At 37.3% G+C, this 576,716-nt stretch overlaps 1 protein-coding gene and 1 pseudogene across 2 annotated transcripts; both read left to right on the top strand.

The window, feature by feature from the left end:
- Window positions 1-202,655: 202,655 nt before the first annotated feature.
- Window positions 202,656-205,134, top strand: LOC129398475 (uncharacterized; annotated as a pseudogene).
- A 104,124-nt stretch (window positions 205,135-309,258) lies between these two features.
- Window positions 309,259-554,860, top strand: ANGPT1 (angiopoietin 1). Of its 2 annotated transcripts, none has more exons than XM_034966483.4 (9): window positions 309,259-311,253; window positions 460,759-460,914; window positions 471,588-471,709; window positions 485,835-486,064; window positions 504,579-504,706; window positions 513,734-513,835; window positions 522,921-523,087; window positions 543,353-543,483; window positions 552,350-554,860. In XM_034966483.4, exons 1-9 carry the CDS (start codon window positions 310,957-310,959, stop codon window positions 552,508-552,510), a joined length of 1,494 nt encoding a protein of 497 aa, XP_034822374.1. In that variant the 5' UTR covers window positions 309,259-310,956; the 3' UTR covers window positions 552,511-554,860. The 2 variants fall into 2 exon arrangements, with proteins under 2 accessions (XP_034822374.1, XP_034822373.1); XM_034966482.4 differs by having other exon boundaries at window positions 485,835-486,067.
- Window positions 554,861-576,716: the final 21,856 nt, after the last annotated feature.

The raw sequence follows: 576,716 nt of genomic DNA, 5'->3' as shown, positions 1-576,716 counted from the left end.
TGCCTCTATGGCTATTGGCTTATCTATAAAATAAAAACTTTGGATCAGATGATTTCCAAAGATTCTTCAAACATAAAAATTCAATGCTTTTGTTAAAACTGTTTCTAATTCTGGAGCAAAAGACTGTTATGATGCTTTAAAATTGATTTTAATAATAGAGCTGGTTGCAAATGGCTTTAAATATGTATTCCTTAAAGGCTTCTCTCCATGGTGGCTACAAACCGGCTAATCCCCTAATGGGATTATAATTCCAGATACAATCTGGTCATTTGTTCAAATTAATAATTCCAGATACAATCGGGTCATTTGTTCAAATTAAACTCCAGTTTTTCTTATCTCAATTTGCAGGTACAAAAGTTGAATGAGATCAACTTTTGTCCCTGTTTTCTTGTAATATAAAGACCTTCAAGGAGTCTTTAATCCACTCAGAAAATAAGTTTCTGTATATTTCTCTCACAAAATAACAATTAATTAGAACTTGACTTAATTGAAAGTAATATGCCCTCAGCTAGCATTATTGATTTAATTAAGAGTTAACAGGATGACATGGTTGCCTTAAATGTGACTGCACCAATAGGGCTCGAGGGATAGAATAAAGAAAATAATGACTTCATATTATTCATTGGTTGGGCAATATCTGGAGTTACTGTGTTCAATCTGAGTACTGTATTTTAGAGGGCACATTGACAAACTACAATGAGTTCGGAGGAGGATACTGTGTTGTTGTAGAATCTACAAACCCTATATGAAACATGGTTGAAAAAGCCAAAGATATTTAAGCTAGAAAAGAAGAAAATTATGGAGGATACCAGAGATCTCAACTTTCTGAGGGACTGTCAGTAGCACAGAGATTTGGCTTCCTCTAGTGCTTCAATGGATATAATATGGGATCTTTGAAACATTGTAGCTCAAACCACACTATTCCTGTGTGTTTACACTCCCGTGACTTTTCATTATTCTTACAATGAACTCCAATCTTCCTATGACAGACCTTCACCCACTTATGTCTCCATGCCCCTCACTCACTAGGGTCAAGACCTATTAGTTTTTGTTTTTTTGCTTTGTGTTCCTTCAACATACAAAAATTCGAATCCACCTCAAATCTCTTATACTTGCCGTTCCCTAACTAAACAAGGAACTGCATGAACAAATAAAGCATTAGTAGTGGGTACAGATTAAAGACAGCAGATTTTGCTCAATACAAGGAAGAACTGAGCCTCAGAACCCAATACCCAGAGTCCTGGTAGAAAATGAAGATCTGTCCATCTGGAATGATTAAAGAGAGGGCTAATCACTTCCTGCCATGGAAGTTGTAGAAGGTGAATTGGTTGCTTTGCGCTTTATTGGACAGAAACTCATCATAAGTTGCCTTCGGCCCAAAAAGGAATATCCTGGTTTATTTAACTAAAATGTCCCAGCATGGCTAAATCCAGGTAATCAAATAACGTCTCCGGGAACATTATTTGTTCCAACCACAACCTCTGCTTCTCTCTGTTGGCCTCATTCTCAGGCAGGCTGTCTCCAAGAGGAAGCACTGTGGCCTCCAGAAGTTTCAGGACTATATCCTGCCTGATTAGCAATCCCTTAAAAAAAGAGAGTTGCTGTTTCTTTAAAAATTCCAGCAATAGTCCCAGGATTAGCTATATTTGGTTTGGCTTGGGCCACATGTCCACCCTGAGCCAATCACTGCAGCCTGGAGATGAGATAATTTCAACCGCCACTTTTGAGACTGGTGAAAAAACACACCTCTCACAAAAGCCAGAAGTAGAATCAGCTTCACCAGAACGACATGAAATAAAATTGTGGGAGGGATAGTTCTTCAAAATAAAATAAGGGAGTAGCTAACAAAATACCAAAGAAAAGGATGCTGGAAAGACAAGAACATGAGATCTCTGTTACAAATGATGCTTTATTAAAGATGTTCAAAATTTATATAACTGCAAAAAGGTTGGATTATCTGACTTCTAACAATATGTTTGATTCTCAGTGTTCTATGATAGAGAGTTGTGGTTTTATTTATTTATTTTTGTCTTTATCTGCTGTGGTCAATGTCTTAGAAAGATCCTGTCCTATCTGATGGCTTGAGATAAAGTCAAAATCGTCTGCTCATGGCAAATGCAGAACAGGAATTAGGGAAGGGGAGAGGTCACTAGAACCTGACTGAGACCAGAATGGGTATGAGTTGTGGAACTTGGCCCAGCTGCAGAGACTGATCTGGGGGTTCCCCTTTGTGAACCAATGAGAAAACACCGTCCTCTTCATCCAGAAATAGTTGGAATCGAACAGCCAAAGTCCTCATGTTACTCCTTGGCAACTTAGAATTTCTTACTCTGAAGCTAAATCTGTCAATAATTTCTTTGAACACTGCTACCTGATTAGGAGTTTACTTCTATAAACTTCTGTAAAATGTATCCAAGTCCCAGCTTGTGAGGACCTTGCTGTTTTCCAGATAGTCTCAGTGTTAAATGGATAACAGCATTTTGATATACTACCCTTCTCAGGTTAATACCTTTATATTTCAAGATATCTCTTTGCCAGAAGATGTTCCAGCTGAATCACTGGAGTGAAGTGAGAAGCATTCCTCTGTTCCAAGAGGGATTCACTTTGGCCTTGGGGCATTGTAAGAATTGTGATGTGTTTTCTTTTACTGCTAGCATGCAAGGGCCTTGTTTCAGCTTTTATGAAAGATTCAGTTTCAGAGCAATGGTACACATGAGTTGATTTGCTATTTATGTTTGTTTCTGATAAGCAATTGAGAGTTGAGAGAGTAAAGGGACAAGGTGTACTTTTGCACTCCTCTTGCTGTGGGGAATCACTGTGTGCAGTCTCCTTCCTGATGGAAACATTGCCCCAGTTCGTTTGTTCAGCCTAATTTCAAACCTAGGCTCATTCCTAAAGGCCAAAGTTAGTTTCAATGCCTCACTCTAATGATGAACATTGATGGGAGCTTAAGGCAGCTACACTTGGGGGTCAAATGAAGTACCCAAGGGACTGCATAGAAAAAAGAGAGGAACCAGACGGGAAAAGAGAGGAGGAGGGAAGACCAGGTGGCTTCCCAGTTTTGGTTTGAGTGTCTGGGCAGATGGAAATGATAAATGCCATTTACCAAGTTGAGAACTATAGGAGGAGTTTCAGGTAAAAATCTCATTATTTCAACATGTTTATTTGTAAGCACTTCTATGAAATTCGTAAGTTTTCAAGTATAATTAAGATTTATATCCAGGAAGTGTGTCTGAATCTCTATTTCTGTGTGAGCTTGAGCCTCTATCTTTGTATGTCTGTGGGTGGGTCTGTGTGTATACAGCTGGTGGGTTCTACAATGAAAGCAGGCTGAGGAAAGCTTGACACCAGAGAGTCAATTGGCAAAGCAACATTAGCCAAATAAGCCCATAATTAATTCCTCAGTGGGCAGCAAATATTCTCATTTGGGCAGTAGGATATTGATGAAATCGGGAAATGAAATAGATATGAAAGTGATTCTGTAATGAAGTACTTCCTTATACCATAGTATCTACTATGTCCAGAAAAATGCTCAGTGCCAACATAAGAAAAGTTTTCCAGTTTTTCCAAGAATTGTTGTAGCTTTGGCTGCCTTTGTGACCACTTCATTTATGCCACATTATTTTCATAAGCTAAGTATAAAAGCCTTCTCTTTTGAATGTACACTATAAGCTAGACAAGATATTTCATATCTGACAGAATTATTACTACAATGCTAGCTAACATTCATGGAATGCCTACCACATGCCCGGCACTATTCTAGTTTTTTAATCATTTATTAGTAATTTAATCCACATTAAGTCCTTGAGAACAAATACATTTAATAGTAATAGTTTCATTTTACAGATGAGGGAACTGAGGAACAAAGTACAGTAACTTGCGGGAGATCCCATAACTAGCAAATAATAAAGCTAAGATGTGAACTCAAGTAGTCTGACTGCTCATCCCAGTAATCAATCTCATCAACATAAATGCATGTAGTAGGCAACCTCTAAGATGCCACCAGTGATTCCTTCCTCCTGGTATTCTATCCCTTGTGTAATCCCCTCCCCTTGCATATGGGTTGTGTCTAGAAAATTGCTTCTAGGGAATAACACACAGCAAAAATCATGGGATATTTCCAAGAGTAAGTTATAAGAAGACTGTGGCTTCCTTCTTGTTTTCTCCTTCCCTTTCTCTTCCTCTCTCTCTTACTCACTTGAAAAAACAAAAACAACAAAAAACAGATACCTTGTTGTGAGCTGCACAATAGAGTACCTATAAGGCAACTGAGGCTCTCAGTCCAACATCCATGAAGAGCTGAGTCTGCAGTCGCCATGGGGGTGAACTAGGAAACTGCAGTCTCAGTTGAGTCCTGAGATGACGGCAGCCCAGTTGATAGCCTGACCACAGCTTCATGAGAGATGTTGACGCAAGAGGCACCTCACCAAATCATGCTCAGATTCCTGACCCACGGAAACTGTGGGACCATCATATTTGTTGTTTTAAGTCACTAAGTTTTGGAGTAATTTATTATCCAGGAATAGATAATCAAACACATAATAAATGGAAATTCTAGTCCCTAGCTTTCTCCCTGGGCTTCAAGTGCTCTGTATCTTACTTTGGAAAAAGAAGGATGACAAAGAACAACAGCTCTGTAGCCAGTTTATCTTCCTGCCATTGTCAGCATCTGCCTGTTAATATGTTGCCCTGCTAAGCGCCTAATTCCTTCTTTATTAAATAATGATTTCCTTCCTACGAGTCATCCTCTGGAATAATGACCATTTTTAGCTTCTGAGACAAGCAGTTTTAGAAACATGGGCTTTAGATTTAGACTGACCTGGGCCCCATGGCTCCTTCACCTGCCACACACCATTGTCACTGGGGAATGGTGTCACCATGACACCATTGTCATTTTTGAACCTCAGCTTTTTCATTTGTTAAATGGAATAATAAAACTAATGTTAACATATTTTAAAAACTGAAGTGTGTATATGAGAGAGAGAGAAAAAAAAGAGGGATAAAGAGAAAGAGAGAGGGAGAGAGAGAGAGAGAGAGATTGATTTGTGTTTTGTTCTTGCTACATTGGCTTTTCTTCCCCTTCAGCTCTGCTGGGGAAAGGTAATGAGGGCCATTGTATTCCCTTAGGGAGCCCAACACTGAAATTCTGGAACACAATCTCTTTCAATCTTCTCTGGAAGCCTCAGCTTATAAAGAGATGACTAAATGTCTCTGGAGAGAGAGAGCAGAGCAGAGAGCAGGGGAAGCCCCAGACAGGGACCGGTATGGGAGCTGGTGTGCACACCTTGGAAGAAGCCATTGGAAGAGCATCTGAACCTGAGAAACCTGTGCAGAGAAGCCTCCCAGCTCTGCAGGGAGTTGTGTAGCCTGCTTATCTGGGGTGGCCCAAATGAGCAGAATCAACTGATTTTCAGGATACCGCCGGGCATCTCAGCTGTAACCAGTGTGGCCCTCCTGTATCCTTTGCTCTGCTGAGGAAACTTAGTACTTTTGTACCACTTAGAGCAGGGGTCCCCAGCCCTCAGGCCACAGACTGGTACTGGTCCATGGCCTGTTAGGAACCGGGTCACACAGCAGGAGGTGACTGGCAGGTGAGTGAGCATTATGCCTGAACTCAGCCTCTTCTCAGATCAGCGGTGGCGTTAGATTCTCATAGGAGCACAAACCTCATAGTGAACTGCACATGCGAGGGATCTAGGTTGCACACTCCTTATCAGAATCTAACTAACGACCGATGATATGAGGCGGAACAGTTTCATCCTAAACCCCTACCCCACCCCATCTGTGGGAAAACTGTATTCTAAGAAACTTGTCCTTGGTGCCAAAAGGGGACCACTGTCTTAGAGGCAAATAAAACTGTGAGAGAGTAAATATGGATGGAGAATTAATTCCCTGCCATCTGGGCTGCATGGATTCTTGGAGCTAGAAGTCTGAATATGACTTAAAGATAGTAAAACAATAAGATATTCCTTATATTCACAAATGTCTGCAAATCCACACCTTACAGAGAGACATTGAATATTCTTCTGGTTGGTACTGAGAGCCTTGGAAGAACATTCAGAGAAGCCTTGATTGACGGGGCATCATTATTGCCCAGGATGCACGTTTTCATGGATGAACTGCTGAACTGCTCTTATTCACCGTGCAAAAAGCTGATTATGTTCTCCCTAGGGCTTGAGCATTTTTTAAAGCTTTATTTATCCCTAGCCTGATAGTTGAACAAGATATGCTTGCTCAGATAAGACAAATGTGACCTTGTCCTGGGACTCAAATATAGAACTTGTGATTTTCATCACTCTTTGGGTTACCATCTTTTAGGGTGAAGATTTTCCGAAAGGCCAAGTTATCATTCTGTTCAGACTTTGGCTTAGGATGACTCCCCAGAGACCCATCGTGGATTCCAAATAGAGACACTGATTCTGCTTTGGGAGCTGTTTGCAAAGCGGCTTTAATTAGGTGCTGAGCTCTTTATCAGTTCCTGGCAACCCAAATTCGACATTATGTTCCCCTGAGAGCGCTTTCATGCTGAGTTCTCAGCTTCTTCCCTGTTCCTCACCCTCAAAGGCAGTAGGAGGCTGTCCTCTTTCAGGACCAATAGCTCTGCTGTAAACCTTGTCTTTGAGTTCTCAGTGGTTGTAAGTCATGTTGCAATCTGCAAGCTGAAGTACAGTTAATGACCTGATTTTTATAATATTTAACAGGCTTTAGGAGAGTTTAGTTATTCAGAGTTGAATCTGGAAGCACTTCAACTCAGCTATTTTTCAAAGATGTTTATTTTCTGTATTTCTGGCAGTGTTTTGCTTAGAAAAGCTGCTGACACGCTCTCTCAGTGGTGGCATTCCAGACCCCTGCAGAAACCCCTTACATGAGAAAAATAAAGGCTGCTTTGGACAGAGGTCAGACTTAAATAGAATGCTGGGAATTTAAATCAATTTAAGCACATTGGAGTGTAACAAAATGAGTCTTCCTTCTTTGCAGTGCTGGAAAATGCTTTTACTTCTAGGAATAAATTATCAATGTTTCTTTATGAAAAGCAGCCATTACTTAAAGGGAAGATAAAGGGGGATTTTGTAAAAAACTGGTGCAAGTTGGACCACAGGACCAACTTTGAGGTCTGATACCTAAAAGGATTATCAAAAGGAGATGGAATGATTTTAAGGTCTAAGCCTGAAGTAGAAGTTAAAAAAAAAAAAAATGTAGGTGTTAAAATCGGCTTTCAATACTGTGTTATAAATGTTTCATAGCTTGAAAATTATTTTCTTGGTTTCGACCTTTTCCTTTTAAAGGAGAAGTACTATATTCCATTTGCTGGTATCTGCCTGAATACTGTATATATTGAGTGAAGTCTTTTTACTGTCTATGTTACTAGGCTGAAATGAATGGCCCTGTGTCTATTCACATTTCAAGACTCAACTTGTTTCTTCCTAGCTGTTTGAACTTGTCACATCACTAAAATGAATTTATACACTTTCTGTGCTAATCTAAGTCAATGAGTTTCTAGTGATTACATTTTAAATTATTTTCTCTGAAAATGTTCATTTTCAAATGTAGTATTGCAATTTTGATCTGTACATATTTTATTTCTCTTGAATTTGTTGATGTAAAGGAAAATTTGTACTTACCATATTTTTCTCTTAAATATTTGTCCTTCTGAACTGATTTGAGAAAATTTAAAGAACAGGGGTCAGAAGCCAAGACTGTTTAATATTCTTTGTTTCACTATGGTTTATTTACAGGGGTCATATTACATATTATACTTTTTTTTGAAAACAATAATTATATTTAATAATGCTTTAAAGATATTTCACATTATTCTCACAACATGTACAAAAACTAGACCCATAATTAGCTGACTCTCCAAAGGCCTCTCAAAAATTTCATAGCAAACTCAAGGCTTGAGCCAAATACCTCGCTCCCTAATTCTGATTCTACTACTGAACTCCACCTATTGATAAACAGCCCTGCCATTCTCCTAGTTACCCAATCAGAAACCTGGAAGGAACGCTAAATTTTTTTTTTTTTTCTGTTACCTTCCCTATTTAAGGGACATGGTCTTCACTGGTTCCCTTCCCTCTGTCACTACTACCTCTTGACTTAATTTATCTGGGCCAACGCACTGGTGTCCTCTCTAGAAAACTCTATATTTCTGACCCAGCATGCCAAACAACCATTTCCACACTACTGTTTGCACACCGTGGTGTCACAGAGTGCCTCTCAGGGTTTAGATGAACATAATGTCATGGGTGTCCTTTCTGCTAAAGCCCCCATACCCCGAAATATGGAGTTTTCTAATATGCATTCACCGCAGAACTTGCCCAGGGCCAGGATGCAGCCACTATTTGGGGGATTTTACACACATCTAGATTCTGTTGTCCGCTGTTCATCTAAACCCCGAGAGGCACTCTGTGTGACACCACGGTGTGCAAACAGTAGTGTGGAAATGGTTGTTTGGCATGCTGGGTCAGAAATATAGAGTTTTCTGGAGGATTCAGGGGTTGTCAAGAGAAAACTGGAGAATCTGGAGGGACTACATGGCAGAGATGAAGAGGACAGAAAGAGACCTGTGTAGAGAGAGAACAGGGACCCCCATGGAGAAGTGGATTTCTCAGAGGGCACAAGCAGAGGGTGGTCAAGCAGCAAATGTCCCCTTTGAATCAACCCCCCAAAATAGGGATTAAGAACAGGCCTTGAGTTGACTAATACACTGAATTGTCTTTTATGAATTGTTTTGTCACCAAGAAAATCAATAGTAAGATAGACACTGCATTTACTTATGTAAACTAGAGTGCATTTTTACCCTACCAAGTTTGTACCCACTCCATAAAGTCATCAGCACTCAGACATTCTTTCCCCCTCTCCTTTTCTTTGCAGCCAGGCTCCACTTCTGGCTTTGCTATCAGGCAGGATCCAGGTGAGTGGTGGCTGCTGGAAGTCTCAGGCACACATGCAACCACTGGCAACTCAAGGGAAAAGAAAGCACTTCTATGCCAATAGCTCCCCTAAAAGTGCCAGGGCTGGCTCTCATGGAATTGTTTTGCCTTATGTCTCTGAACCAATTACTGTTGCCATTAAGATGCGATAGGTGGCTGGGTGTGGTGGCTCACGCCTGTAATCCCAGCCCTTTTGGAGGCCAAGGTGGGTGGATCATGAGGTCAGGAGTTTGAGACCAGCCTGGCCAACATGGCAAAACCCTGTGTCTACTAAAAAGACACAAATTAGCTGGGCTTGGTGGTGGACGCTTTTAATCCCAGCTACTCAGGAGGCTGAGGCAGGAGAATCACTTGAACCCAGGAGGCGGAGGTTGCAGTGAGCCAAGATTGTGCCACTGCACTCCAGCCTGGGTGACAAGAGCAAGACTCTGTCTCAAAACAACAACAACAACAACAACAACAACAACAACAACAACAACAACAACAACAAAAACGATGGGATAGGCTTATTTGACTAGCCTGGCTTGCATGACTACATTGAAATTGCGGGGTGGGGTCAGCCAATCTCCATTTCCTAAGAGAAAATGAAGATGATGTTCCCAAGAAGGCGAAAAGATACTGGGCAGGCTGAAATAACAGAAATCCATCATGTGGGTGTTTAATAAATATTAGCTGAAGTGAGTGAAAGAAACAGACTTCAGTATCGAAGACCAGCCAGGACTGTTGTAACCATGCTACATTGCCTATATCTTTTTTCCGTAGTTTATATTCTAACGTTTTGCTCTGAACAGGCCCTAAGTTGACTGATACACTGAATTGTCTTTTATTGATTGTTTTGTTACCAGATGAGAAGAAAGAATAAAATAGAAATTGCATTTGCTTATGAAAAACAGAGGACATTTTTGCCCCACTGAGTTTGTACCCACTCCACAGAGAAGAAATTATCTGCATTTAGCCACCCTAAAATGATGTTAGCTCTGTGAGATAGTAAATAAGCCATCTAATTATGACACATTATGAATTTTTAGTGGTAATTCTATAATACCTAGCTTTCAAGATTTAAAATCTTATAAAAATTTAATAGTGAGCTCATAAGTAGTAAGCAAGTGGGAGAAGTAAGGTGAAAGTTTGCATTTCAAGGTAAGCAAGTAAGCTATCTGGCCAGTGCTAAGTAGCATGTGAATTTTAGGTTATATAATCCTGAAAAACAGAAGTTTATATTCTCACAAAACTTCTGAGTTTTGCTTGGATTTACCACTTACAGTCAAGTGCCTGATGGGGTTTATGAGTCAGTGACTCACTTTTGATTAATCCCTAAGATAGACTATAAGCCCCATGAATGCAGGGGCTGTTCTTATATTGCACAACCCCCTCACCTAGCACAGGCTGGTCACATGGCAAAATCTCAATAAATACTTGTTGAATGAATGAATGATATATGAGCAGTGGTTTCAGTGAACAAAAGTAGTACAGACACATCTAACTTTGACTACAGAATGTTTTCTAAAAATTAGATTTGATTTTCCAAATTTTATATAAATTGATATTCAAATTACATTGTGTCCTGTATTTCTCCTCTCATGATAGTTATCATGCTTGTTAATACAATAGTCAATGTATACTGAATCTTACCGTGTACCAACTCACTTAATCCCCACAATAACTCTAGGATGCGCCACTATTACACACATTTTTTATGACAGAGCTCATTGCTTACAGAGTGCTAGAATTTGACCATGGCAGTGGGATTTCTAAGTGTGTATTCTAACTTCCAGGATTTGTAAATACTTGTTTGATATCTATTTTCTTTTGCAGGATGTAAGCTCTATGATACAGTCATATCCACCACACCTAACTCAGGGCTTTGCCTTTGCTCATGTTGGTGTGCACTGAGTGAAAGAAATTAATTAGCTAGTTTCCTTAGTGCACACTGATTGATAGAAAAAGAGAATTAAAAATTGTGGTAGGTACCAAAGAGTTAAAAAATATCTCGGACAATGTATAGAGCATATAATACATTATAACAAATAAGAGTAGCTGAATATTTAATGGAGACATGTAGACAGGTAGTTAAGTATAGATATTTAGCACTTATACTTTGCTTTTACTTAGACTCATTTTTTCCTTGGTCCTAGATTTGAAGAATCAAATCATGGTATTTTAGGATGGGGTTGTTTTTACGTGTAAATTAATCAAGATTTTGACACCTTACTACAGAAGAAAACTATTTATACTTTAGTGGCTTCTGTGAATTATTTCTTGTAAATGCACTTGTAGACCCAATGGAAGAAATATTTGTGAAAGTATTTTCTAAACCTGAAATACATAAGCCTATTATAATTGACATTTTATTCTGAGTCATCAGCACTCTACACATTAAAAGAGTGATGTGATAAGTTATGAGGAATATTGGTATCAAACTCTTTTAAATATTCATGTTTATAAGCCATTGAGCACAACAGTCTTCAGCATTTCCTTAGCTACGCTAAGTGAGAACTACAAAGATAAATTAGGGCAAGGATTACACTAATGGCATATTTCATAATTGCCTTAAGATTTTAGTTGTTCTTTACAGCTTAATTCTGTCAGACAGGTGTTTTTAGCTATCATGTGTCTCTAGCTACACATCTGTTTTATTAATTTTTTTTATGGGGACTAAAAGTGAATTATCCTAACAGGTTCAGAATAAAGTCTACATTTAATTTGGATCAATCATCCAAAATGATGTTGGCTGTTCATAAAATTAGGTACTTAGTTGGTAGAATAGAAAAGAAAAGGAATCTGCAATTTCAAGGAATCTCCGCTGAGACTGCAGATGCTAGAATTGAAGTATAATTATGTGATTTAACTTTCTAGCAATTACCAGCATTTTGAAGAGCCTTTTCCTCTGCTAAGGTAACAATCTCATCCTAAGCGAGTTCCACAACTTCTCAGTCACTTTCTTTCAAGATATATCTGTAGACCAAGGCTTACAGGGTATATATGAGGTCCAGTCTGTCATCTTCCACTCTCCTTTTCTTTCTGTGTTCCTACTCCTCTGCTGTTGCACTGGGGAGGAGGTTAAAGATGAATGATGTTTTATTATGTGACTACTGGGGGTAAGGTGGAGACCCTTTTCATTTATTGGTCAAAAAATCACATTAAGGGCTTGATCCTAGGGTGTGCAGCATCCTAGGCAAATATATATTTTTGGGAACCCCAACTAGCAATTTGATTAAAAATTGGCTCTGTGTCCCCACCCAAATCTCATATTGAATTGTACTCCCATAATTCCCACATGTTGTGGGAGGGACCCAGTGGGAGATAATTGAATCATGTGGTCAGTTTCCCCCATACTGTTCTCATGGTAGTGAATGAGTCTCACAAGATCTGATGGTTTTATAAGGGGTTTCTGCTTTTTCTTCCTCCTCATTATCTCTTGCCACTGCCATGTAAGGCGTGCCTTTCACCTTCCATCATGATTGTGAGGCTTCCCCAACCACATGGAACTGTGAGTCCATTAAACCTATTTTTCTTCCCAGTCTTGGGTATGTCTTTATCAGCAGCGTGAAAACGAACTAATACAGCCCCTTTCACATGCCAGGGCTGTTGCAAGCTTCAGGATTTTTTCTTTGCTCTTCTTCTCAGAAGACTCTTTCCACAGGTGTAGTTTGTGTCACCCTTCTCATTATGCTGGTCTCAATACAAATGTCACCTTCTCAGAAAGGCATCTACTGCCCAATCCTAAGGCTGCTATGAGGACCCCCTCACTTACGTTACTCTATTTTATCATCTGCATGGGCATACACTAGCTAAAATTAATTAATGATTATCTTTGGGTTTATCTGACTCCCCTTTCTTCAACCTAGCATCCATGAGTGCAAGGGCTCTGTCATATTTCCAACTCCATCCCCAGTGTATGCTGTAGGTCTCAACATAAAGAAGCTGCTCAAGAAGAATTTGTTTTGTATAAGGTGTAAGGAAGGGGTCCAGTTTCTGTTTCCTGCATATGGCTAGCCAGTTTTCCCAGCACCACTTATTAAATAGGGAATCCTTTCCCCATTGCTTTTGTCAAGTTTGTCAAAGATCAGATGGTTGTAGATGTGTAGTGTTACTACTGAGGCTTCTGTTCCGTTCCATTGGTCTATATATCTGTTTTGGTACCAGAACCATGCTGCTTTGGTTATTGTAGCCTTGTAGTATAGTTTGAAGTCAGGTAGCACGATGCCTCCAACTTTGTTCTTTTTGCTTAGGATTGTTTGGGCTATGTGGGCTCCTTTTTGGTTCCATGTGAACTTTAAAGTAGTTTTTTCTAATTCTGTGAAGAAAGTCAATGGTAGCTTGATGGGAATAACATTGAACCTATAAATTACTTTGTGCCGTATGACCATTTTCACGATATTGATTCTTCCTATCCACGAGTGTGGAATTTTTTTTTCCATTTGTTATCATTCTCTTCTTTCCTTGAGCAGTGGTTTGCAGTTCTCCTTGAAGAAGTCCTTCACATCCCTTGTAAGTTGTATTCCTAGGTATTTTATTTCTCTTTGCAGCAATTGTAAATGGGAGTAAAATGTCTCATTCATATTTATAATTATGCCTCCTTTCTCATTCTCAGTGTTCTTTTGTGTTCTCTCTCTCTCTGTCTCCTTGACCATAATTGCCAATTCATTATTTACCTGTTATTTTCTTTAAGAAACTAATTTTTTGTTTTACTACTCAGGAGTCAGGTCTCCTGTTTTCTAATTTTTTAAATTTTAATATTCAATTTCTTGGTTGTACTTTTATTTTGTCAGCATTCGCCCCACTCCCAGATTTTACCCAGGATATGGCACAGAATTCTAAGATCTGCTGTCTTCTCTCCTTTAAACACTTAAGATAGACAAAGCACACCTGAATGCAGGGAATAAATGTCATCAGAAAGTAGCTAGTGAGACACTTATTAGGATGTATCTCCTGCTCTGTCCTCTCAGTGAACTTTCTTGCCATTGAAGAGTTAGGCATTCCAATTTATTGCTTTTAGACCAGTCCACTGGACAATGAGCCCAACTACTGAACCAAAGTACTTGACTACTGGTCTAATGAGAATTCAGGAATAAATTTATTTCTCAAGTACTTGTGAGGTGGCCCAAGCCTAATCATGAATGAGAGCAGAGATACATCTCAGCCTCTTCCACATCCCTCAACCTCTGTCTTGACATCTATCATGTTTGGCCCTGTTGAGGGAGAGAAAGAGAGAGCGAGATAAAGCTCCTACTTTTTATGAGCCCTTGATCTTATGCTGTCTTTGAACAAGAAAGGGGACTTACTTAGGTATTTTGAGAGCATGTTGATAGACACTCTCTGATTATATGGTTCCCTATATTGTTCCCCAATGGTAGAAACTAAGTTAAGAAGAATATAGAGTAAAGATAGACCATGAAATATATATCTGGGGACAGCCAAGGACCTTTAGAATATAAGGAGCCTGCTATGTGATCTCAGGATCACATAAAGTAAGATAGAAGGAAGAGATTCAATGTCTGATAGCAGAATAGGGTAACTATACTTACAAAAATGTATTGTGCTAGGGTGATGGACACCCTAAAGACCCTGACTTGATCACCTAACATTATACACATGTAACAAACTTCTCAAACTTCATAAATTTGTACAACAAATAATTTGCACAATTAAAAACACGACATCAGTCAGTCATTTTCTCCCATTCAACAGGTTGTCTCTTCACTCTGTTGACTGTTTCATTTCCTGTGCAGAAGTTTTTTAGTTTAATATAGTCCCATCTGTCTATTTTTGTTTTTGATACCTGTGCATTTGAGATCTTAGCCATAAATTCGTCGCATAGATCAATGTCCAGGAAGGTTTTCCCTAGGTCTTTTTCTAGTATTTGTATAGTTTTGGGTCTTGGTTTGAAGGCTTTAATTCATTTTGAGTTGACTTTTGTATATGGTGCAATATAGGGGTCCAGTTTCATTCTTCTGCATATGGCTATACAATTTTTCCCGGACTATTTATTGGCAGGCCTTACATTGTCCTTTCCCCAGTGTAAGTTTCTCAGCTTTGTCAGAATCAGTTGGCTGTAAATACCTGGCTTTATTTCTAGGTTTTCTATTCTGTTTCATTAGTCTATGTGTCTGTTGCTATACCAATACCATGATGTTTTGCTTACTATAGCCTTGTAATACATTTAGAAATCAGGTAATGTGATGCCTCCAGCTTTGTTCTTTTTGCTCAGATTGCTTTGACTATTCAGACTCTTTTTTGGTTCCATATGAGTTTTAGGATTGTGTTTTCTAATTCTGTGAAAAATAACCTTGGAATTTTGATAGGGATTGCATTGAATCTGTACATTGCTTTGGGCAATATAGTCATTTTAATGATATTAATTCTTCCAACCCATGAGCATGGTATGTTTTTTCATTTGCTTGTGTCATCTTCAATTTCTTTAATCAGTGTTTTGTAGTTTTCCTTGTATAAATCTTTCACCTCGTTGGTTAGATTGATTGATTTATTTTTTTGGTAGCTGTTGTAAATGAGATTGCCTTCTTGATTCCTTTCTCGGCTAGATCATTATTGGTATATGGAAACACTACTGATTTTTTGTACACTGGTTTTCTTATCCTGCAACCTCACTGAATTCATTTATCAAATCTAAGCATTTTTGGTACAGTCTTTAGGTTTCTCTAAATATAAAATTACATCATCAGCAAAGAGGGACAGCTTGACTTCCTCTTTGCCAATTTTGATGCCTTTTATTCCTTTCTCTTGTCTGATTGCTCTGTCTAGGACTTACAGTACTATATTGAATAGGAGTGGTGAAAGTGGGCATTCTTTAGTTCCATTTCTTAGAGATAAGGCTTCAAATTTTCTCCATTCAGTGTGATGTCAGCTTTGGGTTTGTTGTATATGGCCTTTATTATTTTGAGGTATGTTCCTTCTATGTGTAGTTTGTTCAGAGTGTTTATCATGAAGGGATGCTGAATTTTATTAAATGCTTTTTCTGCATCTATTGAGATGATCATATAATTTTTGTCCTATATTCTGTTGATGTGATACATCATGTTTATTGATTTGTATGTGTTGAACCATCTTTGCATCCCACTTGATTGTAATGCATTATCTGTTTGATTGCTGTTGGATTCAGTTTGCTAGTATTTTGTTGAGGATTTTTGCCTTGGTGTTCATCAGGGATATTGGCCTGTAGTTTTCTTTTTTATTGTGCCCTTATCTAATTTTGGTATCAGGGTGATGCTGACCTTGCAGAATGAATTAGGGAGAATTCCCTCCTTTTGGATTTTTTGGAATAGTTTCAGGAGTAGTACTATTAGTTCTCTGTATTTTTGGTACAGTTCATCTGTGAATCCATTCAGACCTGGTTTTTCCTTTGTTGAGAGATTTTTTAAATTATTATTACTGATTCAATCTTGCTACTTGTTATTGGTCTGTTCAGGCTTTCTATTTCTTCCTGATTCAATCTTGGTAGGTTGTATGTTTCCAGAAATTCTTCTAGGTTTTCCAGTTTGTCAGCATATAGTTGTTCATAACATTCTCTAATAATGTTTTGTGTTTCTGTGGTATCCGTTGTAGTGTTTTCTTTTTCATTTCTGTTTTGTTTATTTGGGTCTTCTTTCTTTTGGTTAATCTAGCTAGAGGTTTACCTATTTTGTTTATCTTTTGAAAGAAAAATCTTTTCATTTCATTAACATTTTTTGTCTTTATTTCATTTATTTCTGTTCTGAACTTTATTATTTTTTTTCCTATGATAATTTGGAGTTTGGTTTGTTCTTTTTTTCTAGTTCCTTGAGGTTCATTACTAGATTTTTAATTTGTAACCTTTCTACTTTCTTGTTGTAGGCATTTATTGCTATAAACTTCCTTAGCACTGCTTTTGCAATATCCCACAGGTTTTGGTATGTTGCATTTTCATTTTTGTCTCAAATTTTTAAATTTTAATACTTTTTTGTTGATACAATGATTATTCAGGAACATGTTTTATTTCCATGCATATGTATAGTTTCCAAAGTTCCTCTTGGTATTGATTTCTAGTTGTATTTCCACTGGGGCCTGAGAAAATGTTTTATATAATCTTGATTTTTAAAAATTTTTTGAGACTTTAAAAATTTGTGGCCTAACATATGGTCTACCCTGGAGAATGTTGCCCGTGCTGATGAAAAGAATATATATTCTCCAGTTGTTGGATAGAATGTTTTGTAAATGTCTGTTAGGTCCATTTGGTCTAAAGTCAGTTTAAATCCAAATTTTCTTTGTTGATTTTCTTTCTATATGACCTGTTTAATGATGAGAATGAGGTGTTAAAATTTCCTAATATTATTGTATTGAAGTCTATTTATCTCTTTAGAGCTGTTAATATTTGCTTTATAACTGAGTGCTTCAGTGTTGGGTGCATGTATATATAGAATTGTTGTAATCTTTTGCTATATTGGTCCCTTTATCATTATATAGTGACCCTCTTTGTCTTTTTTTTGGTTACTGTTCTTAAAATTTGTTTCGTATGATATAAATATAGCTATTTCTGCTTGTTTTTTGTTTTCATATGCATGGAATATCTTTTTTCATCCTTTTACCTTCAGTCTCTGTGTGTCTTTACTGGCAGGGTGAGTTTCTTATAATCAGCATATAATTGAATCATGTCTTTTTTTAATCCATTTAGTCATTCTATATCTTTTAAGTGGAAAATTAAACTTCTAATATTCAAGGTTATTATTAATATATGACGCTTTGTTCCTGTTATATTGTTGTTTTCTGCTTGTTTTATGTATTCTTTGTTCCTTCCCTTTTTCTTATTGGTTGTCACTGTGGTTTGGTGGATTTCTGTGATAGTACAATTTGAGTCCTTTCTCTTTCTCTTTAGTGCAATTGCTTTACCAGTGAGTTTTATACTTTTGTGTGTGTGTGTGTGTGCATGTGTGTATTTTATAGAGACAAGGTCTCACTATGTTGTCGAGGCTGGTCTTGAATTCCTTGCCTCAAGCAATCTCCCTGCCGTGGCCTCCCAAAGTGCTGGTGTTAAAGGCATGAGCCACCATAACCAGACTGCTTTCATGTGTTATCATGAGGGTAAATGCTATTCTTTCACTTCTAGGTTTAGTACTCCCTTGAGCATTTTTCTGTAGGACTGTTCTAGTGGCAACAAATTCTCCTGGCATTTGCTTGTCTGAGGAAGACTATTTCTCCTTCATTTATGAAGGATAATTTTGCTAGCTGTAGTATTCTTGGCTGGCAGTTTTTTTCTTTCAGAACTTTGAATGTATTATCTCATTCTTTTCTGGCCTGTAGGTTTCTGCTGAGAAATTTGCTGTTAGTCTTATGTTGTTTCCTTAATTGGTGACTAGATGCTTTTCTCTTGTTTTTTCAGATTCACTCTTAATCTTTGACTTTACACAATATGACTCTAACATGCTGCAGAGAAGACCTTTCTGCATTGTATCTGCCTGGGGAATCACTGAGGCTCCTGTAACAGTATGCCTAAATCTCAAGCTAGACCTAGAAATTTTTCATCTTTTATTTTGTCAAATAGGATTTTCTAGTCATTTCTTTGTCTCTTTACCCTTGGAGATACTGATAATTCAAATATTTGATTGTTTTATGTAGTTACAAATGTTACGAAAGCTTTGTTCATCCTTTATTCGTTTATTTTTGTTTGACTGGATTATTTTAAGAAATCTGTTTTTAAGTTCTGAGATTCTTTATTCTGCCTGATCTAGTCTACTGTTGATGTCTTCAAATATAATGTATTCAATAAATTCTTCAATTCCAGAATTTCTATTTGGTTCTTCTAAAAAGAAAAGCTCCTTGGTAAATTTCTCATTCATATCCTAATTTTTAAAATTTATTTGTATTGTTTTCAGAATTCTTTTGTATCTCACTGAGCTTCTTTAAAATTAACATTTTGAATCAACATTTTGAATTCAAGAATTCCTTTTTGATTTACATCTATTGCTGGAGAATTACTGTATTCCTTTGGAGGTGTCATATTTCCTTGCTTTTTTATGTTTCCCATGTCCTAAATTGGTATCTGTGCCTCTGATGTAATGATTGCTTCTTCTATTTTTGAATTTACTTTTGTAGGGGAGAAACTCTTTCTGATGATGTATCTATGATGTTGATTGGGTATGGTACTTTGGCTTTCATTCTGGGTACATGCAATTGTGTAGTATCTGTATGAGTTTTTGTAAATAGCATTAGTAGTATCTGTGATTTTCTTAGTGGATAGGGTCCGTTATTAGTGGAGGCTGTGGCAAAGTTGTTCTGGGGACTGGGATGCCCCATTGCCAGTCTTCAAGCCCTAGTAGTGGCAGCAGTGGGCTGAATTTGCCTTTGTTGTTGTTGTTGTTGTTGTTGTTCCAGAGTGGTGTATGCTGGCACCTGTGTTGGTGGTTACTGGTGGGCCTTTTCTTGGGCCTCCAGGTGGCATGCTTGGATGCTGGTAGTGGCATCAGTGGACTGGGCATGTAGGAAGGTACTTGGGCTTCTGGGAAGCTGGTGTGGCATGGGCAAAGACAGTAGTAGTGGTGGAACAATTTTCTGGGTCTTGAGTGGTATGCATTAATGTTGGGAGTGGCTGCAATGGGCTAAGTGGGCCAGTTTCCAGGCCTTCAGATGATGCTTTCAGGTAGGTGCCAGCTGAAGTGATAGTGGCTGGCAGTTTAAGCCAAATCTCAGGCCCCCAGGAGGAGTGCTCTGGTGCCCAAAGTAGTGGATTGGTTGGGAATCCCCAGGATCTCAGGCTATATGCTTTAACTTAGAGGAGGAGGTGAAACTGGGCTGGGCAGATTTGTGCTCACCCCCTCCCCACCACAATGATTAGATTAGGCATCGGCCATGGCAGGACAGGGGTGAGGTTATCCTCAGGCCATAGGCAGAGTACTCAGGTGAAGTGTGGTAGCAGCCATGCTAAGGTCCTGCCACTGGAGAGGGTGGGCTGTTCTTGGTGGCCACAGCCTGGACTGGTGGTTGGGAAATGCATGTCTCTCTCTTGCCCCAGTCCTGGCAGGGCTTACCCTACCCCAAGCCTTGGTAGTGGTAGCCAGTACCTAGCTTGTATCCCTGCCCTGGCCACAAGAGCCCCCATACAGCTGGCAACCAAGTTCTGTTGGCAGCTTACGCCCTGCCCAGATCCCAGTCTTTGTCCTGGGAAAGGACAAAGACAGGAAACGGGTGCTTGTTTCCTGGCACTGGCAGCTGTAGCCCATGCATCCTTTCCTTCTTAGCTCTGGCTGTGGGACTGCTCACCAGTCCCAGCAGTCACAGTCTTTCTGTAATGCCTCAATCTCGGTTCCACTGGGCTACAGGACAGTGTGTACTCTGTCAAAGGCTAGACTTGAAAATGGCACCTTGTTGTAGACACTTAGATGTCAGAAAGTGTGTGAGACCTGGTGAGAGCTCTCTCCTTGGAGTAGTTCCATCCCGTAGTCTCCTGGCAGCACCCTATGTTAGTTCCAGGGATCGGGAGGGCTGAGAAGCTCTCTTGTGGCCAGGATTACATGATTCCATGGTAGGGATGTGGGCTGCTGCAAGTCTCTTACTTACCATTTAGCCACATTGGGAAGCCTTCCTGGCTTTCATCTGAACCTGGTCAGAAAGGCTGCTCCCTCCCTTTTCCTTCCCTGATTTTGGTGTTTCCGGTCACTTCTCTGTTGGATTCCAGTATTCTGTCTGGGATAATGTATTCAAAGTGCAACTGTCTATACATTATTTTGGTTCTCCTAAGTGGAGAAGGTGGACATGAAATGCTTCTAGTCAGCCAGCCATCTTGAAGCCTCTCCACTAATTCTGTATTTTCCTCACCACTCAAAATGTGAAATGCACATTTATTGAAGACAAATTTGAATTATTTCATTTGAATATAAACTGAGTAAAATGCTTGGAAATATCTTTCTATATATGCTCTTGTGCTGAAATTAATTTGTAGCTTAACATCTGGTTCTAAACTTTCTTTATTGGTCACAAAGGTAATTAGAAACCCACTGCCTGGCAGCAGATACCAAAATAGAAGCTAAGGATAATAACGACTCAATAAGGAAAGCACGCATTTCTGTATTCTGAATAGCTTGCTGAAGAAAGAAAAAGCCAGATTCATTGTTTGTGTTTCTTCTAAAAACTGTAAAGACACACACACATATGGACTACAGGTCCTTAGTTTTTCCAGTTTTGGTTTTCTTCAACTTGTAAAATGATTCACACCATGGAGAATTATAACTAGCCTTAAAATATTATATATGTGTACATATATAATATATACACATACTCATGTTTATATACATATCTCAAATATACAATGTATACTTATATATCATATATATGTGTATGTGTATACATGTATGTGTGTATATATGTATATATATCAAATGTGTATGGGCGAAGTTATGTGAAGTATAACAAGTCATCAAATGGCAATGTCATTTAAATCAGACTTTTTCAGAAAGTTGGAAATCAATCCTTGAAAGTAAATTTTATTATGCAACTTCTATGTAACTTTAGCTCATAGTTTATTTCATAGAGAATATGAACAATTTAAAATTGTTATTCTCAACTCTGAGCTTATCTCATGGGAAGAGGAGAAATATTTGACCATGAACTTTCGAAAAGCCATGGTCAATTTATTCACATCCTATTTGGCCTGGTCATGGCATTTGATGCTCTCTAGCCACTTCGTCATGTAAAAACATTCACTCTACTGTCTCCACCCATGAATGTCTCTTTAGTTTTATTGGGTTGTCGCTCAATTAATCAGAGTAGGGTGCTTTCATTTCAAGTAATTAATATGAATTAATATAAATTAATATAAAAAGGTTTGGGATGTCATATCCCAATATATACAGATATTGAAAAGAGCCTTTTTCTTTGTCCCATGCAGATTCCAGGACTTGCATGTTTCTGGTAAATGTTGGCTTAAGTAAACAGAATCAGGAGAGGGATGACTGTAGGGCTCTGCAAGAAGCCTTCTGGCCAGGTTCAGATGAAAGCCAGGAAGACTTCCCAATGTGGCTAAATGGTAAGTAAGAGACTTCCAGCAGCCCACATCCCTACCATGGAATCATGTAATCCTGGCCACAAGAGAGCTTCTCAGCCCTCCCGATCCCTGGAACTAACATAGGGAGTTGCCAGGAGACTACAGGATGGAACTACTCCAAGGAGAGAGCTCTCACCAGGTCTCACACACTTTCTGACACCTAAGTGTCTACAGCAAGGTGCCATTTTCAAGTCTAGCCTTTGACAGAGTACACACTGTCATCCAAGCAGGGGAGTGGAGAGTAAAGAGGGGAAAATTGGTGAGGATTCAGGTTAAAGCTGGAAAAACAAAATGCAGCCAATTCATCGAGAAATTTGAATTCCAGGGTAAGGATTTTAGACTTTATTATATTAAATACAGTTCATCTTCATTATTCATGAATCCTGTAGTTGCAAATTTGCCTACTAGCTAAAATTTGTAGCTCCCAAATCAATGCTTATATTGTTTTCACCATCATATGGTGACATGTCTTTGGGTCTCCTGATGTGCATATTCCCAGCTAATGTCGAACAAGGCAATGCTTTTCCTTCTTATTTCAGCTCCCATACTGTACATGAGGATCCCCTCTCAGGTATATTTAAAGCCATGATTTTTACATTTTTGTCCTTTTTCTTGGTGATTTCATGTTTAAAATGAGCCATAAAGGTAGTGGCCAAAGTCTTGCATAAGGTTCTTATGTGAAAGAAAGTTGTGATATGCCTTATGGAGAAAATACATGTGTTAGATAAGCTTTGTTCAGGCAGGAGGTATAGTGCTGTTGATTGTGATTTCAGTGTCAATCAACAATATGTATTAAATAAGATGTCTTTAAAAAGAAAACACATACATAATGTTATATATTGATCAATTGAAGAAAATATTGTGACTAGAGGCTTGCAGGAATGTAACCTTTTATTTTGCTTAGGAAGAATGGCTTAGTAGTCACTCATTGAGTGTTCCTGGTGATTTTATAGAAAATAACTGCTGTGATGAATACACATTGCCTGTAACATTTTTTTTTCTAAATGCAAAGGGGAATCACCAACAGGTTGAAGGAAGACCATATAGCATGCATGTGCACGTCTTTGCACATTTTGATATAAGGCAAGAGATAGATACCTGAATGTTTTGAAAAAAACTTACATTAGCAGCTGCACAGAGTTGTGTTACATAGAGTATTACATTCTATAGTGGGCCCAGTATTTTTCCTAATTGTACTACAAGTGTGTGCACATGCACATATGTACACACACACACACATAAGCACACAAAATACTGCCCACCTTAAACCTGGGGACCCTAACCTGAGCTCCATGCTTTAGAGGGCCTCATTTTGGCCCTCTTCCAGTCATGCCAATTCCATAATGCTTAGCAGTTTATGGGGCTAAGAAGATGTATCCATCTGGAGCTCATGCAATTGCCCCACCCAACTCTTCCTAGCATACCCATCAAGTTAGAGAGCATCTAGATTTTCCGTCCAAATGGACCCAACCCCCTCTCTCTTTGCCTTGTCTATCTGCCAGTACTGCTGGTGTGTGCATACCTGGCCTGATGGCTATTTGTGGGATGTGTGGAAAGAAGTTCGATGTGAGAACTGGGTATAGACATTTGGGTATCCCTGAAGTGAGAGACAAAGATGGGATTGGGAAGCAAAATAAGCAGCCATGGGCAGGGCCAGGAGTCAGCAAATGGCTCTCCCCAGCCTACCATGTTCTAGAGAGGAATTTGAAGGAGTCCAAAAATTTCAAATTTATATTTGAAACTCTAAGACTTGTTTTTTATGGGAGGATAATAATAATTATTTTATTTAGTCATTTATTAACTTGATTTATAGTAAATATTTATAAATACCTATGCTATAGGGGGCTCCACTTGGTCTTACCCTGGCCCCATAAATATTATCAGCCACTCTGTACACATTTACACACACACACACACACACACGCACGCAGCTGCCCCCATTTAACTAGATGTAGCCATTTCTATAGCTGTATCATTAGTTCATTCAGCAAATATTTCTGAGCACCTTTTGTGTGCCAGGCATAGTTTTAGGCACTGACAATTGAAGAGTAGACAAAAGAGAATCCCTCCATCCATAGAGCTTATGATTTAGTGCAGTAGTTCTCAATCCTGGAAGCACATTAGAATTTTCTGAAAAGCACATTAAAAAATCTGGTACTGAGTCTACATTTGGTCTCATCCCAAAACCAATTATCTGGGGATGAGACCAAGGCATCAAGTATTTTTTAAAGTTGACCGAATCATTCCAATGTATGACCAAGATTGAGAACAGCCATTCTAGCATACTAACAACCACTTAAAATGTGCTTATTCTGTGTCAGTCATAGTTTTTGTTAACAACTTTACTGAGGTATCATTGATATACAGAAAACATTGCACATGTTCAATGTATACAATTTGCTGAGTTTGGACATATGAATACACTCGTGATACTATCACCACAATAAAGGTAATAAATATATCTATCACCCCCAAGTTTCCTTGTGCCTCTTTGTGTTTCTTTCTTCCTTTCCCTTCCCTTCTTTCCTTTCTTCCTTTCCCTTCCCTTCTTTCCTTTCTTCCTTCCTCTCTTCCCTTTACTCTTTTCTTTTTTTGTGCTAAGAACACTTAATATGGGATCTACTTTTTCCACAAATATTTAAGTGCACAATACCATACTGTTAACTATAGGCATTATGTTGTACAGCAGACCTCCAGAACATGTTTGTCTTGTGTAACTGAAACTTTATATGCATTGAACAACAATTCCCCATTTCCCCTTTCCCCCAGCCCCTGGCAACCACCATTCTACTATCTGATGAGTTGACTATTTTAGATAGCTCATATAAGTGCAATCATGCAGTATTTGCCATTTGTAACTGGCTTATTTCAGTTTGTGTAATGTCCTCCAGGTTCATCCATGCTGTTACAAATGGTAGGATTTTTTTCTTTTTTAAGGCTGAATAATATCCTGTTATATGTATGTACTACATTTTAAAAATCCATTCATCTGTCAATGGACATTTGACATAGTTTTAAGCACTACATATCGTATCTCTTAATTTCCACAATAAACTTCAGAGCTAGGCATTATTGTATCCCTCCTTATCAAGAAACTGACACACCTGGAGAAGTTAGGATTCAGCTTTCCTGCTCTAAACTGTTACTCCATGTTTCCTCTCACCACACCTGGTTGGTCCAGGTGTGGACCCTTGACTCATTGTAATCAGTGCTTTTCCCTAGGAATTGTAAGTGGCGGGAGTGGTGGAAATGGGAAGCTAAGAACCTGGGAGAGGGAATAATGTCTCCTTGTGAAAGAAAACTTTATAGACCACAGATAAAGCTGTTATGAATTGAGAAGCATACCTCATGAACACTGTAAGCACCCAAGACCTTATTTTAGCTATTTCGAAGGCCCACCCAGATCCACAATCTTCTTGTGGCTTGGCTTTATAAACTGCAGTTAAATTCTATTAACCATCAAATTCCCATTTTGTCTAAACTAGTTCAAGTTGGGAGACATTTGTGAATAAAAGTTTACTAATATACAGTTGTATTAGTCCGTTCTCACACTGCTACCCGAGACTGGGAAATTTATGAAGAAAAGAGATTTAATTGACTCACAGTTCTGTGTGGCTGGGGAGGCCTCAGAAAATTCACAATCATGGCAGAAGGGAAAGCAGGCACATCTTCCCGAGGTGGCAGGAGAGAGAAGCAAGCAAACGAGGAACTTGCCAAACACTTATAAAACCTTCATATCTCGTGAGAACTCACTTACTATCACGAGAACAGCATAGGGGAAACTAACCCCGTGATCCAATCACCTCCCACCAGGCTCTTCCCTCAACACCTGGGGATTACAATTCATGATGAGATTTAGGTGGGGATACAAAGCCAAACAATATCAATAGTCTATTGGGTGTATTCTCTAAATGCCACATTTTGTTCACTCAATTAGCAACGTTGAATGACTTCATCATGAACTCTGTATCTATGACTCCATCATGACCTGAGATACGTCTTAATTTGTGATGTTTAGACAGTTGCTTAAGCCTGAACTGTAAGCAGCAATGTTTTCGGTAGTGGCTGATTCTTTTTGTGAAACTGAAATCTCTCAAGAGTGACTGATGAGGCTTACAGGATGTTGGCCTTCTATAATGCCATCCTGTCAGTACATATTTTAGTCCATGCTGAATCCAGGACCCTGAGAAACCTTATAGCCTAGAATTTGATTCTATATATAGTCAAGAACATACACAACATACCTCTGCATTGGATCTTCTGGGGTTTTCTTAATTTTGGATGAAAAGCTCTCAGCATATTAATTCCAGAATATACACTGAATCACATCAAGCCAATCCTTGTATATTAAGGCTATTGTATGTAGCATGGAGTCTAATTAATTTAGAATTGTAGAATTTATTATTTTGTTTCCTGATGGCATTTTGGAGCGATTTTAGGCTACATACTGTTGCTCATCATTTTTTAAAAAATAAGATTCTATCAACATTAGACGATGCCATTTTAGATAAACAGTAAAATGGGCAAGAGATGAGCAAGTCTTCAGTGGAACATGTATTTAGTAGCTTAAATATACTCTGATTACTTTATCTTCTGTCACTGCATGAATAACTATAGGAGCCCAGAAGACCATGTTACAAACATAGAAGCACTGCATCCCAAGGTATTTATAAAACCTCCCAAATATTAGCTTCATTCTGGCTCCATCCTACTGACCTCCGGTATTGTAATCGTCATCATTTTCCTCTAAGACCTCTCCCCCAGTATATTACAAGTGTATTTGTATTTCAAGCATTATGTCCAGGCGCGGTGGCTCACGCCTGTAATCCCAGCACTTTGGGAGGCCAAGGCGGGAGGATCATGAGATCAGGAGATCGAGATCATCCTGGCTAACACGGTGAAACTCCGTCTCTACTAAAAATACAAAAAATTAGCCGGGCGTGGTGGCGGGCGCCTGTAGTCCCAGCTACTCGGGAGGCTGAGGCAGGAGAATGGCGTGAACCTGGGAGGCGGAGCCTGCAGTGAGCGGAGATCACGCCACTGCACTCCAGCCTGGGCGACAGAGTGAGACTCCGTCTCAAAAAAAAAAAAAAAAAAAAAAAAAAAAAGCATTATAAGTATTTTACTGGTCACCTTTTAAGACTGATTTTCTGAAGGGGCTTATCTTTGAACCTTACGGATCTGTGCAGGCTGCAGTGAATTAAAGCATGAATTTTCTCTCACTGGCTCAGTGCACTAGGAATCGGTGTGCACCAGCAGGTGGCAGCAAAAATAAATAAATAAATAAGCTAAACATGAATTAAAAATACCCAGAGAAAGAGGGCCTCTTATTTAAATCTTCTTCCAGTTTCTCAACCTCCTATCTTTCTCATTTCTGTTCATTTTCTCTGATTTTGAAAATATGGCAGAACGATTTGTTGATGTAACAATGTGAGTTTTAATTTCATTGATGTGGAGGAATCAGAAAGGATGGAAACCAAGCTTTATTTAATTTTTTGCATTTTACCTGCCTTGATGCTTATCTGCCTCCAAGGAGGTCTTTGGCAAGCCTTCCAGCTGATGCTAAAGACAGTACTTCATCTTTGGCTGCAGTGAAAGCTGGAACTCATTAAGGAGATTTTTGTGGGTGATTCAGAGAGGTAGGAGAAAGAGGTGTTTGGGAGGTATAGAAAGGGGAAATTTTCCAGGACTAGCGGGGAGAAAGGCTGCAGGTTCTGAGAACAGTGGGTACCTGTGGTCCCTCTCCATGGTATGACAGGGTGAAAGCAGAACTTGTGGGCTTGGATGCTGCTAAGTGTCAGGGGAATCAGGGAGGATGGATAATTGGAGGGTCCATTCCAAATATTTTATCCCACACAAGATTACTGGGATCTTCATCTGAACCTAGGGTAGGAGAACCCCCAAAATAATAACGACTAAAACTTAATGTCGTGATAACTCAATGTGATGTGTGTTCAGTCTCAGATTTATTTAGATTTGGAGAATATAAAGTTGAATAACATTTTAGACCCTCAAGTTTCTAGTGCAAGTTCTATCCTTTGCACAATCTTAGGGTTTTATTCTGCAGAAACAACTTGTCCTATAATGGGTAGGACTGAAACTTTGTCCTAGAAACCTCCTCTCTTGATGAAAAGTGGAGATATTTTCAGCCTTCTATTGTGTGACATCGTCTATTCCTTGATGAAGGCTTATTCCGATGAAGGAATAGGTTGCCCTACCAGCCACTGAGTGTCCTTGGAGCATCAGTCATTCTATTTCAGTCCTGGTAACAAGGGGACAGAGGAGACACAGGGGCCTGGCTTATAAGATATTCTTTGTATCTAAACTGTCCCCATCTGTACTATCAGTTCACAGGCCAAGAAACTAAGGATGTAAGGATTATAGTTTTCCACTTAAGACATTTAAAAACTAAACCCATATTGAACATCTAAACTTCCACAAGTGCCCTCCAAGTTTTTAAGACATTATCTCACTGATGTTCCTTGAAACCTTACAAAACAACATTATTTTCCAATTAAAAAGATGCCACATGTCTGTGTTTTGATGCTATCAATAAATAGAGATACACTGAGGTATAGAATGACAAAATGACACGCAAAAAAGGAATTATAAAAGTCAAATCTACAGCCCTTGTGACAGGCCCTACATTCGGAAAATCGTGTCTTTTACTAAATTACAAGAAGAGAAGTCTTTTTCTCGGAAGATGCAATATATTGGGTTCCTCATTTGGGGTCATTCCTGAGTACAATGATTTTATTATTATTATTATTATTATTGAAAATCTATTAGAGTGACAAGTACAAATTGAAAATCAAGATTTGTATCAGTGAAGCTTAAAGATAGATTAAAGGCATTGATTTTGGTTGTACAGAAATATAGGAAAAAATGAATCACACAAGCTTTCTGAAAACCCACTGCGAATGTTTCTCGTAAAATCTTAAGACCAAGTACTACACGGTCTGAATAGCACTCTGAAATCTAGCCAGTAGAGGGCAGTCAAAGAGTAGTTCATAGAATTCGAGGGCTCCAGACTCTTTCCATATTTCTTGCAAATTCCTGCCAGTAAGCTTTTCTGATTTTATAAAATCCAGTGCGTTAATTATATCATTTCTGGATTCTGGATTCATGTTACCATTATAACAATTGCTTCCTTACAGGTGTTGGTTTCCTTTAAATTTTTCAGAATCTGAAGTTGGTGAAGTCTTATTAGCTGGATCTTCCTTAATTTAATGTACCCGAAATTGCTTTTTATATGACTCACTGCAAAATGGAGAATAAAAATTTTCTCTCTATCTGTGAAAAGTCTGAATATAATTTAGAAATGTTGAATGAAGGATTTATCTGCAGTGGAAGGGAGCATAAATAGAAGGAGTTGCCAGATAAGGAAAGATAAGTAAACCTTCCAATGTTTAGAGTCATATCAGAAAAGTCAAACTCTTGGTTTTAATTTCCCAGTTACTCAAACTACTAAATCCCCCTGAGAAACAGTGGGATGGAAATGCCCTTTGGGGAAGAGTTCCTGGTACTTTCAGGGGAAAATTGTACAGAAATAGGCATGTTTGCTGCATTGTAGCCTCAAGTCATTCCTACTTCATATCCAGCCTGCCCCCAGGAAGTGGTGAATCAGTGATGCATCAGAATCAAGAACTTTACATGAACACGTATGAAGTTTAGTTTTAAAAATGGGTGAAAGTTCAAGAGTGACGTTTTTTAATTTTTTTCAAAAATCGTTTTCATATTTTAGTTGGAACAAGTCAAGCAACATTCGTGTTCTGTTCAATCCAGCAAACTATTGCCTCTGTGCACCAGACCCTGTACCCATTATGAATGGAGGAAGGGAAAAGAATGCCACCAGGATAAGCAGGCGCCATTGTGGAAGTTGTTGTGGAGGATAGTTCCTTCTCACTCTTAGGAAATGTGATGCTCTTGACCATTTGCTATGCCTTGGTTCTCAATTTGTGCTCTTGCCATCACCCCACCATCCAGCCCAGTAACATCAAGATCACCTGGGCACTTGTCAGAAATGCAACCCTGTGGTTTAACAAGGCCCTCCAGGTGATTTTGTTGAGCACTCAAGTTTGACAACCAAGTTATTCGCCCCTGGGCAGGTAGATTAATTTACTTGATACATTTGAAGAAAGAACTGGTCATGCTTATTTCCGCCGTCCTCTTCTTCCTGAGTGAAGTGTACGCAGAAGGCATGGCTTCTCAGCTGTTCCTCTAAGCAGCGGCTCTTTCCATCCATCTGGAGATTTAGATTCTAGAGTTCGGTATCACATTTGCCTGCAGATGTAAGTCACGTCTTTCAGCCTCGTTCTGTCAGTAATAAAGGTAATATTTTGGCTTCTCCCAACCCTATTCCTTGTCTTATCTTTCAGTTGTTAAGAATGCAGGCAGGGAAGACGGATTCTGTTCAATGACCCCCTTCAAGACTCCAGTGAAGTTCAGGATCTGGCAGAGGGGATGGATTTATATAGAAGTATGTTTAAAACAGTGTACATTTCATAGTCATAACATAATTCCCACTCTAAAAAGCTTGTGTGTCTCTTTGCAGTATGTTATCTTTTTTGTTTTTTTCTGCATTTTTTATATTTATTCTTTTGATTTCAGAAATAGCAACTTTATCCATATGGCAAAATTTGATATTTTATAATGAACAAAAAAAAACCAAGCTGATCAGATATCATTTAATTTAAAAATTATTTCCAAAATGTTTTAAGAAAAGTTATAGGATGGATCCATTTAATATTCATGTAAATATATTGTAACTCTGATAACTCAGAGTGATTTGGGTGACTTCTTTTGGAATCTTTGCATTATAAACAAAGCACAGGTTTTACCTGTAGTTGAAAATTAAAATTCCTGCCCCCCTTCTCTTTGCTTATCTCAGTCTTTCCCATCCCTTACTGCCTGATTTACTTTTCCTTGTCTACCACAGTCATCAGGGACCCCTTCCTCTTTTGAGTGCCCATAGAACTCATGTCTTGGTCTTCTTCACTGACACTTTATCTGTGCTTCTTATTTATTCATGTCCCGTTTTCTCAAATTCTTTCTGAATACATAGCATCTTACTCTCCTTTATAGTGTCAGCACCACAGTAGAGGATATATAAGTACATGTTGATTATAACATTTATTTCTTACACATTTTTAACATTTTTTATTTCTGAGTATTCAAGAAATGATTTACGTTTTAGTTACAAAACTTTTCTGTTATATAATTTTTAATTCATGTATTAATTTAACCTTTGAATCTGTCATTTAAAAATGTCTCATAGTGACAGAAAGTAAATTGTTGGTTGCCTAGGGATGGGGAAGTTGAGGGAAAATGGGTATGAGGTTTTTTGCGGGGAGCAATAAAAATATTCTGAAATTGTTTGTGGTGATGGTTGCATAACTGTGTGAATATATTAAAAATTATTGAATTGCACATTTTTAAATGGGTGAATCGTAGGGCATGTGAAACATCTCAACAAATGTGTTATTTAAAAAAAATCTCACATGATAAAGGCTAGAGTGACAGAGCTGTCAGAAAAAGAGATGAGCTCTTTTCAGCATTTTGACTTTGATGCCGATAGGTTTGTCTCCATAACTTATAAAAACTTATAGAACAGAAAAGAAAGATTAAAGCCATGCCAATCTTTATGAAACATTCATATTATAATCTTTTCTTTTTTATTTCTCTTTTCCATACATATATGTGAGATATTCTAAATCTTACTCTAGTTCTAGGCAGATTTTGTTACTAAATTCCAAACCATTTTCATTTCCAAGAAAGGGAGTTCCTCAAAAATGGACTTCTTACTTGAAATGGAAGTCGTGGCTGTTTACAATAGCAAAGATATGGAATCAACCTAGGTGCCTATCAACAGTGGATTAAAGAAAATGTGGTACATATTCACCGTGGAATACTATACAGCCATAAAAAGAACAAAATCTTGTCTTTTGTAGCAACATGGATGCAACTGGAGGCAATTATCCTAGGGTAATTAACACAGGGACAGAAAACCAAACATAGCATGTTTTTACTTATAACTGGGAACTAAAATTGAGTACACATGGAAATAAAGATGGGAACGATAGACACTGGAGCCTACTAGAGCAGGAAAGGAGGGAGGGGAGCATGGGCTGAAAAACCACCTGTTGGATACTATGCTCACTAACTGGGTGATGGGACCACCCACACCTCAAACTTCAGCATCAGGCAATATGCCCAGGTAACAAACTTGTACATGTACCCCCTGACTCCAACATATTTTTAAAAAAGAAGAGAAATGGAAGGCTTGGTGACATGTTTTAAAACCTGCTAAAGAAATGAAGAAGTTGTATAGTGTGTTACTAACAATGACAGTGGTCTACTTTGTTATTAGCAATGGTTGAAATTTACTGTTTATTATCTTTGTTTTACAAGTGGGGCAACTGACACACAGAGGTATTAAGCCCAAGGTCACTCTGTCCACGAATGACGAAGCCAGTTGTGAACAGCCTACAACCAGAGCCTGGGCTCTTAAATATCAGGCTTTGCTGGCTTTGATGAGTAGATCTTTATATGAAGGCAAGTTCTTCCCCATTGTGAAGGCACATTGTGAAAGCACATTCCCTGTATGGATAGGAAAATAACACAGCACTGAAATGTCTGCTAGGATGGAAAAGTAAATATGAAAAAACCAAGGCTATGACAAAATGCTGAATTAGAGTATGTTCAAATCATAGCTACTCTATAGGCTCAACCAGTATAAGCACTGTTCCTAATTGGTAAACCTAGAAGCTCATTCTCCACCTGGAGGATCTAGTGAGGTTTAATCAAAATAGTTTGTGTGAAAGTGACTGTTGTCTCGTAGAGACCCAGTAAAAGTTTGATTTCTTGAATAATACAAGTTGGCATATGTTGCCCCTCATACATGTCCTATTTTACTTACGTATAATGCTTTAAGGCAGAAATTTAAAGTGCTTTATGAATGTTTTCTTATTACTCATAGCCCAGCTGCAAACTGTTGACAAATAATTTGTCCAGTTTGGAAAAAGTTTGTAAGGTTGGAGAAAACAGAATTGAGAAAGGACAAATAATAAGTATAAAGAAGAAATCATCTTTATTATAGTGTTTTCCTGTGGACAGATGTTATTACTAGTGTTAGTACTAAAGTTTTCATTACCCAATTAATTAATTCAGCGATATTTACTACATGTTGTTCTCAGTGTCTGAGGTTATTTAGGTGCTAGAGATAGAGCCAGCCGTGGATGAGACAGATCATAATCAGGTCCATCCTGGAGTTTACCTTTTAGGAGATGGAGAGAAAGACAATAAACAAGTAAAATAAGCAAATGAACTAGAGAAAGCCTGGTAGTGTTGAGTTCTAATGGGTTAGCTAAGAAGATATGGTTTAGAGTTGAATTAGAATCAACCCTCAGAATTTATTTTGCTGATCCTAAAGGACAACTTGACACTTATAAAATATTAATCTTGCCATAAAAATGTCAACTATATTGCTGTAGAGAATCTCCAATGAAGTTCTTTGTGATCAGAGGACTATATAATGATGATCAATTTTTGCACAGTGTTTTACAGGGTGGACAGCACCCTACAGGGTGTGGGCTAATAGAATGACTTGATACTGTTTTTGTTCAAGGGCAAGGTGCTGAACTCAGCAGGACTCTCTCAACAGTCCCTGCTGAGCGGCCACTACCACTTCCAAGCAAAACCTAATCCATTGAGAAAGCCTAATTTAATAATATTAGGCTTGCTAGGTAAAATATTCTCATTTTTTCCCTCATCTTTTCTGAAGAGAATTTTTATTGTTTTCCTGACTGTCTAGTCATTCACTTATCTGTTAATCTTCAGGCTGCAGGTACAGCCAGGGTGGGCGTAATGTGATCTTTTTAGTCAGATGCACCTTTGGGCCCCCAGAAAGATAATGATGTCTCCTGAACTTAAAAGATGAATTCAGTTTTGTGCCCATGTGGTCCTGAGGTTTTGGTTAACCTTGAGTGACTAATTTTTGTGATTTTATGTGGTCACTGTTCAGTAGTAATGAATTAAGAAGGCATGAATCTATGGACTCGGTTGAAATTTAGTCCCCAAAGATGAGAGGTCAGTACACACTTTCTATCTGTTGTATTCCCTCCTCCCAACCCTTGCACAATGGACAAAAGGAAACTGTTTTGAAAGTAGGCTGTTAAAAAACAAATCTGTAGGAACATCAGCTTGGAGCTTAGGAAAAGGATGTTTTCTCCAATTTATCACGTGAGTTTACTTTCACTTTAGAGGAAAGTATCCCCTTTTTACTTTGTATATTTATTTTCCATCTTTCTGTATCTTGCTTTAAAAAAAACAAAATATCATTTTAAAGTCAACAAATCAATGTTACAAATAATCAGATCCCACTGACTTAAATGTAGAAGTTTTCAGACTACTGATGTTATGAAACAGTATGTTCAAGTTACAAAGTCGGGTTCTATAGGCTGGACTATGTGGAATTATAATTTTGTAGTTAATGTAGAATATTGACGATTTTATATGGGTTAAGTTAACCAAATAAACCAAGTTAAGTTTTTCAATTTTTGTAAAGACAGACATATCTGAAAGTGACCACATAAAGAAAAATAAATGGTAATCTCTTCATGTTGTGTTTTGAGTAAAAATGAATGGGCTTCTCCCTCTGTTACAGTTTAGAAAGTAAGGATAGCATGTTCCTAGAGAATCTGAAAGGCAAAATTTAGAGAATAGGTGATTAATGAGTTATTTCGTATTTGATTTTCCAATTCTGATTACCTTAGCTTTATTTGTAAGGAGGTAGCACTATGCTTTGCAAACAAAGAATGATTCATATATATCCATTTGGTTGATCTGAAAGAGGTGTTTTTTTAAATTTATGCATGAACAACAGCTTGCCTGTGTTCTTGACCTTGAGAAAATGCTACTGGAAACTGAGTGTGATAGAGATTGTGATAACTAAGGTAAATTCAATTCGTATAACCAGAAGTCTTGGTAAATTAGGTACTGAATTTGATGATTAGGCTTTGATAGTCTCTGAATAAAGACTTATCTCTGAGTAGGGGGCTCTGGCTAGTTTATTCCTCCCTCCCCCAATACAGGCCTTTGAACTTATTGAGTACTCAGTGCTCATAGAGTTTAAATATCGAAGAGAGAAAATTTGTAGAGCACACAAAGGCAAGGTAGCACTTAATAAAATGGAATATGATATCCTGAAAGAGTAAGATGAACATAGAAAAGCAATGTTGCTTGAAATGTAAAAGTTGTCTTCTCTAGCAAACCGGATAAAAATCATTTGATCTGAGTTTTATCAAGTTATTGCATTCCTAAAGTGTTAATTTGCATCTTAAATTGGCCGAAGACTTCTGGAATAACTAATAACTGTGTTGAAACCTCACCCAAGGCATGCAGTGTGCAAAGCTGTGAACAAAGTTGGTATTTATCATTCTTAGTGCCATCACAATGCGCCAAGCAAGCGCTTCTTAGTTTGGTTACAGTTGCTTTTTAGTTCTGCCTATTGTTGGCATAAGACACGTGAACTTACTCTTTCTTGGCAATTCTCTTTGCAGTTAAGCAGTGCTGGCTTTTGCTCAGTCTCTCTTTTCTTTAACATAGTTTTAACTATGTACTGAAATGTACTAAAATGATATGTAAGCACTGTCTTTAATTAATTGTGCTTTCAGCTAGCATCTGGAAAGCATAATAGAACATCTGCTTTGCATAAAGCCACCTAAGGATTATTAAAATCTGATATTTTAAGTCTTTTTATATTGTAAGTACCATGTGTTAGTCACACTCAGATACAAATGATTTGAAAAGAAATTAAGCAAAATGGCAGTAATTCAGTGCTTTAAAATAATCAGGACGTAAGATTATGTTTTATTTTATTTTTTTAATTAAGGGAATTTATCCTTTTCTTGGTTTGCTTTGGATGGGGTGGGAAGTGTGTGTAAAAGTTATGGGAGGGGAGGTGGAGGGTGTAAAATGGATGGTGATCATCTGCAGAGTAAATACAACACAATATACATTTCTTTATTGGAACTAAATGAAGATTTAAAAAGCGTTGTCAGCTAGTTGGAAGCATTTTTTAGTCCTTGAATTACATTTGGGATCTTCTTGATCCAAAAAAAATGTGTTGCAAGACAATGTCTATTTCACAAACGTGTATTTCCGCCTTATGCCATCTTCTCATTCTTGATACAGTCCTTTAAAAAGCGCAGCTCCAGGAAATTTTATATAATTTTGTAATCTTTTTCTAAATTTTGGGTTCATAGCTATCAGTGGAAAAGGATGAATATTCTTGTTTTTCTTCTCATGTCAGTGTTTACCGGTAATTTTTATTTTACAGGTTGGTATACATACACACACAGTTTATGTATGTTTACCCTATCTTTATTATGAAGCCATGAGGAATTATAATATTTTCTGTGTGGTCTTTTAGAAATGAGCAAAGTAAGTGGTGTAATAATTAAGTTGTCTTAATAACGAAAGGTACTTTGTTAGTGACCAAATCACATAGTAATCGTATAAGTATAAACTATTATTGGACAAAAAGGCACACTTGAAGTTTGTGTGATTTTCAAATAGCTAAAATTTAAAAAGCCAATTGAGAAATTTACTTTGTACCATTAGTTTATTCTATTTCACAGATGTAGACTAATTTCCTGACTGTTCAGTCACTTTGCAAATATATGGATTGCTTAAAATAAGCTAATTTGTATTAAAGAACTAGAGCAGATGGTGTACAGATAATGGTTAAGGAATACCATCCGCCATAGGAAGGAGACCAATTTTTGGAGTACAGAAACTGCAAATGTCTTTTGCAATTAGCAATCACAATCATAATGTGAACAACAGCTAATGTTTACTTATCTCCTATAATGAGCTAGGCAGTCTGCTAAGTGCTTGATCAATGTTTCACGTCGCAATCCTATGAGTCAAGTATAGTTACTATCCCTACTTTATTGACTAAAAAAAAAAAAACAAGGCTTAGCAAGTTTAAGTGACTTGCTCAAGATACATAGCCAGTAGGTTGCAGTACATAGGTTGTTCCAATATTATAATAAAGAGACATCACTGAGGGTTATTTTATTGAATTTTTAAGAATTCATACTCATTTTACATCACTGAGGGTTATTTTATTGAATTTTTAAGAATTCATACTCATTTAAATAGCAGGCAAAAATGCTCAAAAATCAGAAATTTCAGCATGTAACTGAGTTTTATTTTTACTATAAAGTTTAATATACACAGGGCCTAGAGCAGAAGCCAGTAAAATTTGAAAAATATCTAAAGACAATCCTACATGACCTGGGACTTTGGATGTAAATCTTACCCTCTAGTCATTTGTCAGGTGGCTTGTTTAAAGTTTTCTGCCTTGCTTAATATATGTTTTTATATTAGCCAACTTAGTTTACTACGCCTTGAGTCTTCTATAGATTTAAAATAAAAAAGAAGAGAGGACACACAGAGACACACACACACACAAAGGGAAACACACACACACACACACACACATACACACAGAGAGAAGTAACAGACATAGGTACGTTTTTTGACTCCATTCTTCAAAATAAGAGAAACTTGCTGTGATATATATATATTTTGATATATTTTCTTTTCATCATGCTGAGAAGAAGAAAGCCATTTGGCTAAAATTGTCTTCTGGTTTGGGAAATGTTTCCATGAACTTAGAATTTCTTCCAATAGCCTTCTTACCGAGTTAAAGACATAAGCTGATTTCTGATTCCCTGTGAATGGTTTCCTGGCTTCTGTTTTATTAGAAGGAAGGAAATCCTGAGATGTGAGGAGAGGATGGGCTAGTCCCATGAGGGCTAGAAACCTGCCATCATGGGCTCCATGGGTGTTGTTGAGTATTTGAGTTCAGTGGCATGTAACAAGAGACCCCAAATAACAGTGGCTCATGTAAGTTATTAATACATGCTCTTTCCCTTATCTAATAGTATGAAGGAAAGTGGTCCAGGGCTGGCATGGCTGCTCATGTCCAGAACCAGATCCAGGCTACTTCTCTGCTTCTTGCGTCTATAGCTTAAGTTCTGTTTCCCTTATTTTGTGGATCAAGATGGGTCTTCATCACATCCACGTTCCAGGAGGCAGGATGGAGAGCGTAGAAGACGGGTCATAGCCTTTCCTTTAAAGGGCGTGTCCTGAAAGTTCAACACATTGCTTTCCTCTACATTCTATTGGCCAGAAGTCAGTCCTGTGGTTACACTTAGATGAAAGGGAAACAGAGAAGTGTTATTTTTATTCCAGGTAGTCATATGGTTAGCTAAAATTGAAAACTTCTAGTGTAGAAGAAAGGGAAAACAGATATTGGAGGAAAATGTGCAGTTGCTGTCATACCATTTTTGTAAACATTCTCCTTTTTTAAAATTTTTTTGATAATTTGGGAAGTATAAGGTTGATTTTCAATTGTTCATTTGACTTCATTCTTTTTCTGGATCATTTTAATCAACAACATTTCCTTCTTAAATTTATCTCCAGGACACATCTAGAAATGAATTCCTAATTATGTGTAGAATTCATAAATGATTGTGTACTGAAATTTTTTCTAAAAATGATCTCAGGGTTGTCACATTATGAGGTTTTCTTCCCTCTTTTTTTTCCTTCAATATTGATTAGACTTCTCTTCTGAAGCATTTAATCTGTTAAATGCTGGAGAGAAAAAGATAACTAAAAAGATGACTAAGATAAGGTCTTCTCTGCCAGGTGTGGTGGCTCACACCTGTAGTCCCAGCACTTTGGGAAGCTGAGGCAGGTGGATTACCTGAGGTCAGGAGTTTGAGACCAGCCTGATCAACATGGTGAAACCCCATCTCTACTAAAATACAAAAACATTAGCCAGGCGTGGCAGTGCACACCTGTAATCCCAGCTACTCGGGAGGCTGAGACAGGAGAATCGCTTGAACCCAGGAGGTGGAATTTGCAGTGAGCAGAGATCATGCCATTGCACTCAAGCCTGGGCAAAAGAAAGAGACTCTGTCTCAGAAATAATAATAATAATAATACATAAAGTCATCTCCCTGGAAGTATGGTATGATAGAGAAAGCAGGATTGAAACCCTTGTGAGTCTGATTCCAAAGCCTAAATTCTTTTACTCTACTTGCTTGTGGAAGGAAGTGTGTCACACAGTGTCTTTGAGGGTCAGTTTCGCCATGGACATAAACAGGAATAACTCCTAGGGATGTTGTTAGAGTAAAGTGAGGGGCATTAAATTCTTGTTTTTATATTGCCTATACCTGTTTTTATATTTATTTTATATTTAAATTATTTTTTAATATTTTATAATATATATTTATTTTATATTATTGTATATTCCCTGTACCTGTTTTATGTGTTTATTTTATTTCCCACTTTAACTTCTTCCAGTTGGGTCCTTAATTGAACTAATTATTATCATTTTCTTAGAGACAAGGTCATGCTCTGTCACCCAAGATGGAGTGCAATGGTGCGATCATAGCTTACTGCAGCCTTAAACTCCTCCTTAATCCTCTTGCCTCAGCCTCCCAAAGTGCTGGGATTACAGGCGTGAGCCACCACACCCATCCCTGAAGTTAATTTTTTAGATATAGGAATTTAGAGAGGGTCATGGTTGGAATATTTTCCCCAAAACAATACTGAGTAATTGTTTTGTGGTCTAGAGCAGGGTCTTGATAAATTAGCAATAAATCTAAAGAGAAACAATGATTAAGAGGTGGCTTTAAAGTTGTGACTCTTGACCTGTTATCACTAATCACACAAATAATCAGTGCCATGAATGCTCGTAAATTTCAAATTGCAAATATAAATTAGTTTTCCCCCTGAATTTATTGCTTTGACCTCTTGTGGTGTTGGGTGTCTCTAAATAGAGAACAGAAATAATACTAGTTTAGGGACACAGTTGATAATGGAATTTAGGAAATGAAGTAACATATATATTTCAGGCATGTACTGGGTGCTTTTCCATAGGCTAGCTCGTCAGGTTCATTGATGCTACCATATAGAGCTTATGATTACCTTTCAAAGTTATATTAAATAAAATACCCTTGGTATTAAAACTAAAAACATGTGATTTTTACTTTTCTGGCCTCATACTTTATTTTGCCATTTGGAAAATTATTAATGAATTTACAGTTGTATTAATTAAGAGATTTTTTAATGCTAATATGTTCAACAGTTTTTTTTTTTTTTTTTTTTTGTAGCTGTTATGTTTCTCGCTGAGAGAACTTCTGGTGCTCTCAGAAAGAGCTTCCTAAAATGCAAATCTCCTCTAGCCATTTTGATAGTTTTTCATTGCCTAAAGTGTAAATCTGTTGTGATGGCTTATAATTTCTCCCGCAATCTGATTCCTACTTCCCTGTCCAATCTTATCTTTCTCTCTGAAAGCTTCTCCTCCCCATACCTCACCATCCACCTCAGCCAAATCTGAGTTCTTTGCAGTTCTGAGAACAAGCCATGAGGGTTTATTATGCCTTTATGTATGCCTACACTCACCTCTTCCTGGCAGCTTTTCTCGACTGCAAGGACAAAATTGAAAACATATTGTATGGTGGGAAAAAATTTGGTTTAAGATAACTTTTTGGTGGAAATACATTTGAAAATGGTATCTTCTGTCATGAGGTTTTTTTTTTTTTATCAGCACTCTTGGTAAACTGCAAAGCAATTTTGCAATCTTTTGGTTCATAAAGCGTTTTTTACTGTTATTTTTCAAAAAAATGCAGTTTTTATTCTGCATAAAAAATTTAAGATTTTTTGAATGAAATATAAAATATAAAATATATCTTGGCTTTTTGTAATGCACAGTTTAGAAAAAAAATTGCTCAACCAGGTAACCTCTTCTTTTTTATAAAATCAGGGCCTTGTGACAGGCTATTTATTCTGCTAGAAACACTACCACCCCAACCCTAGCTCTGTCTTCTCACTACCTTCAGTTGTCCTTTAAGTCTCGGGGTAGAAGTCAGTACTTTTGAGAGGCTTCTGTTGACAGCCTCCACTTAAATTTGGCTTTGTGTACACATATTTTTGTAGACGGTATTTTTTTCTTATATCATTCATCAGAATTTACAATGATTTGAGAGGTGTTTACAGTATTTAAGGTTACAAGCTCTGGAGCCAGAATGCCTGGGTTTAAATCCCAGCTTTGCTACTTATAGGCTGTATGACCACGGGCTGCTAATGAACTTCTTTGTTTTTCAATTTCTTCTTGAGTAAAAGGGGACTAAAAACAATCTCATGATATTATAAATATTAAATGACAGAATATATTTAAGTGCTTTGCACAGTGCCCTGGCACATAATGAACAACCACATTTTTATTTATTTATTTTTTGTGTTTAGTTATTGAATGTACATCTTTCTCATTAGACTATAAGCTCCATGTGGGTAGAGACCATGCCTATGAACCACAGCACCCAGAGATAATAGGCATGCTGAAACATTTGTTGAATGAACTAATACTATGATAATTTGAAAGAGCTTAACATGTTTGACTATAAAAACATTTTAATTATTTTAATTATGCCTAAAATTGGTGCTTTTTATTGTCTGCTGCCATGTTTAAAGAAAATGTATGAAACTAGGAAAATAACTGTGGAAAAACTTGGAAATTTTGCATTTAATTAAAAATGGCAAAAATGTAAATAGCTAGCTTTCTGATGTAATTAGACAAGCAGCTATTTTTCTTAAATGTTAGTCTAAATTTTCTCTATGCCTTTTTCATTTGAAGGTTTATGACATGAATGTCTTATTCAGTTGTCCCTTTATAATATGTATTTCAAAATTATCCTATGGAACATGTTGAATTTTGTTTTTGGCAAACGGTACTTTGACAGGAATCTTAATTCATTGAAATGGTGGCTATAATATGGAATTGGTATTTCAAACTCATTGAATTTGTCACAAGCAGGCATATACATTTTAACAATGTAAGTTAATTGAGTTTATTCTAACATAGTCATAGTTGTGGCAATTGTGTCAAACAGATTTATTTCATTAAAAATGCAGTTAAAATTTTATGCATAAGAAAGTAAAAGGTGTCTATTACTAAAGTGCAAAAAAAGAATATAATTTTAATTTGCACATAAAGGAAAAGTGAAAGTAGCATTTTACTAGGCCTTGTCTCATTTTCTGTTCAATCCAAATGGAAACAATGAAGTCCTGGATTATTATGCAGAACCATATGCCAGTTCTTAGTGAATGCTCAACTTACATCCTCATTCTATTGTTCTTCTAAGTTGTTATTTTCACATTAAGCTTTATTTTTCTGTATGATATATATCATTTTAAAAATAAACCACATGAAATTTGAAGCAGTATCATTTTGACAATTTACATTACATCACAAACTGAATTTTATGCCAAATCTGATCCATACAAGCTGCAACTATGTTCAGCCTGTATTTGGTCCAGTTTAAATTTAATACCCAACTGGCCTAAATCTGACAGACTTAATTTTATTAATTCAAGAAAGTTTGCTCTGTTTTCTGTATGTGCCAGAAATGATCATGGTTCATTGAGAAGACTAAAGGGAACTTTGCTGAATAAACCTTTATTAAGTATTAAAATGAAGGGCCACAGAGATAGGAACTGATACATTAAATGTCACAGATTTTGTACTGATAACAGCATCGAGCAAAAACTCTTTGCAAGTTATTATGGTTTAAACAGCAGGACATAACTATAAGAAAGTGTGCTGGGCTCATTTGTATTTAATGGAGTAGAAAAACTCCATGTATTGGTTTGAATTATCTGGATATCTCACATATGGCAATGCCCAAATTAATTACATAATGGCTGGGCTACCAAATTGGTTTTCATTTTATGGATCTTGCCTTCCCTTCAGATGGGAGTTGCATTAGTCAGCTCAGGCTGCCATAGTACAATACCATAGACTGAGTGACTTGAACAACAAAAATGTATTTTCTCACTGTTCTGCAGCCTGGAAGTCCAAGATCAAGGTGCTGGCAGGGTTGGTTTCTTGGGAAGCCTTGCTGCTTGGCTTGCAGATGGCTGTCTTGTTGTCTCTTCTCATGGCTCTTTCTCGGTGTTTGTGTGTCCCTGGTATCTCTCTGTGTGTCCAAATTTCCTCATCTTATAAGGACACCAGTTAGACTGGATTAGGGTCCATCCTAATGGGCTCCTTTTAACTTAATGACCTCTTTAAAGTTTTTATCTCCAAGTAAAGTCACATTCTGAAATACTGGAGGTTAGCACTTCAAACTATGAATGAATATTGGGAGGCAAACTTTAGCCAATAACACCATGATATTCATTTCCCAATACTAATATTTTGAATCTCTAGTGATAAAAGCCACAATATAACATAGATTTTCCAAATCTAATCACCAGCATACCATTAGCATCTTAAACTACAGCAGTTTTACCTTCAAACAGCTGCTTTTCCTGCATTGTGTGTTTGAAGTTAAAGATGCCAGAAATAGAGAGTTTTTGTTTGTTTGTTTGTTTTGCCAAGAGTAAACAGAACTAAGGTTGCCAAGAGTAAATGGAACTAAGGCAAATCAGGCCAAGTATGTCCTTATAATATTTTAATAAACCCTTTATCCCCAGCTTGTCTGTAAGGGTTTAAGGGTCCAGTTTTGCCTATATCTGCAGTACTAGCACATTACCAGACACAGTAGGTAATTAATAAGTATGCATTTATAGAATGAACAAATTAATGATTTTTCTAATAATGTGTAATTATAAATCATAAAACAAGGATAGAATGTTTTTCAAAAGTGGCTAAGTTATTGTAAATATGGTCTACGGCAGAAGGGTTTTTGTTTGTTTGTTTTTGGTTTTGGTTTTTTTTTGAGACAGAGTCTCGCTCTGTCATCCAGGTTGGAGGGCAGTGGCACAATCTCAGTTCACTGCAACCTCCGCCTCCCAGGTTCAAGTGATTCTCTCCTGCCTTAGCCTCCCGAGTAGCTGGGACTATAGGCATGTGCCACCATGCCTGGCTAATTTTTTGTTTTTTGTTTTTTTTTTTAGTAGAGACGGTGTTTCACCATGTTAGCCAGGATGGTCTCAATCTCCTGACCTCACGGTCCACCTGCCTCAGCCTCCCAAAGTGCTGGGATTACAGGGGTGAGCCACGACGCTCAGCCAGGTTTTTTATTTAAGCTTACCCATATAATATTCATGTTTAAATGATATCAACTGATACAAAGTTTAAATCTACAGAAGTTAAAAAGTAATTAATTTTGGACAGATTTATTTTAATCCTGGTAAATTATGCCTCTAAAATTCTTCTCACTGATGACTTGAACAGCTATGTGACTTTTCTAAGTGGAAATCAGTGTTCCAGCTCATTGTAAAGAGATAGATGTGACTGTGGTTGGTATGTAGGTAATTATATGTAATTCTGTGAAGATAAGGTTACCTTCTGACAAGGAATTATGCAATAGCAATGGGGTTAGTCCGGTGTAGGAGCACCACATCCTCAGAGAAAATAAAAATAGAAGCCTCAGCCACTTTATGGACATTCAAGTTCAGTAAATGCATCTTCGGTATAGTCTTCAGGAAGAAATCTAGAACGTGAATGTAACTAAGAAAGCTAATTTTTAATTGATTTTTTTTTCTGTAGAAATTATGGAGTGGACAGAAAAGGGCTTGGAAAGATGAAACTGAAAGAATGTTGACATGTGTCTTTAGCATGCTCCAGGAACAAGAGTTGATCCCTCTGGCAAGCACACCATATGATGGAGGTGCTGCATTAGGCTAGAATAATGTCTGCATTTGTTTGCTAGGCCTGTCTAACAAAATAACATTTTATTTTCTCATAGTTCTGGAGCCTAGAAGTTCAAGATCAAGGTATCTGCAGGCTTGGTTTCTCCTGAAGCCTCTCCTTGGCTTGCCGATGGTTGCCCTCTCACTGTATCCTCACATTGTCTTTCCTCTCACACGTCTCTAGTGTCTCTCTGTGTGTCCAAATTTCCTCTTCTTGTAAGACCACCAGTCAGACTGGATAAGTGCCCACTCTCATGCCCTCATTTTAACTTGATCACTTCTTTAAAGGCCCTATCTACAAATATAAATGCATTTTGAGGTACTGGGAGTTAGGACTTCAGCCTATGAATTTTGAGGGGATGCAATTTAGCTCATAAGAGACATTATTATATATAGACCTGCTTCATTTCATGCTTACAAATGACCTCGTCTTTATAAATTGACTTTCCACATTTTCTTATTGGGATAAACTAGGTTGTCCAAATTTCCTTGAAGCCACACTCTTGAATATCCATTTTCTCAAGGATACTAGGATATTCCTCAGTCACTTCCAACTCAACATATCCTCAATGTGGATCATTAATGACTCTCCCAAATTTGTACCGTCTCTTGTGATTTCTATTTTTACTTGATGCCAGCCTCTATTTATTCACCCAAGCCTGGATCTTATCCTATTGATTCTTCTGTCTTCATCACTTCCTTCCCTATCATAAATTTGGTTAACTCTACCTTCATAATCTCTTTCCCTATTAATTATCATTTCATTGCTTTTGTTAGGCATCTTATCTTAATTTGTCTTGATTGCTGCAATAACATCCCTTTGACTTCCAACCCATCCACTCCAACCTCTATACACAGCTGTCAAAAAATCTTTCCCTAAAATGTAAGCCTGGCCATTTAATTCTGTCCTTTAACTTCTTCAATGGCTCCAATTGCCAAAATTCAGCCCTATTAAGGTGGTTCACAGGACCTCTATCTATTCCTACAAACCTCTCTCTATCTTGACCCTCAAACACATCAACTCCAGATAGAACATGTTCTCCCTAAATATGCCGTTACCTTTTTTTTTTTTAGCTCTGGCTATGCTTTTATCTTTTACCAAAGTGACTTTCTCTTCCCTAATTCTTCCAATCATATTGACTTAGTAAACTTTTATCCATATGACTTTGTTCTGATGTTACCATCCCATGTATCATAGATGCTTTTTTTCTGTTTCCCCTTGAGACTTCTGCCACCTCTATTCCACAATTTATGAGGTTGCTGGAATTATTTGTTTTTCTATCTGTCTCTCTCTCTTTCTTGAGAATCCCTCAAAGAAGAGACAGTTTCCTAGTAATCAGTTAATCATCTTTCTAGTGAATATAATGGGATTTGGACCATTGTCTCTGGAATCTGACTGCATGGGTTTCATTTTAGCCTAATGTTTCACCTTGCAATGTTTAAACTTGATGCAAGGTAAACAATACATACTAGTGTACCGAATGATTGTTGACTAAAAAGAGAATTAATACATTTTTTAGAGAAAGTAATAGATTATACTTTTTTCCTGAATGGTATAGACAAATAATCACCAAGAGGGAGCAAAATAAAAAAACGCTTTAGTTGTCTTTCTTGAAAATTAAAGAAAGCTATGAAGAGTGTCTGAGGTTATAGAGGTTAAGTGTTAGGATTATGGATATTCATACTTACCATCTTGTCATCTTAATTTTACATTGACTTTCTCTTAGCTCTTTTTGACAGAATCGTATTAACATATCATCTAGGGCAAATAAGCAAACTGCCAGCCCCACTGCATGCTCAAACATGATTTAGAGGATAAGAGAGCTTATATTTAGGGAAAAGCCTAATAACACTATCATTTAAGTGTCCCCTATCTACTAGTATTTTATAATTTGCCCTTGGAATTATTCCCAAATATTATTATACATATCATGTATAAACATATCAATTAAGAAGATATATAACCTTTGCTATCAGATTTTTGGCATCAGACATTTCTTTATTTATTTTAAAGAAAATATTCATTATATTACATCCATTCCTTTTTTTTTTTTTCGCCAAAAGAAAAATGCAATTTTCAGTCTTTGGATCTTCATTAGTTTCTTTATGTTAGAAATACCACCTTTTTTTTTTTTTGAATAAGCAAAACATGAAGCTAATGTTTTAAACATCATGGTAATGGAACATAATGGGCATTTGATACATATTTGTTAAATGATAACACATATTATTTACCTTTGAAATATTGATGTCATAATCTGTAAATCACACAACTAAGAATAGTTTTAGATTGTTTTTGATGAGGTGGAATTTCCAATCACCAAAGGAGATTAACTGAATCCTTATATCAGTAGTTGAATTTAGATCTAGGAATATTGTTCAATTCTGTACTTTGGGTTCATATTACAGATCATAAATCAAATTTTCTGTAATCCTTTAAGTGTCAAACAATTCTGTGAAAATAAGCCAAATACATCCCTCTTTTACATAATGGGATGTGACTTCACATAAACATTGAAGCACATAGATAGGAAAGAATGTTTCATTAAAAGAAATACAAAAGAGTTGAACATGTGATTTTTTTTTATAAATCTACTTATGCTCAGAAAGCAGAATACAGCCAAAGAGCAAGGCATAAAACTTTTTTCATAAGTAATAACAAACATATTGCTCAAAAAACCCCCAAGGCTTGCCTTTTTCCTATCGTAATAAAAATGCAGCATTAAAAATAGTACAACCAAAATAAGGAATCACTCATAAACACAAATGTGTTTTTTTTTAAATAAGAACTGGAATGTCTCAGTTTATATATATAATTCTCAGGAACATCAGTGATGTGATGTGTGGATAATAAAATGACTGCATATCTAAATTAATTTTTTTAATATTTTAAAAATTAAAATTATACCTTTAACATGAGTTGTTTATGTTCATAATTTTGGATTAAAATGTAGGAATAAATATTAAATACCTAAGCGTGCCTTCACATAATCTGCATGTTGATTTGCAAATGCAAAACCTACAAACATATTTTTATATAGTTGGATTAACATATTTTGGAAAGAAGATAGTAATTTAAGACCATCATCAAAATTCTATTACATGCTTTGGTGAAAAAAAATTGAGATGTTAAAAATAATTATGCTTTTGATTTTATCTCATTAAAATAATACACCATTAAGAAAGATACAAATAAACCAAGAAAAGCTTTGGGACTTTTCCCCCTCCCAGTCTAAGAATAGAAAGAAGACAGGCCAATGATGGAATACGCTATGCAATGAAGCATAACACTTGCCAATATTTTCTAAACCAAGCTCTTTGATTAGGTAGATATGCATTTGGACTACAGAAATCAATGTACCTAAACAAAACAAAGTCAAGTTGCCACTGGATTTAAGGAAATGTTTGCTTTAAATGTAGAACTGGCTGAAAGATGTGAGTCAAAATTAGAAATAATGGGGAATGCCTATATGTAAGCATGCCCCTTAAATGTCTCTCATGGGGTATAATAAAGACAAATGGAATTAAATTGAAGGGAATTTACTGAAATATAAGCCAAACAGCAATCAAAAATACCCCCACATACCTGTGAAAGGGAGCATCAGAAAAACAACTGTATGTTGTTTTATCCATATTCTAAATATTTATAGCTTAAAATTTGGCATGATGGAAGTCTCTCTTCACTAATTTATCACTCTGTCACCAGCTACAGAGCTATTTTCTTCTTTCTATGTCCCCATGATAAGTCAGAAGCACTTTGGATATTTTAATTTTATTATGATTTTTTAATTTGTTGTGCATATATATTAGGTGTATATATTTATTGGGTACATGAGATATTTTGATACAGGCATACCATGAATAATAATCACTTCAGGGTAAATGGGGTGGGTATTCATCCCCTCAGGCATTTATCCTTTGTATTACAAACAATCCAATTATATCCTTATTTTTAAATGTATATTAAATTTATATTGACTATAGTCTCCCTGCTGTGCTATTGAATACTAGATCTTATTCATTCTATCTATTTTTGTGTACTCAGTAACCATTCCCACATCCTCTCCCCCCACAACTACCCTTTGGACATTGTATTTTAATTCTCAATTTATATTTCTGTTTCCCACTAAAGGGTGAGCTCCTTGAAGCAAGGGACAGTGTGTGAAAGACTTCACATCTCCTGCACCTTGAACAGAATGCAGAACTTAAGAGTACACACACACACCAAAGTTCACTGAATGGTTTAAAGAGACCCAAATCCATTCTAGAGCTTGCTTTACATTGTACCATATAGTGAGCAACATTTCCTTATGATGAAAGGGTACTTTTCCTGACAGCTCAATTTAGAAAATGAACTGGTTATTTCTATGATTTTTAAAAATGTATACTTCAGGAGTGACATTTCTTCTGTTAATTTCAAAAGTTTTTGGAGGCCTAGACTTTAAGTCCTCTGTGATAGGATTGAGGAGGACAGCCTAGGAACAATGAGCCTCCTGCTTATTGCTGTCTGGTAGCTGGCCAGAAGTAGGAAGGGGAAGGAAGAGAGGAGCACTGTGGCCTCTCTTCTCCTCTCCATGCCTCGCTGCAAAAGTGGAGAAGAAGGAAGGAAACTAGAAAGGTGTCAGAAAGGGCTGTCATGAAATCTATGAGCATCCAAATTTGATTTTTTCAGCTAGTCACAAATTTAACATAACAACCTAAAATTAAACTTGAAACACAGAAAAAACAAATACATTTAAGAAACATACTGGTAAATGATGACCTTGTCTATTTAAAATCCTTACTGACTGTAAACTCTTTGAACAGCGATTTTGTGAGCCTTATGTGGCTTTTTATCCTGGGTCTTAGCATAGAAAAAGTATACTCATTGAATGATTGAATAAATAACTTTAAAAAATACTTAGAACTAAGCAAGCAAACATATAGGCAATTCCTAATATGCAAAGAAATGGAACTGCCTGCTGCCTGAAATTCTTTGAGGAATGATTAGAAGATTTTTTGAAAAATAGTAAATAAACATAGGTTGCAAGATGATTTTTGGAACTCAGGATTTTCATAGGTACATGTTACCCACAGTAACTGGCCAAAACCTCAAATCCTAGTTTACCAATACTTTAATAAGCACAGAATTTACTGATCATGTCTAAACATTTCTTTAAGGCAATGCAAGTTAACTTTCAATTGGAAAACACTGGCTATGACTTCAATTCTTCTTAAAGGGACATTCTGAGGAGTTCGTTGATATAAATATGAACATACATGAAAAACTGTTCAGTATCATTAGCCATTAAAGAAATGCAAATTGAAACTACAATGTGATATCAAAACACACCTATCAGAATGGCTAAAATTTTTTTAAAAATGTAATAACATCTAATCCTGGTGAGAATGTGAAGAAAGTAGATCCTTATTCATTGTTTGTAAGAATATAAAATGGTACAGCCATTCTGGAAAAGAATATGGCAATTCCTTATGTACTTACAATCAGTTTGTGTTAGCCACAGACTATGAGACGGAAGGACAAATATCATATGGAACCACCAAAAAACAAGACACCATAAAGTGACTTACTATACTACCATAGCATAAAATGTGTGCTGCTAACTTGTATTTTAATTCCAGAGATCTTCAGCAATGTAGTCTAACAAAGCAAACTGTCAGGAAGAATAAATAATGGAAACCCTAAAAAATAATGAAACCTGAACCTGCCGTAGATAGGGACTGTATAAAATTACACATCCACCTGAGAGAATGGAATATGTGAAAGTCGTTGCTGGCATTTTCTCCAGGAGGCATTTGTGGGAAATTGTATTGAAGAGAGGCAGTTTTAAGAGCAGAGGAGGAATTCATTTACTAGAATTAGGTCCTAACAAGATGGAACTGCTACCTCATATGGCTCATGTATAGAACTGTAGAAACATTTCATGAGTATTTTATGTTCCTTTGCTCACTGTAACATCTATAAGGTGCTGACAAAATAATCTGGAGTTAGACCAATTGTTAAAAATAAATTATAGTGTATCTATTTTATGGTGAGGCATAGTGCTATGGCTGAATAAGAAGGAACCATAGTTAGTTTGCAGCAGGGAAGAATATCTAGAAAAGTGAGCTCCTTATTTTACCCTTTGGATTTTACTATGTACTACTGAGCTTGACATACGTAAGCAGTATGATTCTGAGAATTCTGAAGAACTATGACTAAGCTGATCCCATCTGGAAAAATCTTGATGTTATTTGGCTAGACATAACTCTTATGAGGTGGTCTATATCCAGATACTACACAACTCCTTGGAGTTTAGAGAAAAACAACAGAGGCTGTTCCAATCATTTGGTCAGAGCAGCAAGAGATTTTTGCATAAAATGCTCAAACCTTGGAGAGGTTACTTATTATTTCTGACTCAGTTTTCTTACTGGTAAAACAGAGATTAGAGTATCGGCTTCTATGGTTGCCATACAGCTTAAAATGAGGTAAACCTGTAATGGACTTCAAATAATAAATAAAGCATGTTAAATGTTCTACAAAAGCTGTTATTGTTATTGTCATTAAGGAACAAACTTGTAGCATACAGGAGTGTGTATTCGTCCGTTTCCACAGGGCTATAAAGAAATACCCGTAATTTATAAAGGAAAGAGGTTTAATTGACTCACAGTTCCACATGCCTGGGGAGGCCTCAGGAAACTTACAATTATGGTGGAAGACAAAGGGGGAAGCAAGGACTGTCTTCACATGGCACAGGAGGGAGAAGAGAAAGTGAAGGGGGAAGAGCCTCTTATAAAACCATCAGATCTTTTGAGAACTCATTCAGTGTCACAAGCACAACAGGAGGGAAGCCGCCCCCATGATCCAATCATCTCCCTTCATTTGTATGTGGAGATTACAAGTCCCTCCTTCCACACATGGGGATTATAATTCGAGATGAAATTTGGGTGGGGATACAGAACCAAATTATATCAGAGTGTAACGCCTTGCTACTCAAAGAATGTGTGGGCTGTGAATAAATAGCATTGACATCACCTGGAAGCTTGTTAGCAGTGAGGAATCCCCAGCTCCATTTCAGGTCTATTGGGAATCACAATCTGCATTTTAACAAGATACCAGAATATCTTTATGCCCAGGAAAGTTGAGAAGTGCTGATTGGCATAGTGGACTCACACTGAGGTGTTTCTCCAGGTTGCTTGCTTACTTACTTACTTACTTATTTATTTAGAGACAGTCTCTCTCTGTCGCCCAGCCTGGAGTGCAGTGGTGCAGTTTTGCCTCACTGCAACCGCCACCTCGCAGGCTCAAGTGATTCTCCCACCTCAGCCTCCGGAGTGGCTGGGACTACAGACCTGTGCCACCACACTTGGCTAATTTTTGTATGTTTTGTAGAGACAGGGCTTTGCCATGTTGCCCAGGCTGGTCTCAAACTCCTAGGCTCAAGTAATCCTCCTGCCTCTGCCTCCCAAAGTGCTAGGATTAACAGGCGCGAGCCACGGCTCCTGGCCCTCTCCACCTTCTATAGAATACTGTCTGACTTAATCCTCACAGCCTCCTGGAAGTTGGCGTAGCTCCCTGGCCATAGCTGAGTGGTCTAGATACGGACATCTCCCCATTTTGTACAAAAAATTATTTCCCTCTCCACGATTCAAACTGAGTGAGACATAGAAACTGGGAAGTGGATACTGAATCACGTCAGCAGCACGATTCTAGAGGGAAGGTCTACGAACTCCAGCAGCTGAAATAACAGGAGGGGCTTCATTTCCTGCTCTTGTCCTCTGCTGTCCTGAAGTGCTTGTTGATTTGTCTTTCTGGACAGACTGCAGTAGATGTACCCTCACACATTGATTTGGTTCTTGTTCCCAAATCAACTCGGTGCCTCTGGTCCCTTAGAAAAATTTCTCCATCTGTCACCAAGGTTTTAGGGAAAGATCCCAAAATGTTCCTGAGGGAGCAAAGCATGACTCACCTCACATTCGCCTTACCACAAGGGGCCCACTTCGCGTTCTGAAAGAATCATTCTGAGTCCATTGGGCAGAGAAGTGGCTAGCAGCCTCTGTCCTCTATCACCATAAAATCCCAACTTGCTGAAAATGAGTTATTTAGGTTTTTGAGGATTTCACCTTACAGGTCTCCTGTCTTCATTGGAAGAAAGTAAATAAAGACAATGAATGAGCCAAAAAAACTAGAGACTGAGCAAATAAAAAATTGCTGCCAATTGTCTGCTCTGGATCTTTAGGCATACATGTTGAAAAAATCGATCATTTTGCAACACATAGGGGATAACAATTTTGCTCAGAATGTTTTGTTTTGCTCTAGCTAGAAAGGGGTAGACTATCAGATTGAATTCAAAATAGAGCTAAAACGGGAAAAGTTCCCGTATCCCCCTTGCAGGCCGTGCTATGGGGGTGTGGCTCGCTTTTTTGGTGCGCAGCTGCTCAAAACCCCTAGGGGGAGCAGGCAGACTGGCAGGTCGTGGAAAGCGTGGGCTCCGATCCCACGGCAGTGCCTAGGGGTGAATGCTTACAGCTCTTTTGAAGCCCCAGTGGGCATGTGTTATAGTGCGCTCTTTTAGTTTTGTCGTTTGTGGGCAGCTTGTGTTAATCAGCTCAGTTAGATCCTCTGCCTTATCTCAAGGACAGAGGAATTTCTGTATCCGAGGGTCTTTGCCTTGGTGTACGGGAAAAATCAGATCACCCGTGTGCTTGGAGAATGAGGGCAAGGTTTTATTGAGTGGAAGTAGCTCTCAGCAGATGGATGGGAAGCCAGAAGGGAGATGGAGTGGGAAGGAGGTTTCTCTCTGGAGTCAGGTCACTCAGCGGCCAGACTCTCCTCCAGCCTCCCTGGCCACATTCCCTTCGGCTTCTGCGTCATTCCGCTGGTTGATGGCCTGCCGGCATCTGCTGCTGTGTTCTTTTGCTGGTGTGTTCCTCTCAACGTCCAGCCACTTGTGTCTTCTTCTACTGGTGTGTTCCTCTCGAGGTCCGGCCGCTTGTGTCTTCTTCCACTGGGTCTTGGGGTTTTTATAGGCACAGGATGGGGGTGTGGTGGGCCAGGGTGGTCTTGGAAAATGCAACATTTGGGCAAGAAAACAGGAGTTCCTGTCCTCACCTAGGTCCATGGGCACAGGCCCGGGGGTGCAGCCCTAACCAGGGGCCATGCCCTTCTCTTCCCAGCACTTCCCTGCCCCCTTCCTGTATCAGAACCATATTCAAGTCAATATGGCTGACTAAATGAAGTTTCAGGTGCAAAACCTTCTCACTGTAACTGGGGTTTTTAACTGGGATTTCTTGAGACATAATGTGATTAATCAACACAGTGTCTGCTCAGGCTGTGAGGGTGGGGCTGGGGATGGGAAGTGGAGTTCCCCAGCTCTGGGAAAGCTGGCACTGGCCAGGAAGACTTTTAAAAGGCTATGTTCTGTTTGCTACCTTCAAAGGAGAAAAAAAATCTGTTCATCAATTGCTTTTTATTGACTGTAATGTTTAATTATCATTTTTATAAGTACTGGAGTTTCCAGAAGTCAGAAGCATGGTTTCCAGGAAGTACACATTCTGAATCCCTGTCTCTATTCTTACACATGCTCTCAATCATGATACATAAACCTTAATACAAAAATCAAGCTTTCCTCTCAAGTATTTCAGCACCATAAATGGTTTGCATGGTCCTGTGGGTCATCACTCTCTTAATTTACTGAAAGTGCATTTAATAATTGCTGGACATCTGAAGCCAAAGCTAGTCAGCACTGGTTATTTACTTCTATTTTTCTCTATGGCAAGGGAGAAAGCCAGATTCCCATAGCTGTTCCAGCTCTCCCCCTCCCAAATAAAGCTTCTGCCAAAGCAGATTTTGTGCAGCTCTCCCTGCTTCAGAGCTGCCAGTTTTCCTAAGTACTGAATCAAAACTAATACATCATCCTTGAACTTTAAATTTCTGATGTGCCCTGACATTTGGAATAGCCTAGGAACCAGAAGGATAAGAAAGCAGTGGATTTTCCTTCCTTAATGATTTATGCTTTATTTTTGATATCCTTTTGCAGTTCAGAGCAGCTTGCTGGCATCGGCCCATCTGAGGCACAAAAAGGAGAAGCCTAGGGTGGTCTTCCTGTGGTTTGGAGGAAAGGCAGGCATACATATGTTGAGACTGTCCTGCAATTACAGGCTTTCTATATTTATCAAGAAAAGAAGAATAGTGATTAATTTTCAAAATTTAAAGTAGAGATATAGGAAATTGGGTGGGCTTTTAAGAGATCAAAAAGAATGAGATTTCTAGCTCTCTTCTTCTCAGTGAGCTTCTGCTTAATTCTTGAATTGAATCTGAATTTTTAGCTTGTTTATCAAGGAGCAAGGGCCCTGGGTTCTAATGAGAGCACCAGATATCACTGAGAATTAATAGAATTGTGGCTGTGCTTTTATGTTGCCAAATATCAGAATGAATCTTAAGAAAAAAGGGGAAAATGTGCAAATAGCAATAGAAACTTTGCTTTTTGAAATTATCTCAAGTACTAAGCTGGATGGATGTCCGAGAAGCCAATGTCTTACTAAAAACTAATAAGTTACCTAGATGCTAAGGTCGAGCTTCAATATACTCTGTCTGTGTTAAAAATATACCTAGCATCTAGGAACAAGAATTATCTTTCCGTTTTATTAAAGAAGCTGCTATCATTTTGTGAACAACACTCTGGATTGCTTGGGCCACCCAGAAGTAAGATGCTGCAATCACTTCTTCTCTGTGGAGAAGTCCCCTGAGATAAGAACAGACCTGTTTTATCAATTGCCTTTCTGGGACCTGACAACCAAAAACTTAACTTTCCACATTAAGATGCTATTGTGGTAGCTATTTTGCAATAGTAGATAAATATTGAAATATTAAAAATACTAACATCTAAAACATTGGAAGTTAAATGATTAAAATGTTTAAACAAAATACATAGTAAATAATTATTGCATATATATTTCATTTCTGATGTTAGAAAACATTTTTTGACATAAATATAGCCTGATTTGAGTTTCTGAACTCTATTCCTGCAAGTAATACATAGAGAAGAGAAGATGCCTCAACGGTATCTCTATATTTTTCAATTTTCCACTTCTACTCCTCAGACACATCTAAACCAAAGAGAATTCAAACTTTTGCGTGTGTGCATAACCAATCACAATGCTAATCTTGTAATTTTATAGCTGGAGATGTCTTCAGCACAAGCTTCAGAGCCAGGCTACCTGACTTGAGTCCTGCTTCAGGTACTAAGCTAGATATGCAGTAGATCCTTGGGCCAATTAACTTCTGTGGCCTCCATTTTCTCATCTGTAAAATGGGGGTAATTACAGTTCCCACCTCATAGGGTTGGTTTTGAGGAGTAAATGAGAAAATACACAGAGGGCACCTAGAACATATTGAAACTGGCATAGTGAACACTAAACTTTTAGTTCTTGATTTTAGCTAAATGTGTTATTTTACCAGTGAGGAAACCAAAAAGTGAAGTGAATACTGCTGAAGTTGATCTTGAAATTTGTTTAACGTCATCTCTTTTACCTTATGGATAATTTACGACCTGCAAGTTTTCCTCTAGCTGTCCTAATGCCAATTACTTCTAATGTTCCCTTGAAAGATACATGTCCCAAGAACCCTGAAAGTATCATATTCCATACAGATTCATCTCAATCTTGTGACAGTTTGCAACCAAGTTATTATATGCAGTCTAAACACACTCTGAAAATTCATTACTTGGGGTTGACTAGTTCAGTATTTCATGTATATGTGATAATTAAACACAAGGAACACTGCATAAAACAGTCTAATTTCTCTTTTAATTGTAATGTTTCTCACCCTGTTCTATGGATCTCACCATCCTCTTTAGAAAATCTAATTCTGCTAAGATGGTTTCAAATGATTCTATGTTACTTTGTAAATCCTTGAGTTAATAAAATGTAACATTCATAATGCTAGAAATGTTACCCTTGGTGAAGTATAGCATTGATTTTGATGCTCATTTTGTGATTTGCTTTCAATTCTTATCCTTTTTTTCCCCCACTAATAGGTTAAAAAAAAACATGGAAATATGGTGCTTTTTTCTCCTGCTTCTCTATCCCACACCTCTGGAACATTGACTAAATTGCAAGTGCTGGCTTCCTAAGAGAAAAAAGTGCTTGTTAAAATTCAGCAACTGGAGTGAACAGTAGGTACTTTTAATCTGAGTAAAACAATTACAACAGAGAGTGCAGTTCCAAGAACTGCGCAAAAGCTCTTGGAACCCTGGCTATGCTGTCAGACACCTATCTTTAAATTGCCTCCTGCCAAATGATGACTGTGGCCCTGTCACCCTGGCCAGCCCCATAAGTCTCATTCACACTCCTTCTAATTGGCAGGCCCTCACTCTGGGCACCTCTATGGCCCTTGTAACATTTTTTAGGCAGATAACTTGACACTGTAAATTTGGCTGGGAGCCTGCTACTGTGGGATTTCTTTACATCTGCCCTCAATGGTCACATCAGTTCATACCCTTGAAGTTCCAGCCTAAACATTTTGCAAATTAGATTCCAGGAAAGAAAGATGTGGCTGCATCAGAGAGCTGGCCAGCCTTTTCACCTGTTTGAAGAAGGAAGATTTGGTTACTGGGAAAAGGAGGGCTGAAAAGGTGGTTTCCATGGACAAGAAGACGAGGGAGAGGACTATCTTCCTATCAGCTTTTGAGGACTTGAGGAAGCCTAGAGTGTGTGGCGTTTGGTTTCCGACACAAATGTGGCAGCAGGCTGGGGAAACCTGATAACAGCTTTTGTGGCCCCTGGGTCTGGAAACAGTTTCACTGATTGAAGTCATATAAGTTCAGCTAAATTTGAATGTGTTGTAAAAATTTTCTGGCAGCCTGACATACAGTTGTTCCTGAAATTATAGGGTAGTGTCTTATCTTTCCTAGTATGTAATTTTTGAAATACTCTTCTGGATGGTGTTTCAGATGATAAATATAACTGAGTTATTGTTTTGTGCTAAGGTTTTCTCAGGCTTTGAGCCTGGTTAAAAGAATAGAGTGTATTTTCTGGGAACTTTGTTTTCCTAAATATATTGGAGACTGCAGTGAAAATCTGCTTAGAAACTAAACTTTGGTAAAACATAAACAGTCTGCTTTAGCTAGAGCAATATATTTTCCCTCACATTTCCAGAGACACTGGTATACAAGAAGTTAGATCCAATGGATATTTTATGTGAGAAAACTGTTAGTATACAGCATTCCTTTCCAGTAAATTATTGAGTTGGGTAGCAGCAAAATAGGCAGGAGAGAAGCTAGCCTTCAATGAAATAGTCCTTTGTTGCTTCAAAGGCAACTCTGAGCTTGCCTCACCCTCAGACAGTGCTGCATGTAAAACAGCAGTAGCACAGACTGGAGCAAGTGCCTTGACAGGCCCTCCATCACTTCTCTACTCCTGTCCCATTAACAAACGCATCTCCACCAGCCAGCCTGCGCTCTGCTCTTTGGGGAGAATGTGGGGACAGTCAGTGGCAGGCCAGGATGAAAGAGGAGTGACAAGAATGAAATGTTCAGAGTTAAATCTAAGACCAAAGGTGATGAGGTACAGCCACTTTTGATGGCCTAGGCCTTGACCTCATAGTTGTAGTTGCATCGATAATGACAACTCATTTAATTACTTAACTTTGTTTTCCCAATCCCAAGCATTTCTACCAGCTGAGACCACTCCCACGTTTCATTAGAAATTCCCAATTTGATTTGGAGGTGCCCTTGGAGAACTTTGCCATCTGCTCTGAGAAGACGGTCAACATGTGGCCAGCTACTACATATATAAAACTACTGCATTGGAAGACATCCTACAGTTCTGCTACATAAAGAGCAAAGCCTTTGTCATGCCATCAATTCCATTTATAGGGTTTATAATCACCACTCATTTATTCAAGTTGTAGCATATGTCAAAGTCTGAACTGGTTCTGGTGACATAAAAGTGAATTAGCTGTGGATCTTACTTTCAGATAATTCACAGTCTTATAGAGGAACAAGGCTGAGGAGAATCTCTAACCTACTAGGATATAATTTTAAAAGCAATATAATACATAGTGAAATGTACTTGAGACATGGCCCAGTAGTAATGGCATCAGATGTCTTAGCAGGAGTAATCAGAAATTTTAATTTTATTATGGAGTTATTTTTGTCCCCACTCTGTGGGGACACTATACTCCCCACGAGGCTCAGTACTGTTCCTCCTACATCAGCACAAACATCCATGACTGCCTCAGCGGGGAAGATAGAGGCAGAGACTAGAGAACTGGAAATTAAGTGGCTTTGTCTGGAAACAATATGCATCACTTCTTACTCATCAGGCAAAGCAAGTCACAAGCTGTGGCTAAGTTGAAGGGAACAGGAAAATATAGCATTTCTATTGTGTCTGTGCTAGAGAGGAAAGCAGCATATTAGTGAATAGAATAGTAGTCATATCAGCTAGAGTGCCTTAAGCCTTTCCCATCTCTTAAACTTTTGTCTAAAGAGATACATCATGTAGGGAATCTTAAAGTTTGAGATTCAGACAATGGGGCAAAGTCTATATGGTTTAAATAGTCAAATACTTTATTGGGTGACATTAAGTAGCTTACAGACTTCCTGGGAAGGCCAGAGAGTCAAGCTTGGAAGATCTTAAGACAGGAGCAATGCCAAACCATAGTATGAGTTGGCTCAAGAACAGCATGGTCGCCCCTACCAGGACAGGAGTCAGGTCCATAGCTGCCCTTGCTGATGCTTGGGTGTGGACACTAGCATCTTCGTCATTTTTGCCTCCCCGGAATAAGTACTACAGCTACACTCTTGCCAGAAAGTGAGTTCTAAGCAAAAGTATTGTGTGGGTGCAACTCATGGGTGGAGCTGAGGCCACATGACCTCAATGTGCAGAGGAGGACAGGGAAGGGAAGTCAGGCTTCTCTGAAAGGTGCTCAAAAAATGCTGGTTGTCTACTAACATGTCAATCGTCCATCACAATAACCTCCCCTGTAAATACCACTCTCTTATTATTTTGTTTCTGATATTGCTAACCTTTTCAATATATAAAAAGAAAATTTACTTTTTAGTATAAAATATTTTACAAACTCATATTTTCTTCAGTCCCTTCATCCAATAAACTAATTGGAATTTTATGTAGAATATCTGTTCTATACACAAGGTAGTCATTAAAAAATGCTTAGAGATTGCATATTTTAAAATAAGTCAATAAAGGTAAATTGATCAATTTGCAAGTTCTATTGTATTCATTCTAACAACAATACTGACCTTTATTCCAGGTAGTATATTAAGTGCTTTATGTGTTTTATTTAATTTAATTCATACAGGAATAATGAAGTAGACATGTCTATTTCTCCAATTGTACATATGAGAAAATAGAGGCTTAGAGGTCTTAAGCAGCTTGCTCTAGATTACACATTTGCGTGTTGGCTAAATTAGGATTCAAACCTAAGTGGAGCAAACTTCAGAATTTAACCACTATTTTATATTGCTTCCATGTCTACTTTAAGGATTACTTGAACAGACTGTAATAGAAAGAGAAAAATCGATAGATCTGGAATAATTTTCCTTAGAAAAGGAAAGCTGATCCCGGGGCTAAAGAAAGTATAGCCATTATATTCACTAATATTGGATATCTCTTCTAATCCAACATTAAAGGACTTCTGCAACACATTGAAGGGGCTTAGGGTAGAGCCCTCTAATTTTAATATGTTTCACCTTTCAAGATCAAATCTCCCGGAAATAACCAGAATCGTGCATATTAAAAGCTTACTTTTACAATTATTATTATTACTGAAATATAAGCCCAGTAATGAAAGATTGATTTTTTTCATATTTATCAAAAACAGAAATTAGGCAATACTTTGCCTTTAAGCAAACTGTTAGGAACATGAAGTTTAGTATGTACAGGTATTAGTTACATCTACTAATGGTGGTACTTGTATGAACTTGCAATAAAATTATTAGGAGTAGGTAAAGAACTAACTTAAATTGCAACCTTTTTATCAAGAGGATGACATTTAAGCCAATACTAACGTTCAATGTGATGGGAGTAACAATTTATACTAAGGCTATAACTTTTGGTTGTATTGTTTTAATGTGTCAGACTTTGATTCAACATCATTTTGAGTAATCTCTTGCAATGATAAGGTTCAAGAAAATTTATGAGAGTTTATGGAACTTTGAGGATTTTCACTGAGTTAATCATCATGGGGAATTCATTACCTCTATATTTATCAGTAAGATGTACAGAAAAAGCCCCACACATGAGCATATATATAAATGATAATTTTATAGCATTCTCCATCAATAAAATTTCATGTTCAGAAGAATCTTATCTATCTCTAATATACTTCTTTGGATTTGGAGCTATTTGAGGAGACACTTTGGTTATTTTCTGATGTGGGATAAGTATTTTCACCTTCAGAAGTTAAATCAAACCTTTAACAGACGTAAAGAATGTTCATAAATGGTGACTGAGGAATTATAGTGAGCGAGAATATTTCTGAGGGGAACTGGAAGACAGGATGAAGCACTCCATGGTTGTCATTGTCAGACCCTGTGAGCTCAGACACTAACATGAATGCTGTTGAACTATGAATGCCTGGGCACATCACTTAACCTTTCTGTGTTTCCATTTTCTTATCTACACAATGAGGCTAATAATACTGATTGACCTCACAGCATTTAATTAGACTATTGGGAAGCTCTTTGAAAATGCTAAGTATCATTTGTTGGCACTTAGCTTCATGAAAGGTTTGTGTTTTTAACACACTGTGGCTTGAGGATGTGTTGGTACAACTCCTGCCAACTTCTTGTTTCTCCACCATATCTTTTCTGAGCTCCCTTTGAAGTCAATGGGAATTAGGGTGATTGAAGGCACTTAGCAGAGGCTTCAGGTATGAGAGTGTATTTTCTGGCATGTTTATAGTAGGACTATTCTTATAAAGAAAGTGCCCTGCCTCTCAGTGGAAAAGGAGCTTGATGGCTTCTCAGTGGTTTATGGGTGGGTAAATTAATGATTGCTCATGGAGCTTAAGGCCTAGAGCAGATTTTTGGCAAAGATATGAAAAAATGTTCAAATTATTTGAAAAAAATAATACATACACTTTTAGGCAACATAAATAATAACTTAGGCTCCTCTAGGGGAGGATTAAGCTTTTTACTTTCTGTTCAGAAGACATAGTTGTTACCTAATACATGCTTGCTAAAGAAATGCATGATGGATGGGCAAAAATTACTATACCAGTAGCATGTTAGGTGATTATTATATTATATAACATTAGTGCAGCATCTAGAATACATTTTTGTTACCTTCTATGTAGTCCTTTATGTGGTTTTCTTGCTCTATTATAGCATTAACCAGAATTCTTTGTGGTATTGTTTACAGAAATGTAGAAATGTATTGTATGACATACTTTTACTCAAAGCTTTAAGAACAAAAAGGGGGAGTTCCATCACACTTTCAAACTTGCACTCCTTTGGAAACATCACTATACTTCCATGACATCCTTTCTAGACTGTTTTAACAGCCTTCCAGTTGGTATCCATATTTCTGATCTTTTCCCAGAGCCATTTTACAATCAGTTGCCAAACTAATCTTTCTTAAATATGGCTTTCATGATGACACGTTTCAAAAGCTTTCAGTGTCTCCCTATTTCCTATTGTGTCACTCCTATCTTCAAAACTAAAATTTTAAAATCTGATGTGTTTTAAAAGGATAAGCTGAATTGTGCCCCCGACCATCATATGTTGTGTTCTTAACACCTTGTACCTCAAATGTGAACATCTTTAGAAATAGGATATTTATTTATTTATTTAATTTAGAGACAGAGTCTTGAGCTGTCGCCCAGGCTGGAGTGTGGTGGCATGATCTTGGCTCACTGCAACCTCTGCCTCCCTGCAACCTCTGCCTCCCAAGTTCAAGCGATTCTCCTGCCTCAGCTTCCCAAGTAGCTGGGATTACAGGCGCCCGTCACTAAACCTGGCTAATTTTTGTATTTTTAGTAGGGATGGGGTTTTGCCATATTGGCCAGGCTGGTCATGAACTCCTGACCTTGTGATCTGCCCACCTCGGCCTCCCAAAGTGCTGGGATTACAGGCGTGAGCCACCACACCCAGCCTGAAATAGGATATTTAAAGAGGTAATTATGGTAAAATGAGTGAATTAGTGTGGGCTCTAATCCAATATGACTGGTGTCCTTATTACAAGAGGAAATTTGTACACAGGCACAAAGAGGAGACCCTTTGAAGACATAGGGAGAAGGCCATGTACAAGCCAAGGAGAGAGGCCTCAGGAGAAACCAACTCTACTCACATTTGGTCTTGGAGTTCTAGCCTCTAGAAAATGATTTCTGTTCTTTAAGCTGCCTTGACAATGGTATTTTGTTATGGTGGCCCTAACAGACTAATACATCATTCACAATATGAAAGCCTTCATGGCTTTACAACCTTATTTCTCTAATGATAACTTGAATTTTAATCATCTAGCTAAATAAAAACCAGGACTGTCTACAATTCAAGGGAGGAACACTAAGAGATAGAACACCTTTTTACTGACCACAGGACCTAGGAATATCATGTCTTCTGTCCAAAATATGGAAAATATACTTGCTTTTCCTGATCCAAAGGTCTGTAGGCTTTCAAATAAGATGGCACATATGGAAGCATTTGGAAAACTGGAAAATGTCAGCTTCTGACTTTCCAAACTCTGTTCAACTGCAGGTCACAAAGAACTTTGATGTTACAAACTCAGCTCCACCCTAATCTGGAGCCCAAATTTGACTATGTTTTAGAAGCCCTATTTATACCAGCAGGTAGAATCTGAACTCAGCTTTGATGACTGAAGATGTCTATCTAATGGGTTTGGGATAAGCTCCTTGGGCACCTGTGTCTTCTCTTTAGAATTCCCAGTGATGATGGCATTATCCATATTGTTTGGCTTCAGCCCTGTTTCTTGGTTGGTATTCAAAGTTATTGCGGGAAATCAGACACTGCTCCAAACAATACCCTTTTCATAGGTGTAGGACACTCCCTGGAACCTACTAAGCACTTTCTAACCCCTCTGTCACAGAGTTAAATCTTATCCTTGGACACTCGTCAAATACTGTGGCTCTGCTTTAGACTGGAGCATTTGTCCCCAAGATCATGACAGCCTCCTGACATGCTACTGCCTTTTGATGACACTTGCCATCCATAAGAGTAGATGCCCTCTGTCTGAGTACCAGCCTTGCCAGTCCTCCCAGACATGATTTAGACCTTGATTCCACCCCTCTAGGGATAGCCCCACAGATAGCTTAGGCCATTTTGTGCCTGTTCTGCCTTGTGTACTTCCTGCTATTGCTCTAATAGTGAGCTCCATCACAACTTACTTCAAGGCTAAGCTCATATATGGTCCTATGCAAAAATAAAGGAATCTTCTTACTATAGAAAATCAAAGCTGAACTCAGTTTCTATTTTCTCTAAGAATTGTTTACTCTCTCATAAATATTTTCTTTCTTTGAACTCCTAAAGTATTTTCAGTCCATATTCCAACACTGAGCCCTTAATTATGTAATTGATCTTTTTATATTCTTTTTGTGAATAATTTCCTATGATTTTCTTTTGACAAATAGATTATGAAGTTGCAATAGTACACTTTTACTGAGTATATATTCTGAGCATAACAAAATATAAAGCTTTAAATGAGTTTTAAAAGTAAAAAAAGTTTGTAAAGATATAATAAAAATATATATAGATGGCCAGGTGCAGTGGCTCACACCTGTACTCCCAGCACTTTGGGAGGCCGAGGTGGGTGGATCATGAGGTCAGGAGATTGAGACCATCCTGGCTAACACGGTGAAACCCTGTCTCTACTAAAAATACAAAAAATCAGCTGGGCGTGGTGGTGGGCACCTGTAGTCCCAGCTACTTGGGAGGCTGAGGCAGGAGAATGGCGTGAACCTGGGAGGCAGAGCTTGCAATGAGCCGAGATTGCACTACTGCACCCCAGCCTGAGTGACAGAGTGAGACTCCCTCTCAAAAAAAAAAAAAAAAAAAAAAAAAAGAAAGAAAGTAAAAATGTAACAATACCCATTTTTTTTCTGGCATGTTATTTATGCTTTTTATAAACACATTTTAATTTTAGGCTATACAAGTACATTTTGTCATAGCCTTTTTAGGATGTTTTTGACATTCATGAGTTTAAAGTTTAATGTAATTAATTTTGTCAGTGGTTTTCACTTTATATTTATGCTAAGAAAAGCCTTCATTTCCATAAACTCAGTTGAATATTTAAATACATTTCCACTTGGTTTTTATGTTTTATTACATAAATTCTTTAATTCAAACAGTACATTATTAAATTTGTAAATGCATGCACATAGTGACTATGCATAGGAAAAGATGGACAAGAAACATCAAAATGTCAATATGATTATGTGATCAGGTCTAAGGAGTAATTATTTTGTTTTCTTTCTACATTGCTGTATATGATTTTATTTTTTAAAGTGCCATTGCTAAGAAGTAACTAAGAAAAGGCATTCTGAAATAGACTTATTTCTGTGCTTTCTTGTGTTATTATGTTAAAAATTTCTTTCTGAGCTTTTAGTTCACTGTTCTCTCTGTATCTATATCTGTCTGTCTGTCTATCTATCTATCATCTATCTATCTATCTATCTATCTATCTTTTTTTTTTGAGATGGAGTCTCATTCTGTTGCCCAGGCTGGAGTGCATGGCGCAATCTCAGCTCACTGCAAGCTCCGCCTCCCAGGTTCATGCCATTCTGCCTTAGCCTCCCAAGTAGCTGAGACTACAGGCACCTGCCACCATGCCTGGCTAATTTTTTGTGTTTTTTAGTAGAGACAGGGTTTCACCGTGTTAGCCAGGATGGTCTCGATCTCCTGACCTCATGATCTGTCCGCCTCGGCCTCCCAAAGTGCTGGTATTACAGGCATGAGCCACTGCGCCCAGCCATCTGTATATATTTTTATTATATCTTTACAAACTTTTCTTAAAGTAGACCAAGTGTCACAGTTAAGTAAATAGGTATAGGGGCTGAAAAAATAGAGACAGTAACATTTTAATAGTCCAAGCATTCTATTTTAATCAGGATAGATTCTGCTATGGTAAAAAGTAAAAAAAAACCTACCCCCATAACTCTGTGTTTTAAGGCAGTAAAGATTATTTCTGGCTCACATTACATCTCCATCTTTGGTCAGAAGGGAACTCAACACAACATAGTCACTTAGAGGCCTGGGTTGACAGAGAAGCCACCATCTCCAACTTTATGGGTCACCTTGCTGAAAGAGAAGACCTCAAGGAGGGTCTCTCTCACCAGCAATTAAATACTCAGACTAGAAGATGATTTCGACTCACAGCTCCTTGGTCAAAACTAGTCACATGGTTCTAAAACAAGTAAAGTAGGAAGTGCAATCCTATTATGAGTCAGAAGGCAGAGAATTAGAAACATTTGGTGAACAGCGCTAATCACTCTTTGACATTATTTTAAGACTGAGCAAAGAATATTTCTAGTGTAAATTCTCAAATGCTATGAATTACATCTTGGCTTAAAAAACAGGCAATTTTTCATTCAAAACATTTGCATTTTTCTTTGTATTACTAAAAGTACAGATATATTGAAGGCCTATAAATTCAAATCATATTAAAATGAAACTAGAGATCTAATTAGTTATGAAAATAATAGTTTTGTAAGTCCAGATTGTTGCATATTCTGTTTACTTAAAATGAGAATGTGATTAAGAATATCATTTTGACAATTATATTCAGTTTTTTTTTGTTAACTAATTTAAATAAATAGGAGGAAAAACTTATTTAAAAGAAAAAGTTATTGCCTTTTATGCAAGTCATTTGATAGACAAAACAAAGATATCATAAAACATTTAAACTTTTGTAAAGAAATTGTGATAGAATATTCTTATATTTATCACGAGTACCTAGTAATTTAAAGAATTCCATGAAGAGATGAAATAGGAAGAGAATTAAGTTGTTGGATATAATAAGTATTTAAAATAAACTAAGGAGAGAGTTAGTTTCAGGATCACCTCAATTATACCCGTGGCTTTGAGAGTCAACTTTTAAAGGCTAGATTCTTTAAACGATCCTCCAAACATAATCTTGATATTTTCCCACAATGTAAAGCGACCATCTTAGATTAAAATGTTTGGAGGAAAAAACACAACAACTTCTTTCCAATCATTTTCTGTTGAAGTATTTTCAGTGACCCTGTCAAAATAAAACAAATTTTGCACCAATAGGTTTAATAAAAAAATAATAAATGACTGGGTCATTCGGTTATTTTCTTGCTAATAGATGTTTTCAACCAGTCTTCAGGCTCGGAAAGTATTTTTTTCCGGGGAGAAGAATAGTGTGAAATCATTTATACGGTTTAAACTGTCAAAAAGCACTGTCATTAAGTCACTAATGTATGTCCATAGGGGAAACATTCTCCTGAGACCTGATGCTGTTCCTAAACCATTTGATCTGTGGTCTCGTATTTTACATTTTCAGCAGAACACCTCTTTTATATTATAGTTTCCTACTTGCTTGGAGGTGCTCCATTATTGTCCATTTTGAGTTTAGTAAATGACAAAATCCATGATGTATTCATTCCTCTCTTTTAACAATAGCAAATGTAGGTATCAGTTTACATCACTTTGTTAACAGGAATGATTCAAGAAAGGGCCCATACTTGACCTCCCCTTCCCATCCCCTGCCAAAAAAAAAAAAAAAAAAAAAAAAAAAAACAAACCCAAAAACCTCCAAATTCATTGAGAAATGCTTGCTTTCAGATTTAAGTACTTGTTATTTTACAAATTAAATTACGTACTTGCTAGTTCACCAAACAATGGAAGTTTTGTATTACACAATATTCCTGGGAGTTAGATAAGAAAACATTTCAAATATAAAGGGAAAGAAATTGTAGTCATTTGGCTGGCAAGATTTCTTTTTTTATATTATGAGATTGGAAGATTGATGAAGTGTCCAGGAGTTGTAGGAGATGGTTCCAGATGTCAGGAGCTGCAGGGAAGATGACTGTGACAAGGAGAATAGCAGAATATGTGATGGCATTAGGAGTTCAGGTCTTGGATAGTCTGAGAATGTTGACAAATATTATGGCTTTGATACAGCAGATAGATGAGATGGTTAGTATAAAGAATATTGAAAAGAAGGGAAATTATTTTAAAATGGATTTTAGAATTATTGGAAAACCAGGTCTTTATAATCTGAAAAATGCAACCAACATTTTTCATAAGGATTCAGAAGCCTTTAGGCTCCTGGATTTAAGAGTTCTATGAGAGGATCATTGGAGTCATTTAAGAGTCTTTCAAAACGTTTAGCAGGGGTGAGGGGGATGAAAAAAGGCAAATGTGACTCATGTAAAACTGCCATGGTGGATGGATTTGTCTATAGGATACGACGCAGGAGGAAATGGTAAGGCACGCTTCAGGACACTGTGTAATTTTATACCAGAACCATCAGGTATTAGGTATATAGTATTGGGGATAAAGGAAACCCAAAAAATTTACATTGGTATCAATCAGAATAATGAAGCAAGATAAAAAATAATGAAGAAAATAGAACTAACCTAAAATTATTATTCAGATTTTAATACATTACACAAAAATAAGAAAATCAACGACTAGAATAATGGTTGATGTGGCATATTCACTGTATTTACTTGTTAAAAATTTTTTTTTTCTAACTTATAACTGTGTCAGATCTGAGAAGGAAAAATTGTAAAAAAGGAGCCATTTCACATTTCAACTGATGGAAGCTGATGTTATGTAGTGAAATCAGTGGTGAATTTGGATCAAGAAAAAAGGAATTCATATCCTGGGTCTGACACAAACCAGATGTGTTATCAGGAATAAGTCACCCTGTGAGTGTTCATTTCCTCATCTGTAAAAATGAGAGTTATAATTGCAGTAGAGACGACCACATCCATCAATATTCATTCCCTCTTTCTTCCGTAGGAATCAAACTTACAATTTTTAGCTGGCAATTATGTTGTCCCAGATAAAGACTGCATTTTCCATTCTCCCTTTGTAGATAGATGCAGCCATGTGATTAAGTTCTGGACATAATTAGAGCTGCCATGCAGCAGCTTGGAGGAACCTTCCATAAAAGAGGACTGATGCAAGTCCATTGCCTTCTTTTCTTTAAACTTTTCCCCATCCTGCTGTCTGAAATGCAAATAGGAAGGCTAAAAGTTCAGTGGCTCTCTTAGACAAAGAGGACATGGTCACATGTTAATTATGGCAGAACGTACGGCTGGGCTTCTTGGCTCGTGCCTGTAATCTCAGCACTTTGGGAGGTCAAGGCTGGTGGATCACCGGAGGTCAGTTTGAGACCAGCCTGGCCAACATGGTGAAACTTCATCTCTACTAAAAGTACAAAAATTAGCCGGGGGTGATGGTGGGCGCCTGTAATCCCAGCTACTTGGGAGGTTGCTGCCGGAGAATCACTTGAACCCAGGAAGTGAAGTTTGCGGTGAGCTGAGATTGCGCCACTGCGCTCCAGCCTGGGGGACAGAGCAAGACTCCGTCTCAAGAAAAAAATAATAATAATAAAAGAATGGCAGAATATTGTGTTGGAAGGAGCCTGTTTTTTTCAGGACTTAGTGAAGCAGAATCAATATATCAGCCTTCAGAATTTTATTTACTAGAAAATACATTTCTATCTTATTAAACTCTGTTGTTTGTAGCTGAACTTAATCCTGATAATATGTTTACTTTATAGTTTATTAGAAATGTTAAATAAAAGCCTGGGTACAAACCAAACACCGCATATTCTCACTCATAGGTGGGAATTGAACAATGAGATCACATGGACACAGGAAGGGGAATATCACACTCTGGGGACTGTTGTGGGGTGGGGGGAGGGGGGAGGAATGGCATTGGGAGATATACCTAATGCTAGATGACGAGTTAGTGGGTGCAGTGCACCAGCATGGCACATGTATACATATGTAACTAACCTGCACAATGTGCACATGTACCCTAAAACTTAAAGTATAATTAAAAAAAAAAAAAAGCCTGGGTACAAAAACTACAGTAGACCCCCTTGTCCCCAGGGGATATGTTCCAACCACCCTAGAGGATGTCTGAAACCACAATCAGTACCAAACCCTACATATGCTACTTTTTTCTTACATATGCCCATGAAAAAGTTCAATTTATAAATTAAGTATAGTAAGAAATTAACAACGATAACTAATAAAAAAAGGACAATCATAACAATATTCCAGCATCACTACTCTTGCACTTTGGGGCCATTACTAAGTAAAATGAGGGTTCACTTCAATACCAGAACAGTTGATCTGATAGCCTAGGTGGAGCTAAGTGGCTAATGAGTGGGTAGCATACACAGCGTGGATAAGCTGGACACAGGGAGGATTCATGCCCTGGGTGGACAAAGCGAGATTTCATCATGCTACTCAGAAGGTGCTCAATTTAAAATTATGAATTGTTTCTTTCTGGAATTTTCTATTTAATATTTTTGGACTGAGGTTGACCACCAGTAACTGAAACCTTGGAAAGCAAAACCACAGATAAGGGGGACTAATGTACTATCAAAATTCTGGCACATAATGGGAGCATAATAAATCATAGCCGATTAAATTAATCCATGTTAAGCAATAACATTTTAACATGAATTTAGATTATCATCAATATGTAGCTCACTGGCTGTTCAGATCTACATTTTTAAAAAATAATCTATCTTGAGACTGCTTGAAATGATTAAGGAAGTGGAACAAAGAAGCAGAGAAAAAGTAATAAAGGCAAGAGATGAACTAAGTCACAAAAAGTCAACAGTCACCTCCCTTTAAAGACTTCTCTGTTCATCTAGATAGAACTATCACATTTCTCCTTTGTGCTCTCCAAAATATTTGAACCCCAAACCATGCATTACTATTCCATTTTATAACTCTGTGTGAACATGTCATTCATTCTAGAGAGCAACATTGAACACCTCGTCTGTGCCAGGCATGTGTATCTCATGTATCTCACTGAATAGTGAGCTCCTTGAAGGCAGGACTCATTCTGTATGTAGTTACCTGTTCTCCACTTAGCGCCTGGTCTAATTATCAAAAGTCCTGATTAGCTTTTATTTATAAACAGATTTCCTTACCCAACTCCAATATATGGTTAAAAAAAGCAAACATCTATGTTTGGCATGTAGTAAATACTTAGTGAAAGTTTTGATCGATTGAATTTTTTCTTCCAACAAGAAACCACTAGAGTGCAGAATGCTGTGTTTTTATATCTACTTTACTTTACTGTGATTGCAATTTTGATATCATCTTTTCTTTTCCCTCTCTCTCCAACCCCCCTGTTATCCAATCAATAGCTCATGGCTATCCCTGTTCCTCCATTCCTGTTTATACTGTCCAAGGCTGTTCTCAAAACCCTGCTCTCAACCTTCTACATCTGTTCCTCTTAGTTTCTGTTTGTTCCATACACATTGCAGAATGGCCTTTCAGACATTTAAGAATAGTAATTCTCCATTTTGCCTGAAATGTACTGGATGATTCCCTTTAGCAAACACTATTAGCAGCATACTCTACAGCTACACTCTCTTCTTTTTGCTAAAAGAATCATTCTTTTGTAGAGGCATTCTGAGTCACCAATGTGCTTAGGGGAAGTGGTTCCCACTTTCTGACCAGGAAAATAAACCACAAACAGTTTAAGTCATTAGTTGGTATTAGATTTGGCTGCAAATAACAGAGAACAAAAATAATAGCAACTTAAATACTGTACAATGGAATGTTATTTCATTTTTATGGTAATTTCCAAAAGTGGACGGTTTGAAGCTGGCATGGCAAATCTATGTTTACAAAGTCCTCAGGAACCAAAGCTCCTTCTATCTTGGAGGTCTACCTTGGTTCCATCCTTTAAGTCATTTCATGGACCCGAGTGTCTGTTCAAGCTGTCACAGTCACACCTGCCTTCCAGACAGCAAGAAAGAACAAGGAATTTAAAAAAAGGAAGCATTCCAATCTTTTAAGAAAAGCTTCTAGAAGGTTCCACTTAATTTGTCTTTTACATCCCATTGGCTAGAACTTAGTCACAGGGTCAAAACTTGTTGCAAGGGGAGTCTGGGAAACATACTCTTTATTCTAGGTCATCATGTACTCCGCCAAAAGTTACGTTTTCTCACTGAGAAGATGAACAGAAAGGTAAGAAAAGATATTGAGCAAACATTAACATATGCTGTTACTTTCGTTAACAACACTCCCATTTGCCAATGATCAGTTTAGAGGAATGTGATCTAGTTCTGCTAGTCAAACCTGTGGGAAAGTATGATGAGAGTTTCTGGCAAAGAGGTTCCTCCTTGATAAAAATAAAACAGGGAGAGAAGAAAGATGCTTAGTTTGTAGTCCCCGTTTCTTGCCTTTTGGATGTGATGCCTGTCTGAAGTATGACTGCCAAATGCTTCCAGGAATGGAAAGCTAAGAGAATCACAGCGGAAACCACCATAGATGATTATATTAGTGAGTCTCTGAATCTACCTTGTAACTCCCTACATATGGACCTCTTACTAAATGTGTGCAAATAAACGTCTGTATCACTTAAGCTGTCTTTACTGGGTATTCTGTTACTTGCTGCTGAAAGCATTGAAATTGATACACTTTCTTACTAGCATAATAAAACTTAAACTCCTTTGACACAGTAGGTAAGATGCTTTTTCCCTATCTTTCAACCTCAACCTCATTTCTTCTCCCACCCTCCTCCTTCCCTGCCACATAAATGCTATTGCTGGGTCCAGCCATTGCCATTCAGAACTTCTTTTCTTTGTTTACAATGCTAGGTCGTGTCTTTATACACGACTCCTTGCCTAGTCTGCATGACAAATTCCTGTTGCTGCCCTAAGAAACTCAGCAAACCAGATGGAGTTTCATCAACTCCATGTATCAGAAACCAGGCTGCAATAAGTTAAGCAGACAGGGTTTGTTTTCTTCACATAAGATGCTGAGACATAAGCAGTTGCTGTCCAGACTATCTGTTCGTGGAAGTTATCAAAGCCCAGATGTCCTTCTACGTTCCCATTCCATTTCATTCCATACATTGCATCTTGTGAAACGACTTTAGTTCTCATTGTCTTGGGATGACTGCTGTACTTCCAGACATTGAATCTGCATTCCAGGCAGGAAGGAACAAAAAGTAACAGAAGAGTTTGTTTACTAGCTAAGTTTGTCAGTTTTTATCAGTTTTTTTTGTTGTTGTTTTTGTTTTTGTTTTTTGAGATGGAGTCTTGCTCTGTTGCCAGGCTGGAATGTAGAGTGCAGTGGTGTGATCTTGGCTCACTGCAAACTCCGCCTCCCAGGTTCAAGCAATTCTCCTGCCTAGCCCCCTGAGTAGCTGGGACTACAGATGCGTGCCACCACACCCAACTAATTTTTGTATTCTTAGTAGAGATGTGGTTTCGCCATGTTGGCCAGGATGGTCTCCATCTCTTGACCTCGTGATCTGCCCACCTCGGCCTCCCAAAGTGTTGGGATTACAGGCATGACCCACTGGGACTTTTATTTAACTGCAGCATTAGGTATAAAACATTGTTTGCTTCTATATCTGGTTCTCTATGAGACTAGTTCTCCGCCAAGCACGGTGGCTCTCACCTGTTATCCCAGCACTGTGGGAGGCTGAGGTAGGTGGATCACAAGGTCAGGAGTTTGAGACCAGCCTGGCCAACATGGTGAAACCCCGTCTCAACTAAAAATACAAAAATTAGCTGGGCATAGTGGTGTGCGCCTGTAATCCCAGCTCCTCAGGAGGCTGAGACAGGAGAATTGCTTGAACCCAAGAGGCAGAGGTTGCGGTGAGCTGAGATTGCACCACTGCACTCCAGCCTGGGTGACAGAGTGAGAGTCCATCTCAAAAAAAAAAAAAAAAAAAAAAGACTAGTTCTCAAGAGAGGTATATTAGACATGGCCTCAGTAGAAAAAGGATGGCATACAAAAGGGGTATATGAAGGGAGTGTAAAAAAAGAATTATTTACTAAGGTGTTGATGTGGTTTGGCTGTGTCCCCACCTAAATCTCATCTTGAATTGTAACTCCCACAATTCCCACATGTCCTGGGAGGAACTCAGTGGGAGGTAATTACATTATGGGGGTGGGTCTTTCCTGTGCTGTTCTCATGGTAGTAAATGAGTCTCGAAAGATCTGATGGTTTTTAAGAATGGGAGTTTCTCTGCACGAGCTCTCTCTTTGCCTGCTGCCATCCACATAGGATGTGACTTGCTCCTCCTTGCCTTCCACTATGATTGTGAGGCTTCCCCAGTCACATGGAACTGTGAGTTCTCCATTAAACCTCTTTCCTTTGTAAATGGCCCAGTCTCAGGTATTTCTTTATCAGCAGCATGAGAACAGACTAATACAGGCGTGGACAAGATTATGGGAACTAACCAGAGATGATAAAACACCCATTGATTACCAACAGAGACAGGTAATTACTACCTCTATGCCTAAAGAGGCAAGAAAGTCAACTTCTAACAAAACCAGTGAGACCTGAAGAAGCAGGAGCTATGGTTCTGGGTTGGAATTTAGCCTCAGCCAATTCGCAGCCTATGACATAAGGATCAGAGAGAATAAATACCCTGACTTCTCCTCTTTTTTCTGTCAGCATCTCTCATTGGACAAACCCAACAGGAAACCAGAAAACAAACACAGCCCTGCTGACATGGTCCTAAGAGGTCAGCCTCTTAGGGCTCAAGGAAGGGTGGGGAGGGGCAGAGATGAATTTCAATGTGCAAACACAAACTAACCAGAGCAGATGGGGATCATTTCTGTGGTCCAGCATCTAGTATAGCATCTGAACATCACAGGTGCTCCATAAATATTTATAAAATAAGTACTGCTGAATGAATTAAAAAGAAAGAAATATTCTCCCACTGACATATGACCTGACCAAAAATTTATAGAGCTTTAAATACGAGTTTGAAGGTGTGGTTTGGCCCTTGGAGATAAATGGCTTGGGGAGCATTCCAAATCACCAAGTGTCTTTGAGGCTGAATATGCTTGGGTGATTCTACACTCAACGAATGCACTAAACAGAATCTGGGATGCTCATACATCTCTCAAAAACAAGATCTTTCTCTGGTAGGCCCCTTAAAAAATACAAAAAACATGATAAATACTTCTAGTGCAGACATTGCCAAACCTACGTGAGTTCATAGCTGGATGACACTAGATGTCCTCTTTGCCTTCATCCATCTTTGCTAAATACATTAGGGACATTTTATATTGGTTGGTTACTTCATGTTGGTTACTACAATATGAGAGCCAAGTGACTGAATGCCCTTTTCATTTTGGAGGAATTTGGTAAGCTCAGCTAACCAAGAGGGTGCTTCTAAAATTTTTTATGAGTAGCTGTTTGAGATCTAGGTGAATAGAAGGACAAAAAAATGGGTGCTCTTTAATAAAAAAAAAACCAATGATACCTATCATTAATTACTGCAGATTTTGCAAAGGGCCTGTTTGTTCTCAGTTGCTAAGACATTTTCGTTACACAGAAAGCCAGTTTGGTTGCAATGAAGTTATGATGAACTTTTTGCATTATGGCACCAAAGCGCAGGTTTCAAGTGGTAGAAGGAGACAGGAATAGGAAAATTCCCTTCTTTCTGAGTTGAGAGCTAGGACAGCTGCCAGAGGAACTAGCAAGAAAATGTAAGTCAGATAGGTAATTTTTTTTTTTTTTTTTTGAGACGGAGTCTCACTCTGTCACCCAGGCTGGAGTGCAGTGGTGTGATCTTGGCTCACTGCAACCTCCACCTCCTGGGTTCAAGTGATTCTCCTGCCTTAGCCTCCTGAGTAGCTGGGATTACAGGTGCACACCACCGTGCACGGCTAATTTTTGTATTTTTAGTAAAGATGGGTTTTACCATGTTGGTCAGGCTGGTCTCGAACTCCTAACCTCGTGATCTCCCCGCCTTGGCCTCCGAAAGTGCTAGGATTACAGGCGTGAGCCATTGCACCCGGCCTTCTCAGATAGGTACTTATGAAACTATATGCCACAGGGTATGTGGCAGAGATTGATATAAAATCCTTCTTATTTCCTCTTTTAGAAAATCTTTATTAAAATTAGTCTCTCTCAGAAATGTATTTGGTGCAAATAGATTCTCCCGGGGGGTGCAAAGAAGTGTTGAGTGCTGGGAACTGCTGATTTTGAGTTTGTGTAGACAAGTGAGATACAAATGTTTTCTTGGCCAGGATATGAAAGACTTTGCTTTATATTCATTTTTTGAACTCTGAAGAAAAGAGAAACACACCTTACAAGTTTTCTGGAACTGTAGACCAGGTATAGTGGCCTGAATTCTGACTTAGAAGCCTGAGTAGGCTCTAGAAGAAGGTTATGGATCTTTTTTTTTTTCATATTCAGTATACAATTTAATAAACTTTTTAGTACATTTACAGAGTTGTGGAATCATCCCTACAGTTTTCTTTTGAAACAACTCTATGAATTACCCAAGCAAAAAAAAAAAAATTAATGAAAAAGAAAAAATATTTGAAGGTTGGATATATTGAAGCACCTGTTGTTTTCCCTTATTGGTATGAAAATTCATTAATAACATTAATATTTCAGGCAAGCAGACAGGAGTTCACATGGAGGAAGCAGAAGAGGCTGAGGTCTGACTTGATGGATGGTAATGTTGAAAATCTTTTCATTTGGCTATTTGTTCAGTGTACCTGCTTCAGTAAAATGGCTTTTCATATTTTTGCCCATTTATTCTCTTATTAAGGTCTCTCTCAGACCAAAAGTTTTAATTTGAGAAAGTCTGTTTAAAAATTTTATTTATTCATTTCTTTTTTCTTCAACTTTTATTTAAGTTCCAGGGTACATGTGCAGGTTTGTTACATAGGTAAACGTGTGCAATGGTGGTGTGCTGCATGTATCGACCCATCACCTAGGTATTAAGCCCAGCATGCATTAGCTATTCTTGTTGATGCTCTCCCTCCCCGAGCCCCCCGACAGGCCCCAGTGTGTGTTGTTCTCTGCCATGTGTCCATGTGTTCTCAATTATGGATAATTAACAAGTGTTTTGATGACTTATCTTTCAAGGCTGTGGTTACAGCTCAACCTGGGTGTGGGAATCATGAGGAGCACTAATCTGCATGTCTAAAACAGAGCAGGATTAGTTTCCAACGGCATATTTGAATGAATTCCTGTTGCTCGAAAAATTTCATGTTTTTGAGACTTTTCTGTATAAAACAAGCTAAATGTGTCATGTAAAACTCCAAAAACAGAGTTGTAAGCACTCAATACAGACTTACAAATATACATTATAATTTCTGTTACTAATATGTACATACACACACACACACATACACGTTTTATTTCTGCTATTGCCAAATTACTGCTATAAAAATGGCATAGGGAAATATGTTTATTTTAAACTGATGTGGTGTATTGGCATTATGACTATATATAACTGTTTATGAAACAGTAGAGTGGTTCTAAACCTTTATAATAGTGGTTTTAAATTCCTAGAATTTTAAAATTACAAAATGCCCACAAGGGTTTAATTTTTTAAATGTAGTACCTCATGTATAACAAAAAAACATCCATTAGATTTGACCAATGACCATTAATTGTTCCTCTGCAGTTGTCCATAAAACATGAAAGACCAAGGAATGGGTTTAGGTTTTCAAAGAAGAAATATATGCTTCTTACTCTTAAATGTTGGGCCCTATGATGAGTTACATACTAGTTTCTAAGAGTATTAATCAGAGTTCTTAAAGAAAATAAAATGTCTTCCACCAATGTTGAGGATGAAAGAAGGTTTAACTTGTATATTACAGTGCTGGGTTGTATCTTCTTTTAAAATTTATATGCAGAAAACTGATACACTTTGGTTCCTAGACAAATCAGGCAGAATTCAAGATATAAGAGTCTACATAAGAAAGGGTTGTGCTTTCAGCACAAAGACGTGTGTGCAATTAGTTTTGTTTAATGTAGATTTAATGTGACTGATGGGAATAGATGTGACTAAAATAGTACAAGTTAAAAGACTCTTCGCCACTTAAAATTTAACTTACGACAAGAGGCACTTACTGTAATTTCTTTGGAGTAGGTATGTTTGGATAAACTTTTTCATCATAATTATCCTGCTATTATTTAGAAAATTGTGTTTTTTCAAATAGTGTTTAATTTCCTGAAGTTTAAATATCTTAATGTAGTGAATATATGATACACCATGACACTTCTTTTCTTTTTTTTTTCTTGTTTGAGAATCCGGTTCTCTTTGGAATGTTTCCCAGTATCTTCTGGAAAACAGATTTTTTACATCCAAGGACTTCTACTCATTAAACAGTTGTAAATATAGAAAATGTACCACAGACTAGCTCATTTTCTTTATGTCACGAGAGCTATTTAACAGAGGGTTCCATTGATTTAGTTTATTGCTTTATGTCAACATGAGTTCTGAACATCTATTAATGAAAATTATGTTCAATTAAATGACTCCATTAATATCTGTAACTCAAATCTGGTCCTACAATTTTATTTTACAGGCACCAGAGCCAAAGACACAAACCTGCTAACTTGTAACATGTCTACCCATGCTTCTCTTTCAAATGAATATGTTGGTTGAGGCCAATAACTCCTTCCTTTCCATATGGAAATCAATCAACAAGTAGCATTGTTATCTTCTTTCTAAGCTGGTGTTCTGTCTTTGAATTTTTCTTTTTCCTAGTTAGCAATGAAGGTAAAAGTTTTTACATTAGTATAATTATTCATACGACTCCCCCTGAGGTAAGAGAACTGAACAGACTGGTTCATCAAACCCAGAAGTCAGACAAATTTAGACTGAAATGAGACATTTAGGCCTAGACTAGTGTGTAAGAGATTAAAAAAACAAGCAAACAGTTTTTCCTGGTCTTATATTCAATACAACACAGAACACTTCACACCTGGTTACCAAAATGTATGTAGATTTCTTTCCACCAACAATCAATTCTCTAGGAGACCCCAAGTAGGTGCCATCTAATTTAATTCAATTCTGTCACTATCTATCTAGAGACAGCATAAAATCCCACAGGTTAAGAGCTCAGTCCCACAAGACTGCCCCCAACTTCAGAAGCCAATCACCTATTGGCTTCACCAGAAGTAGGTTGTCACTTATACTTCTGAGTCCTGGTATAAATGGGAGTCCCCATGACCCTCTCTTTGGGTTCCATTAATTTGCTATGATGGCTCACCAAATTCAGGGTGAGCTTACATTTACCAGTGATATGGTTTGGCTCTGTGTTCCAACCCAAATCTCATCTTGTAGCTCCCATAATTCCCATGTGTTGAGGGAGGGACCTAGTGGGAGATGACTGAATCATGGGGTTGGGTCTTTCCCTCACTATTCTTGTGATAGTGAATGGGTCTCACAAGATCTGATGGTTTTAAAAACGGGAGTTTCTCTGCACAAGCTCTCTCTCTTTGCTTGCCCCCATCCATGTAAGATGTGACTTGCTTCCCCAGCCATGTGGAACTGTAAGTCCAATAAACCTCTTTCTTTTGTAAATTCCCCAGTCTTAGGTATGTCTTTATCAGCAGCATGAAAATAGACTAATACAGTAAATTGGTATCAGTAGAGTGGGGTACTGCTGAAAAGATACCCGAAAATGTGGAAGCAACTTTGGAACTGGGTAACAGGTAGTGATTGCAACAGTGTGGAGGGCTCAGAAGAAGACAGGAAAATGTTGGAAAGTAGAAATTCCTAGAGACTTGTTGAATGGCTTTGACAAAAATGGTGACAGTGATATAAACAATAAGGTCCAGGCTGAGGTGGTCTCAGATGGAGATGAGGAACTTGTTGGGAACTGGAGCAAAGATGACTCTTGTTATGTTTTAGCAAAGAGACTGGTGGATTTTGCCCCTGCCCTCGAGATCTGTGGAACTTTGAACTCAAGAGAGATGATTTAGGGTATCTGGCAGAAGAAATTTCTCAGCAGTAAAACTCATAGGTGGGAACTGAACAATGAGAACACATGGACACAGGAAGGGGAACATCACACTGTGGGGACTGTTGTGGGGTGGGGGGAGGGGGGAGGGATAGCATTAGGAGATATACCTAATGCTAAATGACAAGTTAATGGGTGCAGCACACCAGCATGGCACATGTATACATATGTAACTAACCTGCACATTGTGCACATGTACCCTAAAACTTAAAGTATAATAATAATAAAATTAAAAAAAAAAACATTCAAAAGGTGACTTGGGTGCTGTTAAAAGCATTTCATTTTAAAAGGGAAACAGCATAAAAGTTCAGAAAATTTGCAGCCTGATGAGGAGTAGAAAAGAAAAACCCATTTTTTGATGAGAAATTCAAGCTGGATGCAGAAATTTGTGTATGTAGCAAGGAGCCTAATGTTAATTCCCAAGACCATGGGGTAGGTGTCTCCAGGCCATATCAGAGACCTTCTTGGCAGCCCCTCCCATCACAGGCCCAGAGGCCCAGGAGGAAAAAGTGGTTTAATGGGCCAGGCCCAGGGTACCCATGCTGTGTGTAGCCTAGGGACTTGGTGCCCTGTGACCCAGCCGCTCAAGCCATGGCTGAAAGGGGCCAGCCTGTGATTTCAGAGGGTGGAAGCCCCAAACCTTGGCAGCTTCCATGTGGTGTTGAGCCTGTGGGTGCACAGAAGTCAAGAATTGAGGTTTGGGAACCTCCATCTAGATTTCAGAAGATATATGGAAACACCTGGATGCCCAGGCAAAAGTTTGCTGTAGGGGTGGGGCCCTCATGGAGTACCTCTTCTAGGTTAGTGCGGAAGGGAAATGTGGGGTTGGAATCCCCACAGAGTCCCTACTGGGGCACTGCCTTGTGAAGCTGTGAGAAGAGGGCCCCCATCATCTAGACCGCAGAATGGGAGATCCACTGACAGCTTGCATCATGTGCCTGGAAAAGCCTCAGACACTCAATGCTAGCCCATGAAAGCAGCTGGGAGGGAGGTTGTATCCTGCAAAACCACAGGGGTGGAGCTGCCCAAGACCATGGGAACCCACCTCTTGCATCAGCATGACCACATGTGAGACCTGGAGTCAAAGGAGATCATTCTGGAGCTTTAAAATTTGACTACCCCACTGGATTTCAGACTTGCATGGGCCCTGTAACCCCTTTGTTTTGGCCAATTTCTCCCATTTGGAACAGCTGTATTTATCCAATACCTGTACCCCATTGTATCTAGGAAGTAACTAACTTGCTTTTGAGTTCACAGGCTCATAGGTGGAAGGGACTTGCCTTGTCTCAGATGAAACTTTGGACTGTGGACTTTTGAGTTAAAGCTGAAATGAGTTGAAACTTTGGGGGACTGTTGGGAAGTCATGATTAGTTTTGAAATGTGAAGATATGAGATTTGGGATGGGCCAGGGGCAGAATGATACGGTTTGGCTCTGTGTCCCCACCCAAATCTCATCTTGTAGCTCCCATAATTCCCACATGTTGTGAGAGGCACCTGGTGGGAGATGATAGAATCATGGGGACAGGTCTTTCCCATGCTGTTCTTGTGATAGTGAATGGGTCTCACAGGATTTGATGGTCTTAAAATGGTGACTTTTTTAAAGAGATGCACAAGCTTTCTCTCTGCTTGCTGCCATCCATGTAAGATGTGACTTGCTTCTCCTTGGCTTCCACCATGATTATGAGGCCTCTCCAGCCATGTGGAACTGTAAGTCCATTAAATCTCTTTCTTTTGTAAATTCCCCAGTCTCGGGTATGTCTTTATTAGCAGCATGAAAATGGACTAATATAACCGGTTTATTATACTAATAAAGGAAATGAAGAAGAATTCAGATGAACAGCTAGATAGAAGAGATGCATAGGGCAAGGTATGGAGGAAGAGGTGTGGATCTTCCATGCTCTCTTTGGTCAAGTTGAGCTACCCTCCAGGAACATTCAACTGCTCATAACCCAAAATCTCTCCAAACATTGTCCTTTTGGGTTTTTATGGAGGCTTCATTAGGTAGGCATTATTGATTACACCATTGGCTGTTGGAGATCAACTCAACCTTCAGCCCCTCTCCTGTCTCCAGAGGTTGGTGGGTGGGGCTGAAATTTCCAACCCTCTAATCACTCTGTTAGTTTCCCTGACAACAAGCTTCCATATTGAAGCTATCCAAGAGCCCACTAGAAGTCACCTCATTAAAACAAAAATGCTTCTATCACCCAGGAAATTCCAAGGGATTTAGGAACTCTGTGCCAGACATTCCTAGCACTCAGGAAATTACAAAGGTCTAGGAGCTCTGTGTCAGGAAACAGGGTCACAGAGGAAATATTAGAACAGAATATTTGTCTCTGGTTCCTCAGATAGATCTCCTAAAATCCTTGTAGATAGGCACGCTAGAAGAATCTTCTGATATTTTGTCTTTGACCTCAGTTTTTGACACAGTTCCTGAATCCCTTGGAATTTCTTGAATTACAGAAGCATCTTTTATTCTAATGAAGTGACGCTTGGTGAGCTTCTCAGGATGAGAGCTCGTTGTCAGGAATCAACCATATGATTAGTGAGTTGGAACTTTCTTTTTTTGTTTGTTTGTTTGTTTTGAGATAGAGTCTCACTCTGTAGCCCAGGCTGGCGTGCACTGGCACTATCTCTGCTCACTGCAAGCTCCACCTCCCAGGTTCACACCATTTTCCTGCCTCAGCCTCTCAATTAGCTGGGACTACAGGCACCCACCACCACACCTGGCTAAGTTTTTTGTATTTTTAGTAGAGACGGGGTTTCATCATGTTAGCTAGGATGGTCTCGATCTCCTGACCTCGTGATCTGCCCGCCTCGGCCTCCCAAAGTGCTGAGATTACAGGTGTGAGCCACCGTGCCTGGCAAGAGTTGGAACTTTCAACATCCCCTCCCCACCTCTGATAAAGGGAGAGATGCTGAAAGTTGGTTTGGTCACTAATGGCCTACAATGTAATCAATCATGCCTATCTAACAAAGGCTCCAAACCAATCCCAAAGGATGGGTATTGGAGAGTTTCTGGGTTGATGAACACATCGTGGTTCCTGGAGGATGGTACTACTGGAGAGGGCATGGCTGGTCTTTACCTCTTCCTCCATAACTTGTCCTATGCATCTCTTCCATCTGGCTATTCATCTGCATCCTTTATCATATCCTTTATTAATATAGTAAGCCAGTAAATATAAGTGTTTCCCTGAGTTATCTGAGCCAACCTCGCTACTTAATCGAACCTAAGGAGGTGGTCATGAGGACTCCCAGTTTATAGACGGTTGGTCAGCAGTACCGATCACAATCTGCATCTTGCAACTGGCATCTGAAGTAGGGGGATGTCTTGTGAGACTGAGCCATTCATGTATGGGATCTGCTCTTATCTCCAGGTTAGAATGTAATTGAATTATAGAGCACCCATATGGTTTCTGCTGGAGAATATTTAGTGTATGTGAAGAAAAATCCCACACGTCTGGTGTCAAAAGTGAAGTATTGTAGAGTGTGTGAAAGTAGCAAAAACATTGTTTATTTTTACTATTAGACAAACATCTATTATAAACTGAAGACCCAAGGAAGTCTTAGAGAATTTTATCATTAAGGTAAATCTTATTAGGTAAGTAGGAGTAAACAAAGCACCACCATCACCTGACCAAAAAAAAAAAAAAAAAAAAAAAAAGGCCAAAAGAGGGAAAGAGGATATTCTAGGTATAGAGAGGAATGTTGGTAGAATGGCAGGTATAAAAAGAGTCAGCTTAAGGGATCTGAGAATTCTCTATAATGTAGGTTTTTCTCTTAGGTTACTCTGGCAGGTGTGGGGAAAATACAATGGAATTGGATAAAGAATTGAGTAAGAGGAAAAGCACATGACATAGTTTGGTGGCTTCCATAGCAATGCAGGCAAGAGATGATAATACTGAACAATGGCAGTCAGAATTAGAAAGCAAGCAAACTTCAGATTAAAAACATTTAGAAGAAATGAGGTAGCCTTTTACCTTTCCATTAAGCTGATTTTTTTAAATGAATAAACACATTTCTTGAATGTTATATTTAAAGTCAGACTTGGTGTTCTTTTCATCACATCTTATTTCATTGAGGTTAACATAAGGGAGACATGCTAACCATAAATGAATAGTTAATAATAAGTGACATAACTTAATCAAGATTTACCAGTGTCAGACACTGTGCTAAGGGTTTGAAATAGATTACAACACTTAGTCCTCATTACAGCCCTTTTGGGGGCAGGAGTTACTGTTACTTTCATTTTATAGAGGAGGCAATAGAAGTAAAAATTCAGCCTCAGGTTTTTTTGTGATTCAAAAACCATGTACCTTTAAATGCTTCAGTGCCTCTTCTAACTTTGCTAGATTTGGTGCCTAGCTATCCAATGGCACTGCAGCTATCACATCACTGGAAGGCTTTGGTTTTGTATCACCATTAATTTTACTTTCCAAAGAAAAATTTTTAAAAACTACATTAAACAGAGGACCTTCCTTTTCCTACATAAGATCATGAGTTGATGCATACATATATAGACATAAAGTTTCATATGTTAAAAAGAAAAAAAATAAAAATGCTGGTACTCAGATATTTTGCAAAGGATTTACGTTTTGGAGATTTGCATATACAGTGGCTAAATGAGACACATTCCTAGGTTGGCACATCTGAAATAGACTATCAAATGTGATCCTTGCCTCATTTTATCTTCATATAGTCTTCCTATATTTCAATCTTGCTAAATGGGTAATGGAAGTAAATTAATGGTATGTAAGATAATTCCATAAATTCACCAGATTTCAGATTAAAGTAATCTTGTATATTTATGGATGGTTTATTTGGGACTCTTGAATATGCTAGGACAAATCAAGATAAAGAATTTAAAAGGCCAACAAAATATACAGGAAAATCCCTTTAGAGTAGCAACAATTGTCTGCTGAGTTTCATATTGCCAGATGTTCCCCTTTCAGCATAGCACAGTTCTTAGACTACTGCATGCTTTAAATTTTCAATATAATTTCAAAACTATTTTCTTCTCTTCATCTTCATTAAAGTATAAAACGAGTAGCACCTTTGGTATGAAATGCAAGTTAAAGCCAGATTTTTTTCACTAGTTTTCTGGAAGTAATCCAAAAATTTAACAAGAAAAATGAGATACTGAAACATAAGCTATATTTGGCAAATATTGGGGATAGTAAAATCCAAGAACCCAGAGAAAAACTCCTGTAATGGCAGAGTTAATGATCTCCAAAAATCCACTCCTCCATAAGATAAATGAAAACACTGCCTTAACTGTCATAATCAAGTTTTAAATAACTCTAGAAACTAATCAAAAGCTTACAACAATCGAGAAGCACTTACGCAAAAATATAATTGAATCTCAGTAAGACCAGTGAGTTTTCTGGAATTTTAACTTGACCTATTTCCACCTATTACTCCCTAGTTCCACAGAAACCTTGAAAATTAGCAGCCTTGGAACCACAGAAGTTACAAAAACCAAGAGACTGGCTGCCATTGGAGGGGGACAGAACAATTCTGGAGCTCCCCAAAAAGCTCCATCCTCAGAGAATTGCCACTATTTGACCCATCTAGAAACTTCCTAGAAGCCCCATTCACAAAGATTTTCTTTATTTGACTTGATTTAAAGTTCACTCAATGAGGAAAGTTTTATTCCCAGGTAAGTTTGTCAGAAACAATCAGTGGTAATTGTTTAACATCTCAGCTGCTTGAGGCAGTGATGTTCCTAGAGAAAACAAGAATCTGGACAAAACTTTAAAAGAAAACCTGAAGAATTTGATTTCTATAGGGGTCTTTGAAAAGCTCCAACATATTCTTGGAGATCTACAAGGTATTGCACCCATGTTAGGTGGTAGGCATATACAAGAATGACCTGAGAATGTCCTAACAACTAATCTTTGGTTGATCTCAAGACTCTGCACAACTAGATAATAAAGGCTAAGGTAGAACTGCTAGAGAATTGAAGGATTCTCTTTGCTCCAATAAAGGATGAGCAACTTATTGGTTCAAGGAATTTAAGGAAATATTTGTCCAATCATTAGTTGACCACTAAGCTAACTAAGCAGAGGCTTTGGTGGCTGCACCGGGAAAAGAATACAGGTCATGCAGAACTAGCCCAAGAAAGTCAATAACATATAAACAGCAGTGACAGCAGCAGCAGCAACAACTACAACAACAACTTTAGGGGAGGGAACTAAATTTCTGGAGTTGCCACATTCTATATTTAAAATATCTACTTTTCAACAAAAAAGTCATCAGTCACACAAATAAACAGGGAAGTATGGCTAGTATACAGGAAAAATAAAGCAGTCAATAGAAACTGTCTTTGAGGAATCCCAGATGTTGGATTTACTAGACAAATACTTTAAATTGAATATTATAAATATGTTCAAGAAACTAAAAGAAATAGATCTAAATAATTATTTAGCCATTCCCAAGATATTATTTATAAACCTTTCACCACTATAGGTTGGTTTGTAAGTTCTAGAATTTTATAACTGGAATTATACAGTATGCTTCCTTTTTTTAATCTGGCTTTTTAAATTCAGCATAACTATGTGAAGATTCATCCATATTATTACATATATCAGCTTATTTCTTTTTATTGCTGAATAGTAATAGTTCACTGTATATAGAGTTTGGCAAATTCAGCAGGCCAAATTCAACTGACAAAATGCATCCTGTTGTTCGCCACATATGACCATCCCATCTGCTTATATATTGTACATACTTGTTTCATAGAATGGCAGAGCTTAGTGGAAACTATTTGACGAAGAAGGTTGAAAATATGAATTGTTTGGCCCTTTACAAAAACAGTTTGTCTATGCCTAGTGTGTGCGTGTGTGTGTGTGTGTGAATATAAATTATATATAATTTATATATGATATGTATAATTATGCATATAACATATATATTCAAAATAATTATATATAATATATATAAATTAAAGCTATGAACATTCATGTACAACTCTTTATATGGACATACACTTTTATTTCTTTTGGTAGAATACCTTGGAGTAGAAGGGCTGAGTAAAATACTAAGTGTATGTTTAATATTTTAAGACATTGCCAAACTATTTAACAAGGTGGTTGTATTATTTTACATTCTAACCAGCAATATATGAGAGTTCCATTTGCTCCACATTTCTGCAAACTTGATATGGTAGTCTTTTTAATTTTAGCTATTCCTTTAGTATAGTAAAATATTATTGTGTTATAAATTGAGTTTCCCTAATGACTAAGGATGTTTAGCATTTTTTCATGTCTTTATTTGACATCTGTATGTGGTAAACTGTTAGTTCAGATCTTTTGCCTGATTTTTATTGGAATGTTTGTATTATGAATGGGATGTAAACATTCATTACATATACCACATTTAAGTCACTTGTGAGACATACATTTTGTAAATACTTCCTCCAGGTCTGTGTTTGGCTTTTTGCTTTTGTAAGTATCTTTTAAAAAGATAAAAGGAATTCACTTTTGATAAAGTTAAGTTTGTTAATTTTTTTTCTTTTGTAGTTTATGTTTTGTGTTCTATTAAAGAAATCTTGGACAAACTCAAAGAAACTAAGATTTTCTCCTAGGGAGTTTTTAGTATTGACTTTTTTTTTCTTTTTTTTTTTTTTTTTGAGACAGAGTTTTGCTTTTGTTGCCCAGGCTGGAGTGCAATCATGTGATCTCGGCTCACTGCAACCTCTGCCTCCCGGGTTCAAGCAATTCTCCTGCCTTAGTCTCCAAAGTAGCTGGGATTACAGGCGCCAACCACCATGCCCGTCTAATTTTTGTATTTTTAGTAAAGATGGGGTTTCACTATGTTGACGAGGCTGGTCTCAAACTCCTGACCTCAGGTGATCCACCCACCTTGGCCTCCCAAAGTGCTGCGATTACAGGCATGAGCCACCGCGCCTAGTCAGTATTAACTCTTATATTTAGATTTCTAATCCACTTTGAGTTACTCTTTGTAAATGGAAAGAGGTTATTGGTGTCACATACTACACTGGTTTTACTGCTGTAGCTTTATAAGTCTTCATTTCAGTTAGTATAAATTCAACTTTTCCTTTTTAAAGTTATTTTAGCTTTCAAGGTCCTCTGCATTTCCATATAAATTTTAAAATTAAATTGTCATTTTTTACAAACAAGCTTGCTTAGCTTTTGATTAGGATTTCAGTGAAGCACAATATAGGAAGAATTCACATGTTGACAATATTGAGTCTTCAAATAAAAATGGTATATTATTTTCACTTGTCTTTTTAAATTTCTCTCAGAAATATTTTTTGCTTTTTAGTGTACAGTTTTTGCACATCTTTCACCAAATTTATGTCTAAATAGTATATTTTTGATGCTATTATAAATGATGTTTTTTAAAAATTCAGTTTCAGATTCATTATTGCTTATATATAGACTCAGCTGAAATTTTTATAATGACTTTATATCCTACAACCTTGCTAAACTCATTATTAGTTCCAAAGACTTTCTTCTTCATAGAGTACTTAGAATTTTATACATTAGACTTTCCTTTTTTTCTTTTCTTTTTTTTTCTTTTTTTGAGATGGAGTCTTGCTTTGTCGCCCAGGCTGGAGTACAGTGGCATGATCTCCGCTCACTGCAAGCTCCGCCTCCTGGGTTCACGTCATTCTCCTGCCTCAGCCTCCTGAGTAGCTGGGACTACAGGCGCCTGCCACCACGCCTGGCTAATTTTTTTTTTTGTATTTTTAGTAGAGATAGATTTTCTTTACTATTCTAGCTTGCTGAGAGTTTTAATCATGAATGAATGTTGGCTATTATAAAATATTTTTTCTGCATGTATTAAGAATGATTTTATGGCTTTTCATTTTTTAGTAGTTTAATACTGTAAATTCTATTGATTGACTTTTGAAGATATTAATATAAATATTTTAATGTATTAATATTAATATACTTTGCATCGTGGGATAAATCTCACTTGGTCATGATATATTACTCTTCCATATATTGTTGGATTTAAATATTAGAAATACTGTTAAGGAGTTTTGTGTCTATATTTATGAGCAATATTCGTCTGTAGATTTTCTTGCTGTTCTAATATCTTTTTCTCATTTTGGTATCAGGGTAAAGCTGGCTTTTGCACTATTGTTATACATTTTACTTCTCTCTGTAGATAATAAATCCCAAAATTCATTGCAATATTTTTGCTTTAAACAGTCAAGTATCTTTTAATAAAATTTGAAGGACAATTATTTTATAACTATTATATCTGGTGGCTTTAATTGCTTTGTAAAGATCCAGACTTTGACCTGATATCATTTTCTTTCATCATAAACCACTTCAATTAACATTTTTTGTATTAAATGTCTGCTGGTAATGAGTCTCTTCAGCTTTAGAATATCTGGAAAATATTTTTTTTCTACTTTTTTTTTTTTTATTTTTGAGATGGGGTTTCACTCTTGTTGCCCAGGCTGGACTGCAATGGCGTGATCTTGACAAACTACAGACTCTGCCTCCTGAGATCAAGTGATTCTCCTGCCTCAGCCTCCCGAGTAGCTGGGATTACAGGTGCCCTCTAGCATGCCTGGCTATTTTTTTTTCTATATCTTTAAAAGAGATATTTGACTGGCGATAAAATTTTAGTTTGGCAATATTTTTATTTTCTGTAGAGATGTCCCACTGTCTTTGGGCTTATATTGTATCTGAAGAGATGTCTCTTGTTATTCTTCTTTGCTCTTCTGTTTGAAATGTGTTATTTTACTCTGGAGGCTTTTAAGAAGATATTCTCTTTATCACTAGTTTATAATGTGACTTTTTTTCTTTCTGTGTTTTAATTTAGATAATTTTTAATACTATGTCTTCAATTAATCTGTTGTTATACAGTGTCTAATTTACAGTTAATTTCAAGTACATTTTTAAATCTCAAACATTGTATTCTCTAACTCTAAAATTTTATTTTTGATCTCTCTTATATCTACTATGCCCTTAAAATAATCATATTTTGTTCTATCTTCTGAAACATGAGGAAAAGAGTTATAAAACTGCATTGATACCTTTGTATATTAATCATCTGCCAATTCTAGGTTGGTCTTACCTGATTACATTTTTTTCCCTATTCATTAACTTTAGATTTTGCCTCCCTGTGTGCCTGATAATTACCTATTGGATGCCAGGCATTGTAAATTTTACTTTGCTGATTGCTCACATTCTTTAATGTGTTAGTGAACTTTGCTCATGAATGTAGGTATGTTGGAAATGTTTGACTCTTTTGAGTCCTGCTTTCAAGCTTTATTATACAGCAGTAGAACAACTAGTTTAGAGCTAATTTTTCCTCCCACCGAGATGATAATCTTCATAGTATTCTGCCTGATATCCCACGTGCTGCAAGATTTTTCTACTTTAGCTAGTGGAGACATGAACTATTCCCATCCTTCTTTGAGCTCCAGGGATTATTCTGACTCTTCCATTTGGTACTTTCCCTTCCCTCATGGTCTCTGACAGTTTTCTCCAAGTAAACACTTACCTGTGCTCAGCAGAATATTCAGAGTACCAAGAGCTTTCTTTCTTCTTCTTTTTTCTCCTTCCAGTTCCTTCTTCTCTATAAGGTATTCTGCTCTACAAACTCTAGCTATATGGCAACCTTGGATGCCCACTTTCATCTCCTCAGCTCAGGTAGACTATTGAACTCTTCTTGGGTTTCTTTTTTCTGATAAGAAAGCTGGAAGCCCTCTTCAGGAATTAATTTGGCACAACTGTAGGGCTCATACTTCTGTTTCTTCTCTTTCATACATCAGCATCTGAAAACTATTATTTGGTATATTTTGTCTAGATTTTTAGTGATTTCAGATGTAAGGTAAATACAGTCCATATTGCTCCATTAGCACCCCCCCCCACATATAGATTTTCAAGGTGAGAATATAGTCTATGAAGATGAGAGAAATAACCTGAAATATATAACCTTTAAACATATACCCTATAACATCCTACTTTATTATTGTGAGAAAACATAAACAAGATATGTGAGCTGGAGTGTATGGAGTTTCCTGGACCTAGCTTCATTGTGACAAACATAGGAGATATATCTAAGAGCTGATCTAACTCATATCCAAAATCTTGGATTACAAAAAAAAATCAGATATTTAAGAACACAGAGGGGGTGGAGCCAAGATGGCCGAATAGGAACAGCTCCTGTCTACAGCTCCCAGCGTGAGCGATGCAGAAGATGGGTGATTTCTGCATTTCCATCTGAGGTACCTGTTCATCTCACTAGGGAGTGCCAGACAGTGGGTGCAGGACAGTGGGTGCAGCGCACTGTGCGCGAGCCAAAGCAGGGTGAGGCATTGCCTTACTTGGGAAGTACAAGGGGTCGTCAGGGAGTTCCCTTTCCTAGTCAAAGAAAGGGGTGACAGATGGCACCTGGAAAATTGGGTCACTCCCACCCTAATACTGCACTTTTCCAACGGGCTTAAAAAACAGCACACAAGGAGATTATATCCAACACATGGCTCGGAGGGTCCTAAGCCCACGGAGTCTCGCTGATTGCTAGCACAGCAGTCTGAGATCAAACTGCAAGGCAGCAGCGAGGCTCGGGGAGGGGTGCCTGCCATTGCCCAGGCTTGATTAGGTAAACAAAGCAGCCGGGAAGCTCCAACTGGGTGAAGCCCACCACAGCTCAAGGAGGTCTTCCTGCCTCTGTAGGCTCCACCTCTCGGGGCAGGGCACAGACAAACAAAAAGACAGCAGTAACCTCTGCAGACTTAAATGTACCTGTCTGACAGCTTTGAAGAGAGTAGTGGTTCTCCCAGCACACAGCTGGAGATCTGAGAACGGGCAAACTGCCTCCTCAAGTGGGTCCCTGACCCCCAAGCAGCCTAACTGGGAGGCACCCCCTAGTAGGGGCAGTCTGACACCTCACACAGCTGGGTACTCCTCTGAGACAAAACTTCCAGAGGAACCATCAGGCAGCAGCATTTGCAGTTCACCAATATCTGCTGTTCTACAGCCACCGCTGTTCTGCAGCCACTGCTGCTGATACCCAGGCAAACAGAGTCTGGAGTGGACCTCCAGCAAACTCCAACAGACCTGCAGCTGAGGGTCCTGTCTGTTAGAAGGAAAACTAACAAACAGAAAGGACATCCACACCAAAAACCCATCTGTACGTTACCATCATCAAAGACCAAAAGTAGATAAAACCGCAAAGATGGGGAAAAAACAGAGCAGAAAAACTGGAAACTCTAAAAAGCAGAGCGCCTCTCCTCCCCCAAAGGAATGCAGCTCCTCACCAGCAACGGAACAAAGCTGGATGGAGAATGACTTTGACCAGTTGAGAGAAGAAGGCCTCAGACAATCAAACTACTCCGAGCTACAGGAGGAAATTCAAACCAATGGCAAAGAGGTTAAAAACTTTGAAAAAAAATTAGATGAATGGATACCTAGAATAACCAATGCAGAGAAGTCCTTAAAGGAGGTGATGGAGCAGAAAGCCAAGGCTCGAGAACTATGTGAAGAATGCAGAAGCCTCAGGAGCTGATGCGATCAACTGGAAGAAAGGGTATCAGTGATGGAAGACGAAATGAAGGAAATGAAGTGAGAAGGGAAGTTTAGAGAAAAAAGAATAAAAAGAAACGAACAAAGCCTCCAAGAAATATGGGACTATGTGAAAAGACCAAATCTACATCTGATTGGTGCACCTGAAAGCGATGGGGAGAATGGAACCAAGTTGGAAAACACTCTGCGGGATATTATCCAGGAGAACTTCCCCAATCTAGCAAGGCAGGCCAACATTCAGATTCAGGAAATACAGAGAATGCCACAAAGATACTCCTCGAGAAGAGCAACTCCAAGACATATAATTGTCAGATTCACCAAAGTTGAAATGAAGGAAAAAATGTTAAGGGCAGCCAGAGAGAAAGGTCAGGTTACCCACAAAGGGAAGCCCATCAGACTAACAGCGGATCTCTCAGCAGAAACTCTACAAGCCAGAAGACAGTGGGGGCCAATATTCAACATTCTTAAAGAAAAGAATTTTCAGCCCAGAATTTCATATCCAGCCAAACTAAGCTTCATAAGTGAAGGAGAAATAAAATACTTGACAGACAAGCAAATGCTGAGAGATTTTGTCACCACCAGGCCTGCCCTAAAAGAGCTCCTGAAGGAAGCACTAAACATGGGAAGGAACAACCGGTACCAGCCACTGCAAAAACATGCCAAAATGTAAAGACCATCAAGGCTAGGAAGAAACTGCATCAACTAACGAGCAAAATAACCAGCTAATATCATAATTACAGGAGCAAATTCACACATAACAATATTAACTTTAAATGTAAATGGGCTAAATGCTCCAATTAAAAGACACAGACTGGCAAATTGGATAAAGAGTCAAGACCCATCAGTGTGCTGTATTCAGGAAACCCATCTCACATGCAGAGACACACATAGGCTCAAAATAAAGGGATGGAGGAAGATCTACCAAGCAAATGGAAAACAAAAAAGGGCAGGGGTTGCAATCCTAGTCTCTGAAAAAACAGACTTTAAACTAACAAAGATCAAAAGAGACAAAGAAGGCCATTACATAATGGTAAAGGGATCAATTCAACAAGAAGAGCTAACTATCCTAAATATATATGCACCCAATACAGGAGCACCCAGATTCATAAAGCAAGTCCTGAGTGACCTACAAAGAGACTTAGACTCCCACACAATAATAATGGGAGCCTTTAACACCCCACTGTCAACATTAGATAGATCAACGAGACAGAAAGTTAACAAGGATACCCAGGAATTGAACTCAGCTCTGCACCAGGCGGACCTAGTAGACATCTACAGAACTCTCCACCCAAAATCAACTGAATATACATTCTTTTCAGCACCACACCACACCTATTCCAAAATTGACCACATAGTTGGAAGTAAAGCACTCCTCAGCAAATGTAAAAGAACAGAAATTATAACAAACTGTCTCTCAGACCACAGTGCAATCAAACTAGAACTCAGGATTAAGAAACACTCAAAACCACTCAACTACATGGAAACTGAACAACCTGCTCCTGAATGACTACTGGGTACATAACGAAATGAAGGCAGAAATAAACATGTTCTTTGAAACCAACAAGAATAAAGACAAAACATACCAGAATCTCTGGGACACATTCAAAGTAGTGTGTAGAGGGAAATTTATAGCACTAAATGCCCACAAGAGAAAGCAGGAAAGATCCAAAATTGACACCCTAACATCACAATTAAAAGAACTAGAAAAGCAAGAGCAAACACATTCAAAAGCTAGCAGAAGGCAAGAAATAACTAAAATCAGAGCAGAACTGAGGAAATAGAGACAGAAAAAACCCTTCAAAAAATTAATGAATCCAGGAGCTGGTTTTTTGAAAAGTTCAACAAAATTGATAGACCGCTAGCAAGACTAATAAAGAAGAAAAGAGAGAAGAATCAGACAGATGCAATAAGAAATGATAAAGGGGCTATCACCACCAATCCCGCAGAAATACAAACTACTGTCAGAGAATACTACAAACACCTCTATGCAAATAAACTAGAAAATCTAGAAGAAATGGATAAATTCCTCGACACATACACTCTCCCAAGACCAAACTAGGAAGAAGTTGAATCTCTGAATAGACCAATAACAGGATCTGAAATTGTGGCAAGAATCAATAGCTTACCAACCAAAAAAAGTCCAGGACCAGATGGATTCACAGCCGAATTCTACCAGAGGTACAAGGAGGAGCTGGTACCATTCCTTCTGAAACTATTCCAATCAACAGAAAAAGAGGAAATCCTCCCTAACTCATTTTATGAGGCCAGCATCATCCTGATACCAAAGCCAGGCAGAGACACAACCAAAAAAGAGAATTTTAGACCAATCTCCTTGATGAACATCGATGCAAAAACCCTCAATAAAATACTGGCAAACCGAATCCAGCAGCACATCAAAAAGCTTATCCACCATGATCAAGTGGGCTTCATCCCTGGGATGCAAGGCTGGTTCAACATACGCAAATCAATAAATGTAATCCAGCATATAAACAGAACCAAAGACAAAAACCACATAATTATCTCAATAGATGCAGAAAAGGCCTTTGACAAAATTCAACAACCCTTCATGCTAAAAACTCTCAATAAATTACGTATTGATGGGACGTATCTCAAAATAATAAGAGCTATCTATGACAAACCCACAGCCAATATCATACTGAATGGGCAAAAACTGGAAGCATTCCCTTTGAAAACTGGCACAAGACAGGGATGCCCTCTCTCACCACTCCTATTCAACATAGTGTTGGAAGTTCTGGCCAGGGCAATTAGGCAGGAGAAGGAAATAAAGGGTATTCAATTAGGAAAAGAGGAAGTCAAATTGTCCCTGTTTGCAGACGACATGATTGTATATCTAGAAAACCCCATCATCTCAGCCCAAAATCTCCTTTAGCTGATAAGCAACTTCAGCAAAGTCTCAGGATATAAAATCAATGTGTAAAAATCACAAGCATTCTTATATACCAATAACAGACAAACAGAGAACCAAATCATGAGTGAACTCCCATTCACAATTGCTTCAAAGAGAATAAAATACCTAGGAATCCAACTTATAAGGAATGTGAAGGACCTCTTCAAGGAGAACTACAAACCACTGCTCAATGAAATAAAAGAGGATACAAACAAATGGAAGAACATTCCATGCTCATGGGTAGGAAGAATCAATATCATGAAAATGGCCATACTGCCCAAGGTAATTTATAGATTCAATGCCATCCCCATCAAGCTACCAATGACTTTCTTCACAGAATTGGAAAAAAACTACTTTAAAGTTCATATGGAACCAAAAAAGAGCCTGCATTGCCAAGTCAATCGTAAGCCAAAAGAACAAAGCTGGAGGCATCACGCTACCTGACTTCAAACTATACTACAAGGCTACAGTAACCAAAACAGCATGGTACTGGTACCAAAACAGAGATATAGATCAATGGAACAGAACAGAGCCCTCAGAAATAATGCCGCTTATCTACAACCATCTGATCTTTGACAAACCTGACAAAAACAAGCAATGGGGAAAAGATTCCCTATTTAATAAATGGTGCTGGGAAAACTGGCTAGCCATATGTAGAAAGCTGAAACTGGATCCGTTCCTTACACCTTATACAAAAATTAATTCAAGATTGATTAAAGACTTAAATGTTAGACCTAAAACCATAAAAGCCCTAGAAGAAAACCTAGGCAATACCATTCAGGACATAGGCATGGGCAAGGACTTCATGTCTAAAACACCAAAAACAATGGCAACAAAAGCCAAAATTGACAAATGAGATCTAATTAAACTAAAGAGCTTCTGCACAGCAAAAGAAACTACCATCAGAGTGAACAGGCAACCTACAAAATGGGAGAAAATGTTCTCAACCTACTCATCTGACAAAGGGCTAATATCCAGAATCTACAATGAACTCCAACAAATTTACAAGAAAAAAACAAACAACCCCATCAAAAAGTGGGTGAAGGATACGAACAGACACTTCTCAAAAGAAGACATTTATGTAGCCAAAAAATACATGAAAAAATGCTCATCATCACTGGCCATCAGAGAAATGCAAATCAAAACCGCAATGAGATACCATCTCACACCAGTTAGAATGGCGATCATTAAAAAGTCAGTAAACAACAGGTGCTGGAGAGGATGTGGAGAAATAGGAACACTTTTACACTGTTGGTGGGACTGTAAACTAGTTCAACCCTTGTGGAAGTCAGTGTGACGATTCCTCAGGGATCTAGAACTAGAAATACCATTTGACCCAGCCATCCAATTACTGGGTATATACCCAAAGGATTATAAATCATGCTGCTATAAAGACACATGCACACATATGTTTATTGCGGCACTATTCACAATAGCAAAGATTAAGAAAATGTGGCACATATACACCATGGAATACTATGCAGCCATAAAAAATGATGAGTTCATGTCCTTTCTAGGGACATGGATGAAACTGGAAACCATCATTCTCAGCAAACTATCGCAAGGACAAAAAACCAAACACTGCATGTTCTTACTCATAGGTGGGAATTGAACAATGAGAACACATGGACACAGGAAGGGGAACATCACACTCCGGGGACTGTTGTGGGGTGGGGGGAGAGGGGAGGGATAGCATTTGGAGATATACCTAATGCTAAATGATGAGTTAATGTGTGCAGCACACCAATATGGCACATGTATACATATGTAACTCACCTGCACATTGTGCACATGTACCCTAAAACTTAAAGTATAATAATAATAAAGTAAAAAATAAAAAACAAATAAATGATAAGAGTCTTAACATGGTTAAAAAAAAAGAACACAGCTTGTACTCTACATAAATTTTTTATTTAAATAATTGGCCTCTGGAATTGAAACTCATCTCCTTCAAAAGTGTATGAGAAAAACGAATAGCTTGGAAATTTATAAAAATTTGCTATAACAGAGGAAAAAAAGCATCAGGAATGTCTCTGTACGAGAGATCTCAAAGACATAACACTATCGCACTTAATTTTTGCCAATAGAGCAAGTATAAAACAATGTTATTAAGTCTTGACCTTTATTTTTCTGACCAATAATAAATCTGAAAATCTCTTCCTATGTCATATGTTTAATGGGCTTTTATAAGGCTACAAAGAAGTAAGGCCAAACAACATATGTTTTAGGAATAGGTGTGTGTATGAATATATTTATAATTACAAAACATATATATATATTTATGCAAGTCACTAGCATAAAAAAGTCAAATTTCGAAATTGTAATTAGTTTCAATGAAGAAGGTAGGCAGAATGAGGGAGATGTTACAGTTGATGTATTCAATATTCTAGTCCTCACATTGACTGGTGGTTTTGTGAGTGGTTATTCTATTATGAATGTGAAAAACGACAACAAAAAAAGGAGGTCCGCTTATGAGTTAATGATTACAGTGTGTTAATCAACACAATTTTGTTACCCTTACCAAAAAATCAGAAGTAAAATTTAAAAAGATTAAAAAGGAGCTACAAAGAGGGAAGAGAAGTGGGAGAGAGAGAGGAGAAAAGAAAGAAGAAGGATAAATAAATAGCAGATTGAAATCTCTCACCAGAAGCACATGGGTGGAAGAGCATGCCGACAGGAACCTGTAGGCTGGCAGCCAGCAGACGGCAGGCCATCGACCAATGGAATGACACAGAGTTTGGCCAGAGCAGTTGGAGAGGAGTTGGTCCAGAGATGGTCAGGAAAACCATCTCCCTTCTGACTCCCCCATCTGCTGAGAGCAACTTCTACACAATAAAGCCTTGCCCTCATTCTCCAAGCCCACGTGTGATATGATTCTTCTGATACACCAAGGCAAGAAACCACAAGATACAGAAATTCCTCTGTCCTTGTGATAACGAAGGGGATCTAATTGAGCTGGTTAACACCAGCAGCCTATAGACGGCAAACTAAGAGAGCACACTATAACACACGCCCACTGGGGCTTCAGGAGCTGCAAACATTCACCCCTGGACACTGCTGTGGGACCGGAGCCCCACAGCCTGCCCATCTGTATGCTCCCCTAGAGGTTTGAGCAGTGGGGCACTGAAGAAGAGAGCCAGACCCTCATCACACACACTGCGAGGGGGACAAGGGAACCTTTCTTGTTTCATTATAATGAAGAAATTGCTTTCATGAAACAAAAGCACTGGGCAGAAATGCAAGAGCTCAGAGAAGAGTTAGTGAGACAACAGGAATAAATAAAATGTGGGCTGGCAAAGCTTACAACCCTGAGGAAAAAATTAAAACATTGGAGAAATGATAGTGACAATAGAAAAAAACAAGGCAGATTAGGCAAGAGAGACTATATATTGTCAAGAATACAGCAAAGTGTAAGATGGTCACAAAAAAAGATGATAAAGCAAAAAAATAAGGACACATCAGAAAGAAGAGGATAGATATAGAGGACAAAGACATACTTTGCAATCCCTAGTGAAGAAAACAAAAATAATACAACTGAATAAGTATCTCTAATGAAATCATGCCATTTGCAGCAACATGGATGGAATGGGAGACCATTATACTAAGTTAAATCAGTCAGGCACAGAAAGACAAATACCAAATATTCTCACTCATATGTGAGAGCTAAAAAGCTTGATTGCATGGACATAGAGAGTAGAACAATAGATACCAGAGACTGGGAATGGTGGTTGGGAGTGGGGGAGATGGACGGGGATTGGTAAACAGCCACAAACATACAGTTAGATAGAAGAAATAAGTTCTAATGTTTGATAGTACACTAGGGTGACTCTACTTAGCAACACTATTTTGTATATTTCAAAGTAACTGGAAGAGAGGAATTGAAATGACACCAAGACATTAAAATAACACTCAAGGTCATGGATACCCCAAATACCCTGACGTGATCATCATACATTCTATGCATGTAACAAAAACTCACATGTACCCTGTAAACATGTAAATATTATGTGTCAGTAAATTAAAAAAGAAATTGAAATGAAACAACTTTGAATCTACATAAGAACACATCATATTCCAGGAAAAAATGGGCCCAAAAAGATACTTTAGAGTCATAACCAAGTAAGCATAATAAACGTCAAAGAGAAATAAAGAAATCTTTGAAGAAAAAAACAAAACATAGGCCAGGCGTGGTGGCTCATGCCTGTAATCCCAACTACTCGGGAGGCTGAGGCAGGAGAATAGCTTGAACCCGGGTGACAGAGGTTGCAGTGAGCCGCACACCACTGCACTCCATTCTGGGCGACAGAGCGAGACTCCATCTCAAAAAAACAAACAAACAAAAAAAAACAAATAGACAAAACGGAACAAAAACATAATCCCCTCTCAAGGAGGAAAATATCAGGCTGTCCTCAGACTTTACAGCAAAAGTCAGTACTCAAAGAAACCTCTTCAAAAAGAGTCAATGAAAAAAACTATAGCCAAGGATTTAATACCTACTCAGAGTAAATGCTGTCCATTCTGACACGTTAAACATCAAATTCTTAGAGAATGTTGTTTACATGAGAACTTTTTGAAGATTCTCCTAAAGAACTTGAAGCAGGCTGGGCGCGATGGCTCACGCTTGTAATCCCAGCACTTTGGAAGGCCGAGGCAGGCGGATCATGAGGTCAGGAATTCAACAGCAGCCTGGCCAATATGGTGAAACCCCGTCGCTACTAAAATTACAAAAATTAGCTGGGCATGGTGGTGCACACCTGTAGTCCTAGCTGCTCAGGAGGCTGAGGCAGACGAATCGCTTGAAACTGTGAGGTGGAGGTTGCAGTGAGCCAAGATCGTGCCACTGCACTCCAGACTGGGTGACAGAACCAGACTCCGTCTCAAAAAAAGAAAAAAAAAAAAAAAAAGAACTTGAAGCAGACAAATGCGAAATGAAAAACGGATACAAAGTACCATTCATGAGTACTGAATCTTTAACTGTAGATCTATTTGAAACACTAAAATAAGAGTGGGGATTAGGATGATAGGAAAGTTAGTGTTACATATCCTGACAGAATAGAAAAAATTATAGCAACAAAAATTAGAAGTAGAAGGCAAAAAGAAGTTGAGTAAATTATTCCTCTTCATTTAAAATAATTGTGGTGGGGGTATCAGGGTGATAAATCAATTAATGAAGTGTCAAATGTACTTGAAACCACAAATTTAAATACTAAAAGAAAATATAATTGACTTAAATGATGGAAGAGAGAATAGGAAATAAGAAGAAAGGGAATCGTGTACGGTTAGAAATTAATAGTAACAAGGTAAATAAATGAATAAATAACAACAGACTATAATTAATGATATTGTCATATCAATAGAGGGCTAAATTTACTTATTAGAAGAAAAAGGGTTTTAGACCAGATCACATTAAAACCCAAATTAATATTGTATATAAGAACTGCACCTAAAACAAATGAGTAATGAAGGCTGATATAAAAGAATGGATAAACATACACCAGGCCAGTGAAAATAAAAGAAAGCAGAAATTGTAATCTTACTATCTTGCAAATTGAACTCAGACCCTGAAGCATTAAATAAAGAAGTGAATATTTTAATTGTAAAATGTATAGTTCATAGTAGTTATAACCACCTAGGCATCAAATAATACAACATTAATATTCACAAAGTAAAAAAATAGCATAAAGTCTAAAAAATAGATATATTTTCTTACATTATGAAATATAACAACATTAAAAGAGATTTATAGTGGGAAATTTTCATCAAAATTTCATAATTCATGACAACTGACTGGAAATAAGAAAAGGAAATCATTTAGAACATGTAAGTTATGACATTCACACACACACACATACAATTACTATCAATAGAAATTTTATATTTCCAAATACTCCTGTAATACTAACAAAAATTAACCATATATCAGGAAAGCATATATAAATCCTAAAAAATGAAAATAGCACATACAATCTCTGTGACCACGAGATAATAAAACTAAAAATTGTAACAAATGGAGAAAACTTAGAAAGAGGAGTGGAAAAAGCAACTAAGAAAGAAAATACAAAAACTTTATCTTGCCAACCCTTGGGTCAAGAGAATTTCCAAACAGAAATTGTGGAATACCAAAAAATAATGATATTGACAATACTACATATCAGACCTATTAAATAAGCTAAAGCTCATACTTTATATGAGTTTTATGCTTAGGTGAAGAGTCATGGTTTTAAATATGTTAATAGGCAGTAAGTAAGAATATAAATGAAATAAGTATCCAACCCAAGATATTATAACAATAATAATAAACTTAAGAAAATTAGAGTGAATTCATTATAGAGGCAGAAATTACTTAAGAAGCAGAAAAATAATATTAATAAGTATACACAAAATCTGTTTATTAGCTAAAAATGTCAAATCGATGCAAATACACATTATAAGCAGTGATAAGGGGAAATTATAGGGAAAATTAAAATGATATAAAGATAACCATTTCAAATTTATACAAATGTATTTAAAATTTCTTCTAAATAAACATAATTTAACAAACTGACTTTAAAAGAGAGGAAAAAAAAACTCTAAAATATTCCATTACCATACATTTAGAAATTTATCACAGAGCTCCCAACCAGTAAAATACTAAGCATAGACATTTTCACAGGGTAAATTGACCTAACTTTCAATGAATAAATAAATCCAGTAGTATTTTAAAAGTTCTATAGTATACAAAATAAAAAATAAATCTTCCAAATCTTTTTTTATGACAGGCATCTTATTAATCCTAATAAAGAACAAAACTGCATAAGTAGAAAACTACAAATTAAACTGTATTATGAATACTGATGCAAAATATTAACAAACAGAATGCAGCAATGTATTAATTTACATATAAAATCTCTAGAAGTGATATGGTAGGGTGGCAGGGGAGTGCTGGGTAGAGAAGCGGGGGTCCCTGGTGAGGGTTCCACCCTTGGGCCTCTGCCCACGGAACTATGTGAGAACAGGCACTCCTGTTTTCAAGCCTGAATGTTGCATTTTCCAAGACCACTCTGGCCCACCATGCTTCCTATTCTGTGCCTATATAAACCCAAGACCTTAGCAGGCACAGACACAAGTGGCTGAACATGGAAACAAGCATACCAGCAGACCACTGATGGCAGAACAATGCAGCAGAGAAAGACAGAAGAGGAGGGACATCTGCACGCCAAGGGGAGTTGGACTGGGGGGCGATTGGAGAATAGTCTGGCCACCGGGTGGCTCAACTCCAGGGGAAGACTACTTCCCACTCCATCTCGCCTTCCAGCTCCCCATCCATCTTGCTGAGGGTCACCTCCACCACTCAATAAAACCTTGCACTCATCCTTCGAGCCCATGTGTGATCCAATTCTTTCAGGACACTGGGCAAGAGCTCGGGATACAGAAGGCTGTCACATTGGCACTCTGCCCTTGTGGTAAGGCAGAGGGTCTCTTGAGCTGATTAACACACAAGCCATTTGCAGACGGCAAATCTAAAAGAGCTTTGTAACACACACGTACTTGAGCTTGGGGAGTTGCAGTCACCCTCCCCTAGATGCTGGGCTGGAGCCCAAAAGCGCTCTTCACCTGCCCATCTGCATGCTCCCCCTAGGGGTTTGAGCTGTGGGTGACCAAACAGGTGAATCACACCCCTATTGCACGTCCTGTGTGGGGAATCAGGGATCTCTCCTGTTTCAGAAGGATATATTTTCTGTGGGGAAAATAACTGGATGGTTGGGGGACAGTGGTGTATTATTGCATACTTTGTGAAGTGTGAATCAAGTGAATGGATTAGTTATTAAACAATAAAATTTTTAAAATTCTCCTTCCCATAAAAGAAGAAATTAGAATCAACCTTGCGTTTTTTAAAACATGAATATTTTATGCATCTAGCATATTTTTGCTGATAATATTGATGAAGGGAGAGCTCTGCATTTGTGCAGATCTTGATTGGTTCAGTTGACTTTAGATATGTTCCATTCTAGATCCTGAATTATTGCCCTCAATTTATAGAGGAGAAATGCACTATGAAGAAAACAGCAAAGCTGAGAGCAGGACATGAATCTTTTCCTCTAGCCTCTTTATCGCTTACCATTTTGACTGCCCCTTAGTGCAGGAATCTTGGGCAAGTTTCCTAGCATTCTCCCTAAAAAAATTGTTGTTGTTATTTTCTTCTTAAATTAGGATAATAAAAATTTTTTTCTAAGGCTTTTAATAAGATTAATTTAGATGATAGATATAAAATGGATAACAGAATACTCTCATTAGGTAGTGGATCTTATCTGCTTATGCAGATAAGGAAGGGTCAGCTTTTATACTGGGACATCAGCTTTTGGAAAGATTCTTTCAACAAATATTTATTAGACACCTACTTTGAGGTAGGTACTATCCTAGGCTCAGAGGATACAGCTTTGAATAAAACAGACAAACACTCATGGAATGTAATTCCTTGATATAAGTATCATCAGTCAAGCTTATTATTTTTAAATTTCTAGAGTTTGGGGCAACACAGCATGAAGGAGAGCCTCCTCTACTTCTCCAGCCACCTCTGTCATCCTTAGAGGAGAGGCATAAAGGGCATTTGTTTAGACCTCAGTGACTCTACTTCTGACCTTCAGATACTAGAGTGTCATTTGTCACAGTGCCTTTATGGAGTAGTTGACACTCTGATTCTGCTAGTCCTGAAAGCCAATCCCTGGCATGCAACTAAATTTCCCAAGGGCATACTTCAAGAACAGATATGTCTCTAGCATAGAGTAAATCTCATTTCAAATGATAACAAGTGAAAATAGAAATTAAACATATACTTTCTGGCCATTCAGTGTTCATAGTACTGGACAGATGCTATAAAAAGAAGAGCTGTTACTTGAAAGAAACTAGAAATTTGTTAGGTTAATCCATTGCTGGGATGCAAAAATACCTCCTCTTGTCCAGAAAAGTATTATGATTTTATAGCTTTCTAGCATGTTTCAGTTGTGCAGTTTAAATGACCCATGCTCTTAATCAAAACAACAATTTTTGCCTTACTTAATGCTTCTTTCTTGAGACCTTTGACACTTCATTTGTTTTATTTAATTGACAAGGATAAATTGAGTTGGGAAAGGAATTGTATTTCCTTATTCAAGGAGCATCTGGATTTAGGTAAGTGGTAAAGAAAGCACCCAACTGTGTAACAAGTGTGCATTTCCAACCTATGCATTTACTGAAACCCAGTATTAACATTGCCTTGGCTTGTTATGCATACAACTGAACTCAAGTCTCATTTCTTACATGATTTCAGGCATTATCAGATAAGGAGGTACCTAGATTCCTAGGGCACACCTGTTTAAACTCAGGAGAAGCAAAAAAGACAAACGTGATGGGAAAACATGACCCCAAACTCTAAATTCAGCAATCCAAAATTCAACCCTTACTGAGTTCTTTCTCTTTCTCTCTCTCTCTCTCTCTCTCATAAAAAGGAGGGAGAAATAAAGATTCTGGCATAGAAATTATTAGTCATGTCCATTTCCAAAGCCTGTACTGCCAGCCCTTTTTCCTTAATTGCTTTGAGGGAGTTTTCTGTAAACAATTACAGAGACGCTTATCTTTGATCAAAGTTTCCTTTCTCTAATTCAGATTTTGCCATTGAAATGACCTCCACACAGAAACCAGCAGTCTCCTATCATAATGGTGAATATCTTTTAAATTGCTGTTGACCCCTCCAAAAGGAAAAGCTTTCCTAAAGACTTGGGATACATACTAAGGTAGCATTTTAACAAAGTACAAATTTTCCCCTCCCTGTTTATTTCAGGTTTACACAATATAGTTAAGTAACAAAATTAGATTGTTATAACCAAATGAAAACTGTCACTGGATCACTCCAAGTCGTCTAGCAAATTTTACTCTGCACTAAGCAGAAATCCACTCTTAAAATCAAAGGCATTATAAAGCCAAATGAGTTTTCATGTCTGAAGATTAAGCAGGGGCAGTAAGCATGTTCTAGATTAATCAAGAATACTTTGAATCTAAGGCAAATAAGGGATAAATGAGAGTTGGATACCATGTTGAATAAAACAAAAAAATTTGTTCCAGTAATTATAAAATCTTGATAATATATTGATTCTTCATTCTAATGACTAAAGGCTTGAGTTGAGTGCCTGCAAGTTACATTTTAAAAAGCTAGCTCCAATTTGTATAGTCAAGATGAGAGTACTTCCTCTGTTAGTGATATAAAAATAACACCAGTCAAAAGGTTGCTCAATAGTGAATCATCAGTGGCAGGAAGTTAGCTTTTTGACTGAATTTCTGCTTCTTGCAGAAGCAGTTGTAGTTCATTTGACTGTATACATAGAGTAAATGCAGCACATTGTTATTTTACTGAATAGGTTAATCACATGTTTCTGGCTTTTCTTACAATACAAATTATATCCTAGAAACAAAAGATATTTATATACTTATTACCACTTTCAAAAATAAGTATAAGAGAAAGATAATATCAAACAGATTTTTATTTATTTATTTATTTACTTATTTTTTAGACAGAGTCTCTCTCTGTTGCCCAGGCTGGAGTGCAATGGCACAATCTTGGCTCACTGCAACCTCCACCTCCTGGGTTCAAGTGACTCTTGTGCCTCACCCTCCCGAGTACCTGGGATTACAGGCTTATGCCACCATGCCTGGCTAATTTTTATATTTTTAGTAGAGATGGGGTTTTTCCGTGTTGGACAGGCTGGTCTTGAACTCCTGATCTCAAGTGATCCGCCAGCCTCAGCCTCCCAAAATGCTGAGATTACAGGTGTGAGCCACAATGCCTGGCTAGATTTATATTTATTTATCTAAATAGTGGTATTTACTTTTTAAAGTTCTTTTGTACCAGCACAAGAATGGCTATAAAAGTCATTTATATGTAAAATAATAATACAATTCCATTTTAATGAAAAATTAAGACAATAAACTAAAAGCTCCACACATTTAGCAGGCTGTAAAGACTTTATTTTGTAAGATCAGACAATAATTAAATCCAAATAGTCTTTAGATAATAATCATAAACACTTGTTTTTGAGTATGAATAGCTTCAAAAGATAGGATATAAAAATTCCCAGACTAATTTCTTTCATTTTCCTCACATCACATAATCACAACACAGAAGCATCTAGCAGAGAAATAAAAAAATCTTCTATGTTATGCATGCAGATGAGTTCTTTGATGTTAGAGCAAATGTGTAAGTATCTATTTAAATTGAAAACCATTTTTACAGATTTGATTATAGGATATGCTGATTAGTAATTGTTGCTAATGAATTTATCCCTAAGAATTTTAATTTGTACCTCTTATGCTGGTACCATTTCAAAATCTTTGAATTGAAGAACAGATAGCTGGATATTTTTTATTTAATCTGGGGACTTGAGTTATGTCAATCTAAAACATCTCACTTGTGTAGTGTCATTTAACACATCAGTAAAATGTTTCAGGATAATTTTATAAGTGCCTTTTCTTAAAATGAGCATGATACCGATACCTTATCTTTTTGCTGAAAGGCTTTGTAAATCTGGGCTTGATGCATCATTAGCATGTATCAAATTTACAGTACAGGCAATCTTGGGACAGGGAGACAGCCTGATCCACCAGGATGATGATCTTCTGTGATGCATATGACCAACCTGTAGTTTTAGGTCATGTATTTTGTGGCTTGGTTGCTCTTGATTCTATGCTATTAATGCTTTGCAGGCCCATCAAGTCATCAGCAAAATACATTTCTATAGTATTAGCCTCACCCTTATGAAATATGTACCAAGGTCTATTTTTGGGGAGAATCTTTAAGATCATTAACCAACATATTCATCCTACTATGTTGAGATCTATTCAAAACATTTTAATATTGGAGAAGAGCAGTGAGCTTTTAAAAGCAGTGATAAAATAATTTTCCTTTCTGTCAGCTAATTAATACTTTCCGGGTAATTAATCTTGGGGCTTTCCAATATTTTATTTTCTTAATTAAAATGCATGACTTAGAAGACAGAATTATTTAAAGCAAGCACACTTAAGTTAATTAGTAGGTGTGTGAGTGGTTAGGAATTGCAGAGTGTAAACAGTTTTGGGAAGGGGAATGGTTAAATCATTGGATATAAATGCCAAGGAATATTCAACTGTCAAAAGTCATTTTTAAAGTAAAATATTTAGTGAGATGGGCAATATTTATGATATAAACTTAAGTGAAAGGTGAATAGAGAATGTACATAATACAATCCCAAGTTCTAAAAACTGAAGAGAAAGATTAAAATATTAACAATTATGATTTTGAGGTTATAGGAAGAAGAGTGTTTTTATTTTCTCATTTATACTGTACCTCACTCGCAATAGCATGTAGTGGTTAAGCATATAGGCTTAGAGTTATGTCTTAGTTCTACCACTTACTTGGATGAGTTAAATAACCTCTCCTGAGTGTCTTTTCTTGCATGTAAAATGGAAAAAATAATATTTACCTTATAAGATTCTTGTGATGCCTCAACGAGATACACATAGTAATTCTTAGTACTGTGACTTCCAAATGGTATGTGCACAATAAATGGTAGCTATTAGTATTATGCATTTTATTAAAACATCTGCAAAATAAAGATGCACTACTTTAAAGGATACCCAAATACAAAGGATAGTTTTAAATATATGTGCTATCTACACAATAAAATTACCTACTTTAATTCAAGAAAATTACATATATTTTTAAATTATTCTAGGCCAATTTTATAAAACTACTATATCAATGTTTATACTATTTTAGAAGCATATATGTTTGTGTATATGTGTGCTTCTTATCACTAGATATTACAGAAAGTTAAATTACTGTCTAGAAATTTCAATTTTTCATTATGATATTGAAAAGTCATTTCTATAAAATTAAAAGAGTAGTATTCACACCTGTAGGTGTAAAGATCTTCTCAGATTTCCCAAACTTTAGAAACTATTCATTTAGATGTTAAAAACAAATTATCTGTGTCCTGCATAAATTACAAATAATTCATGAACCCCACAATGAAATATTTATGGTCTCATTGAATACTTCCCAGGATAATAAAATAAAGACTATGTTCTGTTTATGTGCCTGAATGGCCAGAATTTTAGTTTCTGTTTTAGTTGATAATTCATAAAAAGAAATTTAGGGGACTGAACTGTAGCTTCCAAACTCGAAAACTAGAACATTTAGAAAGTTTATTATTTTTATAGAAGACTTAGATATTGGCCATCCAGAGTAGATTGGCCCATGTGTGGCTAAGGAATAAGATATAAAATTTAAGATCTCCTCTTTTTTTTTTTTAACTCTTTTGCTTTGTTGACAATAGAACACAGCCTCACAGAATTAATATGAGAAGTGACCTTTCACCCATCATCCATCTGTTGATCCATATATTCATTCTTTCTCTATGTATTAGTAGAGTACCCATAATGTGACATGTGCTTTACTAATGTGACACGCCTCTTTAAAATATAAAGGTGAACCAGAAAGGCAAAGTCTCTGACCTTGGAGAATTTACAGTCTACCAGAAGAAACATGCAATAAACAGACAAAATAAACAGTAAATGCTATAAAAGAAATTAGCAGGATGATGTCAAAAAGAGTAATTATTTGTTGGGTGGTGGCGAAGATGAGAGATACTTCAGGTAGGTTTGTCTGGGAAGTTTCCCTGAATTGTACCTTGAGAGAGGAGACAGAGCCAGGCAGGAAGAGATGGGGGAAGAAACTTCCAAACCCAGAAAACCACAGGGCTTGGAGAACAACTGTGACATAATTTTAAGTGAAACAGCAATGCTAAATTGAATTTATTAATGTAGTAGGACACGGACAAAAGAAATGAATTGGATTGATATGTGTCAACATGGATAAAGCTCAAAGACATAGTGAAGAGAAAAAGCAAGCTGTATCATGTTCCTCATGGTATCGTTTATGGAACTTTTAAAAACACAAAGCAATGGTACGTATTTGTTATATGCATATACATATATAATAAAGTATAAAACCATATATGATAATGATATATAACAGTTTTAGGGCTTTGCTTACTTCTGGAGAGAAAGGGAAGGAATGGAATGTGGAACTTTATAATGTTTGTTTTTTTAAAGAAATATGAAGCAAAATCCTAAAGTCAAGGGATGATTACCTAAGTGTCTCACTTTTTACAATTTTCTGTGTATTAGAAAAGTTGAAAGACTAGAAACTTCAATAAAACAGAATACAAATTGTATAAGGCTAATACTAAAACTAAATTCAAAAGCAGAGAGTATGATCTGATATTTAAAAACTGGAAATAAATTCTATGTGGTGGAATTATGAGTAATTTTTGTTTCTATTCTTTGTTCCAAATAGCAATATACTACATGGATCAAGAATGTAGGAAAAGTAGTCAACCAAGAGAAAAGCAAGTGGCTATGTTGTGGAGGAAGAATGGATAAGATGTAGCCATTCTGACTTTTTGGTTATCGGTACAATACCTTCTAGTATGTTCCACAACCTATTTTTTTAAATGTTTGCTTATTGTTGTTTTTAAAACAACTTTACTGATACAATTGATATAAAATAAATTTACAGTATATAACTTGCTGTTTTGAGGTATGTCTATTCCCATGTAATAGTCACCACAATCACCTCATGAACATATACATCAGCCTCAAAAGTTTTCTTATGTTCATTAGTGCCTATTCTCTCCTATCTCCTCACCCCTCTGCCTACACCACTGATCACTTTGTAGGCTTTAATATAAATGGAATCAGAGCATATGTAGTTTTTTTGGTCTTCTTTCACTCAGCATAATTGAGATTCATCCATGTTATTAAAAATATTAATAGCTTACACCTTTTTGTTTATAAATAGTATTCCATTGTATATATGCACCACAATTTGTTTACTCATTTAGCTGTTGATGGACATCTAGATTGTTTCCAGCTTTGGGCTATTACAAATAAAGCTGCTATAAATATTCATGTACCAGTCTTCGTATGGACATATTCTCTTTTTGCTCTTGGGTAAATGCAATCTATTTTTAAACGTCCAAAGTAGCAGATCTTCTATTTCAATTGAGATTACAAGAGTTCTCATGGTGAAAATGCTTTCCATTAAATTACATCTAACTTTGCTTTTTCTCAAATTGATTCACATAATTAAATTCATCCTTTCACCATTTGTGTTTATACTTGAAAAATGTCTGTGGGCTCTCATCATGCCTGTAGTCTCCACTTTGCTAAAATACCTCATGATCAGGATTCTTGATTATTTTTTTCAGGTGGGGGATGAGTCAGTCTTTTCACTTTTTAAATCTCATGAATATTCTTATTCTCTGCCATTTAGCTTATTCTAGTTTTAAGTGACTTGTCTATTGCGAAGTCCATTAACATGAAAACAATGTGAAGAGAGTGTGGTTTTTAATGCTTCCTCATACACACATTTTTATTTTTAATCCCACTGTTAATTCTATTCAACAAGCATTTACTGATTGGTTTCAAGGCAGTTGACATGGGCAGTAGCAAGATGAGTAAGGTGCATCTACAGAGTGGTTATAGTAAGGGCTTTGAGGCTAACAGATTTGAAACTGAACCCTGGATCAGTTATTCCCAGTCTTTGGGGTCTTGGGCAAGCAGCTTTATGCGTCTAATCCTTGTTTCTTCATTTGTAAAAGGAGAAAATTATAGTGCCTCTTTTACCTGGTTGTGAGGATTAAATGAAATAATGCAGGTGGGATGTTTAATATTTCTTCTCACATCCCATGAACCCCTTCCCACCAAAAAATGATACTCCATCCTCATGTCTATGAAGTAGTACAAACTTCTCCGAGCTGTCACTGGATTGTCACTAGAATTTCCTTTTAGCTTACCATGCCAATTATGCCCTTCTGATGGATGGATGGAAAGGGCTTTACACTCATGGGTCCCTAAACACTGAGGTGGCTTCTGAAGCTGTAGATACAGTCACATTCATAACTTTTTCACCTTTCATTGATGTCATATTTCCCTCCATTTCTCTCAGTCATTGTTTTCTTGTTTTCAATTGCTTAATAAAAAAGAACTTTAATAGTAACAGAAGAAAATGTCTTTGAAATCCAGCCATTCATTGATGAGCATTAATTTATTTACACAGCTGGAAGGTGTTAGGGTTTCAGGAGTGTCACTAAGTAAACTGCCTCTCTCCCGATCAAGCATAGAACACATTTGGAGTTAAGTGCAGGAGTCGGAAAGATGCAGCTCAAAGTATCACTTGTTTTGGTAAACTGCTATAGCTGATTCTAGAAAATGCCTTTAAGTCTGCAGGGGAACAGGTTGTTAATCCTTTATCTACAATTAAACTTACCCCCATCCTCAGTACTGGCAAGATGGACAATCACAAGTTTCCTCTACAGAAGCAGATTTCTAACAACACAGATGGGAGCAGTACAGAAAACACTCTTTCAGCCACCTAGCAAGTCCCAGGAGAAGCAGGTTGGAGGGAGTATGCGCAGATCTGGATCCATTTTTGTAACTCTCCAGGCAGATTTTTTGTTTTTCCTTCCCTCAGTGGAAAGAGTGAGTAGGAAGTGGAGAAAGCAAATGTTAGTCTAGGTGGAATCCTTCCTCGTGGAAACAGGAGGAGGTTGGAATAAATATCCCTCCTTCCCCTCAGTGAGAGTATCCTGGAGCTCATGGGGTGCATCACCTCTCGGAATCAGGGAAGGATGAGTTCCTGTCACATTAGGTGGTCACATGCTCTTGTGTCCCACTATCTACATTCCTTGGAGTCAGGGTCCTGGTTCATTCTCCTTTTCCCTCAGCTCTGGGCTGAGTACTCAACACTATAGAGTGAGACTGACTTTAATGTGATTTTATGCCTGAATTAAAGGATATGGCAAAGAAGAGAGATAGAGGAATTTGCCCTTGCTTCTCTCGCCAGGAGGGAAAGAGCTAATCTTAACAAAACATTCCTCTACTTTCAAGGCTTTCTCTTGGCTTTGGAGGAGATCTCTCACTTACTTTTATATTTATTGATAACTTTTAAGGGAAAGCATGTTTCTCTTGTCTCTGCACATGAAGAAAGCCTTTCAGTTTCACAGGACTCTTAAAAAGGATACAAGAAGATATAAAGGTTTAAAACCTGCCAATTTCAACGTTTGAAGCTTCCATGCAGTTCTCTCTGCTGAAGTGGTTGATATCGATGGATTGCAAGCTGGTTCCATTCTGGAGAAAGGAGGCTTGCCTGTTAAGACGTTGTTTCTGTGTGTTGGTTGTGCTATCTAACTTCAGCTTTATCTTAGTCATTTTCCAACATTGATATTCTATAGGGAAAATTATAATCCTATAAAGTGGTTTGATAAGAAACAGGAAGAAATTCCATGTTTTGATTGAGGGTTACTAGGAATTTTCCTTTATGAAGATATGATCTGTAAGTTTCAAGATTTTGGCAATAACTATCATGCAAGGGTAAACGTGGATTATTTCTATTCCCTATGATAAAATGAAAAAAAATAAAGTATTACTGTGATAAATCAATGTGTATCAAATTGAAGAAAGGGAGTGTGGAAGAGAAGTTAAATTGCAATCTTTGTATCATAATTACAATCCATATTACATGTTTTGTAGGCAGAGAGAGAAAACCTGATCATTTTGACCTAAAAAGCAGCTTTTTTAGCTTCATTTTTTTCTTCCAATTTTCTGGCATAATGACTGAACCCATACAGAGATTGCATAGATTGTTGTATTTTTATCTTTTATTTTCTTCTTTTTTATTTTTGAGATGGAGTTTCACTCTTGTTTTCCAGGCTGGAGTGCAATGGCGCAATCTCGGCTCACTGCAACCTCCGCCTCCAGGTTTCAAGAGATTCTCCTGCCTCAGCCTCCTGAGTAGCTGGAATTACAGGCATGCGCCACCACGCCTGGCTAATTTTGTATTTTTAGTAGACACGGGGTTTCTCCATGTTGGTCAGGCCTGTCTTGAACTCCGAATCTCAGGTTTTCTGCCCTCCTTGGCTTCCCAAAGTGCTGGGATTACAGGTGTCAGCCACCACACCTGGCCCAGAGATTGTTTTCTGCTAAGTTCCTGAATCTTATTAAATAAAGAAACGTGATTTTCATGTTTATGATAACTGCTTTTAGGAATTAGATTAGGGCCAACTCTTTTCTAAAATAAGTATCATCAATTATTCTGCTTGATTCTTTCTCTAACACACACACATACACCCCCCCCCAAAAAAATAGGTAAATTGTTGCTGTGAGTATAGAATGGCTTTTATCTTATTTGTATCTACCAAAATATTCTCCACTTTGTTTCCATGGTACACAGTCTCAGTCCAGGCCCTGACATTCATACAAATATAAAGAAGCTCTGCACTATGTCTCCTAATGCCACATTATGCTTTTGCTAAGGAAGAAAAAAATCACAACTTGATATATAGTGTTAGTTCATTCATCAATTAAACAACCTTCATCTAAAATGCTTCAGTAAGTTCTAATTGCCCATTTATAAACAGTCTTTGGCAAAAGAGACATCTCAGATGACAGGCATTAATGACTTACTAGAAGTAGAAAAAAAAATTCTGATCTTTTTCATGATTCAAAAGCAAACAAATCTCAGGTTTTCCCCAGAAAAAGAAATATGATCTGTTTTAATGTTTTCTGTCCTCACTAATTGTTTTAACTATAAGAAAACATTGATTTGGAGAATTCAGAGTCACTTATGTCATGGATACTTCCCCAGGCCAGTTAAGCCTGGGAATTTAGTTGGAATACAAAATAAGAAATCTATTTTTCTGTGGTGCTGCTTCATCTTCTCTAGGGTCTTCTTTGCTTTTTATTACCAGATGATCCTAATTAATCTTGGTTTCCAACTTGTGCCCAAAGAGACCACATGACACAATCCAAACAGCTTCTTAAACCATATGGTTATTAAAGAGAATACTCTTGCAGAGCTGGAAAGCTTCCTTCTCCTTATTTCTACTTATGGTGCTCTTGCTTTTGCCTGAAGATAAGAGCTCTTGGCCATGGTACTGCCTCCATGCCTTTAGTGCAATAACACGCTCAAGAATGCAGCCAAGACAGCTTCCTCATCTTTCATTTTACCTAGGCAGGTGCAGGTTCTTTCTCTTCCTGCAGCCAATAGAGGGAGACCCTGGATAAGTAAACCTGCTTGGCTCAGATGAGACTGAGCCACATCCTTGAACAATCACTCTGCTCTTCCTACTTACCAGTGGTAGGATCTAGAAGCCCCTTGAAAATGGCTATTTTCCCTCTTTCCTTTATTTGGATACTGCCCCAGGGTTTAGGCAGCTGTTTTGATTTAAGTTCATTATCCCTCTTTGAAGCAATATATTTACTCCAGCTAAGACAGGACAATTTCTCTAACAGAGATGTCATTGATTCTCTAAAGAAAAGTCATCATATCTTCCCAATGATCTTGAGTAACAGGAAGACTATATTTACTACTTTGCTCATGAGGGTTGTTTGAAAATGGGACGCTGTTCTATACTTATAGGAGGAGTTCCAGTAGCAGCTCAAATATTGCCATGCTATTTTTGACTCACAGAACTTACAGTGGAGAAACAGAGAGATGGTAATCTAGATATGCTTATATATTGATCATTTTTAGGCACATTCACTGAATTGCAGAGAAATATTCTTTGGATAATTGAAAATCCTGGATTTGAATATACTCTGGATTCAGTGGAAAAAATTAAATTCAGATACAAGTGTGTATTATGTTTGGGTTACAACTATTACATACTCAGATGGTTTTATTGCTTAGTCATAGTTGTTACGATCTCTGGTCTCATTAAAGTTATTTATTTTAACATCATTAACTTCCTCCAATTCAGTTTTTCTTCAAAATTTGAAGTTTATTAACATTATTTCCTGTTAACCTTGTTAATAATATGAGTGTTACTCATTATGAGTAATAATATGAGTATTACTACCATTTACATTTACTAATAGCATTTTGTTAACCTTGCTAGTACTACAACCACTAATTCAAGTGAAACTTTATTGGATTCTCATTATGCACTGAGCTAACCACTTTGTGTGCTCATCGCTTAATTCCCACAATAATTTATGGACGTACTGTTATGATTCTTATTCTGCAGGTCTGGATTCTGGGGCTCAGAGAAGTTAAGCAATTATGGTCACAAAGCTATAAAGAAATAGAACAAAATCTCCGACCCAAGTATATCTGACCGACTCCAAATCCTGAGCTCTTAAACCATTAGGTGGCACCCGCATTTTCATGTACATATTATGTATATAAAAATTAATAGATTTAGTTAAGTGTATTTGTTAATATGTACATATATGAATAATAACATCTATTTTCATCTAGATTCCAGGATCTGCTGAATTGATTTATGAATAGTTGCTATATTTGCCACTTAGAAAATTGAAAAAACAATTTGTCTTTTCTTTTACCTTATAGGTAAATGTAAACACTAACTGCATGCAAAAGTCAAGATTTTTAGTCTAAAAGAAGCTATTAATTTTCACTTAATTTTTAGTAATTTTTTCTACTACTAATAATAGATAAAACATTAAGCACACCATTGAAGAAAATTATAACCTTAAACTGTTCTTTAAAGATTTCCAATGTATCTTTTCCCATTCTTGTCTCTCTTCACATTCCTTTCATTATCTTATCTAAATATTCTTAATTGCACATATCTGAAAAGAATTAGCATATATCGACAGTACCCTTAAGTATGTCTCCAGGTCTTAACTCTTAGGACTCTGCCTGGCACATAGTTAATGATCCTTAAGTGTTTGTTACATTTTATTGAAGCAAAAGCTAAACATGGAATTAAGTCCTTCTAGCAAAGTTGTAAATAGACAAAAGCCCATCTTTTTCAGAAAAATACCCAAATATTTCCTTAATATGCTTATTTATTTATAACACATTTTTGGAATTAAATATCCCTAAATAAAAATTTAGAGGCACTCATCAATTTTAGTTATTTCATTTGGCCACTTTGCCTTCAATTAATGTATATGTAATACAATTTTAGAATAGTCAATGTGTAATCAATCTAGATCTCTTGTGAGCATAAATCTGCTTCCTTGAAACTTATGAGAATATTCAATTACTTGAATTTATTTGAAACTTACAGTGAATTCATCTTAGTTTAAAGATCAAACATTTGGATACTCTTTTTCTGTCATATACACATGCCATTTTTGATCAGCATGTACCATTTTTTTTTTCCTTAGCTAAAACCAGAAATGGAAAAGGCAAAAATACCGTGAGAACAGCAGTTTTCTTGTGGTATTTCCAGCTCATTGGAAGTGGAGTATACTGGAAATCACGGGAGACAGGCCTTTCCCATGGGGCTCTAAGCCCAGCAGTGCTAATCCAAGAGGTTTGGTTTATTTAAAGCAATCCTTTCAGGCTCATCTATCACTAGTCTCAAGACCTTGAACAAAACCCATAGCAGACAAGGCAATTTTACATGTGTTCTGGCAGTCTTCTTCTATGTAGAGTTATTGTCCAAATAGACAAACGTTTTCCTTTCAACAAATATGTAATGGGTTTTCATAACTATGAAAGATGGGTCTCCAAGTATAGGTTCTCTTTTCATGTTCTGTGTGGAGGTTTGGATCACTTCCTAATCGCAGAATGGAAAACAAACTCCCTTTCAAACCATCCGCATTTTAATTCCTTCCTCTTTCAGTTTATTTATCGTGAGATGACACCGTCACTGCCAACCCTAGGGCAGGGGATGCACAATGATTTGAAACACTGTGGGCATGAGTAGTACATTTGGAGTTTCTCAGTTACCAATATTTTCTTTCAATTTTTTTAAAAGCATGGTTTTACTTTGGGTAAAGAGTAGCAACTGAAGGCCAAAAACATGTACATGGTAAAAAGGAAATTAAGTTTGTTTCAATAAATATTTCTCAAGCACCTACTCTGTGGCAGGTTCTGAGGATTTTTAAATAAATAAGACAAAAGTAGCTGATATTGGTGAAAGCTTACTGTTTTCTATGCGATTCTCTAGGCCCCTTATATATATTATTCCACGGAAGTCTATCAACAACCCTGCAAGGTAAGCACACGTGTCGACCCTATTTTACAGGGATCATTTGGCTGCAGAGAAGTTAATCAACTTGCGTATAGCCACACAGGCAGAAAATAGTAGCACTGGGATTCAAACCCCTGTCATCTACCTTTAGAAACTATGTTTGAAATCCTATATTTCCTTAAAATATTGACATTATAAGGTAGAAGACCAATGTACAAACCAATAGCACAATACAATATGATATGAACAATAAAGTATAATTGAGGTAGAAAGTAGCATTCTGATGGAGTGGAGGGTAGAGGAGAGAGTCAAGGGAGACTTCAAAAAAATATGATATTTAAGTGGAGATAGAAAGGTGGGAATGCAGTTTACCTCATAGAACAACTTTGAACAGAGAAGAGGAATAGGACAAAGAAGCTCCTGCCATGAGAGAAATAGCATGTCAAATACATGGAGACATGGCATAGCAGGGTGATGTCCTGGAAACCACAATTGATGTAGCATTTCTGAAACACCAAGCATCACCATGGAGGGAGGTGGCAGGAAATGAGTCTACAGATATAAGCGAGTGTCAGTTCATAGGGAAACTTATGTGACATGCTAAGGAGACTATGTTTTATCCTGTAAACCAATGTTTCTTAAGGTTTCTTTTCAATGTACCTGTATAGATAGAAAGAGAAATAAACCCTTAGGCTGAGATAGTGTAGCCCACATAGTCAAAAGTCCTCACATAGAAAAAAGTTTTGAAGCTTATGGTTTTGTTTAAATTTATGCATTTGCTTTCAATTACATAATACTTTTATTTTATTTTATTTTATTTTATTTTATTTTATTTTATTTTATTTTATGACATCGTCTCTCTGTCATCCAGGCTGGAGTGCAGTGATGCAATCACAGCTCACTGCAGCCTCGATGTCTCAGGCTCAAGCAATCCTCCTGCCTCAGCCTCCCCAGTAGCTGGGACTACAGGCATGTACCACCATGCCTAGCTAATATTTGTTTTGTTTTTGTTTGGTAGGGATGGGGTTTTGCTAGTTGCCCAGACTGGTCTTGAACTCTTGGGCTGAAGTGACCTGCCCACATCACCCTCCCAAAGTGATGGGATTACAGGTATGAGCACTGCACTCAGCCTATTTTAATATGTAAATGTTTAAATTATTTCTCACTCAAGAAAATCAATGTTCTAAGAGACTTGCATGCTTCATTTGTGAAAAAGTACCTTTTGACATATCCTGTGTTTGGGAAACTCAGCTGAAGATGTTGGTAGGGCAAAAAGCAAGGCAACAATATAATCATATTTGTTTCTTTGATACTTTTGGAGGGACAGAGAGAACAGGAAAATCCTCTAGACCAGACTAAAGTTGATGAGGGCCACACCAAGGCAGTGGCAGTGGAGATGAAGAGAGAGAAGTGATTTTAGAAACATATGTTAGGATAATTCGCATGGGATAGTTAGTTATCAAATGAATGTGAGGGATAATGGAAAAAACAAACCAAGGCTATATGTCAATTAAGGATAGTGTAATCTCATCAGCTGAGATGGAGAATATAGGAAGAAGGGCTTTCCTACACCTTTCAAGAACTTCATTATAAGGAACACTCAGTACAGAGACCCTACATCCATGAAAGTCAAGAACATACAAATCTCAGGCCAGGTGCGGTGGCTCACGCCTGTAATCCCAGCACTTTGGGAGGCCAAGGCGAGTGGATCACCTGAGGTCAGGAGTTCGAGACCAGCCTGGCCAACATGGCGAAACTCCGTCTCTACTAAAAATACAAAAATTTGCTGGGTATGGTAGCAGGCGCCTGTAATCCTAGCTGCTCCGGAGGCTGAAGCAGGAGAATCACCTGAACCCAGGAGGCAGAGGTTGCAGTGAGCCGAGATCGCACCACTGCACTCCAGCCTGGATGACAGAGTGAGACTCCGTCTCAAAATAATAATAATAATAATACGATTCTCAACATTTCCACATTCAACTTAATCTCACTATATTTTTCTTGATTCTCTTATACATATTTCAAAGGTCTTTCCTCTTGAAATTTGAAGAAAAATACATATTTTTTCAATTAGAAAACTCAGTATGTTTATTATTTTTTAAATACCCAGAATTAATAACAGTTGGTGAGGATGTGGAGAATTTGGAAATCTTGTACAATGCTGGTAGGAATGTAAAATGGTGCAGTTATGGAAAACAGTATGGCTTGATGTTTCCTCAGAAAATTAAAAAATAGCATCACCATGTGATCCAGGAATCTGGGAATATACCCAAAGAAATTGAAAGCGGGAACTCAAACATATGTCTGTACATGTATGTTCATAGCAGCATTTTGCATAATAGCCAAAAAGTGGAAGCAATCCTACTGTCTATCCATGGATAAATGGATAAACAAAATGTGGTATATATATACAATGTAATATTATTTAGCCTAAACAGGCTTATTTAAGAAACTTATTGACTAGCTTATTTTATTGACTAGCTTATTTTATTTTTTAAATGTTCTAGCATCAAGGCTATGATACAACAAAAATGTCAATTTTCCTGAAATTGTTTATTAAATGAACAATCACTTCCCCAAAGTTGGTGAGGCTTTTTTTTTTAATTCATGAATCAATTTTATATGTATTCAAGGGAGTAATTCAGGAGCATGTCTTCTGTCACATGGACTTGTATGGAAAGAGAAGCTATGTAGAGCATAATAGCTACAAATATTGGCCTTGAGTGAAGTGTCCTGTGTTGAGTCTCAGATCCACATTTTCAAGTTGTGTGGACTCAGGGAAGTTGTTTAGTCTTTATTAGCCTTGGTTTTCCAATATACAAAATAAGAATAATGACAGTACTTACCTCGTAGAATTGTTACAAATGAATATTAGCTATCATTATTTCACTGAAATTTGGTAGAGTTCCATATAAATATGTGTGATACATACATATAATATATATAATAATATATATATGTATCTCTCAAGTCTGTCTGGAGTAAATCATAACATATTTGGTTCCCACAACTTTCAAGAATTTAATTTCAGGGAAGTATCAAGGCAGAAACTGCACAACTGTGTAATTGGCAGAGTGCCGTCACATACATTATTGATTTCTTTTTGATTCACACAATAACTCTGTGATAAAAGATATTTCTTCCCTATGGAGATGAGCAAACTCTTAGAAATCACAAAAGTTTTAGGGCAAAAACTTGCAACTTCAGCTAAAAGCGTCTGACTTCCAAATTCAATGCTTCTACTGATGTATCAGGATGTCTTTGGGAACAGATTCTATACCCAGAATCTCTTGTGTCAGATAGCTCTGTAAACTTTTTTTATTTAGGAAAGTGTTTATTTTAAACATCAAAAAATCTATTGAATGCTTCTAGGGCAGGTCACATGTCCATAAGTGAAATATCTCTATCTCCTAAACTATGAACAGAAGAGATTAAAGAGATCACTCAAATAATATATATAATGTAGCAGGTGCTTGATTTATTCCTCTATAAAATTTCAGGAGGATTAAGGAGGTTTGCTGTGAAAATGGTGTAAAAAATAATTACGACACCTGACTCAAAGCAGACACTCTTCAAGACTTTTTTCAAACTGGTGGAAGTGTTCTTGGCAGCCTGCTCTCATCACAGAAAGGTGTTGTGAGAGGGAGATTTTTCTCTGTGCAGCCAAGTTGTACTGAAACTCCCAGAGAAGCGAAAAGTGTGTTCCAAGCTTTTCTTGTTTGCTAAGGTGTAACTGGAACCTCCTACCCGAACATAAATTAACTCTTTCCATTTTTCCTGTCTTGGTTTGTCATGTTAACCTAACCTTTTACTATAAGTTGATCTTTCAATTGAATCTTACATGATAAACAAATTATCTTACAGGTTTAAATCATTATTAATCATTTAGAATTGCAATTACAAAAAAAGTGCTGTTTTTTGCTCTATTTCTCATATTTAGCCATTGTTTCCTAAAATGTTCTGTGTTTCCAACTTATGGAGGAAATTCAATCAACAAGTTAAAAATATTACATTTAAATTAAAAGTTGAAGTCAACATCTATATAATGATAAATCCTCTCTGGAAGCTGCAGCATACAGTTGGAAATGTTTCCATTTATTATGCAGATTCCTGAAAACCTGAATAAATTTTAATTTAGCCCCCAAAGAAACCTGATTTGCAGAGAAAAATTAGTTAAACTGTCATATAAATGAGATTTAAGGTGTTCAAATTTGGAATGAACTGCAAAGCTGTAATTTCTTAACCTGACAGAATGTATTGATTTATATAGCTATGTCATTTATTTACTATGGTGGACAGTCATTTTGGTTTTATTATTTTTTTTTTGGAGGGGTTTGATTCTCAGCTTGCATTCATTTTTATTTTGGTACCAGTAACTCTGTTTGTTGGTTTGTTTGTTTGTTTGAGACGGAGTTTCGCTCTTGTTGCCCAGGCTGGAGTGCAATGGCGCAATCTTGGCTCACTGTAACCTCTGCCTCCCAGGTTCAAGCGATTCTCCTGCCTCAGCCTCCCAAGTAGCTGGGATTACAGGCCCCCCAATACGCCTGGCAGTTTTTTTTTTTTTTTTTTTTTTTAGTAGAGGCAGGGTTTCACCATGTTGGCCAGGCTGGTCTCGAACTCATGACCTCAGGTGATCCAACTGCCTCAGCCTCCCAAAGTGCTGGGATTACAGGCGTGACATATAGTATAAAAGAGTACAAATTGGCAAATATGGTATAGTGTGATAAATCTTAGACTAGGTCAAAGTAAAGTGATCTAGGGAAAATTGGGGGTACTGTGGAATGGTCAGACAAGAAATTTAGAAGGAGGTGATCCATTCTAGTTGAGTCGTAAATGAAAAGAAGAAAGTAGTGACTATTTGGGAGAAAGAGGAAGAGATGTGGATGAATGGTCCTGACCAAGAAAATAGCCTGTTCAGAATTCCAGGGGGCAGAGTTAGGATGTTCAAGTGACACCAAATAATTCAGTATGGCAGGATCACAAATTTAAGAGTTGGGGAAAGAATTCTGGAGTCATGAGAAATCTAGCTGATGGAATAATCAGGGGCTCGATGAAGAAGGTTCTTGTAGATCATGTTTTTAAACAGAGCACCGGTATTTTAGCAATATGATTCATAAATATGTGAAAAAGTGCTTTGAGAGGCAGCAAAATTGGAGATAATAAAACTTGTTGGGGGAAGAGTATGACTGCAGGGTCTGAGGTAGTGTCTATGTAAATGGAGACAAGCAGAAGGATTTGAAAGAGATTTTGGGTATATGAATACTCAGGTATTCGACTGATTGGATATAAGGGTGAGGAAGAAACCCAGGATATGTCAGAAGAGATTAAAATATGGCTGGAGATTTGATAGTTAATTTCTCCTCTGATACTAAGGTTCTGCTTGCTGTGAAAGGACTTTCTTCTTTCATGACTGTTCACAGTAAATGCTGCTAATCCAAGCCTCATCCCACTCGGCTATTTGTCTTTTTTGCCTCACGAGTACGCACATTACTGTTTTCTACTTGTCACTGTTGAAGAAATAAAACAATCCTGTCCACAGGAGTCTCCTCCTTACCAATGTAAAAAAAGAGAACAATTTATTATCAAAAACCTATTAACAGATTTACTTGCATTGAAGTTCACATGAAAATTACTATGAAGTCTGGACACAATTTTACACAGATTTGTATAGTAAGGTAGAAGAAAAAAACAATTCACTTCTCTATCTCCTCAAGAAATAAATGGATGTACTTTGTGATTGTTTTCTATATACTTCCTGATAGATTCCAGTGATTATTTTGGAATCATGTGTTTGCAGTTCCAAGGGTCAGAAAATCTGTGAATTTGCCTTGTATAATCAAAAGGTTGGACCTCTTCTTAGACTTGTAATGCTTTTTAGGAGATACCCTTAGGAGAGGAGATTGAGGAAACAGCCACCTCCCTTCTCTCTATTAAACAAATAAAATTGCTTCATTTTATTCTTGAATCATCAAGACCTCTCTGACTGTAATATCCTGGCTGGTTTACCCTGTCCTTGGTTATGTTCTCTGAAGTCAATACTTGAGATGGTTAACTTTGATATTACATAATCCAAATTTGAGGGTAAAGGATATATGAGGCCCTAAGACCCTGACAAATTCAGGGACTCCAAGGGACTCAAGTTCAGTGAATTCCAAGGCCTCACTCCAGTTGTTGGCTGACTCAGTAGATGTCAGAGTCCTATCATACTTCTAAATTGCATGCCTCCGGGTATTTGAGCAAATGTGTTTCCAACCAAGGAACACCATTGAATTCATCCTGGAGGGGACGTGTCCAGGTTTGTTGAACAAGAATGATACCAGGCAATGAATGGTCATTTGTCCCTCTTTTCCCTTTCCTTGTTTCCTGGTGTTTTGGTTTTGTTAAAAACTTTAGACAAAATAAATTTAACAGAGTTTATTTGGGCATTAAAGAATTAACAAGTGGGGCAGTTGCCTAAACTAGAAGAGGTTCAGAGAGCTCTGCTTCAGCCCCATGGGCAGTGAGCTTTTATAGCTGAATGGGGAAATCAAGGAAAGAAATTACTAGATTGGCTACTGCTAGATGCTTATTTAGGTATAATCTGCTGGAAAGTCCCTAGTTAGAAGTTAGTTGGCAGTTTCTGGTTGGTTTAGCCTAAATTTTGTTTTACTATTTACATTTGGCTTTAGTTTGCTTATGTAGGAATCAAAGGTACTGGATACCTCTCAGCCTAATGGCCTCCCAATTACATTTTTTAGAAACAATTTCTTAATAAACTGCTGTAATGGGCATGTACCATGTAAAGTGGAGTGAGACTGGGGAAGGATTGTTTTGTTCTCTCCTGGTTTATTTCACAGGTACCTCTTAAGGGTATGTATTAGAAAGAAAAGTCAAGAGTGCATCCTACTCAAGTACATAGAAATTCTATCTCAAATCAACAAACCTTTTCACATCACCTCCAAAGAAGACTGATTTCTTAGTGTTCTACCTGATACTTAGAATACTGAGGGGGTTTTTGCCTTTCCTGTAGGAACATCTCTGCATGATAGCTGAACATGAGTTGCTAAGCTGCAACTGCTGATGTCACTCTCAGCTGTTATGTGTGGCCAAATAACCCCTTATAGGCTACTTGAAATAGAAAAACTACTGACATGGGGTCATTGGCGGAGGTTTGTAATAATGCATTTACAAGTAAGGACTTTTACTGATGATGTCACAGGGAAACTGAGGAAAGGATTTTATTAGACATTACATAAAGATCTTTTTTTATTTTTTTTGAGATGAAGTCTCGCTCTTGTCCCCCAGGCTGGAGTGCAATGGTGTGATCTCAGCTCACTGCAACCTCCACCTCCCGGGTTCAAGCGATTCTCTTGCCTCAGCCTCCAAGGTAGCTGGGATTACAGGTGCCTGCCACCATACCTGGCTAATTTTTTGTATTTTTAATAGAGATAGGGTTTCACCTTGTTGGCCTGGCTGGTCTCGAACTCCTGACCTCAGGCAATCTGCCCACTTCGGTCTCCCGAAGTGCTGGGATTACAGGCGTGAGCCAACCCGCCCAGCCAAGATCTTTCTAAAATATAACTTTAAGCATTCTTGCTCTTTCTGTAAGCACTTTGCTCATATGGCATCTTTTATAGCTCTTTATTCTCTCCTTTCCTTTAGCGTCTTTCATCTTCCCTTCCCTATTTTCCTCTTCACTTAAACCTCTCTGCCTCCCATTTTTTTTATCAGTTCTATTTATTTTTCTTTTGTGTTCTCCAAAAAGGTATCCTTAATAGTCATAGAGCCCAGAAATATGAAGGGTTCACCTTCCTTAAATGGATGAAAAGAAAGAACTACATAAATCTATAATTTAATATACAGCTTTTCCTCTTAGTATAAAAACCAGCCATTTTTGAATTTTTCTTTGAGAACCTGTATGAAACCTCTTTTGTCTCTCCTGTCTTGTGTGCTAGAATTGACAAGAGTCAATTGAAAAACTCTAAGACTTCTCATTGGCTTTGTCAGGGAAGAATTTTACCATGAAGTGGTGCATTGACCATCTGCAATTTGCAGCCTTCTCAAAGACCAATATTATCATAGGTGTTTTACAGTTCTTTCAGGTAACTAAAACTCTTTATTATTGCAGCCTTTACTTCCAAAATTCCAAATATATTCCTTTTTTTCATTGCAATCAGTTGAAAGAAAGAGGTAAATATCTCTGTTGTTCATTTCAGGAATTTCCTGAAAGAGTTATCAACTCTTCAGTAGAATACATGAGTGGACAGTTTATACTATAAGACTCTTTGACCCTCTGCCCTCATCAGTATTCTAATCTTGCAATGCCCACCAATCCTAAACTATTATATAATGATACTTACTCAGTCTTAATGAAGCCTTCACATTATAAGGCCCACCTTAAACCTAACGTTATAATCCCAATTTTCCCAACTTTGGCCTGTGACGACTAGTAAGACTTTGTTGAGGTAAGTTCTCTCTTACTGCAGTCAACAATTAACCAAGTTTGTGTTATCAATGGGTTGTTTTGCTGATGTTTTGAGGAGTCAGCATTTTGACACTTAAAAAATTAAGACCGTGCAATGCAGCTACTATATTACCTTGAGGTTATTGAAAATATGAATTTCTGGAGTCATGCCTCAGAATCTGAATTTGGGAATACTCAGCATTATTTCAACATTGAGTGCTCCATGCACTATGCCTAAGAAGTACTGGATCTAAGCAGATATAAAAATATAAAGACTCCCCATTCAATAAATGGTACTGGGATAACTAGATAGCTGTATAGAGAAGAATAAAACTGAACCTCTACATTTCACTATATACAAAATATAATTCAAAATGAATTAAATATTTAAATCTAAGACCTCAAACTATAAAAATCCCAGAAGAAAACCAGGAAATATCATTCTGGACATTGGCCTTGCCTAAGATTTTATGACTAAGTCCTCAAAAGCAATTACAACAAAAATAAAAATTGGCAAGTGGAATCTATTAAATGAAAAAGCTTCTGCACAGCAAAATAAACTATCAACAGAGTAAGCAGACAACCCACAGAATGGGAGAAAATATTTACAAACTATGCATCTGACAAAGGTCTCATACTCAGAATCTATAAGGAACTTAAACAACTCAACAATAAAAAGCAAATAACCTCATTAAAAATGGACAAGGACCATGAACAGACACCTCTTAGAAGGTGACACACAGGTGGCCACGAACATAAAATGCTCAACATCACTAATCACCAGAGAAATGCAAATCAAAACCATAATGAGCTATCATCTTACACCAGTTAGAATAGCTATTACTAAAAAGACAAAAAATAACAAATGCTGGCAAGGCTGTGGAGAAAATGGAATGCTTATACACTGTTGAGAATGTCAATTAGTTCAGCCACTGTGGAAAGCAGTTTGGAGATTTCTCAAAGAACTTAAAACAGAACTACCATTTGACCCAGCAATCCCATTACTGGGTAAATACCCAATAGAAAATAAATTATTCTACCAAAAAGACACACACACTTGTTTGTTCATAGCAGCACTGTTCAGGATAGCAAAGGCATGGACTCAACCTAGATGCCCATCAAAAGTGGACTGGATAAAGAAAATATGATACATATACACCATGGTATACTAGGCAGCCATAAGAAAAAACAAGATCATGTTCTTTGCAACAAAATGGATGTAACTGGAGGCCGTTATTCTAAGCAAATTAACACAGGAACAGATAACCAAATACCCCATGTTCTCACTTATAAGTGGGAGCTAAACACTGGGTACATGTGGACATAAAATGGGAACAGTAGTCACTAAGGACTGTGTGATGGTTAATACTGAGTGTCAACTTGATTGGATTGAATGATACAAAGTATTGATCCTGGGTGTGTCTGTGAGGGTGTTGCCAAAAGAGATTAACATTTGAGCCAGTGGACTGGGACAGCAGATCCACCCTTAATCTGGTGGGCACAATATAATCAGCTGCCGGCGAATATAAAGCAGGCAGAAAAATATGAAAAAGGGAGGCTGGCATAGCCTCCCAGCCTACATCTTTCTCCCATGGATTCTTCCTGCCCTCGAACATTGCACTCCAAGTTCTTTAGTTTTGGGAACTGGACTGGCTCTCCTTGCTCCTCAGCTTTCAGGCAGCCTATTGTGGGACCTTGTGATCATATAATACTTAATAAACTCCCCTTTTATTAGTTCTCTGCCTCTAGAGAAACCTGACTAATATGGACTGCAAAAGAGGGAAGGGAAGGAGGGTGGCAAGGGCTGAAAAACTCCCTATGAAGTACTATGCATTCACTACCTGGGTGATGGGACCATTCAAACCCCAAACCTCAGTGTCACATAATATACCATCCTGCACATGTACCCCCTTGAATCTAAAATAAAAATTGAATTAAAAAATAAACATAAATAAAAAATAAAACAACCAACTCTTTCTTTTGTAAGATGTACACATTTCCATAACAATTATAAAAAATATCTTACTATAGTTAAGAATATTGATTCTAACAATTTGTATAACTTTTGCATCTCTTCGGGAACCTCAAAACACCACCTTTAATCACTCAGGGTTCAGCACATTGTTAAAATTGTAAAACACCAAAAAGTTAAAAATATAACACTTCATTATCATTGTCTTAAATATTTCAGACCATATTTGTGGGCCTGTGTGTGTCTATGTGTGTAAAATTGTCTGGACTTTATCTTTGATGAGACATGTACTGATGGAAAATGAACTTTTTTTTTTTTTTTAACACCAGTACTTGTCAATCCAGTAGTGTCCTTTAAAGGAAATACAGTGAAACTTTCTCTTATCAACTTTTTTGCTATTCATCATGTGTTAAATCAAGCTGTGGAAGGTACTCATCAATCACAAACTGCCCTGGGTTTGACTCTCAACTTGAATTTATCTCTTTGGCTCAGTTTTCTTAAAGTGGGAGAAATAATCTGTACAGGGCTGTTTACAGGATTGAATTTGTAACATACTAAATATATAGCGGACATTCTGCAATGTTAATTTCATTTCTCTTTCTTAATTTCTCTTGTCTGAAAAGGAAAATTAAGAATTGGGTTTTCTTTTCCACAAAATTGATGTTAATCTGATATGAAGGTAAACTTAATTTAAACTTAGTTGTTGAAACAGTCATGCTATCTAACTTCAGCTGTCCAGGATTTCGTTGTTGTGGTTGGAGGCAGTGTTAGTTATTTTTCTTCATAGGCTTCCTTCCTTCCATGAATCTGTTAGTCTGGGTCTTTAAAACTTAATTTCAAACATACTGCCGAAAATAACACTGTTAATCTTGTTAGCAAAGATTACTTTTCAAATTGATTTTATGAACTCTCAAAATGGCGGATAAAAAAGGTAACTGACAATGTTCTAAATTTATGTATGTTTTGACTCTCTTTGAAATGAAATAAAGCTGTTTATTTCTTCAAGTTTTGACCCGCACCTGTAAAAGCCTGTGATGATTAACTATTTATCATTTCAGTTTGGATTGTGAATTGTTTTGGTAATTAAAAGCAGATGGCAGAAGCCGGAGAAAAATGTGTAGCAGCTGATTAGTGGAAATAAATGAATTAGATATATTTAACTTCCAGATAATAGATGGGTCAAATGCAGTTTATGCTTCACTGTGTGTACTTTTAGAGTAATTCCAAACATGATGTTTGATAATATATTGAGAAGTAGGTGTTTGTTCTTCATCTTCTTTCACTCTCTGTCCCATGACACGACGTTCATGTTCCTTGAACAGCACGTGCATCCGCACATTAATTTAAACTCAACTTGATTACTTGGATCACCAGTGGCCTCTTGATAAGGATTTGCTTTGCCTGTGAGTTGTCTTGAGGCCAGCATTATGTGTTGCTTGGATTTTTCTTATGAGGCTTGTTACTGGCTCTCAAACCCAGCGTTCAACAAAAATCAGCTATCCAATGAAGTTAATCTGTCAGCCTAAGAATTTTCATTCTGGTGCTGAAAACAAAAGCCTTCGTAGGAAAAATCAAGTTGTTTAGCAAGTTAGACATGTTTTAAACATGTTTATGAGCTGATATCCATTCCTTCTCAGGCCTCACAATTAAGATTCTAATCCCCACTCTCTTGGAATTTGTGAAACCAATTTGAAGGACTCTGTGTAGTTTCAATAAACCTGTGTTAGGATTTATGTGGCCATAAAGGTGAAAGGATCCAGACCTAAATGCAAGCCCACTGAAGCATTGAAAATTCATATTCCGTGAATGAAAGTCACCAAAAATTATGAAGGTAGTTTGTAGAGTTTTACACATTCTCTGGAACATGGTCATGGAGTAGGAAAAGTGAGAGAATAAAAAAACTACCATAAATTATCCTTCTCAAGGCAGTCATCCTTTATTTGAGAATTGTATTAACTTTTTGGGAATAGCTTTATTCTTTGTAGATTTTTGCTCTCATAAAGATGTTGACATATGATAACAATTCTGTTTTTAAAGGTGCTATGAGAACCAATCAATCCTTTATGAGTTAAATTGTGTCACCCTAAAAATGATATGTTGAAGTCCTAACCTCCTGTAGCTCAGAATGTGACTTTATTTGGAAATAGAGTCTTTGGAGATTTAACCAAGTTAAGATGAAGGGATTAGGGTGGGCTGTCATCCAATGACTGCCATCCTTATAAAAGGGAAATTTGAACAAAGATATACAGAGAAGGTGATGTGAATATGGCTGTGTGATGATGGAAGCATGGATTGGACGATGCAGCTGCAAGCAAGGAATGCCCACGGCTGCTGCCTACATCTAGAAGCTAGGAAGAGGCAAGGAAGGATTCTGCTGAAAGTCTCAGAGGGAGCATGGCCCTGCTGACTCCTGAATTTGGGACTTTTAGCCTCCAGAATTGTGAGACAACATGTATTTTCTTTTTTAAACCATCTAATATCACATACTTTTCTATGGTAGCCCTAAGCAAAATAATATACAATTCATTGTCCTTCATGAAAACACATCTGGAAGAATAGATAAGTGATAGAATATAATGCTGTTTGTCATTAATATATATTCTTTCAATCTATTTTTTAATGTTTTAAATGATAAATTTCTATTATTAATACAAAAGCTACACATATTCATTATGGAAAATGTTAAAAATAGAGAAAAGTGATCTGAATTGGTTCTTGCTCCATATAGTCTCTTCTCCAAAACATACCAAGGCAATCATCCTTTAAGAATTTTATTAACATTTTGGGAGCAGCTCTATTTCCTTCTCTGTAAATTTTTGCTTTCATAAAGAAGTTGGTACAGTCAAAGCATTTAGAGGGAACTGGTTAAAATACTGATCTTGCCTATTCTCTGATTGGAAGCTTTAATATCTACCATCTCTCTCACAGCAAAGTCCATAGGATTATATGGACCTATGATCCATATAAATCATGACAGCAAGAGTTCTCAATAACCTGGGGCTGTCTGAAAACTTCTGATGTCTGGGCTCTATCCTAGATAAATTCCGACAGAATCTCTGAGACTGCAGACTGGGCACAGGTATTCTGAGAATCTTCCTGGGGATTCTAATGTACTCCAAGGTGAAGAAACATTGCCTATCATAATCTCTGCTCCCCATTCCTGAAACCCCTTCTTTTTGCCCCTGTTATCTTTTTGACCATATCTTTTATGGCCTTCCACCTCACTTACTCCACCTCAGCCACACTAGCCTTCTTGTGGACTTTTCTTGTCTTTTGAGATGGAGTCTCACTCTGTTGCCCAGGTTGGAGTGCAGTGGCATGATCTCGGCTCACTGCAACCTCGGCCTCCTGGGTTCAAGCAATTCTCCTGCCTCAGCCTCCCGAGTAGCTGGGACTACAGGCACACACCACCACGCCAGGCTACTTTTTGTACTATTAGTAGAGATGAGGTTTCACCATGTTGGCCAGGCTGGTCTAGAACTCCTGACCTTCTGATCCACCTGCCTCGGCCTCCCAAAGTGCTGAGATTACAGGCGTGAGCCACCACACCCAGCGTTTTGCAGCCTTTTCAAGCTTGTTCATGCATGTTCTCACATGCTGTTTGTTATCTCACCACTCTCACAGCTATCCAACCACCTGACTGGCTCCCTCACTTCTCTCAGGTCTCTGCTCAAAGGAAAGCTTATCAGAAAGGCCTTTTTTTGACCCCTTTAATAAAATACTCCCCCTATCCCAACCCTTACACACTGCTGCCCTCATGCTTCTTTTCCTTCTAGTCTGTTTTATTTTTCTTCATACATTTAACAACCTCTGAACTATTATTCCACTTATTTATTTTTTAATTTTCTGCCACATCCAACTTGAATGTAAGCCCCCTGAGGGCAAGGACTTGGTGTTGTTCACCGCTATATCCCCAGCATAATGAGTGACAGAATAGTCATTCAATATTTATTTGTTGAACCAATAAATGAATTGAGGTAGGATTGGGGAATATTCTGACTCGTGAAATGAAATTATGTCCTTGTGGATTTGTATTGCATATACATTAATTGAAGGCAAAGTGGCCAAATAAATAACTAAAATTGATGAGTGCCTCTAAATTTTTGTTTAGTGACATTAAACTAATTCCAAAATGTGTTATAAATAAATAAGCATATTAAGGAAATATTTGGGTATTTTTCTGAAAAAGATGGGCTTTTGTCTATTTACAACTTTGCTAGAAGGACTTAATTCCATGTTTATTCAATTTTGGAGTTAACTTCTCCTATCACGGCTGTCCTGATCATTTTATTACAATAAACTGATAAAAGGTAAACTGAAGCAAAATACAATTTTAAAGAGTTTATCTGAGCAAACAATGATCCACAAATAGGGCAGCTCCAAGCAGAAGTAGTTTGGGGGCTCCAACAAGTGAACACAAAGGCAAGGCTTCTATAGGATGAACATGAATGTAAAGCAACTAAAATATTTGATTGGTTATGGTTATATATTAGCCATATTTGGTCTATCCTACTCAAAAGTTCCCAGTTATATGAACTGTTATAGGATTAATTTTCCATAATGATCATAAGTTAATGGGCAACTTCTGATTGGTTGAGCTTGTTTTATTTATTTTTTTAAAAATATAGGCACTTACAAGAAACAGCCCAAGTTAAGTTTGACTTATGTTTGCAAATCAAACAAAGTTAAGACCACTTATGAGGCCTAACTGGCTTTGTCTACTTCGGGATTCTTCAGGCCCGGTCTCTATTTTAACTTACTTTGACAAAACAAAACAAAATAAAAGAACAAGAGAAATGTATGCATATTCTGAATATGTTTAAACCTTCAGTGTCTTCCTGACATTTCTCTTTCTATTTCTCAGTCATTTCCTTTGCTTAATATTTTAATTTTCTGCTTGTCCTTTTACTCTAAAAACTCCAGATCATAATTCTTTATCTTCATTTTTTACTCATACCTCGAATATTGTTATTGGCCCTGTCCTCATTATACCCAGGCTGGAGTGTGCACGGCGTAATCCTGGGTCACTGCAGTCTCTGCCTCCCAGGCTCAAGTGATTCTCCTACCTTAGCCTCCCCAGTAGTTGGGACTACAGGTGTACACCACCATGCCCAACTAATTTTTGTGTTTTTAGTGGAGACAGGGTTTCACCATGTTGCCCAGGCTGGTCTCAAACTCATGAGCCCAAGCGATCTACCATCCTCAGCCTCCCAAAGTGCTGGGATTACAGGTGTAAGCCACCAAGCCTGGCCTAATTATACATATTCTTGAATGTTCTTTTCTGTCCCCAGTAACTTCAATGGTTTTCACTTTGGTTGCTCTTTAGAATATCTAGAGAGCCTTCAAAAGTAGCAATGACTAATTCACCATTTGAATAAGAATCTCTGGGTTGAAGTTCAAACATTCGTTTCAAAAACTCCTGGGGTAATTCTAATGGGTAGCCAGAATTGAGAACCACTGATGGATGTTCAAAACCTCTCAGATCACAGATTGAACATTTTCTGTATTTTTGAGGCAGAGGATAATATAAATGAGGTGTAAGTTGGCAGAGTAGAGAATGGATTGTACCAAAGAATATCAACCAGGGAGAGACTGGAGGAAAAGTCAGTTTTTGCAAGTGATGAGAACCTGAATTTAGAACACTGGTGATAAAGGTGGAAAGATAACAGATTATACAGACACTAGGGAGGAGTTTTCAATAAAATATTGCTGTATGACAAACTACCTCAAAATTTAGTGGCTCAAAATAATTGCTGGCTTAAAAAGACAGCAGTCTTTTGCTAATAAATTTGCAGTTTGGCTAGGTCTCAGTGGGAATGTCCTGTTTCTGCTCTGTGTGATATCACCTCATGTGGCTCAGTGGATCTGAAGAATCTGATTTTAAGATGGTTCACTCACATGGCCGATAATTCCTATTGGCTGTCACTTTGCAGCTTGGCTAAGGCTGTGGTTCTGAGAGCTTTGATTTCCTTAAAATGGGCTTCTCCATAGGTTGCTTGGGTTTCCTCACAGTATGGTGGCTAGTTTCAATAGCAAGCATTTCAAAAGAATAAAGGGGAAGTGAATTGCATTTTTATAACTTAACTCAGAAGTCAACTTAACATTGTTTCTAGTATTTTGGTTGAGGCAGTAGAAAGGCCAACTTAGATTCAAGAAAAAGGGGCATCGATTCCACATCTTAATAGACACAGCAGGAAGGTTTGAGAAGAAATATAGGCTAGGAGATGTGGTGGCCATCTTAAGACACTACAGTCTACCACCATGTTGAGAACTGATTGGAAGAGGACAATGAAAAGTGAAGAAGGAAGAGCAAAAGTAATTTAAGCAAAAACAATCTTAAATTGCTTTTTAGGATTACATACAATCTCAAATTGTATGCTTACTAGGGTTATTATCCTCCAAAAGTAATACTGTTATTAACTAGGGCTGTGGGGAAATATTGTTTGTATTATATGTTCCTAAACCCTAGGGTGTACTTCATTTCATTTGCTTTGTTCAGCACCTGGATTGTACATTAACAATGGATAATGCTTTGGAAGGGTGATGATAGTTTTCTAAAAGTTTTCAGAGACCTTTAATACTTAGGCTATTCTTACACATTCAACCGATTAAATTTTTTGGCTAAATGTACACATCAACTCAAACACCTGGTAAAGTTAGTAAAAAAAAAAAAAAAAACCGAAAAACAAATATAAAACCAATTACTGAAACCTGATGACTTTGTTTTTAAAAGGAAAAGCCCATGATTTTCTTTTTGAAGAAAATAGGAAGCCAATCATTCCAACTCACTATTATTATTTTAAAAGATAATACAGAGAATTTCCTGACTTAACTCTGATCCATTTCCAATTATAGGCTTCCATGTTTGAGAATACAAAATGGGCCCTGTGGAATCACCTCTCTGTCTTAAGTAAATTTATTAAATATTTTTTAAAAAGAAATGACCACCAGAGTCCATTTGAAAAGTAAGCTTACTGTGGCAGTCCCAGGGTTAGCTGCAATGAATATAATGTGATGATAATGACTATGATGAGTGGTAGCTAAGAAAATGTAGATAGAACAGTGTTCTAGGTTCCTTTTGGCTCATTTATCCCCATTGGCAATCACCCCAAAAGAGGGGCTCACACCCAGCTCTGCCTTGTCCATGTGAGTTCTTGGTTCACAAAGTCTCATACAGCAGAAGAATAAAGGGAAGGAGAATTGAAAGATCCTTTTCGATGGTTTTGTTGCAAGCCTAAGTTTGTCAAACACTCTAGCTGCATATTTTTCCTAGAATGAAATATTCTCATGGCTGCCTAGATTTGTTGTTTTTGTCAAAGTTCAAATTGTATGAATCATGTAAAAAGGATATAATTAAATGTATAAGAAACTTTAATATTAGGAAAACAGGTGAGTGGCAAAGCACTGTTAACATATTCATGCATTAAGCAAATATTTATTAAATGCTTACAATGTGCAAAACAGTATCAAGTGATATAAGAAGCTTGTTCTGATTTAGATCAAACTTGGATACAAGAGTTGATCTTTCTTGTTGGTCCAGTATTCACTTTCATTCAGTTAAGTTTACAAAGCTGCACATTGCTTACAATTTGACTCATCGACTGGAAGGTTTTTATTATTGCTTTCTCTTTTTCCAGGCTTTTCATTGACTGTCTGAATACACACCATGAAATCAGCACCATTGGCTTCAAAGACATTTATTAAAACGATGCATTTGTAAGAAGAAATTTTATGAGACCTGTGGCTTATGAAGTCCTTGATCTATTTACTCCAGATGATTGGATCCTAATGTTTGCAGCAAAGACAGGCCCTAATGCTTATAGGTAAGACAAGAGAAGTTTTAAACTAATCAATTGCAACAGGGTGCACAGTTCCCTTTCGATGACTATGACCCTCACATTTATTACCTTTGTTTTTTTTTTTTTCTAGGTCCACTCAGCATAAAGTTAAAAGTGCTTACATGCTAGACAGCTCTCTTGGAGGAGTAGCCTGCAAAAACTGTATCTTTAAAGGTTTATTTTCTGTGTAGCTATACTTGAGTAAATGTGTGTGTGTGTGTGTGTGTGTGTACATTCAAGATCTGTACATCTTATTCATAAAAGTGAACCAATCAATATCTACCAAAGAAAAGTTCAAGAATGCAAATTTTTAAGAGCAAAAATGATAAAAACACAGAAAGAGCTTTTCTTAGGCAATGATCTTATCATTGAAAGACGTTTCAACATAGTAAAATAGATTTTGGCTGAGGAATAAAGACATTTATTAAGTACCTTCTATATCCATGTCAGGCACTGGGTAGTCATTGGAAAATCAAAGATGAATTAAGATTTGGCTCACACCTCTGGGAAGTTGTGGGGGGTAGGGAGGGGTTAAAGAACTTGACTCAGGTGTAAAGAAAAATAATGCACTAGCACATATGCTGTGGTAGTTACCTGCAGGAAGGAGTTGAGGAAGATACTTGAACTGGTGGTTGAAGCATGACTAGGGGTTTTCTAGGCAGAAATGACAGGACATTATGTTCCAGGAAAATAACCACAGGGACAAGATACCATGGAGGAAAAACACACACATGCAACCAAATTGCCAAACCCCAGGAGCCTGTAAGAGAAAGCAGCACAGGACAGATCAGGATGGTTCAGAGACTTGGAGAGTGTAAGACACCAGCTGGAGACTGGAAGGACTTGAGGATTTACAGCTCTTGACAAATAAAGAGGGAGAAATTATCAGTGGCTATTCAACAGCAAGGACAGCATTTCCAAACCAGCCTAGTCAGGGGCAGCCTTGCAGGGCAGTTATAAACAGAGTCTGTGGAGCCAGATTGCCTGGTTTGCATCATTGATATATCACTTACTCCCTGTGGGACCTTGGGCAAGTTACTTAACTCTCTGGGTTTCAGTTTACTCATCACCAAAGGAAGACGGATGATAACAAAAGTATGAGGTTGATACTGTGAGAATTGTATGAGTTAATGTACATGCACATGGACCAGTGTTGACATGATATGTGCTATTGAAATGTGGTTAAAGATGGAGGTTTACATCATTGACATGTGCACAAGAGGACCAGATGAATGACATGACATCCACTGTATCAGTAAGGCTGTGTGTGATTGGGGAAGTGAACCACTATAGCTGATAAAGAGCAAAGGATTTATTATATGATGATCTTATACACCTTACACAGGTACTGGTTAAGCATTATATGTAGTTCTGCTACCTCTATATTTGAAGTGGGGCCAAAAGTTGGCAGGGTGAACACTTGAGCAGATAGATGGATGACATGAAGTCAGGGAGGCAATGGGAAGCCTGGAAGTTGTATCAGTATCTCATGCCTTCATGTCTCGTTTTTCATGATGCAGGTGACATGCAGAAGCTGGTGCCCTTCTTTACAGAGCTGCACTTGCTCCTGGCCCAGGATGCAGAGAAGATAAAGAAGGAGATCAGAAGGAACTACTGGACGTGCAGGTCAGGGCATGGCCATTGCCACAAGGGAGCAGCAGTTCAGAAAGAATGTGTGTGAGCTGTCACACATCTGCCTGCAGCAAACTTCAGAGTGTAAAGATGGCTGTTATCTCACTGTGGCCTTCCAGATTGCCTACAAATTCCTCTGGTGGCTGATCCTAACCTAGATCTCTCCAGGGAAGGGAACTCTGAGAAGGTGGCTCCAGTGTATGGACATTGACACGGTACAGTGAGTCTGCCTACACATTCAAACTCGTTGCCACACTGAGGTGGGACCCATGCTCTCTCCTCTTTCCTTTCAGTTTCAACAATTAAAGAAAGAACAAATGCTCCCACCTCACTACTGAGAAATAATGCTACTTCTGTGACTGAACTATCAAGGAGCCAAGAGGAAAGCAGTTGTCATTCCAGGGAGACAAGACTGTAAAATAGAACATGGGCTGACGAAGTGCCAGATGACTGGATTTCTGTCCCACCTTTGCCACCTGCTTCTGCCAATTTCTTCATCCCAGTAAATGCCAGGCCCCCCATCCTCCAACCCAACCCTCACTTTTGGCTCCTCCTGGACCCTGGACCCTCCTTTTTTCCTTATCCCCCACATCTAACTTTGAAACTGACACAATAATCCCATAGACAGATTTTTTTCTTTTGATAAACAGAAATTGACTCTTTCAATTTTAAAGCTTGAAACTTGCATTGGTTTTATCTGAGTTCCTTCCTCAGGAAAGGACCCCCAGGCCTCTCAAAAAGTAACAAAGAACTGAAACTCAGGAGATCATCACATCTAGACAAGGAGATGCCAGGCCCCTCATTCATCATGATTGCTTCCTTACCCTCCTGAGTTCCTGTTTCCTCACACACAGTTACATTTCTTCCCTGCTATATAAACCCCCAATTTTAGCAGGTCTAGGATATGTATTTGAGACTGATCTCCTATCTCCTCAGCTGCAGCACCAGATTAAAGCCTTCTTGATTGGCAATAATCATTGTCTAGGTGATTGGCTTTCTGTGGGGTGAGCAGTAGGACATAGAAAGAGCCCCTGGTATTTTGGTAACAATTTGTGAGCAAATCCTGCCAACTTTTCCCCAATACTCATTCTGAATTTATATGTTGCCCTCTTCCTCCAGTACTGTTGTTTTCTTCTAAGCCACCCTCTTCTCTTGCCTGGACTCCTGCTGCAGCTTCTACCTGATCTCACCCTTTCTACTGTATACCTACCTCTCCAAATTGTTCTCCCCATAGAAGTCAGGGTGACCCTTCAAAATGTAGTTCATATCACCTCACAGTGATGCTGCATCTTACACTGGCCCTCCAGAAGTTTAGGATAAAATCAGAAGTCTTTCTTCGGGCCTAAAACTTGCATAGTGAGGTCTTCACCTACCTTTATTATCTCACTTCCTGCCCTTCTCCTCCTTACTCAGTATGAAATTCTTTTGCTTTTCACACATATCAAGACTGATCCCACTTGAAGAACTTTGCTCTACTGTAATCCCAGCACTTTGGGAGGCTGAGGCAGGTGTATCACTTGAGGTCAGGAGTTCAAGACCAGCCTGGCCAACATGGTGAGACCCTGTCTGTACTAAAAATACAAAAATTAGACAGCCATGATGGCACGCGCCTGTAATCCCGGCTACTTGGGAAGCTGGGGCAGGAGAATGGCTTGAACCCAGGAGGCGGAGGTTGCAGCAAGCTGAGATTGTGCCACTGCACTCCAGCCTGGGCGACAGAGTGAGACTCCTTCTCAAAAAGAAAAAAAAAAAAGAACTACTTTGCTCTAGATTAGTGGTTCTCAATCGGGGCAGTTTTGCCCCCCACAGCCCTAGGGATATTTAGCAATGACTGGATAAATGCTGATGCTACTAAATATTCTACAATGCATAAGACGATCCACCACAACAAAGAATTATCTGTACCAAAGTATCAGTATTGCCAAGATTGAGAAATTTCTAGGTGTTCCCTTAGCCTGGGTGCTCTTCTCAAATCTAGTCACTCTGTCATCTTTCTGGGTTTTAGTTTCTTATCTATCCAGTAATTCTTGGTATTTGTTTGAATTATTGTGCAGATCTTCTATCAGGATATAAGTTCTAAGAGGGCAGGGGCCTGGACTGTATCCTAGCACTTTGGGAGGCTGAGGTGGGCGGATCACCTGAGGTCAGGAGTTCGAGACCAGCTTGGCCAACACGGTAAAACCTTGACTCTACTAAAAATTAGCTAGGCATGGTGGTGGATGCCTGTAATCTCAGGTACTTGGGAGGCTCAGGCAGGACAATCTCTCGAACCTGGGAGGCGGAGGTTGCAGTTAGCCAAGACTGCACCATTGCACTCCAGCCTGAGCAACAAGAACAAAATTCTGTCTCAAAAAAAAAAAAAAAAAAGGTGGGCTGTAAGAATGAGAACCAGAAGCATAAAAGGTGTCCACGACATCCAGCAATCATGAACATTAAATGATAAATATAACATTTATCAGTAGTATCTGGCACATTGGTAGTGTTCCATAAGTATTATATTAGCCATTTTGTATTAATGTTTCTACTGACCTCCAGTTAATAAGGATTAATGATGTTATTATTTGATATAAAAAACACTAGATTGGGATTTGGAAAACTTGCCTCATGTCAGGTTTACCTGATAAATTGTGCTTTAAGTTTTTTCAAACATGTTTTGAGTGTCTGTAAAGTACAAGGTGCTGAACTCTTGCAACAGACAATACAAAGTAACTAGAACTTATCTGCCTCTGAGAACTTGAAATCTATTGGAGGAGATAAGACAAGCATGCAGATGGCTAAAACATAAGTCAGAAAGTAATACTACATTTTATTTACTCTAAAATGCATATTCCCTACCCGATCCCACCCCTGCTCTCTGACTTCAATATGTCTAAACCCAGGATTGGTTTAATAGATGACATCTCAGATTTGATGGAATAAGATAAATTTCACTAGAGAAATACCAATACACTTCCATGGGAATCAAAAGGAGAGGGTAGTTATCTCTAGCTCGGGACTGTGGGGGAATGAGGAAATATATAGAAAGTGACAAAAATAGCAGACATATTAGTCAACATTAGAAAGTGTCCTTGGTTTTCTTCTCTCTGAAATGAATGGATTAGACTAGATTACAACTCGCTCTATTAGTAGTTTGAAGTCTTATGTGGTAGCTCTGGAAGCTTCTTGCAGCTGCTATATTCCCTGTCCACCTGTTCCTTCTGCAGAGGTTTATCTGGTCTGCCAGTAAGGAGAGTCAATTTGCTGTGGGACTCTCATGGTGCTTCTAGGTGCTCTTAGACCTGTCAGACTCGCATTATAACTGTTTCTCAGGCTATGCCAGGCAACTACCCATGTCTGTCATTGCCACAAGACAGTAAACTCCGTGGTATAGGGGCTGTGTTTGTTGGGTGTCAAGTTATTTATGCCCACATACAAAGAACAGTTTTTGGCACATAATTAAGCCCTCACAGGTACTAGCTGAATCAATATTAAAGGGTAATACATTTATTATCTGAACCTACTAACACCTTACTTGGATGACCAGCTAAACTGAATCATTTAGGAAAATGGAATGGTTGATAAATGGTTGATAAGTATTTTACCAAAAGTAGCTTGGGTCCTTCAAAACTAGATGATACAAATGAATTTTTTATGCTGTAATAAACTCCAATTTTTGTTAATTTTTTTTTTTTTTTTGCAACTGAAAAGTTCCAACTTGACCTTTTTTTTTTTCTCCCTGTGGAAAGCAAGAACCTGGTCAATATTTTTGAAGTGGCTAAACTATATGTTTAGGCCATTTGGGGACAAACTTGAATGCTCAGTAAGTTAGAATTGTATGAAGTTTGATGTGGTACACAGAGCCAGCCATCTTGTGAAAAAGTGAAGAGAAGTAATTCTCGTGGCTGATTTTTAACATAATTAGTTTCACAGCTTCCATTTTTGGAAAAAGCATTAGGGATAGCACTGATTCAGAAACATTATGATGAGACAGCATTAGAGGAGAGAGAAAATGTCACATTTAACTTGTGCAGAATGTTCAGAGATAAACCAGCAATCTTCCCCGTTGGTAAAATAAACAATCAAAAGCTGGTGAACTAGACCAAGGAACACTGCCAAAGTCAATTGCCCCTGGACATTTTGCAGTCCTGTGCTCATTTCTATTTCATTTGGTTATTCCTGTCTTTCCAATACTCCATCATCTTTAATCAAGCATAAAATTAAACTGGGAAGCAATATTTTCTGGTTTCTATTTTTTCAACCTCATCAGAATCTAAATTTATACCTAAGCAAGTATTCACATCTAGAAGAAACTCTTCTAACCATGTTCTAAACTCTTCTAACCATGATTATGATTGTACATTCTTAGGAAAAATGTTTTAAATGAACCAATATTATTACTACTCTTTATAATTTATTATTTATCCCTTGAATAAACTAACTAACTTGAAAATATTTGGAGCATTTTTGGAAAGCTCCTTGGTAACTGTTATACAAAACTTGAAAATTAGTTGCGCTGTGATGCACATTTGGCACAGAAGTGTCTTGTTGCTCTGCAAAGGTGGTTTTTTTTTTTAATTTTGGTCCCAAATTTATAGTCCAGCAGATTTTACATAAAAATGTAAATGTCTTACCCTTCTTTAAAAAAATTTAGAAGGTCTGATAATCTAAGACTCTTCAATTAAGCCAAAAAATATTTCCTGAGTACCTCCTATGTGCCAGGCACTACATCAGTCAGTTACCTAGAGCCCTGCAGCAGCCATCTCCTCTTGCGGGGGGTGGTAACTGTGTATGTTCTCCTGTGTTCCATGGTCCAAGACACTGCAGTAAGGCTTGTTCTCAGTAGCTGTTTATCATAACCCTTGCATGGTTGATTTACTCATAATGGAGAAAATAATACTTATTTCAACATGTGGCAGAGATGGGAAACCATCTAATAATTATTTGGAGTTGCCATTGGAAAGTGGCTTCATAACCACATACTGCATTTCACAGTCCTCTTTTTATACAAGCCACGTAACAAATTTTCACTAATGGAATGTAAGCAGAAGTAATGGATTTCAATCTTGACAAGGTTTTTAAGAGAAAAAAAAAAAGACTCTCCACCCTCTTTTCCTGCTTTGAAGTTGGGATTGGAATATCCTAGACTCTCAGGACCACAGGATGAAAGCAGCCTGGGTCCCTGGGTTCCATATGGAAGAAAGGCACTCCTTCAGCAAAAACATACGCAGTGGATGGTTACACTGGGGTTTAACATTAATTTAGGTAAGACGTCGTGTCTTTTGCCAAAATTGGAAGCACTAATGATTATTCAAGAGACTGAAATGTTTCAAAAGAAGAAGAATCACCTGCCCAAAGCCATAGTTTATAGTACCTACCTGACACCTGTAGGAATTTGAAACTCCTTCCTTAATGAAACAGATCATTGGTTTTCCTATAATTTTGTTTTGGATCAAGCAACTAGCAACTCTATTGCCAGAGTAAATTTAGTCATGAAATTCAGAAAGCTGAAAATAAAGCTCTAAAATTTTAAACAAAAGGAAAATGGCTTGAGAAATTATTTTTTAAAATTCCATATTCATAAATTTATCTATGAAGACTATAAAGTATAAATAAAGTACAACAAAATTAAGGATTCTTAGAGTTCAAGGAAGTGTAGAGCCATCCAACCTTACCCTCTATACCAATGTGTGAATTCTCTCAGTTTTTATATTTAGGTCTCGTTTCTTTTTAAGTACTCGCAGTGATGGAGAACTCCTAACCACACAAGACAACTTTATTGAACAGTCATTGTTAGATTCTCCTTTATCATTTTAGATAAAATATGTCACTAATACCTATCACTGACTTTAACGAATTCTGTTCTCAAATGCCTAGGAGTTTACACAGGATTTCTCTTCCATGTGTTTATGTAACAGCCCTTTAGTTACTGGAAGATAGATGTCAGATGTCATGTGCACTACTAAATCTTAATTTTTCTAAACTAAACACCCTCAGTTCTTTCAACTGTTACATATATTTATTATGCCATCATAATCTTGACTGGCTCTTCTGGAAGCACTCCATTAGTTTCTAGGTATATTCTTAATAGCCTATTTTTATTATAATTTTGCATTTGCTTTAGACCATCCTCATCAAGATATTACATCAGTTGAAATACACAGTTGACAAATTTGTTGTCAACCATATATCACAGATCTTTCTGGTAAGTACCGCCAATATTTGCCATATGTTTTTTCAACTTAATGTATTAATCCTTCATCTGGCAGTTTGAAATATTTCTAAAGCTTTCCTACATCTCAGTACTTAACAACTGACAGTTTTTGCAGATTTTATCTGAGGGGAAAGTTGATTTCGTCTCCCTGGAAACCTTTTTGTTTATTCTTTCAGAATAAACTAGAATTTATAAGATATTTGGAGGCAACCTCAAACTTGAGATTTGTTTCACTGCAATTTTTAAATAGATAATTATTTTCCCATTTCTTCTTCATATTTCTTAACTGCCTTCAGGTACCTGCATTTCTAAATGTCAGTAATTTCCTATGGATTTCTGAAGCTTTCTGTATTCCAACTTTGTGCAACTTAAGGAAAATATTATTTTATTTTTCTATATATCTGATAGGATACTTCATGGCTCTAATAATTCATAAAAGTTGGTGAAGCAAAAATACAATTCTAACCTTATAACTAAATAAACTTTCTTAAAGAGAAACTTCCTGTCTTAGATAGCTCAGACAACTTATTCTAGACCAGGTTAGACTTACACTAAAGTTTCTTCAAACAAATGTAGTTATTGTCCTTCAGTTGAAAACTTTGCATTTCAAGCTTCTTTTTCCTTCAACGGTTTTCCCATTTCTTTTTCCTGGTTCTCATTTCTTAAGATGCTGGGAATCCCATATGGGGCTGGTGGAAGGAGGAAGAGTGTGGTCTATGTACTGGCCCACTTAGTACTGGGAGGTAATCCAACATTCCAGGAGGGCTTTTAGGCTGGTTCTATCTGCTACTGATCTCAAAGCGTTTAGTGACCAGTTGTTAATGCCCTCACAGCAGCAGTGACTGAAGTGCTGGCACTGTAGTGTGTCACATGGGGTGGTTGGAGTGCCCAGTTAGGTCTCCATGAAATTTCATGGCACGAGTGATCCTTCGAACTTCACCTCAGAGAGGCTTCCAGATAACTCATGCCAAGTTTCTCTCAGGGACTGATGGATTGATTGATGTACCCAGCTACGTTTGTATCTTCTTATAAGCCCATAGAAAATGTAGAATTATCTTCTGTACCAAATTTAATTTCAAAGAGTGCTGTGGATGGTTCTAACCCTTTCCAGCCTAGACATAACTTTGCCTATATCACTTACAATCTACCCCCAATGAATTTGAAGAGTCTGCTGTCAAGTAACTCTAGTTAAACAGGGGCTTATAGTTGTCTAGATTCTAAGCCCTTCCCTCAATTTGCTGGGAGGGCTATTTTTGTGGTGTCATCTCTTTCCCCCAGTGATTACTGAGGGAACAGGTAGGATGATACAAACTGCTCTATCGATTCGTCTTCAGTCTCTATTCACCTCACTTTATGGCTGGGGAAAGAGACTAGCTTTTCAGGCTTGAATATTTTTCCCAGTTCTTACACTTGGTGAGTTGTCTTCAAACCAGGTAGTTGAAGCCACCTCATTTATTGGTGGTCTGTACAGGGGGATTAGAGAGAATTATAAAGATGTAGTCACTATATGGCTCAAATAGAAGCCACAATTATCAACCAGTTACATGCAGTTATCAAAGACAGCTTTAGTTTTGAGATTTTATGAGTCCTTTTTCAAAGCATATTGACACTGGATAGTGGTCAAATTAATAAAGTGAAGATTTTCATTTGATGAAGTACTTCTCTGACCAAAATATAGAACTGAGGAAACAACCCATGCAATTGTGCATTCTTGAAAGACAATTTTGGAAATTGTATTCCTCTTTTCATCTTTTGCAGAGCTACTCTTGAACAGTTTCATAACTCAGATAACTGAAAAATGAAGCCCATCTTTTCAGTCCACCTGTCTATATTCAGTAAGCCACTAACTGTGGGGATATGAAAAGAGAACCTGGTACTTGCCTTGAGGGATGGTTTTTACATTTTTTTAAAAGCTGTAATACAAAAGGCAAAGGATAGGTGGCAGAGACTGTTTGTGGCTCATAAAGTCTGAAATATTTACTGTCATGACCTTTGCAGAAAAACTTTGTAGACCCCTGCCTTAACAGAACCTACCACCTACTCACTGATGGCATTGTTACTGGAATATGGTATTTTCATTTGTATTTTTAATCATTCCTCTATATTTATTATTTTGTTATTTTTGTTACTGATATGACAGTCTTTAACATCTGGAGACATTTTATCTAATTTTCAATATTTTTTCTGTGATTCTCATAATCTGTTCATTAACTTTTTTTTTTTTAGACAAAATCTTGTTCTGTTGTCCAGTCTGCAGTGAAGTGGCCCTATCTAAGCTCACTGTAACATCCGCTTCCCAGGTTCCAGCGATTCTCCTGCCTCCGCCTCTGGAGTAGCTGGGACTACAGGCGTGCACCACCACACCCAGCGAACTTTTTGTATTTTTAGTAGAGATGGCGGTTTCACCATGTTGGCCAGGCTGGTCTCGAACTCCTAACCTCAAGTGATTCACCCACCTCAGCCTCCCAAAGTGTTAGTATTACAGGCATGAGCCAATGCACCCAGGCTATTCATTAACTTTTATTTATTTTTTCCTTTTATTTTTGAGACAGAGTTTTGCTCTTTTGTTGCCCACGCTGGAGTGCAATGGCACAACCTTGGCTCATTGCAACCTCCACCTCCCGGGTGCAAGCAATTCTCCTGCCTCAGCCTCCCGCGTAGCTGAGATTACAGGTGCACGCCACCATGCCCGGCTAATTTTGTATTTTTAATAGAGATGGCATTTCACCATGTCGGCCAGGCCGGTCTCGAACTCCTGACTTCAGGTTATCTGCCTGTCTCGGCCTCCCAAAGTGCTGGGATTACAGGCATGAGCCACTGTAGCCAGGCTTTTCTTTTTTCTTTTTCTTTTTCTTTATTTTTTTTTTGATACTGAGTCTTGCTCTGTCACCCAGGCTGGAGTGCAGTGGGCGATCTCGGCTCACTGCAACCTCAGCCTCCCAGTTTCAAGCAGTTCTGCCTCATCCCTCCAAGTAGCTGGGACTACAGGCACACACCAGCATGCTCTGCTAATTTTTGTATTTTTAGTGGAGATGGGGTTTCACCACTCCTGACCTCAGGTGATCCATCTACCTCCGCCTCCCAGAGTGCTGGGATTACAGGCGTGAGCCACTGGACCCGGCCCTGTTCATTAACTTTCGACGTCCCTTTCTTACTCTACAAGTCCATGGAGCCTTTTTTTTTTTTTTTTTTTTTTTTTTGAGACGGAGTCTCTTTCTGTCGCCCAGGCTGGAGTGCAGTGGCTGGATCTCGGCTCATTGCAAGCTCCGCCTCCCGGGTTCACGCCATTCTCCTGCCTCAGTCTCCGGAGTAACTGGGACTACAGGCGCCCGCCACCAAGCCTGGCTAATTTTTTGTATTTTTAGTAGAGACAGGGTTTCACCGTATTAGCCAGGATGGTCTAGGTCTCCTGACCTCATGATCCGCCCGCCTCGGCCTCCCAAAGTGCTGGGATTACAGGTGTGAGCCACCGCACCCCGCCTCCATGCAGCTGTTTTATTTAATTTACATTGTCTCTTGGGAAAAATAAAAAAGAGTATGCGAAGACCACATTAAATCATCAAATTGATTTCCTACATTTGATTCAGGTGTTGTCCAGCTATATTTAGTAAACGTATATTTTTCAAAAAATATTTATTTGAATGAATTGTTTGCCATTTGCCTTAAGTTGATTTCTCAATTCACTCAAAAATATCAATGTTTGTATATACATACATAGATATAGATATAGATGTGGACAGAAAGATTTCTTTATCCAAGAAAAGTGTAACATATAATAATATTAGATTGTCCCCTGATTGACTTACTGCTATATTTCAACACCGTTACCTTAAATTCAGCGTGTTTCACTATATATTTTCAGAAAGAGTTGAGTCACAGCCATCTAATGTAAATGTTTTCTTCAGGATATTAAAGAAAAATATTATTTTAAAAATCAAGTGCGTTTTAAATGCTTTTATTAAAACCACAGTTATATCAGAATTTCCTGAATTTGAAGGGTCATGATGGATTATGCCCTTTTCCGTATGAAAGGAGTTAGAATTTAGAGGTGTTTTGCTATGTCAGCTTCGTGTACGTAACAATTCAAATACTCTTAAAATTGGTATAGCACAACCCATACGCTTTTCTTTACTTCTTGTTACTACTTGAATTATTCTAATCCCTGTCATGTATCTATTGATTATACTATTCTTTTATGACATTTATTATGCCAAATAGAAACAGGAACATAATAATTAAAACATGCTGAAATATGTCAAATGATTTCCATGATGAATATTCCTGCCAACTCCAGAGGAGTAATACCATATTAGAGTTCTTTCAGTTCTGCAAATATGCCAACACTTTTCCTTCCATGGGGGCCTTTGCTGACATTCTCCTGGGATGTTCTTTCACCAACTCTTTGCCTCACCAATTCTCTCATTTTTCATGGGAAGTGTAATCTACAGTCTGTGATTACTTGGACTAGATTCACCCCAATCCATATCTAGAGGTTTCAGAATGCTAGAGTTGGAGCCATTGGCATGTCCTTTCCTGCTTTGTAGTACAAACCTCTAGATCAGTTTTACGTAGAATTTTTTTCAGGCTATCTGCTGTTTGCTCCTCAATACTGTTTTCTAAAATGGGTGGCATAAAAACCCTCTTCCAGAGGGTTTTTAATTATTTAGCTTACTTATTGTAATGCCAGAAGATGAGGCTAATGTGTTCAGTGGAAATACAGACAGTTGAAAGAGTTGCTCCTCAAATGGTAATGCCAGGAAAAGATCCTCAAAACCACCAGTCTGAAATTCACATCATATATTAAAGTTCAGGGAGTAACATCCTTTTGTAATTCTCAGGATTAGGGAAACAGTGCAGCAGTGATTCCTTTATAAATATAGACACGAGAATTTGGCATGAAACATCTAAACCATATCCATGACAAAACACTTGGTATACATACCTAGAGTCTGAATGTGAGCTGTAAATATAGTTATAATTAAATAGTGCTTATAGATTTTACCATGTAAAACTTAAATAGCTGTAAATAAACTGTGGATTTAGTTTCGGAATCAGTTCTTTGGGCTAGAGTATTGCTCATTAATGACAATAAAAACTCTTTTTATCTGCTATTGAATATATGTTAATCTCTCTGTGTTTGTATATGTATTTTCAATATTCTTTAAGCAATAATTTTCAAATTAGTCTTTTGTATGTGTTTTATGCCAGTTGTCATCCTCTCACCATTTAAAATGCCTATACATTTATCTAGATATATGAAAATGTCAGTAATAGGGAAAACAAAGCCATCCCAATTCCTAGAGCTTTGCACGTTACATATTTTATATTGAATTTTGCATCTTTTCAGCTATTCCAGCAAAATGCCAATAATTACAGGTGAATAAACCATCAAATTGGTCAGTTTCTTTCCATATGGGAAGGTGTTCTTTATATTTTCTACTGTTTTATCTTACTAGAGTTCCATGATTTAAAGGACAGAGTTGCTAGCATTTCCCAAAAGAAAATGTTTTCTGGTGCAGAGTGTCAAGTGGAAAAAACATAGAATTTGAGCTGGAACATCTAGGTCCCAGTTCCAGCTCAACTAGTACTAGCAGAGCAGTCATTTAATTATCTGTGAAAATAAGAATGGTAAGCATACTTCGCAAGTTCTTAGCAGGGGCCAAATGAGATGTTGCAGAAGAAAATATTTGGCAAAGTTCTAGCCATAAATTAATATAATCAATCATTTAGTTTACTTCTTTTGTGTTCCCCATTAAGTGGACTTTTATTTCACTCCAGAGCAATATCACCGTTGTTGAGAATGTTTAAAATTGGGTCTTAGGGGAGGCAAAAAATCCCTTATGTTTTATACATACTAGACACAGATATAAATACAGCATATAAAAATATATACAGTATGCCGGGTGCAGTGGTTCATGCCTGTAATCCCAGCACTTTGGGAGGCTGAGGCAGGCGGATCCCCTGAGGTCAGGAGTTTGAGACCAGCCTGCCCAACATGGTGAAACCCCGTCTCTACTAAAAACACCAAAAATTAGCCGGGCGTAGTGGTGGGTGCCTGTAATCCCAGCTACTCAGGAGGCTGAGACGGGAATCGCTTGAACCCAGGAGGCAGAGGTTGCAGTGAGCCGAGATCGCACCGTGGCAGTCCAGCTTGGGCAACAAGAGTGAAACTCTGTCTCAAAAAAAAAAAGTATATATATACACACACACACACACGCACATATACACACACACATACACACATACAGTATAACTATGATATTAAAATTTTATGAGGAGAGCAATTAGAAAAAAATGTTTAAAAAGGCTCTTTAGGGAGGTAATAATGCAAAAAAAAAAGTTGCAAAATACTGCATTATAATGCTATACAGCAGGTGTGAGTCTCAGCCTATACATTAAGTGTGGATGAAATTTAATTTTCTTGTTTCTTGTTCTTCTGTAAGCAAACCTGTTTTTTTATTTCATGCCCCCATTCTGCCAGAAGGGAGACATGTAATCTGAGTCAATTCAGGGAACCACACATCTGCCTTTGCCCATTTCCAGAATCACACCTGTGTTCTTGGTAGCTTAGTAGGTTTGGGGGAACTGCCTATCGTTTGAATTCTAAGATTTCTGAGGAAGAAAATCACTTCAGGTGCTTCCTCACCTCTTTTTAGTGCACAAGTCAGAAGTGGCTGCTGCCTTGCTACACTAGAGCTGCAGGAATCTTGGTAGAGCTCTCCAAGGCCTGCCTAGATCCTCACTCCAGATGGTTCTGCTCTGTTCACTTTTTTGGATATGAGAAACTCAGGAATTGTGCCCACATTCTGGGCTCTCTCCAAATACAGAAGCCGAGTATTCCTAAGTATTTAAATTCGTCAATGCTATCTCTGGTTTCTTTATGTTACCGGCTACCCTGCCCCATGGTTCAACCTACAGGTAGAGGGTGGAGTGGGATATGAATAGCCTAAGATCCTTTTGGAATAATATTCTCATAACTATTATCCCTTCCAGGTGTTTTAGAAGTGTATTTTGAAACTTAACAAAAACCTATTTCTTTAGATCAACCCTTCGTTGGAATAAACCTACCCTGAGGAAGTGGCTGGCTCATAATTTAATGGAGGAAGAATCACCATTTAATGTAGAAGTATACGAGTTGGGGGTCGGGGATGATGAGTGTATGCAGGGGGAATTTATTTAAAAGTTAGTTCAGGATATTTTTCTCACTTTGTGAATTTGTCGTAGAACAGCTTATTCTTTCTTTTCAACATCCTTACTGAGATATAGCTTACATACATACAAGTTATCCACTGTAAGTTTACAATCGAATAATTTTTAGCAAATTTATAGTGTTATGCAATCACAGCTACAATCTAGTATTAAAACATTTCCATCATGCTCCAAAAATTCTCAAAAGCTTGTTTGCACTCAATCTCAGCTCCCATCCCAGCCCAAGGCAAACACTGATCTGTTTTCTGTTTCTATAAAATTGCTTTTTCTGGATATTTCATATGAATGAAATAATGTTACCGGTGGAAGAGACCCGAGTTACCCCAGTTTACTGGCAGCATATCTGTATGCGTGTGCAGCAACTTCAGCCTTTGCCTCCTCAAAAGAAAGAATTTGACTGAGAGGTATAAAGAAGAAGAAGAGACCAAGGCAAGTTCAGAGTAGGAGTGGAAGTTTATTTAAAAAGGCTTTAGAATGGAAAGAAAGAAAGGTATGCTTGGAAGAGACCCAAGCAGGCAAGGGAAGGTTAAAAAGAGCATGTAACCTAGATCCTATGGCTTCATAGGCTCACCTCTTTCTCAAGATTCTTCTCTTAGGGTGGGCTTCCTGCATGCATAGTTCCCTCCTTACCGTTGGGAACTGATGAGGTGCAATGTGTTTAGGAAGTTGTACTCATGCCCATCTGAGGCTTTGTTCCTTTTTCCCATAGAGTTCACCTGGAGGGTCATATTTCCCCATTTTGTCTCTTAAACCACATGCCTAGGAAGTTTCTTCTCCCTGACACTATCTTTAGTGTTAATAGCTGTGGATCATCAGGAGATTGTTCTTCCCTGGCTTTAGAGAGGTAGTATGATAATTATCGAACCATAACCTGATATTCCTACTGGGTGCAGGGAGAGCCCTCTCCTGCTCCACTCATGCCTATCTAACTAGCTGTGAAAATAATATAATATGTAGGATTTGTATCTACTTTCTTTGACTTAGGTTAATGTTTTAGAATAAAGTTCATCCGTGCTGTTGCCTATGTCTGTACTTCATTCCATTTTGTTGGTGGTGTTCCATTTTGTGGATATACTGCATTTTGTTTATCTGTTTACCAGTTGACAGATGTTTGAATTATATCCAGTTTTTGGCTACCAAACTCTGATGAATATTGGACGTATTTTTGTGGACGTGTGTTTTCATTTCTCTTGGGTAGATTTCTAGGAAGGGATTTGCTGGCTTATGTGGTAAATTTATGGTTAACATTTTAAGAACGTGCCAAACTGGTTTGCAAAGAGGCTATACTAGTTTACTTTCTCATCTGCATAGTTTTTTCACACCAGCTTCAATAATTGATATTGTCTGTCTTTTCATTATAGTCAGTGTAGTATATGTTGTCATATGTCATTGTGGTTTTAATTTGCGTTTCCCTAACAACTAATGATGTTGAACATGTTTCATATGTTTATTAGCCATTGACATATCTTCTTTGGTGAAATAGCTACTAATCTCTTGCTTATTTTAAAAATTGGGTTGTATGTGTTTTTGTCATTGAGTTGCACGATTTCTTTATGTATTCTGAGTATAAGTTTTATCAGGTATATGGTTTTCAAATTGTGTTCAGAATTGGTGGGTTCTTGGTCTCGCTAACTTAAAGAATGAAGCCGTGGACCCTCGCAGTGAATGTTACAGTTCCTAAAGATGGTGTGTCCGGAGTTTGTTCCTTCTGATGTTGAGATGTGTCCGGAGTTTCTTCCTTCTGGTGGGTTCGTGGTCTTGCTGACTTCAAGAGTGAAGCTGCAGACCTTCACGGTGAGTGTTACGAGTGTTACAGCTCATAAAGGCAGCACGTCCAGAGTTGTTCATTCCTGCTGATGGGTTCGTGGTCTCGCTGACTTCAGGAGTGAAGCTGCAGACCTTCACAGTGAGTGTTACAGCTCATAAAGGCAGTGCGGACCCAAAGACTAAGCAACAGCAAGATTTATTGCAAAGAGGGAAAGAACAAAGCTTCCACAGTCTGGAAGGGTACCCAGGCGGGTTGCTGCTGCTGGCTCAGGCAGCCTGCTTTTATTCCTTTATCTGGCCCCACCCACATCCTGCTGATTGGTCCGTTTTACAGAGAGCTGATTGGTCCTTTTTGACAGAGTGCTGATTGGTGCATTTACAATCCCTGAGCTAGACACAGAGTGCAGATTGGTGCATTTACAATCCTCTAGCTAGACATAAAAGGTCTCCAAGTCCCCACCAGATTAGCTAGATACAGAGTGCTGATTGGTGCATCCAAAACCCAGAGATAGACACAGGGTGCTGATTGGTGCATTTACAATCCTCTAGCTAGACATAAAAGTTCTCCAAGTCCCCACCAGATTAGCTAGATACAGAGTGCTGATGGGTGCATCACCAAACCCTGAGCTAGACACAGAGTGCTGATTGGTGCATATACCATCCTCCAGCTAGACATAAAAGTTCTCCAAGACCCCACCCGACTCAGGAGCCTAGCTGGCTTTGCCTAGGGGCTCCCGTGCCGGGTCCGCGAGTGGAGCTGCCTGCCAGTCCCGCACTGCGTGCCTGCACTCCTCAGCCCTTGGGTGGTTGATGGGACTGGGCGCCACAGAGCAGGGGGTGGTGCCCATCCGGGAGGCTCCAGCCACTCAGGAGCCCACTGGGCAGGGCTCAGGCATGGCAGGCTGCAAGTCCTGAACCCTGCCCCGCGGGGAAGTGGCTAAGGCCCTGCGAGAATTCAAGTGCGGCGTGGGTGGGCCGGCAGTGCTGGGAGACCCAGTGCACCCTCTGCAGCTGCTGGCCTGGGTGCTAAGCCCTTCACTTCCTGAGGCCAACAGTGCCAGCCAGCTGCTCCGAGTGCAGGGCCCGCCAAGCCCGTGCCCACCCAGAACTCGTGCTGGCCCACAAGGGCTGCGTGCAGCCCCAGCTCCTGCCCTTTCTTCTCCCTCCACACCTCCCAGGAAGCAGAGGGAGCCGGGTCCGGCCTCAGCCAGCCCAGAGAGGAGCTCCCACAGTGCAGTGGCAGGCTGAAGGGCTCCTCAAGCGTGGCCAGAGCAGACACTGAGGCCAAGGAGGCGCTGAGAGTGAGTGAGGGCTGCTAACATGTTGTCACCTCTCAAAATAATATTTCCCAGTTTGTGACTTATCTTTTGGATTTCTTCTTCTTTTTTTGCTAACCTCCAGTATTCAAATCTTTTCAATTTCATAATGGTGTCTTTGGAAGCACAGAAGATTTTAATTTCAATGAAGTCTAATTTACCAGGGTTTTTTTTATTTTTATGGCTTGTGCATTTGTTGTCATATCTAAGACTACTTTGCTTGAAATTGCCACTTTGCCTAACCCAAGGTCAGAAAAATTTTCTCATTTTTTTCTTTTGAAAGTTTTATGACTTAATTATATTTCAGTTTATGATCCATTTGTTATTACACATCACTCCTTTCTTATAGTTACCTGAAAAAAGATTTACTTTAGCTGTGACCAGAATGAGTACTGGGTCTCTGGAAGGGCAAGCAATTGGAATATGATTCAGAAGTTGTACATAGTGAAAGACACACTTAGACATGGTCAAGAAGCATTTCACTGCCACAAAACAAGGCAGGGGAGGGGCTCTAAAGTGCACAGCAGAATGAGCTCCCACTCCTTAGATGTCAAGGAGCTCATGCCATATTGGTATGAGGAATGGCTTATTTTCTGATGTCCATATCTGAAACTATTTCAACTGCCACTAGAAACTCCAGAAGAGTTTTTATTGTGTATTACTTATGTTAAAGCAAACTAAATATGGCCTGAGAAGGACTCTGTACCTCTATATTTGAGTCCTTGTGGATGACCTGCAACCTAACTTAATAGGCAGACAAGGTTGAAAACCTAACTTAGGAGTATGCACCTGTAACAATCGCTGAGTCTTGGCCAATCCCATCAGCCATACTTCAACCAGTCATACACTGCTGAATGTTCAAATAAGGCAAACACCGGGTTGTAACCAGTCAAGCTATTTCTGTACCTCGTGTCTCATTTCTGTACCTCACTTCACTTTTTTTGTCTATAAATTTGTTCTGACCATGAGGCACCCCTGCAGCCTCTCTGAATCTGCTGTGATTCTGGGGGCTGCCCAATTTGTAAACAATTCATTGCTCAATTAAACTCCTTTATAGTTAATTCAGAGTCACATCCAAGATGGACAAATAGGAACAGCTCTAGTCTATAGCTCCCAGCGAGATTGATGCAGAAGATGGGTGATTTCAGCATTTCCAACTGAGGTAACTGGTTCATCTCACTGGGATTCGTTAGACAGTGGGTGCAGCCCACAGAGGGTGAGCCAAAGTAGGGTGGGACATCGCTTCACCCAGGAAGTGCAAGGGATCAGGGGATTTCCCCTTCCTAGCCAAGGGAAGACATGAGTGACTGTACCTGGAGGAACAGAACAATCTCCCCAAATACTGCACTTTTCCCATGGTCTTTGCAACTGGCAGACCTGGAGATTCCCCCCCATACCTGGCTTGGCAGGTCCTACACCCATGGAGACTTGCCCACTGCTAGTGCAGCAGTCTCAGATCAACCTGGGATGCTGGAGCGTGGTGGAGGGAGAGGCGTCAGCCATTGCTGAGGCTTGAGTAGGTGGTTCTGTGCTCACAGTGTAAACAAAGAGGCAGGGAAGCTTAAACTGGGCAAAGCCCACTGCAGCTCAGCAAGGTCTACTGCCTCTCTAGATTCCACTTCTGGGGGCAGGGCATATTTGAACAAAAGGCAGCAGACAGCTTCTGCAGACTTAAATGTTCCTGCCTGACAGCTCTGAAGAGAGCAGTGGTTTTGCCAGCATGGTGTTCAATATCTGCTAACAGACAGACTGCCTCCTCAAGTGGGTCCCTGACCCCCGTGTAGCCTGACTGGGGGACACCTCCCAGTAGGGGCCAACAGACAACTCATACATGAGGGTGCCCCTCTGGGACAAAGCATCCAGAGGAAGGATCAGGCAGCAATTTCTGCTGTTCTGCGGCCTCCACTGGTGATACCCAGGGAAATGGGGTCTGGAGTGGACCTCCAACAAACTGCAACAGACCTGCAGCTGAGGGTCCTGTCTGTTAGAAGGAAAACTAACAAACAGAAAGTAATAGTATCAACATCAACAAAAAGGACTTCCACACCAAAACCCCATCTGTAGGTCACCAACAACAAAAACCAAAGGTAGATAAAACCAAAAAGATGGGGAGAAACCAGAGCAGAAAGGCTGAAAATTCCAAAAGCCAGAAAGCCTCTTATCTTCCAAAGGAACACAACTCCTTGCCAGCAATGGAACAAAGCTGGACGGAGAATGATTTTGACAAGTTGACAGAAGTAGGCTTCAAAAGGTCGATAATAACGAACTTCACCAAGCTAAAGGAGCATGTTCTAACCCAATGAAAGGAAGCTAAAAACCTTGAAAAAAGGTTACACAAATGACTAACTAGAGTAACCAGCGTAGAGAAGAGCTTAAATGACTTGATGGAGCTGAAAACCATAGTACAAGAACTTCGTGAAGCATACACAAGCTTCAATAGCCAATTCGATCAAGTGGAAGAAAGGATATCAGCAATTGAAGATCAAATTAATGACATAGAGTGAGAAGACAAGATTAGAGAAAAAAAGAGTGAAAAGAAACAAACAAAGCCTCCAAGAAATATGGGACTATGTGAAAAGACCAAATCTATATTTGATTGAAAGTCATGGGGAGAGTGGAACCAAGTTAGAAAATACTCTTCAGGATATTATTCAGGAGAACTTCCCCAATCTAGCAAGGCAGGCCAACATTCAAATTCAGGAAATACAGTGAACATCAAAAAGAGATTCCTTGAGAAGAGCAACACCAAGACACATAATTGTCAGATTCACCAAGGTTGAAATGAAGGAAAAAATCTTAAGGGCAGCCACAGAAAAAGGTCGGGTTACTTACCAAGGGAAGCCCATCAGACTAACAGCAGGTCTCTCAGCAGAAACCCTGCAAGACAAAAGAGAGTGGGGGCAAATATTCAACATTCTTAAAGAAAAGAATTTTTAACCCAGAATTTCATATCCAGCCAAACTAAGCTCCATAAGTGAAGGAGAAGTAAAATCCTTTACAGACAAGTAAATGCTGAGAGATTTTGTCACCATCAGGACTGCCTTACAAGAGCTCCTGAGGGAAGTACTAAACATGGAAAGGAACAACCAGTACCAGCCACTACAAAAACATGCCAAATTGTAAAGACCATCAAAACTATGAAGAAACTGCATCAATTAATGGGCGATATAACCAGCTAGCATCATAATGATGGATCAAATTTACACATAACAATATTAACCTTAAATGTAAATGGGCTAAACACCCCAATTAAAAGACACAGACTAACAAATTGGATAAAGAGTCAAGACCCATCAGTGTGCTGTATGCAGGAGACCTATCTCACATGCAAAGACACAAATAGGCTCAAAATAAAGGGAGGGAGGAAGATCTACCAAGCAAATGGAAAGCAAAAAAAAAAAAAAAAAAAAAAAAGCAGGTGTTGTAATCCTGATCTCTGATAAAACAGACTTTAAACCAACAAAGATCAAAAGAGACAAAGAAGGCCATTACATAATAGTAAAGGGATTAATTCAACAAGAAGAGCTAACTATCCTAAATATGTATGCACCCAATACAGGAGCACCCAGATTCATAAAGAAAGTTCCTAGAGACCTACCAAGAGACTTAGACTCCCACACAATGATAATGGAAGACTTTAACACCCCACTGTCAACATTAGACAGATCAACAAGACAGAAAGTTAACAAGGATATCCAGGACTTGAACTCAGGTCTGGACCAAGCAGACCTAATAGACATCTACAGAAGTCTCCACCCCAAGTCAACAGAATATCCATTCTTCTCAGAACCACATCACACTTATTCTAAAATTGACCACATAATTGGAAGTAAAACACTCCTCAGTGAATGTAAAAGAACAGAAATCACAACAACCTGTCTCTCAGACCACAGTGCAACCAAATTAGAACTCAGGATTTAGAAACTCACTTAAAACAGCAAAACTACATGGAAACTGAACAACCTGCTCTTGAATGACTACTGGGTAAATAACAAAATGAAGACATTTTGTTATTTCAAAGAAATAAAGATGTTCTTTGAAACCAGTGAGAACAAAGACACAATATACCAGAATTTCTGGGACACATTTAAAGCAGTATGTAGAGGGGAATTTATAGCACTAAATGCCCACAAGAGAAAGCGGGAAAGATCTAAAATTGACACCCTAACATCACAATTAAAAGAACTAGAGAAGCAAGAGCAAACAAATCCAAAAGCTAGCAGAAGACAGGAAATAACTAAGATCAGAGCAGACCTGAAGGATATAGAGACACAAAAAAAACCTTCAAAAAATCAGTGAATCCAGGAGCTGTTTTTTTCAAAAGATCAACAAAATTGATAGACTGCCAGCAAGACTAATAAAGAAGAAAAGAGAGAAGAATCAAATAGATGCAATAAAAAATGATAAAGGGGATATCACCACCAATCCCACAGAAATACAAACTACCATTAGAGAATACTATAAACACCTCTATGCAAATAAACTAGAAAATCTAGAAGAAATGGATAAATTACTGGACATATACCCCCTCCCAAGATGAAACCAGGAAGAAGTTGAATCTCTCAATAGACCAATAACAGATTATGAAATTGAGCCAATAATTAATAGCTTACCAACCAAAAAAAGCCCAGGACCAGATGCATTCACAGCCAAATTCTACCAGAGGTACAAAGAGGAGCTGTTACAATTCCTTCTGAAACTATTCACATCAGTAGAAAAAGGGAATCCTCCCTAACTCATTTCATGAGGCCAGCATCATCCTGATACCAAAGCCTGGCAGAGACACAACAAAAAAAAGAGAATTTTAGGCCAATATCCCTGATGAACATTGATGCAAAAATCCTCAATAAAATACTGGCAAATCAAATCCAGCAGCACTTCAAAAAGTTTATCCACCACAATCAATTCAGCTTCATCCCTAGGATGCAAGGCTGGTTCAACATACACAAATCAATAAATGTAATCTGTCACATAAACAGAACCAATGACAAAAACCACGTGATTATCTCCATACATGCAGAAAAGGCATTCAACAAAATTCAAGAGCCTTTCATGCTAAAAACTCTCAACAAACTAGGTATTGATGGAACATATCTCAAAATAGTAAGATCTATTTATGACAAACCCACAGCCAATATCATACTGAATGGGCAAAAACTGGAAGCATTCCCTTTGAAAACCGACAAAAAACAAGGATGCTCTCTCTGACCACTCCTATTCAGCATAGTATTGGAAGCTCTGGCAAGGGCAATCAGGCAAGAGAAAGAAATAAAGGGTATTCAATTAGGAAAAGAGGAAGTCAAATTGTCTCTGTTTGTAGACAACATGATTGTATATTTAGAAAACCCCATCGTCTCAGTCCAAAATCTCCTTAAGCTGATAAGCAACTTCAGCAAAGTCTCAGGATACAAAGTCAATGTGCAAAAATCACAAGCATTCATATACACCAAGAACAGACAAACAGAGAGCTAAATCCTGAGTGAACTCCCATTCACAATTACTACAAAGAGAATAAAATACCTAGGAATCCAACTTACAAGGGATGTGAAGGACCTCTTCAAGGAGAACTGCAAACCACTGCTCAAGGAAATGAGAGGACACAGACAAATGGAAGAACATTCCATGCTCATGGATAGGAAGAGTCAATATCATGAAAATGGCCATGCCGCCCAAAGTAATTTATAGATTCAATGCTATCCCATCAAGCTACCACTGACTTTCTTCCCAGAATTGGAAAAAACTACTTTAAATTTCATATGGAACCAAAAAAGAGCCCACATAGCCAAGACAATCCTAGGCAAAAAGAACAAAGCTGGAGGCTACCTAATTTCAAACTATACTACAAGGCTACAGTAACCAAAACAGCATGGTACCGGTACCAAAACAGATATATAGACCAATGGAACAGAACAGAGGCCTCAGAAATAACACCACACATCTACAACCATCTGATTTCTGACAAACCTGACAAAAACAAGCAATGGGGAAAGGATTCCTCATTCAATAAATGGTGCTGGGAAAACTGGCTAGCCATATGTAGAAAGCTGAAACTGGATCCCTTCCTTACACCTTACACAAAAATTAACTCAAGATGTAATAAAGACTTAAATGTAAGGCCTAAAACCGTAAACACCCTAGAAGAAAACCTAGGCAATACCATTCACGATATAGGCATGGGCAAAGACTTTATGACTAAAACACCAGAAGCTATGGCAACAAAAGCCAAAATTGACAAATGGGATCTAATTAAACTAAAGAGCTTCTGCACTGCCAAGGAAACTATCATCAGAGTGAACAGGCAACCTACAGAATGGAAGAAAATTTTTGCAATCTATCCATCTGACAAAGGGCTAATATCCAGAATCTACAAAGAACTTAAACAAATTTACAAGAAAAAAACAAACAACCCCATCAAAAAGTGGGCAAAGGATATGAGCAGACACTTCTCAACAGAAGACATTTATGCAGCCAACAGACATATGAAAAGATGCTCATCATAACTGGTCATCAGAGACATGCAAATCAAAACCACAATGAGATACCATCTCATGCCAGTTAGAATGGCAATCATTAAAAAGTCAGGAAACAACAGATGCAGGAGAGGATGTGGAGAAATAGGAATGCTTTTATACTGAAAAGGCATTATGAAATAGACTTATTTCTGTGCTTTCTTGTGTTATTATATTAAAAATTTCTTTCTGAGCTTTTAGTTCACTCTTCTCTATCTATCTATCTATCTATCTATCTATCTATCTAATCTATCTATCTATATTTTTTTGAGACGGAGTCTCACTCTGTCACCCAGGCTGGAGTGCAGTAGTGCCATCTCGGCTCACTGCAAGCTCTGCCTCCCAGGTTCATGCCATTCTCCTTCCTCAGCCTCCCAAGTAGCTGGGACTACAGGTGCCCGCCACCACGCCCGGCTAATTTTTTTTTTTTTTTTTGTATTTTTAGTAGAGACGGGGTTTCACCGTGTTAGCCAGGATAATTTAGATCTCCTGACCTTATGATCTGCCCGCCTCAGCCTCCCAATGTGCTGGGATTACAGGCATGAGCCATCGTGCCTGGCCCCAAGTTACTACTTCTTAAGATCCTTTTGGATAAGAAGAGCTTTCCTGTGGCTTGGACTGAGGACCCACGCCCCAGGGGTGTCATTCTGACTAGATTGTATGGAGTGGGTGCAGGAGATAAAATCGCTCAAATGAAAATGACAGTCACTAGTCCCCTGTCTGTTCCACTCCTCTGCACCTTCCTTGTCCATCCCATTCCTTTGCACTCTCCCCTGCACATGTTCACACTGACCGTGTCTTTAGACTTCTTAAGTTGTAGCTGCAGACGTGGTTAGTGTGACACGTGCAGGGGAGAGGTGCAGAGGAATGGGACGGACAGGGAAGATGTTCCTTGGGATAGTGATCTGCCTGCTGGCCTTCACTTCTTGGCCTTGTCTTGGGTAGTCACAGAGTCCACAGCTTTATTCATGGTCTCTTCATTCCCTAGGAACTGCATAGGCTTGATGGATTTCAAGTTCTTGTCTAACTCATAGACAATAGGAATACCAGTTGACAGGCTGTGCTCCACAACAGCTTCTTCAGAGGGACCTTCCAGATACTTAATGTCCAGAAGGCTGATGCCATGGGCTGCAATCCATACCTATTTTCCCTCCTTCATCTGGGGAGCTATTAATTTCAAAAGGGCATTGTCTGAAAGACACTATTGCCTTTCAAACCCTCTCAGGAGAGTAGTTGATCATCAGTGAGGTCTCCATCCTTGTGATCCTTACTGAAGTTGCTGTAGAAGGGATAGCTGGGCTTTACTGGAGGTGTTGGGATGGCATAGGAGGCCTCCAGATTTTACCTGGGCCTCACCATGCTTGGCAGTAGTTTCTGCTTTATTGAGGCCAGTCAGACCCCCATAGCGTCATTCACTGAGACATCAAATCTTTACTACAGGATGCTACATATGGTTAATGGCATCCAGCACTATCTAGTGGGTCAGGATTGCTCTCTCTTCTGCACTGAGGAGAAGCACATATCAAGCTTATAGGCAGAATCTCACAGAGCCTGCATGATGCCCTTTGCTTCATGCCCCACTGGGCTCAGGTTATTGTCCTATAACTGCTGAAGTGGTTCTCCAGGCTCCTGGTGCTCTGGCAATGCTGGATCAGCACCAGCTTGCAGGTGGCCATGGCATCTTACTGGGGGTGCTGCACCAACTAGGGACCCACTGAGATTCTAGGGTCTCAGCCTACTCCTTCCATTTCCTTACCCAGTCCTGCATGTGCCCTTTTGCCCCATTGTTCCTAGGATCCATCTTCATTTAATTTCTGTGTATGTTGTGAGATAGGCTAAAAAAAATAGTGTTTTAAAAAACACTATCCTTTTCCCCTTGAAATGAGTTGGCATCTTTGTGGAAAACCAGTTGAGCATAAATACAAGGCAAAATTTCTAGACTATCAATTTTGTTTCATTGATCTATTCCAACTGCCTGTAATTACACCAGTACCACACTATCTTAATTATTATAGCTTTATAGTAGGGTTTGAAATCAGATTATGCAAATCCTCCAACTTCATTCTTCTTTTTCAAAATTATTCTAGCTATTATAGGTCCTTTGCATTCCCATATCAATTTTAAAATCAACTTACCAATTTCTACACAAAAGACTGGGATTTTGATAGGGGCTATGGTCTATGGATTGATTTGGGGAGGATAAAAATTTTAACAATATTGAGTCTTCCAATTCATGAACATTGAATTTCTATTTTAACCATTCTAATTATCTCAACAATGTTTTCTAGTTCTGTTTACAAATCTTCAATTTTTTTGTTAAGTTTATTCCTGTCTTTTTCTTTTTTGGTAATATTATATATGTGTGACAGTTAATATTGAGGGTCAACTTGATTGGATTGAAGCATGCAAAGTATTGTTCCTGGGTGTGTCTGTGAGGGTGTTGCCAAGGGTGATTAATATTTGAGTCAGTGGACTGGGAGGTGCAGACCCATCCTCAGTCCGGGTGGTCACCATCTAAGCAGCTGCCAGCAGGACTAGAATAAAAGCAGGTAGAAGAACATGGAAGGACTTGACTTGCTGAGTCTTCCGGCCTTGATCTTTCTCCAGTGCTGGGTGCTTCCTGCCCTTGAACATTGGACTCCAAGTTCTTCAGCTTTTGGACTTTTGGACTTACACCAGTGGTTTGCCAGAGGCTGTCGGGCCTTTGGCCACAGACTGAAGGCTGCATTGTCAGCTCCTGTACCTTCAAGGTTTTGGAACACGGACTGATCCACCACTGGCTTCCTTGCTCCTACACTTGTAGTTGGCCTATTGTGGGACCTTACCTTGTGATCATGTGAGTCAATACTCTTTAAAAATGTCCCTTCATATATACATTTATCCTATTAGTTCTGTCCCTCTAGAGAACCCTAATACAGTAAGGAAGTGTTTTCTCAGTTTCATTTTCATATTGTTCATTGGCAATGTTAATTTTGATTACTCAGGCCCCCTATGACTTGCTCACCTTCTGGAACTCCCAGTCAAATTTCTGACTAGTTTGCCAGTCCATCACTTGCTTCAAACAGGGCCAAGACCTCAGACTAGCAGAGGTGCTGACTCTCATTCTGCACTTGCCACACAGACCACTTTAACTGTCAACACTTCACGTGAAGGGAGCCCGTTCTGGTGTCATCAGCAAAGCTAAATGATTGTTTTTGACAGTTTTGTCCAACTTTATAGTTGGTTTTTTGTCAGGATAAAAGTTGGGGACTATTTTTATACCTTTTTCCTCTAAATTAATTTCAATATTTAAAGATTTGCTATTTTATACTTAGCAACTCTTTCGTGCACTTTTTGTTTAGAACTTTTTATAGGAAAGAGGTGGTTATACATTTTACTATTTTTATTAAATTAAATCACTGCAAAAATGTATTTTATTTCATGGATATATGTGTAATAGTTGAAGGACAAAAGTAACTGATGAATAACCAAAAGTAACCACATGCTACAGTCACTCATTATAAATTAGCTGAGGTCATTACTAATTCCACTGGCATTATGAAATGATATATTTCTTTTTCCAAAGTTTCAAATTTGTTATTCCACTTGGATGTTATTCCACTGTCATAATTTCAATATTTATTCTAAAAATGAGGATTTCCAGGTTCTTAACTGTATGATTGATTCATTATATGACTGTCTCCCAAAATCCACATATATGGATACAGATACTAAGCCAGAACTATTTATACAAGTTTTATTTTACTTTCATTCACTGAAATTAAACAATATTATACAATCTTTAGGCCAAGGTTTTTAGTTCTAGACATCATAATAAATAATTTGCTTCATCCTTGATTAAACTATAAGCACTTTGAATGCAGATATTATATTCTTTTAGTAATACTCTAATAGTCCTTTGCACAATGCATTATATGCAGTAAATTAAATCTATGTATTCTTTGCCCCCACTCAACCCTATAGTGGAAAATACCACATGGCCCAATATGAAAAATTAGAAATAGGTAAGGTTGAAAGTGCTTGAATACTATTTTAAATATATAAAAATTAAAACTATTTTCCTCATCCAATCAACAGGCATTTATTTAGTTCCTACACTCTGCTTTGCACTACACTAAATGCTGGGATGGTGGTGAATATAATAAGCATTATTCCCAGATTCAGGGATTGTTTCACAGGGAGATAGACAATCAGCAAATAATGAATAAATAAACAATTACAAACCATTTAAATACCACGAAGCAAGTGGCAGTGTGAAGCCACAGAAAATAATAGGAAAACCTACTTCGACTGGATGTTCTACAGGAAAGATTTTTTTTTGCTGTTGTCCCCACTGTTTCACTATTGTACATTTATTTTTTATTATTTAAAAGTTTTACTTGGAATAATTCCTGTTTATAGAGAAAATTGCAAAAATGAGAATAGTACAAAGAACACTTGTATACATTTTCTCAGATTTGCATAATACTAATATTTTACACCATTCTCCTTATTGTGTGTTTTCTAAATGTATCTGTCTTTCTATATCTAGCTATCTATCTTTACCTATTGTATTAGTCTGTTTTCATGCTGCTAATAAAGACATACCCAAGATTGGGTAATTTATAAAGGAAAGAGGTTTAATGGACTTACAATTCCACATGGCCGGGGAGCCCTCATAATCATGGTAGGAAGGCAAAGGAGAAGCAAAATCCATGTTACATGGCAGCAGGCAGGAGAGCTTGTGCAGGGGAACTCCCGTTTATAAAACCATCAGATCTTGTGAGACTTACTCACTACCACGAGAATAGTATAGGGGGAACTGCCACCACGATTCAATTATCTCCACCTGGCCCTGCCCTTGACATGTGGAGATTATTACAATTCAAGGTGAGATTTGGGTGAGGACTCAGCCAAATCATATCACCTATCTTCTAAATACCATCAGGTGCCACATCAGGAAGTTTCAGTCAATAATGGGCCACATATACAACAGTGGTCCCATAAAAATATAATACAGTATTTTTACTGCACTTTTTTATGTTTAGATATTTTTAGATACACAAATACTTACCATTGTGTTACAGTTGCCTACAGTATTCAGTACAGTTATATGCCATACAGATTTGTAGCCTAGGATCAACAGGCTATCCCACATAGCCTAGGTGTATAGCAGGCTATGCCATCTAGGTTTCTGTAAGTACACTCCATGGTGTTTGCACAATGATGAAATCATGTGTCATACTTTTCCCAGAATGTATCTCTGTTAAGTGACACATGACTATAATTTGTTTTTCTGAGTCATTTAAAGGTGCATTCACTGTGGGCCTTTAACTTTATATAATTTAGTGTGTATTTCCCAATAAAAATAATTTTTTTTTTTTGAGACAGGGTCTCACTCTGTCACCCAGCCTGGAGTATAGTAGTACAATCACAGCTCGCTGCAGCCTCAACCTCCCTGGACTCAGGTGATCCTCCCACATTAGCCTCCTGAGTAGCTGGGATTACAGGCACGCCACCACACCTGGCTAATTTGGTATTTTTTGTAGAGATGGGGTTTCGCCATGTTACCCAGGCTGGTCTCAAACTCCTGGGCTCAAGCTATTTTCCCACCTCGGCCTCCCAAAGTGCTGGGATTACAGGTGTGAGCCACTGCACCCAGCCTCACAGTAGTTTCAGCTTGAGTAAAATGAATATTGATGAAACAGTTTTACCTAAACTGCCATTTTGTATTTTTTTTTTTTTGTCAATTGATTTAATAATGTCCCAAATAACACTTCTCCGCTTTTTCCAGTACAGGATTGAGCCTAGGCCCAGGTCTTGCATTTAGTTGTCAGGTCTCTTTAGCATCCTTTAACCCAGAATATTTCTACAGAATACAGTCCTATGCCTCCTTTTTATAAAACAGAACATTGCTCGCTTTGAATTTGATGATTCTTCATGATTGGATTCACGTTATGCATCTCTAACAGAATATTGCACAGGTGATGTTCTATCCACTATAGCAGGGGTTCCCAGGACCCAGGCCGCTGACCAGTATTAGTGGGTGGCCTGTTACCACGCAGCAGGAGGTGGGTGGTGGGTGAGCAAGCATTACTGTCTGTGCTCTGCCTCCTGTCAGATCAGTAGCAGCATTAGATTCTCATAGGAGCATGAACCCTATTGTGAACTGTGCATGCATGCGAGGGATCTAGGTTGCACACTCCTTATAAGAATCTAATCCCCCCCATCCATAGAAAACTTGTCTCCTATGAAACCGGTCCCTGGTGTCCAAATGGTTGGAGACTGTTACTTGATAAGCTCTCTCCACCAGAAGTAGGCAATGTACACCTGCCCCTCATTGGTGATGTTAGTTTTGTTCACTTGGTGGAGATGTTGAACAATTTCTCTACTTTGTATTAACTGTTTTTCCCCTTATAACTAATAAGCAGTCTACAGGAAGACGTTTTAAGACCATTCAAACATCCTTCCTATCAGCAACATATGCCCATGGTATTTAGCATCAATTGTCAGTTCTTTCCTGGTTCAATCTTTACTGCAATAGTTGCAAAGTAAGGATTTACCACCCGGGTGCTCCCCACATTGTGCCACTACCCTGTTCCAGCCTTGATGTCAGCCATTTCTCCAGAAACACTTCTCAATATCTTTTATATAGACTAGAAACAACCAGTTATAAAAACCATTGGCAGTTTGATTATGAGATCAGCATTTAAAGTAAAAACTACATGTAATCAAAATTACTTAGGAAGGTCAATATATCTCCTAAATGCTAACAAAACCCAGGAACATAGGTGAAAAAGGACTTCATCTTACCAAGTTAAAAGTTATTTAAAAATTTACATATTTATATAATGTGGTAAGGTACTTGACTCAGTGAGACTAGGACTCAACAGGAAAGGCTAAAAGAGACTAAACAGCAATTTTTAAAAAGTGATCAAGATCACATTAACTTACAGATTATTTGTTGAGTAGTGCAATATTGGGCTTTTTTCCCCATTAAGCAGAATTTATTTAGTTGGATTAAATAGTTAATGTCAAAAATTAAATGTTAAAAAAATTAAAATGTTATAGGTGAATATTTAATTTTTAGTATCATCAAGGAATTTTAAAGCATAAAAGAAAAAGAGAAGCTTTAAAGTAATGTTTGCTGGTTTTTTTTTACACATGTATATTTCTCTTAAATCATTTTTCAAAAGTATATTATTTCAAAAACCTTGAAATGCAGCATTTTATTGAAAAGGGAGAAAGGCATTTACATATGTCACAAATATCTTCATAGGGCCTATACTTTCTGCATCTTCCTAGTTTTGTACCCGCTGTCTCTTTTGTTCATTTTATCCATGGTGCCTAGAGCAGTGCCTGGCACATGGCAGGGCCCGGACAAGTATTTTCTTTTTTCTTTTCTTTCTTTCTTTCTTTTTTTTTTTTTAAGACACAGTCTCACTTTTGTCATCCAGGCTGGAGTGGAGTGGCACACTCTCGGCGCACTGCAACCTCCACCTCCCGAGTTCAAGCCATTCTTCTGCCTCAGCCTCCGAGTAGCTGGGACTACAGGCGCCCACCACCACACCCGGCTATTTTTGTATTTTTAGTAGAGACGGGGTTTCACCATGTTGGCCAGGCTGGTCCTGAACTCCAGACCTCAGGTGATCCGCCCACCTCGGCCTCCAAAAGTGCTGGGATTACAGGCATGAGTCACCATGCCCAGACTGGACAAGTATTTTCTGAGTGAACAATCAATGACATAGGGAGTTGGAATCAATTATTTGTACATGCCCTTCCAGCTGCAGGACTAGAACTAAAGCTCTGTGACTTCAGGCCCAGTATGTTTCCTTTTTTTACCATGTCTGCCATCTGAAGGCTATTTCATTTATATCTGTACCCTGGTATTTGCTGAGATGAGCCTCTACAAACACATATCATTGATTTGAGCTTTACTTTGCTTGTCCTAGCAAAGTTTATATACACATCCTGTAATGGATTGGATGTTGAATGGCCTGAGGACCATTTCCGTATCTCAAAGAGAATGTGATTTTAAGCCTTTTCAGATTTCTGAACATTTTATATACTCACCCTTAGGGTGACTATAGTTTGGAAGAAGAAAAAGAGATTTGGAAACTACTTTGGAGCACTAGGAGCATGAATGCTACTCTTTCTATTCTTTGGCTGCTGTGAGTAAGGATAATAGAGAAAAAGAATAAGGCTGCCAACTTGGACCCGAGGCATGCACTGGAGAGCTCCAAGCTAGTGGCTCCTACAAAGATGTTAATTTGGAGGCAACGTAGTAAAATAACCACACTGAAAACACTTCACAATTTTTTGTGTGTGTTTGAATAGATGAACAATTATTATAGTAGCAATATTGACTGCTGATTTTTTTTAAACATTGTTTTGTCAGGTTAGAGTAAATGTGAGAAATTCTATCCAGTATATTTTTACACATTGCAATATCTAGCTTGTATGATTCATGCCCTCATTTCTGTATTGAGAGGGTTCTACAGAATACATATATAAGTATAGGGCAGCTTTACCTTTTTTTAGTTATAAAAGCCAAGTGCCCTCAGTATCAAAATGTTACTGCCAATATTATGTTATCTAATTCTCAGAACAAAACTGTTGAGCAGGCATTTGTTGTGCCCATGCAGCAGATGAGGAACATGGGGCACAAAATGTTTAGGCAGCTTGTCCAAGGAATACACACCTGTTGAGTGGCTAACCCAAAACTCATCCAGATCTGATCTGCTTTTGATTTCTCCTAGCCAGAAAGTGTTGATTGCCATGTGGTTATGAATTTAGACTAAGAATACACAATTTTTTATTATTTATGTATGCCTTTGCTACATGATTTTTAATATTTTTACTGATACATAATAACTGTACATATTTTGAGGGTACATCTGATATTTTGATACATGTATACAATGTGTAATCGCCATATCAGGGTACTTGGGGTATCCATTTCCTCAAACATTTATTTTTTCCTTGTGTTGGGAATCCCCAAACAATTCTTCGAGCTATGTTGAAATATACAATAAATTATTGTTAGCTATGATTTTCCTACTGTACTATCAAATAGTAAAACTTATTCCTTCTAGCTATTTTTTACCTCTAATTCTTTGATTATTTTTGATATATGGACGCTCATATCCATGTTGATATATGGAAGCTCTAAGCGCTTGTTATTGACCCTGTAAATTACACACACACACACACACACACACACACACACACACACACACACGCTGACTGGGGAAAAAAGAATAAAGGAGAAATACTGGATATATGACAATTAGATACCTAAGAAAGAATATTTTATAACATGATTACCTGATGTCGCTAAAACATAGAAACTCGTGAATTATAAAATGTCATTTATTCTCAGATAACTTTACGCTAACTCAGATCTTTCTTCTGCCAGCTTAAAACCTGAAATAGCCTCTGTTGCAGGCCGAATAACGCCCCCTGCCCCATACAAAAGTGTCCACATTCTAAACTCGGGATCCTGTGAATTTTTTACCTTATGTAGCAGATGGGACTTTACAGATGTGATTAAATTAAGGATATTGAGATGAGGGGATTATCCTGGATTATCTACATGGAGCCAGTGAAATTGCTGGGGTCTTTCTAAGTAAAAGAGGGAGGTACAAGGGTCAGAGTGAGAGGAGATGTGAGGGTGGGGTGGTGGGATTTTTACGAAGGAATCGTGCTAAGAAATGCGGGCCACCTCTAGAAGTTGGAAAAAATAAGGAAACAGAGTTTCCCCTTGAACTTCCAGGAGGAAGACAATGCTGATGCACCATTTTAGACTTTGGAACTTGAAAACTATAAGATAACAAATTTATGTTGTTGTAAGCCACTACATTTGTGCTAATTTGTTACAGCAGCAATGGGAAACTAATACAGCTTCCCACTTTTGGGACTCACCCCTTCCTCTAAGGTCCTTCAAGACTGGGCCTTGTCGGCTGGGTGTGGTGGCTCATGCCTGTAATCCCAGCACTTTGGGAGGCTGAGGCAGGCAGATCACCTGAGATCAGGAGTTCGAGACTAGGCTGGCCAATATGGTGAAACCCTGTCTCTACTAAAAATACAAAAAATAGTTGGGAGTGGTAGCGCATGCCTGTAGTCCCAGCTACTCGGGAGGCTGAGGCATGAGAATCGCTTGAACTCGAGAGGCAGAGGTTGCAGTGAGCCGAGATTGTGCCACTGCACTCCAGCCTGCCTGACAGAGTGAAACTCCATCTCAAAATGAAGGAAAAAAAAAAAAAAAAGAATGTGTTGTCCAACTCTCCTACCTCCAACCCAAAATTTTAAGTAGAATGCCTGAGGAAATAGAACTCCATGCTGTATATACTCTGCTACCCAGCAACACTAAACTACTTGAAATTGTCTTGCATAAATCTTGCTTTCTCTGGCTTCTAGTCTTGCTTTTCTCTGCCTCAGGCTGTACTTTTTTGTAAATGTGATTACATTCCCTCCTATATCACCACTTACTCTCCTTTACCCTATTCTACCCATACCACAACCAGGCAAATTAATGCTCATACTCAGCTCAGGTTTCCATCCTGTAGGAAGCCTTCCCAATAACATACTTATTCCCAAACTAAACATCTCTCTTCTACACCCTTTTAATTCCACCTTGACCCCAATTTATCACTATGATAGCATTTATCACACTGCATGAAGCAATCTATTAATACTTTCATCATGTTGGCTGAAGCATGAACTCCACAAGAGCAGGGACTGGATGGGCCCACGGTTTTGTCCTGAGGCCCAACACGGTGCTGGCCCTTTGTAGTAAATGCTCAAGAAATGTTTGTTACATTCATATGCCTGAGAAATTTGCATTCTAGTGGCAATTGGGCTATTTACAAAGGAGGAAAGTCCTCCTTAAAATCAGTTTTGAGAAAAGCAGCCATCAGTAAATGATTTGTTTGATTGATAGCCTGTACAGCTATCTCTTTCCTAGCACAACATTTATGCTCTTGATAGACACAATTTTGACGCTTTTATGAAGGGGGAGGTATAAACATATTGATCCATGAAAGATTCACATTCTACAGCCTTTTATATCTGAAATATGAATATGTCACAACTGATGTATCCATGTTTGCAATATCTGCAAGCAACTGTAGGACATTTCTCACCTATAGTTTTAAATTTCTTTTAAAGATTTGTTTTTATTTTAGTAGTATAGACAAAGCACGTATAGTCACAAGGAGATAGAAAGCCTTTACTCTATCACAGTATTAGAGATGACTACTTAAATAGGCTGGGAAGTTCAGAAACTTCTAAGAAAGCATCAATGAAGCATCCGTGAATCCTCAGTGAAAAAAGGGCTTCCACATGAGGGAGGGATGAGGATCTGCCAGTGACAATCATCCTCGCGTTTGCTACTCCACAAAAGCCAGGAGTAAAAGAAACCACATAGAACTTTAAAAGATAGTTTTCTGTTTGGACAATTTAAATTAAATTATATAAAACCTATAGTTTCAGCTGGTAGGAACAATTGTATTACACAGATGTACTCCGGAATCGGGGACAATTTGTTTATCAGCTTTGCTTATCTGAGTCTGAGTTAGGTCCTCCAATGTTTGAAAAGCTTTGATGCCTCAACATGATGTTTGCCAAAGTGGTGTCTATAATGAGCAGCCAAATTCTCCGTATTTCAGGCGCTTTCTTCTAAGCTGCTTTTGAAGGGGACTGTCAAGTGTTGCATGCTGTTTGTCAGTTAACACTTGGGGAGTGAAATTCACAAAGGGGACTTTATGAACTTTCACAACAAGGATATCTTTGCCAACACTTCAGAGCTATTTTAAGTTTGGGAGTTGTAAGTCTCTCTCTCTTCTTAGAGGTGATAGTAGCTGACCCAGGACACCTGGGTTTTAAGTGAGTTTGCACTTTCAAGACCTGCTAGCACTCATTGGGATTTCAACTGCATTATATGTCCAAACAAATTGTGTTTTATTCATATGGCTTCCTTAATCTAAAAGGTTTAGTAATAATAACAATGAATATAAAATAAACATTGATTAAATACCATTTATTGTTTATTAATTACTCAGCACTGTAATCAATTATCTGCATGATCTCATTGAATACATGTTAGAACCTTGAGGTAGATACTCTTATTTGTCCTGTTCACAGATGAGAACACTGAGGCTCAGAAAATTTAAGTAGAAAGTCCAGTGAAATAGAATGCAAGTGGTGAAATTGAATTCGTACACAGGATTGCAGATCTTCAGAGCCTATTACTCATTTTTTTCTTATTTTTAGAAGACTAAGGCTTTAAAAGGAGGGATTAAAAAGTGTGTGTGTGTGTGTGTGTGTGTGTGTGTGTGTGTGTAGCTGGGTAGGGACAGGAGTGGGAGAGATCATAAAAAGTATTTAGGTGTTAATTAAATTCTTTATTTTTCAGTATCACCCAGGGGATATATCTTGTATTATACGTGTGTGTGGTGTGTATTGCATGTTTGCATGAGTACATTTGTGTGTATATGTGTGTTTTCCATTTTCCAACTTTTTTGTGTGCTCAAAATTTTGTTGTGAGTACTGTTAATCTGTGTTTTATCCTGGGATTTTGAGATGCTTATATTTATCTGTCACTTTTGTCATCTATCTTGTGGGTAATATTTGAAAGTCTCAGTTTCTGCAGATCACAGCTGGGAATTTAATAGACAGCTCTTTACTCCTTTCATTGTGAGCTGGCCGCAGACTCACTTTGTACATTGGTGTGTTTGGGAATAACAGAAAAATAAAGAAAAACCAAGGATAAAGGCAGAGGTCTAAAGACTAGGAAAATAAGCATCAAGCTCATTTTGGTGACGATTGTGGATTGGCCTAACTTTACAATGCCTACCCATTTCCCTCTGCTATTCATTCATCATCATCATTAATTTCTCTCTTCATTTGCTAAACAGATGAGTAGCAAGGGAGGCAATAGAATTAAACCCGAACAAAAAGGCCCCTTTCTCCTCAATCCTCAGTGTTCCTTCGAGAATAAAGACTTTAATGATGGGAGGTCCATTTCAATTATCTGGAGCCGATGCATTTCTACCTCAGTAGTCACTGCTTTCGGCAAAAGGAAATGCCTGTAAAGGGGTAAAGATCCGTTAACTGACCACTTCAAAGAGAATTAACCTGCCAGAGGAAAGGGTGAATGTTTTGCAAACTTAATCTTTCCTGGGCAAAACCGCATTATGAAGTGCTGTCCAGGCACTTTCTTGCCTTCTTTGGAAGACAGGCTTTTTGTGTCCTTAACTTCACAGCTAGAGACACATACATCCTCTCCAGCACCTGATCTCTCTCCCTTGACTTGCTTGTCTGTGTTATTTCTTTGCAGAGCTGCTGCACTGTCTATCTACCTGAATCATCTTGGCTTCATCTTACAAATTAGCTGCCTAATTAGTCTTCCAGAAGTACAGATTTGATGATAATATTTTGCTACTCAAAAAGCTTTAGTGGCTTAGCTTTATGTAAACAACAAAACTTGGACTTTCTGGCTTAACCTTCAAGACTTTCTATGACTTAGCCTTATTCTACCCACCCGAACATTTTCTGCCTCCCCTCCCTGCCCCTGCATTTTTAAAAAGTCCACTTCACTTAGACCAAACTTAAACTTTGCTTCCACACAATAGTAAGTTCCTCAAGGACAGGATTTTTGTCTGTTATATTTACTGTTGTGTCTCCGACACCAACAACAGTGGCTGGCTTCTTGTAGGTGCTGGATAGATACATAGATAGAGGCTGAATTGATGGAATGAATAAACGGCCATTTTCCACATTTCCCAGACTCTGTGACTTTGCTTACTTCTTCTCTTCATGAATAAATATTCAGCCTTTGTTCAGAACCTGTTAATAAACCACCTCTCCCATTTAGGCAATATCAGATTAGCTGAAGTAAATCTCTCCCTTCTGTTAGTTCCAATAATTCTTTATATTCTCACAATTCTCAGTCACATATTTTTGTCACTTTTATCTTTCAATTATAACTGTTTAGATGCATGTCATTTTTTTTTACTAAACTTTAAGCTCTTTGGGCAGAATGCACATCTGAATTATATTTATCCCTCCCCCTATTCCCAACCACTAGTTTATAGTAATGATTCTAAGATATCATCTTGCAGGTAAAAGACACTCAAAAAAGCACTTGGTTAAGAATTTTTTATTTTATATTGTCACTTCCTGTTTTATTAAAATGTGTTGTAAAAATCTTTGCAGTCAAAGATATATCATTCAGTACTCTTTTCTTGCATCACAGTCAACTTCATTTTCTTGAAATAATGATGGTTTCATTAATAGTTACTGAATTATTAAATATATTGGTAATGGATTATTCTTCAGCATTTTAGGAAATAAGAAACCATTTACATCCAAACCCATGGAATCCACAACAACAAGAGAACCTTACTGTAATGGACTTTGGGGGATAATGATGTGTCAATGTAGGTTTATTGGTTGTAAGAAATGAACAATTCTGGTGTGGAATTTTGGTAGTTGGGGAGGCTATGCATGTGTGGAGCCAGGGAGTATATGAGAAATTTCTGTAACATTGTGCTCAATTTTGCTGTGAAACTAAACCTGCTCTAAAAAATAAAGCATATTTTAAAAACAAAACAAACAAACAAAAAATGCATTTACATACATACCTCTTCCTTTATACCCTGCTTCGAAGTAGTTTTAAGACATTTTTCTTCCAAACTGAAGCTAACGGGAGTTGAAGATGAGAAGGTAGGAAAATATATCTTTGCCTTTGGTTTAAAGTTCCTATGTATCCCAGGCAATAGAACAAAACAATATTAACACTTATTTCGCTGAGGGTAATCTCATATTTATGTATTTCCAGAGTATTTACAAATAGATGTGACAGCACTATACCAATTTTTGGCACTTTTTTTTTCCACATTGCTGCTGCTTCATTTATATATTTAATTTTTTGACTATTTATACATATGAGTTCTGTATTAGTCTGTTCTCACATTGCTTTGAAGAGATACTCAAGACTGGGCAATTTATAACCAGTGCTGACTCACAGTTCTGCATGGCTGGGGAGGCCTCAGGAAACTTACAATCATGGCAAAAGGGGAAGTAAACATGTCTTTCTTCACATGGCAGCAGGAGAGAGGAGTGAAGGGGGTAAAAGCCCCTAATAAAACCATTAGATCTCATGAAAACTCACTCACCGTCATGAGAACAGCATGGGGGAACTGCCCCCATGATCTAATCACTTCCCATGAGGTCCCTCCCCCAACATGTGGGGATTACATTTCAGATTACAAGTCAAGATGAGATTAGGGTGGGGACACAGAGTATATTATTCAACCCTGACCCCTCCCAAATTTTGTCTTTCTCACATTATGCCTTCCCAACAGTTCCTCAAAGTCTTAACTCATTTCAGCATTAACCCAGAAGTCCAAGTTCATAGTCTCATCTGAGACAAGGCAAGTTCCTTCCATGTATGAGCCTGTAAAATCAAAAGCAAGTTAGTTACTTCCTAGATACAATTGAGGTACAGGAATAGGGTAAATACACCCATTCCAAATGGGAGAAATTGGCCAAAACAAAGGGGCTGCAGGCCCCATGCAAGTCCAAAATCCAACAAGGCAATAATTAAATCTTAAAGCTCTGACATAATCTCCTTTGGCTCCATGTTTCACATCCAGGTCATGCTGATACAAGAGGGGGGCACTCATGCCCTTGGGCAAGTTCTTAGGGGAGAAAGGAAAAACCAAGAATAAATGAAGTGGAGAACAGTTTCCAGAATTCACAAAAAGCAGGCACATTTATCTAATAAGACATGTGCCTGCAAAATTACAGCCTTGATTCCTGACTTGGTTATTGCCCTCCAGGGCCTGCTTCTCCAGGGAAGACACATTTTTCTGCAGGCTTCTTTCCCTTTGTTCCCATCACTGAAGGCAATAATCTATGCAGAGGAATCTTGGATTTGGCCAAAGGCTCTTTTCAAGATGTATTGATTGTAATCAATTGAAGATTTCTGAAAAGAAGATATGCATGCAGCATTTAATGAGTTGACGTTTAGCTTCATGGTCTTGAAAATAAATGATAGTGAGGATTATCGGCATTAGATTGCCAAAAACAAAACAAAACAAAACAAAACAATAAAAAAAAACTGTAGAGTGTTCCATGGTTACAGGATTCTTCCTTTTTCCCTATTTTCCTTAACTTCTCTTCATGGGGGTATAATTATGTTTATTCATGCCACTGATATTTGATTACTCCTGGGTTTCAAAATGGCTATTCTTTCACAAAACTTTCCTTCTGAAAGAGGAACTATATGTATTGTTATTTTCCTTCTGAAAGAGGAACTATATGTATTGTTATTTTCCTTCTGAAAGAGGAACTATATGTATTGTTATTTTCCTTCTGAAAGAGGAATTATATGTATTCAGCAGGACTTTGGGAGCTCAGAGACCCTTATACATAGGCACCTGTTTTTCCTTAGATGTTAGCAAGTATCCTTGGTGAACGAGGAACGTGCTGCTTTCTAATATACCATAAAAGAGGGTTTGTTTAGATTCTCTTTCAGGAAAAGAAGTTAGAGATTAGACATACTGAGGTTGTCCTAGCTTCGTGGAGAAAAGAAAAGTTTCTTAAAACTGCTTCCTTAAAATATGGCACTGTCCAAATTGAATCATTGTATTACGCAAGTGCTATCTAGTTTTCAAATCTAAATGTAAACAGATGGGGGTGACAAATAGATTCAAACATCCTCAAAGTATGAGTACGGAGACTTGACAACCAAAAAGAGGAAAGACTGAACCTATTAGTTAACCCTAAAATTAATCCACATTCTTAATTTTTTAAATATTTAGTATTTTTACTGTTTTCATGCATTCTAGGAATTATAAAACAAAAGCCCCAACGTGAAAACAGGGCCCTAGTTCTATTTATGGTTTTTCTCACTCATTCAAAGACAGAAAAGACTGAAAGCATCTATAAGTCCTATTTCTCTAATTCTTGGAGAGTGATAAATATTTAGCCAAACACATGATTACTCATTTGAATGTTTCAAATAGACTGATGTTTTGCCAACATAGAAACCAAATCTAGTTTTGGGTGGTCATAGTTTTACAAGTTAGTCACTCACCAATAAGCATCCATGAAAATTGAGTTTTGTCATTCATGTACTAATTTATTTATTCATCAACTTATTTAATAAGTATATATTTAACGCCTATTATGTGACAGGCATTGTCCTTGCTGCCTGGATACTGAACGGTCAACAGAATAAATCTGATTCCTGCCCCCCAGGGCAAGAAAACAGCCTGTTGAGGAAAACAGATATGAAACAAAACGAAAGAAATAAAATATTGTCACAGAGGGCTGAGAAATAAAAGAGCAATATATTGACGATTAAAAACATATGCCATCATACGTAGATAAATTTCGAAGCATAAACATCTGTCATCATACACACGTAGATTTAGAAGCATTACCCTCTATTCCTTCTATAAGAAAACACAGATATTTGTTACCTAGAGCAAACATTTTGTAATCTGGCCCTGCAGTGTTATAATTTACTGTTTTGCTGGCCCCCTCATTCTCTCTATAAGGTTCCATGAGTGACTTGGGCATTGGCCTTCCCTACTTTCCCACATGATCAAGGGAATTCTCATTCTACAACAAGTCCTAAAAAGTCAAATCAAACTCCGCTTCAACCAGTCAAGGCTATTGTCTCCTTGACCGACTACTAAGTTTTCATGCTGAATGGTGCATGCATCTCTGCAAATTGTTCTTCTTTATTCACCACTTTATGGCCCACTTTGTCACCTGCTATTATCTGCTCACTTCCCAGATTTTGCTCCTACCAGCTTTCTTGCTAATCAGGTTTTTTTTTTTTCCCCTGTTTCTAAACATACATCTCAATGTCTGGTGTGATCTTCACACATTTCCCAGTCACCTTCCTCAGCTAAACCTGTCTACTTGGCAGACAAGCACTTTGGAACTTCATATCTACTCTTTCTCATGACACTGACATATTCTTTTTTTGGCATACAAATGTCAACAGGTAGGATCAAATGGAAAAGAGGTGTGAAAGGTTAATTCCCCAATATCAGCATCAACTATAGGAAATGTATTTGCAGAGTAACAGCTAAGCGGAACTCCTTGAATGAACAGTGCTCTGTGACAACTATTGAATGAGAACATTTCTGTCACAATGAAGACAAAGGTTGTTTCAATGTCATGGGTCACTGGGTGAAGAGCAGAGAAAGCCAGTTCTTCATGCTTATACAAGAGCCCTTCAAACATGGGAAGCCAATGTTACAGACGAGGATTTAGCCAAAGAATGAACAGTTGTTGCCAAAAATCAAAGGATTTTTTTTGAAACCCAATTTTTGATCTTAGTTAAATCCCTGTTTGGGATACAGGACCAATATCAGTCTGTCATCATCATGCACAAAGGAAACTATAAATTATAAACGTATCTACGTAGAAAACAAATAGAATTGTTATGTACATTATTAGGGAAATCATATTATCAGTGAGTTTGCTTCCAGAATGGAGGCTGTGTAAATATATGGATTTTACAGGATGAATCTTTATTAAAAAAAAATTGTAGATCACCTGAGGTCAGGAGTTTGAGACCAGCCTGGCCAACATGGCAAAAAACCATTTCTACTAAAAATACAAAAAATTAGCCAGGAGTGGTGGCGTGTGTGCCTGTTGTCCCAGCTACTCGGGAAGCTGAGGCAGCAGAATCACTTGAACCTGGGAGGTGGAGGTTACAGTGAGCTGAGATGGTGCCACTGCACTCCAGCCTGGGTGACAGAGGGAGACTTAGTCTCAAAAAGATAATTGTAAAATTGTAGGGGAGAAGAGATTTTTTTTTTCTCATCCATTCATTGTTCGATTCATGACTGAGACCCTGGTAATAAAAAATTAGATTAACAAGAGAAAAGCACACAAATCTATGTAGTATAAGTTTTACTTGACATAGAAGCCTTCAGAGATGAAGACCCCTGCCAAAAAAAAAAAAAAAAAAACAGGGAAAATTGTGCAGTTTTGTGGACAATTGTGCAGAAGTATGATTAGAGGACAAAAAGTTCTGACCCAACGGTAATAAACTGGGTAAAACTTAGCAAGACCTGTTTGTTCAGATTCTTCTCTGTGTCTTCATTCCTTTTTTCTGGGTAGAGGGAGGGCTCCTCTGGAATGAGAATGATGACCTACTTTAGAGGAAGGTCAGATAATTATTTTATGGTCTGCTTCAGGGGACAATGGCAGGAGAAGGCCAAAGAGATATCCATCCTGCTTCTGCTGTTTTTCAAATGCCAAAGTGCCATATTTTGGGAAAGCATATTCTGAACTCCATTAAAATGGAAATGTTATTTGTTAGTCTAAGCTGAAAATAAAGTAAAATAAACCTCTAGACTCTTCTTTTTTTCAAAATGGCATCCTTCCAAATTCCTCCGTTTATCTCTATATTTTCTTTTCATTGATTTTTTAGAGACAGGGTCTCACTCTGACACCAAGGCTGGAGTTCAGTGACACACTCATCGCTCACTGCAGCCTCGAACTCCTAGGCTCAAGTGATTCTCCGGCTCAGCCTCCTGAGCAGCTGAGATTATAGGTGCATTCCACCATAATCATTATTTAAAGTTTTTGTAGAGACAGGGCCTCTCTATGTTGCTCAGGCTTCAGTGAGATTAATTTGCAATGGGAAAGACTTCAATTAAGCAGAAAGAAGATCTTTCTTAATAAAAGATTCATAAGAATTTGCTTCATGATTTATTCATTTATACTCATCTTTTAAAAATTATTTGAGATGACTTAAAAGAGCATAAAATAAGAAAGTAAGGATAAATAAATGAAAAAAGGGTAAAGAGCAAACAAAACAGGAAACAAAGTTGAACCAGGGATAAAGGTAGTGTTCCTAAGAACGGATTGGATTGAAGTATACTAGTAGGGAAGACCCCATGTGAGAGAATAATCAGGAATGTAATCCACAGATTCTGGGAACTCAGGAGACACAGTTGTTTGTGTACTGACATCCAAAGAGGGTTTCTGTTGTGCAAGTCTAAAAAGAAGACATAGTGTGATGGCATAAACAACATACTCAACAATATTAGTTCAATAAGAAAAATAGAAAATGTTATACATTTTATTTTGGCATGTTATATTAGTTTCTTGTTGATAGAACAACATTGCTACTATAACAAATTAATTCATATGTAGTGGCTTTAAACAACACATATTTATTATCTAACAATTCTAGAGATAGAAAGTCTGAAATGAGTGTTAGGGTGCTAAAATCAAGGTGTTGGCAGAGCTGTGATCCTTTTGGAGGCTTTAGGGGAGAATCCATTTCTTAAATTTCCAGCTTCTAGAGTCTGATTGCATTTCTTGCTTACTGGCCCATCACCCTGACCTCTGGTTCAGTTATTAGAGAACTCTTTCTCTCTCTGATTCTAACCCTCTGTCTTTGTTTTGCAAAGACCATGGTAGTTACACTGGGCCTGCCAGGATGATCCAGGATATTTCCCCATCTCCGGTTTTGTAAGTCCCTTTTGCTGCATAAAATAGCATATTCCAGGAATGAGGATATGGCCTTCATTGCAGGGTAGTTATTCAGCCTAGCACACATGCCTTAATGTAGGCAGATGATTGGGTGATAAAAATGTCTATGTACACAGCTCTCTGATACTTTTCAATATACAAGGAAAATTAGGAGAGTTCATAGTATATTCACATTTTACCACCATGAAAGGAAAATCTGTTCTGGCAGTTCTAGTTTTCATTTTGATAATAAGCAGTAGGTAACTATTCTGGGTTCAAAGAGTTTATCTTCAGACCTATCTGTTTTCAGGGTCAAAGGATAAGGAAACACCAATAAAAGCTGCAAGTAATTTTCTATAAATTAATCTGCCTGGCAATAAAGAGTGTAATGATGGTCAAAAGCAGTAGCTCTGCTTAAACTGCTGGTCCACATGGAGATCACTGGCCCAAGAAACTCAAATCTAAAGTTTGTCAAAGTGGAAACTGAATTTACATTTTATAAGGAATTAGATAGATAGTATTAGAGAAAATACCTAACAATCAAAAACTTTTACAAATTTCTGGCAAGTTAGCTTGTTTCTGCTGGCTGAGAAGATTGCTAGGGAGTTGAACTCTAGTGTCCTCTTCTCATAACATCTCCTATCTTTAGAAGTAATTCATTTGAAGGTCTCACATCCTTGATATCCAGGAAGTATAGCATTCACATCAGGTGCAGAGTGGGAAAGCCACTCCTGCTGACAACTACTTGCCCCTGAAAGTTGACATCCTCTTTTGTAGTCTCATTCTTACATTAACTTGTAGGTGAAACTAACTAGGGGAGGGTTAACTTTTGGCCAAGATCTCTGAACTGGCACGTCTCAGGAGGTCATGAAGGGAGGTGCCTGGCCCCAATCATCGGAAGATCTATAGGCAGAAGATGTGCCACGTTTAGTTTCATCTGAATCTTTAGACAAATTCTTGGACAACAGGAAAAGTACCATGGGTTCTGCTATCATTATAGACACATTAATCTTAATATCCCATTAAATGATATATTAGTTTGATAAGCCTGCCATACATGATAAAATATCACAGACTGGGTGGATTAAACAATGGAAATTTGTTTTCTTGCCACTCTGGAGGCTAGAAGTCTAAGATCAGGGTGTTGGCAGAGTTGGTCTCTCTCTTTGGCATGTAGATGGTTGCCTCCTTCCCTTTGTTTCAAATCTTCTTTTCCCTGTGCATATCTGTGTCTTAATCCCTTCTCATAAGGACACTGGTAGTATCGAATTAGGGTCCACCTCAATGAATTCAATTAACCATAGTGCTTCCTTTAAACCTCTATCTCCAAATACAGCCATGTTCTGATGTACTGCAAGTTAGGACTTCAACATTGAATTTGTTATTTGTATCTTCCAGCTTCTAGTGTCTGCTTGCATTTTTGGTAGATAAAAGGGAACATGATTCAGCCCATAATAGTAGTAAATTATCAAATAATTTAGTCATAGGTAATCACAAGTAAAGAAAGCTTTGGTAGCTGAAGTAGCTTTTGATTTTTGTGTGAGCATGGTGAACACTTCTACTTCTCTCCTTATGAGGTAGTGTATCAAATCCCCATTTTTCACCCTTGGCTCCAGTCTAGCAGAGACACTTGTACTGGTCCAAGAAATAGATCAATCAAGACTGCACGATTTTCCAAGCTGGAACTGGCTAGAGGTGAACACACTTTTATTTTATAATACACATTATCAAGACATGAAATTTCCTTTTGGGGAGAGTACTTTACAAAATGAAGTCCAAAAGATAAAATAATGGAAAGAGAAAAAGGGAGAGCAAGGGCCCTTAGCTCCTAGGTTTATCCTCTCTGAGGCAGAACCCACACCTGTATCCGTGAAATGTTATGTTTGTCAACAAAATCCCTTTTAGGCACACCCTAGTTCAACTTACATATCTGTCATTTGCAGTCGAAGTGTCCTGACCACTACTGCTGCTGATATGTGATTGAATGTATCCCTGCACCTCACCTGAACATGTGCGTAACAGACATATCCAAATGAATTGCTCCAAGAACATAAAGAATATGTTCAAGAAGCACTACAGTTTCCACTTCCCATTTTTCCTTATCTAGGCCATTTGGCACAGCTGGTGTTTTTCAAAGGCTAAGTGCCAGACTTAATTTTCTGTCATGGTGGATTTGTAATGACAGCTCGAGTTCCATCATGGTCAAATACTAGCTTTATTGGGTACGTGGTCATTCATCATGCAAAACTCAGATGATGAGATACATTTCATGGATTTGCTGCTCCCCTGAAAGTCTTTGCTGCCATAAACTGTGAAACAGACAAAAATTACCCACACCATTATAGTTAGAGGTGGCTCAGCTCCCAGGCTGTTATTGCTTTTGCAACTATGAATTTCCTTCTTTCTTTTTTATTTTTATTTTTTTTGAGATGGAGTTTCACTCTTGTTGCCCAGGCTAGAGTGCAGTGGCACGATCTCGGCTCACTGCAACCTCTGCCTTCCGGTTTCAAGCAATTCTCCTGCCTCAGCCTCCCGAGTAGCTGAAATTACAGGTGTGTGCCACCACATTCAGCTAATTTTTGTATTTTTAGTAGAGACAGGGTTTCACCATATTGGCCAGGCTGGTCTCGAACTCCTGACCTCGTGATCCTCCCGCCTCAGCCTCCCAAAGTGCTGGGATTACAGGCGTGAGCCACTTCACCTGGCCTGCAAACTATGAATTTCTTAAACAGAGAAAAATGGAATTTGCTTTTGTTTAATGCACATACCAATTATGATATCCCGTGAGTCTTATTTTCACCTCTTTTCGTAAAAAGTCATCAGTACTTTACTTGTCTTGCTTTCGCTCTGTCTCCTATGATTTCTTAGATGTTTATAGGTTCCCATAACATTTGGACAAATAAGTTAGCTTAATATATGTATACATGTAGACCTAGATACATATGTCTAAAATATGTAAAAGTGATTCATGTATTTATAGCTAAGCTTATTACCATCATTTATGCAGTTGATTCATTATTACAGATCAGGGGTCAGCAAATTTTTTTGGAAAAGGGCCAGATAGCAAAGAGTTTGGGCGTGCATCCCTGACAGTCTCTACAGCAACTACCCACCTCTATAGAAACATTTACCTCTATGCACTGCTCACCTCTCCCATAGTAGCGAGAAAATAACTACAGACAGTGTTTCAATAAAACTTGCTTTACAAAAGCAGACAGTGGCTTGGCCATATTTGTTCTGTGAGCATTAATTTGATGATTCCCACCACAGATTGCACCTTTATTGTAATATTTTAATTCTGTACCTTCAATTCCATATCCCATTTGACCAGAGGATCAAAATCAATTAATGCTGAGTTAATGATAGAACATTATTAATGTTTTATGATATTAATGACTTTTATGATATTAAGCCCCTGTTGCCAGAGTAATATTGCTTATTCATTCATTGTATAAGTTCTTATTGAGAACCTACTATATGCTAAGTATTATGCAAGATATTGGTGACAGTGGTGAAAAATACAAAGTTGGCCTTCATGTATCTTATGACCTTTTAGGGAAGACAGACCATTAATTAATAAGAAAATATTGTGATGAATGTGATAAACTGTGAGTTTATTTAGCTGAGTGACCTAACACAGCTTATATTTAAAAGTGATCTTCCCTTGAAAGTAATGTTTAAGCTGAAACTGGAAGGGTGAGTAGGTATTTTGATTTGGGAGGAGTGGAGGTGGTGGGGGCAGAGGAAGATCCTGTCTGAAATGCCTGGTAGAAAAATGATAACGGGGCTGGGCATGGTGGCTCATGCCTGTAATCCCAGCACTTGGGAGGCCGACGTGGGCAGATGACTTGAGGTCAGGAGTTTGAGACCAGCGTGACCAACATGGTGAAACCCCATCTCTACCAAAAATACAAAAACATTAGCCAGTCATGGTTGTGCATGCCTGTAGTCCCAGCTGCTCAGGAGGCTGAGGCAGGAGAATCGGTTGAACCCGGGAGGCAGAGGTTGCAATGAGCTGAGATGGCGCCACTGTACTCTGGCCTGGGCAAGAGAGCAAGACTCTGTCTCAAACAAAAACGAAAATAAACAAACAAAAAAACACACAAAAACAAACAAAGAAAAATGAGAATGGAAACTGGGCAACTGGAGCACATTTACGGCTGTAGGAGACATATGTGAGAGGAGAATCTGGGACCTGGATGAGGGTCAGATGATACAAGGTGTTGTATACCATTAAGAAAATCATCAGAGTTTTAAGTGAAAATGCTCTTTCCAGATACTCATTGTTGGATGATTACTGTAGCTATAGTGACAATGGTGGAGAGAAGACAGGAAGAATGAAACATTAGGGGGATGGTTCAATGACCCACACAAGAGAAGATAGTGGCTTGGATTGAGTGGAGACAAGTGAGCATGCTGTGTTCATGGTATAGACTCAACGAGACTTTGCGGCTGACTAGATGTAGGGATGTGAGGAAGAAAGGAGTCAGGGAGCATCTCTCGTTCAGCAAACAAATATTACTTATTCCCTTTTAGAGGCCTTCTTGTGGAAGATTTGACCCCCATTTCACCACAAATTCAAATCCTATTCATTCTTTAAGAACAAGCTCACATCTTAATTACCCCAGATACCTTCCTCTACTGCTCAAGCTCACAGTGATGCCCTTCCTTTGAACTCCCAGAGCACCCATTGTCTGTTTTCTCCTTTTGGCATTTGCACAAATACTATCTTACACTACTATTTATCTCATGCATATGGCAGATTGTAGGATACTGTAGGATATGTGAACTATGTCCTGTATTTCTTTCATTTCCTATTAAGTTTCTGGAATAATTCCACCTACCAAGTAGATACATATGAAACACTTATACGGAAATGGATCAATGAGCAATGAGTAAATTATATTCAGATTTAACAAGGAACGTAACAGAGAACTTCAGAGCAGATAATGTCATTCTACAATCTAATGTTATCTTTCTTGTCAACTCTATTAATTAACAACAATGCCCAATAGTACCGGAACTGTTGATTGCCCATTACTTCAGTTAGCACTTGAACCTTATTACGCTGTCTTCAGTTTGCTTTCTCAATTTATTCTATTTATTATCATTCCTCAAGTATGTTTCCCATGTTTCATTGTAATATTTAATTTCATATTCATTTTCAAGCTCTATTACTTAACATATGCTGCTATCTCTTTGACCTTATGTTCACCCAGATTTTTCTTTAAACTCTGCCAAAGATCCACACTGAATTGATGCCTTTTCCTGATGAGATTTTAGCCTGGAATAGATGACTGCAGACAAGATTTAATTCTATCATAGTTTCACAGGATCTGGACAGTTCGTGCATGTTCCCATTGCCTCACTGAACAACGTCAGAGGTGAGAATTGAAAGTTGTGAGCAGATGGCAATGAGGTAATGTTTCAGGCTGTAAAAGTCACTATAAACTAGAGCATATATCAGGAGCACAAACGATGTTGCCTTCTAGGAGTTGTTCCTCAACTTTGTGTCACAGAATTTACATGATTTTAGTTCCATTTCCCAACATACTTGGAGTACCGTATTCTCGCTTATATATATTTATGTTCTTTCCACGTTGGGCCACAAACTTTGATTCTAAGGATCATTTAAGAAAGTTACAATAAAATTTACAGCTTAAGCTTAGTTATCAAATTATAATCACCCTGATCATTGGACTGGTGGATCTAGCATAGGACTAGAAATAAGTCTGATATTCAACTCTGTAAATGTGTGTGTGTGAATAATTTATATATTCTTACACAAAAAATATATATTATATACAGTATATTAAATCAGAAAACCAGTATAAATTACAATTTTAGAAATGATTTAACAATTGACTCATTATTATATTCCATCAATTTCTTCAAATATATATGGAAATGAAATTATAAAAGTTATTTATTAATTTAAAAGCTACGAGAGTTATAAAATTACAGGATTGTGAAGAACCTTCCTTCCCATTTTGATTCTCTCTTTCTATTGCTGCAACTCAGATTTGTCTATGGCTCATTTTTAATCTTAAACTCAACCAAAAACCACACTGTTTGAATAAAGAGAGAAAGTTGATTATAGACAGAAAGAGGGAGAGAAAAATATGTAATAATAAGCTTTCTATATATTTCTTATAGTACTCACATTAAGCAAGAACTTCTTTATTTTATAATTGTGTTCTTTTTATTGGTTGGTTAGTTTTGATACAAATTAACATCCTCTTATATACTATATCACTTCTAGTTTCTAACTGGTTACCTGTGGTCAATTATTTAGACTTTTGATGTGTTTTTAGATCTAGCTTTTGTCATCAAGTATATTTTCTCTCCCTCTCAGATTCATGTTGACCACAAATTTAATAAGCACAAAACTTTGGCCTGATTCAAGTGATTAATAAATATATTGAACCAGATGTGTCTATAAAGAGAGCTCAATAGCCATTAGCACAGACCTTCCGCCAAACTGATGTTAATTCATTAGCCATAACCCTTTTTATGTTTGCATTATCATGTATAATCCTGTCATTGCAGATAAGGCATTTTTTATGCTGCATTCCTGTATGTGAGAACATAAGCAAAAACTGGAGGAAATTTTGCACATCATGATCAGGACTATCCCAGTATTATAGCTATCTGTAGTTTTATTTTTTAATTCTGTGCCCCTTCCCTCTTTTTCCCGATAGCCATACCTTTGCTTATTTGAGGAAATACACCTCTTTCTTGAATCATGTAGTTCTGCTGGGACCTGCCAACTCATACTTAGCTCCTTTCCTCTTCCCCACCTGAGTCTTAGTCATATAAGCTGATTAGAGGTCTCGACTAGGATATTCTTGAACAGGAGCTGAAGAAATGAGCTCTTGTCTTTTCTGGAGTTCCAGTTAGGTGAATAGAGTCTGGAGGTACTAGTAATTTTTTTTAGCCTTTTGTCAAAAGATTGGTTTGAAAGACAAAGAAGTTGAAACACAATTGAAAAAGAAGTTGAAAAAGAAGTTGAAAAGTAATTTAGAAATCACTGAAAGTTCCGATGGCATTTCAATTCCTGTTTCTAGTTTTTCTACCATTCTTATTATTTGCTTACATAGCTCAATGGATTTTATTTTAATCTAAGCTAGTATAAGCTAGGTTTCTGTCACTTGCAACCAAAAAACTCTGACCAGAAATTCAAGAACACATCAGTCAACATCCACATCTAATACTTGTTGCATAGGTATTTTCAAAGCTGAAACTTGAAAATCAGCAGTGTATATAGCTATGTAAATGATAGGCTCTTTCGAAGAACTTCCTGATTTCTAAATATATTATCCATCTGCTGCCAGTGAGCCTTAAGTTCCAAGTATTTATACTAGTAAAGATTCAATTACAGAAGCAGAAGTGCATATGCATATATGTGTGTGTCTGTTTGCGTGTATGTTTGCATTAACCATTTTGTTACAGAGATTGACCTAAGGCAATTGTGAGAGCTGGTCAGGCAGCCTCTGTGAGACTGTCATGTTCATGAGTCCTAAGGAAAGGCAATCGGTAAGGAAAGTGCAGGAGGGCAAGAATAACCTGGAAACTCAAATCACACTGATGGAGAACAAGAACAAACCCATGAATTTGGACTGAAATCCTTGTCAGTTCATGGATGGTGTAGGTATCCTCTAAAACTCAGGGTCCTTTCTCATCGATCTAAACACAGGCTCCTCTCCCAGGAGCTGGAAATGCTGAAGGACAGTATGAGGAAGGTGGGTGTAGTAGGTCATTCTTGCATTGTGATAAAGAAATACCTGAGACTGGGTAATTTATAAGAGGTTTAACTGGCTCATGGTTCTGTAGGCTGTACAGGAAGCATGGCACCTGCATCTGTTTCTGGGGAGGTCTCAGGAAGCCTATAATCATGCAGCAGGCAAAGGGGGATCAGGCATCTCACCTGGCAGGAGCGAGGGCAAGGATGCGGGACGGTGCCACACTTTTTAACAGCCAGATATGGTGAGAACTTACTTACTGTTTTGGGGACAGGATAGGATCTCTCAGGCTGTGAGGAATCTGCCTCCGTGACCCAAACACCTCCCACCAGGCCCCACATCCAACACTGGAGATTCTATTTCAACATGAGATTTGGGCAGGGCCAAATATGTAAATTATATCCTTGGGGAAGTTTCAGGCATGGCTACAGCCTCACACCCATGAGTTAAGCCAGAAGCTTAGGAACAACATAGGTGAGCAACACAATGATTGTGGTTTTATTTCCACCTTCAATATCTCCCATAAGAACCTCACATGCGGACCCTCTAACAAAACACAGAGGGAAGCAAATTCTAAAATATGTAGGTCAATCTAATTAAGTTGATGCATTACAACATCACCGCAACACCAAAATCACTAAAATGAATTATATTCCAAAGAAGCTAAAAATGCACATTGTGTGTGTGCGTGTGTGTTAAGAAGGAAGTGGTAGTGTGAATCTACCATAGGAGGAATAGGATATGGGTGCTAATGAAGGAAAAATACATCTTAATGAAACAGAGTAAGTTATGCCTATCCTTCATATTGGAATATCACATTGTGAAGTGATTCCTCTTTGTGTGCCTGGGTACACATTATTCATTGATGCTTTGATTAAATGTTTTCTTTAATGTTATAGATATGATGTATTTTTGGAAGAGAGAGTAGATAGCCTTAGAATTTTCTGCAGAAATATATTACACCTTCTAGCAAATGTTGGTGTTTCCCATGCTATTCTATTCTAAACAGTATATATAGAATTTTATGATCATGGTGTTTTATTTGATTCAGGAATGGGTACTTTTGGCCACAGTTTGTATATTTTTAACATCTTAAAACTATTTCAGTATGCTCTAGGTTTGATAAAACATGTAGCCTGGAGGGGTTTCCCTGTAACATACAAGCCATGTGCTGTTGGAAGGAAACTCAATCCATATAGTTCTGATTTGTTTGTACTTTAATAATATTGTAGTGTAAGAAGAATCTGTCATTAAAATAAGCCCTTTACTCTTAAAACAGAAAGCTTTTCTTTTCCAAGAGTAAATGAACTTGGAGACCAATGATCTAACTCTTGTTTGAAAATTGAACTCCATGAAATTAGGGCGGGTTCTTTCTCTGTTTATATTTTTTATGTCAGAGCTGTCAATCTCCTTGCTTACTTTTTTCCCCAATACATTTATTAATTACTTCTCTCTTTCTTTTTCCTTTTTAGTTGGCAGGTAATAATTGTGGATATTTACTTGATTTTTTAAATGAATTTTATTAATGTTTCAATTTTGGATTGGGATTCTCCATCTATATTTATTTAGTTGAGTTATTACATTATTATCCAATCAGAATCTGTCTGTTAGATGTGCTCCTTACTGAAATCACTATAAGAATAATTTTATTTTTATTTTCTTTTTAATTCCAGAATACATACCTCATCATCGCAGAAATGGTATTTTAAATTTATATTTAAATTTAAATTTTGGTTTTAAAATATTAAATGTAACGATTAAATTAACTATAGTATTTAAATAATACCATCTAAATTTCTAAATAAAATTTATATAGAGTTTTCTCATTAGTATCTTTTCAGAAATTTTATCCCGTGCGTTATGTTGACTTAATTTCTGTGAAAAATGAAAAAGGATCAAATGTTATTTTTCCTAAAGCTTTTATTTTGTCCACATCCTGAGTTTAAAATTATACTTTTATGATGTACCATTTTCTTGAAGCAAAAAAAGCCAAAAAAACCCAAAACCCATGAAATGAAAATTAGGAACATATTACCATAAAACAATGTATCTAATGTATGTTTAAGCATTTTTATTTTTCTTTGAAACACATACATATCTATACATAATGTATGCACACACATAACTATATATGTATGTATTTATATACACATGTATATATGCAGACACATATATAAACATGTATTTTATTCAGTTTTGTATATGTATATATTAATATATTACATGTTATCTTATATTCATATATGTAAATGTCTATGTTATACGTATAAATTCTCTAATAATTACATATAGATGATGTTTTTTAAAAATTAATATGCACAGTCAGCTAAATAATTCAAACAATAAAAAATGATATTTAATCTATCTTGTTTCCACAGGTCTGAAGCAGTACCTTTATCCTATAATTCCTTTCCACATACATGTATGTCTGGATTTTGAACTATTCTACTAATTATTTATATCCAGTACCAAACTGCTTAAAATACTAGAGCTTCATAATAAATATTATTGTCTAGCACAGTGAGTGCCCCACCTCTTATTACATTTTTAGAATTACTTATCTGCTCTTAGATAACCTTAAAATTATATTTAATATGCATTTTAAAATAAGGTTATCATATTTGGAAAATATTGCAGTTAGTACTTTTATTAAAATTAAATTGAGTTTATAGATTAATTTAGAAAAAATTAGCACATTTACAATATGGAATTTTCTCTCAATATTTAGAAATTAATTTTATGTAACAGATGAATATTTCTTGTTAAGTTTATTCACACATTTATTTTTATCTTCTTGTTTCTATGTTAAAAGATAATTTTCTTCCATTTCGTTTTCTAACTTTTTGGTAATATATACAGTATTTTTTAATAGGCTACTTGTAAGTAGTACAGGTTGAATTTTCCTTATCCAAAATGCTTGGAACCTGAAGTGTCTTGGATTTCAGATTTTTTTTGCATTTTGGAATATCTGCATATACTTAATGAGATATCCTGGGGGATAGGACCCAAGTCTAAACATGAAATTCATTTATGTTTCATATACACCTCAAACACATAACCTGAAAGTAATTTTATACAACATTTTAAATAATTTTGCTCATGAAACAAAGTTTTGACTGTGTTTTGACTGTGATTCATCACGTGAAGTTAGTTGTGAACTTTTTCACTTGTGGTATCACGTCAGCACTCAAAAAGTTTCCAATTTTAAAGCATTTGGATTTTGGATTTTTGGATGAGGAATGCTCAACCTGTATTCTTATGTGCATAGTTATCATGAAAAGAAGCAAATGAAATAAAATGTCCACTTTGGTTGCTTTCATAGACATTTTCATTATCAAAAAGTTTAAATATATATGCATGCTGCAAATTTTCTGAGTATTAAATGTTATGTAGATACATACCAATTAAGTAAATGCCTTTTTTTCAGTTACTGTTTGGGAAGACTCATTGTTACGGTTACTGCAGTAGGGTACGGTGGATTACAATACTAGGTTCTCAATATAACTTATGGTAATATTTCCTTCATTATAAATGCCATAAGGACTAGAAATTTTGAAAACTACACATTCAATCACCTTAAAACAAATTTTTTTCCCAAGAAATATAGGAAGTCTCTGAATCTCTTTGTTATTTAGTCTAGATTTAGAAAAGAATTATGTCATCAAGAATTAATTATCAGTATCTTGTCAAGATAGTTAAAATTTATAACAACAAATGCATAGATAGAAAAGGACAATTATCACATAAAATTCCATTCACACTGTGAATTTAAAACCTAATCTTTAAAAAACAAAGATTTATTTATTTGAACTTCACTAATTTGCTTTCTTTACTGAAGAATTTTTTCTTCTCAATTCATGATATATTTTTACAGCAAAATTGTATTTAAGATTTGTATATAATTCATAGGGCCAAATTTAATCACATTTTATATACACTAACATTTTTATTAAAGAAAACTACTTCTGAATTAAATTTCTTCAAAATGGGTCTCACTGATTAGGTTATTCTTTCACATTATTATAATTTACTCCTGCTTAAAAATATGCATCAAAATGAAAATTCAAGAAAACATGTAAATATTTCAAAATCACAAAATGGTTAGCTAAAACTGAGTTGTGAAAGTAGGTCAAAGAATGAGAGAGAAAAGGAGGAATAAAATATTGTGAAATAGACATACAGTTTTCATTTTCTTATGCCTAAAAGTATAGGCAAATATTATGACATTGCTGATCTTTGAGGCTCTTTCAATACATTAAAAGAAATAAAGACATACAGATTTAACACAGTTGATAGGTAAAATCAGATAATTTTTAGTTCTTTGTCATATTTTCATATTTAATTTCTCTTTAATTAACAAGTTACTTTTAAAATAAACTGATCATTCAGTCTTGAATTTCTCTTTTCCTCCAAGAAAATAATAATTATTAGAAAGAACAAGAGGGGAATAATATCATATCTTTATGCAGCCATAAAATAAAGCGAGAAATCTACCAATCAATAAGTTATTTACATTATATTTGAGAACTTGATGTGAATATTAGAGCAGCTATTATTTTTAATAGAACAGAACAAAACACAGCTTCTCTAATTAAAACCACATAGCAATAGGAAAATAACTAAAAAACTGAATATCTAATTCATCGAAAGCTTTCAGACCTGTATGCAAATAAATTAGCACAAAACTACTAAGAAACCTAAATTAACAGTAATTAGCAATTAAAAATTATATGCCTTTTAAAAACTTCATTATCGATACAAAAACTATAGATTTAACAAATAAAGAAGGAACAATTTAAGCATTAGTCCGCATTGCTTTTGTTTTCTTCCCTGAATTTTTAATCGTAAGTTTAACATTTATTTCTTTATAAGACAATTTATATTATTATTTAAATTACACTGCTGTGAAGGATTTAAAGAGGCTGAGTGTTTTCAGTTCTGTGATGGTCTGTAATCACCTTTCAAAGCATAGTGGATGATCCAATTTCTCCATCTAATGGCTTTACATTTTAAATAAAAATATATACATGAGACCCGGAATTATAATTGAAAGAGAGGTTCTGCTTGTTTCTCTAGATTTAAAAAAATCTTGTAGTTATGCATAGAGTATTTCAAAAACTATATCTGTCAAAATTTAAATACTAAAATGTATAAACAATAAAACCAAACAAAATCATATTTACAGCTCAACTAATTGTGACTGTCTTCATAGACAAAAGTCTTTAAATGGGATGTATGCTTTAAGAGAACTAGAAAAAACATCGAGATGTGATAACAATTTGAATCAAAGAAACCTGGGTGATAGACTATTACAGAATAAAAGCCTTTTGTAAAAACCTGGACCGAATGTTTACAAACTATATTGAAGCTGCTACAGTATCCAATACATGCTGAGTGTATTTATAGGTTAATTCTGTGGTAAAATAGTTTATGTGTTAATATTATGTTCTGGTCCTAAAACAAAGGCATTGCAAAAACTCTTTGAAATTAGTTGGGATGGGAGACAAAATATAGAAAGAATTATCAGATATAAATGTATACTTACAATAAAATAATTTTTATTCACCATTTTGCCATTTTTATACATATATGCCTAACAACCATGGTGTGAAGATCAAATATAAATCTCAGTCTCATGAATTTCATGTGCTCTTCATGTGCAGCTATGATATAGGATTATAGAAGTTTAAAACTGTGATATAAAATAATAAAATTTCATTTTACAGATGAAATTCAGGAACTATCAACATCATATATATATATGTTGTTGTGTATATATGTGTGTGTGTGTATATATATATATATGACACAAAGTGAAATTCAGGAAGTGAAAAGCTGAGACGAGAGGAGTAGGTAGGGATCCTGTAATGGGAAGTTTTGTTTGTTAAGGATTTTTTTTTTTTTTTGTGACACTTCAAAGGGCACACAGAGGACTCAAGTTCCAAAGAATAGAACACTGTGTGCTGTGCTCTCAGCTCTCAGATAGCCCTTTTGTTCAGGAAAGAGTTTGTTGCCAGTGGAAGCCAAGAACTTGTCAGCTGGATCCACTTTGTCTATGTACGAATCACTAAAAATAATTGAGAATGTTTTTAAATTTCCTGCTTTATAAGGAAGAAAAAAGTTTGAGAGTGACAAACCACCCAATAAAATGGGAACTATGCAGATGTATGAGAATTAATAAGTACTATAAGCAATGTTACAAAAGGGAGGATCACATAGTAAACTAAGCATAGACTGCATGCTGCCTCACCTGCATCTAATCCTGGAGATACGAAAAGAGTTGGGCAGCTGATAGAAGTCTGAGCAATGTAGAAATTGAAATAAAACCTAGGCCCATATGGGTAAACCAACATTACACTAAGTGAAACTAAGAGGAAACATAGAGCAGAGTAGGATCTTAATCTTTCTCAAATTGTCCTAGATATTTCTGAGTTTATTTTTTCATAAATTTTTAGAATCAATTGCCAAGTTTCTTCTAAAATTCTGCTTGAATTTTAATTGAAATTACACTTAGATATATAGATTTATTTGAAGAGAATTGGCAGCTTTGTAATGAAGGATGGACTATCCATAAACATGATATCTCTTTTTCATTTAATCAAGCATTCTTTTTTTTGTCCTGTAATAAAATTGGCTATTTCTGAGGCTATTTTTCTGCAATTACAAACTGTACTTACATCTTTGATTATATTTCTGATTTATTGTGGTGATAGAAAAATATAGATATTTGTATGTTGATCTTGAATTAGATAATTGCCTGACATCTTATAGTAGTTTTAATAGTTTGTCTATTGGTTCTCTATATAAAATGAATCTTCCATTGAAAATGATAGCTTCTGGCCAGGCACGGTGGCTCACACCTATAATCCCAGCACTTTGGGAGGCCGAGGCGGGCAGATCACAAGATCAGGAGTTCGAGACCAGCCTGGCCAATATGGCAAAACCCCGTCTCTACTAAAAATACAAAAATTAGCTGGGCATGGTGGCGGGCGCCTGTAGTCCTAGCTACTCGGGAGGCTGAGGCAGGAGAATCAGTTGAACCCAGGAGGCAGAGGTTGCAGTGAGCTGAGATAGTGCCACTGCACTCTAGCCTGGGTGACAGAGTGAGACTCCATCTCAAAAAAAAAAAAAAACAAAAGATAGCTTCTGCAAATATCAATTTTTTTTGAACTGTTTTTTTTTTTTTTTTGCTTGGTTGCTTTGCCCCATGACACTGTATTATGTTGCTCCACAGTGGTAATAGTAATCATCCTTGTTTCTAAAGTTAAAAAAGAATGCTTCTAAAATTTCTTCATTAGGTACCACATTTGCTACAAGATTTGAGACCTGTCTTTTGTTAGTTTAAGGAAATTGCCATTTTCTAGGAGATTTTGACATAATTGGATGTTCAATGTCACTTTTAAAAATCTGTAACTTTAAAAATATATATATGGCAAATTGACAGATAACAAAATCTGTAATTTTTTTTAAATTCATTCATGAACTAAATGGCCTCATTGATAAATATGCTGCTATTGAAGAACTTTGATGTTTCTGGTTTAAGTCATACCTGACGACAATGTAAGAGGCTTCAGTTACCTGATTATATATCTAGAAAATTTGCATTTATGTCAATAAATGCAATTGGCATATAATATTTAATTTTTCTATTGCCTTCAACTGAGTTAAATACAAGATAAGGCTGATCTACTAACATAACCCTGACAACATTCCCTTTTCTTGTATTATTATCTGAAATATTTTATATGAGATAAAAATGATCTATTCCATAAGAGTTTGGTAGGATTCACCAGTAAAATCATTTTAGTGTGCTTAAAGATGAGTAAAAGGACAGGTTTTATTTTATCATTTTAATTTCCATAGTGATTACTGATCTATTCCAGTAGTTTATTTTTTCTGTGTCAATAATTTCCCAAACTATTCAATCTATATTTTAAAATTGTCATATAATTTTTACAATAGTAGTATATTATCTTTTGAGTGTTTATGTTTTTCCACAGCTATTCTCCCTTTTACACTGTATATTTCGTGGTTGCCTTTTTATTCTTAACAACAGTTCCAGTTGTCTGTCTAACTTATCAACACTTTCAAATAACTATCTTGGGTTTCAATTATTTGCGTTTCTGTGTTATTTTTGCTTTTCCTCTAGTTATTTTACTTATTCTTTATTTTTATTACTTTATTTATTCTTACTTTTGAAGATTTGATCTGTTTCCTTTTTCCTAACTTGTTGATTTGAAGACTTTTTTCATTTATTTTTACTATTTCTTGTTTTTCAGTAAATACATACAAAGCTATTTTCCTTTAAGCACTACTCTATTGCATTCTATATTTTTTATTATTTTATTTAAGCTTTAAGTACTCAGCTATAATTTTACTTTTAATCCATGGTCTGTTTTGTAGCATGTTTTAGTTTTTCCACATATATGGAATTATTTTTCTACAATTTTGGAATTATTATGAATTTACAACATGTACCAAAACCATAGAGTGAGTGTTATTGTTTAGAACCTATTGTGACTTTCTTCATCAGTTTTTCTTTATAAATTTATTCAAATCTGCTTTAAAAATTTTTGTGTTCTGTATTTGTTGGGCTTTAAAGTGTTTTTTTTCTCCCTCTGATCTCTACAGATCAATTATTACATTATTCAAACCTACAACATTTTTGTTTTTTCTACTTCATATATTAATTTTAAAGAAAAGTATATTATCATCTTTAACTAAAAATACTGATATCCACTCATCTCGACAATTTATTTTATTGTTGAGTGATATATTTCAACATAATATACTTACTGATGCATAATTGCATCATGATTGTTATATCTTCTTATCATTTCTTCTCTCTGTTTATAAGCCTCTATTTTGTTCCTTATAATTTTTTGGCCTTAAATATTTATTTTTCCTAATATTAAAATTGTTTCCAAAGTTTTCTTTTGGTTTATATTGACCTGGTATATCTTTTTTATTATTGCATTTAACAAATATTGAATGTTTAATGTGAGACACTGCTTTAGGTTCTAGATATAAAGAAATAGGTTACAATCCTGCTTATCTGAAGCTTATATTTTAGTAGGAAAAACATGTAATAATAGATTGAACTAATGAAGTAAAACCATATTATATGTCAGATGGTGACAAGTGCTACTGAAAAATGAAAGCATCCAGAAGAAACAGAGTTGTTAGTAGTAGGCTGAAATTTTAGACACTGTGATGGAAAAAGCCTCTATTTTATTTGGGTACCTAGAATCCCCTGCTGGAGGTTGAGCAGTTGCCATCCACAATCCCTCTCCTCAATGATTTATGGATAATGAGAGGAATGATACATTAGCACCAGTGGAATGAGAAATAAACTGTATTGCTCACAGAGTAAATAGCAAAATGGTTTTCAAAGAGAATATTTCAGATACAGTTGGGAGTTAAACAAAAAGGAAACATGGGTGGTTTGGGGCTTTTATTGTGATTAGTGGATGGAGCCAGAACTGAGGTTCAGAATCTTGTTGTTGAGATGTGGGGCAAAGAGGAAAAGAAAAGCTGAGGACTTGAAAAACTGCCATCAATCAAATCTCAAAAGTGAGGCTTTGTCCTTATTACAGCCTAATTGAATGGAAAGTGGAGGATTGAGCGGAAATATATCCTTTCAAACGTTCTCATCTTTTTTATTACATTATCGAATTGATTTTTAAATTCATTGTGGATATTCATGTCTTGATCAAGAAACTTATGCCATTAGCAATTATTATTACTTGTGTTAAAGAGGGCTTATTTACATTTATTTAATATTATGTGGTTTCTATTTTTTATACATAATTTTATTTTTTCTTCCTTATTGTTTTATACTGGACACATTTTTTCCCATTTTATGTCTTGTGGGGTTTACCTGTATAAAAGTCTTTTATTTAGGCTATATTTCCCTATTTGTTTGAAATTTATCAAATGTATGTACTTCTTAAAACAAAATGTGTATCACAGCACACTTTTAACTCCTAGTTGCTTCTATCCTGAACACACAACAAATTAAACCTTCCTCCCAAGTTGATATCCACGGTATCTTAGTTTGCCTTCTGTTGCTACAACAAAACACCATAGACTAGGTAATTAATAATAATAATAAAAGACATTATTTCTCATAGTTCTGGAGGCTGGGAAGTCCAAGAGCATGGCATCAACATCTGGTAGAAGCTTTCTTGCTGCATTAAAACATAACAAAGATCATCACATGGTGAGAAAGCAAGAGCAAGACAGCCAGAGAGAGCTTGCTTTTATAACAAAGCCACTATTATGGTTATTAACCCTTCACCTAGAGAATAAGATGAACCCACTCATTACGGCTTTTATTAGGCCCCACCTCTCAATACCATTGGGTTGGAGATTAGTTTTTAACATACACACTTTTGGGGTACACATTAAACCATAGTACATGGTATCATGTGCTATTTTAGCCTGAGTCTTTTAAGAATATAAATGTTTAGAGTATCATTTAAAATAGAAAACATATTAAATTCTGTTTTCGCTTCCTTTCTCAAATGTCTTCTTCCTGGACTACTCTTTCTTACTAATGTAATAAGTTCTCTAAAAATTATTTCAAACAGTGTCTATGTGTAATAAACTTGTCAGAGAATATCTTTATTTTAACTTGTACATAAAACTATAGGTTTCATGTTTTTTTTTTTTAATCTGGCACACAGTAGATGATAATGTTTGTTCACAGTTGAAGGAATGCATATAAAAGAGTTTTCACACAAGGTCAGAGAAACCAGAGGGTTTAAATGAACCAGAATCACATGCAAAAGCAACACAGCCCAATGCTTTTTTTCAAATACATTAAGATCTTTTTTTTTTTCTTCTTCTTATTATACTTTAAGTTTTAGGGTACATGTGCACAATGTGCAGGTTAGTTACATATGTATACACGTGCCATGCTGGTGTGCTGCACCCATTAATTCATCATTTAGCATTAGGTATATCTCCTAATGCTATCCCTCCCCCTTCCGTCCACCCCACAACAGTCCCCAGAGTGTGATGTTCCCCTTCCTGTGTCCATGTGTTCTCATTGTTCAATTCCCGTCTATGAGTAAGATCTTTAAACAGAAAAATAAAATAATTTATTGGTCATTATACACCACAAGTTTTACAGGAAAATAAAGTGACATATTTATGTTTAGATAAATCCATTGTAAATAATTTTTAAAAAACATAAATATTGACTTATAAAGCTATGGCACTTTAAATTTCTTTTATCTTAAAATAACACAGAAGGAATGAGTATAAAGAGAAAAACATGTAACTAGACTTCCCTAGGTGCCAATTAGGATCTTAGAGTATTTTAGGATTGTAAACTCCATTTACACAAAACCAGTTTTATACTGCATTTTACTGAAATCAGATAGCTTATCAGATTTAGCAGCTCTTCCCCAAGGTCTCCCACAAGTATTTCAATATTGCCTTTTAATTACTTGTTTGTATGGGTGCCTCCTTTAAGAGATCACAAACTCTTTGTGGAGTATATCTCAGTCATTTCCTCATTCAACAAACATTGAGTTTTGTCTGCGTGGCAGGCACTGTCTCATGTATATTTGGAGATCCTAGTCAGCTATAATGTAGGTACTCAATAAAAGTCTCAAGTGAATCAGTGAATCTTCTTTGCCTCTAGTTTAGAACATTTCATAGCATTTGGTTTGTATATCATATATCTTTAGTGTGTTCATACAGATTTTACTTAGGTAAAGTTATGCAGATTTATACTAAAAATTTCAATGTCAATTTATTCCCCTATTTCTTGTACTAACATCAACAATAATGTCTTTTATTTGTATTTTCCTTAATATATTTCAAAAAAAATCCCATGCCAATTCACGTATTGAGTTAATGCAATCCAAATGAAAAACCTGGCTGAGATTGTGTAAAATCTTGAGAAATTAATTTGAAATTTCTATGGAATATAAAGTCTCTGGAAAAGCTAAAGTAATATTTAATAAAAGGAAATACTCTCAAGTCAGATAGCATATATGAGAATATTTTACATAATAATTGGCCCACGTAATGTATTTAAGTATTTGAATTTGCAGGAGGGCAAGGGCAATGGCTCACCAAAATCCAGATTAATATTCATCTCTGACATCAGATAGCAAGTATTGATGATATCTAGGCCTTGCGTAAAGCTGACGTCCAGATGTATTTGTGAAAAAGCATTTGACTTAACTCATGGTTTCTTTCTGCTTTTCCATGTCTTTGGTCAAATGAACCAAGGGCATTTACCAGTGGCTTTGCTTGATTTAATCACGGCACAATGTAAACATTTATCAAAATATCACATTGTACCCCATAAAATTATAATAATAATAAAAGGAAATAAACTGTAGGACTCATGGCACCTTGATTTCAAAACTTACTATAAAATTACAGTAATCCAGACAGCATAATAATAGACTAATAGATTAATGGTATAGCAATTAATTCACACTTATACTGTCAATTTATATATATTTGGCAAAGTCCCCATAGTGTTTCAATGAGGAAAGCAAGTTTTCCATAAAAGAAGGTGACACAACTTGATATCTATATGAAAGAAATTAACTTTGTTTCTTAACTCAATCCAGAAACAAACAAAAATTTTAAATGGATCATAGATTTAAACAAAAAAGCAAAACCATTAAGTTTGTAGAAGAAAGCAGAGGAGAATGTTTTTGCAACCTTAGAGTAGGCAAAGATTTCTTCAGATAACCCCATTAAAAACTGGCAAAAGACATGAATAGATATTTCTCAAATGAAGGCACACAAGCAGCCAACAAATATAGACAAAATGATTAACATCACTAAGCATCAGAGAAAAGCAAATAAAAGCTGCAATGAAATACCATCTCACACCAGTCAGAATGGCTATTATTAAAAAGTCAAAAAGCAACAGATGCTGGTGAGGCTGTAGAGAATATGGAATGCTTATACATTCTTGGTGAGAATATAAATTAACTTAGCCACTGTGGAAACAAGTTTGGAGATTTCTCAAAGAACTTAGAACTACCATCCAGCCCAACAATCCTATTACTGATTATACATCCAAAAGAAAAAAATTATTTTACTAAAAAGACACATGCACTCGTATGTTCATCACAGCACTATTCACAATAGCAAAGACATGGAATCAACCTAGATGTCCATCAGTGGTGGACTGGATAAAGAAAATGTGGTACTTGGGCCAGGCGCAGTGGCTGACGCCTGTATCCCAGCACTTTGGGAGGCCGAGGCAGGCAGATCACAAGGTCAGGAGATCAAGGCCATCCTGGCTAACATGGTGAAACCTCATCTTTACTAAAAATACAAAAAATTAGCTGGATGTGGTGGCAGGCGCCTGTAGTCCCAGCTACTCAGGAGGCTGAGGCAGGAGAATGGCGAGAACCTGGGAGGCGGAGCTTGCAGTGAGCAGAGATCGTGCCACTGCCCTCCAGCATGGGTGACAGAGCAAGACTCCGTCTCAAAAAAAAAAAAGAAAAAAAAGAAAAAAAAGAAAATGTGGTACTTATACACCATGGAATACTATGCAACTGAGAGGATGGGCCAGCTGGGCTTCCCGGGTCGAGTAGGGGCTCAGAAAGCTATGAAACTCACTCATTTCCTTCATTAGGACTTCCTTCAGTCTTGGATGAATAATATTGAAGATATATGCTTAAACTATTCCTAACATCAGGATTTGTGCATGTATTGTCTTCCCCAAGAAAGCTATAAACAATGAAAATTTTGCTGTAAGTTACCCTGTGTACTCTCTGCCTCTCTCCTTTCCCCTCCCCCCAAATTGAAGTAAAAGGAATGTTAACTGCCTGTTTTCCTGTGACCAGCAGACCTTATCTATGCTCCCAATTCCAATTCTTTGTAAACATACTTTGTAAAGTCCTGTAAGATCCTGTCTCCTTTGCCATGCTGCTGCAAGTTCATAAAATAGATAAAACCTAAGTTGCAATTCTGGTTTTCCTCAAGATCTAAGACATGTCATAAATGATTAATTGTCTTTGTTTCTCACTCTGGTAACATCTTCCCACCACACGTATTTCCCTCCTTAAAGAGTTTAAAAGTCAATTGTATAATCTAACTCTGGCTACCTGTTTGGGACCCCTTCCATGCTGTGGAAACTTTGTACTTCCACTCTGCTCAATAAGGCCTACAGCTTTTTCTCTCTATCGGTCCGTGTCTCTATCACTTGCCATGGTCATCGCCACTCCAATTCTTTGGCATGGCTAGGCAAAAACCTTAAGCATTACATTTTGGTGAGCCAGCCAGGAGACTCCAGGAAATGCATCTAGATTGTCACGTGGTGAGTATGATTGGACCTCTTTCGCTTGCTATTATGTCCTATCCTTCCTTAGAATTAGGAGGCTAAATACTGGGCACCTGTAGGCCACTTAAAGGCAATTAGCATGGCCACCAGACTGAAGACATGGGTGTCAGGCTGTCTGGAAAAGGGCTGTCTAACAATCCCTGACCCTTCAAGGCTGGGAGCATTGGTTGGCCTGGAACCAGTTCCAATTATTTTGCTTTCCATGGTGGTCTTGAAGTACACATGGGAGTGCTCAGCGGACTTCTTAGTCTCCCAGATATCCTGGTTGAGACAATGACCCCGCCAGAGGCTCCCCCTGCACGGGTTACTGAGTGTGAGACAGCCACATCTTCTGACTCCTTCCTCCTGGGTCCTAATGTCCACCAGCTAGACTTCTTTCCTCATCTTGCAATCAAGGTGATTCCTGCTAGGCAGGATCAAGATTCCCTATTTAGAAGTCTTAAATTCTTGGGGTGATGCCCAGAAGATCCCTGTTCATGGTGCCCTCCGGGGTTTAGGCAGATGTCACCATTTGATGGCCACTTGGAAGGGCCAGTCCACCACCACAGTGTATGGTCCCCTGCATCAGGACAATTTAAAGACAAGTCTGTAATTTTCATGTGGATAGTAAAAGCCTTAGGGCATTTCATCCATTGCTCCCAGATAGACTTTCACCTTCCTTGGGGCCTCTCAGGTACAATCTGTGGTGCATAGGCATGGGTCTTAGAGACACTGAATTGTTGTTTCAACCATTCAATAATTGGTATTGGAAGGAAGAAAATATAGTCAGTTGGGACAAAGGATACTGGTACCACCTTGAAATGAGGGCTTACTCTTTTGATGGCAAGTGGGGACAGAAGGCTAAAGTACAGCAGCTGTTCTCTTGGCCCTGGCCTAGAGGACCTCCACCACCCCCTTTAAGCTTACTAAGCCTCCTGTTGCTAATTCAGAGATTTCTCCTTGAAGGACAGTTTTATGGTCAGGCCCACGTAAATTGGGCCTTAGCATGCAAGCATCAGTGGTGCCCCTGACCCAGGCCTTGCCATCCTGGAACAGGCAGGACACATTGGCAGAAGGACCACAATAAATCCAACAGTCTTTGTGCCCTATTTAGTGGTCAATGACTGCATGGCAGGGGCAAGGGAAGTTTCCATCCTGCCAGTAAGCATGGTTAAATCTGGTAGATGGAGAGCTCAGGAAAAGCGGCCATGAGATTTGAGCATAATTGGACCTGACTCTTAGGGGACGCCCTAAGGGAAAACAAGTCACAGAACTAACCAGGGCTGTGGGCATCCTTGTGTTTAAAATTTCAGATTGGCACCACACCTTCAAAACCAGACACTCCCTTAAGATGTATTCTGAATAACTGGGACAAATTCGACCCTGAAAACTTAAAAAAGAAGTGGCTGATTTTCTTCTGTACCACTGCCTGGCCACAGTATTCCTTACAAAACAGAGAAACTTGGCCCCCTGAGGGAAGTATTAATTATAACGCCCTTCTACAACTAGATCTTTTCTGTAAACAGGAAGGTAAATGGAGTGAAGCCCCTTATGTACAGGCTTTCTTTGCCCTTCTTGACCATACTGCCCTGCGCCAAGCCTGAAAGCTTTGCCCAAATGACAGAGGCCCACAATTGTTTCCATATTCAGGGCCTCTCTTTCAGCCCTACTCTTCTCCCTTGCTGACTCTCCTCCATCCGGCCCCACTAAAGTGTTAAAGGCACACTGGAAAGAGAACGTAAACTCCATGAGCTAGGCACCCAAACTATGTCCCTTACAAGCAGTAGGAGGAGAATTTGTGCCCACCCGTGTACATGTCTCTTTCTCACTCTCATATTTAAAACACATAAAGTCAGATTTAGGGAAATTCTTGGATGATCCTGATAACTATATAGATGTCCTGCAAGGATTAGGGCAGTTCTTTGATCTAACATGGAGAGATATCATGTTACTTCTTAATTAGACCTTAAGTCCTACTGAAAAAGAAGCAGCTTTAACAACAGCCTGTCAATGTGGGGATCTGTGGTACCTTAACCAGGTAAACGATCGAATGGCCCTGGAGGAGAGGGAAAAATTCCCCACAGGGCAACAGGCAGTCCCCACTGTAGACCCTCACTGGGATACTGACTCAGATCATGGAGATTGGAGCCACAGGCATTTGCTAACTTGCATTTTGGAAGGGTTGAGGAAGACTAAGAAAAAGCCTATGAACTACTCAATGCTATCCACAATTATGCAGGGAAAAAAGGAAAACCCCTCTGCTTTTCTAGAAAGGCTAAAGGAGGATCTAAGAAAGCACACTGCCCTAACTCCAGATTCTGTAGAAAGCCAATTTTATTTAAAGGATAAATTTATCACCCAATCAGTGGCTGACATTAGAGGAAAACTCCAAAAGTCTGCCTTAGGCCCAGAACAAAATTTGGAGGCATTATTCAACCTGGCAACCTCAGTGTTCTTTAACAGGGACCAAGAGGAACAGGCTGAAAGGGAAAAGCGAGATAAGAGAAAGGCTGCAGGCTTAGTCATGGTCCTCAGACAGGCAGACCTTGGTGGCTCAGAGGGAATCAAAAGAGGAACAGGCCAATTGCCTAGTAGGGCTTGTTATCAGTGCAGTTTGCAAGGACACTTTAAGAAAGATTGTCCAACAAGAAACAAACCACCCCCTCATCCATGTCCAATATGTCAAGGCAATCACTGGAAGGTGCACTGCCCCCGAGGATGAAGGCCCTCTGGACTAGAAGCACCCAACCAGATGATTCAGCAACAGGACTGAAGGTGCCCGGGGTAAGCGCCAGCTCATGCCATCACCCTCAAGAGCCCCAGGTAAGTTTGACCATTGATGGCCAAGAAGTGGACTTCCTCCTGGACACTGGTGTGGCCTTCTCAGTTTTAACCTTCTGCCCTGGATGACTGTCCTCAAAGTCTGTTACTATCCAAGGAATCTTAGGACAGCCTGTAACCAGGTATTTCTCTCACCTTTTCAGCTGCAATTGGGAGACATTGCTCTTTTCACATGCCTTTCTTGTTATGCCGAAAGTCCCACACCCTTGTTAGGGAGGGACATATTAGCTCAAGCTGGGGCTATTATCTACATGAATATGGGGAAAAATTACCCATTTGGTGTCCCCTACTTGAAGAAGGAATCAACCCTGAATTGTGGTTTTGGAAGAACAATTCGGAAGGGCAAAAAAATGCCCATCCAGTTCAAATCAGGCTAAAAGACCCCACCACTTTTCCTTAGCAAAGGCAATATCCCTTAAGGCCTGAAGCTCATAAAGAATTACAGGATATTGTTAGACATTTAAAAGCTCAAGTCTTGGTAAGAAAATGCAGCAGTCTTTGCAACACCCCAATCCTAGGAATACAAAAACCAAATGGTCACTGGAGATTAGTGCAAGACCTCAGAATCATCAATGAGGCAGTAATTCCTTTATATCCTGCTGTACCCAACCCCTATACACTGCTCTCTGAGATATTAGAGGAAGCAGAATGGTTCACTGTTCTGGACCTCAAAGATGCCTTCTTCTGCATTCCCCTGCACGCTGACTCCCAGTTCCTCTTTGACTTTGAGGATCCTACAGACCACATGTTCCAGCTTACATGGACGGTCTTGCCCCAAGGGTTTAGAGATAGCCCTCATCTGTTTGGTCAGGCATTGGCCCAAGACCTAGGCCAATTCTCAAGTCCAGGCACTCTAGTCCTCCAATACATGGATGATGTATTTCTGGCTATCAGTTTGGAAGCCTCATGTCAGCAGGCTACTCTAGATCTCTTAAACTTTCTAGCTAATCGAGAGTACAAAGTGTCTAGGACAAAGGCCCAGGTCTGTCTACAACAAGTTAAATATCTAGGCCTAGTCCTTGCCAAAGGAACTAGAGCCCTTAGCAAAGACCTATTCAGCCTACACTGTCGTATCCTCGCCCCAAAACATTGAAACAGTTGTGGGGATTCCTTGGAATCACTGGCTTTTGCTGACTGTGGATTCCTGGATACAGTGAAATGGTGAGACCACTCTATACGCTGATAAAGGAGACTTAGAAGGCAAATACCAATCTAGTAGAATGGGAGTCAGAGGTGGAAACAGCCTTCAAAACTTTAAAGCAGGCCCTGGTACAAGCTCCAGCCCTGAGCCTTCCCACAGGACAAAATTTATCCTTTTATGTCACCGAGAGAGCAGGAATAGCTCTTGGAGTTCTTACTCAGACTCGTGGGACAGCCCCACAACCAGTGGCATACCTAAGTAAGGAAGTTGATATAGTAGCCAAAGGCTGGCCTCACTGTTTATGAGTGGTTGCAGCAGTAGTCATCTTAGTGTCAGAGGCTATTAAAATAATACAAGGAAAGGATCTCACTGTCTGGACTACTCATGATTTAAGTGGCATATTAAATGCTAAAAGAAGTTTATGGCTCTCAGATAACTACCTACTTAAATACCAGCACTACTCCTTGAGGAACCAGTATTTCAAATACGCACGTGTGCAGCCCTCAACCCTGCCACTTTTCTCCCAGAGGATAAGGAACCAATTGAGCATGACTGCCAACAAATTATAGCTCAGCCTTATGCCACCCAAAAAGATCTTTTAGAAGTACCCTTAACTAACCCTGACCTTAACCTGTACTCCGATGGAAGTTCATTTGTAGAAAATGGGGTACGAAAGGCAGGCTATGCCATAGTTAGTGATGCAGCAGTACTTGAAAGTAAGCCTCTTTCCCCAGGGACCTGTGCTCAGTTAGCAGAACCAATGGTGCTTACCCGAGCCTTAGAACTGGGAGAAGGGAAAAGAATAAATGTGTACACAGATAGCAAGTATGCTTATCTAGTCCTACAGGCATATGCTACAATATGGAAAGAAAGGGAGTTCCTAACCTCTGGAGGAACACCCATTAAGTACCACAGAGAAATCACAGAGTTATTGCACACAGAGCAAAAACCTAAGGAGGTGGCAGTCTTATACTGCCGAGGACATTAGAAACGTGAAGGAGAAGAAGCAGATGGAAACCCCCAAGCAGACACTTAGGACAAAATTGCTGCCAGGTAGGACTTTCCTTCAGAAATGCCCATGGAAGCGCCCCTGGTATGGAGCAACCCACTCCAGGAGGTTAAGCCCCAGTATTTCCCAACTGAAACAGAAAGGGACTTTCACAAGGACATTGTTTTCTCCCCTCGGAGTGGCTAACAACAGAGGAAGGAAAGGTGCTCATACCCGAAGCCAGCCAGTGGAAAATACTTAGAATCCTCCACCAAATTTTTCATATGGGTATTGAAAGAACCCATAAGATGGCCACATCCCTATTTACAGGGCCAAACCTCCTCAAAACCATCTGGCAAGTAGTCAAAGCCTGTGAAGTGTGCCAAAAGAATAACCCCTTGGCCTACTGTAAGGCCTCTCCAGGAGAACAAAGAACAGGACATTATCCTGGAGAGGACTGGCAGTTAGATTTTACCCATATGGCAAAGTCAAAAGGATGTTAATACTTATTGGTCTGTGTTGATACCTTTACAAATTGGGTGGAAGCCTTACCTTGTAGAACAGAGAAGTCCCAAGAAGTGGTTAAAGTCTTAGTTCATGAAATAATTCCTAGACTTTGACTTCCCCAAAGCTTACAAAGTGACAACGGTCCAGCTTTTAAAGCTACAACAACTCAAGGAATTTCCAAGGCACTAGGAATACAATATCACCTTCACTGTGCCTGGAGGCCACAATCCTCAGTGAAAGTCAAAAAGACGAATGAAACACTCAAGAGGCATTTGAGAAAGCTAGCACAAGAAACTCATCTCCCATGGCCCACTCTCTTGCCCATTGCCTTATTAAGAATTGAAAACTCCCCTCACAGAATGGGGCTCAGTCCGTATGAAATGCTGTATGGACAGACTTCTCTCACAAATGACTTCCTGCTCAATCAGGAAATGGCCAATTTAGTCAAAGATAGAACTTCTCTGGCAAAATATCAATAAAACCTCAAAACTTTACCAAAAAGTTGTGACAGGGAAAAAGGAATAGAGTTGTTTCAACCAGGAGATCTAGTATTGGTCAAGTCTCTCCCCTCTACCTCTCCATCTATAGATCCCTTATGGGAGGGACCATACTCAGTAATCCTCTCTACCCCTACTACAGTTAAAGTGGCAGGACTGGAATCCTGGATTCACCACACCTGAGTTAAACCTTAGACACCTCCTGAGGAACTTAGAGGAGGATCATCAACTCAGGAGTCACAAGGTCAGCCAGACCAGCCTCGATACACCTGTCAGCCACTAGAGGACCTGCATCTCCTATTTCGGAAGGAAACATCTCAGACCAGAAAAACTCCTGCAGTTAATCCTGAAGAGGAACTTCTCCCTACATAAAAGAGGATAAGTAAAAAAACCTACATGATCTTTGACATCTCTCCTTGCTCTCTTTAATGGAATCCTTCTACTGTATTGTTACATTTTTAAGCAGTATACTAACTACACTCTTTGCAGTAGGATTATACACTGTAGCTCCAGCTGGGACAAAAATCTTAATCACATCAACCTTTCTTCTATTGTCCTTCCTTCTAACAGCAATTTACTCCTTTTTCCCTCCTCTTTCCTATGACCATTCCACCTACAACAGGTCATGACTCCTCTTAGGCTTCCTGCCATCCTCCGGCTTCCTGCCATCCTCTTCATACTCATGCCCCTTTCTCCAACTACCACGCAACCCCCATGTCAGTGTGCCTCCCTTGGAGGAGTCAGCTGGCCTTCTCTCAGAAACTCTTGGGGATTAGGTAGCCCCTTCCGAGCACCCGCATCTTTTGCCACATATACTTACATGAGAAAAGAATGTTATAAAACTGCTTCTCTCTGCTCTCACAAAGGCCATACACATCACCAAGGAAAAATGATCCGAGGTGACTACCCTGAGAAATGGGGGGCCAATGCTTGTTGGACATGTTATACCCATATAGGTATGTCTGACAGAAGAGGCGTCCAAGATGAGGCTAAAGAATGGCATATTCAACAAGTAATTAAAAACTTAGTCCAGCTCTCCTGTACTCCCAGTCCATACAAGAAGGTAGACCTTTCCAGGCTACAAGAAACCCTTAACTCTCATTCTTGTCTCTGGAGGCTGTTTAACGGTATCTCTTTCAGGAATACTAGAGGCCTTTCCTAGTAATCCAACCAACTGTTGGATGTGCCTCCCCTTGTGTATTCAACCATATGTCCCAGTCCCTGTCCCCAGAGAGTGGAACTTATCCGCCCCATTCCTAAACACCACCAAATTAATCTGTCCCATAGTCACCGATTTACCAGTCACACAGGCCTCAAATCTCACATGCATAAACTTCAGCATGACTCTCAATAAGTGCACCTCCAATGTCAGTCCTGGGTATCAGTAACCTCAGGTTTCACCTGTCTAACTTCAGGCATCTTTTTCATCTTTGATAACACAGCCTATCAATGCCTAAATGGCACTCCAAAAGAACTATGCTTTCCCTCCTTTCTAGCGCCTCCCATGTCCATATATACTGAACAAGAGTTACAAAGTCTCCTTACACCCCAATCCTGCCACACACAAGCCCTTGTTGTCCCTTTTATTGTGGGAGCTGGAACACTGGGCAGTCTTGGAACTGGAATTGGAGGCAAAACCTCCTCCACCTAATTCTATTATAAATGATCACGAGAATTAAATGATGTCATGGAACAAGTTGCCAACTCCCTAGTGACCCTTCAATGCCGGCTTAATTCTCTAGCTGCAGTAGTCCTCCAAAACCAAAGAGCCCTAGTCCTATTAACAGCTGAAAAAGGAGGAACCTGCCTCTTCTTAGGAGAAGAATGTTGCTATTTCATTAACCAGTCAGGAATCATTATTGAAAAGGTCAAAAAAAAAAAATAACAGAATGGATATAAAGTAGGAAAAAGGAGCTTGAACACTCAGGACCCTGGAATATGTTTAACCAATGGATACCTTGGCTCCTCCCCTTTCTAGGCCCTGGGACAGCCATCCTACTATTACTCACCTTTGGGCCTTGATTTTTAACCTCCTTGTCAAATTTCTTTCCTCCAGGATCAAGGCCATCAAGCTACAACTGGTCTTACAAATGGAACCTCAAATGAGCTCAACTCATGGCTTCTACCGAGGACCCCTGGATCGACCCGCTGGTCCCTCATCTAGCCTAGAAAGTTCCCCTCTGGAGGACACCACAATTGCAGGGCCCCTTCTTTGCCCCTAACCAGCAGGAAGTAGCCAGAACCACCACTGCCCAGTTCCCAACAGCAGTTGGGGTGTCTGTTTAGAGGGGGGACTGAGAGGAGAGGCTAGCTGGGCTTCCTGGGTTGAGTAGGGGCTTAGAAAGCTGTGAAACTCACTCATTTCCTACATCAGGACTTGCTTCAGTCCTGGATGAATAATATTGAAGATATATGCTTAAACTATTCCTAACATCAGGATTTGTGCATGTGTTGTCTTCCCCAAGAAAGCTATAAACAATGAAAATTTTGCTGTAAGTTTCCCTGTGCCCTGTCTGCCTCTCTCCCTTTCCCCTACCCGAAAACTAAAGTAAAAGGAATGTTAACTGCCCATTTTTCTGTGACCAGAAGACCTTATCTATGCTCCCAATTCCAATTCCTTATAAACATACTTTGTAAAGTCCTGTAAGATCCTGTCTCCTTTGCCATGCCGCTGCAAGGTCATAAAATAGATAAAACCGAAGTTGCAATTCCAGTTTTCCTCAAGATCTAAGACATGTCACAAATGGTTAATTGTCTTTGTTTCTTGCTCTGGTAACATCTTCCTGCTGCACATATTTCCTGCCTTAAAGAGTTTAAAAGGCAATTGTGTAATTTAACTCTGGCCCGTTCAGGACCCCTTCCATGCTGTGGAAGCTTTATACTTTCACTCTGCTCAATAAAGCCTACAGCTTTTTCTCTCTATCGGTCCATTTCTCTATCACTCGCCATGGTCATCCACCACTTCAATTCTTTGATGTGGCTAGGCAAGAACCTCAAGCATTAGACAACCTTAAAAAAAAAATCATGTCAAAGGGTGCCTTCAAGATGGCTGAATAGGGACAGCTCTGGTCTACAACTCCCAGCAAGATCAGCACAGAAGAGGGGTGATTTCTGCATTTCTGACTGACGTACACCATCTTACCTAGGAAGCACAAGTGGTTGGGGGATTTTCCTTTCCTAACCAAGGGAAGCCGTGAGTGACTGTACCTGGAGGAACTGTACACTTCTGCCCAATACTGTGCTTTTCCCACAGTCTTTGCAACTGGCAGACAAGGAGATTCCCTCATGTGCCTGGCTCAGTGGGTCCCACAACCATGGAGCCTTGCTCACTGCTAGCAAAGCAGTCTGAGATTTACCTGGGATGCTGGAGCATGGTGGGAAGAGGGGCATCTGTCATTGCTGAAGCTTGAGTAGGCAGTTCTATGCTCACAGTGTAAACAAAGAGGCAGGGAAGCTCAAACTGGGCAGAGCCCACAACGGCTCAACAAGGCCTACTGCCTCTCTAGAATCCATCTCTGGGGGCAGGGCATATCTGAACAGAAAGCAGGAGACAGTTTCTACAGACTTAAACATCCCTGCCTGACAGCTCTGAAGAGAGCAGTGGTTCTCTCAACATGGCATTCGAAATCTGCTAACAGACAGACTGCCTCCTCAAGTGGGTCCCTGACCCCCATGTAGCCTCACTGGGAGACAACTCCTAGGGCTGACAGGCACCTCATACAGTTGGGTGCCCCACTGAGACAAAGCATCCAGAGGAAGGATCAGGCAGCAATATTTGCTGTTCTGCAGCCTCTGTGGTGATACCCAGGAAAACAGGGTCTGGAGTGGACCTGCAGCAATCTCGAACAGATCTGCAGCTGAGGGGCCTGCCTGTTAGAAGGAAAACTAACAAACAGAAAGGAATAGCATCAACATCAACAAAAAGGACATCCACATGAAAACCCCATTCATAGGTCACCAACCTCAAAGACAAAAGGTAGATAAAACCTGTAAGATGGGGAGAAACCAGAGCAGAAAGGCTGAAAATTCCAAAAGCCAGAACACCTCTCCTCCTCCAAAGGAGCACAACTCCTTGCCAGCAAGGGAACAAAACTGGATGGAGAATGAGTTTGACAAGTTGACGGAAGTAGGCATCAGAAAGTCAGCAATAACAAACTTCTCCGAGCTAAAGGAGCATGTTCTAACCCATTGCAAGGAAGCTAAAAACCTTGAAAAAAGATTAGATGAATGGCTAAGTAGAATAACCAGTGTACAGAAGAGCTTAAATGACCTGATGGAGCTGCAAATCACAGTATGAGAACTGCATGAAGCATACACAAGTGTCAATAGCCGATTCGATCAAGCAGAAGAAAGGATATCAGTAATTGAAGGTCAAATTAATGAAATAACGTGAGAAGACAAGATTAGAGAAAAAAGAGTAAAAAGAAAAGAACAAAGCCTCCAAGAAATATGGGACTATGTGAAAATACCACATTTACATTTGATTGGTGTACCTAAAAGTGATGGGGAGAATTGAACCAAGTTAGAAAACACTCTTCAGGATATTATGCAGCAGAACTTCCCCAACCTAGCAAGGCAGGCCAACATTCACATACAGAAAATACAGAGAACACCACAAAGATACTCCTCAAGAAGAGCAACCCCAAGACACATAATTGTCAGATTCACCAAGGTTGAAATGAAGGAAAAAATGATAAGGGCAGCCACAGAAAGGTCAGGTTACCCACAAAGGGAAGCCCATCAGACTAACAACAGATCTCTCAGCAGAAACCCTACAAGACAGAAGAGAGTGGGGGCCAATATTCAACATTCTTAAAGAAATGAGTTTTCAACCCAGAATTTCATATCCAGCTAAACTAAGCTTTATAAGTGGAGGAGAAATAAAAACCTTTACAGGCAAGCAAATGCTGACAGATTTTGTCACTACCAGGCCTGCCTTAAAAGAGCTCCTGAAGGAAGCACTAAACATGGAAAGGAACAACCAGTACCAGCCACTGCAAAAACATGCCAAATGGTAAAGACCAACAATGCTATGAAGAAACTGCATCAATTAATGGGCAAAATAACCAGCTAGCATCATGACAGGATCAAATTCACACATAACAATATTAATCTTAAATGTAAGTGGCCTAAATGCCCCAGTTAAAAGACACAGACTGGCAAATTGGGTAGAGTCAAGACCTGTAGGTGTGCTGTATTCAGGAGACCCATCTCACATATAAAGACATACATAGGCTCAAAATAAAGGGATGGAGGAAGACCTACCAAGCAAATGGAAAACAAAAAAAGGTGGGGGTTGTAATCCTAGTCTCTGATAAAACAGACTTTAAACCGACAAAGATCAAAAGAGACAAAGAAGGCCATTACATAATGGTAAAGGGATCAATTCAACAAGAAGGGCTAAGTATCCTAAATATATATACACCCAATGCAGGAGCACCCAGATTCATAAAGCAAGTTCTTAGAGACATACAAAGAGACTTAGACTCCCACACAATAATAATGGAAGATTTTAACACCCCAGTGTCAATATTAGACAGATAAATGAGATAGAAAATTAACAAGGATATCCAGGACTTGAACTCAGCTCTGCACCAAGCAGACCTAATAGACATCTACAGAACTCTCCACCCCAAATCAACAGAATATACATTCTTCTCAGCACCACATCACACTCATTTTAAAATTGACCACATAATTGGAAGTAAAACACTCCTCAGCAAAAGTAAAAGAGCAGAAATCACAACAAACTATCTCTCAGACCACAGTGAAATCAAATTAGAACTCAGGATTAAGAAACTCACTCAAAACCGCACAACTACATGGAAATTGAACAACCTGCTCCTGAATGACTGCTGGGTAAATAACGAGATGAAGGCAGAAACAAAGATGTTCTTTCAAACCAATGAGAACAAATACACATCATTCCAGAATCTCTGGGACACATTTAAAGCAGTGTGTAGAGGGAAATTTATAGCACTAAATGCCCACAAGAGAAAGCAGGAAAGATCTAAAATTGACACCCTAACATCACAATTAAAAGAACTAGAGAAGCAAGAGGAAACAAATTCAAAAGCTAGCAGAAGACAAGAAATAACTAAGTTCAGAGCAGAACTGAAGGAGATAGAGACATAAAAAACCCTTCAAAAAATCATTGAATTCAGGAGCTGATTTTTTGAAAAGATCAACAAAATTGATAGACCGCTAGCAAGACTAATAAAGAAGAAAAGAGAGAAGAATCAAATAGACGCAATAAAAAATGATAAAGGGGATATCACCACTGATCCCACAGAAATACAAACTACCATCAGAGAATACTATAAACACCACCATGCAAATAAACTAGAAAATCTGGGAGAAATGGATAAATTCCTGGACATATACACCCTCCAAAGACTAAGCCAGGAAGAAGTTGAATCTCTGAGTAGACCAATAACAGGTTCTGAAACTGAGGCAATAATTAATAGCCTACCAACCAAAAAAAGTCCAGGAACAGATGGATTCACAGCTGAATTCTACCAGAGTTACAAAGAACAGCTGGTACCATTCCTTCTGAAATTATTCCAATCAATAGAAAAAGAGGGAATCCTCCCTAACTCATTTCTTGAGGCCAGCCAGCATCATCCTGATACCAACGCCTGGCAGAGACACCACAAAAAAATAGAATTTTAGACCAATATCCCTGATGAACATCAATGCGAAAATCCTCAATAAAATACTGGCAAACCAAATACAGCAGCACATCAAAAAGCTTATCCACCATGATCAAGTGGGCTTCATCTCTGGGATGCAAGGCTGGTTCAACATATGCAAATCAATAAATGTAATCGATCACATAAATAGAACCAATGACAAAAACCACATGATTATCTCAATAGATGTAGAAAAGGCCTTCAACAAAATTCAACAGCCTTTCATGGTAAGAACTCTCAATGAGCTGGTATTGATGGAACGTATCTCAAAATAATAAAAGCTATGATAATCTCACAGCCAATATCATACTGAATGTGCAAAAACTGGAAGCATTCCCTTTGAAAACCAGCACAAAACAAGGATGCTCTTTCTCACCACTCTTATTCAACATATTATTGGAAGTTCTGGCCAGGGCAATCAGGCAAGAGAAAGAAATAAAGGGTATTCAGTTAGGAAATGAGGCAGTAAAATTGTCTCTGTTTGCCCCATGACATGATCCTATATTTAGAAAACTCCATCATCTCAGCCCAAAATCTCCTTAAGCTGATAAACAACTTCAGCAAAGTCTCAGGATACAAAATCAATGTGCAAAAAATCACAAGCATTCCTATACACCAAGAAGAGACAGAGAGCCAAATCATGAGTGAACTCCCATTCACAATTACAGAGAATAAAATACCTAGGACTCCAACTTACAAGGGATGTGAAGGACCTCTTCAAGAGGAACTACAAACTGCTGCTCAAGGAAATGAAAGAGGACACAAACAAATGGAAGAACATTTCGTGCTCATGGATAGGAAGAATCAATATTGTGAAAATGGCCATACTGCCCAAAGTAATTTATAGATTCAATGCTATCCCCATTCAGCTACCACTGACTTACTTCACAGAATTGGAAAATACTACTTTAAATTTCATTTGGAACCAAAATAGAGCTCACATAACCAAGGCAATGCTAAGCAAAAAGAACAAAGCTGGAGACATCACACTACCTGACTTCAAACTATACTACAAGGCAACAGTAACCAAAACAGCATGGTACTGGTACCAAAACAGACATATAGACCAATGGAACAGAACAGAGGCCTCAGAAATAACACCACACATCTACAACCATCTGATCTTGACAAACCTGACCAAAAAGAAAGCAATGGGGAAAGGATTCCCTATTTAATACATGGTGCTGGGAAAATTGTCTAGTCATAGGTAGAAAGCTGAAACTGGATCCCTTCCTTACACTTTACACAAAAATTAACTCAGTATCTACAGATCATCCTCTCCTCACCTGGATATTAGGAACAATATCAAAGAGGGGGTATTTTCATTCTGCGCTATTCAGTGTAATATTATCCTTTTTCCTTCTGCATATTAAAAACAATATCACAGGTGAAGTGTACACCCCCTGCGCTATTGGAAGTAACATTATTCTCTTTCCTTCTGAATATTAGGAACAATATCTGAGAGGGGATGTACACCCACTGCGATATTGGGAGAAATAACATCCTCTCTTATCCTGGATATTAGGAATACTATCACAAAGAGGATGTACCCCCTCTGTGATATTGGGTGTAATATTACCATCTCCCAATCTAGACATTAGGAACAATATCACAAGGGGAGTGTCCATTTTCTGTGGTATTGACAGTAATATCATCGTCTCCCTCCCTTGAAATTTAGAAACAATATCACAAGGGGGTGTACACCATCTGCAATATTGAAAGTAATATCATCCCCTAGATATTAGGAAGACTATCATAAGGAGGGTGTACATTCCCTGTGCCATTAGGAGTAATATCATCCTTTCCCCAAAATGTTTTTGGGAATAATACTATGGGGGGTGTACACCATTTGCGATATTAGGAGTAATATCACCCTCTCCCCACCTGAATATTAAGGCCAATATCACAGGGGAGTGTACACCCCCTTCGATATTGAGAGTAATATCATCTTCTTTCCCCCTGAATGTTAGAAACAATATCACGAAGTGATGTACAACCCTGCAATATTGGGAGTAATATTATTCTCTTACCTTCTGGATATTAGGAACAATATCACAGGTGGGGTGCGCATGCACCTACTGTGCTATTGGGAGTAATATCTTCCTCTTCCCCTCTCAATATTAGGAACAATATCAAAGGGGGGTTGTACACCCCCTGCGCTATTGGGAGTAGTATCATCCTCTCCCCGCCTGCATATTCGGTACAATACCACAGCGGGAGTGTTTACCCCTGTGCTATTTGGGGTAATATCACCCTCTCCCACCAATAATATTATAAAGAGTAGCTCAGAGGAGGTGTCTACCCAATACAATATTGGGAGAAATAACATCCTCTCCCATGCTGGATATTAGGAACAATATCACAAAGAAGGTGTATCCCTCTGTGATGGGTGTAATATCACCATCTCCCAACCTGGATATTAGGGAACAATATTACAGGGGTGGTGTACACTCCCTGTGGTATTGACGGTAATATCATCGTCTTTCTCCTTGGATATTAGGAACAATATCACAAGGAGAGTGTAACCCGCCTGCAATATTAAGAGTAATATCATTTTCTTCCTTCCTGGGTGTTAGGAACAATATCACATGATGGGTGTAAACCCCATGCGATATGGGGAGTAATATTATCCTCTCCCTCCCTGGATATTACGAATGATATCACAGGGAAGTGTGCACCCCTTGCGATATGGGGAGTAATGTCATCCTCTCCTCCCCTAAATATTACAAACATTTATCACAGGAGGTGTACACACCCTGCAATATGGGAAGTAATATTATCCTCTCAACCGCTGGAAATTATGAACGATAACAAAGGGAGATGTAGACCTCCTGTGATATGGTAAGTAATATCATCCTCTCCACCCCTGGATATTATGAACAACATCACAAGGGGGAGTACACCACTTGCCATATGAGGATTAATATTATCCTTTCCCCGTCCTGGATATTATGAACAGTATCACAGGGGGGTCTACACTTTCTGTGATATAGGAAGTAGTATCATCCTCTCCCAACCCCGGATGTTATGAAAATATCACAGGAGGGTGTACATCCTTTGCGATATGGGGAGTAATATTATCTTCTCCCTTCCTGGATATTAGGAAAATATCACAGATGGGTGTACACCTTCTGTGATGTGGGGAGTAATATCATCGTCTCTCCCCCTGGGTATTACAAACAATATCACTGGAAGGTCTACACACTTTGTGATATGAGGAGTAATATCATTTCACCTTCCCTGAAATATTATGAACAATATCACAGAGGTGTGTACACCCACTGCCATATAAGGAGTAGTATCATCCTCTTCCCCCCTTGGATATTACCAACAATATCACAGATGCGATATTGGGAGTAATATTATCCTCTTTCCCCTGGATATTAGAAACAATATCAAAGGGCAGTGTACAATCCCTGCAATACTGGGAGAAATAACATCCTCTTCCTTTTTGGATATTACAAACCATGTTGCAGGTGATGTACACCCCCTGTGATATTGAGAGTAATATTATCCTCTCCAGCCCTGGATATTACAAACAATATCACAGAAGGGTGTACAACTTCTGTGATAGTGGGAGTAATCACCCTCCCCCCTTTTTGGATATTACAAACAATCTCACAGGGAAATAATATCATCCACTTCCCCCTTGGATATTACGAACAATATCACAGAGGAGTGTGCATCACCTTTGATATGGGGAGTAATATCTTCCTCTCCCTTCCTAGATACTATGAACAATATTACAGGAAGGTGTACACCCTTTGTGATATGGAGATTAATATCAGCCTCTCTCCCTGGCTATGACGAACAGTATCACAGGGGAATGCACACCCCCTGCGATATAAGAAGTAATATCATCCTCTCCCTCCATGGATATTATGAACAATATCACAGAGGGACACGTACACCCTGCGATATGGGGAGTGATGTCATCCTCTTCCCCCTCCCCGATATTAGGAACATTATCACAGGGAAAGTGTATACACTCTGCGATATGGGGAGTGATGTTATCCTTTTCCCCATTAAATATTTTGGAGACTATCACACGTGGGTGTACACGTTTTGCGATATGGGCAGTAATATTATCTTCCTACTCCCCAGATATTACGAACAATATCACAGGGATGTGTACACACTTTGTGATATGGAGGGTAATACTATCCTCCCTCGCCCTGAATATTACAAACAATATCACAACTCCTGCAATATGGCTAGTAATATCATCCTCTTTCCCACCGGATATAATGAACAATATCATACGGGGGTGGACACTACCTGTCATATGGGGAGTAATATTGTCTTCTCATTCCCTGGAAGTTGTGAACAATATCACAGAAGGGTGTACACCCCTGGCAATATTGGAAGTAATATCATCCGGTCTTCTTTTGGATATTTTGAATAATATCACAGGACATTCTATGCTTCCTATGATATAAGCAGTAATATCCTCTCCCCACCTGGATATTATGAACAATGACACTAGAGGGGTGTACACCTCTAGCGATATCGGGATTAATATCATTCTCACCACCACCCCCCTAAATATTACGGACAATATCACAGGAGGGTGTATACCCTCTGTGATATGGGAAGTAATATCATCCTCTCCCTTCCTCGATATTACAAATAATATCACAGAGGGTTTTACATCTGCTGCATTATAGAAAGTAATATCATCCTCTTCCTCCCTGGATATTATGAACAATATCACGGGAGGGTGTACACCCCCTGCAATATTGAGGTTAATATCATTTTCTTTCCACCTGAATACTACGAACAATATAACAGAAGAGCGTACACCCCCTGCAATATTGGGGATACATCACAGGTGGGCGTACATCCCCTGCAAAATTGGGAGTAATATCATCCTCTCCCCACCTTGATATTACAAACAATATCACAAGGGGTGTACATCCCCTGCGCTATTAAGAGTAATATCCTACTCTCCCCGCCCCGGATATCATGAACAATATTACAAATAGGTGTACACCCCTGCAATATTAAGAGTAATATCATCCTCTTTCCCCCTGGATATTATGAACAATATCACGGGGTGTGTACAATCTTTGCGATATTGGGAGTAATATCATTTTCTCCCCCAGTGGGTATTACAAACAATATCAGAGGGGAATGTACACCCTCTGCGATATTGGGAATAATTTTATGCTCCCCCCCGAAAATTATAAGCAATATGACAGGGGAGTGTACACTTCCTGCGATATTGGAAGTAATGTCATCCTCTCCCCCTCTGAATATTATGAACAATATCACAAGAAGGTGTACACCCTTTGCGATATTGAGAGTAATATCATCCTCTCCTCCCCTTTATTATGAACAATATCATAGGATGGTGTATGCATCCTGTGACATTGGGAATAATATCATCCTCTGCCACCCTGGATATTATGAACAATATCACAGAGGATATACACACAGGGTGTTTACGATATTGGGATTAATATCAACTCCCCCCCCCCGGATATTAGAAACAATATCACAGGAGAGTGTACACTCCCAATATCCATGGGGGAAGAGGATGATATTACTCCCAATATCCCAGGGAGAGTACATCTCCCGGTGATGTTGTACCTAATACCCAGGAAGGGAGAGGATGATATTACTCCCAATATTGCAGCAGGTGTACATTCCCCTTGTGATACTGTTCCTAATATCCAGGGTGGGGAAGGATGATATTACTCCCAATATCGCAGCAGGTATACACCTTCCCTGTGATATTGTTCCTAATATCCAGTTTTAGAGAGGATGATATTTCTTCTAATATCGCAGGGGGTGTACACCCTCCTGTGATACTGTTGCTAATATCCGGAGGCAGAGAGGATGATTTTACTTCCAGTGTCGCACAGGGTGTAAACACCTTCTGTGATATTGTTCCCAATATTCGGAGGGGTGGAGGAGAGGAAGATATTACTCCCAATATCGCAGGGTGTGTACACCACCACTGTGATATTGTTCCTAATATCCAAAGAAGGAGAGAAGGATATTACTCCCAATGTCGCAGGAGGTTTACACCCATCCTGGGATATTGTTCCTAATATCCAGAAAGAAACAAGATGATATTACTCCCAATGTCGCAGAAGGTGTACACTTCCCCTGTGATAATGTTCCTAAAATCATAAGGGGGAGAATAGGACATTACTCCCAATATTGCAGGGGCTGTACACCCCCACCTTGATATTGTTCCTAATATTCAGGGGGGAGAGGATGATATTACTTCCAATATCGCAGGGAGTGTCCACCCCCATGTTATATTTTCTGAATATCCAAAGGGGGAGAAGATAATATTACTCCAAAGATCGCAGAGGTGTACACCTCCTCTGTAATATTGTTACTAATATCGAAAAAGGGAGAGGATGATATTACTCCCAATATCGCAGGGGGTGTACACGCATTCTGTGATAATGTTCATAATACCCAGGAAGGAAAATAATGATATTATGTCCAAAATCGCAAGGGGGTTTACACTCCCCAGGTGACAATGTTTCTAATATTCAAGTGGAGAGAGGATGATATTACTCCCAATACCGCAGCGGGTGTACACACCTTCTGTCACATTGTTTCTAATATCCAAAGCGAGAGATGATAATATTACACCCAACATCACCAGGGGTGTACACCTCTCTTGTGATATTGTTCCCAATATTTAGAGAGAGAGAGGATGATATTACTTAAAATATTACAGAGGGTGAACAATCTCCTGTGATATTATTTCTAATATTCAGGGTGGGAGAGGATGATATTCCTTCCAATATCGCAGGGGATGTAAGGTGTACACCCTTCCTGTGATACTGTTCCTAATATTCAGGGTGGGAGAGGATGATATTCCTCCCAATATTGCAGGGGGTTATCACACCCTTCCTGTGATAATGTTCCTAATATTCAAGGTAGCAGAGGATGATATTATTCCCAATGTCTTAGGGGTGTACACCCTTTCTGTGATGTTTCTAATGTCCAGAGGAAGAGAGCATAATATTGCTCCCAATATCGCAGGGTGTGTACATCCACCTTGTGATATTGTTTTTGATATCCAGGAAAGAAGAGGATACTATTAGTATACATATCGCAGGGGTTTTACAAACCCCTGTGATATTGTTCCTAATATCCAAAGGTAAAGAGAAAGATATTACTCCCAATATCCCAGGGAATGTACATTCACCCTGTGATATTGTTTCTGATATCCAGAGAGGGAGAGGATATTACTCCCAAAATCGAAGGGGTGTACAACTCCCTGTGATATTGTTTTTGAAAGCCAGGTGAGGAGAGGATAATATTACTCCTTGTATCGCAAGGGGTGTACAGCCCCCCTTGATATTCTTCCTAATATCCGGGGTCGGGGAGAGGTTGATATTGCTTTCAATATTGCACAACAATCCACTGTGGTATTGTTCCTAATATCCAGAAGAAAAAAGATGACAATACTCCCAATATCGCAACAGATGTACACCCCCTTTTTTATATTGTTCTTAATGTATCGTAAGGAGAAAATGATATTACTCTCAATATCGCAGAGGGTGTACACGCCCCGTGATATTGTTTCTAATATCCTAAAGGGGAGAGGAGGATATTACTTCTAATATCGCAAGGGTGTGAACCCCCATGGGATATTGTTCCTAATATCCAAGAAAAAAGATGATGATATTACTGTCAATATCGCAGGGTGTGTACATCCCCTTTGTGATATTGTTTCTAATACCAGGGGGTAGAGGATGATATTACTTCCAATATTGCAAGAAGTGTACACCCCACTGTGATATTGTTTCTAATAATCAGAGGGGGAGAGGATGATATTACTCCCAATATCGCAGAGGGTGTACAACCCCCAAAATATTGTTTCTAATATCCAGGTGGGGAGAAGATGATATTAACTCCCAATATCGCAGGAGGTGCACACCACTCCTGTGATATTGTTCCTAATATCCAATGGGGGAGGGAATGATATTACTCCCAATAACGCAGGGGATGTGCAACCCCCTGTGTTATTGCTCCTAATATCCGGCGGGCGGTGGGCAGAAGAGGATGATATTACATCCAATATTGAAGAAGGTATTCACCCCTTCTGTGATATTCTTTCTTTAATATCCATGTGGGGAGAGGATGATATTACTCCCAATATCGCAGAGTGTGTAAACCCCCCACTGTGATGTTGTTTCTAATATCCAGGGAGGGAGAGGTTGATATTCCTCCCAATAATGCAGGGGGTATACACACCCCCTGTGGTATTGTTCCTCATATCCAGAAGGGAGATGATGACATTACTCCCAATGTCGCAGGGGGTGTACACCTTTTAAAAAATATTGTTCCTAATATTTAAAGGAGAGAAAATTATTATACTCCCAATATCTCAGAGAACGTACACGCTTCCTGTGATATTGTTTTTCATATCCAGGGTCGGAGAGGATAATATTACTCCCAATATCGCAGGGGATGCACATTTCTCGTGTGATATTGTTCTTAACATCTAAGGGGGGAGACGATGATATTAATCTCAACATCGCAGGGGGTGTGCACCTTTCCTGTGATATTTTTCCTAATCCCCGGTGGAGGAGAGGATGATATTACTCCTAATATTGCAGGGGATGTACACCACCCTAGTGATATTATTCCTAATATTCAGGGGAAGAGAGGATGTACACACACAGGGGGTGTACACACACACCCCTGTGATACTGTTTTCAATATTCAGGTGGGGAGAGGATGATGTTACTCCCAATATCGCAGGAGGTGTACACGCCCCCTGTGATATTGTTCCTAATAATTATAAGGAGATAAGACGATATTCCTTCCAATATCGCAGGGGGTGTACACCCTCCATGTGATATTGTTCCTAATATCCAGGGGAAGAAGGATAATATTACTCCCAATGTAGCAAAGGGTGTAAACCCCCACTGTGATATTGTTTATATTGTTCAGAAGGAAAGAGGATATTACTGTTAAGATCATAGGGTGTGTACCCCTGTGATATTGTTCCTAATATTCAGGTGGGGAAAGGGTGATATTACGCTGAATCGCAGGGGGTGTACACACCTATGTAATATTCTTATCCTTTTTTAATATCCAAGGCGGAGAGAATAATATTACTACCAAAATCGCAAAAAGTTTACACTCCTCCCTGAAATGTTGTTTCTAGTATCCAGTGGGGGAGAGGGTGATATTACTCCCAATAGCGCAGGGGTTGTACACCTTCCCTGTGATATTGCTCCTAATATCCAGGCGGGAAGAAATAATATTATTCCCAATATTGCAGCGGGTGTACACACCGATGTGATATAGTTTCTCATACTGAAGAGAAGAGAGGATGATATTACACACAATATCGTGGGGTGTGTACACTCCACCTGTGATACTGTTTCTAATGTCACAGAGAACAGAGAATAATATTAATTTCAATATCGCAGGGTGTGCACACCCCTCCTGTGATACCGTTTCTAACATCCAAAGGGGAAGAGGATGATACTACTCTGAATATCGCAGGGAGTGTATACTCTCCTGGTGATATTATTGTTCCTCATCTCTAGAAAAGGAGACGACAATATTACTCCCAATATCGCAGGAGGTTTACACCCCCTGTTACATTGCTCCTACTTTCTAGAGAACAAGAGGATGATATTACTCACAATATCATATGAGTTGTACACCCCCTTGTGATATTTTTCATAATATCCAGACGGGAGAAGATGATATTACTTCCAATATCGCGGGGAGTCTACACATCCCCTGTGATATTGTAACTAATATCCAGGAAGCAGAAGATGATATTACTTCCTATATTCAGGGGGTATACACCACCCTTTTGATGTTGTTAATAATATACAGGAGGAAAGACAATAATATTGCTGCCAATATCGTAGGGGGTGTACACCCCCTGTGATATTGTTTCCAATATCCAGTGGAAAAGAGGATATTAATCCCAATATCGAAGGTGATGTAAACCCCCATCGTGATACTGTTGTGAATATCCAGAGGGGGGAGGTGATTATATTACTTTCAATATCGCAGGGGGTGTACACCCCCTCTATGATATTGTTCCTAATATCCAGGAGGGGAGAGTATGATATTATTTCCAATATCGCGGGGGCGTACACCCCCCGTGATATTGTTTTTAATTTGCAGAAAAGGATGATATTACTCTCAATATTTTAAAGGGTGTACACCCCCCCATGATATTATTTCTAATATTCAGTGGGGGAGAGGATGATATTACTCCCAATATCGCAGGTGGGGGAACACCGCCTGGGTGAAATTGTTCTCAATATCCACTAGGAGAAATGATGATTCTCCCAATATCACGGTGGGAGTGATCCAGGTTCGGAGAGGATGATATTACTTTCAATATCGCAGGGTGAACACACCTTGCCTGTGATTTTGTTCCTAATATCCAGGGGGGAGAGGATGATATTACTCCCAATTTCACAACAAGTGTACACCCCTCTATGATACTGTTTTTAATATCCAGGGGGGAGAAGATGATATTACTCCCAATATTGCAGAGGGTATACAACCCCTCCCCATGATATTCTTCCTAATATTCAGGAGGGGAGAGGATGCTATTACTTTTAATATCATAGGGGTATACGCATCTGTGTGACAATGTTTCTAATATTCAGTGAGGGAGAAGATGATATTACTTTCAAAATCGCAGGGGTTGTACACCCCCACCGTGACAACATTTATTATATCCAGGAGAGATGGTATTACTCCCAATATCACAGGGGGTATATTGGGAATAATTCCAATATTCAGGTGAAGAGAGCATGATATTACTCCCAATATCGCAGGTGGGGGAAACACCCTGCCTGTGATATTGTTCCTAATATCTATGAAGGGAGCGGAGGATATTACTCCAAAAATTGCAGTGGGTGGACACCTACCCTGTAATATTGTTTCTAATATCCCGGGAAGGACAGTATGTTATTACTACCAATTTCTAAGGGGGTGTACACCCCCTCTGTGATATTGTTTTTAATATCCAAGGGGAAAGAGGATTACTCCCAATATCGCAAGAGGTGTACACCCCTAAGTGATATTGTTCCTAATATCCGGAAGGGAGAAGACAATATTATTCCAAATATCGCAGAGAATGTGCACGTCCTTTGGGATATTGTTTCTAATATATGAGGATGGAGGATGATATTACTCCCAATATTGCAGGGAGTGTACACCCACCCTCACATGTTTTTCCTAATATCCAGGACAAAAGAGGATGATATTACTCTCAATATCACAGAAGGTGTACACCCACCCGTGATATCTTTCCTAATACCAAGAAGGGGAGAAGATAATATTACTCCCAATATCAAAGAAAGTGTACATTCCTTTTGTGATATCGTTTCTAATATACAGGGAAGAAGAGGATATTACTTTCAAAATCGCAGAGGGTGTACACACCCCTTGTGATATCTTTCCTAATATCCAAAAGGAGAGAAGATGATATTACTCTCAATATCGCAGGGAATGTAAACACCCCTGTGATATTGTTCCTAATATCAAGGGTGGGGAGATAAAATGATATTATTCCCAATACCGCAGGGATTGTACACCCCCCTGTAATATCTAGGGTGAAATAGGATATTGCTCCCAATATGGTGGGAGGTGTACACCTTCCCTGTGCTGTTGTTCTTAATATTCAGAGGAAAAGAGTATGATATTACTCCCAATATCGCAGAAGGTGTACACACCTCAGTGATATTGTTTCTAATATCCAGAGGAGAGGGTGATATTACTCCCAATATCGCAGGTGCTGTACACACCCCTGTGACGTTGCTCGTATTTCCAAAGAGGGACATGATTTTACTCTGAATAATATAAACACGCTGTGTTGACATCCCCCTGCCAAGTGGCTCATAAAAAGGAAGGAGGGGTGATGTTACTCCCGATGTGGCGGGGTGTGTCCTCCCCCCTCCCATGTCGCTCGTAATATCCAGGGGGAGAGAAGGGGGTGATATTACTTTACATATGGTCACTCCCGTGAGATACTGAAAGTAATATCCTCTTTTCCTCTGGATATTAGGAACAATATCACAGGGCTGGTGTACACACCGTGCGATATTGGGAGTAATATCATCTTCTTCCGTTCTGGATATTAGGAACAATATCACAGGTGTGATGTACTTTTTCTGCGATATTGGGAGTAATATCATCCTCTTTCATCCTGGATATTAGGAACAATATCGCAGGGAAGTGTACACTCCTACGATATTGAGAGTAATATCATCCTCTCTGCATCCCCTGTATAAGAAGAATTATATAACGAGGCCAGGGTGTACACCCCTTGTAATATTTTGAGTAATGTCATTCTCTCCCCCCAGATACCAAGAATAATATTATAGGAATGTTGTACACCTTCTGCATATTTAGGGAGTTTTATCATCTCTTTACCATCCGGGTATTAGAAACAATATCACAGGGATGTGTTCACCCCCTGTGATATTTAAAGTAATATCATCCTCTCCCCTTGTGGATATTAGGAAGACTGTCACAGGGAGAGTGTACACCCCCTGTGATATTAGGAATAATATCATCCTCTCTTACTTTAAATATTAGGAACAATATCACAGAGGTTGTGTATACCCACTGCAATACTGGGAGTAATATCATCCTCCATTCCCTGAATATTAGAAACAATATCACAGGGAAGGTGTACACCCCCGTCCCCCGATGTTGGGAGTAATATCATCCTCTCTCCCTCTGTATATTAGGAACAATATCACAGGGGGTCTGTACATCTGCTGCACTATTGGGAGTAATATCATTTTCTCTCTCCCTAGATATTACCACCAGTGTCATACAGACGGTGTACAACCCCTGCGATATGGCAAATAATTTCTTCCTCTCCCACTGTGGTTATTAGGAAAAATTTCATGGGGGCAGTGCACACTTCCTGCGATATTGGGAGTAATATTTCCATCTCCCCCACCTGGATATTAGGAATAATATCACAAGGAGTCTATACACTTCCTGCGAAATTGGGAGTATTATCATCCTCTCCTGCAGTGGATATTAGGAACAATGTCGCAGGTGTGATGTACATGCCCTGCGATATTGGTAGTAACATTATCCTCTCTCCCCCTTCATATTAGGAACAGTATTGCAGAATGGGTTTATACCCCCTGTGATATTACGAGTAATATCATCCTCTCCTCCCCCGGATATTAACAACCATATCTCAAGGGGGGTTACACGCCCTGCGATTATGGGAGTAAAATCGTCCTCTTTTTCCCTAAAATATTAGGAATAATATCACAGGGTTGTGTACAGCTTCTGCGATATTGGACATATCACCCTCTCTTAACATGGATATTTAGGACAATATAACGGGGGTGGGATGTAAATCCCTTACGATATTTAGAGTAATATCATCCTCTCCCCACCTGGATATTAGGAACAATATCACGGGGGTGTGTACATCCTTGGGATATTGACACTAATATCATCGTCTCTTCTCTTAGATATTAGGAAAAATATCACAAGGTAGTGAACACCTCCTGCGACATTTGGAGTAATATCATCTTTCTTTTTGGATATTAGGAACAATATCACAGGGTGTTTACACCTTCTGCAATATTGGCAGTAACATCATTCTCTTCCCCCCTAATATTAGGAACAATATCACAAAGAGGGTGTACACCTTTTGTGATATTGAAAGTAATATCATCCTCTCCCCCCTGGATATTAGGAACAATATCACATTGGGTGTGTATACGTCCTGCAGTATTGGGAGTAATAGCAACCTCTCTCCGCCTGGATATTAGGGACAATATCATGGGTGAGGTGTACAACTTCTGTGATATTGGGAGTAATATCCTCTTCTCTTATTCTGGATATTAGGAACACCATCACAGGAAATTGTACACTCCCTGTGATATTTGAAGTAATATTATCCCCTCTCCTCCTGGATATAAAAAACAATATCACAGGGGAGGGTGTTCACTCCCTGCAATATTAAGAGTAATATCATCCTCTCCCCCGCTGGATATTAGGAACCATATCACAAGGGGGTATATACCTCATACGATATTGGGATTAATATCATTTTTTCCTTTTCTGGATATTAGGAACAATATCATGGCAGGGGGGTGGATACTCCTTGCGATATTGGAAGTAATATTATCTTCTCCCCTTCAGGATATTAGAAACAATATCACAGGGTTGGTGTACACCCTCTGGGATTTTCGGAATAATATCATCCTCTTCCCCATAAACATTATGAACAATATCCCCCCCACCGCGATATTGCGAGTGATATTGTCCTCTTCTCTCCTGAACATTAAAAACAATATCACAGGGGGGATGTACGCCGCTTGTACATATTGGGAGTAATACTGTTTTCTTCCTCTTCAAATATTATGAACAATATTACAGTGGGGTGTACACCTTCTGTGATATTGAAAGTAATATCATCCTCTCTCAGCCTGGATGTTAGGAACCATATCACAGAGGAGGTGTACACCCTCTGCGACATTGGAAATAATATTATCTTCTCCCACCTTGATATTATGAACAATATCACAGGAGGTGTACACACGCTGCAATATTGGGAATAATATCATCCTGTCCTCCCCTGGATATTAAGAACAACATCACAGGGGAGTGTACCCCGTGCAATATTGGGAGTAATGTCATCTTCTCTCTCTCTCTGGATATTAGGAACAATATAACTGTGAGGCTGTACACGTCCTGCAATATTGGGAGCAATATTTTTATCTTTCTCCTTGGATATTAGGGGTGGTGTACACCTTCTGCAGTATCGGAACCAATATCTTCCTCTCCCAAACTGGATATTATAAACAATATCACAGGGAAGGTGTCCACTCCCTGAGATATTAAGAGTAATAACATCCTCTCCTTCCCTGGTTATTAGGAACAATATCACAAATGGGATGTACACCCCCTGCAATATTGGGAGTAATATCATCCTTTCCCTCCCTGGATATTAAGAACAATATCACACGATGGTTGTACACCCCTTGCGATTTGGGGAGTAATATCATCTTCTCCCCCTCAGGATAGAAAGAACACTATCACAGGGATGTGTGCACCCCTTGCGATATTGAAAGTAATATCATTCTCTCCTCTTCTGGATATTAGAAAGAATATCACAGGGGGGAGGTGTACACCCTCTGCGATATTGGGAATAGTATAATCCTCTTCTTGGGTATTAAAAACTGTATTACAGGGGTTTGTTGTACACCCCCTGCGATATTGGGGGGTAATATCATCCTTTTTCCCACTGGATATTAGAAACAATATCACCGGGAGAATGTAAACCTCCACGATGTTGGGAGTAATATCATTCTCTTCCCCTCTGAATATTAGGAACAATATAACAGGGAGGGTGTACACCCCCTGCGATATTGAGGGTAATATTATCCTTTCCTCATCTTGATATTAGGAACAGTATTACGGGGGAGGTGTGTACAAGAACTGTGATATTGAAAGTAATATCATCCTCTACCCCCTGGATATTAGGAACAGTATTACGGGGGGTGTGTACAAGAACTGTGATATTGGGAGTAATGTAATCTTCTCCCCCCCGGATATTAGGAACAATATCATAGCGGTGTGTACACTCCTTGTGCTATTGGGAGTAGTATCATCTTCTTCCTTGGATATTAAAAACAGTGTCACAGGGGTTTGTATATTCTCTGCAATATTGAGAGTAATATGTTCTTCATCTCCCTTGGTGGATACCAGGAACAATATCACAGGCAAGGTGTACACATTCTGCGATATTGGAAGTAATATTATCCTCTCCCAACCTGGGTATCAGGAAGAATATCACAGGGGAGCAGTACACCCCCTGCATTATTGAAAATAATATCATCCTCTTTTCCCCTCGGTGTTAGGAACTATATCTACAGAGGGGGTGGACACCCCCTGCGATATTGGGAGTAATATCCTCTCCTCACTTGGATATTAGGAACAATATTACACAGGGGGTGTTTACCCCCTGCGCTATTCCGTGTAATACTATCCTCTTTCCTTCTGCATAATAAAAACAATATCTCAGGGGAAGTGTACACCCCAGGGCTATTGAAAGTAATATCATCCTCTTTCCTTCTGAATATTAGGAACAATATCTGAGAGTTGATGTAAACCCTCTGTGATATTGGGAGAAATAACATTTTCTCTCATCCTGGATATTAGGAACAATATCACAAAGGGGGTGTACCCCTCTGCGATATTGGGCATAATATTACAGTCTCCCAACCTAGATATTAGGAACAATATCACAGGGAGGAGGGTCCAGATCCATTTTCTGTGATATTGACAGTAATATCATCGTTTCTCCCCTCAAATATTAGAAACAACATCACAAGTGGGGTGTACACCGTCTGTGATATTGAAAGGAATATCATCCCCTCCCTTCCTAGATATTAGGAAGAATATCATGGGGAGGGGCGTACGTTCCCTATGGCATTGGAAGTAATGTCAACCTTTTCCCCCATGGTTATTGGGAACAATATTACGGGGTGGTGTAAACCATTTGCAATATCAGGAGTAATATCATCCTCTCCCCACCTGAATAGTAAGGATATTATCACAAGGGGGATGTACATTCCCTTCGATATTGAGAGTAATATCATCTTCTTTCCCCCGAATATTAGAAACCGTATCATGGGGTGGTGTACACCCCTGCGATATTGGGAGTAATGTCATTCTCTCACCCTCTTGATATTAGGAAGAATATCACAAGGAGTGGGTACACCGCCTGCGATATTGACAGTCAACATCTTCTCCCCCATTGGATATTAGGAACAGTAACGCAAAAGGGGTATACAATCCCTGTGATATTGGGAATAATATCATCCTTTTCTCTCTGGATATAAGAAACAATATCACGGGGGGGTGTACACCCCCCCACGATATTGGGAGTAATTTTATCCTCTTTCCACTAAATATTAGGAACAATATCACAAAGGGGTTGTGCACCGCCTGCGATATTGGGAGTAATATCATCCTCTCCCCGCTGAATACTAGGGACAATACCACAGCGTGTGTGTACAGCCCCTTCAATACTGAAAGTATTATCAACCTCTCTCCCCTGGATAGTAGAAACAATATTGCAGAGATAGTATGCCCCCCTGCGATACTGAGAGTAATATCATTTTCTCCCCCCAACCCTGAATATTAGGAACAATATCACAGAAGGGGTGTACACTCCCTTCAATATTGGAATTAATATCATTTTCTTTTCTACTGAATATTAGTAACAATATTACAGAGGTGATGTACACCCCCCCTCTGTGATATTGATAGTAATATAATCATCTCTCCCTTTGGAAAATATTAACAATATCTCAGGGGTGTACGCCCCCTGCAATATGGGCAGTAATATCAGCCTCTTCCCTGTGGATATTAGGAACAATATCACAAGAGGAGGGGGGTGTACAATCTCTGTGATATTCGGAGTAATATCTTCCTCTCCTTTCCTGGATATTTGGAACAATATCACAGGGAGGTGTACACCCCCTGCACTATTTTAGTATATTGTCATCTCCCGCTCTGGATATTAGGAAAAATATCACAAGGAGAGTATACACCCTCTGTGATATTGGGAGTAATATCACCTTCTCCCCCCATGGATATTAGGAACAATATCACAGGGAGTTGTACACCTCCTGCAATATTGGAAGTAATATCATCCTCTCCACCCTGAATATAAGAAACTACATCACCGGGGGGGTTGTGTGTACACCTACTGTGGTATTGGGAGTAATATCATCCTCTCCTCTCCTCGATATTAGGAACAATATCAAAGGGGGGGGTGTACAACCCCTGCGCTATTGGGAGTAATATCATCCTCTCCCCGCCACATATTAGGAACAATACTACAGTGAGGGTGTTTACCCCATGTGCTATGGGGGGTAATATCATCCTCTCTCGTCAAAAATATTGTAAACAATGTCTCAGAGGGGGTGTACACCCCCTGCATTATTGGGAGAAATAGCATCCTCTCCCACGCTGGATGTTAGGAACAATATCACGAAGAAGGTGGACCCCTCTGCCATACTGGGCATCATATCACCCTCTCCCAACCTGGATATTAGGAACAATATTACAGGGGTGGTGTACACTCCCTGTGGTATTGGCAGTAATATCATCGTCTTTCCCCTTGGATATTAGGAAAAATATCACAAGGTGGGTGTAAACCGCCTGCGATATTGAGAGTATTATTATCCTCTTCCCTCCTGGATATTAGGAACAATATCACAGAGGGGGTGTACAGCCCCTTCGACACTGAGAGTAATATCATCCTCTCTCCTGATGATTATGAGGAACAATATCACAGGAGGGTGTACACGTCCTGTGATATTGGGAGTGATATGATCCTCTCCCCACCTGGATTTTAGAGACAACATGACAGGAGGGGGTGTAGAGTCCCTGCGATATTGAGTGTAATATCATCTTCTTTCCTCCTGAGTATTAGAAACAATATCACGGAGGAGGTGTACACCCCACTGCAATGTTGGAAGTAATATCATTCTCTTCCCTTCTGGAAATAGTAACAACATCACAGGGGAGGTGTACACCCCCTTCGATGTTGGGAGTAATGTCATCCTGTTCCCCTGTGGATATTAGGAACAGTATCACAAGGGGACTGTACACCCCCTGCGATATTGACAGTAATATCATCATCTTTCTCATTGCATATTAGGAACAATATCACAAAAGGGGTGTACACCCCCTGCGATATTGGGAGTAATATCATCTTCTTCTTGGATATTAGAAACAATATCACAGGGGGTGTGTACACCCCCTGCGATATTGGGAGTAGTGTCATCATCTTTCCTCTAAATATTAGGAAGAATATAACAAAGGGGTTTTACACCTCTTATGATATTGGAAGTTATATTATTTTCTCCCCCCTGGATATTATGGACAATACCACAGGGTGTGTGTACACTTTCCGCATTATTGGGAGTAATATCAACCTCTCTCTTCCTGGATATTTAAAACAATTTCACGGGTGTGTGTGTGCACCCCTCGCAATACTGGGAGCAATATCATCCTCTCCCACCCTGAATATTAGGAACAATATCACAGAAGGGGTGTACACAGTCTTCGATATTGGAATTATTTTCATCCTCCCTTCCACTGGATTTTAGGAACCATATCACAGAGTTGGTGTACACCCTTTGTGATATTGACAGTAATATCATCATCTCTCCCTCTAAATATTATTAACAATATCATAACGGGTGTTTACCGCCCCTGTAATATAGAGAGTAATATCATCCCCTTCCCTTTGTATACTAGAAACAATATCACAGGGAGGGTGTACACTACCTGCGATATTAGAAGTGATAACATCCTCTTCTTCCCTGGATATTCGGAACAATATCACACGGGTCATACACCTCCTGCAATATTGAGAGTAATATCATCCTCTGCACCCCTGGATATTGAGAACAACATCCAATGGAGGAGTGTACACACCCTGGGCTGTTGGGAGTAATATTTTTATCTCCCGCCCTGGATATTAAAAACAATATTACAACAAGGGTATACACCTGAATATTAGGATGAATATAACATGGGAGTGTACACCGCCTGCGCTATTGAAACTAATATTACCCTCTCACGCCCTGGAAATTAAAAACAATATATTAGAAGGGGTTTACAACCCCTGCAATATGGGGAATAATATCATCCTCTCCTCTCCTAAATATTAGAGACAATATCACAGGGAAAGTGTATGCCACTTGTGATATTGGGAGTCATATTACCCTCCCCCAACCTGGATATTAAGAACAATACCACAGGGGGTGTAGACTCTCTGCGATATTGGGAGTAATATCATCATCTCTCCTTCTGAACAGTAGGAACAATATCACAGAAGGGGTGTACATCCTCTGCGATATTGGGAGTGATATCTTCCTACACCCCCCAGGTGTTAGAAGTAATATCACATGGGGAATGTACACCTCCTGAAATATTGGGAGTAATATACTTCTCTCCCCTCCGGATATTAGGAACAATATCATGAGGACGCTGTACACTCCCTATGATATTGGAGTAATATCATCCTTTCCCCAACTGGATATTAGGAAGAATATCACAGGGGGGTGTACACTCCCTTCGATATTGAGTGTAATATTATTTTCTCCCCCCCTAGATATTAGAAACAATATCACCCGGGGTTCTACACACCCAGTGATATTGGGAGTAATATCATCCTCTCCCCCTTTTTATATTAAGAACAATATCACTGGGGGGTGTACACCTCATGCGATATTAGATTAATGTCATCCTCTCCTCACCTGGATATTAGGAACAATATCACCCGGGGGGGTCTACTCCTCGTGCAATATTGAGAGTAATATTACCCCTCCCTCTCTGAATATTAGGAACAATATCAGAGGGGGAGTGTACACCCCTGGCAATATTGAAAGTAATATCCTCTCCTTTCCTGAATATTAGGAACAATATCACAGGATGTGTGTACACCCTCTGCGATATTGACAGTAATATCATCATCTCCTTCTTGGATATTAGGAAAAATATCACAGGGGGGTGTACACCTTCTGTGATATTACTGCGAGTAATATCATTTTCTCCCTCTTAAATATTAGGAACAATACCACAAAGAGGGTGTACACCCCCTGCGATATTGGGAGTAATGTCATTCTCTCTTTTTTGGATATTAGGAAGAATACCACAGGGCGTCTGTACACCCCCTGCAATATTGTAAGTAATATTAACCTCCCCCCCCCAAATATTAGAAACAATATTAAAGAAAGGATGTACACATCCTGTGACATTGGGAGTAATATTATTCTCTCCTCACCTGGATATTAAAAACAGTATCACGGGGGGGAGTGTACAGTCCCTTCGATATTGGTTGTAATATCATCCTCTCCATCTCTGGATATTAGAAACAATATCACAAGGGGATGTGCAGCCCCTGCGATATTGGGAGTAAAATCATTCCCTCCACCCTGCATGTTAGAAACAATATCACAAGGGGGGTGAACACACCCTGCAACATTAAAAGTAATATTATTCTCTATTCCCCTGGATATTAGGAACACTATCACAGGGGTGTGTAACGCCCCTGCAATATTGGTAGTATTATCATCCTCTCCCCCCCGGATATTAGAAACAATATCACAGAGGGGGTATATACCCCCTCTGAGATATTGGCAGTAATATCATCCTCTTCCCCCAGGATATTAGAAAGAATATCACAGAAGGTTTGTACACCCCCTGCGATATTGGGAGTAATATCTCCTCTCCCCATTTGAATATTAGGAACAATATCACAGGGGGGTGTACACCCTCTGCGATATTGACAGTAATATCATCCTCTCCTTCTTGGATATTAGGATCATCCTCTACCCCCTGGATATTAGGCACAATATCACAAGGGGTGTGTACACACCCTGCGATATTGGGAGTAATATCATATTCTCTCTCTCTGGATATTAGAAAGAATATCACAGGGGTGGTGTATACCTTCTGCGATATTGGGAGTAATATCATCTTCTCCCACCCTAAATATTAGAAATAATATCACAAAGGAGGTGTTCACCCCCTGCGATTTTAAGAGTTATATCATCTTCTCCTTCTCTGGATATTAGGAACAATATCACAGAGTGGTGGTGTTCACCCTTTGCAATATTGGGAATAATGTCATCCTCTCCCCCACTGGATATGAGAAACAATATCACAGGAGGTGTGAACCCTTTCTGTGGTATTGCAAACAATATCATCTTCTCCCCTTCTGGATATTAGAAACAATATCACAGGGGTGTGTACATCCGCTGCGATATTGAAAGTAATATCATCCACTCCCCCACTGGATATAAGGAAGAATATCACGGGGGGAGTGTACACCCTCTGAGATACTGGAGTAATATTATCCTCCCCCCGCTGGATATTAAAAACAGTATCACAGGGGGGTATACACCACCTGCAATATTGGGAGTAATATTATCCTCTCTCCCCCTGGTTATAAGGAACAGTATCACAGGGGGAGTGTACATCTTCTGCGATATTGGGAGTAATATCATTCTCCCCTAATTTGGATACAAGGAACATTATCACGGGGGGGTGTACACCCCTTGCAGTTTTAAGGGTAATATCATCCTTTCTGCCACCAAATATTTAAAAGGTATCACAAGGGGTTTGTACATTCTCTGCAATATAGGGAGTAATATTATCTTCTCTTCCCCTGTATATTAGGAACAATATCACAGAAATGTTGTACACCCTATGCGATATTAAGAGTAATATCATCCTCTCCCACGGTGGATATTAGGAAAAGTATCACAGGGATGTATACATCCCCTGGATACTGAAAGTAATATCATCCTCTTTCCCCGTAAATGTTAGGAAGAACATCACGGGGTGGGGAAAGTAATATGATCCTCTCTCCTGGATATTAAATACAATATCAAAAAGGTGGGTGTACAGCTTTTGCGATATTGAAAGCTATATCATCCTCCCCTCCCCTGGATATTAGGAAAAATATGACGGGGGGTGAACCCCCCTGCGATATCTGGAGTAATATAATCCTGTTTCTTTCAGGACATTAGGAACAATATCACAGGACAGGAGAACACACCCTGCGATATTTGTGGTAATATTACCTTCTCCCCCTGCTGGGTATTAGGAACAATATTACAGGGAGGTGTACATGCTATGCGATATTGGAAGTAATATCATCCTCTTCCTCCCGGATATTAGGAACAATATCACAGGGTGGGTATAAATTTCCTGCAATATTGGGAGTAATATCATCATCTTCCCCTATGAATATTTGGGGAAATACCACAGAAGAAGTGTACAACCCTAGCAATATTAGTAGTAATATCATCCTCTGCCCCCTGGATATTAGGAACCACATCACAGGGAAGGTGTACACCCCCTGTAATATTGGGAGTAATATTATCCTCTTCCTCCCTGGATATCAGTATCACAGAATGGGTGTACACCCCCTGCGATATTGGGAGTAATATCATCCTTTCCGCCCCTGGATATTGGGAACAATATCACAGCGGGTTGTACACCCTCTGCAATATTTAAAGTAATATTATCCTCTCCTTTCTTAAATATTAAAAACAATAACGCAGGGTGGGTGTATATCACCTGCGATATTGGAAGTAATATTATTCTCTCTTCTCCTGGATATTAGAAACATTATCACAAAGGGAGTGTACGCCCCCTGCGATATTGAAAATAATATGATTCTGTCCCTCCCTGGAGAGAAGGAACAATATTAGAGGAAGGGTGTACAAGTTCTGCGATATTGAAGGTAATATTTTCTCCGCCCCTAGATATTAGGAAAAATATCACAGAAGGGGTGTACAACCCCTGCGATATTGGAAGTAATGCCAACTTCTCCCTTCCTGGATATTAAATAAAAACATCACGGGGGGTGTACGCTCCCTGCGACATTGGGAGTAATATCGTCTCCCACCCTTGATATTTTACACCATTACCCTTGCAATGATGTACACCCCCTGTGATATTGGGAGTAATGTCAGCCTCTCACTTTTTGGATATTAGGAACATTATCACAAGGGGGATTGTACACCACCTGCAGTATTGAGGGTAATATCATCCTTTCCTTCCCTTGATATTAGAAACAATATGACGGGGGGGGTGTACATTCCCTTTGATATCGGGAGTAATATTTTTCTCTCCCCACTTGGATATTAGGAACAAAATCACATTGGGAGTGTACACCTTCTGCGATATTGGGAGTGATAATCTCCTCTCCTTTTCATGATATTAGGAGCAGTATCACAGGGGGAGTACACACCCTCTGCAATAATGGGAGTAATATCATCCTCTTTTCCACTGGATATTAGGAACAATATCACAAGGGGGGTGTACACCCCCTGTGACCTCTGGAGTAATATTCTCTCCCCCCATCCCCGTATATTAGGAACAATATTACCGTGGGGGTGTACAACCCTGTGATATTGAAAGTAATATCAACTCTTTGCCTGAATATTAGAAACAATATAACGGGGGGCGGTGTACACCCTCTGTAATATTGGGTGTAACATTATTCTCTCCCTTTCTTAATATTAGGAACAATATCACAAAGGGGGTGTACACTCCCTGTGATATTGGGAATAATATCATCCTCTCCCTTCCTGAATATTAGGAACAATATCACAGAGGGGTTGTACAACCTCTATGATATTGGGAATAATATCATCCTCTCTGTCCCTGGATACTAGAAACAATATCACAGAAAGGGTGTAACCCCCTGTGACATTGAAAGTAATATCATCCTCTTTGCCAATGGGTATTAAAAACAATATCAAAAATGGGGTGTACAAGTCCTGCGATATTGCAGTAATATCCTCTCCTCCACTGGATATTAGAAACAATATAACAGAAGTGGTGTACACCCCCTGCGATACTGAGAGAAATATCATTCTCTTCCCAACTGAATGTTAGGAACAATATCACAGAGAAGGTGTACATCTTGTCCAATACTGGGGGTAATATCATCCTTCCCACCATAGATATTAGGAACAATATCACGGTGGGGGGTGTACACCTGCTGCGATATTGAGAGTAATATTATCCTCTCCATTCCTGAATATAAGGTACAATATCACAGAGGGGGTTTACCCATCCTGCGATATTTGGAGTAATATCTCCCTCCCGGATATTAGAAACAATATCACAGTGGGGGTGTACACTCTCTGCGCTATTAGGAGTAACATCATCTTCTCCTGCTTTGGATGTTAACACAATATCACGGGGGGCATTTACACAACCAGCGATATCGGGAGAAATATCATTTCCTCCCTCCCGGATATTACGAATAATATTGCAGGGGAAATAACCCCCTGCGATATTGGGAGTAATATCATCCTCATACTTTCTTAATATTAGGAACAATATCACAGGGTCGGTGGATACCCCTGTGATATTGAGATTAATATAATCTTCTGCCCCCTGGATATTGGAAGCAATATCACAGGGGGGGGTGTACACCCCCGCTCTATTGACAGTAATATCATGATCTTTCCTCCAAGATATTAGGAACAATATCACAAGGGGGTTATACATCCCCTGCACTATTGGTAGTAATATCATCATTTTTGCCCCTGTATATTAGAAAAAATATCACGGGGGTGTGTGCACCCTCTGCGATATTGGGAGTAATATCATCGTTCACCACCTTGATATTACGAACAATATCACAGGAGAGTGTACACCCGCTGCAACATCGGGAGTAAATTATCCTCTTCCCCCCTGGATATTACAAACAATGTCACAGGAAGGTGTGCACTCCCTGCGATATTGTAAGTTGTATCATACTCTTTCACTCTCGATATTACAAACAATATCACAAGGTTGTGAACACCCCTGCGGTATTGTGAGTAATATAATCCTCTCCCTTCCTGGATATTACGAACAATGTTCCAGGGGGGTGTACACACAGGGTGTTTATGATATTGGGATTGATATCATCCTCTCTTCCCCTGGATATTGCGAACAATATCACAGGAGGGTGTACATCCCCTGCGATATGGGGAGTAATATCACCTTCTGTTCATATATATATATATATATATATATATATATATGGAGAGAGAGAGAGAGAGAGAGTCTCACTCTGTGGGCCAGGCTGGAGTGCAGTGGCACGATCTCAGCTCACTGCAACGTCAGCCTCACGGGTTTAATAAATTATCCTGCCTCAGCTTCCCAAGTAGCTGAGATTATAGATGTGTGCCACCACATCCAGCTAATTTTTGTATTTTTAGTAGAGACGGGGTTTCACCATGTTGGCCAGGCTGGTCTTGAACTTCTGACCTCAGGTAATCCGTCCGCCTTGGCCTCCCAAAGTGCTAGGATTACAGGCGTGAGCCACCATGCCCAGCCTCTTCTGGATATTATGAACAGCATCAGAGGGAGGTAATGTCATCCTCTCCCCCCGGATATTAGGAACAATATCACAAGGGAATATATACTCCCTGCGATCTGCAGAGTAATATCATTCTCTTCCCTTCTGGATATTACGAACAATATCACAAGAGGGTGCACACCCCCTGTGATATGGGGAGAAATATCATCCTCTCTTTCACTGGATATTATGAACAACATCACAAAAGGGTGTAGACCACCTGTGATATGGGGAGCAATATCGTCTCCCCCCTCCCCTCCAGATATTAAGAACAATATCACAGGGGCTGTACACTCCCTGCAATATGGGAAGTAATATTATCCTCTCACCCCCTGGAAATTATGAACAATATCAAAGGGGGGGTTACACCCCATGCGATGTGGAGAGTAATATCATCCTCTCCCTCCCTGGATATTACAAAAAGTATCACAGGGATTTGTGCACCCCCTGCCATATGGGGAGTACTGTCATCTTCTCCTCCCCTAAATATTACAAACAATATGACAGGGTGTACACACCCTGCAATATGGGAAGTAATATTACCCTCTCACCCCCTGGAAATTACGAACAATATCACAGGGGGTGTACACCTCCTGCGATATGGTGAGTAATATTATCCTCTCCACCCCTGGATATGACAAACAACATCACAAGGGGGAGTACACCACCTGCCATACGAGGAGCAAAATTATCCTTTCCCCACCCTGGATATTATGAACAGTTTGACAGGGGGGTCTACACTTTCTGTGATATAGGAAGTAATATCATCGTCTCCTAACCCCGGATATTATGAAAATATCAGGAGGGTGTACATCCTTTGCTATATGGGGAGTAATATTATATTCTCCCTCCCTAGATAGTATGATAATATCACAGATGGGTTTACATCTTCTGCGACATGAGGAATAATGTCCTCTCCTGGATATTACGAACAATATCACAGGAAGGTCTACACCCTCTGTGATGTCAGAAGTAATATAATTTCACCTTCCCGGAAATATTAGGAACAATATCACAGGGGGGTGAACACCCACTGCGATATGAGGAGTAGTATCATCCTCTCCCCACCTGGATATTATGACCAATATCACAGGGTGGTTTACACCACCTGTGATATTGGGAGTAATATTATCCTCTTTCCCTTGGATATTAGAAACAATATCACAGGGGAGTGTACAACCCCTGCAATACTGGGAGTAATAACATCCTCTTCCTTTTTGGATATTATGAACGATATCGCGGGTGATGTACATTCCCTGCGATATTGGGAGTAATATTATCCTCTCCCCCCCGGATATTACAAAAAATATCACAGAAGGGTGTACGCCCTTCTGCCGTATTGGGAGTATTATTACCCTCTTCCTTTTTGGATACTACGAACAATATCACAGGGAAGTAATATCATCCACTTCCCCTTCGGATATTTCAAACAATATCACAGAGGGGTGTACACACCCTGTGATATGGGGAGTAATATCATCCTCTCCTCCCTATATATTATGAACAGCATTACAGGAAGATGAACCCCCTTTGCGATATGGGGAGTATTATCAGCCTCTCTCCCCTAGATATGATGAACAATATCACAGGGGAATGTACATCTCCTGAGATACACGAAGTAATATCATCCTCTCCATCCCTGGATATTATGAACAATATCACAGGGGGACATGTATCCCCTGTGACATGGAGAATAATGTCATACTCTCAAACCCTGGATGTTACAAACAATATCACAGGGGGGTGTACACACCTGCGATATGCAGAGTAATATTATCCTCTCCCCCACTGGAAATTATGAACATTATCACAGGGAAGGTGTACATCCTCTGCAATATGAGGAGTAGTAACGTATCTTTTCCCCCATTAAATATTTTTGAGACTATCACAGGTGGGTGTACACGTTTGCAATATGGGGAGTAATATCATCTTTTCCCCTCCTGGATATTATGAACAATATCACAGCGGGTGTACACCCTTTGCGAAATGGGGTGTAATATTATCCTCCTCCCTGAATATTACAAACAATATCACAGGGGAGTGTACACTTCCTGCAATATGGGGAGTATTATCATCCTCTTTCCCACTGGATATTATGAACAATAACATATGGGTGTACACCATCTGCGATATGGGGAGTAATATTATCTTCTCATTTTCTGGACATTATGAACAATATCACAGAAGGGTGTACACCCCTTGTGATACTAGCAGTAATAGCATCCGCTCTTCTTTTGGATATTACGAATAATATCACAGGAGGCTCTACACTTCCTGTGATATGAGGAGTAATATCATCCTCTCCCCAAATGGATATTATGAACAATATCACAGAGGGGTGTACAATGTCTGCGATATTGGGATTAATATCATTTTCTCCCCCAGTGGATATTACAAGCAATATCACAGGAGGATGTACACCCTCTGCAATATTAGGAATAATTTTGTGCTATCCCACTGAAAATTATAAGTAATGTCATCCTCTCCCCCTCTGAATATTATGAAAATTATCACAAGAAGGCGTACACCCTTTGCTATATTGGGAATCATATCATCCTCTCCTTCCCTGGATATTACGAACAATATCATAGGATGGTGTATACATCCTGTGATATTGGGAGTAAGTAATATCATCATCTGCCACCCTGGATATTATGAACAATATCACCGAGGATGTACACACAGGATGTGTTATGATATTGGGAGTAATATCAACTCCCTCCTGGATATTACAAACAATATTACAGGGGGGTGTACACTCCCTGCGATATAGGGAACAATATCATCGTCTCTCTCCACTTGATATTATCAACAATATGGCAAGGGTGTGTACACCTCCTGCAATATGGGGAGTAATATCATTTTTTCTCTCCCTGAATATTACAAACAATATCGCAGGGGGGTGTACACACCTGGCGATATGAGGAGTAACATCATCTCCTCCCCCCCCGTGGATATTGTGAACAATATCGCAAGGATTGTACACTCCCTTCGATATGGGGAGTAACATCATCCTCTCCCCCCTTGGATATTATGAACAGTATCACAGTGGCATGAATATTCCCTGCCATATGTAGAGTAAAATTATCCTCTCCCCTCTGGTTATCACGGACAATAACGCAGAAGGGTATACACCTCTGCCATATGGTGAGTAACATCACCTTCTTTCCTTCTGGATATTACCAACGATATTGCAGGGAAGTGTTCACCGCCTGCGATATGAAGAGTAACGTCATCCTCTCCCTCCCTGTATATTATGGACAATATCACAGGAAGGTGTACACTCCCTGCAATATGGGGAGTAACATTATCCTCTCCCTTTCTGGATATTACGGACAATATAGCAGGGGTGTGTACACCCTTTGTGATATGAAGATTAACATCATCCTCTCACCCCCTAAATATTACAGACAATATCGCATAGGACTGTACACCCCCTGTGATATGAAGAGTAACATCATCCTCTATCCTCCTGGATATTACAAACAATATCTAGGGGGGTGCACACCAATAAAAATTTTATCTTTGTGATGAAAGATAGCAGCAGTTTGGTTAAATTAAAATCGCAGTCAGTATCTAAAATTTTTAGAAAGTTTTCAGGTCTTATACTCATGCATGCAGATCATCACTGTTGATATAAAAGTCGAATAAAATAATTGCTTAAAATTCAGGTGAGCATGTTAGCTAGATACCGAGCATCGGTTTGAGTTCAAATAATTGGAAAGTGCTAAATGATCTCTAAAATAACTAAGCAAAAATGATATATTTGGCTTTTACTCATTAAGAGAAAGATTTTGAAATTGAAGTTGTGAAATTCTTAGATTGCTGAAGTAGAAATACTTGTGTAATGAAATAGTTTTTATAGATAGATAATTCTCTTGATACTAATTTTATTAAACTGGGGGAAATGTAGGATATTTCAATTAAATGAGCAACAGGAAAAAGGGATGAATTGTGAAATCATAACTAGCAAGGTCTGTTTTTAAAGCTCCAATTTCAACCACTCTACTCATAATGTGATATATAAGTGACACTTGAAAACAGAGCTTCCTGCCTGAGCGTGTGTGGCATTGTGCTAAATTAACTGGCTCAGCTTTGAAGAAAAGAGAAGATTGGTTTTTTTTCTTAACTACACATATTATAACATTTTTTTGAAGAAAAATGTGCCAAGAAAACTAACCCTCTGGATCTAAGAATTCAAGCCACTTTGTGAATTTTGGTCTCTTCCTCAAGGTGACTACAGCTACGAAGGGGGAAAACAATGGTGAATTACAAACGCAGGTCCCTTCTGAGTACTGCCTGAAGTTAAGGAATTGATCTTAATATTTGATTTCATCCTTCTCTTGTTTGTGCCATATGGACTAAGTATGCTTTTCCTTATGGATATTCTGAAATCAAAAGCAATATTGCCAACTGCCTACTAATTAAACAACAACAGCAACAAAATGTGTGATGTCTAAACAAAAGGATGGTGTAACAAGAGAAATGGTGTAAGTTATCAGCTACTGTTTGAGATTGTGTGGATCTCTCTATAATATAGCCAATACCACAATTATCAGAGACCATTTATATAGAGAGAGTTTTATAGTCTTGATACCAGTGACTTATTTGTGTAGGTCATTTTTGTAGTTTTGGCAAGACTGGGCTTGCTGCTATTCAAAGTGACCCCAGGTCCTTTACCCATTGATAGTATGACCAGATGACTTAATAACTTTTTTTCTTAACAGTCCAGGAGCAGATAAGGAGTTCAATGATTGGTTTAATATCAGTTATTATGCAAAATGTGGGACTGGTTGCTTCCAGTGCAACCTTAGTTGTCACAACAATCTAGCATAGGGGATATTGCAATTTGATCTCTTGTTCAGATCACAGGAATTATCCAAGGAATAGGGTATATAGGAGAACAAAACATCTCAGTTCTTTATTGTCTGTTAAAATACCCGATCCTTATCTCTCAGGCTGGAAAGAGGGGTCATATCTTTGGAAACAAAGGCCACCTACTGAGCTAAAGCACAAGCTAGACATACCTGTCTGTATATTCAGAATAACAAAGGCCAAGCCTTGGTGTATATGTGATACAGATGTGGTAATCATCAAAAGTGGTTTATAGGTCTCTACAGAAACTATCACAGCCACATTGAGAATGTAGACTGTGGTCTGACCATGAGATTGAGGATCTCACTCTATAGAGCTGGCTCCAGCAACGCCCCACCCTACTCCCTGTGCTTCCTGCTCTATCTCAACCTGTGAGAAGGAAGGATATTTGACCTGTTTAAAATAAATTTCTCTTTCTGGTTTTCAACAGAATCTCCCAGTCTTTAGTCAGAAATATAATTTAATAATTTTTAGGTTAGTTATATACACTAATAAAATGTACATCTTTCATTTAAAAATTAGTTTTTGAAGAGTTAAGAGATTGGACAACGTTGTCTCTGAGCACATTAGTACCTTGTTTCGTGAGTTGAGATGAAGCATTGATGCCTAAAGAAATACTCTCTTGGTAAATTGTTCATTACTGAAGAATGGTCAAGAAGCCAGTCTCTTTCAGCATAAGTCAGGGTAATCAGCAGGCCATCTCAGCTCACCGCAACTTCCGCCTCCCAGGCTCAAGCAATTCTTGTTCTTCAGCCTCCTGAATAGCTGGGACTACAGGTGTGTGCCACCACTGACCAGTGCTAAATTTTGTATTTTTGGTGGAGATGGGGTTTTGCCATGTTGGCCAGGCTGGTCTCAAACTCCTAGCCTCAAGCCATCTGCCGTCCTCAGCCTCCCAAAGTGTTGGGATTACAGGCAAAAGCCACAATGCCTGGCCTCTGGGCTATAGTTTTCTTTTTGTATGTTAGGATCAAATCAGAAATACGTACATACGTACATTAGATAGATAGATAGATGATAGATAGATAGATGATAGATAGATAGATAGATAGATGATAGACAGACAGATACAGATATACTTATGTAGATACAGAAAGCACTTGGTACATAAAATTTATAGAACCTAGTAAATGTTAAAGATAGATGCATATTGCTATTCTAAGTCTTTATTCAGATGGTAATCAAAAATTGGATAACAATTGGATACAATTTTAAGTAAAATGGTTAAAATAGCCTCTGTATCCTCTTAACCCTCTCCCAGCCAATTTCTAGCATCATTTTCCTAGAATTTTGGAAAAATAAGAGCATTATTTAGAAGTGAACAACATTTTTTATTCTAAAATATTATAATTCTAAAGTATTAAAATACTGTTTGGTGAAACAGTATTCTAAAATGTTATATTCTAAAATGTTCTAAAATGTTAAAATACTGTTTGGTGAAACAGTATTTTGTATTCTAAAATGTTAAAATACTGTTTGGTGAAAACAAAATTTATATTGTGGAATGTAATTAGCAAGAAGCCAACTTTTATTTATATTTAGTATTTATCCAGACTAGATCATTCCATTCTTTACACAGAGAAGGGTCCAAATACTGACTCTCTTTGTTTCTCTATCAGTGAAAAAGTACTTCTTTTGCTGTGCCTTATCTCAAGCTTTTAAGTATTTTGAGAACACGCATAAAACAATTGAACATTAGCTACACATTTGAACCATAGTAAATGCTATAGCATTATCTTACCTTTTTTCTCAGAAATGTTTGCACACTTTGTTTTCCGCTTGGCCTTTATAAAACTCAGTAAGGTGAAATGGCAAAATGACTATTTAAATACTAACATTGAAGATTCATTCATTCATTCATTCATTCCACAAATATTGGGTGATAGAGTAGTTGAGAAGCCACAGCCCATGTCCTGTCAGGGGAAGCTGACAGTATACAACTAAATTAATAAGTGTATTCTAGGCTGGGTGTGGTAGCTAACATCTGTAATCCCAGCAGTTTGGGAGGCCAAGGTGGGCAGATAACCTGAGGTCGGGAGTTCGAGACCAGCCTGACCAACATGGAGAAACCCTGTCTCTACTAAAAATACAAAATTAGCCAGGCATGGTGGCACATGCCTATAATCCCCGCCACCTGGGAGGCTGAGGCAGGAGAATCACTTGAACCTGGGAAGCGGAGGTTGCGGTTAGCCGAGATTGCGCCATTGCACCCCAGCCTGAGGAACAAGAAACTCCGTCTCAAAAAAAAAAAATGTATTCTACAAATCCAGGTAGTGAAGTTAGCAGCACTTACTAAGATAAGAATAAAGCACAGTAAGAAGAGAATGGTCAAGTGGGAGGAAATGACTACTTTGTCTAGGGTGATTAGGGAAGACTCTCTTAAGAGACGACTTTGGAATAGAAACTTAATTGAAAGAAGCCATGTGACTATCTGGAGGAATACTTCTCAGGACATCGAAGAGGCATAGGTCTCATAGAAAAAATTTCAGTTTGACTTGTCAAGGCCAGTATGTTTAGAGCAGAGAGAGTGAGAAGGGGAAAGGAAAGACACAAGGTTTGAGTGACATGGAAAAGCCCTGTAAAAAGACAAGAAAAGCAAAATTCCAGGAAACTTTAATTTCTTACTGTAATTTTCCATGTATTTCAGATCTAAGCTGCTTTCAGTGTTCCAACTTGATTTTCTGTTTGCAATATGAGAATCATTTTTTCTTGAGACTGACAACTGAATTATTTTAAAATGACCAGAAATAGTGAAAACTGCTAAACTGATCAAAACATTTTTCTATATTAAGAATGACTTATATGGATTATACATTAATCATTAAATAGGCCTGTATTGAAAAGACCACATTTAAAATTCTCATTTGTTATATCAAAAACTGTATTCCCCAATATAAAGACTGAAGTATCCTAAAATTAGGATGTATTTTAGTATGATTATGGCTTTTCAACACACAAGACAAAAAGTGTATAATTTAAACAATTATCTAAATAATTAAGGGCAAATAATAATTTTGTTTTAAATATACAAACAATTATCTAATTAGGGAATCACAAGTTGAATACCCAACTGAGATTTCTACAGTGGTATTTTGATGATTTAAGTGTGGATGAATTGTAAACATTAGGATTAAATTTCACCTGAAAGAACCTATGTTTAAAGTCTATGGAGAAATGTACTTGACAGAGTGTATATTGAGTTATATTAAAAACAAAGACTCATAAAAATGGTTTGAGATAGTTTGCTGAAATAAAATCATATAACAAGCATGCAACTGAAACAATTAGCTACAAGTTTCAACTCACAAACATATTTGTCAGAAATTCCCTGATCATCACCCGGGCATTGATTCATGCTTTCATTGAATATTGTTTGAATTTCTACTATGTGTTAGTCATTGTGCTGAGTTCTAAGTTTACAAAGGAGAACAAAAGAGTTTTACCCTGCACCTCTTAGGGTTTATGGGTTCCTGAGGAAATTGATGAGTGATAATTAATAAATGCTACTCTTCAACTCTCTATAGAAGAGAGTTTCTACTCTAAGGATATGAAGTTTAAAAGGATCATCTGGTCTCATTTTCCACCCTTTGTATAAAAGTTAACAAAGTGCCGCTCTGACATATTTTATCTGTTGAGAAAACAGATTGAGAGTTGAGTTATAAGGGAGGAATGACTTGAAGAACGAATGGTTGATATTACCATGAGACTCAATTGCTTCTCTTTTTGTTAACAGTTCAAGAATGGAAGAGAGAGCTTAACCGTTGGTTCAATGACCAGCTGTGTGATTTCCTAAACAGTATTCACAAGCTAGTTGACTTCATTCGGGATAGAGGTGTTTCCAAGGACAGTGTCAAGGAAGAAGTTTTGAAGCAATGTATCATAGATGTAATGGAGAAAAAAGAAAGCAGTGATTAATAGAGTAGAAAGTAGAAAGATCTGTGATTTGGAGTCTAAGGAAATTGGAGAAATTTGTGGGAAGAGTAGAAAGCTGTGGTTCCACAGTACACTGAAGGAATTTTTAATTTTGGAAGTGGAAGATTTCTGGGTAGATACATGAGAAGGATAATAAGTAAAGAAAAGGAGAAGATAACAAGTTCAACATTATTGTGTTCAGGGTTAGAGGAACACAATAATAGTTGATATTACTTGGAGTAGCAGGAAATAAGTGATTTGAAGCAGGTGCCAAAAGTTATACTGAATTGGGAGAAGTGACCAGGAGGATGATAGGAGATAGTGTCAAGAATAGGTAAAAGAATGTTTAGCCAACTGGCAAGAAGCTTCGAGGAAACTTATTTATTTATTTATTTATTTATTTATTTATTTATTCATTCATTCATTCATTCATTTATATGAAGATAAGGAGTCATGAGCTGAATATAATATGGAAACTCTGAACCATATGATGTGTGGGAGAAAGAACACCTACTCTTCAGAGGACCTTGAGAATTTATGGAAAAAGTCAGTGTTCAGTGAAGCCAGTCTGAAAGAAATGGTCAGTAGAGAGGCAAAAGGTATAGAGGAATTTGTTTAACTGTGGGCAAAGAAACCCATGCAATAGATGTGAGGAGTAGTAAGGCCTTTGTGGTTTGGGCCTTAAAATGGACTAAGTCCCCAATTTACTTTTACTTTAATATCACGGGAATAAAAGCAGTAAGCTTTTCAGCCTGAAATACCCAACAAATTGCCTTAATTTACTTCATTTCAAAGGTATGAATATTGCATGAATATCCTATTCTTAGTGTAGCATCTGATTTTCAAATGTATTTAGTTTAATAAAATCTGAAGTGCATTTTGCCAAGAAAATATCATCTGAGATTTTAGCCATGTTTATTTTAGGAGAAATATAATCCTCATGTTTATGATTCATTTACACTTAAAATATTGCTGAGAGAAACCCATAGTATATCCAAGATAGTTATTGTCATTCATGTATCATTTTAAAAATTTTCTTTCAGTTATGTAACTATGTTGATTAAGCCATATCTAATTTGGAAAGTTAAGAGATATAACTTCTCAATTTAGGAAATGACATAACCACATTGAATCATGAGCCTACAGAACTGCAAGGGACCTTGGGAATCATCAAATCCCTCATTATAAAATAAGAAACTGAGGAATAGAGAAGGTACCTGATATCTGCAATCACACTCAACTTAGAGAAGAACTAGAGCAAATAAATCGGGTGATATTAATTAATTCTCCACTTTGAGCACATGAACACTTAGCACAAGCTCTTAAACATAATAAGTGCCAAATGACGCTTGTTTAATGAATAAATCAATGTCATTAGGACTCCACCTCTCAGATTTATGTGCTGTAGTTTGCCATTTGGCATATTTATTCATCAATTATCCACATATGAGGGGCCCTGTGATGGGCTTTCTACCAAATTTGCCTTATCAGACACAATTATCAGCCTTGAGAAGATTTTAACTCAAAAGTAACAAAGTTAATAAAGTGTTCAAATATGAAAGAGTCTTAGATTAATATACAAAGACCTAACTGTCGTTTTGTCTGGCTATTTGTATGAGAATGTTTATGAATAAAAATGTGTACATTACATTAAATAGGTAAAATGTTTCTTTTCCTATCATGTGCCTGGAAAATGTTTATGGAAGGGAAGGATTTAAGGAGCTCTTCAATTAGACAGTACTGCTGGAGGAAAACATTCTGTGGAATCACTGAGCAGTCCAAGGGAAGATCTAAGAACAGGAGACAGAAATTAAGTAAATGGAGTTGGTAAAAGGGTTTATTGCCATTAAGCAAAGTGTGGTGAGGGACTGCCAGGGAACGACAGTGTGAAAATGAGCCGATGGAAAGAAGAAATGTTCGAAGAATTCCGGGAAAAGGACTAGAACTTGAACAGAAAGATTATAATGTTATAGTTCAGCACATGTGAGATTTAGCTGTGCAACCTTGGACAAGGCACTTAGTTAATTATATTAATTAATTAGTTTTTTTTGGAGATGGAGTCTCGCTCTGTCGCCCAGACTGGAATGCAGTGGCGAAATCTCAGCTCACTGCAAACTCTGCCTCCAGGTTCAAGCGATTCTCTTTCCTCAGCCTCCCAAGTAGCTGGGACTACAGGCGCACGCCGCTACGCCCCGCTAATTTTATTGTATTTTTAAAAGTAGAGACAGGGTTTCACTGTTTTGCCCAGGCTGACCTGGAACTCCTGAGCTCAGGCAGTCCGTCTGCCTCAGTCTCCCAAAGTGCTGGGATTACAGGCGTGAGCCACCGCGCCTGGCTGCACTTAATTATTTTAAGCCTTGGTTTTTGAGATCATCTTATAAATGTAGATAATCATGGTACTTCCCTCATCTGTCCATAGTAAGGATTAAATTAAATAATGTTTACTCACTCTGCATACAAATCAGTTTGAACAGGGAGATGAGATGTTCAATGAGGTATTGAATTCTTCTAGGTTCTAGACTTAGTTTAGTGGTGCTACTACAATTCTTTCATAATCACAGCTCTTAACCAGAGAATTTTTATGTGTAATAATTCTCCATATGCCTTTTTTTTTCTGGGATCATTTTTTAAATTTAAACCTCCTTTAGTCAGCTCACTGGAAACTCTCAAGAATAAAGTCATCAAGTATGTGTGACCATTTATTATTACTATTATTATTATTATATTTTAAGTTCTAGGGTACATGTGCACAATGTGCAGGTTTGTTACATATGTATACATGTGCCATGTTGGTGTGCTGCACCCATTAACTCATCATTTACATTAGATATTTCTCCTAATGCTATCCCTTCCCCCTTCCCCCCATTCCACGACAGGCCCCAGTGTGTGATGTTCCTCACCCTGTGTCCATGTGTCCTCATTGTTCAATTCCCACCTATGAGTGAGAATATGCGGTGTTTGGTTTTCTGTCCTTGCAATAATTTGCTTAGAATGATGGTTTCCAGCTTCATCCATGTCCCTACAAAGGACACAAACTCATCCTTTTTTATGGCTGCATAGTATTCCATGGTGTATATGTGCCACATTTTCTTAATCCAGTCTGTCATTGATGGACATTTGGGTTGGTTCCAAGTCTTTGCTACTGTGAATAGTGCCACAATAAACATACGTGTGTGTGTGTCTTTATAGTAGCATGATTTATAATCCTTTGGGTATATACCCAGTAATGGGATAGCTGGGTCAAATGGTATTTCTAGTTCTAGGTCCTTGAGGAATTGCCACACTGTCTTCCACAATGGCTGGACTAGTTTACACTCCCACCAACAGTGTAAAAGTGTTCTTATTTCTCCACATCCTCTCCAGCACCTGTTGTTTCCTGACTTTTAAATGATCACCATTCTAACTGGTGTGAGATGGTATGTCATTGTGGTTTTGATTTGCATTTCTCTGATGGCCAGAGATGATGAGCATTTTTTATGTGTCTGTTGGCTACATAAATGTCTTCTTTTGAGAACACCATCTGATCTTTGACAAACCTGACAAAAACAAGAAATGGGGAAAGGATTCCCTATTTAATAAATGGTGCTGGGAAAATTGGCTAGCCGTATGTAGAAAGCTGAAATGGATCCCTTCCTTACACCTTATACAAAAATTAATTCAAGATGGATTAAAGACTTAAATGTTAGACCCAAAACCATAAAAACCTTAGAAGAAAACCTAGGCAATACCATTCAGGACATAGGCATGGGCAAGGACTTCATGTCTAAAACACCAAAAGCAATGGCAACAAAAGCCAAAGTACACAAATGGGATCTAATTAAACTAAAGAGCTTCTGCACAGCAAAAGAAACTACCATCAGAGTGAACAGGAAACCTACAGAATGGGAGAAAAATTTTGCAATCTACCCATCTGACAAAGGGCTAATATCCAGAATCTACGAAGAACTTAAACAAATTTACAAGAAAATATCAAACAACCCCCTCAAACAGTGGACAAAGGATATGAACAGACACTTCTCAAAAGTGATGACCATTTTATAGTGAGACAAATCCTGGACATTTCCTGGGTGGTAAGTGCTAGATTAGCAAAGTGAAGGCCAGAGTGAGGAAATTCTGATGACCTGTTTGTGATTAGTGGGAAAAGCACTAGATGTGAAGTGGGAAGACCTAAGTTTGAAGGGGAAGTCTGTTTCTGCCACCTGCTAGTTGCAAGACTTGGATACATTACCTAATATTTTTGAGCCTCCGCTTGTTGATCTATACAATAGGGATAGTAATACAAGCCTCAGAAGTTGTAGAAATTAGATGACATAATATAGCACCTAGCACCGTGCTTGATATTCAACCAAAGCTTCATATATATCCCTGATCTCCCCCTTCTTCCTATATCACTTAAGTCTCAAGATATATTAATCTTCAAGTTCTTTAGAGATGACAAAATAAAGCCAAGAAAGGGCTAAGTGGGAAGTGGGGGGAAACTCTGAATCATTTGAGGAAAGAGGAAATGGAAGCTCATCAAAAAACAATTCACAAAGGACTATCAATTATTCTTATTTCATGTTAAATGACCACAAACATTGTACATTTTGTAAACTTTATATATCTAAAGCTGTCAGATGATGGATGTATCACTTTGGAATGATTCTTAATGTCACGTCATAGTTAGTAATGCTAACAGAGTCAAGCTGAATGGCGGAAAATAAACTTCTCTTCCAGCCCTATAATTTGTGAAATGATCAGGACAGAGAAATGGAGAGAAATGGAATTAATATATGACATGGTCGTGGTAACATAACACAGCGAATAACCAAGTTTCATAAAGTCAAATATTAGGAAGACATTAATAGAACTATTTAGATTTCTGCAGTGCCTTCTTACAACGGACCTGAAAGTGTCCGTTCTCTTGTCTAGATGGCTTCCTTCAAATGTGGCTTCCTTTATATTGCTAACCTTATTAATGCAAATCCTTCCAGATGGCTTTGCCATGATTATTTTACTTGCCATCTCATTTCCACTGAGCAGGGTTTTGCCTCTGCTAATAAGTGCAATGAAGCATGCTGCTCCCCTCATTGTCTGATTAAATGGTGAGCAGCAGGTGATTTTTTCAATTAATTCATGTTTAAAAATACTAGCTCCTTAAACATATTTATAATAGCATCACAAACATTATTTTCAAAGTTTGGCAAGATGTTATATAGATAATTTTAAAATAATCGCTTACGAAAAATTAGATGTTTTGTTTTTTGTTTTTTTCTTTGAAATCATGCTTTCTTTCTTTATTATTATAAATATTTTCAACTTTTATTTTAGGTTCAGGGGGTACATGTGCAGGTTTGTTACACGGGTAAATTGTGTGTTGCTGAGGTTTGGGGTACAAATGATCTTGTTACCCAGGTTGTGAGCACAGTACCCAATGGGTGGTTTTTCAGCCCATACCCGATTCTCCTTCTTCCCCATCCAGTAGTGCCCAGAATGTGTTGTTCCCTTTATGTCCATATGTACTCAGTGTTTAGCTTCCACTTATAAGTGAGAACATGTGGTATTTGCTTTTCTGTTCCTGTGTTAATTTGCTTAGGATAATAGCTTCTGGCTGAATTTGTGTTGCTGTAAAGAACATGATTTCACTGTTTTTTTATGGCTGCATAGTATTCCATGGTGCATAAGTACCACATTTGTTTATCATATCCATCATTGATGGCCACATAGGCTGATTCCATGTTTTTGCTATGTGAGTAGTGTTGTGAGTAGTGTGAGTAGTGTTGTGAGTAGTGTTGCGATGAACATACAAATGAATATGTCTTTTTGGTGGAATATTTTCCTTTGTGTATATACCTAGTAATGGGACAGCTGTGTCAAATGATAGTTCTGTTTTAAATTCTTTGAGAAATATCCAAACTGGTTTCCACAGCAGTTAAACAAATTTACATTCTCACCAACTGTGTATAAGCATTCCCTTTTCTCCACAAAGTTGCCATCAGTTATTTTTTGAGTTTTTATAATGGCCATTCTGACTAGTGTGAGATGGTATCTCATTGAGGTTTTGATTTGGATTTCTCTAATGATTCGTGATGTTGAGCATTTTTTCATATATTTGTTGGACGCTCGTATGTCTCCTTTTGAGAAGTGTGTGTTCATGTCCTTTGCCCATATTTTAATGGGGTAATTTGTTTTTTTTGCTTGTTGAATTGTTTAAGTTCCTTATAGATTCTGGATAGTAGACCTTTGTCAGATACAGTTTGCTAATATAAAAAATTAGATGTTTTTGGAAAATTCTCATGTCAAATCTCAAGAGAATGTACAGTTTAAGGTAGTGAGTTATTTCTTTGCACCCCAGAATCTTATTGATTTTCTTTGGTGCTTGCTGATATGATTGCATTAAAAAAATGCAAAAGGATATATAAATATATATACATATATATTTATAGGATATTTAAATATATATATTTAAAGGATATATATATATACACACACGGGATATATATATATACACACAGGATATATATACTTATATATACAGCATATATACTGTATATTCTTATATATACAATGTGTGTGTATATCTAAACACACATATATATGGGATATATATACAAACACACAGGATATACATACACACATATATACTGAGTGTTTATGTATATACACACATACACTTATATATAAGTGTGTGTATATATGTACATATACACATATATAAGTGTGTATATATACGTATATATACATATATGTGTGTTTATATACGTATATATACATATATGTGTGTATATATACACATATATGTGTGTATATATATACACTTATTTACACAGGTGTGCATATATACAGGAGAGATATATAAAGGATATATATGATATATATATACTTACATATTATAAATATTGTATACTAATACATATCTATATCCTGTACATGTAAGTGTCTCTCTCTGTCTCTAGTGTGTGTATACACACACACACACACAGAGCTGAGCATCCCAAATTAGAAAATCAAAAATTGAAAATGCTCCAAAATCAGAAACTTTTTGAATGCTGAAATGGGGAGTCAAAGGAAATGCTCACTGAAATGTTTCAGATTTTAGGTTTTTGGGTTAGGAACGCTTAACCAATAAGATAATGCAAAAATTCCCAAATCTGAAAAAGCTGAAATTGGAAATACTTCTGGTCCCAAACATTTTGGATAAGGGATACTCAACCTATATATGCATATACACATACACCCCTATGTTAAAATAAAAATGCTTTTAAATGGAAACTAGCAATTTCTTAAAGAAAAAGAACATGTACAACATTGTTTGTCTATCACATAATTTCAAAAAAGCACCTAAACCATAACCACTAACTGGATTCTGCATTCCTTATAAACAGTAGACTATCAACTCCTTGAGGAAAGGGTTTCTGGTCCATTTCTTTGCATACATTATGTCGAGTCCAAACATTTTTGTTCTAGCATTGGAGTCTGCATCACCTGCAGTGAAAATTGTTTTTAAGTATTAATTTTTTTAGTTGAATGTTAAGTGAAATCTTCTCATTTAATTCCCTGTGATCTAACTCTAAACTGAAAATAACATTTAAATGTGGAATACGGTATAATGCTCTTTCACTGGTATTTATGGTCTAGACTTTTTCAATCTAGTGTAAGGTTCACTTTTGTTCTCTAAACATAGTCCACATTTGAAGGTCAAGTTTCATATATTTTGTTTATGTATTGGTAAATTTCAGGCCTCCGTTTTTTCTTTATTCATGTCACTTTTTTAAGGCATACTATAATAGGTTTGAAAATCTAGAAATTGGCAGTTCATTGGTGAGCAAGTTAGATAAGGGCTCTGGCTTATAAGTCAAGGGAGCTACTAAAAAAACACAATAGTCTTGGAAATGTCCTGAAGAAAACAGAAATAATAAGTGATGCTTATTTGAAGGTTTTACTATGTACTAGGCACTGTTTTAAGTATTTAACAGTTAACAGTTTTAATCTTAACAATCAAAAGTGGTTATTAACTTCATTTTGTCTGTGAGGAAACTGAGGCACAGAGGAGTCAGTCAAATCACAGAGCCATCACGGAGTTAGTAAGTTGTGGCTCTGGGACTGGAGTCCAGCAGCCTGGCTCCAGCATGTGTCATTTTAACCACTTCAGTATTCAGCCTCAAAAAGAGCTAATTACTTCAGGCAGCTTATTATTCTTGTAGCTAAGGCAAAAAAGAAAAACAGTTATATAAATATTTTTGTGTTTTTGACAAGAGAAATAGTACACTGAATCATTGTTTTGTTTTGTTTTGTTTTCTGGAACTAATCTCAATACTGAATTAACAGCATGGGGTTTGCTTAAAAGCATGTTGTAAGACACACTGGAAAGTGGCTTTAACTCTAATACCATAGTAGACACGGAAATGCTGTTTAACCAAACAGTTCTTATATCAACACTTCAAACGAGTAGAGGACCTCATCCACGTGCTTAACTCCCTGAGTTTACATAATACAAACATAGTACCAGGCAATTTAGTTGACGAGGTAGGAAATATATTCCTTAGATGCTGTCTCTTAAATATCAGATGTCTGAAGATTGCACAGGTGCAATCTTTACGGAATTTTCAAGTATATCCTCTCATAAGCAACTCAGATATTCTACATTGCTGACTACCATGAAAACCAGGTGAGAGAGGCCAAAAGACCTTCTCTGGGGAAATAGAACAGCTGGACTATCACCTGATGAAGAGAGAAATGACCAATCCCTCCATTATGGAAATCAGCAGCATCCTTTCTTAATAGCTGCTGGTCATTCATTCTCTTCTTTCAGCAAGTCTTTCTAGGCTAGGCTTTATGTTACATGGTGGATGCACAGACATAAATAGCACAATTGCAAAGAGCTCATATTACTGAAAGCCAACCATAATTTTCCCCAAAAGATTTAAATTGTTTTAAATTCTTACACTAGTTATTGGTTAAGAACTGAGAGTTTCACTTCACCGCTTATGGCTTTAACCTAGGGTTTCTCAATCTCAGCACTAATGACATCCCGGGTTAGATAAATTTTTTGTTGCAGAGTGCTGTCCTGTGCATTGTGAGATGTTTAGCAGCATCTTTGGCCTCTTCCCATTAGATACTGGTATATCACTATCCCCAGTTTTGATATACAAAAGTTCTCCAGATATCACCCTGTCCCGCATTGAGAACCATTGCTTTAAACTGCAAAAATTTTAGAGCAAGTGTTAATATATTTATCCTAAGACAAAACAAAACAAAAGCAATAACAAAAATCCTCAGGATAGTTTGAGCCAAATCTCATATTTTGAATTAAAAGACATTGGGCCTCCCAGAATGAGACACTTATAATGGGTATGTATAGAGAACTAAAATACATAATTTACTATTTAGAATTATTTTAGATAAACTTAAATAGTTTTTATTATTATTTTAAATAAATATTAGTAAATGCTTAATCCAAATACATAGGCCAGAGTCTTTCTTAAGGGTGACTATTTTTCTCCTGGGAATACCATTCCTTTTGTCCTCACCTTGGTTACCATACATGCTTCAAAATTTCTGAATCCCAACTATTAACACTCTGAATTGTTTTTCCAGAACCTCAATATAAACAGATACAAGGAGGTATAGATCAAGTCTCATACACCCTATATCTGTTTAGGCTCAACTCTGAGATGACCCATTAAATACATTTTATGCTTTCCAAAGCTGAAAAAACCTGCATATGAAAGCCGAGTATTATAAGGTCCTTATAGCACATAGTGAATCCTCAATGGACATTTTTTGGATATTTATTTTTATTTGATTATTTATTGTTTGTTGTTTTCCAAAAAAAAATTAAGGTAGGTGATATGGTTTGGCTGTGCTCCCACCCAAATCTCACCTTGAATTGTAGTTCCCACAATCCCCACATGTCGTGGGAGGGGCCCGGTGGAAGGTAATTGAATCATGGGGGTGGTCATCTGCATGCTGTCCTCATGATAGTGAGTAAGTTCTCAAGAGATTTGATGGTTTTATAGGGCACTTTTGCCCTCCTTTGCTCTGCACTTCTTGCTGCCACCATGTGAAGAAGGATGTAGGTACCTGCTTCCGCTTCCGCCATGATTGTTAAGTTTCCTGAGGCCTCCCCAGCCATGCTGAACTGTGAGTCAGTTAAACCTTTTTCCTTTATAAATTACCCAGTCTCTGGTATGTCTTCATTAGCAGTGTGAGAACAGACTAATACAGTAAATTGGTACCACGGAGAGTGGGGCGCTGCTGTAAAGATACCCAAAAAAGAGGAAGAAACTTTGGAACTGGGTAGCAGGCAGAGATTGGAACAGTTTGGAGGGCTCAGAAGAAGATAGGAAAATGTGGAAAACTTTGGAACTTCCTAGAGACTTGGAGAGCTCAGAAGACAGGAAGATGTAGGAAAGTTTGGAACTTCCTAGAGACTTGTTGAATGGTTTTGACCAAAATGCTGATAATAATATGGACAATAAAGTCCAAGCTGAGGTGGTCTAAGATGGAGATGAGGAACTTGTTGGAAACTGGAATAAAGGTTAAACTTTTTTTTCTTAATTTAATTTTATTTAAATTCTGGGATACATGTGCAGGATGTGCAGAATGTGCAGGTTTGTTACATAGGTAAACGCGTGCCATGGTGATTTGCTGCACAGATCAACCCATCACCTAGATATTGAGCACAGCATCCATTAGCTATTCTTCCTGATGCTCTTTCTCCCCCACCCCCAACCTGACAGGCCCCAGTGTGTGTTGTTCCCCTCTATGTGTTCATGTGTTCTCCTTGTTCAGCTCCCACTTATAAGTGAGAACATGTGGTGTTTAGTTTTCTGTTCCTGTGTTAGTTTGCTGAGGATAATGGTTTCCAGCTCCATCCATGTCCCTGCAAAGGACATGATCTCATTCCTTTTTTATGGCTGCATAGTATTCCATGGTGTATATATGCCACATTTTCTTTATCCAATCTAACATTGGTGGGCATTTGGGTTGATTCCATGTCATTGCCATTGTGAACAGTGCTGCAATGAACATATGTGTGCATGCATTTTTATAATAGAATGATTTATATTCCTTTGGGTATACACCCAGTAATGGGATTGCTGGGTCAAATTGTATTTCTGGTTCTAGGTCTTTGAGGAATCACTACACTGTCTTCTACAATGGTTGGACTAATTTACATTCCCACCAACAATGTCAAAGTGCTCCTATTTTTCCACTGCCTCACCAGCATCCGTTGTTTCTTGCCTTTTTAATAATAGCTATTCTGACAGGCATGAGATGGCATCTCATTATGGTTTTTATTTGCATCTCTCTAATGATCAGTGATGTGCTTTTTTTCATTGTTGGCCACATATATTTCTAAATATATGTGGCCAACATAAATATATCTAAATATATCTAAATATATCTTCTTTTGAGAAGTGTCTCTTCGTGTCCTTTGCCCCTTTTTAAAGGGGTTGTTTTTTTCTTGTAAATTTGTTTAAGTTTCTTGTATATTCTTGATATTAGACCTTTGTTAAATGGATAGATTGCAAAAATTTTCTCTCATTCTGTAGGTTGCCTGTTCACTCTGATGATAGTTTAACTGTACAGAAGCCCTTTAGTTTAATTAGATCCCATTTGTCAATTTTCGCTTTTGTTGCAATTGCTTTTGATGTTTTTGTCATGGAATCTTTGCCCATGCCTATGTCCTGAATGGCATTGCCTAGGTTTTCTTCTGGGGTTTTTATCGTTTTTGGTTTTATATTTAAGTCTTTAATGCATCTTGAGTTAATTTTTGTATATGGTGTAAGGAAGGTGTCTAGTTTTAATTTTCTGCATATGGCTAGCCAGTTCTTCCAGCACCATTTATTAAACACGAAATCTTTCCCCATTGCTTGTTTTTGTCAGGTTTGTCAAAGATCAGATGGTTGTAGATGTGCAGTCTTATTTCTGAAATCTCTATTCTGTTCCATTGGTCTATGTTTCTATTTTTGTATCAGTTCCATGCTTTTTTGGTTACTGTAACCTTGTAGTATAGTTTGAAGTTGGGTAGCGTGATGTCTCCAGCTTTGTTCTTTTTGCTTAGGATTGTCTTGGCTATATGGCTTCTTTTTTGGTTCCATATGATTTTTAAAGTAGTTTTCTCTAATTCTGTGAAGAATTTCAGTGGTAGTTGACAATAAGATGCTAAACTCTGCTTGTTTGGATGAATCCCAGTGCAAATTAGGACTGCAGGAACGCAAGTACTGCATCATCTCTGGAGTTCGCCATCACTAATACTTGTTTCAACTGATCTTTACTGTGTCATGAGGGGCTGTGTGGTGGTAGTTATGGTTTCTAAGAAATACTAGGAATTGACTACTTTATGTTACCAGGTATTTCTATAGTCATATTCTCATATTCTTTTTTTTTTTCCAGACAGATTTTTCATGTTGCCCAGGCTGGGGTGCAGTGGTGCGATCTTAGCTCACTGCAACCTCCGCCTCGTGGGTTCAAGTGATTTTCCTGCCTCAGCCTTCCCAGTAGCTGGGATTACAGGTGCATGCCACCATGCCTGGCCAATTTTTGTATTTTTAGTAGAGGTGGGGTTTTGCCATGTTGGCCAGGCTGGTCTCGAAGTGGTTCGCCCACCTCTGCCTGCCAAAGTGCTGGGATTACAGGCATGAGCCACCATGCCAAGCCTGCAGTCATATTCTTAACAGTTAACCAACAATTTAGTGTCATACCAAGGCCATATGTCTGAATAGACAGCTGTCTCACATCAATATAGTATTTGTTTAAAGTAAGACCATTGGAAAGAGAAAAGAAATCTCTCTTAAAAAATAACCAAGAACCAAAGTAAACAAAACAAAACAAACAAAAACACATACAAAAACAAAAAGCTTAAGACATTAAAAGCTTCATATCATAAAAATTGGTTATAATAATCTAAACCTAAGCAATTTTAAACAAGATGTAACAAGAATCAATTATATCTTTTCCAAAAATAATACTGGTGAAGCATCAGCAGAGTGACTATCTTTGAGCTATGGAGCTTTCTAGTACGTCTTCCAATGTAAACTGGTGTGCAGGATTAAAGGTTGCCACAAAGGTTGAGATAAGAAGTCTAAGTTCCCTCTCCTGTGTCTGGGCTGGCCTTCATTCTCGCATAACTAATAGAATATTAGAAGCGATGTACTGGGACCACCAAGGTTAGGCCATAAGAAGGCTGGCAGCTTCTACCTGGGCTTCCTTGGCAACCTCTCTCTGAGATCCCCAAGCTGCCATATATAAGACTCCTGACCCCCCTTTCGACTCCATCGTGAAGAGATCATGTATTGGTGCTCAGGTCCCAGCTGACTTTCTCTCCCACGGCACCAGAGTTGTGAGTGAAGCTGACTAGCACCCTGTAGACTAGCCCAATCTTTCAAGAGCACAGGAAAAGAAGAATTACTCCATGGAATCTGATTGAATTCCTGACCCACAAATATGAAGTATCACACAATGCTTACAGTTAAGCCACTAAGTTTTGAGGGAGTTAACAACATATAACAGGAACAACTTCTAAACACATATACACATAGGATTTGACTAGTTTTGTATCTATGAGTCAGTTAAATTCAAAGAGGTGACTGATCTACTAAAATTGATAATTTGTGTTTATGAAGTATTGGTGTTCTTTTTTATTAAAAATAACTGATGCTCCTTTTTCATGGTCTCTTTTAGTTCACATTCAAGGTTTTGGTAAAAGCCTCACTTTTCCCACCGTTCATCTCTCCCCTCCCCTCCCCTCCCCTGCCCTCCCTTCCCCTCTCTTCCCCTCCCCTCCCCTCCCCTCCTCTCTCCTTTCCTCCCTCCCTTACTTCCTCCTTCCCTCCCATCCTTGCTTCCCTTTCTTTCTCTTTCTTTCCAAATGTGACTTTTTTCTATTAGGTTGTGCATGGAAAAACCAAGTTACTGCAAATCTGACTATTAGCTTTTGTGGCTTTATAATGATGATCATGCATATATATTATGGTCACTTTACATAAGCAAGGCTCATGGTAGTTTTAGTATAAATATTTTTTAAAATCCAAAATCATTAATTATTTTTCATCCATTTAAAAAATTTATGGTAGAAATATTTTAATGCTATACAATTAGCAGACTGCATTTAATTTCATGATAAATCCTATTTCAGCATGATTGTGAGAATGAGATATAGCAATTATCCAGCTTGTTTTGATAAAAGACTTCTCCAAGAATAATAGAATTTTAAACTATCTTCATGTGAACACCTTAAATGAAAAAAACTATGATTCTCCTGATTCATGTCTTAGCTTGCTTATATTTAAAATTAAATTCAGTTTTGATGGCTTTTGAGTCCCATCAAAATATTATAAATCTTTTATAAATGTTTTCTTGAATTTACTTAATTATGAAAAAATGAGGATAAAGTCCCAATTATTGTTGCCCTTTGGATTATAGATATCTTGTCAACTTTGTCTGAAACATTTTATATTTGAGAGCTTAGACTTGAGAATTTGTTATGTCCTTTTTTTAGTCAGTCTAAATTTTTACCCCCTTAAAGACACATACTGCTTAAATTCCTTAAATACTAGGGTGCCGTTTGAAATTTAATGTAATTTTGACATAGTTTTCTTGTGTGTTCCATTATAACATCACAACTGGCATTATATTACATCTATTATAAAGACTTGAGAATTATAATTCATTCTTAACCATAGCTCATCAAATTGAATTACACCTTTGCTGTGAAATAAATTTACATAAATTATGAATGATATTTTTGGCATATGGACAAATATAATTAAAATATCTTTGTAAAAACATGTATAAGTATGCACATGTCTGCCTTCCTTTCATATTAATAACTCCTTTTGGAAAAGAAAATTCAAGACTACCTGAAGATTGAAAAGGTAAAAATAATTAACTTGATGTTTTATATGTAATTCAGTGATTTCCCTTAATTGTTTATAAATCCCAAACTAAGAATGTATATACATACATATATATATATATATATATATATATATATATATATATATATGCATGCATGCACAAATGTTGGCCTAAGAGTACTGCATTGAGAGTCTGCCTACAATTTTTCTTAGAATGAATAATTCAATTGTCTGTAAAGAGAGCCATTTTTGGGGAGTGACTATAAGTGGTCTGCTAGGACTGAATATATTCTGTTAAAGCAAAAAAAAAAACCCCATCATCAGAGCTTTAACAAAACAGCTATTTTACGATCATGGTGTTTTTCCTAATGAAGAGCAGCTTCTCAAAACTTTGCTTTGATGCTCACATTTCTAAATGTTTAAAATTTTAAGCTTTCACTCTCATAAAAATATGTGTTCTCTTTTTCAAATATTTAAATTTGTAGAATAGTCTAGTTTTGGCACAACTCAAGAATCACTGGCTCTCATGTGTATTGCATTGATTATTATATCTAACAATAAAGTGTTGAAGGGAATAGTAGATGGAAAAAATCTGAAAGCTGTCTTATCAAAAATGATATGGTCATAGTTAAGGTCAAACTTGAATGACATGGTTTATGTTCTTTAAGGGTAACAATGCCTATTTATTTATTAACCCAATCTTCAATCTTTACTAACTGTGTAGAATGCATAGTTACAGTGTTTGACACTCAGGATACATCTAAGTAAATATAAATTCCCTAATTAATTGATGCTTTCACCAAACATTTTGTGAATACTTGCTACTATAGGCAAGAAGCCTTCCTAAACATTATAGGGACATCATAACTCCAGTAACATACAGATTTTTAAAAGGACTAACTTGAAGCCCTGCTAGTGTCTATATTCACGAGGTGTTGTGGAGTATCACAGTGTGCTAAAAGAGTGGTAAAGGGACACCCATTTTGACCGAACTACTTAATTAAGGGTTACTAACAGTTTCTTATAATGGCCAGATTTATCTGACCATTAAAACATTATAAAGATTAGATTAGTCGCGATCTCACAGAAATTTTTGAAATTCTATTATTTCATTATTATCCTGAGTCAAAATAGGTTATTTGTCACAGTGGATGAGGAATCTATATTTTGATTAAGCAAATGTAACATTGAGACCATAACAATTTCCCAATTCCATTTAAGCATTAATTTTAGTAGACAATCTCATACTTTAAATTGATTTATTAGGCACTGAATTACAAACACTTTTTAAAAGACATGGTATTTTTGTGGCAAGTATTAAAAATAAGATAAAATAATTTTTTCATCATTCATTATAGGAACCATCTTGGTGAAATGACATATTTTTAAGAGTAGAGATGCTTTACCGAGATGGCTCAGTCCACCAGGGTGGAGGGACAGAGAATGAGCCAGAGGCTTAGAGACTCTTGGGGCACTGAAGTCAAACTTTGTTTCACTGATGCAATCTGGGACATCAATTGCTAATTACCTTTTGTTCTGAAAAATGTTAAAATAAAACATATACACAATTTTATATTTTTTCTGATCTAATTAAAGCATGCTATTCTAAAGAGTCACCTTTCCAATAAAACTCTTCGTTATAATTTGAAGTTTTACATTCATTACAATTACAATGAAGTTATTTCACAAGTAAAATGATTTGAGCTTAATTAGCTAAGTCTATTCTCCTTTGCTAACAGTCACATAGTAAATGTCTGGCTTAGTTTGAGGAACTTGGGGATTAATTTTCGTGGTTTTAAAATCCAGCATGCCTAACGGGAATACAGTCCTTGCCTTCTTCGCTATTAGTTGGTAAGATAGTAACCTTTCTAGGGTTTACTTGGCGGCCAGTAAATCTTCTCCAGTAACCAGACACCATAATTTGGACTCAAAAGGAGATTTACTCCTAACATGTGGGAATCCATGTTCAAGTCTATCATCACCTCTCTTATTGGAGCTACATTTGTGTTCTGTGTCCTCTGGTGAGCCGAAATAACCACTTTTCCCTGTGAAATGAACAATGAGACATCTCCTCAAAATCATGTCTGTTTTGTCAGAAAACAGATACTGGGTCACAAAAGGATGAATAAATATTTTTATCTAACTATATAATCCCAATTCCCCTCCTACCTCCTTGAAGATTACATTTTCTTTTTCCTTGATTTCTTGTTTTAGCTTCCAAATTGGTCTCTGCTTTTCTAATGCAGAAGGTGTTTTTGATCTAAGGGCTCCATCCCTCTCTCAAGGTACATCTCACATCTTTCGCTTTTTCTACCTTCTCATCTAACCACTTGCTCTGTGTCTCTGGTATATATAATACATCTCTATCATAGATGTCACCACTACCTTGAACAATTTATAAAGCCATCTTAGACTTTTTCAGAAAGTTGACTTTTCCTTCTGCTGCCTCATCCCAATTCAGTAATTATATCAGCCTTATTATAACACATAGACTGTGAAATATTCAAGGAGCTCTTTTTATTCTTTTCCCACCCTCACTCTCCACCAAGAGTGTTACAAAATTCTGCCACCTTTTCGTACAAAGTATTTCTCTTTTCTTCTCTATCCCCATAATCTCCCTCCCAGTGTTGGCTTTTTAATATTCATATAATTCTAACTCAATCCTAATTTTTACTCTAGTGTTCTTTCTACTATACAGATCTGTTTCTCTGTAAAGTAAATTCTTTCTGAAAGTATAACATTGAAATGTGTATTCTCAGCGGTCCTCTGTCCTTAGTCTCTAGCCAAAGCAATCACCTTGGGGGTACATTAAAGAAAATCATTGTTATTATTCCTGGTATGCATCCCATAGTACCAAAGTCTATTTCAGAGCTAAACTCAGGCTCAGTGCTGTCCATGAAGAGTTGGCTCTTCTTTGTTCAGGAAAAGTTACAAGGTTATTTGGTTAAGGTAAGTGTATGGTAGGAAGGTGGGGAAGAAAAGGGAAATTGAGGAAAAGAAATTTGATATAAACCTATCACAAGTCCACTGAAGTCTACATCAACTGAACCAAATTATAGAAAGTGAATTTTTTAAATATTGTTTAAAATTTCTAATGAGTATTAAAATAATTTCTAGTAAGGTAAATTTTGTTTGGCTTCCTGAGCCAGCCCACAATGTAGGTTTCTCTCATAAAATGGCTGAAATACTCTTTTTGCAAAGTTTTATAATGCAATGTTTGACAACTATACTTATAGTACTGTATTCTAGCTATATTCTGCATTATAGATGAAATAGATTTCTATGGGTTAATTTGGGGGTCCAAATAATAATTATAACATTGTAAACTTCAATCTGAAGTCTACCTCTTGATGATATTTATTAATTCATTTATTTAATAAACTGTTCTTAAGCCATTCCTATGTGACAGCCAGAACACCACCCGTAAGTTGCTGTCATAGCCTCAAGGAGATGACAGTCCTAAAATGAGAGCCATCTCATAAATTGATAATTATTATCCAATGTGGAATTTGTTTTAAAAGCAACATTAACATTCAGTGCTCTAGGACACCAAAGAGACGGTCTGCCTTATGGAGAACTTGAACCTCTCTTAAGGAATTGGTAGGCATTTATCACAAGTAAAAGGGCGTGGAGGGCATTCTAAGCCTCCACTTAGGAACATCACATGCAAAGCCACAAAGTTTGGGAAGGGATAGTGTCATTTAGGAACGACCAGAAGAAGTTCAGTGAAGTTAGATAATGAGAAGTGATAGGAGAAGTAGAAAATGCTTGTCAGAGTCTTGATTGAAAAGGTACCATACTAAGGAGTTTGCAATGTTGCTAGAAGGGATTTGGCAATATATATGCAGGAGTATGACTCAATCCCATTTGATTTGTAAAAATTCTAGGGGAAGAAAGATCCATTAGAAGATTCATGAAAATGCACAAGTGGAAGATAATGATGGTCTTCTTTATGGCTGCAGCAGCAGAGTTACAAAGAGGGATGTTCATTCAAGAGTCATTCTTGAAGCAGAAGCAACAATTTCATGGCCAATCAGTGAGACAGTGGCAGATGGCAGCTGGGTGCTGGAAGAAATGGAAAAGGAAGACTAGAAAATGCTGCAGAGATTTTGCTTGAGGAGCTTTGAAAATTATTGCTCATGAAATATAAAATAATGGGCTGATTTGGAGTAATGGATAATGAATAGGTGATGTTTGAAGTTGAATTACAGTTGGAATTAAAGACCCAAGAGCTGGCATCATTTCCTGCAAATCTCTTCCAAGTATCAGTCTCTTATTTTGCTTGTTCAATATCTTGGGACCTAAAGGAGAGATTGTTTTTCTTCTTGTTCTCTAGTGTACCTGCTAGACAATAGAACGCAGTCTCAAGTCAGCATCCCTTTGAAATCCAAGCTAGGCAAATGGCAATTCCTGCCTTGAGCCCCATCACTCCACTCTGACAGTTTTATATCAGTTGTTTATTTTAATGAAAATTTGTAAGACCCATATCTCATATGATGTATGATTTTGGTACCTAACATAGATACATAAGTGAATGAATAAATGAAATTTATTCTTCCTGAACTCTAGTGTTTGCCTCATTTCCCCAGGCTTTTAATTCTGTATCAATCAGGGTTCAAACAGAGAAACAGACACAGTAGGATGTATATAATATAATATAAACATATGTGCCACATGTATTAAAGGGTTAATTACAGGAAACTGGCTTACACAATTGTGGGGTCTGGTTAAGCAGTCCCTGTAAGACTGTCTTTGTGTCTGATGCTGGCTTGAAGTCTACAGGGTAGGCAGTCACGGAGGGAATATCGCCAGCAGGCAGGAACCCAGTAGGGCTGGACTGAAATCCATGTTTGCTCTTGTTGCCTCTGACTTGGTAATGAAGGAACCCTGCAGAAGTTGAGCCTCTTTCTCACAGAGCTAAACACACACGCCCAAGCCAGCTGCTGCTTCATCTACTGAGGGGAATCAGCACACCAGTAAAGTGTGTATGTTACACAATGGCTGCTGCCTCCCTTCTATCCTCCAAAATCTCCCCTCCTGGCTTTGAAAGCCTTTTTATCTGATCTCAGCATCATGTTTTTATTAGTCTGTTCAGGCTGTCATATAAAATACCATAGATCGTGTGGCTTAAACAAAAGACATTCATTTTCTCACAGTTTTGGAGACAGAAAGTTCAAGATCAAGGTGCCAGTAAAGTTGATATTTAGTGTGGGCTCTCCCCTTTGGTTATAGATGGCTGCCTTTTCCCTGCGTGCTCACATGGCCTTTCCTCAGTGCATGCATAGAGAGGGAGAGAGAGAGTGAGAACGTGAGAGAGAGAGAGAGGAGAAGAGAAAGAGAGAGAGAGACAGAGGAGAGAAAGAGAGAGCATACACTCTGTTGTCTCCTCTTATAAGGACGCTAATTCTATTGGATGAGGGTCCTACCCTTGTGAACTCATTTAACCTTAATTACTTTCTCAGAGGCCCATCTCCAAATGTAACCACACTGAGAGTTAAGGCTTCAACATTTGAATTTTGGGGGGATACAAACATTCAGTCCATAGCTTTTGCAATTTTATTTATATTCACGCAAGCAACCAAAAAGACCCCTTATGCTTCAATCACACTACTTTGTCCATTTCTAATCTTGGGTAAGCCTCAGAAAGCTTAACTCTGCTGGAGAAAGCAACATCACTTTGTCAGCATATGCTCCTGAATATTTATGCTATCCAAACCCCTCTGGCTCTTCACTGCTCACTCCTCAGTCTTTTATTTTTCCATAGTGATGACAAGATACTATGCCTTTTCCAAGCCTTTCTCACACTTTTCAGGCTCTCACAATAGGCCTCAACCTTTTGACTCTCAGACTATCACTGTATTTCTTCCATCTTAGAGATGATAAGAAACAAAGTTAAGTAAAATCCTTGGAATTGTTTTTCTTTCCTGTGGCCTCAGAGAAAAGGTATTTTGAATCCTTTCCTTGGTGAGTTACTTTCCAAGAACTGGTGATGAGACCTTCCTATATCAATAATCTCTTCTTTCTATTGTATCTTGAATTTCTTTCCCTCCACTAGCTTCTTTCATAAACTTACAAACACTTTCACATCTTGCATTTTCTTAAAAATGATTGTATGTAGAACCCTGTCCCTACCCACTTTTCCCAACTAGCTTCCATCACAACTATTCTGAAAAGTCTTAAGAGCAAATAGCCTCCTACTTATTAATAGTAAATCTATCAACCTCTTCTCTGTCCTCATTTTCCCTGGCTCTCTGCCACATGCAGCCAAATTTATTCCTTGACACTGTCATCTCAGATTGCTCCCGAGTCTCTTTCTGTCACTTTTTTTACCCAGCCTCTAAAGGTAGGCTTCTCTCAACATCCTTTACATGGCCATCTTACTCTAAGCTGACAGTTCTGTGATGCATCTGAGACTTTAAACAGTTTTTTAATGAGAATAACCAGAATAGCCCTGCCCAACAAAGACATAATGCAAGCCACATATGTAGTTTTAGATTTTCTATTAACCACTTTACAAAAAGTAAAAGAAACAGATGATATTAACTTTAGTATACTTTCTTTAACTCAGCATACCCACAGTACTATCATTGTAACATGTAATTAACTAAAACATTATATATAAAGTATTTGACAACCTTTTTAAAATATGATGTCTTTAAAATCCAGTGTGTACTTTATACTTAGAGCCCACCTTGATTTGGACAAGTTTCATTTCAAGTGCTCAATAGTCTCATGAGGCTACTAGCTACTATCTTGAACAGCATTTCTCTGGAATCTATATCCATGACCTCAGTTCTGAGTTCTGGAGCTGAAACTGCAACTCCTACCATTATCTCACATCCAACCTATTACTTGTACAATCTATCAGTCAGAGTGGTGGTGATGATCTGTGAAGATACAGGCAAAGAATTTACTCCATTGCTCATATACATTTGTGGATGTCTACTTCCTATAGAAAGGCAACATGGTGGACATAAATAGTAAGTCACAGGGGACTAAGTTTGAATCCTAACTTATTATGGTCTGAATGTTTGTGTCTCCCTCAAATTTATATGTTGAAATTCTATTCTCCAATGTGATGCTACTAGGAGGTAGGGCCTAGGGAGGTGATTAGGTCATATGTGCGGAGCCCTCATGAATGGAATTAGTGCCTTCTAAAAGGGACCCTAAAGACTCTCTCACCCTCTCCCCTCTGTATTAGGATATATAACAAGAAGACAGCAGTTTGCAAATTTAAAAGAGGGCCTGCACCAGAACCTGATCATGCTGGCACTCTGATTCTCAGACTTCCAGCCTCCAGAACTATGAGAAATGATTTTCAGTTGTTTATAAGCCCCCAGTCTATACTACTTTGTTCCAGCAGCCCAAACTAAGACATAGCTTTATTGCTAACTTCCATATGACATGGAACAAATTATTTCGCCTTCATGAGATTCTTTTTTTCATCTGAAACAGAGGATACATAATGTTTGTCTTTTGGCAAGTTTGTTGTAAGGAAGATGCTATTATTCCTTACACAGTGCATGGCCAATAGTAATTGTACAAAAAAGTAACTAGGTCATTATCATGACACTCAAAGTTCTCTATGACCTGCTCCTAACTTGACTTCCAAGTCTTATTTCCTGTTCTGAGATCCAGGCACATCCTTGTACTTTCATGCATCTATGCCTTCATTTCTTCATTTTTCAAAATACTTACCTACTCTGAGCTAGGCTCCATGACTAATCTGCCCTTAATGAGTTCATTTATTCATTTATTTATTCATTCATTCAAGAAAAATTGATTAAGCATATACTATGTGCTAACTACTTTTTGGGTGCTTGAGATAAATTACCGAACAGAACAGAAGATATATTTGCTTGAGGAATTTACATTTTAATTGGGAAGGCAGAAAATAAAAAGTAAATATAATTAATCAGAAAATTATATAGCATGGTAGAAGCCAATAAGTGCTGTGGGGGAAAAAATAGAACAGAGAAAATGAGATTAAGAGTGGAGAGGAGGGAGCCGCTTACCCACTGTAAGTCCCTGGATACAGCAACTTATCTTATGCATCCTAAAATAGCTCATAGCAAGTGCTTTTAACATAATAAGCACTCAATAAAGAAGAGCTGAACTCAATGGAAACGGGAGGAAAAACAAGATTTAATTTCTGAATAAATGATTTACATGTGAGTTTTATAAACACTTTATTTTATTTAACTTTTTTTTTTTTTGAGATGAAGTATCTCTTTTGTCCCCCAGGCTGGAGTGCAGTGGGGTGATCTCAGCTCACTGCAACCTCTGCCTCCTGGATTCAAGCGATTCTCTTGCCTCAGCCTCCTGAGTAGCTGGGATTACAGGCACGCACCACCACGCCTGGCTAATTTTTGTATTTTTAGTAGATACGGGGTTTCAACATGTTGGCCAGGCTCGAACTCCTGACCTCAGGTGATCTGCCCGCCTCGGCCTTCCAAAGTGCTGGGATTACAGGTGTGAGCCACCGTTCCCAGCCAACACTGTGTATTTTGATTGGCGCATCCTTGATTTTCTTTAGCAAATTTCTTAGGAGTTGCCATTTTCCTGGATATTGTCTCCACACAATTTTAGTTATACAGGTGGAATATAGTGAAATAAGTAAAGAAATCGGGTAGGAATCCTATGCTAATTGGAACTGAGAGCCCATGTAACTATGGGTAGATTTTTTATGTTATGTTATGTTATGTTATATTAATAAATATATAAAAAATATGGGGAGCTGGTACCCCCAAAATTTGGAATTTTTGGAGTAAGCAAAGTCAAGCAACCTTAAATATGTAAATATGTGTTAGACTCTTCAAGAAGACTACTACATATAACATCCAGCATTTGTCAAATTTAGTTTACCACATCACTCCATTTACACTAATATTTGGAGGGGTTAGAATTGAGGTAGATGCACATTTGGAAATGATGATCTAGAGAACAAATGGCAATGTAGGCAGAAGTGCTTAGACTTTAAATAGGATGGTCATGTAATTTCTTACTCGAAGCAGATATTTTTTACAATGAAATGGGGCACCGTTAATAATTATGCCAGGAAAATAGGCATAAACCAAGCTTGTCCTTGGGAAACTGTAGCGTATAGTCTCTCTATTTACAAGACACTCTGTTTACAGCCCTTGTGCATTCCTATCTTCCGCTACTACATTTTCTTCTTAGTTTGTTCAGCTTCCTTGGAAGATAGGTACAAGGGGAAACCTACATGAGAGGAAGTAATAGCTATGCATTCTTTTTTGATGAGAGCTCTTTATATCTTCAGTAACATAATGTATCATAAGAAAGAAAACTGAAAATGAAAGCTTTGAGGAAATACGTGCTTGACTTTTTAAAGCAAGATAAGGAACTATCATTAGTTCCTGAAGCTAATAACTGATGGGGGAAGCTAATAACTTGGTGAGACTTTTTTCTCTAAGAAATTGTTTTGGTTACCTTTCCAGATATATTATGAGAGGTTAATTTTAGATATATTGATGTATTTGTGACTATGTTTAATATAGGGATCACTATCAATACCTATAAAGTTTTTTAAATGGGCTTGGAAATTTTACAATAAAATAAATAAAACCATAATGTCCATAAAACTCAAACAATTAAATTGTGGTTTTTCATGAATTGATGAGCACTCATACATTTAATTTTGTACAGCTCACTGTAAAAATCTACACTCAACTAAGGAATGGATGAAATTTCAATCTTCTGCAACAAGTTCTATTTCTGTTCTTTATATAAACAAAGCCAGCCATTACCTTGCTGTTCTCAAAATGGAACTCAGTATTCCTTATACTAATCACAGCTTTCCTTCGGCAAACAAATTTTAAACATAGAATCTAAATTCGGCATCATTAGGCATTTTTTAAAAAGAGAACATTATTCAGAAATGCTACATAAGCTAAAAGGGGTTATATTTTTATAGAGTTTTGGATAAATATTTTATGACTCTAGGAAGAGAAAATTTCTAATTTTATTAAAGAACATTTTGTCTGCACATCTCCTTCCAAGTTCAATAAATAGAAAACGCCCACAATGCAAGGGAATGAAGTGCTTACATACTCACCAGAACATAATTATTTTAGGGAGATAAATAACAATAAAAGAAATTCATTGTTAAGATGAAAATTTCTCTGAGTTGCTTTGCAGGATAATCACATTATAATTTTTCTGAAGCAACATGAACATCATAATTTGCATTTTCTCCGTTTCCTTCCATCTGATAGTCTGATTGTCTCCAAAAGAAGCCACTGGCCTTGACATGTACAGACAGAGGATATAGTTACCCTGGCAACAGGCACCATGGACCACAAGTGACCCCTCTCCGAAGAGTGTCAGTGCCTCCTTTTACAAAAATAAAACAAACAAAAAATTTACTATCTTTTACTTAAAACAAAATAAAGTCTCTGTTTTTAAAGCTGAAGAAAAATATAGCTCCAGCTGATTTCAGCTTCTTTATTTGGCAACTTTTAAAATGTAGATTTGAAATCAATCATCCACTTCTTCGTGTTAATTTCATCACTATGAGTTATACAATCATTTAGGTAACTATAATGTACTAAACCCCTTTCTGGTAGTCACAGTCTGAAGATCCAGCAGAGGGAGCCCACACATTATTGTTGTTTTTTAAATAACAGTCTAAAATGATATAATTTTATTTTAAATTTTCTGATAATAGAACTCCTGGTATTTTTTATTCTAGGGATTAGCTACCCAGAAAAGTATAAGTATTCTAATGTCAGTTTGTTATGGTTCCTGCTGTTTTAATCTAATGAAGTGCCAGCATTTTTATGTTTATGTAAATAAACACTTTTAAAGTCTATTTTGTGCAACCAGTTCAAGAATACCCAATGGGACTAATATAACCTTTATTTCAGATTTCCCAAAGTTTTTAGCCAGATCCTCCTCCCTCCCCCCTTTCAAAATCTTTGACTGAAGACAAACAATGCACACCCATGAAAAGCACTGAGGAGCAGTTTTTTAACTGAACACAAAAATCCTGAGGAGTCCCTAGCTGGTTTCATAAAAAAAGAACATAAGTAGTTTACACGGCATTATCTTCATGTCAAGAAAGATGTCTTTGAGATGACATGCCTGTTGTAGGAAGCTGTGGGATTCCAGGACCTGCCTTGCTCCCAGAAGATAATTCCTTAGTTCCTAATAACTTGGTGAGACTTAGTTCACCAACCTAGGAATAATCATTTGCTCATGTATGCTTCAGAAATATTCATGGAAGTCCAGTCATCATCAAGTTTGAAGAACATAAGCATGTTCTTATCATGTGATGGATACTGGGCTACATTCTCCCTTCTAAACCTTACAATGACTAATTTATGGATGAAAAACTGCATCTGAGGGAACTTAAATAAATTGCCTATGATCCCAAAGGTAATAAGTGATGGAGCTTGAATTTACATGTAAGTCTGTAAGACCCTAAAGTGCATGCTGATAACCACTGTGAAATATTGCCTTCCTAGGCTCGAAGAGTTCACAGTCTATTGATTTCACTCTTGCTTTTACTAAAACCAGGATTTCTTGCTCTTAGTGCAGAGACTTCTAGATAAGAAAAGAAAATCAAGTGGATAATATCTGCATACTTAACCATGAGTCAGCACCATGCTATATCCTTCATGTGTCGCATGAAACCTTTGAGCAGCCATAGGAGATGCATTTTATTCCCACTTTACAGATAAAGAAACTAAGGCCCAGGAGATTATATGATTTACCCAAGATGAAACCATGAGCCCAGGATGTGAATCTAGATCTTTCTGATTTTAAAATCTTCATTGTCATGCTGCCTCTTCCTACTGAATTATTTATTCTAATCAGTTCCTTAAAAATTAAAAAGTTTCTCAGGTAGTTATTTGGACTTAGCTCACAGTGAGAAGTATTTGTAAAAAATTTTTCTCAACCTAAACTCAAATATTCATTCATAGTTAAGTTTCTTGAGGTATATATAGCCTTATATTAATTTTTAAGTAAAAATGTGGTTTGTTTTCTATTCCTCAGAAAATTCAAATATTATTAGTTGAAACAAAGAATCATAGAACTTGGCCAGGCGCAGTGGCTTATGCCTGTAATCCCAGCACTTTGGGAGGCTGAGACAGGCAGATCATGAGGTCAGGAGATCGAGACCATCCTGGCCAACATGGTGAAACCCCGTCTCTACTAAAAATACAAAGATTAGCTGGACGTGGTGGCACGTGCCTGTAATCCCAGCTACTCAGGAGGCTGAGGCAGGAGAATCATTTGAACCAACCAGGGAGTCAGAGGTTGCAGTGAGCTGAGATCGTGCCACAGCATTCCAGCCTGGCGACGGAGTGAGACTCCGTCTCAAAAAAACAAAAAAACAAAAAAACATAGAACTTAAAAACTAGAATGGGCCTTACTACTCATTTAGTCTGATTCTCTTATTTTATGAATGAGAAAACTGAGATCCAGAGAAATTGTGACTTGTTCAGGTTCCCATCATTAGTTAGTGGTAACACAGAGCTGCCGTTCTAACCCAAGAAAGCAGAATTTCCTTGCCCTGTTTCAAAAAGAACTTAAGACAAATTGTTTTATAAACAAATCTGATACCTAAGTCATCTTAGGTCGTAACCTGATGTTGACTTTAGCAAGCTAAAGTCATTTTCATGAGACCAAGCTGGATTTTATCAATGGTATGAAAATTAAAATTATGATAAATTTTAACCAGAGTTAAAAAAGAAAATTGTTTCACAACTGAAAATTTAATAAAATTTGTTTCAAAATACTTTTGAGAACAAACTCATAAGCCAAAGACAGTAAAGATTTTGGAGGTTTTATTTGGGTAAAACAGCAAGTTGAATCATACAGTGAATATTAGAATATCAAGTTCAGAAGACAATATGATTATGTCATTGGTTTACCACAGTAGACCACTAATTGTAGCTGTGTTTTTGTATGTATATGGCACATTTTAATTAATTCTCTACATATGACTTTTAAAGGCTCCTTTCTGTTGTTTGCAGATGGACTGTTTCTGTATGTAAGTTTCAACACACACATACCCAAGTGCACACATGCACATACGCAAACAGATTTAAAGCAATCTAAGACACTCTTGCCCTGTGTTTGCAGTCACAGAACAAAGTTCCTAAGTGGGGACAGGCCAGAAATAAAGTGCTGATGAGATCCTGACTCCTGATGGCTAGAGCAGGTTTGAAAGTCAAGTCTCTGCTGGGATGAAGGCATCTTAGTGGGTAGACAGGTTACTTTTTAGAGGTCAGGCTTTCAGAAGGGTCACCTAATCCTATTAATCTTTTCATATGTTCATGACGTGATTTCAGCACGGGTAGAATTCACGTGCAAGAAAGTTTTACTGAGCCCTCCCTTTGCTTTTGGTTGAGCATATGCCTCATAAATGTCAGAACTGGCCTGTGGCAGAGAAAAATTAGCCAACCACCTAGTAATCATTGTGCCTTACAAGCCATTCAAAAGAAACTACAGATAGAACACTCAGTTTTAGAAGACCTTACAAACCATTAATGGAAGGAGGGCCTGTGGAAAAACACCCGGGAACACAAACATTTAAAGAACAAAACTTAAAAACAATGTTTTCACTATATTGTCATCTTTTGTTTGTTTGTTTCCCATAGCTTAGTCCCTGATAATTGTAGACTTTTCACAATTGTTTAGTTGAATAAGTAAAACCCAGCAGCCAATATTTTCTGAGTGCTTTCTGTGTGCCAACAAGTGTTAACAAGAACTTCTAAATACATTACCACATTTAAACCACATTATAATTCTATGAGGTAAAATTGTGAAAACTGAGACTTCTGTAACACACCCCAGTCACCTAGTGAGTGGCAGAGGCAGGACTGAAGCAAAATCTATCTTTCTCAGGGATAGTGCTTTCAATCACGAGGCAGATTTGAATTGGAACATTTCCATCAGGAGCGTAAACAGTTGGTGTACTCTCTGATTCTAGTCACACAAACTTTATTTTTCTTAAATGGCAGTAATTATAGCATGGCTATATTGTTGCTCCAAGTTTCTCTGGCTTCTGTATTTTATTTGGTTTGCTGTAAATGACTCCTTAAGGAACATAAGGACCCTGGACTTTAATGTAATTTCAGGTCACTGGTTGACCCAGCTCCAAAATTCTTGCAAAAATGTTATTTCCCACAGGGGAAAAGATACATTTAGAACCTAGAAATTGGTGCATAACATTTCCATTCTTGCCATGAAGCTCAGAGCTAGCCTTTTCTGTGCATAAATGGACATGGATTATATGTGTTATAGCAACCTATCACCTTGGCACCTTGTTATCAGCTTACTGACATTCGAATTCCAAGACAGCTAGAAGAATGACTCTTTTCCACCAAACAGTACTTTAAACAAAACTTAAACCCAAAATGGGATTTGGAGTTCACCTCTGAGCTCATGGAAATGTGAATAAGGTCTAAGACCAGGTCAAAGTGGTCAAATAGCTTGGAATTCATTCAGATATTTTTTCCTTGTCAATTAAAAAAGGGATAATTTTCTCTTGCCAGTGAGTAGCCTTTGGTTTGGGAATATTGTATAACCCAAGAAACCATCTTAATAAATTAGCCAGGAAATACACTGCTCGAGCACTCTTGTTGTTTGGCCTATGGGGAGACCATATGGCTAAATGGGCCAGGGGGGATAAAATGGGGCAGGAAATATACATGATGAACATCAGGGAATTGCAATTTTTGTACATTCACAATCCACCACAATTCATTGTGCCAAATTCCTTTCATTTTTTGTCACTGATCACATTCTTATGAAGCAACTTCTAGTATGTTGGGTCTATAAAAACCATTTATATTTGGGAGGCCGGAGTAGACAGATCACTTGAGGCCATGGATTTGAGACCACCCTGGCCAACATGGTGAAACCCTGTCTCTACTGAAAATACAAAAAATTAGCTGGGTGTTGTGGCACACACCTGTAGTCCCAGCTACTTGGGAGGCTGAGGCAGGAGAATCTCTTGAATCGAGGAGGCAGAGGATGCAGTGAGCCGAGATCATGCCACTGCGCTCCAGCCTGGGCAACAGAAAGAGACACAGAATCTCTTTCTAAAAAAAAAAAACAAACAAACAAAAAACAAAAAACAACCTATTATCACCATTTTGGAATAGCTTACTTATCTAGAAAAGTCATATAGTATACAATGGGTAAATTAGTACTTTTTCCTGACTGTTCTTTCATGATACCATACAATCTAATACATGAGATTTATTTTTTAAAAACATTTTTAGAGACTGTTTTGCTACGTTGTCCAAGTTGAGCTCAAACTCCTGGGTTCAAGCAATTTTTCTGCCTCAGCCTTTCAAGTAGCTGGGACTATAGATGTACACCACCACAATGGCTCATGTTAGCTGTAATAGTTAATCTTGATTTCAATTTTCTCATAGGATACCAGTTGAGACCAATATGTACCGAACTGGACTCTCATCTAAAAGTAACCTCTTTAGGTTAATATAAATATAAATAAGTGTGTTGCTTAGTCCAGTCCATGCCTTTGAAAATAGCCTGAATTAAATGTGATTTTTCAAGAGACAGTCTGGAGATGGAATCTAGACACAACTAGATTAAGCCACCTCTTTAATCACCGAATCTCCTGGGTTGAAAGGTACCTCAAAGGTCACACAGTACAACCACATTAACTACAGTTTACCATTAACTACAATCAGTTAATATTCATCGAACACTCACCAGCACCATATGCTCCAAAGTTGTTTGATTAAAAAATAAAAATATTTTAATTTGAATCTCTAAGACTTTGTCACCTCAAAGCCTCCTGAAATGGCTCCTAATCAATGCTGTTTAGAAGGCAGTGTGACAGTGGTTAGGCGAAGATGTCTGTGGGAAGTTTGATGGTAGAGTGGCATTGTGTGGTCACTGCCTGGCGGTTTTGCCTGGAAACTAAGCACAGGGGCTTCTCGGGAGACAGACTGTCTAGATTCAAACTGTGACTCTGCCATTTGCTAGCTCTGTGACCTTGGGTACTGAACCGATGTCTCTAAGTGTTGATGTCCTAATATATGAAAAGGGATAGCAATGCACTTAGCACACATGCTTATTGAAAGGATCAAATGAGATAATACACATACATAACTTAGTGTGGAGCTTTACACATTATATATGCCCAAGATAGAGCTATTATTTGTAGTATTATTACTATTATTATCCCACTGTGGCCTTTCTGACAGCAGAGTCCTGGCACATAGTAGGTGCTCAGCATATATTTGTTAACTGGGTGAATGATAAATGAGTAAATGAGAGGGATAGCTTCTTTAATATGAGGTAAGTAACTTTGGAAATGTGAATATTTTGCTCAAACCTTTATTATAAATATACCTACAGGCACAACCTGTATCCATAAATAAATTGATAAGAATGTCAAATTTTGTTAATGGTCTCTGCTCGATCTTGGAAACCTAGATCCTGCATACAAGGGGTTTGAGGTTTAAGGGGAAACATGTGGCATGAGTTAATTTTACCCAGAAGAAAAGCTGTCATCTTTCATATACAGCTAAACATGGGAGGCTTGGCTGAGACCTGCTTCATGGCCCAAACAAGTTTGGTGGGTTTGAGACAAATAAAATGAAGAACAGCTATTGTTTAAATCAAGTCAAGCAAAGACACAGACTCAGCGTCCATACATTGATTTTAGGTAGTATTTATATTTCAAGATGCAAAGTGGTGTTGCTAATTTCCACAGTAGGAAGTTGCTACAGTGAATATTTTCAGCAGTTTTTTTCTTCCTCATTCTTAATAAAGAATAAATACTTGAATATCTGATATGAATGGTTGAAATATATAAATGCAAATGAGAGAGGGTAATTGCATGAAAAATAACAAACAACATTAATAAATGGAATGGCATTAATTAAAGAATACGATGCATACTATAAACTACTTTTTCAAAAAGAAAACAGTTTTCCAAATGGATTTTTGAAATATTGAGGGATTATATTTTATACATTCTTAAAAACTTCATTGTTTTATCATTTATTGCCTTCACTGTGGTCCTGTTTATTTCAGTTCAACAACTATTTCTTGAGCACTTACTAAGTACTAATGATTTGGTCTCTGAGGAGATTGCATAAATGAGGGAAATTCGTTTTAGTTAAAAGTAAGTAAATAAGTGCTATGATGAATATGAGGACATTATGAGGAAAACCAAAGCCAGATCAGAAAGGTCAGAAAAAGTTTCCTAGAAGAGATGAAACTTGAGACATGTTTTGAAAGATAAGTGGGAATGAGTCAGAAGGTAGAAGTAGGGGGTGAGTTTAGAATAGGGCATTTCAGGTAAATGGAGCAACATGCCAAAGACACACAAGGAGGGCCATGCTGCTTGTGAGGAACTGCAAGTGCCACAGGATTCCCAGAATGCAAACTCTGGAGTGAAAGGGGGCATGAATCAAGGCAGCAGCAGTGGGCTGGGCAGTCATTTTACTTCACTCCGGAGCATGTTCAGATCCCCAGATGCCTGCATTTTCGAAATATGTTCCACTGATTGTTAATAATTGTTACTTGGAAAAGAAGAGATCATTGGTCAAATGCTTATGGGATATGCTGGATTAGACAATTATCTTCGTCAGTTAGGGCTTCTATAACAAAGAACCATAGACTGAGTGGCTTATAAAAGACAGAAATTTGTTTCTTATAGTTGTGGAGGCTATAAGCTTGAGATCAGACTGCCACCATAGTGAGGGTTTGACGGGGTCCTCTTCTGGGTTTAGACTGCTGACTTCTTGTTTTATACTCATATGGCAGAAAGAGGGAACGCTACTTATCTTATTAAGGCACTAACCCCACTCTTAAGTATTCCATCTTCATGACTTAATCACTTCCCAAAGGCCCCACCTCCAAATGCCATCCCGTAGAGCTTAAGGTTTTACTACGTGAGTTTGGGAGGATACAAACACTCAGTCTATCACAGCAGTGGTAGGCAGGTTTCTTTACCTCAAGTGTTTTCAGGACTTTTGCTATGTCAGTGGCCTCTGTGATTTTGCAAGGGGAGGATATATATATATATATATCGCATGCAGTGCTTTCTCAACATATTTGAACACAATGTCTTTCAGGATTTAGGTTTCATGGAACATACTTTTGGGAATCTCTGCTATAGACAGCAGGGAGTCTCTGAATAATTTGAAGTGTGGGAGAGTAGTTCATTCTAGTAGCAGAGTAGTAGTAGTAGCAGAGGAGAGGAGGAATGTAAGAGGTGAAAAATTAGATGAAAGTGGATTAAACATGAGCTCATTGTAATAGGCCCGGCTTAGTGTAGTGAGAGAAGGAATGGATTTGATCTCTATTGGTAGAGAGCAGTTATGAAGAGAAGGTGATTGATTGAGAAGCACTTAGGAACCCATGGGAAATGCAAATTTCATGGATTTCATTCTCCTACTTAATTAAGAGGTTAAAATCAGCAGGTAGACAATTGATTGCATGTGGAAGGTGAGAAGATGAATGAATCTATAATGACAAATGATCTCTAAAATACTGGAGAAATAATTTGGAACAAAGAACAGAGAAGATTTTTAGACCTATTAATTTTAACTTATCTGTGGAACTTACAAGTTGAATATTTAAGTGATACAGATGTGGGAGACATAAGAATGTAGCGGTAGTTCCCTCTGAATGGATAAGGTCACTCATCAAGGGAGAAACATGGACCATTTTCCCAAACAGCAATTTGCAAAAAGCTATCCCTTTCACAGAACTGCTTTCAGAGAAGCAGCCATTTAGGAAATTACCTTTTGGCTAATTGTGCATTGGAAAATTGTTTGTAGGCAAATTGACTGGAAGCCACCAGGAAAAGTGTACACTGTGAGAATTCAGGGCAGAGATGAATCTTTGAATTAAGAGATGGCGGAGGAAAGAGAAGTTCAAAAAGAGAAATGAAAGGCTACAGAATGCCACCATGTTTTTACCAGCCTGATAACTTATACTGCCAAACAAATATTTATTTATATAAAAATGACTGCTTCAACAGAAGCATTAATACCAGACTATTTGAGCTGCAAAGATGGCTGGGAAGGTGTATTTGTTTTGTAATGTGCTTAAATGGTCCAAGGTCAGGATTAACTGAACTTTATTTCTATCTGTAGTCCATCATTACCCATGTTACCCATTGCTATTATAGATTTTTAACATAGCTCAAATTAAACCTAGATCTTCCTTCCTATAATAGTGATGAGTGCACATAGCTAGACACTTTGCACATCTATAACTAATAGCAGCTAGTATGTTTCAAGATGGAAATAATACGAGTATTTTATTTCCAAGATCCCTTCCTTAAATAAGAAATGACTTTGATTCTTGGCTTCTAATTTTGGGCTCTTTAATATACTCATGGATTTCTTCAGCCATGATAAGCAGGCTTCAGAATTAACCCTCTCTGATATGGCTTCTCCTGGGTCAAGACCTTGTGCCTAGAATCTTGGGTGATGAACAAAGAATGGATGCGTGACCTTGTGTGTGGGGGAGGTCATGTGGACAGTCGAACACATAGGAGACAGAGTTTCTAGCTTCAGAGTTTGTTTGTTTGTTGTTAATTAACTGAACACAAGAATGGTTTTAGTGTATAAAGAGGAAAGAATTTCACACTGAGTTCCACTCCAGGTGGCCCATAAAGCAGGAAGGACAAAAGGGACCAGAGACCAAACTGGACATCAGAGGACAAGGTAGGTATCTCCAGTAGCTGTGTCTCTTCTAAGCTTCCTAAAATGTGACTTTTAGGTTTTCTGATAAACAAGGAGCATTCATTCTTGGAATGAAGGTCTTGGATTATAGACTTCTAAAAACCTAAGTACTTGAAGGCCATGTTTGACTAATGTTAACATCTGTGAATTGAGGAAACAATTCTAATATTTTATCTTCCTAAATCCAAGCAGGCAGACATTGGTGTCCTACACATTCTTTTAGAGAGAGTGGGAATATTTCCCCCACATTTCCTATATGCCCATACCTGGAATGCTCTCTTCCTCTTATCCATCCAAATTCTGTCTGTCCTTCATGGTTCAGCTGAAGATACCTTTTCTCCATGAGAATTTTCTGATGTCTCCTGTTAACATCTTATTGGTCTATATCATTATTTCAATGAATAAACATTCATTGAGTGTAATGTTAGACTCAATTCTTAGGTGGGGAATATGGCAATAAATAAAACCAAGCCCCTTTTCTCGTGGACATACATTCTAGAGGGAAGAAAATGACTTAGAAAGTAAATTCTCTCTTTCTTGAGGGATAGATACAGATAGGTAGGGAAAGAGGTAAAGACAGAGATAGAGATGGAGATATAGACATAGATATAGATAAATGAAGATGGTGGGCTATTTTAGTCAGGATGCTATTATTAATCTCTGCTCCATACTGCAAGCTCCTTGATGAGAAAGACTATTGTTCTGCTTCTCATCCTCTCATCGGTGCCTGGGCACAGGGATGGACTTGGGCAATAGGTTTAACAGATAATTATTTATTGATGTAGTTTTTAATTTTTTTATCCGGATATCTTGGCATCATAGAGGCGCAGCTTTAGTTTCCATTGAAATGTCAACTTTGTCTAAACAGGCTGGCTTAGAGATTTGTTTGGTTTCATATTTATATGCAAAGCAAGATGCTCTAAATAAATCCAACAAGATTCAATCGCAACTTTTGGCAGCAGTTTCTCCTTCGTGAATCTATTTTTTTTCTTTCCTGGTTTTCCCCAATGTTCTTGCATTACTGGGAGATTTCCTAGTGCAATTAGTTGGTTCCACCCAGTGACCTTCCACCCTCTCCCTGAACAAATGAATAGGTCAAGCCACAAAGGAAAGGAGGGTCACAGCAAAGGTTACAGAAGGGCTCGTTTTTTGGGAGGGGTGGGAGTGTGTGTGTGCAGATTAAGTTCTCTCCTCCATTTAGGCTTCATCCTGCTTCAGTTCTTACTAAACCTATTGCAGGAGGGCACATTTGCTATTTAAAAGAAAAACTGGATTTTTGCCCAGGAAGTTATCCTGGCAGTGCTAGGAAAAAGAAGAAGAAAAAAAAGAATGGGAGAAGAGGGAAGAGGAAAAAGGAAAGAAGATAAATCTTGAGGGGTCAACAGTGAGCCAGGCCAAAATTTTTTTCTCCAGTCTCTTGTATCAAACATGGTGTCCCCAGATATAGTTTCTCAAACCCAGTGAACTTTCAAATGGCATTAGGAGGAATTTCACTGTGCTTGGAGTTTGGGGAAATTTATAGTATTCTTGGAAGGGTTTTTTAAACATCACTAGTCTGCAAAGAAACAAAACCAACAATCTGATTTACTCTGTACTGTTTGCATTTTCCTTCCTATTTATTAATACAGTCTTACTTTATAAAAACAAATGAAAACTGCACTAATTGGGCTTCTATGAATACCAGGTGTTCTGCTTGTGCTATCTCATTTCAACCTCATGACAACCCCTGGGAGGATGGTATGGTTACTGCCCTGTCACAAAGAAAGAAACTTGAGTTTGTAGCAAACAAGAACCTTTGTTTAGACCACACAACAGCTAAATATCAGGGCAGGATTTGAACTCGGGTCTCTGGGAACACAGCTGGAGTCCATGAATTCTTTTTTTTTTTTTTTTTTTTTTTTGAGACGTAGTTTCACTCTTTCGCCAGGCTGGAGTGAGGTGGTGCGATCTCAGCTCACTGCAACTTTTGCCCCGGGTTCAAGGTATTCTCCTGCCTCAGCCTCCTGAGTAGCTGAGATTATAGACACTCACCACAATGCCTGGCTAATTTTTGTATTTTTAGTAGAGATGGGGTTTGGCTATGTTGGCCAGGCTGATCTCGAACTCCTGACCTCAGGCTATCCACCCGCCTCAGCCTCCCAAAGTGCTGAGATTATAGGCGTGAGCCACCATGCCTAGCCCATGAATTCTTTCTGTACTTTAATAGATTTCAAATTGTTCAGGTGAGAGATTACAAATATAATACTGATGGTGGAAAGTAGAATCACCATTCTCCCTACCACAAAGCTCCCACCCCCCTCACCCGCACGCCCCAGAAGTGGAGGGATATGAAAAGAACAACAGATCATGCTGCCTTTTGCCCTCATATGACCCCATCTGTATCTTCTCTCTAATTTCTTTTACTGATCTGATTTCTCTTAGGCCCTAGGCAAGTGAGTCCAGTTTTTATGGCCATGATTATTTATAGCCATGTTTTATTTGGTTTGCCAGGTAGGGATTTATTCTGAAGATCTCCAATTCCCTTACAGGTGTTGGATAACCCTATCATGGGATTGGAAGGTATTTTTTAATATAAAAATCAGGTAAGAATGTGAAAAAGGGAAGGGAGAAAACATTCTGCCAAGTCAATTTCAGAAATGAAGATTCAAAGTTAAAAAAATAAAATTTGCCTTTTGTGGTTGATATTGAAATTCTAATTTGGATCCAGTTTTTCAGGATACAAATTATAAAAAATATGGTTGAATGTATTAAGGGAGTGAGTCAAGCACCTTCCAGTTAAATGCCAAAATGACCTGGGGCAAATCCTTGAGCCTCAGCTTTCTTCTCTGCAAAATGAAGGGTTTATGTCGATCATACACTTCAGAATATCAAGATTATTAAATTTACCTTCTTTACAATTGATCATGTATTTTTGAACCTCCAAAATGACTCCAGGACACAATTTTTATTTGTAACTTATTTAATACTTATCCAACTACTAGACTAACTGTAAAAAAAAATGGTGAGCCACTAACCTGTATTTTGGGTTCCTAATTCACCTACAATGGCATGGAATTAATTATTCTCACTGCATCACGGCTGTTTATAGACAATGGACCCATTTGGAAGTCATAAGCATGAGACTTGGTGGTCTGGGAAGAAATATTTGCTCTCTTGGTGAGAAGATGTCAGTAACATTGTGTAGTCCCGTTACATGGGACAAGCTTCCCTCAGGGTCTTTTACCTAATAAAATTGCTAGAGCAATCTGTCAGGAGGCTTGCAGCCAAGAGCAGCAGGACTACAGTAAGTGAGAGGAGCCAACAGCTTTTGCTGGGTAAATACAACAGCTCCAGCCAAAACCATGGGAACAGCTGTCACACTGAGGTCGAAGCACAAAGTTACAGGACATGGCATCCAGGAAGCGGGACAAGGACAGATAGGTTAGCACTTTAGCAATGGCTGAAGATCAGAAAGAAAAGAGATCTTTTCAGCTCAGTGGAAGACAGAAGCATAAGGAAGTGTTTATAACAAACAGCTTCCAGTGTAATCTAGAAACATTCCATGGAAGTTGTTGAAAATTGGTAGTGAAACCACAGTGATTCTGTGGCCTCAGGCCTTTGTGGGGACCTTGAGTATACGTAAGAAACATACAACATTTCTAACAAATTGAGCTCCAAGATCAGGAAAAAATAATTCAGCAGATTGTGGTACACTTATTAACTTCCAACTGTTGTTGAACCTGGAAGGCTTATATTGATACTGGTATTAGAGATGCATGCTTTATCTTTCCTATGGCAGTCTGGCAAGATGTATATTGATGCTTTTCCTCTTTTTTTTTTTTTTTTTTTTTGAGACAGTGTCTCACTCCGTCACACAGGCTGGAGTGCAGTGGTGTAGTCTTGGCACACTGAAACCTCCGCCTCCCAGGCTCAAGCAATTCTCATGCCTCAGCCTCCTGAGTAGCTAGGATTACAGGTACCTGCCACCACACCCAGCTAGTCTTTGCATTTTAGTAGAGACAGGGTTTCACCATGTTGGTCAAGCTGGTCTCACACTCTTGGCCTCAAGTGATCCACCCGCCTCAGCCTCCTAAAGTGCTGGGATTATAGGCATGAGCCACTGCACCTGAACTTTTTCTCTTTTTAATACAGGATTCACCAAAATAAATATACAGATTTCTTTCAATTCTGCAATTTAGAAATAGGTTTATTTTATGGTTTTTATGAACTTTCCTTTTGGAGATTGGCTTGAGTAATTTTGATGTTAAAACTTCATACTCTTAGTTTGATTTTTTTTAATTGACATTTTTTTTCTTCCTCTCTGATTGATCCCGTGACTGGATAAGTGATGTAGTGGTGTGTGTGATAAAATTTGAGGGAACTTTCTACTCTGTTTATAGTGTCTCAGAGTGTCATATGATAATCATACTTAAGTCAAAAAAATTTCAAATTTCATTCTTTTGAAAAATCTAATACTCATCAAGTGAGGCTGGAGCTTACTCTTCTGGAATTGCAATGTTGCTTAGCAGCAATCTCAGGGAAGGTCTACAGTGTTTGCAGCTGCCCCTGAGTCACTCTTTTTAAATGAAGAATGGGCCCGAATTGAGAGGTATGTGTGTAGAGAAAACTTTATAGGCTGGTGACACATGTGGAATGAGAACAGGGAGCTATGGGTCCATCTGCAGGGAAATTGGAGTGCCTAAATGTGGAAGGGAAAGGAGGAAGTGGGATCAGAGTGGGTGATGAGATGGGATACTAAGGCCCCTCACTGCTGACCCAAGATAAGGGTACAGGAATCATAGAAATTGCTGTCTTATGAGAGCAGGTACAAGAGGCCTGAAGAAAAAAGTCACACTATTAGGCTAGAACAAAAAGTGGTTAGAGCAGTGGCTGGGCCTAGCAGTCCCAGGCTTCCTAGGAGGAGTTTGCACTCCGTACAAGGGGGATAAATGGGAGCAGGAGAAGCCGCAGTTCTGTGCTGTGTAAGAGGTGGTGAGAAGTGAATCTGAAGAGCCGCTCCTGTGGCTTGTTGCTGACCCCTGCTCCCGACTGCCATTCCTCAGACTGGAGAGCCCAGAAATAGGAGACTTAGTGGCAAAGAGGACAGCAGAAATGACAAAAGTTGTGGGCAGAAATAAGAGTGTTCTGCCACACTGAGTAGCAGTGAATTCTCTGGTTGGCAGCAAGGGGAGAGGCCAAAGGCATCCACACAGTTGTTAGCAGAATTGAATCCATAGGTGTCTGCAGCATCCTCAATTCTTGCCTCCTCAGAAGAAAGAATTTGACCAAGGGGCATAAGGCAGAGTGAGAGACCAAGGCAGGTTTTAGAGCAGGTGTGAAAGTTTATTAAAAAGTTTTAGAGCAGGAACAAAAGGAAGTAAAGTACACGTGGAGGAGGGCCAAGCAGGAGACTTGAGAGATTCAAGTGTGCTGTTGGGCCTTTAACTTGGGGTTTATACATTGGCATACTTCCAGGGTTGCATTACTTCTCCCCTGATCTCTCCTTGTGGTGAGCTGTCCACATGCACAGTGGCCTGCCAGCACTTGGGAGTGGTCACATGCGCAGTGTGTTTACTGAAGTTGTGCACATGCTCACTTGAGGTGTTTTCCCTTACCAGGCGAGTGTTCCCAGAGGAAGGTCATATACTAGTTAAACTCTGCCACTTTGTCTCTTAGTGCACATGCTTGAGCCCACTCACTCAACTCCTGAGATCTTATTGAGAAGCCGCCCATCACCAGTTGCAGTTTTGTTTTTTTTTTTCTATCTGTTAGGAGACTGCCTTTCCCTGGTGCTGGCTGTGACCAATTATTATTTTAGAAAGACAATTTAACTACTGCCTGACCATTACTTGATGGTCGTCTGACATTCCTGGTGGGATAAGGAGGGGTCTTCTCCTGCCCTGCACAGTGAGACTAACTACCTACTGTAACACAGCCACCTAGCAGCCAACAGAAGGAAGAAAGCAGCTGTACTGGAAGGATGAATTTGGACGGGCTATAGTTCCAGTGATTCAACGCTTTTGTTTCCACTGTCTGTTCTCTAACAATTTCCAGGCCTGATTAAATGTTTTTATGGATGAGAATTTTTTTTGAGAAAAATGACTGAAAAATTAATGAAAAATGAGAAGAATGAAGAAAACATTTATGCTGAATATTGGATACTTCTGTGCCCATATACTTGCTTGATGAGATTGTTACCTACTTTTGTATATATGTTCGCCAGCAAGTCATTTTAAGAAAAATAAAAATAAAAGATAATATGCTTTCCATTTATGCCATTTCATGGTTCAAAAACATTTTCAAATATATAATTTGTTAAAAAAATGACATAAGCGAGATTTGTTTTCAATTTTAGAGACTAAGAAACCAAGTTGGTTAACTGTTCAAGGTTCCATAGTTTATAAGTGAATCAGAATTTCACTCCAGTTCTTCTTTGTTTCTATTTTATTCAATTTTGAAAATTTGAATAGTGTATGCATTCATATGATTCAAAAATAAAAGCCATAAAATTAAGAATTTCCATTTCCAGTCTGTCCCTGTCCACTCTAGTCACCCCCTTTATAAATAAAAGATATCATACTGTGGATCCTATTTTATGACTTTGTTTTTTTTTTAAATTCAGTTAGTAATATATCCTGGAGATCTTTCTGTGTCCACACTTAGAGAGCAACCTCCTTAATTTTTGTAACTGCATAGTGTTCTCTGAGTGGATGTTGCACAGTTCCACCTATCATCCAAAAGTTCATAGTTGATGATAGTTGGGTTGTTTTGCTATTACAAACAAGGTTTTAGTGAACAGCCTTGAACATTCATTATTTTGTGTATATGTTTCTTTAGGATAATTCTCTGAAGCAAAATCTTGGGTCATAGTATAAATGCATTTGTAATTAAATGAAAATTACCAAATTTTTAGTAGGAGTTGTACTGTCACTGTCATCTGTAATGTATGACTGTCAGTTTCCCCATAAACTTGTCAACAAATTGACATTGTCTAACTTTTGAATTTTTGCCATCATGATTGTTTAGAGTGATTGCTTGGTATAGTTTTAATTTCCATTTTTCTTTTATGCTATGAATTCCAATTTTTTTCTCTGTCATTTTATTTTGCTCATAGAAGTCTTTTTGATTTGGTATTTAGACTTTTCATATTTGTTGGTAATCAAAATGATGAATTTTTAAAATTGATTCTAGACCTAAAAAAATCTTTCTTAATTTAAGGATATAAAGAAATTCATCTATGTTTTCTTCTGGTAATTTATTTTTTAAGATGTAAAACTACTTATATATGAATGTATTTATCTCCAAGCATAAATCTGCTGCTAGTCACTGCCCCCTTTAATAGGAAACTACAAAGTTTTTGCCATAAAAAAGTAATTCACTTTTTAAAAAAATTGTAAAGCCAAGTAAAAGGGTTATATTGCATTCATGTGTCCACAGTTAGACTTACTTTCTGGCAGCACTGCTTCTTAGAGTAAAGCTTGCTTATTTGTGCAAGAGAGTTTAGGATAATTTATTAGCAAATTCGAAGATACTGTTTCAGTAACTCTACTGGCATAGCAAGGTATACAAATAAGACTCAAGCTAATATTCAAGAGGTCAATGTGTCCAGGTTAGCATTTTTCATGCCAGAACTAAGGGTTTAAATTTTGTGTTCTCATTGACCCATAAACTTAGCAGAAAATGCAGTGCAAAACATTTTTAGGCCAGCTGTGCCTGTAATCCCAGGACTTTGGGTGACCGAGGCAGGTGGATCACCTGAGGTCAGGAGTTCAAGACCAGCCTGGCCAACATAATAAAACTTCATTTCTACTAAAAATAGAAAAATTAGCTGGACATGGTGGCACATGCCTGTAGTACCAGGTACTTGGGAGGCTGAGGCAGGAGAATCACTTGAACCTGGGAGGCAAAGGTTGCAGTGAGCCAAGATCATACCACTGCAGTCCAGCCTGGGCAACAGAGTGAAACTCCATCTCAAAAAAAAAATAATAATAAAATAAAAATAAAATAAAATAAAATTTAAATGCTTTTTATGCACGTCTCCTTCTCTGAGATCGGTATTATTTAAGGCGAATCTCTTTGAGAAGGTGGTCATTCATTATTCATTGAAAAATGCCAGCTCCTTCCCTTCCAGTCCTTCTTAAATCAACTCTAATCAGAATCAGCACCTCCAACTCTTATTATTCTTCTGAAACTAATCTTTGTGAGGATGTCTTCCACTTCCATGTTGCTGAAACCATTGGTCAATTCTCAGTCCTCCTCTTATTTGATCTAAAAGCTACACATTTGCTATAGTGAACATCCTCCTCCTTGAAACATACACTTCACTTGGCTTCCAGGGCACACATCTTTCTGGTTTTTTCCTACCTCACCGACTACTCCTTTGTAGGCTCCTTTGCTGATTTATCTTCATTTTCCTAATCTCTTAACACTAGGGGCCCTCAAAGCCCAGTTGTCGACTTTTCCTCCTCCCTGTCTACCCTTACTCCGTTGATGTGGTCTGCACTCTCATGACTTCCAATACCATCTATATACCCAGCAATAATCCCCAGATTTATACCTCTATTATGAACCATTCTCCTGAATTCTAGATCATATATCCAACTGCTTACTAGCTAGCTCTTCAATAAGTATCTCAATCAAAGAATCAAAGCTTCTGGTCTCTCCCTTTCCCAAATCTAATCCTCCCAGTGTTTTCCATCTCAGCGAAACTCATCTTGCCATTTAGTTAGGCCAAAACCTTGAGACATCTCTCACACCTTGTGTACAAGCCACCAGGAAATCCTCTTGGCCTCACCTTCAAAATATTCACTTGACCACTTCTTCTCTTTACTTGTCCTTGTGAAAGCCATCACTATCTTTCATCTGGGTCCTTGAAGAACCTCCTCACTGGCCTCTGGCCTTTCATCCTTTTCCCGTGATAGAGCAAATAGAAGTATCCTTTTACGATACTAGACAGGTGACATCATTGTGGATCCCTTATGGAACTCTTCCTCTGTCTTCAAAGTGAAAAAACGGCATCCGTCTGACCCCTTTTCCATACAAACATCTCTCATTTACCCTAGTTGGGAAAGATGTGTTGATTTTAAGGACCAGTGTAATTAGATTAAGTCCACCTGGATAATCTTCCCATCTTGAAGTTAGTTACTGCAAATTTCCTTTTGCCATGCAATGTAACATATTCGCAGGTTCTAGGGATTAGGATGTGGACATTTTTGGCAGGGAGGAGAAGGTATTATTCTGCCTCACAGACTCACATCCTTAAATACTTGCTCAAATGTCACCTTCTCAGTACTTTACTGACAATCCTATTTAAATCCACCACCATCATGATATTCATTGCATTACTTTCTGCTTAATTTTTAAATAACATTAATCACCATATAACATACAACATGGTAAATATTGATAATTTAGTTTATCTTTCTGTCTCCCGTTGTTGGAATGTAAGATGTGTAGTTTCAAGAAACTTTGTCTTTTTGATTCACGATTGAATCTCTAACATCTAGAGCAGTGCCTATCTTAAGAGTAGTAGAGCCTCAATTTTTTGAATTTTTGAATGAATGGATGAATGAATGGAGAAGACAAATACTATGAACTTAACTTGTTCCCAAGGTAGACTTTCCAAATCATAGGATAAAATAAGTTTTGATCCATTACCCGCGTGGATTCATTGAAGAATTTGTACCTATTTTTTTCTCATGGTCCTGACTCACTATACATCGTGTAATGAAATCTACTGGATATTAACACGTGTAGAGGGACATACTGGATCCTCAGCACTCATAATAGGCCTGATTTATAACAGTCAATGGATGATAAGTTTCATTTGACCTAATTTGAACTACAAGTTATTACTTTTATTATTCTCTCCCACCATATATCACATTTTATTCATACTACAACCTGTCAGTATGCAGGATGTGTATTTACTATTAGGAAACTTGTGCTCAAAGAACTGGATCAACATCCCTCAGCAAGTGAGTGGCAGAGCTGTGAACAGAACCCAGGTTCTCAGATTCCAAAATCCATGCCTTTCCACTGGACCATACTGACTACTTTGGCTACATTTGTCATAAATTATATTGATCAGAGGATGGATTAAGATAAACTGACTTGGTAGATACATTTGACATTTTTTTCCTTCCTTTGCAGGGAATAATAAAAGAGAGAGACAAGTATAAAAATACATGCTTTATTGAAAGCATTGGTGAGAGCAGATATCCTTGCCCCTTTTCCAATATTAAGGGGAAACCATTCATTCAGCCTTTCATCACTAGAATAGAATATTAGTTATAGGGTTTTTTGTAGATCTAGAGCCCCACTACTTTTTGTATATTCCTATTACTTTTAGTTTTTATAAAGGATGAATGTCACATTTTGTCAAATGTCTTTCCTGCATCAGCTGATATGATCAGATAATTTTTCTTCTTTAGCCTATTACTACAGTGGTTTACACTGGTTGATTTTCAGATATTAAATGAGTCTTATATCCTTAAGACAAACCAACTTGCTCCTATAATTCCTTTTATATATTTTTGAATTCTACTTAATATTATGTTTAAAATGTTTGCTTGCATAATAATGAGGGGTATTTCTTTGTAGTTTGCTTTTTGTGTACTCTCTTTGTTTTGTTTAGTTATCTGGGTAATAATTAAGAAAAGAAATTAATAATTAAGTAATTAAATATTAAGAAAATTTTTAAAAACCTACAGACTGATGAAAATATTTCCAAACAATATATCTGACAAAAAAAAAAAAAACTCACACATAGAATATATAAATGTATTAGTCCATTCTTATGCTGCAAATAAAGACATACCCGAGACTGGGTAATTTATAAAGAAAGAGATTGGCCGAGCACGGTGGCTCACACCTGTAATCCCAGCACTTTGGGAGGCCGAGGCGGGTGGATCACGAGGTCAGGAGATCGAGACCATCCTGGCTAACATGGTGAAACCCCGTCTCTACTAAAAATACAAAAAAGTAGCCGGGTGTGGTAGCGGGCGCCTCTAGTCCCAGCTACTCAGGAGGCTGAGGCAGGAAAATGGCATGAACCCAGGAGGCGGAGCTTGCAGTGAGCTGAGACCACGCCACTGCACGCCAGCCTGGGTGACAGAGCGAGACTCCGTCTCAAAAAAAAAAAAAAGAAAGAGATTTAATGGACTCACTGTTCCACATGCCTGGAGAGGCTTCACAATCATGGCAGAAGGCAAAGGAGAAGAAAGTCATGTCTGGTGGCAGGCAAAGAGAGCATGTGCAGGAAACTCCTCTTTGTAAAGCTGTCAGATCTTGTGAGACTTATTCACTGTCATGAGAACAGCGTGGGAAAGACCTGCCCCCATGATGCAATTACCTCCCATCAGGTCCCTCCCAAGACACATGGGAATTATGGGAGCTACAATTCAAGATGAGATTTGGGTGGGGACACAACCAAACCATAACATTCTGTCCCTTCCACCCCCTACCCCCGCCAAATCTGATGTCCTCACATTTCCAAACCAATCATGCCTTCCCAACAATCCCCCAAAGTCTTAACTCATTCAGCATTAACTCAAAAGGCCACAGTCAAAACTCTCGTTTGAGGCAAGGCAAGTCCCTTCTGCCTAGGAGCCTGTAAAATCAAAAAGCAACTTAGTTACTTCCCAGATATAATGGAGGTACAGGCATTGGGTAAATATACCTGTCCCAAATGGGAGAAATTGGCCCAAACAAAGGGGCTACAGGCTCTAAGCAAGTCCTAAATCCAATAGGGCAGTCATTAAACCTTAAAGTTCCAAAATGATCTCCTTTGACTCTATGTCTCACATCCAGGACACACTGATGCCAGAGGTGGGTGTCCATGGCCTTGGGCAGCTTCACCCCTCTCCCTTTGCAGAGTACAGCTCCCCTCCTGACTGCTTTCATGGGCTAGCATTGAGTGTCTGCGGCTTTTCCAGGCTCACAGTGCAAGCTGTTGGTGGATTTACCATTCTAGGGTCTGAGGATGGTGACCTTCTCACAGCTCCACTAGGCAGTGCCCAAGTGGGGACTCTATATGGGGGCTCCAATCCCACATTTCCCTTCCACACTGACCTGGCTGAGGTTCTCCATGAGGGCTCTGCCCTTGCAGCAAATTTCTGCCTGGACATCCAGGCATTTCCATATATCTTCTGAAATCTAGGCAGAGGTTCTCAAACCTCAATTCTTGACTTCTGTGCACCCAGAGACCCAAAACCTCATGTAAGCCACCAAGAGTTGGGGCTTGCACCCTCTGAAGCAACAGCCTGAGCTGTACATTTGCCTCTTTTAGCCATGGCTGGAGTTGAAACAGCTGAGATGCAGGGGACCATGTTTGGAGGCTGCATAGAGCAGAGAGGCCCTAGACCTGGCCCATTAAACCATTTTTCCCTCCGAGGCTTCCAGGCCTGTGATGGGAGGAGCTACCATGAAGATCTCTGACATGCCCTGGAGACATACCCCCCAAACCCCCACCCGTGTCTTGGTATTAGCATTTGACTCCCTACTTATGCAAATTTCTGCAGCCAGCATGAATTTCTCCCCAGAAAATGGGTTTTTCTTTCCTACCACATTGTCAGGCTGCAAATTTTGCAAACTTTTTTGCTCTTTCACCTCTTGAATGCTTTGCTACTTAGAAATTTCTTCTACTAGATACCCTAAATCATCTCTCCCAAGTTCAAAGTTCCACAGATCTCTAGGGCAGGGTCAAAATGCCACCAGTCTTTTTACTAAAATATAGCAAGTGTCATCTTTATTCCAGTTCCCAACAAGTTTCTCATCTCCATCTGAGACTATCTCAGCCTGGATTTCATTGTCCATATCAGTATCAGCATTTTGGTCAAAGTCATTCAACAAGTCTCTAGGAAGTTCCAAATTTTCTCACATTTTCCTATCTTTCTTCTGAGCCCTCCAAACTCTTCCAACCTCTGCCTGTTACCCAGTTCCAAAGTCAATTCCACATTTTTGGATATCTTTATAGTGGCACCCCAGTACCAGTACCCATTTACCATATTAATCCGTTCTCAAGCTGCTAATAAAGATATATCCGAGACTGGATAATTTATAAAGGAAAGAGGTTTTATAGACTCACAGTTCCACATGGCTGGGGAGACCTCACAATCATGGCAGAAGGCGAAGGAGGAGCAAAACCATGTCTTACATGGTGGCAGGCAAAGAAAGCGTGTACAGGGGAACTCCCCTTTATAAAACCATCAGATATCATGACACTTATTCACTACCATGAGAACAGCACGGGAAAGACCTGCCCTCATGATACATTACCTCCCACTGGGTACCTCCCATGACATGTGGGAATTATGGGAGCTACCATTCAAGATGAGATTTGGGTAGGAACACAGTCAAACCATATCAATAAAGAACTCTTAAAACCCACAAATAATCTGATTTAAAAAGTGGAAAAAACTTGAAGAGAGATTTTATTGATGAGAGGATACCATGGCAAATAAAGCGTATGAGGAAGTGTTTAAAATCACTAGTCATTAGGGAAATGCAAATTAAGACCATGATGAGATATTACTATGCAACTATTAGAAAAACTAAAAAAAAAAAAAAAAATAGTAACAATATCAAATGCTGGCAAAGATATGAAGAAAGTAGATCTCTCATGCACTGCTGGGGGGAATGTAAAAATGGTATGGCCACTCTTGAAAACAGCTTGGCAATTTCTTAAAAACTAAGCAAGTCTTCCAGGCTTGGTGGCTCATGCCTGTAATCCCAGCACTTTGGAGGCTGAGGCGGGTAGATCACGAGGTCAGAAGATCGAGACCATCCTGGCTAACACAGTGAAACCCCGTCTCTACTAAAAATACAAAAAAATTAGCCGGGCGTGGTGGTGGGTGCCTGTAATCCCAGCTACTCAGGAGGCTGAGGCAGGAGAATGGCGTGAACCCGGGAGGCAGAGCTTGCAGTGAGCTGAGATTGCACCACTGCACTCCAGCCTAGGTGACAGGGCGAGACTCCATCTAAAAAAAAAAAAAAAACAACTAAGCAAGGCATAGAGGCATGTGCCTATAGTCCCATCTACTTAGGGTGAGGCTCAGTTGGGAGGACTGCTTAATCCTGGTTGTTCTCAGCCAGCCTGAGCAACATACCAAGACCCCTGTCGCTAAAAAAAAAAAAAAAAAAAACCCAAAAAACAAAACAAAACAAACAAACAAACAAAAAACCCTAAATATACATTTACCATACAATCCAGCAGTCACATTCTTGGGCATTTATTGCAGTGATATGAAAATTTATGCCTGCACAAAAATCTGTTCACAACTGCTCATTGCAGCTTCATTTGTAATAGCCCCAAGGTAGAAACAAAAAACTGTCCCTTGGTAGGTGATGGTTAAACAAACTGTGGTGCATACATGCCATGGATTATTACTTAGCAATAAAGGAATGAACTGCTGATACATACAACTTGGACAGATCTCAAGGACAGTATGATAGATTTTAAAAAAAAACCCTCAATTCCAAGAGATTACATAATTCCATTTATATAACATTATTGAAATGGCAAAATTATAGAAATGAAAAACCAGATTAGTGGCTGCCAGGAGTTAGGAATGGTGTCAAGGAGAGATTGGTTATAACTATAAAAGAATAGCCAGAGAGAGATCTTTGTGATGGTGGGATATTTCTGTATCTTGGATCTGGTGGTGGTACACAAATCTATGTTCTATAAAATGACATAAAACAATACATTCATAGTATAGTAATGTCCAAGTCCTGATTGTGATGCTATACTATAATTATGTAAGGTGTGACCAGTGGGGGAAATCAGGTGAAGGGTACATAAGTCCTCCCTGTATTTACCTTTGCAGCTTTCTATTTCAAAATAAAAGTTTTTTTAAAATTCATATTTAAATACATACCATAAGAATCTAAAGAAAACACAGATGCCAAGTGTGTAGACATGTGGTGTCAATTATTTAAGGTTTTTTTTTTTTATGGAGGTGAAATCACACATTATAGTTAACCATTTTAAAGCCAAAACTCAGTGGCATTTAGAACATTCACAATGTTGTGTAAACATTACCCCTCTCTAGTTACAAAACATTTTCATCAGACCAAAAGGACACCTTGTACTCATAAGCAGTCACTCTGCATTCCTTCCTACCCACAACCCCTGGCAACCACTAATCTCCTTTCTGTCCCTATGGATTTACCTATTCTAGATGTTTCATGTAAATGGAATCATATAAGACCTTTTGTGTCTGGCTTCTTTTACTTATTAGCATAATGTTTTCAAGGTTCATCCATGTTGTAGCACGTATCAGTACTTCATTCTTCTTTTTGGCTGAATAATATTCCATTTGTATGGATTTAACATATGTTGTTTATCCATTCATCTGTTAATGGACATGTGGGTTGTTTCCACGTTTGGGCTGCTGTAAATAGCGTTGCTATAAACATGCGGTGCCAATTTGATATAAGCAAAAATTGTTTTAAAACTTCATGGTTTCTTTGTGAAAGACATAGAATCCATGTACGTGATATAATCAAAGGGTACAATCAGTACCTCCAAAGCCTCTGTGAGTCATATGAGAAGAGTGACGATTCGTTACTGTTGTTTTCCCTAGGTAAACTTCAGATCGTAGAGTATTGGGGGTTAAGAACACAGGCAAAATAAGTGACTGCTTATTTTGGAAGAAACGAATAAAAACACTTCATGAGAACAGAGACAAAATGTCATAACAGCAATTGTTAACTATTACATGAAAGTCAACATTGTGCTCACGTGTGATCAATACACAAATATTTTATTCTTTAAAGGCTTTACAAATATAAATTTAGTAGATAAATTTCTTCAAGAACAACAAAGCAATACGAGCTATGGAGGTCCAGTTTATTAGGTTTCTTGAGTCCAGTTTATTTAATATGCAGTGATCTTTGTGTCCTTAAATGCTCCAGAAATTAAATATACAAAACTTTAAAGGCACTAAGGGAATTGTTTTATAATCCTAGAAGTAAAGAACTTTCTGGAAATATATCAGGCATATCCAAGTAAGTTTACTCCTTATTTCTTGGTACTAAACCAACTCAGCTCTTTTTACAGCATTTCTTCTTGGTTAGCTCTTTCAATTAAGCCACTGATTCTCAACCATGGCAACACATTAGAATCACCTGATCCATCTTTACAACTACCAGTGTTTAGGCTACATCTCAGAGCAACTGAATTAGAATCTCTAGAGGCAAGCCCAGGCATCTTTTATCTAGAACTCCCAAGTGATCCTAAGGTGCTGCTAGGGTTAGGGAGTCATGAATTAAACCAGTAATTCTCTAACTTGAGCCTGCATCAGAATTTCCTGCAAGGCCTCTCAAAGGGAGCTATGACCCAAACTCAGGTTTCTGATTCAGTAGATCTGGGTGGGGCCCAGATTTTGCATTACAAACAAGATCCCAGGTGACGCTAAGCTGCCCTCCTGGAATCGTACCCTGAGAATAATGAATCTTGTCCTGTGCACCCAGTGAAGATGAGGATACAGCTGGTTACAGTCCTATATGTAAGTACCTTAAACATGCTTTTTTTCTCCCCACCGATTTTAGAGACCTTTCCTTAGCACATTAATTAAGATGTCTGAGCCCTTAAGTCAAATGGCCTGGTTAAAATGTCCCTTCTGTATAATCTTAGGCAAGTTCATTTCGAATGCTTCAGTCTCTTCATCTGTGAAATTGGTATGATATGATTATTTTAAGGGTTAAGTTTGATAATGTATGTAAAGCACTTGACATACAGTAAATATACTGTAATTATTAACTTTTGGGGGATAGCTTCCTTTTTCAATTCTTATGACTTCTTTAGTCTAATTGGCTATCAAGTTCCATCTTCTTATTGGATTAACAAATAAGGAAATCTATCCTAAAATCAGGAAGATAATTAATTTGGGGATTTAAACAAGCAAACGCTTTAAAAAGACTGACTGAGGGTTTATATATATGTAATGGTTAAAAACTTCTGGTCTGGGTTCAGAAAACACTGGGTTTGAGTCCTTCCTGTAGCTTCTCTAAGTTTGTTTTTCCCTCTGTAAAATGATGGTAATAAAAGGCCCTATATTTTGTTGTTGTGACCATTGTTATAGATGAGATAATGCAAGCACAATGATTAGCATAGCTTGCTATATATATATGGATATATCATAGACACTCAAGAAATGGTAGCTTTTATTAAACTGAGAGCAATTGATTCCTAACAGGTCTTTTAAATATTAACTCTCCTTTCCTCTTTGAACTGATATACTTTTATGGCTTTTTGAAGGATGTCAGGAAGGAATGTAAATTCTCCAAGGGGAATGCAACTCTTGAGAAGAAAGTTGTTTACTATTTCCCCAACACTCTTCCAAACACAAGACTGAAAAGGAGTGAAGATTTACTCTTCAGACACTAAATAACTGTATTATTCTTTCCAATGCCAGAATCAAGAAAAGAGCTATTGAAATTCCTGGTCAATCATTAGTTGCAAGCTCAGGCCTTCAGTTGGGCATTTCTGTTAGTGGACAGCACTGTAAATAGGGCTATTGCAAATCGGAGCTATGACTTCCCTGGGTGGGACCGAGGGAGGTTCTTCATGTGCTCACTGGCAGCATAAATGCAGAAGCTTCGGATTCAAAAGCATCCTTTGTATTTCTGATTAGTCTACAGAATGGAAACAATCACCAAACATTCTGAACATAAGGCAAACGAATCTTGAGGCACTGTAACTACAACAGTTTTTTCCATGGATATATTGACAGGAGACATCGTTTTATTCATTTTGCAGGAGAGGATGACTCTACTCTTGATAGCACTAAGTAATATTTCCTAAAGTATGGTACCACTTTATGGTACATAAAGTGAAATATTTGGGGGATAGCACATGGACAGATACTCATTTTCATATTGTGTACTTATTTTAATATAAATTATAATATATAATATAATATATAAAAACAAGTGCTTGTTCTTCCCAATACTATTGTTTAGGTTAAACCTAAGATATGTAGACAGTTTAAAATTGAGTTAAGGAAACTATCTAGGTACATAGTAGTACACAGGGCATGGCAAATACCATGAAGGTGGTATAAACGTAACAGAAATTTGGGAAACATTTTGCAAAATATTCAGCCTGTTCGGTGCTTCTGGAGCTAAAAGTGATCCATTTATACATATCACAAGTGGAGGGAATATTTAACTATGAGGAACAACGTGGCTATGACAATCCTTTCCCGTGTTTGAGTCATGGTTGTCTTCTATTCTTCTATTCTAGCCTTTCTTTAATTGCCACAATCCTCCCCTTAAAGATTTGTGCTATTTAGAAGAGAAAGATCAACAGGGAAGAACAAAGATGAGTAATCAATGGAAAAGAAAGTATAAACTTTTCAGAGACCAAATAGGTTCTTTGTTTATGGTTATCATTAAAGGACTAGTCTTTATGGGTCAGTTTATGAACTAAGAACCTGGTTTAAGCAATCATATTTTTTAAGTGTTTTATGTACCACCAGACTTTATTTTCTAATTTAATTGCCAAATTTCTAATCTGAATTATAGCCTGAAGGGGAGTGAAATTTTCTTTGGAAAAAATATATAGATAAAATAAGATCTTTTCCTTATGCACAGTTCACACCAAACTGCATATTTCATGTAAGATTAATAATAGAGTGTTCCAGTTCATTTTCAGTGTATCAGAGGCAAACACGTTATCTCTGAGGAAACAGAATGGAATGATATATGCCACAAGTCTAGTCATAAAAGAAGTTCTTGAAAATAAGGTCATCCAGTTGAATTGGCCGGAAATGAGTTGGATAACAAGACATGGTGATGAAGCCATAAATGGTATCCACATTGCCCCCATAGCTCCAAGGGCATAAAATTTTCACTATCAGATGTGATTGGTTTACATGTCTGTTTGCCCTACTTGATGTTTCTCTGGTTTCAGTAGCCAGAGTAGTACATTGTTACTAAATTGTCCCCAACTCATTTCATTCATTCAACAAATACCTATCCAGCACCGATTATGTGACAGGCATTCACTGTTCAGCTGCTAGGGGGATGCAGCAGTAAGGAACAACATTGCCCTCAAGAAACCAGAGCTATTTACATGAGTATCATTGTGAACATGAGCATCCTCTCATTTTAAAATGTGCTTCTTAAATTTGTGATTTTTTAAGATGTTCAGAAATAATTTTAAACATTTAGGAGGGCAAAATGATAGGGAATGAAATTAGGTAAATGTACTTATAAAATTCAACTAAAAAAGGCAAAAAGTAGCACAATTTCTGAGCACAGAAAAAAGAACTCACATTGAGAAAGAAGAACTAACATTGAGAGCACTTGGATATGGTCTGGACACTGTGCTCAGTACTTTATATCCACTATCTTATTTAATCTTCACAACGTTCTTATAAAATTGGTACTGTTATTACTCTCTTCATTTTACAGATAAGGAAGCTGAGCTCAGGAAAATTAAATGTCTTGTCTAATATCATCTAACATGGACTAGCATAGACAAGAAATTAAAAAACAAAACAAAAACAAAGCAGTCTGTATCCTCCCACCTTAACCACTATGAAACAGTTCATCCAATCTGGCAGGAGGAAAGAGAGATAAGACAGTATTACATCAGAAGTAAGATTAGATTAAGAGAGAGTATAAAAATAAGACTAAAAGAGGAAAAACAAGCAATTTTAGAAAACACTAAGGATCTTATTTCCCTAGTATTTTTTAAAAACTGAGTTTACAAAGCTTGTGAATGATTCTTTTTTTAACTCATGAGTGGAGGTTGTAACAACTCTGTGACCACAACATAGTTTTTCCTCTGAACAGAAAGTCCTACATCATTGAGTTACTCTCAGCGGAGGGTACTTTGGCTACAAAAACTAGTTACAAGAACTATCCAAGTCCCACTGGGTTACCATAACCCATCAAATGGTAATTCCAGGCATTTCTTGAAATTACTTGTTCTTTTTTGAGAGTTTCTTAGAACATGTAAAATACATGTGCTTTCTGAAGTTGGAAAAGTTGAGACAGAGAGGCCTTTGCATTCTGCTCTCATCTAGGAATCAAGACTTCTGTAGGGAAAAAGAGAAGAAAGAAGGAGGCAGTTAGTAAATGCAAAGTAGTTTATATGCTTTTTATAATAAAATCTCACTGGGTCTCCAGTGGAAATCCTTCTTCATTCTCGTATGAGGGGAATGTTGGCATCTGTATTTCTGCATGGTACAGTCCTCAGCTGTTTGTTTTCTTTTCTGGCTTGCGTATTTGTAGAAGTTACCTTCATTGTAGAATTAACAACTAATCTCACATTGAGAGGTATTTCTGAGATGTTTCTTGAATGGTTTTTCAACCGTGGCAATGTTCATAGGTGGCTGGAAGTATTAGGTATTATTCCACTACCACTGCTGGGATTGACTTTTGGAATCTATGGACTCTGGGTGCCTTCTATGACTCACCACAAAGTGAGATCTCTAGGGCCTATGCAAGTCTAGCACCTGAAAACTTGTAAGGGACTGGCTCTGTGTCTTCACATCTCATCATTGAGATTTAAGGTGAATGAATCAGACAGTCAGCTGGATATTTATAAAGTTCATCCTCTGTGCCAGGAAAAGGGGACAGACAGATCAATAAGACAGACACAGTTCTAGCATTTGGGACTCTGATCTAGTGTGAAAAACAAACCTGAAACAAATGACTTCAATTGCATTCACATTAATAGTCTATGTAATCCATATGTTAGCTGTTCCCATGCTTGAAGCAAAGACCAATGCTTCAATTCCTCTTATTCACCTTTAAGAAGTCATTTGCCCCAAAGTATATATTTTACTGAAACAGATAAGACAAATTTGATCTCACTGGAAACATTATTTCACTCCAAATCTCCTTACTTGATATATCTTCCCAAGTCTCTCATGGCCACACAGCCACAAGCCTCCTCTCTCTTTCAGCAGCTCTGCCTGACACAGAATCTCTAAACCTCTCTAGCTCCAGTCCTCCACTTCTAGATCTTTTCCTGAGTCTCTTAATCCCTTCTCTCCTTTCTTAGGTAGAGCAAATTAATTCAGTCTCAGCGGTTTCCACCTTGCATATCTATAGTTTAAAACCAACTTAACAGGCTGAGCCTGGTGGCTTACGCCTGTAATCCCAGCAGTTGGGGAGGCCGAGGCTGGTGTTTTGCTGGAGTCCAGGAATTCGAGACCAGCCTGGGGAACATGGTGAAACTCCATCTCTACAAAATAATACAAAACTTAGCCGGGTACGATGGTGCATGCCTGTCGTCCCAGCTACTAGGGAGGCTGAGGTGGAAGGATCACTTGAGCCTAAGAGGCAGAGGCTACAGTGAGCTGAGATCATGCCACTGCACTCCAGCCTGGGTGACAGAGCGAGACCCTGTCTCAAAAATAAAATTAAATTAAACCTACTTAACAAACAAGATACCTAACAATTACCAGAAATTTCTGTCATCAAAAGACAGAGGAATATTTATATGATAATTTTTATTTTCCTCACTTATCTATATGCCTCCGGTCCTCATCCCACTTGCTTCAGTGTTTCCAGCTTTTTGTAGCATCCTCCCAGTTATTCTGGGAGTTCTAAATGGATATTTTGCATGTACTCATGAAGTGCCTTCAGTTACCAGATGATATCCTCCATCTTCTTCTGTTTTTGGTTTTGTCCCCTGTGATATTTCCATCTGTTGTGGATACCTTTGCTGCCTACATAGTTGAGTGAAGACGTCTTGGCTCTGCTTCCAGGAGCTACAGCCAAGTGCCCTCCCTCCTTTTAGATAGAGCTGCCACTTCTATAGGCCTGATGATAGTCTTGATCCCTAAAAGTGCCTGAGCAGAGTCATAGAATATGGCACCCTTGGTGTGGTGAATCACATTGTGTTCAGAACACAAAGTAGGAGAATACTTTCCCACCCCTTTTTCCCCTATAAGTGGTTGTATAAATACCAGAGGACTATTTCCTTGAATCTCATTGCCTGGTGGTATTTTTGAGAAATAAATACTATTTTTTTCATATATTTTGATTTTATTGTAGAGCAGGAGCGATGATCAAGATATCTAACAGATGACATGGCATAGGACCAACCATTTAGAATATTTCTAAAGTATAATGCGATTAATCAGATTGGCTGTTGGTAAGCATATCTTACCATACTGGTGCATCCTGATTTAATATTATCCCTGTTTTGGAAGATCATAACATGAATTTGTGAAAGCCCTGGGTTTCAGAGGAAAGGGACCTCTGAAGGGGGAAGTCACCATGTTGTTCTTGTTCCCTAAATTCTAAGAAATATTTTCTCAATACTGAAGTATTGTCATAAACAATATAGCTCAGTGGGAAATGAATGTGAGCCTCACAGTTAGATGGATTGAGGATCAAATTCCTGTTCTGCCTCCTAAGAGATCATAGATCCTGGGCAATTAATCTCTATGGCTCCACATTTCTCATCAGCAAAATGGGAATAATAATATATAATATTACATAATTATGGGGGTTCTGTAAACATTAGATGAGAAAATTATTTGTTAAGTGTTAAATAATACTATGAATTATTATTGTACTTTGCTCTTGTGTCTAACTCATTCTTTAGAATAAGTTTGGCTTTATCCTCAGTTCTTCATACCTAGGGATTCTAGGCAAACTCACCCAACAAATGCAATGAATGTGGCCAGTCATGTAGTAACCAGATAGAGAGTCAGGAAGTTGCATCAATTGAGTCATTAATCAGCTCATTCATTTATTTGCTTATTCTTTCATTCCTTCAGACAAAGTGCATAGTGAATGTTGAGGAATCAGTGATGACAAAGAGAAGATCACTTTAGCAGCTCACAGCAAAAGCAAGAGACAGATTAAAAAAAAAGGCAACAATTAGCAAGCAACGTGAGCAGTGCAGTTTTGGAGACATGAGGAGAAGGTTATTGAAATTTAACACAGAGAGCATTTATTGGACCTGGAGAAATAAAGAAAGCTTTACCAAAGAATTATCAAAGACTGTTTCTTAGGATAGATTTAGGCACATTAAGTTCTGGTATAAATGGCTCTTGGTCCCTTTGGAAATTTCAGACTAAGTGGGACATTTACTAGGACTCTTTGTAAATATGAGATCAGAACCTTAAAGCCTACACTTCCTTATTCCAGAGCTCTAATAAAACACAAAGCTTTTGGGTTCAAGCTACCACAGAATTCAATTGAACAGAATTGTTTAGTTCTTTAGAAATATTTTATCCTTCATGGAGGTGTGGTAGATGAATTTTAATTGGCTTGTTCTTATTACTCGCTTATTATTATTATTATTATTATTATTATTATTTAGAAAGGGTCTCACTCTGTCATCCAGGCTGGAGTGCAGTGGCAATCATGGCTCACTGCAGCCTCAACCCCCTGGGCTCAAGCAATTCTCCCACCTCAGCTTCCTGAGTAGCTGGGACCACAGGTCCTGGGCGTGCCACCACACCTGACTAATTTTTATTTTATTTTATCTTGGGTAGAGACAGGGAGGGTCACCCTATGCTGCCCAGGCTGTACTCAAAATCCTAGTCTCCAACGATCCTCCCACTTCAGCCTCCCAAAGTGCTGGGATTACAGGCATGAGCCACTGAACCCAGCCCTACTCCCTAAATTTTAATGCATCCTGAATTCTGCCCCATTTCTGAATAATCAGCAACACACAACAGTGTTGCTGTTGCTTAGATGCATGATCCCAAAGACATATTATCTTTAGTGTGTCAGGATCCTTAAATGTACCTACAGTCTCCTTAACTGGAGTTCCAAAAACACCGGAGTCAATTCTGCACATCCTTGTGTTTTCTAATTACTTAAAATTCATCTTCAGACATTTTTTTTCAGAATGACACTAGTACTTCCAGTGTTATGGTTTAAGGTTGATTTTGTTTTTCTGCAAAAGAAATAAATCAGTCTCTACATTTTTCTCTGTCTCTTTGTCCCTCGACCCCTCCTTTTTTATTTGCATTTCAGGCTTCTCTTTCTTAGTGTCTACTTTTCCCTCAGGAAATTGTGCATTCCTGCTTTTCATTTATTCTAATTGCGAAAATTCACATGGATAAGGACACAGAGACGTACACAGACACACACGTGGAGGAACAGATTTTTAACAGTCTCGGCTATTTAAAAACACAGGAGCACTTTAATAGAAACCTCACCACTCATCCATTAGTCTTCTGCCAATTTTCTGCTGTATTTAGTTCTTCGCAAAACACTTCTAGGTGTCGGGTTTGAACTCTCTTCTTTCCATGGATAATTTTCAAATCAAGCATTATTGGAAAGTGTTCTTAGACAACCTGCATTTTGCCAGTGCACTTCATCTTTGTGGCTGTGCATAGGTTACCTGTCACTGTGTGTGTGCGTGTGTGCGTGTGTGCGTGTGCGCGCGCACGCGTGTGCTGGAAAAGGCCTGAATCACTTTGGAGAGATACTCTGGTTTTAACAGTGCTTTTTCTTCTAGGTACGTCACTTCTCCTGGTTTAGGACTGTAAATCAATGCAGCTGGAGCGCTTTTGAAATTGCTTTCATTCCTTGCAGAGATTTCCAAAAGCAGGCTGGCCTGGTGGTTTGAAACAGGCTCTGAGTCAGTTTGCCTGAGTTCACATACTGGCGCCATCACTTGCCAGCTCTGTGAATTACATCCTGTTAGCCTTTCTGTGACTCAGTTTTCCCATTGATAAAATGGGGTTAAACGGATAATATCGGTGATCTTAGGTTTGTTGGAATGATTAAGTGAGATAGTGTGTAAGGAGTGCTTCGCCTGGAAAACAGTAAGGTCTTAATGCATGCCATTATTATTGTTGCACAGGAGTGATACATGACTCAATGAGGAGACACGCAAAAGTTCAAGAGGCTGCAAAAGTGGTTCAAATATTTTATTGCTGTGTTTGGCATAACTTGCTTCCATATCTGTCCAATCAGAAATTTGTTATTTGGTGTGGAAAGGACTGATGAATCTCGGCAAGGTTTCTTTCCCCAAGTAAATCGCATTTGTTCTGGAATTTGTTTTGACCTCTCCTCTAACTTCTCCCTAAATGCCCATCTCTAACCACTACGGACCTTCACCCACTGCCCTGTTCTCCTTCCAAGACATGGGAGATGACAGCTGTGGCTTCTGTTTTCACACCATGACTGCAGTTGTCTAAAAGCCCTCCCAGTTCCTAATGAAAATCCCAACTCATAATTCAGGTTTTCTGCATCTAGTAAAGATCTCAAAGCCGTTCCCTAAATTCTACAATTATTGCCTGTTTATGTTTATGGGTCCCTTTGTTCAAATGTTTATACACTGCCTTTGGGAAATCATCTTCTGATAATTTTTCTTTCTTCCTTCACAGAAGCACAGAGATGTCTCCTGTACAGCCCATTGCTGGCTGTTAGCACACCTGATATATGCTTGTTCTCACATAGTATGTCTGTGCAGCCACAGGAGGTTTTTATGTGGAACTTCCACACCAGTGTTAAAGACAGCCATAGCCACCAAAGAGATCCTTGTAAAATACAGGATTAGGATATACCACAGGAATTAATAATTCTCAAGCCACTGCTTTAAATTGTAGCCACATTGTTTTTGTAGGGAAGTTGCTCAATTTATATACACAGAACATGAAGGGTTGCATTCTGATCAGGACACCAGTTTCATTTAAGACCCCTATACCAAAAGGTACTTAGATAACCCTCTTTAATATGCACATACTATATTGCTTTGTGCAACATATTGCTTTGAGCAACAAATTATGCTAATTTTCTTGCTAATTTGATCCTCTCTGATTATTTTCTTCAACTCCTAAAAGTCTAAGTGAATACAATGAAAGAATACCATCTGTAAAAACTGTTTTTTAACATATTTTTCCTCAGAGTCAAGAATACAGGTTTTTTAAAGACATTTAATAATGATATGGGTTTATCATTCTCTATCAAAAATAATTTCATTGGACATTATGCCAATTTTCTTCTTAGGGTCCCTCGACTGAATAGTAACTTTAAAAACATACTGCTAGTTTGCTATATTTTAGTAGGTCAGCATGCACACCAAAAGTGTATTAAGGTGGACTGCTCTATTTATTGATTTGCCATGAATCTGCTAAAGGCTCAAGGCAATTGTCTGCGGAAAGGGGCGGGAGGGCCATACATGATCGAGGTCATGCGCATCTAGCCAATTTGTAAGACGATCCCGCCGCCCTAAGCCATCAGCAATCCTTAGTATAGGGGCACACTCATGCATTCCTGTCAAGTCATCTTGTGAAAGGCTGCCTGCTTCCAGCTTGGCTTGGATGTGCAACCTTAATAAAACTCACTGAGGTCTGGGAGAAAATAGCAGATCTGCAGCAGATAGGGTAGAGGAAAGGGTCTAGAATATGTACACGCAGCTGACTCAGGCAGGCTCCATGCTGAACGGTCACACAGAGAGGAAACAATAAATCTCAGCTACTATGCAATAAATATCTCAAGTTTTAACGAAGAAAAACATCATTGCAGTGAAATAAAAAATTTTAAAATTTTAGAACAAAGCTAACAAATGGCTAGTTTTCTATGATTCTTCTTCAAACGCTTTCTTTGAGGGGGAAAGAGTCAAACAAACAAGCAGTTTTACCTGAAATAAAGAACTAGTTTTAGAGGTCAGAAGAAAGGAGCAAGTTTTGCGAGAGGCACGGAAGGAGAGTGCTGGCAGTACAATGACAGTTTTCCTTTCCTTTGCTTTCCTCGCTGCCATTCTGACTCACATAGGGTGCAGCAATCAGCGCCGAAGTCCAGAAAACAGTGGGAGAAGATATAACCGGATTCAACATGGGCAATGTGCCTACACTTTCATTCTTCCAGAACACGATGGGAACTGTCGTGAGAGTACGACAGACCAGTACAACACAAACGCTCTGCAGAGAGATGCTCCACACGTGGAACCGGATTTCTCTTCCCAGAAACTTCAACATCTGGAACATGTGATGGAAAATTATACTCAGTGGCTGCAAAAAGTAAGTGATTGCTTTCAGTTTCTAATAGCACGGAGCTTTTTCCGTTCTTGCACTGCAGCTAACTTAAAGTTCCTTAGGGGAGCATTTGTGTATTTACCTTTTGCTCCAGGGGGGCAGTGTTTGCAATTGCAAGACGGCTGTCTGGGTTTGGCTTCCTGGGTAAGCCAAGGTTTGGGGGCTTGCGCAAACCTATGAATGTGTGGGGGCACCCCGTTTGTGTGTCTAGCCCTGGTAAATTTTATGACATTTTTGGTTTCTCTTTTCTAAAGTTCAGCATTAAGGGTCTCTCTGTCAAAACACTACCTTAAGAAAGAAAGTATGTACCTCTTAAGCAAGTTGGTGAAAAATAAATCATAATGACAATACTAATTAATAAGATCAAATCGATTTTGCACCAGAAAATTTTGTGCCGCTGGGGTGGCAAATCATCACAAAGTATTTGTTTTTTTAACCTTTATAAAAATTAACATGAAGTGAGAGTAAATATAAAATATGATATTTGGTTGGAGAAATTGTATATTTATGTAAAGGGAACTGTTAATTTCAGCAAGTGGTAGAATAGTAGACTGATTTCTGTTAAATATTTTTTTCTTCTGTCCTTGAGAAAAAAAATTAAAAAGATACATTGTAATGTTAACTGTCGGAAAGGGGTTGCTCGCTCACGATGAGGGCATGCTGGCTGTTGAGGAAGACATGCACCTGCAGATATGGGCTGAACGCAGCATGTAGTCTACTATATTCCTGAAATACCTCCCTTCTCAGGGCATTGTAGTTAGAGACAGTACCTGGCGAGTTTAAGTATCCATGTTGTTTGATGAATGTTAATGTTGAGTATGAATGTAATCTCAATTTATAGAAATCAAATCGAATAGTTTATCCAGTTATTTATCTACAAACCATTTAAGTTTTTGTTGAAGATAAGCCTATTAAATTATGAACACACTTCCGCAATTCATTCTGTCTTTGCACTCTGTTTAATAATAGGCAGCCGAGAATAAGTATATTCAACTGACTATGCCACTAGAAGGGAGGCAATGTCTCAATTTGTGAAAAGCTTCTCTCCCTTGTTAATGGATTCACTTGGTACATGTAGATAGGTATGCAGTCAGGCTTCTTTAAGTTAGTCTGTTAACCGGGCAATCCCTTTAAAAAGATAAAAGATAGGGAAAGGACAAATGCTCTATTTTGTTCCTGTGTGGTCACGCTCGCTTAGGTCACTGCCTGCTGAATCATGCCAAGTAATAGTTATTCTACTTTTGTCCACTAGGGACTGAACTAAGATCACTGTTATTTTATTTGACACATTAACTGGAACTTAGTAGTTCTACAGTTTCCAAAGCTGATATTGTAATCTTTCTATTACAGACTATAGGACTGTAATAGGCAATCAGTAGGTAGGCAGAAGAATAAAAAGCAAACAGAACTCTCAGTTTTTTTACAATTGTAGCTGAAATTTTAGGCACTACTTTCAGTAGTAGTTTGTAATAGGATGTTTGTATTTTTCTTTGGTAAAATTTATTTCCATTATAAACAAATGATTTTGGTTGAACAGCTTGTTATTATTCTTCAGTACACCATCCGTATAGTTTTTAGTGAGAATTCAATCATTATATATTAGTCTGGATTCTTTGAGGGAACGGGAAGGAAAATTTAGTCCCAAGTTATCCTGAATGATCTATTCTACCAAAAATGTAATGTTTTGTTTGCTTAAAGCGTATAATCAAAATAGTGATTCAAACATAGTAATGCATATTTCTTGTTGCTATGCAATTATTCAGCAGTGACAGGGTAAACACATAATTCTGCTGGGCTTAAATCATGCACGTGTTTCATATGTTAATTTATTTTGCAAAATAAATTTGATTCTTGTTTGCATTGTTCTTGGTCAATGATTATGGGATAACTTTCAGATTATAGCCAAGAATAACTATTAAAATGTTCTTTGGTTACATTGACCCTTTCAAGTGTAAAAATCAAGCTGAATATATGCTGAAAACGTCCCTATTGGTATGAGTCAGAGCAATGTGGCTTGACTATTGTCAGTTTAAATTTGCATATCTTTTGTCATTGTCAATGTGATTGGTTGGAGGATCAGGAAACCAAAAAATGCATTCAGCAAAGAACTTGCTAAAGGCTTTCATAAGTTTCCCTTAATTAGGAGTTTTCTTCACTCCAAGTTCTAAACTTCATGTGATATTTTTATTCTGATAATTGAAATGGAAATCTTTTTACTGTAACCATTTGGTATGCTCAGTACTGCAATTTGTGTTACTTCTATTTTGATTCCAAGTAGTTGCCATAGGAAGAAGCAACACCCTGCAGAAACTGAGGCTATCAGTGTATGTAGGTGAAATTAATTTATCCATTTATTTGGCAAAATAATTAATCAAAGCACAGTGATTATTATGCAGCTCATGGCATCGCTATCAGGAAAGGTTTTGAGGCAGAATAGATGTGTTATCAACGCTAAATGAAGCTATATGATAATTATGTTAATCCATCCCCTTCCATGAAGGGAAACCTCCTTCCTCAACTTTTCTGGTCTTGCAACTGAACAGGATGAGAAGCAAGGCATGCAAGGGGGCAAATGATTTGTGGGTCACCATAAATACTGGAACTATTATGGCACTGCTTTCTTGATGTGATGGATTTAATTCAAAGAAATCAACTTTCCATAATCACTTGTCGATTAAAATGAGGTAGGTTGATAGCATTATTGTGACATCTCAGACCAGGAAGAGTGGTGTGAATAATATACCTAACATCATGGTTTTGTTTTGTGAAACACCTGGATGTGTTTCTGGTTTGATCTCTTCTGTAATACAGCTCTTTTTGGAATTATTAGCAAGTCATAGTAAATACCTGAGAGTGACCAGCTCTTAGATAAGTAATGATAAATACAACTGGCCTCTGTGTCTTTGTCACTTTCTTATGATCTCTCCCTACCTCTCTATGACAGTGAAATATTTAGCCCACATCCTGTACTTTGTGAACTATTGTTTTCTGTCTCCCACATCTCAAAAAGTTCACAAAGATGTACATTTAAAATATTTAGATTTAAATATGTATAATGTTCTAAGATTTGGGGAATCCTTAGAAGATCTGTTTTGCTTTTGCCAAATGATGTCTTTTTTTGTTAAAAGTTTAAACAAATTGAGTCAATAATGCCTTGTAACAGAAAACAATAGTCTATTTGCTATAAATATTTTATACTAGCTAAAATTGATGACTATTAATGGAAAATATAGTTATGAATTGCCATCCAGAATATTTTAAGAAATACAAAGATTTTACTGGACTATTTAGCTGTTTTTCTACTGACAACATTTTTTGGTTAAGGATGTCCCCTATTTGCATATTGTATTCTTTTCTTCAGAGTTAAGATTTGAAATGCTATTACCCAAAACACATTGATGATGACGATTTTTTTAAACCCATATATTACATATATATTAATCCCTATTAATATCCATTAGAATGTGACCTCCATGAGGCCAGTGACCTTGTGTGTTTGTCCAATGTCATAACCTCAGTTCCCAGAAGAGTATATAACATATTTATAACAGATATACAATAAATATGTGTTAAATGAAAAAATGAATGCATTATCTATTGCATTCTGCACTTTACTGTCCACTGTCAGCATTTTATTCGAGTTATACACCTTACCTCTTCAATAGATTGTAAGTTGTCCTATAGGCAAGGACTATAACCTATGGTTATTTTTGTCCTAATACTAGTTAAGACAATATTGGGTCCAGAGTAGGCGGTTATTAATTATTCAAATTATATTTAACCAGTAATCTAGAATCTCAAAAACTTCTCTAGTCACTCCAATTCATCTTCTTAATTATTCTTTAAGGGTCAGCTCTGTTGCCAGTTTCTCCAGGAAATCTACCCACACTCCACTTACCCTCCCAGGCTGAGTTCTCAAATGTCATCACAGTACATTGACTGTATCATGTTAACGCTGTAGTTCAAAGTTGTTGTGGTGGTTGTTTTAATTGTTTGTTTCTAGGCTTGTTTTCCCACCTAGACTGTGAGTTCCTCAAGTGTAGTAAATGTCACTTATCCATTTTTATACCTCTGAACATGTTCATTACAGGTCTGGATTAATTTTTTGTTATTGTAATAATCAGTTTTTAAGAAATCAAGTGCTCAAGTGTATAGTGGTAACTATAAAATAGTGAAAATTAAGGGACCTTGTAACTACTTTAAGATGCTAAAGTCTGCTTAAATGTTAGCACTAGGCTACTTGAGGGTCAGCTAGATATTCCTTTGTACAATAATGTTTTGTACTTCTATAAGCACAAGAACTTAGTATTTCTTGTTCAGTACAGTAGGGAGCCATTTACTGCATACATCTGTATAATATGTATATATCTGTATACTATGTGCACATGAGAACTTAATTATATTAATATACATCTGTATAATATGTGCACATGAGAACTTAATTCTCACCGGTATATTATTGTTTTGGTGGCCGGTGGTGGCTGTGCAACAGTCAGAGAGAATGCTCTTATGTTTTATTTTCAGATTTGTGGGAACTTCCTAAATGTGTGAAATGGGTAGACATTGGCCGGGCGTGGTGGCTCACACCTGTAATCCCAGCACTTTGGGAGGCCAAGGCCGGCAGATCACCTGAGGTGAAGAGTTCGAGACCAGCCTGGCCAACATGGCAAAACCCTGTCTCTACTAAAAATACAAAAACTTAGCTGGGCCTGGTGGTGTGTGCCTGTGATCCCAGCTACTAGGGAGGCTGAGGAAGGAGAATGGCTTGAACCCAGGAGGCGGAGGTTGCAGTGAGCCGATATCGCACCACTGCACTCCAGCCTGAATGACAGAGTGGGACTCCATCTCAAAAAAAATAAAGTAGATATTTAGTAAGTAGGATTTTAATAATTTGTCACTAAACGTGAAAATAAGATACATGCACAATTTATGCCTAGAGATTGGGAAAAGTAGCAGTTGCTGAGAAAGACTAATAGAAATAATGATCTTTTAAATCGAGTTGTAGAAATGTCCCCATCAACTTTATTTGAAGAATAGACCTCTGATTTTCAAGCCAAGTAAGAGCCCTTCAGAATCTGTATTAACTTTTCAACAAATAGTTAGGTATTATTGGTTGCTTGTTACATTTTAGAATCAAAAGATTCAAAAAAAAAACCCTTTCAGCCCCAGAAGTTAGGCAGTTAGTGTTATAACAGCCTTTTGGTAAACTGTCTCCATAGAGAGATCTCAGGTTTTAGGGCTATGACAAGTAGGTCCTTTTCTATGAGTTTCTATGGGCAATTACAGTACTTCCTTACCCCTGACTGTACCATTTCACACTGAGCTTTCTTTTAATAGCACTCCTCTCATATAAAGGTATTGGCTTAATGTAATTTAAATGAATAAGAATGTCATTTCCCCCCTTAAAATCCTCCTACAACTTCTCATTACATAGGAATAAAATCTGAATTCTTACCAGGAGGTCTTATATGATCTGCCCCACACCTCTCACTGGCCCCATCATTTACTACCTTCAAACGACATTCCAGACACTCAGGTGACATTGGCCTTCTTGTTATTTCTCCAACAGACAGGCTCATTCCTGCCTCAGGGACTTTACAAGCTGTTTACTCAGCTCAGAAAATTCTTCCCGCTGATCTTTGCATGGTTGGCTACTTCTCTTCATTCAGGTCTTCACTCAGCAGTCTTCTCAGAAAGTCTCTGAGCACCATTACCTACCACCTTCCCCACTTTACTAAGAGACTTTCTACCTTATTATACTGTTTTATTTCTTCATGGTACTTGCTACTGCATAATGCTGTGTAACTTATTGTTTGTCAGATTATTTATTCTGTCTCCACCTACTAAGAATGCAAACTCCATTAGAGCAGCATCCTTGTCTATCTCGTTGATGCAGTATACCTTCTACCTAGAAGAGTGGATGACACATGGTAGAACCTCAATAAATATTTGCAGAATGAGCGACTCTCTATTTTCATAGACACTATGCTGTATGAGGTACATCCTGAACCTGTCTTGTTCACTAGTTTTTATTTATTCTTCTTTTTTTTATCATTTCTGGTAGCAGATGGACTTTTCTAGCACAATGCTTACAGCATAGTTGGCTCTATTTATTATTTTTTAATAAATAGGGAAATAAATGAAGTCCATGAGCAGATTTGGACTATAATCAAATTGATGGATGAAATTTGATGCAACTATATTTTACATATTACCTTTTTAACTACATAATGGCAGAAATTTTATTAATATTCCAAGTTTCCATCCTATCAAGGGTCAACAAGCGATGGCCCTTGGGCCAAATCCTTCCTGCCACCTCTGTTTGTAAATAAAGCTTTATTAAGAACAACCACATTCCTTCCTTTGTATGTTGTCTGTGCATTTGTAAATAAAGTTTTATTGGAACAGGGCCACACTCATTCATTTATGTGTTGTCTATGGCTGCTTTCCTACTACAAAAGCAGAATTGAGGAGTTGCAACAGAGCCTAAAATACTTAATATCCAGCCCTTTTGAGAAAAAGTTAGCTGACCCCTGCCCTATATTGCAAGAGGAATTGGTATTAGTATTGAGACCATTGCAAGGTAGATGGTAAGGTTTGTTGTGTGGGAAAAAGATCGCCCTCCGGGAGGCCCAGTAATCTTCAGGTTCATGCCAGTTGGCAGAGAGCCTGACTAAGCCATTTCTTGGCTGGGTGTCTGGACATGCTGTGAGGTGACATTTTAGAGGCACACAAGCAAGGGAATTTCATGTCTTTTCTTTCTCCTGCCCATCATCACAAGAACAGGGAAATATTCCTAAAGCAGATACATATCAGAAAAGAAAAAAAAAGCACCTGAATAACAATACAGACCAGCAGCCTGTGGATAAACAAGTCTAGGCTACAGGATCTTCTGTGCTATGTGCCTGTTTCATCCTGTTGGTTGTGGCATTAGCAAGAATGCTGACAAAACACTAGAGCCATTCTATTTTCTTAGAAATGGGGCTTCAGCTCAGCCTCTTATTAGAAACCTTTCCCCCCTGTCATTTGTTTTAAGTATAAACATTAGAAGTGCTCTCACTTGTGCAGATGATGAGAGGGGAGGAGCGATAAGTGGGTAGCTCAGCTACAAAACACAGAGTTTTATCAGCCCCTGTGCTATAATTTGCTAATTAAGGAGGTTTTGTTTTCATTCTGCCACAGCCTTGTCTCTGTGTGGAAACATTAGCAGCCTTTTCCTGGGCCTTGTGTTCTTTTCTTTTCTTTCTTTTTTTTTTTTTTTAATACCGCAAGCTATATTGTGTCATTTGCTTAGATGCACAACCCTAATTACATTCTGAGTCATCCTCGACTTTTTCCCAATACAAGATTATCTTTGGCGGTGGAGTTGGGAAATTCCAAACCCCCTTTGGTTTTGGCCCCATGGTCTGAGGGAGGGAGGGCATCTCCATGTTTAAATCTTCTTACAATGTGTACAAAAGATGTGCCCCCTCTCTTATCAAAGAGGTTTTTAAAGAATGATGCCCTCCATGGATTATCTTCTTTTTGCATTTGGAGGCTATTTCCATGTAGGATCTATACCTGAATACTCTTATCTAATTCGAAATAATTAGAAGTGAGAGAGCTTTAGATTCATTTGGTCTCAGTTGTCTGCTCAAATAATCTGAATTTTTTCCTTCAAGCAAATGAAAAGGTGATTTTGAACAGAGAAAGTAGCTAATAATTTCATCCAGAATGCATTTAGGCCTATGAAGATCTTTTCTTTTGTCAGTAAGTACTGAAAAATATAGAGTAAGATAACTGTTGTTACTTGTTTATACTATACTACATGACTGTGCAGGTTACTTATTAGAGGTCTATCTAGGAATGTGTTTCCTAAGTTTGTGTTGAACTCTTGAAAAAACATGCAAATTAGCACAGGCATTGAGATGTGTCTGAAGTAAATCAGCAGCTGAAATATGAATAAAATGCAAGTGAAAAAAATCTGAATATCTTAAATCACTAGTAATATGTACCTATAAGCGACCAAACTCACTGGCATCAGATAGGTAAACTTACTATAAATTTCAACGAAATGGCTTATGATAATTTTGAAGGATGGCATATTGTAAAGTTTAGTGACGTGTGTAGCTCTATTCATTAGGAAGGAGTATGCTTTATTGGTAGTCTCCACTTTGTTTCTGAAGGTTAAATAAGTTAAATTACAATGCTTGACCCTTCAAGATTATTGGAGACTTTCCATTCCCAGAGAACCAATAAATATTTTAAAATCCCAAATTATAGTTCTTCTCTAAACCCTTAAAGATGAAAGATAGCCCCAGGATTTCATAAAACATTTTAACAGTGTTCTTGTCTTCACTCTTGATATAGAGCTGACTAGATTAAAGTTCAGTAGGTTTTTATTGTAGCTCAAGGTTTGCCCCATCCAGCAGGTCTTGACATCCACCTTATTTTAATTGCACAGATATAAGGGGTGAGAATTGTAACCTTATTACCAGTATTATCAGTCTTCTTATTATTTTCTAATTCTACTCAGTTTTTAAATAATAAGAACAAAGGTATAAGGTGATAGTTGTTCTAATGCTTGTAGAATAAATGAATGGGTTTATTGAATAAGTTGAATATTTAATAACAAAATGTCAATAATAAAGACAATATTTTTGAATCAATGAACTGATGAATTTTAAATAATTCTTCGCAATTGAACCTGATTTTCTAATGAATTATTCCGCAGAAGTTTAATATCTAGAAACAAATGGAGAGGTTACAGAAGAAGTGGAGTGAGGCCTCCTTCTAAACCCTCTTCCCTTGGCCCGCCAAGAGCATTCCTCAGGGCATCCCATATGTCCAAAGGAACATAGTTTCAAAATAGCTGCAAGAAAACTTTCAAATAATCAAATATTAGTTAGGTAAAGCTGCCCCAACCTAGCTACTGGTGGGCACAAAGAAACATTACATTCGATAGTTTGAATTTGTTGCCAAGCTGTTGTAAGAACATCCAAATCTGCCTTACAGAAAGCAGTTTAAGGGTACCAATTGTAAATTTCAAAAACAAATGCAGATTGTTTTAGACTCTTGAAATACTGAGGCCCACCCATATTTCACATGACACGAATTTGATAAGATAATAGAGTACTCTTGGTTAATTAGCGGCAAATTCTATAATTTATCTAATCCCTTAATTATACAATTGTATGATAGTGTACACTTATCTACTTTTACCTTAAGAATGTAGTGTTTGATGATTGCCTCATATTGTAAAGGATACTATTCACTTCAAGCAGAATTCATTGTCAAGAATAGTGAAAGAAAATCTGAATTTCAAGGAGGAATTTTGATATTTTCAAAATTCTTTGATGATTTGTTAGATCTACTTAGCTAACCTTGTTTTTTTACTTCTAATACATGGCACTTACCAAGAATAGAAATCTCAAGAACTGCTATTTTCTTGTACACATGTGCCAGTATTTTTGTGTTTTTTAAGACACTTGTCCATGTTGTAAAGATTAATTTAGTTTAAACTATATAAAATAATCCATGAGTCCATTTTCCCAAATACACCTAAGCTGTGCTATATCATAATGTGCTGAAAGAGGACAATCAAGTGAGGCAGCCCCATCAATTTCTTTAGCTCTCTGGAGCTTTTTCTTTCTTTCTTTCTTTCTTTAGCAGATGAATGACGCACCGCCGCTTAATATACTGATGGTGTGAAGGCTCCAATGTTAGGCCTTATATGAATTTATTATTAACTTTCTTATTGTTTTAGAAATGAAAGTTCTAATATTTTTTCTGGCTTCCAAATGGTTTGCTTTTTTCAACCCCCACTTTGCTCATTCTGCACGTTAGAGACTTCTGAGATTAAAAGCAGGAAAGCAGAGGTGGCAAGGCAGCCCTCAGACCAGGCAAGACAAAAAGATTCAAAGGGACCTCCCGGCCTGTCTCTCCTTTTTATTTCTCTTGTCTCCTCCATTATTGTTTTTAATAAAGTCTCCTGTGATCCTCCCCATGCTGGCCATGGAGTGGGAGTGCTGCAAAGAGGACGGACGACAGGGAAGGTGAATGAACAGAGAGACCAGTGACTGACCCTTTATTGGGATATGGGGGAGGGGTGACACAGTGAGGGACGGGGGACTATAGCAGTGTCAGGAGGACTGCTCCATGAGGGATGGCATGAGTTCTGTCATGCGCTTTTAGGATACAGGCAGGAGTCATAGAGCTTAGCACGTACAATTAACAAAGGGCAGGAAACCAGTTAGCCAGTTACCTAATCAAATATGCACTTCAGTCAAGGTGATCTGCAAGGTATTAGGAAGATGTAAGAAATTCACTAAAACCCCTGTTGTTGAGAAGCCTAAACCCACTGAAACAGACTTAAAAGGAAGGACATTGTTTATGTCCACTATTTGCTATGGCAAGTTTAACGATAGTACAGCCCAGTGATGAAGTGTGTCATGCCTAGAGTCAAACTGCCTGGATTTGAATGCTGATAGCACCACTGACTTGCTGTGTAACCTTGGGCAAGCTTCTTCACTGCTCTGTGCTGCAATTTCATTATGGGTGAAATTGAGGTGATAATAGTATCTATGCCATAGAGTTATTAAGTGCAAGCATAATACATAAATTACTTTGCATAAGTTCTGTCACCTAGTAGGTGTTAAGTAAATACTACTTATTACTAGGGGAAGTTCTGGGTACAGTGTTAGTTAAATATTGAGCACTTTTTCAAAAGTATTGAGACCATTGGAAAAACTTTACATGTGTTAATTCATTGAATACCTCAAAAGCCAATGTGAGGTAGATAGTGTTATAATTGCCTCACGTGGCAAATGAGGAAACTGAGGCAGGTACAGAGAGTGGAAGTAACTTGCCCAGGATTACGCAGTAGTTAAATTTATGGGCCAGCACTCAATCCCAGGCAGTCTGGCTCTATGACCTATGCTCTTAACCAAATATGAGATTAGCTGCAGCAACGTTTGCCATGTCTCCTCTTGTCAATCCTCAAACCTTAAGCCTATTTCTAAAAAATTTTTCTGTGGTTGTCTTTGTGTCTAAACCCTTAATTCTTTCATACTAAATGTGTTGCCCCTTTCTCAAGTTCTGTTTCACACAGCCATTTGTCCCCATCCGCACTCTAAAGCTCCATGGTTAAATTGACGGTGGCACTGTAGGCTCTGTTGCTGATTGAAGCACAATAGCTGGTTCTCTCAGCCCTCCCACAGGCCTGTTAACAGACCGCAGAATCCCACGTCTGCAGTCCCTACTGTGTAACTCCTTAGAAGCACCATCTCTTGAAGTTATAGAGCTTAATTGAGTCTGACTATTTATCTAAAAACTTCTAAAACACAAAGAAAGGCTTACAATTGCTTTACATGGGGCGAAGCTGCCTATTCTAAATATCTTCCATTCAATGTAATGACCTCCCTCTTGGATTTATCTGTAGGCAATCCTGCTTGGAAAAGTGAAAGCGCATTCTGGAACTTAAAATATTATTTGCCTGCACTTCCTTTTGTGGGTCATTTGGAGAGTTGTAAAAATGAGAAGAAAAACCTTGTCTCCTTAGGCAATGACCTCTTATCTCACTTCCTATTTTATTTATCATTGTCCCTATTAATGAAAATATTCCTGGTATTTTGGGCCCAAGCCAAGAACACTGCTACTTGTAGACAATTGTGACAGTTCTTCCTCTCGTTTTGTCTGATCCTGGAGGCCTGGCCACTCAAAATTTGGGTTTTGAGGGTCACTGCTTCCCTTGCTGAGTATCAGTTGCATGAGACAGGGAGGCTCTAAGCTACCCTAAATTCTCCCTGTCCATTCTTCTCCATAGAGACCCAAAGAGGACAAAGCAGGGTGGGGACAAAATAGATTTCAGTCATTCTTTTCACCCACCTTTGCATGGCGAGGTAAACCAAAACGTATTAAAACAGCACAACAACAAACAACTCAGCGCATATTCACTTGCTTGACCTGCGCTGTCTATTGAAAGCTGAGCACAAGCAATGTGTGGTGTGCAGGCATTGCAGGTGCCCAGTAGATACTGTTGGGATGTGTTCATCAATCAACACACGCTGTATTGCTCAAGCTGTTTGGGGGCCACTGTTTGGTCAGTGAAGTTGTCTAAAGGATACTTGTGCTAATGCTGAATAACAGAGACCTTTCCCCAATGTGCAGGAAACTATTAAGTTATAGAGTACAATCTTCTTGATTTTAAGGGTTTCTCACTTCATTGTCCCCATGTTTGTCATCTTCCATCTATTGTGTGTGATATTTGTCATCTCTCAGGAGATAGCTGACAATACAGCAAATACGCATTAAAGGAAGCTGGGAAGTGACCTCTCATGTTTAGTTGTACAGCTTGCATTACATGAGACACATGATTATCTACTGATATAACATAATCACATTTTCTGCCAAAGAAATTGCTGTTGCTTTCGGCACAAAATAATTTATCTGCAAAGAGAGCAATAGATACTGGATGTTCTGCCACATAGCAAGTATGAAAATGACTTTTCTGCCAGACACAGTAGCTCATGTCTGTAATCCATCACTTTCGGAGGCCAAGGCTGGTGGATTGAGCCCAAAAGTTCAAGACCAGCCTGGGCAACATGGTGAAACCCTGTCTCTAACAAAATAATATACAAGAATTAGCCTGGCATGGTGGCTGGCACATGCCTGTAGTCCCAGTGACTCTAGAGGCTGAGGTGGGAGGATCATTTGAGCCCGGGAGGTCGAGGCTGCAGTGAGCTGGGATCGTGGCACTGCACTCCAGTCTGGGTGACAGAGTGAGACTATCTCCAAAAACAAAAAGAAAAAAATAATGATTTTTTAAAATAAGGTATTAATAAATCTACCTTGGTAAACAGTGTCATCACCCAAACAAATATTTTAATACATAGCAGGTATTATCAAACCCACTTTACAGATAAGGAAACTGAGGGCCACTAAAGTCAAATGATTTTTAAGAGGTTACATATTTACTTTGAGGCAGATTGCAGAATTTGAACCCATACTCTGAGTGGTTAAATCTGAAGCTCTTCACTCTTCTTGCCTCTTTCACTTTTCTTTCACAAATTACAACAAATTCTGAATGGTGGGGAGCAGGGAAGAGATTCAGATGAATGATGATGTCTTGTAAGTTTTTGGAGAATCTATCCATACTAAATAACCATCTTTGGCAATAAGAATAATTTACCATACATGTGTATAAATTGCTGTAAGAAGCCTGATGTTCTTAGGGAAAATGCTTCCTAGGCATCTTTCCCATCCCAGCACAATTCTTAAAAAACTTTCACAAATATGTCAGAGGCAAATAATTCATTGCTATTTTTACTTTTCTTTTTAAATAAATGAGCTACTTAGACAAATTGCCTTAGTTGGAGTTATCCTGATATGAGCATACAAATAAAGATAATATTTTAAAATAGCTTATCTGTATTTTTGTTCAGGAACACTTCATTACAGTATTAGGTTGTATTTCTTATATTTATTTCAGCTAAAAAACAAATAAAAAATAAAATATAGTCAATAGAGGAGAATCATTTAACATCTTCAACATTAATAAATTGGGTACTATTTGTAATATTCTGGGGAAGAGTCATCACTTAAAAGACCTTATGCCATATATGTTTTGAATTTTTTTAAAAGTTCATCAGTATGATAAGAATATGAAAAAAGTAGTCATTGATCTCCAGTCTATGCTTAGAAAAAAAGAAAAGAAAATTAATAAACACTTGTGAAGGTGAAACTGTCAGTATCTCTTACTGACAGTCAAGATTAACTAATGTACTAAAGAGACCTTGGTTCAAACAAATGATAAAAGCTGACAATAGCAGTGGAAATCTCATACTCAGCCTTCAACAAGGAAAGTTCTTAACTGAGAATTGAATATAGAGAGAAACTAAGAAGTCTTCCTGTCAAAGAGGAAAAAGAAATTTTTATTTTATGACTGTTATGTTTCATATGAGACTAAAGCTTACATACTTTGAGTTCACAAATCAAACTTGTGCAATTTGCAAGGAAAAGGTCATTAGGGAAATGAATTACCCTGAACATAAATTATCTCTATATAGTATCCTACTATTTTGAAATGTCTTCCATTGGATCTAATTTTGAAGATTATGGCCAAAAAGATATCATAAACAACTAAAGAATTCAAATAAACTCTATAAGCCTATTTTAAAGTTTTTTTTTTTATGTTTCAAATAATTCACCAAATATTTGGAAAGCTCCTTTTCTGGTCAGATACAAAATATCCTCTTGTGAAAAATGAGATTAATGTATGTTTGTTCCTCCTCTGATTACTGGGCATTTGAGAAATCAATGGCGAAGTGGTGATTTTCATCAGAAGGACACATCATTCCAACCCATTCATTCAGTGGAGGTGTTCTGGAATCTTTAAGGAAGATAGAGTTTAAAAAACGATATATAGTTTTTAAAAGTTAGAACAAAACACACCCACCTCACCATATTTGAGTAATAAAGCTATGTAAAGAAATACAGTTATTTCTTTTTTAATTTAACAAGGTAGAAAAAGTACAAGTAATAGGTAGAGAACAGGACTAGATGGTAAATGATTATAATAGCACTTCCTGTCTTATATGCCACCCTCTCATGAAGAGTTCCCCTCCCCTTGAATCTGGCTGGGCCATAAAAGGGAATTGAATTCCCATCTTGTGCACTACAATACTCATGCCCTGAGCTACTGTGTTAGAAGTCCATATACCCCAAGGCCATGGTGTTGTGAAGAAGTCAAGCCACATGGAGAAGGCATGTGTAGGTGCTGTGGTTAGTGAGTCTCCATATTTGAGTCACCTCAACTCAGGCTCTAGACATGGGAGCAATTGAGCCTTCAAAGCTTTCTGGTCCCCACCCATTGCACTATCTCTAGATTTGGAAAAGGTTCAGAACACCATGGAGTAGAAACAACCCATCCCTACAGTTCCTTTTCTGAAATCCTGACTCATAGAGTCTGACAGCCCAATGAACATAATCAAATAGTTGTTACAAACTACTAAATTTGGAGGGTAATATGACGGAACTTCAAAAAATTCATGAAAGAAAATAATTGAAAGATAAAAATGAAAATGTAAACTTTATTTCTTAACATAAGCTCCATCAGGTTCAACTCACTCATATAAGCCGTGATACCAGCCATCTTAGTCCATCCCTAAAGAACTGAAGGTCCGGGAATTTAATCATATCAATGCAGTCTTTTTTTCATTATTAACTGAAGGGAAATAAGTACCTGATATGGTTTGGCTGTGCCCCCACCCAAATATCATCTTGAATTGTAGTTCCTATAATCCCCACGTGTTGTGGGAGAGACCTCATAGGAGGTGAATTCGATTATGGGGGCAGTTTTCCCATGCTGTTCTCATGAGAGTGGGTGAGTTCTCACGATAGTGAGAGAGTTCTCGTGGAATCTGATGGTTTTATAAGGGGCTTCCCCCTTCGCTCGGGACTCATTCTCTTTCCTGCAGCCCTGTGAAGAGATGCCTTCTGCCAAGATTGTAAGTTTCCTGAGGCCTCCCCCCAGACACTGGGAACTGCGGGTCAGTTAAACCTCTTTTCTTTATAAATTACCCAGTTTCGGGTATTTCTTCATAGCAGCATGAGATTGGACTAATATAGTACCTTTTACAGATTTTCTTTTCTTCTTCCTTTTTTTTTTTTTTTTTTTTTTGAGACGGAGTCTTGCTTTGTTGCCAGGCTGGAGTGTAGTGGTGCAATCTTGGCTCACTGCAACCTCTGCCTCCCAGGTTCAGGTGATACTCCTGCCTCAGCCTCCCAAGTAGCTGGGACTACAGGAGCCCGCCACCACGCCTGGCTAATTTTTTGTATTTTTAGTAGAGATGGGCTTTCACCATGTTGGCCAGGATGGTTTCGATCTCTTGACCTCGTGATCCACCTGCCTCAGCCTCCCAAAGTGCTGGGATTACAGGCATGAGCCACCTCGCCTGGCCCCTTTTACAGATTTTTAAAGAGTAAGAAACAAAAAAGTCAGAAAGAGCCAAATCAGGACTGTAAGGTGGATGCCTAATGCTTTTTCATGGAAAGTCTTGCAAAATTGCCCTTGTTTGATGAGATGAATTAGCACGAGCATTGTGGTTGTGAAGAAGGACTCTGCTGAAGTTTTTCTGGATGTTTCTATGCTAAGCATTGGCAAACTTTCTCAAAACACTCTCATAATAAGCAGATGTTATGGTTCTTTGGTCCTCCAGAAAGTCAACAAATAAAATGCCTTGAAGATCCAAAAAAACTATTGCCATGGCCTTTGCTTTTGACTGGTCCCCTCTTTCTTTGACTGGACCACTTCCACCTCTCAGTAGCCATTGCTTTGATTGTGCTTTATCTTCAGGATCATATTGGTGAAGCCATGTTCTATCTCCTGTTACAATTCTTCAAAGAAAGCTTTAGGATCTCAATCCCACTTGTTTAAATTAAAATTTCCATTGAAAACTCTGCTCTTGTCTATAGTTGATCTAGGTTATATGGTTTTGTACCCATGAAGTTGAGTGGAAAATTTGCTCAATTTTAATTTTTCAGTCAGATGTGTAAGCCAAATAAATTGAAATGATTGTGATGTTGGCTATTGTTCATGCTGTTAGTCATCGATCCCCTTCAATTAGGGCATAAACAAAGAAAAAATTCTATGTGTGTGGATAGTCTGCTGCTGCAGGCTTCATCTTCAACATTTTCTTGTCCCTTAAAATGAGTTATCCATTTGTAAACTGCTGATTACTTTGGAGCATTGTCCCCATAAAATTTTTGTAAAGCATTAATGATTTCACCATTCTTCCAACCAAACTTCACCATGAATTTGATGTTTGTTCTTGCTTCAATTTTAGCAGAATTTATGTTGTTTTAATAAGGGCTCTTTTAAATAGATACCTTATTCTTCTTAGTGCCTCAAACTAGATCCTGTTCAGATAGGTTACAAGTTAGTACAAATGTATTTTGGTGCAAACATTTTTAAACCCATGCATAGTTTTTTCATATTATGCACTTTCCATGAGCTTTTTGAAGACTCCCCTTTATATTAAATCAATAGCAGTGACTGGAACAGTCACCATTTACTTAGGCATACATGCAGTGCCTATCACTATAACAGGCATTGAAAAACAATGTATTAGACCTGAGGTCTGCCTTCCAGAAGATTGCATTCCAGTAAGACTTATGACATGGATAAAAATGTCATAAGTGTTGGTTTTTAGGCAAATTTTTTTATTGCCTCTGTCTATTCTCAAAAAGTTAACTATTTCAGTTTCACATAAGTTTAGTAAGATTTAATAAACATAACTGGAAGACTGCATATATTTTTGTGCTCCTTTGAGTAAAATTGTTGTTAGTATTTTTATATCTACAGAATAGTATTTTTAAAAGCTTCATAGACCATCCACACTCTGAATTCCACAATATCAAATTGAAGTACTATATAGTTTATGTGATTCTTAATGCTTACATCGTTTGAAATTTTTCTGATCATTAAAAATCGTAAAAATCTCTGGGAATTTGGATTTTTGAGAATCTAGTCATGAAGTTATTTTATAACTCTATGCTACTTAACCTGTCATGTTTAGGCTGTAAGTTTGAATCCAGATGTTTCTGAAAGCTGTTACTGAGCATGGCTGACTGGTGATCTCTCGAACGTAAAATGAGTTAGCACCATCTGTTCAGTTCCCAGTGGTTTGAAATTCCTGCAGTAAAATCTATCCCAGATTTTCCCCTTCTTAAGTGATGAGCATAGAATCTGGACTTGAATGAAACAGGTATAGGAACATTCTTTAAATATATGAGGTGCTTTGCTTATTACATTACATATTGGTTGAAACTTTTTGGAAAAGAGCATAACAGTAAATACAAAGAACATAGCTATTTTCAAATCTTTTAACTCAGTAATCCAATTTCTGGGAATCATTCCCAAGGAAATAATTTAACAGAAGGAAAAAGCAACATATATGAACATGCTCATTGCAGCCACCATAGCAGGAACACAGGAAACAATAGGTATTATTTATTTGGTATTTGTTTCAATACCTTGCACACATGATCTCTAATCCCCAAAACAAAAAAAAAATCTGGAAGATAAACATTACCCACAATCTTCGAATAAGGAAATCACATACAAGCTCCCACAAGCAGTAAGTGGCAGAACCGTTAAGACACTCCAATCCGGGACCCTCTGACGAAAGATCATGTCTTCAGTGACCCCATGACTGCAACTGTTAAAATCACGTTTTAAAAAGAGAAGATGCCCACCAGATGTTGTGTGAACAAGTAGGTTATATACCTGAATAACTGAAATAATAGCTAATATTTTGGGCACTTAGTATGAACCAAACTCTGGGACAGATACTTTAGGATATTATTTTATTTCATTCTCACAACTCTATACACACATACTGTTATTGTCCTCAATTTATAAAAGCTGTATGTATGTTATAGCACTGAGTTTATGTGTGGGGTGGGTGGAAGATCACTGTGCATTTGTAGGCATGCACATAAAACTATTGACAGGGAACATACCCAAAACATTCACAATGAATAATTTTTAATGAAAAAATTGAAGAGTTTTAAACATTTTCTCTTTTATGAAGATTATGTGTATTGTACAATATAAGCATTGACACTTTTATAATCAAAGCAATCTTTATTTATTTATTTATTTTGAGATGGAGTCTCGCTCTGTTGCCCAGACTGGAGTGCAGCCGTGCGATCTCAGTTTACTGCAACCTCTGCCTCCCAGGTTCAATCTATTCTCCTGACTCAGCCTCCCCAAGTAGCTGGGACTACAGGCGTGCACCACCACACCCGGCTACTTTTTGTATTTTTAGTAGAGTGGGGTTTTGCCATGTTAGCCAGGCTGGTCTCGAGCTCCTGACCTCAGGTGATCTGCCCACTTCAGCCTCCCAAAGTGCTGGGATTACAGGCATGAGCCACCACGCCCGGCAGATTTTTTTTTTTTTTTTGAATAGGTATATTTAGACTGAGGCCAAATAAAAGAAGCAGGAGTGATGTAAAACAGATGGGATCTTGACTCCATGAAATTTTGACCATATTAAAATTTTCATTATTTTTCAAAATAACTGTTGCAGGGAAAACAAATATAAAAAGATCTTTAGAAATAGTAGCAGAATCTTGTAGAAAAAAAAAAACAGGAGAAATATTTTGGAACAGGGTTTTTCCATTGGTAACTTCATTTTTTACTACCGAAGCAGCTTTCTTCCTGTAAGACCAGCTCTCAATTTACTTTACTCATGTCATGGTCATTTATTCATTTTATACCAATTTTTATTTCTTACTTTCCCTTGTCTTTACTTTCATGTAAAGACTTATGTTGAAAGCACCCAAAACGGTGAATTACAGAGAAAGAAATTGGGTCAGGGTAGTCCAAAATCCTTGGCTAATTTTAGTCTTTTTTTTCAAAGGAAGAAATACATATAAGAAATTTTGTTTGAGATGAACAGAAGTAAGTTATAAAACAGAAGGTAAGTGAATGAGCTAGTTTTATAGAATATAAAATCAAGATTAATTTCTCCAAGACTTAATGTGGCAAAGAAAGCAGGAATAAATACTGGAGAGAGAGATTAATGAAGTTATGATTATGTGAGATGATAAGTATGAAATTACTTCACAAGATCTTAATATCTATCCCAGTGCAAATTATATTGACAGCCAGAGCTTTTCAAAAATTTAGAACCAATCATGACATTGCCGTAGTGAAAACACACAGACCCATGGTATCCTCAGAATGAAGTTCAAACTCTTAAATCTATCTTTATAAGCTGGCCCTGGCTTACTACTCCAGTCTCATCTTTCACAGTTTCTCCATTGTTCTTTATGTTCCAGCCATGTCTAAATGTAGCAGTTCTGTTACAATATCATGATTTATTTTTCTTCCTTAACCTTGTGCAAACTGTGACCCAACAAATTCCCTAACTCTCTCCTGCTCCATCCTCCATATTGTAGTTAATAAACGAATGGATGGAGAGGGGAATGGACATATGACTGCAGGGATAAATGAATGAGTAGGTGTGATAGGTCAGGCAATTCAGTTTTAGGGAATGGAATTTTACAGGTAAGGTGACAAATAAAATGATAGAAACTTACTGTCAAACTTTTAAAGGACATAGGTATAAACAGTAGTAGTAGTGAAACAACGGGTTTGGATTCTGTGGTTGCATTATGCAAGGGTGGATAATTGGAAGCTGGGGTGCTATGGAGAGTGGCCCACACAGCCCTGACACTTCCTTAAAGTAATACAGAAATAAGCAAGCAGATAAAAGGATGGAGAAGCAGCTAGAGAACTAGGGAAAAGGTTGAATTCTGAGGGGAAAATCATAATGAACGTAAGTAAATAAAAATAAACCAGAAGTCTTCATCAAAGATAATACTAGGATTTTAGAACTGGGGTCATCACAAGAGTGCTTTGCTCAGGCAATACGTATTAAATTTTAAAAAAGCAAATATTTCTGCATTTGTGTCATATGGAGCTGTTTAATTTCAGATGACTTTACAAGGAATTCTTAATATTACATAACATGAGATTGATTCCATTCTCATTTTTCTAAATGTGAGGAGGAAACGACGATCCTAATGTGCTTTCAAATTTATTTATTTATTTATTTATTTATTATTATACTTTAAGTTCTAGGGTACGTGTGCACAACATGCAGGTTTGTTACATATGTATACACATGTGCCATGTTGGTGTGCTGCACCCATTAACTCATCATTTACATTAGGTATATCTCCTAATGCTATCCCTCCCTGCTCCCCCGACCCCATGACAGGCCCTGGTGTGTGATGTTCCCCTTCCTGTGTCCAAGTGTTCTCATTGTTCATTTCCCACCTATGAGTGAGAATATGCGGTGTTTGGTTTTTTGTCCTTGCAATAGTTTGCTGAGAATGATGGTTTCCAGCTTCATCCATGTCCTTACAAAGGACATGAACTCATCCTTTTTTATGGCTGTATAGTATTCCATGGTGTATATGTGCCACATTTTCTTAATCCAGTCTATCATTGATGGGCATTTGGGTTGGTTCTAAGTCTTTGCTATTGTGAATAGTGCCACAATAAACATACATGTGGATGTGTCTTTATAGCAGCATGATTTATAATCCTTTGAGTATATACCCAGTAATGGGATGGCTGGGTCAAATGGTATTTCTAGTTCTAGATCCTTGAGGAATTGCCACACTGTCTTCCACAATGGTTGAACTAGTTTACAGTCCCACAAACAGAGTAAAATTGTTCCTATTTCTCCACATCTTCTCCAGCACCTGTTGTTTCCTGACTTTTTAATGATCGCCATTCTAACTGGTGTGAGATGGTATCTCATTGTGCTTTTGATTTGCATTTCTCTGATGGCCAGTGATGGTGAGCATTTTTTCATGTGTCTGTTGCCTGCATAAATGCCTTCTTTTGAGAAGTGTCTGTTCATATCCTTCGCCCACTTTTTGATGGGATTGTTTGCTTTTTTCTTCTCAATTTGTTTGAGTTCTTTGTAGATTCTGGATATTAGCCCTTTGTCAGATGAGTAGATTGCAAAAATTTTCTCCCATTCTGTAGGTTGCCTGTTCACTCTGATGGTAGTTTCTTTTGCTGTGCAGAAGCTGTTTGTTTAATTAGATCCTATTTGTCAATTTTGGCTTTTGTTGCCATTGCTTTTGGTGTTTTAGACATGAAGTCCTTGCCCATGCCTATGTCCTGAATGGTATTGCCTAGGTTTTCTTCTAGGGTTTTTATGGTTTTAGGTCTAATGTTTAAGTCTTTAATCCATCTTGAATTAATTTTTGTATAAGGTGTAAAGAAGGGATCCAGTTTCAGCTTTCTACATATGGCTAGCCAGTTTTCCCAGCACCATTTATTAAATAGGGAATGCTTTCCCCTATTTCTTGTTTTTGTCAGGTTTATCAAAGATCAGATGGTTGTAGAAATGTGGTATTATTTCTGAGGGCTCTGTTCTGTTCCATTGGCCTATATCTCTGTTTTGGTACCAGTACCATGCTGTTTTGGTTACTGTAGACTTGTAGTATAGTTTGAAGTCAGGTAGCGTGATGCCTCCAGCTTTGTTCTTTTGGCTTAGGATTGTCTTGGCAATGCAGGCCCTTTTTTAGTTCCATATGAACTTTAAAGTAGTTTTGTCTAATTCTGTGAAGAAAGTCATTGGTAGCTTGATGGGGATGGCATTGAATCTATAAATTACCTTGGGAAGTATGGCCACTTTCACAATATTGGTTCTTCCTATCCATGAGCATGGAATGTTCTTCCATTTGTTTGTGTCCTCTTTTATTTCGTTGAGCAGTGGGTTGTAGCTCTCCTTAAAGAGGTCCTTCACATCCCTTGTAAGTTGAATTCCTAGGTATTTTATTCTCTTTGAAGCAATTGTGAATGGGAGTTCACTCATGATTTGGCTCTCTGTTTGTCTACTATTGGTGTATAAGAATGCTTGTGATTTTTGCACATTGATTTTGTATCCTGAGACTTTGCAGAAGTTGCTTATCAGCTTAAGGAGATTTTGGGCTGAGACAATGGGGTTTTCTAGATATACAATCATGTCATCTGCAAACACAGGCAATTTGACTTCTCTTTTCCCAATTGAATACCCTTTATTTCTTTCTCCTGCCTGATTGCCCTGGCCAGAACTTCCAACACTATGTTGAATAGGAGTGGTGAGAGAGGGCATCCCTGTCTTGTGCCAGTTTTCAAAGGGAATGCTTCCAGCTTTTGTCCATTCAGTATGATATTGGCGGTGGGTTTGTCATAAATAGCTCTTGTTATTTTGAGATATGTCCCATCAATACCTAATTTATTGAGCGTTTTTAGCATGAAGGGCTGTTGAATTTTGTTAAAGGCCTTTTCTGCATCTATTGAGGTAATCATGTGGTTTTTGTCTTTGGTTCTGTTTATATGCTGGATTACATTTATTGATTTGCATATGTTGAACCAGCCTTGCCTCCCAGGATGAAGCCCACTTGATCATGGTGGACAAGCTTTTTGATGTGTTGCTGGATTCGGTTTGCCAGTATTTTATTGAGGATTTTTGCATCAATGTTCATCACGGATATTCATCTAAAATTCTCTTTTTTTATTGTGTCTCTGTCAGGCTTTGGTATCAGGATGATGCTGGCGTCATGAAATGAGTTACGTTGGATTCCCTCTTCTTCTATTGTTTAGAATAGTTTCAGAAGGAATGGTCCCAGCTCCTCCTTGTACCTCTGGTAGAATTTGGCTGTAAATCCATCTGGTCCTGGACTTTTTTTGGTTGGTAGGCTATTAATTATTGCTTCAATTTCAGAACCTGTTATTGGTCAATTAAGTTTCATTTGTCTCACATTCCCATTTCCGTTCCCTTTGCAAATCCCTATGCATTTGCAGGTTTTACAGCAGAGAATGTTCAGGACTTGAGTTAAATTACTTACTAAGTCTAAGGGTAATGAGCCTTACATTGTGACTTGTATCCACTTAAACAGACACACTTGTACAGTACAATACTATCGGGCAGGATATACACTGCACTGTTCCATTAGTGTTACATACATATTTACCTAAAGGCATGATTTTATTCTTTTAAGTCTGTTTGATCCTTCAGAATTGAGTGAATCCTACTGAAAAAGTAAAGCTCTATGGTTCCATTTTGAAAATAAAATTATTAACGAATTCAGTGAAGAATAATTTAAGTACTAAGAGTCTGTCTGAGAGGCATTAAGGTACATTACGTGATATTTATTTGCTCACCAAGATGTCTCATATGAGCTTTTTTTTTAGACAACCTGACTCTGACCTTGTGTTTTCAATTGGGTCATTACATGTTTGCAGGCATGTGAATTCTGTAATAGCAAACTGTGAAATGCTTTTCATCATATAGCAAGTGGATCATGCTTTATAAAGCTTTTTGTGACTTGTATAGGAAAAAGAAATTCCTGATTAATATTAAGACTATGCATGCCTTGGTAGTTCTGCCAGTTTATGATAAAATGTTGGAATAGAAACCTGGTTCTGTGAAAACAGAAATTCCATGTTTGCTGAGAAAGAATAATGGTTTTGTTACATCAACCATGTGGATATTTAAGCAAACACATATTTATGCCTAGAAATAAAGTAGGCTCAATGGGAAATTTACATTCTCTTAAAAACCCATACTCTTCTTGCATTCTCATGATTTTATGTCATGAAGTCTTATTCACTTAAATGACCACAACCCCTGGAGAACTGAAGAGCTCAAACCAGGGATGTCCAGTACTGGTGGTAGTGGAGATGGGGGAGTCATTTACATTCTTTATGATGGGAAATAAATGGGGCAAAATTACAAACCTCCAATTAGCCAACACTTTTCTTCTTTAACAAAAAGATAAATCACACTCTTTGCCATGCTTCCTGCTTTTGTTGTATGGGAAGGTGTTATTTTATAAGACATAATGTTCTTATATGTATGTGTGTGTGAGTGTGTGTATGTGTGAGTAGTTTTCCTTTCAGGAAGTGATGGATTATAGGTGTTTATTGAGCAGGCTGCTTTACTTGTTTAACTTCAAATTTCTGTATCTATGAAATGAGAATAATAATGGTTTCCTCCTAAGGTTCCTATAGTGGTTTTATAAGATGAGAATCACAGCATGCCTAATAACAAAGCTTGGTATATAGAATATGTTTAACAAATTATAGCCATTTCTTATTTTTAAATATTTTTCTTAAAAACCGTACCCAACAAACCTAAGTACCTTTCTTAGCCTATAAGGTTTGTTGATAGTCAGATGATTGCTTTAAGATTCCCTTCTTCAAATACAGTGAAAAAACCTCCTATGCAGAAGAATTTAAAATAGTTTATGTAGCTTCTCTATCGCCAAGGAGGTGAGCATAACTCCTCACTAATTAAGTGTGGATGGCTCATAGTGGTTCTTCTAAAGAGCACTGTAATGGAAGACAGAAAAAGAGTAACTTTGCACTGGAGAAACTTGACAAACACGACCTCAAGCCAGGTAATCAAAGTCAATGTCAACAGAGATAAGTCATGTTGATAGTATGTCTGCTTGCCAATGTTATGACAATACTACAGAATGGCACTTTTATTCTGTGTTCTCTTTTTCAAAACCCATAACTTTAATCTAATCATGAGAAAAATATTAGAAAACTCTCAATTTAGGGACATTATTTCTACAAAATACCTATAAAGTATTCCTCTAAAATGTTTAGGTCATCAAAAAAGCAAGAGGAGCCTAAAGAGACATAATAAGTAAATGTAGTGTGGTATTCTGGATGGGATTGTGGACCAAAAAATAACATCAGGAAATCTGAAAAGTATAGCTATTAGTTAATAAAATGAGGAAATAAATAAATAAGCAAACACACGAACAAATCCTATGTTTGCTGCTCTGAATTTGATATACAAGTATGGTTGTGGTATGCAATGGATTTCTAGAGACCTTAAGATGATAAATCAGATAATTCTGTTGTAACATGAATATTTTCTCATTAAAAATCTGAGAATAGCTCAGCTAAGCAGTGCTTGCTCCTTACAGTGAGTCACCTGAAAAGTAAAAGGCCTGCAAAAAAATACATTCAAACGTCGCCAATCTGAAGAATGCTTTAAAATCATACTGAAATATGTGACACTTTCTAATGTTTATGGGTGACAGGACAGTGATATGCAGGAAAGTTTATGATTTTTGTTTTTTTAGCTTTAAGTTCTGGGGTACATGTGCAGAACGTGCAGGTTTGTTACATAGGTATACATGTGCTATGGTGGTTTTCTGCACCCATCTATCTGTCATCTACATTAGGTATTTCTTCTAATGCTATCCCTCCCCTAGTCCCCCCACCCCCTGACAGGCCCCAGTGTGTGACGTTCCCCTCCCTGTGTCCATGTGTTCTCATTGTTCAACTCCAACTTATGAGTGAGAACATGCGCTGTTTGGTTTTCTGCTTCTGTGTTAGTTTGCTGAGAATGATGGTTTCCGGCTTCATCCATGTCCCTGCAAAGGACATGAGCTCATTCTTTTTTATGGCTGCATAGTATTCCATGGTGTATATGTGCCACATTTTCTTTATCCAGTCTATCATTGATGGACATTTGGGTTGGTTCCAGGTCTTTGCTATTGCAAACAGTGCCACAATAAACATACATGGGCATGTGTCTTTATAGTAGAATGATTTATAATCTTTGGGTATATACCCAGTAATAGAATTCCTGGGTCAAATAGTATTTCTGGTTCTAGATCCTTGAGGAATTGCCACACTGTCTTCCACAATGGTTGAACTAATTTACACCCCCACCAACAGTGTAAAAGTGTTCCTACTTCTCCACATCCTCTCCAGCATCTGTTGTTTCCTGACTTTTTATGATTGCCATTCTAACTGGTGCGAGATGGTATCTCATGGTGGTTTTGATTTGCATTTCTCTAAGGACCAGTGATGATGAGCTTTTTTTCATATATTTGTTGGCTGGATAAATGTCTTCTTTTGAGAAGTGTCTGTTCATATCCTTTGCCCACTTTTTGATTGGGTTGTTTGTTTTTTTTCTTGTAAATTTCTAAAACACCAAAAGAAATGGCAACAAAAGCCAAAATTGACAAATGGGATCTAATTAAACTAAAGAGCTTCTGCACAGCAAAAGAAATTATCATCAGAGTGAACAGGCAACCTACTGAATGGGAGAAAAGTTTTGCAATCTATCCATCTGACAAAGGGCTAATATCTAGAATCTACAAAGAAAGTTTATGCTTGTAAAAACACAGACCTTTGTGAACACAGAAAAATGAATTTGCCAGGTCACTGAGGATGCATTATCTATAATCTGATGTATTCTATTATCTTCCTGCAGTAATGTAAATAAAAAATTAGTAAGTTTGCCAACAGCACATACTTAACATAATAATTACAACCTCTATAAATGTCTTTGTTTCAAGCCCTTGAAACTAAAGTCTTCAAAACTGAGTAAGAAAGCTTAGGATATATAGAATTTTTCTTTCAAAAACATATTAATTTCCTTTCTCAATCATTAAAAGGGCTACATATTGTACTATAACAAGAAATCAGAACTATATCATTTTATTGAATGTTTATTGTAAAACAAAATATTCTCAAACTTTAAAAATATTACATCAGATCTGTAAAGCATTTTGTTTTGTGAATATGGATATGGTTTTGATGCCTCTATTCTGTAACAGTTATAAGGAACATTTTACAGATTGTACACAGATCAATTGTGGAATATTGTCTACTCATTTTAAACCTACATAGAGTGGTTAAAGGCAACACTCAAGCAAGCCTGCAAAATCTGCATCACGTTATCTTTTTGTATGCCTTGTGAAAAGGTATTTTTAAGATGTGGTATGATGGTGTTATCCATATTGTCTGATGTCAATTCTTATTGCTTGGTAACTCATGACAAACCTGTTGTGTGTTAGGAGCTTATGAAGTACAATTTTAAAAGCCAGAAATCTAGCTTAACTTTACAAAAAAAGCATGTATTGCAGTGATAAAATTGCATAAAGTAGGGATGGAAAAACATTTGAGATTTTGGCCAATTTAAGGTGGATGTGTAGGCTGGGTTTATTGCTATTCTTACTTTTCAAAGATGACATAATTAATGATATTTTTCTCCAACAGTGTGAGAATGGTTTGGCTTGGACTTTTCTGCAAATGCTTTCTTTGTATATAACAAAGCCTGTCATAGAGCTGGTGCATATCGCTTATAAAGGCTGTGGTTCATAACAATTTGTTCTCCAAGGTTGCATTTATTAATTTATTCATTCACTGAATATTTATTGAGTGGTATCATGTGTACCCCCCAAGCATTGTGGTAAAACACTAGAGACAAAGGTGAGCACAAACAAACATCATTTCTACCCTAATGGATGTATACTCCAGTGAGGAACTGAATGTCAATCAAGTGGTCACACAAATCATTTTATGTTAACACAGCAGAGAATAGATACACAGGACAATGAGAATACAAAATAAAAGATTGGATTTGGTCAAGATATAAACTCTTCAGGTACTAAAAATGTACTTTGCATTCCCTTAAATGTGAACCCTAGATACTAGAGACTGGTCCTTGGAAGTCATTCATGCCTGCCACTAGCACCTATGACACATGGTAGACACTATAAATATTTGCAAACAAAGAAAAAGTACTAAATGAATGAGTTAAATTTGTATTGCTATAGCCTATATCTGTCTTTGTGTCTATGTAAAGAAAACCCTGTAGTTTTATGGTTTTTCCTCACCAACTAATAAGTACTTTGTCTAGGTTCTCCCAATTTCACTATTCTTGCTTCAAGCATGCAACTATAGTTACTATTCTCTTTTTTACCACTTGGATTTGATTCTCAAACAATTAACAAGAACAGGGGAGGAAAACTGGTTGTGTACACATAGCTCAAATATACCAATTGGACAGGTAACTTTCTCTTGTGAACTCTATGTGATTTGATCTCAATCAGGAGGATTCCCTCCACTTACAACAGGCCTCCTGTAATATTTGAGGAATTTATATTCCAGAGAGATGCATGTTCAAGAGGGCTCTTATTTTCTATTGCCACTTTGTATAAAATTTTCTTTCAGTTGTGGTATGAATATATTTTCAGAAATAATAGATGCCCATTCAGATTTTTAAGTAACTATACTCTATAACCTTGTGGTTAAAAGCTCTGTTATTAATCTTGCTATTAATATTATATGTAGATGATATAAAATTGCCTTAAAAAATAAGAAATCCAAATGAAATGTAACCAATCACAGAAGTAGATTAAAGGATATGACTACAAAGGATAATTTCAATGACTATTTTGATTGAAGAGACCTGTCAGTTCAGCCTAACAACTGGTTTGATCTGACTTTTTAATTTAATTTAATGTATTCATTATTTGATTGATTTTTACTTGACCTAAATAGTGTATATTGCAAGGCAATGAAAGTACCCCGTTTCTCAGCATCAGAATCATAACCCCAAATGTTGAATGGAAACCTAAAGGTTACTTAGCCCCACCTCCCAATGAGCACAGAATACTTTATTTCTGTAGATTCTGTCCCTAACAGTTCACCTTGGCTTGATCATGCACAGCAAAGGAGAACTGATTATTAGGTGAGACAGACAACTCCACTCTATTGCAGTTATAATTCTAGGAAATTATCTTCTGTATCAAGTTGTAGATTCCATTCATTTCCCTCTGGAAAGAATAGGTCTTTCTTTCCTCTACACAAATGCCTTCAAACATGTGGTATAAAAGTAGCTTTAAGTAACTTGCTGTTTCCGAGCATCAGATTTCTCATCTGATAAAAGGGATTTAATGCTGTCTAACATCTAGGCTTTAGGCAAGAGTCAAAGCAGACCTGTTTAAAGTACTAGCACACTTGAGCACATAGAAAGTACTGATTTATCAATGGCTTGCTATTATATCATTATTGTTGTTGTAGCACTTTAGGATGACTATTTTACCTCCTTAACATTTCCTTTTTGCCCAGCTATGCATTCTTTTCTTTTTTATCTGTTCTTAATTGCCATTGTGTAGTCAATTTTACCTTAAACTGTAGAGCTAAGCGCAGTATCTTCAGGACTGAACACAGATCACGTGTTCCTAACAATGCAGAAAACCAGGTCTGTTTTGTCCCAAGGACATTCTACTTCTTTTATTTCAACCTAGACTTTAACTATTCTTAGTAGCTTTATCATACCACTGGATCATAAAATCCCAATTAAGTCCCCAGGTTTCTTTAGTTGAACAACTTTTATACCTGTTCTTTCTTATCCATACTCTTTTGTTTTGTTTTATTTTAAGCTAAAGGTAGATCTTTCAATTTATCTATATTAAATTGTACGTTTTGGTGGGCTCATTGTTCAAGCCCATTGAGAACTGTAAGAATCTTGAGCCTCTTTTCCAACAGTTTATATATATATATATGAATAAATAAAATGTTAAATCATTATAGGTACTTAATAGTTGTGCCACTATGTACAACTATTTATGAGGTCATGTGATCTTTTGATAGAGGCATTTAATATGTAATGATCGATAAGGGTCATTGGGGTATCTATCACCTTATCATTTCCTTGTGTTTGGAACATTCTAAACCACTCTTTTAGTTATTTTAAAATTTTAATCACAACTTTGCTTATCTGCACACTTGACAAACCTGTGTTCTAAATCTTCAGCCAAGCAAGATGTTGAATATGACATGAATGAAGATTAGCATTTCATCATTGTACTTATAGCCCAAGCAAGAGGGAATGAAATCCTAACTTAAGGTAGTAGTGGTGGGGCAGGAGAGTAAGGGATTGAATTTGTATATTTCTCGATTATAATTTTTTTTTTTTGAGATGGAGCTTGTTGCCCAGGCTGGAGTGCAATGGCATAGTTGTTGCTCACTGCAACCTCGGCCTCCTGGGTTCAAGCAATTCTCTTATCTCAGCCTCCTAAGTAACTGGGATTATAGGCGACTGCCACCACACCCAGCTAGTTTTTGTATTTTTAGTAGAGACGGGGTTTCACCATATTGGCCAGGCTAATCTCAAACTCCTGACCTCAGGTGATCCACTGGCCTCTTTCTCCCAAAGTGCTGGGATTGCAAGAGTGAGCCACTGTGCCCAGCCTCAATTATAATTTTTAACTACCGGTGTTCATGCAGATGCTGAAATCCTTGGATTTTCCTCGGCTTTACGAATAATTCCCTTTCCTTAATTAATTCTCACTTTAACCTACACAGAGTGTATGAAGTAGGCCAGGCCTGTGAAGTTTAGGGTTGGAATTTGAGGAGCAATAGATAACACTAGCTTTTAGTAGGGTAAAACCCCACTTTAGTTGGAAAACCAGAAATTATTCTTGCCAGCCATAGAATCCAGGTTGTCCATCTCTGTGGAGCTGGATCACAGACTCCTTGAGGCCTGCCCTTATTAAAAAATCATATTCTCTAGTGCCTACTATGGGCACTTTTGAGATAGAAAGGGGGCTCTGTTAATAATTTCACCAAGACAATAGGATAAACAGGACTTCCAAGGAAAACCTTGTGGAGAACCTAATTTATATTTTGTACTCAGTAAATGGATGTTTAAGTAATTGAATTGCATCCTAACATTAAGTGGAAATTTCTAAGTCTTTTATTTCATCTTCTTCCTCCATACAAAAAACCACTTAGTCCAACCTCTCACAATCCACATTACAATGCCCCTGATGGGCATTCTGCTCAAATGCATCAATGCCAGGAATGGCTCTTCATGGAAGGACAGTGGAACGGCTAAGCAGAGGAGAATATTAGAAAGCCCTCCCAGATAGAAGTCCTTCCTGGAACTTGTTCCTAGAACTGCACCTCCTAGCAATATGTTAAATTAATGTTCACTTGGCAGCTTCCTATTTGAAGATAGTTACTCTGTGGGAAGAGTTGGGTAAGTGGTGTGATGGCAGAAGAACCACAGTGGTCTCTTGCCCAAAATTGTATTTGAAATGCTACCTGTTAGGATTCTATTTAGAATCAAGTCTCTCAAGAGAATAATATGGTTATCTGGATTATTCTTCCTAGCATATGGCTGTAATCTTGAGGGATGCTATTTAGTACTATTTTGCATTTACTTGAAAACGAAGATGTATGTTTAAAGAACAGAGTGTAAGCTTAGGCCTGTCATTCAGTGTGTATTGAGCAGAGTAGATCTTTGGTGACTTTTCATGAATTCAGTTGTACTTTAATATTTAACATTGAAGTATTTTTCATTTAAAAATGTTTTATTGTGAAATACGGCATCAATCAAAGTGCATGAAAATATAATATGCAATTTAAAGATATATGCTTTTTAAATTAGTCCAATTCAATTGGTTTTATATTTGTTAATGAAAAATTCACTGTGATTAGTTCTTATTATGACAAGGTAACAACATTTCCAGACCTGGAAGAGCCAAAAAGCATCCCTAACATTTCTTACTAATATATGCAGCAGTTTGCCAATTTGTGGACTTTTCTTTAACAATGCATTTGTTTTTTAATGGATATTTTCTTAACAATTAGTAATTTAGTCCATAAAGTTCTGACGTTAATTCTGAATATATTTGATGCTTCTTAGAGCATTCTGAATTCTTACTTCTGTATATTTATACATAGTTAACCCCACTGAGCCTGTCTGAATCTTTCCATTCCAACTCAAATCCCACTTCTCCCACAAAGAGGAATGACTAACAGCTATTGCTCTTACTCTGACACACTGAAATATTTAACTATATTATAACTACCTTTTTCAGCCACTTCTCTTAATTATTTTATAGGAGACCAAATATCGGCTCCTCTGGAAAACCTTCTTGATCCCCCATGTGTTGGGCATCCTCTTTGTTTTCCTGCTCTAGTTCCCTGTGCACTGCACAGTCCTCCACCACCACCCCACCATCAACACACCACACTGTGCTTGATTTCCTGTCTGACTCTTCTCCTGACAATAGTAGAATTTATCGAATACTTATGGTACTCCAAGTTCCATGTATGAGCTTCACTTGTATTCACTCAGTTGATCCTTACAACAAATTTACGGGATTGTAACTATCATTCCCATTTTAAAGGAGAGGAAGTTGGGGCACTGAGAATTAAGGAAATTGTCCAATGTCATAAAACCCTAAAATTCAGAGAGCGTGATTCTAGAGGCTGAGCTCTTGACAATTACCTTATGCTATTTTTCTAGATCTGCTCCTAGAAGTCAGGGATAGGCTTTGATCATAGTATTATCAGCATCTAGTACACCACCTAGAATATAGTAGGGACAAGATAAATGTGTATTGAATGAATGAATAAATGAATGAATACACTTTTTTCTACTGATTTCAAGTATTTTCAGTGAGTGTAAACAAAAATAGTCAAGATTTGAAGACTGAAAATTACATTCAAAATTTGTCTTATTCAAGCTCTTATTTTGTAGTTGGAAAAACCATGATGCATAGAGGCAAGTCATATTCATAGGATCACTTTTGTAGTTTTTAACCCTTGACCATATGCCAGAAACTATTTCAAATACTATATGTGTATTATCTCCTCTAATCCTCATGTGAAGTGGATGCTCTTATTATCTTCATTTTGGAGATGAGGAAACAAGCATGAAGAGATTATCCAATGTCTCAAAGCTGCAGGTGGCAAAGCAAGAAAAATAACTGAGGTTGGCTGGTTTCAGAATTTATGTTCTTACTCACCACACTAAATTGGCTCTCACATATGTAATTATTGCCAGATCTAAACTGAAGCGAATGCTAAGTCCCAGAATCTTTCAAAAATGTTTCCCTATATTTCAAAAATTATAATTATTCTAACTTTATCTTCATCTTTAAACAGTCTGGATTTTATAATGCATTCAATATATGTTTTATTTAATTTGAGATCTGGAGTTTCTTGATCCTTGTAATATATTCTACATGTCTACAAAAGTTACCTAGAGAAATCCTTATGTAGCTTTTAAGGCAATTCTTTAATTTATTCTAGGGAACTTTTACTTTTTAAAAGGTTATATATGAGTACCCTAAATTTGTCAGCAGCTGTACATGGGAATTGATTATATATATAATCACATTATCTTTAAATATTGGTTTATTCAAAAAAGATTAAGGGAATTTACTCTGCAGCCAGAGATTTCTATTAAAAATAAAAGATAATGGCACAATGACAAAGTCACTGCTTTACGTTTACTCACAGACTGTTGTGTTACTGTTGGAAAGATGTTGTTAATAGAATGCTTGTTGATCCTAGATGAACTGGAATATATTCTAACTCTCAGGAGGACATTTGGGGGCTGCATTAGTTTTCTATACTACATAATAAATTGTCCAGAATTTAGTAGCTTATAACAACACACATTTATTATCTGACAATTTCTGTGGTTCAGGAATTTGGGCACAACTTACGTGGGTCCTTTGCTCTAGAGTCTCTCAGAGGCCATAATCAAGGTGTTGGTTAGGGGTGGAGGCCTCCTCTGAATGTTTGACTGGGGAAATGATTGCTTCCAAGCTCACTTGGATTCAGCTTCTTGTGGGCAGTTGAGCTGAGGACCACAGTTTGTTGCCATATGGGCCTCTCCAACATTCAGCTTACTTCATCAAAGCATGCATGCTGAAAAGGCAGTGAAGAGTCTACTAGAAAGATGAAAGAAATACCTTTTGAAACCATGTCATATAAGTGACGTCCCATCAACTTTACCAGTTTATTGATTAGAGTAAGTCACTCAATCTAGTCCATGCACCAGGGGGAGGGGATTACACAGTATGTGAATTTTAGGATCCCAGACAATTAGGACTACCTTAGAAGGCTGCCTCACTATAGGGACAGAAATGTCAACTTTCTTTTATAAGTCTAAGGGAAAGAGAGGGGAAACAGGCTAACTTTTAGCACTCAGTTTATGCTTTCCTCCCTCTTTATAACAGTTTTGATATTTTTGTTTGTTTGTTTTTGGATTGGGAAGGGTTGATTGGTTGGTTAGTCGGTTGTTTTCTGCTTGCTGTGAGTTTACAGATTGTAAAAAATAAAATCTCTTTTAAAAGTTTTTACTTTGTAGTGAGGGTTGTATACATGTATAATTGAATAGCCTCAAGAAATTGTTTTTATGGGTGCTGGTTTGTGATTGATGAGCCCTTTACTACCAAAAGACCCTCCAAATCTGAGTCACATTTTATTCTTTTATCCTTGGAGCCCCAGCAATGGAATCCTGATGATCACCTGTGACATGAAGTATGTGTGCCAGCAACCTCACTTGTAAAGGTCTTATGCATTCAACCCCTGGATTTTAAATGTCCTCTCGCTTGTTTGCTCTAAAAACTCCCTTTTTGAATCTGTGGTTTTTACATTGTGATCCTATTTTTTTTTTTTTTTTTTTTTTCATGGCTGAGCCAAATTGTCTAGTTCATATTGACTCCTTCACAAGAGGCTTGAATTATGTTCGTGCTACCTAGACACAATCTGTGCTGCTTAAGAGATGGCAGTGAGAAGTCCTCCCAGAACCAATTTCAGTTTTAGCCTTCAGCTTTGGTCCTTGTTTTCTCTCCCTCTTCACATCTTCATTGCCAATGTCATTTTCATCATTACCTTCTAAAAGCATGCACTTATTTTTCAATTAAACAATAGGGTTTAATTGAACTTGATTGTTCTAACTTCCAAGAAAATGAACTTTACTGTTTCTAACTTCCGAGAAAATGAAACTAGACATAGCCTGACCTTCTGTCCTCCAGAAGGTTTATATAGTCCAAGGCAAAGCACTCATGTGCTCATTATAATAGCAATGAATAAAGCTTTGACCACATAAATGTTCTTAACTAGTGGTTTGTTTACTAAACTGACACTTCCTGGACTTCTTTGCTGTATTCTTCAATAAGAAATAATGATAATAATACATTTATTGGCATGTTTTGAAAACAATGCTATCTAACATTGTGTATATTTCAGTGTGTAGAGAGATTGCCCCATACCATCAATATGCATTTATTTATATAGTTATTCATTCATTCATCTATTAAAATAGAACTATTCAAGCAAAATGTAATTAGCATCCAGAATTTGTTTATGGTGTACTTTGGCCACAGCATGTATCCTATCTGAATATAGGTTAAAAGTGATGGGTTTTAAATGACAGGCTTGGTAATATTAAATCCATAATACAGTGAAGTTGTTAAATGATTTTTAATGTATTTATTGATTCTAGGACACCAGTGGTTGTGTCATTATTATTTTAGGTGACAAAATGAAAATACTGCCAATTAAACTATGATGCTATCATTTCTTACCACTTTGGTTGTAAAAAGTATCCTGACTTGGACAAATTAAAATGTGATAGGACTGAATCTTAAGCTGATTAATAGTAAGAATTAAGAGGTAAAGAAATACTGAGTTGCTTTAGGTATCTATTGTGAATACAGATAAGTGGCCTACAGCTTCAGGTTTTTAATAGCATAAGTACCTTTTACTAAAACTTAACTTATGTTGGTCCTAGTGTAATTAATTACCAGAGTTTCCCAAATTTCAAAATTGAAATGCTCCTAAGTAGAGAAAACCATGAAATCCCAAGGGTCTGTAGGTCAAGCCTGAAATGATCTAGCCCAGCTCAAAATTTATAAATATAAATAAGATAGTGACAAATATGATAATCAGTTTTCAAATATAAAATCAGGTTTTTAGTTACACATATTTAGATAAAATTAACTTTCCATAAAGATGTTTCATATTTTTTGTTTGGCTTTGTGTATCTGTCACACTGCAATGTGGCTATGAGGTTCAAGTACCCTTGGAGACTCAGGCAACCAGAGGCAATATATGGAGTTAGCAAAGGAACTTCATAATTTTTGATTACTCCCCAAATCTAACAAAAGGTCGAAGATAAATTGCTTAGTTTAATTAAAGAGCATTACCACAAATTTTCTGCATTGGACTCTATCCAGACGGTATCTTCTTGTGAAGCATTATGTCTGTTAGGATTTAACTGAAAATCATATCTAAATAAGAGATAACTGGAATTGGCTTATTTGATCATAAAAATTGCCTGTAATTGAATTGAATGCTCTTTTTCCTTCTTACCCCCATGTGTGTCAAGCAGGCAGCAATTTGACTAGCACGTCATGTTCTCTGCATATTTGTGTGTGTTTGTTGCAGAAATATTTCTTTAGAAAACTTTTCATTTTGCAGCAGGGATTTACACAGATCAGAGTCAAAAGCAGTGGCAGAGTTACACCAAGATCTGGAGTTGTTCATTCATGCAATAGCAAAGCAGCACAGCACTCATCTATACGTGCACAGATGTTTGAGTTATAAATGCACAGGTTCAATCTATTTTATGAAAGATTTATCTAATTTCATTTTTAGTTTTATTTACTACATCAAAATAGGCAGCCAGTTGCCTTTTCTTTTTTAATTCTCCCAGAGACATGGTCTATACATACAGCTTCTGCTTAAACTTGTCATCTCTGATCCCACCTGTAGCTGATCCCTACTCCTTAACAGTCCCCTCTCCCCCAAAAGGATTGGGAATATATACATGCTACAAAACAGAATGTGCTTATAAATGCAGAATTAGAAGTAAATACTTTATACATCCCCACATCTGGGAAATGTTGAACAATTCTACTTTTAGGACCCCTGGAGTATTTCACCAGATTCGTACTGTGAAAGGCTCAGACGTGTCCTTGTCCCTGGAATGGAAGCATAACCCAGAGACATGGGTGTCTAAAAACAAGTAGTGAAATGGTGATGATGCTTTCAGCGTGTTTTCATAGGCAGGTCAAGTCTGCCAAAAATCATTTGGAGTTCATGAAATTTGTGACAGAAGTTTTTGGCACTTAGTCAACAAACAACCCTTTGTTCTCTTTTCATTTCTTTCTAAAGAAAAGGGCAGAACATTGAAAATGAGTTTTTGAGTCAATTTAAATTTTCATTCAACTCCCTGTGCTGTTCACTTGATGCGTCTTTGGATCCTACCACTTTCCCTTCTACTTCAATGACATTCTAGAAAGGCAATGAAGCATATTTTTAAAAGTCTAAGACTATATACAAAAAATAGCTTATTTTATGCAAACATGTTGGACCATGTACTGAAGAAGTCTAAAGCTTATATTGGCGAATATAAAGTGAAAATGGTCATCTTTGAGGTGTGACCACGAAAACTGTTGTAAACATTGCTAGTAGGGCATATAGGGTATTATGCATTCCTCGTTCCCATATAATATGAGTTGAATTCTAATCTACTTGTTTTGTTGTTGTTGTTGTTGTTGTTGTTGTTTGATACGGAGTCTCACTCACTTGCCCAGGCTGGAGTGCAGTGGCACGATCTTGGCTCACTGCAACCTCCGCCTCCCAGGTTCAAGGGATTTCCGGCTGACTTAGTAGACACAGGGTTTCACCATGTTGGCCAGGCTGTTCTCAAACTCCTGACCTCAAGTAATCTGCCCGCCTGGGTCTCCCAAAGTACTAGGATTACAAGCGTGAGCCGCTGTGCCTGGCCATAATCTACTTTTCATTTGTTTTATTGACTGAAAATTTTTCACCTGGTTAAAGTGTTTTAAAAGCTCCATGGAGTTGCGGAGCTCTTGGACAAGTTTACTCCTTAAATATAAAATGAAGCCAAAAGTTGCTGAATGGGATATTGGGTAAGAGAGTAGGAGTTGAGGGAGAGGACAAAAGGATACAGAGTTATACCTGTCAGCCCTTCTAATACACTGAGCATCACAAGAAATAGAAAGTTGCGGGACGGAGCTCAGGTTGTCTTAAGATGGCGTCACAAGCATTGACTTTGAAGTTTGACTCTTCTAGGTTTGAATTTGGGCTGTGACACTTGCTATGTGATTTTCTGTCAATTACTTAAACTTTTGGGGCCCTAGTTTTGTCATATGTCATATGTAAAAGAGGGATAATAGAATTTATTTGATAGGGTTATTGAAATGATTAAATGAGATAATACATGCGTGCAGTTGACAGGATACTTAGCACAAAGGAATGGTTCAATTAATGTTAGACCTCCTGGGCTCATGTTCAATGTGTTTAATATTTATTTAGTGGAGAGCAAGAAGCTGATATTTAGAGTTCACCTTTATATTTATAACAGAATGTTATATTGTTGCATCAAACATAGTATAACATTCTGATGCATTAGAATCTGAAAATATATGTATTCACATTCCTTAGAGGTAATGTCATTCACACTCACCAATAATTATCTACTAGACATAGTTACTAAATCTTGCTGAAAATATTTTAAATTATTTTTTCTTTGTTTTAGTTTAGAAAATATTTTATACTTTAGGATACGTCTACTTTTTTGACTAGAAGCATGTCTAACCTATAATTATGTCAAATAATTCAGACTGTCTTTTGACATGGACAATCCTAAGAACTTTTGAGAAACAGATTTATTAATATCACAAGCTGAATTTACAAGGCAGATTTTCTATTAGCAGGTTTTCCAACACATTGCAATAGAGAAATAGCAACTATTGGAATCTGAAAGATAAATAAACTCATTGTTTACTCTTGTATATGTCTTGCATGTTAGAATGTGATCATAAAATGCCCAATTAAGTCCAGAAGGCCAGTTAGCAGATCACTGTAATTAATGTCTGCAACATCAGTCAAATCTTGTTTATCAGTACATACTGGAATTTCAGCTACACATGGACAATAATTGTTGTAATCCCAACTTGGCCATCAGTTTCAGAAACTTGAAACTGAACAGAAATCAGATGGCCTTTTATTTTATTTTCAGTTTCACACTCAATATGATCATAATATTTTTTTAAAGAATAGCTTTTATAGGAGGAGGAACTGGAACAGTTTGCTTACTAACTCACTTCTATCTGCAGTGCCAATGTCCAAAGAAAATGCTTTCATAGGTATTTTTTTCCCCTCTTGGTGTGTGTGTGTGTGTGTGTGTGTGTGTGTGTGTAGTGGGTATGTGTGGGGTGAGTGTGAATAATTTCCCAAATCAGAAACTTCTTGGGAGGCATAGTGAGTGGTTTAAACTTCAAAAAGTGAAACTAACTACTCGTTTCTGGTAAAGAGCCTTATCCAAATATTAATAATTTGAGTTGACAAAGACTATGAGATATAAAGAATTCAGCTGCCTGGTTTCAGGCTGGTGGTAGAGCTGACACGTGTGCTTGTAACTTCCCTTCAGAAAAGAAAAGTTGGGATTGGCAAAGCTTTATCTATTATTGTACATTTCTGCTAATGGCACTAATTTGGAGTGATTAGGTTCAATTTTCACCTCAGCGACCACAAAGAAGCCTCATGTGGAAAGCTAAGTTAACTGATAATCTTTATTATAATTTATTCCACTGATGTTTAATTTTCATTCAATATGACAGCTTGGTTAGTTGGTTGACTATCTCATCCCTTAGGATACTTTTGTTGGCTATTACTATTATAATCATTATTAAACTGGTTATTATTATTTCCAAATGACAGGAAGACATTCATATGTGCTAATTATTTTGCTCTGCCATCTCTACATTAGATTATTGGGAGCATCTTACACAGGAGTTTTAGATTTGCATATATACCTCTATGTAGTGATATGTATCAATGTGTAATCACCTAATAAATATAGTCTATCATAAAGAAAAATATGTCATAAATATTGTGTAGAATTTTTATTCTTCATACTAGTAGAGTTATGATATCAGCCACATAGTTAAATTCATAAAATTAAGAGCATATGACACAACTCTACTGTGTTACAAGTTACAATTTTTGACACATCTTCTATTGGCTCCAAGCAGAAAGAAAAGTCATTTTAGCATAAAAATACTGCTTTATTAATGAAGTATTAGGAAAGATAGCAGGAAGAGTGTAAGGACAGGACCTTTTTGGTTCAAAATAAGTTCATTCCTTAGCAGATCCCATTTCATTCTTTAGCATGATCAAGTACCTAGGAAAGTAAGATGCTCAAGATAGGTATAATTCGAGATTTACATTTCATTTTATACATTTGGTTCTCTAGGTTTTATATTTCTATTTTAAAATAATACATTTTACATCATATACACTTTCAGACTTGTGTTTTAGAAAAATGCCACTAAAGTAAAAGGTCACATTTAACATTTTTATTTCCAGACCTTAAGAACAATTTATGAAAGCAGGTTTTGTTGTACGTTTCACCTTCCCCTTCGCTCAGTATTATGTATAAGGATTTATCTTGTTTGTGGAAACTTAAAACATTTTAGAGGATTTTGAAGAAGAAATTGGGCTAGTTTGAGTTCAGATACTTAAGTAAATTTGTACTTTGAGTCAATGTGACTTTTAATCATCCATGAATGATTTAAAAGATAAGTCAAAACGCTTATGACCTTCTCTACATCTCAATTTTTAGAACAGGACTTTTGACTTGAGATGCTTTTTACTCAGGCCTTGAACCCAGAATACCACTGAGCTTGGAGTTTCTTTTTAAAGAGAAATATGCATGTGGAATGTTGTTGCTACAGAACAGATTATGCAAACATCTCAGCTTTGCTCAAGATATCCAAGTTCGCAGAAAACTATTTGTGACTTCAACAGTTACCCAGCTTTCTGTTTTAATGTTGACCAAATCATGTTTGGTTGACTTAAACATAACAACACAAAGGACATTTTTGAGCCTGTAATAAGTTTTTTCAAAATTTTTGTTCATTTGAAAGAAATACACAATAAACTTTGTTATTAATACAATCACGTTGCTCTCTCATCTGCTGATGTGCTGATACATATACCAGATCTCCGAGGTACATTTCACATGGTAGGCAGGAAACCAATGAAGATCAACTTTCTGACTTCTTGTCCTTATAAAAACATGCTTTTTGTGGCTTCATTCCAATCCCCAAGTTGTATATTTTGGGTCTTTCTGAGGCTGTTGCCATGCTTGAAAATACTGACAAAAGAGACTAATGAGGAGGGAGATTCTTCTACCAGATTCTTTCTTGAAGATAAAAGCCTTGATTGTGATTTAATCCAGCCTCACTGCCTCTTCTATTGCAAATATTTTTATCATGAGATTTACCACAGGTAAGGAATATTTAACAACGAAAACAAAATCACAAGCATTACCCACATGACTCATGAGTAGAGGGCAGGAATTACTATAAATATCTATTTTTTTGTTAATAAAGTCTCCCTTTGAAACATTGTGCCCAATTCAAAACATAAGTTGGTTCAACAAGATACATGATGCAAAGGCTGTTGTATTTACTTGACTTTCATTCCTAGAATGGAAGGCCAGGATTAAACCACTTATTCACCACATTGCCAGGAAATTCAGTGATAGTTATTAAACATAGAATGTAGGAAAACAGGACACATTTGCTGGAAATGTAAGCAGAGAATTCAATTAAAAGTTTAGCAGATGACCTGATGTACAGAGTTTAAGTCACTTAATAGTTTAATATGTAAGACAACTCCATCTAAAATTAGACAAATACTCTCATCTAATTTTAGATTTTAAACCAAAGACGTTGCTAAAATTTTCAAACATTATTTATAAGTAAACTTACAGGAAACAGTTGTCTACATTTTTGAGCTATTCACATGGAGACCACGAAAGGCTCTGCTAAGGAATGAACTTATTTTGAACCAAAAAGGTCTTGTCCTTACACTCTTCCTGCTATCTTTCCTAATCATACAATCTCAGTAAGCGGGAGAGAGACTGCAAAGTAGGGTAGCATCTGGGAGCTATTTTTAGGTTGAGTAAAAGGCTTCTGAAGGAATATTTTGAGAAAGCGGCCAGAGAGGAAGACATATAGAAGCCAAAGGTCAGTAGAAGAGGGTGGAACCCGTTTCCAAACCACTTCATTTTACAAGCCCAGGCAATGTTTTGAGGAAGTACACCCTAGACATTTCCACCTCTTAGACAGATCTCCCATTGTTTGTTCTTTGCCTTCTCAATAAGAGCATACTAAGGTATTTTACAGACCCCTTTAACACTGGAGTAGGTATATGTATATGTGTATGTATTTAAAGGACAGGGAAATAAATACTACTGTGAGTTGAAGAGCCAGAAACAAAGTTAGGCAGGTGAAATTTGTCTGAGAAACCTGACATTCCCATGCTGATTTCAAGTCAGCATTTATGAATACTTAGGGTTTGCATTACATCTCAGTGCATTAGCGGGTTGTTTAGATTGCTGAACAAAATATGTGATACTATTTGTAAGTAGAAAATGTACTACTTGCTACTTAGTGTGTACTTCTAGACATGTAGGAAGACATGTATAGATAACACTACTCTAATGACTAAAAAAATAAAGTTACAGATTTGCATCAAGTTGCCTGTAACACTACCAGGTAATCAAAAGTAAAGGCAAACTGGTTCAAAACTTGTTCTAAGTGACTTGTTTGAGAACTGATTTCTATTTTAACAAATAAATAGAATAGACAGTCTTGTCCAATAGCAGCATGTCTTGAAATTGAATAAAGATAGAATCTAAATACTGCTGATAACATCACAAGTCGCCCTCCCTACACAACTCCCTCTTAACTATTGCATTTTTAGGCTTTTTAGGTCACTCAAGTACATCTATTAAAAAACAAAGCTGGGATTATGTAACACGCCATGCACTATGCTTAGTTCTTTTCTGAACCATTTGCCTGGGAATGCACCACCCGTGAAGCAAAAACCAGAAGGAACATGAAAACAGGTAGGACTTTAGGCAGCTGTCTTTTCATTCATATTATATCAGTAGCATCAGTTCATCACTGAAAAATGAGAAAATCTTGATATGCTAAATGAGTACAAATCACCACCACATAACAGAGACAACCATACCTATTCTTAACATCTTTTAAATAAACTCTCCCAGGTATTTTTCTTCACAGATGTGTGAATTTACTTTTTAAAACTATGGTCATTCTATAAATGGCGTTTCAAGATCTTTTTTTTTTTAAATCTCAGCATATACTATGTGCATCTGTTCATGTCAAGAAATATACTTCACCACCTCATTTAGTAGTCATTTAAATCCACTTTACCCAATCATCTACTGTTGAGCATCTAGATTTCTAACCCAATTTTTTATGATAAATAGCCAAACATCACATTGTCCTCAAAATATACATAAGTATTATTTGTAAATTAAAAAGAAAATAAAACTGTGATATGGTTTGGCTGTGTCCCCACCCAAATCTCATGTTGAATTCCCATGTGTTGTGGGAGGGATCCAGTGGGAAGTAATTGAATCATGGGGGCAGGGCTTTCCCATGCTGTTCTTGTGATAGTGAATAAGTCTCACGAGATCAGATGGTTTTATAAGGGGGAGTTTCCCTGTATAAGTGCTCTCTCTTTGCCTGCTGCCATCCATGTAAGACGTGACTTGCTCCTCCTTGCCTTCCACCATAATTGTGAGGCTTCCCCAGCCATGTGGAACTGTAAGTCCATTGAACCTCTTTCTTTTGTAAATTGTCCAGTCTCAGGTATGTCTCTATCAGCAGCATGAAAACAGACTAATATAAACTTAAAAATGGTATTGCAATAAGCATCTTTGTAAATGAATATTCTTTAATTATTTTTAGTCAGAATTCTTAGAAATCGAATTTCTGGAATAAAAATAATAATACAGAGGTCCAAATAATACTTCAGATAATCTGTGCCAAATTAATGTATGTTTATGTTAGCATTGTGTGAGAATGATCACTCCTCGACATACAGAAACACACACACGTGCATTTTTACAAGCATTGGGCACCATCATTTAAAGAGTTCATTAAGCATTTAACCTTTTTGGATGTAAAGTTATAGTGAATTTTCCCCATGCAATGTATTTCAATAAAGGAAAATAGGCTTATGTAAATTATTTCTCAAAATTTATTTATTAATCATTTTCAGAATGTCTAGTGTGTGTTTAGTGAAAATCTTGTGAATGGAGATTTCCATGAGGAAGACTAAGCAAAAAACAAGCATTTCTTGAGCCTGTACTATGTGTCAAATATATTTAATCTCATTTAATCTTTAGAAACACCTGGCAAATAAAAATTATTATCTCCACTTTGGATATGAGAAAGCTCTTGGAGTTTGGGCAGTTTGTGCAAGTTGACACAAGTTAATGCAAATTCTGGAAGTAGAAGTATTTTTTTAAATTTAAGAAATACGTGTATGAAGCCATTTTCTCTGGCTGTGATTAAAGATATGGCCATTAAAAGTGAGGAGGAACTTTTAATATTTTCTCCCAATTTATAAAATATATTGATTAATGTAACAATAAATTTTAGCCATGCATATCTATTACAAACTTCAAAAAAATAAAAATAAAAAAATAAAAGTGGGGAGGGAGATTATGTATTGGTAAATAATTTTTACCTAAATGAGACGTGACTTCCAAAAATGTATCGTGGTGTGTTTACAATATGAATGTGCATGGTGCAATAATATGAAACTGGGAGCCACAGCTTTTTGGCTTTTTGGCTTGATGGTCCATGGTCTCTCCGTAAGATCCTAATTATAAAGGATATGAGGATGTGTCATTGCTCACATTTTCTCTAATTTCATTTTATTATTTAGAGGGAAAAAATTTGGTACACACCTCTCTGTATGGACAGTAGTAGAATAATAATAATATATAATAAAATAGTATATATTGTGGTAGACATCGTGTCAGAAGGCTGGTTGATTTTATCTTTTTAAGTGTTAATATCCTGTCTTATTCTATTCATTCTATATGGAACTTGTAGCTAAGACACATACATACACATGCACACACGAACACACATGTAAATATTATACATACATATAAACAAATATAAAGTATAAAATAAAAATTTAGGAATTAAGTAAACAGAAAACAGAGAAAAACAAAGATCAACATGGTGAAAAACACATTAATAGTCCTTTAAAATTGCTGATGGTGAATCAAAAATTAAACTAAGAGTTCTGGCAGTCAAATAAAAAGGTAAGCACAATGAACATAAACATTTAGGAATCCAGGAGAAACACAGTTTCCCTGATACTCAGGTCAGTGAAACATCTTCCTTCCTTTTTCAACAAGAGATTATTATAGGTGTAAGATGACCTCCACAATGGCATCCCTGTGATAATGTGATTTTTGTATCTGTTTTCCCATTCTAATGCCCCAGTTAGACCTTCTCACAAATCATTGTCCAAATGATTTATAAAATAACAAGTTCCATGTTTAAGGGAGTCACCCATTTTAGTCACTTTGAGAAAATGTGAAGTGAATAAATGTCACCATATGGATATAGATCTGATTCTATAGTACTAAAGCATTTACAACACTGTTGACAATGAGCCAGAATATTCTATTGATAAAATCTCTCCTCTTGTCATAAATTAACCTCAATATCTATTAAAGCTGAACTCTCTTAGGGCCAATGGTATTCTTTGGAAGATATTGAACCTAGTATCATAAGGTTGAAATAAAATGTGCACGTGCACGTGTGTGTGTGTGTGTTTGTCTGTTATGTATGTATTAGTGTATAAGTGTAAGTGGTGGAAGAGCAGTTTCTGTCTTCATTTTTAACCCCTTTTCTGAATCTGTACTTCATATGCAGTCACTGCTCAATTGATGTCTCCTGTTGGTAATCATCAAAGGAAACAGATGGTAGGAAAGAGTTAGTGCAAATTCTGGTAGTATAAGTATTTTTTTAATTTAAGAAATATATATGAAGCCACTTTCTCTGGCCGTGATTAAAGGTATGGTCATTAAAAGTGGGGAGGGAGATTATGTATTGGCAAATAATTTTTACCTAAATGAGACGTGACTTCCAAAAAAAGTATCATGGTGCATTTTCAATATGTTCTAGTAAATATGTAGAAGGCAGTCATACATTTCCTCATCTGCAATATAATACTAACTGTGATGTAATATTAACTGCATGGGGTGATTGTGGGGTAAATTAAGGGAAAGTAATTAGCAGAGTTTCAAGCACAGAGTAAGTACTCAATAAATATGATTTATTCTACTATTACTAGTATTATTATAACTTTAATATCTATTATTTCCTGCTCTAAAATATATATTATATATATTCACATGCACACGCACACACACACACACACACACACACCTATTCCCATTTGAATGTTCTTGGCAATACCCTTGAAAATATTTCATTTGGGTCAAGCATTTTTCAGAACTTTTTTCTTAAAATAATATTAGACTTTACTGTGTTTGTTTTGGTTGATTTTGCTTTCTTTCTGAATGCTCTTGGCAATTTCTTATGTGCTTGTTATTCCGATCCAAACTGGGGAGGAAAATATCTCACAAAACAGCACAATGTAGAAGACCACACAGTGATTTATAAAGGTCCCTCTTTCCACCCATAGAGCTTTTAATGGGGAAACTCATCTATATTGCTGCGTCAAGAAATCACCACCTTTATCACATAACACAGATGTAAATGAACCATATAAAAGCAAGTAATCCTTAACTCTACTACAGGAAGCTAGAGCAGAATTTGAGCTTTAGCAGATGCTCAGAATGTGTAACTAGCTGTAGAGATGAAATGTGTATGTTAACAAGAAGTAATACCAATAGTTTATCTATGACAATGACTTTAAAATTACTTTTTAAAAAATCAAGCCTTTTCCTACAATACCGTATGTCCCATATGGTTCCTCCAAGTCATTTTTAGTTCTCAGGTCATTTTTAGTTCTGTGTCAGCTTTACTTGGATTCAGGTAGAATGCTTTTGCCATACTGTGTTAATTTTGTGCCCTTAATCAAAACACTAATTTTCATATTTTAAAGATTCAAACAGTTATCTATTGCAAAATTCACTCTTAAAACCAGAATTTTATCATCAGATATTTAGGTGCTTCTAAGCTTTGTAAGTACATACACACTACAACAAATTGAGAGAAGGCAAGTCTAACCCAAAGAAAATTATTTGATAGTAAGTTTAATATAATTTATTCTTGATTCATCATCCAGGATGAATATGCAAAGACACACACATAATGTTATTAGATTTCTATGAGTTAATACGTATAAAGAATGAAGACGGGTTCTTTGCACAAACTAAGAAATCAATAAATATTACAACATGGCCTAAACTCAAAACGTGTGTGCTTAATGCAAGGAAGTCATGCAACAGTTGAAAGCATAGTTATTCCAAGGTAAGGTACATCTGGCTACAAAGTTTGATGAAGTGGTAAATAAATAGGTCTCATTTATATTATGTAACAGAGAAAATACTTCCTTCTATGCAATTTTGCTTAAGTACCCATTTCAAGCACTGGTACCTACCTGTTCCATCGTGTTTGAGCCCCTGAATCTCAAGTGAAACCGTTGATTTGAGGACCTGCTCTCCCAGTAAATTTTCCCTTAATATATCAGAAGTTTTCTGTGTGTGTGTGTGTGTGTGTGTGTGTGTGTGTGCATGTGTGTGTGTGAGTTTGTGGGTGCTTTATTAATAAGGGGTTTATAAAGTCAGTAAAAAGCTCTGCCTACTATAGATTGAAATACATAGTTCATTAAATAGGTTACTTTATGTCATAAAGGCAACTAGACCAAAAACATCACCAAGGAGGGGTGTCTGTGTTTTATTCTTTGTTCCGCTGACTATCTATTACAGCATCAAGAACAATGCAGGTTTTTAACAACTGTTTGATGTAGGGACGAGTAAATGAACAGGTATCACTAGAGTAATAGAACTTCCCCTGCTATTGAGAAAATTTCCCTTTTATTTTGACTAGACATGGCTAAAGGAAATCACTTCCTTCCTTTTCTTCTGTGCTCCTCAGGATTCATGTAGAGCACTGATATCTCCTATGTCCTCTGCCATCGCTCCCCCAACAATGAGTCAGACCATGTCAATTCAGCCTGTGAACCCTCTCATAAGAAGACTTATAGGCTGAATACCAAAAATCTTTCTGTGTCCAAACTTGGCCCGTGATAGGCAAAATTAACTCTTTGCATATAGTTCTGGCTATGTCTTTCCCTACTTACTAATGCACATGTTTGTGCAAACTTAGGTAGGTGGGATTCTTTTTGGGTTCTCTCTATAGAATATTTTATCAAAAGACGTTCTTTTTGCATTATTTCAATGAGAGTGGTTTTATAGATAATCCTGATTTGGGGTATAAAGAGAATTCCTTTTGACCTAGCCATACCTAAAATAATTTACCCAAATGACAAAGGTCACTTGCTTTCTGGTCACTTCCTGGGTTGCCAGTCCTATCAAATTCCACCTCCAGAGTCCTCTCCTGTACTCCCTAGCCATCCTCCTCAAAAACATACACCGTAAGAGCAGAGTTGGGAGATTACCCTTTTCTGCTTAGCAATCCTCTGAAATTTTGCTCTTTTACTAGATACTTATATATAACCCCATAGTCAGCTTTCTGTATTTCAAGGAAGAAAATAATAGAAAACAAATGAAAAAGTGATAGAGGAAGAAATGAATTAATCGAATTAATTTGTTCTGTCAATATAGCCTCTATTTCAGGGACAGTTTCATAAAAAAGTTGCATTATGATAGAAGAGTATCTCATTAGTTTTAAGGAATGTAGAGAAATAGATTTACCTACAAAATACTTTGAACAATTTAGTTAAGAATCACTGAAATGATAAAATGTATTTAAGTAAGTCCTTATATGTAATTACCTTCTTATTAAAACTTGACATTAATGAGAGTTATGGAGAACATACCATACCACAGTTCATTCATTCAGAACTCATGTCCTTTGTCTTTCATGTAAATAAGAGAGTAAATCCCAGAGATTGTGTACTCACACAAACAGCAAGTCCACCTCTGCCACTAACTAACTGTAGGACCCGAAGTAAGCCACATAACTCAATGAGGCTTCAGCTTCTGCCTAAGTCCAAAGAAGAAACAGACATTCAAATTCATAACTTTCGGAATTGTGTTAACCTTCAAAATCCCTTGCTCAAATCCTTTGCGTAAACTTACTCAGACACAGGTAGTCACTGGATCTGCTTTTGTGGATTGTGTGTGTATGTGTGTCTGTGTATGTGTCAGGAATCCCACTGTAGCATTACTCCACACTCTTACTCTGCAAAGAAACCCGACAGAATATTTCATTGCCTAGGAGCCTCATTGGAAAGCCACTGAACTGGTGGCCCTCTAAATTACTTTCAAATTCTGTTATTCCCAACTGTATATGTGTCATGACCTGCCTGTACAGTTTTAAGTGGGCTGTGAGAATGTGTCTTACCAAGAAGGTGACATTTAACTGGAAGAAAATGAGGAAGTGAACAATGCAGATAACTAAAGGAGGAGTGGTCTAAGGCAGAGGGATTATTAGCCTGTGCAAACACTCTAAGGCAAGATCATTTCCACCCATTCCACTGGCCAAAGAAATACATTTGTTCATGCTCATAGTTAATGTGGCAGGGATGTATAGTCTGTTTGCTTTTTTAAGAAATACTAGAAATTCACATGGCAGAAGGCATGAGTGCATAATTCTGTACCATAGAGGGAATAATGAGTTGGAAAGAATCTAATCTGCCACACGGGCACTTTGCCTTTGAGTGGAATGGGGAGCCCTTGTATGGCTTCAGGAGATAACCTGATTCCAATTTCAAACATGCAATCACATCTGATTTCTGTACTGAAAATATAATCTAGGGGAAAAGGGCATGAGCAAGGAGACAAGGTAGAAGCCCATTACAATAATGCAGTGAGGGATCATAGTGGCTCAGACCAGGGTGGTCGCAGTAGAAATAGAAGTGGTCAGATTTCAAATGTTTTGAAGATAGAGTCAACAGGATTTCTTGAGGCGTTGGCTATGAGAGAGGAACAGAAAAAGGAGTCTTCAATCTGGGCAACTCGGCCTGAGTGGAAAATTGGAAGCTGAGTTTTCGTTATTTTATGTTAGAATTGCCTATTTGGCACCTGAGTGAGAAGTCAAGTATACAATTGTTGAGTCTGGAATTTAGGAGAGAGATGTGGGTTCAAGAGTAAAATTTGAGAGCCTCAAGCATATAGAAGATATTTAAATCCATCTCCCATACTCTGCAATAGCCACATAACTGGTCTATTAAGTTCTATTCTTTCCATATTCCAATGCATTTTCCATCCTGCCAACATTTATGTTTTGAAAGCAAACCCTGATTCTATTCCTCCCTGCTTAGCCATAGCTAAGCCATAGCTTAAAACACAAAATACAAATTTAATATAGAGGTTCAAAATCTGGCCAAAATCTATTACCACTTTATCTAGTAAAATCCTCTTTATCTTTATAGGCCAAATTCCAATGTCAACTATTCTGTTCAATTATCCTGATAGCCCCAAGAAAATTAAACTGTTCTTGGCTTTTCTCACTCAGAACTTATCATATGCTGCTTACTGTATTGTCCAATATGGTAGCAGCTAGCCACATGGGGCTATTGTCCACTTAAAATATGGCTAGTTCAAACTAACATGTGCTGCAGATGTAAAATCTGCATCTTAATCAAATACTTACTACAAAAAATATATAAAAATCTGACAAATACTTTTATATTTCTGAAATGGTAATATTTTGGATGTATTGGGTTAAATAATATACACTATTGGCCGGGCGCGGTGGCTCATGCCTGTAATCCCAGCACTCTGGGAAGCCAAGGCGGGCAGATCATGAAGTCAGGAGTTCAAAACTAGCCTGCTTAACATGGTGAAACCCGGTCTCTACTAAAAATACAAAAAGTTAACTGGGCGTGGTGGCACGTGCCTGTTGTCCCAGCTACTCAGGAGGCTGAGGCAGAAGAATCGCTTGACCCCGGGAGGCAGAGGTTTCAGTGAGCCGAGATAGCGCCACTGCACTCCAGCCTGGGTGACAGAGCTAGACTTCATCTCAAAATAAATAAATAAATAAATTAATTAATTAAATAATATACATTGTTAATTCCACCTGTTTATTTTCTACTTTCCACGTGTAGCATACTAGAAACTTTAAAATCATATATGCAGTTTCTCATCTGTGGCTTGTAATTTATTTCTATTAAACAGTTCTAGTTTAAATCATACATCCCATTGTGTGATTACACAGTGTTACTCATATCTATTTTTCTGATAGATTCTGAATTTTTGAAAACAGAAATTATGTTTGATTTCTCCTTCCAGGACCCAGCAGGACTCTTGGCTAGATGCCCGATGAAAGTTAATCGGAAGTTCTTGGATTTCTGATTGATGTCTCTCCTCAGACACTGATATGTGAACAGATTGCCTACAATGTAAACATAAATAGAATTTGGGGAAAAAAAGTAGGAGGTCCATAATATATATTTAAGAAACCTAAATACTTGGCCAAAGTCATCCAATTTTAGCTGACCACTGACCACATATAATTTTTGAATTAAAAATTATAACTCTTGAAGGAATTCTAGGAACCTAGGAGCATTTCCAAGGGACAAAAATAATGGTAAGAGTGTAAGTTTCTTCTTCTCACTTTTGTATTTTCTCCCTCCCCATTGCATCCAAATACAATGATTTTGGAAATAAAATTTCAATTTAAAATATCCACTAAGCAATGAGATGAGAGCAGGATCCGTCAGAATAATCAATCCGATATACGTTATAATCTAGTGGCAAGACAGTAAAATGTTTCCCGAAGCTCTTTGCCTCCAATAGAAAAGATTCTGATATGATAGGAGATGTGATGTGATTCCCTATAGGCAGCATGTGCAGAGAGAACCACAGCTGTAGAAAATGCAAAGTGAGAGACTGCAAATTAGTACGTATTGTCAGCCCCCTTCAGGGTGAAGTGCGGATTCTAATGACCATTCCTAGGTGTCTAGACAGAAATACCCCTGCAGGGAAGAAGAATAACATCTCAAGATATGTTAATTTGATGTAAATCTCCTTTGCCATGCTGAATTTCTCCTTTATAGTTCACTCCCCGGGTTTTTGGTTTGTTGTTTGGTCTCTGGAGCGCCCTGCCCTTCAGAAAATGGGTAGAGAGGTGCAATTTATCTCCCATGAAAAATTAATAGCTATCATCTGATCTAGAAATCATTGTCTTACATGCTTGGTCAGGGTAAGTGATTTTTTCACTCTCATCATTGTGAAGTAATAAAACTGATGCCTGAACCTGTAGATAGTCCCTGTTAAAACTATATTTAGGAAACCCCACATAAGCAGAGTCTGTCAGTCTCTATGTCTTTTGACTTCATATCCGCTTAACTTACCAAATTTTAAAGATTTTTCTAGACATTATTAGTGGAAACCTATACAATTTTGCTTCAAATTGCAAAATCTTCATTTGCATTTACAGAGTGGTTTTGTTTCACTGAGAATGAGGGATAGGACCTCCTGCTTCTAGACTGCTGAGTTCATTTGCATGTTCAGCCACATTCTTCATTGGCTGACCAACTGACATAAACAGAAGAAGGCTGATCTATTACCTTGACATATAAATGTATCCTTGAAGAGAGTGTGATTTGCTTTTTCCTCATAAACTGTGTATGGCCTCTGTGGGAGAGATAATGATGCTCGGAAATCAATTTAATCCTAAAAACCTGTCCTTTCCCCTAGGCATCTGAGCCAAAATATGATGTACTTTTAGAACTCCCAGTGTTGCTAAATATCTTGCTCAACACTTAATAGTTTGAGGTTTAGGGGTTTTGTTTGGCATTAAGCACTGGTGCCAGTGATTCAGGAATGATACATCCACATATAACCCATGGACAATTGAGCCAGATGCTCCCTGAACAGAATACTTTCTGAGAGCAATTTAGACAATTTTGGAAGGACATAGACTCTTCTTGAACACATTTAATGACATTGCCATTAAGCATACTAAATCATACCAAATAGTATGAATCTGTACTTAAAATCTGAGAGAAGACATTAACGAGAATTCATTTTGTGTTTGTCTGCATGGTAACTTCATGTTCTCCAATACCAATGATCCAATCTCATTTTATCTTTTTGGTTAGAGTGGTATACTAGTATACTTTTTTTTTTTTTTTTTTTTTTGAGACATAGTTTCGCTCTTGTTGCCCAGGCTGGAGTGCAATGGCATGATCTCAGCTCACCACAACCTCCGCCTCCTGTGTTCAAGCGATTCTCCTGCCTCAGCCTCCTGAATAGCTGGAATTACAGCCATGCGCCACCACACCTGGCTAATTTTGTTTTTTTTTTTTTTAGTAGAGACGGGATTTCTCCATGTTGGTCAGGCTGGTCTCGAACTCCTGGCCTCAGGTGATCCGCCCGCCTCAGCCTCCCAAAGTGCTGGGATTACCGGCGTGAGCCACCGCGCCTGGCTGGTATACTAGTCTACTTTTGAAAATCTTTTATTATGCCCACTATATTATTAAGTATATCATGAATACTTGAATCCTAAGAATCAGAATTTTTGATCCAAGAAAATATTAATGATGACTTAGCTCAATCTCCTAACATTAGCTAATTAACTTTCTTAAAGACACTGATTCATAACTGAGAGACAGAACCAGGAGTGGAACCTGGGCCTCCTAAATTCCGGTCACAATCTTTCCACTGCATGATTTTGTCTTAATTCACCAAAGGTATTCACTGGAGAGGAGAAAATCTGTTGAGGCAGGTATTGTTCCTGACCTGTGGGGTGACTAGGATATCTTCCCTGCCCTCAGAAACCTTATGGCCCCAAAGGAAGATAGCTAAGAATGCAGATCTTTTAAGTTATGTAGATATTCTGATGGAAGTATATAAAGTAGAAAAGGGGAACACACACACAAACACAAAGTTATCAGTTACACTGAAAGGTAATTGGGACATGCTTAATGAAGAATGAATCTTGGGGATTTTGAAAGAAAGACTGGGCTGGCCATTCTACATTAGGAAAAGAATATTTAATTCTTGTCTCTGCTATTAGGAGACTGTGCAGGTGTTACCAAAAATATAAGTGCAGCTGAAGGGAAGTTTCTTATTTGCTCTATGCAGAAAAAATATAGCACCTTCTTACAAGCAGATACTTAGCAGGCTGAGTTACTAAGACTTGTGGAAAATTAAAACTTTGGGACAGTTTTAGCAATACTTCTATACTGTAAGATTTAGTTTGTGTGTGCACATGTGTGTCTTTTGAAAGCAGTCATTGCCACTTTCAAAGCAATAAACCAAAACTACTATATTTGAGGGAATAGGATAATTTAGGAAGGTAGAAGATATGGAGTTAGGGTTATCCTATGAGAAATATAAAGCTAACCCAATAGCTTCCATTGTCTTATAGAAGGAAATCTTTTTAGAAGAGAAGCAACCCACACTTTTGGACAATATTTTAAGGGACTTGGTTTGCTTACTCTTATACTTCTTTCTTGAAAAATCTGTTATCTAGTAAGGAGCTACACCAGGCAGATGTGGCATTTGTAAAACCTTTAAAATAAAAATAGATTAAAATAGGAAGCTAAGTACAACTTGAAACTAGATTAGATGGTAACATAAGAAAATGTGAGTGCAACATGACCTACACTAGTTTGTATTTGTTGGTCTAAACTACTCTTTGCCCAAATGTATTCTTTGACTTTTTCATCTTCTCTCATTTACATTGCCACAGATATTCAATAGAAGTATTTTGTGATGTCATACTCATGATCACTTTATTAAGGAGGTACGTGCATGAGCATATGTGAAACATGCAAATGTTTAAATAAACATTCAATTCTCCTTGACTTCCAGCTAAAACATGACCTCTGGATCTACAAGGTGATGGGACTCCCCCAGCTTTTTTTTTGAGACGGAGTGTCACTCTGTCACCGAGGCTGGAGTGCGATGGCGTGATCTTGGCTCACTGCAACCTCCACCTCCCGAGTTCAACCGATTCTCCTGCATCAACCTCCTGAGTAGCCGCGATTACAGATGCGCGCCACTACCCCTGACTAATTTTTGTATTTTCAGTAGAGACAGGGTTTCACTATGTTGGTCAGGCTGGTCTCGAACTCCTGACCTCGTGATCTACCCACCTCGGCCTCCCAAAGTGCTGGGATTACAGGCATGAGCCATGCGCCTGGCCAGGACTCCCCTTTTTAATCTGCAAAGACCTGACTTCTATTAGGGGTGTGGGTTAGATAAAAGCCAGACCAGGCCCTGAACCACGTATAATCTCATTTAGTCATCACAAAGGACTCGGAGGTTATTATTCTCATTTCCAATTTTACACATAAGAAAACTGAGGTTCAAGGAGATTGAATAAATTGTTTAGGATTAAACAACCTGTTAGTGATGAAGCAGCAATTCAAATAAAGATCTGTCCGACTCCTGAGCTGATGAGCTGATTTTCTCTCTACTTGGCAATGGGGTACCACATTAAAGAAAGTCCTGAGTGAACAACAACAAATTCTGTGGAGAAAATCCAGTAGAGCAAGAGACTTAGTGCAATTCAGAAGGAGGAATAACTAGGGTACAAGTGAACTCAGAGGGAACCTGGTAGCTTTCTTTGAATATTGAAAAGATTACCAGGCCAAAGGAGTTATTATGATTGCTTTGCATGATCCCTAGGGGTAGAAAATAAACCAGTATGTATGTTGCAGTTTTAGGAAAACATTATTATATGAGAGAACTTTCCAAGAAAGATGATTAAGGATAGATAGACAGCACTTGCTTGGAAGGTAATCAATTTTCTGTCGGTTGACTTACTTAATTATAGGCTGTGTAATCATTTGAAAGACTATTACCAGAAACAAATCAAAGCCAAAACTCATAGCTTAATGAATTTGCTTTATTCTGGCTACTGTCAGTTGAATAAACTGTGTAGTTAAAGTATCAAGATAATGATTGAGTGATTTTCTAAATAAACAACTGAAACCTGAAAGCATTGCCATGGTTGGTTTCTGCTAGATTTATTTCCTTTCCTTTGGTTTTATCCAAGTACATAAAAGGTGATTTGGAAAGAGTATCTCTTTTCTCTAGTTTAGAGTGTCCACATTAGACATTTTAAGTTAAGCATATGACATGGCAGGATCAACTTTAAAGAACAGAAATATCATATATCTTCAAATTGAAGTTTAGAAAATATTCTATATTACCTACTGGTTATTCTGACTTACTTCTGCTAAAGTGAGGAAATATTTATAAAGGTGAATATAGTTAAACACCATCAGCCTGTTGTTTTTAAAAGGACATGTTAATGCTTGTAGAAGACCTTTGGTTTTCCAATTATGGTATTATACATTGCTTTAAGTCAATCATTTAAAGTATGCATATTTTAATTTAGCACAAGTGCAAATCTAAATTATAGTCACAAAAGAATTGACAATTTGTAAACAAAAATGCATGCTAGTGTAGGACTTTGAATCATCCCACATTTGCACTCATGTATATCTGCATATTTGTATTTACTGAATGAATGAAAAAATGGAAACCTATTTGCTCAATAACCTTGACCATGTCATTTCACCCACTTGGGCTGCTACCTGCCTATAAACTAAAGAAATTGGATCAGAATTTTCTCAAGTTTCTCCTAGATCTAAATGAGTAAGTGTGTAAAATTTGATGCTGTATTAACCCCCAGAGGGAATGTAGAAACTTTAAAAAAAGTAATTAAAATAGTGAATGTTTTTAATCATCTTCTGTGGTTTGCAAGCCACATTCTCTGAGCAAGTCAAGATGCTTGAGCCCTCAATTTTATGTACCACCCACCTCTATGCAGACAATTTCCAGAACTTCCTCTCCTGCCGTGACCTTTCATATTCTACCCAGTCACATATTTCTTTCTGTTTATGGAACATCTTTACTTAGATGTTCTGCCATCACCTAAATCTAAACATGGGGAAGAAAAGGGAATTATGATCCCTCCTTAGCCCATCTATTCCGCTTTCCCTGCACCATGGTTTCCGAGGCAGATACCCCTGGCATCCCCTCCCCATTCCAATTACCCACCATGTCCGGGCTAATACCAAGTCTACTGATTCCTACTCAGTGTTTTTTCTTCCTCTACTTCTGAATTTCAACAGTCTCAGCCTGAGCCAAGCTCAGCACACATAGACTCTTTTAAGGGCCTCCTGGTGAGCCTGCCTGCTTGTATTGTTTCCTTATTTTCATGGACACTATGAAGAACCATAGAATACTTTTATTCAAATCCTTTTGAGCAGCAATACAAACTCCTTTCCTGAGTGTAATTTAGCAGCTGGTATGTGCCTTGAGGATAGTATTTATTTTTACATGCAAATTTCAAACATAAATATTTACTTATGTAAGTTCTGTCTCATATTAGAACAGGAATTGGTTTAGCATTGGAAGCAGGTCTTTTTTTTCCTTTCTTCCTTATTTCTACAGATATTCGTTAAAAAGTGATTCATGTAAAACACTCCACCAAGCTCTCTGACAGCCATAAATATAGATCAAAGATGGCTCTTGTCCCTATGGAGAACATTCCTACTTCCTAAAGTAAAGGAAAGTAAAATTGGTTGAGTACATTTAGGCACTGACATAAGGTCATGATGCTAATTTTCTCATTTTGGCTTTCTAGAAAACTTTGTACAATACAGTTATTATCTCCGTTTTACAGATGGAGACAATAAGGTTAGAAGAAGTTAAATAACTTACTCCCAGGTCTGACTCTGAAGCCCTGGTTCTTAGTTCTATGGGCCTGCACTGGAATCTGTATGTACTGGTTTCTAAATTAATGGCATTTCCAGATTAAGTCTGGTATGATAACAACCTAGAAATTTGCTAAGTGATTTCCTATAAGTCTGAGTGACTAATATGTATCTAAACTTTCTTTTTTTCTCATAAGCCAGTGATGTTCACTAGCATAAAAAGTATATTAGATTGTAAACACTATCATAAGCAGTAGTCCATATTCCACAATCTACAGGAGACTCTATATATGTGAACATGAACAACTTTATGTAAACATAATATGTTGTTTTTAGATCTCAAAAATTCATTTCATTAAAAAATACATTTTGTTCGTAAATCAAATAACATATGGTTTTATGTAGCATACATTCATTCTCTCATGTTAATTATTATATTTATTAATCCTGCCCTCTCTAAACCCTGGTAAAAATATTTTTGGATGCTCATTTTTCAATAAATAAGACAATTATTTTCTTCTAAGACCACCCACTACATAAAATGAATTTGCATCTGGAGTGGTTTTTGTCAACAAACTTCAGAAGAACATATCAGATAATTTTGGTGATAACCATAGCCTAAAATATCAGGTTGACATTTATATAAATAGTAAAGATAAGCATATGGTTTTCTCCCCTGATGCCAATTTGCTGTCTTCGAAGATTGTTTTCATAAATAATTACAGTGTATAACAAAAATTCTTCAGTTTCCGTGTTTAGAATAAAATTACCACCTTTCTACTAGGAACATATTTTGTAAGAACCTGATATTTAAAATCTTCAAAATAGAAAGATTCAAACTATTTTCAATAAGTATTTAGAATGTATTTGTATATGGATGAACAGTCTTTATCAGGAAATATCACTGGAATTATATAAAATGACAAAAAGACCCCCCTCCAAAGACTAATAAAGATGGAGGTGACAAAGAAGAAGAAGATGATGATGATGATATCAAAGAAGGAGAAGAAGGACAAAGAAGAGGTAGAAGGAAAGGAAAGAAGGAAAAGAAATAATCATAATGCTAAAGGTAAACTGGGATTTCACATGGGCCATTATTAACAAATGATTCTGTAGTTTCTCATTTCCTTATCTCTGCATTGTGAAACAAATAAAAGAGCTTTCTTCCTTCCTAGACTTGGGTAACATTGTGGAGGGTTAAGGTGTTTGGCACCTATCAGATGCTTAGAATAACAAGGTTCAGTATGGACTTTGAGGCATGAGATTTTCTCCACGCCAGAGTGTGCTAGTCACGCAGGTCCAGCAGGGTCACAGCGCACTGGAGGGCAGCATCCTCCAGAGTGCCCTACACAGGTTCTGCTGTTCAGGTAAATACAAGAATTCAGTCTCCAATACGACCAGTCCTTTGCATTTTAGAAACACTGAATTTCACTAAAGTTTTTTTTTTTTCTTTTTCTTTTTCTTATTTTTTTAGTCCAAGATGAAAAGATATCTGTCTGTCCTCTTCATGCCACTCTAGCTTATCTGCTGTCATCTATGATTCCTGATGAGTTGTCACTTCTGTGGCTTGTCAACTGAAAGTGCTCACAAAGACAAAGTCTGCAATAATGTTTTTAGCATGTTTAATAGAGCCTGGTTAAGTAAACATCCTCAACAAAAGCAGCAAAAGAAAGGTTAAAATAAACAGAGCTACTGTGCCAAGTTCATAATGACTTACACATTTAGCACTCTGCCCATCTTCTAAGCATGGCCATTAAAATCAGGTTTGTGTACTTAATATAATTGCCTTGAAACCATAGCTATTCAAATACTATAGGCCATTTACATACTTCAGCTCTCTTTTTCTTCCTTCTCTTTTCTCCTCCAGCTTTATAAAACCTGGAAATTGTTTCACAAAACTTAATTTCAAGGTAGTTAGTGATACCTTTCTCTATAACAGGCTAGACCTATGAATTTTTGTCAGAAAATTACTGATTCTTGTAGAGTCAACAAGGAGAAACGAACACTTTTTCACATTCTTCAAATCAGGTACTCTTCGGGAGAGTATGAGAAGTTTCATATCTCAAATTAGAAAAGTAGCACAGTTTCTTAACAGGCCAGTTAAAATGACAACCAAAAATATGTATTTATTTAAGCAATATGTAATATTAGAAAAATATATGCACTTCGGAGAAAGTCCTGGAAATGTAACCTCACCTCACTGTCCCTCAGTTTCTGACCCATCCAGCGGTTCCTGGTGTGAAATGTAACTATATTGGTAGATGATTTTAATAATTAGAGATACTAATAATAAAATTAAGTAGCTGACATGTTTGTGTTCAATAAATGTTATCTCAACTGTTTAAATATACTAGCATATAATTTTCCATTTTATATTTCTTGTAATTTTTCATAGTTATACAAATAAGTTGTTGATTTTCAAATATTTCTCTCATATGTATCCAGGAATTTATATTCTTATGTAAACTTCAGTGGTTTTTTCTTGTCCCAGTATGAGCACTTTAAGCTAAGACATTCCATTGAAGGAATGGATGATTGACATAAAATGAGCACAGAATCCGAGGGGCTGTCCTCACGGGTCAGTGTTGGGTTCTATTTTGTTTAACAACATCATTAGTGAGCTGGAAAAAGGAAGTAAGTAGCATGAGAAGTACATCTGCAGACGATAAATGAAGATGAACTTCAAATTCCCAGGAGGGGAGAGTATAAATAGATCCTCAGAAGGTTGCTGAAATTGGTAGCAAAGAAGAGAAAGAAATGCAGATCTAAATTACAACGTTCCATATAAGCACAAGAGGGCTTGAATAACGTGAGACCCAGAAAGAGGAAAGAGCTAAGCTAACAAATAGACAGTACAGTTTGCCAAGGGCACCAAAGCCCAAAAGAACATAATATTCTGGATGATGAATGCAATGCAAATTTCCCATTTCTTCCTGCAGCAATGAAATTGAAGAGTGTATAGTCTAGCATAGTGTTGACATGAAGTCTTAGGATTGAGGCTGAATGTGAATACTGTGTGGCCTTGAAGAAAGGACTTGCCTTTTCTGATTCTCATGCTCTGCTTCTAAAAAAGAGATTATTGGCCAGGCACTGTGGCTCATGCCTCTAACCCCAGCACTTTGGGAGGCCAAGGCAGGGGGATTGCTAGTGCTCAGGAGTTGGAGACCAGCCTGGGCAACATAGAGAGACCCTATCTCTACAAAAAAAAAAAGTTTTAAAATTAGACAAGCATGGTAGTGCACTCCTGTGGTCCCAGCTTCTCGGGAGGCTGAGGTGAGAGGATGGCATGGGCCCAGGAGGTTGAGACTGCAGTGAGCTGTGATTAGGCCACTGCACTCTAGCCTGGGTGGCACAATGGGACTCTGTCTAATCCATCCATCCATCAATCAATCAATCAATCAGTAAAATTGTATTGTATTATATACCTCATAGGGTTATTTTGAAGGTGCAATGGGTCTGGCACTAGATTGTAAATTCTATAACATCAGAAATTACAGTATGCTTACAATTGTATCTCCAGTGCCTATCGTGATCCCCGGCACATGGTGGGCAATGAATAAAAGGTTTTGAAAGAATGCTGAATCATAGGGCTGTTCTGAAGGCTGTGTAGTAAATATGAGAAACAATCTTGAGCTTTTATTTGTTTACTTCCTTACTACCTGCCTCCCTTCTTAGCATGTCAGCTCTGTAGGAGTAAGAAAATTACCTTCTTGTTCCCTTGCCAGATCCCTGTGCCTAGAACCTTGACATTTAGTTGTGGTTTCTCAGCCAACATATGACACTCCCTGAAAGTTTGTTAAAATGGTAGAATTATGGGCCTAGCACCAGACCTACTGAATTAGAATCTGCATTTACTATCCTCTGTTAATTCTTGTACACATTAAATTTTGAGAAGCATTTGTCTAGAACACACCTGTCCCTAGTAACTTCTCTATAAGCTGTTATTAGATAAATGACTGCAAGATTTACTGTCTCATTTAGCAGATTTAAAGTCCTTCATACATGCACACTAATAATGTTTTTTAACAGCTTTTGGGGGGTATGATTTACCTACCATAAAATTCACTCATTTTAAATGTACAGTCCGATGACTTTCAGTTAATTTACAGACAAGTGCAGTCTGCACCACAATCAAATTTCTGAACATTTCTATCACTCTAAAGGATCCCTTGTGCTCATTTACAGTCCTTTCTCCTTCCCAGCTCCAACTACTATGAAAATATTATTTTAATATCCACCCCTATCATGAGGGAAATGGTGTATATTAAAATAATATTATTATGGTGATTACATAGAAAATCTAATTTAGTGATTAGAGAATCACTAAAGGGCAAACAAATATACCTCTTTCATTGACACTTCACTAAATAAAAGTGATTCTTGAATGAATTTGACTGCAGTTTAAATAGTCATTAACTATTTCTAAATGGATTTGCTCAACAGCTAAGAGTTTAAACATGATTCAGTGGGGACATTTACCACTTTCAGGGAAAAACCATTTCAAATAATTATTTTCTAAACTTATTGGGTGTACATTTACAAGCAAACATTATCAGTATATCAAAAATAGAAGCCATGAGACAGTCTTTTCCTTTAATCCACTAATTACAAATCATTGCCATGTAATCAGGGTTAGAGCTAGGCCAGCCTATATACTTTAACTTAGTTAATTTGCTATTGAAGTTTAGTATTTTTTTCTTTTTTTTTTAAAGTTTGTCTTAGCTGAGACTGACTTTCTTAGGGCAAAGTCTCTTTAATCGTTCATCTCCTCTACTGAATTCAGGTCCTTAAGCTTATTCCCCTGGACTTTCTGAATAGGTCAATACACGATTTCATTGACCCCATCACTCTGGCATTATCCCCGGCAGTTCTGCCTCCCAACCCCAAGCGAAGTATTTCAAATCCCCCGCTTAAAAACCTTCCATGGTTTCAAATTGTCCACGTAATGATGTCCAAAATCCCTAGCATGCATTGAGTCCAGACTCCTTTTCCTGTTTTATTCCTGCCACTCCACTTTCCCGCTGGACTATTACACATGCTACACTTCCCACTGTTCTCAAGACTTGCCAAGCATATCACACATCTGTATCATTACTAAAACTGTTCCCTCCCTGTGGGAATGTTATTACCTTTTCTCTCTACTTAGATATTAAAATCTTATTTGGACCACAGTTCAATGCTTCTATTGATAACAGCTCAAATACTTCTCCAATAGTCACCCCTTTCCTCAATCAAAATTGCCTCTTTTTCAATTTTGACTCACTGAGTATGATATTTTGAAACTCAAACTTAGTATAGGAAAGGAAAGATAAGGACTATGATATAGTGAATTATATGTTCCTACCACCTTTCACAGTATTTGGAATAGTAGGAGCTTGATGTATTTATAAATTTGTGTGTGGGTGAGGGAATCTATAATATCCTGCCTTTGAAAATTGTTGCACTTGTAATGGCCCAGACATCTGGATGAGATGTACACTTCCAGTTCTCCAGTTCATGCTCATCTACCCTCTCTTTGTGTGTGTATGTATCTTTTTTACACAGGTATCTATTGAAACCTTTAAACCTTCAGTTAGAGACAAGAAAAAGCATGAACAGAATGAAATGTTTGAAGGATTGGTCCTAGAAGCCTGGCTTATGATAGATGCTAATATCCTGTTTCATCCTTTTAAAATTATGGACCATAATAGCTGAAATAAATTGAAAGATGATATTTCAATCCACTAATTTTCTAGATGAGGAAAATGCTGCCCAGTGTCTTTATTTGTATTATTTGCTTGTCCATCTTTCATGTCAGGGACAATCTTTTTGCTTTTAATACTTTACTCAATGTCTCTTTATGAATAACCTGATTGAATAGTATGTCTGGACATGTCCTTTCTCTGCACAGGATCTTGAAAGCCACAGAACTATTTCATAAGGCAACCATGGTTTCCTAGGGGAAAAACACTTACCTATCCAATCACTTGCAATAGAATATTCCTTCCCTGATATGTATCTGCTACTTGGTAGCAGTAATGAAAAAGAATAATCTGACACCAAAGGTCTGAAGTTCACGTCTAGCTGGTCTTCCCTACCCCCAGGTATCAATTCTATATTTTGGGAATCATTAGCACAAAATGAAAAAAACAACCAGCCCAATTTCCCCTACACCCACACCAACTGGGCAATGATCTCAACTACTATTTAAGAAAGTTAAATGCTTAAAAAGTCTTTTACAAAAAAAAAGAGGGGAAAAAGAGAATTATTTCACATGAATGTGAAATATGAATGTTTATTAATTTGAGGTTTTATTTTTAAGTCAAGACATCATTGCTTTTATAAAAACTCTCTTTGTAAGAACAAATTATAAATTGCCAACTGGAATGAATGCCTACAGAAATAAATGTCCAAATAAAAAGAATGATTAAACCAGAAGATTCTGCAAAGAACTCAGATAGTGAGACAGGACAATTCTCTGACATTGTCAAGATGACCTTGAATATTTATTTGAATGAACCAGAGTATAATATACATATCCTTTGAAATAAATCCTTGTTATTAACAGTACTTATCAGATATCTAATACATTAAGCGTTTATTTGAAATCTGAAAGGTGAGTTAAACACCTGTTCATTGAGGACTTTTTTTTTTTTGAGATGGAGTCTCTCTCTGTTGCCCAGGCTGGAGTGCAGTGGCTCGATCTCAGCTCACTGCAAGCTCTGCCTCCCGGGTTCACGCCATTCTCCTGCCTCAGCCTCCCGAGTAGCTGGGACTACAGTCACCCACCACCACGCCTGGCTAATTTTTTGTATTTTTAGCAGAGACAGGGTTTCACTACGTTAGCCAGGATGGTCTCAATCTCCTGACCTCGTGATCCGCCTGCCTTGGCCTCCCAAAGTGCTGGGATTACAGGCGTGAGCCACCGTGCCCAGCCTCATTGAGGAATTAAAAGCAGATATCTTTTTATTTCCTAAGAAAGCTATATCTCAGAAAATTCTCTGGAAAGTAAATCCTATTGTCTTACCTGACTCTCATAACATCGTTATAGAAAAGGAATAATCCCAAAATAATTTATTTGGGATAAGGAATATTTATGTTTTACTCTATAATGTCTTTGGGGGAAAGTGAAGTATTCTCTTTTTAAAAGATTTTACGGTTCAGTTTTTTTTATAATTGCATGATCTTGTAAATTTTTATTTTAATCCCTCAAATATCAATTCTTTTGTCACACAGTAAAAAAGTTTAATTTTATGATGGTATTAATTGTGTTATTAGAGAGGTACCAATAATTTTTTCTTATGCCAACATCTATGCTCAATTGAATTGCCAGAGTTTGCTGAAATATGTACCAAATACAAATACTCTAGTGGATTAAAATATTGAGGCTGGTAATATTCATTTTAAGATGTAAGTTTGTTATAAGGTATTTGTATGTATTTCTGGAGGAATATATATGCTTAATGTAACTTAAACCACTGGGTCATCTGCAAAGATTTGGTTTATGAAGTAATCTAGTCTTTGAATTTCTTGAACTGTTTCCTCAGTGCCTAGCATGATACTTTGATGATAAAAAAAAAGACAGAGTAGTTTCCCTGAAAATCTGGTAGGAAGGTAGATACAAGCATTAAGGAGATTCTTATGACAGTATGTTGGGAGAACTGGAATTCAAAACTAGGAGCTTGAGAAGGCAGGAAAGACGTCACAGAGATTGCAGATCTTGCTAAGGAAGAAAGGGGTTGATAGTAAGATGAAGACATTCCTGGAAGAGGGCATGTGACCTGTGCAAGGCTCCGGGACCTGGCAGGACATGTAATGTGAAGAGAACTCAGGCAGTCTAAGAGAGCCAGAGTAAAGATGAAGTCACTTTAGCTTAAGTGTGTTGTGTTCTGGATCTGTCCTCAGTTACTAAACCTATTGGAAAAGTGAACACTTAGAAAATTCCTCCTCTGCTCTGTGACAACCTAGGTGTGTGTCATTTGTAATGGACAACACGACAAGTGACTTCCAACCAAAATCTGTGTTTTTGCAAGGTGATTTATTAGACACAGTCAATTTTTTTTATGCTTACATTTTCTAATTATAAACCAAAATCACTGACCAATATACTATATACAATGTAATGTGCTAAACACACACACACTGTCTCTCTCTCACACACACATGCACTACCTTATTTAATTATCAGAGGCAAAATAACCTGTTCTGTAAGAACTATTGTTATCTCCATTTTACCAAGGGAAGAGTGAGGTTTTGAGAAGTTAAATGACACCAAGGTCAGAGAGCAATTAGTACAGAGCTGAGCTTTGAATCCAGGAAGTTTAACTTAGAAACTCAAGAATTTTCACCTTTCACATAATTGCTGCCTTTTCTAAGAACATGTGATACCAAGAGGTTCATCAGAGAACTCAAGGAGAATAGTTAATCTTAGTGCACCAAATAATAACAGACTGTATTGCTGTTCCATATTGCTGCTGTAACACATTGTCTCAAATGTAGTCAACCAAGGTGTAGGCAAAGTTGGTTCCTTTTGGAGGCCCTAAATGGAGAATCGATTTCTTTGTCTTTTTCGGCTTCTAGAGGTCACCTATAAACCCTGACCCGCTGACCACTACTTCCCTGCATCAGTATAACCTCTTGCTTCCACCATCACATCTTTTACTACTGATTTTAATCCTCCTGCTTTTCTCTTATAAAGGACTTTATGATTCCATTGGGCTTACCTGGATGATTTAATCTCATTTGCAATTTCCTTTTACCATGTAAGGTAACATAGTCACAAGTTCCAAGGTTTAGAATGGGGACATTATTTAGCCTACCACACGGATGCAATCTAGAAAAATATTTGTTTAAATTGTAGGTGAGAAAGAGTGAATAGGTATGAACTCTGCCCTCAAGGAGCTCAAAGTATAGTTGGGAGTCAGCCATGTGAACCAAAAGTGATAGTAAAATGTGACAAGGTGCTGCAGGCTGCATTGTGAGTACTTAGCCCGAGGATGGTACAGAAAGAACCACGCAAACATTCTCTCATATTTAAAACATCAGTAAAGACCATTTGTCCCAAACTAATTTTTCATTAATAGTAAACTCCATTTTCATTTAGAATTATATTCAGAATTCTTGTGAAATTCCAAGAACATTAAACATTACCTTAGGAGTTAAAATGCTTTCAAGGACTTTTTTTCTGTATACTAATTAGTTTAAAATTCTAATAAAAAAAACACACACACACAAAAAGCACACATTCTTCCAGTACGTTTCAGAAGTAAGATTCTAACCAAAAAGTTGATTCATATGTATGTTATTACTTAACCTGTGACTTTAAAAATGAAAAATGACCCACATGACAAATGGATTTTTTTCTCTCAGAAATGAAATGTAACCCATTTATTGACCCAACTATGTGATTCTTTTTGTTACCTTTTTATTGCTTTTACTTTTATGTTAATCATAATAAACCACCATTCTGTCAGAGTGTCCTAAAACAAAAGATTTGTGGAAGCCTGCATTTCAAAAATAATATTAGTCTACAGAAAACTCCTTGACTCTATTAAAAACAGTGACAATCCTTTGACCACACTCCAGGAATTTCTCTCTCACCAAGACAAAAGCAATCCAAAAACTAACTAGTTGCTGGGAACCCAGCAGAGTCGACTTTTTTTTTTTTTTTCCTCCTGGAGCTCAGCAATAGGCTTTTATTCTTTCTTTGAGCTCCTATTGGCCCTGGAGAAAAAAGACAAATAATTAACCCTGAAGTAAGAAGCATTTCACTGCAGACTCTTCCTGCTGGGTTAACAAACATCACTCAGAAAGCAAGCTCCTTGGGAGTGTCCCGCTCAGTGTCATTATTGATTAGTGACACCCATTCTTTTAGTAAAGCCTTTGGAAACTTCGGCTTCAAGGGGGTTTGATCATTAAGGATGAAGTTTTCAGTTGCTTTTTGTCCAAATTTGTTAACTGAACTGTTAAGTGGTGAGATGGTGATTGGAGAGCCTTCCCGGGAAGTCCGGGTTTCACTCGCCTGCAGTAACCGGTCTCATCTTATGAGTGCCTCACTGTGTTCCTTCATGCTTTAAATGACTCAACCCCTATTTCTCTCAAGGCCCTGTAAGAGGCACAGAATCATGTCACAGCTTGACATTGTGACATATAAGCACCTATTAATTTGAGCGATTGGTACTTAGTTATCCTTAAGTAACTTGGTTATCCATTCCCTTAAGCGTCTTAAATATAACTATTGATTGTCGCTTGTTTGTTTGTTTTTGCTTTTAAATCACTCTCAGACCATGTAACATGGCCCAATGCATATGATTTAGAATAGCATAACCCTCTTGTCCAAAAGAATTGTTCCTAGTGTATTTGGAAATAAACTCAAATTTTCAAAATCGATGAAAGGCAATATTGAATGAATCACTTTTCTTTCATTTTACCTGAGGGTTTAAGCGAAGACAATAATAGGATGAATGCTTTTTATAATACCTTTGGGTGGATTGGGAATTTTGCCAATTTGGTTAGAGAATGAGCCAAGAGGTCAAAATAACAAGTGGGATTCCCATAAAGGTGAATTAGCTACTGATGCTGTGGCTATCAACGTGTCCTTGCTTAAAAAAGCACTGGCAGGTATCTGTGATTGTTCTTGTTTAGTTATAGCACTCGAAAAACACACACACACACACACACACACACAATGAAAAAACTAACAGCACTACTACAATAATAAGACCAAGAAAAACCTAAATTAGAAAGCAAGAGATCATCAAAAAAGAGTGTGTGGGATGACCAAATGAAGGAGCTGAAGACAGACCCTTAGGAAAACCTACATTTTCTCAGACACACTTGAAAATAGCATCATTCTGTTTGTTTCTGTTTGGATGGGTCTTTTAGGATCGGATATTACACTTTGCAAAGTCTATTGTTGCATTAAAAAGTCTCATGGGGGTCAATCTTGTCTCCCATAGGGTAGACTCTGGACCTTGTAGCTCTTTTGTAATCTCTCAAGTTGCCCAGCATGAGCTAGACACATGGGAGACATTATACCCACATGAACTGAATTCATGTATACTGAGATGTGGGTAATAGATGGAAACATAAAAGGTGAATGTCATCTGGGAAGGAAAGCTATATACCACATTTCATTATTTGTAGCTTGCGAAGAAACATTCTTTCTCCTTAAACATCAATTCCAGTTGCTTCGTGGTTGGTAATAAGTGGAGAAAGGTCACATGAAAGGCCATATGGAAATTACAGTGCTGCCTTGTTCCTGAAAATTTTCCTACTGGATAAGCTGCCTTTCAAAATATGGCTTCTTCAATTTGTAACGCAGGGATCCCTTTGCCTTGATCTACTCACCAGGTGGATGCCTTCAGGGAGCCTAGCCTTCCCAAAGTCCTGTAATGCCTTGCTTAGTCTAAGGACTGTCTTCCCAATTTCAGCATTCTGTTTTAGGAGCTGTGTCTTCCCCAGAAATGACACTAGGAATAATAACTCCCGTTTCTCCTCCTCCTCCTATTGAGAGAAGATCAAATTTGAAGATCAGTATGCACAGGAACTTGGTCTTACCCAGGTCTTACCTGGGGACTATACTGAGAGACAGTCTAAAACAATCCACCATTCATACAGAGCTTCAAACCTAGAGGAGGAAGAAAGAGACCTTCCCTTCATGATTATAATTATTGTGGAAGATCTTACTTGGACAAAGGGAGGGGAGAATCAAACAGAAATGTTATGGACAAGGGGAGCAAGAAAAGTAAGCAACACTGGACATTGACCTGAAAGACAAGCCCATGTGTGTCTCACTCTGTCCTGAGGAGACAAGAGCATCTTCAGGAGAGCGTCTGCAAGTACAGGGAGGAAGAGGAACCTCAACAGATAGCTGGTACAGGGCAGGACAGATGAGGTTCAGGAAACAGCATCTGCTTCACAAAACAGACAAGAGCTGGCTCTGATGCATGTCTTGAGTTGGCATTACAGCTTGATAGGGCAGGATGTCTGATAGGGTAGTGACACTTAGCAATGAGACAGTGCAGGAACGTTGAAACAAAATTCAGCCCTGGCCCCTAGGCAGCCCCTAACCCCCATTCCTCCAGAACACACACAAATATGTCTTTAGCTTTAAGAGTATTATTAACTAATGCAAGCTGGTCCTGAGTACAGTTAACAGGACTCACCAAGCTCACTATATCCCAGGCTAAGTGATGTTTTAAAATCAGAATCAGGAAAAGGGAGTGCATGGGGAACAGAGTGTGGACCCATATTCTTTTTCTATGTTAGAATTCTTGTGTAAATTCTGTGAAAAGTTGAATCGATTTCCTTTGATGCTAACTTTTTAATACATACACATATATTTAAATATATGGAGGGTCATTTCCCTCTAGTTAAAAAAAAAATCCTCTGGTTTTCCACACGACTCCATCCAGCACCACACTGGTGAACTTTTGGTGACATAGGTCCTATATTGAAAAGAGTAGTGTTTGTTATTCCTCTCAAGCTTCTTAGTGTCTTAAGGATCTTGCTGTAAAACATCATTTGTTATTGTTGTGCTCCATTATCCTCTTCCCTTTTTGGGTGCTATGTTTATTTTAAGGAAAAGGACAAAATAGTGGGATTTGGTGGAGAATCTTCTATCCCAAGAATAGAAGGCATATGCTCTACATACAAATTCTGGAAGCAGGGCTTTGAAGTATCCTCCCTCCTAGAAGATCAAAGTCCAGGAAAGTGAATACAAGGAGGAAGAAGAGTAGAGGGGGGAAGGAAAAACACAAAATTAACCAGCATATTCTAGGATTATATGGAGAGAGGTTCTTCAATTTGCCACTCTGCAATCATCTTTTTTTCTCATGTGTCTTCACGTTTAAATAGATAAACTTTCCTCAAACATGCGATTATTTCTTGACACTGTAACTTAGTGCAAATAATTCACTCAACCTTGGATCACCCACCCACTTTCTGTTTTAGAATGCTGATTAATCATCCAGAGAGTGCTCACTCCTCTGAGAAACCTTTCCTGGTATTGGGGTTGCCCTTTCTCTCTTTATTCTCCCACTGTACTTTAGACATCCGTGCTGCTGGAGGCAGATTTATCTGGCAGTGAGTGAAGCCTGACCTTCAGGATCCCTCACACGCACAGGCCCCTTTGTGTCCAAGGAGTTGCTGGTTGTTGTAGAATTCTCTGTGGGAGGGGAAGCCAGTTTGCAACTGGGAAGCAATTCTGTGTAAGCATGTTTGTAAAGCACCAGAGACATGAGTCCCTAGAAGTCCAGTAACTTTTATTTTTCCTTTTCCTTCAAAATAAATAAGCACTTTTATACCTGGTGGTGCATTTATAATTTTGTTTTCATTTTCCAAGAGGATTACCAAATGGTATAAGCCTGGGGCCCCACAAAACCTGGAGCTGTTCCCGATGCTTGCTTTGGTGAGCACTTTCTGTTGAGAGCTGGAGAAACTCAACTCAAGCTTGTTGAAAAGGATACCAAGATTGCTTCTGGGATCAGTGATGGAAACCAGCTCTTGGGGTTGGACAAGAGCTTGGAAACCATTTCATATTTTTTTTTTGCTTTGGCTTTCTTATGCAAGTTGTGGGAAAGTAACTGTCTTCAGCCTCTGCTTCACATCTTTCCAGATCCAAAAGAGAAGAAACTTCGGTTGGGATAACCCCAGGATTGGCCTCTCACAAGCACACCTTGAGACTGATGTGTCAAGGGATTTAGTTTCTATGACTGGGAGCCAACAGAGTAACATGGAAAGGATAATGGGGATAAAGGATGCAGAGTAGCAGTGTGATGTTATCTAGAAAAGCAAGATAAGCATGCCGGGAAGATAGCCACTAAATTACCTCTATTTTGAATTGAATTTGTTTTCATACATGTGGGTCTCTTCCATAAAGCTATGGGTTTTATTAAAGGAATAACCTTTCTAAATTTCTCTCATTATCCTTAGTGCCTTCTCTACTGTCTTGCCCAGGGTTGTCTGTATTAAGTAATAAGTCAGCGAATAAACAGAAAAAAATCAAGATAGTAACCTCCCATAGTAGCGTATGGTCACCGTATTGCTGAGCCTGAATTCCATACTAGAAATCAGATACCAAACAATATTCCTTCAATGTGATTTTTCCAATGCATAGAAAGGAATGCTTTAAGAATAGTCTTTCTGGCTGGGTGCAGCGGCTCATGCCTGTAATCCCAGCACTTTGGGAGGCTGAGGTGGGTGGATGGTGAAACCCTGTCTCTACTAAAAATACAAAAATTAGCTGGGCGTGGTGACACGTGCCTGTAGTCTCAGCTACCCAGGAGGCTGAGGCAGGAGAATCACTTGAATCCGGGAGGCGAAGGTTGCAGTGAGTCGAGATGATGCCACTGCACTCCAGCCTGGATGACAAGAGAGAAACTCTGTCTTAAAAAAATATTTTTTTTAAAAAAAGAATAGTCTTTCTAATCTGTTCGAGATATTGTGTTTTAATATATAACAAATATATGAATTATTATGGCTTAATTTTGTAAAATTCCTCATAGGATTCTGAGAAATATTATGATTCCAAATAAAATAATTAATCCCATAGCAGTCATCATAACATTCATGCATAACCAAGAATGTACATAGAATATTATTTTACTGGGTGGCTGTGAATGGCTGCCCAATGTTTTCCAGTTGTGGTTTGCATTGAATCCTCCCAGTGGATGTGTTATGCTTAGGTCCTGTGTGGTCTCAGGAGGGGAATAACATGGCCATCACATTCAATTTTTTTTTTCTTTGAAATTGACCAAAGAAGGTTTATATCAGCTAATCTGATTACTAAAGAAACATCCTGTTAGTTACCCTTCTTGGAACAGTGGAGTTATCAATTTTGCATTTGTGTTACAGTTGAGGATCCCTGAGTACAGTGTCTTCTTAGTTCAAAATTAGATGTGTTTGAAGATCACCAACCAAAATTCGATGAACTCCTGAAATTATTTTATCACCAGAGTCAAGTTTAACCATTTTATTTTTTTCTGACTCTTAAATGGATTTGAATTTCCAATTGTCTATTGGCCTCCAAAATGACTTGATTCAGATTTAGCATTTTGAAGCCAACTAAGATTGTACATAGCCATTATTTGGTTGTGTTGTCCAATGCAGAATTTTTTTTTAACTTAATAAGAGGAAAAGGGGTCAGGCACAGTGGCTCACTCCTGTAATTCCAACACTTTGAGAAGCTGAGGTGGGCGGATCACATGAGGCCAGGAGTTCGAGACCAGTCTAGCCAACATGGTGAAACCCTGTCTCTACTAAAAATACAAAAATTAGCCCGATGTGGTGGTGCACACCTGTAATCCTAGCTACTCGGGAGGCTGAGGCAGGAGAATTGCTTGAACCCAGGAGGCAAAGATTTCAGTGAGCCAACATTGTGCCACTGCACTCCAGCCTGGGTGACAGAGCGAGACTCTGTCTCAAAAAAAAAAAAAAAAGAAAAAGGAAAAGGTACCTGAAATCATTTCCTCTAACTCTAACAACTAACAACTAGATTAGAACTAAGGTACAGTGAAAGAATGATTACAAATATGTTATTAGAAACTCACACTTTTCGAGTACTGTGTGCCAGGTAATGTTACATGTATGTCTTAGGTCAAATTCCCTGGGAAACAGACTCTGAGACAGAGAGAGATTTGTGCAGACAGTTTTAGTGGCAGGGAGTGAGGAGGGGTCGGGGGGTGTTCTCAGAGGGAGGAAAGCAGGACTAGGCAAAGGGAGATGTTAAACTATGATGCAGTTCCAACAGCCCACTTAGCTAATCCCACAAGACGCTGCGGAGCTGGAATGGCCTTTCGGGGGCCCAGGTCTTTGTATCTCCACATCCGTCCAGCTGTCTGATGTGGAAGGGGCATAATCCGGAGCAAGTCAACTCCCCTTAGCTGAGGGCAATCTGCAGAGAAGGTACAGCTATGAGTCCTCAGCAGTCAGCACTCCCTGCACCTGGTGCAACCATGCGGGCACACTTCAGTATTCATTATTGACGCTTTATCTCATTTAGTCAGTATTGTGCTAGTAAATGTTTAATAACTGGATCTAAGTAGGGGGGAAGAGAAAGTAGGCTTGATTTATAGTCTGTCAGTTTTCATGGTGTAAATACTCCTACCATGGCCAAATTCAGGTTACCAGCTTGATTTTAGTGAATGCAGAGTCGTGAAGAGATGTGCACATACAGCTCTCAAAGGTATGAGCGGACTCCAGCACATCAGCACTTTAATCTTCATTAAGCCATTGGTAAAAACAATATTAATCCCTATTGTGAAATGGGAGATCATACAAGAAGTACATTGCTCAATTCTTCTTTATATACAACCTGAAATCACCAGGTAACTGCAAATTTCTCTGCGAAAATGTTTACTATAGAGTTTTTCACGTATCATTTAGACCTGCTTGCACAAATTCAGTTTTCTTCCAATATGTATATTTGAGTAAAACCATTATTATTTTTAGATAACATCTAAACACTAATTTGGGCAGTTAATGGACCGATTTCTTTAGGTTAAGTAAAAAGTTTAAATGAGACTGAATGCTAAGGAAACTCTAGATGTAAAATTAGTTCAGGCCTTTTTGTGTTGTTAGTGTGATAATTAGAGGTGTCTGAATGTTTGAGACTAAAAGCAAATTTACAAATGTGGGCGATTATGTTAAAAACTTTGATGAGATGCAACTGGAAGACACTCTGGAGCCACGAACCAAGATTTCCAAAGCCTGACCAAGGAAACAAGATTAGTATCAGTTGTGCTCTCAATTTAGCCATGGTAAGTATCATGGGTCCCAGAAACATATTTATTCTTTTGTAAAAGGTGTTTTTGTGAAAGTTATTCTGTGAACACTATGGGACAACTGCAATGTGGCATGAGAGAACTTGAGGTTTATGGACAGAGAGGTTCAGATTGGAATTATAACTGCATGTCACTGGGCACATGCTCAGACTCTCTGATCCCTGGTTTTCTCATCAGAACGTGATACCTCTTTCCCAGGTTGTCCACAAGTTTAAATGGGGAATCAGATTGCTTGCCATAATACATTGTAGCATAATACAACTGCATAATACATTGTAGCAGTTCCTGTAATTAGTGTAGGAAGCTGAGAATTTGGAACTGAATATGGAGTTTTCAGTAGACTAAGGTAACGATTTTATGTTTCTCGAAATTACCCTTAAAATTGGAATGAAGTATTCTCATTTGTAGTAGATTTTAGTAAATTTTAGAGGTATGGATGGGCTTTCTTACTCTCTATAGAATGACTGAAAGAATGTGTTCTAAAAGGTGTTTAACATGAAACTCATTAAAATTCTATAGCAGTGGTTCACAAATGGAACACTGACAATGAATAGAAGTCATTACAAATAATAATGTCCCAGAGAAAAATCAGATGGCTGCGACGAAATACATGAATTACCATGCTTATGGACAATGTTAGAAAACTCACTGTTTTCTATGCAAAAACTCAAATTATAATAAAATGATAAGCCTATCATTTCTCTCTTGCTTTACTGAAACTAACTTCCTTCCTATCTAAAATAATGTACACGAAGCATTGTGTTCCCTGTGAAACCCCAAGCTGCAGATAAACTCCATTCACTGGAGATCTTATTAAGCAAACAATTCAAAGAGCGGCTTTGCTTTCACACCGGGCCTGATATTGACAGATGCTAACCTTACCAGCAAGACTCCTCTTTTGTATACTTGTGATGGGGAAGGTTTTCTTTTCCTTTCCTAGCTCAGGGGAGGATAGATAGAGACACCGAAGTCAAATTTCTCTTATAAAACATAGCTTTGGGATACTTGTAAGTGGTACAGAAAAAGTGAGACTTTACTGTCTTTTTCTTTCTTTCCTTGTTTTGGCTGGTATCTTGAGTCATACTTTATAGCTTCACAAAAGGCCACTGGACATTTTTGTTAGGCTTGAAGAGAAATGTTTTTGACTTTCTTTTACTGGCAGATTTCCATGCAAACTGTGACTAATACTACTTCCATTGCAATTTGATGAGAAAAGACAAGACAATTTTTCACTCACAATGAGAAATGCTAACAGCTATTGGAAAAATGAAGGTTATACGTTTTACCTTTTGATGAATTTTTAAAGTTTTCCATGCAAAATAGAAAATGTTAGTAATATGTAAAATCGTTTTCACTCTACCAATATAAAATAAAATATTGTCATACATTTCTACAAAAACTGATGAGATAGAAATGCCAGAATTTATGGATATATGTTTTTAAATTCCAAGTAGAAGAATTATTCTGGTAGAATAAAGAATTAAACCAGTGGAGAATAATTTTTGCATAAATTTCAATTTATGTATTGATTAACAAATATAAATGTTAGGAGTATTAGTGAATAAATACAATTTTCATATGAAATCATTTCTTTTGATGATCAGCAGGGTAGGGAATTCATATATATCTATATGTTTTTATATAGAGAGGCATACTTTTAGATCTAAAAAAAACAGGATGATACAAACTATTATTTTTAATCTTATGAAGTGCTTGGGTGTTTTATGTAATTAGAGGACACTTCTAAACTCAATATCTTGTGATTCATCCTCCATGGACCATATATGAATGCTGACCTAAATAACAGATTGATAACAAAAGTTTTGGCCAATTCTCATTTTCTCCAGGGTTGATAAGGACAGTATTATATATATGAGAGGATATGAGACCTGAGGCTATTCTTCTCCATCTGATCGGGAAGATGTACAACTTTAACGACTTGTTCTATCAAATTTATGATGGAAAAGTAAAGTAAATAGAGGAGAGACAACTAACAATTAGCCTATAATGTTTGCCTTCGATACACACAATCATAGTATTAAATTCTACTGATTTCTTTCAGGAATAAAGCAAACAGCAATTTTTTTGTTGTTTTTTCCCTAAGAACTGATAGGCTTTGTCACATATGGTACATGACTACCTTGGCCAAGGATTAGAAACACTTTTTACATCGAACTGGGGGAGGCTTGAAGCACAGGTTCACTCCTTTAGCTGCTTATCAGAGGCATTATTTCCAATGCTGGCAGTAGCACTGGAAGTCCTTCATTTTGCACCTATAAATAATAATAGATACAAATAATTTTCAGATTGCAAGTCAGATAAAAAGTAATTGCTTGTTAATTAAATTTGTAGGAGTCATAGGCAATTATCAATGAACAAAATCAATTATAGAAATCCTAAAAGCTTCTGTAAAAGCTTCATGGTATCTGAGTCAAAGAAACCCTAGTAGAAATCCTGGCTTCTGCCCTAATCCTCTCTAAACCTAAGATTCCTCTTTATCTGTAAAATGGGCACATATTAACTAATGAGATGTTTGCGGAGATTAAATTAAGTCACGAATGTAAAGCATTTAGCATAGTGGTTGACATCAAATAGCAGTGCAATATGGGATCTATTTATAATAGCAATTTAAAAGCATTAAAACCCTACGAAATTAGTCAAACCTAGATATCTGATCATTTTAACTCACAAGACAAGCTTTGAGATAACCCAAAGCTTTGGCTGGGTTGAAGTTTGTCCTGTTGGGTCAATTTGCATGTTAACTCCCTGTCTCTCTCTCTCCTTGTCTCTGTAGGGGAGGAAAGTTTTCCTCAACTCTCCCGGGGTCCCTGGTTGGATCTGAAAATAAAACTGACAAAGACAGATTAACGGAGAAAAGAATACAAATTTACTTAATAAGCTTTATTTAATAAGTGACATGGGGACTTTCAGAAATGAAGACCCAAAGAAACAAGTAAGCACATATTTTTATGCTTAGGTTGATGAAGAGTGGAAAGTCATGGAAAAATGTGATTGGAGGACAAAAGGGTATGATCTAATGGTAACAAACCGGGGGGACCTAGCAAAGCCTGTTTATGCAGATTCATCCTGGCATTTATAGCTTTGAGGATAAGGATGTTCCTTTCCTTCCCTCTGGGTACAGAATGGGCACCTCTGGAATGAAAGTTTTATGACCTACTTCAGAGAAAGGGTCAGAGAGAATTCTTTTAAAGCCTGCTTCAGGGGAGAAGGGCAAGAGAAGGTCAGAGAAACCTTGCTTCTGCTGTTTCCTCAAATGGCTAGAAGCTGTGTTTTGAACCCTATCAAAATAGGAGTTTCACTAAGTCCTGAACCCCATCATCTCCCTGTCTCTGAATCCTCCCCACTGTCTTTCTTCATCTGTGTGCATGACAGGCTGAAGGGGGATCATGACCCATTTTAGACCTAGAAAATATACTATTGATACATGTACACATATCAGTTTGTTCTTGGCTTTAGGATACTGGTTTAACTTTCTGTATCAGAAGAGAAGTAAAAGATATGTATTTGTGTTTTGTACAAATAACTAAATATATCAAATAATTCCAGAGGCTGGGATTTTTTCCCCCGATTTTGAGAGAGTACTTATCCTAGACAGTTTTGCAACTTTGAATAGAAACAAATCTCTATTAGTTCTGGGAAGTTGAAGGAAGAGCTGGAGCCCACCATGGCTGGCCCCAACTGGGATTCCATTATATGAGCAAAATGGAAGCTTCTATGTTGGATCCAAAGTTTTTATTTTTCATGAGCCAGATTTTTATCACCCTTTTACTCCTTTGTCATTTACAAATAAACTGCTACTTACATATATCTTCAAAAACCATTATTCTTTTTTATCTCCCATTGTTCATTACTGGATTTTCCAGATAGTTTTGACATATATCAGCAAATATTGCACTTCATCTTTACAATTTTCTACAAATATCTAAAGAAGCATGGAAATTGCCAATCCCAATTAGCTGCATGTCTCATCATATCGGTTGTTTTATTCCCAGCCGATACAAAATTCAGTTGAATGTCACGGAATACTAAGCAACTTGGTATCATCACAAACGAGAGAACACAGACACTCACGTGCCCATTTTTTTCTCAACTTTTTTCACCAGATTTTGTTGATGGTGTCCAAAGAAAGGCAGCTGTAATGCTTTTGGCTTGCAAAGCTTATACCGTACTCAGCTAAATACAGTTGTCATGGAAAATGGTAAAATGGTGACAGGGGTTTATCTAGAGAAGATAAAGTAAATTACTATTTTCCACCCAATTTAATACAATAATTTTCACTGCATATGTTGTCTCCTCTGGCATAAAAAAGTCTAAACTTTCTCTACATTAGAAACAAATATCTGGTTTATATATATCTCATGTAAAAAGGAAAAAGTGTGTCATGATGCTTTAGTCTCTTGAAGAGGCTCTGAAATTTTAATTTCTAGTGCATGATCTGAGGTCACAACATGTTACCAGAAGATAAACATCTAAATGCCAATTTGCAGAGACATAACAATTCTATTTGCCTTACTAGGTGTATTTGTAATTTTTACAAGACTATGAGGGAAAACCTGTCCCCCGAGGCCCTCATTTCACACTGTAGACTTACATGATTTTAAGATGTCAATGTTGTTCAATGTTGCAAATGCCTTATGTTTAAGTATCTCAGGATTGAAACAAACTGACTAAAATTCACAGCCACAGAAGATTTCTGTCCCATCTCCTAACTTCTTGCTTTTTGTTGAAGAGAGAAAGTAATACGCCCTTCAGATATTTCCTGGCCAGAATTCATTCCCACGGATGAATTTGTAGCTCTCTCCAATGAGATAAGCCCCATTTAACTGGTCCTAGGATGGTCATAATCTATTTGGGGGAAAGGTAACATTTAAATGTAGACAGATGCTAAATTCTTCCCAGGAATGAAAATAACGGGGGATGAAAAAAATGGCTCTGCAGAGGTTTTTGATTGAAGAAGACTTGAGTTAGAATGAAAGTTTGGAAGTCATCCTTCCAAAGAGAAGGAATTTGGCAAATGCTAATGTTGCCCTTTTCTCACTTGTCTCAGAGTTCCAGATAATAGTTAGGATGTTCCTGGGGCTGTAGCATGTGATAACAATGGCAATAGGCCCTAACTGGCCTTCCCATCCATTCTACCTGACATCCTGATATCAGATCATTCTCTCAAGGGTACAATGACTCCCTCTTAGCAAGAATCTATGATGGCAACCTATGATATTATGATATGATATATATGTCGCATACATATAGGTTTTTATCCATGGTTTCTGGCTTATAACTCCCACGTCCCTTTTTATTTCTCCTGAAGGCCATAGACATTAAAAATATACTCTAATCTTCTCTGTCTTTGAGCTGGCCATACAGAAATTCTCTCCGGGCACGGCGGCTCACACCTGTAATCCTCACACTTTGGGAGGTTGAGGCAGGCGGATCACGAGGTCAGGAATTTGAGACCATCCTGGCCAACATGGTGAAACCCTGTCGCTACTAAAAATACAAAAATTAGCCAAGATGGTGGCGCATACCTATAGTCCTAGCTACTGGGGAAGCTGAGGCGGGAGAATTGCTTGAACCAGGGAGGCAGAGGTGGCAGTGAGCCAAGACGACACCACTGCACTCCAGGACAGAGTGAGAGTCTGTCTCAAAAAAAAAAAAAAAAAAAAAAAAGATTATCTGACCCACCTTGTCTGTAGGTCATAAGACCCCTATTTCAGAAGGTGTTCTGCCCCATGCTCTGGAGGAAGGAATGCTGCATAGAGAGGCCAAGAAGAACTTCAACAGATAGGTCTTGCTGGGTTCCCCTCTCAGTCTATTAGTATTAGATTATACCCTTTTTGTCCAATCACATTTCTACATGGTTGTCCATGCTTCAATCCTGCCTATCCAATGACGTTTCCATAAAAGGTCAAAGAGGACAGGGTACGGAGAACTTCTGGACAGCTGAACTCAGGGAAGCCTACAGGAAGGTGAACAAGAACTTATATATGTGCCTGGACAGTGGGGCATCCCAACACCCCAGAGGAAAGGCTCCTGCACTTGGGACCCTTCCAGACCTCACTCTATGTATCGCTGCATCTGGCTGTTTATTTGTGTTCTTTAAAATGTCCTTTATGATAAACCAGAAAATATAAGTAGATGTTTCCCTGCATTTTATGAGCTGCTCTAGCAAATTAATTGAACCTACAGAGGGAATCATGGGAACCCCAACTTGAAGCCAGTTGGTGAGAAGTTCCAGAGGCCCTAACTTGCGATTGGTGTCTGAAGTGGAAGGGGGCAGTTTTGTGGGACTGAGCACTTGATGGTGTCTCCAGGTGGACAGTGTCAGGTTTGAATTGGAAGACACCCAGCTGATTTCCCCTGCAGAATTGATTGATTGCTTGGTATATGGGGGAAAATGTTTTCTATGTTGATTGCTGTAGTTTGACAGCAGAGAAAAGAGAGTTTGTGGGGGTTTTTTTCCCCTTCAGATTATCCCATGATTATAAATTAAGTAAACTTCTCCACTCCCCTATAATGGACAATATGGCAAACAACCATCTGTCCGCCCTTTCTTCACTTTGCTCTTGGTCTTACTTTTATAGCTCTGTTATAATTACCTTGCAAGGGGGAGCCCTCCATGACTACCTACTATATACCGGATATAGGGAAAGGTTGGCTTCAAAGCATAGAAGGGATTTGATGTGCTAAAATAGGCTGGATTATTGATGCCACATAACATGGGAGCAGACAAGTTTCTTTTTATTGTTTGTCCAGAAAGGGCTAAGTTGTGACCTTTTACTGGATCACCTTTACCTTATCAGTGATATACTCTATTGCTTCCATTGAGAAAGATTTTAACTTTCTGGTTAAAGCAAAGCATGGGTATTTTCAGACTTAAATTACATCATGTAACAGGATATAAGAGATACTTGATATCTATTTGAGTGAGGTTTTAATGGGTAAAGTAAACCTTTTCTGGCAATGGGGGAATACCTTAATAAACTCACACACTTGGTTTGACATACAGAGCTCTATGATGGGAAACTTGAGTATGGTCTTTGAAAGGTTTCAGGTTCATTTTATAAAGTTATCAATGGTTTCCACTTAGGGTAGAATGTCACTAAAAGAATCTTAGTTGACTCAAAATACAGGCCTAGATAATGGTCAAAGTTATTGGGTTCTTTCATTCCAGATCATTCAAAATCAAGTCTTGCTCAAAAGTTTTGCTCTATGAGAAAATCCTTCCACTTAGACATAACCCCTTCTGTATGCCATGTTCACAAATACTTTACCATATAATCATGGTGACCAGAATCACTGACAAGCAACTAATTTTAACACTACTCCTTTTTACAAGATATCTTTAAATCGTGTTGGTTTTGAATGATGCAACCCACATTCCTTGATCAGAGCAGAGTAAACTAAATTTGACAACCACCTACCTAGTTCAGCAACCACTCAGAATTAAAATTCCAGCAAGAAGTGTATTTTAGGCCTGCATTCTGTAATTATCTGTTTTGTGTGTTCAAAGCCATTTTTTAATACTAATATTGTAACCAGTTTGACAAAATTCAAAGAGTGGCAGCTCTGTGGAAAGTGATGTCATACTTTTCCCTTTCTTCAAACCTCTTCTTATAACCAGGGGCTATTCATAGATTCCTCTCCCTTTAGCAGACAAATGAGATGTCCAAATAATTTAAAGATTTACATTCATTTTGTAGACGTATTATACTTCATTTAGAAGTACTCAGATGGGCACTTGGAAGTGGGAAGTGCTATACTAGGTCTCAGAGGTTGATGTTAGTTCAGACAGTCTTAATAAGTTGCCTGGTTTGGATGAGGTTGCTGGTTTCCTATCCCCATACTTGCTTTCTCTGAATTATCACCCTCATTTTTTTCTTACCTGGGCTGATGGCTGCCTTGTAAGAAGAAAACAGAACACAAAAAAGTTACATTTTCCAATCCCTTTTACAGACAGGTAAGGTAATGTCACTAAATTCTTTTCTTTTAACTGAAAAATAGTAAGTGTATATATTTATAGGGTATAATGTGATGTTTCTGTACATGTGTACATCATGGAATGACCAAAGCAGATGAATTAACATAGGCATCACCTCAAATAATCATTATTTCTTTGTATTGAGAACATTTAAAATCTTCTTTTGACTATTTTGAAATATACAATACATAATAATGCATTGTAGCTAGCCTACTTTTAAATCTCTGGATCAATGTGGACTGCCAGAAGCTGTGCACTTGGATTCCCTTGTTTGGGGGCCCACTTACTCCTTCCTATCCTGATCCCAAAGAACTGCTATCCTTGAGCATTCTCCCTTCAGTGTATATTTAGGGTTCCTAGCAGAGCAATTAATGCTGTTCAAGGTATCATAAACCCTATACCCATGGATCAAGGGCCCTCTGCAATCATGAACAGAAGAAGATTTTCAGGTACTGCAATCTCAACTTGACCTTCATTTTTCCTGAATTTATTTCACCACCACCAAACCCACTTTTCTTCCTATGTTTCCTTTCCCAATAATTGGTGAGCATTCACCACATCTAGCCAACCACTCATTCTTACCATCTTACCTACAAAATATCTCTAAATTCCATCCACCTTCTGCAAGACTAACTGCCCTGACATCATATTACAAATTATTTTCCTTCCCGCTCTAATGTGGCTCACCAAGTCATGGTCACTGATCTTGTCTTTATTTAAAATGTTGATATTTTTCCATCATGAATTTTAAAAAATTATTTTTGTTTTAAAAATATTTCATTAAAATATTTTAAAATTAATATTTCCATATAAATTTTATAATATTAATTTAATATTTCAACATTAAATATTTTAATAAATAGTAATTCATTAAATTAATGCATATTAATTTAAATAATACCAAATATTTTAATATTTATTATTTTAATTTAATGTAATATTTAATATGTAATAGTTCACTAAATCTTATTTATCTTGGTTACTGAGGGTTTTTTGGTTAAATTTTGAGCCTGAGGCAAGTACCTCACTCACTTCACTACAGTCCCAACAGTATTCCCTCATATCTCCATTTTTTGGCTTTATTGTTTTCCATTTTACCTGAGTCAGGGGCAAAATAGCTACAGAAGATTCGAGGCAGGAAGGCTGGGGAGCAGAGGGAGCAGGTCTGCCTTCCAGCCTGAAGCTGTTCCAAGGGGACCAGGAAGAAGAGTTAACACGAAGTCAAATTTAATGTGTTCATAATTACCTGGGATTGGCCACTCAATTTTTTGATTGAGAATATATTTGCAACTTAAAGTGATCATAGGCTAAATTACTTAAGAGTAAATTGAATAGTCATATGCCTGACACTGTTTCACCCAGGGCTGAGTAAATTTATCTCTTTTGATAAAATAAAAATGACAGAAAAATACTTATGTTCTTAGTTACATCATAAGCCAGACTAGTTTTGTAATACATATTGGCCACATCTTTTTAGTTGATTTTTACCTGTCTTTTCCCACCTGTTTGTTCACTGCTTTCTCTTTAACCTGAAGCACTCCCTGGCACATCATAGGAACTTAATATTTTAGTATCCATTTGTTTATTCATTCAACAAATATTCATGGAAACCTACTATGAGCCATCCACATTTCCATCTGCTAGAAATAGAGAGTGAACCAGGCAGGCAAATACCAAAGAGCCCTTCCTTGACTCTTAGGCAAAGTGAGGTAATAATTCCATGGCACCCAGCAACACAACACTCATCATATTTTTTGTAATGATCTCTTTCAAGTGTATATTTCACTGGTTCAATGAAGGCAGGGGATGTATTCATCTTGCTCACCACCATGACTCTATCACCTAGTGGCCTGGCATATGGGATATACTCAATGCGGATTTAAATAAATGACTCAACCACATTTCTCAATATTTCCTCTGTGACGACTTAACTAATTTCTTTTGAATATATACATGTATACATATGTTCAATGTATATATGTGTACATATACTATCAGAATCAATCTGTTTTTGTTTTTTTTTTCCTGAGGAATTTTCTTGTGAGTGCTGTTGATTGCCTACCCTGAATCCATTATCCCTTTATTTATTTCTAATGGATCCCTGATTTTGTTCAGGAATTCACTCTTCCCTATGAAGCCCATGCTTCAAGAGAAACTGACTCTTCCTCTATTGCCAGGGACTTGATTGGTTCAATTAGTCCTAATGAAAGTGTTTCTAATCTTCTTAGCAATGTTTGGCTTCAGTATGGACGTGCAATTTAGGTCAATTTCAACTGAGATGTTTGCCAGGGGCTTCTGCGAAAATCTCCCCTTGTCTGCCTAGAGAGCCTTTCTCCTACAGTAGCGGTTCTCAATCTTGGGCTATTTGCAATATCTGGAGACATTTGCGATTGTCACATTTGGGGGATGCTACTTACATCTAGTGAGTCAAGGCCAAGTTGATGCAGCTAAGCATCCTACAATGCAAAATACATCCTTCAAACAAAAACTAATTATTCAGCCCAAATAAGAATCAAGAATGTACAAGCTGAGAAACCCTGATCTAACATAAAGGAGAAAGCATGTAGCTCTTTCTGATGGCTCCTTCCACCATACAACCACAGAAAAACTAGCTTTAGGATAAAGCTCAACACTGCAGATTATAGAAAAAAGAGAGAAAGATTGTAGGTTCTTGATAACTTCTCCAAATGCATAGTTGGATCAAATATTTTTGAAGCTGACCTTGGCTGTGGACTCCCAGTGATCTGAGCCAATATGTCTCCTATTTGTTGTGTCAGTTTGAGCTAGATTATTTTTAAATAGCCATTAAAAGCATTCTATGTAAACTGATATATATTTCTTTATTAAATAACAGGAATCCAGTTACTGATTTCATTTTACTTTGGTTTTCAACAAGTTAAAAGCTAATTTATAGTCCAATCTGAATAACTATAATTTTTTCTATCTGCATATCTGCATTCAAATTTTTTACATAGTCTTTTATCTTCGTTCTATTCATGTGTATTTTTGCTCTGAATTTATTTTGTACATATTCTTATAAGTCTTTTTATCAATTTTATTGAATGATGTAGGTGAGATAAAGTGCCTTATACCTCATAGGAAACTAAAGATATATTTGTGGAATTAAGAATAAAGGTGTACCAAACAAACAATGTTTATTTAAATGTTAATACAACTTATATTTAGCTGGTCTTTGAAAATTGTACAATACCAGCTGAAATAATTTGGAGTCAACATGGGAGGCAAAATACCATTTGTAAGCTAGTGTTTGCAGAGATTGAAATCTATAAGTTTAGTGCTCTTTCTCTTTCATCACTTGCATATCTAGCCATTCTCTCCTTGGACAAAAACAAAAATAGCAGAATTATGTGAATTTTCTTACACATTTTTAAAAACATCTTTAAATATTTGTTAAAAAGGTCAATCAAAGCCTCAGGATTTTGAGTTTTATCCTATGATTTTGTTCAAATCCGCAGAAACCAGTGTTATTTAGCTCATGATATCTTTAAAATAAGAATGGTTGTAGAGACCTACAAAAAATTAAAATAGAAATTACTTGGCACAAGCAGTTATGTAACATTTTATGAAGCTCAAGAGCTTAATAATACTAAGTAAGAGACAAATGGTAACTGGGCAAAGTTTTTGAGAAATATAACCGCAAATTACTGAAATCTCATTTAAAAAAGCTAAGATTTCACTTTGTTAATGGGTAATAGTTAAATATTTTATGCTGACCATATATTTGCGCTAGCAGGAGAAACTACCACATTGTCTATTTGTTTGTTAAGTCACATGTTCTGGTATTTTAGTCATAATCTGAAAGCTACTTTTATATATAATTAATGAAACATGAGAGGGTTTGAGTTGATTTAATCTATTTTTTCAGTCTCCCTTTCCTAGTGATTTCAGAGGTCAGAAATAACCTAGCTTTTCAGACAAGACAGTTTCCTCTACCAAAACAATTAGTGTCTAGCTGCAGAACGAAGGAAATAGAGGTTTAGAAAACACAAGTTTTTGATGCTCATAGGTCACCTGCGGACTGTAGGGGTAAAAGGGAGCCTTTTAGCATGTTGGCCTGTGTAGAAGAAAGCAGCACTTGGGAGGAAGGGCATTCCAGAGCCTTAGGACCTGACCTAGGGACTTTCTAGTTCTTAGAAGATCAGTCCTAAAATCTGCCGATTGCAGTGGGACACTAGCTGGGGAGGAAACTATGGGGTTAGAGTGTTAAAAGGTTTCTTGGCAGGGTGAGTATTAGACCCTTGAAGTTGAAGGTAACAGTTTCAAATGGTGTCAGGAGCCACTGATTTGTGATCTTTGTCCTTGCTTGTGCTTGACCCTTCTGACCTTAGTCCAGGCTGGCCTGCACAAGTGTGTAAGCAGCTGCCAGTGGAGTGTGATTTGAAGGGCATCAAGAGGCCCACTTGGCCCTGATTATTTTCCCCTGGGTCTGGCATAACTTTCCTATTACTTAGCACAGCATCTGGCTCAATAAATCTTGGATGGTTGGATGGATGGATGGATGGATGGATGGATGGATGGATTCATCACATATATTTATTACATGCCAGGTATTATGCAAAATACACAGGACCCACAAATAAACACAATCATTATGTTCCTACTTTTCATGAGGCCCACTGTCTAGTTAAACAGAAAAGAAGGTAAAATAAATACAAGAATTCTAAGTGAGGGTTCCAAAACTTTAGAAAGAAATAAAGGGCTAAAGATAATGGACTTCAGAAAAGTCTTCAAAAAAAAAAAAAGGCATTTTTGATATGAAAATGACCATAATTAAAATGCAAATATATGTTCAGGAAAAAATATTATAATCTCATTGGCCCTGACTTGGTGTTTAGGGAGTCTGTCTATGAAAAGGTAAAAGTAGAGCAGTAAGAAAATTAGGGACTTTTGATGGGGAGAAAACATCTCAAGGAAGGGATAACTGAGAGCCCAGACTGCTGTTCAAGCTGAACTGATTTGGGCAGAGATGAACAGACTAGAACAGAGCCACTGAGCCTGGGTCCTGGGGACTGTGCGACCTGGAGCGAGGCTGTCCAGAACCAACTGGCCTGAGTCCCATTCGTGAACCTGACAGAATGTTGCACTCTGGGAATCCAAGCTCAACAGACAAGCTGCAGTAAGAAAGTCTGATTGTGAAAAATGCTAAGAACTCTGTGCAAGAGTGATATTTTCTTGATGGAAATGTGACAGTATTATATTAATCAGAGATGACAGAATTGATTTGGGGGCCACTGGTTTAGTAACAGTTAGAAGGAAAGCCTGGGGCTATTTTAAATAAACAATTCCTTTGCATCAGAGAAGAATATTTCTTGCCACATCTGAAGCAAGATGTGTACATGTATCAGTTGCCTTTGGATTAATCAGAGAGGAGTTGCATGCATAATAATAGAAATAAGCTTTGTCTATGATCATTTTTACTTTAGCTTTCCAAATTTGAGGAGGATCTACTGATAGTAGAATACTTGCTGAATGAATGAATGATCAAATGAAGGCATGAATTTTGGAGTATAATTTATTATTCTGCTGCCTGTAATACTTTTTAAGTGATAGTGTCTCATCTCCTCATTCACCTGACACTGTGATTGTGGGAAAACAGAAAATAATCTTACCTCAAATTACTGGTTTTTATATAAAGTGCTGTAGTTTTATTTTGATATGTGATTAGCCAAGCCTCTAAAGCCTCATTGTGTGTTCTTGAAGCACATAAGCAGAGACTGATCTATAAAACATGAAAGTTCAGCTTTGGGGGTAAGCCTTAAACTAAATCTGCACTGCTTGCTTGTGTCTACTCCAAAATTCCAAAGATAAGAGTTCCTTTATTTGCCATCCATTATCACTATTTAAACATCTTTCATTGCTGAAGTTGTACTTCTCAAGGAGTTGGATGCGTTGACTTTGAACAGTAGCAGTTCATAAAGATAGCAGAACCCTCACCTCCCAACCCTATCTCATACTTTGTTTTTCTACTTTCAGCACGAAGACTCTTTTTAGTATCAGACGGAGGAACACATTTTTCTCTCTAAAATACATCAAGGGAAATGAAGGGAAGCAAAACCTCAAAAGCAATCTTTTCAAACTTATAAAATTTTCCTCTACAAATCATGATTTCTGCTTTCTAACAATAACCAAAGAGCCTTCTTGAACATCAAATAGCTCTTACAAAATGACATTTACAAAATATCCCATGTACACAAACTAGAAACATATGGATAAAATAGCAAACATTTAGAAGTTAGTGAATTAAATGGAAAAACACCTCTGAAAGCACATTTTATATTGTTATTGTAAAACCACAATGTTACTAATGCTGGATAAACCCTGAGACCAGCTGGATTTTGACTATATCTAATTGGGCCTGACCCAAATCATTTTTATTTTTTGTAAGAAAATAGCATTTCTGTACATTACTCTTATTTTCAGTGCTGAGTTCTGGACTATATGCCAATGCTTACCAAATTCGCTTTCTCCATATGTGTGAATAAATAAAAGAGAGCCTGCAGCCCACTGCTGAGTTTTCATAATAATGGAGGAACAATGGTCTTTGAAAGTTACAGATAATCCCCAGTCCTCACTGTGGTCATCTCTTTCTGTCCAATCTTTCTCTGGAACAACTAGCAAGATGCAAAATTGACTGATGATCTTCTCCCTTCCCCTGCTTGACCCTGCATACACACCGCCTCTCGTAGAAGTGCCAAGGAGCAGTGAAATGACCAAAAGGCAGGGAGTAGGAGGGAGAGGAAAGAAAAACAAACCAAGTGATCAACCCCAAATGACTGAGTGTTGGCTGTTTTCTATTATTTACTCCTTTGAGCTTTCTCAGATGTGTTTTTCTGAGAAGACTTTCATGTTGTCTTTTCTTTCCTCTCTGATAGTTAACCACCAATTTCCCTGCAATGGGCTAAGGGTGCAGAGCCCTTGAATGAGGTCCAGGTAGGCTGCCAGATTCTCAAGACACTAAAGCACAATATTTCCATCCCCATTCTTTTGAAAACAGGCTTTTAAATTGTGCATGAAGTCATGTCAATGATGAACAAAAATGAAAGTCACAAAGTAGTGAGTGAAAATTCAAAAGCAGTTCATCCATCCTCGGTATTTACATACAGCTTTAAATATGTAGATTTTTTTGAATTATGCATTTTGGTATTTGTTCTATCATTTTATAAAGGGCTGCCAGCAATTTACAAAAAAAACATGGTCTACATTGAGTTCTGTTTTGATCTGCCCTCTCCATCAGAGTGTTTTTAAATGCTTGTGTCATGAATTAAACATAGAACAATCTCATTCATTTAAATAAAATCCGCCTACTGAGGGCCATATGCTTGGCTTGGGTCAAATCTGTGGAAGCGTCATTGTGGAGAAGAATGCCCTCTGGCCATGTCTTTTCTGTTTCAATTGTCCGAGGTCTAAGAATGAACACCAAAGAGGAAGGAACACATCAATCTGAGTCACCAACACTTCAAAGATGGTCTTTCTCAAAAGACCAATACACTGCAGGCTTTCATCATATATAAACTGACTTAAGGAATTTCCTAAAGGAGGTAGACTTTATGTAGAATTGCTTTTTTTTTTTTTTTTTTTGAGGATTTAATGGTAGAAGGACTTCTTTGTAAATATAAAAATAATTATTTAACATTCATGATGATGACTTAACAATTTTATTAGTAGTAACAATTTTATTCCAATCATTATGTTAAGTGCTTTACGTAATTTATTTTAAAAACCATATAAGATAGTTATTATCATTATTCTTCATGTGTATTATTATAAGTGAGAAAAAGGGAGCACAGAAAATATTTGCTGACGCTCACAACACATCAGGATTTGAATTTCCTTATCTTACTCCACAACATAATATTAGACTCGAAAGACTACATACTTATATTTTATTCAGGTACTTTAAACTTTCTCAGAGATCCTACTAATTGATGTAGTTTGATTCCAGGATCCTCAAAAGGGAATTTTATATAATTTTAGCTATTGATGGTCATTTCTAATAACTTGAAAATATCACTCTAGAGTATATATTACCCATATATATAACAAGATTTCTAAATCTAGGCCAATTTTTAAAAAATCCTTATTTTTAATGCATATTGTCATGCATTTTTGCTTGTTAAATCTGTACCTTGTGTGTATGTCAGATTTATTAAAGAGATAAATGTTAAAAAATGAAAGAAACCAAAGACAGATGTTACTGTCTTTACTATGTAAAGAGCTTTCATGAATCAACATGAAAGTGTATAGCAACTGAATATAAAAAGACAAAGAACATGATGAAGAAATTTAATGGGGAATAAATACAAATGGTTAGACTCAAACACATATGATAAAATATTTCATATCAATTTTAACTATAAGAATCCCAATTACATATTTTAATTATTAATGAAAAAGATTAAAAACTTTTAATTCCTATTATTTCAAGGACATAGAAATATGAACACTCTCAAACATCACTGGTGAGAGTAGAAATTATTTAAACATAAACACCCAAACACACAGTTTAAAATATGAGTTGAAGTTGTAAGACTTCAAAATGTTTATACTCTTTGAGCCAATAATTTGATTTACAGTAGATGAAGAAAATTGAGAGGAATATCAAATTTTACTTACAAGGATATTTATTACAGTTTTATTTTAAATAAAAAATTTAAATAATTTTAAGTTCAACACAAAATAAAGACCTGGCTAACACATTTATGACATAGTCATAGGATAGCAATAGTGTGAAGACTAATTACAAGTTGAATATCCTTTATCCAGAATACTTGGGACCAGGAGCATTTCAGATTTCTGATTTTTTCTGATTTTGGAATATTTGCATATATATAATCATACACCTTGGGAATGGGACCCAAATCTAAACACAAAATCCATTTATGTTTTATATACACCTTATAAACAGAGCCTGAAGGGTAATTTTATAAAACATTTTAAATAATGTTCTTCCTTAAACAATGTTTTGATCACATTTTGGCTGTGATTTGTCACATGAGGTCAGATGTGGAATTTTTCATTTGTGGCATCATGTCAGCACTCAAAAAGTTTCAGATTTTGAAGCATTTCAGATTTGGGATTTTTAGATTAGGGATGTTCAACTTGTAATATAAAAACATAATATAGTACATTTATTTGCAATATACCATTAAAGAGAAAAAGAATATTAAAAATACAGAGTATGATCTCAATTTATAAACAAATACCTCCTATATAGCTCTACATATAATAAAGCTACATCACATATTAAAAATCTACATTATATGCATACATATATAATTGCATATAATAGAATGAGAAAAAACTGTAATATCAATTATTTAAATGTGGCATAATTGTAGGTGATTTTTTCTTTATTCTTGATATGTACTGGCATTTAAAAAAGTTACTACAATTAATATATATTTTTTATAGATGAATATGTCTGATATAACATGGAATCATCAACCCATGGTGTTCTCAAGAAATAATAGCCCAATATAAATGCAAGGTACTGCTATTAGCATAAATGTTTACTTGAGTAAATTTATGAAAGAAGTTCAATGTCACTACTATTCACAGAAATATGAATTAAAACAATCACAATGATTTCCCTCCATGTTTGCTGAAGTTCTGTGCTGCTGAAGATAGAAAGAACAGTCCTCTTCAAACACTGCTGCCTGGAGTGTGTAATTGGTACAGTCTTTTTGGAGAGCAGTGTGTCATTATCTACCAAAATTTTAAATGAACACACCTTGAAAATTAGCAATTTCACAGCTAGGACAGATTCTACAAACACATCTACTCAAGTGAATAAAATTGATGTACAAAATGTTCATTGCAGTATCTTTTATAATAGTAAAGTACTGGGGACAATCTAAATGTCCATCAAAAGAAGAATGTTTAAACAGATTTAGCAGCTGCTAAAAAATAGTTGAGAGAGATCTACAGGCAATGGCTTAGAGAGATGTCCAATACATATGATCTTTAAAAAAGGACATGGCACAACCATTTGTATAGTATGATTCAACTGAGGTTTAAAAAAATCTGAATATATAGAAAATATCTTAAGAAATAAATCTTAAATTTAACAGTGGTTATCCTTTGGAGGGACACGAACCAAGGATCTTTGGAGGCAGTGAAACATAGATTTCAGGTTGAACTTTTATTCTTCTATGGTGTTCGACATTTTTGCAGTGAGAAGTATTTATGTATACCATAGAATTAGAATGATTTAAAATGATCAGTGACTCAAGAAAACTGTTAGCCGTTTGTTTTAACCAAACACTAAAATACTGGCAGATATCATCAGACTAGTTAAAACTGTGAATTACTCTCTACAAAATAAGAGTATTTTTGTTCTCTTTTAAAATATTTTAATTTTTGTGGCCAGCACGAAGCTGATCTTGGCAAGAGTGGAAGGCATTCTCACAGGAGGAGAAATCCATAGAGCAATATATCCAATATATTAAGTTGCAACAGCCCTTTATTTAAGGCTTTTGGTGGTATCATCATCTCTTAACAAAACATTTTTATTTTTCCAATTTTAAAATTCTCCAGTGGCCATTTTGCCTGATTTCTTTTTTGTCTTTCATTTCTTCATGACAGTAATGCAAAACAAATTTTGATAAAAATATCTTGTTCATTTTTTCACTACTCAACTCTCTGCTTTCAAGCAGAGCCAAGGAACATTGATATTTTGATATAAAATAATTTTTCCCTTTGAATTAAATTGTTTTTCAAAATGGAAAGGATCCCTATTTTTAAAATAGTACAAGCATCTTATGCTAATTTAAAAATAACAGATAGTATGTAAAAATGCAATGAAACTAAAATATCCCTCTAATCCTATCACAAAGAGACAGGTGTTAGCATTTTTGTGTATATATTTTGTGTGCATCAGTTTTCCTATAACTTGATTTTTTTTCATGTGATACTCCCTTTACCCTTATCATCATTTATGATACCAGCATAAGATTCTACTATACGGATATTTCATTTTTAGACACCAAAATTTCTGCCAGGCCCAACTGATTGCCAGTGTAATTAGCCTCTCCCTCTTTCTTGTTGGCAAATCTTGCCTCCCATAATAGAGGCTGAATAACAGTTATTCACGTTCTCAGTTTTCTTTGCAGCTAAGGTGTAGGTATGAGCCCCAAAAGTGGCTAATCATCGCAAATAACAAAGTTCCAGGAACAGGCTTTCCTCCTTGATAAAAAATAGACATGCTTGGAGAAACTGCCCTTCTTGTCTTTGTGTAAGATGTGATGCCCGGAGCTACAGGAGCTGTCTTGTGACCATGAGGAATGAAACCTAAGAAAAAAACTATGTCAATCATAAAGAGTTTTAACAATAAAAGATTCTGGATCTTTAATGACATTTCTGAACTACTGAACACACTCTAGAAGCTCCCTTTCAGAAATTCCTATGGGCTGAAAAACTATTGTTTGATTCACTTTAATCAAATTATTCTCACCTGTATCCAAAAGCAATTCAACCGATATATAGTTATTTCCAATTTTTCATCCTCTCAAACAAAACTGAAATGTTCATTACTAAATGTACTAAATGTACAACATTATTAATTTCTCCAAATGTTTTCCTGAAATAAATTCTTAGTAGTGTAATTCCTGGCTCAAAGATTAGAATAACTTTAAATATAAATTATTTTAAGAGCATCATAACCAGAATTTATGATTTTATTTTTTATTCTTATATTTCTTTATTGTGGCAGTGGTTTAGAGATTAAGGATCATGGACTAAGGAGGTATATGCTACCCACCAATTAGGTTTCTGCCCACTCTGTTACTACTTGGTCTACTTAAGGCAGTGACTTAACTTGTCACTTCTTTATTTGGCTCATCTGTAAAATGGGTATAAAAATATCCACTTCATTGTGTTTCTGTGAGGCTTAAACAAGTTAACAGCTGTAAAATTATTAGAGCTCTCTAGTGCTAGCATGGGAGCAGGTGCTCTTTCTTCCTCTGTGTACCCTCCCATGCTATCTTAGTAACTGATATATATTAGTTGCTAAATACACATTTATCTAATAAGTGAAGAAATGAATAATAAGTCTGAGATCTTTATCTGGACGAATATTTTGTCGTATTTAAGGGTCTCTAGGATCCACTCGGTTTGCCTTTGCCTCTGTTATTTATCTTTTTGCTGCAACCACAAATTGGGCTGGAATATAATATTACAGTGATGAGTCAGTGTGGACTTTCAACACAGAAGATCTCAACCTGAAACATCCTTAGGATTGGCAGTGCGTTAAAAAATGAGTTTGTTCTACTCAAATACCAATTTGTTCTTTAAAAATCAACATAGCATGCAAGCATTGGATCTTCAGAAGTGATGAGTTTTTATAGTTTTTTAGTCCCATTCTTCAGCCAATGAAGCAATTTGCTCTTTATCACCCCAGACATTAGTCACCCAATGTGCTGATTGAATTTTTCCATCATTATTTTTAAATCCTGGAGGTGGAGAGGATGGAAGCAAAATTAGGGACCCATTGTCTGACTATTATTTTATCCAACATAAGCATGAAGGCAAAAAAAGGACATCACATTTCCAAGATATTGTAGTTTTGAGCACTGATCGTGAATTCCTTTTTAAAATTTTTAGATCTTTACACACTGATTTTTTTAGAGAAATAGAATCCATAAAATGAGCATTGAGAGACATCTAAAAACATCACACATCTTATATCCATATAAACATATATGTTTGTTGCAGTGTTATGTGTACATTCAAATCTGAATTCCGCAAGGAATTTCATCATATTATTAAGAGCAAATAAAATAACCCTGCATCAAAGGACAGTTGAACTTAATGGAAGTTTTATGTGAAGTTCAACTATCTTACTCTTTGGCTAATGCCTATCAATCAACCCACTCATTGCCCTCAGTTATGCATTATCCTTTTGAGGATTTAAAAGCAGGTCACTTCAGATCTTTAGTGTATTATCTCATCTCTCTGATCTACTCAACAGCATAAAGGCTACCAAAATGAAATGACTATTCCAACCTGTAGAAACAGCTAAGATTGTTACAGTGGTTCTTTGATTAACTCACATTTTAGTGGTCCTGTGAGAGTATTTTATTTGGAGGAAAAAACAGAGAAAAGAAGTTGTATCTGAATGTTACACTTTAAAAAATATAATTAATGACAAGAAGCGGAAATGAAATAGTCCACAGTTTTTTTTTTCTTGTTTAGTGACAGAAGATCACTTGCTATTAATGGATTACCCAAAATGAAGTGCTAAACGGTAGAAAAATGGTGTATGAATAAGAAGTACTGACAATAAAGACTGTTTTGAATATTTTATGTGGTTCTTGGTTGTCAAAAAGCAAAGTCTATGGACTCAAAACGCTATGCCAGTCAGCAAGCTAGAAAGCTGATTGTAGGAGCACCAGGAACACATTTCCAAAAGTAACGTTTTAACAGCAGGATTAAAGGTTAGAAAGTGGCATTTTGTGTCAAAAGCAATCATTTGTGGGGTGTGTGGGGGGTGGAGGTGTTGCATTCACGTGTTTTTGAAGAAGATAAGCCGATAAGCCATTTCCTAGCATGATCTAGTGTAAATCTGTACACTTTCAAGTTACTTTAAAAAGAAATACCTGCTGGGCACGGTGGCTCACGCTTGTAATCCCAACACTTTGGGAGGCCGAGGTGGGCGGATCACCTGAGGTCAGGAGTTGGAGACTAGCCTGACCCATATGGTGAAAACTCGTCTCTACTAAAAATACAGAAATTAGCCAGGTGTAGTGGCAGGCCCCTGTAGTCCCAGCTACCCAGGAGGCTAAGACAGGAGAATTGCATGAACCTGGGAGGTGGAGGCTGCAGTGTGCCGAGATCACAACACTGCATTCCAGCTTGGGCAACGGAGTGAGACTCCGTCTCAAAAAAAAAAAAAAAAAAGAAATGTCAAGTGCAGGAGTGTTTTAATACTGCTGCCTGCTGAGGAAGTAGTGATTGGACTCCTCCTGTTTTTCCTAGTTGACAATTATTGTTTCCAATGGACAGTGATGCTTGATGCCTACTGCTGTGAAAAAACTTTCATTCATGTGTCCATCACCTGTTTATACAGGACCTACTATGTGGAAGGCATTGTTCTAGGCATTCAGACTATAGCAGGGAATAAACTGAACTAAACATCTTGTTGTTATGGAACGTTGTCCAGAAAAAGTACTATTAAATTCGTCCACTTTGTTGTGAGATCAAGATGTGTTCGTTTTACTCGTGCTTTTGGGGAAGGAGACTTAACTTACCAAATGTACTTTGAAATGTATTTGTGTAAACAATTTGAAAGGAGCTGGGTCTCCTCTTTCCTGACATGACGCCCCACAAATGGGGGCTAGAAGATCACTGTCCTACCTCAGAAAAAGAGTTTGGAACAGAATTGGTTTGTATTTAATAAATACCTACATGTTAAGAAAAAGTCCCACTCTCCTTTTGATGGTGTGCATGTGGCTCTATTGTGTTTCTAGTTAAGATGGGGTCTAGAGGGAGAGAAACCTAGCGCTCTAATTTATACTTTCACGCTGAACTCTCCTGTAATGCGGGCCAGTTGTGTGGCAACATCTCAACTACCCTGATGTTTTCTAAACCCTTTCTACCCAACAAGTGTGGCACCTGGCTCCTTCAGTTCAGTGAGATTGGCATCTCAAGGCAAATGTGGTGTTTGCGGGTGTGACTGACCACTGTGTTGACTCTTCCGAGTCACATCACTGTGCCATGTGAATTATCAGGATTCATGTCCTTATAATGGAGTGGAAAGGGTTTGAGGCTGAAACCTTGGGGCATTCCTGGGAGAGGGCTGGAATCAGGAGCCGGGCTCAGCCACTATCCTATGACAGGCCCATACCCTCCCTTTGTGCAAAGGATCTTGAAAGGCCTTTACTGTTTCTTCTCTGTGAGACTGTGAATCACCTATATTTTAAATGATGCATTTTTAATGGGTCAAAATTAAGAGACTGACATAAACAATTTTGGGAGAGAAGTGTGTATCTCTTCATACTAATTAATGTCCAGAGCAGAAAATAGTTTTTGATAGTACAATGAAAATTACAAGCCTTTGTTCTGATAACTTTTTTACTTAACATGTTATAACATCCTTGGAACCAAGTCCTGTTTTCAGAGAAAGTTTCTTTAAAATGCCAACTATCTCCAAGCCTATCACAGTCCTTGACTTATATCATTGACTCTAGAAAAGACTGTTGTTGATGATGGAGAAGGTATAGGTCAGAAAGAAGGTCAGAAAACATGAAGAGAAGCTTCGGGAATAGGAGATGAAGTGAGGACTTCAGGCCTAAAGTTGACCCCCTCTTCTCCTGTGCAAATATTGACCCCTAGTAACACCCACCGATTGTGACACTATTACCAATAGAAGTAATATTAGAATACCAGTGAAAGTTGGATATTCTGGAATACGAATGGAGGTTCCGAAAAGTGTGGGTTTTTAAATTTGTTTGCTTGGTTTAAAAACACTTCTAATTTCTTTTATATTTTACCTGAACTTCTTACACTTGGCTAAGTACTACAGCCACTGAAATAGCTCCAAAAGAATCTTTCTCATGATTTTCCTAGAACATCTAGAGCTATGGAATACTGAAAATGTCCCAGTGTCTTCTGAGGCTCCCATTCCTAGAGAAATAGCGATTACTCTTTCTCTGAAAGGTAATCTTTCCTCTCCTTGTTTTACCATTCCACCCTGTAAAAGCGGACTTGAAAAACAGAATAAGAAATGATGTTGGTTTTCGTAATAGCACATGAATATATTCTTAGCTTTCTCTGGAGATTAAAACTTTAAAAAGCTAGGTACCACTCTGTCCAGAACAGTTTTAGGTTTGCTTTGAGACCAGAGCAAGGATTATATGACCCATCAGCAGAACTTCCATACTTGTGAGTACTGCAAAAAGTACAAAATCTTTGATTCACAGAGTGTTTTCACACTTAGCAAAAAAAAAAAAAAAAAGAAAGAAAGAAAGAAAAGAAAAAAATTAACATTTAAATTTAAATTTTAAAAGAATTTTAAAACTTATAAATTATTTGCCTTTACAACCAAGCAAATCTTTGAGTAAAGTCCTCATGCTTTTCTTGAAATAATAGGGCTTAAAATCGATTTTTAACATTTAAATTTAAATTGCATTTTTCAAATTGACTTGCCAGAAATTTTCACACACAAAAGCAGAAGAAAACCAAAATGTACCTATCACCCACTATCAAAAACTATTCTAAAACTTACAATTTTCAATGGAATCAAAGTCCTGACATAAAATAAGAACAAAATTTGTAAAAACTGTTTCTACTCTTTTGGGCATATTGACTGTGGGTTATTCAGGTAACTGCATGCTTAAAATACATACAAATCCTCTAGAGATACTTAACACTTCTATCCCTCCCATAATACCCTCAGAGTTATTGTCAGCACCTGGCAGCAAGCCAGTTCAGAAGAATCTGTCTGCATCATGATACAGGGCAAAGATTCAGCCAAACCCTGATAATCTGGTAATAATTCAATTTAGTTTTGTTTCAACTTTGGTATTTGAATCATAGGAAACCAAAGTCCTTCCGTGTATGAACAAGTAGGTTTTTTAGGGCATTTGATGAGGTTTTGCTCAGAAAGAAATGTTTTAAGTGAAAAAATGGGACTCCGCTAGATGGATTTCTATGTGGCCATTGAGAACTAATAATATGACCTCAACAGACCCCAGTGCAAGATTATAGAACTGAAATGGGATAAGAAAAATGGAAGCAAATGGGAAAATGTTTCCAGTGTGAACAGTTGACTTGCTGGTTCTGAGACCCAAATGGTTCTTTTGACCACCTTCCCCAGTCTCCCCAGACCCTACTTAAGGTTAGAAGAAAGCAGAGCTGCCAACTTGGATATAGCTTCCATGATTTGGAAGCTGTAAAAGAAGTGATCCTTGAAAACCATTTTAACAACAAAGTTCTGTTCATGAAACAGCTGGTATTTTTGTGAGTTATCACAGACTTGTGACTTATATAAGGATGGAAATTAAACACACACACACACACACAAGCAACTTTTCTTGAGGGGAAAAAATCCCCTCATGTTACCCTAAGAAAAGGGAAATATTTGTATGAGTCAAAAGCATCTGGCTTTGTTTTATTGGAGCCTAACATTTTCCACTTCTTACCATTTTCATATTGCTTGCCCTAGGCCTTTCAGGTGTTCTGGCACGTTGGCCTTGGGGACATTTTCAGAAGGAGAAAGACATGAGAAACAAATAAATACATATATGCATATTTCCTCTAGGAATGATGGTTTTGTAGTAGTCTTGCACTAACTTAAAAAACAAAGTAATGACATGTTCCTTCTACGGGTAACTCATGTCATTACTGAAGAAATTGAAAGCAAGTGACAAAAATTACCAATTGGGCCATTAAATAGTCATTTAAGGGTACAGCAGCTCTATAGTTACTAAGGACAGGTCTATAGTTCCCTGCCCAGCATCCCTTTCTTCTTTCTGCTCTCAACATTTGTTCACATCCCTTGCTGAACATCCTCACTACTAGATAGAAAGGAGAGTTGCTGAAGTGCCAGTCAACAGCTTCTACCTACTTTTAGTCAATCTCATAAAATAGTAGGAAATAAAACTGTAAGTATTGGCTGTTTTTAGTCAGTGTTTTAAAAGAAGGGCTGGGTGCAGTGGCTCACACCTATAATCCTAGCACTTTAGGGGGTCTTGGTGGGAGGATCCCTTGAGGCCAGGAGTTCACGACCAGCCTGGGCTACATAGCAAGACCCTGTCTTTACAAAACATACAGAAAAATTAGCCAGGCATGGTGACACTGGCCTGTAGACCCAGCTACTTGGGAGGCTGAAGCATGAAGATCCTTTAAGTCCAAGAGTTTGAGGCTGCAGTGAGTTTTGGTCATGGTGTGCACTCTAGCCTGGGTGACTAAGTGAAACTCTCTCTCAAAAAAAAAAAAGAAAAAAAAAAGAGAGAAAAGAAAAGAAAAAGAAAAAAGGCTAACTAAAAAGGACGGGTTTTAGTTATGTTTGATTTTAATGTCCTTACATATCTCTATTTTTCCCATTTCTTAAGATAATTTTGGTTTACCTATTATAATAATTTTGTGATTATTTTCGGTTTGAGAATCTGGACTTAAATGCCTATTGGTGTTTTAAGTCAATATCTACAAGGGCCAAAATGCACAGATGAATGAAAAGTAATTTGGCTAATTGGATAGGATAAATAGCCATATTGAAGATAGACAAATGCCTGCCTTGAATTTCCCAGCATGATGTTTAGTCAATCTCTAATCTTCTTGTCATGTTACCAAAGTAGACAAGAGCCTTAGCTACTAGTTGATAAGGTCATCAAGTTATCATTATATATTAGCTCTATCACTATCAAAAGAATAAACAGATCATGGTCTCTCCATCAAATAGTAACTACTGAGACAAGCTTTTCTCTTTACCATTCAGGTTCTGAAGCACTTTGTATCCCAGTAATCACTTTTCCTAACATCATAACAGGACATAAGTGTCTTTTCTAATGTTGTTGAATTAGAGTACTCACTAAAGAATGAGGAGGAAAAATGCCTTGATAATCTCCTTGAGACCAATTCTTTTATCCCCAGTGTCTAGCTCTGGGCATTCAATGATGAAGAAGTACATCCTATCTTTTTCTTGGAAATTCTAGTTTTCCTGCTCCTGAGAACTAATGATTTTATGTCTTTGAATGGTATAACTGACAAAGTTAAAGTGAAATCTATGTTATGCTTCAAAGAAACACATACATAAATAATTCTCCATATTTTAAACTTATTTCCTAACATATAGAAGTGACAACATATCTTAGTTGTAGATATTACAAAATATCCTTATTTACAGTTCAGGCCAAAGTGAAATATTACAGAGGGGTATTTATATTTGCCATTTTTTGTTAGGCTTCCATAAATCAATGCAAACTCATAAAGATGTTTACTGTCATCTTTAATTGGCAAAGATACAGTGAGAAATCATTCAGAAGTAGAATCATGAAACTTGGGGATTATATATGGCCTAGTGTAATACACTGAAAATTCTTAACAAAAACATGGAAACATGGAAGTAAATGCATATAAATGTTACCAACACATAGAAATAATACTCAAGGTGATATAAATACCTCCAATTGATCCTTACATAGTCTATACTCACATGTAGCACATACAAATATAAAATATATGTTTTAAAAACCATAGAAATGGAAGAAATCAGAGAGGTCGTGGAGTCCAGTCATATCCCCCAGCATGAAATATCTTAACTACATTCTCGGTAAGAGTTTGTAAGTACTCAATGAAGACATGGTGAATAAATGAAAAACAGATAAAAGCCTCTAGATTCACATTGGACATTTCTAGGAATCCTCTTCAGAAGGCAGCTCACTCTATTTTGGACAGTTCCAACATGCAGAGTGCTCTTTTCTCTATTACCTTATGGCATTTATTATAATATCATCTAGATATTCTTCAATCTATAGATAGAGAGCTACTGCTTTTTTAAAAAAAATAGCTGGATCACTATGTCAAACTTAATTATCCTTAGGGTTTTTAAGAGGAAAAAAATCCATAAGGAAGCTCTAGGAAGAGCTACATATTTTTATGAGTTATTAATGTTCCACGTTGCTTTAATATGCTGTTATCCAGTCCAAATAATGAGTACACAAATTAATGTAATCTAATATAAATATAAATATAAATACAGAAAGGAAATCTTAACAAAATCATCCTGAAGACTGAATGGTTTGGGGAATAAAAATCACATAGATTTATTCTGCACTTTAGGATATGTGGATAAATAGCGTTAGTGACAATCTGCTAATCCAAGATGGCTCCTATCATGTTACCTCCAGATAGCCTACATTTTCACAAGTGAGAAAAAGCAGGCGCTTTGTCATGATATCTCTTAAGCTTAGTCTCCTTCCCTCCCCCCAGCTCCTTATTCTGACTCTGAAAACTAACTCCTCTGGGATAAACTCTGATAACATTAAATCTGTAGGTACCATCAGGGCTATTTCAATAGATCACTGTGCTGAACCTCCTGGCCTTCTGTCTGGAATTGAGACTGGGGCTGGCTTTCTGCAAAAATGCTCATTAATCTTTTCTTGCCTCTTACCTCTGGTCTCTGAGAGACAGCCTAGTTTCTTGCTTGTATATTCTAGTAAGAGTCAACTAGAAGAAGAGTTTTCCCTAAAATGCATTGATCAAAACTAGAGAAAGTGGGAATGACAACACTGTAGCTCCATGGTTCTGCCAACCATAACTAAACAATCTCAGTTTCTTCAAGTGGAAAATTGCTTCTTAGATTCTCCTGAGGATCAGCTCTCCAGCTCTAACCCCTAGCTTTAGGAAAATACCAGTATCTTTCACAGTCCCAAGAATGCTTGCGGGCACTGTAATAAAATCTATAAACCTGTATCATTTCCTCAGGATGAATGGGCTCTAAAAATCTTTGCAGAGGTAAAACAGGTCAAATGTGGATTACTTCCAAAGACTGAAAGTCAAAATGCATTAGTGGCAGGAGTCCCTATATATTTTCACTTACGATTCTGCTTTTGTTTTGTCTCAGCAGGTTAAAGCCAAGTCAAGACGGTTGCTCCATCTATTGCAGGAAGTAGGTCAGGTTCATTCCCCATTTTTTTGTTTGTTTGTTTGTTTTGAGATAGAGTCTCGTCCAGCCACCCAGGCTGGAGTGCTGTGGTGCAATCTCAGTTCACTGCAGCCACCGTCTCCCAGGTTCAAGTGATTCTCTCGTCTCAGCCTCCCAAGTAGCTGGGATTGCAGGTGCCTGCCACCACGCCTGGCTAATTTTTGTATTTTTAGTAGAGGCGGGGTTTCACCACACTGGTCAGGCTGGTCTCGAACTCCTGACCTCAGGTGATCCACTGGCCTCCACCTCCCAAAGTGCTAGGATTACAGGCGTGAGCCGCTGCACCCAACCCATCCCCCCAATTTTTTCAAAAAGATCATATTTCACATTCACTTTTAAATTTTTTTTAAATTTGTATGTATTGAGATATAATTAGCATACAATATAACTCACATTTTTAAGTAGACTGTTTGATGAGCTCCAACAAATGTAACGTCATGTAATTACTACCAAAATTAAGATATAGACATTTCCATCATCCAAAAAGTACCCTCCAAATCTTTTGCAGTCAGTCCCCTCTCCCCATCTCAAGCCCAGGGGAACCACTGATCTATATTTGGTCTCTACAGCCTTGCCTTTTTCAGAATGTTCACACTCAGATGTTTTTTAAAAAATAATGCTTATAATAAATAGTTACAGCTTAAAAAGTTAAGAAGTTAGCATGCACTGATGGGAAAAAAATCATGAAAAAGTAACATGATTGGTGTGAAAATTGTATAGTTTCTGAGTTGAACACCAACTTTTTTACTCTACAGAATGCATAACTTGTTCAAATAGTCACTATTACCCATTGTTAGACTCCAGTCAATTAAAAAGATGGAATCTGCTGCCATAATCAAAACAATATAGTTTGGCTTCAGATTAGACAAAGAGATCCATGGAATGAAACAGAGAGACCAGAAATAGATCCGCACACATATGGGAACTTCATATATGGCAAAGGTGGCGTTTCAATTCAGTAATAAAAAGATTATTTACCAAGTGAACAGTTTGGCAAAAACAACTCTTCTTCTGGAATGAATAAAATTACGTTATACCACATATGAAACTAATTCCACATAGATTAAAATTTTGAATACAAAAAAATCCCATTAAAATATTCTAAAATAATTTGTGAGAAGAACAGGAGTAGAGTTAATATTCCTAAGGAAAGTGGGAGACTCAGAAGCCACACATATCCAATATAAATATATTTGCATGGCAAAGATGACATAAACAAAGTAAAAAATAAAGATAGATTTGTGGTAATGGCTTAATATTTTTCATATACAAAAATTGCCTGCAGACTGATGAGAATAATTAATCAAATGGCAAGAACATCATGATCTCAGTAAATCTGTAACCCCAATGGATGATAATAAGCAGGAGCTCATCCTTATTATTAGTCAAAATAGAAATTAAAATGACAATAAAATATAATTTTTTTCTTCTACCAGATCGACAAAACTTTAGATAAGTAACAGCTAGTGCTTTTGAGGATATGGGAAAAGACATATTCTAATACACTGGAATGGGTGCAAATTTATTTCATTATTGTGAAATAAATTTGTCAGGATTGCAATATGACACGTAACTTTGGAAATCTATCCTACTGGAATAAAAATGCCAGTATTCATATAATTATATACAAGATTATCCTCAAGGATATTTTAAAACAAATTAATACACAAATATTTATATGTATAAACATAAAGAAAGTTATGGGATTTTGCATACCAGGATATCAGGCTGTTAGCTCAAAGGTTTCAGAATGGAGGAGATTATTATTTTTTAAAAATACAACTTTGAATGATTACAGCTATTACAGTCATGCAACACATAACAACATTTCCATCAGTGAGGAACCGTATATACCCTGGTGGTCACATAACATTATAATAGAGGTGAAAAACTATTGCCTAGTGATATTGTAGCTGTGGTAATATCATAGGGCAATGCATTACATTTTCTGTGTTTAGATACACAAATTCACACCACTATGTTACAATTGCCTACCATATTCAGTGTACTAACATGTGGTTACAGGTTACTGAACAAGTTTGTAGCCTAGGTTCAGTGGACTATACCATACAGCCTAGGTGTATACTAGGCTATCCCATCTATGATTCTGTAAGTACACTCTGTGATGGTTTTTTGTCTGTTTGTTTGTTTTGAGACAAAGTCTTACTGTGTCGCCCAGGCTGGTGTGCACTGGCATGATCTCAGGTCACTCCAACCTCAGCCTCTCGGGTTCAAGCGATTCTCCTGCCTCAGCCTCTCAAGTAGCTGGGGTTAAAGGCACCTGCCACCACGCCTGTTTAATTTTTATATTTTCAGTATAGACGGGGTTTCACCATGTTGGCCAGGCTGGTCTCAAACTCCTGACCTCAGGTTATCTGCCTCCCTCAGCCCCCAAAAGTGCTGGGATTACAAGTGTGAACCACTGCTCCTGGCCCAACACATGAATGTATAATAAACACATATATGTTTTGAAATTAACAAAATATAAATGGGAAAATAAAAAGACTAAGCCAGGATTCCAGGTGGCCTGGGGCCAGAGACAAAAAAAATGACTGTCACATTTTCAGAGAAACTTGCTCTCCCATACCCAGAAGATTCAGCCCCACATTATGATGGGAACCAGAGATGTGAAAATATACATCTTGGGGCCACAGATTTCTTCTGGGTTTGGACATCTACATTTGTGAGTTAAAGTAAGTCTTTAGTAGTAATTAATTTTTTAATTAAAACTTTTTTCATTGCAATAGTACCTAGTAACTGGTATGCCAATTTAAATCTACAACCTTTAAAAATGTTTAATGATAGCAAATATTACACATTGGGACTCTGAGTCACAGGGCTTTGTATTCTGTCCCTCCGTTTTAATAATGAAGGGATAAGTAGCAGAGGCAGCAGACTATGGATTCTGAAGCCAGACTTCCTAGATTCAGAACCTAGCCTGGCCTCTCACTAGATCTGTGATCTTGAGCAAGTCACTGAATCTTTCTGTGACTCAGTTCCTCTCTCTGAAAAATGGGTATAATGGTAGTGCTTACCTCAAAGAGTTGTTCTAAGAATTACGTGAGTTATTATTTGTAAAATATTTTAAATATTGCCAGGTAAACAGAAATCGCCTATTTATGTGTTTATTAAATACATGAATAGTAAAACCCTTCTTCTATTTTCTGATCATTCTGTACCATTTTCTAAGCAATTCTTTGAGGACTCATTCTGGATCCTCTTGAAACTACAGAGTGTCTGATGATTTAATCCCACGTATGATTTTGGTTACCACCTTTGAACAATAACAATATCAACTATTTCATTAGCTTCAGAACGTCACTTTGTAACGCTCATCTCAGTATCTGTACTCAGCACAAGACAAGCTTCAGAGTATTCAGCTCAATATTTTAAACCAGACTGAACTGAATGGTCAGAGTCTCACAGTCACAATGAATTACGTCCTGCTTTCCAATCATAAACAAGTGCATATTTTTGTTTATTACAAGGCCAGTATTAGGTTCCAATGTGCTCAGTTTCATAAACCTCAAGTTTATACTTGCAGGCCCCTTTCTAACAGTCACATACATATTAGAAATGTGGGCTGATATTGGAAATAAGTTTTCTGAGTATTAGATTAAAAATAAGGAACTAGGAATTATTGAAGAGTGAATGATGTGTTAAAAATTATTATGGGTAATTCACCTTTTGTTGTTTTTGGCCAGTTAACCTTAAAGGGAATGCAGTTATTGAGTTTAGATTTACAGGCTTTGAAATTCGTAATTTACCAGACATTTTGGAAAGGAAGTAGGAACAATAAGATGCCAACTTTATGCTCTCAAAGAGCTTACTGCAGCATGATTTTTTTTTTTTTTAGGAAGAAACCTTATGGTTCAATATTTCTGGAATGTAAGAATGAAGAATGTACAGAGGGATGGTACAGCACCCTTGCCACATTGCCTGGGTCAAAAATATTTTTAGATGGAGGGAGTAGCCACAACCATTTTCTAAAATGCTGTTGTTTGAATTTACTCTGTGCTATACATATATATGTCCCTAAATATCTGTAATTATATTTTATATGTTTCTAAAGAGCTACAAACCTACTCTTTTGCACAGAGGTTTACTTTGGCAGTATATAATTGTTTTTGTTATGTGTTATCCTCTGTTTGGCCTTACTGTAAGCTGAAGCAGACAAAAGATGTTCAGGAAAATCAAGCCAATTCTCAAATCTGGAGATGTGAAGAGCCCCCAGTGGAACATTTGCAATGGAACTAACAGAGACTAAGAATCTTCTTTAATTTGCTATTCCTGTCAAGGTCCTGTCACATTCATTATTGTGAAGTGTAATTGCCTTACATACCAAATTTACTCCTCCCGTCCCCCTGCAGAATTATCCTTCTCTTCATTTCCCAGGCTAATCTAACTTTGGATAACCGCACTCCCACATGTTATGCATGGCAGACCTAGATCTAACTCAAAGAAAACCAAGGACTATTGCTGGGCAGTCAGACATAGCACGTAGTCCTTGCCATGATCAGAACAAACCCAAGAGATAAGAAGAAAACATGTTGTCCTCATTTTTTACAGAAATAAAAGCCTGCAATTAACAGTGCTAGGTAGTAGCAAAGTCATGATTAGAACCCAGCTTTCCAGGCTCAGTAAATTTTTATTTTCATATCACTACATTTGTGCTTTAGAAAGTCATATTAGTACTGGGTCATCATGGCTATAAAGGATGTAGAATTGAAATATTGGGTCCATTTGCTCCATCTGAATCCTCAGAGACTATCTTAACTGTGTGAATAAATGTATTTCCACTGTGTATGCAGCCATATAGCCATAGATCTTCAAATTAAATAAATAATATGTCAGGCTCCTTTGAACAAAAGTGTACAATAATGATTTTTGAAACTGCCCTTCTGGTAATACTTTACTATTTCATATCAAAGAAATTAAAGGAGTAACTTCTAGTGTTAATTTGATCCATACATTGCAAAAAGAGTTTTTTAGCAGCAGGAAAATAACACAGGAAATGCTCCATACTTTTCAGCCAATCAATTCGGCTGTGCCACTAATCTCTGCCAGGATACAGAAGGTTACCGTCTCAATCTCTTTACAGATTCACGGGTGTGCGTTGAAAATTCTGCAATAAAGCAGGTCCACTCTAGAGACTATGCTATGCAAAGTCCATAAAAGTGGTGTACAGGAATGGTATAATCAGGTGGTTTGGGGTATTTTTTCAAATGACAATGAGCTAAGATGTTTTGAGAAGGATGGCTCAGAATAAGCTTCTGTTTACAAAATGGAACCTGACTCCTTTCAGGTATATCGATCATTGACTAGGATATTTTGTTTTATTTATTTACTTATTTTTATTAAAAAATAATTTGGAAATGGGGTCTTGCTCTGTCACCTAAACTGGAGCGCAGTGGTGCAATCATAGCTCACTATGACCTAAAATTCTTGGGCTCAAGTGATCCTCCCACCTCAGCCTCTGAAGTAGCTAGGACCGTAGGTACATGCCACCATGTCCAGCTAATTCTTTTTAAGTTTTTGTAGAGACAGGGTCTTGCTATGTTGCCCAGTCTCAGATATACTGTATAATATTTTGTTTCAGGAACTTTATCCAAAGTTGTTGAGATCACCATTTGTTACTCATAATTATGATTTGTATGCAATTCATGTTACTAAAAACTAAGTTGTGAAAATATGAATTAGTTTCTTCATAAAAAAATTTTCATCTCATTACAAATTGAGCAAACTTATTGAGAAACAATTAATATAGATTACTGGCAATTATTGTCTAACTTATTCATACTATTAAATAGGTCGACCAAAACCCAGAAATATATAACAGATTCCCAAAATATTCTTTAAGACACTGAAAATTTAGAAAGGAGTTGGGATTCAGACATTTTACTTATTTACTTCAAAGAAATTTATTTTTAAAGTTGTGGGGAAAAGTAAAGAACAGCATCAATAGTTCCTCCTATAATACAAAATTTAATCTTAAAAAAAAAACCTAGGTAGAGATTATAGTATTGCTTGGAATGAAGTCTTTAAATAGCATGCACAGCCAGAATCTGAATTCTTTCAACATTTCCTACCATTTTTTTCTCTGTCAAAGCTTTTTTTGGTTTGTCCTTGCTCAAGATTGTGAATGATCAATATTAGTGTCAATTATTCACAATCTTGAGCAAAAATAAATAGTACGATCGTACTATAGTATGATTCGTGCTATCGTACTATTTATTACTATTACAAATAGTCTATTGTACCATTGGTAGTAATATAACTCTCCCAAATGATCAACAAGTATAAACTGTTATTTCAGTTTAAGAATTATTTGCTTGAAAGTTTTGCTGCCCAGGGATTTTGCAGTGCACACAGAAAGGTACTTGCTAGCATTTTGGCCTTTTATGTCAATAATGCTTTAACAATAGGCACAAAAGAGGAAGAATTCATGTGAAGAAGTTAGCAACTCCTATTTTGTTTCAATACAGCAGGGATCTGAACTCAAACAAAGGAATCTGAACTTGGAGAATATCTTCAGGTCATTTCATCAACGTTGCTCATACTTGGCACCTTTGATCCTTAGTATCTTCCTTTCTCTGTCTTCTGCCACTTTGTTTAAGGTTTGCTTTAAAAAATATCCCTTCTGTGGAGTCTTTCCCGACTCCTTAGGGTGTTTTACTTTTGTTTTTGCAGTGCTGTGCACACATTTCAGTTATGGGTTTTTATAGTTTACCTGTCTATTTAGCCCACTAAACTAAGAATTATTAAAGGAATATCATTTATTTTTGTAACCTAGCATTAGCACAGTAGCTGGCACATAGTTTGTGTCTAATAACTTGTTTTTAATTAATTAATACATTCTCAAAAATAATACAATTATATCATGTTACCGTAGATTACTCAGTTTTTACTGCATATTAATTCCAAAAGAGAATATTCTGTAGTCTGTCAGAGAAAGGCACTCTGCAAATTGTATTAACTAGTTACTGACTTCGAGACTGTGTTAGTGTATAATAATAGCTAACATTTGCTAAGACTTTATATATGCTAGGCACTATAATGAATGCTCTACATGTATTGATCCTCTTCCAAATCTTAGATATAATTATCATTCATACAATTAATACCACACTTGAAGTTAAGTGTTTGAGTAAGATTCAACTTCAGGCAAGCTGACTCCAGAGTCATCGTTCTTAATCATTAAGGTTGGCTTATTTCTAACCTATGTGATTTAAGGTTGGCTTACTTCTAATAAATACACCATTGAGACACCACCTGTTGGATGCTCAACTCAAGGGCTACCAGCAGTTTGTGAAGTACTTTAAATTTTAAGGCAGCCTCTCTTCTTTTTTCTCTTGCTGTGTACTTGTAAATAAATGTATTTTTTCTTTCCAATTTTATTTTAGATTCAAGGTGTACAATGTGCAGGTTTGTTACGTGGGTAAATTGCATGTTGCAGGGGTTTGCTATACAGATAATTTTGTCATCCAGCTAACCAGCATAATACCTGAGAGCTAGTTTTTCAATTCTCACTCCTCCTACCCTCCATCCTCAAATAGGCCCTCTTGTCTATTGTTCCCTTCTTTTTGTCCACATGTACTCAGTGTTTAGTTCCCACTTAAAAGTAAGAACATGTAGTGTTTGGTTTTCTGTTCCTGCATCAACTAACTTAGGATAATGGCTTCCAGCTCCATCCATGTTGCTGCAGAGGCCAGGATCTGATTTTTTTTTTAATAGCTGTGTAGTATTCTATGGTGTATAAGTACCATATTTTCTTTATTCAGTCCACCATTAAAGCTAATTCACCAGATCAAGTAGGCTTTACTCCTGGGACACAGGTTGGTTTAACATATGCAAATCAATAATTGTGATTCAGTACAGCAACAGAACTGAAAACAAAAACCTCATCATCATTTCAATAGATGCAGAAAAGGCTTTTGATACAATACAACATGGCTTCATGCTAAAAACCATCAACAAGCTAGGCATCGAAGGTACATACCTTAAAATATTAAAAGCCATCTATGACAAACCCACAGCAACATCGTACTGAACAGGCAAAAGCTGGAAGCCTTCCCCTTGAGAACTGAAATGAAACAAGGATGTTCACCTTCACCATCCCTATTCAGCATAGTACCAGAAGTCCTAGCCAGAGCAATCAGGCAAGGAAAAAAAATAAAAGGCATGCTAACAGGAAGAAAGGAAGTTAAACTATCTTTCTTTGCAGATGATATGATACTATACCTAGAAAACCCCATAATCTCTGCCCAAAGGGTCTTAGATCTGATAAACAACTTCAGCAAAGTTTCAGGATACAAAATCAATGTACAAAAATCAATAGCATTTGTATATAACAATACATCCAAGCTGAGAGCCAAATCAAGAATGCAGTCCTATTCACAGTAGCCACAAAATGAATTAAATACCTAGAATACAGCTAACCAGGAAGGTGAAAGATCTCTACAACAAGAATTACAAAACACTGCCGAAAGAAATCAGAGATGACACAAACAAGTAGAAAAACATTCCATGTTCATGGATAAGAAAAATCAATACTGTTAAAATGGCCATACTACAAAAAGCAATTTACCGATGCAAGGCTATTCTTATCAAACTACCAAGGACATTTTTCATGGAACTGGAAAACAAACAAACAAACAAACAAACAACATTCCAAAACTCATTTGGAACCAAGAAAGAGCTTGAATGGCCAAAGCTATCCTAAGCAAAATAACAAAGCTGGTGATTTCACACTACTGGACTTCAAACTATACTGCAAGGCTACAGTAACTAAAATAGCATGGTACTGTTACAAAAACAGACAGACCAATCAAACAGGTTAGAGAACCCAGAAATTAAGCCATACACCTACAACCATCTGATCTTTGACAAAACCAACAAAAACAAGCAAGGGGAAAATGACACCCCATTCAATAAATGGTGCTGAGATAACTGGCTAGCCATATGTAGAAGATTGAAACTAGACCCCCACCTTTCACCTTATACAAAAATCAACTCAAGATTAAGGATTTAACTGTAAAACTTAAAACTAGAAAACCCTAGAAGAAAATCTAAGAAATACCACTCTGGACATTGGTCTGGGCAAAGACTTCATGAGGAAGACTCCAAAAGCATTTTTGCTGTTTGTTACCCCTTTTCCTATTATAAATCCCCAAGAAAATACTACAAAACACTGAAACTTACCTTTACTAAAGAAAGATTGCTTGTCGCTACCAAAAGAGGAAAAAAGTTACCTACAGAACAGTACTATGCACTTACTGATCAAGAAATATCAGTGTTATAAGTAAAAACATACAATTTCTCATATAGCAAAGTCTATTTTTTTTGTAATTAACACAGATAATACATATACATGTAATATCCTTCCTGATTATGAAGAACTTTTATATGCAATGTCTGTGTAGGTTCCTGAAAGTTAGATGTTATTTTTCCTTTTTAAAATAGAATATTATTGAGAATCAGAAAAGTGACTTAGAGGTTCTTAATCCTGTATGTATATTTAGAGTCACCTGAGTATCTTAACAAATCAACAAAACCATGCCAACCTTGGCATTTTTTAAGCACTCCCCAGACAACTCTAATGAGAGGTAAGTGAGAACCACTGAGTCAAACGAATCATTCAAGACTTGCAAGCTGAACCTTAAATCCTGGACCTTAGACTCCACAGGTTTTGGATGACCATGTCCACCTCTTCAAATACAAACCCTTTTAGGTGTCTTTTTAAGGGATTATTGACACCCTTAATTATGTTATCACATGTGCAATGGAAGATTGCTTATTTTTAAGAGTAAGTTTAGATGAATAATATCAGCTACAGGTGCCTAATGTGTCTCCTTCTGAAAATTTCATTAGATTACAGAAAGGTGAGGTACTATAGGGAAGTCTGTGGGAAATATAACAATCTCTATGGGCTCCAAAATCTCTATCAGCTCCTGAAAAGCTTTCCAACTAAACAATAGAACAATATGCTTGCAGGGCTAATGTCCCTTGAGGAGAATTCTAGCCCTCCTTTCTGAAAGTTTGTAATCTTTCAACCTTTCATATATAAAATCTGGAGTTTCCCCTGATAGTCTAACAGTTTCTCCCAAAGTTTTGATGTTGGAATGTCTCTTCTAGGTACCTGTTCAGGCTGAAAAATTTTCAAGATTTCTATGGGTTTTTAAAAAGGTGTTGTGTGTCGGTAAGTGCCTGCCTCTAAAGTAATTCAGACCTAGACAGGCGGTATAATTAACACCTTCACACTCAACAACCACCAGGACTTGAAGTATGACTTGCTGCCACAAATGTTACTGCTGTGATAAACCTGGAATTCGGTGCAAGAAGAACAAGTCCTGTTGTGAGTAAGCTCAGTTACAGCTGTTCTCTGACACAGCTATGTTTGCTCAGTTTGTAAGTCTGGACTTTTGCTTTGGCTATGGCTTTGGCATTGAGGTTCTCCCCAGCAATTTCAGTTTCAAGTGTACATCCAGCCCTTTCTTGGAGCTCTGCTTTGAATCACTTTCTTTTTGGCTGAGACCCACACAACCATTGATTGAGATGAAGTCCAAAGGAGCCATTTCTCTGTGGTCACTAAAAATACAAGCTGCTCCATACTGATCTGAAGGAAGCCACATTAGAAAATCTTGGTGGTGCACTGCGGTCAGACAGAAAGGGATCTGGAGCTCAGTTTTGCTGAGCAGTAATTGGTTTCTGTACAGTGTAGACTTGATCCTGTAAGTTTCCAGATGACATGGACAGATGTGAGGAGGTAAGTACAATAAGGAGAAATAAAGATAGCATTTCAGCAAATACCAGTGCCTGCTTCAATGTATTAGCTTGGTTACATCTATTTTTAAGATATAACCAACCACTCATTGTCTGTTTTTCATTTATCATTGTTCAGATTGAAATATACAGATGCACAGGCAAATTCATAAGTTGTATTTTAGTGTAGAAGAAAGGAGCTTGAACTAGGAATAATGCATCTATTCCCACCTTGGCCATTCCTGCTTGGCTTTCACAAATCATTCCACCTCATTTACTCCAAAACTTTCGGGGTTTGGGTAGAGAATTTCTAAGTTGTCTCCTAGTTCCAAGTATATTGATGGGAGACTGGCATAGGCTTACAAGAGCCAATTATGCACATTTTTTTTTCCCAGCTCTTTGTTTAGTGACATCAGTTGGTAGCTTGAAATCTACTGTGTGGGAAGTATTTATGCCATGGAAAATGGGAAATGCTATAAATAGGGACTTTTTTTTTTCTTTTTCAAAGAGAAAATTTATCAGCACAGCACTGTTGGATATCTGCAATACCCTGGTGCTATGGAGCACATACATAATAACTGGGAATTTGCTATAGTGCCCGACTTGTAGAAAAGCACAGCAGATCTCTCTGTGACAAATATGGGATTTACACACACTGCAGCTCGACTTGGATACTCCGCTATTGTATGTGATGTATCTAAAATATTCTGTGTTTTTGTAATCTACTTTGTTGAAAGAAAAGAATAAAAATGTAATAGGGAAGGGGAAGTTTTATAAATGCTGTGTCAAAATTTCTTTTTCAATTTTTCTCATATTTCTCCAGACTTATGACCTATTAATATATTTCTTCCATTACTCTTTAATAATTAAGTTCTCTTATTCTATCTGAAATATTAGGTTGGTGCAGAAGTAATTGTGGGTTTTGCCATTAAAAGTAGCAAGTGACCTGTTGTTTGGGCTAATTCAGAATATAGAGGCAGGAATAAATAACGGAGTCAATAATTTAGAGTAAAAATTCCTGATATAAATCAAGCCTGTTCATCTTGCCAAGACTCCTGCATGTCTATCCTCTATGTCTTACAAAATGTTCTTGACCACTCACATATAGAGGAAGAATAGGCAAAGAGCAGGAAAAAGCTATGGACCAGGCAAAGAAGCAGCATTTATTCTGATCAGCCAACAAACCTTAGCTAAGTTGAAAAATTAGTACCCTGTAGGGCTTGCTTTTCTTTTGGAAAACTATGCTTCCATCTCCAATTCCTGTCATGCCCACTGTCGCAGTGTACAGTTGTCATAACGATCCCTTCTGACATGGAAAATTGTTCCAGTTTGCTTTTGGAAATGTGATTCAATCTTGCTAGCAGGGATTCCCTTGAAAGATCCTTGACCCATTCTCAGGATGCTCTCAGTTTGCCAGAAACAAGCAACAGAGTGAATGGAGTTTCACAAAGATGGAATTCAGGAGTCTTCGTGAGTATAATTCCTCTTCAGGGCTGCCCTCACACTGCTGCCAAGACCCAGCATGGTGCCTCCACGAGGGCACCTACTCTTCTCTTTCAAAGATATCCAATTACTCAGGCTCCAAGCTATGAAGCAGGAGTTCAGTGAGCATGAAGTGGTTCTTGGGACCCTCTGGAGAAGCAAACATTGACAGGTAATGTCATAGCTGCCTGTCACTATTCAATAGGGTCAATCTCTGGGCAAGTTCCCGGCACACACAGTGTTGCTTTTAAGTCCTGCTGATTTGGATTCAAGTTTTTCCCCTTTTAGCATTTTGCCTGAAATTTCTGTTTGACTTGGAACTCCACAACTACCAAATTAAGTGAAATGAGCATGATAAAAAAAGTTCATTGAAATTTACCACAGCCATTTGAAGAAACTTCCAATAAAACCAGAAAGAGAGCCAATGGCCATCCGCCCAGCAACATAAAACAAAGAGCTGCCCACTAGGAGATGGAATTAAAACACTAAAGAAATCAGTAACAGGAAGAATTGAACTTTTCTACAGTCTCCACTTATCTAAACTTCAAGCCTTCCCAAGAATTAGCAAAATCCATCTGGGGTACCCAACAAGCTTCTCAACAGAGATGACCTTGCTTTTACTTTGCAAATGCAAAGCATTAAGCAAGCACACACAGGCAAACAAAACCCCTATAAACAAACACAGGTAAGAGAGTGGTGGGGTCCTTTAAGGTTCTCTGTCCTACACAGCCATCACTAAAGTAAGACGTTGTCTTTTGTTCTCTGTGGCTCTGCCCTACTTCAGTAGAAAAGAAACATGGATAAGTGGGGATGATATGCAGTAGAAAAAATTTTCCCCTCAGAAAGCAATAGGTCCATTTTTTGGAGACACATTTCCAGTTTTGATAAAATGAGAAAGTATTGGCATGCTATTGGTTGAAACAATAATATTCTTAATAAAGAAAACTACAGTTCATAGATGGTGAACTCACACTGGCTATATCACCTATAAAAACTAACCAATTGCTTTAAGAAATAAATTTTTTTTAAAGTGTAAGGTCAGGGAAAAAAAAATCCAAACAGTCAAAATGGCATCTAGCTTCTAATGTGTATGCATATAGATGTATATGTATTTTGTCACTATATATACATATATATACATATATATAGTCAGATGTGTTTTTGTGCAGGACACACACACACACACACAAACATCCTGCACATGATAAACGCTCAATAGACATTCGATGACAAATAACTAGTTGATTGATTATATCATGTAGCCTTTAACTGCTGCCTTGTGAATAGAATCAACGACTGAATAGTCCATTACCACACAGGTAATGGCACATGTGTGTAATAAACTTTAGATATTGGCATTCCTTCTCTATTCTATTTAATTTATTGTGCTAACATTTTCCTAGTAATTTTTCCTAGCTATTTGTATTTTTATTCTTCCTTAAACCACATTTCCAGACCAGGCTATCCCAGGGCTGTAGTATCTGATGATGAAGCAGATTTGTTAAATTTTTGCAAACAATATTCATAGTTATAACATGTGTGCGCGCTTTCTTAGATTTTTGTGTGGAAGTTCTTTCATCATTTTTTACCAGTATCCCTTTGGGATATCTCAAGACCCCAACATCTGGTTAGTGGTTTCTTGGAAAGGCATACTTTTTCAATACATAATGTTCTTTTTCTTAAAATAACAATAACAATCTAATTTGCACGCTTTTAGTAGCTTAAAAAGTTGAATAAATTCACTTTTTCTTAATCACTGTCATCTTCCCTCTTCCCATACTTCAGTGCACCTGCTCTGAAATACCATAAAGCTATAGGTTAAAAATATGTACACAAATAATTTGGGAAGTAAATATGCAAAATAAGGCAATAATTGGATAACACAATAAAAACTAAAGCCATGATCCCGTTTGTGTGGGAGAGGTAGAATGGGTACAGGTTTAGTGTCAATATCTTTACTTTAAACCACAATCATTTTCTGTTTGATGTCTTTTTTTTTTTAACCTCCTCTGAGACTCAGTTTCTTCATCTATAAAATTGGCAGACTGCTACATCAGGCTTTTCATAAATATCATTTATTTACTTAAACAAACAGTGCTGTAATGCTTGCTCTATCTCAGGCAGTGTTCTAACCACTTTCAAAATTGTAATTTATTTAATTGTCAAGGCAGCCTTATGGAGTAAGTACTTCCAGTTCCACTAAGGAAACAAGACACTTAGACATGATGACTTTCTCCTAGAAGGCCTTCAGCCAGTGGCCTACCAAGGGAGGGAGCAATTGAGGTGGTCTACTCTAGGTGCAGGTGATGAATGTCTGCCTTTTAAGGAGATAATTTAAAGACAGTAACAAAACCAACTAATAGTTGGTCTGCATTTATTATCAGGCCCTGATAATTCTAAGCAGTTTTCATGAAAAAATGTATCTCCCCTCAGGGTGGATGACTCCCATCCCTCATCCCTAAATATCCATTGCTCTGAATATTTTTAACATTGTTTATATATAAAATAATAGAAACAGAGTTTGTAAAACTTTTGAAAATTTAGAAAAATATGAATAGACTGTAGGACTAAAAATAGTCTTGAAGCAGTTATATATAATAGAGTATATATATATATGCATATGTGTATATATATATATAGATATATATTTGTTCATTTTCACACTGTTACAAAGATACTACCTAAGACTGAGTAATATATAAACAAAAGAGGTTCAATTGACTCACATTTCCACATGGCTGGGGAGGCCTCGGGAAACTTACAATCATGGTGGAAGGTGAAGGGGAAGCCAATGCACCTTCTTCACAAGGCCACAGTTAGGAGAAGTGCCAAGGGAAGGGGGAAGAGCCCGTTATAAAACCATCAGATCTCGTGAGAACTCACTATCATGAGAACAGCATGGGGGAAACCACCCCATGATCCAATCACCTCCCAACAGGTCCCAACCCCCAAACATGGGGATTACAGTTCAGATTACAATTTGAGATGAGATTTCAGTGGGGACATAGAGCCAAGCCGTAACAGTGTACATAGAGTATAGTTAGGTATATATGGTGTGTGTATAAACATAAACATATACACACATTATACATATATACAACTGTATTTAGGTACATAATACCTTCTTTCTCTTAGGATAATTAACATATCAGTGGCATCTGCATTTTGCCTTTATACTATACACAGATGCTCACTGGAGATTTGAGAGGTGGTAATATTTCTAAATGCACCTTTCTCACTACTTGCTTCTTTTTCGAAAAATGTGAATAGACATTTTCAGAGGCAGTTGCAGATTAAAATATATGGTTCCTAAAATAACAACAATAATCATAATGACAACAACAAAGAAAAGTATAAAAGAGCACTTCCTTCACCATTTTTAAACCAAAAAATTCAAGAGTGTCTAAACCCTATGAAGGCTGATTTAATTGAGTAGTGAATCTATCTGAATTCTGCTTCAAATGCTGTATGGAAAAGTCATATTTTACAGTGCATATTATAGAGATTGGTTATTTCAATTAGAAGTACAGTGGGTGATTTTTCAACTATGCGCTTGGCTCTGCTGCTAAGTCACTTGGATATCTTAAGCTGCAGTGTATGCCAGTGCAATGGAGTCAATTTTGACAACCGATATGATTTTTTTTTCATGACAATATTGAAGTTTATTTTGGGTGGTAAATTTAACCAAGATATTAGAGGAGATTTACAAATATTAATCTTTGGGCCATCTTTTCTTCTATTCAATGCACTCATCTGTTTTTATGTTCTTGACAAGATTGTTAATTGAAAGCTTTGGACTTTGAGCCGGGATTTTCAGGTTCAAATTTTATCTACACCGCTTAGTTGTGATGTAACATTGGCTTTAACCTCCTTTTCTGGAAACAAGTGAGACAACGCTTACATCACAAGGTAGGCTCTGAAGCTTAAATGGATTAACTCTACATCAAGTGTAGTTTCTTCCCTTGTATCTTCCTCTCCTCTTCCACTTCTCCAAACATCAAAATATTTTAAAACAGTCCCAAAGAGTAGCAATCTGTACCTTTCTCCTTCAGTGAGTTACTATCTTTAGAAAGTCCCTAGGTAAGGTTTGGTGATGGATTAAATGTCAGTATGAACAGGTGAATGAGGTCTGGCTTGCCCAGCACACATGGCAGATTTATCCAGACAGGATTATGACTTGGAGTGTGTACGTTTCCTGCTATGCATATGCCAATGTCACGAGGCATCTGGGGAGGAAATTCAGCCTGTTCATTGTTGAACAAAGCACCAAAAAATGTCCAGTATGTTTATTATATAGTTATTTTAGAATAAAGGAAAAACAAAACTATATTTCAACATTAAAAAATGTTGATGTATACTCAGAATTTTTTGAGTGTGCCAAAAGAAATAGAACGTTCCCTTGCAAAAGTGTGTATTGAAGTGAAATGAAACAAATGGCCCTTTATTTATTTATGTAAGGCTAGACATTGGGTATATTGCATCATTTAAGCTTCATCCTTACACTTCATTACCTACTAAAAATGGGCCCTGCTTGTAAGTATTTGTGTAATCAGTGATGAGCTGTGATTTGAGATGGAATGGTGCAGACCAAGCATTAGAAGAAAAAAAAATGTACTTGATCTTTTGGGACACTAAGAGAATATTTGCTTCAAAATTGGAAATTTCCTAAACTCTAAGTTCAAAAATCATAGAAATACTCTGTTTCCCAGACACACTGAACCACAAATTACATGTTGATAGCTTAGAAATAATGTTTCCAATAATAATAATAGATATGTAAAAATTTTGGAATTTAGTGAGAACCGAAAGTCAGACTTGAAGGCCTATATCCTCAGATTTTCTTATTTTTCAGTGGGATAAAATTCAAATTGCCTTTAGCCAACATTAAATACCTGCCACAGTTTGGCTGGGCCTTACCGTGTCTCTCACCACTTTCCAAAGCTCTGCTATGGCTGGAGTAGAATATGCACTGCTCCCTCCTCCTGAACCAACCAACCAAACAAACAGAAAACCCACAAAAAAACAAAAACAAACAAACAAGTGTGCATTTTCTGTCTTCTATCCCTTTGTAAGATCTGTTCTTTCTAATAGCAATTCCTTTCTTCCTCCTCCCTGAATATTAATCAGGTTTGAGTTTAATTTTTACCTTTGCCATATACAATTTCCCCTCCCCTCTAAATTGCAGCAATCTCTCCTGGAAAAGAACTCAGGGTTCCCCATACTTCCACATTGAAATTATTTCTTAAAATTTTGCTGCACGTTACCACATACATGGATCCTATCATTTCAACCACATGGCGAGCAACTTGTGGCAAGAGTTATGAATTTAAAATTTTGCGATGTTCTCAACTTGATTACATGTGGAAACATGGGCACAGAATGTTAGGCATGGAACAAGGGGGACATTATAATGCTGTGCTCTACTTCTTAAGGTTAAATGTCATGACATGATAGTTTAGAGAAGTTACATACTCATGAAGTGCTTCCTAAAGAAGGGAAATGTTTGGAAAAAAGGAATAGGGATAAAAATCTGTAAGAACAGAAATAGTACCTGAATAAAGAAAGCAAGAGGTCTCTTCCCATAGGCCCTTTCCTGGCTCAATCTCAAGAATAGTAAAATATACAAATCCAACTGGGTCATATTCTAGAACAATGATTGACCATATATCCTGGAAGACAGGGGCAAGCTGCTTTAAAACTGCACACTCAGGAACACGGCCCTTTCTCTGGGCCTCCCCTGTGCTCTTACCAGGGCAGCTTCTCAGTGTTTCTCATGCTTCCTATTTCCATGTGGCCTGAGCAGTGAGGTCCAAGTCTTGTTGCTGGTACTTTCCTCTCTGCTTCGTTCCATTCTTTCCTTGAGGTGCCCAATCCCACCCTTACCCTTGGTGGCAGTCCTAAACCAATATGGAGCCTGGCTAACGTCCCTCGTCCACTCTTCTTGCCTTCACTCATGTGTGCTCAATACACATATCAGGTCTGTCTCCTGTGGTTGGGAGGAGGATGGTAAAATACTAATATTTGAATGTTAGTTTCAGTGGAGGATCGGCCGGCCTTCTTACACTTCAGCACTGGGCTTTATACTTCAGCAAAATTTGAGAGCTCTGTATTGAAATTTGGTACAAAATCCCAATTAATAATAATGTGGAATTTAGCTTTCTTTTGACCATTGTGCCCTGGCTTAATATTTCCACAGGGTACCTCAAGGGAACAAGGCCATTGCTGGACAAAAGAAGGATTTAAGCATTTCTTTTTTTAAAAAAATACTAACTGCCATATTTGTTATTCAACAAATATGCTATTTATGCTAAATTTTATCATAATTTATATATAAATCTGTGCCTATTTATGCTAAATTTTATCATAAATAATTAGATTTATCTTGATAGTTTTTTTTTTTTTTTTGAGATGGAGTCTCATTCTGTCACCAGGCTGGAGTGCAGCGGCGTGATCTTGGCTCACTGCAAGCTCCGCCTCCTGAGTTCAAGCGAATCTCCTGCCTCAGCTTCTTGAGTAGCTGGGACTACAGGTGCGTGCTACCACGCCCAGCTAATTTTTGTATTTTTAGTAGAGACGGGGTTTCACCATGTTGGCCAGGCTGGTCTGAATCTCCTGACCTCGTGATCCGCCCTCCTCGGCCTCCCAAAGTGCTGGGATTACAGGCGTGAGCCACCGCGCCTGGCCAGATTTAAGCATTTCTTATCTCCCTAGCTAAATACCGTCTGATACCATCCAGATTTCCACCAGAATTTTTATCAGTGAAGAGTAGGTTTCTCCATTCCCTTCTGGGGACTGAGGGTGGGATCAGGTCAGTCTGGGAAATGCAAGTCAATTCTTTGGCCAATAGCCATGTGCTCCCTTTTTGTCAGACAGATTGTTCTAAGAGAGACAGACTGCTTTTAGACCATTAGACAGAAGGCAATTTGCGACTAGACAGAAATAGTGCAGAAGTGTCCACCAGTAGCCCATATAATGCTTTTGAGAGAATTAGAAAACCGCCCAGTCCTACAACAGGCATTGGAGTTTAGTGAGCTCAAAGTGAATTGGATTTCGTCCCCCACTTACACCCTTGGCTGGCTGCCTTGGGCAGGACAGAATCTGCAAGACTCTGTGATGACCTCCTGCCAGAATATACAGTGCATGTGAACATGTTAGTTTAATTTGTTTTTCTTCTTTTAAGGTATATTTCCTCATGAGAACTGCCATTGTGTAAAATACAATTAAATGTAAATATTATGCTTTATAATCTTATAATAATTTCCTGATAAAGATATCTGATAAACTAGTCTATAGCATTATATTACAGTCTATTGCAGTTGGCTCTTCTGGTCTCCTGTTTTCTTACGACTGCTATATTTGATCATACTTTTAGGATGGAAATAACCTGGGCTTAATCCATTGAATAAAAAAAGGTTGGCAAGCCCTTTTTATGAGTAAATGGAAAGGGTTTTGCAAGGCAGCATATATAAAAAAGAAACATTAATCCTAACCCTTCACTCTCTTAAATGGGAATTAAGGTCAACATTCTTAGAGCAGCAAACTGAAGTGGTGCTAAGTTCAGAAATTCTTTGGAAAGGGAACAAACAGCTGACTTTCACTGGAGAAAGAAGCATTTCACGAGTTGAGTGCTAGCATAGGCAGTATCTTTCCAAGACTCTTCTTCTTAACTAAGTCATTTCTTCTAAGAGAATAATGAGAGGTCATTTAAAAAGATCATTGTGTTCATCTACTTAATTCTCTGTTTTTAATAAGTCTTTCTACTTCATTATAAGACACAATGAGTCAGATTTTTCCTGAAAGCCCAGGTTGTACCTGAAGGGAAAGTGAGGCACTTAGAAAAATATGGTAAATCTTTCAGTTCATCAGACTTGCTAAGGCATTAAAGAATATATTCAAGAGAGCCCCTAGAAAGAAAAACTTCCATCACGGTAGAACTTATCTCACTTCTTTTTTCAGGCTCAAGTGGTAAATAGTATCTTTTTGGAGAGGAAATGTCTCTGTGAATGATCCCTCATGGACTACATCATTTCACTCCTTCAATCTACCTCTCATTCCTTCTTCCAACATGACAGATATACTCAAACCCAACAGCACTGCATTTGCTATCCAGTTTCCAGAGTGGTCAATTGTATCGTTTTCATGTTTCAGCATATTTTAAAATTCAACCTCTGAATCTTAAATAAGATGCTGTGACTTACAAACCCATTGGTAAAAAGACAGTGTTCCTTCAAAATTTGTATGTTTTCTTCAGATCTCCTCCAAATACATTCTCTAATTCAAAAAAAATAATAAATCTATTTTGTACTTGACTAAAAATAGTGTTGAAGTTAATTACCACTTAAGAGAGTAGGTAATTGAGATACTGAAAAGTTAGGAAATGGAGAAGGATTTACACTTTGTCAAAGAGGTCATTTTTAGCACCTTATCACAGCAACAGCATAAACTCCTTGTAAATTTAGTTCTGACAGCATTGGGATTATCACTTTTCTGTCTGAGATAAACTTGCATGTAGTCACCATTTGTATAAATGTCTCAAATGTTTTAGCATGACAATAAGGTAAATCACATTTTAATTGCAGGTAATAGTTTTCAAAGTACTTCATAATAATTTGGTGTTGTTAGCCCCATGTTAAAGAGGAGGAGACTGAGGCAGAGAAATTGAGCCTTACCTTTAGGTCATGTGAATACCTGGCGTAGACTCTAGTCACGCTCACGTCTTCTGCTCGGTGGCTTTAGGTACGTATAACGTATATAACACAAAAATCCAGAGGAAAATGTAATGTCGGTGAGCTACTAACCAAGAGGAAAGTATCTTTTATTGTTTCCTCCTCACTGGAGAACGGATGGTCATAGACCTGCATTCTAATCGTTACTGTGTCACTGCATTTCTGTGAGACTTTCTTTCTCTGGGCCATGGTCTTTAAGGAGCAGACATTTCGAGAAACAGCAGCCGTGATCATTTCAGCCCTAACATTGTGTTTCTGTTTCTGTTTTGAAAATGTGGCCAAATCTTAGTTATCTGATAAGTTAAATAATAGAGTTAAAAATGAAACTAATAGTTTCAATCTCTGCCTTTTATTAGAATACAGGATAAGAATTAGACAAATGCATTTGGTTCTATTACATGGATTGTAATTTTAGAGGCACCAGGAGAATGGTCATCTCCTAAATAATCCCACATTTCCCGACATTTTTTTCTTATATCCTTTTATTAAATACACACACATACTTGCTCAAAATGGTAGCAATTATTTATATCAGTAGTTCTCAGCTGGGCATGATTTTGCCGCCAATGGACATTTGGCAATATTTGAAGACAGTTTTACTTGTTACAGCTGGGAGGCACTACCGGTATCTAGTAAACTGAGGCTCTGCTACATATCCTATAACACATGGATTTCCTCACACAAACATGCACACACAATGAAACATCACCTTGCCCTAAGTGTCAATAGTTTTGAAGTTGAAAATTTCTATTTAAAGCTATAAATAACTGAACAACACTCCTAATATCATACAACACATTTTTTTTCTAGTAATTTCACTTTTGGTCCATATGACATAGGTATGATACATATATTTTCAGTGATAAAATCATCACCTCAGCTTATAAGGTTCCCTGAGATCCAAAAGGTCAGAATTTAATTGAGCAAACAGCATCTTTTAGAAAATTAAAACAGCCAGAAGAGCAATAAGTTGGAAACCATTCATTCATGCCTTTGTGTGAATTAAGGTAATGAGAAGTTATTGCGGGGAAAGGCAGTCCTGGGTAAATGCCATAGAAGAGGGGTTTAGGCAGCTGGAAGACAGCATAAGAATGCCCGGCACCACAGGCCTGCTGGTGGGTGCCTGTAAACCCAGCTACTAGGGAGGTTGAGGCTGGAGAATCACTTGAACCTGGGAGGTGGAGGTTGCAGTGAGCCAAGATCGTGCCACTGTACTCCAGCCTGGGCAACAGGACTAGACTCTGTCCAAAAAAAAAAAAAAAAGAATGCTCAGCACCAAGAGACAGGGGATTCAAGAAGGATTATGGTGCCCAATTTTGCCAGCTTTCAAATTTAGTCTAACTAGCCTCCACCATAAACCACAAAGAGTAGCAGAACACACATGTAAGCTTCAATGTTCTTCTTTTTTCTGATTCAACTTCCAATGAGATGTGATTTTCAAAATAGCTGAGGACTGGGGAGAACACGAGTGAAAAGAGATGCTGACAAATTCACAGATTGACTGACAAATTATTTTATTGGCTGCTTGGGATTAGTAGTCTCAATGATTTAGAAATTGCATCAGTAGACTCTAGTCCACACTGTGTAGTTTGATTTGAAAGCCTAAAAGTAAACACTTTGATCCTACTACACTGATTATTTAGTTTATTTCTCTTTTTCCTTTTCCTTTTCCAGCCTTAAAGTTACCATGTAACACATACGTAAAAACCCTATTGAGATGGCATCTCGCCAGGTTCAAGCTGTAACTGTTTGCATCGATTATCTATTGGTTGCCTAACAAATTATACCAAAATTTAGTACAGGCCTACTTTGTTTTATTTCACTTCACTTTATAGCATTTTACAGATATTGCTTTTTTTTTTTTAAACAAATCAAAGGTTTGTGGCAACCCTGTGTCGAGCAAGTCTATTGACACCATTTTTTCAATGCCATATGCTCACTTTGTGTCTCTGTGTCACATTTTGGTAATTCTCATTATATTTAGAACTTGTCCATTATCATTTTATCTGTTATGGTGATTTGTGATTAGTGATTATTTTCCTCTTCTTTTTCTTTTCATTGTCCTTCCTTCCCTCCTTCCTTCCTTCTTTCCTTCCTTCCTTTCTTCTTCTTCTTTTTTTTTTTTTTTTTTTTTTTTTGACAGAGTCTTGCTCTGTCACCCACGCTGGAGTGCAGTGGCGTGATCTCAGCTCACTGCAACCTCTACCTCCTGGGTTCAAGTGATTCTTCTGCCTCAGCCTCCTGAGTAGCTGGGATCACAGGCACACGCCACCATGCCCGGCTAATTTTTTTATTTTTAGTAGAGACCATGTTGGGCAGGCTGGTTTCACCATGTTGGTCAGGATGGTCTTGAACTCCTGACCTCATGATCTGCCCACCTTGGCCTCCCAAGGTGTTAGGATTATAGGCATGAGCCGACCCTGACTCTTTCTTTCTTTCTTTCTTTCTTTCTTTCTTTCTTTCTTTCTTTCTTTCTTCCTTTCTTTCTTTCTTTCTTTCTTTCTTTCCTTCCTTTCTCTTTCCTTCCTTCCTTCCTTCTTTCTTTCTTCTTTCCTTTTCTTTCTTTCTTCTTTCCTTCTCTTTCTTTCTCTTTCTCTCTCTCTCTTTCTTCCTTCTTCCTTCCTTTCTCCTTTCTTTCTTTCTTTCTTCTTTCTCTCTTTCTTTCTTTCTCTTTCTCTCTCTCTCTCTTTTTGACAGGGTCTCGCTCTGTTGCCCAGGCTGGAACACAATAGCATGATCATGGCTCTCTGAGCCTCGACTTTCCCATGGCTCAATCAATCTCCCACCTCAGACTCCTGAGTGGCTGGGACTGCAGATGCGTGCCACCACACCCAGCAAATTTTATGTTTTTGTGGAGACAGAGTCTCTCTATATTGCCCAGGCTGATCTTGAACTCCTGGGCTCAAGCAAACCTCCCACCTTGGTCTCCCAAGTAGCTGGGAGGCTGCTGCACTTGGCACATCAGTGATCTTTGAGATCATTGAGATTACTATTGTAACCGTTTTGGAGTGCCATGAACCACACTCAAATGAGTAGGAGAACTTCATCGATAAGTGGTATGTGTGTTCTGACTTCTCCACTCATGGGCCATTTCCTCATCTCTCTCCCTCTCAATGGGCCTCCCTATTCTCAAAGACACAAAAATATTGAAATTAGGTCAATGAATAACCCTACAGTGGCCTCTGAGTGTTCAAGTAAAAGGAAGAATTGTACATCTCTAGCATTAAAGCAAAATCTAGAAATAATTAAGCATAGTGAAGAAGGCATGTCAGAAACCAAGACAGACTGAGAGCTAGGCTTCTTGCAACAAGCAGTTAGCCAAGTTCTGAATGCAAAAGAAAAGTTCTTGAAGGAAATTAAAATACTATTCCAGTGAATACACAAATGTTAAGAAAACAAAATAGGCTTATTACTAATATGAAGAAAGTTTTAGTAGTTTGGATAGACTATCAAACCAGCCACAACATTACCTTAAGCCAAAACCTAGTCCAGAGCAAGGCTTAACTCTCTTCAATTCTATGAAGGCTGAGAGAGGTGAGAGAGCTGCAGAAGAAAAGTTTGCATCTAGCAGAGGTTGTGGCTCATGAGGTTTAAGGAAAGAAGCCATTTTCATAACATAAAAGGGCAAGGTGAGGCAGCAATTGCTGATGTAGAAACTGCATCAAGTTATCCAGAAGATCTAGATAAAATCACTGATGATAGTGGCTATACTAAACAACAGATTTTTAATGTAGGTGAAACAACTTTATATTGAGGAAGATGCTTTCTAGGACTTGTGTAACTAGACAGCAAAAGTCAATGCCTGGCTTCAAAGCTTCAAAAGACAGTTTGACTCTCTTGTAAGGGGGATAACGCAGCTGGTAACTTTAAGTTGAAGACAATACTTATTTACTAACTCAAAAATCCTAGGGTCCTTAGGAATTATTCTTAAGAAATAAGTATAAGCAATATACTTATAAATAAGTATAAGGAATACTCATTTACTAACTCAAAAATCCTAGGGTCCTTAAGAATTATTCTAAATCTACTCTGCCTGTCCTCTAGAAATGGAACCAAACAGCGTGAATGACAGCACATCTGTTTACAGCATGGCATGATGAATATTTTAAGCCCACTTTTGAGACCTACTGCTCAAACAAAAAGATTATTTTTAAAGTATTACTGTTCATTGACAATGTATCTGGTGATGCAGGAGCTCTGATGGAGATGCACAAGAATATTAATATTGTTTTTATACCTGCTAACACAATATCCATCCTGTAACCCATGGATGAAGGAGTAATTTTGACTTACTGGTCTTATTAAAGAAATACATTTTAGAAGGCTAAAGCTGCCATAGGCAATGATTCCTCCGATGGATCTGGGCAAAGTAAATTGAAAACCTTCTGGAAAGGATTCACTATTCTAGAAGCCACTAAGAACATTAGTGATTCATGGGAGAAGGTCAAAATATCCAAATTAACACAAGTTTGGAAGAAGTTGATGCCAACCCTCATGGATGATTTTAAGGGGTTCAAGACTTCAGTTGAGGAAGCAACTGCAGATGTGGTGGAAATAGCAAGAGAATTAGAATTAGAAGTGGAGCTTGAAGTTGTGACTGAACTGCTGCAATCTCCTGATAAACCTTAAATAGATGAGGAGTTGCTTCTTATGGAAAGTGGTTTCTTTACATGGAATCTACTCTTGGTCAACAGCCATGAACATTGTTGAAATGACAACAGAGGATTTAGAATATTACATAAGCTTCTTTAACAAAGTGTTGACAGGGTTTCAGAGGATTGAGTCCCATTTTGAAAAAGTTCTACTGTGGTTACAATACTACCAAACAGTATAACTTTCCCCAGAGTGAGTGATCAAAGAGAGACAGAGAGAGACAGAGAGCAGGCTTTAGATAAATCTTTAGTGAAAGCAACAGTCAATTGATATGGATAACTTCACTGTTTATTTTTAAAAATTGTCACAGCCACTCCAACCTTTAGCAATCATCACCCCACCCTGATCAGTCAGCAGTCATCAACATCAAGACAAAACCCTCCACCAGCAAAAAGATTAGGATTCACTGAAGTCTCAGTTAATCTTCACCATTTTTTAACCATAAAGCATTTTTAAATTAAATATGTACCTTGTTTTTTAGGCATAATGCTATTGCACACTTAATAGACCACAGTATAGTGTAAACCCAACTTTTTTATGCACTGAGAAACCAAAAAGATTGTATGAGTTGCTTTATTGCAATATTTGCTTTATTGTGGTGGTCTGGAACCAAACCCATAATGTCTCCAAAGTATTCATGTAGCTTAAAATAGCAAATATATATCATCTCATATAGTTTGTGAGATTTCGGGATCTGGGGATGGCTTAGCCTGGGTGATTCTGGTTCAGGGACTGCAATCTCTGAAGACCTGACTGGGACTGCAGGGTCTATTCCCCCGTTGTTGTTGGAAGGCCTCAGTTTCTCACCATGTGGGTCTCTCCACCATAAGGTTTCTTACAGTATGACTTTCCCCAGAATGAGTGATCCGAGAGACAGAGCCAGAGAGACAGAGCCGGAGAGACAGAATGCAAATAGAACCTGTAGTGCCATTTACAATGCAATATTTGAAGTGGCATAGCATTTATTCTGCCATATTCTATTGATCACACAGATCAACTCTGATATAATGCAGGAGGGGACTATGCCAGGGTATAACTACCATGAGGTAGGGATCGCTGGACCATCTTAGAAGCTGATCGCCATATTGATGTTGTCTTTAGATTCAATAATCAGTTTGAGTTCATCCAATTGAAGTGTTTATAAGTAACAATACACAGTTAAGTTTTGCAACTGTTAACTTAAAAATAATGACAACAAGCTTTCTGGATAAAAAACAGCGAGCCCATGTTCTAAGGACAACTGTGTTGAGTTTATTGTACATATATACAATGATCTTAAAAAAACAGGGCAAACGTATTTCAGGTTTTGCCAGTTATATTTTTTTAATTGTACAGAGATACTTTTGTGCTAATTTAACCAGAATTCTGTTTAGTCTGCCCTGAAGTAGCAACTTTTGGCTTTTTGGTGGTGTAATATGATAAGAATTAGAAAGTATTTGAATGAGTAAGAATTAGAAAAGACTGACTTCTAATCTCTGCTCTCCCATTTCCTGTCTGCACAAGCAGAGCTAAATTCTAATCTCAGATGCTTTGTCCATGAAGTAGATTTAGTAAAACTCATCTCTGATGGTTGGTTTGAGGACTAAATGCTATGATGTGAGCAAACTGTTTAGCACATTACTGGGCATATAGTGATAACATAATAAATAATATTTTGAACATCAATTTCCAATTCAGTGTTTTGTAACTGAACATTATGACCACAGTAAGTTGAGAAAATTAAAAATGGATTGAGTCAAGCCTTTTTGTACAAATGAAATAAAATTAAACATTGTAAAAATATCAGAGAGTCAGAGACCTGGGTTCTAGTGTTTACTGTGTAATTGGATTTAGTATTTTTTAATGAAACTTTTATTTCTATTTGTGTGTACAGGCAAAATCGTATGTGTGTGTGTGTGTGTTGTATTTGTTTCTTGTCCTAATTAAAACTGCACTTCTTACTGTGGGTCACAGTCAAGAAAATGAGAAAACCACTACTTTAACCTGACTTAGTTATGTTTATGGGTTTTTCCTGAGAAGAACCAATCTTATTCTCTTCTAGGGATTGCATCTATCTGAATGTTTAGGAAGGCAGAGTATTTTAATGTCTCTTTGTTGGAGAGCCTCTTCCTGTTTAGAATCCCATTGAAAGATGAAATCCCAATGCTCATGGAGTCATGACCTTTCCATGTTAGACCAGTAGACATGCCCCAGATGAGGATACAGCTTATTGCTTCATGCCCAATACCATGGTGGTTGCAGATGCATTAATGGTGAGAGTCACAGGAAACTCAGAGATCTCAGTGGACTTACTCATTGGGAATTATTTTATATAGCAAGCAAGCATCCACAAGGACTTTTTTAGTTATAAGATTAAATAAAGAAGTGCTAAGCCCCTGAGGTTTATGAAATTCTAAACATCAATCTGTCTTAATAAGGCATTACTTCTCATGGGGGAGAGCACCATTTGAGGCTGCCCATTGTCAAGTATGCTGAGTTTCCAGTAGTGAACCATATGAATAAATGTGCTTTGTATTTATTCTAATGTCATATTTGCCTTGTCTTACTATTGCATTGATAGTATCATCAGTAACTTGAAATGCTTCAGCTTATCAGTCTATTTATCAATTTATCAGGAAGTTTTAATAAAAACCTTAAACGCTTGCAATATTGTTACTTTCTGGGCCCTTGTGTACTACATAAGGTGATGAATATTTTTATAATATGAATAATTCTATGCTTCATTCCTTGAAGTCAGATGTTCAGGTAGTTGTGTTAACTATAATGTTTAGAATGTCTTTTTTTTTCCCCCCTTCTGCAATCTTCCTCCAATCCTTGCTCCCTACACCTCTCACCTGCACAGTACTTTTCTGAAAGACATCTAGGAACTTCGTTCACTGCAGTCTCACACTTTATTAATTGCTGGCCTAGCACTTTATGGTCTATTCATCATTGAAATCATAATTACAAGTTTTTCTGGATTAAAATTGCTCAAGGAGAAAGTTCCCTTTGAAGTTTTGAAACAACTAGCACATGTTATACAAGATGTTTCTTTATATACAAATGTCAGATACTTATACTTTGGTGTAGTTAGATTGGGAGAAGCAGTTTGAAAATCCATTAGAAGAATGGATTCTCTGGTGTGAGTGCATTTACAGTTATCAATGAGAAGACAATGAACAGCTAATATTAACCATCGGGCTGGGCACAGTGGCTCACGCCTGTAATCTCAGCACTTTGGGAGGCCAAGGAAGGTGGCTGGCTTGAGGTCAGGAGTTTGAGACCAGCCTGACCAACATGGCAAAACCCTGGTTCTACTGAAAATATAAAAATTAGCTGGGCATCGTGGCGCACACCTGTAATCCCAGCTACTAGGGAGGCTGAGGCAGGAGACTTGCTTGAACCTGGGAGGTGGAGGTTACAGTGAGTTGAGATTGCACCACTGCACTTCAGCCTGGGTGACAGAGTGAGGCGCTGTCTCAAAAAATCGTAGTAATAATAATATTAACCATTGTATTATTTCATAAACCTCAGGGATTTAGCATTTCTTTATTTAATCATATAACTAAAAACGTCCTTGTGGATGCTTGCTTGCTATATAAAAAATTCCAAAAGAGTAAGTCCACTGGTAGTCTTAAGGCTGGAAATATATATATATATATTGGCTTTCTGACATTTCTGACATAAATATATATAATGGCTTTCTGACATTACATTAAAATGCAATAGGATATTATTACCTATAGACTTTATGGCCAGCCTGTAGTATATAGATGTACTGAAATAGTGTTAAAAGGAAAGATACTTAGATTTGCATAACTCTGTAGTATTAGGCAGGCAGCAAGTGTCAGTTAGGGGACTATATTTTTATAGCTGCAGTTAATGAAATAGTTTCATTCTTGACAAAACTGCTTTGATGTAGATATTATTATATTTACAGATGAGGAAGTTGAGGCTTAGAGTAGTTAAGTGGCTTGTTCATAGTCACAGTGTTAATAAGTATTAGGAAGCTAGGCCTCTGTAACAAATTTCTATTATTATTATTATTTTTACTGTCCAGTGCCATCTCTCACATCCATGCCCAAGGCAGTTTAATCCCATTCTTCCCATTTGAAGCTTGTTATTTTATTTTTCGATTTAGGTGTATTTATGATTTTTCTTATTTAATCCTCAAACAATACTATGATACAGGTGCATTATTCTTCGCTTTTTCTAGATGCAGAAGCTAAAGCACAGAGAGGGAAAGCAACTTGCTCAAAGTCACACAGCTAGCCAGTTGCCAGCTTAGAGCTAACAGAATCCAAAACTTATTATTCTTTCTCAAACACTGCTTCTCGTGTGCTGCTTCTCATGTAAATATAAATCAGAACTTGGAAAAAGCAATAATATGGTGGCTAGTATTAGCTGTTCATTGTCTTCTTATTGATAACTGTATATGCAGTTACACCAGAGAATTCACACTTCTAATAGATTCTCAGACTGCTTCTTCCAACCTACCCACATCGAAGTATAAGTACCTGACATTTACATGGCACCTTACATCTGACCAAGCATTTTGACATGTATTATTTCATTTGATCATTACAAGAAACTTTTGAGATGTTTAGGACAGGTACAATTAGCCTGATGGCTTTACTGTTGAGAAATATTTATCTCACAGAAGTAAAAGACCTTGGAGTTCATATGGCTGACAAGTGGGAAAAAAAAAAAAAAAAAAAAAAGCACTCAGGTTCCCTGCTGACACATTCTGGGAGCTCTCCACAGCACCATGTTAAAAATAGCTCTTCATGCCGCAAGATTCTACCTGCCTGTGGGAAATCACCAAGACCTTTCCCCCACTTTGGAAGAAGTCAAGTAGATTGCAAAGATTCTCTATTTTTGATATGAGAAATTCTTACAGCTGGGAAGATAGGCAGGGTGTGGATTAGCCCAATCCTAGACAAGCTGGGTAAGCCTCATGTAACTGTATGTCTTCTGGGAAATTACTTATATTCTCTGACTCTTCCTTTTTTACAGAAAAAAAATGGTGAGAATTATGAAAAAGCAAATGTATAATTTCTTTTTATAATGGTGGTTTTCCAGCAAACTCATTAGACTTTTTAATATAACACATCTCATATTAAACACATCTCTGTGACATGAGAACCCTTGGCTTTAAGAAGTCAAGAATGCAAAAGGCCTCAATGAGATCCTAGAATCTATCAGGTTTGGGCTTCATGGTTTCCTGGAGATAATGATGATGATACAATTTTAATATTAAAGCTATGAATTCTGAGAACAGCCAGCCCTGGGTGGGAATGCACATCAGGACAGAAAAAAAGGCTGATGAAGTATGTATTTCTCCAAGACATGTTTGTACTAAGTAATTCTGAATTTACTAAGAAGTCCTTGAAGCTGTATTTCTTCTCTATGAGAATATGGAATAAAAGTGTCATGTATTTTATAAACTTTGAGTATATTTTTTACAATCTTGTAGAGAATATTTCTACTTTAACAGCTACTAATTATAATGATATCTGTTTATATACTTGTTTTTCTCACTTGCCAGGGACTAAGCGAGAACTGCATCTTTTTCATATTTATGTATTCATGGCATGATGCCTGTTAGCATAGGACACATATAAAACTTACTGAGTAAATGTTCATTGAAATGTGTTTATATAAGAAAGTATGTGAAAATGTATAATACATATGCACATCTACATATGTCTATGTATCTGTGTGTCTTTGCTAATATTTATTTATTTATTTATTTATTATTTATTTATTTATTTTAAGATGGAATCTCGCTCTTGACATCCAGGCCAGAGTGCAGTGGCACGATCTCAGCTCATTGATCTGCCTCCAGATCAATGATTCTCCTGGCTCAGCCTTCTGACTAGCTGTGATTACAGGCGTCTGCCACCACACCTGGCTAAGTTTTGTATTTTTAGTAGAGACAGGGTTTCACCATGTTGGCAAGGCTGGTCTTGAACTCCTGACCTCAGGTGATCTGCCTGTCTTGGCCTTCCAAAATGCTGGGATTACAGGTATGAGACACTGCGCCAGCCTGTCTTTGCTGACATTTAAACTACCATTCTGTGTTTTTATACATACTTAATAAGATATGGCATTTTCAAGGGGAAACATGTACTGTCTATTACCCCATCCCATATATATATTCTATATCGATATAGAATATATACATATATTCTATAGGTATAGATATAGATCCACAGATACATATGTATGTATATATTCTATATTTATAGATAGATCTATATATATTCTATATATATTCCAATTTAAGATTCTATACAAATATGTATATATCTGCAAATTTTCTTTAAGCGTAACTTTGCTTTCAACAACCAAAACATTTTTGAGATAAAATTATTCCAGCTCAGGAGGTTCAATTTACAGTACAACATGTTTTAGTTTAGTAAAGAAGAAAACACTATTTCCCAAAGGAAAATGGCTTGTTTGAATATTGATTGGATTTTGTTAGTAAACTTTAAAAAAAATCATAATATTAGAGCTCATTCTATGAGAATAGGCTCTAATATTATGTGCATATAATAATGTTAGAATCCATATTTGCCTGATATTTGTGCTTATTTGAAGGAATTATGGTGTAATGAACAGGAGAACAAACATGATACTAATCCATATGCACGTGAAGATGATGTCTCTGTTTTGGTTGAGTAAATGAAAGAAAATGCTAATGCTTTTCAGCAAAGATAATTAATGCGGCCATAAATAGCGTGTCACTATGGAGCTGAGGAAAGAATAAGTCAACTTGTCATATAAAATTATTATGTTTCTTATTTATGCTGGGCTTACAAAGGCCTCAAATGTCTTACCACATGTTGATTCAATCATTCTTTCAGTATTTCTAAGCGTGAGAGTGGTGAGGGGGACTTTTCATTGTATTTTTAAAAGGACAACAAGTATATGAAGACTTTTTTACTGCCTGATGGTGATCATCAAATGTTAGGTGCCTTCATTTCCCCCTTAATGATGGCAACTCAAATGCCATTAGGATCTGGGCAACTGACCTTAATAGCTAAAAGGGCCAGAAGTTTTATATCCAAGAGAGGTATGGGCTGTGGATAACTAGAGATTACATACTCTTGTTAAAGGCTTGAAACCATATTTTAAAAATAATGTGCTAGTCAAACAAAACACTTTGGCTGTTTGAACTTGGGCAGCAAAGGGCCTGTTCGTAATTCTTGCCCTAACCAAGAACATGGGGCTGAATAAAGCGGAAAGAGAGTGACCCGGGCATCAAAGAGACTTGAGTCTGAATATCGACTGCAACATTTGGGCTCTGTAGTCCTGATCATGTTACTGAACTTCTCATCACTTCTGCCACCTCATTGGACTGAGATGGTAACCATACCTATTTCAAAGGGCTGCTGTGAGAAATAATTAAAGGAAGAACCTCAAGACCTTACCTCATTGGCTGATCCACAAGAAGTATTCAAAAAACAAAGGCGATTGTTACAGGCTTTGCACACAGCACTTTCCCCTTGGTAAAGACCTACTTGCGGCTGTTTTGGCTCTTTTGTTTATTTCTTCTTATTTGTTTGTTTTCTTGACTTCTTAGGAAACCAGAGAATTAGGGGTGGCAGGTAGGGAGTAAGACTAGACGAGGAAAACCGGCTAAGCCAGTGAGGAATGTCTATGGAGGGCAGCAGACTTTTCCAGAATTGCTCCAACCAGGCCACCACTAAACTTTGCCAGATGTTTGTAAGTTTCCTACTAAGAATGAATGCATTCTAAGCACATTTCTTTCTTTCTCTAGTTCTTTATTTTATTTCTGGGTATAAAATTAAATTCTCATTTTCTAAAGAAAGGAGAAAACCAACCAAACCATTTCAAGAAGAAAATAAAATTCACCTGTATTCCCATCAGCCAGAGATTGGCACTGTTAACAATTCAGTGTTTCTTTTCTTTTTCAAATGCATACAAATTTGTGTCTGAATATACTTACCATAATTGAGAACATGCTAAATATATCATTTTGTGTACTGTGTATTATGCTGAACAGAAATGGTTTTTGTTTGTTTGTAAGCCATGGAAAGCTAGTATATTGAAGCCACTTTGCACTTTAAAATCAAGACTATCTTGTCTATTCAATGGAATGCTGCTAGGAAGTTGGGAGAGCTGTCTTTATAATTGTGGTAATGGTTATTTTAAACTCTTAATGTAGTAATTTATGTTTGAGAATAACTATAGAATCAATTTTTAGTTCTGGTAACATGTTTCCTTTCTTTCTCAACCCCCTAATTGCTCTCTCTGGGAAATAACTATTTGCCAAATATAAAAATTATTCATTCAGATTCTTGAGATATAGTATTTAAATAGGGGAAGATTCATTACACAGCTTTCCTTCACATCCTTAGAGAAGAGACCCTGGGGGCTTTGTGAGAGTCTGAGAAACAATTTGTTCCTTCTTGTGTCTGAGCTAGAACTCAGGGTAACAGGAATCTGAAAGACATTGTACTCCTCTCTTCGGAGTAAGTCAGGCATTGGGATATGAGAATGTTTTATTAGCAGTTAGAATTACTAAGTCTAACTCAGTCCTGTAATTACAGTAAAACAATACTGTTAATATATCTAAGTCTCAAAAACATAGTATTGATTTAAAAATAAGAGAATGAAGAAATCATGCAATAAGGTAACATTTTTGTACATCATGAAAGTGTACCAGACAGTATATTATTTTGAATATAAACCTACGGAGAAAAAACCCACATCAACTTCAGAATAAAGGTTATATTCTGATTGTGGGACCTTGATTTTATATGTAGTAATTTATTTCTTACTAAAAATGAAAACATCCAAAATAAATATGTCAAAGTGTGATGTCTGTTAAGTAGGTATGGCAGCTTTCTGGTCTCTATTATCCACATTTCATGATCATAAGAACCCAGGATTTAGACTTTCCAATAAATTAGCCCAGGCTTCTTTCAGTTAATGAATATATAAAGTATCCAGTTCTCCCAGCTTGTTGGGGATGGGGACTAAATCAGGAGGAACACTGGGAGGTGATCTACAGCTGCCAAAACTAGATTAATGAGTCTTTAAAACTGACTTTTACAAAATTCTTCTGGCAATATGTGTAGTCACAAGAGCAGGTATTTTTGCAGTTACTCATGCTTCGTTTCATTCTCTTGTGGTGTATTGTTAATTCTCAGAGAAGCCAGTTCATTGTAATGCTAATTTGGTCTCTCATCCAATAGCACTTGGGATGTAACAAGCATCACCAGGGCACCAAAATGGCCTTTGTGAAAGATGAAACAATGCCCACTGTCTTTAGTCCTTTGATCAAAGGGAGAAAAAAAAATAGGGATTTTATTGCATTTATAAGATGTCAGCAATCATTATTCCTTTCTTATGCTTTGAATGACTTTTTCTGTCCTAATAATTCTTCCAGTACTTGGACCAAGGGTAATTTAAATAAGAACTACTCAACAAATATTATTCAGAAAAAAATTAGTTGGACCTCACACATAATGCTTTGGAATGTTTATTATACAATGACATTGACAGTTTTATGCCTGTACAAACTTACTATATGTTCCATTGAGTAATCTCATATTGTGGGAGAAAACACACACATACACATATATATGCACACACTTTTATCATTTATTTTACTTTATTTAAGCAGATGAAAGAAAATTAATTTTAAAAACCCATAAACAAGATATTTCAGAAGAGAAAGACAACCAACAAAGCAACTTCATTGTAAGCAAGAAAAGACGTAGCATAAATGAAAAGGTAATAACAGCCTAAAAAGTCAGAGTGTTGAATAGTGAAGGATTTTATTGAAAGAGATTTGATTTTAAGTGTTAATACCTTCCAATTTCATACAAAATACCAGAGTAAAATGATGGCAATTTTCTACCTAGTCATGGTATTCCTGAAAAATCGACAAATCCCTTAATTATTAAGGCTTTCAAACTTCTGTTCTTGAGTATCTTATATCATCTGCCGGGTATTTAAATTTCATGATCTGTCCTGTAATGTTTCATTGAATGCAGAAGATTTCTTTTAAAAGATCATCATTATAAGCTATGTGTTTGCATCGCTGCCATTTGTCAGAGGAGAAATAAGTGTGGTTTGCAGAAAATGTTTCTTAGAAGAATTATCTGGTGGAGAGCCTTTTACCCCATCAATCCCCCCAACCTACTAGCTGCTGGGGTGGTCTGTAGTTCAAATGTCAAAGCTTTCTCTTTTTAAGTGAAAGAGAATGTATTTTGTGTAGCATGCAGGGGGTTAAATTGCATTTCAGATAAGCAAGAAACTAAAAAGCATTACAGTAAAGGGAGACATGTTTGCAATTTTGTTTGAAACAGTATCTTGTTTAGTTAAAAAAGATCCCTCTTATTGTTATAAAAACAATGCATACCAAGTTGCTTTGTAATTCTTCCATTCTTCTGTCATCTAAGTATAATTTTAGAATTTGGGAAAAAGATTTCTGTGTTGTTAGGCAGAATACTGGAGCTGTCCATGACAGATTAATGGGCATTTTCTGAAGTGATTAAATTTTACATCAAATACACCTCATTCGAAGGTGAGTGACGCGTTGGTTATTTTAAATGGATCTTTAAGAAAATAAACTGCAATGAAATGAACATAACTACAAAGTATGAATGTAGAACTGGACACATGTAGGTTGGGAATAGGGAAATATATGTGTGTACAAGAGCATAATTGTGCAAATGTATTTGTGTGTATGTTTGTATATACGTACATACAACATATGTTCTTATATATGTTATTAAATGGGTAAATCTTATGCTTACTATGTCTGAAAATATGGTAAAGTGCACAGAAATTATCTGTCTTTGCCTTCTACCTGAATCTCATATTAAAACTCTGATGCTGTGCCCTTGCCGCATGTGTGTGGTATGGCATCAATGGCACGCTGTTGCTTCTGACTGATTTATTTCTTGATTTCCCAAGAAGCACATTTCAGGAGGTAGGCAGGAGAGTCATCTTGCCTAAGCAAGCACAGCTCCTCGCATGCTCTCAAAGTCTTCCCAGAGTCCTTTCTTATCCCCTAGCCCTCAATTTTTCCAGGCTGTATTTTTTCAGATATAAGCTCTAACTCTGTTGCCTAGGCTGGAATGCAGTGTCATTGCCATAAGGCTATTTTTTTTTATTTTAAAGGAGACAGAAGAAATGTATGCCCTCCCTTCTATATTCCTTTGGGACTGCCTCTGGAAAGACTTATTAGATTCCCTCGTTGAGAGGATTTGTTCCTTTCTTTATTCTACCCATCAGACAGGCAGGAAGGCAAGCAGGACATTGATACCTTCAGTCCAGCATTTGTAGCATGCTTATGTTATAAGCAGTCTCAATGAACAGCATTAAGTTTTACTTCTTTTGCTTTTATGTATGGAGCAATGATTAAGACATGGTTAGTTTTCAATGTGTTTCATTGATTTTACTTGATTTAAACAATGACTCATAGTCGAGATGTTTGGGAATAGCAAAGTAGAAAGACATAGTAAGACAAGATGGGTTTATGTGGTCCACAAAGTGAGGATATTTGTCTTCAGAGCTATGTACATCATTTATGCTGGTTCCTTTGCCATTCAAAAGGGGATCATTGATAATTGCTAATATGATATTTCTTACTTAGAGAAACAAATGGAACTAGGCTAAGCTCACAATGGGAGACTCAGTATTTTCATACACAAATTCATTTATGCATTAAATTATTTATCAAAATGGTATTGAGACCCCACTATGTGCCAGGCAGTGAAAGGAAGTGGTACCAAGTTGAACCAGGTAGTGCTTGTGCTTAAGGAACTTATACTGGGATGGTGAGCAAAGCTATTATGAAAAACAGAGGCACAGTGTGCTCCAGAAGTAGAAAGGAAGGGTGGTGAATAAGGCTATTATGAAAAACAGAGGTACAGGTGCTCTAGAAATAGAAAGGAAGGGTATTACAGAGAGAAGATTGATGAGAGGCTTCCTAGAGGAGGAAAAGCTTGAACTGAGTTTTGAAAAATAGGACCTAGCCCAAGAAAAGGGAGAATAAAGGTGAAAAGAAGCATTCCAGCCGGAGCAAAGTCATATGCAAAGACATGAGTCAAAAAGAGTGTTTGCTCAGTGAAATGAAAATACTGTGGTCATTTGGTATGTCTGGAGCATAGAGTACATGTAGGGTGGGAGGGTCGGGGTCCAGATTGTTAAGAATCATCTATGACGAATACAGTGTTGTGACATTATCTGCAGGTAGTAGAAGCTACTGAAAGAGTTTGAACAGTGACATGACAAAGCCAAATCTGTGCTTTAGATTGATCCCACTGGCTATGGCATGGATGATGGATTGGAGGAGGCGAGTCTGGAGTCAGGAGACCAGTTATGGGGCCATTAACAAATCCAGAAGAAAACTGATGAGAGTCTGACCTTAGTCAGTGACTGTGAGGATAAACTGATATTGGTAGGGAGAGAGGGAAGTGGGAGAGGGATGGACCTAGGCAGCCTTCAAGAGACAGCAGAGGGCGAGGAACAGTGGCTCACGCCTATAATCCCAGCACTTTGAGAGGCTCAGGTGGGTGGATCACCTGAGGTCAGGACTTCGAGACCAGCCTGGCCAACATGGCAAAACCCTGTCTCTACTAAAAAAACAAAAATTAGCTAGGCGTGGTGGCATGTGCCTGGCTACTCGGGAGGCCGAGGCAGGAAACCACTTGAACCCGAGAGGCGAAGGTTGCAGCGAGCTGAGATCACCCCACTGCACTCCAGCCTGGGTGACAAAGAGAGACTCCCTCTCAAAAAAAAAAAAAAAAAAAAAAGCAACACCATCTGGTGTGGATTTAATGTAGAAAAAGAAGGAAAAGACTAATCAAGGTGATTCTCTGTGGCTTGGATGAACAGATAGGTGGTAATGGTGCCATTCACTGTGATAAAAATCAAAGACAGAAAGCCAAGTTGTGTTGGAGAAAGACAAGGAATATATCTGGGACAGAATGGTGCCTGGGGATTAAGCAATTCAGAGATTCTAGCTCTTTATCTTAAAACAGATGTGCCTGCTATGGAGACAAGATCCAGTCCAGGGCTTTGCTATTGTTTCTAGTATCATTGTTTCTTTACTGCCATTAAGGATATGTATGTCATATTTTATAGATATATACATTCAGATTTCAATTTTCTATAATAAATTAAAATTCAAACCTTATAGACTCTTGTACTTTATAAAGGAAGTTTTAAATCAAGGAGTTTGAGAGCTTCATGAGTCATTAGAAATGATCGAATCCAGCCCTTTATTTCATAGATGAAGAACTTAAACCCAAAGTGTTTAAGTGATTTCTCCAAATTCATGGAGTATATCAATGATAGTACCTGGATTAAAATCCAGATATCCTGACTCCTGGCTGAATGTGCTTTTTATATGCCATGTGCCTTTTAAAAAAAGGTAAAGGGAAAAATTAAGCAGATGTACAAATATGCTTGAGGTTCCATGACTCTGACATTTTACTAGTGTGAGAAGGTAGGTGTAGAAGAGAGGTGCCAGGTTAGTAAAATGTGTTTTGGCACAGGAGACATTCGCTTATACAAAGAGAGAATGACTTTCCTGGGTCCTGGCCCAACTCTAGGGGCAATGTAAATGACTTTGGCAAATTTCAGCAGCCACAAAAATGTGGTCCCACAAGAATCATTACCAAAAAAAGCAATGGCAGGAGAATTTGTTCCTATGGGATTTTCTGGGTTGCCCTTCATAGCTTCTATATATGCCTCAATGGGATGTTGCTACTATTCCTTTGGAGGCTGAGTAACAAACATCCACTCACACTATTAGTATCAGTATCTGAGAGCATCTCCCTATCAAGCAGAAAGAATATTTACAGAAAGAAACATAGTCAGAGGCAGACTCCATTCACCAATTCTATTGAAATGACTCATTCACGTTTCTATTTCCTGCTAGACTCAACTCTTTGTACCTGTAGCATTTGGCACCAGGCTTAGTACACAGCACACACTTACCACATATATGCTAAGACTAAACTGAACTGACACAGGGGGTGATAAGCCTGAACTAATTCTAGAATTTGGTTCTGTTTTTTGCCATGTGTGAGGTGATGCATCTGAAGAAAAAAAATCAAGGGGTTGCTGAGGCTCAATGACCAGGGGGCAGCTGATGGGTATCAATGGTAGGAAGCAAGAACAGAGTCCAGCAAAGAAAGTCAAGACCCCTAAAATGGATGGAGCATGAGTTGGCAAAAGGGGAGATCCAAATCAGGAATCAGCAAAGGCAAAGCAAGTAGCAGGAACCAGGGAATTGGGAAAGAAATGTGGGGTGGGTCTAAGGTACCGACAGCCATTGTTGTTGGCTCAGCCTAGTGATGTGAGCCTGGGTTTCCCACACACAGAGGGGCCATGACCTGACATCTGACATTGATTAGCTGTTTCACCTTGCTTTCTATAACCTCTCTGAACCTCAGTCACCACATCTATAAAACAAGATCCTTGGAGCTCATAATATTTAATGTCTCTTTCAGCTCTCTTGTACTAATGGTTTTCTTTCTTCCATAAATAGTAAATATTCTTTCAGATATCAAAATGAGAAATGGGATCCATGGCATGTATATCCGTACAGAAACCATTTTAAATGTTAGCTAAATAGATCTATTGTCTAAAAAGACAATTATATTTCTCCATTTCATAAAAGAAATAGTATATTGGGAGATCTAATAATAGAAATCCCTGAAAATAATATATTTGGCTTCAGCTGTCTTTTTTTTTAATAAGGCCATAAACCTAGATATAGTTGCATTTTAAATATTGCCATTGATTTATGGAACAATGAGATTAGATAAAACCATCAACATTTAAGGCATTTTTTGCATTGTTTTACCTTTTTATTGCTTTCCCATATTTACCCTTTTGCTTTATTTCATGGTTGTTTTGCCATAACTGAGTAATGCCATATGCACCAACATCCAATGAAGGTCCATTTAATCTGCACCATATTTTAAGTGAACAATGCCTTTGTCAATTTTTATAGGGTTTAAAATGTTACTTTCTTAAGAATTACATGGAGAAATTGTATTATTTGTGCTTTAAGATATGCTCTGGTTTAAGAGACCCCTTGAAGTGGTTTCTTCAAGTGAAATGATACAGAATGCATTTCACATACAAGACATGTCATAATCTCACACAGATTTTGGTTCTCATGAAACTGAAGCCCGCAAGGGTTTTGAGAGTCTAGTAAAAGCTCTCCCAAAATTCTCTCTCATGATGGAGAATGATAGCATCAGTTCTCCCCTGGTCATTGGGCAAAAGACAGGGGCATGCGATTTATGATAGAACTACAAATGGCTGATTATATTACCTTCTTAAAAATATGTTTTCTTTGCCTACTTAATACTAAGACTTTTCATACAGTTGACTGGATATTTGCTTTCTCACCATGGGTAACATTTCCTAAGATATTACAGCCATCAATCAATATGCAAATGTATAGATTAAAAAATGGTCAATCTTTGAACAAGTTTCACCTCATCATTTCTGTAGCTTTCATTTTTACATATTTTGTGCATGAATATTGTATGTTATCAGAATTTGTTTTTAACATTGGTAACAATATGCTTGTGTTTGATGAGTGACATTCCTTCAGAATGGAGCACAAGCTACTGGTCAATCTAGCCTCAAAGCAACATACCAGCTCTGCCAAAAACCCACTGTATGATCTTAGACAATTTACTTAACTTCCCTGAGCCTCTGTTTAGACATCAGTGAAATAAGGAAAATAATACAGTACCTGGATTGTTCTAAAGATTCAATGAACTGTGTATTTGTAAAAGCTGGTACATATCTAGCCTTTGTAGAGGCTTTGTGTATTATTGTTATTCCCTTTGTTGTATTTTACAATGGTTGGCAAGAAAATAGAATGAGCAGACAAAATAAACTTATGTTACTAAGAAAAAAAGGTAAGAACTAATGAGAGGACTTTAATGATTCCATTCTATTAAAAGTACTGGCAAATAAACTTTCCATATACCTGGCCCTAGGGCTTCTCATCCCACCTCAAATTAACTTGGTCTCCACTATAGTGAAACCAAGTGAAAGTAATCACCCTCTAGTGATGCATGTTTTTCTCAAAGGAATAAATATTATAATATATTGTGTATGTTATAATATATTATAATAATGAATATGCAATAGCTGACTAAAATTGAAATTATCAGTCAACTAATCATCCAGCCAACCAGTCCAATAACAGAACACTTCCCGCAACTCTGAGGCTAGTAGAACATCAGAAGATAAAGTTGAGATTTTTCTTTGATGTCTGGCTTTTCTTTGATTTCTATGAAGTCACTGAAGGCCTCGGATTTCTAACTATAAAATGGAATCAGTTCTCTCCTTGCAAGTTTGGTATATAAGGATCAAGTCAGACAATGTGTACAAAAGCTATGCAAATATTAAATCACTTAACAAATGCAACTTTTTTTTGCTTGAAAGTAATCATTTATTATTTGTCATTTCATTTCAAATCACATTCTCTTCCTAGCATTTTGGTCAATAACTTATAAAACTCTGGCATGGCAGTATAGTCAAATAATTTTATTATTCAGGTTGAGAGACTCCTACATTATAACTCATTAGCTCTTGTGGTCAGCAACTTCTAGGCTTAAAATTCACATCTTAGATGTTTATAAAATATTGAACCTTGAGGTAGCTGTCATTTTCTGTAAACATATTTTAAAACCAGTAGGGAATATATGAAGACAATCAAATTTGTTACAAATCTTTTCTGAACCTGGCTGCTATGGCACATCAAGATGGATTTCACAGTTATACATCTACAGAGGAATGTTTAGAGATAAGATGAAAGCAGTCCTCCTTATTAATCACACATTGTATATTTGACTTCTGCCTCCTGCTGCAGCCTTTAAATCAACTACATCTGGTTCTTGCTACTTAAGTGTGGCATTAGATTTTGCATTAAAAGGCAGTTACTCCTGGAGAAAGCAGCCCCATTTGATTAAAAAATAATTAACTAGAGCTATATTCATGCTACTCATCATAGCAGCCTAAATGAGCATTTTAGTGTAGGTTGGAGACTTACTTTATATCTACAACAGGGTCAGCAGAACTGAGAGGCACTTTATGGTTGTGATGAATGCTAGCATGAAATAGTTATTTTGCTTTGCTGGTGTTAACTTTTATAATTAAAAAAAGCACAATAGTACAGAATGGTCAACAGCTGATACAAAGAGACTGAACCTTGATGTAGCCACCTATGCTGAGGGTGTCCTCCCTGTGAAGACTAGGGTACATGATTGTTATTACACCTGGAGCAAATCAAACTCTGGGAACAGACTACTGCTAACCAACTGCATAAGAAATTGATGTACAATTATCAAGCAGATCTTGTATTGGAGCTCACTGATTAGTGAACTCTCTCAGGAGGAAAATTTGCATAGAAAGACAGATTTCTTGATAAGCAGGGAATCTGATATTTCAAAGTAAATTTGATGGTTTAAATGAGTATTACTCAATGACATTGCTGTCATTTAGGAAACATGGTAAGAAGTTTGCACCAGAATATAAACTAGAGCATCACTTTCTTCAATGAGAAAGTTTTGCATGTGTGTTTGTATATATATACATCAAGTGAATGAACTAAACAGTGTGCTTAGTGACCTAGATAATTTACATCCTGGTGCAAACTCCTCATTTCATGGCTGACTGTTCACAAGCAGGTCTCATACAGGCAGTTGTTCTATGGACCACACTTTGAGATGCACTGATTCTTTACCTGAATAAGAATTACACTGGGAAGCTTTATAAAATATACAGTTTCCCAGTACATGCCCTTAAAGATTTCTGGTGTGTTGTACCTCCATCTGCATTTTAAAATTCTCCCCATGTAGTTTTGATGAACACTCAAGCTTTAAGAGCTATATAATAAAATGCATAGCATAACAAAGCAGTGCTAGGCTAAATAGGTTAGAGGTTAACAACATGGGTTTTGGAGCTGTGGGTTGAATCCTTGCTTGTTCTTGAGCAAGTTGTTTGGGGGTTTCTGAGCCTCAATAGTCTCATCTATAAAGCAGCTATAACATATATAATTGTGAAGTTTAAGTGTGATTACAAAAGGAAAACACGTAGCTCTGTGCCTGTTGCATAGTAGGCAATGATAACTGTCAGCTATAAATGATAGCTATTATCTTTATAATGGAGACTTGTCTGTAATTTTTTAAGATACTTACACTCATGTATAACCTCAAATTCCCTGGAAAAGTAAGGAATATTCTCTTAACGTTTTCCTGCCTGAAATTTCTTCTGCTAAACATTGATCAAAAGTAACAATCCAAAATCTTGGTTGTAAGTGTTAAAAATCTAAATCAATGTGATTGAAGGGGAAAAAAGGTTGGCTGCTCAATGGGAGACTGTTAGATCATGCAACTTACAACTGAATGTCCAAGGGTGGAACTAGCTAAAAATATAGCTAGGTCCAGGTGCTCAAAAGGCATCACCTGATTCTGTGTCTATCTATGCATCCAAGCATCTATGTATGTACATAGATCTATCTATCTATCTATCTATCTATCTATCTATCTATCTATCTATCATCTATCTATCTATCTATCTAATCTCCTTATCTAACATCTGTCTGAGTCAGCTTCATTCTTGGGCTGACTCTGGTTTTGTGGTGGCAAAATCGGGCATCAACTGTATTGGGCATATGTCACCAGCTTATTAACCACAGAGGAAAACAAAGTTATTTTATAAATGAGTTTGATAAAATTTGAGAACTGAGGCTAATGGCCTTGCTTGTGATGTCTTTCCATTCTTGAACAATTCACACCTATGAAGCAGGAGAAGAACATTCTGGCTTGACAAGTTAGAACCTGTACTCATTTGTGATGCTAGGCTGGGACAACTCTACCTGAAGCATTTGTTCCGAAGGGCAAAACGATAACTTCCCAAAAGAAAGTTAAAGAATGCTATTAGGAAAAAGGGAACATAGGATGTGGAATCCAAAATGACAAATTTTTATTACTCTGTCCTACCCTCTTTTTCTCTACCTGCCTCTTGTTGTTTAAATATGTTAGTTCAATTGGAATAAAGTCAAGATTTGGCCTACAGGCCTTACATTTTGATAATTTTCAGAGATTTATTATAATATATTTTGTATTTGTTTTATAATAAACTTTTATAGGTTGAATTTTTTTCCCTCCTATGTCTAATTTGGGGGAAAAATTAATGAAGGGGAATTATCTTATATTGACCAAGAATGAATTTAGAATGTATTAATAATAATAAGAGTTTGATTGAAAACCATTTTTGTTAGCATGGGACAGATTTGTTCTTGATAAATAGAAATAAGCAAGGGATGATGTTAGCAAGTGAGCTGCCAAAGCTTTACAAAGGGGAATTTACATTTAGACTATATTTATTACATGATAATAATTTTACGATGGATTATGAAATAGTGGATGTATTATGGTTCACTAAATCAGTAAAAATCACATAGCTGTTAATGATTTGGAACCCGGCTTGTGAAGCACGACTTGTCATAGCTATCAAGTGGTTGAAAGTGTTGGTATGAGAGTTAAGGACTTCAGTGCTCAAGTCCAAGTCTGGCTGATTTTGTGGTGTGTGGCCTTGGACCTGATTTCTCTGGGATGCAATTTCCCTATATGTGTAGTAGAGTAATAAAATGTAGTCACCACACAGTGGTGGAGGAATTAAATGCACTGACAGGGAGGTGCAGGTTTCCTTTGTATTTTTCAAACAATGCATATGTTCAGCTTTATTTTCCCAGGTACCTAATAGGACCCCTTGCAGTAAGTCACTTAATGATTCTCCATGGTCCCTATGGCACCATTTATTTTAGCACTATACTGTTCTCTAAGATGGCACCATAAAGGACTAAATATTACCCAAAGCAAGAAGAGTAAATACTGCTATATGGGTTGTACTTTCAGTACCTATTTTTGAGCTTGCAAAGGAGCATGGAGAATGATTACAGCTAGCTCTCAGACTTTGCAGCTCATTTCATATATCATTGCCTATATTTTAATATTCCTTTAAAGGTTTTTGTTTTGGACATCATCCTTCCTCCCACTCCTCATCCCATTCCCCCAAAGCAGCGTGATATTTTATTTATCGTTACAAAAATGGAAGCAGGAGGCTGAATTTTTCTGAGATATGTGGTCAGTATGGTGTAACGGAAAAATCAGAGCACCAAGAATTAGATTTAAATTAGTATGTGAATTTGGCTGCATTCTTGCTGGTCAACCTTGGGTTTATCACTGGCCTCTCTGATTCTATTTTTTCATCTATAAAATAAACAAAACAATAAAGCTGACTCTGATACATCTTTGCTATAAAGGCTAAATGGATAATGTCAACAATGGGAAAGTGTGATCCAAGTGCAAATTGTCATTATGATTGTGATGATTATAAATATATGTATCAGTATATTAGGAATTTGTTGACAACTGGATTCCTGTGTGCTCTGCTCCCATTTCTCCAACTCCCAGAGATGTAGAGGATCCCCGCCAGATGGCTGATTTGCCAGCTGTGTCTTGTTTTGTCATTGTAAATATTACATGCCCCAACTGGGAGGCCTTGCTTATAATGTAATATGTTTTGTTCTTTATCTCTTGCAGCTTGAGAATTACATTGTGGAAAATATGAAGTCGGAGATGGCCCAGATACAGCAGAATGCAGTTCAGAACCACACGGCTACCATGCTGGAGATAGGAACCAGCCTCCTGTCTCAGACTGCAGAGCAGACCAGAAAGCTGACAGATGTTGAGACCCAGGTACACCCCAGGGCCAGAGTCCACAGACTCAACAAGGAAATTTTTTTTTTTTTCTTTAGCTTTCTCCATAAACACAGAGCACATTTCAGCACTGTGATTAGGGAAACATACATTTTTGTTTATTGGTAATAACAACAATGACTGCCTGACATGCTATGCATGTTTTTTTTGATCTAATGAGGGTTGGTATATTTAGCTTTGCATATGTTTGCCAAAACAGAGCCAGCAAAGGACCTCATCAATGTTTAAATTCAAATAAGCACTGCAGCTACCAACTGTGATATGATATGTGTCAAACAAAGTAACCATTTGGGTCAGATTGGTGTCTTTGTTGTGCATTTTTGACCTGTTTTGTTTTGTCTCTGGTAATGCTGCAGCCAGAAGGGCACCTGCAGACGGTTTGTGCATTCAGCAGATAGAAAGGACAATCTCAAATGAAGTTATGAGGAATATGTGTGTATATACATATATCTACCTATTAGGGCCAATGATGTACTTATTTGAGTACCAACGAGTAAAAACTAGGGATGCCCTTTGATCACCATTGTCACAAACACCCCATCATAGTTTACTGGCAAATAGCAAATATCATTTTTGATGACTATCATTTTGATGACTGTCATTTTTAATTGTCTCTTGGTTCCCTTTTAGCCATGAAAATCATTATTCCAGTTACCATTCTGAAACCCAAGGGATGATTCTATCCCAATGTAGTTGATTTCTGACATGAAAGCTGAAATATATATGTTCAAAAATAAGGTGCAACATGATTTCTATTTTCTTTCATTTGCGATACTGGCATCACAGGTAGATTGGTATTTAAAGAAAAATAGCAATGATGACTGATACAGATAAAACCTATATAACACAACTTCCCGTGCACAAATGGTTTTTATGAAAATCACTTAGAGCAGATAGATAGATCTTTTAGCTAGAAATCACTAGCTTGAGTGATTTCTCACATTCATGCAGCTAGTTTATAAAATCTGGGATTCAAACTCCGGGGTACTCATTTCTTTTCTATCTCCCTTGATTAGTAACACTAATAATTAACTAATTGAATAAGAACTTAAGTACTGACTACATTGGGGCAGTGATTCACATTAGCTTTGGAAAATACTTTTTGCTGCCCATCAACATCAGATGAACATGGGAGATGGACGGAACTACATATTGTCCCTGAAAATTACAAGACTTTGTCTAATCATTCATTGTCACAGTAAGTTTGATAATATATGCACATTGGTTTCTTGTGGTATAAATAATGTGACTGTATTATTTATTTTATTTTATTAGAACAGAATGCTCACCCTCTCCTACAAAATACTCTCACATGCTCAAAAACAAATACACAATATATCCTACTTAATTGCATATTTGAAATTTGTATAAGTTTCTATTACAATAACTTTTCTGGAACACACGGCAGAGTCTTGTTTAATTTTTTTATCCCCTAAAACACTGTGTCTTGGGTTGTTTTTTGATCTCTGTCTACCTAGGAGTTGGAGTTGTGGGAAAAAAAATGTCCCATTGTTAGCACGTTAATCTCCAAACTGTTAAGATGCGTGCTATGTAAGGTATTGAGAGATAAATTGTTCTGCATCCTTAAGGCCAGAAGATGTGTACTTTATTGAAAATGGTACAGAAAATTCAATGAAAAAGAATAACTACTCCTTATACGAAGCAGCCAAAACTTACTATCAAAGACCAATGAAAGTTTATTAGATACAGCGAGAACAATTTTAAGATAGCTGAAACCCAGAAAACATTTCGAAAATCACAAATCCATCACAAGTAGCAATGAGAGGGAAGTAGAAAAGGATGACAATGGCTCAAATTATGCCCTACCTTAAGAAGTGACGCCTATGTGTTTTTTTCACTTTCATTTTCATGTCTTCCAATTGCTTATGCTATTTGTAGCTGTGATGCTTTGAACCTGTTATATGTAAATGTATAACCTCGTGCTACTTATTTGAACTATTGCAACAGGACATGTTCTGCTTAGACATAACCACTCAAGTGAACTCAAATCCTGATTCAGAGCCAAGTTTACAAAAGTAATCCTGAATTATTCCTTAACCTCCATACACTCTATTCATTTATAATAAGCATTTATAAAACCAGTAGATCCTTCTGTGCTATCCAGGCATGCTCTCATGGTTTTCCTCCTATATTCATCTAACTTGGCTTCACACTGGTAAGTGTTGCTTTTCCTAAAACTGACTTCAGGTCCTCAGTTTATTTCAGGAACTCATGACAATGTCTTTCCAATATATTTTAATGCCCTAGCTTTCACATCATGATGTTATGAAATAATTAACTTATTGCTTTCTAATCTTCTGCTGACCTTCTAGATTTATGACTTAACAAAATGCAGAAAGCCACAGGTTCATGCCAATGGCATTTTAAGATCCTCTTGTGCTCAAAAAAGTGTCATGATCAGGAAAGATACCAGTAATGACCACATCTGAATAACTCTGCTGGCCATGGTGGCAAGAATCAGAAACCACCACCATGCCTTTTCCTTCCCCCTTAGTCTGGCTTGCAGTGTTTTTCTCACTCTGTTATCAGTTTGTACCAATATCTCTTGGCCTTCAAGTTCCTCTTTCCAAGAGTACAATATGAAGGGGTTTGTAGGAGGAATTATTCATGTCACTTCCTATAGTGTCATTCTATTTCTCACTTCTTTCTCAGGCAAATTTGGTTTTTGGGGAAACTAACAGACAAACAAATTGCCTTAAAATTTGCCTCTAATAATCCATGCTTGCCTCAGTTCTAAGTAATTTTACATACATTGGCTATTTAATAATAATAATGAATTCTATAAGGTAGATGATATACCATCCTATGTTTATTTCCTTATCTTTTATTATTATGTTTTGAGATAGGGTCTCACTCTGTCACCCAGGCTGGAGTGCAGTGGCTGATCAGGGCTCACTGCAGCCTCAACCTTCTGGTCTCAGGTGATCCTCTCACTCCAGCCTCACGAGCAGCTGGGACTACAGGTCTGTGCCACCATGCTCAGCTAACTTCTTTACTTTTTGTAGAGACCAGGTCTTGCTATGTTGCCCAGGCTGGTCTCGACCTCCTAGGTTCAAGCAATTCACCTGCCTTGGCCTCCCAAAGTGCTTGGATTACAGACATGAGCAACCACTCCTGCCTTTGGGTACTTCCTTGATGTAAGATGTTTTAATAGGTCCTATTAGAATGCAACAAATAAAGCAGTCTTTACCTTCATGAGTTTGAGTTAATGTGGCAAAATGCTTCTAAGTCATTTCTTTCTTAACTTTCAGTCAAATTAATGATCTGTGGAGCCCTTCCTCGTGGCCTTAAAGATGTACCTTTCCAATCTCCTACTTGCGGAAGTATAATTGACCAGTGCTCACCAATGGCTGTGCTCTGAAATCCATTGCTGTGTTGGTCCAGAGACCACAATTTCCAGCAGTCACTTCCACTCATTGTGGCAGGGATATGTAGGCCTGCTCCTGGGAGCTGTAGAAGTCCACTGACACATGACTTTGGCTAGGGGCTCTTCATCAGCCTTGCTGGAACTGTTGCACGGCTGCCTTGAGGGATAAGACTTCCACCCAACTCTTCTTCCTTCCCTCTCCTCTTTCCTGTAATTAGACCATCCCGGTCTGAAGCCTCTCCAAACCTCCTCTGGCTTCCTCCCAATTTTTCCTCGTGGGCATTTCCCCTAATATATTTCCTGCATGTTTAATCCCATTTAATCATCTTTTCAGACATCACAAATGATCACATCTGCCATTTGGACCTCAATAGCACTCATTAGAAATATAAGGCAAGCCAGGTAGAGTGGCCCGCACCTAAAATCTCAGCACTTTAGGGAAGAGCCAGGTGGAAAAATGACTTGAGCCCAGGAGTTTGACACCAGCCTGGGCAAAATAGCAAGATCCTATCTGTACAAAAAAAAAAAAAAAAAAAAAAAAAAAAGCCAGGCATGGTAATGCGTGCCTGTAGCCTAGTTACTCACGGGGCTAAGGCTGGAGGATCCCTTGAACCTAGGAAGTTCAAGGTTACAATGAGCTGTGATCACACCACTGCACTCCAGCGTGGTTGACAGAGCAAGACCCTATCTTTAAATATATATATATACACGTGTGTGTGTGTGTGTGTGTGTGTGTGTGTGTGTGTGTGTATTAGGCAGTTCAGGAACAGTTTGTTCAATGAGCATGAATCTTTTAACTGAAATGATGAAATAAACTCTTTAGTGGGTCATCTAAGGAAAATATCCTGTAATTAGTTTTCTTACAAGGTTTAGGAAAATTGTTTGATAAGCCACTAGGAGAGGGCTCAGCAGCCTATGGCCCACAGGTCAAATTTGACCAGCCATCTTGTTTTGTAGATAAAGTTTTATTGGACACAGCTGCACTCATTCATTTATATGTTGTCTATGGCTGCTATTTCACTAAAATGGTAGAGCTAAATTGTTATACAAGAGACCATTTGGCCCGCCAAGCCTAAGATGTTTACTGTCTGGGCCTTTACAGAAAAATCTGACCAACTCCTGCACTAGGATATAAATTCCTAAGAAGCAGGGATGTTTCTGTCTTGTTCTTGTTCACTGCTCTATCGACAGGATTTAGAACAGGACTGGTGCATAGGCTCTCAATAAATACTTGTGAAATAATTACATTGACTAAGTTTTAGTCCCTTAATCTCTGCAGGTTTCAGCCCAATGTCACCAAGCCTGAGGGCAATATGCTGAGGCTTGTGTGTTGATTGTAATAGGTACCCACAAATAGCTGATGGGTCAGAAGAGGACTTTGAACAGAAGCAGTCTACTGCAAAGATGTCTGACCCAACTGAGAACACTGAGTGAATGTTTTTTTGGGTTTTTTTGTTTGTTTTTTTTTCTTTTCTGTACTCTGAGAAGCATAAGAAATTTGGACTCCTTCCTTACTCGTGATGCTAATTTAGGGGGCAGGGGCAGGGAGAGAGAGTTGGATGCCATCAGCTGCAACAAGCAGAGGACCTCATGGCAACTTGAAAGAAGCCATTTTGGTAGCAGTTGTTAGTGACTAGAGGGTGTCACTAACCAGAGGGAAGCTGCTTATTTACAGCTACTCGATAAGCCTGTGGGAAACAACCCAGACTCCAGAGATAGACTCTCCAGGTTGCATTCTGACTCTACTGAGCATTAGCTGTATTGGGAGAGTTATTTCTACCCACAGTTCTCTGTCTGTAATAAAAGTCCTATCTCTATTAAACTCTGTAACCAAATGAAGTGGTTATTATATTATAAATATAATATAGGGTTATATTATTATGTTATAATATATACATATATAATGAGGGTATTACCATTATAAATAAAATATATTTATATATAAATAAATAGAGAATATTATGTAATAGTTATATAATATTAATTATATATTACATCACAACTAAGATGAACAATAATTCCATAAGATTATCTAATTTCTACATTCATATTTTCTCATTTTTCCACTAAAACTTTTATAGGAGTTTTGTTTTTCAAGATTTAATAGTCCATTTAAATTTGGAGCAGTCTTCTACTTTTTTTCTCTGATATTGACATTCTTAAGAAACTGGGCTGTTTTGTCAATCATTTCACGTTCTGCATTTGTCTGAATATTTCTTTATTATGACCTTTAGTTTACCCTTCAATCCCCTATGGTTTCTGTAAACTGGAAGTTGAGTCTAAAGACTTGTTTAGGTTGAATGGAATATTGTGGCAGAGGTGTTCTGTGGAATTACTGGTCACTTCCTATTGGATCTCTTCAGGAGACACATATGCCAGATTGCCACTCCCTTAGTTATGCTGTTCTTTAACTTGGTTAGGGTTATAACCTCCATATCACTGCATCTCGATAGTTCACTTTTCCCTAGGAAATTAACAGATAACCTGTAGGGTAATACTTGGTCACATTGTCCATTACTAACCAAGTAAATTACTTCAATCATTTTGCAAAATGCTGATTTTCTAACTCTCTCATTCCCTCTGCATGTATCAACCTTAATTCTTCTGTTAGAATTAATTGCCAAGGCATCATATTTTATGTTACAAATTTTTCTTTGGAAAAAAAATAAAGCAAAAGGAAACATAACCCTAAAAACAGGGCCTATTTCAAAGTTAATGAGTCGTTGAAAGAGATTTTTGGCCAGGCACGCTGGCTCACACCTGTTATCCCAGCACGTTAGGAGGCTGAGGTGGGCAGATTGCTTGAACCCAGGAGTTTGAGACCAGCCTGGGCAACACGGCAGAGCCCTGTCTTTACAAAAAAAAAAAAATACAAAAAATTGCTGGGCACACCTCACCCGAGCCCAAGAGGCTGCAGTGACTGTGACCATGCCACTGCATTCCAGCCTGGGTGACAGAGTGAGACCCTGTCTCTAAAAAAAAGAGATTTTCTTTCTACCTCAATCTCTGACTTTTAGCATTAATATTAATTTAAAGGATCAGAGGCACTCTTGAAAATATTAAAGGGAGCTGGGTGAAATTTTCCAGCTCACTTTCTCTTGGAAACTAATAATTTTTATTTTTAAAGGTTTACTTTTTTAAAAAAAAAGAACTAAAATTTTGTAGCCCATAAATCCTCAATTTCAGGTTTTATGTCTCTCTTACTCTTAGGTATATTTTGGAAAATTTATTCTTTGAAATTGTTCCTTGAGGGGCATGTTTCACATACGCTTTACTCCTTTTCCTTCTTCTTATTTAAAAATTTTCTTTTTTTTCCCCAAAGATGTGCTTTTGGAATGTGTTTAGGCTAAGAAGGAAATGTCTTTTGTCATTTTAATGGAACACTTCAACTATTGCTAAGCAGCGAATTCCATAGACGCATGGCAAGAAAGTGGTCAATTTATCATAGTTTGCTATGCAATTCTCTTGGTTGCCCGCTTCAGATCTAGTTTAATACATCAGTGGAGAGAGTTGAAATAAAGCAGCAATAGGGTCAAGGTGATGGGGAAAGAAGAGGAGGGATTGGCATTTGTGCTCTAAACTGCCCTGATCTTTAGATCGGCATTTAGCCTGGACTTCTGATATTGGACTCCTTCCTTCTCCTATATTCAGATGCTGCTCTAGATTTAGACTGTCATCACTGACATCTAACTTGATATTCATGTCGGCCCTGTTACCCTTTCTGTGACCATGACTCAAGCCTGAAAGACAGCTCACTGTCCATTGCCCAGAATGTCATCTAACTCAGCTATGAGCGCTGCAGTGTGCTAGGCCCCCGGAGGGTCTGGAGGCTTAGAGGACTCCAGATGAGCCTTCCTGCCTCTGTGCAGCTGACATCCTAGGAGGGGCAGAAAGACAGCAAATGAGTGAACAGATATGATAGTTTTCAATAGTGATAGTTCTGTAAAGAAAATTAAATAAGGTGATGTGATGGAGGGTGAGGAAGGTATTACTGTAAAGAAGGTGGCCAGAAAGGGACTCTCTAAGATGATGAGAAGAAATCAGCCATGCATCTAGGAAGGGGTGGGCATGCCCAGCAGAGGAAACTGCAAGTGCAAATCTTCCAAGATTGGAATGAATTTGGCTAGTCAAGGTGGCAGAAAGAAGACTGTGTAGTTGGAGCATAATAAACAAGAAGTGAACAGGGTTCTGATCACGTGGGTCTTTTCAGACCAGGCTGAGGGCTTTGGAATTCATACTAATTGCAAAGGGAAGCCATTAGCATGTTGCAAAGGAGATGGCATGATCTGATTTATGTGTTCAAAAAGATCCCTCTGGATGCTGTGTGACAAATGGACTTGAGGTCGGGCAAGTAGGAGAAGGAAGACAAACTGGGAACTGTAGTGGTCTCCAGACTGAGATATGGGCAGCTTTGTTTTCAATTTTAAATGGTTCCATTTCGTTCTCAATGGACATGGAGGAGAATACTTACTGTCTTTTGGAAATTAAAATTTTTGGTGTCTGAGAATGTCAGGAACTGTGATCAGAGAGTACGGCGAATAAGAAAGAAAATAGATTTCATTTAACTGCATATGATATGCTTGATTTAGTGAGACAATGTACCTCATAAGCAAATACTGAGTATCCATAAACAAATATTGAGTGTTGTCTCTGTGCCAAGCTTTGTTCTAAATGTCACCAAAACATACAAGTGTTTCATTCCCTATTTCATTATTTTATAAATTGTCACTCAATAAACAAATACAAATCTTACTTGGACAATAATATGTTTAATAGTTGAAAGTTATATCTTGTGCATCTCCAGTATTTATATTCTCTACCATTTATCCCCACTGAGCTACTCCAAACTCTACCTTCAAATTGTTTGTTTTGAAATGAAATAATACAGAATAGAAAAAATGTTTTTTAAAACGCTGAAACCCTTTACAAACATGAATATGATTAGTAGCAGTACATTTTAGACGGGCTTTCAGATCCTTACTAATGACTGTGTAAATGAGTCATAGCAGTTTAAACTTTTTTAGAGTATAAATGCTCCATCTCACCATTCTCTGCCCCATCCCCTCCTCACCCTCCTGTTCCACCCCTTGCGGGGCTAGGACTGTAGGGTGAGGCAAGTGAGACCACATCAGACCAAATCAGACATGTGCAGAATCAGATCCTGTCTTTATTTTTAAATGATATTCTGTTAAATGTGGATTTCTTGAATTAATTGTAAAATTTTTAAAATGTTACATTAAAATATTACTTACCTTGATTACTGAGATTTCTGGCACCCCTTTAAGTTTTGCAACTGAGGCATTTGCTTCTCTCACCTCAGCCTAGTTCCTGCCTTGCTCCCTTCAAATACATCCCCTACTCCTGCAAATTCCTGTAGCCCAAGTCCAGCCCAGGGTCTATTGGTGTATTTTGTTTTTTATTTTATTTTATTTTTTGAGATAGGGTCTCACTCTGTCACCCAGGCTGTAGTGCAGTGGCATAATTATGGCTCACTGCAAACTCTGCCTGCCAGGCCCAAGTGATTCTCCTTCCTTAGCCTCCCGAGTAGCTGGGACTACAGGCACGAACCACCAAGCCCAGTTAATTTTTGTATGTTTTTGTAGAAATGGGCTTTTGCCATGTTGCCCAGGCTGGCCTTGAACTCCTGAGCTCAAGCAAGCCACCTGCTACAGCCTCCCAAAGCGCTGGGATTACAGGTGTGAGCCACCACACCTGGCCCTGTTGGTATATGTTGAATAGACTTTCTGTGTGCATCTGATATAATCCTAGATTTAGAGACGCTGCAGAAAAGGAGGACGGCTCTAATGGCATCATTTGTAGAGGAACTTTACATTGATATTGACCTGGCAGAAGTATTTCCAGGTCCTTTTAAATAAGCAGTTTTAGGAAAGATGTGGTAGTTTAAAAATGTTTCAAATAATGTGAGGAGCTTTTAAAATTAATTTATCTTCTTTCTTTGTTTTATACCTCCCTTAAGGAGTAAAGAGAGGGAAGGACAAGAAAGAGTCAGGAACAGGGCATTGACACAATTTGAAGGAATCTGCTAGGACTGGAGTGTGCATTCTTTGCCTGGAGAATGATAGGTTTAGGTGCACAGCTCACAGACTCATGTCATAATAAGGCCCAGCTGGACACATGGGTCATTGTGATTCAAGATGAATTGAGCCTTCACAGTTTCTAGAGGACCACCAGAGTAGTAATAGTGGTGTTGAAAGGGTGAGAACAATCTGTCTCTCATACAATCTGGGTTCTGCGTCATTTCATTTCCTCAGATTGGTTTGACTCACCCTCTCCTTAAGTTTCTTTGCAAAGCAGCAGAATCAGAATAAAACTACCTGAGTTTGAAACCCCACTCTTCCCTTGGTCCCTGTGTGAACTTGGGCTTCTGTCTGAAGCTCAGTTTTCTCATTTGTAAAGTGATGATAACAATTTCTCCTTTGATAGGTGGTCATGATATCCGGAAAGGCTAGCATTACCTAGTGTGATAGGCGTTCTATAAATGTGTGATAATGAGTCTTTCTAAACTATGTCAAGAGAATTTTGCACATTTCTAATTGTTTTTTGCCAGGTGATCCACCAAGGCAGGTATCTTTTACATGCCTATTAGTTATTCTTAATTATTCACAATATCTAAGACCTTGTACTTAATACTAACCTTGCACTTACAGATATTGGAGATAAAATATATGAAGCAACTAGCACAGGAGAATATCCTAGGGTTTTAGGACACAGAAGTCCTAAAACACAATATGTTTGTTCAATTGCAATTTCAATCTCAAACCAAAATAATATCTGAAAGGCATGTAAAACATTAGTTGGTAGAATATAAGTAGAATGTAAACCTTTTTTTTTTTTTTTTTTTTTTTTTTTTGAGACAGAGTCTTGCTCTGTCGCCCAGGCTGGAGTGCAGTGGCGCGATCCCGGCTCACTGCAAGCTCCGCCTCCTGGGTTCACGCCATTCTCCTGCGTCAGCCTCCCGAGTAGCTGGGACTACAGGCGCCCGCCACCACGCCCGGCTAAGTTTTTGTATTTTTAGTAGGGACGGGATTTCACCGTGTTTGCCAGGATGGTCTCGATCTCTTCACCTCGTGATCCACCCGCCTTGGCCTCCCAAAGTGCTGGGATTACAGGCGTGAGCCACTGCGCCCGGCGGTAAACCATTTGTTAAATTATTCTTGAAAAAATATTTAACGACAAAATAAAACTTAAAAAAGTTCTTTGATTCGTGACTGAAGTTTGAAATATTTTCATCTTTTATCTTAAGGTACTAAATCAAACTTCTCGACTTGAGATACAGCTGCTGGAGAATTCATTATCAACCTACAAGCTAGAGAAGCAACTTCTTCAACAGACAAATGAAATCTTGAAGATCCATGAAAAAAACAGGTGAGGATTGCTTTATTCCAAAAATGTTTCTGTGTGTACTTATTTATATCCTTCACCTCTCTGCCAACTCTTAAACAAATAAGGTTGAGGTGGTTTACAAAAATGAAATATAGAGCCAAATTAATATTAATATAAAAATAAAGGAGAGCTTAAGGTAAATTCAGCTAGTATGTCAGTAATAAATTAATATTGTTGCTGATACTCTTGAAATATTTGCTTTATATAACTTTTAGCATTAATTTCTCTAATGGTAGTAGTTCAAATCTCACCACATCTACAAAAATTTGATTCTATGACTAAATAAAGTGACATAAAATATTGACATTTTTCAGCAGAATGAAAACCTATAACAACAGAGAATAGAGCCTCTTAAATTCCTACTCAAACCCCAATTCTTAGGCTTTTGCAAAGCTACAGGGTTGTTGAATTCAGAAATATAGCACTAGAGAGAAGGAAAATGTATATTTTTTCTAGAAAATAATTTACCTATAAAGCTGATCAAGGGTTTGGTTTTTTAGTTGTCATTTACAGCCATTTACTTTGGACATAGTAAATTTCTTTGGTTAGCTTTATAGATGTCATCACACCATCTTGTTTTATAAATTATGAATCATTTCATTTGATTGAATTGGAACTTAGACATCTTGAATGCTGGGACAATGAAAGAGTGTATTATTTTGAAGTCATTAACATTGATGATGAACAATTCAAAACACTGACTTCCTTAGGACAAGTTTCTTGCATTACATTGATTTTTCTTCTGGGTATCTAGATAACTTGAAGAAGGTTCAGTTCCTCTGCATAATATTGAGGTAAAGACCGTGGTATTGATAGAAACTGGTTAAATGCCATTGAATTGGTGGCACTAGAGTTCCCTTTATATTCCACACCAGGAAGGCACCTAAGAGGACTGCTAGTTCTGTTCTTTACAAGTGAGGGAACAGAGACTTAGTGGAAGGCAGTGACCTGTCCAAGGTCACACAGCTTGCTAGTGGCCGAAATTGGAATGTAATTTAGGTGTCTTTGCTGCTAGTCCTCATCTTTCCACTATAACACGTGGCCTCTTCATATTATCTACAAACTAAAAGAATTTCCCAACTTCATGCTTAAAGTAGAGCATAATGCAGCAATTACAATTAAACTTCTGCATGAAAAATACAAACCTGGCTGTTGGTTTAGAATCTGAAAGGGGTCACTCATGCTGTATGACTTGTATTTCTAAGTGTTACATTTATTTATCCTTGTACTGTGACATGGGGTTAACTGTATAACTACAAATAAACTTGACAGGACTTGACCCTTATTGCATGATTAAATGTTCTAGAACTAACAATCCTGTTGAAATATACCATTTATTCCCCTGCAATTTCACAGTAACCAGACCTATACATGTATGTAATAGGTATGCTTCAACCATCCCTTAATCTAGGGTCACCCCTTTATGGTTTAATTTTGTCACCAAAAGTGAACCACATTTACAGTCATATTTCAAGATGCTATTTGTGAAGGCTTTGCCCAGGAATCATGGATAAGTAAAACAATGACAATTTTCCCTTATTTTTCTGAGTCGTCGTTTGGTTTTATAATTATACAAATAGCACATTTATTATAGCATAAGGACAAAAAAAAACCACAGGAAAATTAAAAACCACAGCTTTATCATACAGAAAGAGCTGCATATTTTGCTGCATTTTATATATAAATATCATTTTCACAAAAAGTTCTGTCATACCTTACACACAGTCTGGAAGTCTGACTTCTTTGGAGATAGATGTCATTTTACATTAATAAAATATTCTCTAATATTCTTAATAACTGCATATTTCATTTTACTGGTATAACCTAAGGTGGTTTGAATCCATCTCTCAGTAGTTATGTTACCACCTGATTTATTTCTGAAAGAGTTGCCAGCATGAATTTACATTCTTTAGTTTTTCCCTACTGATCTGCATATTATATCTTTGTCTGTATCTGACCCTTGAGCCGTCATGATACCATAACATAAACTGGGAGGCCTGAAAAGTCTCCTCCCTAACTGCAAAACAAATGCCATCCTTATGCACCACTTGTACTCAGGTACTCTGTCTCTTTCTCTTTTCTTCCCTCCTTCTCATATTTATCCTTCCTTCCTTCCTTCCTTCCTTCCTTCCTTCCTTCCTTCCTTCCTTCCTTCCTTCCCTCCTTCCCTCCTTCCCTCCCTCCCTCCCTCCTTTCTTTCTTTCTTTCTTTTTCTTTCTCTTTCTTTCTTTCTTTCTTTCTCTTTCTTTCTTTCTTTCTTTCTCTTTATTTCTTAAAAATGTATCCTTTCTACCTTAATTCTGGATCATTTCAGATTTTCTTGTCTTCCCATTATGATTTTTATGCAGCATCTGGTATCATTTCCTACTATAGAATTCTCACTATGAAATATTATATTTTAAAGGCAAACTGCTTTAAAGTTGTTCTCTCTGCTCTATCAGTAAAAGTGAGTTAGGGTGCAAGCTCTCAAAAGAGCTCCACTCTGGGTCAGGTAGAAGGGGCTTCCATGCACTTCAGTATCTCAAAGGAATCTGACTTCTGATCCCAAACATATTTGTGCCTTCTGCTGATGAACTTTCCCCCCTCATTAAATTCTAATTTCAACAGAAAACTCAGGTTTTCTTACTTGTGTAAATCACATCATTTATTGCTAATGTTAATTTTTTCAGGATTATAGCAATGTCCTTTTCTAGTAATATAGGTATTTCACTACAAATTCAGAGATTTGGGTTTTAATTGGAAATTCATTTCTGTGCTCACACAGACAAAAACTTGCACGCATCTTACACTTCCATTCCACATCTCTTTCTTTTTTGACAGTGGACCCCTCAAATATGGCATTATCTCACATGTGGTTCTGGGGTATTTTTCTATCAATTTCTATGCCTCCTGGTATTGCTGTATCTCTATAGTTATCTGTCTGTCTTCTTGTCTAAGGGCCTAATGTGTGTGATGGAGTATTGGCAGAACATCTGTTCTTAGATTAGACATAGTCTTCCATAAACAACTTAAAAAAAAGAGAAGTGTTTTTCTTTATACAAATAAAAAATACCCATTTGTGATACGTAGCATACTTTCCCTATTCTGTTTATTGTTATTGTTTATTTTCATATGTGCAATGGAATTAGGGGAGCTCTGCCAGGCAATTTATATTGCAACAAAGAAATGTGCTCCTCCTGTTTAAGTGGAGAGAGGTTCAAAGTCAAGCATGAAGCTGTTTATGTTTTAAAAAAATAGTTTATCGATTACCACTGGTTATTCCTTATATGAATCTTAATCCTCCAAATGCAACAAGAAGCTATTTCTACATTAAGGCATCTCTGAAATGCAGCAACAACATGCCTTTAGTTGGTCAGGTCTGGTTTGGATCAGCTAATACACTTTGCAGGGGGGATTATCTAAATTAAGCTTTGTTTCCTCCCCAAGGAATGTCAGGGGTTGTGTCTGGGTGTGGGACTTACCAGGTTTGAGTAAGATGGGGCTTCAGCCGCCAAGTCAGTGAGCTGGTCCTTAGGAAGGTCCACCACTGCTTTGGCAAAATGAGGAGGAATATTTTATGGTTAGGATTATACTACACAAACATGCTGAGAGGTCCTGCTGATTTACATCCTGACAAATTAAATGCATCACTTGTAGGATTTGAAATGGATTTTTGGCCTCATTAGATTCACTTCTCTATCCCCTACATGGCCAGAAGCACAAAGCAGAAACAGGATTAGCAACGTTTGCTCTGCTGTTTGTTTTCCTAACAGTCCAGAGGGAGTCACTCTAAAAAGCTTCCAGTTTGCTCTCTTTAGGCAATATGTTTTTCTTTTGTTGGATGCTACCCGAAACTTAAAACCTGGTTTTGTTTCTTACCTCAAAGAAACAACACTTGGGAGTAAGGAATCTGTAACTCAACCATATAATTGGAATTACACAACCAAGAACCTAAGTAAATGGGAAACATTAATATTTTACCTTGCCCACAAAGGGAGTGAGATGAACACAAAGTAGGACACAAAATGTAAACTTTCACTAGTTTCCTCCAGTATGTTTCCTACTGCTTTCTAAAACAGTGGAATAGAGGTGTACAGGAAATGATGTCCTAATGCAGTTTCCTTCAGTTGAACCAAATATGTGACTGGGTCTGTTAGTCGAAAGGTTTGGTCAACTGGCCAGTTTTCCCAGCACCCGCCCATCTCTGACTTAACCCCAACTTTTTGCAAGGCGGAAGCAAAGCCAGGCTAAAGAATATTCCAGAAGGAGCCCTTCTGTCTCACCAGGGTATACAGGAAGGGAAATCAAAACCCCATGTATACAAAGACGGAGCACATGGGCTTTCTTGATTGTGCTGAGTATGCAGAGTGAAGATTAAGGAAGTCTTCAGTAAGACCGTTCAGAGTGAACTGAAACGAGACATGTGATGGCCATTCCTACATAGTTTGAGCAATACTAGCTGCCGCCTAGCTACTAGTACAAGGTAAACATCTGTGCCAGGTGCTTTAACTTACTATTTCCAATCCTCCAACCAATCCTGCAAAGTATGTATTATTATTTCTATTTTACACTTTAAAAAAGCCCTGAGGCTCACAGAAATCAAGTAAGTTGCTTATGACCAAACAGCTAAGGATATGGCAAAATTAGAGTTCAAGTTCATGGTGATTCTCTGCCTTAATTATTATAAAAATATTTTTGCAATGTGATGAGGCCTCAAGTATAATTGATGTAGTTGTCAAGTTATTCTCTTAAAACAAACAAATATTCATTTGAAGAAAGGGGTAGACCAGTTGTTTTTGGCCTGTCACTGTATAGGTCATTATTTAGTCCTTCTAATATTAGAGCAGAAGATATAAACTATTTATTTTACCTTGGGAATTCACTGAACTTATTTGACATGCTCATCTATCTTCTAGCTGGAGTTATGGGAAGTTATTAAGTTAATTAATTTTAAGTGATTGAAACGTGCAACTTCAAGATACCAAATTATGCCTTACTAATTATTGTAATAAAATACAGTATTGATATTTAATGCTTAATATGCCTAAAGAAATGAAAAATGAAATCATAGTCTTTTTAAATTAAAGCTATCTTTCATTTGATAAATTATTTACAAAATGCTAAAGTAACTTGCTAACTTCTAACATTAAACTAGGCTGAATTATATTAGTTGTTTATAACAAGGATAAAAAAGGTGACTTTTTGAATTTATATTATTCTAGTCTTTTTCTTGTAAATAGAACACCTACATACTAGAATGTTACCTTTTTTCTCTGTTAATTTTTAAAATAATATTTAATAGCATATAGCATTTCCCTTTTTTTAAATTATAATAACCGTAGTGTCTTGGCATGAAATACAATTCTGATCAAATTGGAAATCTAAGGCTCATCTTAATTCTTCTCTTTCCCTAATCCCCCACAACTCACCAGTCACTGTTGATGCTATCAATTCCATCTTCTAAATATTTTTCTAATCCATCCCATCCTTTCCATTCCCACTGACTATGTCTTAGGTCAAGCTGCCATGAATTCTTGTCTAGGCCACTGCAGTGACCTCTGGGTTTAAGCTATGTGCCACTCCAGTCCTTATCCAGAAGCTGTGCCAAAGTCTTCTTTCTAAAATGCAAGTCAGACTATTTTCCTCTATTAATTCCCTCTCAACCAAATGACGATTCTCTGTAAGTGACAGAAGAAAGTTCAAGTTCTTTAGCACACAATACAGTCCATGATCACTATAATCTTACTTTTGCAGACTTACTTCGAATAATCTTATTTTTTAGAGGATACACGCTAATAGTTAAGAGCATGAGCTCTGAGGCCAGACTGCCTGGTTTCACTTTTCCTTGATTCCTGGGATAATCGACTAAGTCACATATTATTTGTGTGACTTTGTGCAACTTACATAGATTCTATGTGTTTTGGTTTCCTAATTTGTAACATAACAATGACAATAATTGTACTGTATGAAGTTAAGATGAAGATTGAGTTAATGTGTGTAAATCACTGAGAACAGTGCCTGACATGAGCAGCAGTGTTTAATCATGTTAGTTGTTAGTATGACACTGAACACATGATGTTATTTCAGACATATTTGATGTTTGCCTGACATTCCTTATTCAACTCACAAATTTCTATTCATCGTTGGAAAGTCATTGCATGTGTCAGCTTCTCTAACAGTCCGTCTCTGGCTCTACCAGATAGATTTGCTCATTATGACCTATGTGATAGCCCTGTACCTGTTTCCTCCCCATAATTTCACTTATCTGATCACATTATAATATATGTATGTTTCTGTGTGTGCATGTTTATTTATCTATATCCATACTATTAGGCTGTGACCTTCTAGGACACAGAGAATGTGTTTTATTTTCATTGTCTTCCTGCTCCTGGGCACAATTTTCTACACATAAGCATATTTAGTATTAAATGCATTTTGAATGTTAAATGAATAAGGAACTGGGAAATGTCCCAATAGCTCTAACCCAACAAATGCCATTTATCCATACGACACACAGAGACTCACACACACACAAAGACTCACACACACACACAACTAATAAAAATACTTATAGTGGAAAAAACAAATCATATTGTTTACATTAAATACTGTAAATCCATTTATCGTTTTTAACATGAATAAAATAGAGATCGTGTTTACACCACTATTCTGCATTGTCAAAAGCCCATTGCATGGCACTCAATGTTACTATTGTATACTCTGAGGTTCACTAATTCAGCCCACCTTTAAAATTTCTGGATAGCATTTGCACAGGCCATTCTAGACCTATGACTGTTTCCTCCATTTCTATGATAAATAAAAACAAGTAAGACAAACTTGTTGTATATACATGTATATTAAATTATATACATGCATATACAGTTGTAAGTCAAATTTCCCCTAATTCCACACCCCTACACCATACCACCTGCTAGCAGAGAATCATCATTAAGAGATTAAATTCAGTGCTTACTCTTCCAGATGTTTTCTCTAAACATACTAACATATGTGTATATATAGAGTGTGCATATTTATGTGTGTGTTTACACAGATGTACACTCATATGTAATTGCACACATGCACAAGTACTTGTTTATATGATATGGGCATATATGTGTAGATTATTTTATCATTGGGGTTTTTCTACTATTTATTTCATAATAATTTTTCATACATATATTACACATATAACCATAAACAGATATACCTCATTCATTTTCAAGAATGAGTAGCAATCTATTTTTATAGATGCACTATAATTTATAACCTATTATAAGTATTATTTATGTTAATAGATATATAATTTATCAAAACTATAATTAGTGATGTGATAATTTAAATTTTTTATAGATATTCACAAGTTATCTTCACATTTTACCTTCTCCCTAAGAGTACCTGGGCTTTCAAATTTCCCAAAACTTTGCTAGCCATCTAATTAATCTCGGCTTCTTGAGAAGTTAAGTTGTGCATGTTTTTGTGTGTATTAACCATTTGCATTTCTTCTGTGACTAGATTTCTTTTTCTGTGACTACATACTAGCCTATTTATGTATGTTTAACATTTTTTCTATTATATTGTTCATCCTTTTTTAAATTAACTCATATGAGCTCTTTAATGGATATTAAAACTTTGTAATATATGTTACAAAATTTTCTCTAGTTTATTATTTATTGTCCAACTTATTTTTTAATAGAAACATTACATCTCTGTGTTATGAAATGTATCAATCTTTTTTTTTCTTAGTTGCTGGTTTTTATAATACATTTAGCTTATTCTTCTTTACCCCAATCTTTACATTTATTTGCTAATATTTACTTATAGTATCTATGCTTCTACTCCAAATTTGAATTTCCAAACAAATATGATTTCAGACTTTGAGAGGAAATTTATTGCATTCCAATTAGACATGTAAAGTATAAATTTAACCTGAACTAAATCTGTGTGTATTTAAATGGGGAGAAAAATCACTCTTTACAAACCCATATTTGCAACACATGTTGACACCATACATGTTGAAAATAGTGGAAAATATTGGAACATCTGTAAATAGATTCAGACAGATAAAAATGAGGTTTCTATATTTTCAACATCTTCCTCCTTGTTTGAAGGGCTATATTTATACTCATAGAGCTTAGGCAACTGTCACCACTGTGAATTCATTGGCTGCTACGTTAAGAACTCTATTGTGGGAAACAATTTGAAAGGGATATCCTTTTCTGTGAAAGCTTCAAGATATGTTCAATGATTTGAAATATTTCCAATAAGATGTTGGAGAAGGCAGTGTAAAACAGGGGTATGGAGAAGTCTACCAGAAACTTCAAATAGGACTTGCTGTACACTCATTTAGAACCTTTTACTAAAGTTTGAGGCACAGATTATTTTGTTTATTTTATTCATTAAAGTGCACCTCTGCCTCAAATAGAAGCTAAGTGCCAGAATTCTATGCATGTCTCTTCTCAAAGTGTTTCCAGAAAGACGGGAAACAGGAAGTCCTAAGACTCCTGTGAGAAACTCTCTCCTTGGATTTCTAGCTCAATTTGTATAGATTTAGGTGCATGGTTTCATAAAGTGTTGTTCCATGGAACCCTAATCCTAAAAGAAGCATCTTAATAAAAACTGTTTGTTTAATATAGGCTTCCCTAAATCTTAACAATGAAACTCTTATTTTGCTTCAAAGAACATACTGAATATGCTCTAGGAAACAGTGCACTGGTGTTCAGTAACCATCCAGGTTTTGTGTTTAAAATGCAAACCTAAGCTAAACATGTAGCTGAGACTGTCATCAGGGAAAATCTGACTACTTTGACTACCTAACTTTAGGACACTGGGGCTGCAATGTTGTCCTTCAGATCAACCTCTCTATATAAAGATCCCCATGCTAGCTGAGGTGGCCACTCTCAACGGACCTGGATAACGAAAATAGTAAAGAATCAATGAAAGGCTTCAGGGACAAAATGAAATATGAGCAGTATATTAACAATATAATTAAAATTAACACATAAATTTAATGGAAGAGGTATTAAGACAGGGTAGTATTTAAGAAAATTCTAGTCCAGATGTTAAAAATCGACTTGACAAAGTAATTCTGTTTTTATACGTGGGAAAGATAAACAGGTTCAAATATTGTGAAGGATAAGCTCCCAGAACAACTAAATGGAGAGCAGCAAATATTAAGGATATGTGAAGGCAGTGCCTTGGTTCCTGGTATAACATGATGAATAAAAGGAATAGGAAGAGATTATAGTGTGTTAAGTCAAAGAGATGAGACTATAGGATGTTCATTGACACAGCAGTGGGATGTCTTGAGTAGACTTCCAGTCTAACAACTTAGAAGACATGGCTTTTTATTCCTGGTTCTGACACTTAATATCTGCATGATTTTGAAGAAAACATTTGATTCTTACCTATCCATGAGGGTCTGTAACATCTGCTCATTCTATGTTACTATATTGCTTTAAGAATCAAAGGAGATAAAGGTTTCAAATTGCTATGTAACTATAATGGTGTGTTACAAGAATAAGATAATAAGTAGAGATGGTATATAGAGTTTTCTGGCAAGTGAGGTTTGCATTGAAACCATTTTGGAAGTAATGACAAGGAAGGGCTGACTTCCAAAGTAGATACTAGCCAATAAATGGGAGGAATCAAAGAGAAGAGAGCAGTCTTTTGGAAGCCAAATATGAAGAGAAGATGAAAAAAGGGGATGAGTGTAGTCAAAAGAAATGGAAGGGTCAAGAAGAGATCAGTCTTGCCTGAAGAAGTCTAAAAAGTTGTCATTAATATGAAAAATGTCCCTAATAAATAAAGTTGGTAGATAATTACTGAAGTACAAATGTTATTAAGGGCGCTCCAAGTGAAGAAATGTGATGAGAAAATGATGAGAAGAGATAATTAACTGGTAAGACTTGCCATTAGAGAAACAATGTAACATGTTTCCAATTTGCTTGTAGTTGTTATGCATATTACTTGGGTTTCCAAATCCTGTGGAATGTCTGTGCTGTAGAGTAGGCTTCTTAGTTCCATGGACAGTCTCTTTTTCACATTACATGCACTGTCTATTCTAAGATGACAAACTATATGGGTATCTTTTGATACCTGCTAGTAAGGGAGCATAAAAGGTTGTCTGATGAATTATGAAAATTAATGTTCTGTCTAACGTGCTAATGTGCGTTATATTATATATTATACATATTATGTATTCCTTTTACTCAGAAAAGCAGATCTTTTCCACAAGCCAGTGTCCAGAATTGTTTCCTTTAGTACCAGGACTTCTTTGATCTACTTTCCATTCTCAGCTCTTTCCAAGTTATCCTGAAAAACAAAACAAATCAAACAAGCCCACCTTCTTTACTGACATCTCAGATAGCAGCTATCTCTGCGCATATGTCCGCTTGAACAAGGAATACATCAAAAATAAACAGAAAAACACTGATGCAAAAATTTTAAAAAAAAGTATTATGTCTGAAACAGAAGTTTCTTTTAGCTTCTGCATTTTCATTTGAGGTTTTTATTCTCTAAAAATAAACCCTAGAGTAAGAATAGTGTCATTTTATATTTTACAGAATTATTGGCACTTAGCAACTAATAAATACAAATTATAACTATAGCATGATATTTTCCAAACCAGAATGTTACCTACTGATTAGGAAAACTGAAAGGCCAGTGCCCATCTTATTTCAAGTACAAAATGGTAATTCAGAATTTTTATCCAGTATTATATGACTATAACGTTCAAATTTTGATATCTACATGCTTGCCAGTTTAATAGGTAATGCTAAGTTTTCTCACTAGTAGACTATAATGCCTATGAATTTAAAAGGCAATTTTCTTATAAGTTAACAACTCTAAATTATGGGCATCTTGCCTCTGATCATTACCCCAGGACTAGCAAGAAAAGTAAATAAAAAGTAAACAGAGAATAAGCTAAGACACTGGTCGTGGTTAATTCTCAGATCTAAAGGCCAAAAATTAATGGGCACAGAGAAGATCTGCTTTGACGCCTACCCCAGTAGGTGGGATGAAACTTTTAACCAATAAAGATAATGGAGAAGTTTTTTGTTTTTGTTTGTGTTTTACCACGAACTTCTCCAACAAAAAGTTACTGGCAAAGAAAAATAACATGGTAAAAGAAGATGAATCATACCTACCCCTTACAGATGTTGTTTTCATCTTACACTGCTTACCTTGCCTAAGTTTTTCATTTCCAAAAGAATTTTTAAAAAATAAGTGATCATCACAGTTTCCCCTATATTACTGTACCCAAGCTCTATCTATATTGGGTTTACTTTATGATTGGTGCAGGGCAGGGCTCCTTTCTCTCTTGGTATTTGTAGAATGAAAGCAATTCAAAACAGAAATGGGACTTCTACTGCAGAAGTCACACAGTTTCTGCTAATGGGTCTCAATGAGAAACTTTCTTATGTGAATGTGTGCACACTACTAAAGGTATTATAAATTAGTAGAGTCTTAGAAGCCTCAGGTATTTTTCAGGCTTGACTTCACAGGCAGCTTTCCTGCCATATTCTTCGAGTACAAGTTTGTTGGCAAAGATTTGGAATGCCCAGGAGTAGTTCTGGCCACACTTCTTTTTCCTCTTCCTCTTCTTCTAAACAATGGAAATGTATTCTCTGAATATTCTGGAGGCTGAAAGTCCCAGATCAAGGATCAAGGTGCCTGCAGGGCTAGGCTCTCTCCGAAGGCCCTAGGGAAGACTTGGTTCCAGGCCTCTCTCCTACCTGCCAGTAGTTCCTTGGCTTGAGGCAGCAGTGCTCCAATCTTTACACAACCTTTTCCCTGTGTGCACATCTGATCTGTCTCTCAACATTTTCCCTTTTTATAAGGACACCAATCATAGTGGATTAGAAGCTCATCCTCCTCCAGGATGACCTCATCTTAACTAATTACATCTGCAACGAATCTGTTTCTAAATAAGGCCACATTCTTGACTTCCTGGAGGTTGGGACTTCAACACACACACACACACACACACATATATATACATATATACATATATATATATACATATATACATATACATATATACATATATATACATATATATATATACACACACACACATATATATATATACATTTTTTTTTTTTTTGGCTGGGGGGCAAGCATGGGCAGGCCATAATTGAACTCATAACAACCACTTAAAACAGTACCTGACACTGGCTGGGCACGGTGGCTCATGCCTGTAATCCCAGCACTTTGGGAGGCCGAGGCGGGCAGATCACAAGGTCAGGAGATCGAGACCATCCTGGCCAACACGGCAAAACCCCATCTCTACTAAAAATACAAAAAATTAGCTGGGCATGGTGGCAGGCGCCTGTAGTCCCAACTACTCGGGAGGCTGAGGCAGGAGAATGGCGTGAACCCAGGAGGCGGAACTTGCAGTGAGTAGAGATTGAGCCAAGATCACGCCACTGTGCTCCAGCCTGGGCAACAGAGCAAGACTCTGTCTTAAAACAAACAAACAACAACAACAACAAAAAGCAAAACAAAAAAACAGTACCTGACACATAGCAACCATGTCATAAATGAGAGGTATCATGACTAGTATGATTGACATCATCATCACCATCTACCATGCTGATCCATCCACAAGGTTTCTGGCATCTACCAGGATGGCACAGCTTCTGCCACATGGACTTCTCTCAATTCCCTCACAGTCTTTTATGCCATTTAAGCCTTGGACCCACACTTCTTAATCTGTGTAAAAGACAATCAGATGTTACACTTTGTCCCCCAGTACCTGGTGTTGGAAGATTTGGCTCTTCAAACATGCTCTATTTTATAATTTAAGTATTGAATCTAAAACACTCCCTAGTGTCCCCTTTTTGAAAGGAATGATTCAGTGCTGTATTTCTCCAAGGTAAATTAAGTGCCCGTTCTGGTATGTGGCATTTTAATAACACCTTGTAAACTAAGGACGGGTTGAACCTTCTGAAAACAGAACTGAGAAAACCGAGTAAGCCTTTCCCCGGAGGAAAACTAGTATATTAGACACTCCATAAAATGTTAATGCTTTTTATTTCCAGTCAGTTGGTAGGCTCCAAAAATGCTTCTGCTTTCTCTATCATTTTTAATGTGCAATATACAAGGGGAATATCCTATAAAGAGCTCAGGGAGAAGGAAGAGCCTCAGTTAAAGATTGCAACACTCTGAGCAAAGCATCCCAACTCCTTTCAGAAGACCATACCATCAGCCAAAGGGAGTCTTCCTTTTGTTACCATTTATACAGCGACGTGGGAACTTGTAGTGTCATTAAGCCTCATCGTGAAGCTTGAGTTGAGAAATAAAGGAAGCTAGTGGTTATGATACAGGACCAGTTATCAAAAATCACAAGAATTCATTGTGACTTTAGATAGATCACTTTTGGCTCCTGTGGTTTCTGTGTCAATATAGTTTTCTTTTTGTATGTGTGTGTGATTGAGAATGTATGTTGCTGTTTTTTCTTTTTTCACCTAACATATTTTGAGCATTTTCTAATATCCTTAAAATGATTAAAAATATTTTCAACAGTTTCAAAATAAGAGATTTTTTTCTTTCTTAATGTCATTGTACATAAATCTTTGTGTTTCTGATTATTTCATATTTTTCTCTTTATTTCTGATTTTGCAGATGGTCAATATACTATTCTTGATCCCACAGAACTATTGTGAAATTTAGTCAATGTTAACGTTTTGAAAACCCCAAATAAATGAAGCAAAGTGAATAAAAAGTAGTTTCTATGTGTTGTTTGTTTTTTTCCTGAACTATTCTGTTTCCTCTTAGGCCCATTTCTTTAGTGAAAGTTATACTATAACTTCTTTAGAGTATAGCTATTTGGGTGTAAGTTAGTTACCTTGGATATAAGATACACCCAAGGAAACCAAGAAACTAAATCATAGTTAAAAGCAAACATTACTCTGACAATATCTGGTTTACTTATTTTTTATTTGACATGTTATATGTGTAACTCCTATTCTGAAGAATACATATTCTTAAGTCTCTCACTTAAAAATATTTTTACAGTGAAATGTAAAATTTCTCATCTTAAATAAATTCAGGAACCAATTGAATTATAAGGGTTTTTTTGTATAACATTTTTTCAAATCTAAGTTTTATTTTCACTTCCTTGTAGTTTATTAGAACATAAAATCTTAGAAATGGAAGGAAAACACAAGGAAGAGTTGGACACCTTAAAGGAAGAGAAAGAGAACCTTCAAGGCTTGGTTACTCGTCAAACATATATAATCCAGGAGCTGGAAAAGCAATTAAACAGAGCTACCACCAACAACAGTGTCCTTCAGAAGCAGCAACTGGAGCTGATGGACACAGTCCACAACCTTGTCAATCTTTGCACTAAAGAAGGTGGTAAGAATGTCTTCCTCACTTTGGTATTGTTAATATTTTATTTCCTTTGATCAAGTAAATACTCAATATAGCTTTCTACAGTGCATTGATTGCTGTGTAAAAAATAGCAGAAGAACTTTATGGTTAGAATCATTTATGAAGTTATGTTGATAATTTTCTCATGTTTCTACCTAGAGAATGTATTCATAAGCCTAAATTTGTGAATCCACAATGTCTTTCTGAAAGAGCTTTCTAATTTCTTCTTTGTCTTTTAACCTTAGATAAAATCTGTGATACTGTCGCGAATAAATAATTGGTATTATGGTGTTAGACACTTAACTATATATAGGACAGAGATGAGCCAATGTTAAAAATTAGTTCATAGTGCTGGGAGAGTTTCAGGAGGATTTCCATTTTTAAATGAATATTTATTATTTCCTTTTAAAGGGAATGGGGTAGGAAATTGTGGGTTGCAGAGAAACGGAGACAGACTATTTGAAACAAGTATTATGAGTGAGGCAGGATTATTGTTATTAAAAATGTTTATTAAGATCACTTGTGCTTAGTCCTGTGCAGGATAGATGTAATCAGGGTATTTAAGTTCATTAATTCTGGGGTATCTTTGTGACAGTGGAGATACAAATTTTTGATATCACTAGAATGTCTGGAGCCATTGAACCTTTGGGAATATCTACAACCCTGTATTTCTTTAGAAGGCATACATCTGTCTATCCATCCATCCACCTAACAATTATTGAATGAATGCCTCTGCTTGCACCTGTTTCCTTCAGGCAGAACCTCTAGTGAGCCTCAGTAGAGCTCTTCAAAGTTTGGAACTTGAAGTCATCTTCTGTATTTCTCTAATCAGCCTTTCTCTGAATGAAGATGGAATTGTAAATGGTGATGAGTGAAAGAGAATACCACTTACATCTGCAAGTTGTTGTTATTAAGCTGTGGCTTATGTGACCATTCATGAAATGGTTCAGTGAGCATATGCAATGTACACATGGGGAGGCTCCTTTAATTTAAAAGTGGATTTGAGCTATGTGACAAATTTGTTCAATTTCATGCTTTCATCTATAGTTATGAATAGGGAAGATAACTCCATATTAAGTGATTTTGTTTTAAAGACATTTCATATTTCTCTATTACACTCCATTACCTCGAGTTATATCTCCTTTAGATAGTCTAAATAAGCCTTTAATATGCTTTGTAAAGTAATATTTTTTAAACAGTGAGTTCCCAGAGCTCCATTTGGGTGTGCTCAGTAATGTGGTTGGGAAGGGAAAAGCCTGCTAATCAGTCAGACTCTGCCAAAATCTTGAGTTAGAGTCCACTGGAAGGAAAGCATGGTAGTATTTTGCCAGAGAATTTTAATAGAACTCATGAGTATTTAACAATTAAGTATTAATACAAGTTATATCTATTCTCATATTGAGCTGAATACATTTTGGGAAAGATTGAAAACACATTTTTCTTATCATCCTAAGACTTAAAGCACATGGAGTGGAATAGTGGTTTTTATTTCATGATTTTAGGGATGTCAAGCCCTAGTGATTCTCACAGAGCTCATATGTCTGCGTACTTATCATAATTTAACTTCTTTTCTGAGTATTTGCCTAATAAATGTGTCTTTAAGCTTTTAGAGGAAGAGGGTGTGACTTTAAAAGTAAATATTCTGGCTAGGTTTGAACTTTGGGTGCAACATCAAGGAAGCAAACATCTGTTCAATTTAAGAAACATTTTTGAAAAATGAGGATAGCCATGATAGATGGTACCCTTAATAGCCATTCAGGAAGTGAAAAAAGTAACTGTGTCTGTTCTATGATGTAGTATATCCAAAAAATAGTAATAATAATCATAGAAACTGAATTTGTCTAAATATTCCAGGCCTCTAGATATCTTTTATTTTTAATGACAAAACTCTGAAATGAATCTTGATTTAACTACAGGATTTGCCATCTTAATTTAAGGTAATTGCCTAATTTTCCAATAGGTTCTCTGCTGTCATGACCATAGATTTTATTTGCTTCTCGTTAATCTCTTTTTTCTTTAATCTTACTGTTAAGCGTTCTAACTAAATATTTAGTTACTTTTAGAACTCATAAGAGACACAAAAATGGCTCTCATAAGGTTTTTATGAAGATTTTCATTGTCTGCATATCTTTATTTTCACTGGAGCCTTAGTCGTTGGCTATGGTGAATTTAAAATTTTAAATGGCTAATAGCATAATACTAGATTGAATATCAGTTATTAAAATGAACTTTTATTCAAATTCTAAAACACATGGGTAAAGCCTTTCTTTGTTTTATGACCAAAATTTATATATCATATAAATTTATTATTTATTGAAGGATTATATGTAAATATTTTACTTATAAATTTATATATGCAAATATTTCAAAATAAGCATACCAGAATAAACTCATCAAATATTCTAAAATGTACATTTTAAAGCTCAAATATAGGTATTCTACAAGATCTTAAAAAACACGAGCTGTGTCGTCATCCAAAAAGCCAAACATTTTAATTGACCCTAAAAGGTCTTCTGGTTTCAATCTGACCCACTAATCTGTGGAGACAGCCTGAATATAATACTGCAAGGCCAGACTAAAAAAATGTTAGTGAGCTTCCCCTGTCATTGGCAACCAGTTTAACCTTAAGGAAGCTGTCTCATCATGTATAAAGTCAGGAGAATTCTGTCTATTTCACCACAATAGGGAAAGAATTACATTAGATGCTCAATATACAAGCGAAGATCCCATTGCTGAAGACACAGTTGATTCATTAAACTTTAGTTTCTTCTTTCTCCTTCGATGGACAAGATTCAGTTAAGTACATTCATTATGTGCTTTATAAGCAAAACTTCCTCTGCAGAAAATGTTTAAATACAATGCCCCGGAGTGTTTGAGTGTTGACAGTCATCCAGGCAGCTTTTTTGGCCTCCATTTTCTGATCTCTAAAATGGGATCATAATATCTACCCGGTAGGTATGTAGTACACCATAAATATATACAACTTTTGTCAATTATGTAGTTCAAAATTGCCAAAAAAGTGGATTGTAAATGTTCTCACCACAAAGAAATGACGAGTATGTGAGGTAATGGATATGTTAATTAGCTTGATCATTCTGCAGTGTATACATGTACCAAAACATCACGTTTTACTCCAAAAATATATACAGTTATTATTTGTCATTAAAAAAAATTCAAATTTAAAAAAGAAATAGAGGGCCTAGAATAAATACATACATAAACAAGTAAATGAATTAATTTCTTAAATGTTGAAATATTAAAAGAGGTTAGTATAAAACGCATAGCTTCTGTGTTAAGTCATAGTCAACATTAAAATAATTGTAATTATCTTTATTTTAGTGCCTTCTAAAATGCCTATAATGCATTAAAGTTATATGATAAAGAATTCCTAGGAAGTGTTGGCTAGACATGTACTTTTTTTCCCAAACATTTGTTTGATCCAGAAACTGTAAATCTATCTTTGCATTCAGAGAGTGCTTTTGTTTAGTTTCACAGCACTTTTTCTACTAACACATCTGATGTTGTGAGATACTTTTAAGAAGGACAACTAATAAACACATTATCTGAAATAATTCACCAAATTTTCCTCTTCTTATTCCTAATAGACAATAATGGTGTCTTAGGCAAATAGTCAATTCAAACTGAATTGCATCCATTTTGTAAGGCTTCTGAGTAACACATTTATTTTTGTCTAACCTTCATCCGCAAACATTGGGCCACATTTATTCTTAGAAACATTATCCACTAAAGAAATATTGCCCTCAGTATTATCACAATGTCAAAGCTCAGCCGATTGCTTCATGTTTTTGGCAATTCAAAATTACCAAAATTAAATATTTGCTGGAATTAAGTAATTTACATTAATAAGGCATACAAACAAGGTTTGGAATCTTTCAGGGGAGAATAATCAGTTACTGTGACTATTAAAAAACCACTAGTTGGCCAGGCACGGTGGCTCATGCCTGTAATCCCAGAACTTTGGGAGGCCAAAGTGGGTGGATCACTTGAGGTCAGAAGTTCAAGACCAGCTTGGCCAATATGGTGAAACCCCATCTCTACTAAAAATACAGAAATTAGCTGGGCATGGTGGCACATGCCTGTAATCCCAGCTACTCAGGAGGCTGAGGCAGGAGAATTGCTTGAACCCAGGAGGCAAAGGTTGCAGTGAGCTGAGATCATGCCACTGCACTCCAGCCTGGGCAACAGAGTAAGACTCTGTCTCAAAAAAATAAAAATAAAAATAAAAATAAATTCACTGGTTATCTATGTACAGTGGTGATTAAAATGTCATCTCATGTTGAACATACACGTGGCAAATATATAATTGGGAATTTAATTACTAACAGCATGTAAAAAAAGGAAGGAAGGAAAAAAGAAAAGAAAAAGTTTTTAAAAAAAGTATTTAGACTGTATTATAAACTTACATAGTCTGATTGTCTCACACTGCCCAAATCAGCTCGAAGCTCATTTCTGCTATAGCAGGATGTGGTTCATAAATGTATCCATTCATTCAAAACAGTTCTGCAGCAACTGTTCTGTTCTGGGGAAATGATATTTATTCATTTTTATTTAACAAATATTTGGTAAGTTTCTATAATGTGCCAAATATTGCTCAGACTACTGGGAAGAAGAAAAGATGTATTTCATTCTGTGGCTTTAAGGAACCTAGGGTTTGATAGGAGAGAAAAAAGTAAACAAATATTTTTCAGAATTATTTGCTAGAAGTGAGCCTAGGGTGCCTGGACCCGAGCAAAGCTCACAGAGAAATATTAAAATCATGGCAGGAACAGAAGGATAAGGGCAGAATCCAGCATCTCTAGAGTTTTCTTGGGGATTTTACTGAATCCTTATTATGATTCTAGTTTGCTTAGGCTTTCCACGTGTTAGCCCTTACAACAGCAACATGAGGGAGTTACCATGCCTAGCATAATTTTATAACCTCTACAGAGAATTTGAGAATTTGCCCAAAGCTACAAAGCTGGAAATCATTGATCTAGGATTAAAATATAAGCAAGCTTGTTCTAGTGGGAAGATGATAGTTAAGTCTAAAAAATGAAGAAAGTGAAGGACACACCAGAGAGTACAAACGGCATGTATATTTTCCAGAAGTCATGGGAGCGGGCTGTAGCCTAAGTCTTAAAATGAATTTAGAGAGAGGATCTCTGAGGGAGACCAAAAAGGCCACATTTTTTCTTTAAAATCAATGAGCAGTCATTGTCAATATATGATGATAATGGTGATATTTGTGTTTTACAAAAATCTCCCCAGTGACAATGTAGGAAAAATATACTGTAAAGCTGAGAAGCCTGGAGTAGGGGACCAGATGGGTGCTTTTACCGTTATTATAATATCAGCAAATACTTAACACAAGCCAGTCTTCTGAGACCTTTGCATATATTAGTTTATTTAATTCTGGTAACAACACTGTATGATAGGTTCTATTACCAACTCTATATGAAAGGTAAGCTAAGCACAGAGAGGTGAATAATGCTTAAATATCACACTACTAGCAAGTGAGCAAGCTGAGATTTGAACCCAGAGTCTTGTTCTGTATACTGTACATTACACGCTGCACCATATTGGACAGGGTAGAGTTGATGATTTTTGTCAGAATTTCAAAGTGATCTCTAGGAAAGAAATAGTAAGGTCCATATTAAACAGGGGTAAATGGAAAAGTAAGTGGAAGAAATTTGTAAAAATAGAAAAATTAGAATCAGCAAGAAATAATGACTTCCTAGAAGTCTAATCTAATACCAATTGCACATTTCTAGGTTAAACAACTGAGGGAGCATAGATCACATTCTTTAAAACCAGCAACATGGGAGATGAAATAGATTGGAAGGGAAAAAATAGTGAGTTTTAGTTTGGGATATTTTGACTGAGTTGCCTGTGGGACAGAGTCTGGCAGGCAGATAAATCGGATTCTAGAAGGAGAACAATGATTTGTCCTCAGAGGAGACAAGAGGTAAAATCATAGAAAGTGCATATAAAGCAATGGCTCTTATTCATGTAGGGGTCACAGATCCATCAGGAAACCAGATGCAAACGGCTATTTTTCCTTTCCACTTACCCCAACCCCAAAATGCAAGGATACAAGCACACATTTGTGTACAATTTGAGAGCATTTACATACCAAAGTTATGAGTGCATTGTATGAAAAAATGACAGTGTAAAAATCAAAGACAGAAAAATTTGAAGGTTTTTAAGGGACAGGCTAAAAAAAAGAGACTGAAAGAAAAATATAGACAGCGTGAAAAACAGTAGTAAGCAGTGTTTTGGGAAGGTTTAAAAAAAAGGACAGTTATGAAGGATGTTCTTTTCAGTGGCAAGTAAGCATGACAGTCAAGTTTTTAAAAAGAACCTTCTGTATGCAGAGGTTTGGTATGCTACACGGCTCAGTTGCATATCTCAAAGACTAAAATGAGTGAGAGGAAGTTAAGAACAGAAATCATTATATACCTGCATTCAAGAAACTTGAATGTGAAAGGACAGATAACAACTTTAAGTAGGGAGGCACACGGAGTAGAGGAAACTTAAAAATAAGTACTGAGAGACATGAACATGTTTATATACTTAATTATCTCGTAAGAAGTTCAAATTTCAACTCATAGGAGCTTCTCATGAAGTTCATTTTTAAGAATCATTTCACATTATCACGGAGACATAATGGCTGATACTACAAATGTTTAAGTGACCACTATTTGAGCTAAAGTGTCTTTCCCAGAAGCTGATTGCAGTGGTATGGAACATTTGATCATTATTTTGGGTCCTCTAGTCTTCTTAAAGGGGGAAATGAGGCATTTGCTTTCTTCTCAGTGCTGAGGAGTCATTTGGCTTGATTCTCAGAATAATTCTACCATCTGAAAGGAATTTACCTCCCATGTTGTGTCTGTTGAGTTTATGAAGTTTATATCATTCTGTAAGGGATGAGATAGTTTGAACTGCAAGTCCCTTGAGTTAAGAATGACTCTAAAAACATCACAAGTGATGGGAGGAAATTAAAACTTTTTGAATGTCAGTCATATAAACATTGATAAAAATGGAATATATCAGTTTCGTTGACTGGGTAAAATACTTGGTTTTTCATTTACTACTTGTAATGCACAATTTAAGATTAGGTAGAAAGAGAAAGAAAAATACAGGAAGTCATCTGCTGAACACTGCAGTGAGTACTTGTTTCCATTTAATGAGGGAAATGCTTTATCTTGACAGAAAATTATATGTCAAACATTTACAATTTCCTTAAAATGAACCACACTATCTAGCACTTCCTTTCATAAAACCCAGTGGCTTAAGGCAAAATTGACTGTTTATTTTTGGAAATGGTATATTTCTCCTTTTTGATGGAGCGTGTTATCTGCCTTTTAGAATAGTCATAATTTCTGTAAAAAAAATTGTGAATAGTGGATAGCCAAATTAATGATAACAAAATAAAAAATAACATAGTCCTTGACCTCTCCCATGAACTATTTCTAAACCCCATCTTTCGGAGGAGATTTGAAATTTTGTGGTTAATTCTCTTTTGGAATTGGAGTTTTTAACTTCAGAAACAAGATGAACTATCTGAAAAGGGATATCTCCTGGTTCCAGCTGGGCTTGGAAGTTACAGGGGTAAAAGGCCACAAAAAGAGTGTTTCCTTGATGTTCCAATATTACCATGAGCAAACTCCATCCTTCTTCCCTTATGCTTTCATAGCCTGGTTGGCTAAAGCGAAGAAGCACAGATAGTTTGAATAGACTTTCAACTAAGTCATTTCCTGGTCTCATCCACACTCAAGTCAAATTCAACAGATATTTTCTAAACCAGGGACAAAACAGAACAGTAGACATTAGTCACGGATAAGATATGGTACTTTACACTGAACCAAATGACACCTATAATTACTCTGAGAGACAGTAAGAAAAAATGTTTTATTAACAGCATTAAATATGTATGCATCATATCAACTATAGAGTGAAGACCTCATGAAATTTTTTATACTGTAAGAAGGGAGAAAAAGAAGGTAAAATCTGGGGAATGTTGCAACTGTACACTTAGCTTTAAATGTGTATAAACAAATATTTATTTTTAGCATAAGATTTTCTAAAAGTCAATTGCAAAGAATCTTTAAAACTAGTAACATTTTGGCCAGGCGTGGTGGCTCACGCCTGTAGTCCCAGCACTTTGGGAGGCTGAGGCAGGTGGATCGCGAGGTCAGGAGATCGAGATCATCCTGGCTAACACAGTGAAATCCCATCTCTACTAAAAATACAAAAAAAAATTAGCCAGGAGTGGTGGTGGGCGCCTGTAGTCCCAGCTACTCGGGAGGCTGAGGCAGGAGAATGGCAGAAACCTGGGAGGTGGAGCTTGCAGTGAGTTGAGATTGTGCCGCTGCACTCCAGCCTGGGCGACAGAGCAAGACTCTGTCTCAAAAAAAAAAAGAAAAAAAAAAAAAAAACAACTAGTAACATTTTTAGCTTCCTATAGGAACTCGTAATTTATTATCAACCAAAGGATATCAACTTGAAAACTAACTTTAAGTACACTGGAATCTCATGCTTGTGCTGGTTTGGGTGTTCACATTCTGAGTGGGGTTATGTCTGCTAAGGAGTCATATTAATATGTAACCTGCAAAGAATTACTCATCTTTTTAATGGATTTATGAATAAGTCAAATTATCAAATGTAATATCAAATGTCAGACCTCATTTAACTTGTGTATTTATTATATGTTTGCATGTATCTTAATTATCTTAATTATTTTTAGGTGTGAACGTTCCATTTTCACAAGTGGGATGACGTCCTTTAGAATAGTGAGTTTGAACTTTGGGTATAATTTTAAGTGGAAATTTGGTTCTAAAGGGAGATTTTGCCAGTTGTTTAGGCCTCATGGACACACAGACACGCACAAACCTAATCTTAATCCTAATTAATTATCCAACCTATCTCTCTAGAGCTAGGAATTATAGATTGAGATGGTTTCTCTCCAGTATCTGGGAGCAGGTGTATACCATCGAGAGGGCAGGCATGGTGGTTTAGAAGGAGCAGGAATCATGACATCTCTGTTCTAGTCCCAGCTCTGCTGTCAGATTGCTTAACATAGAAGTATGGCACACCTTAGAGTTTGCCTGGTATCCTACACAAACCCACGTACTTTATGACTCATATCAAGCATTCCAACTTTGTCTCTTGGTTTTGTGTCACTCCTAATAACCGGTGAAGCCCTGTATTCAGAGGAGAAGCCCATGTAGAGCCAGGGCTGGTAGTCAAGTACTGTTCTTTAAGTATATTACACCACAACAGTAAGAATCAAGGTGACCTACTTGTGGTGACAGTCAGGACTTATTTACTTAAAACTTCAAAGTGGAGTTTTGTGTATGTGTCAGTTTTCAAAAACATCTGGCAACTGCTTTCTATGTTTACAGCATTGCCCAAGGACTTTCATTCCATTTTTAATGGCTGTTGCTGAAATAAATTATATTTGTCTGCTCATAGCAGAGCACAAAAGATGCCCCTTAAGCTTTCCCACATGTATGGGAAATCTTTTGTACAAAACCAATATATTTTAGCCAGGCTGAAAAAAAATATATGGGAAATTAACACACACGAAACACCTGAAATGTCTTTGTGAATAAAATGAGCTCCTGAACAAATGGCAAGGGCCGTGCAGCATTCGTAACTGCCCAACAGGGTGCCCAAAGGGAAAACAAAGAAATTAATTTTATGTAAAATGAAAGATTACTTGATTAAACAAAGATGGTGTGTATTTCCAGTTGTACCTTTTAGTCAAGTATTTTTCCCCATTCTTTTTTTTTTTTTTTTTTTTTTGAAACGGAGTCTCGCTCTGTCGCCCAGGCTGGAGTGCAGTGGTGCGATCTCTGCTCACTGCAAGCTCCGCCTCCCAGGTTCACTCCATTCTCCTGCCTCAGCCTCCCGAGTAGCTGGGACTACAGGCGCCCGCCACCACGCCCACCTAATTTTTTGTATTTTTAGTAGAGACGGGGTTTCACCATTTTAGCCAGGATGGTCTCCATCTCCTGACCTTGTGATCTGCCCGCCTCGGACTTCCAAAGTGCTGGGATTACAGGCGTGAGCCACCGCACCCAGCTTTTTCCTCATTCTTGATTACTTTAGGTAGTAATAGGCATTGAATATACGTTGTTATACACATGAGATTCATTTCACATTAGAAGATAATTGCAAAATTTATTTGAACATGGTAATCAAACTACAGTACAAATATGTAGAATTGATATTTAATTATTCTTCCACTTTAAAACAGACTTTAAATTAGAGCTACACTTATGACATAGGATGCTTTGCATCTCTACATAAATGTAAGAGTTTGTATGTCTTATGTATATCGTAGTATTATTGAAAATTTGTATATCTGCAATTATATATCATGGGCAATATATTCTTCAGATAATTAAAATGTATCCCTTTAGTAAAATTTTATGAAAATTTTTAAATGTGATGAAAAATTACCTGCATTTTTTATCCTCTCCTTTCTTTTTTTGGAAGAGAAAATTGAATAAAATTATGACTTTTTTTCTAATAATTTAATCCGTTATTATCCATATGAATTAATTTTCATCATAATACCGTGATGCCTCTGGAAAAGTATATAGTATGCCCCCTTTATATTGTTCAGTGCCCAAATTCTTATCATTTCTTAGTTTTGCCTACTTTTTAAAATTTTCTGTCTTTTCCTCACACACATACACACGTACTTTCAATGATCCAATTCCTTGTCTCCATGCCTGATACTAGAAGATGAACACAGACACACACACACATACTTTCAATGATCCAATTTCTTGTCTCCATGCCTGATACTAGAAGATGAACACACACACACACTCACATACACACACTCACATACATACACACAGTCACACATATAAACACACTCACACTCACATACACATACACACACATACTCACACACACACATACACACACACACATATTCCCACTCTCACTACCCCGCCAGCCTATCCTCTCTGTCTTTGAAGCTTCTAGCAAATAGTCCGTAGGCTGGGAGACCAACTACCAGGCTTATGAGAATAATACCTAAAATTAATAGGGGTAAATCCTGAGTCAGTGTGACTTTTAGGGTATGAACATGATAAAATCCAATATGGCTGCTTTGGGACCTCTCACTTATCCTCTGTTAGCTCTTGACATTGTGGGCTGTCACGGCTTCACTTTTCTGCTGAGGGTTTTCATCTCAGACAATTCTACTGCCTGTGGCTCTCTGCTATCCTCATGTCAACATATTCTTTGTTCTTGTCATTGCTGCCTCCTCTCTCTTTTCCCATACAACCTGCTTCCATGAGATGAGGCTGTACCCTTTCAGACTTACGGCTTATACTGAATAACTCAGGACCTTGGGTGTGCTCTTGTCAGCAGAGATAAGTATTGCTGGGGATTCTGTGACAGATGACTCACTGAAGTTCTATTTGGGTTTCACTTTACTCAAAGGCCAGTAAGAAGTAGTTAAGATTTTCAGCTTTATAGTCAGAGAGTTCTACTACTTACAAGTTTTGGTGAAGTTAGTAGCATTTCTGAGCTTCAACTTCCCATGTAAAACAATATATTGATAAATACTCCTCATAAGAAATTTATAAGGATTGAACAAAATGAAGCATGTAAAACATACTTGGCACACAAAATTCAGAGTTTACCACATAGTAAGTGTTCAGTTAATGCTAGTTGATTTTATTATGATCATGATTATTATAGTTCCATAAAAAATGGTAGTTAAGATTTTATAGATTATCTATAAAATTACATATAAATAATTTAAATGAGAGCAAAGAAGTTCTTTTTTAAAAATGTTTAATTAAAATAATAATTCACTAGATAAATGATGTTCAACTGTTCCCTTATTCCAGGGTTAGAGGGACTTTGAGAAAAGAAGTAGTTGTTTTAAATAAAAAAGTACACTTTTAGTTAATCAAAGACTTCAAATTAAAAGTATTTAAGAATAGAATATATGTGTTTGTTATACTGTCTCACACACATACACACATGCACACACACATATAACCATATTCAATTGCCATTTTTGTAGGTTAAAAACAGTCATGCTGAGATATCAGCCCACAGATATTTAGGTTTGTATGCATATGCTTTCTATAAGAAAAAATACCAACCTCAACATTTTCCATTTATAAGCATACAGCTTGTATGTATTTGTGTAGCTATATATATATTTGTATATCTGTTTATAAAGTCATTGGTAAATATCCCTCACCCCTATACCCACCCATAAAATATTGAAACTTGGACTGCCTGGAAATCTTTTAATTCTTCCACACCCTTGAAATGCAAGACATTACCTTCTTCCACTTTTAAAGATTCTTTCGAATAAATTAGGATTCCAGAGAGTGTCTTCAAAATGTTTTTTCTATGAAATGCCCACACACCTGGCTGAAAAGCACAAAATCTAATCAATCAATTGTTTGCTTGTTTGCACCTTGTCAGATGTGCTGTTTTCTTCCTTTATATGCTCAGTTAATTTCAGTGACCTGTTGTGTTGAAATCACAGGTTCAGGGTCAATTTCTAGTGCTATGATCTTCCTAATAATGATGTCTCAAGGACTATCCTTGAACAAATAACCTGATCCACATGTATTCTGATGTTCGGTAAATACTGGAAATACATGAACCATTAGCCATATTTAAGGTTTAAAACGAACGATTGAAGAACTGATTTCTTTATAGCAACTCATCAGAAAATGGGTAAGAGAAAGGGCTTTGGCTTTTTACACTGTCTCTGGTAGCAAGGCTAATTGCCTTCCGTGTTCTCGGCTAGTGTTGCTGAGGCTAATAATTACCAATTCCACATTCCAGGAAGTTTTCTCTTGAGGGTTCATCTGAATTGAAGTGACCCTCTGCCTTAGATTTCATGGTCCTCCCCTGAAGTCAGTCTGGTGGTGGATGCACCATCTAGATTTAAATTGGTTGGGTAAAGGAAGGGAAGATCAGGATAAAGTCAACAGCTGCTAGCATCAGGGTCTCAGGTTGCTTATTGACTGAATGTTGGCTGGTGAAAGACAGACATGCACCTGTTTGTGTCTCTATTCTATCCCTTTAGATGACAAAGATTTGGTTGTATAGATAAGGCTAAATGAAAAGAATGAATAATGATTCCTTCCTAGGACTTTCTAGATTTATTTGCTGATATTGGTGTGGGCAAAGTCTTTGAACTAGCATACCAGGCTCTTAAATTTAGCTTAGATAAGCTTTTCTATATGTTTTATTCTTTCAACTGTTATCTCTTCTAGGTAGCCTTCCTGGTGTCCACCTGGCAGATGGAGTATATTCTTGCATGTTCCTAATGTGCTTGATACATACCTCTAAGATAACAATTGTCTGCATTCTCTCTCTTTGGTGCTGTATTTAAACTGGTGACATTATAGCCTTACAAGTTATTGCCAGCTATCTTGTGACCAGGTTGATTGCCAAGAATAAGTGGGTCAAGAAAAAGACTAAGAAACCAATTTCTGGTCACATTGTTTGAAACCTTACCATGACTTACTTAAAGTACTACATTGGATTCTTTAGTTACATGATCCAATAAATTATCTTTTTGCTTAAGCCACCTTGAATTGAGTTTTGTCCTATCATAAAAGTTACTAATCATGGGTATAGTGTTCATGGAAGATCTTTTTCGCATCAGGCTGTGATCACATGACAGGCAGGCTTGGGCTTTCTTATGTCTGTATCTCCATTGCCTAGGAAAAGTCTTAAAAATAGCAAATGTCCATCAATGTTTGTTGAAATAATAATATAGGATGATTGAACTAAGAGAGGATAAGAAGCAGAGGGACAAATGGAAAAGCCATACTCTAATTGTCTTATTAGAAAAAAATTAACACTTTAATTAATTTTTAACTGATAAAAACTGGAGAAGGATAGTGGGACTAATAAGGGAAAGAGCAAACACCTGGTTTGGAAGGAAAGATTATGGAACATTAAACAAATGAAAGTTGGTGTAGCAGGAAGGACTGCCCAACAGGCAAGTAGATATATGAATCTGAAGGTAAAGAGAGAGGCAAATACTCAGTGTTAAAAAGTGCCTGTGTATATTAGAAATCTTTTGTGCCGCAGTTGGAAGCCATGATAGATAGTTTGCAAAATGAACAGATGTATAAGAAATAGAGATCCAAGAATGGAATCTTAGTGAACATCTATATGGTAGGTGATGAGAGGAAAATAAACCGATAAAAGAGGAAAGAGAAAAAACAATTGGAGAAGTTGAAAGGGACTAGGAGAGGTCAACAAAAAAGGCGAGGGGAAAGATAGGCAAAGACAACTTCTGTAGGGTAGAGGAAGGGAGTGGAGGAGACATATCAAATGGCTTTGATCTTCATAGTAAACCGTAAAGGTCATTTATAAAGAGTGAGAGAAGATAAGATGTAGTTTTTTAAAACAGTAGAAAGATTTGCAATACACTCTACAGGAAATGTCATAGGAAGTTTATTACAAATGACTCAGTGTTTGCAGTCTACAAGGGGGTTGAGAAAGTGAATGAATGCCCATCTGGGGGTTGGGATTTACCTATGCAAAGGTGAGTGGATGAAAGGACAATGGATGGAGAGACCAGGGATGCCAAATGGACCATTATTAAATTCCTGACTCTGGGATCGAGGCTAAGAAGAAAGAAAAGGGAGGCTAGGAAAGCAGTGATAGGAATGGCAGGGATCTAAATTCTCAATGAGAGGGAAGATGAACTCATCAGAAATTAAAGAATAAGAAAGGCAAAATAAGAATATCTGGTCAAAGAAAGAATTTTAGACATAAAGATCAACCTTTTAACTCGTGCTTCAAATCAGTTCATTATTACAAAAAGTGTAAACCACTTTGAGAGATAGATACAGCCCTCTTTCAGGTCTCCGGAAGGTTCCCCCCGACATCTGTTCGGTGATGCTTCTTTTACTCTTCCATCAAATCTTAGTCCAGACTTTTTTTTTAAATTTTTAATTTTTGAAGAGACATGGTCTCACTGTACTGCCCAGGTTGGTCTTGAACTCCTGGCCTCAAGGGATCCTCCTGCCTCTACCTCCCAAAACACTGGTATTACAGGGTGAGCCACTGCTCTTGGCCCCATCAAGTCTATTGTATCTATCTGTCTCGTGTCATTTACTAAATATTCCTCCAATTTCTATCTTCTATCTAACTGAAGCTCAAGACCTCCTAAAAATCTTATCACTGGTGCTGATACTTGCAATGTTCAGGAAATTCAAATGTTATTGTCTCTCTAGGTTTTAGAATGTTTCCTAGGTGTCCAGTTTTATAATATCTATGCATGACATTGGACTTCAGAACTCTGCAGTACTTAACAAAGAAACGAGTCATGCAAAAACTCATGAGATTGAAACTTCTATAACCAACACATTGACATATAAATCATTTATAATTTCATCTGAAATAATCTTTAAATCTTAACTATTTAGGTAAAGCTTAAAATACACAGCAAGATGAGATTGCCTGTTTTGGGGTTTGCTTAAATGTAAACAATGGTATAATCTGAGTTATTCAATGAATGAAACCAGCCAATTAGCCAAATTTGACCAGGAGAGGCTAATTCAATGTGATCCTAAATATAACTAGTCAACTATAACTGCTATGTTTTAATTAGAAGGTGGAAGACAGCAGCATCCACCACCCCCTAGACTGGCCTTCCACATTCTGCTAGTGTCTCTTCCATAAGAAGGAGTAACAGGATAATATTGCTGTTAACAGTGTTGTCATTACCATAACAACTACCATTCTTGAGTACTTATTATGCTTCACTGTCTTTGCACTGTGTTAGGTAATTCATACACCCATCTCAGAGGTATTTATAACTACCTCACTTTATAGATTAAGGAAAAAAAAAAAAACTCTAAAGGTCAATCTACCCTTATCAAAGGGACCTTATTCAAACCGTAGTATATAATAAAAATACCAAAGGTAAGCTGTGGATGAAACTTTTACAATGATTTTCAATGCCTTGCTACTCTAAAATGTAGCCTAAATTAACTTTCAGGCATATGCTTGCTAGTTGGTAAGTAATTAAAAACAATCAATCTAATCTTTCTGGAAAGAATGACTTTTTTGAAAGAATATAAGTATCTCAATTTTTCAAACATACCAAATTAAATTTCAAGAAAATACAATATCTATTTCAGATATGTTACCATAACAACAAAAAATCCATAATATAACCATAATACTAGGTGTACCTTTTGATGGTAGAATTCTCAAACCATTTTCCCAAGTATAGAATTTGTATTCATGGTTTTGACAACAAATTTATACTGTTAGTTTTCACAAAAATAAGTTAACACCCAACTTTTTCCTTTTTTCTCAGTTACTAAAAATGTGTGTGAAATAGCTTCCTCTTCCCACACATAGCCACTTCACCAACATCTTCCTGAAGTGGAAAGAAAAAGCAAAAACGGGAGGAGAGATGGCAGACAAGAGTGAAGGGAATGTGTTCTCCATACATAACTAAAAAAGGGAGGGCAGGATGTGGTATATACAAGAGAAGCATTTCCTCCATAGATAAATGACTTTCTCTCTCTCAAAAGAGAAAAATGGGTTTACCGTTGGGTTCCTGCTGACCACATCTTCCTGTGTTTTTTGTCCTCTCAAGTGATCATAAATTTTAGTTGGTATTTCTTCACATCTCTTTTTCTGGGCATCTGATTTGTTTATTTTCAACTTTCCAACAAAATAAAGGATCCAGTAGGTGGGATTTAAAAATTTTTTTTGTTTTAGAAAAATAGCAGTCCGTAAAGTTAGAATAAACGAATACCAGTAAACGACGTCAATGCTTTTGAAATGGATACCTTTATATAATCCATTGACATCCTCAGTGTCATTAAAGATGGCTTTTGAGTAAGCATTTATATATGCATCTTTAAATTGCTATTTGCATACATTCTGTGCAGTACTTCTTCACTATCATATGAATCTGTAGCCCTTTAATTAGTTGATTTATTTTGTGTTGACATGGCAATTGTGATGGTGGTATTTAGATGTAATTATTAGTATGATTCATTAAAACCATTAGTGCAGACTTGAGCTACATAGAAAATCATAATGTTATTAAATGTTTTAGTACTATTTTTCTGCTGTGGCAACATATCTGACATAAATATTTCATTTTCTTGAAATATAATTTAATATTTTTTAAAAATCTGAGTAATTTATATTGAAATAGTAATTATTTCCATAAAGATTAGACTGCTCAATACCTATAAGTTAGTAAACATTAGGCAACTAAAGGCCAGTATTTAGTATGAAACCAGTATTAAGTCAGGCCAGGATTTTAGATTTTTAGATCATTTAAAATTAATGTAAAAGTTCTGATTCATAGTTTGCCTTTGGTATTTTTATTATAAAAGACTATTATAACTCAATGTGTTTGAAAGCAGATATTTATTGGTAGGAAACTTTAAGGGCAAGATAACAAAATAGTCTTAATCTTAATTTCTAGAAAAAGGTTAAATAAAACCAATTACTAAAATAATACATAATAGAAAATACTAAATCATAAATACTTTATAAATATAACACATATATCTTTAGCTAAGAACTATTAAATGTGGGTCATTTTGCATTTTTATTTCATTTGTAAGAAGTTAATAATGGATAAAGCTCAGTAAATAAAATAAGGTTTTCCTCAGTAGAGACAGTCTCTAACTATTAATAGATTTTCTGTCTTCACTTGACTTCTAGTGTTTACTGTGACTCTTTCACCTGTATAATTTAATTTCAAAGTCTTATTTGTTTGTTCTTTTATTTGTGTATCATCTGCCTGATGATTTAACTTTAGGGCATTAAAGAAAGAACAAAGTAAAGTTTGGTTACATTTTCATTGTAGGTAGTTAAGTTGGGTCATAAACTCTTTTCTACTTCCCAAATCTAATTATTGTTAAGAGTTGTTGATTCTTTTTGTTTTGTTTTGTTTTGTTGGTAAAATTTTCTAGAAGCTCTTCAATATAAAGTCACAGAAAAACAGTACTTCCATTGTTTTAGTGTTTTAAACTTCCATATTGCATTTTTATGTTTGAATTTATCTTCATGTCTTCCTGTTCCAAAAAGTGTGTTAGCACTTTTTTTAGACTTTCCTGTGAAATGTAGGTAAGAACGTTTTAGAGATTTTGCAGGAAACTTGACGTAATTGCTACCAATTGAAGATATTACATGCCCAGGTCATTTGTTCCTTAAGCTGATGTTTTGGAAAGGATACATAGAAAAAAAAGAATTAAGAAATTAAGTAAAATATAAGCATTCAGTTAAAAATGGCTCTACGGCTTTTTCCTTCAGTTTTTTTTCTTTTAATTTTGTAAGCTACCTCAAAATCTAGTATTGTCTTTATGATTGACTTTTTACTATGTGCGATATTGACATTTGTGTGGAGGAAATGAAGACATGCTTAGCTATTATTGGAGTCAGTTTGGCTACTAATGGTACTGATATTCACATATTGCAATCTTTTTTTTTTTTTTTGCAGTTTTACTAAAGGGAGGAAAAAGAGAGGAAGAGAAACCATTTAGAGACTGTGCAGATGTATATCAAGCTGGTTTTAATAAAAGTGGAATCTACACTATTTATATTAATAATATGCCAGAACCCAAAAAGGTAAAACCAGAAGTGTTTGTTTACGAGATGTAAGCCAGATCCCAGTTGAATTGCTGGATAATCAGATTGATTTGTGAGCTTGTTAAACTGGAAATATATATAGAGATGCCTGAACTTTTTTCTCCCAGAGATACTCTGTTTCCCAGGTCCATAAAGGATGAAAACCCTATTGTACAGAAATCCCCAATCCCTATACCTTTTCTTTCACACAAAATTTTGCATTTATTCCCTGGTGTCCCTAGGATGTCCCCTTGCTCATACATGTTTGCCTTGTACAGATTACATGTTGAGGTCATGTCTACCGTGAGTCTATGGGAAAGAGAAGCCATCTTCCAAAGACCCAACAATCCAGAGAACACACATTATCCAAAGCCAAATACTGTGAGGAGAGGGAGGGGTAGATATAGCTATTTGCAAGTTATTGCTCCTGTTAGGATAGGAGAAACATTTCCTATCTTACTTCATAATCTTGAAAGAATTTGCTTTCCATATTTACATAAAAGAGTGGGTTGGAGGATCGGATTCATCAGTATGTTGAACAGGACCCAAGGTAAACTTTGGAGTAAGCAAACATTATCTTCCTGCTGTAACATCTCTTTTGTATACTGTCTTCCACCATTTATTCATTAAATCATCCATCTATGCCTTCATTCAATACTGTTAAGTGGATGTCATGCATTTGTTAGGAACATGAATATAGAGCAAACAGTTTCTACTGTAATGATGAAGATAGACAATTATGCAGATAGTTATAAAATGCTGTCAATAAGTATAGTGATAGAAATGGTCTGTTTAAAGCAGGGTATATGGGAAGTTTTGAGGTGAGACAGCTGAAGAGAGTGAGATTAGGCAAGAACCTTGCTCTTCAGTGTCTGTGAGTTTTAGCTGGAAGCCCAGGGTCCCAAGAGGACCGCATGCCCTTACAGGATAAAACAACTGTCCTCCCCTCCTGCCCCCACCTAAATTACTTGTCTCTTATCCCCATTTCCTCTGGGGCCTGTGCAATGCTCTTGGAATCTTCTCTGATTCCCTCAGGCAACTTTACATGACTTTCTCACTACCAGAGTTCTAAAAGGCAGAGATTGTGCCTTTTATCTTTGATTTCCTGGAACCTAGCATAGTTTCTGGCACATAGTAGGTCTCAATAGATATGTGCTGGAATAAATGAGTAAGTGACCTGCTGATGGCAATATCAACACTTCCATGCAGTGCATAGTAAATCAGTCTAACTTACTTAGTCTTCCTGATTGTTAGTCTCCTTTGATAGGCAAAGGAAATGAATCCTGGAGCCCAGTTTGCCAGATGCCACTTAATTGGCAACCCAGGAAGTCTGGACTATAGTCCAGGTCTGATACAATTCTATTTTCCCTTTTACCACTGTCCTCTGTCTCTCTTGATTTCCATAATGAATAGTTGTTTATGTTAGCTCTAAATGGTTTCTTTTTCCCCTTTGCTGGGACAAAATTTTCTTCTTGAAAGATACCTTTGATGTTGTCTATAAGGGGGTAAAATGTAGGAGTGGAGTGGGCACAGGAGGGAGGACAGGCAGGAGGCACTCTTCTGTACTTTGCTACCTCAGCCATCTACCAGAGAAGTGTGGTTTTGCCTGTTTTTCATGTTTGATTTCTGTGCAAGATTACATTGAATCCCATGGCTTAAAGAAGCAAACAAATGAAAAATTGAAATACAATGGCAAGTCTGGGAATGAGGAGATGAAGATAACTTATTCTAAGGAAGATATCCTAAAATCACACTTAAGCTTAAATTCAATTCACACACACACACACATCATAAACACACACCATACACACAGCAGATGAAGTATGTGAGAATTTGATCTGGAGTAGGAGGTGGAGTTAAAACATTTGCTTTATCATTTACCTACAGTACTACTCAAGACCTGAAAGAACCTCTAAATTATTGTCAGTTCCACTAGAGCTTATAACCTGACTATAAAAATAAAATTAACTAAAAATACTAAGCGAACTTCCATTTAGACTCATAGTGATTCTATGATATAAATGAATCTAAAAATAATTCCCAAAGTTTTCAGATCAAGAATATTCACAATTTTAGAATTTTTTTGACTTCATCATCAGTACTACCATGTGGTCTGTGGGAAGGGGTGCAGTACAAATACAGCTTTAGTCATTCTATGGACTTTAGTTCATATATAACCACAACTACACTCTAGTTTGAAACATTATGAGATGCAAATGGTGCACAGGCTATTTGCTGAACCACTGCGCCTGGTAATGTGAAGAAAAAGATCCCACCTCAATTCATAATCCTGAATAGGTTTGCTTTTCATGCTTACATAAAATAGAATGTTGGAGAATCCAATTTACTCCTTCCATGGCTGGCTCCTGGGTTGGTTTCATCAGGAAAGCAAGATTCAAGCTTACGCTTCTACAAAATGGTGGATTTTAAATATGATGGAGTTTTTGGGTTTTCTTAAATAAATAAAACTTAGAATATTAAATTCACAAATGTCAAGTACCTACTGAATTAACTTCTGATATTTAGGCTAAGAAAAAATAATAATCTGAACAGGTTAGCAGTAACATACCCATACGTACCCATAAGGAGCAAATTTTATCACTGCTGAATGGCCACCATGGCTTTTCAGAGAGAAGAAGGAGAAGTTCCGATATTACCTGGTCAGGACTATTGTTAGATTTAGATTTAGTTTTATTGAAATACTAGCAGAGTGTGGTGAGAAGGGGAGATAACTGAGCTGAAGAGAGAAAGACCTGGCCTTCTTCTGGACTTAGATGTTCATTCTCTTGTTTTATTATTTCCCTGTTATAATCATAGATTCTCTTACAAGTAGTAACATTGTTCTATAATAAAGATGGGTATTTCAGACTGACATACATACACATTTTTGCAGGTAAAAAATTTAGTGTTTAATCCCTTAGTATAATTGCATAGCATAGCACTGGTAAGAACAAATATTGTATGAATTACCTCAAAAGTAATTTACAAGCTGATTAACAAAATAGCTCAAATGTATTGAGCATTTACAGTTTGCCAGTCTTCTTCTAAGCATATATATCTCTATATATAGATAGATATAGATCTCTATATATAGATGTATACTATACTATACTATATATATACACTATATATAGATATATAGAGATATATATAGATCTCTATATATAGATATAGATACCTATATATAGATATAACTATATATAGTTATATCTAGATATAACTACATATCTAGATATCTAGATATGTAGTTATATCTAGATATATAGATATAACTAGTATATAGTATATATAGTATATCTAGATATAACTATATGTAGTGTATATAGTATAGTAATGTATCTAAATATACTATATAACTATATATCTATATATAGATATTTATATCTATCTATATAGAGAGATCTATATATAGATATATAATATACCTATATATCTGCTGTCTATATCTATATATGCTATATATATCTATATATGCTATGTATATCTAAATATCTATATATATGCTTAGTGTATATATATGCTTAGTACATATATATGCTTAGTATATATATGCTTAGTGTATATATATATGCTTAGTATATATATGTATGTTTTATATATATATATATATATATATATACACTCCTTCATTTACTCTTTTCAACAACCCTGTGAGATAGAGACTCCCATTATCCCTACTTTAGAAAGATAACCTGCCCCATACAAATTCTTAGCAAATATTGAATATTGACTTTGAAACAAAGGAATCTAATTCTAGGATACACCCTTTTAATCAGAGGATTAAGCAGGATCATTATTTATGTTAACAATAATTGAAATTGTATCATTTATAATTTTAAATATGAACCTGTTGCCCCATGGGGTGGTAAACACATGGTGTGACATGTGAGCTACACAGGCAAGGGTTTATTTTTAGAAAATTAGGTAAGCTGATTCATGTTCTCATTATAACCCACCTCATTCTCACCGTCCTATAATCTCAGTTTTTTCCATCTTGAAATAAATTGTCAGCATTCTCTCAATCCTATAAAAAGTGCTAGCAAAATTCATCGTTAAGACTTTCACCCTTCCATGTAGACTGTACATTGTAAACAGGAAGTTTGGTGCTACCCCTGGGTAGGCTTAGCCAAAGCATTGCTCATTATAATGTTTCCAGAAGTTTTGGCAAGGGTAAGAATCTCAAGGCAACCTACACAAAAACCGAAGCGTCAAATATGCATGGTATGGACGAAAAAATAAACTAGGGTTATTAAAGGAAAGTGACAAACCAATGAGCAGAAACTATTCATCTTGTAGTCAGTGTGGGAGTTGCAAGCATAACAGGATTGTAGTACAGTAATTTTTTCGATTGACATTGTTCCATGCCAAAAAAAAAAAATGTCTTTGAAAGTTAGAGAAATGTTATCTTTTCAAATGTGGAAGCCAAAGACGGTTTTCTAGGACTATTTAACTTTTCAAGCAGAAAGAAAATTAGATTTAGGTCATTTCTGTATTTGCTTTTTGCTTTTATGTTATTAATGGCTTGTGTTTATTTTTCTTTCTGAATTCCCTTCAATGTATAGTAGTAGGAAACAAGACTTTCCCTTTCATTTTATGTTTCCAAAACCAAATGCATCCAAAAAACAAACCATTTAATCATTACTCTGCTTATTGTAAAATATTAAAAATTTGATTCTGAACTCGTAATTCCCCTAATTCTTGGAAAAGTACTATAACAAATGGGTTAAGCCCTTTTCATTTATGGTATGGAAAAATAATTAACATTCACAAGTCTAATCATTCCAACTTCTATGGAACATAAAAGTATAAAAACTATGTGAATCAAATTTCCCCGTTTTGTTTGGGTTTAAGCCTCCGTATTATGTTAAAAGGTGTTTAATGCTTGAAAGCTTTGACCTTGCCTGGGATAGGAGCCAGTTCAGTCATTTCTTGGATAGAGTTAAGCCCAAGTCATATGATCAATAAATGCAATAGGCATAGTTAATGTAGCAGGGTCTTGTCCACAGGAAGGACACTGCCAGATAGCACAGACCACACAATACTGGCAAATGAACTTTTCAAGTCTTTCATGTCTCAAATCTTTCTAAAACCTACCATCTATTTTTTTAAATTTCCTTCATCTGTTAAGCATAGGCTTTTATTTTTTTTTCTGACTAAAAATAATAGGCTTCTGTTTTGTCTTTGCTAGAGTGAGTCCAACCTCTTAAATATAGATATATGTATGTGTGTGTGTGTGTGTGTGTGTATATATATATATATGTATACATAATACATATAGAAAGGTGGCATGCTCAAAGGTTAGTGATGCCAATATTATAATAACTAGAGCATAGAAAGGTGGCATGCTCAAAGGTTAGTGATGCCAATATTATAATAACTAGAGCCTAGAAATCATAATTATAAAGATAATTTATTGAACTTCTACATGTTTTGGTTTTGTATATTTTCTATTATAATAAATTATAAAATTTGTATGCAATGTTATATAACTATAGTATATTAAATTTAAATATTATATACATATTAAATATTACATTATATACATAGAGTGTATAATGCATAGCATAAACATATATTATGTCATCAGTAATACATGTAAGAGATGGGAGTAGTGTCAATGCCTATTAAGTGCCAAACGCTGTTCTAAAAATTCTATATGCATTAATTCATCAAATTCTCAGAAAATATCTAAGAGGTACATACAGAGAGCAGAGGTGGATTTTAAATTCAGGCAATGTAGCACTCAAGTTGGCGCTATTAACCAAGGTGTCATTCAGCTCCATTGTGCCTATATAACACAAAGAGCAGCTGTTATCATTGATGTTATTAAGTCTACATAAGAATTGGGAAGCATATGTTCAACCCTTTAACCTCTCTGTCCCTCAGCTTCCAATTTAGTAATCTGCCTGGGTAATTTATATTTCCCAATGGTTTTTCCTCTAGGTCTTTATTTAAGAAGCATTCTCAGCACATCTGAACATTTGCAAGTCACTGGATTCCTCTGTTTAGAAGGAAAGTTGTCTTTTTCAAAAATTTGCGAGTGATTTAAAAACTAAGGTGCCTCTGTTTAGAAGGAAAGTTGTCTTTTTCAAAAATTTGTGAGTGACTTAAAAACTAAGTGCATAGAGTTTTAATAATCTAGGTAACAGTAATTTAAAAACCGTACAATATAGTTTCCTCTCTGCACTCTACATTTATAAATGTAGTGATTCTTTTCCCTGAGTATGTAAGTGGACTTTACAGCTTTGCAAACACAACTTGGCAAACTTTCAGGCAATCAGTGTCCATTAGGAAATAAAAATTTGAATAAAAACATTCATTCTGGATTAACAAGTCAGGGCACGATAAAATTTAATTGAGAAACTAGTGATATTAGCTGCTTCTAGAAAAATGTTTCCTTGATATTTTCACTTCCCTTTTTTCTCATTTAAATTTCACTGGTAAAGCTCCACTTTGACCACTTCTCTTGAATCACCACCTATGCCCTCTTGAAACTATGCCATCTGATTTTATTCCCACAGGAATCCGCATTCTCTCTCACCAAGGTCACTAAAGACTTCTTCATTCAAATTGAAGTTATATTTTCTTAATCATTTTTTATCTTGACTTTTCTGAAACCTTTGATGATCACCTCCCCAACTCTAAATCCGTCTTTCTTAGCATTCCATTAATCAGATTTTCCTATTTTATCTCTCCTGTTCCATCTCTATTTGTTTATCAATATTCATTCAGTACCCGCTACAGGCTAAGCACACCTCTAGGTACTGGGGACAGCAGTCAATTGAAAGAAATCCCTGCCCACCTAAAGTTTCCTGATGTATTCTCTCCTTCTCAGGTGTTCACCAAAGCCCATTCTTTGACCCTTCTCACTCCCTGCCACACACATCTGTTTCCACCTTTTTCTTTACTTATTTAAGTAATTGCATTTGTCTTCATGCTATTAACAAATGCTTTTAAGCAGATTATTCCCAATAATTTTCAATTAGGTAGACATAGGATTCAATTCTGAATCCAGTTCAAATCAATTTTAAATCCCAGATCCAGAGCTTATTGTTGAGTATAATCACTGGTAAGTTACTGAACTACTCTAAACCTCAGTATTTTTTCATCTGTAAAATGGAGATGATCATCATACCTACATCATACTAGGACTATCATGAGAATAAGTTAGAAAATGCATGTAAGGTGTTTATATTATTTGGTCCTTAACAAGCATGTCATTGTTAATAGCAATTCCTTTCTTTCTTCCTTATGCTCTTATCCATATTTTTATCCTTGGTCTAGATCATCTCGAACTGCTCAATAAACTTTTTCTTTGGATATCTGTGCTACCTCAAAGGCTAAGGTGTCCAAAACTACGAACATTTTCTTTGCTAGCCTTTGAGGTATCCAAAACTAAGATCATTTTCTTTGCTCGTGTTTTCTTTCTTAAATTTCTCATTTAGATTATTGTCTCCATGATTCTTCAGGCTATTAGAGCTGAAAATTGTGAACTCTGTCTCCTTAATTCTATGGGATCAGTCACTATTGAAACTTGGAGATGTTTGAGTACCTGACCCATATTTTATTTATAATGATACCCCCAGTTGTAAGTGGAAACTGATGCCCAAGAATGGTGGTTGAGTAAATCAAAAAATAAATGAATAAATGAAGTAGAATTACGGAAAATAAAAGTGTAGCTCGAGGTTATGTTGAGGACTGAGAGCAAGTGCAGAAATTAAAGGAATAGTGGTGGTGGGGACTACTGGGACAGGAATCAACATTTCAAATGTACAGTCTTGGAGGTGAGTCAATTCCTAGGGTTAGTGAAGACATACTGTATGTGTGGCTGTTGTCAAAGTAGGGCGAGAGCCTTGGGAGGAGAGTTGTCCTATTTCATATGCCCACAAGTAGGCATGTATATCTTGGACCCTTCCACTCTGAGGAAGTACATGGACAATTCGCTCTTTGAATGACATTTCTTGCCACTGCTTTTATACCTTTTTTGCTACTTGTGTTCCAAATGCAATGCCTCAGGGAAAACACTTGAGGTTTTTCCTTTAATCAGAGCTTAGCTCTGTGTCCTCATAGCCTGCTTGCTGCTGTTGCATCATATCCCACCTTTAGCCAAGCTTCAACATGCTTTAGTATTCAGTTGTTGAGGAAATAGTGTTTCCCATAGTCCCCGTTGAATAATCAAGCTGCCACATTCATGCTACATCAATTACAGTGATTGCTTTCCAAAGATAATCCCATTACAGATATGTTTCTCTTCTTGGGTAGACCCTGGGGGAAATGAGTCAATTTCTTAATAAACACCATTGTATTTTGAATAATTAAAATATGCATAAGTCTTTGAAAGATTTGTATAAATTTTCCACATGGGAAAGAAGTTCTTGTCACAGTCAGAAGAGATACAATATGTCATGTTCTCCTGTTATTGTTCGTGACTAAAATACAAGCAAATAATATATTCTACATATGCTATGCCACAAATGTTGCCTCTAATGAAATATTGACTCAAGGATATCTACTGTAACATGTACATATGTAAGAATTGATAGGCAATGAAATATGTGATAGTTAAAGACATTATATTTTAAAAATTTTTTATTCTTATTGTACTCCCATTTCAATCAATTTAAAGTTTTAAAATTCTGAGTCATGTGTTTTGGCAATCAAATGGTCTGTAACTTTGGAAATTTGGTAGAATTTCCAAAACTTTGAACATACTCAAATGCTTATTTTCATTTAAAACAAAGATTTTTAAAAATGTTTTATAGTCTGAGACAAAGACTTAATTTTCAGCTGACTAAAATTTATGCACGTAATTTATTCATCATTGATGGAATTTAATCAGAAATAACTCAAATATGAATCAGAGGAAGAAATAACCAATAATATATCTAAATTAACATTGTTCAATATAGTAATTTCAGTTTTTGTAATCTGCAGACCTGTTTGCCTTATTCCTATTTTGAAACATGTAGGATATATGTTTTTTAAAGTAGAAGTATTTTTTACTTGACTTTGTTTTCCATTTGTCAGGTGTTTTGCAATATGGATGTCAATGGGGGAGGTTGGACTGTAATACAACATCGTGAAGATGGAAGTCTAGATTTCCAAAGAGGCTGGAAAGAATATAAAATGGTAAGATGGAAGAATTTATGGTGCTTTTTGGTGTTTTATCTTGAAGTTATCTTCTCCATGCTATATGATGAATCTTGGTATTTTTAGGTGGTTTTGAGTTATTTTTGACATAAAATGATACATTAGTATTATTTTCATTAGACACAAAACACTCATAAATCACTTTCAGTAAATGATTTCCACGTGTGCATCAGAAAGAAAAACGTATTACTGAAATTATTTGGTGAACTGTTGTGTATTGTCTGTATTTGTTCCTAGTTGCATGAGGGTGGGGGAAGCTAGAACTCAGACCTTCGTTGGATACGTGAGCCTGACCAAGGGAGCTGTGCAGGGTTGCAGGTTGTGGAACAGGATGGGTAATAGCAATGGCCTCACCCACATAACTGGCTAATTGTTGCTGGCTGTTGACTGGAAGCTTCTCCATGTGACCTTTCCATGTGGCTAAGCTAAGCTTCTTTCAGTAAAGTGATCCAGGGTTATCAGACTTCTTACGTAGCACTTGTCATCCTCCAAAGACAAAGCAGGAGCTTTCAGCCTTTTTTAGTTTTATTAGACCCAGAAATGAAACAGTGTTACTTCCATTGCATTCTGTTGGTTATGGTTGGTCACAAGGAAAGTCCAGATTTAAGGCACGAGGAGTACATAAAGGTATGAACTGTGAGCCATGGCTCACTGGGGTCTGCAAAATAACAGCAGGCATCATCATCATCATGATCATCATCATCACAGTTCTTCTCTTTTTTAATGCTCAATATGTCTGCCCTATATGTAATTTCTTATCAATTTTTAATATCAGCCCTATTAACTAACACTATGCCCATTTTAAAAGGAAACAGAGATGAGCAAGGGTTGAAATAATCCAAAATCCAGTAATCACATAGTCGGTGCCTACAATATTAACTATTAAAATCTGCTGACAGAATGTAAAGGCATAGTAATGCAGGAGAATCTATATTTATGGATTCTCATTCTTTTGCAGCTGAAACCTCTAGATAATTCTTGTCTTGACTTTTTGACAAATTTTCTCTCACCAGGTAGAGAGAAAGAAATGCTATACTAGCCTCAGTTCTGTCTTGATATTCTTGCAGACAATTTGTAAAAACTATGGTTGATTTGCATCAGAGTTTGCCCATTAATAGGCTCATAGTTGGTCAAATGACAGTAAATAAGGGGTTTTAATAAATGAATGGAGGTTTCTAGTGGTGTCACTGCATCTACATTTTTATCAGATACTCAGTCGAACAGTCTGAAAGCACGTTTAAAAAGTTTGGACTTACACAAAGTTGGAATCCTGATGTCTTTGTTATTTCATAAACTCAAGATGGAAAGGTAGGCTGAAGCCAGCAAGATATAATTCCACAGAGATGATTGTAGAATATTTCACCTAGATAAAAAATACCTAAATTAACTCTGAGAAAACAGGGTAAGGGTGACAAATTGCCTTAAGGACTTAGTATTTGAAAGAGAGGTTTATTTGGTTCTAAGCTCATTTTGAATTAACAAAGATTAATGTACTCAGTGTACATTACTAGTAGTTTAGGGGGTCACATAAAATGCAGAACTCACTGGTGTCTGCCATGTTCTGGTTACATCAAAAACATAGTTTCAATTCTAGAGGTTTTCAAACAAGTGAACTTATCCTAGGGGTTATAAGCAGGATGGGAGGAATTTAGAAATTACATCTGTAACAGGTAAACGCCTGGAGAAAAAAAGAATTAGGCATAAATCTGATAGCTATTTTAGTTAACTGGATGGAGGTAGGTGATAGTAGAGCCTGCTTCTCAAAATGTGGTCCAGGGACCAGCAGTATTAGCATCCTCTGGAAACTGATTGGAAACACGAATCTCAAGCTCTGGACCAGATTTACTGAATTAGAATGTGCATTTGAACACTGTCTGAGAGGGGAGTGCAATAATGAATGGAGTAATATTCCAAGAAGGCAAAATTTGACCAAGTATGAACAAAACTCTCTAATGATTAATCCCAACATCAAATAGACTGCCTATTAAGTGGCAAGCCCCTCCCCCATCTTCAGTGGAAATAGAAAGTATATCATTATCTTTTGGGATTGGTATGGAGAATTGGAATGCTAGGTCAGATTTGAAGGCCTCTTCCTACCTAGGTGATTCTAAAAATATATGAGGGATAAAAGATTATCTATATTCAAAAACAAAAAGACTTTGAATTATGTTTATATTAACAGTTATAGGCCAGGCACGGTAGCTCAAGCCTGTAATCCCAGCACTTTGGGAGGCCAAGGTGGGTGGATCACTAGGTCAGGAGATTGAGACCATCTTGGCCAATATGGTGAAACCCCGTCTCTACTAAAACAACAAAAAATTAGCCGGGTGTGGTGGCACGTGTCTGTAATCCCAGCTACTTGGGAGGCTGAGGCAGGGGAATCGCTTGAACCTGGGAGGCGGAGGTTGCAGTGAGCTGAGATCACGCCACTGCACTCCAGCCTAGTGACCGAGAAAGACTCTGTCTAAAAACAAAACAAAACAAAACAAAACAAAACAAAACACAATTATAGTCTTCACTCTGCCATTTACAAGAGGAGAGATTTTCGACAGATCACCTAACCTGCACCTTAGCTTTCTAACTAGTTAAAATAGGACAATGATAATACTTCACCTGCCTCACAGTGATGTTTCAAGGATTAGAAATAATGTAAGTAAAGCACTTTGGCACACTGAATTTTCAGTGAACAGTAGTTATTTATTATCCAAGATGAAAACATCAAAGCAAAAATTTCACTTAACTATGCCAAAAATACTGTTTTGCAAACCATCTGAATTCATGATTATTTTCACCACTAAAATGTGATGTGAAGAAGTCATCTGAAAATCAGACTGTAGATAGAGACTCAGGCTAATCTGAAATACATTATTATTAAAATTAATGATAACAGAAAAATAAACATAAAGTTGTCATCATAGTGACTTTCCAAAATGGTGAATTCTTAACTGTAAACATCTGCTGCCTTGGCAAGCTAGGCATGTTAAGTAAGAGATACTGACTTGTTAAGTATGGAATCAATTCATGTCTTGTAAGTATTTACCAAATATATCCATTTCTAAGCAATTCTTTTTTCATTATTGGAACAAAACTGAAATTCTTTAATCATCATGTTTTATGGAGTTTACCCCTCCTCCCTTTTTTAAAATAAGAAAGGCTATCATGCTTTATTCAAACTTGAAACATTTATCAGATGAATGTCAATTTTGCATGATCAAAAAATGAGATAAGCTCCAAAATTTTGAAATATTCTGGCTAAAAATGAGGCTGAAGAATTTTTTTAATTGAAAATATTCATCATATGTTACAAGATGGTTAAAACACATGGTAGACAGTGTTTCGGTTCTTTCTCTAGAGTTTTTCTTTCACCTAAAGACAAAATAACATGACTCCACCAGGAATGGATATAGACTCCTTATGCCAGTTCTTATCAATCACACCTACTTCTATTTCCTGCATCCAAAGAACTGCCTGCTCACTTCTTCAGCTAAGGGTGTACATCCTTCGGGATAACAAGAACTTGGCATGCCCCAACTCTTCTCCAGTCTTTACCAATCTACTATTATATATACTAGGATGCTACATTTCTTCCTTGGGCAATGAGTGCAGAAATCAAGTTTTCTCTCTCTTTCCTTTCTGCCTTTCCTCTCTCCTTCCTTCCCTTCATAGTGATTGATATCTATGGGCTGCCTCTTGCTTCATAAGATTTCCATCACATGTAATTACAAATATATACTATATATTATCATTATTTTTAAACCTCTGTCAATATGAAAGGTTTACCACTTTTTGGATTCTCGGCATTGGCTTTAAGCCTACAAGTATCTTACCTAAGCTTAGCTGTCACTTAACCTTCCTCATGAGGAGATTCAGCAAAATCTGGTTTATGGATTTGTAAAGATGTTTGCCTGAAAGGAAAGTCTGGAGTAGGCTTTTTAATGAGGCACTTAGGGAAGATATTAGCTCCTTCAAGTCATAAGGATACCCTTTAGTGGCCTCCAGCAGTAACACTTATCAGCAGTACTTTCACATATAAAACGCAATGAAGCTAGGAGTTCCAGATAGTACCCAAAATGGCCTAATTTTATACTGTTGTAGGCAATGACTAATGTCCTGGAGGCAAACTTGCTTTATTTTGAGAACAATTACCCCCATAAACAGAGCTTCCTATCCACTCAAAAATTTCAGTGTGAGCACCATTCCTTCTGGGAGTTCTTTGTTTCTGGAAAGAAGTTGAGAGCACATTTTCAGCTATATTTTAACATCTTCACATTAAAAAGAGAAAAATGCATATGAAATTAAAAATTTTGAAATACAAAATCTGTTTCAGTCTTTCTTGAGTTGCACGTCTCAGCATTTAGAGGAGATGCACAATTTAACTGCATATGAAAGTGCCCTGAAAGCCACAGCGCTGTCTTATCTGTTTTTTATTTTTTAAATAATTTGTGTGAAAAAAGATTAAACCCATGGAATACATGGGCTGTGTCTGGTTTCAATTTTACTTCATCTATAAAAAGTCAACGCTTCCTGAGAGCATTATCAGACAAAACAAATAAAGTATCAGAGACAATTATTTTATTAACTTGGAAAAGCACAAACCAAAATTGAACATTTCTGCAGGTTTTGGCAAAAACTAACAAATGTTGATCTTTCCTTTGCATGTGTTTTTGAGTAATATGTGCCTTTTAAGGCCAATTTTAAGTCAGCATTAGTTCAGATTAAATTTCAGTGTCTTTTTATCTTTTTATTAGAGCGTTAGAGAAGAAATAAAATCAATTAACAATGTATCTGAGTTACTGAATCAAAACCTTTCAGGTGATTGTGTTTGACATCATTAAACATCATTTTTACAAAAGTACATGCCATAGTATCCTTAGATTTTATTCATGAAAAAGAGGAAATTGTATTGTAATTGTTTACTCATTCGTTGCTGCTTTTTCAATATCAGCACAGAATTTCATATATACTTTCATTTTTATTTTTATGGACGTTACAGGCTATTGGGGGTAAAATAAAGACCTGTGGTCAACTGTTATGTGCCATAATGTGTAAGCCTATTTTGGAGCATATGCATTGGTTGACTCTGTCTTTTAGGCATGAATATGAATTTTTGAAGGACAGTCCCAGACATGTAATCAAAATTTGCCTCCCCATAGGGACCTCAGTATGAAGATGAGATTTTACTCCTGCATTTTCCCTGTATACCACTCAAATAATTTGATTTAATTAACATGTTATTTTTAGTTTGCACTTGGAATATCTATTCCACATCATATTTATATGGATCTCTACCTTCAGTTCATAGCAGACTTAACATGTGCAACCTTTTACACGTATAGCTCTCTCTCTGAGTCCACCCCAGACATACTGAATCAGAATCTTCACGGGGGACCTAACCATCTGTATTTTTTTAAAACCCCCACAGCTGTTTCTGATATGCATTCCTGGTTGAAAGCAATTATTACAAATATTAACTTATTAGCATGGTATAATACCTTAAAAATTACCTCTTGTGTAGCTCCTAAAACTCGTGAGATATGGAAAGAGGGCTTGAAAGAGATAGCACTAAGGGAGAGTCGAAGGAAACAGATACTTAAGTACTTGGAAGCAAAGGTAAGAATAAGAAAGTAGTCTGTGCTTTCATTAGTACTATAGTTTAGTCCCAATTGAAATCAGTTGGTTGTAATTTCTTATTTAATAATTAACTTTTTGGATTAAAATGACAATACTCATTTGTATAAACCAACTCTCAATTTAGTAAAATATTACATTAGTCCTCTGAGAGCCTTTTAAATAATTATTTCAGTATCCCTTTATTAATTTTTGGGCTAATACAAGACCCAAGATTATTCTTTTTCCTTTTCTTATACAAAGTAGAAAGGAACTTGTTTCCCCGCATATGACTCACAGTCTCATGGAAGAGAAGCAACTAACCAGAAAATTACTGTGTATTATGACATATATTTTAACTATAACAACAGCTAGATTTTTAAGTGTTTTCTGTCTATCAGTGCTCAGTTAAGTGCTTCGGTTATATTATCAATTTTATTCTCAAAACCTTGTATATGAAAATGATGTCTGTAATCCCTGTTTTGCAGACAGAGAAACTGAGGCTCAGAAACAAAGTCGATATTTCTACAGCAAATATGTGGCAGTTCAAGGCTTTAATCTGGAGCCAGAGATAAGGGGTAGAGGTTATTTCATCCAAGTCAAGCCTTTGTCCTACATATCAGATCTGTGGTCATGCCTGATAAACTATCCAAAAGACAGTTTACTAATGTGGGAACACAATTCCCCTTCTTTCACGTATTTTTCATCTTTATAATGAAACAGTTGTTTCTGGATCACTGCACTTGGCTATTAGAAGGTTTCCTCCCTATATTGCAGCCATTTTGATTCATTGTACTCAAACCTTTTGCTCTCATACTAGAGCATGCTTGGACAGTTTTTTGGGAAGGGGCTCGAAATAAATGTTAGTTTCTAAATGCAAATTATACTGCGTTCTTTTTAGTCACTTCTTCCTGAAAGACAAAAATGCAAACTGTTTAGGAAGGGATATTTATTTCCATTTAGAGGGAAGTACAGGCCTGCATGTGGAGACAGGGATGGAGGCTCTCCTAGGAATGAGGCTAATGCTTGTCCATTTCTAAGGCTCACCCAGGATCACCGCGTGTTTCCCTGGGGAAGCTGGAGAGTTTTATCCACACAACGCTTTCAACAGCATGGAAATATGTGACCCAAAACTTAACACTTCATCATTCCCAGCCTCTTTATTCACATTGAGTATAATTGTTGAATCCCTTTTCAATGACTGCACAGAAAAGGGAATCATCAAGTGGCAAGAGGGAGAATTTTGACATGTCTGAGCTGCAAAAAAATGCAAGGAAAATCCCAGTGGTCTTCTTTTTCTTCCCAGGGGCTGTTGTAATTGATAAAGTGCTAATTCTTTGACTTTCAGCCTCCTGTAACTTTCTGTTTTGTTTATGCTTTGGAGAAGGTAAGCTTTGCTCTTCTCCTTAGTAGGTAGCATTGGCTGCCATAAAAATGTGTAAAATTCTTAGCACACCAGAAATTGCTCTAATATTTCCTGCCACTGTGAAACTTTTACAAAGTGTGACTTGAGCATCTTAGGAACAGAGAAGTAAAGAGCCAATGGAGTACTAACTTCAGTGGTCTTATAGCTTTACTGTGAGCTATGGGTGGATGGTCTTCAGAAGAGTATATACTCAATGCAATCTGGACCAAGCTTATTCAGCCTATCAAAAAACTTAGTTAAATTGGGGAATAACTTTAAAAGTGTACACATATGTTAATTTTAACTTTAAATATAACAGTATACATCACATACCCATTAATAAAAAAAAAAAAAACGAGGGCCAAAGCCTGGAATTCTGTGTCATCAGTTCTTTCCTAAAACTTTCCCATAGTAGAATGCATCCAATCTCTAGTTTCAGTTTTTTAAAAATAGAACAGTACATGAAGACACATGCAAGGCAATATGTTAAAAATTCTTTAAATTTTTTAAATTTTTCCCAGTCTTTTAGAGTTCCAACAATTCGTAATTTTAAAAAAAGTTTTAGTAATTTGCTTTTATTGAGCAAATCCGGATATTTATAAAAAATTAAAACTCTCTTTTCCCACTAATATTTAACTTATTTGCATAACATTTTATAAATATTGCAATAACTGAACTGGCATAAATGGGTTTGGTACCAAACACCTTTGAACTTTGGTAAGTAACTCAGTTGGCAGAGGAGGTAGTGCGCAAGTGACCCAGTTGGGCACTTTAAGAAACATTTCACCAAGACTCAACTGTACTGTCTACAACAAGAATTGTGCTTTAAGGTTACTTTTCCATGTGTTATTGTAAAATGCTGTAATATTTTGTTTTCCTTCCTCCTTACCTCTATTTCTCTCTCCCTTTCTTGCTTCTTTCCTCTATCCTTTCCTTTCTACCTTTTTCTTTGAATTTCAAAACAAACCTATTGGAATGCTCAGTGCATGTCAGCTCTTCACTGGTTTTTGGAAATTCACAAATACAACACAGTTTCTATCATCAGGGAGCTCACAACATGGCCAGTGAAACAAATATGTAGATCAAGAATTACATTGAACTTCAAGCACTGCCAAAGAGTATTTTCTGAGGCAATTGTGAATACTCCAAATCTAGAATGCCAGCAAGTTTCTAGGGGTTCTTTCTTTTCCTATCACTAACATCTCCAACATTAAGCGCTGGCTTTCTTTTGGGACCACTTTTTTCTCCCTACAAAGAAACTATTTTGAATACTTAACAACCTTGACTTCCCCCAAAGAGAACAATAAAGTCATGTTGACATTCAGAAGCCAAGCAGTCAGCTGGGTTCACTCAGGAGCACTTACAAATCAGCCTTCTGCCTCAAAATTCCAATGCCAATGCAGCTTTGTAAATAATTACAGTCATGGATTTACAGGGTTGCTTATTAATATTTAAAAATAAGAAAGTTAAAGCTCCAAAAGTCATGGTTCTAGTAATCTATTAGTTTGGTGCAAAAGTAATTATGGTTTTTACTATTGAAAGTAATGGCAAAAACTGCAATTACTTTTGCACCAACCTAAATATGAAGTTATTGTTGAAACATAATTGCATTTGTGAATAATAATAGTAAAAATAATATTGTTAAATAACTTGTCTAATATCACTCTCATAGTGTTCATTGAAAAATCTTTAAACTCTATTCAAAATATTTTGTTAACTAGTAATTTAGAAACATTTTCAAAAGCAAACCTTGAATTGAGAATTGTTTTCCAGTTAAACCTATTAACTAGATTTATTTTATACAAAATGTCTCATCCACACAGATTTGAATAACAGAGGTTTTATTGTACTAAGTAAGAATTAGACAGAAGCTTTGATGAAGAGAAACAGAATTATTGAAATGTCAATCACTGGAGAAAAAGTGTAAAATGTGAAAAACAAAAACCTTTACTTTTTAATAATTTTTAATTATTATTTAGAAAAGAGTTAAATGCTGAACATGAAAAGAATTCCTCTCTAAAGTAACAACTGCATCTCTATATTGTTTCCCAGGGTTTTGGAAATCCCTCCGGTGAATATTGGCTGGGGAATGAGTTTATTTTTGCCATTACCAGTCAGAGGCAGTACATGCTAAGAATTGAGTTAATGGACTGGGAAGGGAACCGAGCCTATTCACAGTATGACAGATTCCACATAGGAAATGAAAAGCAAAACTATAGGTAAGTCATGCTACAGTGTAGTGTTCGACTAACTTTGACCTAGCCACTTAATAATTGTAGTGGGAAAATATGAAAAAAAGAAATGAAAATCATCCTTCAAAATGAAAATTGTTTTTTTTTTTTTTGTCTAGACCTATTACAAAGAGGTACAAAAAAGCCTGTAAAGACTTTTTCAAAGATTTAAATTTCAGTTTTCGTAGGTTGACTATCTTTGATATTGGCTTAAATTTTAGGGAATGGTGAATGAAGTCAAGCATACTGTTGTTCTGTGGTTATCATGCAGTTGCAGTGAATTCATATATATAAAACTGATAAGAGTTTCATACTCAAACTCATTGGCTTAAATAATCTCTTTATTCTAAAAAAAGATTTTCTGGTTCTACTTTTTTTGATGACCTTTCTTGAATTAGCATTTTTCAAATGATCTTGAAGATGACAAAAGTAAAATTTTTTTATGTTTGAATGATTTACATAAAAGAGAAGATGAGGCATGATTTAGAGGGTTTTCTTGGTAAATCTAAAAAGCAAAAATAAATTGTAATAATGGCATCAATATACATAATACATGATTGCAGATGTAAAAATAGATAAACTATACACTTAATGATACATGTTTCCAATTATCCTTTTTCAATGAGAAGCTCGTCTACTAGGGAAAAATAAACACACAAAAATATGGCTAAGGAAATAATGTGATGTGGTGGATTCATTGCACGAACACTTATTGTGTTACTTCTGTGTTCCTGGAATTCTACTGGGCGCTGGTCTTACAGAAGTCAAAGTCAAGCTTTGTTACTAACTAGGTCACTAAAAACTGGCTGGCATTCCTTGGGAACAGGGAAGATATTTTAGTTACTCTTATACTGCTACTCATTAATGCAATTCTTGATGCCTAGCAGGTCTTTAATTGTGTGTGCCTCAGTTTCATTCTTAGTAAATTAGAGTTATAATGATTTTTAACTCTCAATATTGTGACTGCTCTACCTCTGTCTTGAAAATATGATTGTATGAATTAAAGGGTGGGCACATTGCTTCAAGTAATTGCAACAATAGCAACCCAACCCTTGTGTGTGTTTTGTTTCAACCTGTGTGGTTATCTCATAGTTCAACTGTTTCTGCTGCTTATTTGTCTTTTCAAGACAAACTTTTTTTTTTTTAATTTTTTAAAAGTTTGAATTCTGCATATTTTCATAGGCACAACTCATTTCATTTTAATGGATTACGTATGGGGTTGGATCCTTGGAGACATAATAATCATTTTCTCGACAAATAGTAATGATGTCACCACAACAGAGAATGAGAAATAGATCTAAAAGAGTTGATAGTCTCATGGTGGGGGTGGAGGGGAAGCGAGGGTGTACTTAATGGCAGCTCAAGAAACCAAAGAAGAGACATTTATAAAATGCAATGGAGTGTAAGAAGAAATGTTTCCAAGGAGGTCAATATTTTGAAAGTTTTATAACAAGAAAAACCACTGTTAAACATCAGGGATACTCTTATGTAAATGTTTTGACCTGAAACTTGAAACTATATGAAACTTGGCTAATGTCAGACAGCCTGACAATAGGACTAGCAAATAATTAGTCTAGTCTTTTTCTAGGCTCCTGAAGAATTTGCTTTGGTTCCTTTCCAAAATGTCTCTCAGTTTTTCATAGGTGGCTGCATGTGTGTGTGTGTGTGTGTGTGCATACACATGCATATGCATGTGTGTCAGGCTTGGAGGGTGTTGGGGGACAGAGTGTTGGGGCAGGGTTAGGAGGATTGTTGGCATCTGCGGTGCACTTCGGAGTGTATGATGTGTATGCCATTCTGCCATCTGCATGAGGAAGGAGCACTCACCTCCTCTTAGAGTGCCCCACTGCCCTTTTGAGCATTTCTCATTTCTTTGACATCTGTGTGATTTTGTATTCTCACCACACAGTAGGGATCTATGATCAAAAAGTAAGTCTTCCCTGCTAGGGTGATGCATACACTCTGATATCCCCATTTTTCTTTCTTGATAGAACTGTGAACCTTGAGAATCAAAATTATAAAGCCAGAAGAAATGTAACAATTTAATTTCAAACCTCTGGTTTTATGGGAAGGAAAGCTGAGGCTCATATATATATATATATATATATATATATATATAGTTCATATATATATAATCTAATATATGATATATAATACATATGAACTCTTCAAGCCTCACACACATGCATAGTACGCACACACACACACACACACACACACACATATATATACATATGAACCTCATATATATAATTTTGCCCAAAAAGGGAGAAAGACTTAAATGAGGGATGTCTAACTCCTGCCTCATTCAATGTGGTTTCTGTTCTGTCATGCGGCTGACACGAAGTTAGTGGTTCTGGCCTCTTTCCTGCAGGGACCTAACAGAAAGTAGATCTGCAGTCATCATTTTCTCATGCAATTCAAGTATACGATTCACGTTGACATGAAATGGGAAATGAGAACTCATTAAAACATAATGCTTACTCTGGTGAAAGATTCATTAAAGTAAACACACTATAAGATGGTGTCATTCGCTTTTTCAAAGAAAAATGGAACAGAAGCCTGAAAACAGAAGCTAAGCCCTTGCAACTTTTCTCCCTGCCTGTATCATCACGTATGCCCAGTACTGCTTCTCTAGGCCCATTAATGCCTCCCGTGGCCTGCAGTTAGAACTCCCGTTGTCCATCACTGCCTCGTGTGCTTTTTGTCCATTCATGTCTCTTCCCTCTGAATTGGCATGTGTCTTTGTGATCAATTGTTTCAAGTATTAATACTAAGATTTGCATAGTATTCCATAACCTATGAAATGATTTTTAACACTACAAGCATATAAACCTCTTTTGGAGGTAGGTATTATTAGACACATTGTTTTTTTGAGATGGAGTCTCACTCTATCGCCCAGGCTGGAGTGCAGTGGCGCGATCTCGGCTCACTGCAACCTCTGCCTCACCGGTTGAAGCAATTCTCCCGCCTCAGCCTCTCTAGTAGCTGGGACTACAGGTGCCTGCCACCATGCCTGGCTAATTTTTTGTATTTTTAATAGAGACGGAGTTTCACCGTGTTAGCCAGGATGGACTCGATCTCCTGATCTCGTGATCCGCACGCCTCAGCCTCCCAAAGTGCCGGGATTACAGGAGTGAGCCACTGCTCTGGGCCTAGACACATTTAAAAAATAAGAAAACTGAGGTTTTGGTCAGTTGACTTGGTCAAATTCAACTAAATTCCGACTGAAATATAAAACTATGAAATTCATACTAGGTTTTTGTTTTATATTTTTTGTTTTCTATAATTTTTCTCAAAAATTAAATTAAATTAAATTCAGAATTTTTTGAGGTTTTATTTTCTAAAACATATTCTATCTTGGAAATTTTGTTTGAAAATTCTTGTAACAGGTGTGGTCCTAATGTTTAAACCTAACTGTGGTGTTGTTTTTTAAAAAAACATTTATCATGCTCTTGACATATTAATTAAAAGAAAGTGTTGTGAATGGATAGATGAGCTTATAAATGTGCATGTATTACACATATTTTTCTTTTATCCTCTAAGGAAACTCCAAATAATTTTCTCAGATAGAAAATAAAATCTGTAGAACCCAAGAGAATATAAATAAGAAAAAATAATAATGTAAGAGTGTCATGATAAGCATAGCATATGAACTAACATGTACCAATGTGAAATTATTTAATACTTCCTCTAGAGAGGTAGTATTATCCAGATCCTCATCATCTAACACCCAGACAATTATAGAACCTTCCCGCCTCTCTAGTCTTCATACTGTCATATATATCTTCCATGCTGTTGTTGAGATGATTTTTCTAACAGACAACTTGGTCTTTCCCTCCTTCATATATTTCAACAGTGTTCAAATATCTGCAGGTGAAAGTCTACCACTAAGACTCTTCGTGACCTGGCCACTACCTAATTATGCACCTATTGCTGCCATACACTCTCCCTAACTTTACCTACCTGGATTCTCTTCTCATTAACAGTTATGTTCTGGTAACTATTTGCGATTGCCCTAAATCCTCCATGCCTTTGTTTATGCCATATTCTTACTCACTCAACACATAAACTTAACTTTGTCACATGGATACATCTTAAATCTTTAAGATTCTCTCTTATTCCAAGTCTTCCCTGATATCTACTGTGGTAGATGTAATGTGTCAACCCATTGCCCCCTTCAATACTAAAGCGCTTCTTTCTTCCACTTCCGGGAAATGTTGACTGACAGGTTGCAGCTGAAGTCCCCTTTCCAGGCACTGTTTGTAGTTAAAGAAAAATTAGCCGGGCATGGTAGCACATGCCTATAATCCCAGCTGCTTGGGACGCTGAGGCAAGAGAATCACTTGAACCCGGGAGGTGGAGGTTGTAGTGAGCTGAGATTGCGCCATTACACTCCAGTCAGGGCGACAAGAGTGAAACGCCATCTCAAAAAAAAAAAAAAGAAAAAAAGAAAGTAACATCACCCAAGATTACTTCTTGCAAGATACATTGTATCTAATGACTGGTCAATATAAGAGTATGAAGACCCTCTTGCCCCAATTTGGGGCAATTCTGAAGAGCCCCTCAGAATCCAAAATTCCACTTCAGGTTAGTTGAAGTCTTCACCATGACAGCATGTGAGCCCTGAATCTCCCTTTGCTGAGTTCTGCATGCTTCACTCTGCCACGGATCCTGGGACCTCTCCCTTCTCAACCTCCCTACACTGATTTCCCAGAGAAATGCATCACCCTCATTCTTAGGCCAGTTTGGATACTCTGTGTTCCCATTGACCCGTAGCACTCTGGATAACTATCCAGGATCCAAATCCTGTTATAAGTCATTAATGAGTGGCTATTAACTATCTTTAACTTGTGCTCTCTCTCTCCCCGCCCCTTCCTTTGAGTGTGTGTCTGTGCGTGTGTACACATGTGTGTGTGTACGTGTGTGTGTTCTAAGCTTTTAAAGTGTAGAACCCATTTTGGAAAAATTCAAGATATGTAACTAATTTAGCCAAATTACTAACTAAGCTAGCTATATTTGAGGCACACATACTATACACCAGATGTCTTGTTTTCACAAGAGAAAACTGAGGCATAGTACTTTGCAGAAGGTCACAGGCACAAATATGACGAGTAGGAGTCCGATTTGAAATTTGGTCTTATAACTACCCACCATATGGCCATCCTCAAATAAAGAAGTTCATCAGTTAATTTCTAGAATTAAATAAACCCAAAACACATACTCTAAGATATAGCATATGTTTATTCTAACCCTACTTCTCTCTTTAATAATTTGAATGCCTTTGGACACATTACCTATCTTTCCAGTTCTCAATTTTCTATTCTTACAAGTAAAAGTATTTGTAAAGCACCTTGCAGCTCAAAAATTTTCTTCAATAGAACTACCTTTACCTGTGCATCACTATTTTTATTACCTTTCAATTCTTTGATAAAAAATTAAATTTGATGTCTCTAATAAACACTTGAGAGTTTATTATCAGTTTAAAAAAACAAATACACAACCACCACTGCAACAATAAATGCTTTAAAAATATTTTAATAATAACAGATTTATTGTAGGGTTGAGGAGATGCTATGTCCACTGGAAGGAGCTCTGGAGTCGGAATCAGGATGTGGAGGCTGAGAAGAAATCTGGCTCTACCACCTGGGAAACTGGCATGGTTGTATTTGTCAGTGTTCAGTCAGGGGAGCAGAGCCATGATGAGTCTTACGGAAATAAGGTTAAAACATATGCTTGAAATTTGGCATGGCAGACAAGCCAGAGCTTGTGAAAATCTAAGAAACCAAACGTGTAGCCACCAAAGTGGAACCACAAAAGGGAAGATCTACAGAAATGTGTTGCCTTGCTGTAGTTCCATTGCATGAGGTTGTGCAGTCAAGCATCTTGTGGTGGGTCTGGAGCTGTTGCCAGCATCAGGAAGACAAGCTGGATGCTAAGTGAAGAAATACACAATGTAGAAACTGTCAGGCATCTCTGCCCCTGGACTTCACCATATCTGATGAGGTTCTCGGAGTCAGACCACTGCTTCACTTTCGCCTTCCAAATCTCACACAAAATTCTCTTTTAGCCAACCCCAGCTTAGAACCTTACAATGAAGGGGATTCAGGGAAATGGAGTACCCAGATTAACCAAGTTGATATTACTTTTATGCCTCAGTTTTCTTATCTTTCAGTGGGAATAATATCCTCGAATCAAAAAGAGTGTACATATATACCTTGTATTTGGTAAACTTAAATATCATGCTAATACGAAAGCTGTTTAGAGACTGGCTGCAGTGGTTCACACCTATAATTCCACCACTTAGGGAGGCCAAAGTGGGAGGATTGCTTGAGGTCAGGAGTTTGACATCAGCCTGGGCAACATAGCGAGAACTTTGTCTCTATTAAAAATTTAAAAAACAAACATTCACTTGGCGTGGTGTTGCACACCCATTGTCCCAGCTACTTAGGAGGCTGAGGCAGAAGGATTGCTTGAGCCCAGGAGGTTGAGGTTGCAGTGAGCTGTGATTGCACTGCTGCACTCAAGCCTGGGTGACAAAACATGACCCTGTCTTTAAAAAAAAAAAAGAAAAGAAAAGAGCAAACAGACTTTTTAAATTAAATTTTTATCATGCCCAAGAAATATATTATTGAGTCAATAAACCATTTTTAATTATATATTCTATATCGAAATCACCACTATTGTCTCCAACAATGTCCTTGGCTGGTTGATAGTTGTTTATTTACTTGGATTCAGGATCCCATCCAGCTTCACTCATTGCATTTGCAGTCATGTCTCTTGAGTTGCCTTTTACCTGAAACAGTCTACCACTCATCTATCAATTACATTTTTCAAGACTTTGGGTCAGCTTTTCCCAGAACAGCTCTTTCTGGGCTTATCTGACTATTTCTTTCTGATTAGATTCAGATTAAAGCTTTCTTGAGAAGAATACTAAATAAATGATATTGTCTGTTTCCCATTCTATCACATCCAAAGGCACAAAAGATTAATCTGTTCCATTATTGATTAGGCTAAGCTTAATCACTTGTTAAGGTTTTGTTTTTGGTTTTTTAATGGAATACCTATTCTCTCCAAAATTCTTACAAAGGATCATAATGTATGAAACATGTAAAGCTGATCTATTTTGAAATGGTTGTGGGAAGGTAGTATAATGTTTCCTCTTGCTATTATCTCAAACATTAGTACAGCACAGTTTAAAAACCATTGTGTTATATTATTATAAATAAAAAAGTAGAATTTACCAATTGGAAATAAATTTCACTGTACTATTTTTAAATGTTAAAAGAAAACTATATAAAAATTTTTCTGCCTTAATGTTAAAAGGACACAATTTTAGTGAACATATTCCATTATAAAGTCATTTTGCAGGTAATTTTTTTCAGATCTTAGGAATGGTTTGTTCCTTACAGTTCATTATTTTGTTGTCTTTTATGCTATTAACTTAATTAGTAAATCCTCTGTCACAGATGGTATCATGAGCCTCTCTTTTAAGCAATAGAAAATTAGTATTAGTTAAGTCCGAATGATAATGTTTAACATTTTTTAATGCACATCTTGTCATTATAATCTTACTACATAATTTATAATGCACATTTTGTGGATATTTATATTTTATTGACTTTATATTATTTATTGAGGATAAATGACATCATTAGATTAGAACTGACTGTTGATGTCTATCATCAGCCTTGTTCTGGAAAAGATTCCACATGAAGAGATGAACAGAATTTTAAACCAAAATTGTGAAGAAAACAACTTGAAAATAATTTGATCATTAAATATCTTTTTGCGCAAGGTTTGTTTTTGGCCAAGATCTTCATTGGGAAGTAGTTTGATGTAATTTGTAAAACACTGTATCGGGAATCCAGAGACATGAACTCTAGACTTGGATTTGCAGTTACTTTTCTGAATGACCTTGGACAATTTGCTTCACTTTTCTAAGTCTCAGATCCTCAGAAGTAAAATGAGGAGGTAAGGCTGAAGTTCTTTCCAGTTCCCCAATCCATTTTTTTTTTAATCATTAAAGTACTCCCATGCCGTGTATGTATTTCAAGGACAAAACAAATTCATGTGGATTGAAAAGAATTCTCTCGAGCCTCCCATGTAAATTTAAGCTCTGCATTTTTGTAGATATTGCAAAACTTGTTTCATTTTTTTTTTCTTTCAGTGAAATGTTTCTTATTTCTCTGATCCTCTGGGCTACATAGTCCTGGATGGAACCAGTAGCAAATATGTTGAAATACTAAGAGGAAAGTTATTTTTTTACAGCAGTTCTGGACTGATCAAGGTATGAAAAAATATGTAGGAAATCTCCTGGCAGTTTCTACTTCCCTCAATTCCTAACATAGGTTTTCAAACTCAAGGTTTTAAAGAGTCTTATTTGTGTTTTCAAATAATTTCTCCAACTTAGAAGGTGCATTACTTTTATTTAGACTGTGATTTTTGTTGTGGTTACTTCCTAAAACAGAGAAGTTGTTTTAATCATCAAAATTTATATTTTAATCCCCTTGACTGAGATGAAATACTGAAGACAAAAAAGCCTTCCTAGGTCTTCAGAGGCATGGATGGGCACATTCTTACAGTCACTTTGCACCTTCTTTAGGTCTTTTAAGTGTTGGGAAAATCTCTTCACTTAAAAATGCAGTTGAATGTCAGTCTCTAGAGTCTTGGATATTTTTCAAGCTGATGAAAACAAATGCCTGCATGCTGTTAGGTCTAAGGATTCCCAGAGGATTCCTGTCACAGAATGGGTAATGCTAAGACTCAGACCACTGATGTCCTAGAAACTTACAGGTTGGCAAAAGTTGCCAGAACCAGCTAGCAAGCACTGCCTCCAACAAATTATCTAAGGTGATGTCCTGTGATCCACTGCTCTAGGTTCCCCTACTGCTGTTCACTATCAAAAAGATGATGGCTCCATGAAATATTTGTTATGCATCCATCATGTGCTATCCTAGGATAAAATGTCCACAGAGATTTCAGTACAGTCATGTATACGTGTGTTCATGCAGGTGCATACCCATATGTGATGGATATGGAGTGGGGTGGATGGTTGCAGACAGCCAAACAGGCAATTACAATGCCACAAACACAGTCAGTTCACTTACAATCACAAATATGCTGTGACTAAAGAGGGCTAACCAGTTTTGGAAGGTTGAGAAAGCTTCCAAATAGTGGCCTAAAGTGACATAAACGTGGCAAATTGGTATTAGTTGGGGAATAGTTCAGAGATGGGGGTAGAAGAGGGATTAGCTCAGAAGTGAGACTCAGCATGTCTTGCTAGGAAACTACAAGTGGTTAACTGTTGCTTAAGCTTAGAGTGTAAGGGGGTAATAATGAGCAATCATGATGCTAAGAGAAAGGAGAGCCACTGCTTGTGGCAGACTTGGGACAGGTAAGCAGCCATGGCCTCTGGGGGCAATTCCTCTGATACGGCCTTTTCTCACATCAATTTTCTCACACTCAATATTTTGATTACTCTGTTTGGTAAATATGAGCAACAACAATATGCAAGCTACTGTGGATGAAACAAAACCCCACAGAACTCAACCTCTATTTTTCAAGATTTTATTCATTTTGCCTAATTGGATTTTCTTGATCCTTTAAGTCTTAGCTCAGTCCATAGAGCTCTTCGTCCTTGATTGGGTTAGGAGCCCCTTCCATGTCCTCCCACTGTGCTCTGGGCATATCTTTATCAGAGTACACATCACACTGGGTTGTAATTGCTGTTCCCTATTATTAGACTGTAATCTCTAGGAGGACAGGAACCTCTTCACAATGCTTGGCACATGTCTCGAAAAAAAGCATTTCTTAATAGGTATATAAAAGACATATTGACAAGGTTTTTTTGTGCATTCAACACAGGTGATTTTTTTGTGCGAGTCCACATAGCTGACTAATACATGGCAATTCTTGATCTAGATACCAGAAATTCAAAGAGCAACAAGTCAAAAATCCTGCCTCCAAAGGTTTATGGTATAAAATGACAGTTGCCACTAAGATTTCTAATAAAGTATCATGTCCTTAAGTTCCCTGGATTGTTGTTGCTTAAATAAGATTTATTTTCTAGAACTATTAAACTCTAGGCTCTTTTATCTTTATCTCTTTTATCTTTACCTGCAAATGACATGCAAGAATTTCTATATTGCTTGTTGGCAAGTAAATAAAAAAATTAATAAAATTGTCCCACAGCATACATTGTTCATTTCTCTTTTAACTGGCTACAGTTTTGCTTTTACCTACATAACTTTACTAAAATTACTCTCTTAAAAGTTATTATAGTTCTTTTGAAATCAGAGTCTGCCTTCATTGCTTTATCCAGCCAGCCAACCACCATACACTTATCGTGTTACTATTATTTTCCTGGCACTATGCCAGTTGTTTTATTTCTTGAATGTGCATATAGGTAACTAGGGTGCCTGTTTAAAGTACAGATTTCTGAGTCGCACCTAAAGAGATTCTTATCCTGGGTTAAGACCTGGAGCTCTCAGTCCTATCAAGTGCACCAAAGTGATGCTGATGCAGAAATAACACTTTGGTTACACCAAACAGAAACACCATACCTTCTCTTGTGGGGCTAATAGTTTAGGAGAAGGAAACAAAACATGGAATCGTTGACTCAAAAGTTTTAGCTGAAGTGATTTAGCATGTCTGTTTGATTTTTGTTTTGTTTTGTTTTTTGATCAAGGAACCACAGATCTTTTTTTTTTTAAATGATGAAGCCAAGGACTTTTTCCCTAGAATAATGAAGAAACACAAAATTTTGTATAAATTTATGTGTAATTCAACTTTACACTCACAGTCCCTGGGAAAGAACCCTTGGAATTAGGCTATCATTGGTTACTTAAAAAAAAATAGTGGTCAATTCTGCTGGAGTTGGGAATGGATAGGGTTCATTGGAGGAGATTAAATGGGACTGGGAAAGGCTTCATAGAGGAAATCCTTAGAGATGGTGAAATGAGTAAGCGCTCATGAGGCAAGTGTGGTAGTTAATGGCAGGAGGAAGGACTTGAGATCCCAGCCAGAGGAGCAATGTAGACACACATGCAGTGAGAGACAGTCTGCCTTATTTAGAGGACATCCTGTATGCAGGACTTTACTGTGCTACATAAAACAGAGGGCTAGAATCCATGACAAAGATTTTCGACTCTAGCTTATACTGATTGTGGAGACAAATAAGCACACTGATGACTTTGGTCAACAGAAGAATCTGCTAATGCATGCTGGAGGCTTATTTGCAGACCTTATAGCAATACAGTGTCCAAGTACAACAAGGGAAAGTATTTTCTCTTTGCAAGAAACCTCAGACAATGCATCTCAATGGTTTTCAACATTTTGCTTACCCTCTCCTCTCTCTATCTACCCCAAGGGAATGCTGGAAAGAAAGTTTGTATTGCTCTTTAAACACAAATAAAAAATGAGAACAAATCTACCTCCCGAGAATTTGTTTAGACTGAAAAATCACCAATTTCAATCACAAGTTTTACAAGGTCCTGACTTAATTTTTGGTAACAAAGCAAAACCCATAAACTCTCTGAGATGGCCATTGGCCTGGTCTTTTAGGCACCACAAGAGGGTCAGACCAGAGAGTCACTCACTGGAAGCTGACTCTATCAGTCACACATGATGCCAAGGAAATCCAAATATGTTTAAGGGACTGTTTGTGTTTTAAACAGGGGTCTTGGTGTCACGTGATTCATTTTGGCACTCAGGTTTTTTTTTTATGTATTCTTAAAAAAGGGAAGGAATACTGGAATAACTATCTTATTTTGAACTAAAAACATAATCACTGAGCATGTATTTCTGTAATTTGGGAAATATTTCATTGTCACAGATCTCATATATATACATACATATATAATATATATTATATATGTATATGATGTACAGAATAGAGAGCACTCTGTCAGCACTATTGAAAGGCACACAACAATAACAATACGTGGGTTTGCTATTTTCTTTGGAGGAAAAATTTATCATGAGTTTTGAGCATATGCAAACTTCATATCTATCACTGCAAAACACTAAGAACTGTATTTTACCAGAGTTTTGAAACAAAAATTACAGCTAACACTGTTCCTAATGTCAAGAGCTTGGGAAGACCTGGGAGGTTGGTAAGCTCATTTTATCTAAATTCTACAAGATATTAATGTTTGTAAGTGAAGGGGAGACATTAAAAATGTATATTATCAAAAACTTACATGGAAATCCAGAGTACAATTTATACAGGTGTTATACAAGCTAATATCTAAAACAATCATATTAGAATCAGAGATTAAGTGAAACTCAATTTTCTAAAGGTTTTTCATCATTTGGGGTGAGGTTTTCTGTAGCTTTGGAAATTTATCTTCCTTAATCATAGCACAGATTCCCAGGACCATTACTATCTCAAACATTTTTCATATTTTTTCACACTTTTGTGTACATCTTCCATTACACATATTCCAAAATAAATAGCATATCTACCTCAGGACATCTGTAGCTTCTGAAACAAATAAGATAATGTCTTCCTTCTTAACATAATGGTAAAATTATTATGCACAAATTCTGGTGATTCCCAATTATCCAGTTCCCTGTTAAAACAAATGACACCAATTGTGGAAGGTTTAATGAGAAAAAGAAAGCTTTCAGCAAGTAGTCATGAGATTAAAGGCTAGGTTGGCATGGATGATTTTTCCAGGAATTTTTTTTTTTAATTTACCAGTATCAATTGTGAGTAAAGAAAGGAAAACCAAACAAATATATATTGGATTCATTCAACAAAATATTATATGATAGCAAGAAAATTGTAGGGTTCTCAAAAGTCTGAAATTTTAATTTATTAAAAGATAAACATTTTAATTGAAGGATATTTATTCAGACCATCTAGAGTCAAATTAACATAGACCTTAACTACATAGTCAGTCAGCAAAGCAACTCTTTGGTTTCTTGTCCTTCATATTTAGTACTCTGCTTCCTCTATAGAAAATAAGAAAAACTTCCAAAGGATATGGGGCCTCATGGGTTTGAGAAAATTGATCCTTTTCATCTTTAATTTCTCTGGCTTGTTGCCTCCATGCCTGTCCTCATGAGCTGTATCTCTATGTCATTGTTTTTATCACTCTCAGAACACTTACATATGTCTATCAAGGTCATATGTTTATACCTGTGTAATTTAGACTTAGTCATTCCCGTAATTCATGCCTATTGAACTACTGTGTATTTTATGGTTATTGCTTAGGAAAGTTTGATTACTTTAATTTTTTTGCAAATAGTCAAGTACTTACTTTATTTTGCATGCAGCAGTCTTTTTAAGGGCTTTCCGGGTATCACCTCATTTAATCTTCACAAAATATTGGCAGGACATAGAGGTATTTTACAGATGAGGCAACTGAGGATCAGAAAGAATAAGAGCTAGATTGCAAACCCAAACAGGTACACTACAAACTCTGTGATGTCATGGTGTCTTTCCAGACACAAGTGGTCATGACACAGCCTTAATTTGCAGAAGCCAATGGCTTATTTATTTCTCCATTTTGTGTGTGTGGAGGAGAAGGAAGAAAGGAAGAGTTTTGGTTAATGGCTTTATAGAGGGTTATTTCTTTCGTTCGTACTTACTTTGTACCAAATTACCTGTATCTGCTTGATCTGTATATTTTTAAAATGTTTTTAGATATCTATAAGTCTTTATCACAGCCTTAATTCTTGATTAGTCACACTTTACATTATCAATTCTTTTAGTCTTCCTACTCACATCCTCTTTTCTTTGGAAACTTCTTTCAAACATTTCTTTTCAGGAATATAGATTATTGTCATACAACTGAATGTCTTTAATATATTCACTCACTTTTTCGTAAGTGTATTAACTTTGCTTCATATATTTTTCTAGCATTTTCTCACATATTCATTGATAGGCTATTGCAAATAAGTAAAGAATTCCGTTCATATATGGACAATAGAGTTATAGAATATATCTCCAGGATGTGAAAAAGTCAGTGCTAACATACATCCTCTGACATCCCTCTTGGCTAATGATGCCCAGTTCTTTCAGTGGAAAGGGGGTAGGATTGGAGAGGTTGGATATGGCAGAGACAGCCCAGAAGCAGCAACTAGAAATCATAGCCACATCAGGAAACTCTTGTCAGATTGAGCCATTGCTACCAGCCTCTGAAAGAGAACCATGAAGGTCATTTTGAATTTCTTAGTAATTATGAGAAAGATAAACTAGTTCCATATGGTAGCAGGGAGAGAACTCAGAGCCAAAATAAAAATCTGCTCAGCTTGTCAGTACCTACGACCTTAAAGTTCAGATATCTGTGAGTCTGTCTACTGTTTAAAAGGGTTGAGGCCAAACTTCAATTTGTCATACAAACAACTCCCACTGCCTTGGATCATGAAAGAGATGCTTGGCCACCTGAGTACGGTGAAGATGCAAAAATGTGAAGAGAGTGAGTCTCTTAAGTAGAGAAAATTAGTAAGAAACTGGATTCATGAGATTGGGCTGCCCATTTTAAAGAAAAGAAAGTTCTAGAATCTCTTGGATGATACATAGGGATATTTTGAAGCCTGTTCTTCCATAATAGAACTCACTGTTGTCCTATATTCATTAAGAAATGTGATGATTTAGTCTTTATAATTACTGAAATTTCTAAAAGTGATTGAAAAGGAGTAACTGTTTTATCAAAGATGACTAGAGAATAATGACTGATTTCAATGGACATCAGTTTTCCCATAATATGCTAATTGAAAAAATAAAAATGCTGACATTCTTTATAGTCATCCGTCTGAAGGGACTCATTTTTTTTTCTTTATTAGGAGAAAATACATGGATGAGAATAAATGCCATAATTCTGTGTCGTGGCTGCTTTTTGGTCACATCAAATTAGATTCTCTGGAGTTTTTTGTTTTGTTTTGTTTTTCACAGCTTCCTTATGTCTGTCCCTAATGTTTTTTTCTGGAGGAACATTTTGTTTTTATCTTCTAACATATCGTCTTTCATACAGGCCATGTCTACACTGGCTGAACACAAGAAATAAATAACCAGGATTCCCATGGTGTTATTTTGGGAGATGTATTCTAACTAATGTTTCACACTTCCAATTCACTGTCACGGTAGTCAGGTGCAAAGCCGTCCTGTGTATTGATTTTTCTTTGATAAACTGAAAGTCTATTTGGAACAATTATTAGCTTCATAGAGAAAGCCACAGATGATAGTTAATTACACATAAGGACTAGATATTAGCCAGAACCAGTGTTAAAAAGAATCATCCAAATGTTCTGTTTGAGCCTCAACTCAAAGAAGTTTTTTTTTTTTTAAATCTAATTACAGAAATACTTGGCATTAATGAGTGACTGCTCCTTAATTTACCTGTATCAAATAACTAGCTGTGGTTGTTGGCTTTGGACCAAAAATTGGGACTCTGAGCTAGTTAAAGAGCTGCTAAGAAAGAATGAGCCCCTGAACTGTGCAGGGACCTATTCTGGACTGCATAGTTTCTCCCAGAGTCCTTCTGGGATTCCACAGAAGTACAGTTGTCCTCATGTGCAAAGTTTTTAAAATAGTGTTTAGAAGAAATGATTTTTATGAAATTTCATCTTTACGTCCCAATGCAAGAGACCGTGTGTCTCTTCCTTAGAAGAGCATAAGCTGCTCCTCTGTGACATGCTAAGGATATAAACATGGGGGGATGAATAGTACTTCATGTAAATTACAAGTGCTACTAAGTATCGAACAGTGAAACATTCATTATTCCTCAATATATCAGTCCCTTCTACTTGTACATCATTTCAACCAATATATGCCACTGTTTACATTGCACATCTTGAGACTCCTCTCTACTTCTGCTTTATGTTTTAATGCTTAATCTGGGCAGGACCTTAAGGAATTATGTTCACACCTTATTAGAATATTTCTTTTTTAAAAAATAATTTTAGCTGAAACACTAACCTTAAGCATATTTTTATTTTGAATTTGCTTTCGAATTGTTTTCAGTTGGCTATTCATACAATACAAATAAATTGTTCAATAAAATGTAAGGAATAATAGGAATTAAGACATGGCCTTTTTTTCCTTTATTCTATCTGAATAATGCCTTGCTCATGTTTTTATATTCTGGAGTCTCTGAGAAAATAAGAACAAAAACAAAACTGGAAAGATGAGAAGGATGGAAGAGACTGTATCTATGTATACACACACACACACACACACACACACACACCCCTACACATATATTTTTTAATTATTTGAGTTGGATGGGCAATGAAGTGGGTACCCAGGTAGGTATGTTGAGTACCTAACTAAATGAGATGTAAAAGCTATACTTCTGAAATGTAGACCAAGTATATTTTGATATTAGAGTTATTTATATTTGAGTTTGCTTTTGCTTGCTACCTTGAGCTTACCAAAAATTAATCAGTTAGTAAACCCATCATCCATCTATTCAATGAACATTGAGGCCTTTCTCTATCTCAGAGACTGTTCAAGATTTCAAGATTCTGATGATTCAAAGATGAGTAAGACATAGTTTATGCCTCAAGGAGCTCACAGTTTATTATGGGAAACAGAAAAGTGAAAAGACAATTAAAATACAGCAAGTAAGTGTCATCATGAAGATGCTGATTTGATGCTCTTTGAGGTTATACTTGGAACAAATCTTAAAGGATGGATAGGAGTTCAGCAGCTGTTCAAACCTGGAGAGTACCTTCTAGGAAGAGGGGATGGTACTTGCAAATGTATGGAGAAATAAGAGTGTTGCTTAGAGGGAATAAGTGAGTGGGTAAGGCTGGAGCACTATGTGTACATGCAGAAAATAACAAGATATGGGAGGGTTAGGGTGGGTGAGACATGGGAAAAAGTAGACAGTAAAGGACTAGACTTCAAAGGCCTTGCAAATCACAGTAAAAAATTTGTACTTTATCTTTGAATTTTGGAGGAACAACTGAGCAACTTTAACCAGAATAGAGGAATGATGAGATGCATGTTTTTGAATGAGCTGCATGGACTTCATGGGGAAGGGGAAGAAGAAGTGAAACTCAAGGCAGGGAGACTAGTTGTAAGTCTTCTTTGATAATCCAGAGAAGAACTGCCAAGACTAGAAACTGACCTCCAAGTCTTAAATAGATCTGGAAAGATGTCTCTTTACTGATAGCCTAACATAGCATTGATAACATTCATACGGGGAAAGGTCAGGAAAGAAATGTGGATTTTATTGTAATCCTAATACCTATACCTATATACCTATACCTATACCAGCACACATATAGAGAGATACCTGAAGGCAGCCTTAGTCTTGTGACTATTGATGATATATTCATACAATAGTTTCCAAATGATTTTAGAGAAAAAAATGTAATGACTTGAAAAAGTGGTCATAAATTTATATTTGAAAATCATCTCATACAGAAACATGTAAAGTATAATTCTATTTCTATTTGTATTTTCACATGGAGAGAGGTTGTTTTTGAAGGATACCTCTAAAGAGGGAGATGAAATGGGGCTGTGGGCAGAAGCTTTACTTATAGTGTTCAAAAATTTTATAAGAATGTGTTCAGATACGTATATATTTAAAAATAAATAATATTTTATATTTAGAGGGGAGAAACAAGTAAAATACTAAAAATCTATAATATGAAAAGAGTAGTTATACTCAGTGATGAGATTTGGGTTGATTTTTATTTCTTCTTTTTGCTTTTCTTCTCAAATTTATAATCATGCATTTGTATTGCCTTGATTACACAAATAAATAATTATAAATTATGAGACTTAGATTGTAACTCTTATGTGAAAGGGTAAAAGTATAAACTATGTATTCAAGCACATAGCAGTCTCTTATTTAAAATAAAACATTTGTGCTGAATTCCCTGCAAAGACACTATAGAAAATCATTACATCCTGGAAAGTCTGTCTTTATTAGTGAGCTTAAAGCTACTGCGGAGAAAATGGCATTGACTTACCGTAAAAAGGAAGGCCATTACAAATCACAGAGAAACAAAAAATCAGAGTTAAAATTGCCATTGCTCATTCAAGAGCGCCTATGGGCTAAACTCTCCCAGGCCCAGTAGAGCAGATTTCACGCTAGGAGAGACATAGCTACTTAATTTTGGAATCATTCACTTATTCTCTCAATTCTGATTCTGTCTTCACCAAACAAGTAACTTTCTGATTATAATTTGGCTTTCTGTGTGAAATTCTCTCTAAGAAGACCATGAGACTGGGTCCCCACCATATTCCTACTTTGACTGCAAATGGAGGCCTGACAAAAGTCTCTTGTTAGTTTTGCCAATGTGTGTCTATCTTTGGGAGGCTGAGGACCTCCAAAGAAGTGATTGAATTGAAAGTTCTCACCAGCTCTGGAAGGTGGCGAATTCACCCAGGTAACATGTCCCAGAACTCCCTTTGGTGATCTGTCATCTTACTTTCTCCTGGTGAAACCCGCCTCCACTTGGGCTGGCTGCAGCCTCAAATGTGAATTGGCACTTTAAAAAATTCTACAATTTTGCATCACCAGTTACTTGTAGTCTGCCTCTCAGAGTTTTAAAATACAAGCTTGTATGTGATAATTCAACATTAGAAGATTATTTGTACTACTGTGAACCAGAAGTTCCATTAATTATTGAAACCAACAAAAACTGACTGAGGTTTACTTGTATACTTTGCTCTGGCTCAAAATCTCTGCAGAATATTTGTAAAATATTGCACAAACATCCAATAATATTGTTTTTTGCTAAAAATAATATCAAATACCACAAACAATAGGATATATACATATGCCTAGATGAAAACACAAGTTAAAATATATCTCCAAATATTAATTGATCTTTATTATTCTATTTCATAATAATGTAATGTTTTGCTCAGAGCCAGCCTAAGTTTTAGGAGTGTCTCACTCATACAGAGATGTGAATCACCCATTAACTATACTGTGGGTGGACAGGATTCACAAATAAGACCCAGGCATACAGGTGGTGACCTATATGAATTTGAAGGGGATATTACTACATGATTCTGATGAAAACATTGTGCTGGTATGGAGAAGCAGCGTTAGGTAGAGTTAGAGAGAGAGGGGCTAGAGTCTTAGCCAGAGAACACCTTGAGCATCAAGCTGTCGATACGACAACTTCAGTTTAGCTACTCTAAGCCCTGTGGAGCCACTGAAGGACGTGAGCAAGTTTACATTAGTTCTAAGCACTACGTTGCCCAGAAGGATATGAAAGCAGCTTGTACGATCAGTAGGAAATGAGCAGACATCAGACAGGTCACTACATTTGGCAACTATTGTGATTTGTCCACTAGTTCTCGGATTCTAGGACAATACTTGTCAAAATGTTCTCTTTGGACAGTCTGCAAAGAGAAATCTGAGATGCTAGTTGAAAACAAACATTCCTGGGGTTAGTAAATAGGCCTTTTAAACAAAAGATCAGATGATTTGTTATATGCACATCCATTAGAGGGCCACTGATCTAGGTTAATGCAAGTTTTATATAAGAAATGTTTCTAGATAGTAAGAGAGATTCTTCGAAGAATGCCATATTAAACAGATGGGATTTTGAATTTAATTTTAGGGATACCTCTAGAATACAAGTCCCTCAAAAGCACAGATTTTTGTTTTCATTTCTTATATATCTTAAGTGCCTAGATCAATAACTGGTATGTAGTTTGTGCTCAGCAAATATTTGTCCAGGGAATGCATAATGATTCAAAGCTTGAGTTTTAGACTCATACAAGCTAAATTCCAGCTTACATAGCTTCCCTAAACCTTAGTATACAAATTGGGGATATTAATGTCTGGATCACAGATTTAATATAAAAGTTTAATCAAATAAAGACTGGAAATCATTTAACATAGTGCCTAGCACAGAGGAAATCCCCAATCAATGAAACTTCCTCCTTGTATTGCTATTAATAATGTTTAGTACATCTGCACTATTAGATATTAATGGATTAAGGGAGTGACATGCTGAATTGACATTGTAAAAAGCGTTTATGTTTAGAGGTTAATACCTGTATTAATAAAATAAACCCAAGTTTTTATGTTTTCTGGATCCTGCATTATCAGAGAACCACATGAGTTTGAGCATGCATAATGCAATAAACTTTTTCCTTCCTTTGTTCTTTTGGTTCAGATAGCTTGGGTCTTCTAGAGGTTTGTTGGAAGGGCTGAGTTCAAAGAAAGAAGAAAATGATGAAAAAGGCAAACATTCAACAAGTTGGTCTTCTGGGTTCTGTTATTCTGTCGAATGGCTTATCTTTCTTTTTTTTCTTTTTGACTTCAGGTTGTATTTAAAAGGTCACACTGGGACAGCAGGAAAACAGAGCAGCCTGATCTTACACGGTGCTGATTTCAGCACTAAAGATGCTGATAATGACAACTGTATGTGCAAATGTGCCCTCATGTTAACAGGAGGTAAGTCCTATGGGGCCATTCTCTAAGCTATGTTTCATTGGTTTGGGGCTTAAGGTTTCTTATCGATGGGAAAGGAGTATGATCTTATGGTCAGGAAACTTAAGAGCAAGTCCCTAGAGATCATTTTGTTCTGCCCACGAATTTACCCTGCGTTCCTGTGTAAGACATTGCCAGCATATTTAGAGGTTTGCGTCCTCCCCCAACAGCAAGAGTGAAAATGTGCTAAGCTTGGTTCTGAATACATTTTTCAGTCTCTTAAGTCCCAGATATTCTACTTTCTAAATAAGTATCTTGATATCCTTAGTAAAATGAACAATAGTTTGGGAACTCAGCATATACAGCAATTACTTCTTATAAAATACTTCGCAATTATGTAGTAAGTTAATTGATCACTTTGTTGAAATGAGATAAGAAAAATAAAGAGGTGTAGTTAAACCAAAGGTAACACAGTTCAGACCTGCTATACCAGAGTTTTGCATTATATAATATTAATCATTGCAAGATATTTTAGCTAGTATAGGAGATACCATTAAATAGTATCATATCATAGAGTAAGAAAGTTAATCCTTTTGTACATTTTAAATATTTTTCCAGCCTTCTGATAGCCCCACAGAGAAATTCTCAATTTGGTGCTCTCATTTCTGTAATACTTCTTCAGTGATGTAATACATCACTTACCAATGATGCTTTGGCAAAACAAACAAACAAAAAACAACAACAATAACAACAACAAAAAACCCCTATCCATAGTCTCAGAGCCTTGGTTAAGCAATGGCACATACCTAAAATTAAATAATGTTAGTTTGTTTTAATTTTATGAGTTTTATATCTACTTTCTTTTTTTTTTTTTTTTGAAACAGAGTTTTGCTCTTCTTGCCTAGGCTGGAGTGCAGTGGTGCTGTCTCGGCTCACTGCAGCCTCCACCTCCTGGGTTCAAGCGATTCTCCTGCCTCAGCCTCCTGAGTAGCTGGGATTACAGGCGCCCACCACCACGCCCGGCTAATTTTTCTATTTTTAGTAAAGACGGGGTTTCACCATGTTGGCCAGGCTGGTCTTGAACTCCTGACCTCAAGTGATCCGCCCACCTCGCTCTCCCAAAGTGCTGGGATTAGAGGCATGAGCCACCATGGCACCTGGCTATATCTAACTTCTGTTACAGCAAGTGGTGCTGGTTTCCTCTTTAAATGAATGATATGAACTTGCATTTTAGAATGCATTCACAATATTCTGTATTTAACAAATAATTGATTTAAAGAAAAAATTGTTACATATTAATAAAAGTTATAAATGGATATGGCAAAACTGTGAAGTTGATACATGACTGGCTGAAGTTTGGGAAACACTAAGATAAAACCCGATGGCAAATGATATCACTCAAGAATGTTATAGGCTCTGGCAGGAAAGGAGTTGACAACAAACAAAATTGTAAGAGAAATTCCTATTTCAGTGTTTCTCCTCTCACAGTTTTAGTGCTGCTTCTCTCTTACTATAATAACAATCACTACCACCTTCAATTGTTCTGATATACTTTCTGTCTTATTCTGTTACAAAACATGTTTTCATATTAGCAAGGAAAAAATTGTTCAAATCTAATATTTTCCTTTCCCAACACTACGTTACTACCATTATTATAACATATTACATGTTTCTGCACATGTTGTACTATCTTACTTGAACTCCAGATCCACTCTGTGAGATAGCAGGGAGAGAAACTCATCTCTATGTTGTACATGAGGAGAATGAATGACAGCTAGTGTTTGCCATTTCATCCCAAACATCTAGCACAGCTGATTGTGACACATAGAAACTTATTAGAAAATGTAGTACCTGAATTAGTGAAGTAGTAGTGTACACGAATGAGCATAGTACATGAATGACCATCTTGTAACTCTTGAAATAACTTTCAAATTTTAAAACCAAATAAATAAATCATTAGGTTGATGTTATCTTCATCCACGAATAGAGCTTGGAAAAGTATAGGTGAAAGTTTTGGATGATGATGATTATCATTTTTTTGAGACCAAGTCTCACTCTGTTGCCCAGGCTGGAGTGCAATGGCACAATCTAGGCTCACTGTAACCTCCGCCTCCCTGGTTCAAGTGATTATCTTGCCTCAGCCTCCTGAGTAGCTGGGACTACAGGTGCGTGCCACCATGCCTGGCTAATTTTTTGTATTTTTAGTAGAGACAGGGTTTCACCATGTCAACCAGGCTGGTCTCGAAGCCCTGACCTCAGGTCATCCACCCACCTCAGCCTCCCAAAGTGCTGGGATTACAGGCATGAGCCACCACGCCCAGCTGGTTTGGGATAAATCTTTTGTCTTCCTCCCTATCCCCAACCCCTCTATTACTATCACCAAATCACGGCCCATTGACCCCATCCATGCCACCTATGTTGATATCTTTTCAATACGATATCAGCCCCAATATTATCAAAACTAACCTATTATGATTCTGCCTCTATCATATTCTATCATATTCTTTCTTTCTTTTTTTTAGACGGAGTCTTGCTCCGTCACCCAGGCTGGAGTGCAGTGACACGATCTTGGCTCACTGCAAGCTCCACTTTCAGGGTTCTTGCCATTCTCCTGCCTCAGCCTCCCAAGTAGCTGGGACTGCAGGCGCCTGCCACCACGCCCGGCTAATTTTTTTGTATTTTTACTAGAGACAGGGTTTCACTGTGTTAACCAGGATGGTCTCAATCTCCTGACCTCATGATCCGCCCGCCACGGCCTCCCAAAGTGCTGGGATTACAGGTGTGAGCCACCGTGCCTGGCCTCATATTCTTATACTTAATCTTTGAACTATCCTTTTGGCATCATATTTAACATCATCAAATATTAAAAAGTCTCCTATATGTAATTTTATGACTCCTCCCTCAGCCCTCACCCCCAAAACTAGTTGCTACAAATCTAAGATTTTTTTAAAAACTGATACACACAAGGTAGGTCTTGAGCTTTTTCCTGATAGAAAATTTTTCTTTTTATTACTTCCCTGATCTCATAAATGAAATTGTCAGCAACTTTATACAAAGACAAAGGGACTTTGATTTTTCAGTTTCCTGCACATTTTAATATTGAAATATGCTTTATTTTCTCCGTGTCTATTTTCACAGATATTTTTTCTTACCAAATAAATACAATACATGAAAAAACCAACAGTAAAATCTTTCAAATGTGTCTTTAGAAGAGTATTCCAATATGTTCATATTTCTGTCATAATAATGAAAATATGGAGTGAAGCAAAGAGAAGAATGTACATCTTGGTTTTCAATGAGAAAACTTCACTGCTCAGATTTATGATTTTATTTCTGCTTTAAATGATTGAACTTTGTCATGTTCTTTCATCCATAATTATTCTTGGACCCAATTCTTACTCACCAATAAACACATATGTTTGGGAGAGAATATTTCCACTTATTGCTTGGGCTGGAATAGTCTAAGTAAATGTGTTTTTGTAATAAACGCCATTACCTTATCAAATGTCCCTTTGAAAGAATCCAGGTCTTGCAAAGCTATTTATTATGGAAAGCTAAAATGTGGAATTTAGATAGCTAAGAACTGGAGAACATAAGGATGAATGTCATTGACAGTCCAGGTAACTGGAGTATTGCCTGGAACTTAGGTCCTACTTAGCTACTCCCCACCACTACTACTTATTCTCAGATTTCTTATTAAAATATACATGAGGTTACAGGTTATGAAGAAAAATGCTTCGAAAGTACATCTCAGCAGTTGCCAACCTTAAGACATTTGAGGCTGAGTGCGGTGGCTCACGCCTGTAATCCCAGCACTTTGGGAGGCCGAGGTGATTGGATCACCTGAGGTCAGGAGTTCGAGACCAGCCTGGCCAACATGGCAAAACCCCACCTCTACTAAAAAAAAATACAAAAATTAGCCAGGCATGGTAGCGGATGCCTGTAGTCCTAGCTACTCAGGAGGCTGAGGCAGGAGAATGGCTTGAACCCGAGAGGCGGAGGTTGCGGTGAGCCAAGATTGTGCCACTGCACTCCAGCCTGGGTGACAGAGTGAGACTCCATCTCAAAAAAAAACAAAACAAAACAGAACAAAACAAAACAAAAAAACATTTGAGACATTTTATCAGTTGTCCCAATAGCAGAGGGTAACTTTTTTTTCAATCCTTTGCTTGCATCATTGAGTTCTTTCAGGCTTGAAGTGCCTTCCTAAATGAATTGCTCTAGGATATTTCTTATTTGTTATTCCCAAGCATAAACAAAATACAAAGTCAGTGTTTTCCCAGGATTGCACAGAATATATAATTCAGCTATTCAGAATCTTATCAGAGAGGAACTGTAAACTCAGGCATACTCTTCTGTATATTCATAGAACATCTTCATCCCATGCAGATTTACCACATGTACTGAGTATCTATGATCACCTGTAAATACAAGGAATGCATATGAGTAATGAGGAGTCTGCTATACTTTTGCCTGCATTGAAAAAATGCTTTAAACCACATATTTTCAGGATTTGTGTTTAAAAGACTTGGCCATGCTTAATTTTTAAAAATAAAGGTAGAAAGTGGACAAACTGTTTGAAATATTTGATACGAACAAATTATTTAGTTTGTTTTAATGTATATATCAAAGAAAACAGAATCCTTGCCTACACAGAAGTAATTACTTCTTCTACCTTGAAGTTAGGATATTTTATAATAAAACTGAAATTGTCATGAGAAATAATTGCTCTTTTATTTCATTTTCTTCCATCTTAATTCATCTTTATTATCAGTTGCTCTGAGATAGATCACAGAATTCATGGCCCACTAGTCTTAAGATAAAGAGTTAATTGAACATTTCAAACTCCTTGATTTGTCATGAAATCAAAATGAAACATTTTAAAAAATTAGGAACTTAAATGCCAAGTTTTTATAACATGAACATTGTACAGTTGTACTTATTTGGGTCTAATTATTTTCATATTTCTCTAATAAACCCCACTAAGCAAATAAGAAAATATGTTGGCACTGATGACCTTGTCTTTATTATTAAATTACTGTGATGCTCCACAAGGTCTTGTCTCTTTTTTTTCTGCCCTAAACATTCTGCCCCATTTTCTAGATAACTTACAGCTGGCACTTTAGTAGGATTTTTACAGGCTGTAATAGTGCATTATCTTATTTGATTCTTATAACTGTGCTGTGAAAATGGTTGGTTAGCTCTTAGAATCTATGTATTATGAATGTGACCTTAAACAGTTCCTTAAACTCTGTGAGCATTAGTATCTTTATTATGGTACTTGCCACATCACTTAAGGCTGTTTGGGGGATAAAATGAGAAAATGCATATAAATACCTTCATATGAACAATTCAATAAATATCAAATACTATTGGTACTATTGTGTAGGATCTCTTGGTTATTTATTGATGAAGTAAGCATGAAAAGTCTGGGTCTTCTAACTTCTGCTCCGGCGCTCTCCAGGCTTCCCATTGCCCAAAAGAAAGTGTCTAAAGGTGTAATAAAAACCTTTATGTTTTCCCTCCTGTTTATTTTTTAGCCCTATATTCTCCAACCCTTTAACCCACTGGCACTCCAGCCAAGCCAACCTGCTGGCAGACACTCTCCCCTGGTCTTCCAGAGTACAGACTATATAGAAGCTCTTTCTGTCCAGTGAACTCATACCCATCCTTCAGGACCCAGAGCAGCTGTTGAATGAGTGAGCTTTGTGGTCCCTCAGACAGTTAGCACCTACTGCCTCTGTTTTTCCATAAAACTTTCTTCTCTTAGTTTAACGGCTGTCATCTCAATGTGTAGCATTTTGTTTGTCTCCTACACAAAACTGTGCATGCTTTAAAGTCAGAAATTTTGTTTCCAAAAATTTCTGTCCCCTATCCCTATCCATTGGTTAATATTTGCAGAATTGATTCTAGACTCAATTTTCTCCTTTTTTTTTTTTTATGCTGTCACATATGCTCAGGATGGCTTTGGAAGATCGTAGAGAATGAGGGCTCTAAACCATGTTTGATTAAACATTTAACCTAGCAGATCTGGTTCTCTGGTTCGATTGTGGTTCCCATCTGTAGAGAATGTTTTACTTGTTTGCCTGATCATGGACAAGCAGGCTGGCTAAACTACAAATTGTTCCATAAACATTGAACTTCTCATTCTCACCAGGACTGCCTATTCCTCCACCTTCATTTCCTGCAAGTCATTTCTTGTTTACTGTGCACCAGTTGCACTGATGTCCCTACACATCCCAAGCTTGTTTTCTTCCTCATCGCCTTTGCAGGTGCTGTATTCTGCTTAGCAGGGTCTTTTCCCATCTTCTTGGGGCTGCCTCTCTCCTCCTTCTGGTCTCGTTAAATATCAGCTTCTTTCATGAATGTGAAAAGTCAAGTTATTCTCCTTCAGAGCTCCTACTTGTTTTCTTCATGACATTTTAAGTCATAATTTATATTAGGTTGGTGCAAAAGTAATTGCGTTTTTTGTCAATAACAGTCATGGCAAAAACCGCAGTTACTTTTGCACCAACCTAATAGTTATTTTATGTGCCTGCTTACATATATTCATCTGTTTCTCCCATTAGAAGTGAGTTTCATGAAGGCAAGGACTATGTCTGTCTTGAGTATTGTGTAACAATGTTTCACAATAATTATATATTGAATGGATACATAAAGAAAAAAATGAATACAATAAGGACAGGTGTTACATTTTGGGGTATCTATCAAATACAGCATTTTAGTAAGCTAAACAACTTCAGACAACAAAGACTTCACAAGGAGAACCAATCAGAGAGTCAATCAGTTAACAAGCCTGCAGTGACCCGCCGGTCATTTGGGAAGCAAACTTCGTTAGGTGTCCTACTAAGTACAGGAGATGGGCCAATATACAAACCATGGCTTTCCATTGTTTTTAGGATGATGAACAAAACACTGGGTGATTTGCTTCAGACCCTCTCAGCTTCAGGTGACTATCCCCCTCGTTGATTGTGACCCAGCCATACTGGCCTTCCTTCAATGTCTCCAAAATGCCATTCTACTCATTGCAAACATTACCCCACTTTATTCCTTCAAAAAGCTACACAAGATCAATTTACCTGACTCTCTCACAGGCTCTTACTGTTTCTTGTCTCTTTCCTAAGTTTTCCCAAAGTTTCCCAATGAGCGTATCCTTTAGCCTGTGCTCTTTATTGCCAGGCTGTTGTTGCAACAGACGTCTGTCTTTCCGCACTCCTCTGGGACTCCTGTGACTTTCTATAAACCAAATAAACAAAAACACACATTTTACCCCAATGCAACTTGGAAGAGAATTCTATGAATCGTTGTCAGTCTCAACAATAGAGTAAGTGTGTTTGCTTGAGAGACCATGGTGCATATTTGAAAGACTATAAAAAGTTCATTAATGCAATGGAAAAGTGCTTCAAGAAGGTCACAGAAAAGGAGGAGAAAAGTTAAAAACAGAAGCAATCAAGTTGACTTTCATCTTAGAGTTTCATTTTAGTCCTTTAGAAAGAGTCTTTTGGGCAAATAAATTCACTAATATTAGAATGCTTTTTATAATATAAACAGCATATTTAACAGCTGTACTGATCAAAAATTAGAAGAATTAATCTTAAGAAAAACAAAGGTAGGATTTTACTTGCAGTTCCTCCTTCTTTTCCAAACAAGAACCTTTTTGTCCCTCGTGTTTTGACTACATTAACATTTATGTTGTTTGCATACAGTTGATAAAACTGCACGGAATATAGTGTCTTTCCAAATTCATCAAGACATACCTTGTGGTTCCCCACTATGAACTGGTGATTAATGCAGCTTGTTATGCCTCTAGTGTGACTTTATAAACACAAGCCAGCTGTACTCATCTTCTAAAGTTGAAAAATGAGAACTAGCTTTTCTCCATTTGACTTCTTCTAAAGTTTCTGCAAGATGGTGCTCATGTTACAGTTAAACATCAGCTGTACAGCTTTCTCTTTCTTTAGCTATTAGTCCCTTAGGTATAAGTCTGTAATCAAAGAGAGGTCAACTGTATCCAAATAAAAAATATGCCAGAATGTCTCTGGCATAAATCTCTCCCTAAAGATTCAGTAGTGTTACTTCAGCAGACAGGAAAAAACACTATGCTTTATCTAAAAATCTAAGAACTTAATTTATTTAAAAAATAAAACTGACTTATTCAGTTATCCTTATAGAGAGCTATACAAGCATAGAATTTCCATGTTACTCATCAAGTTGTTTTTCTTTTTACTAAGTTTGGAAAGCACTTAAATAACCATAGACAAAATATGGCTGTACAGGAACTGAATGGCTGCTATTGCTGAACACTTTTTCTACTGTTATAAACTACAGAGAGGGTACATTAATTAAAAGCCCTTTTGAGCATCATAGTCATTGCACAGTATCCAATTAATTTTAGAAGCAGCTTAGGGCCAATTATTGACAAACATATGCAGTAGATGGAGAATATCTTTCTATTTAGATCTCAGTTGCTTGTCTAAGTTTCTGCATTTCTTCACTAATAATTAATTGTTCTATTCCCAATAACAGTCTTAAGATGGAATGCCTCTTATGGGTATATGCATTTTCCTTATTGCATTTGTCTTAAATGTAAATCCATCTCTTACGTAGATTGTATCTTGAAGCCCAGAGGCTTCCCATCATTACAAGAAGAAGTGAGTTCCAGTGGAGTCACACTGAAAGCTGCTTTCCATGAGAGCATTGCTGTCTCTGATGGGTCATACAAATCTTAAATCAGAAGTCATTTAAAACAGTTTCACTACTGGGAATATATTTACTGATGCCTCGTAATTGCAAATAAGAACAAGCAATTAATGCCATTTATTTCCAAATATTCCATTTACTTAAAATTGTTGCCCCTCCTTCTCTCTTCTATTATGAACTATTTTTTCAGGGTGGTGGTTTGATGCTTGTGGCCCCTCCAATCTAAATGGAATGTTCTATACTGCGGGACAAAACCATGGAAAACTGAATGGGATAAAGTGGCACTACTTCAAAGGGCCCAGTTACTCCTTACGTTCCACAACTATGATGATTCGACCTTTAGATTTTTGAAAGCGCAATGTCAGAAGCGATTATGAAAGCAACAAAGAGATCTGGAGAAGCTGCCAGGTGAGAAACTGTTTGAAAACTTCAGAAGCAAACAATATTGTCTCCCTTCCAGCAATAAGTGGTAGTTATGTGAAGTCACCAAGGTTCTTGACTGTGAATCTGGAGCCGTTTGAGTTCACAAGAGTCTCTACTTGGGGTGACAGTGCTCACGTGGCTCGACTATAGAAAACTCCACTGACTGTCGGGCTTTAAAAAGGGAAGAAACTGCTGAGCTTGCTGTGCTTCAAACTACTACTGGACCTTATTTTGGAACTGTGGTAGCCAGATGATAAATATGGTTAATTTCATGTAAAACAGAAAAAAAGAGTGAAAAAGAGAATATACATGAAGAATAGAAACAAGCCTGCCATAATCCTTTGGAAAAGATGTATTATACCAGTGAAAAGGTGTTATATCTATGCAAACCTACTAACAAATTATACTGTTGCACAATTTTGATAAAAATTTAGAACAGCATTGTCCTCTGAGTTGGTTAAATGTTAATGGATTTCAGAAGCCTAATTCCAGTATCATACTTACTAGTTGATTTCTGCTTACCCATCTTCAAATGAAAATTCCATTTTTGTAAGCCATAATGAACTGTAGTACATGGACAATAACTGTGTGGTAGAAACAAACTCCATTACTCCGATTTTTGATACAGTTTTCAGAAAAAGAAATGAACATAATCAAGTAAGGATGTATGTGGTGAAAACTTACCACCCCCATACTATGGTTTTCATTTACTCTAAAAACTGAATGATATATAAATATATTTATAGCCTGAGTAAAGTTAAAAGAATGTAAAATATATCATCAAGTTCTTAAAATAATATACATGCATTTAACATTTCCTTTGATATTATACAGGAAAGCAATATTTTGGAGTATATTAAGTTGAAGTAAAACCAAGTACTCTGGAGCAGTTCATTTTACAGTATCTACTTGCATGTTAACTTCATTATTTCAAAAATGTTTTTAGAACTCCAATACTCACCCTGTTATGTCTTGCTAATTTAAATTTTTCTAATTAACTGAAACATGCTTACCAGATTCACACTGTTCCAGTGTCTATAAAAGAAACACTTTGAAGTCTATGAAAAATAAAATAATTATAAATATCATTGTACATAGCATGTTTATATCTGCAAAAAACCTAATAGCTAATTAATCTGGAATATGCAACATTGTCCTTAATTGATGCAAATAACACAAATGCTCAAAGAAATCTACTATATCCCTTAATGAAATACATCACTCTTCATATATTTCTCCTTCAGTCCATTCCCTTAGGCAATTTTTCATTTTTAAAAGTTATTATCAGGGGAGAAAAATTGGCAAAACTATTATATGTAAGGGAAATATATACAAAAAGAAAATTAATCATAGTCACCTGACTAAGAAATTCTGACTGCTAGTTGCCATAAATAACTTAATGGAAATATTCCTATGGGATAATGTATTTTAAGTGAATTTTTGGGGTGCTTGAAGTTACTGCATTATTTTATCAAGAAGTCTTCTCTGCCTGTAAGTGTCCAAGGTTATAACAGTAAACAGTTTTTATTAAAACATGAGTCACTATGGGATGAGAAAATTGAAATAAAGCTACTGGGTCTCCTCTCATAAAAGAGACAGTTGTTGACAAGGTAGCAATACCAGTTTCAAACTTGGTGACTTGATCCACTATGCCTTAATGGTTTCCTCCATTTGAGAAAATAAAGCTATTCACATTGTTAAGAAAAATACTTTTTAAAGTTTACCATCAAGTCTTTTTTATATTTTTGTGTCTGTATTCTACCCCTTTTTGCCTTACAAGTGATATTTGCAGGTATTATACCGTTTTTCTATTCTTGGTGGCTTCTTCATAGCAGGTAAGCCTCTCCCTCTAAAAACTTCTCAACTGTTTTCATTTAAGGGAAAGAAAATGAGTATTTTGTCCTTTTTTGTTCCTACAGACACTTTCTTAAACCAGTTTTTGGGTAAAGAATACTATTTCCAAACTCATATTACAAAAACAAAATAATAAAAAAAGAAAGCATGATATTTACCGTTTTGTTGTCTGGGTTTGAGAAATGAAATATTGTTTCCAATTATTTATAATAAATCAGTATAAAATGTTTTATGACTCTGTTATGTGTATTATGTAATACGTACATGTTTATGGCAATTTAACGTGTATTCTTTTCATTTAATTATTTCAGAATAGGATAATTAGGTATTCGAATTTTGTCTTTAAAATTCATGTGGTTTCTATGCAAAGTTCTTCATATCATCACAACATTATTTGATTTAAATAAAATTGAAAGTAATATTTGTGCAACTTCATTTTATTTTTAATATGTATTTTGCCAAATTTAAATTAGAGATTTATGAAGATATAGAATCATTGACAAAAACCTACCAAATGAACTTAAAGCCTCAATCTTAGAAAAACTTTCAGTCTGGGATGAAATAAGAAAGCTTAGCCTCATTAGAATGGTAGATCAAAGCAGTGGATCTCAGTCCCATGTCCCTACAATATGATTGTCATGTCTTGCCAATTATTACATGCCATATTATCATGTGGCAACGGACAATATATTCTGGGAACTCTGAATGTAGAATAAGAGGATGTGTGTTAAAAATCTGAGCTTGGTATACAGGGGGAAAAGGAAGGAGCGTAAAGAAGATGCTACTTGTCTCACTCACCTGACATGCCATCAGCAGTCTTATCAGTCCTTGCATTCTTACCTTTGGCCTTGATTCTGCTCCTATTGCCATTACATTGATTCAAACCTTCCTTAATTTCCACCTAGATGATTGGAAAAGACACTCTTTCATCCTGCCTCTCTATGCTGTTATTCACCTCGTAACCATAAAAGCTTATTCCTTCTAAAGCCAGACTTCTGACCATGGTTTTTCCCTGCTCAAAACACTTCAATGTTTCCTCACTACTCCCTGAACTTAAAATAAACAGGTCAGGTTAATCTCAGCCTGCATTGCCAGACAGCTTCATTCCACCTAATCAGTATTCCACTCAGAACAAAGAAGCCCTATGGTCGACTACTTGCAAAAATGATGCCTATTCTTCCCCTTTCTGTATTCATACCTTTTGCAATGCGACTTTGCAGCTTGTTTCATAAAGAGATAAACTCTATTTCCTTACTCCCTGAATGGCTAACTCTGACCTTCTGTAGCCAATAAAACACAACAGAAGTGATGACTATGTGCCAGTTCTGAGTCTGGTCAGAAACATTCTACCTTTGGCATGAAAAAAAGTCCAGCATAGCCTAATGGAGGATTAGAGACCACGTGGAGCAAAGCCTAGTCTACCAGCTGAGACCACCCTAGACCAGCCAGCCCACAGCTGACCCATGGATGATTCCAGATACATGAGTGATCTCAAATGAGATCAACTGAGCCTGGCTCACATCAGCAGAACTGCTCAGCTAACATGCATTATCATGAGAAACAATAATGGGTTGTTGTTTTAAACCTCTGCATTTTCTTTTTCAGAGTTTTGTTAAACATCATTATTGTAGCAATAGCTACCTGATACAGAACACAGTGCTGCAGCCCCCACCTACCCTTCTGCCAGCCATGTGAGTTTTATGCATCCTGACCTTTCAGAACCGCTATCCCAAATGTCCCTTCCTTCAGCTCAGATGGGCAAAACAATCCTCTAACAACCCTCTGGGATGCATAAAAACATTAGCTGCTTCATGACCCCTTTTCTGATGCCCTCTATTAATTGTCACCTTCTCAATACATACATACTTTTACAGCTCAACATATTTTGCTTGGGTTTTATAAAAGGCTGCCTCTTACTTATTTTTTTTTAATTCCCCGCAGTACCTACCAGAAACTTGTTATTTGTTGAATGGAATTGAATTGCTTTGAAAGACTGAGAAATCACTTCTACCTATAAAAAATCCAACTCTCGGATTTGACCACTATGTTGAGTCATTTATTTTCAGACTTTAAACTTAGGCCATTCTCCTCCAGAAAAAGATGTCCGAATTTATAATTTTAGTTAGATGTCTAGTTTATTATCAACTTCGCTGGAACATATGTATTATATAAATTGAGGGAAACCTACATGCTCTTTTAAATTCAAAACTGTGTAAATATAGAAAATGTACCATTGAATGGTAATTACTCATTTACTCTTTACACATATATTATTGTTGGGGCCAGGCACGGTGGCTCACGCCTATAATCCCAGCACTTTGGGAGGCCTAGGCAGGCGGATCATGAGTTCAGGAGTTCGAGATAAGCCTGGCCAACATGGTGAAACCCCAGTTCCACTAAAGATACAAAAAATTAGCCAGGCGTGGTGGCAGGTACCTGTAATCCCAGCTACTCAGGAGGCTGAGGCAGGAGAATCGCTTGAACCTGGGAGGCGAAGGTTGCAGTGAGCCGAGCTCAGGCCATTGCACTCCAACCAGGTGACAGGTTGAGACTGTCTCAAAATAACAAAAACAAAAACAAAAAATAAAACCCACCACACACACACACACACACACACACACAAATTTGGGCAGCTTATGATTTAAGATTCGACTGAAGTCTTTTTCTAGTATTTCCTCATGTATTTCTCTAATCATTTTATTAATTACTACATATCATCACTGAAGTTAAGATAGTGAATATAATTAAGGGATTCCTGGGAAAAACTTAAAGAAGTCATTATATCACCTGTATTCTTTCAAGAAAGCAAGTTAATGGAGTCAGCTTCAATGGAGAGTAAATGATAGATTACGGTTAAAATTTAATAACTCCCTTTTAACACAGGACAGTCTCTGACATGTGAACTGTCATCAAATGTAAAAGGATATTTTATTTTATTTTGTTTTGTTGAAGAAGAGGCTGCGTCCTGGTACCTTTTACAAATAAGGTCCTATTCTATCTCCTCATGAAAGCAGTCTGCCTCCTGCCCATCCATGCACTCTATCTTGGCCCCCAGGGAGTCCATGTGCTGGTTATGAAGGTGAAAGCTGGGAGGGTACCACTATCACGCAACTGTGCCACAGAATTACTGCGACTCCCTTACCTGAGTTTCTCTTACAGTAACTAAATTTTTAAAATATAGATCTGCTTTCTAGATATGCTGTAAAGGACTGGAATCAACTAAAAAAAGTATTAAATTTTGTAAGTTAAAAATGAATTTAAAAGAAAATATTATAAGCAGGTAATATACTTTTTTATATTCTTTTTTTTATTATACTTTAAGTTTTAGGATACATGTGCACATTGTGCAGGTTAGTTACATATGTATACATGTGCCATGCTGGTGTGCTGCACCCACTAACTCGTCGTCTAGCATTAGGTATATCTCCCGATGCTATCCCTCCCCACTCCCCCCACCCCACAACAGTCCCCAGAGTGTGATATTCCCTTTCCTCTGTCCATGTGATCTCATTGTTCAGTTCCCACCTATGAGTGAGAATATGCGGTGTTTGGTTTTTTGTTCTTGTGATAGTTTACTGAGAATGATGATTTCCAATTTCATCCATGTCCCTACAAAGGACATGAACTCATCATTTTTTATGGCTGCATAGTATTCCATGGTGTATATGTGCCACATTTTCTTCATCCAGTCTATCATTGTTGGACATTTGGGTTGGTTCCAAGTCTTTGCTATTGTGAATAATGCCGCAATAAACATACGTGTGCATGTGTCTTTAGAGCAGCATGATTTATAGTCCTTTGGGTATATACCCAGTAATGGGATGGCTGGGTCAAATGGTATTTCTAGTTCTAGATCCCTGAGGAATCGCCACACTGACTTCCACAATGGTTGAACTAGTTTACAGTCCCACCAACAGTGTAAAAGTGTTCCTATTTCTCCACATCCTCTCCAGCACCTGTTGTTTCCTGACTTTTTAATGATTGCCATTCTAACTGGTGTGAGATGGTATCTCATTGTGGTTTTGATTTGCATTTCTCTGATGGCCAGTGATGTTGAGCATTTTTTCATGTGTTTTTTGGCTGCATAAATGTCTTCTTTTGAGAAGTGTCTGTTCATGTCCTTCGCGCACTTTTTGATGGGGTTGTTTGTTTTTTTCTTGTAAATTTGTTTGAGTTCATCGTAGATTCTGGATATTGGCCCTTTGTCAGATGAGTAGGTTGTGAAAATTTTCTCCCATTTTGTAGGTTGCCTGTTCACTCTGATGGTAGTTTCTTTTGCTGTGCAGAAGCTCTTTAGTTTAATTAGATCCCATTTGTCAATTTTGTCTTTTGTTGCCATTGCTTTTTGGTGTTTTAGACATGAAGTCCTTGCCCATGCCTATGTCCTGAATGGTAATGCCTAGGTTTCTTTCTAGGGTTTTTATGGTTTTAGGTCTAACGTTTAAGTCTTTAATCCATCTTGAATTGATTTTTGTGTAAGGTGTAAGGAAGGGGTCCAGTTTCAGCTTTCTACATATGGCTAGCCAGTTTTCCCAGCACCATTTATTAAATAGGGAATCCTTCCCCATTGCTTGTTTTTCTCAGGTTTGTCAAAGATCAGATAGTTGTAGATATGCGGCATTATTTCTGAGGGCTCTGTTCTGTTCCATTGATCTATATCTCTGTTTTGGTACCAATACCATGCTGTTTTGGTTATTGTAGCCTTGTAGTATAGTTTGAAGTCAGGTAGCGTGATGCCTCCAGCTTTGTTCTTTTGGCTTAGGATTGACTTGGCGATGCGGGCTCTTTTTTGGTTCCATATGAACTTTAAAGTAGTTTTTTCCAATTCTGTGAAGAAAGTCATTGGTAGCTTGATGGGGATGGCATTGAATCTATAAATTACCTTGGGCAGTATGGCCATTTTCACGATATTGATTCTTCCTACCCATGAGCATGGAATGTTCTTCCATTTGTTTGTATCCTCTTTTATTTCATTGAGCAGTGGTTTGTAGTTCTCCTTGAAGAGGTCCTTCACATCCTTTGTAAGTTGGATTCCTAGGTATTTTATTCTCTTTGAAGCAATTGGGAATGGGAGTTCACTCATGATTTGGCTCTCTGTTTGTCTGTTGTTGGTGTATAAGAATGCTTGTGATTTTTGTACATTGATTTTGTATCATGAGACTTTGCTGAAGTTGCTTATCAGCTTAGGGAGATTTTGGGCTGAGACAATGGGGTTTTCTAGATATACAATCATGTCGTCTGCCAACAGGGACAATTTGACTTCCTCTTTTCCTAATTGAATACCCTTTATTTCCTTCTCCTGCCTAATTGCCCTGGCCAGAACTTCCAACACTATGTTGAATAGGAGTGGTGAGAGAGGGCATCCCTGTCTTGTGCCACTTTTCAAAGGGAATGCTTCCAGTTTTTGCCCATTCAGTATGATATTGGCTGTGGGTTTGTCATAGATAGCTCTTATTATTTTGAAATACATCCCATCAATACCTAATTTATTGAGAGTTTTTAGCATGAAGGGTTGTTGAATTGTCAAAGGCTTTTTCTGCATCTATTGAGATAATCATGTGGTTTTAGTCTTTGGCTCTGTTTATATGCTGGATTACATTTATTGATTTGCGTATATTGAACCAGCCTTGCATCCCAGAGATGAAGCCCACTTGATCATGGTGGATAAGCTTTTTGATGTGCTGCTGGATTCGTTTTGCCAGTATTTTATTGAGGATTTTTGCATCAATGTTCATCAAGGATATTGGTCTAAAATTCTCTTTTTTTGTTGTGTCTCTTCCTGGCTTTGGTATCAGAATGATGCTGGCCTCATAAAATGAGTTAGGGAGGATTCCCTCTTTTTCTATTGATTGGAATAGTTTCAGAAGGAATGGTACCAGTTCCTCCTTGTACCTCTGGTAGAATTCGGCTGTGAATCCATCCGGTCCTGGACTCTTTTTGGTTGGTGAGCTATTGATTATTGCCACAATTTCAGCTCCTGTTATTGGTCTATTCAGAGATTCAACTTCTTCCTGGTTTAGTCTTGGGAGAGTGTATGTGTCCAGGAATTTATCCATTTCTTCTAGATTTTCTAGTTTATTTGTGTAGAGGTGTTTGTAGTATTCTCTGATGGTAGTTTATATTTCTGTGGGATCGGTGGTGATATCCCCTTTATCATTTTTTATTGCATCTATTTGATTCTTCTCTCTTTTTTTCTTTATTAGTCTTGCTAGCGGTCTATCAATTTTGCTGATCCTTTCAAAAAACCAGCTCCTGGATTCATTAATTTTTTGAAGGGCTTTTTGTGTCTCTATTTCCTTCAGTTCTGCTCTGATTTTAGTTATTTCTTGCCTTCTGCTAGCTTTTGAATGTGTTTGCTCTTGCTTTTCTAGTTCTTTTAATTGTGATGTTAGGGTGTCAATTTTGGATCTTTCCTGCTTTCTCTTGTGGGCATTTAGTGCTATAAATTTCCCTCTACACACTGCTTTGAATGCGTCCCAGAGATTCTGGTATGTTGTGTCTTTGTTCTCGTTGGTTTCAAAGAACATCTTTATTTCTGCCTTCATTTCGTTATGTACCCAGTAGTCATTCAGGAGCAGGTTGTTCAGTTTCCATGTAGTTGAGCAGTTTTGAGTGAGATTCTTAATCCTGAGTTCTAGTTTGATTGCACTGTGGTCTGAGAGATAGTTTGTTATAATTTCTGTTCTTTTACATTTGCTGAGGAGAGCTTTACTTCCCAGTATGTGGTCAATTTTGGAATAGGTGTGGTGTGGTGCTGAAAAAAATGCATATTCTGTTGATTTGGGGTGGAGAGTTCTGTAGATGTCTATTAGGTCCACTTGGTGCAGAGCTGAGTTCAATTCCTGGGTATCCTTGTTGACTTTCTGTCTCGTTGATCTATCTAATGTTGACAGTGCGGTGTTAACGTCTCCCATTATTATTGTGTGGGAGTCTAAGTCTCTTTGTAGGTCACTAAGGACTTGCTTTATGAATCTTGGTGCTCCTGTATTGGGTGCATATATATTTAGGATGGTTAGCTCTTCTTGTTGAATTGATCCCTTTACCATTATGTAATGGCCTTCTTTGTCTCTTTTGATCTTTGTTGGTTGAAAGTCTGTTTTATCAGAGACTAGGATTGCAACCCCTGCCTTTTTTTGTTTTCCATTTGCTTGGTAGATCTTCCTCCATCCTTTTATTTTGAGCCTATGTGTGTCTCTGCACGTGAGATGGGTTTCCTGAATACAGCACACTGATGGGTCTTGACTCTTTATCCAATTTGCCAGTCTGTGTCTTTTAATTGGAGCATTTCGTCCATTTACATTTAAAGTTAATATTGTTATGTGGGAATTTGATCCTGTCATTATGATGTTAGCTGGTTATTTTGCTCGTTAGTTGATGCAGTTTCTTCCTAGTCTCGATGGTCTTTACATTTTGGCATGATTTTGCAGTGGCTGGTACCGGTTGTTCCTTTCCATGTTTAGTGCTTCCTTCAGGAGCTCTTGTAAGGCAGGCCTGGTGGTGACAAAATCCCTCAGCATTTGCTTGTCTGTAAAGGATTTTATTTCTCCTTCACTTATGAAGCTTAGTTTGGCTGGATATGAAATTCTGGGTTGAAAATTCTTTTCTTTAAGAATGTTGAATATTGGCCCCCACTCTCTTCTGGCTTGTAGGGTTTCTGCCGAGAGATCCGCTGTTAGTCTGATGGGCTTCCCTTTGAGGGTAACCCGACCTTTCTCTCTGGCTGCCCTTAATCTTTTTTCCTTCATTTCAACTTTGGTGAATCTGACAATTATGTGTCTTGGAGTTGCTCTTCTCGAGGAGTATCTTTGTGGTGTTCTCTGTATTTCCTGAATCTGAATGTTGGCCTGCCTTGCTAGATTGGGGATGTTCTCCTGGATGATATCCTGCAGAGTGTTTTCCAACTTGGTTCCATTCTCCCCATCACTTTCAGGTACACCAATCAGATGTAGATTTGGTCTTTTCACATAGTCCCATATTTCTTGGAGGCTTTGCTCATTTCTTTTTATTCTTTTTTCTCTAAACTTCCCTCCTTGCTTCATTTCATTCATTTCATCTTCCTTTGCTGATACACTTTCTTCCAGTTGATCGCATCAGCCCCTGAGGCTTCTGCATTCTTCACGTAGTTCTCCATCCTTGGTTTTCAGCTCCATCAGCTCCTTTAAGCACTTCTCTGTATTGGTTATTCTAGTTATACATTCTTCTAAATTTTTTTCAAAGTTTTCAACTTCTTTGCCTTTGGTTTGAATGTCCTCCCGTAGCTCAGAGTAATTTGATCGTCTGAAGCCTTCTTCTCTCAGCTCGTCAAAGTCATTCTCCATCCAGCTTTGTTCCGTTGCTGGTGAGGAACTGCGTTCCTTTGGAGGAGGAGAGGCGCTCTGCTTTTTAGAGTTTCCAGTTTTTCTGTTGTTTTTTCCCCATCTTTGTGGTTTTATCTACTTTTGGTCTTTGATGATGGTGATGTACAGAGGGGTTTTTGGTGTGGATGTCCTTTCTGTTTGTTAGTTTTCCTTCTAACAGAGAGGACCCTCAGCTGCAGGTCTGTTGGAATACCCTGCTGTGTGAGGTGTCAGTGTGCCCCTGCTGGGGGGTGCCTCCCAGTTAGGCTGCTCGGGGGTCAGGGGTCAGGGACCCACTTGAGGAGGCAGTCTGCCCGTTCTCAGATCTCCAGCTGCATGCTGGGAGAACCACTGCTCTCTTCAAAGCTGTCAGACAGGGACATTTAAGTCTGCAGAGGTTACTGCTGTCTTTTTGTTTGTCTGTGCCCTGCCTCCAGAGGTGGAGCCTACAGAGGCAGGCAGGCCTAGTTGAGCTGTGGTGGGCTCCACCCAGTTCCAGCTTCCCAGCTGCTTTGTTTACCTAATCAAGCCTGGGCAATGGCGGGCGTCCCTCCCCCAGCCTCGCTGCTGCCTTGCAGTTTGATCTCAGACTGCTGTGCTAGCAATCAGCGAGACTCCGTGGGCGTAGGACCCTCCGAGCCAGGTGTGGGATATCATCTCGTGGTGCGCCGTTTTCTAAGCCCGTCGGAAAAGTGCAGTATTCGGGTGAGAGTGACCCGATTTTCCAGGTGCGTCCGTCACCCCTTTCTTTGACTCAGAAAGGGAACTCCCTGACCCCTTGCACTTCCCAAGTGAGGCAATGCCTCGCCCTGCTTCGGCTCGCGCATGGTGCGCGCACCCACTGACCTGTGCCCACTGTCTGGCACTCCCTAGTGAGATGAACCCGGTACCTCAGATGGAAATGCAGAAATCACCCGTCTTCTGTGTCGCTCACGCTGGGAGCTGTAGACCGGAGCTGTTCCTATTTGGCCATCTTGGCTCCTCCCAAGCAGGTAATATTCAATTGTGTGGACTTTAATACAATGAGTAAACATCAAACAATGGTGTGAAAGGTTAGAGTGAGAACATCATTAAGGATCTAAATTAACTTAAATATTTCCATTAGGAGAAAGGCACAAACCATTGTAATATTCATACTGAAATGCTGGATTATACTTACATAAGCCCTATCCTTGGGAAATAATTGTACAGGTTTAATGGCAGAATGTGCATTATATTTAACAGACATATGGAACACCTACTAGCATCCAGGTAAAGCATTAGGAAGGTACTTAAAGATACAGAGATAATTAAGGCATATGGACATTCACAATTAGTCAGAAAAACAGACAAGAAGAAATAAGCATTCGTACAAAAGTGCTTATGTTAATAGATTATTCTATGTTAAAGCTACAAGAACACTGAGATGGGAGTGATTAAATCTGCTGAATTTTATGTTGTGTATCGTTGTAAATAACAAGTGTGTAAAAGATGAGAACTTCCATGCAATAGCAAGTTTTATATAGAGATGTTTTAAAATGAAAAGGAACATGTAGGTCTCCCTCAATTTGCACAAATTTTCATAGAAGATGGCATCTATGGCACTTTGGGAAGCTAAGGCTGTTGGGTCTCTTGAGTCCAGGAGTTTGAGACCAGCCTGGGTAACATGGTGAAACCCCATCTCTATAAAACATACAAAAATTAGCCTGGCATGGTGGTGTGCACCTATATTCCTAGCTGCTTCGGAGTTTGAGGGGGAAGGGTCACTGGATCCCAGGAGGTGGAGGCTGAGAAGAGGAACTGCAGAGGCATACAGGTGTCAGAAAGCATGGAGTTGTGGGGAATTCCATGTTTTTCAGTATAAATGGACTGTAATGTTTATTTGAGGGAAGAGCACTAGGAGAAGAGGCGGGAGCTGGGGCCACATAACGAAGGACTTTAAGTCATGTTCCTAAGCTTAGATTTTGCATGATATTAAGGAAAAATAATCTAAGGAACTTAATAATTGAATGGGAGGTGGGGGGAAATCAAAATCATTCCAGATTTTGTCTTGGTTAATTAAATAGGGGGCAGTCTAAATCACCTAAATAGGAAACACAGGTTCTGGGGAGTAGCTAATGAGCTAGGTTTTACATGTTGAGTTTTAGAAGTAGTGATTCAAGTTTGGTAGTTGGATATATGAGTCTGAACTCAAGCAGGATTAAAGTGTAAAACTATGTTTAGATACACAAGAGGAAATCCAAAGAGGAGTGGAGCCATAGGAGTTGGGTAAGTAGATTACATCAAGAATCGGTGAGGTAATTGTGAGGATGGCCATGAGACTGGGGAATTCTCCAAGTGGGAGATGAACCTGGAGCGATATGAATGAGAGTAGGCAGTCATATTTCCCTTCCTCATGGGAGGATGCTTCCACAACCATAACCTTGAAACATTTAAGTATTAAGGGAGTCATCAGAATTTTTACAGTGCCCCTCAATTTAAATGCACCCCATATGTAGTGGTTGCATTGTGCCAGATCCAAGCTAGTGGCCTACTTCCACACATTTCCTTACTCTGCCATTTTTGGCATGCTTTCCACTGCCCCATGCTAATTTCCCTGCAATCTTTCTATTGCTCCAACCTCATTCTTTCCTGATTATATAGACCCACAATATATTTAGTCCTGTATCAAATTTCCACGCTGTCAAAAGTGCAAACTCATGACGATTTTCAGCATTACTATTTCAGTAGAAAATATTTGTTTGGCTTAAAATATTTTAAGGTGTTTTATTGCTTTCCAACATAATTTTATTTGTTCCAGGAAACATTTTATCAAAATATTCATTTCAAACTGTCGTAATCCTTTTGCATTGTTGCACTGAGCTTTCTGCTTAGCGTCTTATGAGGCAAAAATCATGGTGAGCAGCTGCATTCTCATCTGGAGCTCAGGGTCCTCTTCCAAGTTTATTGTTGGCAGAGTTAAGTTATTGGGGTTGTAGAACTGATGTCCCATTGTCTGCTGGATGTCAGATGGGGGTCATACTCAGCACCTGGCTACTCTCAGGGCAGGTGATCTGAATGGGTTTTACCTGATCATATGAGTGGGCCCTTTAAATATGCATCTATAGGTCTGAGACAGGAGTTAAATCCAACACATTCATTGTCTTGGGGATTATATAGAGGAAGTACAATAGGGGGTGGGAAGTCTTGTGGGCCATCATATAGAATTCTGCCTACCATAGATGGCAAACCAAGGGCATAATAATACTCTGCTTATCAGTAAAATAATCTAAGGTTTTGAAAATGATACATATGAAGGAACATATTGTTTATCTATCTACCCATCTATCTCCCTATTTATCTACCTACCTAACTACCTATTTATCAGAAGATCTAGCCCAGTGACCGAACACTGGTATTTATCCTGAAAAATTATTTTAACCTTTCTGAAATTGTTTCCTCAGTTACTAAACATTGGTACCCTAGTTGCTTTCTCCTCCTTTTCTGTACCATTTTCAAAATAAAAATGAGATCATTTAAGTATCTATTTTGGGTATAAATCTCATTTCACAAGTCCAGACAAGAAAGGAATATCACAATACTTTATGTTTTTTGTTTTTCTCCCCAGAGTCTCACTCTGTCACCCCAAGCTGGAATGCAGTGGTGCTATCTCCGCTCACTGCAACCTCCGCCTCCAAGGTTCAAGCAATTCTCCTGCCTCATCCTCGTGAGTAACTGGGACTACAGGCGCATGCCACCACGCCTGGCTAATTTTTGTATTTTTAGTAGAGACAGGGTTTCACCATGTTGGCCAGGATGGTCTCGATCTCCTGACCTCATGATCCACCCCGCTTGGCCTCCCAAAGTGCTGGGATTACAAGCATCAGCCACTCTGCCCGGGCTATGTGTTTTAAATCAACTTTTCATTTTGCCTACAAACTCCCCATTCAAGACAGCAAGGAAATCACTTCAGTCATTTCACAACCTCCCCACTCTAGCACAGTGTAAAGGACCCAGAGGCAAATGGACAGCCTAGGTCTTGGGGACACATTTCCAGTCATCATTCCACATCCTTGATCCTTGAGACACCCATTGTTCTTCTCCCATTGCTTCCTTCAGTCCATCCAGCCCTGCAGAGGCCAAGCCACACTTTAGGTAGGAAGCCACAGAGCCTTTTTCCCCAACACCCCATTTTGCCTGCACTTTTGGGAATTATCTGCAAATAAGGTATGGGTTTCTGCTATTTGAAAAACTCCAGGACTTCTTTTCCTCTCTTAGTCTCCAGGCATCCCTACATTTAAGTCTGGGGAAGTCCCTCTCTTTCTCTCTCCTTGAGTTTCCCTGGGCCTGGCTGCTCCCTGGAAGGGTGCAATGCCTAGAACAACTCCGCAAGTGCAGGGTTGTCCAAGATAACTCTTGAAAAGAGACTTATTTCATAGGCCCTTGAATATAAGAAAAAAAGAGTAAGGAGCAGTGTCTCAAAGGCCCCACCCACCTTAAGTTCATGGCAGCTCCCTGGTGCCCTACTGAAGAGAGGTCTGTTCAGAGGCATGCCCTGTTGGATCACTCTCCAGGAAACCTAGCATAATCCCTATGGCCTTAGGTTCTTGGACACAATATCTAATAATGAAAAATTCTTGAAATTAATTTCTACTTTTCTTTTCATGAAAATATCCCTAAAGGTAGAGGAGCAAACAGCTTGACTTTTTCTTGAATGAGGAAAATACAAGTAGAAAAATATACATTAATACCTTAAAAATTATTCTGCCACACAAAATTTTTAGAACTAAATAATTAATTTTGGGGGTGGTGGGTGTTATGCCTGTATTAGTCCCATTTAAACAGGTAGACATCACTCAGTTCCTGAGCCACTTCTAGATAATCCAAGACTATATTTGGAACCAGGGGATCTGAAGTTAACCTTACTGATCTCAGTGTGGTGGCTTATCAGTCTGGGTTGAGGACCTTGGTATTCACATGCCCACCAAACCTAAAGGTCTCTAATTTCTATCAGTTATGCCAGTTGAAAAACATGGGTTTCAGACAAGATTGTCTGATTTCCACTATTTTTTTTTCCCTGAAGCTGAGACCCTGGACCGTATCACAGATTATTTGTCTAGGGCCTTGGTAGCACACCTAAGTCATGCCAGCTACTTCTTCCAAAAGCTTGGATCATGCCTTCATGCACTCATACACACTGACTGAGATGCTGCTTCTTATAGGATGGACACTTACAACCTCTTAGAAATGTCATGACCAGCTTCCAACCTGAGGCTTATATACAGAGCTCCACCATCAGACTGGACCCTTTGCATGATGATGATAATGCTGCTGCTGCTGATGATTGTGAAAATAAAACAATCATAACAGTTGTAGTAGTTAGCATTAACCTTGAATACTGATACTATTATTAGCAAGACTACTACTAACAGTAGCTAGCATATATTTAGTATTACTATAAGCCATTTCATCCTATGACACCATCATGTGTGCATTATTAGCATACCCTTTATATATAGGAGAAAACTGAAGGACAGAGAAGGTAAAGAACTGCCCAAGGAGATGCAGCCACTAAGTGGTGGTGCTGGGAGTTAAACCCAGCAGCGTACCCCAAGTTTGCACTGCCCATTTTTATAGCCACTAGCCATATATGGCTATTGAGCATTGGGATGTGGTTCATCCAGATTGAGATGTATTGTAATGGAAAATGCACACCAGATTAAGAAGGCTGAGTATATTTTGAAAGTGATGTCAAATACCTCATTAATAATTTTATATTGATTACATATTGAAATATCCATTTCTGGAATGTATTGGGCTAAATAAAATATGTTACTAAAATCAATTTTACCCATTTCTTCTCACACTTTTTGATGTAGAGCTAGAATAGTTTAAATTACACATGTGGCATGCAGTCTACTTCTATTGTGCAGAAATAGCTGTCCAGAGAGCACACTTACAGATACATACCCTAACAGCATCAGTGATCATGCTAAATGCGCTAGGCATACTGCAATTGACTCCTAAACAACGTGGATTTGAACTGTGCAGGTCCACTCACAGGCCGACTTTCTTCTGCCTCTGCCACCCCTAAGACAGCAAGACCAAACCCTTCTCCTTCTTGTCCTACTCCTCAGCCTATGTAACATAAAGACAACAAGGATAAAGCCCTTCATGATGATCCGCTTCCACATAATGAATAGTAAATATATTTCTCTGTCTTGTGACTTTCTTAATAACATTTTCTTTTCTCTAGCTTTCTTTACCGTAAAAATAGAGTATATTGTACATACAGCACACAGAACATGTGTTAATCGACTGTGTTATCTATAAGGCTTCTGGTCAGTAGGCTATTAGTAATTAGCTTTTAGGGGAGTCAAAGTTCTATGTGGATTTTTGCCACACAAGGGGTCATTGTCCCTGCATTGTTCAAGGGTCAACTGTAGTTCATTTAGGTTCTAAATAACCCTAAAAAGAAGGTATTAGCACTTCCATTTTACCAATGAAGCAAGCCAGATGCAGTCCATTAAGGCCCTTATCAATGACCACACAGTGAATAAACTTTGGTCTCATGATCCCTGATCCAGTGTGCTTTACTATGAAGTCATGTAAAATTCTTATAATCTATAAGCAGGCTGTAGGGATTCTTTGATGCTTTTAATATTTTATAGTTTCTAGCATTCCAAGCTAGCCTTAATAAAGCTGTTCAGTCTTCCAGAGGAATAGCTTTACAAGAACAGTTTTAAAATATTCTTATCAATTTAACCTATAATATCAATTCATACTGGATTATAATCCCCTCACCCCTTTCTTCTTTCTGTGCAGAAACTTCTGGTTCACTTCCTAAAACATGTACCTTCCTTTAGCAATTCTTGAAAAACAAATTAAAACACCTTTCTTATATTAATTTTGCTTATAAATGTTATTAACTATGAACATGAGTCTATGATCTTTCTGTACTGAATATTCACTAAAGATGGAAAGAAATTTCATATAACCTTATATAACAGAAATTGGGAAAAAGAATAATTTTTGACTACCTAAGCCTTTATTACATATAACATAAAATGACTGCATTTTATAATTTTGGGGAGTTCTACTACTCTGCAAGGCCGTACTTTTACCTTACATCTTTCACCATTTGAAATGACCTCAAATGATGCTCTATTTCCATCTGATTTTGCCTGTAGGAGTGTGTCCATTAGAAGGATGGCCCTGGGATGCTGGAGGGCTGAGAGCTGGACCAGAAATATATTTCAGTAACAACTGTTCTAAATATGATCCTCAAACATAAATGTCTCCCCTCCAACCCAAGTCCCTTATACTTGCACATTTGGGTCCCACTGTCTGGAATGCCTTCCATTTTATACGCTGTGTCCAAGGCTGTTGAGAATTTTTATAAAATCATTTAAGACTTTGCTGAAACATCCCTTCTTCTGTTATCTTTTCCCTGGTTCCTAGTAACCTTGACGGGATGCCCATGAGTCCTTGATACTTTAAAATTCTTATTGGAGTACCCAGTACAGGATTTGTTTATTGTTTGTGACTGTCTTTCTTTCTCAGTAGACCATGAGCTTCTGAGAGCAGGAACTTTTTTAACTCATTGTCATATTCTTTAAATTTAGTGTAAAACCCAACCTTGTCGAACATTGTACAGCAAAGAAAATATTTGTTGAATCTCATCATTCCCTCTCTCCCTTGCACTCTGTATTCCAGTCCTGTTGAACTTTCATTTCATCCCGTTGATTTGATTCTTTCTTGTCCCTGTGCCTTGTGTATTATGTATGTGTATATGATATTTATATTATCATGTGATATTACAGGCAGTACTGCCTGCAGTACTCCCTCCATATACCCATTTATTCCTTCTTCTTCTTCTAAAAGGTTTTCCTGACTTTTGAGGGAAATAGATCTTCCTTCTCTATGTCCTCACTACTCCTTGTACTATCCCCAATATCATACTCTCTGCCCCTTCTGGAAACAAGAAACCTGAAGGCAGGGGCCAGATCGGGTTTGTTTACCACTGTATCCCCTGTACCTGGGGCATTTACTGACATGAAGTGGTTGTTCAATAAATATTTCTTGAATAAATGGTTGAATAAATTTTATTCAAATGCAGGCTCGTCATTTTTACACCCCATTTTGCACTTCCATATGTGTTCAGTATATCAGTTAGACAGACTTCGAGAGATAATATAATATAAGGGAACTTTAGGTTCCAAATATAACACAGTTAAAAATGCTTTCCTAGGGAGTTTATTTTACAGTGACAGGAGCTGGTAGCTATCAATGCAGAGAAGCCTATATGGATGCACAGGCAGAGTAAAGCTTGGAAACAGCAACCCTGCTGGTGCAGCTTCTCGTCTTGTATTTCCCTACTCAGCTACCCAAACCAGAACCTGAGAGTTAGGTACCCTTCTCCTTTCTCTACCTCCTGATCCACCTTCACAGCAAATCACCAGGTCCTCCTGATTTTACTCCTTGAATGATTCTCAAACACACCCCTTCCTCTCCTATCTAGGTCCTCATAATCTGCTACCCGCACAATTGCAATATCCCCTAACTGTTCTCAAGGCTCTAGCTTTTTCTTCTCAACCTCATCTGCCCACTGCTACAAAGGTGAGCATTTACAATTGGAATATGGCAGTCCTCTCCTTAAACCATTTCAGTGGGTGGCTCCTTGTCACCTTGAGCATTAAATCCATTCTCTCAGCATGGCAAAACAAGGCCCTCCACGATCCGGTCCCTACCAACCCATCTAATCTCTTCTTGGATTTAAAATTCTAGTAAGTGTGAAATATAATTTCCCCCATAATCCATGAGATTTCACACATCTATGATTTTGTTCATCTTGCTGTATCTTTCTTACATGCCTTCTCTCATAGCCTCTTGCATAATTCTTACTAACCTCTTAAGATTCACATGGACAGTCATCTTATTCAGAAAGTTTTGTCTAAATTCCATGTTTGGCTTAACGTCTTTCCTCTGGATGACCATAATATCCTGAATATACCTCTGTCTCTACTTTGAGATGACTGTCCAGTGGTCCCAAAATTTCTTATCATGTTCTTTATCAATAACATTGCTGAATATGCACCTCAATATGTATATTTATTTGTTTATGCATGCAGGTATATATTTATGTGTGCATAAATTTACATATATACTCCTTTATTAATTATGTATTGTGTATTTTAAGGTATATGTAAAATTGACATTGTAAGCACCAGATAAAGGTAAAATGACAACATTTAAGGCATTTTGAAATGTCTTAATGCATTGAAAAACACATTTTTCTATACAATTAGTAATGCTCTTTACAGAAAGTCATGTACCTTGATTGGTTTGTTAATTTTGAATTTAATTCTTTAGGATATACCTATTTAAAAGACTCAGAAAGCCCGTACCAGAAAAAAATTGATAAGTTGGACTTCATCAAAATTAAAAACTTCTGCTCAACAAAAACACATACACACAAAAAAAGAAACTAGAAAAAAGGATTTGTATTTCAAATAGATAACACTTAAAATGAAAATATTTAAAAACAACAACAAACACCTTTTGAAAAATAGAGAAAAAACTTAGACAATTCACAAAGGAGGGTACAGAAAAAGCCAAAAAGCACAAGGAAAGGTGCTCAATAGCATTGCCATCAAGGTAATGGGAATTAAAACCCAATGAAATACCACTACAACTGCATGGAAAAGATAAACTAAAAGATGAACAACATCAAAAGCTGTAGAGTTTGTGAAACAGATGGAGATCTTGTGCATTGCTTAGCACATTCTCATAAAGTTAAACTGTACCAACCCTAGGACACACAAGGAAGAACAACATATTTACAGAAAAATGACTTGTACAAAAATATGTGTTTTATATATAATAGGTAAAATAGTAAACAACCTAAGTGTCTAGCAAATGGTGAATATATATACTTTTTAAAATGTAGCACCGCCAAACAATGAAATACTACTCAGTAACAAAAAAGGTCTAAACTACTGATAAGTGCACTAAAATAAAAGGGCCTCAAAAACGTTATTCTAAGTGAATGAAGTTGGCCACATATGAATACATTCTGTATGAATTTTCTTTATATAAACCTCTAGATAAGGCAAAACTATGAGACAAGAAATAAAAGCAGTGACTCTCTCTGGGGAGTGGGATTGACTGAGAAAGGGTCTGGGAGAATCTTCTAGGATAAAATAAATGGTCTCTATGTTGACAGGAATGTGAGTTGCATGAGAATGTGCATTTGGCAAAGTTTATCTCACTGTAGAGATAAACTCTGTATAAAACAGTGTCTGAATGAGCCAAAACCAAAACAAAGACTTTTTTTTAAAAAAAGTTTCCTATAAGGGGCTGGGTGCGGTGGCTCATGCCTCTAATCCCAACACTTTGGGAGGCCAAGGCAGGCGGATCATGAGGTCAGGAGATTGAGACCATCCTGGCTAACATAGGGAAACCCCACCTCTACTAATAGTACAAAAAAATTAGCCGGGCATGGTGGCAGGCACCTGTACTCCCAGCTACTTGGGAGGCTGAGGCAGGAGAATGGCATGAACCCAGGAACAGATACAGAGAGTACCAGAATATAGGACTTCCATGGATATACCTTGTTCTATTGATTTCATTTTGGAACCATGTGATTATTTTATAGAATTATAATGCAAAACAAAAAAAAACTGATACATTGAATGGCAAATGAATTGTACGTGTTAACTGTACATTGCATTGCTGGCTCAACCAAAAAAATAAACGATTTCAATTAATTTTAGAGCACAGTGATTTGACAATATGCTCTGGTGGAATATCTGCCAAATGTACTCACAAAATTAGTCATATTGTTGTTGGTAATGTGAGTTTTTGTCATCCAGAGACTGCTATGTGTATTTTGTAGGATAAATTATGTGAAAAATTATGTTGATGTTTTGGAGAGCAGGAGTTTCTGTCTGGAAAAAAGGTGCTGCCGATGAAGATCAATTAGGTTAAATAAAAACCAAGTGCTGACTCTGAATTAGTATTATCAATATGGATTCAAGATGCAGGCTACCATCTTAAAAAATTCATGCTTTTTTGCAGTTTCTCCTGAAAAGACCTGGGATCAATGACCAACCAAGTAGCAAAAAAATGCCTCTAACATCCAGATTATAATTTCTATTATTTCTGACTAATAAGAAATAGGACATTTTGAAGAAATGGCTAAACTCAGATCTGAAAGGGAAAAAAGGTACCAAAAAAGCATGATGCTATCAAAGGCTAGAGGGAGCCTGTCAAAAAGACTCTGAAATAAGCTTAAAGAGGCCCACTCAACAAAAAATAAAAGATGCAATGGATTAAAACGAAGCAAGTATGCTTGAATTTATTGAAAAGAACAAGTATGGTCAATTTATCTTTTAAATACATTGGACATCTTTGGATAATGCTAAGAAACAAAATCATTATGTTGAACACTAACAAATGAAAGAATCAGGTGTTTATCCTTCTTGTCCTAGACAAACTGTACCTTAGGGTAAAAAAAATAGTTGATGTAGATATTTATCTTTACAGAATGATAAAATCACAATATTACTATTTTGCAGCCCATAATGAACCAGTGGGTCTACCTGATGGTTGTTAGCATAATACAAATAAAGAACTAAATATTAAATGACTCCTAACTGAAGCACACAACATTGTCTATGAAGCATTCTTGCTGAAAACAAAATTGAATCCAATATGATGCAACCACTGCTAGCTAGGTCTAATGACCAGCTTATATGATCCCTATTTAAACAAACAAGCTATTATGTACATTTATAAGATAATCAGGCATTTTGAGATAGAAATCTTATAAAGATATGCAAGTTCAAATGGTAGAAGGGCATCAGATACTGGGTTCATTAGATAAAGAAACTCATTTTTAAACTTGATTTATAAATTAGGCAAAGTTTTGTTGAAATTTGATTGATAACTTCATTTTCCTTGATGTCACCAGTTTTCTTGCAAACTATTAGTTTGAATATTTAATAAAAGTTTTCAAAACCCATAAGAACTCTGTATTTGTAAAATTTTAACAGGTAAGATAATACCATACCTCCAATATTTTTTAAATAAGTAGAAATAATGAATAATGTCACAGATAAATGTACTCATAACACTTGCAAAAAGGAAATCATTTAACCTGAAAACAGTTTTTATATTCTTCTTCAAAATGAATTTTCTATAACCTGTGTTTCTTTAAAAATCAATGTGTTTTAGAGTGTGTGATTCCTAAAAACAGATTAATTAGGTATTATACCAGTAAAGTCCATTTGTCAAAAAATTTGGAATACCTTTTTATGTAAAAGAATAAGCATATAGATTAGCTTTAAGTCCAACAACATTTCAACATTTTTCAAAAAAAATCTTTAAAAAATATTTCAAAGATCCTACTATATCTGAGATGCCTTGTTATTATAAAGAGGATATTTCTTAAGAATTTATGCACTATATGCATTTCTAAGTGTATGCACTTTTTTTTGGCCTAAATTGCTTGCCTATGAAGGATTCAGGAAATTATATTCTCTCCTCAACATTTCCCTGAAAACCATCTGAAAAATTCCAGTAAAGAGCAACCGCTTCATCAGTAACTACACTTCACAGTTATTTCCACAAACATTATTTTTATTAAAAAAATAATTTTCTGCTGAGAATATATTATCTCTGCTACAGCCCTCCTTTGGTGGTTTAAAAAAAACAAGTAGCTCTTTGTGTATGTTATTGTTGAAACAGAATAGAAAAAATACCAGCAGCTGGGACATGTTAGAAACATTTCTGCCTTCTTCCAAGGCATTGCAAAATTCCCAAGTGGGGTAGCTTCTGTCTAATATTTACAACTGTATCAATATTGTGCATCTTCCAACGATTTTATGACAAAGGAATGCATTTAAGTATATAACTGTATGTTATATCATTTTCTATGTATTATTTTGGCCATTGTTATTGTGGTAGGAAGAATAAGCATGTTTCTAAAAGTTTTTTTTTTCATCATTAAGTAACATACCTCAGATAAACCTTTTAAACATTGATTATTATGTTTAGTAAAATTTTGTAAGACTCTAATTGCATTTCTTATGATTTTAAACATTACGCAGAGGTATAGGTATTTGTTTATATGTTTTTCACCACTCCAAATTCGTCATAGTAAATGTGAGAGAGTCAAGATGCCACGATCCCTGTGGGTGATTAGTTTGTCTTAATTTCTTTGCATTGGACATCGTTGGATTTCACATTTCACATATTTCTTTATTTTTTTAATAAAAATAAACAGAAATAAGCATTTTGGTATTTTCTTCCTGTAATCAAAGGCTTTTCTTGTAAATCCATGGTGTAGGAACCCCATTTTGAAACCATGTCTCTCCTAAGATTCTTCTACATAGGGATGAGGTTTTATTCATATTTGTAAACCTGTATAAAAGCTCAGGGCTTGGCATATGCTAAATAATTGTTAATGGAGCTAAAAAAACTGAAAGATTAGATCTCAATTAAGTTATATATTTTCTTATATATATATTCTTATTCTTTCAGAGACAGATATTTTATCTGGTTTATTGTACTTATTATCTAAGGTTTATTTCACTCACCTTTTAATGACACTGTATATAGATATTATCAGTGTTTTACAATAACAGCCATTTCATTAAGGCAAGCAGTATTTCATCATGATTCTTAAAAACAGGCTCTCCCCAAGTATCTGAAATCTGCTTTAGGATGTTACATATACAGGTACCTGCTTCCTTTAAAAGGTAGGCTCTTACCCTAAAAATAAAGCCATATACCACTCTCAATGCCATTTCCTACATTTGAGGAAGCAGGAGTCAAACCTCAAAACCATTACTGAGACATGATATCCATGATTCTCTTGGATATTCAAAGTCTACGACCAAAACAAATAATATTGCTTTGCTTCCACTTAATAATTTTATTAGGCTTAGTCTCTAAAAACATGCCTGAAATTTAAGACTTCTC

Source organism: Pan paniscus, chromosome 7 (assembly GCF_029289425.2).
Source record: "Pan paniscus chromosome 7, NHGRI_mPanPan1-v2.0_pri, whole genome shotgun sequence".
Classification (NCBI taxonomy): domain Eukaryota; kingdom Metazoa; phylum Chordata; class Mammalia; order Primates; family Hominidae; genus Pan; species Pan paniscus.
The sequence above is the reverse complement of the archived record's forward strand: the minus strand, read 5'-3'. Positions and strand labels throughout refer to the sequence as shown.

Coding starts and splice junctions, on each gene's coding strand:
- ANGPT1 (XM_034966482.4), top strand. CDS start 310,957: ATGACAGTTTTCCTTTCCTTTGCTTTCCTCGCTGCCATTCTGACTCAC. Junction 460,915..471,587: donor TGACAGATGTTGAGACCCAG/GTACACCCCAGG, acceptor TTTTATCTTAAG/GTACTAAATCAAACTTCTCG. Junction 523,088..543,352: donor AATGAAAAGCAAAACTATAG/GTAAGTCATGCT, acceptor TTTTGACTTCAG/GTTGTATTTAAAAGGTCACA.